The sequence below is a fragment of the Cheilinus undulatus genome, linkage group 19 (assembly GCF_018320785.1).
Source record: "Cheilinus undulatus linkage group 19, ASM1832078v1, whole genome shotgun sequence".
Classification (NCBI taxonomy): Eukaryota; Metazoa; Chordata; class Actinopteri; order Labriformes; family Labridae; genus Cheilinus; species Cheilinus undulatus.
This window is the reverse complement of record NC_054883.1, coordinates 41484767-42061482: the sequence shown is the minus strand read 5'-3', so window position 1 is coordinate 42061482 and position 576716 is coordinate 41484767. Positions and strand designations below refer to the sequence as shown.

Genomic DNA, 576716 nt, shown 5'->3' with positions numbered 1-576716 from the left:
TCATTGGGCGAGAGGCGGGACTGTACTGTTCGCCAGTCAATCACAGGGCTGACATATAGAGACAGACAATCAGGCACTCTCACACTCACACCTACGGACAACTGTAGAGTCACCATTCAACCTAATGAGCATGTTTTTGGTGGTGGGAGGAAGCCGGAGTACCTGGATGCACGGGGAGAACATGCAAACTCCTCACAGAAAAGCCCTGACCAGGAAGAGAACCAGAGACCTTCCTGCAGTGAGGCAACAGCGCTAACCCCTGTGCTGCTGTGCAGCCCCCTTGCAGGACTGATAAAGGAATATCTTATCTTAAATAACCTGAATCTGTTTGAATTCAAAAATGGATTCTGAATCTGATCCTGACCCCTACAATTTAAATCTAATCATGTGATACTGAAGGATACCCATCTCTAATGTTCAATCTAAGCCAGAGGGGTCAAATTCAGTCACAGCAGGGGCCGGATTCTGGGTTCAGGTCTAACTGAGGGCCTAACAGGGTCAAGATTTAACCAGAAACTCTCAAACTCATTTCACCAGGAATAAAATAGGAAAAAAAAAAAACTTAGCACTGATGATAAATGATTTTGAGGTTAAAAAAGTTAAAAAGATCAGTTTAAAGGCTCACAATCTGAGAAAAGTAAATTTATTAGTTCAAAAAGGTCAAAACATGAAATTGAAATTGAAAAATTATGTTCTTTAAAGGCAAATTTTCTAGAAAGAAAGTCAAAATCATGAGTTTAAAACGTCAAAATATGAAATAAAATTTGTAATCATGAAAGTAAAAGTAAAAATATGATTTGAATTTTTAAATTGTGAGTCTCAAAGGTCAAACATTGGGAATATGAAGTCAAAGTTTGGAGTTAAAAATATGAGATAAAATACCCTAAGGCAGGGGGTTCACAAATATACACAAAAGTTAAATATTTTGGTGTGATTGACATATTATTGCAGTAGTATTTGTATTTTCTTTTAAAAGTCAGGACATTTTTAGTCATTAGCAGTGAGATCTATCCTGATTATCTAAAAAGCAGCAGGACACAAGGAGACAGGTCTGGGTCCCTGAAAATCCCAGAGAACTGGCCCTCCACAACTGTGATTTAATACCAATATTAACTCATTATAACCCCTTTTTGCCTCTTTAACCCAGTTGTAGCCATTCTTTAAACCACTTTTCCTGCATGTTTTATCCCCTTTGTGCCACTCTTTTATCTATTTTTGCCACTTTTCATCTTTTTTTGCCACTTTTTAACCTTTTTTTTACGTTTTTGATCTGTTTTTGTTATGTGTAACCAATTTTTTTCTTTATCCCTTTTTTACCAATTTTTGCCACATTTTAACCTCTTTTCACCACTTTTTTTTGCAGCACTCCTGCCAACCTTAACCATAATTTTAGATATCTGCTAATTATGATGGTAAATTTCTGTAAAACAGATCAAATGTTAAGTCATTCTAAATCTATTTCAATAATTATTTTTTGTGGGATGGATTTAACAGCTGTAGACATTTAAAGTCTTAAAACCACAGCATCTTTTTTTCCTCCTTTTCTGAATTTAATGGTCTTCTGGGGGCCGGACAGGAAGCCTTTGAGGGCCTGATGTGGCCCCTGGGCCGCCAGTTGATGATCAGTGCCTTAAGGTCCATTATATTACACCTATATGAATAATATTGACCTGACATTCCTGAATATTTCCCCTCAGAGACGAGGACAAGGGCCTGAACATCGGCATCCTGGACATCTTTGGCTTTGAGAACTTTAAGAAGAACTCTTTCGAGCAGCTTTGCATCAACATCGCCAACGAGCAGATCCAGTTTTACTTCAACCAGCACATCTTTGCCTGGGAGCAGGTAAAAGCTTTGACCATCATCCACCTTAATGTAGGACTTCTCTATGAGCGTGAGGGTTTGAAGTCCTCTTAGAAGGAGCATTTTCCACCTTGGTACTACCTCATCTCCATCTAAATGGTGATAACATGCCATCATTTGTCACTCAGTGCTTTAGGAGAGACGGCAAGGGTAAAATATGCTGCCGCTGTCGTTATTTTGGCGGGGTGGAGGGCCGCGGTTCTGTCTTTCTGCAGTGTCGTGGGTGTTTTGCCTTGAGGGGGCAGAGAATGGTTTGCTCATGTTAAATGATTTGGTCTCACCCGTGGAGAGGGGCTATAAATCATTGTAAACGAGGGTCAATTAGGAGTTGAAGACAGTTTTCGTTTGCCTTAATCTCACTCTTGGGTATCGTTGGCACCAAGCCCAGACATACATTTGTCCTATACTGCCTCCATATATTCAGAGCATAGGGGATTGTGCAGAGCAGTGAGATGAATAAAAGTCACATCTATGCTAGAATAAGGCAGATTTAGCCCTCACTACAGAGCTGAACTCATATCTCTATGATATATTTTCTATGTTTCCATATGGGTTTACACATGTGCTCATATTGTCCCAATCCGCCTGCATCCCTGCAGAGTTCTTAATGTAGCTTGTTTCCTTCCCAGCATGCACCTCATGCTACAGTAAGCACGTTGATTTGATGTTGTTTGTTCCCATTTGTTCTTTTCTGCTCAGAATAGAAGTCTGCAGTAATGCTGCTGAGTCACAGGAGCTCAGAGAGTCAGTCAGCCTGACGTGATCAGGAGAACAGAGCTCACTTTGCCCTGTGGGACGCTTGAATCCAGAGAGAGGAAAGGCAGTGTGTCAACAAACTAATGCCAGCATTCATTCTGGTTTGTCATTGGTCGGCTGGTCATGATGTCAGACGACTTTAGCTCAGGCTTTTTGAACATTGAAGGCATTAAAAGGTAAATCTCAGAAAACAGAAAGAAAGAATGTCATTGTAGAAATGGGAGAATATTAAAAAGTGAAGTCATTATATCCAGTAGAGTGAGTATGAACAATGGTAACTGAGCCTATTACTCCGTGATGAAAGCCCCTGTGTGCTAATATGAACGGCTGTTGGTAGCGACATCCCCTGAAAGAACCACGGCTCTGTTATCCTTCACAAAAACACAGGAACCACGGCTAACGGACACAAATAAGATCTTTGAGAAATACTCTGAGATGAGGCTAATTTAGTTTAAAAGCACCATTTATACCAGGAGTGTCAAACTCAGTCACAGCAGGGGCCGGATTCTGGATTCAGGTCTAACCTGAGGGCCTAACTGGGTCACGTTTTTAACCAGAAACTGTCAACCTCTTTACACCAGTAATAAAATATATTTTTAAAAAACTTAGCACAGATGATAAATGATTTTGAGGTTAAAAAAGTTAAAAAGATCAGTTTAAAGACTCGCAATATGAGAAAATTACATTTATTAGTTCAAAAAGGTCAAAACGTGAAATTGAAAATGAAAACTTATGTTTTTTAAAGGCAAATATTTTAGAAAGAAAGTCAAAATCATGAGTTTAAAAGGTCAAAGTATGAAATAAAAAGTCAGAATATGAGGTCAAAGGTCAAACTATGGGGTTATGAAGTCAAAGTAAGGAGATGGAAATATGAGATAAAATACAAAATAATTGGTTAAAAAGGTCAAAACATAAACTGACATAAATTATGAATCTTAAGGCTTAAAATATTATATAAGAAGTCAAAATTATGAGTTAAAAAGCTCAAAGTACAAAATAAAAAGTCAGAATTCGAAGTTTGAGCCCTGATTGTGAGATACAAAATTGAAAATTTGAAATTAAAACATAAATTTATTTTCCCACATTTCTGACTTCTTATCTAAATATTATTACTCCTTACTTTTTCAGATTTTATGGCTTAACAAGAATATCTTAAATCATCAGGATAAGTTCACATTTTTATACTTGAGGAAATCTGCAGAGCTCAGACTGATGGGACAGTTAGAACAGAACTATCAGATTATCTTGTGGGCCGATTTAAGGCCGGATTTGGAGCATTTTAGAGAGGTAGAGTCTCTCAGAGGTAAAGGAAAATGATACCCAGCATAAGACTGTAGACTTTGAATATCCCAGGACATAACATCATCAAAGATTCAGAGTTTAGAGCAATGTCTGTGCAAAAGGGACAAGTCCAAATGTAAGTATAGGATGCTCATGATCTCCAAGCCCTCAGGGGCCACTGCAGTAAGAACAGGCATGATTCTGGACTGGAATCTCTGCAGGGGCTCAGGGACACTTCCAGAAATCATCTACAAATGACAGTTAGAGCTGCAAAGAAGAAGCCAAAGCTCATCTAAAATGAACTGAGGAAAAATGGACAACTGTTCTGTCGGATAAATCAAAACTTAAAACCCTTTGTGAAAACCAGTGGTGCCAGGTTCTGCAGACTAATGGGGGGCGGGGCCATCCAGTCATGTTTCCCAACAGGCCTTGGTGGATGAGCCTTAAAGAGCAGATTTGACAACAAAAAAGTACTAGTCCAGGATCAGGAACTTTTTGTGAAACCTCCAGCAGCATTTAAACCCACATGGAGAAAAGTAGAGTGTAACTTCTAAGCTTGTATTCACTGTCTGTCATCTCTGTGTAGGATGAGTACCTGAATGAGGAGGTGGAGGCTCGGATGATCGAGTACGAGGACAACCGGCCCCTCCTGGACCTGTTTTTACAGAAACCCATGGGGATGCTTTCACTTCTGGATGAGGAGAGTCGCTTCCCACAGGCCACGGACCAAACCCTCGTAGGTCTGTGTTTTTTCTGGACGTCGGTCTTAATGTTGTCTGTTTGGATTGGCTAACATCTGGTGCACACATTTGTGCTGCTTTGACCTCCTCACTTCAGGCGATCAAGGTCTAATCCATTTTTATTGTGGTCCCAAACTGAAGGGAATGTTAAGTACCAGAGAGAACAGCATGCTTTTAACATTTTAAATGCACACAAACACTTTTCAGACACTTTAACCCAAAGTTTAGGACCTGACTGGGATTTTATATCTGTGTGGATATAACAGTGTTAGCGGTGTCCTTCATCATCATACAGTTAAAAATCTGTGTCAAAAAACCTTTTTCAGATGAAGGCCTTCATTCTTTTTAACTTGGAGCTCATTTGGAAAAGTCACCTCCTCTGAAAGCACAATTTAGAGCCATTTCATGTTTAGAACCACTGTTTTCTGCTTTCAGTCTGCATTAGCGTTTGAACCAGTGATGCTAAAGGTGTGGCTCTTTAATGTCTTTATTTAAAATATTATTCCCCCAGAAAAGCTTAGAAAAGGGAAACGTTGACCTCAGAAGTTAATCACATTAATCAGTTTGTTTCACAGAAGGCTTTATTTGTCAAACATAGTTGGCACTTTTTGCCACATTTATCCCATTTTGTGCCACCCTTCACCCATTTAAGCGACCTTTGGCATCAAAAACCACTTGTTTCCTCTTTTTTGGCCAGTTTTGCAACTTCTTCCAGCTACTTTTATCCCATTTTTGCCCCTTTTCACCATTTTTTTCCCATTTAAGCTACCTTTTGCCATTAAATACCACCTGTTTCCTATATTTTTTTATTATTTATTTATTTTGCCACTCTTGACTGCTTTTTGCCCATTTTAGTCACTTTTCTCTCATTTTTTTGCCTCATTTGTTCCATTTTTGCCCCCTTTAACTTATATTTTTATTGCTACTTCAAGCCGTTTTTGCCACTTCTCACCACTCAGATTGTGGCTCTCAGTGGTATTTTTCAACAGTTTGTTTCTTTGGTTGAACAGGGTTGAGTTATCCTTGCAAAGCAGATGGATACGGCCGTTTCCGTGTTTCTCCCTGGTGAATCCATCCTTAAAGCTCCCGTCTGAACCGTTTGGGCCCGGTTAGAAAGTGACAGGACCAATCAGCGACGAGGGGCAGTACTTTCAAGCACGGCGGAGTCGTGACGTAAACAAGCAGCAGCAAGAGCTGGTGCAGTTATGGAGGAAGAGATTAGCGTGGATGCTGCTAAAGCGCCAGTTTTATCAGAACTTGACCACATTTCTTTGTTAACAGAAGAACAAAGAACAGCAGTGAGTTTTTTTCTTTTCAGAAACCAAGAAGTCGAGTACTGACATGTCTACAGATGCCATGTTTCATGTTATTCCTTGGTAGATGCGCACGCGCAGCTTGATCGCGACTACGTCACGTGTTTTGTTGCTCTGATTGGCCCATAGAGATGTGACAGACAGAACGATCCTCCAATCACACCCTGAGTTTTTCTCAAATCCTCTGCCTTTTCTCAAACGTTTCCTGTTGAAGCTTTCCCAGATGGATGTGTGAAACAGATCCATTTAGGGTTGAGTAACACTGATTGAACTAAATGTCTGGAGCAGCTGATTGCTTGTTTTTTAGAAGTTTAATTCTTTTAATTTTATCTTGTAATAAGGAGCTGAACACTAGGGTCTGATAAAGGTCATATTTTTGAGAGTTAATCGATATATCATTGATATTTCAGAGAAATTTGATGATAACCTCAAGACAAAGAGCTTCTGGAGACCAAAGAGGGTGGATCTTGGCTTTGGCATCCACCACTACGCTGGAAAGGTAATTTTTCTCTGACTGGGATAAAGAGAGCACATGTTTAAAAGTGCATTGGGCTTCACTCGGGGTTTCTGGTTGCCAAACTCTTCAGGTGATCTACAACGCTGCGGGCTTCTTGGCTAAGAATAGGGACATGCTGCCGGCGGATATCATCCTGCTGCTGAGGGGGTCGGAGAACGAGCTCACCCGTAAGCTCGTCACCCATCCGCTCACCAAAACAGGTAAACAGGAAAAGCACTATTTCCCCAAATGCGACCTGTTAAACTGTTTACACACTGCTCTGAATACATTATACAACACATTCTTGGAGACACTGCAGGCTATTGTTGAATATTTTAGCACGGCTTTCCTCCACACTGTTGATGTAATGTTTCTCTCTCTTGGCTACCAGAGAATCCTTGTTGGCAGACGCAGAGCCAGCTCTGTCAAAATCAAATTAGAAGCCAATAATTGCATAATCACTCTCAAAGTAGTCTGAAAGCTGTTACTGAGCGTACCTGTTACATCCCTTATTATTTAACAGTTCTGAGCAGGCATCTGGTTGGAAGAGAGGGGTCCTATTAGTGACAGTTCTGTTTTTACAGTATTAATCATTCTACCTCTGTCAGGAGTTCTGGAGTCAGGAGGGCAGGCGTGATGGCTATTAAAACTCTGGTTCACCTGTAAACAGGACTAAACTTTAGCCATTCAGAGAGAGAAAAATTAATCTGTGCCACTTTTGAGTCTGGAAGCAGTGACAGTTTAAGCTTGGACCAGACAACCCTGGTGTATGGGCCTGCATTCAGGACAGTCCCTGTTTCTACAGCTGAGGTCTACCAGCCCTGTTTCTTTGTAAGAGATCTGGATCAGCTGGTGTGGGTTGAAGATCCTCTATACCAGGGGTGTCAAACTCAATCACAGCAGGGGCCGGATTCTGGATTCAGGTCTAACCTGAGGGCCTAACAGGGTCAGCTTTAACAATAAACTGTCAACCTCATTTTCACCAGTAATAAAATATGAAAAAAAAGCAGCACTGATGATAAATCATTTGGAAATTCAAAAAAGTTGAAATGTTAAGTTTAAAGGCTCAAATCTGAGATAAAAATTCAAATGTATTAGTTTAAAAGATCAGAACACGATATTAAAAATAGAAAAATAATGTTTAAAAGAGCAAATATATGTCAAAATATGACTTAAAATTTTAAATTGTGAGTCTGATAGTTCAAAATGTGGGATTAAAAAGCCAAAAATTAGGAGTTAAAATGTCAAAATATGAGCTAGAATTCAAAATTGTGACTAAAAGAGTAAAAAATATCATTTGAATTCAAAATTTGAAGTGTAAAAGGTCAAAATATGATATAAAAATTAAAAAACATGAATTTGAAATGTCAAAATATGAAAAAAAAATTGAAATCATGTTTTTAAAAGGCCAAAGTAAGGAGTTAAAAAGGTCAAAATCTGACTTAAAATTTAAAATTGGGAATCTCAAAGATAAAAATGTGACATAAAGTCCAAATTCTGAGTTGAAAAGGTCAGAGCATGAAATGTAAAGTCAAAATCATAAGTTGGAGTCATAACCTTGAGATGCAAAATTGAAAATATGAAATAAACACAAATTAATTTCTTTCCCCACATTCTTGACTTTTTATGAAATCTTTCTTTCTTTTTACTTTTTCAGATTTTTATGGCTTAACAACTTAAACTGGAGGAAATCTGCAGAATTCATACTGGTGGGCCAGTTAGAATACAGATATGATCTTGCAGGCCGGATATAATTGTTCCACGGGCCGGGTTTGGCCCCCAGGCCTTGAGTTTGACACCTGTGCTCTATACCACTGATCATCAACTGGCGGCCCGGGGGCCTTATCAGGCCCCCCAGAGCTTTCTGTCCGGCCCCCTAGAAGATCATCAAATTCAAAAAAGCAGTAAAGAAGATGTTGTTGGCTTTAAATGTCTGCAGTTGTTAAATCCCTCCCAAAAACAGTTAATAGTGAAGTAGTTTTAGAATGACTTAGCATTTGATCATTCTTTATAGAAATTTACTTGCCAGCCATTATCAGTCATTTTTTTAAAAAAGGGATAAAGTTGGCAGAAGTGGTGCAAAAATTGACAGATTAAGTGGTGAAAAAGGGTGATAAGTGGCAAAATGGGTTGTAGTGTGGCACAAAGGGACAAATATGGCAAAAAAAGTGGTGAAAAGAGGTTAAAATGTGGCAAAAAGGGGGAAGAAGTATGAAAGATGGGTTAAAATGAGCAAAAAAGTGCAAAAATGTAATGAAAATAGGTGGCAAAAACACAATAGAAGTGGCAAAATGGATTCAAAAAGTGGCACAAAGGGGATAAAACATGCAGGAAAAGTGGTCTAAAAGGGGTTATAGAGCAGCAAAAATTGGATTGAAGTGGAAAAGTGCTAATGATCAGAATACAGGGGCAGTAGTTGGAAAGAAAAGTGCAAAAAAGGGGTTAAAGAGCGGCAAATGGGTGAAAAGTGGCAAAAATTTAAAATTCAGTTTTTGTTTATTTGAAAGTTCGGCCCCCAGAGACTCTGCCTGGACTAAATCTGGCCCCTGGTGTAAATGTAGTTGAAGACCCCTGCTGTAAAGTCTGACAGGTCAAATTTCAGTCAGATAAAACATCTCTAGGTTCATAAAACTCTATCAAAATTATTTTAAAAAATAAGGCGGTTAAATCTGCCCCAGGTTGATGTGGGCGTGCACTCATGCTATTAGCCCCGCCCCCTGACCTTACGTTGACCTCATGATCAGAGTTCAGCCGCCTGGCTCTGTGCTGGAGAAGGGAGAAGTCTGTTTTCTGGATCAAATCTCTGTTATGATGCTTTAAATAGGTGGTTCTCAACCTTGGGGTCAGGACCCCCTTGGGGGTCGCGAGACACTGAGAGGGGGTCTCAGATGCCCCAAAAAAACTAAGAATGTTTTTAAATTACACCGTTGCCACTTAACACCATTTTTGTCCCATTTTTTACCCCTTCATCATTTTTTCCCACCAGTTTTAACACATTTTTATCATTTAACACCTATTTTTGTCAGTTTTTAACTTTTCCACCACTCTTTTTTTCTGCCTGTTTTTGCCTCTTCTAAACTAATTCTTACCACTTAAGCTTAATGTTTCTGCTGTTCACCCATGATGGCCACTATTAACCCCTTTTAACCCCTTTTCACCCAGTTTTTCCCAATTTACCCCATTTCATCATTTGATAAGCCCATTTTTGCTTGTTTAACCAATTTCTGACAATATCTATTTTTCTTTCTCAGCTTTCCTTTTTTTGCCAGTTTATATAAATTTTTCATCCCATTTTACCAAAGTTCCACCCATTTAAAGCCAGTTCTGCCACATTTTAACTCCTCTAACCACTATTTATGCCCATTTTTGCCACTTTAACCCATTTCTGCATCTTTAAAATCCAACTTCACCTTTCCGACATTTTTTTACCATTATTAACCCAGTTAGGCAAAAGTTCGACCATTTTAATCTCTTTTTAATAAGAGAGATCTACATTTTTAAGAAGAATTTTTATAACACCAATGATTAAAAAAGATATTTGTTTTTTTAACAAGAATGGTTTTTCATGTTAAATATAAAATATGAATGTCGCAGCTTAACCTTACTATGGACCGTGATTTTGCTGACCTCCATGGCCCCCAGTCTGGCTGGGTCCCAGAAACCTCCCCCTTTATCCCTCTTAAGGGCAGCCTTGTCTCCACATGGCTGTTCAACCACATTCAGGTACAGTGGGGGTCCCCGTCTCTGACACCTTTATTTTGGGGGTCACAGAATGAAAAGTTGGAGAACCTCTGCTTTAATGATCCATAGACCACTGAGGCTGATAGATTTGGTAAATTTACCTCACAGTGAACAGAAAAACAGCATTTAACTGACTGTTAACTTCAATAAAGGCAGAGACATCAGCTAACAACAGACCGGACTGAGATGAACTGCTCTGTGGTTTTAGACTGGAGTGTTAGAGGGGCGGGGCCATTCCCTTACTGTGGGCTGGTGACATCACCAGTCCACATATTAGCCCTGCCCACATTAAACCCAGCCAGGAAAGAGGTGAAAAACTTTCTAACAGTCTAAATCCAGAATTCAGTCCCATGTAGATCTCAGAGTTTTCACATGTTTACAGAAACCAGGTTCACACATTTCTAGAGAGTTCAGACACACATTTCAGATTTAAATTAACAGGATCTTTAAATTTGTGGTAAATATTGAAAATGGCAAAAAGAGACTCTAAAACAGAAGCCAACTGTGGCTCATTTAAAACAGCCAACTCAGTAGTGAACAGGACATCATCACTGTACAGTGTTTATCTAGTCCATAGTATATCACTGTTTCAAATAAAATAAATGGGAGAAGAGCTGGTAAAAGGGCTCAGCTGGCCTTTTAGACTCTTGTCTTTCTTCATCTGGCCAGCTGACAACCAAAATCAAAGTCCTGTTCACACCCACTACACTAACATCTGACTGTTACCAATGTGTATCTGTGATGTAGAGAGTTCCTCCTCTCTCCTTTATGGCAGCTTTTGGTTTAAATATGTCTGAAACCTTTTAAACTTTAATACTTTTCATTATGATTCCCTATTAAAATCAGAGTTTGTGTTATTTGGCTTCAGAAAGTACCAGAGTGTTATCATATGACAGGAGCCAGGACAGGTAGCTGCTGAATCTGGCCTGATAATCAGTCAGAAATCTGTCTGAGGTTGTTTTCTTTGCATTATTCCTACAGGTATGCCTGAGCTAACTCTCCACTGGCGAGTTAAAGAAATCTCAACCTCATCCTCTCTGTATTTATTTCCCAGGCAACCTTGCCCACACCAAGGGCAAAGGCATAAACACAATCCGGACCCCGTCACGCACCATGACTTTGGCTAAGGTACTAACTGAGCAGTCTGCATTATCACTCTATTATCTTCTACATCAGGAGCTTCCCGGTTTACTGCAGAGCCACAAACTGCTCTAGAATTACACTTCAGCCTCTTCTGTTTGGGTTTTTCATTCTTCTTTTTTATTGTAATTAAAACTTCTTTATGTCTCATCTTTTTTGTCTCCTTTTCACTCCTCTCTGCTCTCCATTTCTTCATTTCTGTTGGTAAAGATGGGAGTGCTGACCTTGTACAGCTCCTTTTCTTTCAGCGAGGTAATGCACATAAATCCACATAAATAGTGTTTGAATCCCTGTTCTGTTTAACCGGTGCAGACTACTTAATCTGGTCTATTTTCCTAAACGTATGCTAAACTTTGAGTTGTTCTGTAGTTAGTAAAAACTAGATTATAACTAGATTTAACATCATTCCTTTCTAATCCTGCAGAGCTAGACTTGATTACCACATGCATAAATCTTGCTTTGTAGAAAACTAAATATCAGCGTTAGAATGCAATAAAGCAGATTTAGAAGGAAGGTTCTAGAAATGGAGGAATAAACAGAGTTCCCTGACCGACATGGTCTTAATGAATATACCAGTGGTTCTCAAATGGTGGGTCGGGACCCAATAGTGGGTCAAGGAGCAGTTTTATTAAAAGTCTCCTGTCACCTCAAAAACCGCTGTATCTGTGCAGCACGAGCCCATTTAATCCTCCTAGTAGATGTGCAGATAGGAAGAGAGAAGTTTCTGGCATCTTTTTGATTTTAATCATCCATGGATGCAGGATGGACTTTTTGCTGGGTCAAAACAAAAAACAATCTTCTTCTTCTTTCTCCTCCTTTGTGGGGTTGTAAACCAGCTATGTGCATACCGCCACCTGCTGTTTCAGACTGAGTAAATATGCAAGTGCGCCCGGGCACGGGTCGATATTGCTAGTGTGAAAGCACGCCTGTGGGGGAAGGGGGAGGTGGAGGAATCGTGCCGTGGCGTGGTTCGAATCAGCTGGGCCTAATGTGAAAGCGCCCTTAGTGAACTAAAACTAACTAAATAACTCAAACTAAAATTCAAAAATCATTTTAGTGAACTGACAATAAACAAAAACTACGCTTTACCAAAAAAACAAACACAAACTAAAACTGTACAGTGCGCTTACAAAATTAACTAAAATAAAATAAAAATGAGACAAAATCTCCTTAGTTTTAGTCTTTGACACAACCAGACTGACTGGCACCTACACCAGAGTCTGAGGAGAGTAAAATGGCCTGATCTGATTGGTTAAGACTTCACACAGTGGTAGTTTTATGTCTGGAATTTTATTCAAACATCATCATTAAGTAAATAAAATGATAAGTGAAGAGTAGCCTGTTAGAATATGTTTTTAAAAATGTTTGACGCTCACTCAGCCCTGATCCATCTGTAAAAAACTAAAACTAATAAAACTAAACTAACAAACCAGAAATCAGAACTAATAAAACTAAACTAAACTAACAAACCAGCAGTCACAACTAATAAAAACTAAACTAAACTAACAAACCAGCAGTCAGAACTAATAAAAACTAAACTAAACTAACAAACCAGCAGTCAGAACTAATAAAAACTAAACTAAACTAACAAACCAGCAGTCAGAACTAATAAAAACTAAACTAAACTAACAAACCAGCAGTCACAACTAATAAAAACTAAACTAAACTTACAAACCAGCAGTCAGGACTAATAAAACTAAACTAAACTAACAAACCAGCAGTCAGAACTAATAAAAACTAAACTAAACTAACAAACCAGCAGTCAGAACTAATAAAACTAAACTAAACTAACAAACCAGCAGTCACAACTAATAAAAACTAAACTAAACTAACAAACCAGCAGTCAGAACTAATAAAAACTAAACTAAACTTACAAACCAGCAGTCAGGACTAATAAAACTAAACTAAACTTACAAACCAGCAGTCAGGACTAATAAAACTAAACTAAACTAACAAACCAGCAGTCAGAACTAATAAAAACTAAACTAAACTAACAAACCAGCAGTCAGAACTAATAAAACTAAACTAAACTTACAAACCAGCAGTCAGGACTAATAAAACTAAACTAAACTAACAAACCAGCAGTCAGGACTAATAAAAACTAAACTAAACTAACAAACCAGCAGTCAGGACTAATAAAAACTAAACTAAACTAAACTAACAAACCAACAGGAAGAACTAATGAAAACTAAACTAAACTAAACTAACAAACCAACAGGAAGAACTAATGAAAACTAAACTAAACTAAACTAACAAACCAACAGGAAGAACTAATGAAAACTAAACTAACAAACCAGCAGTCAGAACTAATAAAAACTAAACTAAACTAACAAACCAGCAGTCAGAACTAATAAAAACTAAACTAAACTAACAAACCAGCAGTCAGGACTAATAAAAACTAAACTAAACTAAACTAACAAACCAGCAGTCAGGACTAATAAAAACTAAACTGAAATTGAACACAGAAAGCAAAAACCAAATAATTATAAAAACTCATGAAAAATCCAAAACTATTATAACCTTGGTCACATCTAGATGTGGAAAAAAAAGTGGGTGCAAAAGTCCTGAAGTCCTTATTTGACATGCATCGATACCTTTTCTTTTACCCAGTTTCAATGTGAAATTGGGTCAATTTAAATGTTTGATCAATATATCAATTCATTTATCCCCTCTTCTTGTAATAAACGGCTACTTTTCCCATGATCATGAGGTAAGTTCACAGGTTCCCTGGAAAATTGGCAAATAATGATGGGGAAAGAGATTATAACATCAGTCAGTTTTGTCCCTTTTCTGTTTTATATCAGGTGTTTTGGTCCAATCGTGCTCCAAACTGCAATAACTTCAATTAAGTCAATGTGTTGTTGAAATGTTTTGGAAACTTGGGTCACGATCTGAGTTAATTTTGTTGACTCATTATTTTGGTTATTGTTATATTTTGGTTCGTTGTTAGCCTTTTTTCCCCTGATGAAAACGAGACAGTAACTAATAAAAACAAGTGCACATGGACAAAAAATAAAACGAAATTAATTGACACTCCAGACCTAATTTCGACCTGTAGAAAGTAGGGGCGAGTTTGGCACATATCCAATCACAGCTGCTTTGGCTGCGTGGTGGCGGGGTAAGTTAAGGAGAGATCCAATCAGGCGACTAAATTTACTGTAAGTTTTGTCGACTAAAATGTTGGGAAGTTTCATCAACTAATACTAGACTAAAACTAAAACAATTTAGATGACTAAATTATGATAAAATTATTATAAAGCTAAAAGATATTTTTGGCAAAAGACTAAAACTAAATAAAAAGTGCTGTCAAAATTAACACTGGTCGCAATCTGTCGTAAGGCAGACTGGTGGGTCCTGAGACCGGACCAGTTGAGAACCACTGGAATATACCATTCAGTTTGTATGTAAATGTATGACGGACACACTGACGTAAGTTTACACCAGTGAAGCTAAGCCTGCTGGAACTTGGCCTTCAGTTTGATGCTACCAGAGATCACTCCTAACAATGCCGCCTTAGTTTTACAGAACACCAACACAGGCCCTACCAGATCAGTCGAACATGCCATGCTGATTCCTAGAGCAGACACCTGCTGACCACCGTAGCCGGGCCCAGGCTCACAGGTGCTGACAGTCAGGTGGCAATCAGCACCTGTGAAGATCAGAATAAGAGTCAGTAGCAACAGCAGAATCAGCTGTTTGGCACTGGCAGTAAGGAAAGTTGGAAACATTTTTATGGGTGCAACCCACATACTCAGCTCTGCTGCTCGTCCCACATAATGCATGATCCTTACAAATGTGGCTCCATTTAAAAGGGAAATAAACAGGCTTTACTACGGTATAAGATTTATTACCAAGAAGCATTGTTACAATAAAGATATAATCTACTTAACACACATTTCCTAACTTTTTCTGCTTTGTTTAGATGAATGTGTTCAATTTGATGTTTTTGTTAATTTATTTAATGCAAGAAAAGTCCAAAAATAAAAAGACAAGGAGCTCTGAAAGAACAAAGAAATACAAACAGACACCTGCAAAGATTTGGAGACCACACCCAAAAGGCCAAACAGATAAAAATAAAATAAAAAACCACCAGAACAAGCTGAAATGTTTGATTTGATGCCTTGTTATAGCAGCAGGTTTATCCTGGGACTAAAAAGAGTAAAAACACCTTACCCAGACTGGTTCACTCTGCATTTACAGATCAGAGTATCTGACTGCTGCCAGTGGCAAAATTCAACTTAATCTAAAATATTCCATGATGCCTTTGGTGAAGTCATACAAACTGTGGCTGTCTAAGATTGCACTGCCAGCTAAAGGAAGGTTTCACAGTTTTTCCTTGAAAGCAGCTGACAGCAATTAAATGAATCCTGTGTGATGAGTTCTCGAATTCATTTCCATTCATCTGCATATTTTAGACAAAGAGCTCATCAGAGGAGCCGCTTTTAAGAGGCGTTCAAAATGCTGTAAACAGCGTTAGGCTGATGGCGCAGTAAAAACTGGTCTCCTCCCAGTTTAATAGAGCTGAGGATTACACAGAGCTTGTTAAACTGACTACTCTACTACTCTGTGAGGCTGTTTACTGTCAGAGTCATGTTTACGTTATTCTGTCATCTCTTTTAGTCATTAACTTCCACATTTTTGACATCAATTTGTTAATTACAACATTTTAGTTCATTATGGTTAGAATTCATGAAGCTTTAGTGGATTGGGATTCAATGGGTGATATTACCGTCTGTCTTAATGCCTGAAGACGAGGTTGATTTATTTAGAAATGCCTTCATTATTGTATTGATTTTTCTTTATATCGCAATGACTTTGACTTTGATTGCATGCTTTATTGCCCCTTTAACCCTAGAACCACTGTGGATCTCTACATACCTAAAACAGCCAACGGGTCGAATGTACCTGTCATTAAAGTGCCTTGGTTTTCATAAATAGCACTGATGGAGGTCTGTTAGTTAACCACTGACATTCAACAGCTTTTTAACTATAGTCAGAAAACTAGATCACTGTTGGAAGATGATCCGTCACATAGAAAATCATCTTTGGACTGATTTCTAATCCTGAAACTTCCTCATCATCGTATTCTTCTTCATTTAAAGCTCTGAGATTACCTTTAGACATTTATCAGTGGTAAATATCTTTTTCTCTGTTGTCTCCATGTTGAAGGTTGATCTATGACTTCTGATCAGGCGTTGCTGCAGCAGAGAGAAGGTGTTTCCATTGCACCATCTATTTATGAAATAAAAGAGTGGTAAAATCAAGGCTTTCTATGGGGTAAATTTGACCTGCATGGTGGTTCTAGATATAAATGTCCATGAACAAAATTAGGTTTAGGCAAAGATTTATCTGTGACACCAGGTGCTATTTAACAAACTTAGAAAAAGTCAAAGACTGACAGTCTTTAAAACTGTAAACGCATAAAATAAGATCCAACTAAAGAACAGCCTTGGGTAGATTTGACCCACTGGCAGTTCTAGCGTTAAACACACTGGTTAAGCCTCTGCAGCATCTCCTCACTGCCGTAGTGATGTAAAATAAGTCGACCACATTTTATTTCAAAAAGAACCTTAGAAAGCTCCGAGTCAAAAGTCATCTGCTCCTCATGTTATCAAACACAAGTCTCCATATTTCCTTTAGGATTCAGAACAAGTTCCTTTTTCATGGTTAAGTCCACACCATAATCCTCCGTCCACCTGAAGTTCCAAAAAGGGGGGCAATGACCTGCCTGTTAACTTATCAGTGAATGTCCGTAGTATAGGTGGCAGTCAGAACTGAGAATCCAAGGCTCTGTGATTAAATAAAAATCTTTTATTTAAACAGGGAGTGCAGTGTTTCTCAAACACTTCTGCCAACACACACCATCTTCACTTCAGTGCAGAACCTCCTCTTTAAATGTTCTTATAGTATTTTTAGTTGATATATAGTTGTAGTAAAAACACATGGTTGTTCAAATTCCCAATGCTACACCATTTTGGAACGACTGAATTACATAATAAATGCTAACATTCATGTTTTATGCAGCATACATATGTCAGCCTTATTTAAAGCTGTTAATTAAAGCAATCTTCAGTAGCTGATCTCAAACTTTAGTACCTGTTAAAATTCATTTTTTCACCAAATTATGCCAAAAAATTAGCATATGAAACCAAGGCACTGTAAAAAAAAAAAAATACCAGAAACACCACAGATGATGTTGGTTTTCTAGGTTGTGTTTTGATACTCGTGTAGTCACAGTAATCACGCATGGGTGTAAAAATTCCCACTCCATTAGAGAACCCCTGACCTAGTGTATGAACTCTGCCCCTCAGTAGAGCATGATTAGTTGTGATTTGCTGTATCTGACCATATTTTTATTTGTTCAGCCGCCTGATTCGGCGGATACCCCGTACCATCCAAGAGAGACCACCAACATGAGAACGCAGACTGTAGCCTCCTATTTCAGAGTAAGTAGATTCATCTCTGACTGCAGATTTCTGCTTCACTGTTCATCTCTGTACCTCAGAATTAGCTCACACAGCCTTTACTTTAATGTTGTTTCTGTAAAAACTTCATGAATCTGCTTCATGGCTCCCCAGTACTCTCTGATGGACCTGCTGTCAAAGATGGTCGCCGGGCAGCCTCACTTTGTCCGCTGTATCAAACCAAACAACGACCGCCATGCCAACAAGTTCGACCGGGAGAAGGTTCTTGTTCAGCTGCGATACACCGGAGTCCTGGAGACGGCTAAGATCAGACGGCAGGGCTACTCTCACCGCATCCTCTTCACTAACTTCATCAAGAGGTCCGCTCACTCTCAAATCTACCCTTGCTTCATTAAGTATGAAAACATAAACGTGTTTTAGTATTTCTGAGAGCATCCAGCTCAGTAAAGTGTCTGTTACAGATACTATGTCGTGGCTTTCAATGCTCACGAGGAGCCAGCTGTCACTCCAGAAACATGTGCTGCAATACTGGAGAAGGCCAAGCTGGAGAACTGGGCAATGGGGAAGACCAAGGTAAGAAGATTATTTTAGGGGCACTAGTTCCCTGGACGTTTAGTATTTCAGAACATGAGATGTACTCATCCTTCTGCCTGCTCTAACCTCACAAACAAAGATGATGCATCAGGTTTCTCCTCCTTTCTTCAAGTACAACCAACAGCTCTGCACTTCTTACATAGCTTTGGTCCTGTGTTGTGTTTGAACGGGTTGAAGGTGTTCTGCAGTTATTTACAGCTAGGGCTGATGATTATTGTTGAAAGAGGTTGAAAGAGAAAAGGTGCAGCTTTTTCTCTCCATGGAGCTGTATGTTTCTACATATAATACAATAACTTTATTTATCCCTGAAGGGAAATTCATTTAAATACATTCTACAAATAAAGTTGATGCTTGTTGATATGCTACAGAACATTAAACACCTCTTCTTAACCCTATAAAACCCAGCATAATGCCGGCACTACGATTAGCATATTCATTTTTGATTGGCGGTAGATTTGAAAGTGGATAACATAGATCGATCATTCTTTTTGCATATAAAATCTTGGGAGTTACACTAAAATTTCACACATTCACCATGTTTCAGAGCGCTTTTTCGTTGCAGTGATGGGTTTGCAAAAATACACTACTCATCTGGCTTTTACAGGTTACAAAATTGACTATATCTCAAAAAGCAAGTTATGTACAGACTCCAAATAAATTTCCTGTGGTTCCTAGGATATCGTTCAACTTTTTTTATATTTACAAATTGGAGGGATACAGCTAAGGCCTTTAAAGAGGTTGGCTAGAAAACGAAGCTTAGAGAAGAACATGTCCTAAAACTGAACACCTCTCTCTGGTAAATTCAGACTGATACCATCTTAAACATCTTCCTCCACTAATTGTTGCATAATTATTCATAATTATTCATAACTGTTCAGTTCTAAATTTCCCAGACCCCTCTTTCATTTTATCACTGTGATCAAATAAACTCTGTATTCTTGAAAAACATCCGTCCTACCAGGTTACCCACAAAAAAAAATCATGTTTTCTCAAAAAGTATTTTTTGGTTTTTAGTAGAAATAAAACAAATGGATAGATTTTTGAGCTGTTCCAATACCAGAATCAGAAATACGTCTAATTCTAATTTAAATGCAGGTGTTTATATCAGCGAGTACACCAGTTTATGCACCGATCGGATTCTTTTTGGTTTTTCTTCATATTTTGCTTCATAGCCGTTCTTAGAGCAGAAAAACAACTTCAGGCTCACAGAGATGCTGGACATTATGATTCTATTAGTTGTAGTCCCGTTCTGAGTCAAATATAGGTCTAAGATCATTTTCACACCTTTATCAGATCAGTACTCGGTATCTAAACTTGGGTCAGAACTGAAGAGATAGGCTCCTTTTGCTTCAGTGAAAAACTGCAATGAGAATGTAGATTAAAAACAGCTAGAGCTGATGTTACCTGCCATATTTGTTTCTTTGACAGCCCCTATTATGACTGAACAGCCAGAGTTACTCGTGTTTCTTCTTCAGGTGTTCCTGAAGTACTACCACGTTGAACAGCTGAACCTGATGGTGCAGCAGGCCACACAGAGGATCGTCCTGCTGCAGGCCTACGTCCGAGGCTGGCTGGGAGCGAAGCGATACCGACGGATCTTAAAGGAGCGAGAACAGAGCGCTCTGGTGCTGCAGTCAGGTTTGTGAACTGATTTCTCTGTGTCAGCTAGAAACACGCAGACGTCAGCTCTCGTTTGATTCTTTCCCTCTTTAGCTTACAGAGGTCACAGAGCACGGAAGAAGGTGGCTGACGACAAGAGCAAAGCAAAGTTTGAGGCCTTTATTATTCAGTTTCAAGCTGGTAAGAGGAAAGTGAGATGCTGCTGCTGGTAAACTAGATCGGCGTTTGCTGGATCATTGTCTCTCTGCTTGTCTTCTTCAGTTTGCAGAGGTTATCTGGCCAAAAAGAAATACAAGGAGCTGGTGGACGAGAAGAACAAGGCTGCAACCAAGATCCAGGCCCGCTACAGAGGGCACAAGGAGAGGAAGAACTTTAAAGGAAAACGGTATGAAACGAAGAATTTTACACATTACAGCATGGGTGTCAAACCCAAGGCTCGGGGGCCAAATGTGGCCCACAGTGCAGTTCTACCCGGCCCGCAGGAAGAACTGGCTCACCTGAATGAGGTCTGCAGGTTTCCTCCAGTATAAAAATGTAAATTTAACCTTGAAGATTAAAAAAACCTTGTTGAGTCATAAAAATCTGAAAAAAGTAGAGAGTAGAAATAGTCAGGAATGAGGGAAAGAAATTAATTTGTGTTTTCATTTCATATTTTCATTTTTCATCCCAAGATTATGACCTAAACTTTTTTGACTTTTTATTTAATATTTTGACCTTTTAAATTCATCATTTTGACCTTTTCTCTCATATTGTGACCTTTTAAACTCCTAACTTTGACTTTTATTCCCATATTTTCACTTTTTAAACACCTGATCTAGAATTTTATCTCATATTTTGATCTTTTAGAGTCATAATTTTGTCCTTTTAAACTTTTGATTTTGTATTTTATCTCATATCTTGACATTTAAACTCATGATTGTAAGTCTCTATCTCATATATTTGTCTTTTCACCCCTTATTTTTGACTTTAAATTTTGTATTTTGACCAGGGCTGGGCAATTAATCGCAAATAAGATTAAATGGCGATATGGCCTGCTGCAATTTTCAAATCACAAAAGGTGCAATATTTCTTTGACCTTAAATTTGTTTCATTTTTTGCAGCAGATGTTATGCATGACATGTCATGCAATCACTCAGATTCCATTTTTATGGGTATAGTCAAGAAAAAAATCCTACCTTCTTCATTTTTGTTCTTTTTTCATATTAAATGTAAGAATGACAAAACCCCTTCAGTGCACTAATTCATAGCCACTTTGCAGTACGAGTCAAAAATCATCAAAATTGTCATGATCCAGGTTTTGATTTATTATGTTTCTGAGTTTTCCTTTGGTTATCCTTGTGAATTCTGTGATTTCTAGTTTGATCTTGTGTTAGGTTTGGAGTTTATTAGGAGTTTTCTTTAGCCCTCGTGTTTCTTGTGTAGTATTTTCCATGTGTCTAGTTTTTTATTGTATTAAGTTATTCCCTGTGTTCCATGTTTAGGTTTTCCCCTGTGTTTCATGTGTAGTACTCCATGTATTTCATGTCTAGTTTAATTCCCTGTTTCATGTTAAGTTTCCCTGTGCTTCTTGTTTTGTTTCATGTTTTAGTTTTACTCCCTGTGTTTGAGTTTCCCTCCTTGGTTCTTTGTATCCTCCTGTGTTTTCAGTGTTTCTGTAGTTTAGCTTCTTGTGTCCAGTTTTCAGACCTTGAGTTTCCCTCCACTTTGATTATCCTTCACCAGTTTCACCTGTGTCTGATTGTCCACACCTGTCTGCCATTGTTAATCACTCCCTGTGTATATAAGCTCTGTGTCTCCCTGTGTCTGGGTCGGTTTATTGTTGCTTATGTCTTCCCCGTGCTTGTTACTCCTCGTGCTTCCTCGTGCTCCCAGTGGATTTTGTTTTGTTTCTTTGATTTTGATTCCGGTGTTTAAGTTGTAAGTAGTTCTTTTGTTTGTTTGTTAATTAAATCCTTTTGTTTTATCTGCATTTGGGTCCTCCCTTTTGAGTTTTTTCCTGAACCTCGTGACAGAATAAACCGACCCAGACACAGGGAGACACAGAGCTTATATACACAGGGAGTGATTAACAATGGCAGACAGGTGTGGACAATCAGACACAGGTGAAACTGGTGAAGGATAATCAAAGTGGAGGGAAACTCAGGCAGGAAGCAAAACTGGAATCACACACAAGGGAAGGCAACTACAAAATAAAACAGGAAACATGGAACCTAACACAAGAAGCACACAAGGACTGAAAACTGGACACAAGAAGCTAAACTACAGAAACACTGAAAACACAGGAGGATACAAAGAACCAAGGAGGGAAACTCAAACACAGGGAGTAAAACTAAAACATGAAACAAAACAAGAAGCACAGGGAAACTTAACATGAAACAGGGAATTAAACTAGACATGAAATACATGGAGTACTACACATGCAACACAGGGGAAAACCTAAACATGGAACACAGGGAATAACTTAATACAATAAAAAACTAGACACATGGAAAATACTACACAAGAAACACAAGGGCTAAAGAAAACTCCTAATAAACTCCAAACCTAACACAAGATCAAACTAGAAATCACAGAATTCACAAGGATAACCAAAGGAAAACTCAGAAACATAATAAATCAAAACCTGGATCATGACTAAAATGATCAAGAACAAAATATTACAAGAAAGACATTCTGCCGTGGCGCCACAGATCTATGACGGAGTATTGTCCTGATTCTCATAATAATTTGATGCTGATGTGCCAAAAGATGAAGTATTTCCTCATTTGTGAAACCGATACTAAAGTATAGCTTCACAAGATCCTCAACATTGTTCATTTTAACGGAGGCGGCGCCTCGGCAGACTTTCTTTCTTATAATATTTTATTCTTGTAATATTACGACTTTATTCTCGTAATTATATGACTTTATTCTCATAATATTACGACTATTTTATCGTAATATTACAACTTTATTCTCGTAATATTATGACTTTGTTCTCGTAATGTCAAAAAAAAAACATTTCTTTCTTTTTATTTCTCTCTTTGTGTGGCCCTCATACTCCGTCATAGTTAGGCCCTCAGATTAGACCTAGATTCAGACTTCGGCCCCTGCTGTGGTTGAGTTTGACACCCCTACAGTTCAGCATCTATAACATTAAAGACCAGATGTTTTTATGAAGATGTGACATATTTTGTTTGCAGTGAAGCCAAAGAGAAAGAAAAGGCAGAGAAGGCCCTAAAAGAAAAAGAGCAAGCAACTCTTTCAGCAGAAGAGACCACCGATGAAGGAACTTCCCCGGCTTCAAGCAACGAATCGAACAACGAGGAAGAGGAAACGAAGGCAGCCGTGGTTCTCCAGAGTAACTTCAGAGGCTACAAAGAGAGAAAAAAGTTTAAGGAGAGGAAAAAAGCAAACGCTAAGACTGAACCAGACGTACCTCAGAATGCCATGGAGGAAAAGGAAGGAGCAACAGAGCCAACCAGCAAGGATGAAGAGGAGACAGCTGATAAACAAGATGAGCACGATGACGAGGAGGACTGTGATAGTGATCACACACATGTGCCAGATGATGAACATGCAGAAGTGGATTATGACACCCCCATTGAGGATGCAGTTGCAGCAGATGTTTGGCAGGAAGAGCAGGATGAGAGCAAGAATGTGGAGAATGAAAAAGAAGAGTCAGCGACCATAGAGGAAGAAACCAAGGCTGCCACCGTTCTCCAGAGTAACTTCAGAGGTCACAAAGAGAGGAAGAGGCTACAAGAGGAAGGCAAGATCCCAGTGAAGAATAAGAAAGCCAAAAGCTCTGAAAAAGCAGCAGTTTCTCAAAGTGATGTCAAAGCAGGAGAGCAAGATGAAACCAAAGCAGCTGTTGTTCTCCAGAGCAACTTCAGGGGCCACAAAGAGCGCAAACGCCTGGAGAAGGAAGGAAAGATCCCCAAAAAAGGGAAGAAGGAGACAAAGAAATGTGTGCCAGAAGCAGGAGCAGAGGAGGAGAAAGCTGCAACTGTCCTGCAGAGTAACTTCAGAGGCCATCGAGAACGGAAGAAATTTAAAGCAGAGAAAGAAGCCAGGAAGAAAGCGAAAGAAGCTGCTGATTATGATATAGCAGAGGAAGCAACGGAGGAAGCTCTGGAAGTTTCTGATGTTGTAATAGAACAAAAAGATGCTGAAAAGGAGAGACAAGAAGAAGAGCAGGCAGCAGTGAAGATCCAGAGCAACTTCAGAGGGTACAAGGACAGAAAGAACCTGAAGGCCAACAAGCAAACGGCCAAGAAAGAAGCTGCTCAGCTGGAGAACTTCTCCATAGAGGTGACGTCTTATTCCCCACCACATCAGACTCTCTCAGTCATGCTTTTCCCGCTCTTTATTTATGGTTTTTGACGTGTACTCAACAGATCACAAAGGCCTCTCAGGACTTTCTGGCCCTGCAGCAGAAGTTGAATGCGATCATCGAGGCCCATCAGTCAAACCCAGAGAAGAACGGCATGTTTGTGAGAGGGAAAGCAGTGAATGGATTCGCTGCCCAGAACCACCAAAGTAAGATCATCTAACACTGCATGTGGAGAACAGCCTTTCCTCCAGTAGAATAATGCAGAGGATTCAGAAAGTATTCAGACCCCTTCATTTTTACAATTTTGTTACGTTGCAGCCTGATGCCACAGTCGAAAAACATTTTTATGATGACCAAGTGAAAACAGAATTTTCTTTTTTTTTCAAATGTAAAAAAAAAACAAACTGAACTTTCACATTGAATTAAGTGTTCAGACACTGCAAAAACACTTTTAATGTAGTTCAAGTTCCTCCTAAATCTCCTGATCTTTGCTGAGATGTGACTGAGACTTTAACTGGAGCCCACCTGTGGTCAGTTAAACTGACTGGACATGATTTAGAAACATTCACACCTCTCCAAAGAAGGCCTTGCTGCTGACATTGACTTCAGAGCAGAAAACCAAGGAGCTGCAGAGCTCAGACAGGATTGTTGCACAGCACAGATCTGGAGAAGGCAGGCAGAGGTCCATGTGGACAGCCTCTATCAATCTGGACTTCATGGCAGAGTGGCAAGGTGTAGAAAATCTCAGCAACGATCCAGAGAAAAGGGAGGAACCTGAGCATCCAAATACTTTAGTCAATGTGATATTTTAGTTTTTCATTTTTTGAGATTTGCAAAACCCTCTGATTGTTTTTCTCTTTGTCATGAAGGTGTACAATAATGAGATCAAAAACGTTAGCAGAATAACTAAATTCTAAAAAGTGCTAAGGGTCTGAATGCTTTTTGAACACACTCTACAAAGATATAGTGTGCCAGTGGGACAAAAATATCCATGTGGGGCGCGCAGATGGTCAAGTGATTTAAGGCGCTACCCATGTATGCGGGCGGCTCGGGTTTGAATCCGGCCTGTGGCCCTTTACCGCATGTCTCTCTTCCCTGTTTCTGAATCTATCCACTGTCCTTCCTCCATCTAATAAAGGCATGAAAAGGACCAAAAATAAATCTTAAAAGAAATATATATGGGTTGATAATGTGTAGGTGATGTTATCTGGAGTCTGAGCTGGGCAGTAACCTTGCAGCAGCTTCACATCAACTCCTTCCTCATATGAAAACAGATTTAATTACCAATAAACAGTAAAAATCTCTCAGACAGACTCAGTCCATCTCAAAATAATGAAACACTGTTCTGCTGTAGACTATCACTGTGAAGGCTTGGCTTTCACATGGAGATTTTTGAAACTCCAAGCAGGCGTTCGTGTGTTTTGCAGGCATTCAGCCTCTCTGTCTTAAACCCAGATCAGAGGAGGGCTGCAGTGATGGCTGTCCATCTGGAACTTTGTCCCATCTCTACTCATGATCTCTGGAGCTCAGTCAGAGTGACCATCAGGTTCCTGGTCTCTTGGTCTTACTAAGGCCCTTCTCTGCTGATCGCTCAGTTTAGACGGGATCAGTTAAGAGTCTGGGATTTCTTCTATGTGAGGCCACTGTGCTCTTGGGAACTTTCAGTGCAGCAGATTTTTTGTAGCCTTTCCCAGATCTGTGTCTTACAGCAATCCTGCCTCTGAGCTTCGATGAAGTCTTCTATAGCAGTGGTTCTCAACCTTGGGGTCGGGACCCCATTGGGGGTCTCCAGATGCATTAAAAAACTAAGAGTATTTTTTAAATCACACAGTTGCCACTTTAAATCAATTTGACCAATTTTAAACCCTTTTTCATCACTATTAAACATCAATGTTGCCAATTTTAGCTCATTTTTGTCACTTAAAACCATTTGAGTAAATTTTAAACCCTTTCCACCACTTTTTTTCTGCCGGTTTTTGTCACTTCCAAACCAATTCTTGCCACTTTCTGCCTATTGTTGCCTCATTATTGCCACTTTTATCCCATTTTGCCCTTTTCTTAACCATTTTTTGCTACTTTTCATCAAAATAAGCTACCTTTTCCCATTAAATACCGCTTGTCTCCTTTTTTCCAGGATTTTTGCCTCTTCTTTTTGCCACTTTTTTTGCCCTTTTTCACCATTTGTCACATTTTGCCCTTTAAAGCTACTTTTTTCCATTACATACCACTTGTTTCCTATTTTCTGCCCATTTTTGCCAATCTTGACTGCTTTTTGCCCATTGTAGTCACTTTTTACATTATTTTTTGACACATTTTTGCCACCTCTAACTCATTTTTATTGCTACTGCAAGCCGTTTTTGCCACTTTGCCACCTCTTGCAAAAGTATTTTTCAACAGTTTGGCTCTTTGGTTGAGGGGGTTGAGTAACACTGATCTACAGTGGTTTTGTAAAGGGTCTGAATACTTCTGTCATTGCGGTACTTTAGTTATTTCTTTTAATAAAATTCAGTTTTCACTTTGTCATAATGGTGTACTGGGTGTAGATTGATGAGAATAAAAATGCTTTTTTATTTTAGCGTCAGGCACACAAAGCATACGACAAGCACAGGCATAGATGGTTCCATGAAGTCCTGCCCCTGATGGCTAAACTGTTTCATGTCTGAATGACCAAAAGTTTGACTTTTACCAGTCCAGTTACATTGTTGACAATGTCCACATTTATAATTTCCAGGTCCCAGTGGACCCAGTTGGAGGGATGTAGTGGTAGTGGAAGAGTCAGCTCTTACCAGCATGCTACCAAGATTTGAAGATCTCATAAAAACTGTCCTGGCTGGGTTGTCCACATGGGTCTTGAGGGCTGGACTGGCTGTAGCATGCCCGTGCTTTTTTATTCTTGATGACATGTCTTGTGCTAGGGGTGAGTACTGAATGGCTCCTGTGATGCTGTTGTTAGTGGTTTTAGTCTTTGTTTCTGTAGACTTTCGGCTTGAGTCTGTCTAGAAAAACGAAGCCTCTTCCACCCACTGGTTTTTGATAACCTCTGTGTTAGAACTGTTTTTTTTTTAAGCGATGCTTTGGTTTTTAAAGTCAGCATCTGAACATAATGAAACATAGATGCAGGAAGGCTTTTCTTTAAAGGTGTGGGATAAAATGATAGTCTGTGAATTTCTGACAGACTGGTGCTGAGACTTCCACTGTTGTTGTTTATTAAAGTCCCTGGAAAGTGAAAATAAATCTGTATTTAGGTTTGTTGTATGACAGCCACTGTGTTATGAACCCTCAGCTACCCTCAGCAGCTGTCCTTACAGAAAACAATACCAAACTGGAAGTTATAGACGATCACAAACACGCCCTGGACACTTTAAAAATGTTGGTGAGAGAGCAACTGAAGAAACGGAGCTGATCCGGTTTGCATTAAGGTGACCGCTCCAACCCCCACCCTCACCTGCGCTACTTGGGCCCCACATGATCCGCCTCTGCATCATCATAACGGTGTGGATTAATGAATTCTGCTGGTGAAAGCCTGCACAGTCTCCATGAGGAGAATACAGCGTTTATTTAGTTTGTGTATGCATGCAGACTCGCTCGTAGTGCCGCTATTTGTGACTTTGTAACTTTGAGTCGCTGCTTCCTCATGTCTCCTTTTTGTCTCACCGTCTGTCAGTCACACATCCATCAGCTGTTGGCTGTGCGTACGATCAGTCAGAAGCTTAAACATGAGTAGCGTAACGGGTCTGCATACTGCAGCAGTAAACTTAGCTAAACTAACTCTGTGTGAGCGCCATAGAGTCCACTGTTAGCTCCAAAAAGCAAAGTTAGAGCTTCAGTTAAACGTGCCCTGTTTGTTGTATGACAGCAGACATTAGCAGACTATTACACTTGGAAATGCGCAAAATCGAAATAGCACAATAAAAAACTGGTAATGGCAACACCTGAATTTCGGTGTCCCATGACCAGTCACTCCGAGACAACATGGCGGTGTACATGTAGACAGAAGAAGAGACGAGACTTTTCTAACATTATACTTCTACCCTTATACGTGGCTTTTGCCGTACATACGGACTTTACCTCTGAACTATCATCTGTTCCCTTCATCTTTTGTTCAACATTATCAAGGCAGCCATCGTAGATGTAACCAAAACCGTACCAACACGCAACAGGTTTTCAGCGTCAAGCCTCCCATCAGCGGATTCACGCGAGATGAGATTTTACGAGAATTGCAAGGCCTACGCCCAGAACTCCCTTCGCTCATCTGTGCGTGTCCAACACTGTTAAAGCTCATATGAGAAAAAAGACCACAAAACAATACAATCAACTATTTCTTTAATTTGCAGCAAACGTGTTATTGACTTAAGGATTTATTTTGAGTGTTTAAAATATGGATGTCCTTAAAGAGGATGAGAAATAGTTTGATTTTACTGATGCAGCTCTTTATATCTCAGTCTGTTGTAAACAGTGCTTAAAGTACTTTTGAAATAATCTAAATGCTTTTATTATATATTATTAAGTATAATATTAAAAAAAAGTTATTATCATTGTAGCGATGAGTGCATAGTGTAGTAAATTAAAGATTTTGTAGACTTTTAAAATGAAAGGTTTGATTTGAAGAGCATTAAAATGTACAGTTTGAGTCAAAGTTTGCCTATTCAGTACTTAGTTCAAACATTTTTGAGTAGACCTGAGTGCGTTGTAATTATGACTTTCAGTTGTATAAAAGACGTTTTATCCACCCAGGTATTTTTTTTTTTTTCAAAATTAAAAAAAAGTGTAAAATCTCTTCTTGTTTCTTCTTCGTCTCGTGGGCCCAAATTTTGTCTCGTCTCGTCTCATGAGAGAAGTGTCTCGTCACACCCATACTACATTCTGATAGGACGACAGCTCTCATGCTATTAGCCCCACCCCTTGACCTTACGTTGACCTCATGATCAGAGCACAGCTGCCTGGCTCTGTGCCAGAGAAGAGACAAAGTCTGTTTTCTGTTTCAAACAAGTGACAACCTCCAGTCCTACAAAATGAAGCCAATGTGGAAGTGCACAAAATTGCAATACCGCGAGTGTCCACTAGAGGCTGGCTGCAGGAGCACCGGAAGTCCCATCTGCACCCATGTTAAACAGCCGGTTTACACTAGAAATAAACTGGTTTACAGCCTGGCTCAAAACACCAAACGTGTCTCATTAGCTCGTGTCTTATTGTGCTCCCACTGTACGGGGGGTGAATTTTTTGTACCACGATCGTTTGGATTATATTTATGATGAAAGCTGATTGGCGCGTCTCATTTGATTGACAGAGGCTACGTTTCTGTCAACTGGAATGCTAGCTAGCTGACAGGAATTTGCGCTTAGTGGGCGGGCCGTTAGGTTGATCCAGAGTTCAGTTGAGATCGGGATTTCAATCTGGAAGCCTCCACGGATTGGCTTCAAGAGCCGTTTGAGTCCGCCTATTTTAACCAGACGACTGATGTCACACGGGGTTCGTCCCATTTTTTCTACAGCCAAACAGAACAAATCTCTGTTCTGATGCTTTAATGATCCAGAGACCACTGTGGCTGATAGATTTGGTAAATTTACCTCACAATGAACAAAAAAACAGCATTTAACTGACTGTTAACTTCATCCCAGTCCAGTCTGTTGGTAGCTGATGTCTCTGCCTTCATTGAACTGCGGTTTTAGACTGGAGTGTTAGAGGGGTGGGGTCATTCTCCACTATGGGCTGGTGACATCACCAGTTCACATATTAGCCCCGCCCACAATCAACCCAGCCAGGAAAGAGGCAGGGTTGCCAGGTCCGCAGTTTTCCAGTGGAATTGCGCTACTTCTAACGTACTGCCGCGGGTAGATTTGTTTGTCTGCGGGTTAAGCAGACCCATTTTTTCTGACTTGTGTATGAGTATTTAATTACTGCTGCAGAACAAACTACTCTATTTACACTCAAATACAACTACAACAACCAGCAGAGAGGCAGGAAAACATGGCACACAGACACACGCCACCCACAGAGAGGCAGAATGTCTGCGGCCAATCAAGCAGCATATGCAGTGTGGCAGAGGTTTACTGTTTTATTTTCAATTTCAGCATTGGGCTTGGTTTTGGGCTAGTTTTGGGTTATTTTTGTCACACAGACCTGGCAACCCTGGAAAGAGGGGAAAAACTTTCTAACAGTCTAAATCCAGAATTCAGTCCCATGTAGATCTCAGTGTTTTCACATGTTTACAGCAACCAGACTCACACACACTGGAAAAAGGCCACTCCTGGAATAATTTTAAAAAATAAAACAAGAGGTTTTATGCTTCTAATCAGCCAAAAAACTGCCAATAAAACCAGCGAAAATTCTCTCGTAAAGATTTCTTGAAAAAAACACATTTCATACAAGCCTAACAAGATAAGACAGTCTTAAAACTAGCCAAGAAAACTCATTCTTAGCTATATTTTATCAGTATTAGGAAGGTTATCATCTCATAAAAAGCCTTTGATGCTCAAAAGTAGCATCTTTGGTTTTTTACCCTCAAAAATCATCCCTTATTTTAAGTGAATGTAACTCAATTTAAGTTTTATAAAAGTGACACTGTTCTCCATTTAAGCCCATCACCTACTTAAAATAAGATTATAATCTGGTATTTTCAGACTAAATGTCCTGAATAGCATTCCTGTCTTGTTTCAGGAAGTACTTTTTGTGCCATCGTAGTTCTCCAGTCTGTTATCAGCTTGTTGATCTGTAAAAAAGTCATTTTTCTTCATTAAGTTAAGACTAGTTTTAAAACAAGATAATTCATATTTTACATATTACACAGCAGCTTAAAAACCTGAAGCAATGTACAAAAAAGGCTTGTTTCATCTGAGATGTGACTCAAGATATTTTCAAGACACTTTCACTTATCAAGATGTACTGTCTGAAAACAAGTTCGCATAACTTACTGAAATGGAACTCTTAAAGTGTTCATGTCTTATTTTAAGAGGGATAAGATATTTTCACTAGAATTTAGAGAAGTATATTTGGTAAGATTTTGAGTTTTTACAGTGCATATCTAGAGGACTAAGAGAAAAACTCTGGATTTCACTTTACAGGGTTTTTATAATGTCCAGAAAGTTCCTTTGACAAGGATCATGAGCCGTAGTAAATGTCAGATGTTCGTTTTGGGTGTTCATGAATGTACTGAGCTCTCTGAGTTTCTCCTCAGTGGAGGTCTGACCATGGTGATGTACTGTAGGAGGGAATAACTTGGTGGGTTCAGTAGATCTCATACGGTCCATCATACAGTGAGGTAAAGCCGGGGACATGTTGAGCCGATGCTGACACCTGTAAGAAAAAGTCACAGCCAAACATGGAATAGTACAGTTTGATTACAGGGTGAGGAGGAGTTCAGCTCTTGTATATGAATGTTGGTGTATAGGATCCATGGTGTGGGTCAGGGGTCAAACACTGGTATGAGGAGCTGGCTAGCATGAAGATATGCTCCTGTTTGATGTCTCTTCTTAAAATGAGGTTGTTGAGACCCTCATGTGACTTCAGGTTAAAGTTGCTTGTGAGATTGCACGATTATTTGCAGTAGAAATTCTGTGCTCCAACTTTGTGTGCATTTCAAACAACAACAGTTATGATTTTAAGGCTTCCCAGTTCATTTTTTAAAGTTCAATTAGATTATGCATGACTTTATATTATCTCTATGTAAAGCAGATTGAAAAGCCTCTACCAGCCTGCAGTGTGACCACAGATGAGGTTCTAGTTTTTGATGAATGTATAAATCTGAGGACTCTACCTGGTTATTTAAGAAAATTTGCATTTCTAAACTCAATACTTACCAAAAAATGTTTCCTAAATACATTTCACTATTTCCAATAATGAAGTAATGCTGCGGCACCACTGTGAGCTCTTTCTGCAGGCAGGAGCAAGTATTGCAAAGGTCTTCCAGCAAAAACGGTCTGAAATTGTGACAGAAAAAGTATCCGTTGTTCTTGCAGTCTTTGTGAATTCATTTCTCTCAGGCCCAGAACAACATGATGCTCAGAAACATCAGGCCAGAGGAGTCAGAGTGCCACAGTGCCATCAAAAAAAGCCTGCTGTTCTCATAAATACCCCTGATTACTAACATGACATGCTTCTTGTTCAGTTTTATAACGGCGTGTGGGCTTGTGTCAGCTCTTTCCTCTCTGTCCTTTTTCCTGAATATAAAAAAGATTTTATTACCGTCGCCTCACAGAAGACAGAGATGTTATCGACGACACCGCTCTCTTTTCTCTCGTGCTGCCAGATTAGATTAGGAAACCTGGGAAAGTCAAGTGCCAAAACAGGAAGCGCTTTTCTTCCCAGTGTGTCATCAAAACTAGGATTTGATTTGCACAGGTGATAGGTGTAATTGCTTTCAGGACGGTGAGAGGAGGGGCAACAAATTGAAAGTTCACTGCTCTGCAAAATGAAGCTGGCAGCTAGAATGTCACTGTTGTGGTGAAATAATCTAATAATGATAGAAATGAAGGCCTTTCCTTTGATGACATCCTGATTATTCGGCCGTTTGATTCGACTGATCAATGTCTCTGTTCATAATGTAGTTTTAATCTTACAAATATGTGGAGATGCTTTGTCTTATTCTCACTGTTTTGAAGTTGAAGTAACTTCCGGTATTAGAAGACGAGACACGGCAGCGCTCGTCTGACTTCCAGTGTGAAGTGGAGATCCTCGGCTGCATCCGGGTCCCTCTCAAATAAAGGCCTTCTTAATGAAGCCAAGTGAAGTGCTGGGATCGCTGTAGTAGACGAGCATGGAAAAAACACATCTGACCAAAATTTTCAAAAGAAATGCAGCTCAATTATTTCAGTTTCAAGGATTCAAACATCCATTAAAGCGTTGGAAATTCCAGTGTTAATTTTGACAGCTATTTTAAATTTTAGTTTTAGTTTTAGTCTTTAAATGAAATGTATATTAGTTTTAGTCACATTTTAGTCATTTCTAGCCTTTCAGTTTTAGTCTAGTTTTAGTCAACAAAAACTCAAAACATTTTAGTCTACTTTTAGTCCAAGCATTTATTCTCTTGCCTAAATCTGGTACCAAATCATGGTAGTGTGTTCTCTGCCAAACCTGGGGTCCCTGCTTTCTACAGCTGAGAGGCAGAATAGATACAGATGAGCTGTTTTAGACAGATTTATCCACAGTGAAGAAATATCACAGATATAGAATGTCTGAAAAAACTACATCACATTTTAGTCTAGTTTTAGTCATCACAGATCTATTTTTGTTAGTCTCAGTCTAGTTTTAGTCGTCACAGATCTATTTTTGTTATTCTCAGTCTAGTTTTAGTCATCACAGATCTATTTTTGTTAGTCTCAGTCTAGTTTTAGTCATCACAGATCTATTTTTGTTAGTCAGTCTAGTTTTAGTCATGAAATAAAGGCTGTCGATGAACACGTTTAGTCAGAGTTTTAGTCGATGACATTAACACTGATCTGATGCACTCATTGGCCCATGCCACCTTTTAGTAGAACTACCAGTTCCATCAGTAATAAAAAGGCAAGTGCTGTAGATCAGTGGTTCTTCAATCTTTTTAGCTGGCAACCCCCAAAATAAAGTTGTCAGAGACGGGGACCACCACTGTACCTGAAGGTGGTTGAACAGCCATGAACAATCAGGAATAGTCATGTGCAGACCAGGCCATCCATAAGGGGGATAAATGGGAGAGCTTTCTGGGCCCAGCCAAATGTAGGGGAACCATGGAGGTCAGGAAAATCATGGTCAATTGTAAAGTTAAGCTATGACATTCTTATTTTATATTGAACCTGAATAATCACCCATCTTATAAAAAACATTTATTTATGATTCTTTTGTGCCATAGTAACTAGCCTTCAAAAAAATGTAAATCCCTTTTCTTTAAAACAGAATTGAAATGGGTTAAAAATGGCAAACACTGGTGGAAAACGTTTTGAAAGGGGATTTTGAAAGAAGCAGAAATGGCAAAAACTAGATAAAAGTGGCACAAAGTAAGCGAATAATGGCAAAAACAGGAATAAAAAAGTTGTTAAACAGGATTTAAAAGTAGCCAAATGGGTTTAAGGTGGCAAAGATGGATGGAAAATTTTGTGAAATGGGAAAAAAAATTGGCCAAAATCGATTTACAGAGGCAGAAAATGGGCAGAAATGGGTTAAACAGGCAAAAATTGGCATAAAAAATAATGAAGTGTGGTTTAAATGGGTAAAAATGGGGCTAAAAATGGTTAACGGGGCAATAAACGGTCAACAGGGAAACAAAAGGAGGAAAATGGAATGAATTGGTTTAGAAGTGACAAAAATGAGTTTTCAGTGGCAAAAATGTGCAAAATTGGTGTGAAATTTAAATGTGTAATTTGAAAATATTCATTTTTTCGAAGGCATTTGGAGGCATCCTCTCAGTGTCTCCAAATGGGGTCCCGACCCCAAGGTTGAGAACCACTGCTGTAGATAATACTAGCTGTCTCAAATTTGATTAAAATGCAAACAAATAACCAACCTGATGTGACTGGCTCCAACAAGCATGTTTTTCAATGTGATTATAGTACATTTTTATGTCGGTCCCCTTCTGTGTGAATGTGTTCATAACATAATAGTACAGCATACATAACACTGACATTTACCCCCCTTTACTCCACATGTTCAGTTTCAGAGGACTACAGTGTTCTTTAACGTGGGCATGTTCGCCCTTTACCGGCTTTTCTTCAGCACAGCACGTCCCCTGAGGTAAAGCAGAATGAATTATCAGAGTTATTTCCACTGCAGCTCCCTGCAAAATAACGCTTCTCAGCCTCACTCGGTCATTCCTCCTCTAACTGAGCTCAGCTGTCCTCCTATATTTCAGTGACATAATACATTTCATAATAATAAAAGCGGAGCAATGCCAATCACATGGGTCTGTATGGGAAAGGTCATCAAATGTTAATCATGTTTTGTGAGCCAGCGTTTCCAACAATTATGGCAGGAATTAATCAGAAGCTGTGTGAAATTGGCTTTACTCAATAGAGCAATACACAATGACCTTTAGATGAAGTTGTTCAATAATATCAGAAACTTTCCCCCTCCTTCACCTGGGAGCTTCTGCACATGATGGATGGTTTGTGCTGCATGTTCTCCCATGAACAATGATTAATAAGGAGCCAACAAGCAAAGGTCATTGTAATGTCTCCATAATTGTTGTATCACATTCCCAGGGAGGGACGGCATCACATGATATGAAGCATGACGGATACGACAGATTAAAACACGGACACTGCAGAGGATGTTTGGTACAGAGACCCCAGCTGTGCACAAACACAGGCCTGGTTTTATGCTCAGTACAGTTCAGGAACCAAACACGGATCGAAACAAAGCTATAGGTCGCCCTGTGTGGGTCAAAGGTTGTTCACATAATCGCTGTTGGAAAGTCACTTGGTAAAGGCCTTAGGGTTAAACTGCTGAATGTATGGAGAGCTGTTCAATAAGCACAACAGAGGCAAAGGTCAGATCACAATCGACAGTCTCTACGGCCATCAGTGGGGACATACCAGCACATTTACAGAGATCTGATCAAGCTAAAATGAGTAAATATAATGCTGACCTGTTTAGAATGCATGAAGTTCTCATCCTGTAGGTCAGGACTCAAAAGTGGGTCACAGAGCTGTTTTCTGTAGGTCGCAGTAAATGCACTGGAAAAGGAAGCAGCGATGCGACCGTTCAACATTATTATAAATAAATAACGATAAATCATGTGGCATGAGCCGATGCCAGTCGGGATGTTTGACTGTTGTTTTGCATCGTTTCATGCTGCCCTCTGGCTGACCTAAGAGAAGAGGCTTTAATTAGGCTCTAACAGAAATGCATTGTGGGAGTGAAACAGGAATAAAAAAAACTTTGCTCAATTATTCTAAACATCAGCTTTGATATTCACAATCTGTGCTTCTCATGCTGAGATAATAAAACGTAGGTGACCACGGGTTGTTCACTACTATTCCCAGTGCATTGTGGGATAGAATGAGTGCACTATATGGTGAATAACAATGTTAACTTAGAATTTAGACACTACTACAAAATCATGTATTCACTATGTAGTGCTCATGTGTCAAACTCAAGGCCCGGGGGCCAAATCCGGCCCGTGGAACAGTTAAATCTGGACCCCAAGATGACCTCATACTTCTGTTCTAACTGTCCCATCAGTCTGAGGTCTGCAGATTTACTCAAGTATAAAAGTGTGAACTTATCCTTTAAGATATCCTTGTTAAGTCACAAAATCTGAAAAAGTAAGGAGTAAAAATATTCAGATAAGAAGTCAGGAATGTGGGAAAAGAAATTAATTTGTGTTTTAATTTCATATTTTCAATTTTGCATCTCACAATCAGGACTCAAACTTAGAATTCTGACTTTTTATTTCATACTTTGAGCATTTCAACTCACAATTTTGACTTCTCATAGAATGTTTTGAGCTTTAAGATTCATAATTCTAATTTTTAAGTGATATTTTGACCTTTTTTACCAATTATTTTGTATTTTATCTTATATTTTCAACTCAATACTTTGACTTCATAACCCCATAGTTTGACCTTTTAGACTCACAATTTAAAATTTTGAATCATATTTTGACTTTTAATTTCATGATTACAAATTTTATTTCAAATTTTATTTGACCTTTCAAACCAATTATTTTGAGTTTCTTTCTGATATATTTGCCTTTAAAAAAGATTATTTTTTGATTTCATCTTTTAAACTTTTTGAACTAATACATTTACTTTTCTCAGATTGTGAGCCTTTAAACTCATCTTTTTAGCTTTTTAAATGTCAAAATCATTTATCATCAGTGCTTTAGTTTTTTTCTCTTTTTTTTCCTATTTTATTCCTCTGAAATGAGGTGGAGAGTTTCTGGTTAAAAAGGTGACCCTGTTAGGCCCTCAGGTTAGACCTGAATCCAGAATCCGGCCCCTGTAGTTCACTCTACAGTGAATGGGGAGTGATTTCAGACACAGCAGGGTCTTTAATTGGCAGTCCTACTTTTAACCATTGTGTATCAAATGTTTGTAAAATGCATTCTGTGAAATGTAGGAAATAAAAATGCAGGTGTGTTTGTTAACTTAGTAAAGTGAAACACATGAGCCAGTGCTGGGTGATGTAGTGAAATGTATTAAATATGAATCTGTCCTTACAGTGGAACAGCTCCACTATTCTTAAAAGTCTTTCTTACTTTTCAGCTGAGAAGAGACTGTCAAGGACCCCCCGCAGGACCCAGCAGCCAAAGACCCTGAACACACCAGAGGACTCGACCTATTACAACCTAATCCATGTGAGTTATCGAACAATTTAGATTCTTTCTACAGCAAAACCTTCCATTCAGCCACCATGGGACCCTGGAACTCCTCCCCCACATCCTGACTCTCACGATGCTCTGCAATTTTCCTTTCTGTTGTTCTCTTAACTACAAATGTTCCCTTAGCAGGAAACATCCACCAATAACAAAGCTGTCAGCAAATGTATGTCCCAGGGTTTTTATGTGCATTTGACAAACAACAACTTTCTTCACAAGTTTTTTGTGAGAGCAGCGGTTCTTGTTTTGTTGTGGAGTTTGTGAGAAAAAGTCACGCCATGGTGAAATGCACTGAATAAATAATTATCAGTGATAAAGGCCAGGAATTCATCAGGCTAAAAGCAGTGAGAGACTTTAGTTTAGCTCAGGGGTTGATTATGAATGTTCATGTGATATTTCAGTTTTCTAATAAATGTGCAAAAAAATGTTTGTTTTCGCATCGGGCTTCTTTGTAAGCCCATTTACACCACTTAAAAAGAGAATTGTGAAAGATAAGTAAAAAGGAATTCTAAGTCATAATTATGAGATAAAAAGTCATGATTATAAGATGACTTTTATCTCATAATTTTGACTGTTAACTTCTTACTTATGACCTTTTTTCTCAAAATGTAACTCTATCTTACAATTGGGATTTTTTATCTTATAATAATGACTTTTGATCTCACAATTATGACTTTTTATCTCATAATTTAGACTTTTCGTCTGACAACTATGGCTTTTCATCTCGTAATTTTAACTTTTCACCTTATAATTGTGACTTTTTACCTCTTACTTATGACTTAGGTCAGTTATTATTATTATTATTATTATTTTTTTTTTTTAGAATTGTTTAACTTTCACAATTTTCTTGAAGTGGTGGAAATGGGCTTCCGTTGGCTTAAAAAAAAAACTACACTGAAAAAACTGGAGTTCGTCTGACTTACTTTTGTTGAAAATAATTATAATGATTTATAAATATCTGCAGCATCATCTTTACATAATCCATTTCTTTCCAAAGTTTCATGAAAAATCATGAAATAGTTGGATCATTTCTTTCTTGACTGAAGTTTCTTCATATAAAACATCTGAATCTCTCTGCAGCTAGCACAGCTAAGATTAGCCTCTGGCTAACTGGTCCCAGCTTGTAAACTCCTGGAGCATGTAATGGGCCAAACAGCATTTTGCTTAGTATTACTGGGTTGAAATTAACCACCAAATTGGATCCCACACATCTAGAACTTTCTCTTTCTGTGCCTGAGCGTAGAGACTCAGAGTGTCTGATTAATCTGTCCTCTGTCTCTCTCCATGCAGCGGTCTGTCCAGGACGATAAACGAAAGCCCAGGAAAGAGGAGTAAGTGTTCCGTTTCTTATTTCAAGCTAACTTTAACAAGCTCTCACTGCTGTTTTAAGAGGTTGGCGTGCTGCCTGCTGTCTTGGCACACTGGGTTCAGAGTAATGACTGCAGCCCTGCGCCGACATAAGGACAGTGTCTGGGTCTGAATTTAATGATCTGAAGGATGGCACACATCCTCAGTGAAATTAATTAGCCCCATCATTCGCTATAGCCGCGATCACTAAATGTGCTCAGTGAAATTTAATGTCAGGCATCAGAAATATTTGGTGTACAGTTTAGAGACAGCGCTGAATGTTCCTTAGAGCTCACTCTTGATAGAAAGAGTGTATTTGTATGTCTGGTATAGGCCACAGGGTGAGCGTACCACCCAGAGTGAGAGGGTGTAGATAGACTGATAGGGGCTGTCTGAACGAGACAGAGGCAGGGTACTTTATCACAGCCGTCTGACGGCACGCACACGCTGAAACACACACTCGCAAAGCTACAAACATCAAGGGTAATAATTTGTTAGCAGATAAATAAAGCTAGCGATGGACAGGAGCAGTTTACATGCATCATTAAGTATGAGAAGGTCAGCAGGAAAGATGGCATCTGGGGCTGAAGCTGACAGCCGAGGAGGATGGGAGACGAGAGAGCGTGGGTGTTAGGCGAGTGGAACCTGAGGAGACGACAAAGGTGACGACAGGAAACAGGAGTAAGGAGAACAAAAGGAGGAATGAGGAGACAGAGGTCAAAGGGACCAGTGTTAGTTAACCACTAATATCTGCATTGTCACTGATACTGAAGCGTTGATCTATCATCTGACGGTATCTGACGTACCCGAGATCCAGGAAACAGCATCAAATCTTTGCTATTCTCTGTGTTCAGCCTTTGATGGTGATGCCATACATTCAGACATCCTTTCCCTCTCTACTAGACGATGCAATGTCCTCTTTTCTGACTGCAGCTTCAGCAGTTTGCTGGAAATAAACAGAAGGAAAACAACTAGCAGTGAACCAGAAATGATCCGGCCTCCAGACCAAACCTGGTGCAGCCGTCAGAGCCGGACTGATTCTCACTGGCCGAGTGAAACCTGCTGAAATAAAGAGCAATGACAGACTGCAGCACAGAACTTTAACTCTGTGCTAATGGGCTGTGAAGTTGTACACAAACAATCACTGCTTTGAGGAGGAAGCTCGTGTCACCATGGTCCAGGCCCACATGGCAGTCTTAGAATCTAGATGTTTTACATGCATTTTTAACAGATTCATTCTTAGTGTGGAGCGCTGACATTAGCTCGCTTAATGTAGGTTGCATAGTAAACTGAGGCTGATAAAAGCTGTTAAGCTTTGCACATATATGTCACACACACATATGTATTACTAAAACTTCAGATGAAGTGAAACAGTTAAACCCAGAACTTTAAGAATGCTACCTGTGCTTGGCCTAAAACCCAAGAATGAATTTGTGGCAGTCCACTGCTGCACTCGGTGCTTAACCTAAGTAGCAGCCAGCATTTTCAGCGTTCAGTGCAAAAATTCCTGCAGCATCAGCTGTTTTTGTCTCTGCACTTGCAGTGCTCTTCATTGAAAAACCTTCAGCTTTTGGAACAGAACCACAATCAGTGCATTAAGTTAGAAAAAGACAAATTCATGTAAAAATGTAAGTCTGATGTAACTGTACTAAATCAGGTTCCTCAAAGGTCGACTAACCCAGCTACTAATGCACTTAGAGAACGATTTACATAATAAAACACACTGTAAACATACTGAATGTTGCTCACCTCACTGACCAATCAAAACTAAGAGGGGGTGGGGCTTCTTATATTGGCTCTGTCAACCACAGTGTCATCAAAGAGAAAATAATCAGATTTTGTTTTTTAAAGGTTGAAGTTTGCAGATCCAGAGCTGCTGCTAATGCAGGTCAACTGTACGGTCTTTAAAAGTGTTTTAAGTTGATCAAAAATCCTTTTAAAAAGTAATGAAAGGTCTTGAGTGCATTACTGCAAGGTCCTTCTGTTCAAACCTGTTTTTATTTTTTTTTAGATTTGTCGAAAGATGTTTCTTGATAGTTTTTCTGTTCTTGTTTTCTACATTTAGTTTTAAGCACAAGCGAGATTCTGATGGAGCTCCACCAGATCTGACATCAGTCTGCACGCTTCTTAAGGGTTTTCTGGCCTGTTGAGCCATCAGAGCATCCTCAACGCTCCTCTGTGGTGCAACGAGCAACTTAACAACTTAACTAAGAACTTTATCTAACAGTAGTATCAATAATATATTGCAGTCTTGATCCTGATCTCTGACTAAAAAGCTCAGTGTCATTGAGGTTTATTCCCCTTACATAATCGTAACACATAATTCAGTGAGTGTAATTATCTGCTCTCTGGGCCAATCACTTCAGCCTGAGAACAACACATCCATCAGAATCATGGGCTGGATGATGGTGTGTCTGTGGTTATGAGGTCAGGGCTGGCCGTTGTCACTCTCCTGATGCTGCAGCAGTCGTTTCCTCCAACAGTCTGGACTTTATGTTCATGTAGGAAACGTATTGATCCGTACGTGGAAATTCTCTTTCACACATCTGTTCATATGGAGGTCAGTGCAGGTTCAGATTCAGGCCAGCAGACTGTCTGGTGGGTGGAGGGTTAGTGCATCATTCCTCTACGATACACAGAGGGGGATGAAGCTGAGTACTCAAGCAGGAGTACTTCCGTTTTATTCAGCGGTATCACAGAAGAGAGAGCGGTGGCGTTCTCGGTTATCTTACACAATCACTGAATTGTTGTTTTTTTGCATTACCTGTGGCTTTGACTGTGCTGAGCTAAGGTCTAAGTGAAGGGGTATCAGTTTAACCATCCTAGAGAGCCAAGAGGTTATTGACACATTTTCCTATTACTTTAAGGCAGGGGTTCTCAACCTTTTCAGCCCACAACCCCAAAAATAAAAGTTCCAGAGACCAGGGACCCCCACTGATCTGAAGGGGCTGAACACAGCCATGAACGTTCGAGAACAGCAGACAAGGCCGCCATTAGGGGGAAAATGGGAGAGCTTTCTGGGGTCCAGCAAAATCCTGGTCCATTGTAAAGTTAAACTGGGGTATATGCTTATCAAAGAAACAGCTATCTTTTTAATTCATTTGTGTAGTAAGTAGCCCTCTTAAAAATGTAAATCCTTGCGGAGCAGGTGGCCTAGTGGTTAAAGGCGCTCCCCAATGTACACGGGCGGCCCAGGTTCGAATCCGGCCCAAGGCCCTTTACCGCATGTCTCTGCCTCACCCTTGACCCTGTTTCCGACTCTATCCACTGTCCTCCTCTATCAAATAAAAGTGCCCAAAAATAAATCTTAAAAAAAAAATGTAAATCTCTTTGATCAAAACAGAATAAAAATACGTTAAAAATAGCTAAAATGGGTTAATAATGAAAAAAAATAGTGGAAAGGGTGGTGAAATTGGATTTTTAAAGTAGCAGAAATCGGTTAGAAGTGGCAGAAATTATGGGGAGCACAGATGGTTGAGTGGTTTAAGGCGCCATTCATGTACGCGGGCGGCCCGGGTTCGAATCCAACCTGTGGCCCTTCATCGCATGTCTCTCCCCACTCTCTTCCCTGTTTCTGAATCTATCCACTGTCCTTCCTCTATCATATAAAGGCATGAAAAGGCCCAAAAATAAATCTTTAAAAAAAACAACAACAACAAAAAAAGGAGTGGCAAAAATGATATATGAATGGCAAAAAATAGCAGAAAAAAGGCAAAAATGGGTTACAGTGACAAAAATGGGCATAAATAGTGGTAAAAGGGAATTAAAAAGTGGCTGAAAAGGCTTTAAATTGGCAAAAATGTGTGGAATTTCGGTGAAATGGGAAGAAAAATTGATATCAACTGGCAAAATAGTGCTAACTGAGAAAGAAAAAACAGGCAGGTATTGGCAGAAATTGGTCAAACTGGCAAAAATGGGCATATCAGATAGTGAAATCTGGTTAAAATGGGAAAAATTGGGCATAAAAAGTGGTAAATGGGGTTAATAGTGTCAATAATGGGTTAACGGAGGCAATATTTGACTTGTGTGGCAAGAACTGGTTTAGAAGTGGAAAAAACAGGCAGGAAGAAGTGGTGGAAAGGGTTAAAATGGATTTTAAAAGATTTTAAAAGTAGCAGAAATGGGTTAGAGTGCCAAAAATTAGATAAAAGTGACAAAAAATTTAAAAAAAAAAAGCAAATATGGGTGATAGTGGCAAAAATAGGCATATTAAGCGGTAAAAGGGGATTAGAAAATGGTTGAAATGGCATTTAAGTGGCAAAATATTTTTCATCCCATTTCACCAAATTTCCACATGATATAATTGGCAATAAAAGGCATATCAAATTGTGAAATGTGGCGTAGGAAGGGGTAATGAGGGGTTAATAGTGGCAATAATGGGTCAACAGAGCCAACAATAGGCAGACAGTGTCATGATTTGGTTTAGAAGTGGCAAAAACAGGCAGAAAAAAGTGGTGGGAAGGGTTTAAAACTGAGAAAAATGGGTTTTAAGTGGCAAACGTGTTAAAAATTGGCAAATTGGTGTAAAGTAGCAACAGTGTTGTTTAAAAAATATTCTTAGTTTTTTAAGGCATCTGGAGACCCCATCTCAGTGTCATATGACCCCCAATGGGTTCCCGACCCCAACGTTGAGAACCCCTGCCCTAAGGTTATGTTCTAGGCTGCACTGTCACTGTTCCAGGTCTTTGGACTCCATTATCAACATGTTGAAATTCCAATTTCAAACCCTCGAGTTGCTTGTGTAAAAAACTAATTTCATGACAGAGACAGAAGCAGAAATGGACTGTAGGAGGAGGGGAGTCTATATAAAGCCTCTTTGTTTCCTGCATTGTAAGAACTAAACAAAGGCTGAATGCATCAGTGGGTTTTCACTGTCCCCTTTATCTCTACAAGTCCAATTATATTTGTCTCTGTGTTTTTATTAAATCTGAGTTAAGGCCTTTGTTACTTCAATAGTTTCTGGGGTCGTGGTGTCCTGGAACACATGCAGTTGTGGTGAAGCTAATCAAACTGCTTTCTATAGAACTGAACGTAGATTTATTGATTATCTGAGATTTCTCAGTTTTGTGTCGACAATATGTAACATGAACTCTAACACTGATCAACAGAGCTACGTAGGCTGTTTTAGTGCAGATTCTTAGTTCATGTGAGTATTTGGTGTGTTTGGCTGAATGTAGAAAGTCTAATAGAAAGACTGAGTTGGTGTCTAACATCTGTCCCTTCCTCCTGTTTGTGCTGCAGTCAAGGAAAGCTGCTGGATGTGGACGACCCTTACTACCAGGAACTGTCCTCCAGCCGGTCTGAACCAGCCCTTCCCACGGACTACGCCTCCCCCAGCAGAACACCAGAGAGACAGATGTCAGTAGAGAGGAGAAAGTCGACGGACAGGAGGAGGTCTTTGGACAGGAGACACTCTTCTTTAGTCAGCAGGCAGCCCAGAGAGCGGGCCGTCACTGAACCAGGACCTCCAAAGCGTGGAAGTGACAGCAGGTTTGTCTCTTCTGCTAAATAAATGAGTCATTGAAAGGTTGATGTCAAAGAGGATGGGACCAGAGAAACAGTTCACATTTAACAAACTCTGGAATCCCAGTTAACTTTGTGTGATCATGTCGTCACTCTCTACAGCCTACATGCTGGCATTTTACTAGATTATTGCATTCAAGGTGTATTTGGGTGCCATAAAAGCAGCAGAAGGTAGCACTACAGACTCAGCGCCCTTGCTGTGGGCAGAAGGAAAGCCTGAGGCATGAAGAGAAAACCCAGAACAGAGCAGGCATCAGTGACAGCAGAAGGACATTGATTAAGTCAGAAGCAGCATAATGGAGGAGCTGGGGTGGAGGAGGGTCGCTAAAAGTGGCTATCAGTGAAGAGGAGGCAGGCTGGAGCAGCTTAAATAAGGTGAAAGTTTGTTTAGCCAGTTAGCTTAGCATGAATCAGCAGACTATTAGCTGATGAGGGCTTGTGTTCATTACATTTTGTACCATATAAGGAACAAACTTCAATATTCTTTGTTAGATAGATTTAAGTTGATAATTGATCATTTCAGGAATTTGGGTCATGATTGCCCATTCCAGAGGTGGCGGTTTGTCCTGAGGGAAGACCGGTTGAGAACCCCTGATGTCGCTGCTGACAGCAGTAATTAGTGGGGATGCTGAGTAAGCATCCACACTGTTGATAGTCGCGTCGGCCATTTTATTCTTCCTCCATGTCCGCTATTTCCTCCTTCATACTTTGTCGTATCGACACCGTTTAAACTTAAAAAAATTCAGTATCTTCATCATACGACTGCTATGACTTTTCTCATTTCTAACTTTTATGATTTTTAAAAAATGTAACTTTTTTTTTAACAATGTTAAACAGATGGCAAAATGTCACAAACCTGCACTTTTTTCAACTCCTCTTAACTTTGGCATTTCTTGGGCTATTTTCACTATTCTACCATCAAACTCTTCAGCTTCTTGTGCTCTTTTCAGCTATTTATAATACTTTTTATACTATTTAAACTTTACACTATTTTGCTATTTCTAAAACTAAAATAGCATTATTTTAGATGGGCCAGTTTTTTAAATCCTCTAAAACTCCTTCAACTTCTAAGGCTTATAACTTCAGTTCACTTCCACACACAAACTTCATTTTTGCTTTAAAACGTAGACAAACTCTTCAGCTATCTAGGACTGATTCAAGTTATTGATATCTTTTACAGATTTCTTATAATCACTGATCAAGCTTTGAGCTCTCTCAGACGTTTACAATGGGGGTAAATGAAGAGGCTTATGATGATGTCACACTTGGAGCACAGAGGCTGTGTGAAATAGAGGCAGGTCTGAACAAACGTCTCTCTTCTTAAGCTATTTTCAGCTAACTTTACGCTACTTTCAGCTACTTTTATCATTTTTTAGCCACTGAATGCCATTTTCAGCTACTTTATGGTATTTTATGCTATTCTTGTGCTATTTTCTTGCTTTTTCAGCTATTTTCAGCAGTTCTTCCACAGTTCAGCTCTCAGCATCCCCACGCAATTTAAGCTGAAATTGGATTTTTATCCAGTTATTTAGTAACTTAATCCAGTCAGTAACTTTCCCTTCCGTTATCCAGGCTGGGACAGGGCAGAGCATTAGAATGACCATTTTAACAGTCAATTTAATCACGTTTACAGTCTGATTCACAGTTGATTCGGGGGTCAATATCTTATTTATTTCTTATAACTGTACGGGATAGCTCATCTTACAAACTCATTGATTATAATGGGGTCAAGGGTAAGGCATCCTTTGAAGCATGGCTGATCTGACAGTGTTGTAAACCGCCTCAGCGCCATCTCTCTGCTTGCTGTGAAACTGAAGTTTCAGACAGAATTTTAGATGAGACAACTTCTGTTACTTGGCTTCATAACATCTCTGCATAAACCAGAGAATGACCCTATACTCCTATATTTCATACAACCTGTGGGTTCATGTATTTAAAATTCATAGATCTAACTCACTGTTTTCTAACGACTAATCTGTCAAAAATATCTGACAAAAATGTAGGAATTTGTACAATATCTCACCCATAGGTCACTGCCCTGAAAAGTGCAACTGCTCACTATGATCCTGTTTTTACTGATTTGCAGGGCAAACGTCCTTCAATACTAAAACCTCACAGTTTCTCTCATTTCCTTTAAAACAAGGACTGAGTTAGGACTGAGCAGTGTACCTAAACATTGAGCACCTCTTAGTATTTTCATATCAGCTGTTATTGAAAATTCACATTACCAGCTACAGTATGTTTGATGATGCATGTTTTTATTTCCACAAAAAAGGTACTTAATCTCAAGCTTTGCTAGTTTTTGTAAGTTGATCTACAGCTCCTAAAGTCCACCAGTGTTTGCTCCTGCGGCTCCACAAGAAACAGAAGAAAGCTTTAAAGCGTTGTTATCTGTCTCTGTATCTGTGGGATAATTCAACCTCTAAATACAGTATTAGGTCTGCTGTTATAACCTTTATTCCTGCTTAATGGTTACATGTTTTCACTCTGTTATATAACAGAACGTTTGCATGTATTTATCATCCTAAAACAAGCATATTAGTTTATGCTGACAGTGAAATGCTCTGAGATTAATCCCCATAATAATCCAGTTAACATTACAGAAGATTAGAGAACATTTGCCTTTTGAAATAAAATTGTATGTTTAATTTTAGAATATTAATCTAAAATTCCTGAGGATAAATATTGAACACTACAGATGGATTCAACAATCCTGCTGCTTTGATTGTTCAGTGAGAACCCTGTATACACCATTACAAGCTGTATCTGTGACCCCTTTAACCCTCAGGCACCACTAGGGACATTTTTGTCCTTTTGGGCACATTTTTCCTCTTTCTCTGCTCACCATCTTGGCTGTGTTAGTGCAGATGGTCTAGGTTTTTGCAACAAAGTTTCTCTCTAGGCAAATTTTTGAATTCAAATTTCAGTTGCTTTGATAGGTCAGGGGAACACTGAAACAAATTTACTACCCTTTAAAGCCATTAAGGACAAAAAGGTCCACTTCCAAAAAACTGCTATAAAAACTTAAAATGTTTTTTTCTGTGTGCACACACACGTGCACACCCACACACACACGCAGACACACATGCACACATACAAACTTTAAAATAGCCTAATAAGCTCAATACCACAAGCACAAAAGTTATTAAAATGACAGGCTTTTAATGCATAGGCCTAAAATAGGGAAGTAGACGTTTCTGTCCTTAAAGACTTGAAAGGGTAGTAAATTTTAAATCAAATGCTACATAAAAAATAGAAATGCATTAAAGTCAATATTTTGGCTAATCATGGACATGTCCAAGCTGGATTTAGAAATAACGCCCCAGCCATCCAACATTTGGTTTAAGGAAGATTTCACATTTTTACACTTCTTTTCATAAAAAACAGCACTGACTTTAAGTAATCAAACTGGCATTTAAAGGGTTAAAATCCTCAAAATGATTGAATGTTTGGTAGTTTTGTGCTCAGCTGAAGTTGTTTAAGAGATTTATGAGGAAAAAAAAAGCAGAAAAAATATAAATCTGTGAAGTTTCTTAGCAGTTTTTTGGAAGTGGACATTTTTGTCCTTAATGGCTTTAAAGGGTGGTAAATTAAAGTGATGCTTGAGGGTTAAATAAAGACATTACATTTTAAAACTGCTTATATTTATACATAAATAAGAAAGATGACAGATTCTAGAAAAGGCCCAGGATTTGACCGATCTTTGTAAATAAACAGGATTTTTTTTTTGTTGTGTTTGTTCCATAACTTTAGCCTAAATACTAGTAAAACATGAACAAGCTACAGTCTGAAGTATTTGTTGAAATTGATAACAAAAGCATTTAAGTAGTAAAAAAAAACTGAGTATGACTGAAGTTAAAATACATATTTTCCATGCTCCTCATCCAGTGCAGTTCTCCCCTAGCTCTCTTTCACATATTTTAGTTTTAAATAATCATGCCACCTAAAGTTATTCTGATTCAATCGACCACACGTAACAAAGACTGGATGTGCACTTTGACTCAGAAAGGAATCTGCAGAGTTCAGAGTATCATCCTAACTATGTTGAAGTTGGTCCTCACAGACTGGGCTTCTCTAACTGAGTGGGTAACTTCACTCATGGTGCATGTGTCTAAGGCCTTTGGGCCTTAGACACATGCACCATCACTGTAGGAAAGAGAAAAACCACACTTCAGTTTTGTACTGAGGTTGGTCAAAGGACAGATGGCAAATACGTCTAAGGATCTGATCTGTTTCCCGGCACAGCCACGGCCTCAGACAGCAAACATGATGAACACAAGGAAATGTTTTCATTTCTCTTGTTCTGATTTTCCCATCTTTGTGTTAAATTCCTCTCGTCTCGTGTTGTCTTTACAGGCGCTCAGTTCCCAGAATGCCCTCCACTGAGAGTCAGGCTGAGGATAACCCTTATGACTTCAGATACCTACTGAGGAAGACCTCCCAGAGACGAAGGCTCATCAAACACTACTGAACACATGACTGAAATGTCTTAGCCATTTGGCCCCTGCTGGTCTAAATCTGTATATTTATGAGTCATTTCATCATCATAGCATTTTCAAAATGTTTGACACTTTTTAGTTTGTGACTGATTTCATCTGCACCAGTTAAATGAATCCATGCAGCGTAGATGTAAAGGCACTTTCTGTAAATAACAAAGGTACGCTTTTAAAACTGGCTGTAAATGAAGGGTCTATTTATGTAGTTTGTAAAGTAGACAATGCTCATTTTGCTGCATCAGTTTCTGGCTGGTTTGAGTCCATCCATGTGTATTTTATCATCAAATAAAACCCTGTAAAATATCTATAGATCATGTAAATAAATAGCCATGCTCTTACACTTGGAATCCTCGCATTTAATCCATTTTTCATGAATATAATCCTGGAAAGGTAAACTTTCTTATCATGGAGCAGAAACAAAAATATACATTTCTTACAATAACATGTTACTATTGCTATTTAACCTCCTGAGACCTGAGCCTTTGTTAAGAGAGCAGTTTTAGTTTCTCACTGATTTCGGATAAGTACTGTCTGATAAGTTAATACATCAGCCTTGTTGGTAAACAGGAATTTTCTTGGACATTTTCCTTTGCAAAACCCAAACAATTTCCATAGAATAAATAAAAAAGTTACCAAAAAATATCTAAAAAAATTCTTAAACATATTTTCTTAAATATCCCATGAAAAATACCCAAATATTTCTTTAAATAGTCCTCAAATCTTTCAGTGAAACTTCATCATAAAGCATTAAAATTCCAATAAAATTTCCTCCCTAAAATTCCATGCACATTCATGCAAAAATTTAAGCAAATTCCCCAAATATTAAAGCAAATTCCCCCTTAAATTTCTTTGCAAATTCTAGAAATGTTCAAAAACATTCTACAAAATTCCATGAAAATGATTGAAATTTTCAGGACTTTTTTATGTTTCCAAGGACAATCCCAAAACCCAAATTCCCAATCCAGTTCCCCCAAAGATTGGTAATAAATTTCCCATATTCTCCTGAAAATTCCAAAAAAAAGAAACTCCAAAAATATACAATGTCCTCTAAATTTCCATTTAAAAAATTTGATGACTTCCAGCTTCCAAACAAATTCTCTAAAACATCCAAACAGCAAATCATCCCAACAATTCAAGCAAATAGATTATTTTGAACATTATTTTGTACAATAATCTCATCAATTCTAATACCAAAATGATGACTATAATGTAGAGAAGCCAAAATGACATGTCCTCATATGTGGACGCAGGGTCTTAGGAGGTTAAAGATAAAATATTGACTATCTCTTTGTTTCCATCTTACATTTAGCCTAGATTTCTCCACACAAAACAAAATCATTTAGAAATGATCCCAAGCTGAACTCGAATCAGAAACACTATTCTTGGAGGTCTTTGGTGGTTAAAAATGTCCCAGGTATCCTTAGCAGCTGTGCCGTGCTGATATCAAACCAGCAGCTTTAAATTCCCTTCATGTTGTTGTCTTTTTCATATCGGCGTCTCTGAGATTCAACCTCTCAACCTTTATGTGACATTTTGAAGGAGAAAAGCCCCACAGGGAGTGTTAGTGGCTCCCTGGTGACATCTGACTGCACAATAAACTACACGCAGACAAAAGACACGCGGGACAGACTCCAGCTACCATCCACCCTGCACAGGGAGGATGTGGTCATTTAGGAAGACTGAGTAAAACTGTCCTAACAACAACTCGCTCTGAGTTCTAACACAAACATTGCACTTTTATGATGGTGATGCTAATGGTTTCTAATTATTTAAATCGCTCTATTTTTGGCATCAAATGATTCTTAGTGATGCTTTCACTAATCACAGCAGATGTTGACTGATGCCTGCAGGCTCTGTTTGCTCTCATTCACTTATAAACAACAAGAAACATGAATTTTAAAAATGCAATTTGTAAAAGTGTAAGAGCTCAAGATATCGCCCTGCCCGACTATAGCCAGGGTTAAGGTGGGCCAGCTTGTTTTATACCTGGATATACCCTGGTTTACCCTGAGGTATGATAAAGGCTAAGCTGTTTCACAGTGTTAATTTATTTTTACATTTAGTCTTAGTTTTAGTCTTTAAATGAAATGTATTTTAGTCACATTTTAGTCATTTCTACCCTTTTTAGTTTTAGTCTAGTTTTAGTCCATAAAAAGTCCTCACATTTTAGTCTTTACTTTTAGTCCAAGCATTTATTTTCTTGCCTAAATCTGGTACCAAATCATGGTAGTGTGTTCTCTGCTAAACCTGGGGTCCCTGCTTTCTACAGCTGAGAGGCAGAATAGATACAGATGTGTTGTTTTTGACAGATTTACCCACAGTGGAGAAATATCATGGATTTAGAATGTCCAATGAAAATTAAATCACATTTTACTCTAGTTTTAGTCATCACAGATCTATTTTTCTTAGTCTCAGTCTAGTTTTAGTCATCACAGATCTATTTTTCTTAGTCTCAGTCTAGTTTTAGTCATCACAGATCTATTTTTGTAGTCTCAGTCTAGTTTTAGTCATCATAGATCTATTTTTGTTAGTCTCATTCTAGTTTTAGTCATCACAGATCTATTTTTGTTAGTCTCAGTCTAGTTTTAGTCATCACAGATCTATTTTTGTTAGTCTCAGTCTAGTTTTAGTCATCACAGATCTATTTTTATTAGTCTCAGTCTAGTTTTAGTCATCACAGATCTATTTTTGTTAGTCTCATTCTAGTTTTAGTCATCAGAGATCTATTTTTGTTAGTCTCAGTCTAGTTTTAGTCATCACAGATCTAGTTTTGTTAGTCTCAGTCTAGTTTTAGTCATCACAGATCTATTTTTGTTAGTCTCAGTCTAGTTTTAGTCATCACAGATCTATTTTTGATAGTCTCAGTCTAGTTTTAGTCATCACAGATCTATTTTTGTTAGTCTCAGTCTAGTTTTAGTCATCACAGATCTATTTTTGTTAGTCTCAGTCTAGTTTTAGTCATCACAGATCTATTTTTGTTAGTCTCAGTCTTGTTTTTGTCATGGAAAAAAAGGCTGTCGACGAACATTTTTAGTCTTAGCAGTGTTAATGTCGTCGACTAAAACTATTTTTATACCCCAGAGACTAGGTCATTACCTAAAATGTGGCATCAGAGTTTTTAAGTTGTCTGCCTAACTTAAAAAGGTCCATAACTGGTGCATCCATGTTTATCGTCCTTCTCAGCACACTTTGGTTCAGCCACTGCAACATCTGATGTAAAATAAACCCACCACTGCTCCTCAATGTCTCATTTCACTTTAGAAAAGTCACAAACAGCTAAGTGGACGAGTCAAAAGTCATCTGCATCTTATGAAATCAAATGTTTACCTTATCACAGCTCCCTTTTTGCCTTTTAAATCCATAGCAAGTTCATTTTTCTGTGGTTAAACTGGTGTCATCAAATGTACGTCACTTTGGAGAAAAGCGTCTGCTAAATGACATTGTAACATTGTAACATTGTCATAAGCTTTGATGCACCCTAGATCCTTTTTTTCTTTCAAAATAAAAGCAGGTTTGTATCCACACAGGAAGTCACTTAAACTCAGGGTACCTAGTTAAAGGAAGAGCTGAATCAGGCGCTGGTTTTTCTCGTGGTTGGAGCGGGTTAGGGTCTGCAGAGGCTGTAGTTCTCCAGCACGCTGGCCGTGGAATCGATTCCTGGTCTCGGAGCATGTGTGGTGCTCATCTTCCTCCATGTTTCCTGTCATGATAATAAATGCATAAAGGCCCAAAATATAATCTTAAAAAAGAAAGAACAGGATCCAAAATGAAACAAAAACTGATTTAAGAGCAAAAAGTTGAGTTTCAGAATGCAACAGAAAAGGGGAGATTAATCACTATTAACTTAGTAATTAATTCTGTGATTAATCATGATTAAAAAGTTTGATCATTTGACAGCCCTAAACCTAAAATAACTTGGCCCTTTGGGGGGGGGGCGGGGGGAGGGGCGGGGTTCTATACATTTGTAAAGATGTAAATGCAGGAGTGTTGATGCTTTGTTTGTATGATTGTAAAACAGAAACGTGTGTATTATTGAGTCCAGTTTATTTAGCTATGAAGCAGATTATCATCGATGCAAATAAATGTCAATACAGTTGTATCTTCTCTACTGAATTTAATCTTGGAATTACAAGGAAAAGTTTCTTTTGATTAAAGGAAAGATGCTCCGTCCAGTCCAAAATGGCGCCCGTGTAAACGCATCTCTCCTGTGAGCTGTGGCAGCTTTGGGTGAATCTAGGGTTTGTGTATTTTATTTTTTTAGTTAAAACTTTATTCAACCAAGAAAAAACTGTATGTGTTAACGCTAACAGCAGAGGTGTTCATAAGAGCCCCCAAGTAGTCCCCCCTTCCCCCACTTGGACTTGGACTTGGTTAAGGTTCCTCTTACCTCTCCTTCTAAAGGGTTGTTGTTTTTGGAGGAAGGGCAGAACCTCTTCAAGAACTTCACCAGGTCCAGTTGTCCCTTTGGATTCCTGTTTGGGTACAGATCTGTTTTTATTCTGTGATAAAATAAGGATCCTCGGGTAGATATAACATGAACTAACAGTGAAAAAGGAACTTGTTATGGATTATAAAGGAAATAAGGGAACAGTAAAGGGTTAGATGTTTGACACATGGCTTTGACTCCACTGAGCTGTTCAACTAAAAGCTGGACTTATTTTACATCAGATGCTGCAGCAGCTTAACCGAAGAAAGAATTAAGCATGCAATTAATGCTACAAAAAAATAAATACACTATTTATGGACCTTAGTTAATTTCCATTAATGCACTAACTATGACAGCCATAATGAAAGTTAGGAGCAATAAGAGACAGAGCAAATAAAGACGGTAAAATAAAGAAATACTCAGTAAAAGTATAAAATAGAAGCAGTGGTTGTAGATAACAGCAGAAATAATGAAAACAAAAGGAATAAATAGAAGTCACAAAAGAAATGAAAGAAGAAAAATCAACAATGGAGAAATGAAAATAAATAACAATAAGAATAAAAACACTTCAAAAGTTTTAATTTTGTTTTTAAATTAATTTTAAGTCAGCTTATCTAAAGTCAAAGTGTCTTCATTTCTAAAATAATTATGTAGTTATCATTTCTATTTGTATTTTTTCATTCTATTTTTGGGGATAAAACCTGGGTATTTGGCTTATAGCATCTCTGGATATTTTTCATTTTTATCTCCAAAAAGGACCCAATTATTAGGCTAAAGTGGGAGAATGAGCAGTGGAAATTTCCTCTGTGATTCAGGTAAACTATGAGGAGAAAAACCAGTCATGAGTGTTGTACATTTTTGGGAGTAACGCGCCCCAGCACTGAGGGGAAGAGGAGGGACCCATGCGCACTCTGCCTCCTCTCCTCTCCTCCAGGCGCGCAGTTAAGAGCCTCCACCGCCTCCGGTCTGCAGGAAATAGAGCTGCGATCGTCGGGCAGATGAATTAGTTGGCGTTGTGTCTGCATGGAGGGTAAGCTGAGCACGCGGGGGGCACGGAGAATGTTGGAGATGTATGGAGGAGTCACGACGCACGACGCAGCGCAGTTCGTCATGACTTGAAGTGAATCACGATGGGATTTCTGTGCTGACGTGAAATTTAGGTTAGATGCAATAAGGCATGGCTCGCGTGCTGCATATTTATATAGCAGCACATTAAACCACTTTTTATTTCATCTGCAGCTCTTTTTTTGCATCTCTTTTCGTTATTGTTTGGAGATGTCGCTTTATTTTTGCGCCTGACTTGCACTATTTCCCCCTATGGAGTGAGCAGCGTGGTTTTGCGCATGTGAGAAGTCTTTGCGGATTTTTCTTGGAAGACGCCGTTCATGCCTGCTTCACCTGTGGACCCGGAGGCATTCAGAGCTTTTTCTCCCCCCATGTGTTTCATCCTCTGAGGCTCTCTCTTGCTGCACAGCGCGCGTGTCGGATGCACGGCTGGGTTTTCAGCTTCAGCACCACATCAGCTCTGAACAGCTCCGGGTCGTCGCGTGCTGTGGATGGACTCTGTCGCCTCGTGCAGCTCCTAACTACCGGCGACGATGGCTTCACACGGTTTCTGGTCTCTTGGCGGTGATAATGCGGGGGCCAACACCGGCAGTCAGAGCCCCAGTACGCGTGAGTGGCTTTTTTGTTGTCTCCCAGTGGTGGACACCAGTAATCCCAGTGCATTGTCTCAAACCAGTGCGCTGCAAACAGGCCTGCCCTCATTAGTCCAGTCTGCTTTTGGAGGTTTTTGCTCGGACAAAGTTGGGCTACAGAGCCTGAATTCTTTGTCCTTATTTGATGTGTCTCCTCTGTCTTGCAGCCAGGGCTTGGTGCCAGGCGGCGGCCCAGAAATTTTCCGGCGGAATTGGATCGAAATTATGTGGTAGGCTATGTTTGGAGAGAGTGTGAGGAAAGAGAGGACGCCTTTTATTTACGAGGTGCTGAATAAATCAGAGTAGTAAAAATACCCTGTTGTTGTTCTGTGGTGTTCAAAGCGCTGCTAAATGTCGGAGAGGTGGAGAAACCAGCCGATCCTGCCGCCAAGCAGCAGCCTCAGACAGAAACAGGCGGAACCTGCGGCTGCAACAAATCCTGCAACTGCACCAAAGCTGCTGTGGTCTTCTCCGACCTCTATTCAACAGGTACAAAAGCAGAAACTGCATTTAAAACACTCGTTAGATCATAATGCATCTCACTGAGCTTTAACATGGCCTCAAGCTGTTCCTTTTTGTGCCAAATTAGCAGTAAAACCCACTTTTATCCTCATTGTCGTTTTATATTAACCAGAAAACTGCCTCTGTGTTAAATCAACCGGCTTTTCCGCCAAACTTGACCTATAAATGCTGTTTTACTTATCAGAAAAGGAGCCAGGCTTTATTCTTTGTTCCCAGCTTCACTTTAATGCACCACAAAAAAAAACACAGGAAATAAATAAATCGCCGTAAACCCACTTTGATAAGCTAATATTCATTTTCTGCTAAATACAGTGCATTAAGCCGAATATTTCTGGCAGTGTTGGGATATTTCTAGAGGTCACCTTCAGAAAAACGTCACGTTTTCAGGTGAAGAACGTCGCAGGAAAAAGACACTCCCTTTAGTTTCTACACGAGTCAAAATAAAAACCAAATTAGAGCATTTTTATCGGTCATTTTAATGCTCCCGTTTTTTTATGCTCCATGTAAACAGGTTACACCCTCCTCAGGTTCACCTTTCGCGCCAACATGCCTCCTAAAATGTCGTCTTCACCTGCCTATTGTTTTATTTTTCAGACCTCTTACCCGCCATGGACGGTGACACCAAAACGATGACCTTCCTGCAGGAAGTTGTGGATATTTTACTCGCCTACATCGTCGAGTCTTTCGACCGGAAAACTAAAGTTATTGATTTTCATTACCCGAACGAGCTGCTTCAGATGAACAACTGGGAGCTGCAGCACGAGCCCGCCACGCTGGATGAGATCTTGATCAGCTGTCGCGCGACGCTGAAATACGCCATTAAAACAGGTAAGGACGAGATTGAACAGCAGACCCAGGCGGGAAAAACGGGGCCTGCTCGGCCTGTTTTTAGGTGGAGCTGGAACCTGTTCGGTTTGTCTCCTTAGGAAATATTCTCTGCCCACGTGAGGCCTTAATTCTGGCCTTTTGCTTTTGGTGTTGGGATTAAACGTCAAAATTACGACGAACGTTTTATATCGAATTAAAACAAACACAGATTACAAAGAAAAATAAGTTTTAACTGCACATAGCGATTAGAAGACGTTTATTTTTTTACACAGGAACTGATTAAATGCACTTCCTGTAGCTAACTGTTAACTAGAATATTTATTTCAGCTGAAATTATTCTATATTTTGTGCAGGAAAATCAAGAAACAGGTGCTAAAACCCGAAAATATAATACAGAAAATAATACTTGAATGAAATGAAAGAATGATTAGTCGACGTTATGTCTGGAAGTTTTCCTCCTTTCCCTCCTGGTGGCCAGCAGACCGATAATAAACGCAGTGACGCAGTAAATCTGCTTCAGATAATAGGCTAAAAAAAAGATAATAGGCTAATAACAGCAGGCTTCACAGGCCAAGTCCATTATTCTCTCCTAATGCACAGAGGGAAATATTAAATACCTGTCTGAAAAACAAATACAGGTATATCTTACATTATTGTTGGCCAGAATTTACTTTAACCCTTTTTTCTTTATGACCATTTCATGCATGAATATTTTTAACACCATATTGTTATGATAAGCAGCTTAAGGGATTTTTTTCACACGTTTTGTTTTTTAATTATTTTAATTCACACTTGAAAGCATATTTGCCACCATTTCTACATTTTTAAAATAAAGAATGTCACATATAACCACCCTTTAACTACCCAAAGGAAGATTATTTGTTTAAAGCCATTGCTCTTTATCTGCGTATAATTTTCAGTTCATTTCCATGCATTTATTTCCTCCCAAACCCTAAGAATCAGTTCAGTTTCTGTGCTCCATATATCTGGAACAAACTCCCAGAAAACATCAGGTCTGCTGAGAGTTTGAGTTCTTTCAAATCAAGGTTGAAGACACACCTTTGACTAAAAAACGTTTTCCTTTTCAATTTTTCCATTTTCGCTTGAACTCTGCTCTGTAACTTTTACTTTCATATGTGTGTTTTTATCTTTTTTAGGTTTTAGTTGCACCTTTTCTTACTATAATGTTTTAATTTGAATATAAATAGATTTAATGGACATAAGAGTGATTATCTTTTGTGGGTCTTATTTGCTGTTTTTAATCACCTTTTACATGCTTTGTTTAAAATGCTTTCATTGTGTTTCTCCTTTGTAATTGTATTTTAATGTCCTGTGTGAAGCACTTTGAATTGCCTTGTTGCTGAAATGTGCTAAATAAACTTGCCTTGCCTCTGCAGATCATAAATTTGCTGCAAATTGCTAAAACTGAGATAACATGAGACGAGGTTTCATCACGACTAGACAGCTTAAGAAAGGCCTCAATAGATTCATTTTTCTACCGTTGATATTGAGGGTTGCAAACATGTGAACTTAATTTTGGAGTGTTTATATCCTCCATTTAACTCTTATTTTACCAATGCATCACTAAATGTATTCAGTATTCCAGATGCTTTGAAATGTCACATTTCTAACCTGCAATTAAAGCGTTTAGAAGATGACAGCTTCAGCGCCTTTTTGCAAAAACTCAGCATAAACACTTTTAGGGGAAAAAAATCAATTTTCCTGCCTGACGCCGACAGATAAAAATGTTCAAATTGCAGCCATCTCTCACCGCTCCCCTCTGCTCCTTTTCATCAGCCCACCCCAGGTACTTCAATCAGCTCTCCACAGGATTAGACATGGTCGGACTGGCAGCCGATTGGCTAACATCCACCGCCAACACCAACATGTGAGTATGTGGCCCCCGTGCTTCATCATGATGTTAAATGGTGATAATGATAATAACAAAGAAATCCATTTCCGGTCTGTCTGCATGCACTCTGCTGTGCGTCTGCAGCGGCTGATAGCGGCTTTTTTTTTTTCACTCAATCATGCCGAATGAAAAGGGTGAAATGAAAGGGAGACCCCCGCCCCTCTGCACCCCTCCCACCTCTGCCTTTTATCCCTCCCCCCTACCTCCCATCCCCATGGGGCTTCAAGGGGAGAAAATTAGCTCCGAAATTAATTCAGACTAATCTAAAGCTAATTTTGGCATGTGTGCGAGTGTGTTTTTTAGGTGATAAACTCTGCGTCTTTCAGTCCTGCGAGTCAGAGAAACAGCAAAAAGAGCCGCTGTAGGCGTTGGTTTCTTTAAATTAATGCAGATCGTTCACCGTGCATTCAGCAGAAATATAACAGGAGGCAAAGACAGATATTAACAGACTTGGAAGACTTGTGCACAAGGAAAAAAAATGTTGACAATATGCAAAGCAAAACTTAAAAGAAAAAAAATCAGTTTGTTTCTCAAAGTAGGTCTGGTGCTCCATGCTGAAAAGCACCAAATTTAGTATGCTTCAAGCTAAATTAAGAATTTTTCTTCACATTATCTGTATCCACCCTGCAAGAATCAATTCTAACTCAAAATATGGATTCAAGTGTTCAAAATCTGTGCGATTCTTTCATTGATGATCCATAGATTTTGTCTAACCGGTCCTTTGTTCCTCACCTTGTGTAACGCAGGTTCACCTATGAGGTGGCTCCTGTCTTCGTGCTGCTGGAATACGTCACTCTGAAGAAGATGAGAGAGATTATTGGCTGGCCAGACGGGCAAGGAGACGGCATTTTCTCTCCTGGTATGTACGTGAGGGCGACGCCGAGCTCACCACCCCTCTGTTTTTTCTCGAAATGGAACTGCCTGTGTGTTTTGTAATGTGACAATTTGCATTTTGATGATATAAATGCAACTCCATTCAGAGCCAATTAGCATAAAATCATTTTCCTCCCCTCTTCCCCTCCCTCCAGTCTTTCATTTCTCCCCTACACTTGTGTTTGACACATGAAGAGGAGACATCACAGGAGAATTTAGAGACAAAAGCTGTGATTGGCTGAGAAGCTGCAACAGCAGCCTCTTAAATTCAAATGCTGTGTCATCTTTGAACACTCTGAATTATTATTATTATGTGCTTGCTTGTTTTTAAGAATGCACGGACATTTTTAAGCTCTGTTGGTGTCACTGCAGCGTTCCCATGAGACCTGCCGGTTAAGAGTGTGATGAGTGACGCTGTAAATCATTCTGCCCTGTCCGTCCTCTAGGTGGTGCTATTTCCAACATGTACGCCATGCTGCTGGCTCGCTTCAAGATGTTCCCTGAAGTGAAGGAGAAAGGAATGTCATCTGTTCCCCGACTGGTGGCCTTCACATCCGAACATGTACGCATTCATGTCACAGTTCATAAATATCACAACTGCAACGTGGATTTACGTCCCAATAAATCAAATAATGAGCGTTAATCACACTTTCCTCACATGAACGTCAGATATCTTTCCCTCCACTGCGGAAATAACTCCAGATATCATTTCACATCAGCTGCAGCAGTGTTTGACGTGTGTTTTAACAGAAACTCTGTGTCACTTTCACATCAGAATGCGCTGATATGAAGCTGACATTATATGTGCCAGACACTGAAGGACGTGAGGTGACTGCTGTCTGATCCGTCTATATATCATCTGCTTCATCTTTAACACTAGAACAGCTGTGGATCTCTACTAGGGCTGAACCATTTGGGAAAATAATCTAATTGCAGAACCCAGTTTCTATTGGGCCCTGACTCTCTTTTTGAACATGTGCAAACAATAATGTGTTCTTACAGCTAAATCCCAAGTTTTAAACCGATCTGCACTCTGCTGTGGATCGAATTAGCCTTGTCTGGTTCAGTTCTAAAATCACAAACAGTGGCATTAACACCATATGTCCAAAAGGATGCAGAAGCACAAACAGTAACATTCAGGGTTTTTAGATTGATACCCAGATTTTGGGATTTGTTGTCTTCATTTCCTCCAGCAGGAACTCTCCATTCATCATGCTAACTTTCACTACTCCACTACATCCCAACCCAAAGGGAAATACTTTAAAAGCACGTATTTTGCTAGTTTCTTTGGTTCTACTTTTGTGCCATTAAGATATGATTCATATCTATGCCACCAATTTGTTTTCACGTTTTATTGCTACAATATTTGAATAGTTTGAATAGGAAATTCTTTCTGCTGTTTATTTTTTGTCACCAAGTTCTTTTTTCTGGCCTGAAACTCTGCTAATGTAAGACATCAACACTCCATATTTGCCCCAGGTAAATGCCAAGTTCACTCAGCACCTGGATAGTAAAGTTAGTGCTGGTATAGTTTGTGATTTAATATGCAACAAAAACAACTATAATGCATTCTTTACTATATAAAAACACAATTTTCAATTAAACTAGGCAGAACTATTTTTTAAAAATATTGAAATGTGATGATTTTTTTAAATCATTTTGCCAATTTGATATGAACTGTTGTATTAAATGGTATGATGTCTTTTTATATAATTCTCATTTTTAATAAGAAAAAAATATAGAAATGAAGAAAATTTGACTTTTTGTAGACTATTCTAAAAATATGGCACTAGAATGATTGCATGGCATGTTATGGATAAAATCTCTGCTGGGAAAAGAGCTCTAAACTGGTATTTAGACACAAATTTCAGGATAAAGAAATATTGCACCTTCTGTGATTTGAAAATTGCAGCAGGCCATATTGCGATTTAATCTAATTTGTGATTAATTGCCCAGCCCTAATCTCTACATACCTAAAACAGCCAACAGGTCAAATTTACCTGTCATTAAAGTGCCTTGATTTTCATAAATAGCACTGATCAATGACTGTTAGTTAACCACTGACATTCAACAGCTTACTAACTACAGATAGAAAATGAGATCACTGTTAGAAGATGATCTGTCACATAAATTATCTTTGGACTGATTTCTAATCCTGAAACTTCCTCATCATCGTATTCTTCTTCATTTAAAGCTCTGAGATTACCTTTAGACATTTATCAGTGGTAAATATCTTTTTCTCTGTTGTCTCCATGTTGAAGGTTGATCTATGACTTCTGATTAGGCGTTGCTGCAGCAGAGAGAAGGTGTTTCCCTTGTACCATCTATTTATGAAATAAAAGAGTGGTAAAATCAAGGCTTTCTATGGGGTAAATTTGACCTGCATGGTGGTTCTAGACATAAATGTCCATTAAAAAAATAGGTTTAGGCCAAGATTTTTTTATGACACCAGGTGTTATTTAACAAACTTTTAGGAAAAGTCAAGGACTGACAGCCTGTAAAGCTGTAAACATCATATAAGATACAATAAAGAACAGCCTTGGGTAAATTTGACCCTTTGGCAGGTCTAGTGTTAAACGACTTCTGGAAGAAACTGGGAGCAAAAAGACACGTAATAACCCAACAGAGCTTTCAGCAATGAGGTATCTGATAAATATTTCGATAAATATAGACATATTTTCAGGTTCTCTGGCTTTGAGCTAATAGAATAAAAAACAAAAGACAAAAAAAAAGTTTTTAAAGAAAATCCAGATTCAACAAAGTTTGCTAATCTGTGAGTTCTTTGCTCAAACAAAATCTTAAAACATTCAAGGGTCCACTTGGGTAAATTTGAGTGCTGATATGGCAGAAAAGTAATTAATTTTGCACTTATCAGCACTTGGATATGCTAAATTAACCCTTTCAAGCCAATTGTATTATATTTGATACACACTTTTTTGATAGAGTTAAAAAAAACATTTTTATACAATCATATAATTGATAAAAATGTCCTCCAGTGGATTATCAGTTTCAAACAATTCCTAATGTATCAAATGTGGTACAAAAAATGTATATGTGAAATTGTATGGCTTTATTTCTTTTTCTGGATTTCAGTTAAACAATCATCTCATTTCCACATTTCCAAAATAAATCAAATTTTCTGGCTATAATTTGAGGTATCAGGCTTTAAAGGGTTAAGATAGACAGAAAAATATAATTTTAACAAATTTGCCACCTTTATTTTATTCAGTAATATGCATCAATATGTGACTCTAATATTGCCAACTCTAATTTACCCATTCAGTTTTTGAGTGTAACTGCAAAAGTTTGAATTCTGAATTTAAAGTAAGCACTTCAGATATATTTTTCTAATAAACACTTAAAACAATTAAAAAACTTAATTTTGCTTGTAAAATATGTGCCATTATTTAACATTGTCAGTCTTTAAAACAAATTACGCCAGAATAAACCAAATTCATTTTGAGAATAAAAGCTACCCCCATTGTTGATTATTTTTTTGATTCAGTGGTTTTCAACTGGTGGGTTGGACCCAAAAGTTGGAGGTCAGGTGTCTCCATGGGTCTTAGATGTGAAGAAAACATTCTGCCAATAAGTCTACAAAACTCCTAAAACGTGCTGGTTTCCCTCTGTCCTGTCACGTTTTGTAGTGTCTGAGGTTCTTTAGATAAACTTTATATGTTGAAAAACAAAAAAAATGAAGATTCCCCATTAAGGAGCAGCGGAAGAATAGCTAATGATGATCCTGATAAAGAAAGAAATAATGGTGGGTCCTGAGTCTAGACTGTTTAAATCAATCTGGAAAGCATTCTTTTCTTATAACAGTGTGATTTATGTTGTTTCTAATGACAGCGCTGTCTGAACAGGTGATATCTTCTGATTTATGTTTTTGTAGCATATATTAATTTTCCTGTTGCTGGATTTGAAAACTTAAAGCAGCACTAAAGCCATCTAGGTCTAAATTTTAGTCATGCTTGGGATCCAATGCATGATTACTTTGATGGTTTATTTTAGTTTGAACATCACTGACACATTGTTACTCCTCTGTTCACTCTTGGTTGCCATCTGTGTTTGCACACAGCCCTGCAGTTTCATACCGTTGTATGTGTGACGTTTCTTAATGCACATTAGTAAAAACATGCATGAGCTTCTATGAGCACATGGAATTCATCAGTCTGAAAAATACAGCTACAAGCAACTCCAGACTGAGGAAAAATCTTAAGGAGATTTGGGTGAATGAGGCCTAAAGTGTCTGTTTTTTTGTTTTTGGTGTCTTTCAGAGCCATTTCTCAATCAAGAAAGGTGCAGCTGCTCTTGGTATCGGGACAGAGAGCGTGATCTGCATCAAAGCAGATGAAAGGTAACGTCTACGCTCAAATTTTTACCAACTTCATGGGGAAATATTAGAAGTTTTTCTCAAATTTACAGACAGGGAGAAGTAGAAATGCTGGTATTCATTTCTATTTCCCTGTTCAACTTTCTGCTTCTTAATAAATCTCAGAGGAAAGTGTTTTTACTTTCTCTAATAGATCTGGAGCAGCGGTTTTCAAAGTGTGAGGCGGGCCTCCCCTGGGGGGCGCCACAGAACTTCAGGGGAGGCGTGGAACCATAAACCAGAAAAAAAAGTGATTTGCTTTGCTAACTTCTGGATGGAGCAAAATGAATAAACTTACAGTTACTTTAAGGCAGTAATATTCAACGAGTGATTTGTGATTATTAGTGGCATTTTGATGTCTTCATTTTAAATATTATTCCCCCAGAAAACCTTAAAAAAGGGAAACTTTTTAGCCCCTTTATTTTTTCAATCTGAATCTTTATGTGGGTGGGGGTCCACTGAATGAATAATTTCTCTCTTAGGGGAGGCTCACTCTCACACACTTTGAAAACCACTGATCTAGAGAATAGGAGAGGTGTTCATCTCTTTGTAAAAAATTCAAATGAAAATCAGCTTTTTACTTTTTTGCCTGTTTCAAATTTCACCTCTGAACTTCTAAGATTGAAATATTAAGTACAGTTTAACCCTTGCATTTCTTCATATTACATTTACTTGGCTGAAGTTTCAAAGTGACTGTTTTTTACTAAACTCCTGAAGAAAGCAGCGAAACTGAATTTTAACCCCAAAACTTAAAATGTTTAATAAAGAAAGACGCTAACATTCAACACAAAATGTATTATTATTTTGTGTTTTAAAGTGAAAGAATAGAACTTCTATTGGACCAAACTACCTTTAAATAAAGGAGCTAAAATTATCCCTGCCTTGACTAACTTTTTCAGAATGACTACTGTTAAACGTTTTAGCATCATTTGATATTTTAGTTCATTGATTTTATTCACAAAATGCACAAAATAACAGTTTCAAGAGGAGAAAAGATCATTTGTACCAGCTTTGGTTAAAGCTATATTGAATAGCGAGTTAAATTATGGCACTAGGTTTTTTATTGTGCTGAGATGATTGTCAGACTTTGGTTTGACTTTGGTTTAGTTCTTTTTATGATGTATTGCTGATTAAAATAAAGGGATAATTCTGTGCTTCTGAAGATGGATTGTATGGAAACTTGAAGATGAAGTGGCATTCGCCTTCAGTGATTTCAGAGAGTGTTGCCCCTTCAAACTTTGGGATGCTAAGCTATCCAGCGCTACAGATGGGTGCAGTTGCTCTGCGTAATTTTGCAGTTTTTGAGTGTGCCAAATAAAACCACTGCTGCCTTAATTGTAGGCCATATTGAACATTTTTGCAGTGTTTCATTTGTTCACCCAGAAAGCTTCTGTGTTTGGCACTATTTTGAAAAGCGACCCGGGCTTTGTTTTCTTCTGCCTCAGCGTATCTGAACAGCTGTTCAAATATGCTGCAGGCTTCATCAGAGGAAAAATAGCTATTAGAAAGTATTTCAGCTCAGGTTTCTTGTTTTCTGAAGGTAAACATACCATGCGACTGTAGCTCGTCTGGTTATCAGCCAATAGAATAAAGCAACAGCCATAAACTTATCTGAAAGATGCATCTGTAGAGATCCCTCTGTGTGGTCTATTTCATAAAGCATCCACGTTAAACGGCACGTTGTTGTCACTCAAGACAAAATCCTTCATTTTAGTTTTGTTTTAGCTTAGCTAGGGTTAGAGTTAGGAAACCCGCAGACCAAACAGCTGTAGCCAGGAGCCGAAGCTGGCATTGGTAAATATTACCAAACACAGAGGCCTTCTGGGTGGAAAACACTTACCATATAAGTACCATATACAACCCAACTTACCAAAATACCGAAATATCCCTTTAATATGTGATCTGAAAAGTCCTTCCAACATTGATAAGGTTACAAACATCTAAAAAAGCAGCAGCTCATTTTTGTTTGTCTCTGCAGCGGTAAAATGATCCCAGCTGACCTAGAGAGAAGAATACAGGAGGCCAAACAGAAGGTAATATTACAAAACTACACCACAGCTAAAAAAACAGTCGACGTCATTGATTTTTGTGCATTCAGTCGACTGATAACAAAGACTGTGACCCCTGAAATAGCTGTTTGATGAAGGTTTTCTTCTTTGTGCAGGGTTTCGTCCCTTTCTTTGTGAGCGCCACCGCTGGCACCACCGTCTACGGAGCATTTGACCCCCTCATCGCCATCTCTGACATCTGCAGAAAGTACAATGTCTGGATGCATGTGGACGTGAGTAAAAATCTGACCTTTAGTGGGACTGGTAGCGACACAAGTCTGCATAAATATCCCCTGTGTCATCATTGAGAACAGTTTTAGTACCTAAAACGTCTGCTGTGCGAGATATCCATCCTCAGCAGGGATTTTAGTGCAGGAATGCAAAGAAATACAGAACTCCTCAGCGAGTTTGACAAATCTATTATGTCTGTCTCGCCTCTAACTGCTTGCGGTTGACCCAGATAGGAGCCAGCCATTTCCTATCTAACACTGGGGATTAGAAAAACTGGAACAGAGGCCGTAAATCATCTCCTCCCCTGACTTTGGCATCTTGGTTCTCTCACTGAAGGAACTCTATCTATTAATGAAGGTGATTTAGTCCTGACAGGGGGACACCTCTATTAAGAGACATAAATGGCCTTATCTATCATCCCTCAACCGGCTGAGATTGGAGAAAAACATCCTTCGTCGGTAGAATAGTTGTTTTGTCAGGAGATGTGCTTCTGCAGACTTGGCTGGTGATGTTCTGTGGCCTTCTTGGCTGCCGTTAGAAAATATTATCAGACGATAATTACACATTTGTGAATGTTGGTTGTCAAAATGTTAAATAGTTTATATTCTTCTTTGCTTTCAGGTGTTGTAAAACAGTACAATCTGTCATTTTATTCAAGGATTGTATTGAAAAGTGCCTTTAAAAAACTTCTGCTGTTTCATAAGACAGGTGTGTTGGAAAGGAATAAATCCTAAACATGTTGCAGGGAAACTCATGCACACCATCTAGATAGAGTTCAGGAGTTTGCCTGCAAATTTTGTTAATTAGTTACAAAAAATAAACCCAAACTGGGTGCCACAGACTTCTAATTTGCTGCCAAGCTATTGAAGACAAATTTTCTGGGACAAATGCTTCGTACTTCTCTTCTTAATTTCTTCAGATGGCACCAGAAATGGTCTAACAGATGTGGAAAATATAGAATCATTTATCGCCAAACTTAAGGCAACTAACGCTTATTTTCTAATTGATTATCTGCCTAATAATCACTGAAGTTATCAGTCTAATTAGTGGTTTAACGGTTGGCAGTTTCCTGGGGACTTGTGCTCTAAGGCAGTAGTTCTCAACCTTGGGGTCAGGACCTCCTTTGGGATCGCGAGACACTTTAGAGGGGGTCACCAGATGCCTTAAAAAACCAAGAGTATTTTTTTTATTACACTATTGCCACTTTACACCAATTTGAACAAATGCGAATCCTTTTATTATCACTTTTTAACACCAATATAGCCAATTTTAGCACATTTTTGCCACTTTAAACCCGTTTTTGTCCATTTTTAAACCCTTCTCATCACTTTTTCTGCCTGTTTTTGCCACTTCTAAACCAATTCTTACCACTTTCTGCCTATTGTTGCCTCTATCAACCACTTTTTACACTCTGTTTTGCCCATTTTGACCACAGTTAACCAATTTTTGCAAGTCAATATCAATTTTTCATCCCAGTCCACCTCATTTCCACAAACTTTTTGCACTTAAAAGCAATTTCAGCCACTTTTTAACCCCCTTTTACCGCTTTTTGTGCCCATTTAAAAAGTGAAAATATAGAACAGAATAATTCTTTGTTGTCCACCGAGGTGGAGAATTGTCTTTGGCTCACCACATATACAGACAGACTACATAGAGGTAGAGCAGTTCAGGTCAGATGTGTGGATTGGTCACTTTGTTGAATTCAAGAAGGCGATGGCATTTGGTATAAAGGATTTTTTTATGGGATTAAAAGTCAAAGTTAGGAGTTTAAAAGGTCACAGTATGAGAGAAAAGGTCAAAAATATGAAATAAAAGGTCAAAATCATAATTTTGGTTGCAAATGATCATATGAAATGAAAACACAAATTAATTCCTGACTTTTTTAGATTTTTTCTTCTTTCTACTTTTTCAGATTTTTATAACTTAAACTGATTTTTTTCAGCAGCAGGCCAGCACCAGTAACTTCTTATCATATTTTGCATTGTTCAAATGAACATTATCTACTGTAAAACTTTAGTTGTTAAATTCATGCCAAAACTCCTGAAAATCCAGACAAACGCTGACCTGATCTTTGTTTTCCCAGACTGTGAGTAAACCCACAGATGTTCCTTTACTAAGAACTGCTGTGTCGACGCTCCAGCGTCTCTCCCTTTGTCAGTGGTTCCTGAAACAAGCCTCACATTTATCTGTCGCTGTGTGTCCTGTCAGGGTGCATGGGGAGGAAGTCTGCTCATGTCCAGGAGGCACAGGTGGAAGCTTGATGGAGTTGAAAGGTAAGTTAGATTTCCAACAGAGCTAAAAAGCTAAAAAGCATTTGTGATAGTTACACATGGTTGTTTTCTGTGGACTGTAGGGCCAATTCAGTGACGTGGAACCCACACAAGATGATGTCCGTCCCTCTGCAGTGTTCAGCGCTGCTCGTCAGAGAGGAGGTACGCCTCAGCCTAGTTGATAAAATCTATTCCTAACACACTGGGAGTGTTTTTGTGGTTCTAACCATTCTGATTTGATCTGTCAGGGCCTGATGCAGAGCTGCAACCAGATGCACGCCTGCTACCTGTTCCAGCAGGACAAACACTACGACCTGTCCTATGACACCGGGGACAAGGCGCTGCAGTGTGGACGCCACGTGGACATCTTCAAGCTGTGGCTCATGTGGAGAGCTAAGGTAAGGAGAAGATAAAGCTAGAATTCATGTTCCTCCTTCTTATTTTCCTGCAAGCACTATGACAGGAGTAGGTGCTTTTGTGCTGAATCTCTGCAAGGCTATGACAGAGTCACAGCTCTACAACTCTACCTTCAGTCTGATATTGGTTTGATACCACAGTAAACAGTAGTGTATCTGCAAATTATTTAAAAATACAGCACTGTTCACCTTACAAGTGTAACCGGTGGAAATATCTGCGTTGTGTTTAGGATGGTGTGAAAGAGACTGCGACACTGGGATTCTCTCTTTGACCACTTTTAAAGTCTGCAGCGATAATAAGAGACTAAAAACTCATAAATTCCAAAGCCTGCTCCAAATCTGAGTTTAGGTCTAACCTGAGGACCTAAAAGGGTCAAGATTTATCCAAAACTATCAACCCTGTTTTTACGGGTGATGAATTATAGGGAGAATAAAACAGTGATGATAAAGGATTTTAAGATTTCTAAAAAAAAAAAATTAAAAAAGTCAAAATGATTAAATATCACAGCATCAATGCTACTGTGTGTCTATGTCAAATAAATGCTAAATAAATAAATGAGTTAAAGGCTCAAAATACAAGATAAAAAGTCAACTTAATAAGTCCTAAAGGTCAAAATACAAAATTAAAAGTCAAAATAAGGTTTTAAAAGGCAAATATATGAGATAGAGACTTACAATCATGAGTTTAAAGGTCAAGATATGAGATAAAATTCTAGATCAGGAGTTTAAAAAGGGATTTAAAATGAAAAATTGTGAACCTAAAAGGTCACAATATGAGAGAAAAGGTCAAAATTATGAATTTAAAAGGTCAAAACATGAAATAAAAAGTAAAAATCCCAAGTTTAGGTCATAATCTTGGGATACAAAATGAAAATATAAAATGTAAACACAAACTAATTTCTTTCCCTCATTCCTGACTATTTCTACTTTTTCATATTTTTATGAGTGAACAAGGTTTCTTTAATCTTAAAGGTTAAATTTACATTTTATACTGGAGGAAATCTGCAGACCTCATTAAGGTAAGACACTTCTAATTAAAATATGAAATGATATTTTGGGCCGGGTAAAACTGCACTGTGGGCCGCATTTGGCCCCCGGGCCTTGAGTTTGACACCCATGACACATGTAAGCTAGCTTAACTTGCCAAACAAACATCCACAACTTCCATGTAAGTAATTATAGGAGAAATTTAAGGCATATAACATATCAACAGGTGGAAAAGTATGTAAGGACTAAAAATATGTACAAGATGTGATGTTTAACATTAAGATGGAAATAGATATAAACTTTTCATTCAAGGGGAGAGGGGAGGGGCCAAAATAAATATATACTAATGACCAACGAAGAAGAAAACAAAGGAAGAAGGGGCTGCAAACAACAACACAGTGCATCGTGGATTAAGGAGTTTCCCTCAGGCTGATAAACAACAGATAAATGCCAGGTACTTTTGTGTAATTATAACTAAAGAGGTGCATTTTGACCCTGTCACACAAATATTACACCATAAATCACTAGAAAGTTGTGATTCTTGTTATTCTGACCATTTTAAGACCCAGCAATCAGAGCAGCCATAATCTACTAATCTGTCCAACCACTAACAAGCCAACAACAATTTTTAGTCATCAAGGTTTTCAACTGAATCTCTGGTACTCTCCTGATCGATTCAACATAACAATCCTGTTGCAATGAAGAACTTTTCTCACACTGACGGTCAAAACTCGTCTTGGCCCCGTTCATCCTCCATCTAGCTGCTCCGTTGTAGTTTTCTGTCTCTAAGACCAAGAAACACAAGAGTAGCTTCCAACAACTCACAGTTTTCAGCAGTATTTCCCCAGTTCAGGTCAAGTTCCTCCATTTAAGAATTAATATTCTTTAGTGCGCCTTGTTGCTCAACACTGCCCCCATGATCAGTGGTGGTACTGCAACATTTGGTCTGTATCTGTATTCTCTGAAAGAAAATGTAGAAACATAGATGAAATGATTGCAGAGTACAGGCAGAAAGCATTTTAAGTGTAGAGCATAAATTAAGATTATAGCGTTAGTTAAGAGTTCAGCGCTGCCATTTAACTGAGATCAGCGGATCTTACACGAGCCCTCATCAGCTGACAGCTAACTGACTCACTCTAAGCACGCTATTGGCTAATCGCACTCATGCTGCCATGTTTGAACTGCTCTGGCTGGGCGACACTTTTAGCTCCTCCTTTATTCTGCTTCTGACCTAATCACTGAAATGAGCCTTAAGCGACTGATCCCAAAAACATTACTTTTAAAGATCTAAAAATTGCTTCAAATCAAACAAACTAAAGGCATTTTTATCCACTGGAGTAGAACTCTGTAAGGAAAAACTGCATGCAGGCGGATGAAGCATTTCAAAATAAAAGCACCCACAGCAGAGGTCGGCTTTTTGGCTGGTGATTGAACAAGCTCTTGAGAGTTCAGGAGACTGATATTTACAAAAATAAGAGGTTAAGAAAACAGAATTTCACAGAAGCTAAGGATTTCAATGATTGTTTTTCAAATTAACATCCACGTCGACAGAAATTAAAATGGAATAATAGATGAGTGTCTGGCTCTGGGTGTAATTTGTCTTTAAAACTCTGTAGTTCACGACTAGTTGTGCAGACAGCCAACAGAAAGAGAAAATTAAACAATGAAAATGAAAATAATGAAAACACAATAAAGAACAGGGCCAATTTGAAAGCAGCAAGACAACAAAATTAGATGATTAGACCAACAGTAAAAGAGAGAATCCAAAAAAAATCATCTGTCAGGTAGAGCCAAAAGCCATTTTTAGGTTAGATTTAAAAACAGGCAGTCAGAGGGCCGAGTGTTCCTGCCACTGAAAATGCTCAGCATTTAAGGGCATCATCATTTTTATGTCACTCATTTTATTAAGAAAAACATACATAAAATACAAAAAGAAGGATTTTTGTAAACTATTATAAAAAATGACACTTGAATGTTTGCATAATGTGCATAAAATCTCTGCCGCTTCAAAAAATTGATTTATTAAACCAGTATTTTGACACATTTCAAGTTAAAGAAATATTGCAACTTGTGCAATTTGAAAATTGCAGCAGGCCATATTGCGATTTAATCTAAGTTGCGATTAATCGCCCAGCCCTAGCATGATGAAACGTGGTTTTAAAAGATCAGGATTCTACAGTTATATAGGATTTAGGTTCAAATTAGCCAAACACACAGACTAAATTTGTCTGAAATTGATGTTTTGGATATGAAGGAAGTTACTGACAAAATTGTGTCAGTTTCAATGTTATGTTTGCATGAGATTTTCCACATTTTATGCAATTTATGCTTATTTATCATGCTATTCCATTACATTGCGTTTCATGTAATCACTTAAATTTCATGAATATAACATTTTTCACTAGATTGCTTTTTTGTCTTTCACAGGGGACTATCGGGTTCGAGGCTCAGATTGACAAGTGCTTGGAGCTGTCAGAGTACCTCTACAACAAGATTAAAGACAGAGAGGGATATGAGATGGTCTTCGATGGAAAAGTACGTCTGCATTTATGTTTCACTCTCTAAAACCGTCATTTATCTGCAGCCACATATTCAGAGAGAAGTCACCGACATCAGACTGCTTGGCGTGTTCAGTGTCATTATGGGTGATGTGATTGGCACGCCGTGTGCTCTTGCTTTGTGTTGCATGAATGCCATTTTTACCTCTTGCTGCCAGTGTAATGTCCTGCTATTATGTTTAATGAATAGCATAACGGCCTGTAATTGCTCATATGCATATGAATAGACTGGCGACTGAAATATCCTCCACCAAGCAGAGCTACAGCAACACAAACATTCTGGGGGACGATGGGGTTATTACGCTAAAACTCTCTTATGAAAGGAGTGCTTGGACACACAGAGTCATTTATAGTGAGAGCTCTTTAGTGTTTCAGCGCTCATTGTTTCCCCGCTGAGGCTAAGAGCATCATAACCCAGAGGGTGATGGCCCAGGTGTTCACTTGTCTGTGCCTCCCATTGAGCCATTACATCAATCTGATGCTGAATACACGAGCGCCGAACCGGCCCGGCTCTATAAATGAGGCTGGTGTGCATGGCCGGTCAGCTGTCGGTAATGAATGCGTTTCCACTCGCAGGCAGTCAGGCGGCTCGAAAAGAGCTTCAGATGCCAGAAAACAGAGCGGTGTGGAGATTTTAGATGGTTAGAGAGAATCTGAGAGGGAGGCAGGATACCTTTGTGATGCTGGGAACAGCTAATGGATTTACTGTCTGAGCTCTGATGGACTACCTTCAGCACTCCATATGTTAGGGTTTCTGTAGGATGACCAGGATGACGGCTAAATCATGGTGCAGGTACAGTTTGATTTTATTCCTACTGTACATGTGTGTTTAAAGTAGGAATGTGCTGATATTTGTAGATTCATCTTAGCTGATACCGATGTTGATATTTAAATATGTTTTACGTAACTAAAAATTCTGTCCTTTTAACACAGTTTTAGGTTTGAGGATTAAAAAAAACAAACTTTTTTTTTTCTTAAAACACACTTTAACCCATAAAAGCCTGAAAACACAAATTATCGCCAGAAAATTCTAATTTTTGGAACTGAAATGTTTATTTCACTTTCTACTGAAATCCAAAAAGTCCAAATTTTCCATAAAATTTAACATATACATATATTTTGGATCTCATTTGATACATTAGGTGTTTTTGGTAACTGATAATCCACTTGAGGGCAGAAGTTTTTTTTTTTAGTAATTTATGATCATATTGATTAGATAGTATGATGTATCATATATAATACAAGGGTGTCAAATTCAATCACAGCAGGGGCCAGATTCTGGATTCAGGTCTAACCTGAGGGCCTAACAGGGTCACCTCTTTCACCAGAAACTGTCAACCTCAACTCACCAGAAATAAAATATGATAAAAAAAAAACAAACTTAGCACTGATGACAAATTATTTTGAGGTTAAAAAAGTGAAAAAGTTCCGTTTAAAGGCTCATTATCTGAGAAAAGTCAATTTATTAGTTCAAAAAGGTCAAAACATAAGATTTAAACTTAAAAAATTATGTTTTTAAAGGCAAATATATTAGAAAGAAAGTCAAAATCATGAGTTTAAAAGGTTAAAATATGATTCAAATGTTTCATTTGTGAGTCTAAAAGGTCAAACTAAAGGATTACTAAGTGAAAGTAAAGAGTTAAAAATGTGAGATTAAATACTAAATAATTAGTTAAAAATGTCAAAACATGACTTAAAATTTTAAATTATGAATCTAAAAGCAGAAAATATTATATAAGAAGTCAAAATTATGAGTTGAAATGCTCAAAGTACAAAATAAAAAGACAAAATCAAAAGTTTGAGCCCTTATTGTGAGATTCAAAATTTAAAAATTAAATTAAAACACAAATTAATTTGTTTTCCCACATCCCTGACTTCTTATCTAAATATTTTTACTTTTTCAGATTTTATGACTTAACAAGGAAATCTTAAAAGATAAGTTCACATTTTTATACTTGAGGAAATCTGCAGACCGATGGGACAGTTAGAACAGAAATATGAAACGATCTTGCGGGCCAGATTCGGCCCCCGGGCCTTGATTTTGACACCCTTGATATAGAATAAGTGATGTTAAACATTTTTCTGACATCACTGGATAAGCTCAGGGGATCTAACACAGCTCCCAGGCTATAAAAACCATTTAGGTTCATAAAGATTGATGAAGAAATATTTAATAACCACTCCAAGAACTGAGGTGAGAGAAAGACATGAGGGACAAGATGACTTATTTGAGCTGTTTACTTAGTCTCGGCCGAGGAGAAACAGTGACATCAACACAGTGAGAGGTTGAAGCCAGATTTCTAACGAAGCCCAAAGTAGTTCACGCTTTTATTCCTCATGGTAAACCTTGATCCTGATCATAACTCAAGATATGAACCACAGCCTCTGCCATACTGGAGCCAGACTGTCTCCGTCTAAAGGTCACCAACACACGAAACTGTGAGGAAACACTATAGGAACAAACAGCATTTAATCTACTCAAGGATGTGAGTTTAGACTATCAACCAAGGAGAAGAGGAGAGACGCCAGAGTCTCCATTCCTGACCGTACAGTGTGACCTGGGACCTTGGATAAGCTTAACAGAACATTTATGAATCATCAGAAATGTAAGGAATATTGGAAATTTCCTTATCAAAGATAGAAGGAAAGAGAGAAATAGAGGGGGGCAATGACCAAAGACAAGGGGATGGTGAGGTCTGAGTTTAGCAGGAAGAGCATGGTGTAGTCCTGCTCCTGAAACTCGGCCATGAGCCCTGCTTATTACTTCCCTTTAGGTTTAGTATCATGAGTAAGATGCAGAACAATCTGACTCAACTTAGGAAAAAAATGATTAGTGAGGCTTTGAAAAAGTTCTTATGGATTGAAATATGCTTGTATCAAACTCTTAGTTTTCTCTGCATTTCTGTTTGGAAGATAGTAACTCTCATTTATATTTATAACTTGAATATGGAACGAATAATTAAGAAAAAAATGAACTAAACAATGGAAAGTTGCAGCTTTTATGTCATCTGAGCTTTTAGAGTGAAGCATTAACATTTCAAAAGTTTCTGTTTAAGTTTTAAAAGCGAATCAAATTGTTTTAACATTAAAACATTATCAAACAACAGAGGACACCCCGTGCCAATAATATAAAATCACTGATTAATTTTAGGGCAGCGCTGCTAAAAGTTGAAGTTTGCTTGACTGGTAGATGTCAGAAAGTTTCTGTGTTCATGAAATGTGCACAATAAGAGGAGTGATGTGGTCCAAAAAGGCTTGAAAGCCTTTCTCTTTCTTTCTTTTCACCATGACTTTGAAAACAATCAAAAGCTCACGGTAGTGACATCTAGTTTAAGCCTGTGCACATTTTGTTTCTGCATGACTCTGGCTGTGTATTCCTCTCATCTCTTGTCAACTCTTTTGTTCTGACAGCCTCAGCACACCAACGTCTGCTTCTGGTACCTCCCTCCTGGGATCCGCTACATGGAGGACAAAGAGGAGAAGAAGAAACACTTGCACAAGGTGGGTGAGCCGTGATAAGAAGCCTGACAATTGTATCTGCCAAAAACACCTTTTACTGCACCTTTTATTTACCCTGCACGCCTGTCACCATCTTCACCATCATATATCCTCCTCATAAGGAAGTTAGGTTTTAAAAAATAAGTGTGAAATACTTCATAAACTGTGACACTAAAAATAGGATGTCACGGGGGAGCCAGGCTATTCAGTTAGCTAAAGTGGCCGTCATTCAGAGGCTCCCACAGCAGCAGGGGCCTAATAATTGACAATTAGGACAAACAGATGGTGTGCATGCCCGAAATACAAAGGGCTCTCTCCCCTCTCGTCCCTGGTAACACCATCCTCCATAAATCATAACTATTTTTGCTACAGCAGATCAAAGGGAGCGATTTCTTTCTGTTTTCTTAAGTTTGTTGAAAAGCTCAGTGGTTATGCCTCATTTAAGCCGAATGTTTGGCCAGCTTTCTCTCCTCCACACACTGACACTAAGATGAGGAAATGATGTCATGTGGCTTGGCTGGCTTGTTTAGAAAAGTTTGGACAGAAGAAGCTTTTCCCAATTTCTAATTTCCCCGGTGATTGCTTCTAAAGGACGAGGATAACTGGAAACTGTCTGATTTGCTGGAAATGAGCAGCTGCAGGTGATTATTGTTCAGAAAGTGCAGACTACACAAATCTAAAAGGACACCTGCAACAGATTCAGAGGGAATGACCGTTTATTTGATGAAGACTACAAAACTAGCGCTGCAGCTTTTATATATAGCGTAAGCCTCTATACCCTGCAGCAGACAACCAAATGGGAACCAACCGCTCTAAGAGGTTGTGAACTTTTCAAACTCTTTTTTGAATATTATTTTTTAAGTTAATATCCTCCAGATTTATTAAAATCCCTGCTGGATTATGCTGGACCTCAAGGGCACTTTATATGAGTCACCGTTAAGTTTAAGCCCCGAAGCTGGAGCTGCAGTCAGCTGTCGCCTTGAGTGATGAGTCTCTGATGCATATTTTAATGCTGCCCTTAAAAAGATGAAATATGGGATCTACATATACTTGGTCAAAATTTAGTTTTAACTCAAACAGAAGTAGACTTTCTGACACGTTCAGGGCGTAGCACAGGGGGAAAAGGGTACTGACTACCTGGGCCCACCGTAGGGAGGGACCCTTAAGGAGCCTGCAATGAAAAGTGTGTTTTTATCTCTCTTTCTTAGTAATTAGGGTCATTATTGCAGAAGTTCTCAACCTTTTCAGCCCGTGACCCCCCAAAATAAAGGTGCCAGTGACTGGGGACCCCCACTGGACCTGAAGGTGGTTGAACAGAGCCATGAACATTCAAGAAAAGTCATGTGGAGACAAGGCCGCTTATGGGGGGGGGGCTTTCTGGGGCCCAGCCAAACTGGGGGCCGGCAAAATCCTGGTCCATTGTAAAGTTAAACTGTAGTATTTTATATTTAACCTGTATAATAACCACTATTATCAAAGAAACACATTTAATCCGTTTTTGTAGTAAGTAGCCCTCTTAAACATGTTCATCCTTTTGTTAAAAACATAATAAAAGTACGTTAAGAATAGCTAAAATGGGTTAATAATGGCAAAAAAGGTGGGAAAGGTGGTGAAATTAGATTTTAGAAGCAGCAGAAATGGGTTAGAAATGCCAAAAATTTGATAAGGTTGCAAAAAATAACTAAAAAATTGCAAAAATGGGTTAAAATGGCAATAATGGGCATATTAAGTAGTAAAAGGGATTCAAAAGTGGCTGAAATGGCATTAAAGTGGCAAAAATGAGGAAATTTCATGAAATGGGGTGAAAATTGATATATAATACTGTGATATGTGGCTTAAAAAGTGGTAAAAAGGGGTTAATAGTGGCAATAATGTGTCAACAGAGCCAACAATAGACAGAGAGTTGCAAGATTTGGTTTAAAAGTGGCAAAAACAGACAAGAAATGTGGTGGAAAGGGTTTAAAACTGACAAAAATGGGTATTAAGTCGCAAAAATATGGTAAAATTGGCAAAATCGGTGGGGAAAGTGATAGAAATGGGCTAAAATTGGGCAAAATTGGTGTAAAGTGGCAACAGAGTGATTCAAAAATGTTCTTAGTTTTTTTAAGGCATCTGGAGACCCCCTCTCAGTGACTGGTGACCCCCAGTGGGGTCCCGACCCCAAGGTTGATAACCCCTGCATTATTGAATCAAAAACAACAAAATAGATGGGTCAACAGACTGAAATTTGTATCAAATAGAGTTTAATAAATACTGGGGGGGCCTCAACTCCTCTCTGACAACTGTCTAAATGGTATAGCCCAGCGCTGCGAAACAATGCAAGTAAATTCAGTTTAACCATAGTAAAAATAATGCTCATAAATGGGGAAATTATGCTTCAAATAAACATTAACACACATATATATTTGTAGAAAATGATGCAGCATTTGTTGCTTGGCTAGCCAGTTAAGGGGGGCCTGTGTAATTTTTTCTCTGGGGGCCCAAAACCCCTGGCTACACCCCTGTACATGTTTATGATATAAAAATGCAACCAAGACGTGTAGTTTTCTCAAAAACAACTGTAAAAATCCACCTTAACACATGTTTCCAACTGGTCTTGCATGTGCTTGACTTTTATCTGCTTTAGACTTAATTTTGAGACACTTGACAGCCGGCTAGTTAAACCACAGGGCTGACAACACAACTTATTCACTGACTAAAGCACACGTCAGATTTCACAGCAGGAGCTCTTTTCTGTTTCACCTTGTGTTTGCGTACGCCTCTAGCTGAATCATGAGCAGAACTGTTAATATACTGGTCTGTACAGGATAGATGTTACTGGAGGACACCACTAGAGGGCACTCTACAGAGGTCAGGTTGAATACAAGTACGTGTGTAGGATGTAAACCAGGGGGGTCAGACTCAATCACAGCAGGGGCCGGATTCTGAATTCAGGTCTAACCTGAGGGCCTAACAGGGCCGACAGTCAACCATAAACTGTCAGTCTCATTTTTAACAGTGATAAAGTATGGGCAAAAAAAACCCTTTTCAAAATGGTAAGTTTAAGAGCTCAAACTCTGATAGAAAAAAAAATAAATCTATGTGTTCAAAAGGTCAAAATACATTATTAACCCCTTAATGCCTGTTGTATCATATTTGATACATACTTTTATGATATCTCTATCTAATCAATAGGATCATAAATGACTAAAAAAAAAATTCTGTATACAATCTGATAAATGATAAAAATGCCCTCAAGTGGATTATCAGTTACCAAAAACACTTACTGTATCAAATGAGAAACAAAAAATATAAATGTTAGATTTTATGGAAACTAATTTTTTTATTATTTCATCAGAAAATAATAATAAATAATAATAATAAATAAACATTTCAGTTCCAAAAAATTAGAACTTTCTGGCTGTAATTTGTGTTTTTAGGCTTTAAGATGTTAAAAGTCAAAAAAATGTTTTTAAAAAGCAAATATATGAGATAGAAAGTTAAAATCATGAGTTTAAAATGTTAAAATATCAGGTAAAAATATGAGATTAAAAGTCAAGTGAGGAGTTGGAAGGTCAAAACGTGAGATAAAATCTGAACTATTTACTTAAAAGGTCAAAATACGATATAAAATTTAACATTTTGAATCCAAAGAGGTTTAAATATGTGATAAAAGTCAAACATATGACTTTAAAAGGTTAAGATATGAAATAAAAAGTGAAAATCATAGGTTTAAGTCGTAATTCTTAGATGCAAAATTGAAAGTATGAAATGAAAACACAAATATTTTTTTCCCCACATTCCTGACTTTTTAATTTTTACTCTTCTATTTTTTTATGACTTAACAAGAATTTTTTAAATCATCAGGGTTAAATTTACATTTTTATTGTGGTTAAAGTTAAAAAAAGCAGCAAAATGGTTTGTCAAAAGAGGTGGCAAAAATGGGTAGAAAAATTGTTTGGTTTTTTTTTTAGCATTTTTGCCACTTCTTATAACTACATTTGACCTATTTTTGCCACTTTTTTTTTTTTACTTTTTGCCACATTTAACCCATTTTTGCTACCTTTTTGAAACTTTTAGTCCAATTTTGCTATTGTTTGGCCATTTTTTCCCATCATTTCTATCACCTTTTAGTAACTTTAACCCTTTTTTGCCACTTTTCTACCATTTGTGATTTAATTTGCCCCCTTTCTGACACTTCAACCCATTTATGCCACCCTTTTGACAGTTTTTACCCATTTTTGCCTTTATATTTTGCCGCTATTTTGACTTTTAACCCATTTTTACCACCTTTGTACAACATTTAACCCTTATTTTAGGCCCCTTTAAACCCATTTTGCCGCTATTTTGAAACTTTCAACAAGTTTTTGCAAATTTCAACACATTGTTTGGCCACTTTTTACCAATTTTTGCCCATTTCTGACTTTGTTTTGCCTTTTTTTGCCTAATTTGCCACATTTTTCACCACTTTTAACTCATTTTTGCCACCTTTTGCCCACTTTTGCCATCTCCATGATGCCCCAATTGGCTGGGCCCCAGGAAGCTCTCCTCTTTATCTCCCTGTATAAGCCACCTTGACTGTTATAGTATTTAAAAAATCTATTTTGTATTGATATGAATATGGTGTGCCTTGAGATTTTTGCTTAACCTTAGGTGTGACTTGGGCGAAAAAAGTTTGAAAACCACTGCTCTGAAGGCTGGATGAGTGGTGTCAGCGTTAACGTACGGTCCGTTTCTACAAAGTGTTCTGGTCTGCTTTGGTACCCAAAAGGCTCTTCATTTGGTCTCAGTTTGGCCTTTTAAATGTGGATTACATAACACAGTATGGAGGAAAGGAAACTGGCACTCAAACAGGAGCTAGCTTCCTTGGCTCAGAGCGGTTTCATAGAAAAGGCTTGTTTGTGAATGGCACATCATTACTCAGCCTCTCAACCTCCAAGGTTTATTCAGTTGATAAATCACCTGTTTCAACACATGATTGGATGTAGAGAGAGGAGCTTTCCTGCTTGAATTACATCAATGTCAGACAATTTCTATCTTTATTGTTAATCTACCGTGATTTCAATCAAAGGAGGCGTGCTGCAGCAACTTTTCCCTCCCTGCTCGCCACCTGACTCGTGCTAAATCCACCATAACGAGGACAGAGTGGTTTTTATCCGTAAACCATCTTATACGGTGCTTAAAAAAATGCAGACGTAGTCGGCTTAAGAAGGCCCTGCAGTCGTCCCCGTCTGAATTCTGTCCACACGGCCAAGGGAAGAGAGGATATCCTCCAAACTGAGCTCCAAACTGTTAGCAACTGTGGCCACCGGCAGCTTGTTGAGGATGCGCTGCTAGACGGAAACAACGTGAGGAATTTAAAAATAAAAGCATCGCTTAAAGGTGACAGTGTAGATCGATGTTTTGACTGTCAATCTGATTGGATAATTAATCAACCAATCATGTATCAGTATACACCAATGGATTTCTAAACCCCAAGTTTGATTGTAAATATGCTGAAGAGGCTCAATTAGCCTCTTAGCCCAGCACAAGACTCCTCAACACTCTTGTCTCCGTTCATCTGGCCACCAATGCTAGATGCTAGAGCAGGGGTGTCAAACTCAAGGCCCGGGGGCCGAATCTGGCCAGTGGAACAGTTAAATTCGGCCCGAGAGATCATAGCATATTTCTGTTCTAACTGTCCCATCAGTCTGAGGTCTGCAGATTTCCTCAAGTATAAAAATGTGAACTTATCCTGATGATTTAAGATATTCTTGTTAAGTCATAAAATCTGAAAAAGTCAGGAGTAAAAACATTAAGGTAAGAAGTCAGAAATGTGGGAAAATAAATGAATTTGAGTTTTTATTTCAGATTTTCCATTTTGCATCTCACAATCAGGACTCAAATTTAGGATTTTGGCTTTTTATTTTGTACTTTGAGCATTTCAACTCATAATTTTGACTTCTTATATAATATTTTCAGCTTTTGGATTAATAATCTTAAATTTTAAGTCATGTTTTGACATTTTCAACTAATTATTTTGCATTTTACCTCATAGTTTCAACTCCTGACTTTGAGTTCATTATCCCATAGTTTGACCTTTTAGACTCTGATTTAAAATTTCAAATCATATTTTTGATTTTAATTTCATGATTACAATTTTTATTTAATATTTTGACCTTTTAAACTCATAATTTTGACTTTCTTCCTGATATATTTGCCTTTAAAATCATTATTTTTCAATTTAAATTTCATGTTTTGACCATTTTTAACTAATAAATTTAAAGGCTCACAATCTGAGAAAAGTAAATTTATGTTTTTCATTTTTTTGACCTCAAAATCATTTATCGTCAATTCTATTATTGTTATCCATGAATTTTCAAATTTACTGATTTACAAAAAACTGAAAAATAATAATTATAATTATATTTCTTGATTAATTTGTCAAATTATAGTTATTTACTGTCATTCCTGAAGAGAAAAATGAGTTTTAGTGGTTGAATGCTATGCTTGATTCATTTCTGACTTCTCAGAGAAGCCCAGTGAGCCGGCTCACATTTGGGTGGATTCAGTTTGAAATTCCTCATTCCTGTTCAAAATGGTAAAACGTGGAGAGCTGACTGAAAATGAAAGAGTCCGCATTAAAGCACTTCATGATGCTGGATGGTCTCTGAGACAGAGATGACAGGTGCTCTAATACATTTGTTATTTGTACACTGTATGTAGAAATGTTCCAGTAAGTGCAGCTTCCTGAACCCCAGGGGACATTCAGGATCATGTGATTGTAAAAAAAACCCTTTAATAACATCAAATCGGCTCAGACTAGAAATCACCATCTACTAAACTGTCCTCCATATAAACTGGTGGCTTTTAGCTGACTGTGTTTATAACTTTTACATGTTTTACTTCTAATGTGCTGCTTTTCCTTCAGTCATCATATTCTGAGGTCTGCTTTAAAGCTTTATAAATGGCCTTAAACTTCCCTGGTTACTTTTTTACTTTTACATTATGATATGAAAACAGTAAATCTCTCTCAGGTTTTATTCTCTGTTTTGTTAGAGCTCAGTTTGAATATTTTGAGTTGAATGCTCCTAAAGTTTCTTTTGTACTTAAAAATTCTTTCCTCTCTCCGTCAGAGATGAAATCGTTGGTGCTTCTTTTAAAGTTCCTGAATGACTGAGCCTGGATCAGATTAAGTTTTCCCAGTGTATGATTTTCTTCTTTGGATTGCTCTAAAGTGATATTTACTCCTGCTGTATTTGTCCAATCAGGTGGCTCCGGTGATAAAAGCCAGGATGATGGAGTACGGGACCACCATGGTCGGCTACCAGCCACAAGGGGACAAGGTCAACTTTTTCCGCATGGTGATCTCGAATCCCGCTGCTACCTTCGAGGACATCGATTTTCTTATTGAGGAGATTGAACGACTCGGCCAGGATCTATAAGACTCATCTCACCAAATCCTCCCGTACTTTTCCCCTTGACGGATGAATTGTTTGTCGTGAATGTACTGGTAAACTTTTTCTTTTCTCTCTCTTTCCTCCAAAGTCACATATTTAAGAGTATATTTGAGAAAAAAGATATATCCATATATTCTGTATTGTAGCTTTGCTGTGGGCTGACTTGGTCCAAAGCTCTGTAAAAGTGCTTCTGTCTGCCTTTCCTATAGTGTAGTATACCTGAGAGTAGTGTAAGTGATGTAACTTTATATGTACCTTTTGTGATATGAAACGCTTGTGCAATAGGTCGATGAGGAAGAGTTTATTTTCCAATCATTTCTCATTGCCGAGTATGTTGTTAAGTGCCAAACGTGGTTGTGTTTTCTTGTAACTTTACATTTTAAACTTCTGGTTTAAAACAAAAAAAGCACTTCACCTTACCTCAGCTTAATCAACTGCCTTTGCATCCGCACATCGTCCTTCATACAGTGATTTTACATGATATTCCTTCAGCTGGTGATGTATAATGTCACAATAAGAGAGGCTTTAGAAATGTTTAAAAGATGGCAACAAAATCCTTTCCATCAATATAAACAACAAAATCAGTTCAAAGCATTTAAACACGTGCATCATGTCAGCCTTTGACGGTTTGCTCTGAGCTTAATGATAATATATTTTAATGCTATGGACACTTTCTACTCTTTTTACTCCCACTACTTTCTGTCTGAAGTGGTTAAAGCTTGTTAAACCGTTTTTGGTTGATGTCACTAATGGGCAGCATCCCTAACCAGGCTGTATATTTAGCTTCACATGTTATAACCACAAACAAACAGAAGAATATTCAATACATACAGAGGTAAAGTTATAATCCTTAGGATTTTCTCAGCTCCAAACACTTTTCTAAATGTTATTATTGTGTCTAATGGATCTGCTTGGAATAAGACGATGCATTAGTTTGCATCTTCTGGCACTTGAGTTCTCTAATGTACTCGTTTGGAGGTACAGCTTGGCTACCAAATGGGTAAAGTTGGCAACTGCCATTGGCAACTTTCCCAAGACACCAAGAGGCCACCAAAGCCCCCTGTTATCTGTATTTTTGTCAACTTTTGGTTGTTTGAATTAACCAAAATCGGCTTAATTGAGGTATTAAATGCCTGGCTTCAGTGGCTATTTCATCCAAAGGATGCTGAAATCAAACTCCAGCTTCTAAAATGATTTTGGTGCCTAAAATTCCACAGACATGAAATCTCCCAGCATATAGGTCTGGTTGTACTGAGCTTCATAAGAACATACAGGAAACAGGGTATATTTGCTTTTTAAAGAAGCACAGTGACAAATTTTCATGTCGAAGACAACTGCTTGAGCTAATTTAGCAAATATAGGCACAATAAAGCAATACCAAATATGGCTACTATACTCCATAATCCCTTTAGAAACCTTGCAGTGTTGAAATATTATATATATATATATTTATAAATCTTCTGTAGTTACCAGTATCCACGGTGCAGAAATCTTAAGGATTAAAACTTCAAAAATGTAAATCCTCTCATCTACAAAACGAGAGGCCCTTCGTTGTTTTTCAGTGAGCACTTAAAGACAGATCCAGGATCTGAAGGACCTAAAGGAGGGGGGTATATATGCACAGACCGGATAAAAGAAGTGGACGTAGCGACTGTCATGGTCACTCTAGGGACACACTCTAGTCAGTTAATAATAATAACAACAATGGGGCGACTGCAACCTTAAACATATGTAAGTATGCTTTTCATCACCAATTTGAACCAAATTACATCAGGATTTTAGAAAATACAGCACATGATGTGTGGACGATGAGTGAAAAATACCAGTTCAGACTATAAAGACATTAAGAAAATGTGGATTGAGGTTATAACTAATGTGAGGAGTCTCCCCCATGTCAGTGGTTCCCAACCTTTTTTCATAAGCCGATAAAATAAACCATTATTATGACAGCATATTAGAGCCACTCCATAAAAAATTAGTGAGTTCTGAGATTGTTTCCTTGTAAATATACGACTTTATAATCGCAAAAATGCACACCCCCCCCCCCATTTTTTTTTTTTTTTTTTTGGGCTCAAAAATTAAAGGCTTCTCTTTATGTGTTTTTAAGCCTCAGGGGCCCTAATACACCATCATATATTGTATTTCTAATCATTGTAAAAAGGGTATATGCACTAGGGCTGAACAATTTGAGAAAATAATCTAATTGTGATTTTTTTCCCCCCAATATTGTGATTGCTATTTAATATGCAATTACTTTAAGGTTCCTCATCTTGTGTATTATTCAACAAACATAAGCAATAAATAATTCTGTATCATAACTAATGCAAAACTAGATAAATTAAACTACAGATGAAAGATCTGAAAAAAAACAAACTGATTTTGGCTTCAATAGCAAATTTGACATCGATTGCTGTACTGAAGGGAGGATCATTCTTTGTTATTCTAATGTTGATTAAGAAAATCATATACAGAGAACCAGAAAAGTAAGATTTTACTAAACTATTTTGGAAAAAAGATCATTGTAAACATGCACAATGTGCAGAGCATGACATTTCTGCTGCAAAAAATTGTATCAAATCGGTGTTTTTCCACATTTCAGGGTAAAAAAAAAAATTTGCACTTGCTGCGATTTTAAATTGCAGCAGGCCAAACTGAGATTTAATCTTATTTACGATTATTTGTCCGGCCTTGATCTAATTTTGACAACGTCAAAGATCTTTGGCTCCCCCTAGGGGTACCCAGACTCCAGATTGGGAACCACTGCCCTATCGTCATGTAGAGTAGCCCCCTGGTGGCCAAAACAAGAATGCAGCCTGTAGCCACTCTAGTATAAGCTTCTGTTTTCAACCCCTCAGACTGCGTCCACTTCTTTTACCCAGCTTGTGTCTGAATACGGAAACACGAACAGATCTGCAGCTACTGTATACCTGACATCACTTGCACTAAATCACCTGGGGGAGGAAGAGCGCCCCCTAAAGCATTGCAACTGAGATTTTATCTTTATTCATTCACAAGCAATATTCCAGTATGGGTCCAATCTATATATGTATAAATATATGCGCCAAAATATCAGAATAAGCAGAGAATTCATGTGTATGATATTTAAACGATAATCAAGTTTCCTTCTACGCACAGTAGTTAGCGTGCAGACATGCTTCTAGTGGGCAGGTTAGTCGTCGGATATGAACCGTTTAACACGCAGCGGTTCTGTAGCATTTTCATGAAAACACGTTAGAAAAGCACAATTTGCTCAACGTGGTCGCTCAGTGTACAATCACTTTTGATCATAGATGTAAATAGTATTTCAAGATGTCCTAAGTACATATCTTTGTGTATACATAAGTGTATATAAGACATATAACCAGAGACTATTTGTGAGGTAAAGTTCTTCATATTTTCTCTATCTCTGATATAGATGACTTGTATTTTCATCCTGTTTGTCCTGAAGGCTTTTTTCTCCGTGTGTATGTTCGTATGTCGGATACTTGACTCGGTTCGTGACTCTTCTAGCTATTTCAAAGATGTTTCAGGGAGAGGCTTTAAAGAAAACAGATTTCACCTTGAAGGTCAGGCGGTGTTGGGATTTTAAATGAATATGCAAAGCCATCTCGACTCTGAAGCACTCTGTTTTTCGTGCACAAGTGATACTTGACGGTATGTGCCAACGTGTACCTTAGTGTGTTTGTAACTGTGTTGCCTTAGTATAAATTTGCTGGTATTGTCTAGTTTTCCTCCAAACAGGGAGGCCGTGCACTTTAGAGTTGACCTAATAACGTGCAATGTCCAATGGTTGTTCATAAGTTGATGTTGAGAAAAAATATTCAAATGTAACTGAAGCTCTTTGGTCTGAATGTGTCATGAATCAAGGGTCCGTTTGAAACCAAGCTTCTGTTGTTCAGTTGCAGCAGATGTACATCCTCACACGTTATCTCCTTTCCCCAGACAGCACAGGATTTCAGGTTGTTTCCTTACAATCTCAACGGGTTCATCTAAATAAAAAATAAAAGCAACAACAAGGACAGAAGTAGATTTAACTTAGCAGCAAGGTCTGGCCTTTCACAGTTTCTCTAAATACCACCAATAAAAAAAAAACATTCATATATCAAGATAATGAGATAGAGAAGTTATTTAGAATGTCAGAATTTTTCAGGAAGTGCTGAAGAGAGCTACAAAAATGATTCAAAATGAAAAAAGCAGAGCTGCTATCTTTGGAAAAGGAGATGCAAACAACAACTCAATCGAAGAAAATCCTCATACACAGATATTGAGACATAATTTGAATTTACATCATTATCATGCAAAAACAGTTTAAATCTTGAGATAAGGAGACTGAAAAAAATCAAGATTTAATATTAATATTTAATATTATAGTAGAAAAACAGGGTTATTGTCTCTGTACAATGACAACTCAAAAAAAAGTTGAATTTTGTATTGAGGTAAATGAGTTTATATCTCAAGAAAACAACACGTGTTTAGAGAAAACCTGCTGTTTTAACACAACATGACACAAATAAGGTATTGTACAAATGTCTGAATTTGAAATGATCTTATAACCATGTTAATCCAGTTTAGTTATCATAAGATACTGACATAAAAAACTCTAGACGACAAATGTTCTAATTGTTATCAAGGAAAGAAACTGTTTAGTAAAACTGAGATCCTGAAGGAAACGTGACAGAAAACTTACGTTGTCATATCAAGATTTTTAGAGACACAAAGTTGAGCTGTTATTTTAATGGAACTGGGTAATCTTATAATAATGGAAGAGAACGATCAATATCCCTGGACAATAACTTTACCTAACTCATCACAGTGTCATTATCTCAGACGGATAAATGAGGGTCTAGAGAACCTACTGAAATTCACTCAGTGTTAAGAGATCTCATGTTATATCGAAATAATGAGACAAAAGGAAAAAGGCAGTGCTGTTATCTTCAACGACTGATAATCTTGGGAAACTAGTGTTTTTATCTCAACATACTGAGATTTACCTCAGAGATTTCTTCTTGTTATCTTGAGATAATGATATAAACAAACTGAAACCAGAAGCAAATGCTTTAATCTGTGAGAGACAATCCCAGACTCCAAGAAAGGGGATGAAACTGACTCATAATTACAGAAAACCTTTGTTACCATCTAGAGATAATGACATAATACAGTAACTGCTCATTAGCTCGTTATCTTAACTCTTTGGGTGCCAGAGTTTTTTCAAGAAAATATTCAATTTTGATATCAAGATTTCAAAAGGGTGTAGCTTGAAAGTGGTTAGAGATAAAGTCATACTGAAGATTTTTCTCATCTACAGTATGACCCAAACTTTGTGATGGGAATAAATTCACCCATCTAATTTGCATGTTCTGACATCACCAGGCAACCTCCACCTCCATTGGCTGTGCATTTTCTCCCACAGCTTCTAACATGGCTGCCCCTACCTCCGCGGTGTTTTTCATTCCTACCGCTGTCACTATTCACGGTGTTTTGACCCCTGATACCCCCACCACGTCCCCTCCATCCCCGGCCACGGTGAGACAAAGCATCGGCCTCGGTACGTGCTGATGTGGACTATCATGGCACACGGACGCGCTGTCAGTGCTCACAGACGCACCGTCAGTCTCACCCATGGTTTCACCGGGTGACTGAACGTCTCGTCAGAGGGTGAATATTCCTCTATTCCTCCCAGCATTGTGAGTATTCTCACTACAATTCACTCTCTTTCTATCCGTTACGTCCCGACTACAACCAACACTTCCTCGTCTCCTTGACCGGCGGTGGGTCTTTCAAAACTCTCTCTCTCCAAAACTTGGAATAGAAACACGCCCACAAATGCTGCTGGGATTGAAGTTACTCATGTCCGCCATCTCCTGGTGTAAAGTAGTAACAACATTAGGCAGCATATTTGCAGCTAGAGCCTGTTTAATTCAGAAGTGTTGCTTGTTGCAATTTTGCGACTTTGGCACCTAAAGGGTTAAGACAGCGAGATAAACTTAAACTAACCAAAGTTATCTTGAAAAATCCTCTGACTCTAAGCACAGAAATTAAACAGACTCTTAATTACAGTAAACCTATGCTATGTCCAAATACTGAGATCATACGTTGGTATCTAAAGAAAACAACTTAATCATCAGATAATGATGAGTTAAAAAATCCAAACTCCAAGAAAATAGATGAAATTACAACTACAGATGAAGGTATTATCTTTAGATACCAACAAAGAAAACTAGTCAAAGTAAGAAAAATCACAGACATCAGTGTGAAATCAGCAGATCAGATGAATGAGTGAGAATGAATTTATTCATGTTCATGGCAAACAAATGTTAATATCTGGGAATAATAAGAGAAATACGTTCAGATCTTGAGAAAACAACCTTTAAATGCTGAAGGGTGAAGGAGTATTCCTTCCTTCCTTTGTATGTAGATACTGAAAGCTTCTTATTTTTGTCCAAACATAGACGAGTTATCTAAAGTTTGAACTGTTCTGTAGAACTGGCGTTTCCACAGTGACACAGAAAACACGGATAAACCACGGAAAAAACGGACGTCAGCGCGGTAGTCCTGGAAAGCCAAATCTTTCGTTCCTCTTGCTGCTCGACTCGCTTCCTTTGCACGTGCATGCGATGCCTTGCCTATCCAGCTTGTGTGATGTCTCCTATATACCTACTTGTATCTATAAATATATCTACATATATATACAGTCCGTGTAGCTCTGTAACTAGCCCGTCTGATGTATAGCTTAGCCTGTAGATTAGTGCACTGTCGCTCTAGCCTTTACATGTGATCTCTGTCTTGGGCTTTCTGTAACGTTCTCTCTGTGCCGCCAGCATGCTAACCTCGCCTAGCATTGTAATCCTCTCTGCGCTTGATCTGACTATCTCTATCCTCCGTCTTTCTCTTCTGCTTGAAGACTGTCGCCGCTCCGAACGTAGCGTATTATATCTCTCTGTGTAGTCCCTCAGCATGTCTCTATGAAAGCTTCTCTCTGCTCTGCACCTGCACCACCTTTTCTCTCTCTCTCTTCCGCTTCGCCCTCTTGCAGCAGTGACGACGTTTCCTCGCGGCGCTTTCCTCTTTCTCGGCTACCCCGCTGTTGTCCCGTTTGTGTGTCTGAGGCGTTTTTTGTTGTGTCACGGTGCCAAAACGTCATTTTTTGTTTCTTTTAAGACCCTTGGCTTCATGGGAGAACAGAATGAACTGGATGTGATTGATTGTCCAAAAACTTGTTCAATGCAAGTGTTGTTGGCCTTTAACTCAAAGTATGCTATAAAATATACCCTGGTTTCTTGCTTACAGGAAATATTGTTTGTTCATGAGAACAGTTAGAGTCCCTTGTACTCAGAGTGAGGTTAATTTCACTGAATATGGTGCGGTTTTGAATCCTATATTCTGCAAACTGCTGTGCTAGCTTCTCAAACATTCATTTGTCCTGAACTATATGTTACTATTGGAACATAGAAATAAATATTGTCCAAACAAACGCTGCTCTCTTCCTTTTCCTTCTTTCTTATCCTATAAACCACAACATTTCAAACACTGTCTTTGCTGTTCTTCATCCAAAATCATCAGTGTTACATGAGCAGGAGTCCTGTGTTACATAAACAGGTGAAGTCGTCCTTGAACAGCAAAGTGGGACATGAAAAGTGGTGCTACAAGGTGAGGATGAACACGTGGCTCCAGTACAGTACTGGTCCTGTTTATGTAATATTCCTGTGACCTCTAGAATCATTGTTTCACTGCTTTTTAAATCCTAGCTTCTATGAATGGAGACCTTTAGTCCCTTTTCTCATTTTTGCAGCGACCCCTAGTTCCCAAGTTTCCCCGTCCCCCTTTGGAGCAGAGTTACCAGCTTAGTGGTCTAATCCTCCCATACAAGATCAGACCAAATAGAGCTGTCACAACACCAGAATTAGTTTTTTATGAACGGAAAAATTAAACTATTTTGATACCTGTAGCAACAAAAATACCTCATGGACAACTAAGACTAGTTAGTTTAGTTATTGCACACTAGAAAGGGTCATTAAACACTTACTAAAATTAGACGATACTACTAATAAAGGTATTTTATTTCCAAAATAATAAGGTCTCAAAGTGGATTTTTTCTTCTGAATTATAATAATCCAGAATAAGACCATGCAGAGATTCTGCTCTGTCTGTAATTTCTTATTTTGGTCATTTTAAGGTGTCGGTGTTTGTGCAAAGATGTAAAACTCACAAAAGATGAAAAGTCCGAATAATGAGATAAAAAGTCATTCACAGTTTCTACTTTTTATCTCATGATGATTTTTTATTTCATAATTTAGACTTTTTATCCAACAACTTGGACTATTCATCTCAAAATGATTACATTTAATAATTTTCACTTTTTTCCTCAAATGACCTTAAATCTCATAATTATGACTTTGTTATAATATTGACAATTTAATCATTATGACTTTTATCTAATAATTTTGTCTTTTCATCCCATAAGTATTACTTTTTATCTAAATATTTTTTGTCTCTATCTCATAATTATGACTTTTGTCTCATAAGTCTTTTTAACTCATAATCATGACTTTTAAATTAAAATTTTGTCTTTTTATCTCATAATTAGGACTTTTTGTCTCATAATTTAGAATTTTTATCCCATAATTATTATTTTTATCTAATAATTTTGTCTTTTTATCCCATAATTATGACTTTTATTGAATTATTTTGTCTTTTTAATCTTATAATCATGACTTAGTTTTATTGAATTATTTTTGCTGGCAGGAACGGGCTTCCATAGGAAGGTCACATTTATTAAACACAGTGGTTGTTGTAACCCTGACACTCCAACACTCATCAGGTCTCTTCACCCCCGGATGTTCACGTCTGCTGGTAGCTAAGTGCTGGAGTGAATGAGCCTTAGATGTTTCATCTGTAGACATGCAGTTCAGACTAAATGAATGCATGTAGAGCACACTTTAAAACTCTCAAGATTGTTTCAATCATATTTCATACTAGACAATAGATTATAAATATTGGAAATATGAGGAAGTAAAGGATAGAAAGATTATTTTTCAAACGTCACTATAAAGAAGGAAGTATGTAGGAAAGAGCATCCAAGTGCAGATAAATAAAACTCCATCATGAGCAGCATCGAGTCAGCCAGAGTCATGGTAGAAACTACCCAGCTGGAGAAAATGCTGCATGTGAAGCTCCAGGAACATTTTGTTGAACTACGTCACTGTTAGATCACAAGGTCTCCCTAGATGGCGCTGCTGCTTCATGTTTCTATCATAGAGGAGAGTCCAGTTTTACCTGGCATCAAAATAACTTTAGACTGCAGATACAGCCCTCACTGTCTTCATTTAGATGTAATTTCCCCTTTCAGTTACCTGATTGCATCTTTTTTTATGTACCAATAAATAAAGTTAATAAAAGACATGCCAGACTGGGCAGAGGGTTCCCAGACTGCAACATCTCCTCTACACCTCATCTACACACACGAGGGATGAGGAAGAAAGCACAACAACAGAGTAAATGCCCCTAAAAGGCAAAGCATGATGACAGAAAGGTGGTTTAATATCACAAACGTGATTGTAACCACTCAGTTTACCCGCTCAGACACCAGACTGTTGGCTGTTTAGATGATGAGCGCTGAGATTGTCCGATGCAGATATGAAGAATGAATCAGAAAGAAAATGTTGCTAAAATTCTCCCTGTGCAGCTTTACTGAGGCTGCACAGTACTGCAGCGGTAAGCACTGCCACCTCACAGCAGGAAGGTTCCTGGTTTGAACCCCAGTCAGACACGGCTTTGAGTTTGGATGTGCTCCGTGTGCCCGCGTGTGTTCTCTCCAGCTTCCTCACACACCAAAGCTTTCACTGATTACTCTAAATTGTCCGTAGATGTGAGTGAGAGCATGAGGAGAAACATTCACCTCGTCTAGAGATGTCAGTACGTAAACATCACTGAAGCGAAGTTTAGCTGGACTTTTTCTGATTTTAGGGCTAAAAACAGTTTCCCAGGTACTGCGTAAGAGCCCACAGAGACCAAAAATGGCAGTTTATCAGAATCAGCTTTATTGGCCAGGTGTGTGTGAACATACGAGGAATCTGACTCTGGTTTACCCTCAGGTGTACCTGGGCACATTTCTTAAATTCTGTTTTTTAATTCTTGATCTAATTTGTGTTCAGTTGATGTGATTGGCATGAAACTGCATAAAGATGTGCATTTCTGATCATTTTTAATTTTTCAAATCAAATCATTACATTGACCTGTTTGTTATTGTGTTTAGGAAAAATACTTGGTGTCCCTTTGGGACAAAACTGGCCCGTTTAAAACCATTATAATCGCTGATTTTAATAGCATTTTTATATGGAAATATGTCATTTTGCTGAATTGAGAATTAAATAAACTGGTCATTAGAGGGTTAAAACACATAAATTCATGAAAATGACCAAAGATTTGCTCTGTCATGATCAGAACTGGAGGTGATAACTAAAAATAAAACAAATGTATATTTTTAAATAATACAAATCATGAATTTCAGCATCTAAAGTAGGTGCAGAAAATGTCCCCTAGGGATATATGTGTGTAGCCGTTTAAAGCAGTGGTTCTCAACCTTTTCAGCCTGCGACCCCCAAAATAAAGGTGGCAGAGATCGGGGACTCCCACTGTACTTGGAGGTGGTTGGACAGCCATGTACATTCAAGCATAGTCATGTGGAGACAAGGCCCAGGCCCAAACGGCCCAGCCAAACCGGGGGCCAGCAAAAATATGGTCCACTGTAAAGTTTAGCTGTGGTCTTTTATATTTAACCTGAATAAAAACCACTCTTATCAAAGAAACAAATTTTAATTCATTTGTGTAGTAAGTAGCCCTCTTAGAAATGTAAATCCTTTTGTTTAAAACGGAATAAAAATACTTTAAAATTGCCAAAATGGGTTAATAATGGCAAAAATGGTGGGAAAGGTGGTGAGTTTAACAGTAGCAGAAATGGGTTAAACTGGCAAGAATGGGCGTATTAAATCATGAAATGTGGCGTAAAAAGTGGTACAGAGGGGTTAATAGTGGCAATAATGGATCAACAGAGCCAACAATAGGCAGAGAGTTGCAAGATTTGGTTTAAAAGTGGCAAAAACAGACAAGAAACGTGGTGGAAAGGGTTTAAAACTGACAAAAATGGGAGGCAAAAATGCATTAAAATTGGGGAAAAAAACTGGTGGGAAAAAGAGTCATGACAAATCTGGCAAAACTGGTGTAAAGTGGCAAGTGTAAATGAAAAAATATTTCTATTTTTTTAAGGCATCTGGAGACCCCCTCTCAGTGTCTCGTGACCCCCAGTGGGGTCCCAACCCCAACGTTGAGAACCCCTGCCCTAGGGATTTATGTGTGTAGTCGTTTAAAGGGATGCCCAAAACTTTGCTCTTAGTAAACAAAATATGTGTTATAAATACACACTATAAACACGTTAACTTATATACCAGAAGTGAAGGAAGGTGTAAAGGGTGCGTGGTGACAGGCTATGACTATAAACATATGTGCAATTTTACAGCTGGGTGATGGACATGATGTAGATGAAGCAGCTGAACATGATTATGGTAATGTCATGTTTTTATATGTGTTTTATATTTCCACTTTTCTGCAGCTGTCAGGTGATCTAAGTGTGGCAAAGTAGGATAAGGGCTATAACAAATTTGCACCAATACAAGCCAGACAGCGCCACCTAGAGACTTTCACGCCAGGAGTTTTACCCAGTTCTAAAGATAAGAGGCAAACACAGGTTCAAGTCTACAAGGAAGACAGAGACGTGGTTCAACAGCAACTCAAATTTATAACTGTAAATGAATATATAAATATATAAATATATTCATGTAACTGGAAGTGATTGGCAATGAATTTCGAGTCAAAACTATGGAAAGGATCAAAATTTTATTGCAATTTATTCTTCATAACAGGCTGTAATAAAACACGTCCAGGTGAAATGACTAAAACTAACAAAAAGGGAAGGGGGAGTGAGTGGAAGACGGAGGCAGTCTACCAAAGGAAGTGTCCCAGGAGTGCACTTACCCCCCACACAGCAAACGGGTGCAGACTACTGTGTCCCAGAGCGCCTACCACTACGACAAAAAGGTGCAGGGAACCAGCCAGAGTGCCTAGCCTCCACCGCTAGCCAGCGACCACTGCACTGTAGGGGACAAGAAAGAAAGCGTTACACAAAAGAAATAGTCAAAACTATGTACAACCAGTTGGTCCAAGCTAAAAATGCCTATTTTAATTACAACAATTCAATGAAATACTGACATGTCTTGACCAATAAGGGATAGACTAAAACAAAACAGCAGCTGATCGTGCCTGCACAGGTCGCTACATTTACCCAGCTGTCCTTGATCCCGCTTTACACCACTCGATTCAATGGACACCAAGATGACCAGGTAATAGAGTGCAACCAGGAAGGAGACTCAGATCTGACTGTGCTGAAGCCACCAGGCAAAGACAAAGGAGAAAAGGCAGCTATCCTGCCACAGGTGCCTTAAATAGGCTCTGCCAATTTAGGGGGAGGAGTTGACCTACTTTTGAGAGAGGCTGCAGAGCTCACAGCCTCTGCACCCAGGTCCTCTCTGCTACATAAGCATGTTGTTATGAGGAGATGGAGTATTAAAGTGCTAGATGCTGCAGCTCCAGCTCCAGTTCAACAGTAGCTGCCACTGTCCTAAGTTCTTTTTGCCCTCCAGGCCAACCCACCAGTCATATAAACTAAAACTATGAACTACAGAGTGAAGCAGACAGTGCTGAGGTATGTAGTGCTCATGACAGTACAGGTCACTTTGGTGTACAATCCCAATTCCAAAAAAGTTGGGGCGCTGGGTAAAATGTAGATAAAAACAAAATATAATCTGATTCGTCATATTTTGCCTTTAGTCGACTAACAGTTGAACAGCGTTTCTGCTAGACTTTTTACCGGCCAATGACCGGCAGATGCCGGCTAATGGAAACTCAGGCTTAGCAGCCCCATGTAGTCAGAATGGTACGATCTTGGTTACATAACAACATTCGACTATGAGGTTCATAGTCGAATCAGACTCCTCCGAATCGAATTGTTGACTCGCTGACTATTTCGGGTCACCCCTAGTGTTGACAGACAATAATTCCTTAGCCTGCGATTCTTCTCCCATGCCATTAAGTTACATGTGAAGTTCTAAACAAGCTGAAGGCTGGGTCTATACAAAGCCTCAGAGATAAAGAAGCACACAGCTATGAACTGATTCAGCTCTCCTCCCTAACAGCCCACAGGGAGAGTTTTACGATGCTCCGCTCTCTGCACAGCCACACAGAGACAAAATGACTTGTCATCTCATCCTCCATTAATTATCATCAAGGAGTTACCTCTGTGTGCTTTTGACATCACATTTTGGATCCTGCTACCATGAGACCCAATTAATTTCAATCAACCTTGACTCGCCGCTGCTGCAGACTCTGCGAGAGACGGCGCTGGTGTCAGGAAGAAGACAGCAGCAGAGTGTAAATATTTTCGTCAGGATGGAAGTTAACTGAAAGAATAATAAGGATAATGGCTAAATAAGGAGCTCTGACATTTCCCAGAGATCCGCCCTGCGAGGCGGATCACAGATGTTCCCCCATGAGCCGTTCATCACCTGCAGGATCTGCTAAATGTTTGCAGCACCCTCCAGCATGTGGAGCACATCATGGGTCTTGTAAAATCCCGACTCTCTAATCCTACGTGTGATTACACGAAGGCGGAGAAGAGCTGCTCCATCCAAACAGAGAGGAAAAATGTTGCAAACATGCCATAAAGTTTGAGACGGAGAAGTTGCTCCTTCCTCAAACTTGGCGGAGATTTACAGGCGAGAGAACAGATGGTAAAATCAGGGTGGCTGGCTCTGAGAGAGGCTCACCGAAGCTTTCTGACAGAAAGGCCAAAAGGATTCTCATGCTTCTGAAGTCCTTCCTGAAAACAGACCGTGTGTTTGTAGGGCAGCTAAGCCAAGCCAGATGTTGGTGTCTGTTGGAATTGGTGGCGTTCACCTCACAGTCCCCGCTGCCTGAACTCTGCCTCTGCCCTAATGTCAACCCAGGAGCTGCCGGGTCATCCGTTAGTGTTTGGTTTCGCTCTGACACTCGCACATGAAAGCCGGCCCGCCTCGGGGGAGAGGCCGCATGCCTCGATGACGGCAGAAGAAGTTGCAAAGACACATTTTTTTCCCCATGTGTTGTGTTATTTATCAGCTGTCCGACCTGTGGGTGTGGATTTGTAGGTTTGTAGGTCAAAGAACTTCTGAGGTGTTGAAGTTTAAAGCTGCTCTAACCACAATCATAAAAACCAAACAGTATGAACAAGACCATGCTAACATTACAGTCATTAACAATGTTACAAGCCTAAGTTTCTGTCTAGCCTTCCCTCTGTGTCCCACTTTAACAGCCAAACACAGTCGCTGATGTTGGCTGTCCATGAATCAGGTTCTGCTTGGGTTTAACAGGAAGCTTTACTCTGCCGTTATTTCTATATGTTGAAAGAAAATAGAAAAAAAAAAAAAACCTTTAACCCTTAAGTCTTCCTTCAACATCCAAACACATTTGTCCCTAAGGACAAAAAAATGTCTGCTTCACAAAAACTGCTGTAAAAATACTTCATATATTAATCATTTTTTCTACTTTAAGTCAGTCTTTTAAAACTACTCCAGCCTGAAATATACACATCAGATATTAATTACAGATTTTTTCAACCCTTTAAAGTCTAGTATGTTTACACAAATCCACGATTTTAATATATAATAATAATAATAATGATAACAATAATAATTTCCATAAAATACATTTTAATGAATATTTGCTTATTATTTTTTAATCAGGCCCTGAGATGGGTCAAAAATTGGCAGCAACATCAATTATGATGCATTGTTTTTTCTTTTTCTTTTTAATTTTTTTTATTTGCAGTGTTAGTGGCTGTTAGTATCTTTTGTTCTTGTTATGTCTATTCACGGGTGAAAGCCGACGCCCGTAACTAGTATAAGTAGGTTCAGTTAGCGTTTCCACACAGCGGCCTCATCACCACAGCGTGCATGGAGTGCAGTCGCTGTCGGCTCATGGGCGAGCGATATGTTTGACACCAGTCTCCAGCCACATATGTAAAAGTTTGCGCCCCTTGGTAAGCAGAGCGAGTTTCCTGGTGCTGAATTATTAATGACAGAAATTGCACCAGTGGAACTCTGCGTGGCTTATTGATACCAAGGAGGCGGCTACATGCAGTGTCAGATAAGAAGAAAAACACACTCATGGTTCTACAAAAAACGTCTGCTCCCAGCTGTAAAAATATGATGTATTAACTAGGGCTGTCAAAATGGACGTGTTAATGCGGATTAATCCATCATCATGATTAATCTGATTACAAATTTGAATGCAGTTAACCCATCTACAGCGCAGAATGACTCAAAATCCCTGAAACATCTATGGTAAGCCGTTTTACTATTTAAAGTGTTAGCGGTAATAGCAATTGTAGATATCAATAATTGCTTTTTGACATGTTAGAATTCCAATTTTCACTAGTAACAATTTTAATTAAGGATATCTACAATTCATTTTTCACTAAGGGAAATGCTCACTGGAGATATCTGTAACTTAATTACAACACATAAAAACTGTGCCATTGACTTCTATTCAAGTTGAATTACAGATATCTGTAATTCAGTTTTTACATGTTGTAATTCAGAGTCGACATATCCATAATGACATTTTGACATGTTGCAATTCTAATCCATGATATCTACAACTCAGTTCTCACTAGTAAAAATGTTCATTCTTGATATCAACAGTTCTATTCTTACTAGTGACAAAGTTTATTTATGATATCTACAATTATTCTAACATTACAGATATCATAAATTAATTCTAGATATCTAAAATGCAATTCTTACATGTGGAAATTACATTATTGAAATCTTGACCTGGAATTGTTACATGTAAGAATGTAATTCCAGATATCTGGAATTACATTCTTACATGTAACAGTTATATTAGAGATATCTACAATTTTCTCTTTAACATGTCAAAATTGAATTGTTGATATCAAAAATGGAATTAATCACACATACATTTTTTACTAGAAGTTAGTGGAAGAGATTTGTTTAGATTTGAGATTTTTCCATGTTGTGATTTGACAGGGTTGCAGACACCTCGTTTTATTTGTCAGATTTATTTTAAAAAACACTAAAATTAAAGAGATGATGATTGCCAACTTTTGTAATTGTTTTTTAAAAATGGATTTTTATGGTTTTGGTCTTTCCTCGGTTTGTCTCTGTCTCAGTCTTGACTTGGTCTTGACTCCCAGAAGTCTTGGTCTTATCTGGTCTCGGGCAAGTCTTGGTCTCAGATAGTGTGGTCTAGGGCTCTCGCGATATACCAGTATTGACGATAATCGTGCCGTTAAAAAATAAAATTTCAATATCGTGTTAAAAATGTGCATAATTATGATAATGTTGTGTAAATGATCCAGTGCCACTTGAACACAGTTTGCAAACAGAATGGAAACAGAAACAGAAAAATGTGCCAGGGATTGTTCAGTAGACACTGGATTACTCCAAAGTTATTAGTTGTCATTCTTCAGTTGCACACAGATGCTGTCCCCTAATATCCACAAATGATTTTGTTTCAGTTAATACTGTAGTTATAGCAGATGTTGCACCTTGTGGATTTTCTGTTTATCAGTTCATCTGGTTACTTTTTAACTAGCTATCGAGTGTAACTGCACTTTTTATATGCAGTTGTACAGTTACTGTTTTCATATTGTCTCAGTCCCTCCTTAGACAGGTGTTTTGAGTGTAATTCATCTGCCAAAAAAGAGAACACAACATAAAAAAGGTAAAGATGAATTTGATTGATTGTCCCATTATTATTTACATTTTGATTGATATTGTGATAATATCATTATCGTGACATTTTTTGCCCACGATAATCGTGAAGTGAAACTCTGATACCGTGACAGCCCGAGTGTGGTCTTGAGTATAACACTAGTTACCACTCTGTTTTTCATAATAGGCGTCTTTGCCATATTTAAGTTTATGTCATAACCGTCAGTCTACCCCCAGTTCCTTAACTTCTTTCAGAATTAAAGCAAGTTTTTTTTTTAAATCAACTGAAGGGAATTTTTCTCCTGGAACCACACGTTTGAGCTCTAGCCAAGGCAGATATTTGTTTGGGGCCCCTAGCTGGCAAGTAAGGGGCAACTGAGTGCTGACAAACTTTAAACAACAGCAGTGAAATAAAACGTGCAACTATTGCAATGACAGTAGAAGACCGCCCTATGGGGGCCCCTTCTGACAGCACGTTTGTTTGTAATATGGACATCATGGGCCACTGTCCTCATCCAAGTAATAAGTAAAAACCTTTCGTATGGTGTAAGGACATTTCATCGATGAAAATCACAGTTTACATGGACACTTTACACTACAGATGTCAGTACAGTACAGAAAGTCTATTCTAAGAGTTTATTCACTTTAGGTAAACACTTTTATTCAAACTGCAAAAATATTTTTTTTTTCAATTTTTTATTTTTTTATTTTTATGGGGTAACAGGAGCTCCTGGAGAAAACCTTTCGCAGACACAGTGGACCATGTACCGCCCTGACAGACAGAAAGCTGCCTCCTATCCACCAGGACCATGTACCGCCCTGACAGACAGAAAGCTGCCTCCTATCCACCAGGACCATGTACCGCCCTGACAGACAGAAAGCTGCCTCCTATCCACCAGGACCATGTACCGCCCTGACAGACAGAAAGCTACCTCCTATACGCCAGGACTTTCTTTGACCCACTGTGCTGTCCAGGCCTGTTACAGCCTCCCTGAATCTGGGGGAGGAGGAGGGCAGAGTGTGGCCAGTCTCCGGAGGTCTTCCATTATCTTGTCCATCTTGTACTGGCGCCAGCATGATGGAGTGAGAGCCTTTTTGAACTCCCTCCATAATGACACGTTTTCCCCCACCTCTCTTAGTAACCTGGGCACCTCTCTCAGCAGGGCAACGCAACAGTACGTCTTCTCCTCCAGCTCGTCCTCCAGGCTCTCCAGCCGCTCGTTGACCGCGTCTCTGCTGGAGGCCTCCTCGTTCATTTTCTGCTCCAGCATCTGGATCTTGTCCTCCGCCTCTGATAGCTGAAGCCTGACATCCTGTAGTTGGTTTTTCAGAGTGTCAGCCCTCAACGTTTCAGCCTGCAGATGACTGGTCTCAGATGCTATGAGGTCTCTCCCATTCTCAATGTCTCTCTGCAGGACCTGGATGTTGCCTTGCTCAGTCTGCAGTTTGAATTCCAGGTCACGGACGTGGCTGGTCTGTGCCTGCAGCTGATTGGTCAAGGACTCTATCTGCAGGGAGGCATCAGTGTCCTTTCTAGAGGCTTCTCTCTGGAGGACCCATATATCCTTCTTGAGAGAGTCTATCTCGGCCGAGAGCCTCTGTTGGACCTCCTGAGCCTCTCTCTGCAGGGAGCCAGACCTCGACACTTCATCCTTCAATCGATCATTCTGAGAAGACACAAGATCCAAGAGCTCTTGTATTTTCCCAGGATCAACTGAGTCCTGCTCTGGTGCTCTGGAGGCTGGGCATGAATTCTCCAGCTGCTTTCTGAGGTCTTCTATCTCCCTGTCCTTGTCCTGTTGGGCCTTTTCCTGAGCCTTTATTTGACCACGCTGTAACTCCAGCTGACCCTTTAAAGCTTTCAGCTGCATGGCTTCTTTTTTGGAGGCCTTTTCTGGCATGGTCTTGTTCCTCTGCTCCAGGACCTCGTTCCGAGCTCTCAGGGTCCTGGTCTCCTGTTCCAAGACTTCTATCTGAGCTCTCAGGGTCTTCTCTTGGTGTGAAACTCCTGAGGCTTTGTCCTGGAGCTTTTTATTCTGAGCTTCAATGACCCCGATGAGCTCCTCTTTGGTCTTATACGGATAAAGGCCAAAGTTCACCTCAGTGAAGGATGGATTCAGGTGCTTCAGCTGTTCCTTCAGCATCCTGATCTGTTTTTCACTCTCCATCCTCCTGTTATTCTCTGCCTTCACCGCCTCAAGGAGATCATTAATCTTTTTGTCTTTTTTGTTATTCTCGGTCTCTAATTTGGCTTTTGATGCTTTCTCCTCTTCCAGCTTGGAGGACACGTCTTTTAGCTCAAGGGACACCTCTCTGAGTTTGCCGGTCCGGTCTCTGAGCTTGCCCTTTAGACTCTCAATGTCCCGCATCCAAGGAGGGCGTTCATGGCCCTGTAATGGTGGGCGAGGGGGTCCGTACTGTTGATGAGGGGGTCCATGGTGTGGTGGACCAGGGGGACCTCTGTACGGCCGATATGAGGGTCTGTTATTCGGTGGGGGAGGGGGTCCACGGTTGGGATATGGTGGTCGTGGGGGTCCATGATAAGGGTAGCGTGGAGGAGGGGGTCCCCGGCAGTGATTTTGGTACTGCCTGGGACCTCCTTCCTTACGTTCTTGGGGAGCATTTTTTTGCTCCTCAGTCGTGACTTCTTCAGCCTGGATCCGATCGCTGCTTGTCTCAGGCATTGTATCGACCATTTCTTTATCTTCGATCTCTATAGACTCGGTGTTTTCAAATTCCTTGTCCATTAAATCCCCCCAGCTAATCGAGCTTGTCGTGGCGTTTTCAGACATTTCTTTGAAAAATAGCCTTGAAATCAAAAAGTCTGAAGACTTCTCGCTGATCGAAAATCTCTGATCTGCTTGTAAAGCTACCTCGAAATCAAAAAGTCTGAAGACTTCTCGCTGATCGATGATCGCTGCTCTGCTCTGTAAGTCTGCAGTGTTGGAGGTTTGCCTGGTATATACAGCCTTGTAAGAGTGACACATCCAAGCCATTTGCCTTGATGATGTCACAATACCTCCAATTCCATTTAGGAATTCCCCCGTTTCCTTGGTTACCAATTTGAAACTAAATGTAAACAAACATGGCCGCCCTGGCATTAAATGCAAGGTGCAGCACTAATCAACAGTTCTATCAGGAAAGATAAAATGACCAGTACTGTTTTGAAATGTCAGTAAACTGTGTTTTATTCAGTTGTAACTCAGTGGTGTTTTAAAGCTCCTGTGAGCCGCTGACAGTTCAGCAGGCAGATTCACTAAATTCAGGAAATTTTATCCCGTGTAAACGGTCAGGAAGCATCTGAAATCCCAATGACAACTGAACATTTTCAGAAACGATGGGGCACTGGGTGTAAAAGGAGCATTGTAGAGAGGCAGAGTCTCTCAGAAGTAATGATGGGCAAGAATGCCAGAGTTCAGAATTATAAACCATGTTTTACCAAGAGCTGTGAGTGCAGCAGCCAAGGGTCTTCCCCCCTTAGAGCCAAGGTCAAGGTTCACATTTTTGGTGCATTGTAGATAAACTTGTAGGGCTGAAACGATTCCTCGACGTAAATTATCTGCCTGGAGGCTCCCCTTAAATCAGTCATGTATCCATAAATGTACTGTAGCCTGGACATCGCGCCGTGTGTTGCACGGCGAGCTGTGTTTCACACGGACGGCTATTTGTGAGGCACAGTGCACTTGTTTTCGCTGTTACTTTAACGCAACATGCATGAAACGAGGCGTGAAAATCACCAAGGAAGAGAAGTTGATGCAGCGATGCTTACAGGCATGCGTCCTGCGTTTTTACGCAGCCTCTGCCTGCGGCTGGCAGATGTGGCGCTAAGCCGGTGCAGATCTCTGATCTTGCCTGAATGACTCGCTGGAGTGAGACAGCGCTCACTGGTTTATTGGCCCGACGGTTTCACGAACACCGTCAGGCGTCACGATTCAAGTCCGTGGCAAGCCGTTTAAACATTTAAGGATTAGTGGTAATAGCAGTTGAAGACATCTACAATTCATTTTTCACTGGTGGAAATGCTCATTGTAGATATCTGTGACGTAATTACATGTAAAATTGGAATTCAATTTGAATAGAAGTCAATGGCACAGATATCTGTAATTCAGTTTTTACATGTTGTAATTCAGTCGACATATCCATAATGACATTTTGACATTTTAATCCATGATATCTACAACTCAGTTCTCACTAGTAAAAATGTTCATTCTTGATATCAACAATTTTATTCTTACTAGTGACAAAGTTCATTTATGATATCTACAATTATTCAAACATTACAGATATCATAAATTAATTCTAGATATCTAAAATGCAATTCTTACATGTGGAAATTACATTATTGATACCTTGACCTGGAATTGTTACATGTAAGAATGTAATTCCAGATATCTGGAAATTACATGTAATAATTATATAAGAGATATCTATAATTTTCTTTTGAACATGTAAAAATTGAATTGTTGATATCAAAAATGGAATTTCCACATGTAAAAATGCCATTGTAGATATCTTAAAATAATATGGTAATTAGGCTACATATCTGAAATTAATATGGTAATTTGGGTGTTGTCCCGCCCACATATCTGAAATGAAGTCATTGTCCCGCCCACATATCTGAAATGAAGTCATTGTCCCGCCCACATATCTGAAATGACGTCATTGTCCCGCCCACATATCTGAAATGACGTCATTGTCCCGCCCACATATCTGAAATGAAGTCATTGTCCCGCCCACATATCTGAAATGACGTCATTGTCCCGCCCACATATCTGAAATGAAGTCATTGTCCCGCCCACATATCTGAAATGAAGTCATTGTCCCGCCCACATATCTGAAATGATGTCATTGTCCCGCCCACATATCTGAAATGAGTATGTTAGTGACCCGGAAGCGGTCCACATTGCGTTAGACGGCTTGTGGAAAAGCGCCAGACTTATTTAAGTTTCGCAGCTTCCCCAGTGATTTAACTGAGAACTGAAACTTCATTTTATCTGCTGTGACGTTAATATTCTTCGCAGGAGTACCTACGTATGAGGACGACTACACCGCGGCTAGCATTGAGGTGAGAGAAATCGGCTGAAAATCGGAGCTTTGCCTTCTTGTTTTTAGTGGAATAACTGGGGAGAGTCACGGAGAAAGTCTGGCTATGACAGAGCAACAGCTGGTTTGGGGCATGATGCCCGTCCTGACCTCTCACAGACAGAGAGCCGGACTGAAGAGGAGCTCCTTCCTGCGGTAACTGTGTCAGCTGATCAACACTATGCCTGTGCTCCTTCTCCAGGTATGTTGATGCATAAATGAAACAGTCTGTCTTTCTTCTAATACTTTGACTGTTATTTGCAGTCTATATACCGTCTGTACATCATATTTTAGGTTATGTACCGTCATTAGGACTCCAACTGGCTTTAAACTAATCAGTAGGTTTGTTATGCGTTGCTGTAAAGGATTAGATTTTAAATTTTTGTGGGAAGATTTGAGAGCAGGAGTTTAATAAAACATCAACACCACTCTGCATTAACTGTATATGTATTGTTAGAGTAAAAAGATATGTTGATAACAATATAAACATTTAATAAAAATACAGTTTATGTGAATCACACTCATCAATGTAAAAAACCAAAAAGTTTGATAGGTTAATAACAGTTGGCACACATTTGTCTGTGTGTCTGACGGTTTGTTTTTTCCTCTCTTTTTCAAACCCAAATCTCTAACAGGTGCACTGGATGCTGCTTCTGTCCACATACAGATGCTGGAGGCTGAAGTTCACAGGCTGGAGGTGGAGCTTAAACCACTGAGACTGGACCAGTTGCTTTTCCAACGGTTTTGTGTCTCTAATGAGGACATCCGCTTCTACACGACATTTCCTTCATCAGGGGTTTTCCAAGCATTCTGGGAAGCTATTCAACCATCAGCATCTCTGCTTGTTTATTGGTCAAAAGTCCAGTCTCTACGACAGCTAAATCTCAGATGGAGAGCTCACTGAGAGGTGATGACTGCATGGCAGACTAGGGATTCACCATTGAGAAGATGCTGGCTGGCCATGGGTAGTGCTGATCACTCCCCCCTTTAAAACCACAGCACAGTTCAGCAGAGAGGATGCCCTGAAAACCCAAGCCATAGCTCGTCTTCAAATTCTCACTGAGAGAGTCAAAGAGTATCACATCTGGGACGCTACCATTCCTCTGACTCTGTCTGGGACCGTGAACCAGCTGTGGACCAACTGCTGTCTGATGACCAACTTTCAGGGACCACCTGATTTGAGAGGCCACATCCTGTTTAATAGAGCACTGTAACATACAGGACACTGATTATCTTTGAGGACTGGACAAAACAGGACATTTCTTCAAATGCTGAACCATTAATATTTCCCAGACATAATTCTGTCCCACTGTCTAACTTGAAACCAAAAAAGATGAAATTTTTGCAACTTTTCACTTCTGTACCTTCATCAGGTTGCATCTTACACATAAAGTAGCAACAGAACGTATTTAACATGCAACAAACCACTTCTGTGAGAATAAATATAAAGAAAGACTAAAAAGCATGTCAAAACTGTTTTATAAGTGTAATAGTTCAATAATATTGTTTCATGTCTATGAAAGGTGCTTCATAAATAGTTTGACTTGAATAATAGGAAAATATCCTCTGTGTTAAACACTTCATGTAAACATGTCCACATGTTTCTGTGCTGTTTTAAATATTTTCTGGTTCTAGGTTACTTCTTGTATCACTACCTTGAGATACACAAATTGTGTAAATATGTAGTTTATTATATGCGCTGATTGATGTGATTGATATTGTGATCAATATTGATTGAAGATTGAATCAGTTTGTGATTTGTGATTGATATTACATTTCGACATGTACAAATATATTTGTAATTTGTAAAAATGGTTTCACAGATATCTTAAATTAACATTTCAACATTTTGACATGTTGAAATGTTAATTTCCACTAGTGAAAACTGAATTGCTACATGTCAGCTGGACTGTTATACGTTAAAACGGCTTGCCATAAAACGTCTCTGGCAACACATTTAGGGCAGTTTGTCCAACTAGGGTTACCGCCGAGCATGCTGCTGCGCATGCGCAAATGGACCGCACGTTGGCCCTCTCGGTGGGAAATTTGAGTTAAAAAAACAAAACAAGACGGAACAGTCGCCGACCTAAAGTATAACGCACATTCTCTGCTGGGAGGAGTTTCCTTTTCACCGAAGCACTTCCAGCTGAAAATGCCTCATTAATGCCAAACATACGTTCATCGGAGATTGAGTCTGTTTGCTTATGCAAAATGAAACGCGATTAACATAGTTTAAAAATGAATGATATTTAGTCATGATTAATCAAAATTAATCCACAGCAACCCTGTGATTAATCTGATTTCAAAGACTGTCTTGTTCAAAGTGGAAAACAACGTTAATACTAATTTTTAAAGCCTGAAATAAATATCAAATATTGATATGAAAGTTAGTCCTCCAAAATTAAATCTTCACATAAAGAAATGCGTTAGTTTGTGTTAAGATAAATGGGGCGTCAAAAACGGCATTTTCAATAGTTTTTAAATGGGGCATGTTTGGTCCTTAAGAACTAATGTGTCGGTTTTTGTGTAGCTTAGCCATTTTAGGCTAATTTAAGGAACTGAGACGACAATTATATAAAAGAAATGAATATCCTCTGGCAGGTTGGAGCTGTATTCATTCAACACAACCAAAATGGCTAAAAATTAAAAAATAAAAACAAACTGAATGGCTCTCTTAAAGGGGGGGGTTCTCACATTCATCTGGTAAACCTCTCATAGACAGCGTTTGGGAAAGGGCAGACCAAAGTGTAAAACATCCAGTACTTTTATAGGCACTGTTCATAAGCTAGTCTTTGAAGAGTTCCCCCTGTGGTTTCTTTCTCTAGTTTAATTCCTCACACTCTCTCACAACAGCTTTCAGTGGTGTTACATTTGGACTGTTTATCTCTTGCTCTTAAATTATTGCACATTCACTCAGTTTTATATGCAGTGACTTGGTGCACAAACTTTAAATCAGGCTCAAGTGCTGATCTGATCTGACAAAAAAGGAAAATTTACTGGACTGTTCTGCTTTTATGCTTTCTTTTATTTGTTAAACACCTCCTCAGTTTGCTCCTCTGCATGGAAAATTGAACAGAAAGTTGTTTATGCTGTCATTTTGATTAAATAAGAGCAGAAGGGGAATCTGTGTCTGTTGAGAATATATAACGCCAAGGTCAGACTGCAGGTTTTAAGGATGATTCTAGCCCAGATGTAGGGTTTGGAACCTGATGGCCGTGATAATTGGTGGTTTTATCCTGTGTCACAATGATGAAAATTAGACCACATCTGGGACGTCTCACGGCATCCCATCCCAAAATCTAGCATGCTTGATTTTACACTCTGCCTCAATGGTTTGTTCCATCTTGTCAGTGAATTTCACCAATCAGAGCGTTCCAAGCGTGCAAAAGTCAGAAGCGTAAAGTTTGTTTAGCTCTGGCAACAAAGCTCTGTCTTCATGATGTGTCAGCAAGAAAAAAACTACAGACTGAAGCTGAGGTCCTCCTGCAACCTGGTGAGTAAGAGTCAGCATTAAGCAAGTATTTGATTGGTCATCACGGCTGTGTCAGACCAGATGCACGGCAGCCGTTGACGGCTGTGTCATGGTGAACATCTAAACAAGTCAGGGCTCTCAGACAGCCTGTATAGTGCTGTCTCACACACTGGGAATCTGGAGAACATGAAGCTCGCCTATATTTTCCACGTCTGTCTGAAATGTCTGCTCCAGGTGTGAAAACGTACCTGACCAATCAGGAGGACAGAGCGTTAGCTACAGGCGGGGTTTTGCTGTACTGGATGGTCGTAGCAATGGCGGCTGCAGCTGTAGATAAGCTTGGATGTAGCTTTGGCATAGATACAGTTTTATCAGGACTGGAGGGCTCAGAGATGGAGACGATGGTCATCGGGAGGCAGGAGTAGCACAGGGCCGATGTTGACACTCTTATTCACCCTTAAAGAAAGTGAAGAGAGAGTGTCATCCAGTCCTTCCTAAGGTCAGACAAAAACAGAGCCATATATTTGTTTTAGCAGATATGTGAACAAAGGTTGCTCGATGCATAAACAGCCCTACCTTGGAGCATGCTGTTGATTACTACCTACCCCCTGCATGGCAGCAGTTTCAAACATTAAAAACAAGTGGGGGTGCACCGATCGATCTACGCCGATTTCCTTCATTTTGGGGGATCGCGATCGGCCGATACTTACATATGAAACCGATCTTATCTACAGTGCTTAACAAATGTCTTAGACCATCATATGTCTCAGAGACCATCCAGCATCATGAAGTGCTTTAATGTGGACTCTTTCATTTTCAGTCAGCTCTCTTTCATTTTCAGCCCTAATATAAATACAGAATAAATCAATTTTTTTGCCAACCCCTTTAACGTACGATCCTCTGTTGCGTCCACTTTATCAAAGACAGTCGTACTCATTAGCTCCTCTGACCTCGCTGCACAGCGGCTACCTATGCATACAATATGTTCTGTTGCAAGGCGATGCACACTAAACTCTCCTAAACTTATTGTGGTGTGTGCAGAGTCATTTGTATGGATGCATTTAGTGAGATAGTTAATCTGTAAGTGCCTGCTGGAGAAAGCAATTAACCTCACAGACCACCGGGGAGCTGGTGTGAGTGAGAGAGCATCTCTTCACCATTTAAATATACACCACAGGGACTCACTCGCTCGCTCACATCCAGCCAGCCTATTATTCACCATCAGCCCTTTAAAGAGACAACACGACAGGCATCAGTCTGTTTTTACATAAACATGCACAGCTATTTATTTCCACACATCCTGGACTCTGGAGTGTTGGATCGTCCTTGACGTAGACGTGATGAAGGTCGTCTGAAGGACAGGAAACTTAGAAGTTGCATTCCTGGTGATCAGGGAATTTCAGACACTGGAGGGAAGTATGCAGAGATCATGCCAAGTCTGGAAAAGGGAGATACAGCAGTGATCATTCACAATGCTGGTTGATGTAAAGCAGTGTAAAATTAATGTAAGATCTATAGAAATAAAGTATTACCTTCCCTAAAAGACAGTTTTCCCTCATCAGTGTCAGAAATCGTCCATCATTTAAACTGCTAGACAGCTGACTCTCTGTATCAGAGAAACTCAGCAGAGACGGTTCAATATGAATCCCACTCTGTGTTTGTGGCTGCTGACCTGCCAGCCCATTCCCTCATGCATCAGTAATTTCTCTAATGAGGAGAAAAACAGCGGCACAGATGGAGCGAGGAGGGGAGGAGGTTGTGACAGATGAGTGGATGTAGAGAGGGAGGATACGGAGAATTCACAGCCAAATGAGAACCACCAGGACTCAAATATAGGGATTTAGCAGTTTTATAAGCTAAGAAACATGCTTTTTATCAACATCTTCAAGTAAGTTATACACAAATACACGGCATATACAACGCCAGACAGTGGAAGTACAGTGGTGGGTCACGGAGAAAGGCTGGGCTAGTTCTTCCCCTTGACCTTGGAGCTCCAAAATGTATTCATACTTCATGTTCATACTTCAGAGAGGACATATGGGAAAATACTGAACATACTTTCAAGCGTTGTTGAGACATTAGTACATAAGAGAAACTAGGATTGAAAGACAGGCAATGCGGAAAAAAAAAAACATGGCTCCATCCTTGCAAAACAGATGGATTGCCCAGATCCATTGACTGTCATCAGGCAACGCTCCAATCTGAAACAACTGTACCCGGTCTCAGAATAGACCTGACCAATCAGCATCATTTGAAGAGAACGAGGCGGCAGCTACAGGCAGTGTTTGGCTGTACTGTGAGCCGATGGCAACGGCTGCCATCAGTGTAGCATTTAGCTCAGATGTAGCTGTAGTATAGTGGCAGCTTTGACAGACCTGGGCCACATTTGTTTATTTAGGGCGCCTTCACATTAGGCCCAGTTGTTTCAAACCGCGCCGCGGTGTGATTCCTCCCCCTACCCCCGGCTTGCATTCACACTAACAACATCGAACCGTGCCTGGGCGCACTTGCATATTTACTCGGTCTGAAATAGCAGGTGGCGGTGTGCATGTAGCTTACAACCCCCCCCAAGGAGGAGAAAGAAGAAGCTACCATGGCAACCACTGGGGTCATGACCTGAGCAAAGATTGTTTTTGTTTTGACCCAGAAATCATTTTTAAGATGCCAGCAACTTGGCTCTTCATATCTGAACATCTACTACAGCTCAGAGGATTAAATGTGCTCACGCTGCACAGTTCTTGAGGTGACAGGAGACTTTCATTGCCTTTGCACCTCCTCTCACTGACTCCAACTTGTGTTCATCTGTAAGGTGAGTCACAACAGCGAGGTTGCATTCACATCTAATCCGAACCGAGCCAGAGTCCACTTGAATCGTGCCCGAGACCACCTCCCCAAGCTGGCCCGGGCCCAGTGCGATCGAGATCGGGCCCCTGGTGTGAAAGCACCCTAAAGCACAAGGAAAGAGCCACGCTGAAAGCTTCTCTTGGCAGAGACAATGATTCTCCCGACTGGCCTCAGCATGAGTTTGATCCACCAACAAGCTCCACTCTTTATAAACTATGATAGTGCCAACCTGCTGAGCTTAGAGCTGCTCAAACTGACTGTCTGTCTGTCTATCTGTACGTCTGTGTTGATTTGCACACCACACCATTGCTCCGACTGTCCTTGATACTTTTCAGAACACTTCTTGGGTGCACCTTTTTGAAAACAGTGCCATAACAAAATCATAAATATGTACAAATTTTCAGTGAAATCAAAAATTGTTTTGCCTTTGGCTTCAGTTTGCTCCCCCTCACATCCCCGTTCCCTGTGACATCACTTCCCCTGTACAAGATATACATTCTCGTTGCCACAATGCCAAAGAGAAGACAGCCTTCACTGTTAAACACACAAAAGACGAGAACATGAGTCTGGAGTTAGCTCGCTGCTCCACGCTTGTATTAAATGAGATAACACAGGAGATGTTAGAGATGTCAGTGTTAGAAACCACAGTTTATTTGCTGTTATTCATCAGTTGTAGTGGGTGGTGCTTGGCCTATCATAGCAAATAGCACCAGTGCGCAGAGATGCTGAGCCATTATACAGTTATTTGAGGAAAAACACCCGTTTAAAGGGGCCTTGTCTTCAGGATGAGCCTGTAGTAATATGTAGAGCATCTGAAACTATCCGTTCAATACTTTATGGTTCAAAGTTTATAGAATAAAAGGAAACGGAATAATTTCACTTTGACTTTAATGTGACTGATAAAGATCAAGTTGGCCTGTGTTGTCTACCAAACATGAAAAAGTCTTTGTTATTTTTAGTACATCAGTGGTTTTCTGTGGTAGTATAAGTGGCTGTCACAGACAAAAACCTCCCATAAGGAAGTCATTTATTTATGCACAATGGGTTTAATTTCCATATTTAGCCTATTCAGCATGGTTCATTCAAAAAAGAAACTCATGACCTGGATAAAACATCAAACTTTCTCCCTCACAGCCCATAAATCTGCTGTGGAGAATGACTGTAGTACAGTCAGCAGCATCAAACCTGACCACATGCTCCAAACATTTCCCCGTAGACCAGAGGCCTTGGCTCTTACAGTAACATCCGCTCCTGATTACAGCGGGCCTGTCTCAGGCTTTGTCCTTTTAAAGTCAACATCAGAGCACGCTGAGGCCAGGTTTGGGTTAGGGCAATGTTCACCTCCATCACAAATCACTGAGACTGATGTGCGTGTTAACATTACACCATGTTGGATTTTTTTCAGCCTACAGAAACAGATGATGGAGAATAAACATGAAAACAAGAGATAACAGACATATTACTGGCTAAGCTGCTTTAAATATTTATACTTTTGGAAATCATGAGAGTTTCTGTTATGTTGAAGAAACTTCCTCACATAGCATCGATTGTTTGAGTGAACTCAAAACAAAAACTGCAGAAAGCAAATAAACTCACAGCAGATGCAGCGTGGTGATGAATGATGGCTCCGTGTTTTTCTGCACATAGACTGGCATGAAGTCTGTTTACCAGCATGGAAGCCTTTAGGACCTATCTGGTCCTGTGAAAAAGTAATTACCCCCTTGTTAAATCATGAGTTAACTGTGATTAACTGCAGTTTTTGGAAAGCTGAGTTTAGTTTCTCTGGCCACACCCAGGCCTGATTACCTCCAGATTAGTTGAATGTCTGACAGCTTCTATTTAAGGGATTTCTACAAAGTGAAGTAGGCTACAAGATCTCAGAAAGAAACACATCATGCCACCATCCAAAGAAACTCAAGAACTAATGAGAAACAAAGTGACTGAAATCTATCAGTCTGGAAAAGGTTACAAAGACATTTCTAAGGCTTTGGGACTCCAGAGAACCACGGTCAGAGCCATTATCCACAAATGGAGAAAACTGGGAACAGTGGTGAACCTTCCCGGGAGTGGTCGGCCCCAAGAGTGACCCCAAGGGTGCAACGACCACTCATCCAGGAGGTCACAGAAGAACCCAGAACCACATCCAAAGACCTGCAGGCCTCACCGACTCAGTTAAGGTCAGAGTTCACGACTCAACCATCAGAAAGACAGTGGGCAACAATGGCATCATGGGAGAGTTCCAAGGCCAAAACCACGGCTGACAAAAGAGAACACAAAGGCTCGTCTCACATTTGACTACAAACATCCTGATGATCCCCAAGACTTCTGGGAAAATATTCTGTGAACTGACCAGACAGAAGTAGAACTTTCTGGAAGGTGTGTGTCCCGTTACATCTGGAGTAAAAATAACACAGCATTTAATAAGAACAACATCATTCCAACAGTCAAACATGGTGGTGGCAGTGTGATGGTCTGGACCAGGACCTGGACCACTTGCTGTGACTGATGGAACCATGAATCCTGCTGTCTACCAGAAAATCCTGAAGGCCAACGTCCGGCCATCAGTTCATGACCTCAAGATCAAGCTCTCTTGGGTTATACAGCAGGACAACGACCCGAAACACACCAGCAAGTCCACCTCTGGATGGATCAGAATGAACTCAGTTAAGGTTTTAGAGTGGCCCAGTCAGGGTCTGGACTTAAATCCAGCTGAGATGCTGTGGTGTGACCTTAAACGGGCAGGTCACGCTGGAAAACCCTCCAATATGGCTGAGTTACAACAATTCTGTGAAGAAGGGTGGGACAACATTCCTCCACAGCGATGAGAAAGACTCATCAGCAGTTATCACAAACGCTTGATTTCAGTTATTGCTGCCAAGGATGGAACAACCAGGTATCAGGTTCAGGGGGAGATTACTTTTCACACAGGGTTTGTGAAATATAAAAATTGGTTTGATGATCTGAAACATTTAAGTGGGATAAATATGCAAAAAACTCAGGAATCAGAAAGAGGGAAAACACTTTTTCATGGCACTATATATGTATGTATATATATATATATATGTATATATATATATATTTATATATATTAGTGCTGTCAAACGATTAAAATTTCTTATCAGATTAATCACAGGGTTGCTAAATATCATTCATTTTTAATCTATATTAATTGCGTTTCATTTTGCATGAGCAAACAGACTGAAGAAAGAAGGGAATATATATTCCAGGGATATTCAGTTACAAATTCATCTGGGTCAAATTTTTAAATCAAGAAACATAGCTGGGCCAGACGTGTTTGGCGCCCAGTGAGCAGCTGCTAATGTCAAATTTCAAAACAATACAGATCAATTTGATAAAAATATTCACTTATATTCATAGCCTCCCTTTTAAATTTGGCAACATGACAAAAGCACATCAAAAAGTACATAAAAACACAACAGAGCTGAATTTGAACATAACCTGCAGCAGTAGAGTGTCTTTCACCTGAATAAAAATAAATAGAATGAAAAAAAAACAAAAATGTTTTCAAATTTCCCATCGAGACGCTGTTCAGCGTCTTCCATATGGAGTTGGTTGGTCACTACCGGATCAACGGCCCATTTGCGCATGCTGGACGTAAACCCTACTGGACAAACTGCGTTGGCAGAGACGTTTCAGGGACAACACTACCCCGACAAGGTAAATGCTATGCTCCACACTGAAGTAACGGCTAACGCAGTAAACTAACAGTGAATGCACCGTAGCGCTCTTTGGCGCTCTGCAGTTAGCATAAAAGAACATGATCAAACCTTTTTGGGTAGAAAAGCTTCCAGTTTCTGGCCACATGATGAACAAACTCTGCTTTTAGCTCTGGTCCCCATGCTAGCTCTATACTGCTACACCTAGCTTAAAAAGCTAACTCTCTGTAGGCAGACACTACAGTTCATCTTTTATCAGTAAACACCTTCTTCCTTCTGTCCAACTGCTGTTAGCTCTGCCATCCACTCTGACCTGCATAACTAGCTCAACAGCAGCCTTAGCCTCCAAAAGCTCCTCAGCTAGCCTTTGGCCTGCATTTGATGGTAGACTTCTTACATAACGTGCTGTTAAGAGGTTTTCGATGGCAAAGCCCCCAGATGTTGTAAATTGTGTTTCAAAGAAAGAATCTGTCAGCGGTACAACAAAAACAGAGGTAAATGAAGCTAGCTAAAAGGCTAAGAGGCTAACTTTAGAAGTATGCTGAGCTAAGCGGAACTACACAGACGGGTCTGACAACACGGCTTTGTCGCTACACGAGAGCCCTCAAACATCGAATCAAAGTCAGTCTGAAAAGCTCCTTTAATCAGTGTTTCTATATGGATGGTTCAAAGTTTCCAACACATCCACAGCCGCCTCTCCGCTCTGCTTTTTTCTTGTTTCCTGTTCTGTTTCTGTCCCAGTTTCCCTCTGATGTCTCTGAAACTCTTAAAGTGCTGTGGCTCTTATTTGATCTACTGCGTCAGACATCTGGAGCGCCGCTCCACTCAAACACCTGTTTTCAATTCAGCCCACCGACAGAAACATTCGATTGTTCACAACCAGACTGGTTTCTTCTCTCCCTCCTGTTGAGTCACAGATTTGTTACGTTTAATCCAAGAACAGCTCTCCTATAGGCGATAGATGGACCAATCATTTCAACATGACTGATAGGAAAATAAAGTGGATGATTTTTCCAGTGTCATGTCTGCAGTTTTGACACCTCGGCTGCTGAATGAGGTTATGTTGCTTTAAAGGCTCAGTTTATTTGAGATCAGAGGTTAAAAATGATGGATTACGGCTTTCAGCAGAAATGCATTCATTGCAAGGTAATTAAGGTGCATAATTATTGCTTCAAGTCTTTTAAAATTGTACGAGTTGTGTTTTTATTGTCCTGTTAGCACACTGTGGATAATCTGCTGCACTGTCTCCCTGCAGCAGTCTAAACCAGGGGTTCTAAACCTTGGGGTCGGGACCCCATTGGGGGTCGCGAGACACTGAGAGGGGGTCTCCAGATGCCTTAAAGAAACTAAAATTATATTTTTTTAATGTCACTGTTGCCACTTAAATGGGTTAAAATTTGGCAAAATTGGTGTTATCACTTTTTCCCACCAATTTTGGCACATTTTTGCCACTCAAAACCCATTTTTGTCCATTTTAAACCCTTTCCACCATTTTTTTTTTTTGTCTGTTTTTACACCTTCTAAACCAAATCTTGCCACTTTCTGTCTATTGTTGGCTCTGTTGACCCATTATTGCCACTATTAACCCCTCTTTAACACTTTTTATGCCCTTTTTAACCACATTTCACTATTTGATATGACTGTTTTTGCCAGTGTAACCCATTTCAGCCAATTCCTGCCTCAGTTAACCCTTCTGTGCCAGTTTATAGCAATTTTTCATCCTACTTAATCAAATTTCCACCAATTTTTTGCCACTTTAAAGCCATTTCAGCCACTTTTAATCCTCTTTTACTACTTTATATGCCCATTTTTGCAATTTTTTGGTGCTTTTCCCCCACTTTTATTTTTGTCAACATCTAACTAATTTTTGCTACTTTTAAAATCCAATTTCACCTCCTTATCCACCACTTTTTGCCATTATTATCCCATTTTAATTCTGTTTTTAAGAAAAGAGATTTATATTTTTAGGAGGACTACTTACTACACAAATGGGAAAAAAGATGTTTCTTTAATAAGAGTGGTTAAATATAAAATATAGATACCACAGCTTAACTTTACTATGGACCATGATTTTGCTGACCCCCAGTTTGGCTGGGCCCCAGAAAGCTCTCCCCTTTATCCCCCCTTATGGGCGGCCCTGTCTGCACTGCACATGCTCATGGCTGTGTTTAGCACCTTCAGGCACAGTGGGGGTCCCCGGTCTCTGGCACCTTTATTTTGGGGGTTGCGGGCTGAAAAGGTTGAGAAGCCCTGGTCTAAACTAAGTCCACCATTGCTCCTTAATGATTCATTTCACTTTAAAAACTCACAGACAGCCCAGAGGACTGGTCCAAACTCATGCACCCTGTGTTATCAAACATTTACCTTTTTACTGTCCCTTCATTTATTTACAACCCAGAACAAGTTTCTTATTTTCTTTCAAAATAAAAGCAGGTGTGTATCTGAACAGGAAGTCAATCAGCCTCAGTTTAAGACAGTACCGTGAAGCTGTGGCCCTACTAGACATTTAGGATTTGAGTGGAGGTGTGCCGCCCAGTTCCACCAGCCTCCATTGCTCCCTTTTTATTGGTTTGTTTGCAAATGACTCACACATCATTGTAGGATTTATAACAGTTACTCAGGAAGACCAGTTTTAACCGCTTTTCTCCTTCATTGTGGAAATTCATCGATGAAACTACAACAGCGGTCCACTGTTTTGTAAACAGAGTGAAGATTTTCTAAATCCTAAATTCAAAACAGAAAACAACAGAGGTATGCACTGAGCAGCACATTTCTACTGGTCGTTTTTAGCTGTTATTTAGGTAGAGCGCCCCCCAGCTGCAGGATTACAGACTGTGCATTTAAGAGGAATGAGTAACATTGGAAATGACACTTTTAACCCTTTATTTGATGGAAATAAAAGCTGTTCTCTCCACCATGAAACCAATGTAACATGAGGTGAAACGATGTGGCTGTATGGATGAATACATTAGCTCTCATTACATATAGTGTTAAACTAAAGCATTTCATTGTTATGGATTAAAACAGAGTCTATCAGATACGGTTTACCTTCCTTGGAATAAAAAAGCAAAGCACCATAGCTTCCTTCTAACAGTTTCACATTAGTCTGACAAAATAAACGTTCATGTTGTTTGGTGTTCAACGATACTTCATGCTCTGAGGAGTCATGTGCAGGGAGTCCAAGCACAGAAAAACAAAATCACTGAACATAATGAAGGGAAAATCAAGCCGAAGAATTTCAGCCGTGGCTTTGCTGCCAAGTCTGTGAAACACTTAATTGTGCCTAATTGTTTAGAGGACAGAGCACACACAGAGGCAATTAGGCCCTATATGCATGAGCAGCTCTGCAGGAAAATAACATTTAAGCAGGAGAATAACAAAGCGTGATGTTTGCACACTGTAGAAAACTATGTTCAACTGCATGTGAGCAAATAAATGTGACAGAGACTATGAACCAAAGTGTGAATATAAACACTGTTTAATGATTGATACTCTTCTCTGCGTCTGTCAAACGTGCTCTCTACGGTGTAAACGTCCTGTTTATAAAACTCAAATACCCTTAAATATATCTGCATATTAGTAACTTTGTTGCATTTGTGTTTGGTGCTTTCCTGAAAAGCTTCCCAGATTTCTGTGGGAATAGTCATTTTTTAAAATGCTCATTTTAATCTTTATATAATAGTATAGGATCAGTGAAGAATAAACAAAACCATTAACTGTTTAAACTTTAGATAAATCCAGTTTTTGTTAATATCTTTTTATAAAACTTGAATTCACTTTAATTACAGGTAAAGCCAGCCACAGGATGGAGAGAAAGAAAAGCCATGAAAGAAGACACAGAGTCCTGTATTTAAAGACAGGAGGACCAATGAAGAGGTGCTGGGTTCACAGACAGTTTATCTATTGGATCTAAGGATCCAAACCTGCTCTTGAATTGTAATATGAACCACAGGCAGCCAGAGCTCCTGTTCTTAGGACAGTCTATTGAATAACTAGCCAAAATGGCCATCTCTGCCCTGGGCGCGTTGAATGTGAGATGCTGCTTTAACTACATAAAGTTGAATTCTTAAGAAGAGTGAGAATGAATATAGTGTTGGTCAACAAATGTTCTTCAACTTGTAGATCACAGGTGTCAAACTCAAGGCCCTGGGGCCAAATCTGGCCCGTGGAACAATAATATCCGGCCCACAAGATCATATTTGTATTCTAACTGTCCCACCAGTCTGAGGTCTGAGATCTCCTCCAGTATAAAAATGTAAACTTCAATTTGATGATTTAAAATTTCCTTGTTAAGCCATAAAAATCTGAAAAATAAAAGAGTAAGAAAGATTTCAGAAAAAGTCAAGAATTTGGGGAAATACATTAATTTGTGTTTTTATTTCATATTTTCAATTTTGCATCTCAAGATTATGACTCAAACTTATGATTTTGACTTTTCATTTCATACTTTGACCTTTTCATCTCATAATTTGGACTTTATATATCACATCATATTTTGACCTGTTACACACATTTTAGATTTGTCATATTTTAAACTTTTTAAGTCATCATTTTAAATTCTAGCTCACATTTTTGACATTTTCCACTCCTAATTTTTGCTTTTCAATCCCATATTTTGACCTGTCAGACTCACAATTTAAAATTTTAAGTCATATTTTGACATAAAACTCATGATTTTAAATTTGATCTCATATTTTGACCTTTCAAATGTATGATTTCAACTTTCTTATATATTTGCTCTTTAAAAATATATATTTTTATTTTTAATATTGTGTTCTAATCTTTTGAACTAATAAGTTGGAATTTTGATTTTGATTTGAGCCTTTAAACTTATTATTTTTACTTTTTTGAATTTCTAAATGATTTATCATCAGTGCTGTTTTTTTTTTCTTCATATTTTTTTCACTAGTGTCAAAAGTTTATGACAACAAACTCAAAAACAAACATGGCGGTGTGGAGGAGGTATTGATAATGTAAAATTTTCTAAACAGAATCAGATTAAACTTTCAGGTTGGTAAGGGTTAAGATAAAGGCTAGGATAACAAAACTCCAAAATCAAATCCTGACTTGCAAAACATTTTATAAAGCCAAGTCAGCACTCTGCTGGAAAAAGTTAATCCTCCATGAAAATAATCTAGTGTAGCAAAGGTAGCTTACACGGCTCTGTTAGCTGTATAAGCTAGATAGACAAACAAGCTATGCAGCTAGCGTAGCGAGAGCTAAAACTCACAAAGCTCATGGATATCAAAGCTAATGAATCTACGATGCTAAAATTAGCTATACATAGCTTACATAAACTTTAGCTAGATGCTCACATTGCTAAAGCTAAAATAGCTGTAATGGCTTACATAGTAACTTCACTACATAGCTAGCATAGCTATGTTAGTTGTGGCTAAAGCTAACTAAGCTAAAGTGAGCCACAGTTAGCATATCTACTGCTAAAACTGGTCCCAACATTTTCTTAGTTTTATTTATGAAATGTGGTTATTTCATGAATGTAACTGACAGACTTGTTTATGAATAAAGCTGAATAAAAAAAATAATCTAAAAGAGGAAATGCATTACACCACGAGTTACGGCACGTCTGTGCTGGTAAAGGTGGCGTCTCACACTAAGAGTCTGGGAGAGAGGCTGTCTGAGATCTGCTGTCTGCAGCCAGACTTTACTGAACAATGCTCACACTTCTTACCATCTCAGTCTTTGTGATGAACTGGATAACCATTATGGGAGAGTTCTGCACTGTATGTCAGAGTTTGCTATGTAATTCAGGTACCGTAAAATACCAAATAACAGCTGGGTTCCCTTTAACCACCGGGTGTAGCAGCACATTTTGATAAATACCCGCCGGTTCCAAATAAACACCTGGCGTTATTTATCTAAAGCTCGGTTATGTCACTTTTGATGAGAACCATAAAGAATAAACTGTCAACTCCCCTCCATTCCTGTTCTTCTCTGTGTTTGACTCATGGTTTGACTGTTTGAGCTCCGTAGCTCCGCCCCTCTCCTTACGTACCTCCTTGTGGATGAGAATGTCCGCTGAATTTAAATACTGACTGTGGCAAAGCGCGTGGAGTGATTCTGCTCTGCTTTTCCACTGAAATCAACGGCCCAATCACAGGCAAGAAAACACTTCATCTCATCATGAACAAATTCTACGCAGGATCGAACACCGCCGTAACGCCGCCATCGAATCAACTCCTCACTGAGCTGAGATACGGAAGCTACAGCGGCCAATAGGAACGCTCCCTCTGACCTGAGCCTGATTGGCTGTGGGTACTAGCCTCCTCATTGGCTGGGGCACCCCTGCCCCTTGCTGGTTTTCTCAAGTGAGATAGCAGCGAAAAAATAAAAAGTACAAGATTAACTTTATACTGTCGTCAAATATGCTGAAGACCACTCGGGATTATAACTAGTATAACTACGGTAAAAAAATGTAAAGGTGATATTCATTCTGGTGTAAATAAATAGTGGTGTATATGGTGTATATAAATAGATTAAATTGACCATATCTTTCCATTTTTTGCTGAGCAAGATTTTTGTGAGAAAGGAATTAAACACCTGTCCCAAATAAACACCCCAGCTATTATTTGGTATTTTACGGTAGGTAAAGGTTTGAAGTAGTTTTCTTTCTCGCGACATTCTGGCTCTTAAGTACTATTAGGGCAACAGGAAGAGAAAAAAAAAAAAAAAAATTATTATTATTATTTTATTTTTTACATTACGAGAACAAAGTCATAATATAACTAGAATAAAGTCGTAATATTATGAGAAAAAAAATTGTAATTTACGATAATTAAGTCGTAATATTACGAGAAAAAAATATTACAAGAAAGACAGTCTGCCGGGGCGCCGCCTCCGTTAAAATGAGCAATATTGAGCTTTTTGTGAAGCTATACTTTAGTATCGGTTTCGCAAATGAGGAAATACTTCATCTTTTGGCACATCAGCATCAAATTATTATCAGAATCAGGACAATACTCCGTCGTAGATCCGCGGCACCAATTTTTGTAATATTACAACTTATTTCTTGTAATATTACGACTTTTATCTCATAATATTATTACTTTATTTTTGTAATATTACGACTTTTCTTGTAATATTATGACTTTTTTTTGTAATATTACAACTTTTATCTCGTAATATTACGACTTTTATCTTGTAATATAAAGACTTTTTTCTCGCAATATTACAACTTTTTTTACGGAATATTATGACTTAATTCTCGTAATATTACGACTTTTTTTCTCGTAATATAACTTTTTTCTTGTAATATTACGACTTTTATCTCGTAATATTACGACGTTATTCTCGTAATATCAACTTTTTTTTTTATGCTTTTATTTTTTTTTCTTCGTGTGGCCCTAATACTCCGTCGTACTTAAGCCCTCAAACAAATGGGTTAAGTTTTTCACGCCTGTTTTTTCTAAGACAAAATGCTGTGATAACTTAAAAAAAAAGGCTGACAGATGAATGTTGGAGCTTTTAAGCAAAGCCAGGTTAACTCTTCCCTCATGCTCTCCTTCTGTATGCTAAGCTAAGCTAACCATGTGAGTGAATTTTATCTTATTCCCTCTTTACCAAAAAGCAAAGCACAAGTCTCCCAAAAGGACAAACAGTCATTTTAAATGAGTAATGATACATACAGTACTAAATATATTATATGACTCATACACGTATGCAAAGGTAGGCATGCTGGTGTGTTTGCACACACAAATATAAAATATAGCACCACTTTACATGTTCATTCACACATTCATATTTAAAGTAATGACACAAACACACATTCACACACTCTTTCCATAAAATTGGTCACTGCTCAACCAGCCGAAGTACTTCAGTACTTACAGGAAGTGAATCATAAAGAGATTTACATTAAAAGTCTAACAATACAATGACAAAATGTGTTTAAAAGATGAATTAAAGTGTTTCTTATCATCTGGTTTCCTTCCTTAGTTTGGTAAATTGTTGAATTTGCTCTGCAATTCAATATTGTGCAAAAGTGTCTTTTTTTCTGTTATTTTTTACAAAGTTTATAATCACTGTCAAAGGCTCCTGGGTCACACTGCAACCCAGAGGATTGAAATGTTAGTGCCGCCCTCGTGTGTTATCTGGTTGACTCGTCCTCGGATGCAGTCCAGAGTCGCAAAGACGGCTGTACCATTCTGGACAGGGAAAGAGGCCCTCAGCCCGATACTGGCCCACTGGCTCCCTTCAGGCATATGTCCAGACACCTGCTGAGCCACAGGACCTGCCTGCCCACCCTGACCCTCCACCTGCTGCAAGGTGAGCTTTACAACATTGCAAGAGTGTATCAGCTTCAGGTTAAGGGCGATATTCGCCTCCCCTTTCTCATGGAATATAAAGCTCTTCCGGCTGTTCGGTTCTCCTGAGCGCGCTAAATGAACCTGTGGGGTATCTGGGCTGATCTGGTGGAAAAACAGCGGTTTATTCCTCACTGCTCCAGAGGGCAGACCTGTCTTGGACACAGTGGCGCTCAAGGCTGATGACACAGCTGAAGGGATCCAGATCAGACTCAGAATACTGATCCCAGTGTTGTCTCCAAAGTAGCGGATGTTGCACTGGGATGGAGACTGGATCTCAAAGCTTAGAGTGTCCTCGCTGTTCACGCTGACAGCACCAGAGAGGGTGATGGAAGTATCCCTGTAGTGGACGCCCGTTTTGAAGGCTTGCATCGCCTCCTGTCCAGTTCCGTTATGATTAGTATAAGCGATCAGGGAGAAACCCTCCCGAACACAGGTGTGGCCCATAGAGTACAGCGCCTGTTGGAGGACAAACTTGACAACACCACTTTCTGTGAAGCGAACGCCGCGGTTATCATGGGTTAAAATGATCATATATGGGTCAGACACTGATGTCATACGGAGAGTTGGGCGGTAGCTTGTTTGGTAGTGTGTCAACAGGGACATTTGAGCCGTCATGGCCACAGCTCCGGTATCATGAGACAACCAGAGCAGGCTGAAAGAGGGAGTGCTGATATCATAGACTTGAATATCCTTGCTCTGGTTGCAGTGTTGATTGGGACTCCTCAGCTGCAATGTGAAAGTATGATTTGGCTCAACCTCCACTCCACTGCTCACGCTCACACCCTGGAAGTATTTCCCATCCGGCTGCTCGATTCGAACTCCACTGAGGTCCTCACCCTCCTCCTCCTGGCTCCCGTTGAGCCTCATCCCCACCTGAAGGAAGTTCCTGCAGTTGTGCTTGATAGCAAAATTATGATCCAACCAAACCAAGCCGTGCTGCAGGAACCTCACCTGTCCCGCCTCGTTGGACAACAGATCGCTGATCTCCTTGCCGCGGATGTTGAGTTGTAGTCCTGGGAAGATGTGGGTGCCAGGGGTATGGGCATGGGGGATTGAAACGCTGGCCGCCCAGGACTGGGAGAGTCGACTCTCTGATGGCTGACCACAGACGGCGTCGCTGATAGCTGTACAGGAAACACTGACAGGCTCTCCGTCACAGTCAGAACAGGCCTGGCACTCCTGCAGCTCATGGTTGTAGAAGTAGTCATGACCACACAAGCCCAATACTGCTTCCCTTTCAGAAGCTCCCAGACACCTGAATCCTCCTATGAAAAACATAAAGAATACAAAAACCAAGGATTAAAAGCAGAGTTAATAAAGGTAAGGTATGCAGTTTTGGAAAAAAAAGATGTCAAGTACAATTCAGACTGGGTGCATGGTAGCTGCGTCTTCACAGTGACATAGCTCCATATTCATTTTGGTGTGCATGTTAATAAACCAAGGCTTTCAGACTCCCTGCACGGGCGCTGTGTTGAATGCAGAGAATCCAGACAATAGAACTTTTTTTATCGCTACACACCTGTGTCACTCGGCCAAAATAAACAGAAAATAGAAAACAAAGGGCCGCATTAACTTTGCTTTAGCAGAGATGTGTAGACAACAGTGGAACAGATTTGCAATGTCTTTCCTGATGACTGTGATTGGAAAAATATCTCAGGCAAGATAAACAGAGTCTGAATACACTTCCAGTATGTGCTGTTCAAAGTAAAAGCCCAGTCTAAGGACACCAACTGGGCTAAATTGACTAACATCGAAACACTGTATTTTTACTCCGTTCTTATGCATACCCCAGCTCTGCAAGGTTGCAAAAGAATCAGCCCTTTTCTAGACCTGCCATGCATTGTCTTTTTGATTGAGGTCTGGGCTTTGACTCGGCCACTCAAGAACATTCACTTTACTGTCTTTAAACCATTTCTGTGTAGCTTTCTCTATATGCTTTAGGTCATTGGTTCCCAACCTGGGGTCCTGGAACCCCAAAGGGGGGGCGCCAAAGATCTTGGGGGGGGGCGAGTCTTTGTCTGCTCTGAGGCTGCCAAAATTAGATTTGCAAATGTTGACTAAAACCATGATAGAGCAGTTAAAAGTAGTTTATACAAAGTTCTTTAGATAAGGAAAGCATGCATAGGCCTTTTTGAGGGTTTTTCTTCTCTCTCTCTTCAAGGAAAAATGGTTGGCAAACACTGCTTTAGGTCATTGTCTTGCTGGAAAATAAATCTTCTCCCTAGTCATAGATCTCTTTCAGACTGGGCCAGCTGCTGAGAAGCATCCCCACAGCATGATGCTGCCATCATGCTGTGGGGATGTTGTGTTTGTGGTGATGTCAGTGTTTGGCGTCTTGTCTGATGGTCTCAAAGCTCCATTCTGGTCTCATCAGACCAAAGACCTTTCTTCCTCTTGACCATGGAGTCTCCCACAGTCCTTCTGGTGAACTCTAGTCCAGATTGAATCTGAGTTTTCTTCAACAGTGTCTTTCTCTTTGCCACTCTCCCATAAAGCTCTGACTGGTGAAGAACCCGGCCAACAGTTGTTGTCTGCAGAGTCTCTCCATCTCAGCTGCTGAAGCTTGGAACTCCTTCAGAGTAGTCATAGGTGTCTTGGTGTCCTCTCTCACTAGTCTCCTTGCACGCTCACTCAATTTGTGAGGACGGTCCTATCTAGGCAGATTTATACATGTGACATATTCCTTCATTTCTTCATGATGGATTTAACTGAACTCTCAGAGACTTTCTGTCTCCATCCCCTATCTTGTAATTTTTAATAACTTTTTTTCTGAGTTGCTTGTAGTGTTCTTTTGTCTTCATGGTGCAATGGTAGCCATGATTACTGATTAACCAGTGGCTGGACCTTCCAGAGGTGTCTTTACACTACATCCACATGAGACACATTCACTGCACTCACATGATCCTCATTTCTTTAATTGTGAGACTACTAGCACCAACTGGAAACACGTACGTTGAATTAGCTCAGTTACTTTAAAGGGGTCAAATATTTATGAATTTACATATTTTACATGATATAATCTTATTTCATTGATATCATTTAGTAGAAATCTGCTTTGACTTTGACATTAAAGAGGATTTTTGTTTGTCAAAAGGCCAAATTACATCGACCATGATTGATTTATTAAATCAGCAAAAAGGTAAAACATCCAAGGGGGCGAATCCTTTTTTTTAGGCACTGTAGGTAATGATCTAAACTCACCTGGAGTATTGAGGCACTTTACTCGCTCACCACAGACATTTGGTAGTTCAAGGCATTCATCTCTGTCCTGCAATTCAAACAAATATATAATACCATCATTAATACATTTTCAATAATAAAAAAAACAATGTCCAAGTCATTTTGACTGAAAGCAGATGCTAATGTGAGTTTTTGTGATATTTGTGCATCCTGAATCAACTAAAAAAATGTAAATAAAACAGAAATCTACGTTTTGCTGTAAATTTGCAGTCTTTTCAAGCATGAGTCATGTTGGCCCAAGAGTGAATATTTTCACTCCAAAGCAGGCATAATGTTTATCTATTTCTGTCATATAGTTGAAAACCACTGACTAATACAATCACTAAAACTGTCAACTAAAATCATGCATGCTCTGGTTTGCAGTGAATTCGTTTTCCCACCACATAGATGAAGTACAGAGAGAGTTATAAGTCGTATCATCAAGGAAACAGTGGGATATTTTGAATTCAAGTATACAGATAGCAGAGTTTTAAGGTTAGTACCTGACACATCCTGTCTGCAGTTGGAGAGCACTGTGAGATCAAAAAGAAACCCGGTGGACACATGGTGCACTTCTCACACTGAGGCGGGTCCCTCTGAAAATCACAGAACTCCTCGTGCCCACAGGCTGTCGGACATCCCAGCAGAGGCTGAGGGAAATGAGCCTCTCCTACTACATCCATCACCTTTGCATCCATATCCATTTTGTGCACAGCGTAGGACTTCTGCAGGTGGCTGCGAGCTTGGCTCTGCAGACCTGCCAGGTGACTCTCGAAGTAGCTCTGCAGCTCGCCCTGCAGACCCTGGAAGGAGACCTGCTTAATGGTGTCTGAGAGGAGGCCGTACTGCGCCTTCACCACATCCATCTGCTCATACATTTGCTTCTGCTGCTCGAGGATCTGCCTCTGCTGGGACAGTAGCGCCTCCTGTTGGTCAGCCAGCTTCTGCTGCAGCTCCTTGATGATGACCTGCTGTGCTCGCATGGCCTCGACCAGTTTCTCCTGGCCTTTGGCCAGCTGGAGGTGCAAGATGAGGGCGTCTTCTGAGGGAACTTCATTCTCACCTACAAGTCAGAGAATGCAAAGAGGAAGACTGGATGAGGAGGTTGTATGAGTTCATCAAAACAGATACCAGTATCAAAACTGTATGCTGGGATCTTATTCTACTTAATTCTTTTAACAGACCAGAGTGTTTTCTTTCTTTTTTTTTTTTTTCTTGTTTTTTACCCGACAGTTTCGACTGCTCATTTGCAGTCTTCCTCAGAGTGGTCACGTGATGTTGCTGTGACATGTCTTGTCAGCTGATTTATACAGGTTTTGGCGCTGTCTTCCTACCAGCAGGGGCAGGACAACAGCGCCATCTCAAATAAAACAAACAAACAAAAAAACACTCTGGTCTGTTAAAAGAATGAAGTAGAATAAGATACTAGTGGACCAAATGAACCTCATCGGACTGTTTGCTGGGATATAATACAGTACAACACCAAACAAAGCACCATCAGAGCATTTCAGTGACAGCATTTGGCACCCACTGGATGTGATGGGGGCCAAAGTAAAAACAAAAATGTAGCCCTACTTAGAAAAATTGTTTGAACCGGCAAAAAGCAACTAAATAGCTCATTTGACTTCATGCAACCTGTTAACGATGGAATAAACTTAAACTTAATTCAGTTGCTTGTTAGCAGTAAAAGTATCTTTTTTAAGTAGGTCCACTATTCTCCTCATGAGCATGGGAGAAATATATTTTCTTGTTATGTTTGATAGCAAACAAGAGCAAAGAGTTAAAATCAGCAGAAGTAAGCTAAATGTTAGACGTACCTGTTGTTCATTTACATATTTTTTTAGACTTTAAGTTGAAACCGCTTAAGAGCTTAACATTAGCATCAGCTTTTGGAATTTCCCCCTGCAGGACTAATAAAGGAATATCTTATCTTATCTAACTTAAGTTCAGTTAAGTGTAGTGCTGAAGCTAGCGCAGGTTTACTTATGCCTGGATTCAAATGAGTTTAAGCTAGCCTGGGTTTAATAAAAGCTAGCTTTGAAATAGATAAAGCTAGCTTGAGGTTTATTGAGGTACTTTTTTAGAAAAGTTAAAACTAGTTTAAGGTTAGTTTAAGACACTTTCACTTGAGTAAAAGATGGCAGAATGTTGTAAACCTGGGTGTGTTTTTTCCAGTTGCATAATTTATTGTATTCTTTTGACTTTATGTGACTTAAACTTTTAAAATGTAAAGCCTGTGGTACCTGTCAGGAGTATTTCGGTTGTTTAAAGGCTAGAACTTCCTCTACTGAGCTAAGCCATACAGTGAAAGCAATCATTCCACATCCACTGAGGTGTTAAAATGCCAAAATTGAAGTCTAGAGAGCAAATTTGTTATTGTGAAGGAAAACAGCATTCAATCATCACCACTTGTCAAACACTGCAGCAGAGGAAGAGATTAAATTAGATTAAAATGATTCAGGACTCTAAATTCTGCAACAGTGTGTGAACACTCAGTGAACCCATTCAACTGGTCAAACCACGGTTCGAGCAGGGAGACTTTCCTTTATGGAGCGACATCAAAGCTCTCTGCATTTTCTGCACAATTGACTCGCAGACATTTTTCCACTTCAGTTACTCTGGTGTCTCTGCAGATATCATTTTGGGCTGAAGGTCAATAAAATCTTACTTTGCATTAAGTCCACAATCCTCTGTTTGGTCATCAGTGCTGGCAAAAGAGGGCTGAATCAATAAAAAGTATTATTCAGCTGGTTAGACGTGCTGTTTTCAACGCAGTAAAGTAATTTCTTAACCTGACTGTGGTCAGACTGTAGAGGGGGCCTGGGCAGGATTTCACAGTGTTATTAAAGCTAAACAGTAGGGCCTGTTTTATCATGTTCATATCAAACATTTGACCTGATGGCATGCTTTTTTATTTGTTTAGATTCTCGGCTGAATTCATTGTTCTTTTAGTATTAAAAGTTTCCACGTTCAGTCCCATCACAAACAATCGCTTATCAAAAAGTGGAGTTTAATGACTTTGATTTGAGCTGAGTTTCAGCTAATTTGAACCTTTGTCAGGAGGATAGTTAGGGATGACTGTCTCACTGCTGGTTGTCACACATGTAACTCACTCAATAGCAGTGTTGGAGTGACACACAGGGGTGTAGCTAGGGATTCTGGGCCACTAGAAAGAATATTACACAGGGCCCCCCTTAACCTAGCCAAGCAACAAATGTTATTTTTACAAATATCTATGCATTTTAATGTATTTTTGAACCTTAATTTCCCCATTTATGAGCACTATTTTCACTATGGTTGAATTAAATTTACTGGTATTATTTTGCAGCACTTGACTACACCATTTGGCCTTTTCTTAGGGAGGAACAGGGCCCCCCAGTGTTGTATCTTACTCTGTTTGATACAAATTTTGGTCTGCTGACAGATTTATTTATTCGCTATTGATTTAATAATGACACAAATCACTAAGAAAAACTGACGCAGCTGTGTCAGTGTCCTTGTGGTGATCCAGCGAGTCAGCATTACGATGTGGACATACAGTGCTTAACAAATGTATTAGACCACCCTAACCCTAACTACAGTCAGGTTTCTGCCACAGCTGCCCTAAATTAACAGCATTGGTAATTACCAAAATCATATTTATGTTTCTGCAATGGTTAATACACCAATATGTAGAAGCTCTTTAACCCAAATGATATTTTTAATGCTAAAATAGAATTATTATTGTTATCCATGAATTTTCAAATTTACTGATTTACAAAAAAACTGAAAAAATAGTAAAGCACATTAATATTTCTTGATTAATATGTCAGATTATAGTTATTTATTGTCATTCCTGAACTGAAAAATGAGTTTTAGTGGTTGAATGTTATGCTTGATTCATTTCTGACTTCTCAGAGAAGCCCAGTGAGCCGGCTCAAATTTGGGTGGATTCAGTTTGAAATTCCTCATTCCTGTTCAAAATGGTAAAACATGGAGAGCTGACTGAAAATGAAAGAGTCCGCATTAAAGCACTTCATGATGCTGGATGGTCTCTGAGACTAATGTGACAGGTGGTCTAATACATTTGTTAAGAACTGTAAATGTTTTTGTGAGAAAAAGGGAAGAAAATAACACCAAAGTGAAATGTTCAAAAGCTTGTGTTATGTTTTCACAGAAAATACTACGGCTGTTTTAATGAGAAATACCGTATTACGCACAGTCTGTGTGTAACTCTGTATGCCTCTGCTCAGTTTGAGCATTAAAGAGCTGTAAAGGATTTCAGGTCTGCTCCTGTTACTGGACTGCAGATTTACAGACTATGGGCTGTGAAGCAGGTTGTAGAACGACGATGGAGTCAAAAGCAGACATTCAGTGTCATACTTGTTTTTAAAACTGACATGTGGAAAAGTAGCTGGAAGGTTTTGATTGATGATTATCAGCATAGTATCAGAATCCACTGCTACTTTTATTTTTTCTCATATATTTGTGTTCATAAAAAGACATTTGCTCATTTTCCATCAGTGCCACCACGGGTATATCTTTCTTTATAAGGCTATTTTACATGAAGCACCTTCTTATCTTTGTTCTTCACTGACTCCAAAAGCTGTCAGTAGCTGTAATCTTTGTTCTCATGGACTCATCATGTATGAGATTCCTCGCACTCGCTGTCTTTGGTCAAAGATGTTTTTGCTCCATCGTCTTGGTCAGAGTTACAGGGTCGTCTTAAACTTGAGGGTTGTGTTAGTTTAGGAGATTTCACAACCAGAGTTAGGGAACATTTGACCAGTGTGTGCACGTGTTTTTCTGCTGAAAGCTGCTGATTAGTCGATTGATGTAACCTTTGTTCTACGTCGTGGTTAATGTCCTATGTGTCAAACTTATGCTGCTGTCTTGGCCAGGACTCCCTTGTAAAAGAAATTTTTGTATCTCAATGGGAATAAATCCTGGTTACATAAATAAACAAATACAAATAAACATGAAAGTGATGATTATTGGATAGATAGTTTTATATTAAGGCTAATTTAGTGTCTCGTGCTTTAAAAAATCTTTTTTCAACCAAACCCCAGAGGTAACTGGACGACCATCTACCTGATGGTTAACTTGGTCTAAATAAAAAATGAAAGGGAGACCCTAGACCTCATGAATGATGCTGGCTGACTCTACTGAGGAATTCATGAAGAGTAAAAACAGGGCCATCCGGCCCCGGTCTCCCCTACAGGAAGGACATGTACAGAAGTTGATTTAGCTTTAGTCTAAACTGCAGCAGCATTCTCTGTAACATGATGAACACAGCAGACCTGGTTTGATGTCACATGTGAGCTGGACTCCCAGAGGCGCACTGCCAAGTTCCGGCGACGGATATCCCAGCTCCGGAAAATCTCCCAGAAACTGCGCGGCTCTGTCGGACAGAAGGAGAGGAGGAAGCTGGCTGGCTGAGGATGAGGAGACGCTCTCCTCTGAAGCGACCACACATCCTTCTCCCACACAGGACTTCAGCCGAGCCTTTGGCCGGATCCTGGGCGGCAGTCTGCACTCGATCCCTCTGCACTCTCGGGTGTCATTAGTGGGCAGAAACTGTTTCCCCGGAGCGACACAGTCTGAATCCGTGCACCCTGCGGGGTAAACTTCGGGCGCTCTCCTGCGCGTGCCGCTGCCGTCGCCGTGCCGCCCGCGCAGAGGCTGCACGGCCGGATACGCGTCCGGCGTAAAGCCCTGGTGCGCATAATGCTGGCCGGTGACGATGTGCCCGGCTCTCCCCTGCGCTGAGGGGGTGAACTGCCGCGGAGGTCTGGAGGATCTGCTCCCGGGACAGTGCGCTCCGGTGCACGGTCTTGGATCGCCGGTTTCCGCGCCGTAGCAGTGCGTCCCGCGGCAAATCTCTGCGGCAGCTTGCAGCGAAACCCAAGATAGCAACAGCACTGGTGATACTAACAGCATTTTGCGTCAAGGTATCTCTCCCTCCTCCTGCAGAAGAAGAAAACATTAGTTAGGGTTTAGACTCGTAAATGTTACACCTGGAAAAATCTCTGAAAAGTCCAACAGTCCAGCCCTGATCGTCCCCTCTGAGACCAAATCAACTTTATCACAACTTAAACTTCATGATCTGCGTTCACCTTCAGCTCCAGGGTCTGATGAGTCCGGATCTCCTGCCTGTCAGAGAGGAATAAAAGCACCAGCCTCATGCATTACTGCTGGCTCCCTCCATGCCTGAACCACTCTGGGCTCCTGCACTCCAGTGTCAGGATGTGGCATTCCTCAGACTTAATTAGCATCAGGTTTCCCCGGCCACAAATTAACCCTTCACGTCCCTGCAGGAAGACCAGGGCGCCTCCAGAGAGATGGAAGATGGCAGAGAGAGGCATTTAGTAAGACCCACAACGTCATAGAAATATCAGAAATGTAGAAATATTCAAACCCAGATCCTTATGAAACCGTTTTTAATGATTGCGTTTCTGATGCTTCAGTTTTCAGCATTGAGTCCCTGAGTTCACTGAAAACACAAACACAACACTCTGAAACACCAACTTTCCTCCAGCCCTGTCAGCTTATCTAAAATGTACCCAACATTATTTTGCACATTTCTACATGGATGAGTTAAAGTGAAACTTTATTGTGAAATAAAATTACTAAGTGGCTGATGCAAACATCCGACTTCTCATATATGTGAATAAAAACAGAATGCACATGAAGAAACCGATAATCCCCCAGTTTAAACAGAACTATTCCATTTACGTCTTTAATCACTTTATAAACGATTCAACAGTCCGGCTGCAGACCGTTCATCTGGGAGGTTTATCAAAACGGAAACACACTAAAACTTTCAAAATAAAATCAGACGGTTCTTCTGTTAGGGTTACAGTTAAGATACCACAAGTTCAGCTAAAGACCTGACCTGTCAAACATTTAATAAAGCTAAAATAACAGTCTGCTAACAAAAATCTGTCCTCCATGAAAACATTCTAGCTACGTAGCTAATGAAACTACTTTGGTAATGGACCTAAGCTTATACAGCAACTACGTTAGCTATGTATCTACCAAATCTACGCAGCTAAATTATCTTTAGCATGTTTGCTAAAGCTCATGTTGCTAAAGCTCAAATTGCTAAAGATAACATAGCTTTAGATAATGTAGCTATGTAGCTATAGCTAGGCTCACACAATGATCTATGTAAGCTAGATAGGCACATTATATATGTAGCTAAATCAGTTTTAGCTACTTTTTGCTAAAGCTCATGTTGCTAAAGCTAATTTAGCTATAGATAACATAGCTATGTAGCTAAAGCTAAGCTCACGAAGCAGCTTTATAAGACAGGCAGGTATGTTATCTATGTAGCTATGTTAGCTTTGGCTATGTTTGCAAAATTTCAAGTTGCTAGAGCTAACTTAGCGACATTGCCTTACATAGTAACATAAATTACATAGCTAGCATAGATATGTTAGCTTTAGCTAACGCTATTGAAGCTAAAGCTAAAGTATTTGGGAGGGCAGGACTTTTAAAGAAATGATCAGAAAGTGATTGGACAAACGTTCTGTCACATTCATGACGGGCCAATCAGAGCAACAAGACAAAATGAGGTCGTAGGCGTGTGCAGTTTCGGTCGTAACCCCACCTGAAGCTGTGTAGTTTATGAATGTTGAAGCTTGTTGGTGGATAAAAGTCAAAACGTATTCTCCACCAAGAGAAGCCTTCAGTGTGGCTCTCTGCTACAGTAGAGAAATGTGGTCCAGCTAAAACTACCGTTATGCTGTTTCTACATCTGAGCTAAATGCTACACCAGAGGCAGGCATTGCTACCGTCTCTCCTAAAATGATGCTGCTTTGTTCGGCCCGTTTCCGGTCCAGGCACAGTGGTTTCAGATTGGAGCTTTGCAAGATAGATCTGCCTGATGACAGACATGAAATCTGGACAATCCATCTGCTTTGCAAGGTAACAGATTTCCATTGGTTTGACCTGCTGTATGAAGCTCTTATCAGATATGCTTTCTTTATTCTCTACAAATTATCTATGCCCTGCAAGTATTTGGCTGTGTGCATCGTGTTTTAGACAGTAAAATCATCACTAAACTTCAGTTGAAGCGTTTCAAAGTATATTGCATTAAATGTGAGTCAATCCCTCTGAAGGGTTAAATGGCTACACAGCATTACCAGCTTTTATTTGCATGAGAAAAAGGAAGTTTTGTCTTTGCATCAACAAAATGTTCCCCATCCTGATGACTGTCACTCTTCATTTCACTCACTGTTGGCTCTCCGCTGACCCTTTTGGCCATCCAGGTTGCAGCAAAAAGATGTCACAGTTTTTTGTTTAACATGTCCCGAATGTTGAGACAGCTGCTGGTTTTCAGCCCAGTGTCCTCCACGTTAAAGCGGCCCTGTCAACACGGAGCGCCCTTCTTTATAGACGGAGCCGACAGAGGTCAGACTTTTTGTTAAAGGGACTGTGGCAGGAGTCAGGAATGTAAAACCCACAGCTGGTTTTTGGACGCTGCTCTGCTACTCTCTCATTTCAGTGATTCAGAACAGCCGCATGTCAGTGGGAGGTTATCTGAGGCTGATTAGTGGTCGGATGTTTGTGTACTTAAATGTTCTGTTTATGTATTTCAGAGCTAAAAGAGTACGGAGGACAAATTCTGCCAAAAAATAATTTATAATAGAGTCTAATCAACCAAAAAAAATCATATGGATCATTCTAAAACATAACCTTCTAATTTTGTGGTCTCATTTTGACTATGAATCTCATACTTCTGATCAAAAATTTGTGTGTTCTTAAAATTGTTTTATTTGCTTAGTTTTGTTTTCCACATGTGGCAGCTGTGTTCTCCTTCTTCCTACTTGTTGGTTATCAAGTTACACAATGGAGATCGATTGAAAAGCTGTGATTTTTACTAGTAAAGAATAACCACATAGTGAACCACCATTACTCAATAATAAATCAATATCATCACAGAAATGTTTGATACTGGTTCTTGCAAACATATTAAATTTGTTAACAGTACTTTTACCAAGAGAGATGAACTATTTTAAAGGCATTTTAGCCTATTACAAATAAGCTTACTCCTGGGACAGCATGGTGCAGACTGGCAACAGAGCATGGGCTGAACCATCAAAACGAAGAAGAAGAAACATAGCAACAACGGGAAACACACAACACGCAACATGGAAGAGGACATACAAGAAGAGGGAATGATGGTGTTCTTCAGACAATTTTTAACGGAAAAATCACGAACTAAAAAAATAAAAAATAAAAAGACTGTGGAGAAAAACAGCGCGAACACGGACTTTATAGTCTACTAGGCGAGCTAGAGGTGAGTTGTTGTCAGTCAGCTCGCTTCTTGATTGGCTACATTTTGTTCCACGTTTCAATTCACAGAGTCATGACTCGGGACTCGTCGGCTTTCTCCAGACTAGGATTTTTGGTCGTAAATATTGAACAAATTTAATATTTACGATTGTCGGCCCCGACCGTCGGAGCCGAATATCGGGACAAATTCACTCTTAACACACCTCAGACCACAGGATAATCTTATAGGATACTCTTATAAGACATAAGATAATCGGGCGTTTGCCATCGTTGGTCGGGAAGGGGGAAAATCGGGACAAAAACAGCCCGGTTGCCTTTATGTGTGTACCCCGCTTTAGAAAAGAAAAACACCAACATCTGACTACACAGCTATGCTGAACCTAAGAGGAAAGAGTAACGACAAGCTTCCTAGAAATGTAGTGGAGTGAAAGTCAAAAGTTTCCAAAAAACAACTAAAGTACAAATACTGAAAAAATGCTCTTAAGTACAGTAATGTACTCCATTACTGTCCACCACTGGGCATTTGGAATCATGAACTCTGCTACATAAATATAGTCATGGCCTTTTCCCCATGACATTGAAGTTTGTTTAAACTGACATTTTTTTAGTTGTCTGAATCTTATTTCCACCCTTTTTTTAAAGCAATTTTTTCCTCTTTTTTAATGAAGAAAAGTTAACAATTTCTGATAAAACTGCCCTTTGTCATTGTCATGCTGATTGGTCCGCTCATCTTCTGACCGGGCACAAAGGTTTCAGACTGGTGCTGATAACAGACATGAAAACTGGCCAATCTATTTTTTTTATCAAGATGAGATTTAAAATTTTTTTTGCAAAATTGAATTGTTTTTGTTTGTTTTACCTAGTTTAGCAAGATTTTTGTAATCAGGTATTGTGACCTAGTGTCTCATTTTTTATTGTCTCATTATGCCCACTTAATAGCTCATATTTCTGATCCGACAACCTGCTTTGTATTTTTTTAATGGTATAAGGTACCAATCAAACATTTTGATCTACACCCAGCGGTTAGGTCGTGCCCCATGTGCAGAGGAGGACTGGGTTCAACTCTGGCCTGCGGCTCCTTTCCTGCATGTCTCTCCCTAATCTCCCATCCCTGCTCTGACTCTACCCACTGTCCTCTATGTCAGGGGTTCTCAACCTCAGCCCACAACCCCAAAAATAAAGGTGCTAGAGACCGGGGACCCCCACTGTACCTGAAGGCGGTTGAAGGTGGTCTAGAATAGTCATGGGGAGGCCGTCCATAAAGAGGGATAAGGGGGAAGGTTTCTGGGACCCAGCTAAACTGGGGGCCCATGGAGGTCAGGAAATTCATGATCCATTGTGAAGTAAAGCTGTGAAAACTATATTTCATATTTGACCTAAATAATGACCAATCTAATCAAGGAAAAACAAATATCTCTATCTATTCATATATGTTGTAAATAGCCTTCTTGAAATGAAAATAACTTTTGTTAAAAAAACATTTTTAAAATGGGTGAAAAATTGCTTATTTAGTTAATGGCAAAAAAATGTACAAAAGGTGTTGAAATTGGATTTTTAAAGAACATAAATGGGTTAAAAGTGAAAATGAATTACCAAAAACAGATTAAATTGGCAAAAACAGGCACAAAAAGTGCTAAAAGGGGATAAAAAGTGGCTGAAATGGTTTTAAAGTGCAAAAAAATGGAGGAAATTAGGTGGACTGGGATGAAAAATTTATATGAACTGGCAAAAATGGGATAACTGTGGTTAACTGGGCAAAAAGGGGTGTAAAAAGTGGTTAATAGTGGCAACAATGAGGCAACAATAGGCAGAGAGTGGCAAGAATTGATTTAGAAAGTGGTGGAAAGGGTATAAATTGACACAAATGGATTTTAAGTGGCAAAAATGTGCTAAAATTGGCCAACTCTGTGTTATAAAGTGATGAAAAGTAATTGAAATTTGGTAAAATTACCGTAAAGTGGCAACAGTGTAATTTTTTTTTTTAATCTTTTTTTTAAGGCATCTGGTGACCCCATCTCAGTGTCTCGCAACCCCAAATGGGGTCCCGACCCCAAGGTTGAGAACCACTGCTCTATGTAATAAAGGTGACATAAAAAGCCACAGAAACATATGTTTAAAAAACATCTCAAAATGTTTACATCATGAGTTACACCGAAACTGTTTTATTGCCAGCATGTCTTTATGTTTTCATCATCTTTATGTTTTTTCACATGGCACTACTGGGCCTCCGTACACTGTAGGGTTTGACTTTCAAAAAACCAGACCTCTGTGGTCTTTTTCATTCTGTTGCTAAACAAACCTGCTGGGGCTGATTGTGGACTTAAATTACTTGCATCCAACCCAAAACTCCGGCTAAATTTTCATTACTTTCTCTGTCTAAACATCCACAGATGATATGTGCTTCACAAAGAAAAACTCAAGGCTGGGGTTGGTAGCATGAGCCGCTCTCCACCAGCCACTGAGCTCAGACGTGTTTGGCATGTACAGTACAGCCGAGTACAAACAGAGGGCACTACAACACTCCTCTACGCATCACTCATCACTTCATCATAGTGACAAATTGCCCTCTGCTGCACTGGATTTGACAAATGCTTCATGGTTTTGCAAGGTGCCCACTGGTTTTGTCATTATCACCTCATTTTCATTTATTGCAGAGGAGCCCAGCAAAGGTATTCAGAGGTGTGCTGGAGCGCTCAGATTTAACATGACGGAGACTAATGGCTTTAAGGCATGCCCTCACACCTTACCATCTGGGGCTCTGTCGTGCTTTGAACTGAAACAATGCTCTTTTTAAGTCAGGATTTTGCTTCTGCAACCTGTAAGAGCTTAGAGTCAAGGCTACTGATTTATTGTAAAGGCACAAATGGGATAATTGCACTACTTTTTTCATATTTTGATTATTTTTGCTTCATGTTGCAGTCGTGCTGTTATTCAAAGAAGACAGCTTTCCGACACCGAGTCTGCTCGAGGTTCCTGTCTGTTAAAATGGAATAGTCCCTTGCTACTGGTGCAAAGTGCTCTCTCATTGGTGGATTAGTCTCTTTAGTAGAAAAGGATCTGGATTGTTGGGATTGAAGTTCTCTGGTATCCATTTCTATTGCATTTGTGTTCAAAGTTGTACTGACCAGTTTATCCATATATTTTGCTGAACACTGCCAAGTGGTGCTGGTTGTGCTTGGTAGACTGAAATGAAATTGTCCTGCTGGGATAAAGTCATCTGATTCTACAAAAACTTTTAAAGATCTGCACATTTTAAACCTAATTCCTGTTAATTGCACGTGCATCATCAGAGAATCAGCTTCTTTTTCAGGCTTATATGTGGATGTGAGTCTGAGTAAAGCTGTCCAGTAACTTGTAGTCAACTCCTGAACTAAACTAAGACTCGACAGATGAGCGGGCCCTACTCTGGGATAATATGGACCAAGAAATGACAGCATTTACATTACAGACGTTAACGTCACATGGAACAGGAAATCCTATCTGGAAGAGATTCAGCGCTAACCACCAACTTCACTGGAATTATGGGGAAATTAACATCACTTCCTAGAGATATATCATCTATCAGATGGTGGTAGATGATGACTGCTGAAGGGCTCTGTGAATGTTTGTGGATAATCTCTGTAAAAAGTAGAAACAAAGAGTGCATGTAAAGATAACGTGTTGAAATACACAGAGAGTGGCTTAGTGACTGATAAAATCTTCTGCCCATAGATGAGTTAAAGCATTCCCAGACTGAAGCCACAATCAGCATCACTTTCTTAAGAGTGACTGCCAAAACACAACAAAGCAGAAAAATCCCCCTCTGAGCTCCTCAGCCCATAATCAGTGTATCTAGTTGAGAAATGCTCTCCGAGGCAGCAGCACAGAGACATTGGGAGCTAATGGGGAGCCCGCCTTTGGGTGTCCATCTGTTTGTCAACCCCCGAGAGAGGCAGGAAATGAGCGCTGGTTGGGACACATGCCTGTACCCCGACTGTTTGCTTAATACATCACGAGTCACAAAAAGCTCTTGGACGTGTTCAAGGTTATTTGGTTTTCCTGTGGTGCTCGGCTTCTCTGTGATGATAGGATTTTGCCACAAAGAGGGTGGTCTGTTTCCCCACTGGAACCAAGGCTGGTCCTGTGGGAGGAAATAGGACACAGAAGGGCTAATTAAAGCAAAATAATGTACCCAGAAAGCAATATTTTTCCTTTATAAACAGATTAGGAAGATGAAAATGAGCTATAGCAACTGGGAACAGTTAATATAAGCAGGAAAATGGAGTCTCTGCAGGCTGAGAGTTAGAAAAAAAAGATGTGAAATCTTGTTTTCGGCCTCCCAGGTTGACTCAAGGAGAAATGCAAATAAATAGAGCTATCTGTGTCTGCTTGGTCAGATAAGAGCCAGAGGCTATTCATAGCCTGACAGCTTGACTCTCCTTGGTTCCCCCCGAAGATAACTGACCTTGTTGCACCGCAACAGCGTCTCAAGATATTCCTTCCTGATTTTTAGTGCAGAAAGAGTGAAAGTAATTTACAAATGCCTCACTCCAAAGTTCTAACTGTACTGTGTCTTATGTGCAGGAATGATTAAACACTCCACGGATCCATGTGTGCATAGACACTGGTTCGCCTATTTGGGATTGTAAGGAGGTTAGGCCAGACCAGGGGTTCTCAACATTGGGGTCGGGACCCCTTGGGGGTCGCGAGACACTGAGAGGGGGTCGCCAGATGCCTTGAAAAATTGAGAATATTTTTTAAATGATATCAAACACTCTTTCTCTCTCTCTTTTGTGCCTTTATTGACAGAGAGGACAGTGGATAGAATCAGAAACAGGGACGAGAGAGAGGGGGAGAGACATGGGGTAAAGGGCCACAGGCCAGATCTGAACCTGGACATGGTGTACATGGGGGGCACCATAAACCACTAGGCCACCTGCAACCCATCAAACTCTACATTTTAGCCATTTTAATGAAAAGATATACATGAAATTAGTTAAATGTACAATAAATAACTGCTTGTTCTTAACAACTGTTTCCTTATTTGGGGGCTGAAAAGCGTGTTGAACTGTTGTGGGTTTTTTATATTGAAAATATCTATTAGTGCAACTTTTTAACCACTTTTTCTACCCAATTTTGCCACCATCTTTGGCAATTTTTCATCAATTTTTGTACAATTTGGACCGTTTAAGCCACTTTTAACCACTTTTGCCTCTTGACACCAATTTTGCCAAATCTGGCCCCTGCTGTGATTGAGTTTGACACCCCTGTACTAGAGTTATGCATGTGTTTTGCCTAGAGAAGGTCTTTTTCAGCCATACAGCAAACAGTTTGAATTTTATGGCTTTGTCTAAAAGTAACTCTAGTTCTGTCAGATGAATTGAGATCACTGGGGCAGAGCTGGAGTCCAGCATACTTCATAGGCGCTGCCATATTTGCACTCCCGCCTAAAGAGCTGCTGTAAATCAGCTTCAGGGAGGGTGAATTATTAACCCAGAGCGCCACATTCCTTCTGCTGATTCAGCCATTCTTCTCAATCGCACTGAGACATTTCTTTTCCTTCCCTTCTCCCTAAACCTTCATCATCCGCTCTGAGCGGCTGTCGATCATCTATCTGATCCGAAGTCCCACCAAACTCGACCGAAGCCCTCTCATCTCGGTCCAGGTTTCAGCGGCTTTGAAAGGGTTCCAGTACAGTGCAGATAAGGTGGCTGTTAACGGGGGAGAGGACGGCCCTGCTCTGCCTCGACAGGACTGTTGTGAAAGTGTCGAGGTCTTCTGGGCAGGAATGTAGTGACAGGTCTGGACCTGAACTTCCGCATTAAGCAGGAAGAAGTCAAGAGTCAGAGGCAGATGCAATCAACACACCCAAATGTGCCTGTGTGTAACTGCCTCTCTGTGGTGAGCGTTGTTAGAGAATAATATTTTGAGGTGGAGCTGGTGTCCATGAAGCTGTTATCTTGAAACTAACGGGTGAAAAAAGGATTAACACATTTGAAAAGGTGAGTTAAATGTCTGTTAAGTTGTACTTTCAGCTCATGGTGAACAATGGAGGCGTTTTTATGACTGTGAAGCTCTGCTGTGTTCTTTTGATTGCTCCGCCAGATAAGATAAGTTTGGTTAAATGAGAAATATCATTAAAAAGGCACATAAAGTGACTAAAAACTCTGAAATATCCTTTTAATTTCTGGGATTAAAGTCCTTTTCCATAATGCAGCCTTTGTATAACAATGCCAAAGTGATGAAAAGAATTTGTTACTTTATTTTTTGTTGCATTTTTAGAATTAAGGAGTCATTGGGTGGACTTTAACATGATGAAGTGTTTATTAGTTCATGTTTCATTTGAACTGGGTGGTTCTAGTTTCAGATCACTGTATGTCTCAATAACCACAGGAAACTGATAACACTGGCAGCTGATGTTAAAGCTATGACAATGACAATGCAACCATTTTCTTCATTAGTTATCATTATTAACAGACAAATTGACCATGCAGCTACAGGCTATATCCCTGTAAGTCATTCTGAACAGTGGAGTGGTGTTTCTGGTGTTTCTTTGTTTTTCATGCTGCTTTAACGTCCAACAAATCTGCTCTCTGACAGCCCAATGAGTCATATTCAGTGGGGCGTTTTAATGGAAAGGTTGAGGCTTCTTTCCTTCATGTAAATTCAACCTTTAAGTGGAAATAAGTGCGTTTGATTTCAACAAAAGGAAAATCTTTCTGGTATTGTTTAAAGTCACAGCCATAACTCTTGGTTTTTATACCTTCCAGCGCTTGGTCTCTGCAGCTGAGTCTTTAATTTGCCTACTTCACAGCAGAGTACATTCAGTCCTGTAAACACATCTGCTTATAAGACTCAAGTTTAAATCTGTGATCTGAGTAAGAGAGGGAGTTCCTCTACATTATAGTAAACATGCTCTGCTTCAACACAGCTACTTACTGCTGCTGTCTGCTTTCCATTTGCCCCCGTGAAACTCGAGTGAAGCATGTGTGGACTGAAGACATTTATTTGAGGAATGTATGCTGTATTTTGGTCGTTTTCAGTCTTTAGATAGCCGAGCAGAAGTACAGTGGGGTGTTTACTCAGTACATTGTGTGGGTTTGGAAACATGCCACATTTAATACCCGAGTGTTTGCAGTAATATTTTATAAATGCTGACAAATCACATATTTCAGAGCGGTTTGTGCAGAGGCAGAGACATGCTTGTTTGATTGTGTTGTTCATGCAGCAGCAGCATCCAAAACAATGTGGATATGAACCCTGATTCCAGCTCTTTATGCAGTATATTCACTTATTGAAGGGAAATGAAATTACCTTGTTTAGTCCCTCTATCTCACCTTACAGAGGACAATGTACAGTTTTCATCAGTTTATCCTCTGTGGAAAATTCAGCTCACTCTGGAGAACTGTACCCCCAACATGACTCTTCTGCAGCATTCCTGATGGGAATCTGGGTCATCATTTCAATCTTTATATCTTTGGATAAGTTGTGTTTTAGACTATAGCTCTGTTTTTTAGGAAAGCTGGGCCTATGGAGATGTCTCAATCAGAAATGTGCTGAGAAAATCCATACAGCTGCCATTAGCTTACCAGCTAACCAGCTAGCTTCTTGCTAATGCCAGGCTCCTCTGTGCTTTCCAAAGATAGAGAGAAAGTGCAGCTTTCCACTTCAGTCCTTTTGCTTTGTGATTGTGGGTACAAATTTCAGTTTTTATCTGTTTGATGTCCACATAAAATTTGGGTAAAGCAAGATGATTAAGGGAAGTTTCAGTGCCAGGGAAGGAGAGAGAGCAAGGAGCTGCAGCCACTGCTCTGAACAGGCAATCAAACATTAAAATGACTTGTGATATGGAAGGCCACTTCAAAAATGAAAATGTAAAAGTTAGGCAATTCTTAAAGAAAACTAAATTAATAATAATGGGATAAAAAATCATAATTATGAGATAAAAAGCTGTGATTATGAGATTAAACACAATTATGAGATGTTACGTTACAATGTCATTTCACACGTGAGATAAAAAGTCAAAATTATGAGACAAAAAACTGAGAATATAAAAATTCTGAATATAAACTAAAATGTAATCATGAGATAAAAAGTTGTGATTATAAAATAAAATGCAGTTATGAGATAAAACATTGAAATTATGAGAAAAAAAGTCATGATTATTATTATGATTATTATCACTCATTGTTATTATTATTTTTATTGTTATTATTATTATTATCATTATTACTATTATCATTGTTATGTTATTATTATAGTTATTATTATTATTATCATATATTTTGTCTGTCTATATTGATTTTTAGGGTTGATTTTTTCCCCACGCCACGCTACCTTCTTGTTCTTTGTTGTTGTTTAATTTTGCCAGCTAGCGGCCCATACATTATTGTGACCACACAGTATATTAGCCTCTACTGACAATGATTCCTACGTAGTTTAAATGACTATACCTCAATTTTAACAGATTTTCTGTGCTTCTTATGTGTGTTTTTATCCAGTAACTCCAACAAATACACCGTTATAATATGTAACACTGCCTCGTTTTTAATTGTAAAATGGTGGCCGGGGTTAATTTTGCCATCAGACTAAGAATCCAATCATGTTTTAGTAATGGAGGAATTGATTTTATATCAAGCTTTCACAAGAATATAACCTCTTCGGCACCATGAGTAAATCTTAGGAATCTTTTTGAGATCTACAAGCACATTCATTTTAATTAGCTTCTAAAAACATCCACCACAGAAGCCCAATTCTTTCCGTGTGTCATTTTAAAAATAAACTTCCATCTTTTATAGCGTGTACATGTTGTGTTTGTTGATGCTGACAGTAGAGATGACGTACGATCCAGAATCATTCTGTGGTTTTTGCACTAAGATGTTATTTGTATTGTGTGGTTGTGTCAGGAAAATATTAAAAGTGACTTCAGGAACTAATTAAAGTAATTTAAGAGTCATTATATTGCAGATATTTTCCTATAATAATAAGAACGTGCTGATTTTAGGACTGCTATTGATTAGTGTTGTTTTTGCAGCTTTTCTGGAGAGTAGCACACATGCAAATCATCGACTAGCTTTGTGAAAATTACATTTTCATGCAATTAAATGTGGCACAATGTGAGTGAAGGATGCAGAATTGTGTTAAGTTTGCAGGTGGCTGTTTGTGTCACCATTTCCTTCAAGATTTCAACATGGCAGGAAGTTAACCGTTACCACTTCCTCCAGGGGTAAGCCATTCGTGTACGAAGGTGGGGGAGTGGGCCCCTATGACACAACAGCCAGAGTCCCTCGTGAACACGTCACATGGAAATTACACTGATAGAAAATGTGGTCACTGTTGAATATTTCAATAGTATTTAAATCAGACAAGTTTGTTTGACTTTAATCAAAAAGCACGAATGGAGCCAGCAGATACAGAGAGTCTGGTAAGCTTCAGATCATACATGCACACACCACGTGTCAGATGTTGGAGCAATATTGATCAGTTTCACATTCAAATTAGAAACATCATGTCACAACAATGTATGAACTTTAGCCTGGAACACCATCAGTCACTCTTGTCTCCTTCTCAGAGTAACCAACAGAGGTTTTTGTCTCTAATGTCAGGGTTTGGTTTTGATTAAATCCAAATGAAAATGTTTTCCTTTTTCCTGTTGGCTCCAAAAATGGCTGAACAGATTCCAAACTGTGATGACTGAAAGCAGAGATACACTTTTGTTAGAGATAATATTTTCACATCTAATGCACCGCCGAGCTGGAGAGAAAAGAAGGAGGATGTGGTTATGCAAGCTCTTCTGAGGGACAGAAAACCAATCAGTTTAAGGGCCCTGGTTTTGTTTTAACTCGCTAAAAAGGAGATCTATAAAAACCATGAATAGTATGCTTGGTTTGTTTTAAAGTCCAGATGAAGACTCAGCCATAACAGTTACCAACAACAGCCACATCAATCTTTTAGGTAACGCTGGCAAGCTGAAACATTTATCCAACCTCTACTCTGTGTGTCTTTGTATAAAGATACGAGCGTGTGAAGGCTAACTGCTAAACATAGAGAAAGCAATAAAAAAAAACTTTGATTACTTTTGGTCACCTCAAAAACTGCTGTATCAGCGTAGATGTGTTATACAAAGAGGGACGTTGCTGGCGTCTTAAAAAGGATTTTTAAAAACATCCATGGAGGAAAGAATGGACTACTTTGCCGGCTTAAAGCATAAACAATCATCACTCAGGTCATGACTCGAGTGGTTGCCATGGTAGCTGCTTCTTTCTCCTCCTTGGCAGATTTACAAACCAGCCGTGTGCATACGGCCGTATCAGACTGAGTACATGTGCAGGTGAGCACAGATCATTGCTGCTAGAGGGGAGGGTGAGCCATTCCACTGTGGCACAGTTCAGCACAACCGTGCCTAATGTGAAAGCCCGCTAAATCATTAGAAACTGGCAAAGAGTTGGAGGTCAAGGGAACTTTAAGGGAACATAATACTAGAGTGGTCAATCATATCAATAACATCCTTACTTATAAATGTATGCAACCCTGTTTTTTCTTTGTGCATTTGTTTGGCCACTGGGAGACATGCACGCTGAAATGCAGTTCTAATACTCTCAGAAACCTGCAAGTAGATTTTGTGAATTAGTTTGTCATCTGCAGCCATTAATCTCACTATACACAGTGTGTCTGTAGACATCACTGAGAGAATGGCAGTCATCCAATGCTACCCAGTGGACCAATCACAGGGCATTGGAGGAGGTGCATTTCAGGCAACATGCGTAAGCTCCTGCATAGGTTCAAGGCTATGCCACCTTTATACTTCTGCATCAGAAGTATAAATCAGGGTTAAAGCTGTACATAGGCACTGCTTTACTTTGAGCTAAATAGTAGCATCAACAATAGGCACAGTAACGATGCAAACACGTAGATGAGTAGTAGACTATGACCATTCCTATTAAGGATGTTCCCAAGCCTCTATGTCCCTATTTGTCTAAAACAACAATAGTCTAAAGTGGAGAAAAGCTTACGCAGAGAACACTGAAATTCATAACAGGATAATTGTGTCAGCAGGTATGATGTGTAAAGTGTGGCTAATATTAGCAGCTAGGGCCACCAGTCTCAGTTCCTCTTTTGCAGATTAGTATCATGCTTAGTTATGTCAGTATAACCCTCAGCCTACATACAACTTTACTTTCATTTTCTAGTTAAAAACTGCCAAACTGAGCTGTTTCTTCAACGTTCTTGCCTCTAAACTTCTCGTATTTACATCCGGCTAAGTGCCTGGGAAAAGCTCTGACAGGAAAGCAGCAGCATTAACTGAAGGCAGGCAGCTACTACTGGTGCTAGGCTTCATTACAGTTTAAAAAGAGCATTTGAATGGGATTTCAGGCCTGTGGTAATAAGAAAAATAACAGGCAATTGATTTAACCCACTCGTAAATATTCACCAAATGTCTGGTTCAGACCAACCATTTATTTTTAAGTAGTTCGTCAAAATACCTGCAAACTGGACAAGACAATTTTACATAAGAGTCTTCAAATGAAACGTACAAACTAATATATATGGAGACGTTTCATTTCAAGACACTATGCATGTAATTTTGCTCTTGTCCCATTGATTTTTTTACTTATTACAATCAATTCCTGCCTTATCGCTTGTGTTTTTACCTTGCAATAAAATGTCTAATGGTTGGCCTAGAGCAGGGGTGTCCAAACTTTTTCCACTGAGGGCCACATACAGAAATACATAAAGACGTTGGGCCCACTTTAGTATCCACAAGACGAGGTATATGGCATGATCAAATCAGAAGCAGAATGAAGGAGGAGCTGGGGTGGAGTAAGGTTGCAAGAGCAGCTTGCAGAGAGAGCAGTAGAGCGCGGCCAGGCAAAGCAGTTTAAATAAGGCAGCATGTGAGTGAATGGCCAATAGCGTGCTTGGAGCAAATCAGCTGATGGGAATGTTATTGGCACTGCTATTTGCTGCTGGAACTCGCCAGGGAGTCAAAAAACAAGATATTAATACTTTGATTACCAATATTTTTACCACGCTGAGTATGGTCTCAGTTTAGTCACAGAAAACACCAATGAATTCTTCCTGCTAGGATGTTTGTTTACAACATTAGCATGGTCGGCCCAATCAAAATTGGGCTGCGGGCCGCATTTGGCCCCTGGGACACAGTTAGGACATCCCTGGCCTAGAGGAAAAGTAATGAGAGAAGGTGTTAGTCAGATAAAGCAGTCCTATTTTAGGCAAATCTGAACCAAAGGATATGACAAACTGATCTATCAACACGGCCAGCTTTCACATCTTTAACAAAGAAATAAATTAAATACAACAATACAAAATAAACTATTAGCTGCCATTACACATAATCACTTTATTTCTTAATCTCTCTGTAGCAGAGTTAAATTTTAGGCCTGTGAAAACCAGCAGCAGCCACACAACCACAGACAGAAGGTGCAGTTTCAATGTGAGCTGTGGTAAGTTGTAATGATGCGACTAACTCACTTCAGACCACTTTAGCAGCTACAGACGCAATGCTTCCTGTTGAAATGTCCTCACGTACTGTGCTTTTAGTTTCACAGTCTCAGTGCACGCTGGACTATCAACACCCAGCAGAGCTGCACAGAAGCTCAAATATAACACATTACAATTCCCGGAGTAGTAAAATAGAAGCCCATTTTAGCACCAATGTCCTGTAACTGAGTGAACTCCTGCTGACTCCATCCAGCTACTGGTCATATTCCACTGTAAGAAAACATGGACTTTGTTTTGACTGCACTCTGTAGCCCATCATAACATTTACTCTGAGAAATGGGGGATTCAAATAAAACACGGCAGAGAGACAGCACACTGTACATAATCACAGATGGAGATCTCAAGGGAACGTTGAAGGAAAAACACTCTGCTGCTATTTTCATTCTTTAGACTGAAATGCTAAACTTTTTCAGGAGCTAATATATCACTCCATGCATCCATGTATTACTTCACATTGGTTATGGGAGCACATTATGCTTTAAAACAGTGATACTCAACGTGTGGCTCTAGAGCCACATGTGGCTCTTTTGTGATTATTTATCACTCTTTTATGTCTTCATTTTAAATATTATTCCCCAGAAACCTTTGAGGGAAACTTTTTTGCCCTTTTTCACCATTTTTGGCCAATTTTCATCCATTAAAGCTACCTTTTGCAATTCAATACCACTTTTTTCCTACTTTTATGCCCATTTTTGCCACTTGTTTCCAATTTTTGCCACTTTTTATCCCATTCTTGCCCTTAGTTGCCATTTTTTCTCCCCATTTTTGATACCTTTTGTCATTAAATAGAACTTTTTCCCTCCTTTTTCTATTTTAGCCACTTTTTGCAACTTTTATCCTTTATTTTTGCCCTTCTTCATCATTTTTTCATCACTTTTCACCCATTTAAGATACATTTTGCCATTAAATACAATTTGTTTCCTCTTTTTTTGCCTGTTTTTGCCACTTCTTGTTGCAACTTTTATCCCATTTTTGCCCTTTTTTCATCACTTTTCACCCATTTAAGATACCTTTTGCCACTAAATACCACTTGTTTCCTTTTTTTGGCCCATTTTTGCAACTCTTGACTGCTTTCTGCCCATTTTAGTCACTTTTCACTAACCTTTTTTCTATGTTTTTGCCACTTTTTGACCATTTTTGCTTCCCTTAACTTATTGTTTTTGCTACTTCAAGATTTTTTTGCCACTTTTTGACCATTTTTGCCTCCCTTAACTTATTGTTATTGCTACTTCAAGGTGTTTTTGCCACTTTTCACCACTTAGATTGCTCTGGCAAAGGTATTTTTCAACAATTTGACCCTTCTGTTGAGTAGGGTAGAGTAACACTTCTTTAAACTGTAAATATATGATGTTAATGCATTATTTCAACACATAGACCTGACAGCTCGGCAGGTTTGGCAAAGAACTGATTGCAGAAGTAAGTTACAAATCATGGCTTTAAAAATGGAACTTGTGTTGACCTTTTTTAAAATTCTGTGTCCGTTTGAAGCCAAAGCATCATAAGAATGCATGTTTAAACATCTTTGAAACTCAAGCAAAGAGATTTACACCCCTGCAGTGAATAAATCAAACATATGATGGTCTTTAACCTTGGTGTAGTGACTCAAAAAGTGAATCCTACATTGGAGCCTCTCTGTTAATAGCAAAATGAAATAAAACTACTCTCTGCAGTTCAACACGTCCAACAAGACACAACAAGTTGTGGCAAAAATGAGTGCCTGGAAGTTATGCATGCAGAGTTTTCTTTGAGTCTAGGCTGGAGTTGTTTTGCAAGTTTTCATGTGGCCTCAGGGCACAAAATACAAGTGAATGTATTTTAGAGTGAAACAGCAGTACTGAGTTTCAACACTGGCTGTGTAACTGTCATGTGTATTTAACATTTGTTTTATCATGCAGATGGAGTTACCTCTTCATTCCACACATACCTTCGCTGTCATACATCATGACAGCTGTGTCAAATTCATGAATTTGGCTGTGCTGATAGCCAAGCAGAAGCATTTAGACGCCTGCCCGTTACACCAACAGGGACTGTAAGGATACTGTATTCAAATGCATGTACTTTGGCCCCCTTTTGTGGCTGTAACAGCTTCCATTCGTCTTACTTCCCACAAGATTTCTGAGTTTTTTGTGGAGGTTTGTGCCCCCATTCTGTAGAGCATTTATGAGATCAGGTACTGATGTTGGATGAGAAGGCCTGGCTCACAATTTACATTCCAATTCATCCCAAAGCTGCTCTATGTGGTTCAGGTCAGGGCTCCACGTGGGCCAGTCAAGTTCCCTCACACTAAACCAGGTCTTTCTAGTCCTTGCTTTCTGCACTGGAACACAGTCATGTTGGAAAACAGAAGTGCCTTCCTCAAACTGTTGCCACAAAGCTGGAAGCATAGCATTGTCCAATATAATATATACTGGATACAACATACACTGCATGGCCAAAAAAAAGTCGCCATCAAAAAAAGGTCACACACTCTAATATTTGGTTGGACTGCCTTTAGCTTTGATTACAGCACGCATTTGCTGTGGCGTTGTTTCGATAAGCTTCTGCAATGTCACAAGATTTATCTCCATCCAGTGTTGCATTAATTTTAATATTGATGATGGGAGAGTCTGACCACTGCGCAAAGCCTTCTCCAGCACATCCCAAAGATTCTCAGTGGGGTTAAGGTCTGGACTCTGTGGTGGCCAATCCATGTGTGAAAATGATGTCTCATGCTCCCTGAACCACTCTTTCACAATTTGAGCCCAATGAATCCTGGCATTGTCATCTTGGAATATGCCCGTGCCATTAGGGAAGAAAAAATCCATTGTTTAAGAAATGAGAAGTTACTCATTGCATCAGCTGGGGTTAAATAACTTGTTGCCAGCTGAAAGATAATCGCCCATGCAGTAATTATCCAATAGGAGGCTCGTACCTATTTGCTTAGTTAAATCCAGGTGGAGACTTTTTTTTTTGGCCAGGCAGTGTATATCCTGGTCTGCTGAAGCATTAAGACTGTCCTTCACTGGAGATAAAGGGCCTCACCCAAACCCTGAAAAACAGCCCCATGCCATTATCACTCCTCCACCAAACTTCACATTTGGCCCAATATGATGAATATTGCCCAGATGCTTGCTGTGAGGTTTACATGCAGCTGCTGGACCATGGAAACCCATTCCTTAATGCTCCCACTGCATAGTTTTAGTGCTTTTATGCCAGTAGAAGTTTGGATCTCTTCAGCAGAGCGGTGGATACTCTGATGCACCTCAGCAGTTGTCTGGGATTTTCTGCTTTCTGGTTGAGTTTTTGTGGTTTCTAAACACTTCCACTTTATGATAATATCACTTACAGCTGACTGAGGAATATAATAAGGTGGCAGTTATCACAGCACCACAGTAGAAGTCACTAATGGTATGAATTAAACACCTGACTTCAATAATGACCAGGTATGATGGTCCAAGTTTTATAGGGATACGTCAACATTTTGGCAAATTCGTCCATGGCCATAATCCCTATAGTCTTAGTAATAGGTTCGTTACCTTTAGTTGTCGGTGCAAGCTATTTTTAGATCAGCTGCTGCCGAGTTCAGACCTGCTGTGCCAGCTCAATGTAAGCAGACAGTATTCTGGCTTTCCCTCATCAAACTCATCGAATACACAATCCAACAACTCCAAAACGCTCTCGTGGACAATTTGTGACCTGCACATTCACCACGCTATGAAATAATCATGGAACGTTACGAGACGGAGATGTTTTAAAGCTAAATGCAAAGCCGGAACTACACTCCAGACATGGCCGCTGCACTGTGTCACTCCGCGCAGTGGTTTACTCAAGAAATAGTTCCGAGTATTTGCTTCATGTGTCGTAATGTTACATAATTAGACGTTATTATTTCATAGCGTGGTGAATGTACAGGTCACAGCCTGTCCACGAGAGTGTTTTGGAGTTGTTGGATTGTGTATTTGATGAGTTTGATGAGGGAAAGCCGGAATACTGTCTGCTTACATTGAGCTGGCACAGCAGGTCCGAACTCGGCAGCGGTGGATCTAAAAACAGCTTGCACCGACAACTAAAGGTAACGAACCTATTACTAAGACTATAGGGATTACGGCAATGGACAAATTTGCCAAAATGTTGACGTATCCCTTTAAATCTGGCCTGCGTCTCCTTTCTGACACGTCATTCCCCACTCTCCCGCTCCAGTTTCTGACTCTGTAAGCTGTCCCATCTCTTAAGGAAAGACTCCAAAACAAGACTTGAAAAAAGCATGATGGGATCAGTTTTTGGCACGAGCTGAAATGGCCTGATGTCTGTATATTTTTGCATGTCTGACGCGTCTTTGCTGCTCTTTCCAGATGGACGACATAGACGCCATGTTCAGTGAAATGCTGGGGGAGATGGACCTCCTGACACAGGTGAGCTTCTGCATTTCTCATCACAACTAAAGATTTTAGTTAGAATGATCATGCACCTTAATTAAGGGACATTTAGACATACCATACTGCTTTTTGTTGTATATTTCAACTTTTTTATTCTGTATGGTTACTTATCGTTACAAAAGTCTTATTGTGCTTAAAGCTACATTATGTAGCTTCTTTAGCACAGTAGTTTTTGTATTTTTGTCTGAGACAGTGGTTCTCAACCTTAGGGTCAGGACCAAGAGGGGGTCTCCAGATTCCCTTTAAAAAACTAAGAACATTATTGAGTTCCACTGTTGCCACTTTACACCAATTCTGCCAAATTTTAACCAGTTTTCATCATTTTTCCCACAAATTTTAACATATTTTTGCCCTTTTAAACCCTTTTCACCACTTTTTTCTGCCTGTTTTTGCCATTTCTAAACCAATTCTTGTCACAAAAGCCAAATATTGCCTCTGTCGATCCATAATTAACTCTATTAACCCCATTTTACTACTTTTTATGCCCAATTTTTCCCATTTTAACCACATTTGACTATCTGATATGCCCATTTTTGCCAATTTGACCAATTTTTGCCAATACCTGCCTGTTTATTCTTCCTCAGTTAGCACTATTTTGCCAGTTTATATCGATTTTTCTTCTCACTTCACCAGATTTCCACCCATTTTTGACCATTTAAAGCCTTTTCATTTCCTTTTACCACTATTTATGCCCATTTTTGCTTTTTTCTGCTTTTTTTTGCCATTCTTATATAATTTTTGCCGCTTCTAACTGATTTCTGGTGCTTTAAAAATCTAATTTCACCACCTTTTCCTACATTTTTTTGCCATAGTTTACCAATGTTTTCCATTTTTAACTCATTTTCATTCTTTTTTTTTTCTTTTTTTTTTCACAAAATAAAGTTACATTTTTTAAGAAGGCTATATAGTACACAAATGATTTAAAAAAAGATTATTTCATTGATAATAGTGGTTATTTTTAAAATATGGATATCAAAGCTTAACTTTACAATAGACCAGGATTTTACTGCTCCCCATGGCCCCCAGTTCACCTGGGCCCCAGAAAGCTCTCCCATTGTTGGACGGCCTTGTCTCCACATGACTGTTCTAGAATGTTCATGGCTGTGTTCAACCACCTTCAGGTCCAGTGGGGGTCTCGGTCTCTGGCACCTTTATTTTGGGGGTCCCGGTCTCTGGCACCTTTATTTTGGGGGTCACGGGCTGAAAAGGTTGAGAACCCCTGGTCTGAGACACACCTAAGGCCGGCCACACACTACAGGATTTTAAGTCCTATCTGAGGCAAGATGTAACTGTTTGAAATTGTCCTTCTGTCTGTGGTCTCCCACGATTTTAAAATCCTTGCAGGGGTGTCAAACTCAAGGCCCAGGGGCCAAATCCAGCCCGTGGTGCAGTTATACCCGGCCCACCAGATCATATCATATTTTTATTATAACTGGCCCACCAGTATGAGGTCTGCAGATTTCCTCCAGTTTAAAAATGTACACTTAACAATGATTATTGATAAAATCCTTGTTGAGTCATAAAAATTAGAAAAGAAATTCACGTTTTCTCTATACTTTCAATTTTGCATCTCCCAGTTATGACTAAAAGTTATGGTTTTGACTTCATTTTATATTTTAACCCTTACATCTCATAACTTTGACTTTTATCTCATATTTTTAACTTTTAAATTTATAATCTTACATTTTAAGTCCTATTTTGACCTTTTAGTCATGATTTTGACTTTTATCTCACAATTTGACTTCTTTCAACTCCTTACTTTTATTTCATTTTCTACCTTAAAAACTCATGATTTTAAATTTTATTTCATATTTTTGACATTTGAACTCAGGATTTTAATGTTTTCCTCATATTTTGACTGTCAAAAATCATAATTTTGTATTTTATCACACTTTTTGACTTTTAAAATTCATGGTTTCAGTTTTCTATCTCACATTTTGCCTTTAAAAAACGTTGTTTTGACTTTGAATGTCATGTTTTTAACTTTTGAACTTCGAAGTTTGACTTCTTAGCTCAGATTTTGAGTTTTTAACTTATCATGTTCACCTTTTAATCACAAAATCATTTATCATCAAGTTTTTTACCCCCATAATTCATTTCTGGTGAAAATAAGTTTGACATTTTATGGTTAAATATCAACCCTTTAGGCCCTCAGGTTAGACCTAAGTTCAGAATCCGGCCCCTGCTGAGTCCGACACCCCTGCTCTAACGTGCGGCCAGCCTAAGATGAAGGAAAAATCTCACACCGTTTACATATCCATGAAAAATAGCCTCTTTAACACGTTATACTGCCTTTTGTTGCTGGATAGTTGTCGTAATAATATATACTTTACAAACTGTCATGGCACACCGTATGGGAACCACTATCGTATTATGTTGCAGTAGCATCAACTGTTTGGTTTCCCTTTTTTGAAGCAGTAGGGTGGGAGATGTTGTTTTATGTTATGTGCTTTACTTTGGCCAATAAGTTAATGTGTAATCATGTTATATCTATTTCACTCCTTAAAAAAGAAAAGGGATTTATTGAACTGTATCTGCAATAAGACATGCTTTAGGGAATTAAAGGGAATAAACTAAACCTCCCACTGGACTCAACAGCACATGTTCTCTGGACTGCCCATGGTTAAATCTCTCACCTTATCCCTTAAATAGACTCGTCTCCTTTAGAGACAGATGACAAACTCACGAACACACACCATCGATCACCCAGACACTCTAGACCGGTCAGCACAACAGACACCGTGGGGGAATCACTCTTTGTGGTCATCTAACAACCATAAATTACACTCACTTCTGCGGAGGAGGTCAAATGGCAAACTCATAAGGCAGCTAGACATCACACTCCTTTTCCTCTCAGTGGAAAGCCCTGCTGACCACTTTGATGTTGTTTTTAAACCCCCTAGGTATTTTAAATCACTGACATTTCACTCAGGGAACTTAATATTACACATGGAAGCTCAGTAATAGGGGAAATACTTTAAAACTGACATGTTAACATCATACTTTCTTACTTATGCTTATGTTTCAAAGCAGTCAGGGTGTTACAGCTCTGCAGATATTTTTTCACACTTGAACATAACCCCTATTTGTTCTCTCTTTTTCTAGTCTCTAGACTCGAGTCTGGGTCCAGAAACACTCCCTCCTGAGCCCCTCCCCAGCACCAACAAAGAAGTCAACTACTCCTTTGGTTTCACAGACCTCAATGGTAACTTTACATTTTCTCCTTAATGTGTGCAGAAACACTTAAAAGAGCTTGTTGTTGACCTGTTATGTACAGATTTGTGTGTGCAGGACAGGATATGCAGCATGTTCCCTCGGTTATCCTGAAAATGATAAAGATTACCTGGAGAACTGGTGATGTTAGGAGCAGAAAAACAGCTTTCAGTTGCTCTTTTGGCTCCAGTTCAAGAGGTGATTTCAGATGAAGATTGAGGGCCCATATGTGCTAATTACTCCACCTAAAATGAGCTGTAAAACAAGCAGGCTAATGTTAAAGCAAGGTTAAAGCATCTGTTGTCATTAGCACTAAGTGTCCCTTTCCCTGTTGTTTTTTCAGTAGCTGTGTAATTAAGAAGGCTATTTTAAGCTTGTCAAATGAGGGTCATGATGCACAAAGCTGGGACGTAAATTCCTTCACAAGTAAAAACACTGATGAAACTCAACTAGTTTAAAAAGTATAAACCCACTTGGCAGTGCTTATATCTAATGTAACAGGCATGCCATTACATTCATAAGCATTAGCAGGTACCTGTATACTAAAGTAAGAAACAGAAAGTTTTTACCTCCGCCAAGGAGGTCATGTGATCGGGTGGGTTTGTTCGTTTGTTAGCAACATAACTCAAAAAGTTGTGGACGGATTATGATGAAATTTTCAGAAAATGTCAGAAATGGCATAAGGAAGAACTGATCAGATTTTGGGAGTGATCTGGATCACCGTCTGGATCCAGGAATTTTTTCAAGGATTCTGTACTATTGGGAGATAGGGCTAATGGTGGAGGTTTGCGCTGTTACCACTTTACACCAGGAGATGGCGGACATGAGTAACTTCAATCCCAGCAGCATTTTTGGGTGTGTTTCTATTCAAAGTTTTGGAGTTTATAGAGTTTGAAAGACGCACGCCCGGTCAAGGAGACGAGTCGGAGCATAACAGAGAGAAAGACAGCGAACTGTAGCGAGAAAACTCACAATGCTGGGAGGAATAGAGGAATATTCACCCTCTGACATGACTTCCAGTCATCCGGTGAGACCATGGGTGAGACTGTCAGTGCATCTGTTGGCACCAGCAGGCAATGCTTCCACCATGATAGTCCACACATAGTGAAGTCAATGCTTTGCCTCACCGTGTTTCCACCCCACCGGAGAGGGAGTAATCGGCGAATGCCATGGTGGAGGGCACATGGGGACGGATCCAGGAATTTACTAAAGAGGGGGTATTATACTTCTCTGATTTTTAAAACATAAATACAATACATTATTATTTTACATGAAAATTCTGTACCATTTACAGTAACAATGCTAACATGATGCTAATGTTTCTCCAATATTGTCAAGCATTTTAAGATGTTTGCACTCTAGATGTAACGGGTGACATTTTTTATAAGAAGACTTAAAATCTTGTAGGTATAAGGAGTGCATCACAAATCAAGAGGGGTCTTTCTCTGTATGAACAGAAATACACACTAAACATTTTCAGTAAAATCAGACAAAACTTCAGTTTAGGGTCAGGATAGGGTTAAGGTAACGGTTAGGATACCAAAGGCGAAAAAGTTAAAAAACTAATTACGCAGTCCATTAGCTGCATAAGCTACGTATCTAGCAAGCTAATGTAGCTAAAGCTAAGCCCTCAAAGCAGCCATGTTAGCTATGTACATGATCTACATAGCTACATTAGCTTTAGCTACATTTGCTAAAGCTCATGTTGCTAAAGTTAACTTAGCTACACTGTCTTATAAAGAAACTTCAATAATGTAACTAGCATAGCAATGTTAGCTATAGCTAAAGCTAACGAAGCTAATGTGAGCCACTGCTCCTGTTTTTGCTCTTTAAGGGCTCTAATTTATTCTGGGATTAGATTCTGATCTTTTTTCTGTTTAATTGACCAAAAAATGCTAAACCTGTTATGTGACTGCCAGACTCTTATTCATCAATTACACTGAATAAAAAAATCTGAAACTGGAAATACATTTTAGCAGCATTTCATGGTATTTTTGTTCTTGCAGCGGCTCAGATGAACGGTCTGTGCGAGCAGCCATCAGAGATATGCGGTCTACAGCCAGACTGTCTTGCTTAAATCCCGTACTTTTGTTAGTACACTGTAATACGGTTCACTTAAATGGAGTACAGAGCACTTAATAAAGGGGGTTAGTATGGTTCCTAACCGTGCACTGCCATTCTGCACCTGCAGGAAGTGACAGCGGTGTAAATACCTCTGTGGTGATTACAATCTAAATTTGACTGCTAGTTTCAGTCACTATTACATTTATGTAAATTGTATTCTATGTTCACATTATTCCCTTAAAGAATATGAATTTATTTTCTTTTAAATGCCGTTCTCTTGATTTAAACACAGCTGTTTAGTTAACACATTAGCTAGCTAGTGGATACTGTACTGTAGCAAGCTTACTAGCTTATATCCAACGTCAGCAATGTGGTGTTCATTTAGTGAAGTGTCTGTTGCTCCACACTCAGTTCTTCTAGCATCTATACCTCTCAATGTGAATGAACTTTGTGCACTAAATACTTAGACGAGAGCACATTACTCCCACTCTCGTTTCCCTTCGCTGGCTTCCAGTCCATTTTAGAATTGATTTTAAACTTTTAATGTTTGTTTTTAAAGCTCCACATGGCCTCGCTCTGTCCCATTGATCAGAGATTTTAACTGTTTGGGAACATGGCAGGGCTTTGAGGTCATCCTACCAACTTTTGTTGGAAGTGCCCAGGTCTAAATACAAACACTGGGGTGACCGAGCATTTTCAGTTGCTGCACCCAGGCTCTGGAATAATCTCCCCCTGATATGCATGTCACCTCTGACTTGAGCCTCTTCAATCAAAACTAAAGACTTATTTAATCAGGATGTATTTTAATACCTAGTAGTGCTGTGACTGTTTTATGCTTTTAATCTGTGTTTATAAATGTCGTTATTTTTATCCTAATGGATTTGTCTTGTGCTGTGTTTTTAATGCTATTTGATTTTTTTAAAGCATTTTGGTCACATGTGGGGTGTTGTAAAGGTCTATTTAAATAAAGTACATTGACATTTACATTTAGTACAGTGGTAGCTATGTGATTTGGCATACACTAAAAGAACTGCTAACATGCTATTGTTATGCAACCTCCACTTTCAATCAGCATGCTAGCTCAATAAACTATAAACTCTGACAAAAATGGTAGCTCTTCACAGGGTTTTTAGATGTATGATTATTATTATAATGCTAACATAATGTTATGTTTTGCAGGTAATGTCAAGTATTTTAACATGTTAGCACAGTGGATGTAATGAATTATAATTTACAGTAAGACTTGCAATCTTTTTCTAAGTCGTGCAGCATTAGCTTGCTGCATTTTTAAAATGACAATGCTAACCTGCTATTATTAAGCACTTCTTGCTCTTGCTTCTTGTGGCATGCTAACTAAAAGGCTATGACTGTTTGCTCCAAGCAAGGCTAGAACCTCTTAAAGCCTTGGACTTAGCATTAGTAGTCTTCTTCATTAGTAAGTTTCCTGCTAAACTTGCTGGTAGCTCTTGCCAAAGCGTAACCATGAGCATTTTAATGTCATAAAGGGTTGTAAAATGATAAGCCAATACTGGTCACTATCTTAAGTTAGCATGTTAGCATGCTACCACTTAATAAAAAACCCAAGGCACCGAAAATGTGTATGGGGTTTGTCTCTCTACCAAATATCTGCATTAATGACAAACTGATTACAAGAAAAAAAAAAAAAATAGGGAGCTTAATTGTGTTTTTTTGTGGGGGGGTGGAGTAGTTGATAGTAATTCTAGCCAATCTAAGACCCCCAATACAACAACTTCATGGCTGGGCAGGAATAACTGTTTTTACAGTTCACCCTACACTAGACTGGAGTTCATGGAAATTCAATAGTTGTTGAGAAATTTAACTCTACGAGCTTTTTGATGGTTAGCAGATCAGCGCTGACGCTGACAGTGCCAGTAAGGTTTTAGTCTTTTTGTAATGCTTGAGCACAGCTTTCCAGTCAACACTGGCTTAATTTTGGAGAAAAACAAAAAATGAATAAGGAATTAGATGTAAAAAACATAGATTCACTTTTCTGTTATTGCATTTAATGATAACATAAAGAAGGAACTTGCAGAAAATGAAAGTTTTGAATGTCTTGGGAGAGTACATGTTTCAAAGAAGGAACTGAGACTCGTTTACGTGGGAAGTAAAAGAATCTTTTTCTGTGGTCAACATTTTTAAGAAGGAAAAGAGTTTAATCCAGTGATACTCAACATGTGGCTCTTTTGTGATTGTCGCTCTTTTATGTCTTCACTTTAAATATCATTACCCCAGAAAACCTTAAAAAGGGAAACCTGTCGCCCTTTTCACAATTTTTGCCACTTTTGGCCCATTAGAGCTACCTTTTGCCATTAAATACCACTTGTTTTCTATTTTGTTGCCCATTTTTGCCACTTCTTTTAGCTATTTTTTCCATTTTCACCCCTTTTCACCAATGTTCATCCATTTTTTGCCATTAAAAAAAAATACCAGTTGTTTCCTCTTTTTGCCCATTTCCACTCATTTTTTACCATGTTTTTGCCACTTTTGGACCATTTTGCCACCTGTATTTCATTTTTTTGTCACTTCTCACCCATTTTTGCTATTTTCTGACCCTTCTTCCACTTTTCTCCCCATTTTTTCCCCTTTTCACACATTTTTGCTGCTTTAACCATTTTTGCCACCTTTCACCCATTAGAGCTACCTTTTGCCATTAAATACCACTTGTATCCTATATTTTTGCCCATTTTTGCAACTTCTTTTAGCTATGTATTTCCACCCACCCCCCCCTTTTTTTTTAACCAATTTTCACCCACTTTTTGCCGTTAAATACCACTTGTTTCCTATTTTTGCCACTCCATTTTAGTCAATTTCCACTCATTTTTTGCCACTTTTGGACCATTTTTGCCACCTGTAACTCATTTTGTTGTCACTTCTCACCCATTTTTGCTATTTTCTGACCCTTCTTCTACTTTTCTCCCCATTTTCTTCCCTTTTCACATATTTTTGCTGATTTTTAACCATTTTAGCCACCATTTAATTTATTTTTAATGCTACTTCAAGCTGTTTTTGCCACTTTTCACCACTTAGATTATGGCTTTTGCAAAAATATTTTTCAACAATTTGGCTCTTTGGTAGAGCAGGGTTGAGTAGCACTGGTTTAGATGGTAAATATTTGAAAAAATCTTTGCCTCACTTTCATTCATTTTCATAAGATAAACTAATTTTCTTCTACCACCAGCGTCCCTCCATGAACTGGAAGACAACGATCTGGATGCTCTCATGGCCGATTTGGTGGCCGACCTCAGCGCGACGGAAGAGAAACTTGCAGCACAGATAGAAGATCTGAAGATGCCATCGCCGCCCCCGTCAGACCTGCCGGCACCACCTGTGGGCCTGAGCACCCACCCTACTTCCTCCATCGCTTCCCCGACATCACCAGCGAGCAGCACAAGCAGCAATGTTAGCACCCCGGCCTCCTCCTCTACTTCCCCCTTACCACCACCTCCTCCTCAGGCTGCAAAGCCTACAATGGTGAGTCAGCCCTTCTGTGAGATAAGAGAAGCATTTATGCAACAACCTTTTGACCTCTCTACTGGGAACTGGTCCAAATTTAAAGAGGAGAGTGTTAATTTAGGTTTTTTACAATAATAGAGAAATGATTATGGCTGGGGAGGTTTCAAGACGAGAAATTTCCGTGCATTGTACGGCTCTTCAAATACTGCAAAAGCAGAAACAGAAGGCAAGAAGAGGCAATAATGTCACAGCCTTTATTTCACTGGCGTGTCTTGGTTTACCACCAAAAAGCTCTCTGAGCTGTGCGTGACAAGACAGTATTACAACAAAAACATCCCCAGTTCCCAGCATATGAGTTTCTAGTGAGCCCTCTCTGTCTTTGTAGAAATGGGAAGAGTAGTATTGCTCTTACGACAGTTGGACGGTGAGATCATGGAGAAGTGGTTGCCGGATGGAGGCATCTGTTACAGTTACAGAGCTTTGTGAGGCCAAGCAGCCGAGAGTCTGTCTGGAACAGATCAAACACACGCAGCCATGAGGCAGGAAAAGAGTAACAGGATCAATACCAAAGGTTGGAGTAGGGGAGGTAAGATGTGGCCGCAGCGGGGGGATGAAGCCAGACAGGAGCTTATTGCTTTAGCAGGGCTTGTTACCTCATCCTTCTGAGGTAAAAACACCAGCTGTGCTGAAGCAGAGAATGTGTCATTGTTAGAGGTGTACAGCTTCATTAAATCTGATCTGTGGACAGAATTTTTATGTAGAAAAACCTGATTCATCAGCCAAAGAAAAGGCTATCCTATCCCAGCTAACTGAGATTCAGGAGATTATGTGTAATGTCCCCAATGAAGTCTTGAACTGACTTCAATTTTGAAATTAAAACTAAGTCCAAACAAAACACAACACCTCCTACAACAGGAATTAACTGGCTGCATGTAGATTTTTCTTCTTATTTACATTCAGCATCCCTTTAAAAAAGTCCAAGATTTTGGGACTAGACTATTTCCTAGGAGTTGGGTGAGAAGAAAGATACTGAGCTCATATATATATATATATGTGCAAATTAGTTTAGCTTAGCATAAATGTAAGAAAGGAATGAGCGAACAGCTCCATCCATAAACCACGCAGCCAAAACCACAAAGGTCACTAGAACTCGCTTCTATTATTTCCCTCCTAAAGAGCATACAAAAGAGATTTATTGTGGTTTTACTGTTGGTAATGTGCAAAACTACATCTCAGTCTCGAACATTAGGGGGTGAAGATTTGGCAACGTCACAGTCAGTACATTTTCATGCACTGTTAAGTAGAGCTACAGTTATAGCTCCATAAGGCCTTTTATTTGGACTCCTTTCTTTGTCCTGATATAGACACACTGAAGGAAAATGTATTTATGTAAGGCAGTATGCCTGTCCCTCAACCTGTGGCTCTGGAGCCACATGTGGCTCTTTTATGTCTTAATTTTTATTGTTATTCCCCCAGAAAAACTTAAAAAGGGACCTTTTTCAGCCCCTTTATACCATTTTTGCCACTGTTCATCCCTTTAAGCTACTTTTTGCCATTAAATACCACTTGTTTCCTTTTTGCCCATTTTTGCCACTTCTCTTTGCAACTTTTTCCCTATTTTTGCCACACTTTTCCAATTCTTTCCCTTTTACATAATTTTTTGCCACTTTTCACCCATTTAAGCATCCTTTTGTCATTAAATACCACCTTTTCCTTCTTTTTGTCCCTTTTTGCCTCTCTTGCTTGCTTTCTACCCATTTTAGTTACTTTTCACTCATTTTTTACCTTGTTTTTGCCACTTTTGGACCATTTTTCGCCACCTGTAACTCATTTTCTTCGTAACTTCTCACTCATCTTTTTCCACTTTTTATCCCCATTTTGTCCATTTTCTTCCATTTTTGCTGTTTTTTACTATTTTTGCCATTTTCATATTATTTTTTGGCACCTCAAGCCATTTTGGCCACTTTTCACCTCCTAGATGGTGGCTCTTGCAAAGGTATTTTTCAACAATTTGGTTCTTTGGTTGAGCAGGGTTGGGTATCACTGCTGTAGACCAACTCTTGCCACAGATGAAGAGTCAGTAACTCAGTGGATTACTTCACTCATGTTCGTAGTGTCTAACATCAAAACAACAATAAACCACTGGAAACATTAGCAAAGGGATTCCAGCAGTAATCATGTACAGCAGGGAAAATCAAAACCACATTGAAACACATAAAATAATTTAAAACACGTCTAAACACTTTGCGAGAGGGCATGATGGGAAACCCCCCAATTTGAAATGACAATGGATGGAGCTTAGATCAACTAGACATAGTTTTTGTTGTGTAGTCAAAGCCTGATGGGAGATATGCTGGCCTTAGCATGCCAAAGCCAGGTGATGGCTGGTTGAAGTGAATCCTGCAAGAGTAAATCGACCCTTACTGCACTGTCTAGGTATGTTAGTCTGAATGTGAGAAACTCAGCACAGTATGGTTTCAGCTGGACTAACATGTTCACATGTGGGACGACTGTGGATCAGTAGGCAGAGTTGGCCATCTTATAACTGGAAGATTAAGGTTTGATCCCCAGCTCATGCAGTCATATGTGTCTTAACCCCACTGCAGCATCAGTATCATGTGATTATGTATAAGTGGTATTATTTGCTGGTGGCTAATCTACATAGCAGCCGTCAGTGTGAAAATGGAGGAATGGATGTAAATGGGTAGGTGTGACAGTATGGCTGCAGTGTGAAAAGAACTGACTAGAAAAGCACTACACAAGCTCAAGGCTACTCACCATAGCCATTTATCATTTAAGAAACCAGAAAAAGTCTTATTAAAATATGATCCTTTTAGGCATTATAGAAAAAGGGTTCCCACGATGATAAAATGCTGTTAATCGTGGGGGGTTGATTGAATTTTGGCAGATTTTTCTGTGTTTGAAAGTGAAGTTGTAATATAATAATAGAATCATAATATAGCCTTCTTTACATTTCAAGTGGACAATAACTAATGGCAGATGAACATCTGGTTTTCATGAAATCGGTGATCCTCAACGCGTGGCTCTTTTTTTTATTGTCACTTTTCACCACTTAGATTGTGGCTCTTGTAAATCTATTTTACAATAATTTGGCTCTTTGGTTGAGTAACACTGCATTTAATATTTTAAATATCTCATAACATGTTACCGTTTTCCATTTTAGGAGGAAATCGAGGCGCAGATGAAAGCAGACAAAATCAAGCTGGCTCTTGAGAAGCTCAAAGAAGCCAAAGTGAAAAAGGTAAGACGGCCAGACACTGAAGTCTACTTCTCTGATCTTACATCCACTAGCTACCATAAACTTTAAACTTTAAAGACGTTGTGAATTACAACTGTATGGACATCACTGTAAAAGATGTAATGCTGAAACATAGTATGGCTCTTTCTTTCCTTTGGAAGAGCCATCAATCAGAGTAATGGATGGCTACTGCCAACATCCTGCAAGACGGTACAGTTTCCTCTCTGGGTGATGTGTGGACACTATCTGATCTTCAAAGCAATCCAGAAAAGCACTGACATGTGGGCTCGCATGCAAAGCTGCACATGAGGATCTGCAATTTTACACAAACCAAACTAGTCTTGTGCCAATTGCATGCACCATTTTTATCTTAGCGATGAAAGGGTTCAACTTGTACCATTCTCACAACATACTACCTCTGAAAGAAGTTACATCTGACATATTTGGACTTCTTTTGTTCCCTTTAAATTCTTCGAAGTTGTTTAAATTGTGTAGGGAACTGGCGAACAATGATTCACCAAAAGCAGAGGAAATACAGACCACTGGCTGGTTTCACAGGAACATCTGTCCCTAGGTTTTTATGTGCAGGGGAACAAGGTGTGATCTCAGAGGTTTCAGCAGATCCATCTGTGGACAGAGGCCCTCAGGTTTCAGATAAACCCCACCGGTCCTGGAGCAAGCTTTCGACACGGATCATGTATTTTGTAGATACCAAGAAAGTTCTGCAAGAGGAAACATAATTTGATACCCAGTGACATTTCATTCAACCACAAGCCGAGCCCATATTGTTTTCCAGGGAAGGGCGAGGCGGGGGAACATGTGATCTAACACTTTAAACCCTCCTGATAACATCTCTGAAACCCGCATTTTTATGGCACAAGGCAAGCGTCTGAGCTGACCTTGGTTCTGTGAAACTCCTCAGCGGTCCAAAGCTGGATCTGTTTCAGATGAGAGGAAGTGTGAAGCCATATGAGCCCGCGAGGAAAGCGCTGCACTGCTCCAGAGCAAAATTAATCTCAGCCAACTCGGGAGAAACAGAGGTGCTAAGACTGCAAAAAGAGTCAAACACAACGAGGAAGAAGTTATTAAAAAGCCAGAAGAAGTTAAAGAGAATGAAGAGGCAGAAGTGCTGATGCTCCAACTCTTTTAGCTAGCATCAGGAAACAGAAACAACCATTTACTTTGAAGAGCCTGTTATTAAAGTGGAAAACAAACAAGCTGCATGTGATGTCTCACTTCAGAGACACCTGCTGCTGTCAGCAACATGTTCAAACTTCAGTCTGCCAGGCAGACAACAAAGGAAACCACATGTTAGAACCACAGAACTTCAATACTTTGACTTATTAGGAAATGCACTCATGCCTTTCTAACAAGAAGTCAGAGAGTCACTGTCCTTATTGGTGACTTTGGTGACTCGGTGCTTGTTGTATCTGTGCTGATATTGTTCCCTCCATGTGTAAAAAGTATTTCCAAACAAAGAAACCATCTCTTTCATTTTAAAACCCTCACTTATCGAGAACCATCGCTGTGGAGATCCTAAAAGGGTGCATCTTACATCCAAAGTCATGCATAAGGGGGAAAAAGGAGGAAACTTTATAGAGTTCATTTGCATGGGCAACCATAGAGGTCAGTAAAAACACGGCCTTTTCTAAGTTAAGCTGCACCAACCATATTTCATTTTGAGTACAATACTCTTCTACTTTTTCCATGTCTGTTGACAACACCATCACACATTGTGAAGGAATGATTCCACATCACATCCCAAAACCGCTGCTGGACACTCAAACACTGGAGTGTTGCAGGGTGGGAAATTAGCAACCGCAACCAGACAAAGGCGGGTATTTTTGAGCAGTGTCTGGTGAATTTACTCAACATTTTTGACACTTTTGTCCTGCTCTTTTGCAAATTTTTCCCCCCGTTTGCCTTTTTTGCTACGTCTCGCCTATTTCCATCATATTTGTGTGGTTACATTGATGTGAAAAGTTCTGGAAGTTATAGTCTTTGCTCCGTGACTTAGTCACAAAATGTACTTTTGCTATCTGTGCCAAAGGTCCATCTTGAAATGGGTAAAAGGAGGTTCAGGTATGCTGCTCCTGCAGCCTGAATCTGCTACAGGAGACTTTATGCCTGGGGGAGCTAGTCTCTTTAAATGTTTTTAAAAGTAATTTAAAATTGCTGGTGGATGAGGCATCTGGCTGTAGATGTTTTGACTAATGACTTATTACTCTGTGACATGGATTTGTTTGTGTTTATAATGATTTTCTCTGTTCTATGTTTGTAGCTCTGTTCATTGTGCTGCTGCCTGTCTTGCCAGGACACTGTTGTAAATGAGATTCTTGATCTCAATGAGGCTCTCCTGGATAAATAAATTAAAAATTAATAAATAACTAAATTTTAGCTGCCTTTTACAATGAAATGCCACTTTATGCCCATTTTTGCCACCTTTTTTCCTGATTTTTTGCCCATTTTTGCCCCCTTTAACTCATGTTTTGGTCACTTCCCACCCATTTTTGCTACTTTCTTCCCTTTCTTGCCATGTTCTCCCAGCGTTTGCCGCTTTTAGCTGATTTTTACCACTTCTTTTTGTCAGTTTTTGCCCATTTTTGATACTTTTATTCTGCTTCTTGCAATTTTTTGCCCTTTTGCCTTTTTGCCACTTCTCAACCCAATTTAAGTTGCCTTTTGCAATTAAATGCAATGCATATTTGCCGCATGTGGCTCTGATGATTTGTGGCTCTTTAATGTCTTTATTTGAAATATTATTCCCAAAAAAAAAACAATAAAAAAGGAAACCTACATTCAAAGTAACATTAATCAGTTTCCCACAATTACACAGCTTTACTGGTCAAACTTAATAGTCAGCCTCTATCTTTTGTCTGTATATTTCCATTGCCCTTATTTGCAATTTTTTGCTACTTTCATTCCATTTTTACTGTCATTAGTTGGTTTTTGCCACTTCTCTTTGTCACTTTTGTCCTGCTTTTTGCAATTTTTTGCCCGTTTGCATTTTTTGCATTTTCTCACCTAGTTAAGCTGCCTTTTGCAATTAAATGCAACTTTTTGCCCATTTTCCAACCTTTTTTCTGATTTTTGCCCAGTTTAGTCACTTTTCACTCATCTTTTGCCTCGTTGTTGCCATTTCAGGACCATTTTTGGCACTATTAACTCATTTTTTGGTCAATTCCCATCCATATTTGCCACTGTTTCTCCCAGTGTTTGCCGCTTTTTGACCATTTTTGCTGCCTCTAACCGACTGGCTGGTCGAGTGTCTGGTGAATTTACTCAACCTAGCAGCCACTGGGGCAGATGAATAAAAGTAACGTAACAGAATTATTTTAAAAAAACATAAAATGAGTCCCATTTTTTTGGTGGTTTCTACCAAATTCATGACTAACACCAAGGACCGCGCCTCTGCCCGGTGTCAGAGCTGCTGTTAATGTAAAGTGGGCTTTGTGCTGGAATGGTTTGACTCAGTTTCATACGAGTAGTGCTGTAACTGGGTAACCTGCTAAAGGTTTATGATGTTTCATTTTGTTGTGTGTCAGAGCTATGGAACAAAGACTGTTAGATTTGTGAGGATAAAAATACCCTAACTGATTCAAACTCGCAAGTAACCTGTCTGATTTTCACAGTCCAAAAAACTGAGAAGTTATATTTTTATATATATTTTTGTGCTAAAACCTAAGCACACTGACGCTAGCTCGTGCTATACGAGTGATGAATCGATCTTATCAAACTGTCAAGAAGAATGCTTAATCTCAGTGGTTGAAATCTGAATTCACTTTGTCTTTTTTTGTTGGGGAAGTGCAGAAATGTAAAATAAAGTTGTGATTTTTCAACAGTTGGTGGTGAAGGTGCTGTTAAATGACGGCAGCACGAAGACGCTGATGGTGGACGAGAGGCAGAGCGTGAGGGAGGTTCTGGATAATCTGTTTGAGAAGACTCACTGTGACTGCAACGTAGACTGGAGCCTGTGTGAGACCAACCCTGAGCTGAATCTTGGTGAGTTACAGCGACGTAATAGCCAATAAACTGTAGCCTAGCATGTGCTCGGTGCTATACAGAGTGCCGTAACTGTATTTGTGTAAAGAGCCAGTCAAACCTCATCACTGTGGCGAGTTTCATGCAGGTGTGTCGGCTCTGAAGAGCTTCATGGAAACAAACAGAAAGATGAAAAACATAATAAAATTGAGACTTTGACACTAAAATGGCAAAGTACAGCTAACAGATAGCTGAGTGAACAGCAGACAGCCGGCCCTCTGACTGTGTTTGTCCTTAAAGCAGAACTGTGACAGTTGGAACTACAAGCATACAGGTCTCTGAGTGAGAAATGAAAATCTCTCGTTGTCATAAAACCCTATCTGATATTTCATTTTCTTGGTTGATAACTACAGCACTGAATCAGCCTTTTGACACCAAGATTTGAAAGATCTAGTTTTTCTGCTGGACGTGCTGAAAATCATTGGTTTTAGATGCTGCAAAAGAAGCGTAATATCATATCTATTATGAGAAATCTAATACATGCAAACAGGACTTTCCAGAATGCATAGTGTAAATCACATCATGATGATCAAATATTCCAAATATGGCACTGATCATCAACTGGCGGCCCGGGGGCCACATCAGGCCCCCCAAAGCTTCTGTCCGGCCCTCGTAAGATCATTGAGTTAAAAAAAGGAGGAAAAGAAGATGTTGTGATTTTAAGAGTATCCTTTGGCTTTAAATGTCTGCAGCTGTTAAATCCACCCCAAAACAATTAGCCTAATATTGAAACAGTTTTAAAATGAATTAAAATTTGATCTGTTTTTACAGAAATTTACTGTCATAATTAGTAGATATCTAAAAAAGGGTTAAGGTTGGCAGAAGTGCTGCAAAAATGACCAGATAAAGTGGTGAAAAGAGGTTACAGACTGGCAAAAAGGGCTGGTATATGGCAAAATGGGTTGTGGAGCGGCACAAATGGACAAAAATTGGCAGAAAAAGTTGTGAAAAGAGGTTAAAATGTGGCAAAAATTGGTAAAAGGGGAAAAAAGGGGCAAAGAGTATCAAAATTGGTTACAAATGACAAAAAATAGTGCAAAAAGGAACGAAAAGGGGTTAAAAAGAGGCAAAAATAGAAGAATTGCGGCAAAAATTGATTAAAAAAAAGTCACAAAGGGGAAAAAACATGTAGGAAAGTGGTTTAAATGGGTTAAGAATGGCAAAAATGGTGCAGAAAGTATCAAAAATGGGTTAAAAGTGGAAAAAATGGATAATATAGTGGCACAAAGGGATAAAACATGCAGGAAAAGCATGTCAAAAGGGGTTAAAATCTTGCAAAAAATGGAAAAAGAGGCAAAAAGGGGGCAAAAGTATCAAAAAGGGGTTACAAATGACAAAAAATAGTGTATAAAAGGATGAAAAGGGGTTAAAAGTGGCAAAAACAGAAAAAATGCAGCAAAAATTGAAAAAAAAAGTGGCACAAAGTGGATAAAACATGAAAGAAAAGTAGTTCAAAAGGAGTTAAAATGTTGTAAAAAGGGTTTAAAGAGGCAAAAAGTATCAAAAAGGGGTTAAACGTGTCAAAAATGGGTTAATACTGGTGCTAAATCACAGTTGTGGACGGCCTATTCTCTGCGATTTTCAGGGGCCCAGGTCTGTCTCCTTGTGGTCTGCTGCATTATAGATGATTATAGAGACAGATCTCACTGGAAATAACCAAAAAGTCCTGCCTTTGAAAGAAAACACAAATACTACTACAATAATACATCAAAAGTTATGAGATAAGTCAAAATAAAGAGAAGACATTTTATCTCATAATTTTAACTTTTATCTCACAATTGCCTTTTTATCTCACAATTATGACTTTTCATCTCATAATTACGACTTTATGTCATAATTATGACTATTTATCTCATAATTTTGACATTTATCTCATAATCATGACTTTTTATCTCATTATTATAACTATTTATCTCAGAATTTTGAGTTTTATCTCATACTTATTTATTTTTAACTTATTATGACTTTTTATCTCATAATTTTAACATTTATCTCATAATAACGGCATTTCATCTCACAATTATGACTTTTAATCTCATAATTATGATTTTTTTATCTCATAATTATGACTTTATTTCATAATTATGACTATTTACCTTATAATTTTGACTTTTATCTCATACTTGTGACTTTTTATCTCATTATCCTGACTATTTATCTCATAATTTTAACATTTATCTCATAATAATGACATTTCATCTCATAATTATGACGTTTTATCTCACGATTATGACTTTTTTATCCCACAATTATGACTTTTAATCTCATAAGTATGATTTTTTTATCTCTGAATTATGACTTATATCTCAAAATTATGACTTTTATCTCACAATTATGACTTTTTAAATTTATAACAAAGACTTTTTAATCTCACAATTATGACTTTTTATATCTCAATCATGGCTTTTATATCATTACAGTGACTTTTTATCTCTCAATCATGACTTTTTAACTCATAATTATGACTTTTATATCATAATTATGACTTTTATATCATAATTATGACTTTTATACCATAACTATGACTTTAGAATTGCATAACTTTGACATTTTTATGTTTTTAGTGGCAGAAATGGGCCTCCATAATTATCAGAATCAGTATGGTGGAAGGAAAAATTGGAATGAGAACATTTCTGCCTCAAAAGTGTGGCCAGTCTTTTTTACCCCCTGTTAGCAATATAGCTGACTTTGACTTTGTAACACACTATAAACTCAGTTTGATGTCATACTTTAAATGAATAATTCTACAAGTATGCAGTTTCAAACCCTGCTCATGTTTTCCAGAAAGGACTCATAGCAAAAATGTATATTTTAGGGCAGATCTGACATGATTTACCATTTCAGTCAACCTCTTCCTCTCTGAAATTCCTCACATCTCTGTGGCTGTTTTATTCACAAAGTGCATCTAAAAATAGTCTAAGCAGCTCATGTGTGATCATAAAAACAACCATGTGCAGCAGTGTGTCATCAGCATAGATATAAATAGAAAATTGCCCCATGATGTCAACACCTATGAGAGATTATGACGTTTGGGTCAAGCAAAAGGGTTGTGAAGTTTCTGACCATAATGAATCCATCAACAATCACCATTTTTATAAATGTGCTGTCCCCAGCGGGTAATAGCGGTTCAGTCTGTGGTCACTTCATGAGAGATCTGCTGTTTTCAGCACCTTTTGACAGTTTGAGTGTTTTCAGGGGGAAGTTAAAGACGATGAAGATCACATTTCCTACAGATGATGGAATGATTGGAGTAATGAGTTGCTGAAAAAGTGCTGGAAACATCAACAACATGAACGCAAAGAGAAAATGTCACACATGAGACGATGCTTTGTTGATTAAAACGCCGCAGCTAGAGGTGCCAGAAGAGCTGCAAATACATCAAGAGAAGAAGAAAAACAGCAGTGGTAACGCAGGCCGCCGCTTCAACTACATGAGCCTTCACTTCCATGAATTGTCCACTCACACTGCAGGGTGGGATATTTCATTCAGGTCCAGATGATGGACTGTGTTTTTACTGGCACGATGGCGGCCACACTGCAGCGAGCTCACAATGAAACATTGATCTGACTCTGATTCATCTCTCCCTCCTCCTCCTCCTCTTCTCTAGCACTCACAGAGTGAGGGCAGGTGGGTTTCATTTGCTGTATCGGACACTGTCAGTCATCCTCCCTGTCACGCGGAAATAGAGGCCTTATGATCTCAATCCTCCGTCTGAGCCGTCTGTGCTATATTTACTTCATCTGGACTTCTCCATTCGCTGCTCGTTACCACCTGTTTGCTCTTTTTCATGACAGCTCCATCAGATCATTATCGAGATCATTCATATTTGAACAGAGTCAATCTAACGTGTCCTGAATAGGGAGTCATTTTACTCCCCTGAAACTTTTAATGAGATACTGGTGGTAAAGTCGTTAGCCTGTGTGAGATATAAAATCTAAGTCAATATTATTTTGCTTGAAAATTATAGTCAGGAAATTTAATATGCAGTCAGTTAATCTGTGAAACACTAAATTAAAGGATAAGCCTGGATTTGTGTCTTGTTTTTCTTATTTTCAAAAATCTAAATGAAGGTTAAACCCCATGTGGTCAGCCTTGTCAGTCAGTCAAACAGACTGAGCACTTTTTATACCACCAAATGTAGCAAATTATATACCCATAAAATCAGTGGAAATAATCAGCAGTAACCCCTTAGAAAGCATTATTAATGAATTAGGAAAAAAAATTAAACTTAAGTAAAGTATCCTTTAATAACTTGCAAATATTCTGTTCATGAAGTAGCCTGCATCGTCTCTTTAGCTGATAAATATCAGAGTTTAGTAATGGAAATATCTGTATGATAAACTCTGCTGCCAGCTTTGAATGATTATTCATTTGTTAGACAATGAGTTAGAATGGCAGGGCATTTATCTCATAACAATGACTTTTACATCATAATTCTGACATTTTATCTCATAATTCTGACATTTTTTCCTCATAATGTTTACTTTTTATCTCATAATTATGACTTCAATCTCATTATTAAGAATTTTGATCTCAGAATTATGAATTTTTATCTCATAATTTTAACTTTTTATCTCATAATACTGACTTTTTATCTTATAATTATGACTTTTTTCTCATAATTATGACTTTAATCTCATAATTAAGAATTCTGATCTCATAATTATTAATTTTTTTCACAAATTTTTTACTTTTTATCTCATAATTCTGACTTTTATCTCATAATTTTAACTTATGTCATAATAATTATTACTTTTTATCTCATAATTAAGAATTTTTATCTCATAATTATGACTTTTTTTCTCATAATCTTTACTTTTTATCTCATAATTATGACTTCAATCTCATTATTAAGAATTTTGATCTCAGAATTATGATTTTTTTATCTCATAATTTTAACTTTTTATCTCATAATACTGACTTATTATCTTATAATTATGACTTTTTCTCATAATTATGACTTCAATCTCATTATTAAGAATTTTGATCTCAGAATTATGAATTTTTATCTCATAATTTTAACTTTTTATCTCATAATTAAGAATCATTATCTCATAATTATGACTTTTTATCTCATAATTTTAACTTTTTTTCTCATAATTATGACTTTTATCTATAATTAAGAATTTTTATCTCATAATAATGACTTTTTATCTCATAATTTTAACTTCTGTCATAATAATAATGACTTTTTATCTCATAACTATGAATTTTTATCTTATAATAATGATTTTTATCTCATTATAATGACTTTTTTATCTCATTATGATGACTTTTTATCTCATAATTTTAACTTCTGTCATAATAATGACTTTTTATCTCATAACTGAATTTTCATCTTATAATAATGACTTTTTATCTCATAATAATTACTTTTTATCTCGTTATGATGACTTTTTATCTCATAATTTTAACTTCTGTCATAATAATAATGACTTCTATCTCATAACTATGAATTTTATCTCATAATAATGACTTTCAATCTCATAATAATGACTTTTATCTCATTTTTTAAACTTTTATCTATTAATTATGACTTTCTAGCTCATAATTCTGACTTTTATCTCATAATTTTGACTTTTCTAATAATATTTACATTTATCTCATAATTCGACTTTTCTCATAATAATTACTTTTATCTCATAATTATGACTTTTTATCTCATAATTATGACTTTTATCTCATAATTATGACTTTTGTCTTATAATTAGGACTTTTATCTCATAATTATGACTTAAGAATTACAAAACTTTTACATGTATCTTTTTTTAATGGCAGGAATGGGCCTCCATAATTACCAGAATCAGTATGGGGAAGGAAAAATTGGAAATCGAACATATCTACTTCAAAAGTGTGGCCAGTCTAAATTACCATGTCAGCATTAATGCAATAATTGAGACTAATTAAGACCCCTATTTTGTGAATTATAAATTTGTAATCAAGATCAATCACATGCTTTCTTATCCCTTTTAGCACACTTTGGTTAAAGGTCACATATTATGGAAAATACACTTTTTCAGGCTTTTCTAACAAAAAAAATGGGTCCCTGGCCACAATCCCCCAACAATAAGAACATATGTGACCTTTAAGCCACTGCGTCAGCTCCCTGCTTATTATCACAGTGATGTAGAATAATGATACCACTGCTTCTTAATGCCTCATTTCATTTAAAAGCTCAGTGGACTAGCTAAAAGTAACCTGTACCTTATGATATCAAATAGTTACCATTTTACTGTTCCCTTATTTCATTTTTCTTTTGGATTCCTAACAAGTTCCTTTTTACATGAACAGTTCATATCTGAAATAAGTTCCTTATTTTCCTCTATAGTGAAAGTTGGTCTGAATCCAAACAGGAAGTCAGGAAGAAACAAAAATTAATTGCAAAACAGTGGAATTTCAAAATGGTTGGATTAAGGATGTGAGAAGAGAGGGACAAGAGAAACAACAAAATAACAAATGGAAAACACATTCTTTGGCTGTCGTGGTCATAAACGTACTTGTTATTTTGTAGGATATAGCTACAACATCAAGAGTGATGGCAGCAAAAAAGAATTAGCACTAACAGCTATGATAGACAGGATAAGATATGAAAACAACAATAAAACACTGAAAGATCATCTTCATAAATAAACTGGAATAATACCAAAGTCCTGTTAACCCTGAGAAGAATATTGTTTTTTAAAATGTAATGTCAGTAAATTCTTTAACTAAGAAAAGATTCAGTCATTTTATAACAGTGTAGTTTGGATGATTGGCTTTTTTAAGATGGGAAATTCTGCATTAGTTAAGAAATATTTATAGAAGGGATTAAGATATGTATTATATATATTTAAGAATAATAATCACTTTATTTACATAACACCTTTAAAAACAGATGTTTACTAAATGTTTTAACAGACATAGCAAGAACTCAGGATTAACAAAATAAACAACTAACAATGAACCAAATGGAGAACTGAAGGAACTGAAACACAAAAGTCTACAAAATTAACACAATTGAAAGGAATGGAAATGACAGATGATCTTAAAGGCAGTTAAAACGATAAAGGATGAAAATATCCAAGAAAAGAAAGAATGATATGAAAGTAAAACCCTCTAAACACAGATAAGAGGATGGAATCACATCAATAAAACAAAAACACCTCTGTGCAGGGAATTAAGGAATATATCACATGTTTTTCTGTCTATTTTCTTTCATATCATTTGAACAACAAAGCTGCATTATTGCTCAGAGGATTCTGAAAGTTTTAAGTTTTGGGTCCATCAGCTGGACAAACTGGAATAAAAAAATCTATAAAAAACAAAAGCTGTGCTTCATAAAAGTTATAAGTTGTGGTAATTATTCACTTACATGTAAAAAGTCTGTTAAAACAGTATGATATGAGTAATGTGTGGAATTAAAGCTCTAAAACAGGGGTGTCAAACTCAGATTAAGTCTGGGACCAGATCTGCTCCGATGAGAAGTCCTGAGAGCCGGACTATTTAGCCCAGGAGTGTGGAAGTCAATCATGGATTCTGAATTTAGGTCTAACCTAAGAGCCTAACAAGGTCAACATTTACACATGAACTGTCAACCTCATTTCACCATCAGTAAAATATGAAAAAATGTAAATAACACTGATAATAAATCATTCTGAGATTAATAAAAATAAAGATGCTAAGTTTAAGGTTCAAAGTCTGAGATTAAATCAAATTTATTAGTTTAAAAGGTCAAAACGCGAAATTTAAAGGCAAAATAGTGTTTTTAAAAGGCAAATAAATGAGACAGAAAGTCAAAAAAATGTGACATAGAAGTTTGAATTGGGAATCTTTAAAGTCAAAACATGAAAAAAGTCAAAATCAAAGGTTTAAGTCAAAATTATGTGATGCAACATTTATTTTCCCACCTCCCTGACTTCATCTAACTTCTTTTACTCTTTACTTTTTCAGATTTTCATAATTTAACAAGGATATTTTAAATCACCAAGGTAAAGTTTACACATTTATACTGGAGGAAATCTGCAGACCTCATACTGGTGGGCCAGTTAGAATAGAAAGATCTCATGATCTTGGCCCCTGGGCCTCTTGAGTGTGATGCCTGTGCTCTAAAAGTAGTAAATTTGTGTGATTTCAATCTCCTGTTGTCATGTTTCCGTAGTTTCATGGCGGTGCTGTGTCACAGAAATTACACAACATTTTAACACCTAAAGTATTTCCATTGCAGGACATGTGAGCACATTTAGGGGTGGGGGTACCACTTTAGAATGCTAATAAGAGCCTGAAGGGTGGAACCCGGTCCTGGATCAGACTAACCCAGACCCAAAGGTCCAGTTTTATTTGGTCAGTGTGAGCTCAAGCATAGCGTGGGGACAGGAACAGATAAATGACGGCTACCAAGCCCAGGCACGGTATAAACGTTATCATGACTAAAGTTAAGCTAACTTACTGAAGTTAAACTTACTGTTATAATATAAACACATCTTTTACAGTGCATGTTGGCCAGTAATTAGGACCCTATACCATAAACCAGTGGTTCTCAACCTTGGGGTCAGGACCCCCATTGGGGTCGTGAGACACTGAGAGGGGGTCGCCAGATGCCTTAAAAAAACTACGAATATTTTTAAATTACACTGTTGCCACTTTACACCAATTTGATCAAACTTGAATCTGTTTTTTATCACTTTCTATCACCAATTTTGCCAATTTCAGTACATTTTTGCCACTTAAAACCTATTTTTGTCCATTTTAAACTAGAGCTGTGAAAAAACATCTATACAGCAATATATCGCAACACTTTGACATCCGATACAATATCAATACTTCAACTCTTAGTATCAATTTTTGTGTAAAAAGTAAAAACTCATATTTTAGCCAAGTTAGTAGGATACGACTTCCGCACCTCCACATGGCTTACAAAATAACAACACCTGCACAATTCAAAGCAGACGTTTGGAAGCATTTAGGCTTCAAAATTAAAACGGGGTGCACAAACGGCGAGTTAAAGAAAGGAAATGCCGTTTGCAAGCTCTGTCTTGCTGCCGTGAAATATAGCGGGAACACCACCAACGTATTGTGTGATTTACATATACATCATCTTTATATTTTTCTTAGTTAACTGTAGAATATCGCAATATATCAAAATATCATGATATCCTGATAAATCGTGATACTACCATATCGTGACCCAAGTATCGTGATGCGTATCGTATCGTGAGGTTCGTGCCAATACTCACCCCTATTTTAAATCCTTTCCATCACTTTTTTCTGCCTGTTTTTACCACTTCTACACAAATTCTTGCCATTTTCTGCCTATTGTTGCTGCTATCATCCACTTTTTAGTCATTTTCACCCATTTTGTCAGTTTCTATCAATTTTTCATCCCATTTCACCTCATTTCCACATTTTTTGCACTTCAAAGCCATTTCAGCCACTTTTTAAGCCCCTTTTACCACTCTGTGCCCATTTTTGCCACTTTTAATGCATATACAGAGCTTAACAAATGTATTAGACCACCTGTCATATCTGTCTCAGAGACCATCCAGCATCATGAAGTGCGTTAATGCGGACTCTTTCATTTTCAGTCGTTTTACTTTTTTGAACAGGAATGAAGAGTTTCAAACTGAATTCACTTTTTTATAGCCAAATTTGAGCCGCCTCACTGGGCTTCTCTGAGAAGTCAGAAATGAATCAAGCATAACATTCAAGCACTAAAACTCATTTTTCTGTTTAGGAATGCAAGTAAATAACTGTAATTTGACATATTAATCGGGAAATATTAATGTGCTTTACTATTTTTTCAGTTTTGTTGTAAATCAGTCAATTTAAAAATTCATGGATAACAATAATAATTCTATTTTAGCATTAAAAATATCATTTTGGTTGAAGAGCTTCTACATATTGGTGTATTAACCATTGCAGAAACATCAAAAATGATTTTGGTAATTACCAATGCTGTTAATTTAGAGCAGCTGTGGCAGAAACCTGACTGTGGTTAGGGTTAGGGTGGTCTAATACATTTGTTAAGCACTGTTTGTTCTATAAAAATCTAATTTCATCACCTTTTCCATCATTTCTTTGCATTATCAACCAATTTTAGCAATTATAACCCATTTAAATTATTTTCTTAACATTTACCGCACAAATTAATACATAAATATATTTGTTTCTTTGATAAGAGTGGTTATTATTCAGGTCAAACATAAAATATGGGTTTCACAGCTTAACTTCACGATGGACCATGGTTCTGCTGACCTCCATGGGTTTCCAGTCTGGCTGGGCCCCAGAAACCTCCCCCTTTATCCCCCCTATGGATGGCCTTGTTTACACATGACTATTCGAGAATGGTCATGGCTGTTCAACCACCTTCAGGTACAGCAGGGGTCTCCGGTCTCTAGCACCTTTATTTTGGGGGTCGCGGGCTGAAAAGGTTGAGAACCCCTGCCATAAACTGTGCTTTAACAGGGTGTTACCAGAAAATCATCAGACTTTAAAAGTCATGTTTAGAATAGTTTATTTCTCACAGAGAGCGCTAACAGTAACCTCTGTGGTCAGTAGTATTTCTGAGACGTCCTATTAACTTCTTCCAGTAACTCATAAACAAAGTGAAACCAGATCTTTGGCTCTTATAAAAACACAAACTTTCCCTTTATGCTAATCTCATAAGAAGAACAATCAGCACTTAGGGTGAATTTAAAAAGAGGATTTCACTCATTTACACTCTGATGGGAGAGACTTAAACCACTGCCATAAAAAACAAATGAGGAAATGTGTGTTTCCCAGTGGTCAACAGTTTATTTTTAACTCAATGGCAGCCTACGTGTAAAGCAGCTGTCTGACAGAGCTATTTAAAGCATGTCATGCCAGCAAAACTTCTGATGTTTGGATCATTTGACTCACTGGGGGTGGACAGAAGCTTTTGTCATCTCTGACTGTGTTGGCAGTATGACAGTGGAAAATGTTGCTATGAGTTCATTTTTAAATGCCTGTAAACCCCCTGAAGTGTGTCATATTCAGCCTGCTGCATACTCTGATTGACTTTTTGTCCCTACTGACATAAAGTCGAGGCATCCATGCCTTAAACATGCACCATGTTCAAACAAACCTTCACTGTTAACTTCAGCCATGTGCTCACCATGCACGCCAGCCAATCACAACATGTGGTTAATGCACTTCAAAGAAATTTTTACTCCAGCAGCAAAGTCACACCATCCGTTTAATGATTGTAATAGTCAAACTATGGACTGGAACCCTGGCTGTAATTTATTTAATGTCTACCTCTGCCTCGCCTGCTATCCTGTAATTGGGAAAACAGGGCTAAACTACAGTGTAATGCCTGCTCCATGATGGCGATCTGTGGGTGGGCGGAGAGGAGGAAAAGTGGCCTGAATCTGTTTTTGATGTCTAGTGCCACTTTAAGTGCCTACAGTGAACTGTAGAGCTCGTATTGTTCTGACTAGTATTGACAACCCTACAGCCTTGAGAACAACCGTACATTTAGAACAGTGTTAGTCAACCAAAGAGCCAAAGGTTGGAAAATATCTTTGAGAGAGCCACGATCTAAGCGGTGAAAAGTGGCAAAAACGGCTTGAAGAAGCAATAAAAATAAGTTAATGGTGGCAAAAATAGTCAAAAAGCCACAAAAATGGGTGAAAAGGGGAGAAAATGGGGAGAAAAAATTAATAAAGAGTCAGAAAGTAGCAAAATGGGTGAGGAAGGACAAAAAATAAGTTACAGGGGGCAAAAATTGGTCCAAAAGGAGAAATATATGGTAAAAAGTGACAAAAATGGGCAAAAAGCCGTCAAAAGTGACAAACAAATCGTGAAAAAGGGACTACAATGGAATAAAAGTGACAAAAAATGGAAAAAAGTGGCAAAAAGTAGTGGTAAAAATGGGTAAAGATGGGAAGTAAGTGGTATTTAAAGGTGCAGTGTGTAAAACTGAATATCAACATCTAGAAGTGGGTTCTAGATCGCATTTCTCTGCTGGAAAGTGTGGCAACCAGTTGAATTTAATGTGTATCTGTAATGTGAATAACCTTGCTGGTAACCCTTTTAGATATAATTTCAACCTCAAACGATAAATGTAACTCAAATTTACCATTACGTCAAATCCTGTTGATTACCTTACATGGTAAAAATAAAGATAAATAAAACTGTACTAAAATAAATCTCATCTAACAATATGTTGAATGCTATACAACTAAAACTAACAAAATAAAGCTTAAAACGAGTGAGACTACGGTGGAGATGGAGTCAAGTTTAAGCAGGAGGACAAAAGATTGAAGAACACACAAGAGGAAAGATACAGGGATAATGAATGAAAAAGATGCCAAAACAATCTATGTTCATACAATCTTTCTCCATGTTTTAGCTTTTAGTATTTTCTAATAAGCAAATTTTCCAATGTCTGCTTTCCTTTTGGACAGAACGGACGTTTGAAGACCACGAGAACCTCGTGGAGCCTCTGTTAGCATGGACGAGAGACAGCGAGAACAAAATCCTCTTCCAGGAGCGACCAGGAAAAAACGAGGTTTTCAAAAACCCACAGGTTGGTCACATCAGTCATTGTGTGCACCTCTATATACCTCTGAAATCAAAGTATGTGTGTGTGATCTCTCTAAAGTCCAACACTGGCCAGTTCATTATTCTTGGCATTAGTTTGTGCAAATCTATCTCCACATTGTCTCAGCCCAGCCATGTCTGGCTAGTTTCACTGTTGAATCATGGGATGTCTTTCCTTCATGTGGGATGACCTCTTACATTTACGTCCTCGCTGTAATATATCAGACCAAACAGCTTCAGGGTAAAGGCATCACGATCCTGGCATGTTTGTTGATATAATGGGAAGCCTTTTAGAATCTCAGAGTGTTTCATGGATTCAGCCAGCCACATATTCTCCTCTTTAAAACACTCCATCATGTCTTCTACATCCCCAGACTAAAGACGGATCTGCTTTATACAGTGTGTCTACATCAACCTACAGTTTTTACTTTTGACAAGAGCTACCAAAGAAAGAATTCACTTTCAGGCTTTCACTCACCACAGAGAAAATAAAGACCCAGGCTGCAACATAAAACTAAAGCTGGCCGGACATCAAGGGAAAAAGAGAAAAGTTGGAGGGTTTTTAAAAAAGTTTAAATGACGTTAATCGTCCTGGGGACATGGTAGCTATCACACATTATTATCCCACACATTCCTGCACATTTTTATTTGTGTTTTGTTTTACATTTTTCTCTTATATTTTTCTGTATTTTCCTTAAAAGGAAACTGATGTTAGACGGTGTTTATTCTATTTATCTTTTTTTGCTTCTGTGTTCATATACTGCACCTAAACAATCCTCTTCTTATTTTCAAGCATATGTTCAATATTTCTATATTTCGTTATGTATAAAAGGAAAGAAGGATGCAGGGAAGGCCACTATAAAGTTTTGCTGCACTGAAGGTTCCCTAGAGCGGAGGCTCTCAACCTTGGGGTCCGGACCCCATTGGGGGTCGCGAGACACTGAGAGGGGGTCTCCAGATGCCTTAAAAAAATAGATTTTTTTTTTTTCATTTACACTGTTGCCACTTTACACCAATTTTGCCAGATATCAACCTGTTGTCATTACTCTTTATCCCACCAATTTTAACACATTTTTGCAAACCGTTTTTGCCAGTTTTTGAACCCTTTCCACTATTTTTTTTGTCTGTTTTTGCCACTTTTAAACCAAACCTTTCCATTCTCTGCCTATTGTTGGCTCTGTTGACCCATTATTGCCACTATAAACCCCTCTTTACCACTTTTTACACCACATTTCATGATTTAATACAGCCTCAGCTAACCCTTTTTTACCAGTTTAGATCAATTTTTCATCCCATTTTACCAAATTCCCACCTATTCTTGCCACTTTAATGCCATTTTAGCCACTTTTTAAATTCCCTTTTACAACTTAATATTCCCTTTTAGCCACTTTAGCCAATTTTTCCCATTTTGGCTATTTTCTTGCCTCTTTTTATCCAATTTTTGGCATTTCTTACCCATTTCTGCTACTGTTAAACTCCAATTTCACCACCTTTCCCACCATTTTTGCCATTATTAACCCATTTTGGCTATTTTTAAAGTATTTTAATTCTGTTTTTAACAAAAGGATTCACATTTTTAAGAGGGCTACTCACTGCACAAATGAATTAAATTTGTTTCTTTGATAAGAGTGGTTATTATTCAGGTTAAATATTGAATACCACAGCTTAACTTTACAATGGACCAGGATTTTGCTGGCCCCCAGTTTGACCCCCCCCAAGAACCAAATGGTCACTCTGACTGAGCTCCAGAGATCATGTGTTGAGATGGGACAAAGTTCCAGGAGGACAACTATCACTGCAGCCCTCTGCTGGTCTGAGCTTTATGGTAGCGTGACTAGACAGACACCTCTCCTCAGTGAAAAACACATGAAAGCCTCCTCTGAGTTCGCAAAAAGCACCTGAAGGATTCTGGGATAGTGAGAAGAAGATTCTCTGATATGATGAAACCAAGACTGAGCTGTTCACTGCTCATCACCTGCCAAATACCATCCAAACAGTGAAGCAGCATCATGCTGTGGGGGTGCTTTTCACCAGCGGGGACTGGAAGACTGGTCAGGGTTGAGGGAAAGCTGAATGGAGCAAAATACTGACATGTCTTCAATGAAAACCTGCTCTGCAGCACTCAGGACCTCAGACTGGGCTGAAGGTTCAACCTCCAACAAGACAATAAGCATTAGCACAAAGCCGAGACAACGCAGGAGTGGCTGAGGGAAAACTCTGAAGGTTCCAGCCAGGGTCCAAACTGGAACCCTATTGGATATCCCTGAAGAGATCTGAAAATGGCAGACCGATGGTCACCATGACTCAGCTTGAGAGGGTTTACAAAGACAATGGCAGAACTCCCCCAATCCAGGTCTGCAGAGCTAACTGCATCATATTAAAAAATGCTCAAGGCTTTCTACCTTTAAAGATGTGTGTCAGCACCTATTTTGACTCATTATGATAATTTTTGACTCATTATGATAAACATCAACTCTTTCAGTTCTGACTGTGCCGTAAAACTAACACAGCTGTCCCCAAATCATTTCTATGAACCTCCGTGGGCCCTCAATGAGCCTGGGCTCAAGAAAGCTCCCCCTCGTTTGTCTCCACATGGACAGCTTTGTCATAATTTACAGCAGAAAATAAAACTTTTTTCATAATATCACGGCTTGATTCTTGAAATCTCGGGGGTTTAATTTTCTTCGAGGCAGAGTTCTTCTGGATCCACTAATTCACAGTAAACCAAATCTCTCTAAGCCTACAAATAAACTAAAAACCCAACCAGACCTCACCTTTGACCCTAGAGAATCTCCTTACTCAACTGGAATCAAACAGTTTAAGTTTTCTAAACTTCCCGGGATTACTGGCTAAACTTCATGCTCTACAAAGGTGCAAAGGAAGGAAGTCCACAGAGGAAAAGGATGTCTATTCTCACACTTGATCATCTAGTTTTCACCCAGGGTGACTAAAAATAGCCTTTATGTTGGTAAGCTGATGTACCCTGATCACTAACGCTCACTCTGTTTGTTCCTGCAGAACTTTTATCTTTGGAAGAAAGACAAGAGAGCGCTCAAAGAAATCAAAGACAGGGACAAGGAGTTACTAGTACAGGTAAATAAAGTCAGTAGTTTCTTTAAAGTTTGCTGTCCCAGTGGGACCTTGTCTCTGTGACCCCTTTCTTTCATCCCCCTTGTCACCTCTGCAGGAGAACTTCTGCGGGACCTCTATCATCGTGCCCGATCTTGAGGCCGTGCTGTACCTCAAAGAAGACGGCAAGAAGTCCTGGAAGCAGCGGCTCTTCCAGCTGAGGGCCTCGGGAATTTATTATGTGCCCAAAGGGAAGACAAAGGTCAGGGATCAAAAGGGGGACATGATTCTGTGGCTAAGACCAGACTCTAAACACATTAGACAGATAATACTCCCTCGTCCACGACAGAGCAGGTTATACATCTGAACTAATAAATGACAAACAGTGATCTACTACATTTAGAGACCCTAAAGCTCAGTTCTGATGAGGACATATTTCACATGGATCAGGGAAACCTCCAATACGAAGTGTTTGAGAAGGGCAAACTTTCAATCATCCGCCATGTTTTTTTGTGGCGTTTGCTCACAGGTGTCTGTGAGATCTCATGTTAGGGAATCTTCACTGTGAGATTGTTACTACTGACGGCTAGGGTCGTCTAGTTTGTACATTCAGAGGTTATAAGATTACAAATCTTTTGTTTCAAATATTTTTTATTAAAGAAAACGGGATCTTCGCATAGCATCCACAAAAACATTTTGCTTTTTTCTTTACACACACAAAAGCTGTCAAGGCCATGGACAATGGTATCAGTAAGGTAAGTCATCTCATCTTTAGTAGCAGGCAGAAAAGTCTTCCTCTCTAAGTACAAAAAGAACAACAGAACAATAAAAACCAGTTCTCATCCCAACCCCAACTTAAACCCACCCACTGAGTGTCACTTGGACTTGTATGTGCAAAGTTAAATGGATGATTTAACTGTGCAAAAGGAGATTAATGAGTGCCAAATCTTCTCAAATGTATCCAGTTTGTCTCTGAGAGTGAATCTAATTCTTTCTGAATGAAGCGTTTCTGTCAGTTCAGTCAACCACAGTTTGATAGTTGGCACTTCTTTCTTCTTCCAAAATAAAAGAGTGAGTTTCTTGGCAGTGATAAGCCCATGCAGTAGAAGATGTTGCTGAGGAACTTGTAAACTCTTTGGTTCTTTCGCTACTCCAGAGATAATCAATAGTGGATCAGGTTTAATCTCCACCCCCAAAATCTTTGAGAAAAAATTAAAGATTCCTCTCCAAGACTTCTGCAGCCTGATGCACAGGGCAAAGCTGCGTGTCAACGTTGCTGCTGTTGGGTTGCATTTATCACAATGTGGTGAAATGTCAGGAAATATTCTGTGTAGCTTCAGCTTTGAGCAGTGCAGTCTGTGCAATATTTTAAACTGACGTGTTTTTATGATGACAAATCTTCTGAAACTCTCCTTTTGTCTGCTGTCTTACACATTTTTTTAAAGTGTTTGAGATTTGGAAATTGTCTCATATGTGGCCTTACGGCAACAACTAGGGCAGGGGTCATCAAGTACATCTGCACAAGGACCAGATTTAGTCTCGACAGAAACTCTGGGGGCCGGACTTTCAAATACACAAAAATTAAATAAATATTTAATTAATTAAATATTTAAAATTCAATCATTTTAGTCTGATTGAAATATTATTTTAGTAATGTTTGTGTTTTCTTTCAAAAGGCAGGACATTTTTGGTCATTACCAGTGAGATCTGTCTCTATGATCTATAATGCAGCGGGCCACAAGGAGACAGACCTGGGCCCCTGACAGAGAATGGGCCCCCCACAACTGTGATTTAGCACCAGTATTAACCCATTTTTGACACTTTTAACCCCCTTTTGATACTTTTAGCCCCTTTCTGCCTCTTTAAACCATTTTTACAAGATTTTAACCCCTTTTGAACCAATTTATCTGCGTGTTTCATCCCCTTTTTGCCACTCTTATCCATTTTTGCCACGTTTCTTTTATTTTTGCCACTTTTCGTTACATTTTTACTGTTTGCCCCCTTTTACCAATTTTTGCCCCATTTGAACCTCTTTTCACAACTTTTTCTGTCAATTTTTGTCCCTTTGTGCCGCTCCACAACCCATTTTGCCACTTACCACCCCTTTTTGCTACTCTTTAACCTCTTTTCACCACTTTATCTGGTCACTTTTGCAGCACTTCTGCCAACCTTAACCCTTTTTTAAATATCTACTAATAATGACAGTAAATTTCTGTGAAAAAAAAAAGATCAAATGTTAAGTCATTTTAAAACTATTTCAATATTAGGCTGATTGTTTTGGGGGTGGATTTAACAGCTGCAGACATTTAAAGCCAAAAGATACTCTCAAAGTACAACATCTTCTTTTCCTCCTTTTTTGAATTTCATGATCATTCGAGGGCCGGACACGAAGCTTTGGGGGGCCTGATATGGCCCCCGGGCCGCCAGTTGATTATCAGTGGACTAGGGAGAAGTGAAACAGTCCCACCCGCTCAGGGGGCAAGAGTACAAATCAAGGAGAACTGACAGACTTTTTAGTTGAAAATACGTAGATAAGTAAGAATTACCAAATCTATTTAAGGCTGCATATCCACCTTTCCTACAGGGCATAATCTCTCTCATAATCTCACTAGAATTAAACATGCAGATGGTAAGATGGTAAGTAAAAAAGGTGATATAGGTCCACCTCAATCACAACCTCTCTTTTTGTCTTTCCAGTCATCCCGTGACCTCGTCTGCTTCATACAGTTTGACAACGTTAACGTCTACTACGGCAAAGACTTCAAGAGCAAATACAAAGCACCCACTGACTTCTGCTTTGTCCTGAAGGTGAGTTTGCTTTGTTTGTCCAGGTTTGTTAGATCTGCACACTTTTTCAACAGAGAAGCTGCAACTTCCCCAAACACTGATGCTAAATAAAACACCTGCATTCTTCTAATGAGGAACCCTCACACCACAGAGAGCAGCATGGTCGAAAGCATGTCAAAGTACCATGACATATGAGATTTCTGTTTGCAACACGGCTGCTCTCTGAACTGGAAATGTGAAACGAATAAAGAGTTGAATTTGAAGAAGTGAAAGGAGACGGTTTTATCTGATTCAGGCAAAAGTGGTGAGAGAAAGAGGGACTTCTGAGTAGTTCCTTTACATTTCTTTACAGTAAAAGACCCATGCTTTTGATTAACAGAGAAGTTTTAAATTGGAAGTATTAACATTGATGGGAAGTACCTACAGAACTTATTTAAGAGCTAGGAATGCTGACTTGCATGAAAAAAGTAAGGATTTTATGGGTTGGTGGTCACTCTGAAAGGGATGTGAAAGTCTGCGTTCTTTCTTTTCCCCTATCTTGTGCAAGAAATAGAAGAATCAGCAGATACCTTTAGACTAGTTGGTGAGGATCAAAACAAAAAGAGCTTAGAGAGGCAGAGAAGCTGAATTACCCACCTGTATAAGACTGAATCCTCAAGGTTTACGCTGAAGGGAGGAGACTGTGGTGCTGGCAGCTAGGGGAAAAGAAAAATGACATGAGAGAGGGGATATTTTACAAGACTGACCTGTTTCTGTATGGTCTCTGTCTCTATTCTAAAGAGGAATAATGCATTCAAACATTTAAGAAGCTCTGTAAGTGTGAGAGGAAACGGCGAGAACTAGAGCTGTTGAACTCCTCTACATGGGTGTGTTTGACACTTTGGTCAAGAAATGTTTGAATGCAGCCAAAAGCTGGTGCGATCAAAGGACTAGAGCCAATCTGTTTATCTTCTAGCTGCTTTATATTCAAAGGAGCAGCCTGAGGTGGTCTCTAATAAAATCCTCATTATGTACAGCTGATATCAGGACATTATGTTGGAAATCAACTCCTTCAGGGGAAACAATTTCCTGCAATGACAGCAAATGGCCTTCAAATCAGAGCAGCCTTAGACACTTACTGGCAAACAGATGAGACTATTGCAGCATCTAACATCCCATATTTTCTAAATTACACTTAATAACAGGATGTACTGATGCACAGACATTAAACAACAAGATCTCTGATTCCTAATTTATTCATCCCTGCTCAGAAGTGCTGACAGGACTGCTCCAAACAACAGGAAATGAAAGTATGGCAGCCATAAAAACACGCTGATATAGAATCTGATTTTGGACCAGCTGTGCCCCCTTGTGGATAAGTGTGATACAGGTCTACTTCTACCCCTGCAGAGGTGCAGAACGGATGAGAAAATCTCCCAAGGTGATGACTGATGAAATTCATTGTCACTATAAAACAATAAAAAGCAGATCTGCAGCTCTCTGGTGGCAACAGCATACACAAAATGCAGCAGTGTTAAGATAAAAACATGTAAATAAATCACGCTAAAAATGCCCCAGTTGTTCCTGCAATAAATAATATTCAATCAATAATTAGTCATTTACAGTATCAGAGCTGTGGTTGTAAATTGGGTCTGAAATAATACTGATGTTCTGCTTTCTATCTCCGTTTAAGGTTAGAACACTGAAGTTGGTATTCAGTAACTTTAACCTTGTGAACCTGGAGGTCCCCCAGTTGGGGGACTTTAAGAGTCGTTGGCAAACACAGTGTGAAATAATAAAATCAAATTAAACTGCAGAACCTGGGCTATAAGACTATATAAACCTTTTTTACATGCCCCAAACTCAAATAACAACTACACCACTTTCCACATTATTAAGCAAAGACATTTTTCTCTGATTTTCCTAAATATTAATGCAAATGACAGAATATTTTTTGAGTCATCAGCCGTTAGAGCATAATTCAAATCTTTTTGAACAAACTTCATAATGATAACCATTATTTTTTAAAAATAAAAACTAAATCTAAATTCACTGTTCCACATTATTCTGCACAACAGAGTTTAAAACATTTTATAGGCTGTAAAGAAGTGAAAATGGTCATTTATTGAATCTGCAGCATTAGGAGGTCATATTTACTGAAATCAAAGCTATTTCAATCAAAAACATCTGAACAGGACAAGTTCATGTTAACATAGGAGCCCTTCTCTGATAGCACCTTCACTATTCTTGCATCCATTGAACTTGTGAGTTTTTGGAGAGTTTCTGCTTGAATGTCTTTGCAGGATGTCAGAATATCCTCCCAGAGCTGCTGTTCTGATGTGAACTGCCTCCCACCCTCATAGATCTTTAGCTTGAGGATGCTCCTAAGCAGCAGTCATCAAGTACATCTGCACAAGGGCCAGATTTATTCTCAACAGAGACTCTGGGGTCTGGACTTTCAAATACACAAAAATTAAATAGGCCTAAAGGTCCAACTGAAATATTATTGTAGTAATATTTGGATTTTCTTTCAAAATCAGGACATTTTTAGTCATTACCAGTGAGATCTATGCCTATATTATCTATAAAGGCCAAGGAGACAGACTGACAGCAGAACTGGCAGGGCCCTCCCCAAATGTGATTTATTAATATTCACTCATTTTTGACACTTTCAACCCGTTTTTTATACTTTTTGTCCCTTTAACACAATTTTGGAAAGATTTTAACCCCTTTTAAACCACTTTTCTTGCATGTTTTATCCCCTTTGTGCCACTCTTATCCATTTTGCCACGTTTCTTCTATTTTTGCCACTTTTTAGCCCCTTTTTAATAAGTTTTGTCAACAATTTTTGCAACTTTAAAATCATTTTTGCCACTTTTAAGACATTATTGATACTTTTTGCATGTTCTACCCAATTTTTGCCATTCTTTATCCCATTTAAACCACTTTACCTGCACGTAATAACCCACTGGTGCCATTATTGCTATTTTTCTTCTATTTTTGCCACTTTCAACTCCTTTTCATGACTTTTTTGTACTATTTTGTCATATGTAACCCCTTTATTATACTTTTTGCCCCTTCTTTTCCTCTTTTACCGATTTTTGCCACTTTAACCTCTTTTTACCACCTTTTCTGCCAATTTTTTGCCCCTTAGTGCCACAACCCCTTTTACCATTTATCACCCATTTTTGCTATTCTCTAACCCCTTTTCACCACTTTATCTTGTCATTTTTGCAGCACTTTTGCCAACCTTAACCGTTTTTTAAAAAAATATCTACTAAATATGACAGTAAATTTCTGTAGAAAAAAGAAAGATCAAATGTCATTCTAAAATTATTTTAATGTTATTGTCTATGGGATGGATTTAACAGCTGCAAGAATTTAAAGCTAAAGGCCAATCTTAAAACCACAACATCTTCTTTTCCTCCTTTTCTGAATTTAATGATCTTTCGGTCGGACAGGAAGCTTTGGGGGGCCTGATATGGCCCCTGGGCCGCCAGTTGATGATCAGTGGTATAGAGGTATAATCTGTCAGTTAAAGGTAAAAGTAATAATATTTTAACAGTATCTTGTATCATGTTAGTAGTTTTCAGACATTAAAGCACAGTAGTCACAGACCAAAGCTCCTTTAGCGTTGTAGAACCAAAATGAAGTCAACAGCACCATCTAGTGGTGAGGCCACAGCCAACATGTATCAGAAACATTAAACTCTGTCATATTAAACAGCAAGTACAGTAAAATATGATATAGACCGCTTAAACTAAACATACCTGGAAACATGGGACGGAACACACAACCACAGCTGAGAAGAATTAACAGGAAGTAGCTCAGGCGTCTGTTCCCGCTCAGACTACAAAGGAAAGTTCCAGTTAAAGACGTAACGGTCACGTTCACTCTTTACAGCCAGCGGCGGCTAGCTAACATTACTAGCTCCTACAAACTGAATCAAAAGTCACTAGCTACGGTTTCTTCCGGCATTCTTTTAGATCGTCATACATACAAGAATACTGATGATTTTAATGTATTGTATCCGCAGAAGTTACTTTTAAAGCAGAATTTATGTCTGAGCGAACACAGAAGAGAGTTACCCACAGCTAAGATCGTTCCTAGATAGCTAAAGTGCACCACATTTAGCGCAAGGCAAACTTCCGCTATGGATTTTCAAAATAAAATACAAAACGGACGGAAAAACTGTCCCAATTTACACACACACACACACACACACACACACACATATATATATATATATATATATATACATATATACATATATACAAATGTGTTAGAGCACCTGTCATCTCTGTCTCAGAGACCATCCAGCATCATGAAGTGCTTTAATGCGGACTCTTTCATTTTCAGTCAGCTCTCCACGTTTTACCATTTTGAGCAGGAATGAGGAATTTCAAACTGAATTCACCCAAATTTGAGCCGGCTCACTGGGCTTCTCTGAGAAGTCAGAAATGAATCAAGCATAACATTCAACCACTAAAACTTATTTTTCTCTTCAGGAATGACAGTAAATAACTATAATTTGACATATTAATCAAGAAATAATAATGTGCTTTACTATTTTGTCAGGTGTTTTGTAAATCAGGACATTTGAAAATTCACCAATAACAATAATAATCCTATTTTAGCATTAAAAATATTATTTGGGTTAAAGAGCTTCTACATATTGGTGTATTAACCATTGCAGAAACATAAAAATGATTTTGGTAATTACCAATGCTGTTAATTTAGGGCAGCTGTGGCAGAAACCTGACTTTGGTTAGGGTTAGGGTGGTCTAATACATTTGTTAAGCCCTATATATATGTATATTTATATATATATATATATATATATATATATATATATATACATATATACAATTATGGACAAAAGTATTGGCACCCCTGAAATCTTTCGGGGGGAGAAAAAAACATTTCTCAAAGAAGTTGTTGCAATTCAAATGTTTTTGGTGTACCTACGTTTATTTCCTTCATGAGCATTGGAACAACACAAAAAAAAAACAGAAGAAAAAAGGCATACTTGACATAATTTTACTAAAAACCCCCAAAATTGGCCAGATTAAATTAAACAATGCCCCAGCTTGGTTTTGCGTAACACCAGCTTGAAGTTGCCCAACCGACAGACTCTATCCAGATCAGTCAAACGTAGCATGCCGATACTTGAAGCAGACATCTACTGACCACTGTAGCCCCGCCCATGCTCACAGCTGCTGCCAGTCAGGCACCTGATTGGCTGCACCTGGGGGTACCAGAAGCTCAAAACAAGAGTCAATAGCAACAGCAAAATCAGCTGTTTAGCATTGGCAGAGAAGATTTGGCACATTTTTCATGGATGCAACCCACATACTCAGCTCTGCTGCTCATCCCACAAATGCATGATCCTTACAAATGTGGCATCATTTAAAAGGCTAATAAACAGGCTTTCCAACAGTATAAGATTTATTACCAAGAAGCATTGTTACAACAAAGAAATAATCTACCAAACACACATTGCCTTACTTTTTGTTCTAAGTATATATAAAAACTAGGGTAGGTTTGGGTAGATTTAGGATTTATTCTTCTTGGGTTGAGTTGGTCTGTCGAAATGCTTTTTTATTAACGAAAACTGGAAATTTCTTCTTCTCTGGTATGTGTCAGTGGAGTGAAGTACTCAGTGGGAGTTGCCATTGTATAAAATATACATGTGAACTGTGACAAAAACATGTTAAAGATGTTCAACATAGGTTTTTTCACCTCCTTGTAATGGGGTAAGACCCTGAATAAGTCCTCAGCTTCCTGATCTGCTCTATTAACCTTGTGATTTTTCTCTCCAGCATCCTCAGATCCAGAAAGAGTCTCAGTACATCAAGTACCTGTGCTGTGACGACGCCTGGACCATGAACCTCTGGGTGACAGGAATACGAATCGCAAAGGTAAACTTAGTTCTGCAGCCATTAAAAAGAAAAGATCATCACTGTTATAATAAATAATACTCTGTTGTGTTTTTTCGACTTTCAGTACGGTGTGTCGTTGTATGAAAACTTTAAAGCAGCAGAGAAGAAGGCTGCTAACTCTGTGTGGACGAACCGCACTCCCGTGAGCTCCAACCAGTCAACGCCTTCACCCACCATCAAAGGTAGAGCCGCACCCGACTCACTGAGGGCTTCTATGATGTCCAGCAGCACTGATGTGGTTGGACATTGGTGTAGAATTTGTCAACTCATGCTTGTTTTTCCTCTCTTAGCTAAGTCACCAAACCAGGCCAATGGTCACGCTGCAAAGCCCCAACCAGGACCTGAGTCTCAGGTACACCACTGACATTAAGATCTTAAATGCACACAATCTATCATCATTATTTCTATGTTGAGTATGTCATATTTCAGAAGGTAGTGAGCAAATGCTTTACCTCTGGTACCATGGACTTTTTCCTGAGTGATATACCACAAAGAAACACATCCAGGTTTTCTTTAAACTGGCTCTAAAAAGATTGAGGTTGTAGATAAGACATAGACATCAGGTAAAAAAGTGGCTAAAGTAAGAAGTCTGGGAAGAAGAGTGGGGAAAGACATGCAGGAAAGGAGCCACAGGCTGACCAGCAAACAGGGCATGATCAGTGTCCAGTTTAGATTTCTGTATCTTAATTTTGCGGTCTCTTTTGCAGGACTTTGGAAACATCCCGCCTCCACCTCCACCTCCACCCCCACCTATGACTGGATTTCTCCCCCCACCTCCTCCTGACCCGGTCCTTCCTCCACCACCTCCTCTTCTGGCTGCGAAAAGCCCAAAACCTTCCCCTCCCCAGCGTAACCTGCCTACCAACTTCCCTCCACCCGCAATGGACAACCTCCCTCCTCCGCCGCCTCCACCCATGGACGACTCCTTCGAGGACCCGCCAGACTTCCTCCCGCCACCTCCTCCTGCTGCTGGCTTTGGATCTCTCCCGCCTCCTCCTCCCCCTGTTAACTCCTTCCCTCCACCGCCTCCCTCCGCTGGTTTTGGTGGAATGGGTCAGTCGCTGCCTCCTCCACCTCCTGATCCAGGCTTTTTACCACCGCCTCCACCTCAGCCAATGTTTACAGGAGGTGGAACAATTCCTCCACCACCTCCTCCACCGCCTCCGCCTACCGCGGCACCGAGAGCTCCAGTTCGACCAACTGGCTCAGTGAAGAAGGCACCTCCAGCTCCGCCAAAGAGGACTACACCATCGCTCCACGGAGGAGGAGGAGGAGGAGGAGGAGGAGGAGGAGACTTTATGTCAGAACTGATGATGGCCATGAACAAGAAGAGAGGTACTACTTAGGCCGAGGGAGGACTCTGCACCCACACAACGGACCTTATCAGCCATGGCTGTGATGAAACAAAAAAATATCTCCAACATGAAGTGAGTGGAGATTAACAGACGTCATCACTTGATACACTCAACATTTTCAAACTGCCTTTTTTAAAATAAAAAATCTTTAATTCATCAAGTAAATGAGATATGAGTGATTACGAGTAGTTCTGGTTGTTTTCTCAAGATCTGGACTTATCAAGTCAAACCAGACTTATAGAACAGTGGTTCTCAACCTTGGGGTTGGGACCCCATTGGGGGCCGTGAGACACTGAGAGGGGGTCTCCAGATGCCTTAAAAAAAAATAGAAATATTTTTTTCATTTACACTGTCGCCACTTAACACCAATTTTGGCAGATTTCAACCCACTGTCATCACTCTTTTCCCACCAGTTTTGCCAACTTTAACACATTTTTACCACTTAAAACCATTTTTTGGACAGTTTTTAACCCTTTCCACCACTTTTTTTATGCCTGTTTTTGCTACTTTTAAACCAAATCTTACCATTCTCTGCCTATTGTTGGCTCTGCTGACCCGTTATTGCCACAATTAACCCCTCTTTACCAATTTGTACACCGCATTTCATGATTTAATATGCCCATTTTTGCCAGTTTAAACCATTTCTGCCTAGTTCTTTCACAGCTAACCCGCAATTTTGCCACTCTAACACCATTTTAGCCACTTTTTAAATTCCCTTTTACCACTTAATATCCCAGTTTTTGCCACTTCAACCTATTTTTCCCACTTTCGGTTATTTTTTTGCCACTTTTATCCCATTTTTGGCATTTCTAACCCATTTCTGCTACTGTTAAACTCAAATTTCACCACCTTTCCCACCTTTTTTTGCCATTAGTAACCCATTTTGGCTATTTTTAAAGTATTTCTTGTCTTCACATGACTATTCTTGAATGTAATGGCTGTGTTCAGCCACCTTCAGGTCCAGTGGGGGTCCCCGGTCTCTGACACCTTTGTTTTGGAGGTTGCGGGCTGAAAGGGTTGAGAACTACTGATGTAGAACACTTCATACACAAGACAACTTAATGTCCAAAACACAACCACAACATGTCATGATGTTCCAACACAGAGAGAAAAAGATGGAGAAATGCTGGAAAGTAGACTCATTGATGCTCCTATGGTACAGAAAACATGATGAAGAGCCCTCCAGGGTGCCCTTCCTTACCCCGACCCAGCTCTTCAGAATGCTGTATGGGTTCTCTATAGATGACGTCACGCCAAAGTGGATAACCCCAGATGGGGAGCAGGAAGTGATTCTGCATAGAACGATGCTAATGTGAAACTTTTGTGCTGTCTATGACTATGCAAACATTTAAAGTGCAAAAAAAACATTCTCAAGCTACTGGTGTGTCCCAAAGGTAGGGACACATTTAGGCAAAAAAAAAAAGTTTTAAAGGCTCACAAATGGCAGCAGGCATGGATTAAAAAAGCCTCTGTCTAAACTGGTGTTACTCAAACCAACTCAACCAAACGGCCAGATTGTTGAAAAATCCTTTTAGACCCACAATCTAAGCGGTGAAAAGTGGTAAAAACGGCTTGAAGTAGCAATAAAATGAGTTAAGAGTGGCAAAAACATGGCAAAAAATGACAGAAAAGTGACTAAAATGGGCAAAAAGCAGTCAAGAGTGGCAAAATAGGACAAAAAATAGGAAACAAGTGGTATTAAATAGCAAAATGTAGCTTAAATGGGCAATAAAATATGAAAAAGGGCAAAAATGGGATAAAAGTGGCTATAAGAAGTTGCAAAAATGAGCAAAAAAGAAGAAACAAGTGGTATTTAATGGAAAAATGTAGCTTAAATGGGAAAAAAGTGGTGTAAAAATGGTGAAAGGGGCAAAAATTGGACAATAGTCGCAGAAAGAAGTGGCATAAATGGGGAAAAAAATAGGAAAAAATGGGAACTTGGTGGCAGTTTAAATGGGCAGAAAGTGGCAATAAATTGGCAAAAATGTGGGAAAAGCATCATGAAAAAGTGGCACAAATGGACAAGAAAGTGGGGAAAAAAGGCAAATTTGGTGAAAAGTGGCCTAACTTGGTGAAAAAAAGGCAAAAATTGGATAAATGGGACAATTAAGTTTGACAGTTAAAGCCTTCTGTATAAATCTGGGAAACAAACTTATTAATGTGATTAATTTCTGAGGTTTAAGTTTCCCTTTTCTAAGTTTTCTGGGGGAATAATATTTCAAATGAAGACATGAAAGAGCCACGTGTGGCTCCAAACAACTGGAAATCCCTCGTTGTCACAGGAAACCAGTAAATAAAATGTATTTTTGGAAAGTGTGGATACATGTTAGCTTTGGGCTTCTGTTATTTTAAAAATCAAGGCTTTTAAATGAAAGTGTTCAAATAATATTAAAAGACTGGTGTAATTTAATATAAGGTACAGGATTTAACAATGCATCAAAAATGTTGTGTACTGTTTTAAGACATTCAATATGTAAAGTTTTCTTTAAACTTTAAATCACAGAATTGTACATACTGTCAGATGTCTGCATGTAAATAAATAAAACACTCAGCAGTTATTCATACGCTGTATAAAGGTACTGTACTTTTAAAATGACTGTTGCTTTAATAAAGCCTTCAGACTCCATCAGGTTGAATTTGTGGGTCACTAAGGTAATCCTGCTGCTATTTGTTGCTTTAAAGATCACGTATGCTCTCCTTAGAGCAGCCGCCTGAGTGGAAAATCTCTCTTAGTCCATGTCAATAATGAAAAAGGCTTAAAAGTAAAGAGAAAGAAGCTCTTGGCAGCAACTTTGTGTTTATTTTGTTGTTGATGTGGAAAAACAAGATAGAAGATTTACTTTTTTGTGTGTGCAGAGATAAATTCAATGGTTCTGTGGCAACAAATTCTATCAAATCTCATTTGTTTGCTGTATCAACACATGGCACTGAGGCTGTGACCTTGACATTCCTAAACAGATATTATTCCACCAGCATCAAAAGAGTTGAAAAAAGAAATGACCAAACACACTCAGGAAGGTTTAAAATCCATTCTTTTTGGTGTTTGTCTCCATCCAGGAGTCACTCAAGAGGAGCAGCTGACCTTTAACATTCTCGCCCACTGTGGCGGTCTCGCTGCATAGCCCGCCTCCTCTGCAGTCTCTTGTGTAACAAAGGGAGAGGACAGGATGTGGTGCAGCAGCTCCACCTAGTGGGGGATAAATCAATGACACAGCTTACAAAAACTGTCAAAGAAGTACAGCAGGTTTTTTATATTCTTTCAGTTAAACACTTAAATGTTTGCTGAATTATTCTGCACACCTCTGAAAAATCACTGCTCTCTGCTTTCCTTATAGCAGACTCAGCCATCCAGTTCCTCAGCACATATCGAGGGTTCACATCTGAAAAGTATTTCTCACAGTCAGCTGGAGATCTAGTGAGATATTTCATGATTTTAACCTCACTAACATTTAAAAGAAGAAACGTACTTTTCATCTTGTTTTGTCGATCCACGTCACCGTCATTTTGTTGTCTAATCAGGGTGAAAAAGGTGTAAATTCACTGCATTTAAAACTACAACAAACAGCACTAAAACAAAGATAAAATGGGAGGAAAAGCTTGACCTTGTGTTAACTGTTTTACAACTTCTTTGCTTACCTGCTGAGCCGCAGCAGGTAGATGCTGAGCCAATCAGAGAAGAGCTCATGGGATGACAAGTCTTCAAGAGCCCACATCTGAACATACGGTGGAATAAAAATCATGAAAAGGACGACGTCCAAACAGAAATGTTGACTCAGCTACTCAGCAATACCTAATAGTTTTGTACTCTTTGTTTCAAAGCTATAAAATCACCTTTATTTAAGGTGCAGTACGTATTATTCTGCCTAGAAACATTTGGCAGAACAAACTTGGTAAAAATGAAACATAATTTAAATAAAAATACCTATCTTAATAAATTAAAATGTATGTGTGTAGCAAACTCCTGCATACTGGTTTAGCACAATACATTATGTTGCCAGTGCATGTGTGCATTTCAGAAAATTTGTAGGGCTTGGCTCAGCATTTACAAAACATATCCAACCTCCTTTAAGGATTCATTTACTTAATTCATTCTTTACAGATACAGCATTAGCAGTAGAGCATCAGCTTATTCAGCACAAAGCATTCACTGTGCATTTTATTTAAAAAATTGCATTCTTTAGTTGAAAACTGAAGCTCTCCAGCTTTTGTTTTTTTACCAGTATTGTATCAAAGCTTTAAATCCTGGGTGATCAGTGTGAGATTTAAGTTTGAATATTTCTAAATATGGATGTGAGACATTGAAACTCCAGCTGTACCTGTGTGAAGTCTCTGCTGTGAAGCTGCAGGTCTGAAACTTCGCTGAGCTGCCTGAACGTCATGGTAAAGTCTGACTGAGTCTCTTCCATCATCTACAGAGAAAAACGTTAAATAGGGAGTTTAAAAAAGCTGAATATTCAGTTTTTCTCCTGATAACACTGACTTAATATGCTGAGATGATCACATTAAGCATGACAAACATATCTCTGATGACTTACCCTCAGCAGGAAAGCAATAAGGTAGCCATCATCCTCATCTTCACCCAGAAGGCCCAGTTTAGCTTTAAACAGCTGATGAATCCTGGAAAACATGCAGGAGTTAGCCCAGAAAAAAGAGTTTAAACACGATATACATGGAACCTGGAAATAGTATGAGAGGTACCGTGGTTCTCACCTTAGCTGGTACACGTCACCGTATCCTTTAAGAATAATATTGGCCCTGCAAAGATAAGACAGCAAGTAGTTATGTAAAAGCAGAAAAATCATACAATTTTAAAGCACAAAAGAGGAATTATTAAAGAAATGTGAGCTATGGTTTGAACAGTATTAGTAGCTCAATAGTTTTTTCATGTTCTTTTCCACCAACTTTTATTTTTTTTAGGTTTTTACCCCTGAAAGGAATAATCCATATCAGTGTTACTCAACCCTGCTCCATCAAAGACCCAAACTGTTAAAAAATAAATTTGCAAGAGCCATAATCTAAGTGGTGAAAAGTGGCAATTAAAATCAGTTAAAGGTGGCAAAAGTGGTCAATAGGCAGCAAACACTGGGAGAAAAGTGGCAAAAAAAAGGCAGAATGTGGCAAAAATGGGCGGGAAGTGACCAAAAATAAGTTAAAGGTGGCAAAAAATTGTCAAAGAATGGCAAGAATCTGAAAAAAGGGACAAAAAATTGGTAAAATTCAAAAAAGAGGTAAGACAGTGGGGGAAAAAGTGGCATTTGATTGCAAAAGGCAGCTTAAATGGGTGAGAAGTGGTAAAAATAGGCAAATAGCGGCAAACACTGGGAGAAAAGTGGCAAAAAAATGAGTTTCAGGTGGCAAAAATGGTCAAAAAGTGCCAAAACCGTGGCAAAAAAATGAGTGAAAAGTGACTAAAATGGGCAAAAATCAGAAAAAGGTAGAAAAATGGGAAATTAGTGGAATTTAACTGCAAAAGGCAGCTTAAATGGGCGAGAAGTGGCAAATATAGGCAAAAGGGGGCAAAAAAAATACAAACAGCAGGATAAAAGTGTCAGATATGGGTGAAAAGTGAGAAAAAGAAGCGACAAAAATTAGCTTGGAGTGGCATACACTGGGAGAGAAGTGGCAAAAAATGAGTTACAGGTGGCAAAAAATGGTCAAAAAGTGCCAAAACCGTGGCAAAAAAATGAGTGAAAAGTGACTAAAATGGGCAAAAATCAGAAAAAGGTAGAAAAATGGGAAATTAGTGGAATTTAACTGCAAAAGGCAGCTTAAATGGGGGAAAAGTGGCAAAAAAAGTGAAAAAAGGGCAAAAATTTGCAAAAACCAGGATAAAGGAGTCAAAAAGAAGTTGCAAAAATGGGAATAATGTTTCAAATTAAGACATAACAGAGCCACACATTGAGTATCACTGCTCTATATCATACTTGTGTCAGTGACAACCAAAGGTCATCACAGTTTAAGGATTATTAACAATCTCTACAGACATTTTAAATATACTCTTGTTCACTACATTATTATACTTGAGGCAAATGGGACTCCTGCTTTATCTGTATGTTTTATCATTTATTCCTGTATGTGGCAAATGGTTAGGAATAGTTTGAAAAGAAAATGGAGTCATCCCATAAACTGCAAGTGGCAAAAAAGAAGACAGTAACTATACTTTAAGTTGGGTATCCAAAATACACAAACATATGTGCAGTTTTTAAAAATCATACAGAATTTGAGTGCATCTCAAAATTAAAATGAAATAAAGTCTTGGCTCTTTCTGAATTTTCAAACATCACCAAAGTGCAGCCCACCAAATTTTTTGACTTTAGAACAATCATAACAGACATTTTGGTAAATATCCTGATAAAGTCTTGGGGCATAAAGTTGAAGTTTCTGTGCCACTCTCACTCTTTCTGTTGTTTTTTAGAAAGCACAGGACTGAGAGCCATCAGCAGCTTCTCCAGGTTGAACAGTCCAATGTTAGCTTGAGCTCCAATTCTGTATCTGCCCTCATCGTCAGACGAGTTTGGGATAAAATCTGAAACAGGATAACTTTAATAAGGACAGGATGTAACCGTGGTAACAGTAATGACTGTAAGACATGCTGCATGGTACACACTGGGGTTATACGACTCCATGAAGCCAAACGGTCCATAGTCGATGGTGATGGAGAGGAGACTGAAGTTGTCTGTGTTGCAAACACCTGTTAAAATAATACAGTACAGAAGATCTGGGTAAAGACCGAAGTACAAAATAAGAGGCACTGATTAAAAAAACAGAAGACATTCTCACCATGTGCAAAACCAACTGACATCCACTGTGCTATCAGGTGAGCGGTTTCATTTACAACTGTAGAAAAAAACACCTATAAAAGAAAAATACAAAGCCTTAAAGAAGCATGTTTCTCTAAGAAACAAATTCAAATAAAGCAGGGGTGTCAAACTCAAGGCCCGGGGGCCAAATCCGGCCTGCAAGATCATATTTCATTTCTGTTCTAACTGTCCATCAGTCTGAGGTCTGCAGATTTCCTCAAGTATAAAAATGTGAACTTAACCTGATGATTTAAGATATTCGTGTTAAGTCACAAAATCTGAAAAGTAAGGAGTAAAAATATTTAGATAAGAAGTCAGGAATGTGGGAAAAAATTTTCAATTTAGCATCTCACAATTACAACTCAAACTTAGGATCTTGACTTTTAATTTCATATTTTGACCTTTTAAACTCATAATTTTGACCTTCTTTCTGATATATTTGCCTTTAAAAAACATAAGTTTTTCAATCTCAATTTCATGTTTTGACCTTTTTGAACTAATAAATTTACTTTTCTCAGATTATGAGCCTTTAAACTGATCTTTTTGACCTTTTTAACCTCAAAATCATTTACCATCGGTGCAAAGTTTGTTTGTTTTTCATAATCTATTACTGGTGAAATGAGGTTGATAGTTTCTGGTTAAAAAGGTGACCCTGTTAGGCCCTCAGGTTAGACCTGAATCCAGAATCAGGCCCCCGCTGTGACTGAGTTTGACACTCCTGAAATAAAGAGTTTAGAAAACAGAGATAAGTTTTTGGAAATAAAGAGATTTCAGTTCATAAAAATACCAGTAAATGGTGATTATCTAAAACACTTACCAAATATTTATCTGGGTCATCTAAACTGATTGGAGTGAAATGTTTATCAATCACAAAGTCCAACAGCTGTCTGAAATAAACAGAACAGTCCCATTGTAATATAGGCTGCATTATTCTACATTAAGGATATAAAGTAGGAAACATAAAGAGCAGAATGCCTGAAAACTGAGACTTACCTCAGGAGATCTACCTCTCCACTTTGAGCTAAGATTTCCAACGATCCAATCCGAAACCAAGACTTGGCTAAACGGAGAACGACCGCTCCTGGTGAAATAAAAGAACACAAAAATGCTCATTTTAGACAAACAACAAAATGCAAATGTAAGCAATTGTTAGAAAATGTATGTCTGATAATTACAGTCGTACCTCTCTCTGTCCTCACATTGCCGTTGTAGAATTGATCCCTGAACACCGGCTCATCACTCACAATAAGACTTAAAAAACAAAAACATGATCAGAAATAGGAAATGGTGATGACTTTAAACACTTACAGCTGCAGTAAAACAGTATTTGTGTTCTTATCTGATCAGTCTTTACAGATTTATTTTACATGCAGACATTTGAGGAGTAATGGGATATTATAAACCTCAAATCAGAGCCTACAGGTGGATGTTAGGGTGGAAATAGGGCTGAAAGAAAGAGGGCATCACTGCTGATTAGGGAAATTAACCACAAATTAGATTAAATCACTATTTAGCCTGCTGCAATTTTCAAATCGCAAAAGGTGCAATATTTCTTTGACCTGAAATTTGAGTCAAAACACCAGTTTGAGACGTTTTTGCAGCAGAGATGTTACGCTGGATATCATGCAATCATTCAGGTGCATTTTTTAGAATAGTCTGCAAAAATCCTACCTTCTTCATTTTTGTACTTTTTCTTATCAAACATAAGAATTACAAAAAACCTTCAATGCAACAATTCCTATCCAATTTGCAATACGAGTCAAAATCATCAGAATTAGACACTTTCAAAGAATTGTTCAGCCTTTGTTTAGGAATGAAAGAAAGTTAAGGAATAATAGCAGATCGAATCGCAGTTGCAATACTGGGGGGAAAAACCTCAATTAGATTATTTTCCGAAATGGTACAGGCCTACTGCTGATGCAGCACCGAGCTGTCAACGGCAGAGCACAGGGTGAGATCGGAAATGTTGCAGCTTACCACAAACAGGGAGGATGTTTGTCAGCTGATTGTGGGTAATGTTTCATGTCAGGCGTGAAATCAGTGCAGCTGCCTGAACTAGAGGTATCACTCTGTTATTATACATCTACACTGAAAAATAGGGATGCACAGATGCAAAAAATATAATACATTTTTATATTTCAGTCAATAAATGTGGTTGTGGGCTTATTTGGAACACAGATGGGCTTAAATGGTACCTCATTACTAATTAAGCCCATGCCAGACTTTTGACTTTAATCATAAAATTTCTTTAATTTGTTCTTTAAAATATGCATAAGTAAATAAATATACTTTCAAATGAGAGATTAATTCTTCATTTTAACAAATGATCATGTTTATAAACCATTTTAGTATCTATGAAAAATACGTGATCTTAGATTTTGGTGGGCTTAATGGGTGCACTTACCCTATACCAAATTTTATACCTCCTTTTTAAAGTATTTCTTTCCTTTAGCACCGGTAGTTTGAGGGATACCATTAGCATTCCTGGTGTCTCTCTTTCCACTAAAATGATTCTTCACAAAACAAAAATCAGGTCAACCTTAGTACCTGCATATCCCTCAGTCAGCATACTTGGATCTTTTAATATACTGGGAACTCAGATACCATTCCAGTCTAGTAAGCAGCTCATTTCTCATTTCATCATCAGCACAAAGTTAGCTACCAATTCATTTACAATGTCTTCCTCACACTGCAACCCATCTGTCTCTTTGACACTAATCTGACATACAGGAGAAGGAAAAATAACAGAAAGTAATAATAAAAAGGATAATTTTCTGTTACCTTGCAGCTCTGCTTGTTGGAATACCCAGAGAATGCATGGCTTCACTGCACAGGAACTCTCGTACAGAAGAACGGATCACAGCTCGACCGTCTCCTGATCTGTTTTAAAATTCCAAGACTGCATATTAAATTATTTTAGGGATAGATACCTCCTATTAACAGCTTTCAGCATGTTCAAAATGAGCCGCATGAAACGAGGAACAGTGGAAGGAAAGAGGGAAGATATGGAAGAAATTATGTTGAGAATATAAAGATAAAGCTTGCCTTGAATATGGAGTTTTCCCAGAGCCTTTCAGCTGCAGTTCCCAAACTTCTCCTTTCCTTTGATTCATTATAAAAAAGAAAGATGGATGGACAGACTTTATTTTCTCTTCTGTGATCAGGGTGGCTTAAAGTTTGCAAATTTAGAGCTCTTATAAAAAGTGCTTTGACAACATCAGAAACCTAGTTAAAAGGTATTCTCACCTGTTTGTATACTGACCAAGGTAATGTGCTCGGCCGTCACCAAGCTGACCCGCCCAGTAACCAAACTGAGATTGAGAGAAATTTACATTTTAGTGTCATCAACACGAAATGAGATCAGAAATAGACTCTAATGCAGGGGTTCTCAACCTTGAGGTCGGGACCCCATTGGGGGTAGCAAGACATTGAGAGGGGGTCTCCGGATGCCTTAAGAAACTAAGAACATTTTTGAATCACTCTGTTGCCACTTTACACCAATTTTGCCCAATTTTAGTCCATTTTTTATCACTTTTCCCCACTGATTTAGCCAATTTTAACATATTTTTGCCCATACCCATTTTTTTGTCAGTTTTTAACCCTTTCCACTTTTTTCTGCCTGTTTTTGCCACTTCTAAACCAAATCTTGCCACCCTCTGCCTATTGTTGGCTCTGTTGACACATTATTGCCACTATTAACCCCTTTTACTACTTTTTAGGCCACATTTCACAATTTGAAAAGCCCATTTTTGCCAGTTTCTGACTACAAGGGCTCTGCACTTAGTTGGTTTTATTCCTATCTTTTAAACAGAACCTTTGCAGTCACCATAGGTTACCACACATCTTCCACCTCTCCCATTGCCTGTGGTGTACCGCAAGGTTCTAATTTAGGCCCACTTTTATTTTGTATTTACATGCTTCCTCTAGGTTTTATCATTCAGAATCATAATCTGTCCTTCCATTTTAATGCCAGTGATACACAGATATACCTTCCACTGAGACCTGATGATTTTACCAGCCTAGCTGCTGTTTTTAATTGTTTCAAAGATATTTTTTGCCATTATTAATCCATTTTATAACCTTGCAAAGCAGATGGATTTGCCTGTTTCCGTGTTTCTCACTGGTGAATCCATCTTGCAAAGCTCCCATCTGATCCATTCAGGCCCGGTTAGAAAGTGACAGGACCAATCAGTGACTAGGGGCTGTACTTTCAGGCGTGGCGGAGTCGTGACGTAAACAAGCAGCAACAAGAGGCCGGTGCAGTTATGGAGGAAGAGATTAGCGTGGATGCTGCTAAAGCGCCAGTTTTGTCAGAACTTGACGACATTTCTTCGTTAAAAAAAGAACAAAGAACAGCAGTGAGTTGTTTTCTTTTCAAAAACCACAAAAGTCGAGTACTGACATGTCTATAGTCGCCATGTTTCACGTTATTCCTCAGTAGCTGTGCACGTGCAGCTCGATAGCGGCTACGTCACATGTTTTGTTGCTCTGATTGGCCCGTAGAGATGTGACGGACAGAACGTTCACCCAATCACACACCGAGTTTTTTTTTCAAATCCTCTGTCCTTTTCCCAGATGTTTCCTGTTGAAGCTTTCCCAGATGGATGTGTGAAACACATCCATCTGGCATGTCAGGGTACCCATTTTAGCTATTCTTAACGTACTTTTATTCTGTTTTTAACAAAAGGATTTACATTTTCAAGAGGGCTACTTACTACAAAAATGAATTAAAATTTGTTTCTTTGATAAGAGTGGTTATTATTCAGGTTAAATATAAAATACCCCAATTTAACTTTACAATGGACCAGGATTTTGCTGGCCCCCAGTTTGGCTGGGCCCCAGAAAGCTCTGCCATAGTGTCTCCACATGACACTGGCACCTTTATTTTGGGGGGTCTGGGCTGAAAAGGTTGAGAACCACTGCTCTAATGTACATCATCAGTAACTTTATTAAGCCCACACCTGTTAAAGTTTAAAAATTAATCAAAAATCACCTGATGTCCTCCATATCTGTGCGCCAGTGGGACAGATCCCGGCAGCAGACGACCACCGCTGGCATAATTCAGGAAGTCTTCAGACTGAGTAACAGCCACATCCAAATCCAAGATGCCTTCAATGACATCCTATGGAGACAGGAAATATAAACCAATTCTTCTGCTTTGATATCAGTCTCATGTGATACAGGTGAGGTTAAAACAACACCTTGGAAACTGCTGCCAATCTTAAAGGGCCTCTCAGAGGGGTTGGAATGGATTTGGAGAATATGCAGTTCTTTACAGTGCGAACAAAGTTGCCATCAACCTCATCCATTGGAAATGATTCTGTAAGAAGAAACAGCAACATGTCACAGTTGTTCGCAGCCTTAACTCCTTAAATAAACTCGTCTACAGTTAAATAATGATGAGTTTTACCTATGAGTTTCTTGCAGGAAACTCTAAATTGGTCCAGGTCTTCTATGAGGTTTAAAACACTGATGTTCCACCTGGATCTGAAGGTGTCTGAAGGATTTTTGTCATGACTGGGGCAGTCTGAGTTTGTGCTTTGGCAGAACTCCTGGACATGCACAGGTGTGAAGCTGACTGCTGCTAAAACAGCAAAAATCATACCCACCCGGAACATTTCAGCACCTGAGCACAGAAACCATGTATCTTCTCAGTATATAAAAATGCTGAATTTTTTAAAAAGAAAATTAGATATTGTGTCTACCTGCTCGTTAGTTATTCATTACATATATTACAATTAAAAATGCCACTACTGAAGCAATAAAATGTATGAAGCCAGCGAGAGGGTTAAACTAGGGCTGCACAATGTTATTATCTTCATAGTGGCAGATATACACTTAAAAAGTTAAATACCATATACACTGTTAATAGCCAAAATATCAGCTGTAAATATTGACTGAGTTCCTACACACTTAAAAATCTAATTCAAGGCGTTTTAAGACCTGAACTAAGAAATATTAATACCAATTTCTGCACAGTAAACCGTCAAAAATGGCAAGCATGAGTTTTCTAGGTACACCGAGAAAACTGATTTCTTTACACCAAACTAGTTTTTAAATATCAGTAAATCAAAAAAATCCAATGTCGTGCATGCCTAGTTCAACCTGCTTTATTTTGAGAACATTTCCTAACTAGTAACGCTCCCTGTAGAAAAACATCTTGGAGAACATTTTTTAACAGAACATAGAGCATGGCGTACTGCTAGCAGTGTTAATTTTGGCAGCTATTTTTTATTTTAGTCTTTAAATAAAATGTCTTTTAGTTTTAGTCACATTTTAGTCATTTCTATCATTTTTAGTTTTAGTCAACAAAACCTTGAAACATTTTAGTCTCGTTTTAATCCTTCTTTACTTTTAGTCCAAGCATTTATTCTCTTGCCTAAATCTGGTACCAAATCATGGTAGTGTGTTCTCTTTCAAACCTGGGGTCCCTGCTTTCTACAGCTGAGAGACAAAATAGATACAGATGTGTTGTTTTTGACAGATTTACCCACAGTGGAGAAATATCACAGATTTAACTACATAAAACTACATCACATTTTAGTCTAGTTTTAGTCATCACAGATCTATTTTTGTTAGTCTTAGTCTGGTTTTAGTCATCACAGATCTATTTTTGTTAGTCTCAGTCTAGTTTTAGTCATCACAGATCTATTTTTGTAGTCTCAGCCTAGTTTTAGTCATCACAGATCTAGTTTTTGTAGTCTTAGTCTAGTTTTAGTCATCACAGATCTATTTTTGTAGTCTCAGTCTAGTTTTAGTCATCACATCTATTTTTGTAGTCTCAGTCTAGTTTTAGTCATCACAGATCTAGTTTTGTCTCAGTCTAGTTTTAGTCATCACAGATCTATTTTTGTTAGTCTCAGTCTAGTTTTAGTCATCACAGATCTATTTTTGTTAGTCTCAGTCTAGTTTTAGTCATCACAGATCTATTTTTGTTAGTCTCAGTCTAGTTTTAGTCATCACAGATCTATTTTTGTTAGTCTCAGTCTAGTTTTAGTCATCACAGATCTATTTTTGTAGTCTCAGCCTAGTTTTAGTCATCACAGATCTATTTTTGTAGTCTCAGCCTAGTTTTAGTCATCACAGATCTATTTTTGTTAGTCTCAGTCTAATTTTTGTCATGAAAAGAGTGTCGACAAACATTTTTAGTCATAGTTTTAATCTACGAAATTAACACTGTTTGCTAGTAACTAAAATGTGGCACAAAAGTAAAACTTTATCAGTATAATTGGAATGAAATACGAATGTTCAAAGAAAAAGACGTGTATAAATTTGAGTCTTTCTTCTGGTAGAACAGCAACCATAATAGAGCCTTATATTCCCTGTAAAGGCAACATTTCATTTAGCTTTCTTCTTCAGTTACAACTAAACAAACTCGAGTGAGTCTCCTTAAAGTAATATGTTGAACCAAAGTTATGCAGGTTTGAGTATCGAGTTTCCCGCTAGTCTTTCTAAAACACCTGTGTCTGTTTGCTAACATCACAGCTATCTACTGAGCTAGCCTTTAGCTACCCTGCTACTATCTTACCATAACGCCAGCGTCACCTCTAAACACCTCACATTTTAGAAGAAACCGTCTTATAGTTTTAGCCAACAACAACAAACACAGCTTACATCTACCACTGCTTTCTAGAAGGTAATTTTAAAGTCAGTTACTCTGCTTCCTCCACTCTACCATCTATGGGAAACGGCATGCTGCATTCACGTACAGTCTGATTATTTTTCAACCGGCAAACTTCATTCGAAGACAGTTTGAGAACTGAAAAGCAATATACAGCCAGACTTCTAGCCCCAGTAATGTCCCACTGTGGAATAATAGAGACATATGAAGGTAAAGAAAATATTTGTTTATGAAAAACTGGATGGAAAAACAAATATGGTCAGTCATGCAACGGATGAAAATGGTAATCTAGAGAGGAGCTCAGTGACAAATACGATCTGAATTGTTCTCTTAAAAACTATATTAAGGTAACACAAAACATACCAAATAATCTTGTTCAGGTTATTACAATAATCTACAAAACACCCAATCATCTAAATTAAAAAAGTATTATACACCACATGGAATTCTTACATAAAAATGCAGTCATACATTTCTGCGACAACAGCAGGTAAATACAAAGTAACATGTATGAGGTTAGATTAGTCTCAAAAGTAATACATAAACACAAAAGATTCACAAATATATACAGTTTTAACAAATGTATTAGACCACCCTAACCCTAACCACAGTCAGGTTTATGCCACAGCTGCCCTAAATTAACAGCATTGGTAATTACCAAAATCATTTTTATGTTTCTGCAATGGTTAATACACCAATATGTAGAAGCTCTTTAACCCAAATGATATTTTTAATACTTAAATAGGATTATCATTGTTATCCATGAATTTTCAAATTGACTGATTTACAACAAAACTGTAATATAGTAACTGTAATATAGTAAAGCACATGAATATTTATTGATGAATGTGTCAAATTATAGTTATTTACTGTCATTCCTGAAGAGAAAAATGAGTTTTAGTGGTTGAATGTTATGCTTTATTCATTTCTGACTTCTCAGAGAAGCCCAGTGAGCCGGCTCAGATTTGGGTATTAAAAGGTGAATTCAGTTTGAAATTCCTCATTTCTGTTCAAAATGGTAAAACGTGGAGAGCTGACTGAAAATGAAAGAGTCCACATTAAAGCACTTCATGATGCTGGATGGTCTGAGACTAATGTGACAGGTGGTCTAATACATTTGTTAAGCACTGTATATACATATATATATTATGTAGAAATAACTTGCTTCAGTTTTTTCATTACTTGATAGATATACAAATATAAAATTCACATCGAAATAAAAAATATTTAAACCTGTATTTATGACGAACAGAAGCACGACGAAGTATTAAGGCCACACGAAGAGAAAAAAATAATAAAAATTATTATTTTATTTTATTTTTTTTTTTTTTTTTTTTTTTTTTTTTGTGACATAACGATAATAAAGTCGTAATATTAGGAGAAAAAACATATTATAACGAAGACAGTCTGCCGGGGCGCCGCCTCCGTTAAAATGAGCAATGTTAAGCATGTTGTGAAGCTGTACTTTAGTATCGGTTTCACAAATAAGGAAATACTTCATCTTTTGGCACATCAGCATCAAATTATTATCAGAATCAGGACAATACTCCGTCATAGATCCGCGGCTCCTCGGCAGACTGTCTTTCTTATAATATTTTATTCTCGTAATATTATGACTTTATTCTCGTAATGTCAAATTGTATTCTTTTTTTTCTCCTTGTGTGGCCCTAATAATCCGTCGTATAATGGGATAAGGATAGGAAAGTCATCTTAATGATTGAGTCTTGCTGTCGGCGTCGAGGTAACCGTGAAAATCCGAGGCGGACGCGAACGCGTCTTAAATTCCTCGTTATGAAACGTCACCTGCTGACGCTTTGTTACAGTTTTCCGGTTCCGTTCCCATATATAACCTGTCCCAGTGCATGCTGTCGGGAAACATGGCGGGTCCGTGGTGGAGGCACTGTCAGAGATGGAGTACAAACTGTACGAGTACGAGTTTATTTGAGACGTTGTGGCAGTTAAACTGCAGGTCTGTGGCCCTCTCCGCGTCCTCTCTGGGGCTGACTTCCTGGAGCTCCAGGCCGGGGAACGAGGTGAGTTGAGCGGCTCTTCTTTGCAGGACACCGGGCTGTCAAACCAGGAAGGTCATACACCACCAGGAGCTGAAAGCTCTTCAGCACGGTGGTCTCTATTTCTGATAATGAGAGTATTATTTTAGGGTTCGTCACATTTCCAGGTGGTGCATTTGCTGTTTCTGTAATGCGGGAGTTTCCCGTCTTTTTAATGGTTCCTGAAATGAATGGTGACTTGTTGCAGGGGGTGTTGGCTCGTTCAGAGCTTCAGCTTCAGTCATAAAGGTCAAGACCTGCTCCTGACATTACAGGGCAATTACACTAATCTGTGTCCTCTACTGAGCCAGCTGCCCACCTGAGACTGACCGATGTCAGGCCAAGTCTCCATTCATTTAGAGCCATTGACACCTGCCACACTCATTCATTCATTTAGACCTGACTCACGTGACATCAGATTTCTGTAACAAATTACTTCCGATTTAAATGTCCGATGCAATCACACATTTCATACTGTAAGTGTGAATGAAAAGTAGTAGGCTATTTTTTCTATTAAAAACAACATGATTTTATTTTTTTTAAATAAGGCTGGCTAGTGGTAAACTTCTGGTTGAGACACAGTACCTCCAAAGGCCCACTTAATAACTTAATTTCACAGTTTAATTTTTATATCATGTCCTTTTTTTCAGGGGCGACCATCATCACTGCCAACAGAAACCAAATGGAAATCTTTAAACCTTACCTCACCCATCATCAGGTGAGTTTTCTGGGTAAAAAGCCTGATTCCAGTTATTCTAAGAATCGAGGGTTTTGTAGGCCTGCTTGATTATGGCTAAATAATAATACTGTTGGTTTGGAGTATAACATTTCCTCCTTTATTTGTGGAGTTATAGAGATTAAACATATTTATTCTGTTGCTTTGGGGGACCGTCATACACCATGTAACAAATTCTGCAGGTGATTTTACGTTCTTCAGGTTTGACTCCTAAAACGAGAGTGTTTCTAGGGCTGGGCAATTAATCGCAAATTAGAGTAAATCTGGCCTGCTGCAATTTTCAAATCGCAGACAGTGCAATATTTCTTTAACCTAAAATTTGTAAAAAAAACAAACAAACAAACAAAAAAAACAGTTAAATGCAGTTTTGTTTTGCAGCAGCAGGTTTTATGTTCTACACATCATGGAAACATTTAAGAGTTTTTTTTTAGAATTTTTACAGAAGTCTTTTCTTGTTTATATGTATTTCTTTCTTAATCATCATGTGAATAATGTAAAAATCCCCTTCAATATGGCAGTTGATAACAAATTTGCAATTAGAGCAAAAACTGCAACGATTTTTTTTCCCCAAATTTGTTTATCCCCATTTTTTTAATTTAATCTAGTGCGGGTTATAATATAAAATGAAATATTGCTTGTGTTAAATAAGCACATAAGATGAGGATCCTAAAAATAACTGCATATTAAATCGCAATATTGGGGGAAAAAAATTGCAATTAGATTATTTTTGCAAATCGTTCAGCCCTATTTAATTCCCTTTTACTCCTTATCATTTCAAAGTTACTGCAGTTTGTGCCATGGCTCCTTCTGCTCCTCTAGAGTGAGAGCTATTTTAGTGCTGGGGGTGGGGGGCATTCACCGTAAATAACAACCTATAGATAAAACAAGCACAGTGTGACGTTGGGCCAATAGTTGTTAAACCTTGAGTTTCTGTTTTACTACAAACATGGGAAGACAAATTTAAACTTGATCAACCACCCAGCTCTATTAAAAGGGGTAAACCTAAGACCAAAAAACAAGCCAAAACAGAAGGGATGCATGATAATGGACTTTCACTGATATCAGTTATGCAAATATTAACAAATTCATTTCAGCCAATATTGATATTGATCTGAAAATTTAGTTCAGACAATAACAAAAAAAAAAAAAACCTCAGTCATTAGAAAACATTTTAAATACAAGAAATGAGATGAACAAAGAAAAAGGCTTTAGCTGGCTTAGGTCTTCTGGTCCTGCCTAAAACTCCATAAAAGTAAAGACAGATATTTACAGCTGATATTAGTCAATATACCAGTTGCAAATATCGGCAGAAATTTTCATGCCTGCCAGTACGTCCAATTCACCTTTTAATCTAATACAGCGTAACTCAACCCTGATCAACCAAAGAGAAAACTTGTTGAAAAATGCCTTTACAAGAGCCACAATCTAAGTGGGGAAAAGTGGCAGAAATGGGTTAAAGTGGCAGGAAAAATAAGTTAAAGGGGGCAAAATGGTCCAAAAGCAGCAAAAAAGGGTGGAAAGGGGCAAAATCATCATTAAATGCCAAAACCTGGGTGAAAAGTGACATAAAAGGGAGAAAAAGTGACAATAAAGGGCAGAATGTGGCACCTCTGTTGTCTCTCTTTTTGCCTAACATTAAAATAGGGCTGAATGATTTTGGAAAATAATCAAATTGAGTTTTTTTTTTCTTATATTGTAATTAGAGGTGGGAATCTTTAGGCAGCTCACGATTCAATTCGATTATGATTCATAGGGCTACGATTCAGTTCTTTATTGATTATTGATGCATTTTGCTGCATTTTTTTTTTGCATTTCTGTTGTTCTCCCTGTGTCAAACATGACAAAAATATTACATTTGTATTTAGAAAAATAGAGATAAATTAAATGTCCACTTTCCTCTAATAGAAGATGTGTATAAACTGGAAATTTGCAATTGCACTGAATCACAGGTAGCAGCATCTTTCCTTTAACATTTCATAAATTACAGACATAAAAATGTCCTTTTCACAGATGAACAACTGGTTATCTAAATGTTGCTGTTACACACTGCATGTCAGAGTTCCCCCTTTTGTTCCTGCTATTCCACAGTATTAAATATTTAAATTACTAACAATTATTAGACATTTATAAATCGATTCAGAATATTCCACCTCTACATCACAATGCAATCTAAGAATCGATTATTTCTCCCTCCTCTAATTGCAATTGTGATTTGATATAGGATTATTCCTTAACTTTCTTTTATTCCTAAACAAGGGCTGAATAATTCTTTAAAAGTGTCTAATTCTGATGATTTGCACTCGTTTTGCACATTGGATATGAAAGATTTCCGTCATTCGTATATTTAATTTTAAAAAAGTACAAAAATGAAGAAGGTAGGATTTTTTGCAGACTATTCTAAAAAAATGGTACCTGAATGATTGCATGATATGTCATGCATAACATCTCTGCTGCAAAAAAGTTAAAACTGGTACTTTGACTCAAATTTCAGTTCAGAGAAATATTACACCTTCTGTGATTTAACAGCTGCAGCAGGCCACATTGTGATTTAATCTTATTTGTGATTGATTGCCCAGCCCTAATTCAAAATATAAAAAAATATGAAATAGTGTTGTCCAATCAACAATACAAAGCTGTAAGACTTTTGATTTGATTCCCTTGATAATAAAAGCAGCACAGTCTTTCTTTTCAGACGGGGGATAGTCAGTTTCTTGATAGTTAAAAACTCCTCTGTCCACCACAGCCTACAATCTCTCCTAAACCTGCCCTCCTCCAAACACTCAGCTAAATCTTTGGTCTGTCTTGCGTCTTGTCCCATGAAAGGTGCCATATAAATCCAAGCTATTAGTTAAGCCTTGCAGCGACAGACCTAATCAATAGATGATCTGAAAAAAATGGCTGTAAATTTCCATAGATAGTTCATCAGAAATGAATCATTAGTTGTAGTTGTGCTCTGTGGTGTTCATAGACTTTCTACTGAATTTTCATGTTACTATCAAGGTTTTCTTTGACCTCCAGACAGTTTGCAGCAGCCTAGTGATGTGCAATTTTAGGTTTAAGGTCATTTAGTGCATGATTTATAAAATCCTATGGTGTATGAATCCCCAAAGAAGAATAAAAGCACTGAACATGTGAAAAAGAGAGAGCAGGGGCACTTCTGGTATCCCTCAAACACCTGAGGGCCTAACAGGGTCAATATTTAACCATTGAGTGTCAACCCAAATGATTTTGACATTAAATGGTCAACATGATGAGTTAAAACTCAACATCTGAGATAAAAAGTCATCTTTAAGTTGTAAAGGTAAAAACATGACATTAAAAGTCTAAATAATGTTTTTAAAAGGCAAAAAATGAGATAAAAGTCAAAATCATAAGTTTTAAAGGCCAAAATATGAAATAAAATTTCAGATTCATGAGTTTCAAAAGTCAAAGTATGAAATAAAATTCAAAACCATGAGTTTTAAAGATAAAAAATGAGCTAAAAGTCAAATTAAGCAGTTGAAATGGTCAGCAAAACTGAGAAAAAAATCAAAATCATGATATTTAGCAATCAAAATATGAGCTAAACATTGAACTTGTGAGTTTAAAATGTCAAAATATTAGATTAAATTTCAAAATCATTAGTTTTAAAAGTAAGAAAAATTAAATTCTTATTAGAAGTCATGAGTTTTAGAGGTAAAAAACAAGATGAAAGTCAGAGTTAGAAGTTGAAAAGGGTCAAAACAAGAGATTAAAGTCATAATCATGACTTTAAAAGATCAAAATAGGATTTGAATTTTAAAATTATGAATGTAATAGGTAAAAAATTTGAAAGAAAAGTAAAAATTATGAGATGTAAAGGATAAAATATGAAATAAAAAGTCAAAACCATAACTTTTAGTTGTAACTGTGAGATGCATAATTGAAAATATAGAGAAAACACAAATTTCTCCTACTTTCCTGACTTTATATCAAATTATTTTTTACTGTTTACTTTTTCAAATTTATATTTAGTTTAGTTTAGTTTAGTTTATTTCGGTCAGTTTAAACATGAAGACTCAATTGCACACATAATGTGAATTTTACAAGTGAACAAACGTTGGGTTAATGCTATTTCTGCATTAACACCAAACAATCAACAAAAAACAAAAAAATCAACAAAACTAATAACAAAACAGGACCAAAAAGGTGTAGGCTGAAGCCTTCGCTTATTTCACATACCCTTTTCAAATTCATACTTTACTCAGCTTCCTTTAGATTTACATAAAACAATAAGATAGACATGACTAAATACTTATTCATCATACATAGACCCTTTGTCTATCCAAGCACATTATGTGTTCACACCACAGTTCTGTACATTCATGTGTATTTTTATATGCCTCAGCAAGGATGTTATAAATCATCCACATTAAGTTTACGTTTTTATACTGGAGGAAATCTGCAGACCTCATACTGGTATAACTGCACCACGGCCGGATTTGGCCCCTGGGCCTTGAGTTTGACACCCCTGGCTTAAATGATCCATGTCGTGACTTTACTCCCTGTAAACCCATCTTGAGCTCCTGGATCTGGAGGATTTAAACCAGTGTTTTCTCCTCTTTTTGAAGTACTCCATAAGGGTGAATTTTGATTTAGTAGAAGCACATGGAAGATCAAAACTGAGAGTTTGTGTCGAGCATTAACTTTTAGAATTGGTGCCTTTTTTTCCTCTTTTCAGACACAAGTCCCGACTGCTGGATCCCAAACTCCAGACGTGCTGCTGCAGAACGATACACAGCGATGCAAAGCTGAAAGACCCCTTCACACTAGCACAGAAAGATCTAAAGAGTTTATATGACGACATTAGAAAGGTGAGCTTGTATTTTTAGTAAAAGCATCTAAATGTGGAGTGATATTGGCTTTCAGTAAAAACACGATTGATTAAAAATCTATGCAGCTTACACTGCCGTCTCTGACGTTTCTCTGTCATATGATGTTTATCGCCTGCTGGATTTGATTATGACTGACATAAAAGACTCATGTTTTATGACTCTGTCTCCCAGGAGCTGTTTGTTTCCAAAGAAGAGCTGAAGTATCTTTGTGACTACTACTTTGATGGCAAAGGCAAAGCAATCCGACCAATGATCGTCGTCCTGATGGCCCGGGCGCTAAATATTCACAGCAACAGATCTGGGTGAGCCATCACCTTTACAGCACATATAGTCTTATTTGACCTCTGATACAGGTGACAGAATGACGATGCACTACACCCTGTGATAATTATTTTATGAAGCTTAATCAGGGTTTATTTCTCTCCACTTCCTGTTTCTTGCATCATCTGTGTCCTGTGTAGAGATCTGCTCCCGGGGCAGAGGGCCATCGCTATGATCTCAGAAATGATCCACACAGCCAGCCTGGTGCACGACGACGTCATTGATGGCTCGGATAAACGGCGAGGAAAGAGAACCATCAATGAACTGTGGGGGGAAAGAAAGGTGAAGGAAATAAAAGTTGTCTTTTTCTCCTAAATAAAAGTTTTAAGGAGGAGAATTTAATACTTCGTGTTCTCCAGGCGATCCTGGCTGGAGATTTCATCCTGTCTGCTGCCTCCATGGCGTTGGCTCGTATCGGTAACATCACGGTTGTAAAGGTGTTGTCCCAGGTTATAGAGGACCTGGTGCGCGGTATGAAAATCCCTTTTTTTATTCAGTTTTACAGACTACTTTCTAGAGCAGTGTTACTCAACCCTGCTCTGGCCCAAAGAGCCAGATAGTTGAAACGTACCTTTGCAAGAGCCATAATCAAGGTGGTGAAAAGTGGCAAAAATGGCTTAAAGTAGCAATAAAAATAAGTTATAGATGGCAAAAATGGTAAGAAAGCAGACAAAATGGCTGAAAAGTGGTGAAAATTGGGAGATAAAGCAGAATAAGAGTCAGAAAGTGGCAAAAAATGGCTTGAAGTAGCGAAAAAATTAGTTATAGATGGCAAAAATTGTCAAAAAGTAGCAAAAATTGGTGAAAAGTTACAAAATAATGAGGTACAGGTGGCAAAAGCTGGTCCAAAAGTGGCAAAAAAAGGAGTGAAAAGTGGCTGAAATAGACAAAAAGCAGTCAAGAGTGACAAAAATGGGCAAAAAATAGGAAACAAGGGGATATTTAATGGCAAAAGGATGCTTAAATGGGCAAAAATGGGATAAAAGTTGCTAAAAGAAGAGGTAAAAATGGGCAAATAAAGAAACTAGTAGTATTTAATTGTGAAAGGCAGCTTAAATGGGCAAAAGTGGCAGAAAATGGTGAAAAAGGGGCAAAAATGGGAAAAAAATGGCAAAAATGGGGGGAAAAAAGGAAAAAAAAGTGGAATTTAATGGCAAAAGAAGCTCACATTGGCTTAAAGTGGCAAAAAATTGTGATAAAGGGCAAAATGGGAGGCAAAAATGGGGTAAAAAGGAAATGAGTGGTATTTAATGGCAAAGGTAGCCGAAATGGGCTAAAGTGCAAAAACTGGCAAAAAGAAGTGGCAAAAATGAGAAAAAAGGGATATTTGATGACAAAGGTTGCTCAAATGGGTGAATAGTAGCAAAAAAATGGTAAAAAAGGGGTAATAAAAGTTTCCCTTTAAGGTTTTCTGGGGAGTAATATTTAAAATTAAGACATAAAAGAGCCGCAAGAGCTCCTGAGCCACATGTTGAGTATCACTGTTCTAGAGACAAATATTGCTCTTTTTACTCACTTCTTACCTCATCAGTTAAGTTTTTACTCCTTTTTCTGGATATTTTCTTGATGTGTTGAATTGTTTTTCAGGTGAGTTCATGCAGCTGGGCTCCAAGGAGAACGAGAACGAGAGATTCAAGCACTACCTCGAGAAAACCTTCAAGAAGACGGCGAGTCTTATTGCAAACAGTTGTAAAGCAGTATGTACGTTCTGTCTCCACATTAATATCACTGAGTTGGAGGAAAGCTTCGGCTTTTACAGCCAATGCTTTTTGTTGACTGTTTCCTCTCCTTCATTTGAAGGTTTCCATTCTAGTAAATTCTGACCCTGAAGTTCATGAAATAGCTTACCAGTACGGGAAGAACGTCGGCATCGCATTTCAGGTAACTTCTCTGGCTTTTAAGTGTCCAGTTGAGTCTCGTATAGATTGAATGGAACTGGAGTCGATTTAATTTGCAGGACACAGCGGTGTCAAATATTACATTTTGAATGCCTCTTTTTGTAAAAAATGATGTAAACTGACAGCCCCAGCAAAACTCGTACTTTTCAAACAATTTTATTGGACACTTTCTGGCTTGTGGCCTGTATCAAGGCCAAAACAGCTCATATGATAAAGTTGTTCTCTCTGCCATGACTGGTGCATGATATTGGATTAAATGTCCTAAAACTTCACTAATTTACTCATACAACCCGCCAGTATATCTGCAGAAAATTAAATATTTGTCAATACCTATAATTAACCTTTTGAGTTAATTTTTACAGATATCAGTGGGCTTATAATATGGTGCATCCTTAATTGCTGGTACTTCCTGTTCCTGTAAAACTTTTCCACCCTCTGTGCCAGTGGTTCTCAACCTTGGGGTCGGACCCCATTGGGGGTCGCGAGACAGTGAGAGGGGGTCTCCAGATGCCCTAAAAAACTAAGAATATTTTTAAATTACAAAGTTGCAACTTTACACCAATTTTGTCATTTCTTTTACCCCTTTTCATCATTTTTTTCCCATATTTTAACACATTTCTGCCATTTAACACCTAATTTTGTCCGTTTTAAACCCTTTCCACCACTTTTTTCTGCCTGTTTTTGCCATTTCTAAACCAATTCTTGCCACTTAAGCTTATTGTTGCATCTGTTGACCCGTTACTGCCACTATTAACCCCATTTTAACACTTTTTCACCCGTTTTTTTCCCATTTTAACCCCATTTCACCATTTGATATGCCCATTTTTGCCATTTTTGTCTAATTGTTGCCACTTCTAACCCATTTCTGCAACTTTTAAAATCCAATTTCACCTCTTTTTCCTCCATTTTTGGCCATTGTTAACCCATTGTAGCATTTTTAAAGCATTTTAATTCATTTTTTAACAAAGGGGATTAACATTTTTAAGAAGGCTATTTACTGCTCAAATTATTAAAAAGGATTTTTTCTTTGATAAGAGATGTTATTTTTTCAGGTTAAATATGAAATATGGATATCACAGCTTAACTTTACAATGAAATGTGGTTTTGCTGTCCTCCATTGGCCCTCAGTTTGGCTGGGCACCAAACCCATTTATCCCCCTTTATGGACAGCCTTGTCAGTCCATGACTACTCCAAATTGTGCATGGCTGTGTTCAACCACCTTCAGGTTCAGTGGGGGTCCCCGGTCTCTGGCACCTTTATTTTGGGGGTTTCAGGCTGAAAAGGTTGAGAACCACTGCTCTGTGCAGCTTGAATTTGGTAAAGTTGTGCCACATATACCTACTTTAGCTGTATACACAGTGATGATGTTGGTTCTCTTTTGTCATCCTGCAGCTGGTGGATGATGTCTTAGACTTCACATCTGGGGCCAATCAGCTGGGGAAACCTGCAGCTGCAGATCTCAAACTGGGCCTGGCAACAGGGCCGGTCCTGTTTGCTTGTCAGCAGGTGAGAACATGAACTTTCCTGATGGTCAATGAAAACATCCATACTGTGTCCAACTATATCCTGCTGTTCCTTACCTTGGTTTCTCTGCTTCTGTTCAGTTTCCTGAGCTTCATGCAATGATCATGAGACGTTTCAGCTCTAAAGGAGACGTAGATCGAGCCTGGCAGTATGTCCTTCAGGTAGAGAAAATTGAAAATTTTATGGTTCATTGTTTTCTCAGAAACTCACCTGTCAGTCGCTAATATGATTCACGTTAGCTCATATTTATCAGCCCATTCTTGATTAAAACTGCAGTTTTACTGTTAACTTTTGCCTTCAGACATTATCAGAGTACAATTTTCCCTCTTGGGGATTTGACCAATCACTTCACAGCATATTAGCATCAAACCCAGTGATGGACATTTTGACTATCACAGAAATATTCAGCTCAAATATCTCAATCGACCCCTTGTGGCAGGCGGCAGTATAGAAACTGATCTCACTGTCAGAGGTGAAAAAAACATTGGTACTTTTGAAAGAAGATTGAAATCTCTAAATAAAAAATATGTTAATTAGACCAATTAGACCAAATCTTTTTCTAAAATTTCTATTGTAGTTTATTTAAGAGTTTGGCCTCTAAAGTGTAACCTGACATGCCAGATGGATGTGTTTCACACATCCATCCGGTAAACCTCTCATAGACGGCGTTTGGGAAAGGACAGAGGATTTGAAAAAAACTCTGAGTGTGATTGGATGAATGTTCTGTCACATCTTTACAGGCCAATCAGAGCAACAAAACGTGACATAGCCGCTACCATGGAGTAAACTCCATAGAGAACTGAATAACGGTAACCATGGCGACGGTAGACATGTCAGTACTCGACTTTTGTGGTTTTTGAAAAGAAAACAACTCACCGCTGTTCTTTGTTCTTCTTTTAATGAAGAAATGTGGTCAAGTTCTGATAAAACTGGAGCTTTAGCAGCATCCCTGTTCATCTCTTCCTCCATAATTGCACTGGCTTCTTGTTGCGGTTTGCTTACGTTATGACTCCGCCGCGCCCAAAAGTACTGCCCCCTTGTTGCTGATTGGTCCTGTCACTTTCTAACCGGGCCCAAAGTTCAGACGGGGGCTTTGCAAGATGGATTCACCAGTGAGAAACACAGAAACGGGCGTATCCCATCTACTTAGCAAGGTTAGCTGTAAGATAGAGCACTCTAAATTGCTGAAGCCTATGGCATGAACTACTATTGAAAGGTTGCTCGTGTATTCAAACAATTTATAAAATAAACTACCCAATTTTGGGTGCCTAGGACTTTTACTTTTTTGCAATGGTGTTGAAGGAGATGTAGATATAGTTTATATTTGGACAACCTGAGTAGTTATCTATCTATCAATGGACTGATGGGATAATTTAACATTTTGATCCTCTGTTTCAGAGCGATGGCGTGCAGCAGACCAACTACCTGGCCCAGCGTTACTGCCAGGAAGCGATCAGGCAGATCAGCATGCTGAGGCCGTCTGCAGAGAGAGACGCCCTCATCAGGCTCACTGAGATGGTTCTTACCAGGGACAAGTGAGCCTCTGCTGAACTCCTCTTCAGGCAGCTACACACCTACCCGTGGGGAAAGAAACTCACCCTGAATCCTCCTCCCTGATGTCGGCACAGACGGGGGTTGGACAGAAACTAAGAGAGAAGTGATGGGCGTTGGTTTGGAAGGATCCCTGTGGCTGCTTTAGTGCCAAGCGATCTGATTAATCACAGTGAAAGGATGGAAACGGCACACAGGGGTCTGACTGAGCTGTCAAACACACCCAGACATTTACATGACCACCAGATTCACAAGTGTGATAAAAAAATACATGCACTTGAATTTTGATGCAAATCCAGCTGACTCAGACTTGAATCGGACGGACATATAATGATTTGAGACAATATATAAATATATTTAATGATTGGATAAAGTTAAACTACACCCCTATCTCCTCACTGCTTGGCAGTACTGTACCTGCAAAAACCTCCAAACACTCAAAACAAGCAAAGTCTGATTAAAACGTTTGTCGCATGCTCATGCTGAGCTGTGGTGGTGCTGAAGAATTAGGCTACACACTCAAAGAAGACGAGAGCGTCATCGGTGTGTTTGTTTGGATCGATTATTTTTGTCTTTCCAGATCCGTCCACACCCCCGAGGCCAAACGGTTACACGTTCATATGACTTGTGAAATGTTATGAGGTTGCTTCTGTAATACAAAGTGCCCTGTAACAACCAAGGCCTTAACATCTGCAACAACTGTGTGCTCAATAAATATACTATTATGTGTTTTTTTATTTAAACCATGCCTTTGCTCCTTTATTCTCTCCTCATAGTGACCACACATGCATGCATACTGTACATAGAATTGTTTATTATAAAAAGACTGTACATTAATCTTTCAATCAACATATTATATGTACAAATGAAGGGCAGACAGGGATAGATTTGAACATTTCTACCCATGGAATCGAGCTAGAACACTTTTTAAAATTGAAAATGGGCAACATATCAAGGCATTAGCTGCAGAATCCTGAAATCAGAGTCAAATAGGTTCATGATGCAGGGCTAAATGAATACAAAGATGATTCCCAGACCTGAGTGAGATCTAAAACTGATCGGCTGATTTTACTCAGATAAAAAATGTACACCCGTGCAGCCCAGAGGATGTTTAGGTTTGTGTGTTGGACATGGTCCTTGAACCCAGAGCAGGTTGTTCTCTGAAGACTGAGGAGGTATCGGAGTTGTTGGTATGTCTGAATCGTCACATCATGGCAGTGTCAGGCACGACGACTCGTCTGAATCATAACCGCCATCAATCAGAGCCCATTATCTCCAATAATGACAATAGATCCTACAGGTTTATGTGGGTTAGAATAGAGTTAACAACAGTGACGTGACATAAGCTAAAAATGGAATGTGTTCTCTTGATTTAATCTACAGAAGCCCAAAGAGGACATGCATCCATACATCCTTTTTCCTGTGAGGAACTTCTGCTAGTTTTTTGACCTTTTCATATTCAATCTTTCAGAGATTTAGATTCACAAAACCATTAGAGAGAGGTTCAACTTTCCAAATAGGTGTTGGAGATGGTGGCATGGACACTGGCCTGTCACAGTGACCAGCATATTTGGTTTGCATCCCAAGATAAGGAAATAGATTAATGTTATAACTGAAAAACCATCTTTGTAATCCAGCATTACAGATTATATTTTCAAACTACTATAATTTTGGCTAGTGGATAGAGGAGGAAACTGTAGGGTGACATACAGAAAAAGAGCTGCAGGTTTGACTTTAACCCAGTTGTATAGCCTCTACACATGTGATGCAACTGAATACCTGTGATGCAAATAAGCGACAGTGACAAAATCAGCGTGATTACATTAATTCCTATTGTAATATCCTGACAACATGCGAGCGATGCAGCAAGATGTGGCCTGACATTTCTGTCCCATTGCCCTGCTTCTATTTTCTCTAAAACACTAGTCTTCAGATGGAGGAACAAAGAAAGAGGGAGATGACAATGCATCAGGAGTATCAGACGGTAAGATTTCCTCTATTTTCTGTCACTTTCCACACTCAACTGAGCTCGTGAGCTTGCTTTACAAACTTAAGATAGTTGTGCATTAATAATCCTATCCATGGCTGAAATGTTATACTCTGAATTTTCTAGACATTGAGACAAAGCTATCTGACTCAGATCTGTCAAAGGCATGTTAACATGAAGCACCACTTAATAAAGGTGGTAGATAAACTATTTCCAAGAGTAAACAAATTCACAGAGCAGAGAATTAAATAAAAATGGACGTGGTCTAGCTGTGACATAGTGATGCTTGAATGCTGTTAGGTCAGGATGTTAGCACCAAGATAGCTGAGGTCCAAGGACCTTGATGAAAAAGTAAGCAATGCAAAGTTGTTAAATATTAGGATTAATTTTCATTATTTTTTACTAATAACAGCCAGACAGAACAGGCTTTAACCCATGCCCGTACTAGAGATACATCTGAATAACACTATCGAGCAACTTTTTAGTTCATATGTTCAAAATTTACTTAGACTACTTCAGCGCAGACAGAGTTTTAAGTCTCCCTGAAACTTCCAGCCCTGGACCCAAAGTTGGGAACCAAGGACGTCAACATCCCCTAAGAGTATTTCCTGACCTTTTTAAAACCTTAATATTAAAGAGAGAACAGCAGATGGAGTAGGAAGTCTGGGAAAGCGAAGGAAATGACATGGGTAAGACTCACATCCAGCCTAAACTACCACAGCCTCTGATATAACCACTAGGATATCACCAGCCCTGAGATAAATTAATCTGTCATAATGGAAAAAATGTGTCTTTCATTAGTTGTGTTGTTTCTCTCGTCCATCTTCATGCTTTTATCCACCCGTACCCCTCCTTCTAGCTCTTTTTAACCCCAGCACAGCTTTGGCAAAGGGCGGTCAACATGAGTCTGGTCTGGTCCGGCCCTTTAGGGAAGGTTTATGTCGCCACGGTAATGGTAATCCTGCTAGTGCTGTGCTCATGGTGATTAAGGCTGGTCTTTATTATGATAGGGTATACATTTTTATTATAATATTGATTAACACTGATCCGTTATAACAAAGATTACGGTCTAGACCTGCCCTCTTTGTAAAGTGTCCTGAGATAACTTCAGTTATGAATTGGCGTTATACAAACAGATTAACTGATTGATTAACCGGTCATTTAGGAAAACCATCATTGTCTTAATAACATGAAATAAATGCATCAAGGTCAAGAAACTGACTTAAATGGACTCACAGCAAAAAACAAGGTGTTTTCTCATGATGATGTCATAATTGAATCACTTTTAAAGGGATACTATCATTTTTATCTAAAGATAAAAAAACAGCTGAGATCAACCCAGAAAAATACTAATTATTGCAAGAAAAAAATCCATGGATGCATGACTTCGTAGGGCTTCTATAACAAAAGCTGTTTTCACACATGTACTCCTGAAAATCTCTAGAACAGTGTTACTCACCCTGCTCAACCAAAGAGCCAAATCGTTGAAAAATACATCTGCAAGAGCCACGATCTAAGTGGTGAAAAGTGGCAATTAAAAGAAGTGAAAGGTGGCTAAAATGGTCAAAAAGCAGCAAACACTGGGAGAAAAGTGGCAAAAAATGAGTGGGAAGTGACCAAATAATGAGTTAAAAGTGGCAAAAACTTTGCAAAAAATGAGTGGAAAGTGACTAAAATGGGCAAAAATCAGGAAAAAAAAGGTAGGGAAAATGGGCAAAAATTGGTATTCAATTGCAAGCTTAAATGGGCAAGAAGTGGCAAAAAAAATTGCAAAAAGAAGGATAAAAGTGTCAAAAGGGGGAAAAAATGGCAAACACTGGGAGAAAAGAGGCATAAAAGGGCAGAAATGGAAAAAATGGGTTAAAAGTAGGAAAAAAACGAGTTACAGGTGGCAAGAATGGTCCCAAAAATGAGTGAAAAGTGTTTAAAAGGGGCAAAAATCATAAAAAAAAGTGGGGAAAAATGGGATACAAACATGAAAGAGAGGCAAAATAGGAAATTAGTGGCATTATTTGCTAAAAGCATCTTAAATGGGTGAAAACTGACAAGGGGCAAAATATTGCAAAAAGCTGGATAAAAGTGTCAAAAATGGGCTAAAAGCAGTAAAAATTGAATTAAAGTTGCAAAAAAATGCAAACAAAGGCAATGGAAATATGCAGACAAATACAGAGGTTGACAACTAAAGCCTACAGTAGAAGTGTGGGAAACAAACCGATAAATGTGACTTGTACTGGATAATCTCTGTGGTAAAATTTTCTGGAGGAATAATATTTCAATTAAGACATTAAAGAGCCATAAATCACCACAAATGAGCCACACGTTGAGTATCACTGATCTAGAACATCTCAGGAGCTCTGACACTGAAACTTTCCTGAGTTGCTCCTTCACACTGGGAAATCTTCCTGGGAGGGGTGTGGGTAAGGAAAATTTACTTGGGGGCTGACTGGAAAAAGTCTGGCTGAAAATGTGTTCACACGTGCAGCTCACGAGGAAAAATTCAGGGAAGTTTCACGAGTTTTCTGTGTGAAAGGAGCTACAGAGATCAGAATGTGTGAAAAAGTAAACTGTTTCATTTATGATGCAAATTAAAATCATGTGAAAGCCTGAAAATTCACTCCAGAATCTTAAAAGTTCAGTGATTTCCACAGTGTAATAAAAATTACAAAATGAAGGTGAATACATTTACAACAAAATGGAAGCATAATGGCGACAAACTTAAGATTACATTATATCTCTTAAAGAATTTGCATGCTTTGACCATCAGGATATTTGTTCGTCTTTGAAATACATTGTACAGTATTTAAATTTGTAAATTATCGACAGGCCATCAACGTTTTATTCACCCTTGAAGGCGTCGAGGAGGGCACCACTAATAAAACTATCATATAATCAACATTCACTGAATTCACGACATAAACCCGAGTTTCTGCAGCTCACATTATTTACACTGACGGTACAAACACTTTTTGACATTTCATTTGTTCCATCTAACCTTGTGTTCTCGTTCACATATCTTTGTCCAGGTAAGATGATGTCCTTCAGATGTCTGACCATCGTCTTTGAGTTCTGCGAGCGTGTGCAGTCTGATTCCTTAGAAACTCTATTTTTTTACATATTCCATAAATGTCCCCCACCCGCCCATATAACACCAAAATAAACTAAATAGATATTACTTTCATTTTATTTGCAATCAGTAAGGGAAAGAACATTCTGTCATATCAAAAAGGGAATCATACAGTTACGTCTATGCGTCTCATGAGTGGAGATTGCTGCTGTCAGTCTGTCGTTGGATTATGTTGTGACTGAATAAATAGACCGTACTGATACTGCCGGGTCTCTTCAGTCGGCGTAGTGCATGATGGTTTCCACATAGTTGCCAGGGAAGAGGCCGGTGACGCCGTTGCAGACGCCCTCAAACCATCCGTCATCATTCTTCTTGATGACGTAGATGATGGCGCCCTCCATGAAACTCAACTCGTCGTCTTTGTCTTTTGAGTAGTCGTAGATGGCCACCACTGAAAACAGGAAGAGAGAGGTTTGCTCGAGGTCGGAAATATCTGATGAAGGACTTGCTGCTGCAGAATTGTAGTAAATTTTAAGTAAAAGTTGACTCCACAGTGTAGTACTCACACCAGGGGTGTCAAACTCAATCACAGCAGGGGCCGAATTCTGAGTTTGGGTCTAACCTGAGGGCCTAACAGGGTCAAGATTTCCCATAAACTGTCAACCTCATCTTCACCGGTAACAAATTAAAGGGAAAAAACATAGCGTTGATGATAAATAATTTTGAGATTAAAAAAAAAAAAAAAACAATCAAAATTTAAAATCATGAATATGATGAATATGAATCTTTAATAGTTAAAGTACTAAAAACACAAAACCCTGAGTTTAAAAGGTCAAAATATGGATAAAAATGAAAAATTTTCAATAAAAGGTCAATATTTGTGATTAAAATTTATATTTAGGCGTTGAAAATGTCAAGATATGAGAAAAAAATTCTAAATCGAGAGTTTAGAAGGTGAAAGTGTGAGATAATAATCAAAATCAAGAGTTTCAAAGGTCAAAATATAAGATAAAATTCTAAATCATGAGTCCTCAATGTCAAAATGTGAGATAAAATTAAAAATATTTTGTTAAAAAGGTCCAAAGATGGGCTAAAGACGTAAGAATTTAAATAGATAAGGTTATTATTTGCGATCAAAATTCAAAGTTCGGTGTTGAAAATGTCAAATGTAAAATAAAAATCAATTTCATGAGTTTAAAATGTTAAAATATGACTTAAAAAATTTTAAATCATGAATCTAAATGGACAAAATATGATATAAAAAATCACAGCCATAACTTTGAGTCATAATTGTGAGGTGCAAATTAGAAAATACAAAATAAAAACACAAATTTCTTTTCCCACATTCCTGACATTTATATTTTAACTCTTTACTATTTCCAATTCTTATGACTATGATTTTTTCAGTCATGAAGGTTAAGTTTACATTGTTTTACTGGTGGAAATCCGCAGACCTTATACTGGTGGGCCGAGTATAACTGTTCCATGGGCCGGATTTGGCCCCCAGGCCTTGAGTTTGACACCCCTGACTTATACAATGTCTATATACGTATACTCATAGTCTCACAATTAGTGAAATGGGGATCACCTAAGTGCAGTGAATGTGTCTCAAGGGATTGTGGTAAAAGGACACCTCTGTCTGGAAGGTCCAGTCACTGATTATCAGAATTCATGGCTACCATTACACCATGAAGACAAAAAAACATTCCAAGCAACTCAGAGAAAAGGTTATTAGAAATATAAGTCAGGGGGTGGATACAAAAAATAATTCTAGGGCACTGAACATCCCAGATATCAGTTAAATCCATCATGAAGAAATGAAGGAATATGTCACATAAATCTGCCTAGATCAGACCGTCCTCACAAACTGAGTGGGCGTGAAGAAGGAGACTAGTGAGAGAGGACACCAAGACACCTATGACTACTCTGAAGGAGTTTCAAGCTTCAGCAGCTGAGATGGAGAGACTCTGCAGACAACAACTGTTGGCCGGGTTCTTCACCAGTCAGAACTTTATGGGAGAGTGGCAAAGAGAAAGACACTGTTGAAGAAAACTCAGATTCAATCTGGACTAGAGTTCACCAGAAGGACTGTGGGAGACTCCATGGTCAAGAGGAAGAAAGTTCTTTGGTCCAGTGAGACCAGAATGGTCATCGAACAAGATGACCACCAAACACACCAACTCCAGTGTGTAGCAAGTGGTGGCAGCATCATGCTGTGGGGATGCTTCTTTATGGCCTTAAGCTGCACGGTCCATATCTCAGTCGTAGCCCATATGAAAAAAATGAACGACATGACAACATTAAGGGTTCCTGGCAGCAGCACGGGTCATAAACTCTTCCTCCATGTTAACAGATGGGAAATGAGGCATTATATTAAATCAAAATCAAAAAATGAGGCTGAAGTAAGGAGCAAGCCAATCTGAGGGCATCATCAGGGTGTGTGGGCGGGGTTAGGAGGACTCGCACGATCCAGGGTGTGCTCTGGATGTCCTTATATTACCAAGGGAATGGGGAAATAATCTTTGGAAAATGTAACAAAGTCTACACCCTTAGGGCAGAGTTCAGGGTAGATGTGGCATGCAGAGCAGGTAGGTAGGGCCAAAACTGCTGGTGGTCTCTGGGCGTAACACAGGAGTGAAAAAGCCCAGACAAAAGAAATGGCATCCAGCTCGACCTTGGCTGTGAAGTAAAACACCCGTGATGAATCCTTAGCATCCTACATCCAAAAAACTTCAGAAAACTTCACATGTGCACATGGCTGTACGTTAAATGAACGTCTTAAAATACTATACTTTTTTTTTTACAATATATAAAAGAAACAATTCCCTGATTGACCACATAGTCAACAAATGTGGCTCCAGTGGCAGTTACCATTAAAAAATATGTTTTTCTTTAGTTCTACAGCACAATGCATGTCATCAACCAGTGATGAAGCTGTTACAAAAATCCATTTCATAGTAGAAATTCTATCAGTAATGGGTATTAGTACCGGTTTAGCACCCAACTCTATGTTTGATGGAGGAGAGTAAGACTTTCAGAGAGCGGCCCAGAGACGTAGGATCATCATGAGTACTTACAACCTTTTCTACAACAGTAAAACTTCTCAGAAACTCTGTTAAAATGGTCAAAGTTGCTCTGTGATCTCACCTTTCTCCATGTAGGTCTTAGGGGCCCACTGTGGGTCTCCATCAGCGTAGGGGTCGTTGTACTGCACGACAGCTGCATCCTCCTCCTCGTAATCAACCGGAGGAGGTGGAGGAGGAGGAGGAGAGTCATCGAACATCGGCATGTCGTCTGGAGGAGGAGGTGGAGGGGGAGTGGGGGTATCTGCAACTGTTGAAGAAACAGGAAGTCAAATGACCAGAAATCTTTTCCCTCGTTCAGTTGTTGCTGGTGCTGGAGAGGACGGCGGATGAATCATGCAGAGTGATGGGAGGACATGCAGAGGGGTGTGGATGTGACAAATCTGAATGCTGAAGTTACCCACACGACTGCTCCACTCTTAAGATTCATGCTTCACTTCAGAGTGATTCTTGCAGTTTGAGCTCCTTGTGGCTTTGAAGCTACTCAGACATGCACATGCAGAGAAACAAGTTCTGCTATTACACTGAGCTCTAAGAGGGTTTGTACAACAGTACCCACACAGCAAAACATCAATAGATGCCCTGTTTTAATTATTTCCAACACTTTAACTGCCTCAATCTTACTGCTCAAACATTTAAAGCTGCTGTCGCTCAAAAAAGGGAATTCCAGTCTCTGTACTTCAGGTTTTACAACAGCAGAGGGCAGCAAAGAGTCCCACTTCCTTAAGTCCAGCTAAACATTTGGGACTTAAATTTAGTTTCAAAATAAAATACTTGACCTCAGCTCATAAGGGAAATTTCAGAAACATCAGCAGAAGAGTACAGGGACTTAGAAAATCACTGAGTTTCCTGGATAAAAGGTCTGTGGTCTTAACAGTTTCAGTTAAAATTTTTAGTTTTTCAGTTACAGGAGCTCCAGTGGTAATAGGGGTTTGTTTCAGTCTATAAATACTGTTGATTTTATTCTGCCTTTTTTATTTGGAGGATTTCTTTTACAATGAGTAATTTTAACTTTTTTATTTTTAATTTACTGAGAATGTTTTCTATTTTTATCAGTGCAAAATGATTTATTTAATGAAAACATGTCTATATTTTTATGTGAATACTAGCACTTCAACCATTACTGTCCTTTTAATTACGTTTATTCTGCTTTCTCCCTGTCATTGTATTTTTATTGGTGATTTTTTTTCTCCCTTTGTTCTTTATTTCTCAAATATGAAAAACGTATAAGTATACTGTTAAAAACACGTTCATATCCAAGCTTCAGGGAAAAAAACGTAATAATAATAATAATAACAATTATAAGTTCATTTATATAGCACTTTTAAAAACTTACAAAGTGCTTCACAAGAAATCTGACAAATAAAAATACATATATTTAACAATACATGGAAAAAAAGAAATAAAAAAAAAGATAAAATAATAAAAACTGAAAAAACATCAAAAGATTATTAAAAACAAATAGAAGTAATTATAAAAAGCAGAGAAATTGTTCTAGAGCTGATTTAAAAGAAGACAGTGAATCTTCCAGTCTGAGACTTTCAGATAAATTATTCCAAAGGCTTGGAGCCTTTAGATTTTAATCTGGTTTTAGGGACAGATAAAAGGTTCTTACCAGTTCTAAACAGTCTATTTTTGTCTTGATAAATAATCAGTGTTTAGTTCCAAAAAGTTCAGAAAATGTTGGTTTATTAAGTGTGACAATGTCTTAAATTTTTAAAAAGAGTTTACCAAAAATACCTGGATTTAATACACTACAGCTGATTTTTTTAATCCTCCGCTACCAGATTAAAATTCTAATGTTGAGGCCGTTTATGGAAATATCCGTCCCATTTTGAAATGCCTATTTTCAAAAACCTTTATAACAAAAAACAAAAAACAAAAAACAAAACATGTATATGAATATTTTGTCAGATTTTTAGATAAATCTTTTAATCAATTTCAGTCCTGATTAAAACCAAAAAATAAATGATCATTTTTTAGAAGCTTTTTTTAACTATTAGAACTTCTTCTTCTAGAAGTTTAACACCTTCAACGCCAGTGTGATTACATCCTGTCCTGGTTAACAAACATACAAAAACAGTTATTTTCTATAAAATAAATGATAGTGGGCTGGGGTATCTTGTCAGTTATAGTCTTTGATATTTCAGCAATTAGAATCAAGTTTTATACCAAAAAATATTCCTATAATAATTTTTAAATAAATGTTCTAGGGTACAGACAATTTGTCCTAGATGCAAAATCAACATCAGTTATGATCAAAAACATTTTCTTTTATCATCCATGGAATTTTAACCCTTTAAATGCTGATTTGATTACATAATGTCACTGTTTTTTCACAGGAATGATTGAGTTTTATTCTATACAATGAATGATAATGGGCTGGAGTAGTTTTTCAATCTCAGTCTTGGATATTTCATCGATTGGAAAACAATTTTATTCAAGAAAATATTTATATACTTTTTTGATGAATGTTTAAGGGTAAGGACATTTTTGTCCTAAAGGTCTTAAGACGCTGTAACTCTGTATGTGTACTATATACCCTTTAAAAACAGAAAATTTAACATTTAAAATGTATTAAGAAGAAAGTCTGCTTACAAAAATCACACCATTTGTAGTTAAACAGAAAAAAATGATTGCTAAATAAAAAATCAAAATTAACTAATTCAGACAGGAATGTCCATAATTTTACCAAAAGATTAAAACTGAATATCAATAACGTAGTTGATGAGTGAGTAAGAATTCTTCTTTTCTGCTATTACTGACAAAAAAAGCCCAATTTTTTCCATTATTGATGAAATTAATGAACAACTAAGCTACTTAAGAGTTAAACCAGGACTAGGGAGAGACACGGATGGTCCAGGGTTGCAAAAGTTTCTGACAGGATTGAAAGATGGATGAACAAGCAGAATGCATGCTGGGTACTCTGTAAGTGGAGAATGGTTGGCATGGATAAAGAGGAGGGTATATTTGAGCCTCTTCACTTACTGCTCTCCTGCATCCTGGCCACAAAGCCAGTCAGAGGTATCTGTGGAGTCAGCTGGGGCATGGGGGGAGGAGGAGGAGCGATAGACACTGAAAGCCAGCAGAGAAGACACAAGAAAGGGAGGAGAGAGCCCATCAGTCACCAAGAATGTACAACAGACAGTAATGAGTGCATTCAAATCTCAAGAAAATGACACACCAGACAAACTGTAAGAAATGTGAGCTTGATGAATTCAACACAACAGGACAGAGTGACAGAAATGCTGAGGCAAATCAATTAATCTGTTGGCTCTGATTGATTCATATTCGGATGCAAAAATAATTAATACTTGTAGTAGCCAACAGATCAATTCATTGTGTGCGTAGCTGCAGCGTCTCCACAGATCAGACACAAACGCTGAGGCTGGAAAGTTGAGTGACGTCTGTGAGTGTGATGAGATTTCACATGCTATCAGAGGATCACTGAGGCCGAAAGGATAAACGGGAGGATTACGTCTGATTTCTGTCAATCGGGCAGTTCCCACTGATGACTCAGGGAAGTGAGGCTACTGATGTCCACAAGGGGGCACTGTTTGACTTCCAAGTCTACAGGCATTCATTCCAAACCCTGGCAAGTATGAACTCCTTTATGTCCAGAGCCTTTGAGTTTTCAACTCTAATTTTTCAGACCTTTCTGAGCCATTGAAAAACCCTGAGACAGACATTTTATCTGTTCAGAGGCTGCAGAGGCTGACGGTTATCTTTAGCTGAGACACTAGAGCTGCTTCTGCACCTGTTACCAATATCCATGGGTCTGTCGATAACGCTGAATAACGACGAACAGACTGTGATTGGAATGTGATCATCCACATCTGGAGGTGGTCTGGCTCGCACTGTGATCTAATCTGAGCCAGGTGTAAATTAAATCCATGCAGTGAGACTGCATTCTTAGAGGGGGAGAGAATCCTCCCACAGATGTTTAAGTATCACTGAAGTCTGAACAAAAGCTAGCAGACCTTCCCTTGGCTTAAAGATCTGTGATGCTTTATTCATAACAGAGCTTCTCTGTGATTTGTGACGGGCCACATTTTCTGTAACACTGGACAGCCAGACTTGTCTTTTGCACGAGTTCTCATCAGTTATAGGTAATATGGAGACGCTTTACTTAGATACTGATGTGCTTCACAAAAGTAGGAAGTCAGAACTAATTTAGAATTGAAACTACAGCTGATTAAGTTCTACTTCAATCAAAACTAGGGATTACAAGTTACCCGAAAGGCAGGGCTGGAAAGTATCTAAATATATTTAATCATTTTTATTCAATTAAGCCGTTTTTTTTAGGTACTTATACTTTTTGAGGACATTTTCAAATCAGTACTTTTATTTCTAGTCAAGTAAGTTTGAACCAGAGTAACTGTACTTTTACTTGAGTACTATGCAGCTGTATTTTTCCACCTCTATTGACTACACTGGATTTCTGGAGGGATATTTGGGTTAGGTTTCCCATCATGCCCTTGGGCAGAGTGTTTAGTTGTGTTTGGATGTTGCCTGATCCCTGCTGGGGTTCTTTTGCTCATGTTTCAGGTGGATTTTCGTTGTTTTCAATGAAAGACACACTTGCACCATGAGTGAAGCTATCCACTTAGTTAGAACTCCCTGCCTGTCACTGCAGATGTTCGTGTGTATTCTTCATCAGTCTGCATCACCTTGCCATGAGGTTGACTGTCCTCTTTGTTCTTTCCAGAGGAGACCCACCTCACCACAGATTTCCTAACGTGACTGCAGTACTTAAAGTAAACTTTGACTTTTACTTGAGTACAATAGTTATATACTTTCTCCAACTTTGCTTAAAGTGCATGTAAAGTAATAAAATAATAGTATTTTAAGTCTGCTACATAACAAGACGGATATTTATCACCAGGAAAACTCATCAATCAAATGAAAAAACAGGGGATGCAGACCAATAAAGACACTTTGAAAGTGTTAAACTTAACTATACTGGTTTAATTAACACTGTCAATTCTGCTGTGTATTTTACTTTATTATAGAGGTGTGACTTTACCCGAACAACCTGGTAGCAGATCGTTTCTCTTGTTGTTCTTGCAAACAAGGAAAGATCAGATTTTACTGTACAGCTCCTCTGTAGCTACTCTGTATTAAATGCTTTTACTTTTAATAGACCAGTACTTTTACTCAAGTAAATTTTAACTTGCGTAACTCTTATTTAACTGAGTACAACAGTCGTGTACTTTTTCCACCTCTGCTGACACAGCAAATAAATCTAAAATAAAGATGCATCATAAAAAGAATGATATCTATTACAATTACTGGCAAATTTGTGGTTCTTTGCTGTATTTTTTTCTGATTTGTGCAGTGATAAAAAGCCTTTGTATGAAAAAAAAAATATATGTAAGCGAAATATACAAAAAGTTCAAACTGGCTTAAATTCTGTCTTTTGTTGATTGCATTGCTTTTTGCATTTATATGATAAAAGCTGTATATTAGTCTCTTTTTGTTCAATTATAAGTAATTATAATAGTTGAATTGAGAGTATCCCTCAACCTGTAACAACTGAGAACAAACTGGCCCTCTCAGTAACCAGGTTGCCCATCCCTGATCTATATCGATGGTTTACTCTTTGCACCAATGATAAAATGTTTAGATGGGTGGATTATTTCCCCACTAGTCCAAACCCACATAAAGCACAGAGCAGCCTGTTTAAGGGTTAACTCCTGACCACACTTTTACACAAGTCCAAAAACTGAGACTAACCACTGCCAGCACTTATCGATCGTCTGCATTGTTTCTGCTGTACAACACAAGAATGAGACATTCTGCATCGATACTAAAGACGGCCCACAGTTCGATAAAAAGCCTTAACCTGCACTTTCAGATGTAAGGGTGAGTCAATAATTCTGACCGGAGAGCAAGCCTGACCTTCACGAAGCAGTGACTCACTTCAGGGCTGCAAAGGTTAGCCTGCTTTACTTTGTCACAGTGCATGATTCAGAAAACGGTGTTTATTTGCCTTGGTGATACTCAGGATTTACAAAGCTGGAGACAGAAGGGCCTTACTTGAGTTCTGGCCATAGCCTGGAGTGCCTCCGTTAATGTGAGGCTGCTGTTGCTGTTGCTGTTGCTGCTGCTGCTGCTGCTGTTGGAGTTGCTGCTGCTGCTGCAAGGAGAACTGGGAAGTGACCGAAGGCGCCCGGCGGTAGGTGCCCGTGGCCGAAACCATAGAGACAGAGGAGTTGGAGGGGTTGTGCCGTGAAATCTGCCGCGAGATGGTTCCAAACTGGGACATTGGAGCGGGGCCCAGACCAGGCCCGGGGGCCACCACTAGAAGCACCCAAAGAAAAGGAGAGAAGAGAGAGAAGACAGGCAGAACCAAAGGGAGGAAAAGGAACGGAAAGAGGAGATGGAAAAGGAAAGAGAGAGAAAAAAGCACCCAAAACATGAATCATCCAGATGGTAACAGATAATGAGAGCTTTGAAATTCAGATTAGAGCACCACATCTTATGAAAAGACAATCAATAACCAATCAAAGGGAGGCTAAGGAAGCAATGCAGATTGTTAATTGATGATTTCATGAGGGGAAATGAAGCACAAAAGTCCCAAAAGGTCATCCGGATAAATCCTGCACTTAAACGTTCTTTAGAAATGTGGCAAATGCAAACTGAAGGAAGAGATTTTGAGGGCAAAAAGAGGACAGCAGCAACAGAACAGACTGATCCTTCAGGTTTAAACTGGCAGAGAAAATATCCTCTTCACACATGTTTGAAAATTGGATTAGGGATGTGTTTTTGAGCAATCTCACGGAGACATCTTTGAATGACAGCATCAGACAACAACATCAAACGGCTCCATTTTCAAGGTTGTAAATGCAGTTTGAGTAGGTGTGCGTATAAAAGACAAAAACAGAGAGGGAAAGACCGGTCAGAGAGAGAATTTCCTGTTCCCATTTGAAGATAACGCGCTGTCTCTGAGGAGAGGCCGTGCTTTCAGATAGAGATGGGTGGGACCGGAGGAAGTAAAGCTTCAGAGGAACACCGGGGCAAACAGACTTGTCTGTATTTTCACCAGCAGAAGTAATTATAGCTGAGAGTGTGCAGGGATGTTGGGAGGATGAAGTGAGCATGTTTTCAAGTCAATCACATATAAGCAGCTACTGTACAAACATCTGGAATCTGTTCATCCTGAATCAAAAACAGTGTCAATCAGAGAATCAATACAGCTGTTAGTTAAAGCTCCATCAGGCAGAATTGGATGTTAGCAGCACTGAGACGGCTGATTAAACATGTTAGGGCTTTATTACCCACAAATTAGGACAGTAATGGACATCAGCTGTGACTTTTGATGTCTCAGGATTAAATGGTGGCTGAACACTGTAGGATTAAGGCAGGGGTGTCAAACTCAAGGCCGGGGGGCCAAATCTGGCCCGTGGTGCAGTTATACCCGGCCCACCAGATCATTTGATATTTTTACTAGAACTGGTCCACCAGTAAGTGGTCTGCAGATTTCCTCCAGTATAAAAATGTAAACTCAACCTTGACGATAACAAAAACCATTTAGTCATAAAAATGTGAAGAATAAAGAGTAAAATAATGACATAAAAAGAAATGCGGGAAAAGAAATCATTTCATATTTTCAATTTTTGCATTGCACACTTATGAATATTCTATCATTTGAGCTTTTATCTCATATTTTGGCTTTTTGATTTATAATTGTGACTGTTTATCTCATAACTTGGAGTTTTCTATTTAAAATTTTGACTTTTCACTCATATTTTGGCCTTTTACAAAAATTATTTTGCCATTTTATGTCATATTTTGCCTGTTTCAATCCATAATTGTGACTGCTTATCTCATATTTTGGCCTTTTACATTTATTATTTTGACTTTATCTCACATTTTGACCATTTTTGGCTCAAAATTTTAAATTTGAAGTAATATTTTTGCTTTAAAACATGATTGCGACTTCAGATTTTATATATTTTCATTTTTAAAGTTTTATCTTACCATCTAATTCCATGTTTTGACCTTTTGAATTAATGTTTGACTCTTTATCTCAGATTTTAAGCCTTTTAACTAATCATTTTGACTTTTTAAATCTAAAAAAAATCATTTATCATCAGTGCTAATTTCCCCCCAATTTATATATATATATATGTATATATATATATATACATATATATACACATACATATGTGTGTATATTAGTTCAAAAGGTCAAAAAATGGAACTAGATGTTCAGATAAAACTTTAAAAATGCAAATATATAAAACTGGAAGTTGCAATGATGTTTTAAGGCAAAAATATTACTTCAAATTTAAAATTTTGAACCTAAAAAGGTCAAAATATGAGATAAAATAGTTGAAATAATATATGTAAAAGGCCAAATTATGACTAAAAAAGTCAAAATTTTAAATTGAAAACCCCAAGTTATGAGATAAAAAGTCACAATTATAAATTAAAAAAGCCAAAATATGAGATAAAAGCCCAAACAGTAGAGTATTCATAGAGAGTGCAATGCAAAACTCGAAACTATGATATGAAAACACAAATGAATTTCTTTTTATGTCATTTTTTTACTCTTTATTTTTCACATTTTTATGACTTAAGGATTTTTGATATCATCGAGGTCGAGTTTACATTTTTATACTGGTGGAAATCTGCAGACCTTATACTGGTGGGCCACTTATATAGACACTATGATATGACCTTGCGGGCCAGGTATAACTGTACCATGGGCCGGATTTGGTCCCCGGGCCTCGAGTTTGACACCTCTGCCTCACATTCATAGTGACTGTTGGCTAACTTCAAAGAGGCTGTACCACTGAAAGCGTCTGCAAAACTTCATCTGTGTAGATTGAAGCCAGAATTCACAGAATGTTGCCTGATGCAGCTTTGTTTAAACTATTTTCTTACAAAGTAAAGGAGCTGAATCGAGACTTACCTTTACAAAAGAAATCTCAAAGTCTCAATGTGAACTAATTTGCCCACTTTCCAGCCTGATAAATGTATAAATAAATCTGAAGGTACTGCAGGCAGCATGATTGTCCAGGCCTGAGGAGATCTGAGACTTCTTTCAAGTCCAATGAGAGCAGATCAGTGAGAAGAATCACCACCACCATCATCATGAAGACTGAGAAAATGTTACTGAATCAAAAAGGAAAAAGACTGTCCCACACCCATTTTCACCTGTTACGCTCCTAACAGAATCACACTTATCGTGCACACTGCAGGCAAGATGATAAGGAAAAGCTTTCTAACAAAGCAGAACGAGCAGAAAACCATCTGATCTGCAGTCAGAATCATCAGATCTTACCACTGATCACATTTCCTATTTTGATGGTTTTAGCTCTAATTAATGAGCTATTGTTTTTCCACATATTTGAGAATATGAAGTCCATTCAAATAATTGTGGCCTGCAATTTTTTAATTCAAATACTACAGAAATACATATCTTAAATAAGAGACACAGCTTCATCCATTACTGAACTTTGAGGAATGTAATTTATGTTCATTTGCATATCTGTTTGTTTTTTTTCAAGTTTTATCAAGCAGCAATTTTAGGCAATTTCATGTAAAACAACAGATTTGCAGCCTGATTGTTAAGGACAAAATTTGCATAATCAGAAATAATCAGGGCCTCCTGCTTACAGTGTGCACACACAGACACCCGTTTACACCCAGCACCCTTCATTTGAGGATCTCCATCAAGGTTAGATCCCAGCTGATTATCCCAATCATTGACGGTCCCGGCAGCAGAGGCGACAGGAGCGGCCTCTGGAGTCTCACCTAAGACGGGCGGTGGCGGTGGTGGAGGTGATGGGGGCCCAAACCCAGCCATAGGAGGAGGTGGAGGTGCTGGGGGCCCAAACCCAGCCATGGGAGGTGGAGGTGGTGGAGGAGGGGGTGGGGGAGGTGCTCCAGGGGGAGCAGACATGGGCGGGACTGAAAGGAGTATTTACATTAGCGACCGTTTATTGCAGAATAATCCGCTTCCTGCACCTCTGCTCTGTTACATAACATCACATCACTTCACTCAAGGACCCTTCGGGCCCGGAGGAGAGCTTCGACTTTGTCAAGGCGCTGCTCTGCTCCGCACATACTTGGACACACTTCTTTGTGGTATGAATTGAGTGTTTCCATGGCGACGGGCTTGCAGGGAGAGCTGTGGTTAGTTCTGTGCTGCTGGCTTGATCCCTTTGCCGAGGTAAAAAAGCTGCTGCAAAAACCTAAAATATTTCTCTTTGGGCTTAAATTGTTAGCAAAAGTCAAAGACAAGTATGCAAAGATTATGTAGGGTGTAATGCGGTGCTACGTGTAGCATGTGTACAGTTTATGTGGGCCTTACTGTTCTACTATAAAGCAGCAGGTCTTTGCACAGCTTGGCCTATTTACACAGTTGGAGAGAGAATCAGCTGTGCTTAGAACACAATGGGCTGCCATAATCCCCGTCTGGTAAACATAGGCTTTGTGTAGCGTGGTTTCACTGTGTGCAAATGGCCTGCTATATTTACACCTTGTCAAGTAATTCCTTCTACTACTACACATGTGAAATATTCTTGATCAAAATCTGTTTTGGTTTGTTGCTCAAAAATTGTGTCATTTTGAGCAAATAAAGCTGGAAGTGGCTAAAGAGATGCAAGGTACAGTGCTGTAATAAAGTATTAACCCCCAAATTTCTTCTTTTCTTTTTGCATATTTGTCCCACTTTAATGTCTAAGATTATCACACAAATTTTGATATTAGACAAAGACAACTGAAGTGACTACAAATGCAGTTTTCTAAATGATGACTTCATTAAATAAGGTAAAAGCCGTCCAAACCTATATGGCCTTATGCGAAAAAGTAGTTGCCCCCAAACCTAATAACTGGTTATGCCACCCTTTGCAGCAATAACTGCAAGCTACTGTCTATAATAACTGGCAGAAGTCTTTCACATCGCTATGGAGAAATTTTGGGAAAGGTTCACCACTGTTCCAAGTTTTCCTCATTTGTGGATAATGGTTCTCAACATGATTTGCTGGAGCCCCCCTTTTTTAATCACAAGAATGAGTCTTTCAAATTGCTCTGGAGGAATTTTGGTAGGCTGGACCCTCCTGGGAAGGGTTACCACTATTCCAAGTTCTCCTCATTTGTGGATAATGGGTCTCAACATGGTCTACTGGAACCCCCAATGTTAAGTCATGAATTAACAGTGATTAACCACATTTTTGGAAAGCTGAGTTCAATTTCATTAGCCACACCCTGGCATAATTTCTTCCAAACTTGTTGAGTTAAGAAATCCCTTGAATTAACCTGACTGACAAAGTGAAGTAGATTAAAAGATCTCAAAAACAACACATCATGTCCAAACTCAAGAAATCCAGAAATATTAAAGAAAAATAGTTACTGATATTATTAATTCTGGAATGGGTTACAAAGTCATTTCTAGGGCGCTGGGACTCACAAATGGGGAAACCTTGGAACAGTGGCTGATCTACCAAAATTACTCCAGAGCGATATGAAAGACTCATTGTCAGTTCTGAAAAAATGTTTGCTTTATGTTGTTTCCGCCAAAGATGGCCCAACCAGCTGTCAGGTTCTGGGGGTACTTATTTTTCCACTCCTGGGAAGGTTCGGCACTGTTCCAAGTTTTATCCATCTGTGGATAATGGCTCTCACTGTTGTTCGCTGGAGTTCCAGAGCTTTTAAAATGGCTGTGCAATCCTTTCCTGTCTGACAGATGTCAATGACTTCTCAGCAGTTCCAGAATTTCTTCAGAATGCAGCATGTGTTGCTGATCTTTTAGCTTACAGGTTCAATGTAAGGGATTTCTTCATTCAACAGGTCTGGCAGTGATCAGGCCTGAGTGTGGGTTGTGAAATTGAACTCAGATTTCTAAAAAAAAAAAGTGGCAAACTCAGTTAACTCATGACTTAATAAGAGGTCCAGAAAACAATGCTGAGAACCATTATCCACAAACCAGGATAACTTTGAGCAGTGCTGAACCTTCCCAGGAGTGTCCAGCCAACCAAAATTCCTCTATAAGAAAAACTTATTGCCAGTTATCCCAATGCTTGCTTGCAGTTGTTGATGCCAAGGGTGGCACAACCAGCTATTAGGTTTAGGGGCAACTACATTTTTACATAAGGCCAGATAGGTTTAGATGGGTTTTTTTTCCCTCAACCTATTTAGACCTTTAAGCCCCCCCAAACATCCTGTAAAACCAAAGAATTGCTTGAAAATGTTAAAAAACTTGAATTAAATTCTCGTCCTTGATAGCATTTGTAGTTGAAGTCAGCTAAATACTGCAGTAGTTGGTCTCTACGCCATTCCCCTCTCTTAGTATGTCGGCCATTGTCTGAGCTAGGCCGAAAGAGGCTAAACATTTTTACACCCACCACCCTCTCAGTCTGTATTTAAGTGAAACTGATTGCAGTTCAGCGACCTCTATAATCTAAACTCTTATCCAGTTTTAAATATATGTTCATGAAAATGATGCTTCTGATCTACATGGGTTAATAATAAATGCATTTACTCTGGTTATCTTTGTCTGATATCTAAATTTGTTTGATGATCTGAAACATTTAAGTGTGACAAATATGCAAAAAAAAAACAAAAACAAAATCAGGCAGGAGGAAAATGCCTGTTTATGTAGTCCTTGTTTTTACTAGATGATGTTAAAAAAATCAGGGGAGGCTTCAGGTATTGCCTGGCCTTGTTTAAAGAGTGAAGTCTTAATCTATGAAGGTCAAACAGACCTTGTGTTTGAGCAAAAAGGAGCGTAGAATCAGATTTAGAAAGATAGATTTCATAGCATTTTCAGCTCATCAGGGCAGCAGCTTCTTTAAAACAGTGTTCTGAGCAAGAAAACAAAGGAAAGAAACTCTGAAACCCTCACTAATGAAATTCTTAGGTGGGTCAGCAGCACTCTGAGGCAGGTTTTTATTTCAAGCTTCACAGAAAATGCCTGAAGCTATTGGAAACAAACCCTCCTCCACTTAATATGAGAGAGAGAGAAGAAACCGGCCCTGTGGAGCTGGCACTGTATGATGTGCAGCGAGCTCACCTGGTCCAGAGTTGGGGATGGAGGGTGTAGGCACGGCGATGGGAATGCCAATACCGCTGCTGCCGCTGTTCTCCCTGCTGCCACTCCCCCCGCTGCTCCCGCTAAAGAAAGAGGAGAGAAAGAGGACACGGTTTTATTCAGGGCAGCACGCTCAGAGTGCACAGCAGGAAATACTGCAGATATGTAAAGTCAGCTTATGGCCTATTTAGAGGTTTTGGACAGCAAACTTTGATATTAGCTCTGAGGGATAGCTCTGCATAAATGTCCATGCCCTCTCTAAATGACTGTTTCCATCTGCTGTCTTGTCTGCAGAGTGACACACCCAGGTGAGTGAGACATGACTCACTCACTCAGACACTGGCCAACAGAATCACACAGACCATAGTGCAGGGTAATCATATGGACTAGGTAAATAGTCAGTTATCACTCTTACCCAGTCACTCTGCATTCACACACTGGTAGCAGAGGCTGCCATGCAAACTGGCCATCAGCATGAACTTCTCCCATTCATACATATTCATACAGCACTGATGCAGCAGTGGGGTTAAATGCCTTGCCCAATGACACATCGACATGTGGCTGCAGGATCTGGATGATCCCCTTCTAGCCCTTCAGGTCTAGGAACAACCGGCTCTACCACTGAACTACAGCAGCCAAAATACAGTTATGTTGTTTTTAAAGCAATTCACAAATAAATATATAGATTAAGATTCTTTAACTTCTTCAAAAACTACAAAACATGGACCTAATGTGATATGTGCTTCTTGTGTTCAGTCTATTAGATATATTTCTGCATTTAAGTGCCACCTCACCTTAAAGTCTTTATTGTATGTTGTCTAAATATTGCTGGTTATATGATTGTGTAAAGTCATGTTTGAACTACTATTTATTTTTTGATCTTTTAAAACTGTTCACTAATGTGCAGTGTCTTTCAGTGAATTCAAAGTTCAGTTTTTAATAATGTGCAGTACAGCCGCATTTCCCAAAAGTAGGCCAGCTGTGTCAAATGTACAAAGAATGCGATGACACAGAAAACAGATTTTTAAGTTTTAATTTTGAGCCTTTTTATGCCTTTATTCAGAGAGGACAGTAGATAGCAGGGAAAGGGGCTACAGGCTTTATTTGAACCCAGGATGTCTGCTTTAGAGACTACAGCTCTGCATAGTACATGAGACATAACCACAGTGATACTGAAACCCAAAATAGTTAACAGATAAAATATCAAACACTGATCAAAGCCACTGGTTCTAAGAAATACATGCCCATTTAAAATGTGATGCCTCTCCTCAGTGCAAAATGCATAAAAGCCCATTTGGCTTTCATTTGTCATGTTTTTGCAAACTCCCGGCCACTTAACTAAAATCATTTTAGTTAACTAAAACTAACCAAATAACTAAAACTAAAAAATTATTATACTTAACTGAAACTAAATCAAAACTAAGCTTTACCAAAAAGGCTTTATTTTTGTGCTTTCATAATGTTCCATGATTATGTGAAATAATCATGAAACATTACGAGACGGAGACGTTTTAAAGTTAAATGCAAAGCCAGAACTACACTTCAGACACGGCTGCTGCACTGTGTCACTCCGCCCAGTGGTTTACTCAAGAAATAGTTCTGAGTATTTGCTTCACGTGTCGTAATGTCACATAATTATACGTTACTATTTCATAGCGTGGTGAATGTGCAGGTCACAACTTGTCCGCAAGAGCGTTTTGGAGTTGCTGGATTGTGTATTTGATGAGTTTGATGAGGGAAAGCCAAAAATACCGTCTGCTAACATAGCGTTAGCTGTGCAGCTGGTATATCAGTCCCCCCAGATCTAGAAACAGCTTGCACGACAACTTAAGGAAACAAACCTATTACTAAGACTATAGGAATTATGGCAATGGGCGAATTTGCCAAAATGTTGAAGTATCCCTTTAAAGCTCAAAATATTATATGAGAAGTCAAAATTAGTTGAGTTGAAATGCTCAAAGTATGAAATTAAAAGCCAAAATCCTAAGTTTGAGTCCTAATTGTGAGATGCTAAATTAAAAATATGAAATTAAAACACAAATTAATTTCTTTTCCCACATTCCTGACTTCTTATCTAAATATTTTTACTCCTTACTTTTTCAGATTTTGTGACTTAACCAGGATATCTTAAATCATCAAGGATGATGGGCCAGGTATAACAGAAATATGAGATCATGTTGCGGGCCGGATTTGGCCCCCGGGCCTTGAGTTTGACACCTGTGCGCTGGGGTATCCAGGCGCCCAACTTTTTGTTATATTGATTAATTTCTCCAAAAGTAACTATCAGATAAATCAGCAAAGAATAACTTAGAATAGAAATAGAATTAGAATAAACCCTGAGGGATGTTAAACATTAATATATAATAGATTTGTTTTAATATTCCAATGTTTATTTGAGGCATAGAGCTACTTCACTTCTGTGTGAGGTTGTGCAAATACTAGAATTTTAAACTGATATGTAATACCAGACTGATGAGTAAATACTGATGTAAGTTTTAATGCAATGTAAATAAATATAAAAATCCTAAGGCACATAGTATTGGCTAATTTGTTGAGTTAAAAAAGGAGGCACACTGCCAATAAATTCTTTGTAATCAAGACAGTTTTAGTTAAAAATATGACTTTACATTTGCATTTCTGCACTTTTTCAATACTATGGATAATAAAATTACACTTTTGATTTAAAGGCGATGGTATAAAAATGATCAAAGTATGTAAAGTTTTCACTAACATGTATGAAAGCTAATAAATAATAAAATCATCATGTTCACACAGATAGTAGCTTTTACATGCTGTGGTCATCCTCAGAGAGAAACCAAGCTGTCAACACTCCCAGCTGCAGCCACTGAGGAAACACGTTATGTGTGTCAGCTCTGCAGTGGCCTGTTTGAGCGCTGTTTCACCCCGCCATCGACCCCGGGGGCTTGTAGATCAATGCCCTGACCGACTAAATCCCCCTCCTCCCTTTCACTCCCGCTCTCTCTCTCTCTCTTACTGGCCTTATTCCTCATCTCACCCCCTCGCCCCACCTCTCCTCTTTCTGCTTCTTTCATCCAACTGATCCCTCTCTCCCCTCCTCTCACCATCCATCGACCTCTCCCTCTCATCCCCTTATCGCTCAGAAAGTGATTCGTCTCCCCCTCATCCCCCAGTCTTCTCTTATTCCTTCCATTCCTCTGAACCCCTGCTCACTCCTACCTCCCCCCACATCTCTATCCCCTCTTCCCATCATCCCCCTCTCTGCTCTCCTCTCTGATCTGTGTCAGTCAAGCCCTGGGGCATCCAGCAGGGGTAACCCTCTGAGGATGTTGGTGGCGGTGGGAGGCGAGTGTCTGTAGGGATAAAGCCTAAACAACATCATCACGCCATCTCTCTTTTGAAGTGACGACGCTCCCTCTACCTGCCTCTTTAAAGTTGATCCATCCTGATCCCGCTATAACTTACCCATTCCTTCACCAACCCATTTATATTCCCTCCTTATTGTTTCAAACAGCTCCCTGCTAAAATAAAAGCCCCCATCTTTCCACCTTCCTCCAACCTGCACAGCTGCTTGTTTTTAAACCCACCGTCTGTAATGCTTTAAAAAGTTCACGCTAACTCTCTCACAGCTGACTAACATCCCCTGAGCCAATAAAAAAGAAGACAGTGTTCTCAGTGGAAGGAGCAGAAAGTGAAAACAATGTGTAAAAAGTATTTGCTCAGACGCTGTGACATGATTAGCAGGAAAAATAGACGTACACAGCAGCCTGGAGCCAAAGCTAAGATGAAAAAGATTGAGCTGCTTGCTTACAAAGAATGGAAATTGTTACTGAGGTTTTAGATGTGCAGAAATAACCTGAGGTGCAGAAACAGCAGGATATGAATAAAAGAGGCTGCTGTAATCTAGCATCATAATCTAATACAGCATGATTTAGCTCAAGGCTTCTCTTACACTGCTGCTATGGAAAAGATCAAGTGTGCTAAATGAAAATTTTATTACCAAATAATCTCAGATTAACCCGCTGGGACTTAATGCTCCCTCATATTACCTTTTTTCAAAATAATATCAATAATGATTGATGAAAATTGAAGTGATGAAAAAAGTATAAACACTGTGATTTTAGACGTTCAAACACCCAAACAGTATCAGAAAATGTAACGAGGGCCCTAAGATGTAGAGTTTGGAGCTGGGAGATACAGCCTGAAATTAAATCTCTAATTTTTCACTTCAAATCTGATTTACAGTTTTAATTGATTTTCTTTCCTGCTTAATAAAACATACATGCAAAGAAAATACAAAAAAATAACTTCTGTTCTTATTTTAGTCAATTACATTTAATATTAAAACACCAAATTTCCATTTTGTGGCTACAGTGAACCTAGGTATATCAGGGGAGTATTTAGCAGTAGGACCAGCACAGGGAATCATATTTTATTTCTTCATGTGTCAATATTAAGTACAAAGTTAACTTTGTCATCTCAACATCAGGGTTGGTCAGCTGGAGGACCGAATATGCAGCTCAAGTCAATTTCAAATGCTAATAAATTACAAACCTTAAGAAAAAAGTCAAAATCTGCCTTAAAGCATGAAAATAGAAACACGTCTCACATTATCTTTTGCTACTGGAATATGGTTAGTTATTTTATTATGCTTTTAATTTAGCTCAGACAATTTCAACCCTTTTTTAATTCGATTCATTTAGATTTTTTGAAAATATATATTCCAGTGTTAAATCTAATTGTATTTGTTTTTATTTTTAATTTTGTTTTTTTATTTTTAAATATACTTTTACTGATTACAATACTTTCAGATTTCATAAAAAAACTTCTGAATTTCCTTTATTAGTGTTTTATTCCATTTTCATTTTTGTTATTTTCTGTTTTATTTTTCTTTATTAATTTTTGGAATTTATTTTTAACTGTTTTTTTATTTGTCTTTTGGTATAACTTCTTTGCAGTTTTTTTATGTCATTGTAACCAGAAATGGATTCATTACAATCTTAATTTATTTTAATTTTTTACATTTCATTTAACTTAAATTTCATCTGATATTTTTCTTCATACTTTTTTATTTATTTGAATTCCTTCTTCTTTCCCCGTGTGATTTATTTTTAGTCTTTTTAATTTATTCTTTGATACTTAAATTTCTTTGTTTTTATTTTGTATTTGCATTTATTTTATTTGAAATATCAGGGTCAGTACATATTATTGAACACTTGCACGGAAATATGTAGGATTATAGCCAGTGGCTAATTTCCGTCCTTTGACCCTAGGAAGGTTGATGTTAACAGTGTACAATCAATAAAACAGAGGTACAATAGCAATAAAAGGTAGAGAATAAAATGACAAATAAGAATGAAAAGTACAATAAACAACCTAGACGGACGATAAACTCATGACAGATCAGAAAAAAGAAAGCATGAGGATTTGGCTTGTGAAGTTAAAGTGCTTTAAGTGCTAAAGTGCTTGAGTGTTAGAGTTTTAAAGTGCTGGTGTATAATGCACGTTACCAATTTTTAGACAAGAAATAACATCAGTTACGAAAAACAGAAAGGCACTGATGGTTATTCAAAAAAGTTAAAATTACAGGTTACAATACATTAACAATTCTCGGATTTGCAATTTTTCTGTAATTTAGGAGTAATAAATTAGCAAACATGGGTTTTCTAGCCAAACTCACACCAGTTCATTGAACAGGAAGTCGTGAACATATAAGTCACACTTTTATTAATTTTTTCATTTTATCAAATATTTTTAATTTATTAGTTCCTAATGTCTTTATTAGTTTCTGTACTTTTCACTACCAGGTGTTTAAACACCTCATCTCGACTTTAACTGTCCTCGTATCAGTAAAGTCATTTTAACGCTCTCTGAGAGGTTCATATTTTTGTGTTCAAGAAAACAAAAAACTTAAAGGAATCCTGTCCTGACACAGGCGGCAGATGTAGACTTGGAAACTTTACCCTTGAAAAGACAAGTCTGATTGGTTTCTCTTCTGCCATCATCACAAGTCCCGCCCCTTCTTGATTTTGATTGGCTAGTGAGGGAGCAGTGATGTTGACAACTGTGGCTCTGTTCCAAAGGCTGAGCTGTCTAATAGAGTTTAAATCACCTCCTCATAATCACTGTTCTGAATGATGGTGTTTAGTTTGAACAGTAGATAAATGTTCTCTGGTTAGAAATGAATGTGTTTCCTTGCAGCAACACCTGCATGCATCATAATCCGTCCATCAGAAAGATACCAGAGAGTGAAAGGGAGCAAAGAGAAGGTGTTGGTATTGAATTCAGACTTGAGTCGAGGTTGGCAGAGACAGATGAGCTGAATAAGCACTCCTGCTTCAGGCCTATGTAATCAAATAGTGATGCCACAGCATTATTAGGTGAAGCAGGGAGGGTCCAGGCTGGCTGTGAGGACAGCAGCAGTCTGATAACGGGACGTCAGGGCGGCTACAAACCACAGATCACCAACATTTGTTTTGTTGTTTCTCTGCAGCCTATAAGAAAGTGAAGCTAATTACAGGACGACCTGGAGTTTAGCTTTAACGATGAACAGACGAACCACTGAGGAACTCTGTGCAAACAAACATGAGAAGCTGGCTGAGGGTAGGGAAATGAAATTATGTTATATTTATGAGCATCACAGTCAGCATAACAGGCTTTTTAGCTAATGAGGCAACTCCACAAAACTCGTAACTCAAATTTGATGAAAGCGTCGCCTGCTTTCTCCGCCTCCAGTTCTCTGGGTAACAAACCTTGAGAGCTACGTTCAAGGGTTCCACTGCTGCAGGCTTTTTCACATCAGAGGCTTCTATAGATATTACAATCAGAGCGATTCTGGTCGCAGTGAGGAACAGTCAAAGCCTTGTCAGACAAACGCTGGATTTAGTGGAGCACAGACGAGGAGGAGCAGTGCGAAAGTGTTTTAAGCTGCTGAACTAAACGGAGAGATTAAAACTACCCGACATGGAGGGGACGGCTGCTCTTCTGAGACCACATTACCAAAACACTGAGAGCAAAATTAGTGTTCAGTTTAGAAGTGTAGCTGCTGCACTCATTCCACTCATTCCTGCTGAAAAAGGATGAAGCACCTGTCTCCATCTGCATTAAAGCCGTGCAGAGTTGATTAATGGTTAAAATGACTGCTTTCAAAAGCTTGCTTTCATTATGTGAATGTTTTTACCTCAAACGAGCCCCACAGGTCTGCTTTGGTTCAGTACTGTTTTGTGCAATAAGCCTTGATCTTGCTTGCTCTTCTGTGGCCAGCCTTGCTAACAGTGATGGGAGTTTCATCTCTTTATAGAGATCTGGATCATTTGGCTCAGCTCCATAATGAGTGCTTTTTGTTGTGCTTCCTTATATCTCTTCATTTGGCAAGATTTGAGCTTTATATGTTGATTAAAAAATAACAAAAGGAAAACACGGTTCCCTTTGCTCTTAGAACCAGATTGTGCAGACTGTACTGTCCCAGGCACCTCCGTCAGGGTGAAGGGGGTCTGCCCTTGGCTGGGATGATAGTAAACAAAAACGCTCTGTTCTTGATTCAGAAACCGTGGATTGCCTCGTGTTTTTAGGTAAAAACATACAGGGACAAGATAGTACCAACATTTTTAAATGTTTTGTTCATTATAAACATGATGCCATTACTGCTGTAAGTGGTGCAATTTAATTTATTTTTGTTTGACATTTAATTTCTAACCCGTTTGTTCATTTTAAACCTGACCATCAGTACCAGAATACCTGTTAAAGGCCTCTAAACGGTGCAGGTTGCTAAAAAAGTAGATAAAAATGAACATGAACTACTTTTGCTTTTAGCTCATTATTGTTATTCTTAGAGTTTTACTGCAGTGTAACTCTGTAAGGCTGTATTGGGAAAGATAATTTCCCTGTGTTGCTCTTTCACCATTTTTTCTAGCTTTTGTGGGTAATTTTGTTATTACTAACATATTTCTTAGAGCAACTCATGATTTTAGTTGGGCTTACCTGTTAACATGCATTTTGAAATCCAGATTCAGTCATATCAACACAACAAGTCGACTTTTTCCAACAGCATGTAAAAGCACTGACAGATTCTGTGCCCTCTCATCTACCTGTGTGTGCGTTGCCTCTGGTTGAGCGACGCCGTACGGCCCGGGCTGTGCTGTTGGCCGTGCTGGCTGCCCAGGCGGGCGGGGCTGGTCATGTAGTCGTTGGGCACCGTGGGCGGCTTCACTGGCTCCAGGGTCTTGTAGGGCGTGTTGCGTCTGCAGCAGCAAACGAGGCGTGAAACAAAGGGGAAATATAAATCAAGGATGAGAGTGGTCGCGCTATTAAAACTTTGAGCGGTGCTCACTGGAGCGTCTTAAACTCTCCATCCTTTTCCCCAGCTGGGTAAGAGTTCACAGCAGTTTACCCTCAGAATTAATATCTGATTAGTGATGCAAACTGCTGCTGCACGTCAGACGGCGGCTGGGTTCATTGGGGTGTGAGACCTGTCAGATGAAAGTTCACAGACTTTCCTTTCACTAAATCCTTTTCCTCTGGCTTCACTTAAATCAGGTTCGTCATCCCAAAATAAGTACACAAGCCAAAACCACAAATCACAGCTATCACAAGCACACATAAATAAAATGATTATGTCCTGCAGCATCATGTCGACTCGGTGGGCGGTGTTGGTTCACTCTGTTATTTCCTGCATGTCCTAAAATCACTTCTTTATCAAGACAAGACGAATGCCAAAAATACTAATAAAATAATAAACTGACTGGAGGTTCTTGTTCTGCAGCCACAGCGGTTCATGCAGTATTTTATAATTAGAGGATTAGTCTTTCCTTCATGATGAATGAAATGGAAATCTTACCCGAGCGTGCCGCGCCCTGACATGGGAGGGCTCGGTGGTTTCTGCGTCGGCGGGTTGGTCCTCGATAGTGTTCCTCCTCTGATCGACTGATTGTTTCCATGTTGCTGTGGTTAGAAGAAAGGTGCTTATTTAACAGACAAATGAGGGATGATTACAACTTGTGTGACAAAAATTAATAGTTATAGGCTGCCCAGATGAGAACAAGTCAACAGCAAAGATGCATCTGTTTAAGCTTGGGATGTTGTTTTTGAAACTTCATGTTTACAGTTGGAAGCCTTTGGGGTTCTTAAACAGAGGCGCCTTGCAGAACACTTGAGCCTTTGCAAACATGTAACAACTGAATAATCGAAGCAATGTATGCATGTTGTAAGGTTGTCAAAATGTTCAGAACTTTGGGGTTTTTTAATGCTTTGTGTTTTGAAAAGATTAACTCTTTGTTGGTGACTCTGATGTCCCACAGGGTTCAATTCTGGGTCCATTCTGTTTCCTTTCATCAGGTAACATGAGCGATCTTTCTGACTGGCTCATTTATATTTTTATGCTGATGACACCCAAACAGACTTCTCACCTATTTAAGAGATCAACTGAGAGACATGGATGTTATTTTCTGCAGCTAAATAGATGGAATAGTCTTCAGTCCTGATTAGGGCTGAACGATTTAGGAAAATAATCTAACTGTGATTATTTTTTCCAATTTGTGGTTGAGGTTTAATGTGCAATTATTTTTAAGTTCCTTGTCCAATGCTTTCCTCCACAAGCAATAAATCATTCTTTATTTTAACCAGAACAATATTAACTAAACTTAAACTGGAGCAGAACAATTTTGTAAAAATTTCCAATTTGCAACTATTTTGACTAATATTGAAAATTCTAAATTAAATCTTGCATTAAAGAGAACGATCATTTTTGTGTCACTCTTATTTTGAATAAGAAAAAACGTTAAAAAATAGGGAAAGTAGGGTTTTGCAAACTATTCTAAAAAGAAATGACACTTTAATGATTGCACGATGGGTGGACCATATCTCTGCTGCACAGAAACTGAATTAAACTGTTTTTTTAACACAGACTTTAGGTAAGTGGTTTTCAAAGTGTGTGAGAGTGAGCCTCCCCTAAGAGAAAATTATTCATTTGGTGGACCCCCACCAACATAAAAATTCAGACTGAAAAAAAACTTAACCATATTTTCAAACATTTACATCTAAATCTAAATATTTTTAACATTTTTATATCTTTGATATCTTGGTCTACAAATGTTCTTAAACATCCATCTTTACCAGGTTAACAGTTATTTGGTTTCAGTAATGAATTGATTGCCAATACTACCTGATTATTCTGCTCTGACAATCCTTAAAGCAGCATTACTCAACCAAAGAGCCAAACTACTGAAAAAGACCTCTGCAAGAGCCACAATCTAAGAGGTGGAGAGTGGCAAACACAGCTTAAAGTAGCAATTAAAGTAAGTTAAAGATGGCAAAAATGGTCAAAAAGCAGCAAAAATGGGTGAAATAGTGTAAAAATGCGGATAAAAAGTGAAAAAAGATGGGTGAGAAATGACAAAAAAATGAGTAACAGGTGGCAAAAAAAGTGGTCCAAAGGTGGCAAAAACAAGGCAAAAAAATGAGTTGAAAAATGGGTATATAGCAGTCAAGAGTGGCAAAAATGGGCAAAAAGTAGAAAAAAAGTGGTATTTAAGACCAAAGTTAGCTTAAATGGATGAAAAGTGCCAAAAAATGGTATAAAGGGGCAAAAAAGTTTCCCTTTTTAAGGTTTTCTGGGAGAATAATATTTAAAATTAAGACATCAAAGAGCCACTAAAAATCACACCTTTAGTATCACTGCCTTTACTATAAGTTTATTCATTTTGCTCCATGCAGAAGTTAGAGAAGCAAATCACTTTCTTTTCTGATTTATGGAGGCCCGCCTCACACTTTGAAAACCGCTGCTTTAGGTCAAAGTAATATTGAACCTTTTGCGATTTGAAAATTGCAGCAGGACATATTGTGATTTAACATCAGGGCCCCCACAGCTTCCAGTCTGGCGCCTAGAAACTTCATTAAATTCAGAAAACATGCTGAGGAAAAAATATATTGCAGTATTTATCTATTCCCCTTTACTTAAAAAACATCCCAACAGCATTTTAATTCAGTGCAGCAAATGGGAAAATCCTCATCTTCAGACTGCACAAAGAGTTAAAATGCTGTACAGACTTTCAGAACTTTATGTTCAGTCTTCATTCTGTGTCAAATCCTGTGAAATTCACACTAAACTGCAGTGAATAAATGGAGAAATTCTGCACCTGGAAAACTATTTGTATTCTCTAGTTAGACATATTTTGTGATGTATTGTTATACAATTTTCTGGCAATATATCGATTATTGCAGTATCGCTGTATCGTGATAATATTGCTATCGTGGACCAAGTATCACGTATAATATCGTATGGTGAGGTACCCTGTGATTCCCACCCCTAATGACAAACACTAACTCTTACATCCATTCTTTATTAAAGCAGCAGGTTTCTGTGTAAATTAAACAGTTCAGGGGGATGAGAGTTTATTTTTCTCTAACTTAGAAGTAAAACAAAATATTTTTTCCCTTCATGTGATTTTCACCAGTCAGGATGCAGCGTATTCACATAAAACTAAATAGTAGTCCCAGAAGTTATGTGGCTTAAATATCTCAATCGCCCCCTAGTGGCTGGCTTAGATAGAGGTAATAGGGACTGAGTTCAATGCTAAAGGCTAAAAATAATGTACATTTAAAAGAAAATACAATTATTTAGACAGAAATGGTTTTTATTTAGGTCATTTAACGGTCACGCCCCCACGGTACCGACACAGACATAAGCTGGCCCTTGTACGAACATAGTTGATGACCCCTGCCCTAGTATAAAATCTACAGGTAGAAATCTAGGTATTACACTTGACTGACGACTGAACTTCATGACGCACATCAATAATCTCATTAAATCCTGTTACTACCACCTCAGAAACATCAATAAGATTAAATCAACCCCGTCTTTCCCTGACCTATTAAGGCTTATTCACGCCCTTGTTTTTCAGCAGTTGGACTACGGCTACGCTCTCTTCACTCTAGTAAATCCTCAATGGCTCAACTCCAGCAAGTCCAGAACGCTGCCCAGATTTTAGCTAAGACAAGTCGTAGGTCCAACATTACCCCAATCCTGCCGTCACTGGCTGCAGAGCTATAGATAGCTGATGCTCCAACATCTTCAGGAGAACCCTTACTCTGTCCTGAGGTCAAGGTTGGTCATCAAGGGCATGCTGGTGTTTGCTATCAAAGCCCTAAAACTGAGGCCAGAGGCCATTAGTCTGGTAAACTCACTTCCTGATTTTAAATCTTGCAGATTTTATGGGAATGTTTTTCTTTTCTAAGACTGCTTTTTGTATTTGTTGTGATAGGACAGCTGAAGAGAGATGGGAAACAGGGAAAGAGAGCTTTGGAAGACATGGACCAAACAGTGCCAGGATCTGAATCCTCAGGTCTTCAGTTTTAACCAAAGCTGCCTTAAGAAAAAGAGAGAAAGCAACAGTGGTCCATTCTAATCCACAGATCATCAGAATTTTTTTTTGCATTTTATCCTCATGTCTCTGAAAGCAAAGAAGGTAAGAGCAATATTTCAGTCCTGGGTTGTCACCATTAAACTGAAATTCAGACATTTGCATTCCCAGAATGACAATGTGCACTTAGAAACTATCTGTGTGGATATGACGGCCAGTTTAAGGCATACTTTATTCCTTATTATGTCTCTTGTACCTTCAAGTAATTCAGTATCTTGTTTTGCCAAATGACACAAGTGATTGTTTTAAAGATTACCATATAAAAAAAGTAAATTTAGAATCTATTTTTCCATGCTAAAACTATTACAAATTTGACAAACATACCTTAACACAGGGGTGTCAGACTCAATCACAGCAGGGGCCGGATTCTGAATTTAAATCTGACCTGAGAGCCTAACAGAGTCCACATTTAACCTCTGACTATCGGCTCACTTTTCACCAGTAATAAATGACGGGGAAAAATTAGCGCTGATGATAAACAATTTTTAAGAATAAACAGTCAAAATGATTAGTTAAAAGGCTCAAAATCTGAGATAAAAAGTCTAACGTATTGGTGCAAAAGGTCAAAGCTTGAAATTAGATGTTAAAATAATACTTTCAAAAGGTAAATATATAAAAAAGAAAGTCACAATCATGTTTTTAAGGCAAAAAGCGTGACTTAGACTTTAGAATTGTGCACCTAAAAGGTCAAAATATGAGAAAAAGGTCTAAATAATACATTGAAAATGTATAAATATGAGATAAAAAATCTAAACAATAAAAGTACGGTCAAAATATAAAATAAAAGTCAAAATAACAGATTGAAGTCATAATTGTGTAATACAAAATTGAAAATATGAAATGAAAACACAAATTAATTTCTTTTCCCATATTTTTTTTAGCTAATTATTTTTATTCTTTATTTATTTCACATTTTTATGACGTAAGGATATTTTATATCCCCAAGGTTAAGTTTACATTTTTATCCTGGAGGAAATCTGCAGACCTCATATTTTAGGGACAGATATTATAATAATATGATTTTGCCGGCTGGGTGTAACTGTACCATGGGCCAGATTTGGCCCCCGGGCCTTGAGTTTGACACCCCCGCCTTACATGTTTTCTGGATGTTCTACTAATGTTAAGGTATGTTTACAGTGTCGCTATCCTTAGATTTCTCATTAATGTCGTACCAGTTATTGAAATTGTGGTCTAGTGACGACCCTACATATGAATTCATCTGGGGAGCCTATAAGGTTTAAATCAACTCTAGAACATACATGGACGGCTAAATGACATTTCATTAAAGACAAAGGTTGATGACTGAACGGGGGGGTGGGGGGGGTTACAGAGCGGGTATCTTCTGGTCTAAGAGGACTACAGTACACGTTGGTTAATGGGAATAACATGGGAATGACAAACATAACCACATGTAGGGGGTTGGACAGCTCTATCAATAATGCATTAAAGCACAATGGGTCATGATAGAAACCACACTTACCTTGGCTTTTAGCCACTTAGGAAGGCAAGGTAAAAAAAGAGAGAGAGAAAGAGGAGAGAGACAGAAAGAGGGCATGTCAAAACGGCCGTGTCTCAACAGATCAGAGGAGTCAACGTACAACAAGGAGGAGAAAAATGAGCCCTGGCTGTATTTACACTGAGTAAACATTTAGTAAAGCTGGGGGAGAACACAGCGACTGTTGCTCCCATTTCTGAGATTTACAGGACCACACCCCTGACCACGATGTGACTGGATAAAATCAGCAGGACCTGATCACAGAGGAACACGTTTATCCTATCAGGGAGAGTCTGGATGAAGAACTGACCTTTGTGCATGAAACGCTGCCTCAGAAATATGTCACAACTGAGCATCTTTGCACACATTTAAGTCTTAAAAAGGAAATGCACATCATAAGACCACTGTCAGGGATGGAAACACCTTTGTACTGGAGTGAGTGGATGTCAAAGAGAATATAGAGGCAACATAGCAGTGGGGTTTATCTCCACTTTGACAACAGCAGAGTCAAGTGGCTCATCTATAATGCAGCTTCCCCTGTGGCCTCTGCAGAGAGCACTGTAGCATCGCAGGCCCGCTAGAGAGGGGAGAGAATGAAACCAAGAGCAAATTCAAGGCAAAGGTCATCATGAAAACACAGAAAAACACCTTCAGTAGAGCTGGGAACAGGTAGTTTCACATTCAAATTTCACTGTCCCCGAGTTATCGAAGCTAGACGAGGTTCTATTTACAATGTAGGTCATGAGAGAAATGCCAAGGCCTGCGACAGCTTCTCCTTATCTTTCTGGGAAACGCTGTATCTCTGTTTGGCAGCAGAATCCAGACTGTCAGCGTGAAAAAAGCTTTAGTTACGTCCAAGCTGAATGGTGGACAGACAGGTTCAGATTAAGGTCATTATCGAGTCCAGAGGGCTTAACGTGGCGAGCCTGGGTGAAAACGTCGACAGAGAAAGCTGAGGCTGTGGTCGATCTTAATTGTAACAGTCTTAATAAAACAGAGATTTAAAAAAGTTAGACTCTGCATAAAGACAGTCACGCAAATGACGCTTTTCACACGCACTCACGCCACACCTCCCATTCCTCACGCATTTCTAGAAATTCAGCCAAGCACCCGCCCTAGCTACCTCTGATTGGCTGATTTGCAGGAAGACAGCCTGTTCTACTCAAATCAGATCCCCCATGGGGAGGAGCTGCGCATGTCAGCGAGCTTACGAGGGTGAAGTCAGAGCTGCCAACTCTAACGCAATCGGCGTGAGAGTCACGCAAATGACAAAGTCTCACTCCAAGGTTTTCTCACAAGTTGGCAGCCCTGATAAAGAGCAAAAATAGGAAGCTGAGACAATGGTTCAAAATTTTGGAAAGTGGAGATAAAAATCTGTGTAAGTTGTAAAAGGCTAAAAAAACACCTGATGGAAAATCTTACAGTTATCAATGAGAACTGGAAACAGTTTGGGGACATAGTTGGACAGAAACAGACCATCCCACGGTTGCTGGCAGCCTTGCGGTTATATCTGTGCGACCCACGTCTGGCTGGTGGCTCCTCCCCCCTCATGTCATACCCCACTCTCTCTCCTCAGTTTCAGGGCGCTTTCACATAAGGCCCAGTTGTTTTCGAACCATGCCGCGGCGTGATTTCTCCCCCTCCCCCTTTCTCCTGCTGGCTTGCTTTCATACTAGCAACACCAATCAGTGCCCGGGCCTTGCGTATGTACTCAGTTTGATGAAGCAGGTGGCGGTCTGCACGTAGCTGGTTTACAACCCTGCCACGACATGTCAGTACTCAACTTTTGTGGTTTTTGAGAAGAAAACAACTCACTGCTGTTCTTTGTTCTTCTTTTAACAAAGAAATGTCGTCAAGTTCTGATAAAACTGGCGCTTTAGCAGCATCCATGCTAAGCTGTTCCTCCATAACTGCACCAGTCTCTTGTTGCTGCTTGTTTACGTCACGACTCTGCCGTGCCCGAAAGTACCGCCCCTCGATGCTGATTGGTCCTGTCACTTTCTAACCGGACCCAAATGGTTCAGACGGGAGCTTTGAAGATGGATTCACCAGAGAGAAACACGGAAACGGGCGTATCCATCTGCTTTGCCAGGTTAACCAGCGAGACCTCCTTCCTGAAATCACTGGAGTCTGGTGCCACTTCTACTGCTAGGTTTCTCATACGTCCTGGATATCTGTAGGAGGAGTCCAGGCAGAGAAGGAAGGAGAAATGCACTTCTGATCTTTGGTCTTACAAAATGTTGTGAGAGAGTGGTAAACATGACCCTGTCCTAACTTTTCTCAAGTATGTAGAAAGATAAACTGGGAATGGCAACAGCATTAAAAAACTCAATGTAAACATTCAGTTGTTGCTGTAATGTAATTTTCAATCAAGTATGGGTTATAGTTGAAAATAAGCACCTTCTATTTAAATGTGATTTTTATACAATGTCCCAGCTCTGTGAATTTGGAGGTTTGTTTTTGTTTTCTTTGTAGTAGAAGCAGCAGTAGTAGTAGTAGGAGTATTTTATTTGGTAAGCATCAGTCCCAATGACTTCACCAATAAAGTACACAGAGGAATTACAGTAAGTCAATTGAAAAGGTGTTGGCTGAAGCTTAAGCTTATTAACCCTACCTTTATGCCAGGGGTGTCAAACTCAATCAAAGAAGGGGCCGGATTCTGATTTAAGGTCTGACCTGAGGGTCTAACAGGGTCCACATTTAACTGTAAACCTCATTTTTCGCCAGTTATAAATTATGGGGGAAAAATCAACATTGATGATAAATGATTTTGAGATCTAAAAAGTCAAAATAATAAGTTAAGGCTCAAAATCTGAGAAAAAAGCCAAGCTTATTTGAAGAGTTCATTTGCAAAAACAGTTAACTCCATTTTTATAAATTGTCATAAAATGTATTTTTTCATTGTAATATCAATCGGACTGAAGTTGATTGAGTAAAATTATAATAAGTATAATTAATATATTTTTTAAGATTTTAGATCAGAAGACAGATCAATTGAAAGTGTTAATTTTATTTTTTTTCATTATTTACCAGAATGGCTTTTAACTGTTTTTGCAAATGAACTCTTCATTTGTTCAAAAGGTCAAAAAATGAAATTAGAAATTAAAATAATGCTTTTGATAGGCAAATATATAAACAGGAAAGTCACAATCATGTTTTTAAGGCAAAAACATGGCTTAAACTTAAAAATGGTGCACCTGACAGGTCAAAATATAATATCAAAGTCAAATGTATAAAATGAAAAGGTCAAAATATTAGATAAAAATTGAAAATAATAAATTGACAGTTGAAAATATGAGATAAGAAGTCAGAATAATAAATGTAAAAGGTGAAAAAATGAAATAAAAGTCCAAATAATAGACTGAAGTCATAATTGTAAAATGCAAAATTGAAAATATGAAACGAAAACACAAATGAATTTTTGATCTAGTTATATTTACTCTTTATTTTTTTTTCACGTTTTTATTTCAGTTTTCATATCATCAAGGTTAAGTTTACATTTTTATACTGGAAGAAATCTGCAGACCACATATTTTAGGGCCAGTTATAATGAGAATATGATATAACCTTGCGGGCTGGGTGTAACTGTACAACGGGCCAGATGTGGCCCCCTGGGCCTCGAGTTTGACACCCCTGCTTTATGCCCTTTATCCATAGCATAAACCTGAAGGCATCCTTGTAAATGCATGTTTATGCCTTTAGCTGAGTGATTAGACTGTGCACATAAAGGTAGATTAGGTAGAGAGAGAGGGGAATGGCATGTGGGAAACTAACCAAGGGCAAGAGTCAAACCCAGGCTGCCCACTTTTGCAGACTTTAGCCTCTGTACGTGGGATTCACAACCTAACTGTGAGGCCAAATTTTGCCTTTGGGTTATCGGCATGCAAGATGCCTATTTGTCTCTATAGTGAATATTGGTAGCAATCGGCCTGCAGCAAGCAGTAGAGCGGCTCCAGAGGACAAACATTTCGGGCATGTTTGAAGTTTGACAGAGAAGTTGATGATGTTGCACGAAGTGAGGGCGAAAGAGGAAGCAGCTTCAGGGAGGTGTGCATGAAGAAATGTACAGGCAGCAGATATCCAACTCCTCAGCTACATGGCTATCCACCGGGATTCACTAGAACGCTGACTTACTGATGCCTGTGCATGCAAAAGCAGATGTTTAAATGACATACACACACAAAATGCAAGCACGGCTTGTTGACTCAACTAAAAATCACATTCAAAGTCCCCCAAACCTTGCACTTCTTCTTAAATCTAATCTTTGAAACTCATAACAGACACAACACGAAATACCAAAGGGTTGCAATCAGACTTCAAACACCTGACATCATCATCTCTAGATTCCCAAAAGCCCCGCTGACTAGATTAAACATCAGCTGACTGGAGGAATAAATCTCATCTTCTATGTTCGAGCTAAAGAAGCATCTTGTCACTGTCAGAGCGAGCCGACGTGCAGAAACCGCCTGATCTGTCAGATTCCACTTATTATTGATACGATGCTGCTGTGTTTAAAGAGAGATCTTCAGATGCTTTTCACCTCCTCTTTTCCTTTACTCCCTCTTTCTTTGCCGGCATCTTAGAGCAGCTTCTTAATAATGTATGTGAGCGCTACATGGTGTATGTTCAGCGTTACAGCTCCAGCTCTGCTGTTAAAGCTAATTCTACATTTAGGCCAGAGCAAACACTCAGAGGCTGTTGCACGTTTCACAGTTTACCAGAGGCAACACGCATGATTTAAGCTCCCATTAAAGTATTGATCCTGGTCGGTAAGTAAACCATGGCGATAGATATTCTATACAAGCCTGACATCTGACAGCAGCCATCACAGGCCTCTGTATGAATTAATATGAAGTATTGATGCGCGGCATCGATTGGCTCTTTGGGCTGTGACGTGCACGGATGAGAGGAGGTGAGTGATGTAGGAATGCTGCCAGATGTGTGAGTGTGGGTGGGTGTGCTACCCATCAGAAACAGAAAATCCGCTCAGATCGGGCCCAGAGAAATATGTAATGTTCTTAAAATAAACGCATCAAAGCAGCCGTGAAGCACGACGCTTTCAGTAATTTGACACTTTTGTGCAATGATGCAGCTGTATCCTAATTTCTAGCAACTCTTCTATTCAATCAAATACTGCAGAGTTTAGCTTATGTGATGAATTTACACTGCAGCTACGCCACAGAGGCCGACACTGGCATGAGCTCTACATACTCGTGCAATGGTGCGTCTGTATTGATCTGCAAAACTCCGCTGAGATTTCTCTGCCTGTTAACCAAAATCCAGCCCTTTCACCTTCTCTACTTGTTTGTGTACAGCAAACAATGGCAGCTGAAACAGAACTTATCATAATGAAGCTGAAAAGTATTAGTTTATTTTGGAATTAAGAAAAGAGAGGAAGAGCATGGCTGCTGGCACATGGCGTAGAAGAAGACGAAACCAGAAATCCATCTCTATCCGCCGGTCTTTTCTTCCACATCAACAATGAAAAAAACACTGAATTCATGCTGTCCTGGGGTTTCTACTTTTGCATCAGGGCATTACGAACAGGCAGCGAGGCGGTGAGCTGTCCAGCATGTCGTTCTTTACATAAGACAAATAAATCAGCACCAACTACGACGTGTTGCCATGGCTACACAGACGCCCAGCGAGGTACCGACATGTATTTGGGTTTATTAAATCACATATAAATCCATATATCATTACGCTTTATTCCACTTCCTGCCTTTGGTTCACAAGTTGGTCCGCTTTGCTTTCACACCTCAAACAAACCGCATCAGGGATCGTTTGGAAGCGAACTGAGACCCCCTGTTTTCAAGTGGACCAGAGTCCGCTTGTTTGGTCCGCACCAGAGGTCGTGTGAGCTTTCACACCACTCCAAAATAACCGGACTATCTGGGAAAACGGACCAGAGTTCATTCAAAGAGGACCAAACAGACCTGGAGTGAATGCGCCCTAAAGCCTGATTTATGGTGCTGCGTTGCATCGACGGCGTAGCTACGCGTAGCCCTCTGCGTCGACGCGGTCCCCTAAGCTGTAGCCTGACACGCACCTCCAAAACGTCCTAACTACACATCACAGCGACACAGACCGCAAGGGCTGTGATTGGTCTGCTCAACACCGCCATTTTTAAAGTTTTTGTGGAGTGGTGCGAGTGCTTCAACGATGGATCAAGTCGAAGAGAGAAACACCCGCTCCACCTCGGTCGCCATTGTTTACTGTGACCCGAAGATAAACAAGGATTCGGATGTGACCCCTCTGAAACCACACACACAGCCACACACCCCCTAGCGGCATGGCGGTGAATTGCAGAGCGACTCGTTCCCTCGACGCAGAACTTCAAATGGTCAACGACGCAGAAGCATAAATCAGGCTGAAGCCACTGAGAGACATGGATGAGGAAAAACATCTACGATATTTACATATTAAGATCAGATATTGGCAGGTAGATCTGATGTGCCAAACTTTCAAATGTTTTCAGTCACTGCACAATTAAAATTTGACCCATTTGATATTACTATTTCTTCAAAATAACATGATTTGTATTTTTTCTACTTCTTTTCACTCCTTTAATGCTGTTTTCCGTAAAGCACTTTGAATCACCCTGTTGTGTGTAAAGTGCTATATAAATAAAGATGATTTGATTTGATCTGTATATTTGCCCGTGGTATCGATAAAGGTTTAAGCCTGTGTTTACTGGTGCAGTTTGCTACTTCACTGCATCGACCTTGGCCCTCTGACCCCGTCTCTCCAGGTATCCTCCCAGGTAACCCCTCCACAACCAAGCGGCCGCCCCAAGGCCTGACCCAACCAACAGAGTCCTGGGCACCCACTATGCAGTGAACTGGGTCAGGCCAGGGAAAGCGTGCCGGGTGGCTGCAGAAACAACCCTTCCCATCCCTGCTCTCCTAAACACGTCAGCATTAAACACACAGTCTAGCCAACAAAACCCAAAGATGTGTCAAAGAAAGGTTGTCACAAAATAGTCCAGCCGACACCTCTGTCTGTCAGTCAGCGCTCAGGCATCACTACAGTGAGGGCCGAAAGACCTGTGTCAACAAGGAGGAACACTTTTGTTTCTCTGAAGCTTCAGATGTCAAACCATCGTACTGAAACAGGAAGTAGCTTAAATAATGACAGCAAGAGTGGGATAATGCCATGCATTGCATGGCCTAATGTTAGCATGCATTGGAGACTGTATTATAGGAGTATGTATATATCATGTGATTACAGTCATTAACTTTCCTACAGGATTTAAAGGTCTGCTACAGTGCTAAAACAATGCTTCAGTTAGCTTAGCTTAGCATAAAGAGTAGAAAGAGTGGGAAACTACCAGATAAGGCTGAACAATTTGGGAAAATAATCTCATTGTGATTTTTTCCCCTACATTGCCATTGCGATTTGATATGTAATTATTCCATAATTTTCTCATCTCATGTATTTTCCAACAAACACAAGCTATAAATCTTTCTATACTGAAACCAACACAATATTAGTTTAAACCAGGGCTGAACAATTTTGAAAAATATCTAATTGTGATGATTTTGACTTATTTTGCAAACTGATTATGAATTGTTGGATTGAAGGAAATGATCATTTGACTATAATTCTAATATTTAATGAGAAAAACGTACAAAAATGAAGGAAATAGGATTTTTTAGACTACTCTAAAAAATGGTACTGGGATGATTGCATGATATGTAGTGCATAACATCTCTGCTGCAAAAAAAGTTTTAAAACACCATTTTGACATGAATTCCAGGTTAAGATATATTGCAACTTCTGCGATTTGAAAATTGCAGCAGGCATTATTGTGGTTTAATCTAATTTTTGATGAATTTCCCAGACCAACTACCAGACACGCTTTGTCCAACATTCCCACATCTATCTAAAAACACTTCAAAAGCTTATCAGTTAATTTTTATCATTTCCTTTATCTTTAACCAGGACAAAACAAGCAGCCTCCTGTATAATAACGCATGAAGAGTTATGGTTTCATGAGCAGATATGTGCTGTAAATACGTCTCAATGTCTGTTAAATAGGTCGGCAAATCTGATTGTCTTTTAAGAAATAATCTTACAACATTTAAGAGATTAAATTTTAGATTTTCTCTACAGTTTGGATGCAGTCTGGCAGCCAAATCCTCTTGCTCCAAGTCTTTATACAGAGCTAAGATTAATGAGCTCCAGCTTCTAGCTTTATATTCAGGATAGAGACGTGACAGATCTAAGTTTTCCAATGAAGCTCTTTGGGAATGAGTGATGGAGCAGGAATACTCATAAAAAAATCAATATGGTTACCCTCATCTTCCTGAGCTTTGGAGAATATGAATCTGTGAAAACATGGACTGGGAAGCGTGTATCAAACACTTCACTCCCCATTAGCCATCACGCTCCTCCATCATGATGGAAGCGTCCAGCCTAATTCCACACGCAGTAAATTGTGACTGACACGACGGCTTTTATCCTGCCTTATCAATGCCTGTAAAGCTACGGGACGGTAATGTGGGGCCTCTAATCCAATCTGTGTGAAAGCTGCGATTGATTGGCTGATTGATGGAGCAGAGGAGGCTTAGGAGGCAGGATGGAGAACGTGAAAAATGCCTGGGGCCGTTAGGAAATGATGTCATTACCGCCACTTTCAGGATGACCATCTGACCTCGTGAACAATCCACGTTGGCAGAGAGAGGGTGAAAATGTCAGACTTTGGGAGAGTTTATCACATCAGGATCAGCTTCTTTCTCGTGTTTCCCAAACCTACATATCAACTATAAATCTAATAGATAGAGCATCCACATCTCTACAAAGGTTTAGAGAAACTAAAGAGCAACGTTACGAGGGAGGCTCGAGCCTAAGTGCCTTCAAAAAGGTCTCACAAATTTGCCATTTTCACAGCACTCTAAGAATAGAGCTGTTTTCTGAAAGCCATGATGTGATGTAATCACTTTTTCAGTTCATCTCCACCCCCAACCCGTTCCCACCAACCCACACTGAAACATATTCCTGTAGGGTCAGAGGGGGTGCTTTCTGAAGATGAAAGAGAAAGCACAAGAGATGGAGTGTGAGCCAGAAAGCCAGTCAAAGTAGGAGAGAGAAGGAGGGAGACAGGAATACCTCTGGCAAGAAAGAGAGGAGGGGGGAGGGGCAGAGAATTAGATATAGTAGAAGAGAGGCTGCGATAAACTAATGGACTCAGTGGAGGGAAATCTGATTTAGAAGGGAGGAAAAGACAAATTATTCACAGTATCGGGAAGAAAACGTCTACTCACTTTGACGCCGTGGCCGACGTCGTCCAGTACAGTGTAGTCGATGGGCTTCCTGATGTACCTCACCGGTCGCTCCATATTAGCCGGCGCTATGATCTTATGGGTCCTCGACGTGTTCTTGTTGGTTGTCAGGATCCCGATCTCCCGCCTGGCCACCTTCTCTTTATGGATGTCCACCGTCTGTAAACGACAGAGGAGAAGATGTGATCGATGCTTCATCGGAAAGTCAGCGAACCCACAACCCAACAAAGACCCTTGGGACTGAGCGGACTCGTCATACAACAGCTGAACAAGGTTTAATTCAATCAGGAGGCTGCACTTTTCATCACCAAGGTTGTAACCATGTTAGAACAACCGGTTAACACGAATACAGTCGATTGTGGTTGAGTAATGATGGGTGCATGTGTATGAGCACATAGCTGACTTCAAAATTAGGTTAAAGTCAATATGATGGTTCTGAATATTCAAATAATAAAGCTAGAGAAAACTTAGGTAGAAGAATGATGAGTCAGGAGTAAAAGTGATGAAGAAATGTGATTTAATGTATCCTATTAGGCACTGCAGCATGCATATTTCAGAGAAAGGTTATAAAAATGTTTGATAACCTGAAAACTGAAAAACACTTTAACATAAAAAACAGTCGTATCTTAAACAAAAGCTGCCCTGAAAGCAAGCAGGACAATACTGTCTTATGTTGCTAATGTTTTTGACTAATTCAGACAGTGGGTAGGAGCTTCTCTGACATTTTTTGGAGACAATAGACAAAAAAAAAAAAACAAAAACAAATATTAAAAGTGTGGGCATCAAAACAGACTTAACTTGCATCATATCCAGGTTGAGAAATCTGGTATTATAGCAATCCTACTTCTGTAGAGTAATTCAATAACATTCTTACAATAACTAGTACAAATCATCTTCCTTCTGCAAAAAGCTTGGCTAAATTTGGATGCATTATTGATGCTCCTGGAGACAAAAAGCAATTCCAAACTGGATTTGCAACAGTTTTTCAATAACTGTCATAAAAAGGCCTTAAAATGAAATGCACTGGGAAAGATGCACAGTGCTGGATTTTAATGAAAGAAATGAACTTTTGAAAATTTAATTTAAGGAATCATTTTTTTGCATTTTTATATCCTGCATGGTTGATTTAGGGCTGAATGATGAATGATGTTCAATTTTCACCTTTCGCCATTTTTTGATCATGAATGTGATGCACATTGCAGGATGAGCAATGTTAGTCACATGACCTGAGGCACGTCATGCTGCTTCTTTTATGTTTTTTGATACAAAGTAAGCCCACATTTTTTTTTCTGCACAAAAAGCCTGTCTAATTTCATGATAAGCAGTCTGGGAACTGAGCACAGCGTCTGTTTGTCCTCTTTATGAACATTCAGGCTACAGGAAATGCTCCCATCACAGATACACCAGCATGACTCCCAAGGCAGACACATTAAATGTGACTATTTTTGCCCCCTGTAACTCTTTTTTCTGTCACCTCTCACCAATTTTTGCCTGTTTCTGCTGTTTTTGCTACTTTTCCTCCCCATTTTTGCCCCTTTATTTACGCATTAGCCCATTTTTGCCACTTTTCACCACTGAGATTGTGGCTCTTGCAAAGGTATTTTTCAACTCTTTGGCTCTCTGGTTGAGCAGGGTTGAGTAACACTGCTTTAAAATAAAGGTACACTCATTGTGATATCTTAATCGAATACAATTGATTCCTTTGGAAAAAGTGCAAGAAAAGAAGCAATGAACCTTTTTCACATTTGCAGCTGCTAAGGAAATTCTGCTACTAATGCCCCTGTTTTTTAAGTTTATTTATCTGGAAGTTGAAAAGTTAAGGAAGTGTTAAAGTTGTTAGCTTTCTGGTCCTTTTATGCTGAAGGTTTCTGCCAGTTTACAGGAAGTTTCTCCTTGCCATTGTTGCCAAGTGTTTGCCAATGGTAAGCCTCTTTCATAAATGATTGCATTCCTAAAAGGCTTTGTGGCATGTTCTAGTGTGAATGTACACAGATACAGTTTTCTGCCCAGATTCATCTAGACTTCCTCCTAGAGCCAAGTAAAAATTCTGCATGACGCTGGGGAGAGACAAAGTGTAAACGCAGAGCAGTAACTTAAAAAATTCACCACCAGCAGGTGGGCAGGGGATGACATTCCTATAATTCTATATTTTGAACCATAGGGATCTTTGTACAATATCTTGAACTTACTGTGAAATTTGTAACATCTTTTAATGGAGTAGATTTCTGTGATTTTTTTACTGCATGAATAAAGAACTGATGGATTGACTTATTAAGCTCACCACTGTTAAATCTTCCAAACTTAACACCACTTGGTTTCCATTCTCCGCCCTGTGTTTGGACTCCCACATAGCTGAGAGGAGTCCAGGAGCAGCTGGCTGTCCCCTGGGAGATGAAAGGCTGTAATGTCTGTTGAGGGCACACCAGTAAACCATGGTCTCTGACCGGGGGGAAGAAGTCAGCGACCAGCCCCAACAGAGGATTCCTTTCATGCCACAGAGATCTGGAGCTGCACAGAGCTCTGTCTCTTTCTGCTGCTCTGTTCCACTGTACCACTGACTTAGCCTGGAAGTATCACTCTTTAGAGTTGAAAGAACCAACACTAGTGGACTTTTATGTAGTCCAGTGGCGTGCAGTCGGCGCTGACATCTCTGGACAGCTGGAGCCTGAGCATCGATATAAAAAAGCATATTTAACTTCTTAGGACACACAAGGGTACAAGAATGTGGATTGTTCCAAATTACAGGAAAAAGAAGAATCAATATTTCATAACAGGCAAAGTTGCTCATACATAATTGCTCCCATGGAGACTTCTCATAGAAAGGGGAAACATCCGTTCTGTTCCAATGCCCTGTTTCTTCTGTTTGAATTACAAAGGATGACAGAATGCTGACTGCAGTCATCTTTTTAACCTGAGCCAGGCTGCCAGAACATGAGAGGCTCTTAAAATACAGAGAAGAACTGCAGAGACATGAGCCAGTGCTCAAAAGCAACTCTGATGATTCCAGTGTGGAATCATGGACGAATCCTACAGCCAAGTTGCGGGCGCTGCCATCTTATCCGACCAGCACAGCTATGGTGGTACCTGTGGCGTCTACGGTTGCCTGCTGACTGTGACAGCAGCAGAGGTAAAAACATCAGACGAGCACTGACAAAGGTGCCTTGATCAGATACATTTCAGCTCTTTTGGGCTTCTATATCGTGGTGTTTTTTATTCAAAAATGTGTTTCTTGGGTTCTTACAGTGTTTAGGACTCAACTCCGCTCAACCAAAGAGCCAAATTGTTGAAAATACATTTGTCAGCAATCTAAGTGGTAAAAAGTGGCAATTTAAACAAGTTAAAGGTGGAAAAAGTGGTCAAAAAGTGGCAAACACTGGGAGAAAAGTGGCAATAAAGGGCAGAATGTGGCAAAAATGGGTGAGAAGTGGCAAAAAAAAAAAAGAGTTACAGGTGGCAAAAATGGGCCAAAAGTAGAAAAAAATGACACAAAAAGAGTGAAAAGTGACTACAATGGGCAAAAATCTGCAAAAAGGTGGAAAAATGGGAGTTAAGTGGAATTTAACTGCAAAAGGCAAAAATACAAAAAAGCAGGATAAAGGTGTCAAAAATGGATGAAAAGTCACAAAAATGGACAGAAAAAGGCAAAAACGGGTGAGCTATGTAAGAAAAAAAATGAGTTACAGGTGGCAAAAATGGTCCAAAAGTGGAAAAACTGTGGCAAAAAATGAGAGAGAAGTGACTAAAATGTTCCAAAAATCAGCAAAAAGTTGGGAAAATGGGCAAACTGCATCAAAGAGTGGCAAAATGGGAAATAGATGGCATTTAACTGCAAAAGACAGCTTAAATGGGCAAAAGCCACATGTTGAGTATCACTGGTTTAGGTTAGGATAAAATAAAATAGAATGTCTTTACTGGCATCGTAAGCTCAGCAAACAACGAATTTATAAAAGCAACTCAATCTGGTGTGAGGATGAGAAAACAGGACAATTGACTTGCAGTAAAACACAATGAATAAGTGATAAAAACATAAGTTTAGAGCTAAAACAAGGATAAAAACTAGATATTGCACACTAAGCATTAATATTGCACACTTCTGGGGTAAAATAAAGTGCATGCTAGAGCAACATGAATGGAAGTGTAGTAATTATTCATGTTGACTGAATTTTCTATGAGTTCTTTTCCTGCTGGGTTTTTTAGTTTTGGTGTGTTCTTATGTTTTGTTCTAATGTTTTCCTGTGGAGATTTTTCAGAACCCTTCGTACACCTGTTGTATAAAGCCCTATAGAGATTTTACTGATATAGTGCTACATGATTGGGTAATAATGTGTGACTGTAATTATACTACATGAACAATACAGGGATTCTGATATAATACATAAATGGCATCATGAGTCTACCAGCATGGTTATTGATACACAGAGAATCATGATAGTTTAGCAGCGTGTATCCCTACAATCAAACCATACAAATAGTAGCTAAGTAGCATAAAAACATCACAAAACCTCAAGTTTTTTACACTAATGCTTTCAAAATAAGTTCATATTTTCCAAAAACAAAACTAAAGGTACTTCTAGAAAGAGCAATAGTGACACTGCTGTAAACCTGAAGGGCTCCTGCAGGCTAAAAAATAACTGCAGCCTTCTGTGTGATTATCTAACTGCACAGCCTGACACTGAAATTAGATTTATCCTACACTAAAAACACATGAACGCTGTAGTGAGATACCGCTACGGTCATGGTGGCATGTAAACGTACAGGTTTCTCCAGATTCATGGCCTTTGCTATAGTACCCTCCTAAGCAGTCATCAGCGCTAGGGCTGGGCAACTAATCAAAAATTTGATTAAATCGCAATATCCTGCAGCAATATTCAAATCGCAGAAGCTGCAACATTTCTTTGACCTGAATTTGTGTCAAAATACCAGTTTTATTTTTTTCAGCAGAGATTTTATGCATGCAATCATTCAAGAGTTTTTTTTTTGCAATTTTTTAGAATAGTCTACAAAAAAAATCCTACCTTCATTTCAACTCATTTCTTATTAAATATGAGAATGACAAAAACCTTTAAATGCAACAATTCATATCAAATTTGCAGTATGAGTCAAAATCATCAGATATTTTCAAAGACTTGTTCAGCTCTTTTTTAGGAATAACAGAATAATCAGATATCAAATCGCAATCGCAATATTGGAGAAAAAAATCACAATGAGGGTGTATTGCTCCGATTCAGGGGTAAAACAGATACATCTGTTTCAGTTATCACTTGGCTCGTTTCTGTTCACACGGCAAAAGTCTCTGGCGGTCCAACGTTGTAAACAAATGCCACGTGCGCTCCAATTTGTCTCTCATTGGTCAGAAATCTGACCGGGAAGGTGGGGGAGTTTCCTTATCTTCATTCATTCAGGTTCTCAACTGCTTTCTACAGGGAAAACTAGAGCCATGGAGCATCAGCAGCGTGTGGCTAGTTTTTTTATAGCGTTCATCTGGCTAATGGACCAGTGTTTGCTAAATCAACAAAACATGCGTTTTTTTTGACAGTCTGGAAAATAATGTGCTGATGCTCTTGTTAAAACGAGACGTGCCGCCTCACGGAGCCACGACTCATTCTGCGCAGATAGATCTGCTGTTTTTCCGCCTTCTCTTCTTCTGCTGTTGCTGATTCTTCTTCTGTTGTTTTAACTGAACAGTTGGCAACCGGGCGCATTACTGCCCCCACGCCTACAGTGTGTACTACAGCTATGAGTCGGTTGCGCAGGTTTCTGAGGTGATTGTGTTCTCGCTGCAAAGGGACCGCTACAGGGCTCGAATGGAAGCGAGCCGAGACAACCCTATTTTGGCGATCTTGGCCCGCTTGTTTTGTCCCGCATCCGAGTGTGATTGCTGTGTTCACATATCTCCAAACGAACCGGACTTTGGGGGGGGGGCGCTCACTGTTTCGGAACAACAGTCCCAAACGAGCCAGGTGTGAATACACCCTAAGATTATTTACCAGAATCGTTCAGCCCTAAGCACTGTTTACATGTGCATAGGGTCATAGGGTCATAGGGTCACAGGGTCAGCATCACTCTGCAGTACTCTGCCTGATTTTATGGATGCCAGTTCCTGGTCCTGCCTCCACATTTACTGTGTGGCTGCAGACAACATTAGCAGCATGATGGGAATATCGACAGATATTAGCTTTAAAAGGTATGGGCAGATACGGACATTTCTGCTGATATTTATGAAAACTGTGGCTATAAATACCAGGCCATATCAGCTGTATGTCAGAGTTCTAGGTGGGAGTAACACACCTACATCAGCTCAAGTTTTTTCATTTTTCAACCACATTTTAATACTTTAAAGTGTGGTTTAAGGACTGAAGTTTTGGATGTGAACTTTTATAAACAGGTAACGTTATCGGTATTGGCTGCAATCACTTGTAAAATATCAGATTAGCAAACTGGATATCGGCAAAATCTAATATCATGCATGCTAGCCTCAGCAGCTGATTAGCTGCATAGCTGTGTTCTGCCGTTTATGTTACTCAGACATCACCCAGAGACTTGCAGTCACCTGGTGCTACTAAACTGACCAATAACAGGCTTGCATTTGTTTCACTCTGATGCATTAACATTTGGAGGAGGTGCATGTTGGCCTCTGTGAGGGGATTTGTGCATACTAGGGTGCAGATTTGACACAGAGGCATGAATCAGAGGAGAGATCATGCCCGTATCTTTAAGTACCATGGATTATTATTGCAGCAAATATCATCAGTCTTCGTGAAGATGTTAGGGTTCAATGATTTTATACTATGGCCCCATATAGACGATGAAGGAAGAAACGGCCCAGCCCAACAAAGCTTTAGCCCAGTGACACCCAACGTGTGGCTCTTTTATGTCTTAATTTTAGATATTCCCCCAGAAAACCTTAAAAAAGGAAACTTTTTGCCCCTTTTCACCATTTTTGGCACTTTTCATCTATTGGAGCTACCTTTTGCCAGTAAATACCACTTTTCCTACTTTTTTGCCACTTTTTTCCCCAATTTTTGCCACTTTTATCCCATTTTTGCCCTTTGTCACATTTTTCTCACCATTTTCCCCCACTTAATTTACCTTTTGTCATTAAATACCGGCTTCCTACTTTTTGCCACTTTCTTCCCAAATTTTGCCACTTTTAGCCCATTGAAGCTACTTTTAGCCATCAAATACCATTTTTATCTAGTTTTTGCCCATTTTAGCCACTTCGTTTTGCCACGTCATCCCATTTTTGCCCTTTTACACCACTTTTCACCCATTTAAGCTACCTTTTACAAGTAAATGCCATTTTTTCCTACTTTTTCTGCCACTTTTTTCCAAATTTTGCCACTTTTAGCCCATTTTTGCCCATTTCCTCCATTTTCCCCACTTTTCACCCATTTAAGCTACCTTGTGCCACTAAAAACTACTTGTTTCTTATTTTTTGCCCATTTTTGCCACTCTTGACTGCATTTTGCACATTTTAGCCACTTTTCACTCATTTTTTGCCATGTTTTTTCCACTTTTGGACCATTTTTTGCTAACTAATATTTTGTCACTTCTCACCCATTTTTGCTACTTTCTGACCCCGTTCCTCTCCATTTTCACCCATTTTTGTTCCTTTTGACCATTCTTGCCACCTTAAACTTATTGTTATTGCTACTTCAAGCCGTTTTTGCCACTTTTCACCACTTACATTGTGGCACTTGCAAAGGTATTTTTCAACAATTTGGTTGAGCAGGGTTGAGTAACACTGCTTTAGCCTCTTCACCTCACAGTAACCCAAAAACGCTGACCTATCCCAGAGTTTTGTAAAGTCTTGTGAAATGGGGAAGATCCTTAAACTCAAAAAAAGAAAGTCCCACAACAAACCAGCCCTAAACAAGACAGCTGCTGAAATACTGAAGTGAAATTGAGAGGGCATCTGTTCATGTCTGATTATGTCCCTCTTTATCGTAGAGCAAATTCAGCCTCTAAAGAAAGGAAGTAAGAAGTCAAAGTGGTATGATGTCACCTCCTTCCTGTATTTTGACAAAACAACCCTGCTGCAAAAGTGAGCTTCTCTTACAAAAGTGTTGTGTAAATTCAAAGCCATTACTTTCATGCATTTCGAGGTTGCATCCTGTCGACATGGCTTTTCTCATCCACTGACCTGTGCCTGAAGAACAGGAATGGATCTGTCAGAAATGCAAAGCTGAAAAGCACGCTCGGGCTCGACCTCTTTTGATGGACCCTGCTGGAAGCGAGCAATAGCTGCTAAATAGCTCATCTCTTCCTTTGACTTTCTGACTGGCACTATGAGTGTTTATGGATCCCAGCGGTCCATCTGCAGGGTGGAAAGAGAAAGAAGTCTGTATACTTCCTGCCACACTGAAAGGTGGATAATTCAGATGTGTTTTCAACCACTGTCACCCATCTTTTTGAGGCCTGTGGATGTTTTCCCAAAACACTGAGCACTTTTTGGCCCAGGTGTTTGTTTGGTTTATCCATCAGCAAAAGGCTTTTAAGGATTTAGGCCCCCCACTTTTCCTTCTTTGTTGGACTCTATTCACTCATTGCCACCATCATCTTTTGCTCCTCGCTTCCTTCCTACCCCACTTTCCTTTGCATCCGTTTAGTTTGGTCTGTTTCAGTCCCCTCCCCCCAGCTCTGAGAGGAGTCTGCCACCTGACTGACTACTCTGATTTAGGTCATACCTTGGCTGCTCTGAACGCCATCGTCGTCATCCACTTATTGTAGCCAGACAGACAAAAACAATCAAGTCGAAAACACTTAAGACTGGAAAAGTTTTTACCATTCTGGGATACAAGTGAGTCAGTGCAGTGGTTCCCAGGATGAGAGGCTCTTGTTTTGTTGTTAATAGCAACCAGTGCCTAAATATTTGACCTATGACTGATTTCTTTTTTAATCCAAAGTGTTGTCATTGTGTGGCTGCACTTGTAGAGCTTCAGAGTCAAAGATGAGAAATGTTTGGACTTTAAGAACCACTTAAATCATGATGTAGTGGAAACAACGACACTTTTACCATCCTGGAGGGTCTACAATTCCTTTTGGGATACCAAAGAGATGATGGTGAGAAGGAGCTGGTCATCACAAACCTTTTAGGAAAGAACATGTGCATGATCATGCTATAATGGACTGTTTACCTGGATTTCAACTGGGCTAAGGTGGTGATCCCACCTATGAGGGAAGCAGTCTCCTCCTTTATAGACTAAAGCTTCCCCTCCACCACCCCAGCCTCCTCCTTTATAGACTAAAGCTTCCCCTCCTCCACCCCAGCCTCCTCCTTTATAGACTAAAGCTTCCCCTCCTCCACCCCAGCCTCCTCCTTTATAGACTAAAGCTTCCCCTCCTCCACCCCAGCCTCCTCCTTTATAGACTAAAGCTTCACCTCCTCCACCCCAGCCTCCTCCTTTATAGACTAAAGCTTCCCCTCCTCCACCCCAGCCTCCTCCTTTATAGACTAAAGCTTCACCTCCTCCACCCCAGCCTCCTCCTTTATAGACTAAAGCTCCACCTTCTCCACCCCAGCCTCCTCTTTTATAGACTAAAGCTCCACCTCCTCCACCCCAGCCTTCTCCTTTATAGACTAAAGCTCCACCTTCTCCACCCCAGCCTCCTCTTTTATAGACTAAACCTCCACCTCCTCCACCCCAGCCTCCTCCTCTGTAGACTAAACCTCCACCTCCTCCACCCCAGCCTCCTCCTTTATAGACTAAACCTCCACCTCCTCCACCCCAGCCTCCTCCTCTGTAGACTAAACCTCCACCTCCTCCAACCCAGGCTCCTCCTTTATAGACTAAACCTCCACCTCCTCCACCCCAGCCTCCTCCTCTGTAGACTAAACCTCCACCTCCTCCACCCCAGCCTCCTCCTTTATAGACTAAATCTCCACCTCCTCCAACCCAGGCTCCTCCTTTATAGACTAAACCTCCACCTCCTCCACCCCAGCCTCCTCCTCTGTAGACTAAACCTCCACCTCCTCCACCCCAGCCTCCTCCTTTATAGACTAAACCTCCACCTCCTCCAACCCAGGCTCCTCCTTTATAGACTAAACCTCCACCTCCTCCACCCCAGCCTCCTCCTCTGTAGACTAAACCTCCACCTCCTCCCCCCTAGTCTCCTCCTTTATTGACTAAACCTCCACCTCCTCCACCCCAGCTTCCTCCTCTGTAGACTAAACCTCCACCTCCTCCAACCCAGGCTCCTCCTTTATAGACTAAACCTCCACCTCCTCCACCCCAGCCTCCTCCTCTGTAGACTAAACCTCCACCTCCTCCAACCCAGGCTCCTCCTTTATAGACTAAACCTCCACCTCCTCCACCCCAGCCTCCTCCTCTGTAGACTAAACCTCCACCTCCTCCACCCCAGTCTCCTCCTTTATAGACTAAAGCTTGTTGCATCTTCATATTCAGATTCATGATTCTGTGGATAAATTGCTTTAAAATAATTTCTTTGTTTTAAATACACATTGTCATTTATGTATCTATTCATACGGGGGTTTCTACCCCCTGAGTGATTGTAGGTTATGATATAGAATGATTTTTGCTTGAATTAGCTGAAAAATGTACAAGTTGAGGAACTTATAATAAATCGCAATATTGGGGAAGAAAACTGCAAATTTGCAAATCGTTCAGCCCAAATGTAAATGATGGAAATTTAGAAGGCTGGCAATATAAAGTCTAATTCTTGAGGATGGGAGCTTCAAGGTTCATGTGTTGGACTCTTTACTACCTTACATATGACTTTAAAACGTGCTACTGTAATGCTGATTTTACCTGAACCATCAGGACATGACTCTGGTAGGCTCCTTAGTTATTAAACCATCATCCCAGTAGCACGGTTTGGTTTTTACAGGGCCTCACTTCTGTTTGTGGCTTGTGGTGAACTACATATAGGAAGATACAAGACTGGACTTACAATGGAGTCAAAGGGAAATAACATTTTGCCATCCATAGATCAAGTATTCATAGATACAGTACACTACAGTTCCTATTGTATGTTTTTGGATGTCTGTCCATATCAGCTGTTTTTTAATCAATGATAACTCCTTTTCCATTCTTTTATATTCAGTACCTTTTAAACCTGTGTAAATAATAACTCTGGATTTGTAGTGCTAATTCTTCCCACGGTGAGTTTCTTGACCCAGCTTATCCCCCTCCACTCGACCTCACTGCTCTGACTAAGCATGGGGTCTGGTCGGGTTGGAGTATTTGAAAAACAGGTCACACAATGACAGAATAAGTCCAAACGACATCAGCAAAAAGAGGGCAGAAATCTCCCGGTTAACTGGCACAACCAATCGAAAGGACCAGGGCTGGAATTTCGAAGCTGTTTGCAAATGTAACTCGACAACCTCCCAGCAGACAAGCACGCCGTTTCTGAGGATGAGGTAAGAGGAGGCTTAATAGGAAGAACAAACTGTAATCTTTGATATGGGACTGAGACAGACGGTTTCACTTCAGCACGTTACAGAGAAAAAGAGCTTTTTCAGCACTTTGGCAGTCTGGCCATGGGACAATATCCTCAATAAAATGCCAGCTATGCACAAACACACAGACAAACATCAAAATCTGCACAGCATGGACTGTAGGCGTAATGGTGGGCTTCTACACAACATGAGGAAACGACTGCTACTCCACAAACACACCCTACATACCAACATGTCTGTGAGCCTGTGGTTAGCCCAGACTAATGTGCCAATGGCTAATGATAGCATCAACGGATAGAAGAAATGTTTGAGCCACTGCTCAGAGCTGAAAGATATAGAACATACGTACATGCAGGGTCAAACTCCACTTCAGGAAGAGGTCTTTTAAAAAGGAAACAAATCCACAGGACAGGATGGTTATGCAAATAAAAACACATTTACACTGACACCATACCAGCAAAAAAGCTACAAAGAGCTGTTTAAAGACAGAGGTATCTTAGGTTTAGAGGCCACACTATGTTTATAGAGGTTGCCCCACATTAGGGACCTGGGCCCAGACTCAAGTAAACTTGACCTCAAAGTCCAGCTCCATTTCGCCAGTTCAATGCAAGCACACAGCAGACCAGGACCAGACCTGAGTTCATCTGAGAGGTGGTTTCCGCCATGATTCATGAGGAAAATTCATGCGTATCGGAACTGGATCTGGACCAGTAAAAATGTGGATTGGCCCATCTCAAAGGCTGTGTTCACACTGCAGTTAAAAAGTGACCCAAAGCAGATTTTTTTTGCTTCTATGTGACTCAAGTCAGATTTGTTTCTAATACCCCTTTCCCACTGGCCAAAAAACCCGTTTAAACGCGCTAACAATCGGCTCCTGTCGGCAGTGGGAAAGGCTTTCAGACCCGTGTTGACTGACCCTGCAATGGACACGGTTTTTATCGGCTCGCCTCCAATCGGCTCCAGTGGGAACGTCACACCCGGGTGAACGCGGGATGACTTTGGTGCAACGTGCCTACGTCATAATGTCACGCCTGTAACTTGTGCAACAAAAGGACGCCGGCGTTCTGTCAGATTTTGCTACCTATCAACTACTCTAACCCTAACCCTTGTGGGCGTGACGCTTGTTGACGCATTTTTTGATGGGTAGCAAAAAATGACAGAACACCGGCAGCTGAGGGTGGAGCATTGTTGTTTTTTGGACTCAGCATGTGAGATTTATATTTGCAAGCTGGCACAGCACTGGCAAGACAGCGAGACCAGAGAGCCAGGTCACAGGGATGTGCGAGACACAACTATATACAGCAACATAGCTAAAATGTTGCGTGAGTGTTAGCTGTGTTTCGGCGCGCTGATGATGATGTGACGCACCAGAGGAAAAAAAAAACAACAGCCACACAGCTCGTCTGCTGCTCATCAGACCCTGGTCTGTGGCAATGGGAAAGGAGTCACTTGCTGATTGGTAGTGGGTTTACCCCGATTTAAAAAACCTACTTTTACACGCTAATATTAGTGGGAAAGCATACGACAGTGTTAAAGGCACTAGTCACATTGTAACTGATCTTTTTGAAACAGATTTAGGCCACTTTCATATGTGGTTATTAATCAGATACGTACCTGATCTTTTGTGAACAGCTGCACTTAATAAACTCAGATATGAAAGATCAGAACTGAGCCTTAAGGCCTGCAGTGTGAGCGTAGCCTCGGTGTAACACCACAAGAGGAAATTCAGTTTAATTCAATAACTGTGTTTGTCCCAAGGGGGGCATTAACGACCACAACACTGGCATCTGCACGCAGCTAGATTCTGATCTTCAGCATCACCATCAGTCCTGATTCTCACAAACAATTTCTATTTTGTCTCAGACATTTGTGGACACGTGGAATTGATTACAGGTTGGATCCAAATTATTTAATAAGTAAAGAAGTGAACTGACTACAATATTTCCTCTCCTTATCCCTCTCTCTCTGTGTCCTGAATGACAGATTGCTATTTATCCAGAAGTACCTTCTCAAGATGTCTTGATAGCAGAATTTCAAACTTTGAAATGACTAATAAGAATGAAACTGTCTTTACCCGCTTCACTGCCACAGCAAAAAAATAGAAGTCCATGGCACCCACTATTGTAATCTTTATTTTAATAACAAAAAATTGCAGCAAGCTCCTTCCTACACCCCGTCTACATTTCACAATCTGTTGGCGATGTTTGGTAACTGTAACATTGCCAACTGATTAGTAAATTTTAGACGGTGTGTGGGAGTTTGCTTACAGTTTATTTCCTTACCAAGCATCTGTCTCATGAAAAAGAAGTCATTTGTGGCACAGATGGTGGAGAGGTAGTAAGTCTGGCCTGTCTCCTTTCCAGCTTGTCTTTCTCCAGTCTCTCATTCCTGTTTCCTCCTCTAACTACTGTCCTCCTCTCTAATAAAGGCATAAAAAGCCCAAAATTAATCTAAAAGAGGTGTTTTTAAACCATATGACTGTTTATTCAAATAAGACATGTGCATGATTCATGTGGTTCCAAAATGAACCAGAGTATTAAAAATGTTCCTTATATAACACTAAAAGAAGGGGAAAGGTGTATTGATGGACTGATTCCTGTTACAACCATTTAAATAATGAACTCCAGATGTTAAACTGCTGGCTGGATGTTTGTTATCCTGACTAAAAATCAAAGAATAAAAGAAAAGATGGCGGATGTTTCAGGTATCTGGCAGCAGTGTCTTCTTCCTGCACCTCAGAGGCATCACACCGTCAAAAACAGTGAGAAGAATCCAGCTAACAGGGTTTTCTGTCCAAGAACATCAGGACACATCTTAACTGGTGTGTAATATAGTTAAACTGAGGGAGACATGATTATGAAATCAGACATGGTTCAGGGTCTTATTAAAGGCCGGTGCTGGCTGAGCGCTAAGATAAGCTCGTCTTTACAGCGGTCCAGGAATCGGAAATCCTTGTTCTGTGGGATTACGAGGAGATAATAACTCAGAAGCACACGTCTGTTAAACACATCTCAAAGATTCTGTTTTCAGATGATTTACGGCGACGGTTAGAGCGGCTACGGGGTGAAAGAGTGTGATCAGGACGAGAATAAGATGACTGAATGCTCCTTCTGCTCACATCATTACCCACATCACCCCCTGAGAGCGGACTTAAACAATCTGTGATGCTCGGTTCGTTCCAGCAGTTAATTTATGATTAAGTGCTGCGAGTGCTGAAGTGTGCTTTTCTCTGCTGCGCCTGCTTACTCTTAACCTGCCGGCTTGGCTTCTACTACACTCAGTTCCTCTGTTTCCTGAAATAACTGAGTCAGAAGATCCTGATGGAAGAGGCTGGTTTTATGTGATCTGGAAAAAGCAACACATGTAGAGATTCAGAGATGATTGATTGGTTTCATCGTTGAGGACACTGGTTTAACTGCAAACTCTTATTTATGAGGAAGACAGAGGAGCAGTGGTAGGAGAGTAAATTAAGCTTTTATACTGCTACTGAACAGGATATACAGTCTGAGGATGAACACACCCATGCACAAACAGAATCCTGTGGACGGGCTTTCAGTCAGAGTGGGGGGCTTTAGTTAAGGTTGGGTGCTCTAACCTCACTCAAAAGCACTTTGGCAGCACACATCAAGAGAGCTGGCACCTCCCTATCCACCAGTACAGTTTTGAGACTGACTGGAGTTAAACTGGTGACCAAGCCTGCCCACAGATCTGGCTGACAAACCCAGAGAACAGGTCCTAGCCAGCTGTGATTATTGATGATATCACTGCACATGTGTTATATATGTGGCATCAGTCCTGGCTAATCGTTCCTCATTTTAGAGATGAAAATTTTAACAAAATCATTTATGTCATGTTCAAACCCCTTTAACATCCTTTTCTGCCTATTTGTCCACTGTTGATCAATTTTGTGCAAGTTTCTTACTTTCTTTCCTCTTTTTACCCAAATTTGCTGCTTTCAGCCAAATTTTGCCACATTTAAACCCGTTCTCTTCACCTTTTCTCAACCCATTTTGCTACCTGTCTGCCCATTTTTGCCACTTTTAAACAATTTTTCCACTTTTTAATCAGGTTTTACCACATTTTTTTGCCAATGTCTGCCATTACATTACAAACTACGTTTCCCCTGTTGACCCATTTTTGCCACTATTAACCCCTTTCACCACTTTTTACATCAATTTTTTCAAACTTGCAACCCCTTTTCAGCATTTTTTTCTGCAAATTTTCGCCACTTTCAACCAAATTTTACCACTGCTACGTACCACTGTTAATCAATTTTACTTTCTGTCCTCTTTTTTCCCTACATAAGTTCATTTTAACAAAATTGAGCAATATTCCATCCCCTTTTCCTCACCTTTTCTGTCCATTTTGACACTTTAAAGACATTTTTGCCGCTTTCAACCTCTTTCACCAGTTTTTATATTGACTTTTTAAAACTTGCAACCACTTTTAAGCATTTTCTCTGACACTTTCTGAGAGTTTTTTCCCTGTTAACCCATTTTTGCCTCTTGAAGCACATTTTTGTTACTTATAACCCATATCTGCTACTTTTAAAATCCAATTTCACCAAGGTTTCTGACCTTTTTTGCCACTCAATTTTAATTCTACTTTAAGACAAGGGGATTAGATTTTTAAACAGGCTATTATTCTGCAGCATAAATAAATGCTGCTTTGAAAAAAGGTGAAAAAATAATGTGGTTATTGCAGCTTAACTTAATAGTGGACCATGATTTTTTCTGACCTCCATGGGCCCCGTATTTAACTGGCCCCTAGAAAGCGCTCCCTCTTATGGGCAGCATTGCTGGTGACCCTTGATGGTGAATGAAAGTGAGGCAAAATATCAAAATCATCATTTCTAATTTCTTAGATCACTGTGGGGTTTTTGTTTTTGTTAGACAGGACAACTGAAGAGTGACAGGAAATATGGAGAGAGAATGAAGGACTGGACAACACCAGGATCAGGACTCAAACCTGCAGTTAGTGTGTAAGGCATGCCGCCTCTGTATGTGGGCACCTGCTTTACCAAACTGAGCTGAACCTGCACCAAACTACATCATTTTCATGACAGGACAGATTTAATTCTCTGTTGCTGATCATTTTATGACCCCTTGGTTTAATCTCATGACCCAAAGGGAGCCAAACCCTGACAGAACCACTACTTTTAATTGATTCAGTGAACCTCCCGTCATAATTCTTCTTTCTGAAAGCTTGGGCTGCTGTAGTTTCTGTATCTTTTTGTCGTCTCTGTCCCGCCTCATCCACAGGAGCAGAGCGGTCCAACACTCCCACCTCTGCACCGAGCCAAACCGGCTGTGAAAGCAGAGCGAATGCCTCTTTGTCTGCTGTGTTTCACAGCGTGATTACAGCCAGAACATCTGAAGCTTGTCATCTGTGGAGTCAAACTGTTGTCCGAAGGCTGTTTCTGGGAGCAGTTAGTGTGAAAACAGAGAAATGCCGGAGCTTCAATCTGCACTCGCAGCCAAAACGGGAGGTCAGTTGCCCCGTGGGGAGTTCTCCGTTTGGCAGCTTCTTGTTAAACATCCCTCAAAAACCGGATTCTTCTGGTAAATCTAACAACCCCTGCATGGTGTGATGAAGCCAGGAGCGGAGGTTGAGAGGGCGGGAAGTGTGAAACCTTGGAGGGATTGTTTCTCCCAGCAGAGCGAAAAAGGCGTCTATTAAAAAGATTCAGGACTGTATGCCAAGGTCGACACTCTGTTTGCTAACACAGCACATATGGAAACACCTCGGTCGACATTAACCAATCTAACGTTTGGGCTGAGGCCAAACGGCTCTGACTGAGCTGTGAAGTTTACATACAAGCCCAGACATAAAGCCAGACAACAAACTGAACGCTCATTCCCCGCTGCAGACTGTGGCCTCACTAAAGCCAAATAGGTTTTTGTAATCAAACTTGTTTATGTGAAGCCGTCAAATGATTGCCATAGACCAGGAAAGCAGAAGAGAGGTGCAGTGATTAAACTTAATTGCAGAGTGGCTGTTGAGTGGGAAAAGAAACTGTGGTAATAATGATGCTCTGCTGTGGGAGGAGAAATAAGAGGAAGCAACCACACATTCACAAAGCATCAGCCATTTCCCATCATCACTTAGTCGGAGTTAACCTCACTTCATGCTGGACGGGGTGAAGACGAGTGAGCTCCAATCAACACACTTCACACCGAAGGCGTTACGAAGAACGTAAGAAAGTAACAGCTTACAGGAAGGCAGAGCTTCAGGACTTTAAAGGGATTACTCACAAACTGATTCAATGAAAAACAGAGATTGGCAGATGGAGGTAAGTTTTGCAAGTGGCCAAAGAACAATTATGAGAATCATTTTGAATTAAAACTACAGGAAGCAAACCAGTGTCGAGGTAAAACAGTAGCTAGTGTGCACACATCCCTGCATAATGTCAGCAGGTGCAGAACAAGAAAATCATTATTTACAAAAAGAAAAAGTTCTATTCAGTACCAGTTTTACTCATGACATGTAGCTGATAAATGCTAAAGGAGACGGCTGGAGTGGAGGAGATGAAGCTTTAGTCTATAAAGGAGGAGGCTGGGGTGGAGGAGGTGAAGCTTTAAGCTATAAAGGAGGAGGCTGGGGTGGAGGAGGTGAAGTTTAGTCCATAAAGGGGGAGGCTGGGGTGGAGGAGGTGAAGTTTAGTCCATAAAGGGGGAGGCTGGGGTGGAGGAGGTGAAGCTTTAGTCTATAAAGGAGGAGGCTGGGGTGGAGGAGGTGAAGCTTTAAGCTATAAAGGAGGAGGCTGGGGTGGAGGAGGGGAAGCTTTGGTCTATAAAGGAGGAGGCTGGGGTGGAGGAGGTGAAGCTTTAGTCTATAAAGGAGGAGGCTGGGGTGGAGGAGGTGAAGCTTTAGTCTATAAAGGAGGAGGCTGGGGTGGAGGAGGTGAAGCTTTAAGCTATAAAGGAGGAGGCTGGGGTGGAGGAGGTGAAGCTTTGGTCTATAAAGGAGGAGGCTGGGGTGAAGGAGGTGAAGCTTTAAGCTATAAAGGAGGAGGCTGGGGTGGAGGAGGTGAAGCTTTAAGCTATAAAGGAGGAGGCTGGGGTGGAGGAGGGGAAGCTTTGGTCTATAAAGGAGGAGGCTGGGGTGAAGGAGGTGAAGCTTTAGTCTGTAAAGGAGGAGGCTGGGGTGGAGGAGGTGAAGCTTTAGTCTATAGAGGAGGAGGCTGGGGTGGAGGAGGTGAAGTTTAGTCCATAAAGGAAGAGGCTGGGGTGGAGGAGGTGAAGCTTTAGTCTATAAAGGAGGAGGCTGGGGTGGAGGAGGTGAAGCTGGCTACCAGCTGATCACAGCTGGGGTATGACTTTCATGAAGTATCGCTAGGCTTTAACAGTTTAGATAGAATAAGCTAACTATTTAGTGGTATTGCAAATGTGGTGACATTTACTTTGTTTAAGGCGTAAACCTTCTTTATGTCTCTCATTCTGATTAAGGAAAACACACATGAAACACAAAGAGGAGGATTTTTGTAAACCATTATAAAAAATTGACACTTGAATGTTTGCATAATGTGTATAAAATCTCTGCTGCAAAAAAAATATATTTATTAAACTTGCATATTGACACATTTCAAGTTAAAGAAATATTACAACTTATGCGATTTGAAAATTGAAGCAGGCATCTTACGATTAAATCTAATTTGCGACTAATTGCCCAGCCCTAGCGCAGATTTCAGTGGATTGTGACTAGGTGTCTAAAAAATGGTGGCAGAAGTCCTGAAGTCCTTACTGGACCTGCATCTGCAAACTATGACATATTACAACACTATTATTTACAGTGTGAATATAATAAAATAAAGATAAATGTAGGGAAAAAGGTTCATGAAGGGTTTTAAAGCTTGAAAAACTATCCTTAACAATGAACAGAATTATTCTGTATGTACACAGTCTTGTCGAGCCTTTTCTACATTTTTTTAAGCTTTTGCACTGAATCAACTGTTTTATAGTCATGAGTATTCAGTTTTATGCATTAAAATTGTTCTAATAAAGATTTTGCAAATTGTCTATAGGGGATTTAAATGGTGGATTTTACTCAGGAACCAGAGCTGCTGAAAAAGCAGACAGGCACTGTTAAGTCTTAACACTTTGCAATAGCAGACCCATGTGTTGAACCTTTATTAACCAGTGCCCACAGGCTGCAGACCACACAGAGACTCTGCCACACAGACAGGAAGACACGTTGCTCTAAACCCCTGAAAACATCCAACAGTGGGGGGAAAAGGAAACACGCTGCAAGGAACTCAGCATCTCAACGCCAGGAGAGAGGGAGAGACCACCAGGAGAGGCAGGAGAGAGAGAGAAAAAACCCGTACAGGCAAGCAAGAGAGATCAGCAGGAAAGACAGGGAACACACACAACACACAGGGAGACCAATACGGCTTCATTTCCTGTTTGGATCAGTGCCATTCTTCCTCGACGGGAGGTCAAAAAGCCAACACTGCAGTGCACAGACGCAAACCTTCAGTCTATATGTGTGTGTTTATCCCAGCGCTGAGCACACACACGCAGCGGAGGGGGATCGGTATGTAGCTGCACATCTGAAGAATGAGGACTGGAATGAAAAATAAGCAGAAATTATGAACACAAACGGTGGGAAAGCCTCGTCTGATTGGATGAGAATATTCTGTTGAAGAGTCTCAGAGAAGCTCACAGCTGTGGGAACTAACAGGGAGTGTACAGAGAGTTTCTGCATCCAGACCGTCGTTGTGCTGCTTCATCACTGTGGTCAGCGGGTTCAACGAGAGCTCGGGCCAGCTCCATTTAAGTGGGGGCCATTTACATCATTACAAACAGCTGCACAGGCAAAGAGATGGGAGGTCAAATGTGAGAGTTTATGCAATCACATCCATAAAACTGTGACTTCCTTTTCACTACACTATCAGCATCAAACTAATATTTTGAAATATCTTTATATGTGCTACAAGTTTATTTCTACATAACACTAGGCTTAATCTTACAAAGCAGACGGGCTGGCCAGATTCCACGTCAGGTGAAACCATCTTAGAACGCTCCAGTCTGAAACAGATGTGCCGAGTCTGAAAAAGAATCTGATCAATCAGCATCATTTGAGGTGAATCAGGCTGTAGCTGAGGGTGGGGTTAGGCTGTACTGGGTGAGGGTTGTTAGGGTGGCTGCTGGTGTCGTGTTTTGCTTGGACGTAGCTGAAATAAAGCTGCAGTTTTATCAGAACTGGGCCACATTTCTTTACTAAAACAAAAGCAAAGAGCCACACTGAAAGCTTGTTGTCTCCTGACCACCATCAGTTTTGTTGGTTCACCAATGAACAATGGTGAAGAGGACCATCGGTGCTTACTTTCTCCCCACTAAAACTAGCGTGCCAGAGGAGACAAATCCTGATCATGAGTCCGACCCGTCTTGTGAGGAAACGGTCATGGTGAAAAATGGCAGGAAATTCTGTTTTCGGGATGAGCGGCTGCACGAGTTCACCTGGCTGAGGTATTTCAGGGAGACGAATTCAATGAACTGCAAATTCTGCTGTCGATACCCACAACATGCGGGGAACATGAAATTTGCTGATAATACTGGCACTACACAATTAAAACAGGACACTTTGAGCAAACACAACGCCAGTCTGAAACATAAACCTGTGTAATGAAAGAGCAACTCCACAGTAATACGGTGAAAATGAGAGGAAATGTGAGTATTTACTTTGCAAGTTGATTTACACTGTGCGCCCCTAAATTTTTTTGCTTGCACCCCTAAAATTTTAAGTTAGGGGCCACTGTGCTCCTAGTAAAAAAGTTAGTCTGGAGCCCTGTGACCCCTCTCACATTTTATTTCAAGAATATGAACTACTCCCCTCTGGGAGGCGCTACAGAGCCTGTAAATATAAAAGCAATCATTTTAAACTTTCTTTCATTCCTACCTCTATCACACTGCTCAACAAAAAACAGACTGCAGTCCCAAATGTTCCTAGTCTTGTGTATTCGTAAGTGCTGGACCTTCCTGGCACCTTCTTGCATGTGGACACTCTGTGGTAGCTAGTCCAGCTGGTAATGTGTAATTAGGGCTGGACGATTATGGCAAAAATAATAATCATGATTATTTTGATTGATATTGAAATCACGATCAATACACATGATTATTCATTGATTTCAAAACTTGAGTATTTATTGAACCACAACTTAAAAGAACAATGAAAAATAAATTAGTAGCAAGTAAAATAATAATAATATATTAAATAATAGCAATAAAAAAGCAATAAATAAAATCAAATACCAAATCTACATGCACTCTTGTAAAACTTGCAAATTGCAAATGCAAATTGTCCTACCATGTCCTACCCTTTTTCTCAACCAAAGGCTGCCGTTCTGTCATGTTTTTAATCGCTCGCTCCTCGTATTACTGATCCACATACGTCACACGCTTGCTGCAGCTGCGCACGCAACACAGGTGCATTCACGGTGCTTTTACAGTGTAGGAACCTGCATACATGCTGTGCGGCACATTAATTGTTTTTCTTCGATTATAATGTTTTTATGATTGTGAGAAGCCAAAATTGAAATCAAGATCAAATTTTGATTATTTGTCCAGCCCTATGTGTAATGTCCATTTACTGTGTGTGTATTCGGTGCTTTTATTGTAGTATGAAAACTGGAATTGTCAGTATTTATTGTATGAACTCTTATTATCTTAAATGCAGACACTAAAATTTCACTTTGATTTTAAACACATTTAAGGCTCTTAGGAGTGTTATCATTGTGTCACAAACACACCGTATAATTCCAGTATATTGAAACCTAACCCCTGATCTCTGTCCTTCATTGAACCTCTATATAGACAGGTTCTTTCACTGGGAGACAGGAAACAGGAAGTACGTCCTGTCCAGAGCAGAGACTCTTTAAAACAGCTAACCTCTGCAGAGCAGAGAACCCTCCTCCTCCTCATTGTTTTAGTCTCAGACTGTTCTCTGCTCTGTTGCTGTTAAATTTGGTCTTCACTACATTAAACTAAACTTGATCATCAGCGTATTATTACATCTGATGATGCTGTTAATGACTGCATATCCACAAATTCCTTCTCTTGTTTGGAGTTTATTTGCTGTGCAATTATTCTTTTGCTGCTTAACTTGTTGCTGTAAAACTAGTTTTCTGATTTGGTTATAAAGTCTATCTTTATCTCTATTTTTTAAATCAGTCTATACATTTTGTTTGATTGATTTCATTCCCAAAAGTACATTTCCATCAGTTTGTTGCCCTGCTTGAACTTTAAACTGCTCCTTTAGATTTTTTCTATACATTTAAGCACAACCACCTGTCACTGAGTGGTCATTATGTCCAATTTCAATTCACTGACATAATGTGAATTATTTGAAAGTAAGTCATTATAATTTCATTTTTAGTTTAAGGAAGGATGTGTTTTATTTCTGTAACACTGAACTGACTCTGCATTGTCTTATAAACACACCAATTTAAGGTTTTGCTGACCGAAGTTTCCCACATTTGTTTCCTGGTTGTGACTCATTGTTTCCAGACTGCAGTAACACAGAGGCTGATACATTTATTTTTTCTAATAACTGACTGAAGGTGTCTTTAAAAGAAGAGCTGGGGGGATTTTCTAGGAAGGGCAATACTGAAACTAAAGTTTAGACCACATGAGTGCAGAACATCAGTGCTGACTTTATTAATAGCTCCGTGTGTGTGGGTGTAAGTGAGCGAAAAAAAACATCCTTTTCTATTTTAAGCTTGCTGGTTTTCATGCTCAATTTATCTGTGATGGTTCACTTCTTCTCCTGTCTTTACTGGGTGCAGCAGTGCATCTTTGTCCAATATGTGGCAATAGGAAAAGGCGGAAAAGGGAATTTTAGAGCACAAAAGTGGAAAAGATGTTCTCCTGAGACACAAAGCTCCTCTTTAGTAGTAGATTTGTAAAATTACACTACCTTGAATCAGACCCAACCTGGACTAGCTTGATGAATTACTCATAATCTGGACTGGGCGATAAGGCCTGAATATCAATTCATGGTATTTTTTTTGCTCTTTGCAATAACGGTATTATGTCAAGGTATTACAAAAATGTAAAAAGATAAGCATTTTCAGGGGTTAAAACTAGGGCTGGGCAATCAATCTCACATTATATTAAACTGAAATATGACCTGCTGCAATTTTCAAATTGCAGAGGGTGCAATATTTCTTTAACCTGAAATTTGTGTCAAAATACCAGTTCAAAACTTTCTTGCAGCAAAGACGCTGTACGTTACATATCATGCAATCATTCTAGCAGCATATTTTTAGAATAGTGTACCAAAAAATCCTATTTTCCTCATTTTTTAAATGTTTTTCTTGTTAAATATAAGAATAATATAAAATTATCATTCCCTTTAATACAACAGTTCATATCCAATTTGCAAAATGAGTCAAAATCATCAAAATTAGATATTTTTTTCAAAATTGTCCAGCCCTAGTTTAATCTAATATTTTGTTAGTTATGATGCAGAATAAACTATTGTTTATTTTTGGTGGAGAATACTCGAGATGAGGACCTTCACTAATAATCACATATTAAATTGCAATATTGGGTAAAAAAAATTGCAATTCGATTATTTTTCCAAATCATTACAACCTTCTTCTCCCCCTAAAAAACCACTAAAGTCATGTCTGAGATAAGATCATGGGAAAATGTTTCATTCAGGAACAGTCTTGTCACACATTTAACCACTTAACTGCAAAATTGATAAATAGTTAAATTTTACCTGGTGGAGAAAGTTCTGCTCTAAAGATGCTCTGGTTTAATCAAGCAGCAGGCTTTGACTTTCTACAACAGTGTTACTCAACCAAAGAGCCGTTGAAAAATACCTCTGCAAGAGCCTTGATCTAGGTGGTGAAAAGTGGCAAAAACAACCAGAAGTAGCAATAAAAATAAGTTAAAGGTGGCAAAAATGGTCCAAAAGTGGCAAAGAAACGAGAAAAACTAGACCAAAATGGGCAAAAAGCGGTAAAAAGTGGCAAAATGGGGCAAAATAATAGGACACAAGTGGTATTTAGTGCCAAAAGGTAGCTTGAATGGGCAAAAAGCTGTGAAACAAATGGTGAATAGTGGCAAAAGTGACATAAATTTGGCAAAAATGGGAGAAAAGTGTCATAAAGAAGTGGCAAAAATGGGCAAAAAATAAAAATAGACAAAAGTGGTACTTAATGGCAAAAGTAGCTTCAATGAGCAAAAAATGGTGAAAAACTGGTGAAAAGTGGCAAAAATGGGATAAATGGGACAGTTAAGTTTGACAAATAAAGCCTTCTGTCTAAGTCTGAGTAACAATCTGATTAATGTGGTTAATTTCTGAGGTTAATGTTTCCCTTTTCTAAGGTTTTCTGTGGGAATAATATTTTAAATTAAGACATTAAAGAGTCACACATTGAGGATCATTGTTCTAGGGAGTACACAGCAAAAATCCCCCATATAGATGGACTCATTTATGACAATGCATGTTGAATATAATCAAACTAGTTCAAAAACATCTAATCCATAGTAGCATGAATCTGAATATGCAGATGCAGTAGCTTATATAGGAGGAGGCTGGGGTGGAGGAGGTTAATCTGTGGGAGTGTGGTGCAGCAGGGATTAGTGAGGGTGTCATATTCAGATGGACTGCTGTGATTGGCTGTGGGAGCTGGGAGGCTGGGACTTGTGTGTCCTGCATGAACTAACGCTAAGCTTTACATAAATTAGTCTGTCTATGTTCACTTCTTCAGATGTTTGGCTTGTTCTCTGCTCTTTTAGAGTCAAACATGCTGCTGACCGGGCTCAGGCGGAGCTGCTGTCTGTCACAAATAAATTTTTCACACCAACGGCGTCACTGCTTACGCCTCGTGTGCACCATGACACAACACAAGAATTTAAACCAGTAATGATGGACTAACAGAAATCTGTACTATGGCAGAATTTTAACCAGTGACAGCGCTGATACTGGTTTGGAACACTAGTCATAATGAAGGAGAAAAACTGTTAAAAGTGGCCACAGCATGCAGCACAAACCAGGAAGGCCACTTTTACCCGCTTTTCTACCACATTATGTGAAATTCATCCATGAAACCAAAACGCTGGTTAATTGTTCTGTACTTATGGAGTACAGCCGTCTTCATTTCAGAACAGAGGTAGTCTGAGTCCTGCTTTAAGTGTTCAGCATGCACAAAGCAGACCAGCTTTTTCTTTTGAACCCAATCTTCCTCCTTTCAGTCTCAGTTCATACCAGAGTCTCTCCTAATGATGCTCATGTTATTTCACTGTTGTATCATTCGAACACTCTGGACAAGCTGCCTCAGGCTCCAACACAACATTTTCAGATTAGAGCCTTCAAACACAGCTCACGTGTCACTGCATGCCTCCTAGTTCAATCTACGAAAGCCTAATTTGGATGAGATCTGAGTAGAAATCTCTCTATTAAACTGCAGGTCTTGGTTAGAGGAGATGAAACAATCATAATCACACAGACAGACAGTCTGACAGATTTCTCTCTTGCTCTGTATTCGGGGTATCACAGAGAGGATTCTCAATGAGAGGCACTCGCTTCCTCCGGCCGGACAAAGCGCTCCCTGTTCGCAGCCTCTTAGCAGCCACTTCACACGCAGCACAAGGTGGAAGCCCCACGAGCTGCTCTATTTTCCCATCAGCCCCCTCTCTGCCTCAGCACTGCACAGAGGCCCCGGCTCGTGAATGGCAATAACAGCAGGGGAGGTGACACGCCAACAAATACCTGTCAACACAAACACAAACATCTGAGCGTGTGTGGAGACACACACATTAGCAAACCGGTCCACTCACCTGGTATCCTCAGAATATCAATAAAGACGAGGGAAAACCTGAACAACACGCAACTACACACACAGGAGGGAGCTTTAAACCAGGGGTGTCAAACTTAAGGCCCAGGGACCAAATCCGGCCCAGGGTACAGTTACAACTGGCCCACAAGATAATATCATATTTTTATTATAATTGGCCCTAAAATATGAGGTCTGCAGATTTCCTCCGGTAAAAATGTATGATATCAAACATCCTTAAGTCATAAATATGTGAAAAAAATACAAGTAAAAATAATTAAAAAATATGGGAAAATAAATTCATTTGTGTTTTCATTTCATATTTTACATTTTTCATTGCACAATTATGACTTCAATCTATTATTTGGACTTTTATTTCATATTTTGACCTTTTACATTTATCATTTTGACGTTTTCGTCTTATTTTTTGACCTTTTCAACTTAGAATTTTGACTTTATCTAATATTTTGGCTTTTTCAATTTATGATTTTAAATTTTTATCTCATATTTTGACTTTGTCAATTTATATTTTTCACCTTTTTTTTTTAAATATTTTGACCTTTAAGGTGCATCATCTTAAATCTAAAGTCATATTTGTGCCTTAAAAACATGACTGTGACTTTCTTTTTTATATTTTTGCCTTTTAAAAGCATTATTTTGACATCTGATTTTGTGTTTTGACCTTTTGAACTAATAAGTGTGACTTTTTAACTCAGAGTTTGAACCTGTAAGTTTATCGTTTTGACTTCTTAGATCTCAAAATCTTCCATCCTCAGTGCTAATTTTTTCCCCCATAATTTATTACTGGTAAAAATGAGGTTAACAGTTTGGTTAGACCCTGTCAGACCCTCGGGTTAGACCTTAATTCAGGATCCGGCCCCTTCTGTGATTGAGTTTGACGCCCCTGCCTGAATGCACATCAACTCTTTTTATGACCGCTGACACTTGATTTAGTAAAACTGATTTTCATGATTTGATCTGACAGTTCGGCATTTGATTTGTGGAGCCATAATAATCAAAAAGTGGAGTATTTCCCACTCGCAGAGAAACACCAAAACATAAATTTGAAGGGTGAAAAATCACATCTTCAGCAAAATGGTGTTTAGATATTCTTTTAAAAGACTTAATCATTTCATATTCCATTTTACAGATAAACCTTTGCGTCTACATTAACAAATCAAAATTAGGGATGGGCAGATCCCATCCAGCATCGGTATCGGGTCTGATATGGACGTAATTAATAGATCCGATATCTGACTGACGGCGCCGATCCAAACCCATCCTACAGTTTGTGGTAGACCATGAACCGCAGTCTAACAGAGACAGTCTGTGTGTGACTGAGCTAGTGTTGGTTAGGATGTTCTTAGGGGTATAACTACCCAGCCGATTAAACGTAAATCTATATTTAGAAAGTCAAACCTAGTCTGAAGAGTAGAGAACACAAAGAAGAGAGGGTGTGACGTAATGCTAGCGCCGCCCGCCTTCGTTCCTCTTTGCAGATTAATATCCTGCTTTGATATTTGGCCTTTTTTCACTTCAGGTGTGTAGTCATACTTGAGATTAACCCTCGACAGCCCATAGACCTCTTTATTTCCATTTACTACTTTGGAAAACTGTCGTACCGCGGTCTTCCTACTATACGCTAACAGCTTAGCCCCCGCAGACCTTCTCATGGAGTGTGTTTGAAACCGCATACTGCCTCCTACATACTTCCATACTTATAGTATCCATACTGCATACTGCATACTCAATAGATCAGACAGTATGCAAAGCCTTTACACTACAGCGCACTACACGATAAACCACAATGCATTGCGCTCCTACCCGAGCCGAAATCAACAGGCTGAGGCTGATGTCATTTTAGCTCTAAACTCTTTAAATACATCACTTTATCGTGATTTTTTTTTAAAAATCGGGCAAGAAAGTGGCCGTTTAGATCCCGAGTGTGTCATTTGTTAGTCCAAATACCAATCATTCAAAATTTTGTTCGGACGAATTCAGCGAAATTTAAGCTAGCCGTAGTGAGCAACGCACTTCCGGTTATTTTCACAAAATAAAACACCCCTTTCCCTTTCTCATACATAAACCCCATTATGATAAATCAGTGCTTTTACTTTGGAAAACAAAGAAGCGAACCTACCCGCAATATATCTTGCTTGACATCGCTGTTTGGACTGATCTCGTCCCGTTAATAGAATTTGACCAGTCCCGATGCCTTACTGTCGGCTATGAGACGAAGATCGGCCCGCCGTCTTCGGTACATCATGGTCGCTATCGACTTGGGCTTGTTGTCAGATGTAAGTTACTTGTATTTATTTTATTTTTTAATCAATGTAAATCCAATAAGAAATCACTAATATAACATGCCTCCTAGCATAAAAAATGGAGGGAAAATTATATCTAAAAAAAATAAAATAAAATATATTTTTTTTCCTGTCCTGTTCGCGGCAAGGAAGTGACGATCGGTCACGTCGCGTTGCATCTTGGGTAATTTGGGTATGCGTAGTAAGCTCATGATGCATACTCAACATTTCTGGCGAATGCAGTATGCATCCGGGAACTTCTCGCATACTGCCAGTGCAGACACACTGCACACTCAAATAGTTAGTATGAGTAGTAGGTAAGTATGCGGTTTCGAACACAGCCCTTGTTTAAGGGTCAGAGAGGAAGGCTGCGGCCATTAACTGAAGCTACAGCGGCCTCTAGTGGTGGGAGGTTCATTACAGTCTAAAAGAGCAGTTTAAAAGCCACATTTACCACTTTTCACCATTTGATCTGTCCATTTTTGCTAGTTCAACCAATTTCTGCCAGTATCTGCCTTTTTTCTTTCTTAGTAAACTCTTTTTTTTGCCTTTTTTTAAACAACTTTTCATCCCATTTTACCAAATATCAACCCATTTTTACCAATTTAAAGCCATTTCAGCCATTTTTTTAAACTCCCTATTTATGCCCATTTTTTTCCACTTTAACCCATTTTTGCCAGTTTTGGCTAATTTTTGCCACTTCTAACCCATTTCGGCGATTTTTAAAATACAATGTCACCACCTTTTCCACCATTTTTGCCATTGTTAACCCACTGTACCAATTTAAAAAAACAATTTTTATTCTTTTTTTTAACAAAGGGGATTTATATTTTTAAGATGGCTATTTGCTACACCATAAAAATGTTTTCTTTGTTATTTTTTCAGGTGAAAAATTTAATATGAATATCACAGCTGAACTTTATAATGGACCGTGGTTCTGCTGACCTCCATGGGCCTCCAGTTGCTGGTCGCCAGAAGGCTCTCCCATTTATCATTTATGGACGGCCTTGTCTCCACATGACTATTCCAAATGTCTGTGTTCAACCACCTTCAGGTCCAGTGGGGGTCCCCGGTCTCTGGCACCTTTATTTCAGGGTCATGAACTGAAAAGGTTGAAAACCCCTGCCCTAAGGCCAGGTATTGGATCGTTATCAGAGCATTAAAAGCCGCACCAGTACATCAGTGTCATATATCTTATTGCAATTAGAGTTACTTTACTACTGCCACCCCTACTTTGAATATTGTTTCCTAAGACTGTGACTATAAGGCACAATTATTTCATTGCTAAAGATATTTAGAGGATGCCAAATGCCTTGAAAGCAGACCACAGACTTTTGAAATCTCTTTTTGCAGCTTTGACAAAATCACAAGGCCAATATTAGTCTTAGTTTCTATGTTCATCCAAGCAAAAAGTCCCAGTCCTGTACCACACGCTCCGTATCCAGCTCAGAAAGAAGCATCAGCTCCAGTCAGAGCGATGCCACCGCTGCAGACACACCCTGACCAGAGGAAACGTCTCTGACGCCAGGCAGCGTCTCACCACACACTGACTGACACGTTAATGTAAGAGAGACTGCAGCACTGATTTCTATAAGCTTTAGACGGACACTCCAGCTGAAGATTAATACGAGGGACACCAGAGGATGATCACACACAGCCTGGAAAACCTGAGGTGTGTTTTATTGTTGACTGAGGCTAAAGCAGCCAGATGTATTAAACAGCATGCTGTCCTCTGCATCGCACACAGCAGAATTCAACACCAGCCAGGAGGGCTCATCTCATATCCAGGAGGAGAGAGGGCAGCGTGATAATGATCCACCTCTGAATGGGACAGCAGAGAGAGATAAAACACCCACAGCCTGCAGATGTTATTAAAGCAGAGATACACTTCATTACACCACAACCTCTCCTCTTTCTAATCCATCAGAAAGAAAACAACCAGGAGGAGATAAAGATGCTGCGTACACCAGGAACATTAAGCATTCACAGTTTTCTAGTTTTCCAGTTATCGAGGCAAAGCTGCTAAATCATTCAGATTTCTCACGGACAAGAAGAGAAGGATGAAAGTCAGTCTTGATTATCAGCTGGAAGCCAGTTAGCTCAAGTTTTTCCTCTGCATTTATAGCAAGAAGTAAAGGAGAGGAGATTATTCTTTTCAGACCAACAGCCAAATTAAAGTTGCACAAAACTGTCCACGACGCACAAAATATGGAAATAAAAATAGGATGAGTGGCTAGGAATGCCCCCAAATAACCTTATGTTTGACCAAGTACAAACACAAGCATGTATATCTGAGTACTGAGTACAAGAATAACGGCTTAAAGAAACCGTTACAACAGGGATGTATGATGATACTGGTGTTGGATGTGAACAGATAATAATAACTCTATAATAGCTGCATCTGTAAAAATGGAGTTTAAGTTGGGAAGACTTTTTCTTTGTTCACCCTCAGTCCTTAACCTATACACCCCTGATCATCAACTGGCGGCCCGGGGGCCATATCAGGCCCCCCAAAGCTTCCTGTCCGGCCCCCAGAAGATCATTAAATTCAGAAAAGGAGGAAAAGCAGATGTTGTGGTTTTAAGAGTCTCCTTTGGCTTTAAATGTCTGGAAATGGTAATTTTTGCTCGTTTTTGTTGGAAAATACATGAAATGAGGAACTTCAGAAACTAGAAAAGCATTCAGAGAGCGCAGACCTCCGCCTTTAGCCCTATCTCCCAACAGTACAGAATCATTTAAAAATTTCCTGGATCCAGACGGTGATCCGGATCACTCCCAAAATCCAATCTTCCATATGCCATTTCTGACATTTCCTGAAAATTTCATCAAAATCCGTCCACAACTTTTGAGTTATGCTGCTAACAAACTAACTAAAAAACTAATAAACCCTGCTGATCATATAAAATCCTTGGTGGCGGTAATAATCGCATTAAATCCCAATTGCAATATTGGGTAAAGAAAATGCAATTAGATTATTTTCCCAACCGTTCAGCCCTGATCCGGTTCGTTGCCTTTTGATGTTCACCAAGAATCTCTGAGTGAAACTCAGAAAAACTTTATCTTAATGGGCCCCTGTTAGTTTTTGTAATTTTATAGTAATAAGCTGAATTATCCAGTAATCAAGAATACGGCTGTAATTAATTGTTCCATGTTGGCGTTTTTAAGGTTTGGCTGCAGACCTCTATGGTGGGGCGACCTCAACCATGGGGCAGGAAGAGATGTACATTACCCTAGCCAGAACCAGAATGACGTTCTGAATCGCCTTTATTTTCTTCTCACTGAAAGCAGAATTTTATAATTAAATTTGAAAATGTACTGAAGGGGATACATCCTAATATAACAGCCAACAAACTAAAGAAAACCCAGAGAGGGTTAGGCTTAGGCTCCAGAACCCTGAAATTAGGGATCAGTTTGGGGGAGGGGGATAAAATTAAAAACAACACACCACATAGGAAAATCCAGCTCTAAAATCCATCCCACAAACAATTAATACTGAAATAGTTTCAGAATGACTTAACATCTGATCTGTTTTTACAGGAATTTACTCTTCAGTCATAATTATCAGATATTTAAAAAAAGGTAAGGTTGGCAAAAGTGTTGCAAAAATAACAAGTGATTAATGAAAATGGGTTGTGGGGTGGCACAAAGGGAGAAAAATAGGCAGAAAAAGTGGTGAAAAGAGGTTATGATGTGGCAAAAATAAATAGGTAAAAGAGGATAAAAGGGGCAAAAGCATCAAAAATGAGTTTAAAGTGGCAAAAATAGTGCAAAAAAGTAACAAAAAGGGGTTAAAAAGTGGCAAAAGAGAAGAAAAGTGGCAAATATTGATAAAAGAGTGGCCAAAAGAGGATAAAACATGCAGGAAAATGTTTAAATTTTCCTGCATGTGGGTTGAAAGTGGCAAAAACAAAGCACAAATAGCCTTGCAAAGTAGTGGAAAGGGGTTAAAGAGTGGCACACAGGGGGAATAATAGGCAGGAAAAATGCAAAACAGGGGTTAAAGAGTGGCAAACATTTATTTAAAAGTTGCAACAATTGTTGAAAAAACTGTGATGAAAAGGGGTTAAAAAGGGGCAAAAATGGATAAAAGAGTGGGTAAATGCAGGGTCTGTCTCCTTGTGTCCTGCTGCATTATAGATAACAGAGATAGATCTCACTAGTGATGACTAAAGATGTCCTGATCCAAATACTACTGCATTAATATTTCAATCAGACCAAAATATTTCTTTAATGTCATGTATTTGAATTCTGGCCCTGTAACTACCGCCTTATATAATCGTGTGTGTTTTTAATCAGAAAACCCTTCATCCCTCATATACTTGCATTTGTTTACAGAATGGTCTTGCCTCTGGCAATATGGCGGACACATTGAGGTATTGCGGCAGCAGGTAAACGCAGTCAATAAGGCGTCTACATATATTTTGTCTACGGTTAAAAGTCTCTGTATGGAACGCCTCTTGTCCAATCAGAACACGTGGTCAGATCTTACTTTTGTATTTTTGTATTTGTGTACAAACTTCACGCCTAAGTCATCGCCCTAGTGGGGTCTAAGTCTAGCCACACCCCCAGATAAAAGGGGCGGTTACCAACACCTTTAATGGTAGTAGAGGTTGTGGCGGGTAAGCCGAGACTGGACCTCAGATCAGCAGTACCTTGTCTGGTTCTCTTTCCAGTGTGGCTCAGAGCGTTGTCATGGTGACCTGTACAAGGCAGGCACTGTGACCTTGGTGTCAGCTGAACGCTGTTTGTCAGGATATTGACTCAAAACCTGAAGGAGTTTAAATACGCCTTTCTGAGTCTCTTTGCTTGTCACCATCCATCTTCCATTTCCTCCGACTCCCCTCGGATTTGCTGGATCTCTCTCTCTCTCTCTCTCTCTCTCTCTCTCATTCTTATCTTTTTCTCTCTCTCTCTCTCTTTGAAGCCCTGGAGTCTCACAAGTCCTCTCTCCCTCCATTAGGCTGAAAATCTGACCTTCAGTGTATCCTGAAAGAATTTCTGGCACTCAGTGTGCTCTGAGGAAAAACACAGATAACGAAATGGGAGAGAGAAAAGGAAGTACTCCTTCCTCTCCCTCTTTTCCCACTCTAAACAACTCATTTTTATAATTTGCTCATATGATTGGATTTATCATGAGAGCGCTTCAGCTAGCCTGGGTTTGTTGAAAGCCGACCCTCTCTAATCTATGGGATGCCACATGGAGGGAGCTTTTTGTTTGATTTGTCTGAGCTCTTAATGCCTTCATTGGATGAGCGGCTAGATTTACCTGCACATGGCAGAAAGCTCACGGTAAAGGATGTCTGCAGAGCAACAGTTTTTGATTATTGAGTCAAGAATTACCCAAGGAAATAGCTCTATCAGAAACACATCACTTTAACAACCTGGATACAACACTGTTTTAAAAAAACTGATTATAAATGAGCCTACAGCAGGCCAAACCTCACTGTTTTGGTTTAATTTGCAGAGAAATCAAAATATGCCCCCACTTGAAGGCAAAAAATTCTAATAAAAAATAGTGGCATGAACTATTTCTGCTTGTTGAGTCAAAAATAGGGCTGAGCAATTAATCACAAATTAGATTAAATCACAATAAGGCCTGCCGCAATTTTCAAATCGCAGACAGTGCAATAGTTATTTAACCTAAAATTTGTGAAATAATAACATAAAATACCAGTTTAATGTAATTTTGTTTTGCAGCAGCAGCAGATTTTATGTTCTACACATCATGCAAACATTTAAGAGTCTTTTTTAGAATTTTTACAGAAGTTCTTTTTCTTGTTTATTTCTTTCTTTATCAAAATGAGAATAATGTAAAAATAATATGACAATTAGTAACAAATTTGCAATTAGAGCAAAAACTGCAAAAAGTCCTTCCTTTTTAAAATTGTTTATCCCATTTTTAATTTAATACAGTACAGGTTATAATATGGAATGCTATAGCTTGTGTTAAATGAGCACATAAGATGTGGAACCTGAAAATAATTGCATATTTAACTGCAATTGCAATATTGGGGTAAAAATTTGCAATTAGATTATTTTTGCAAATGTTCAGCCCTCTTCAAAAACACTCCAAACTGAGCCTCATGCAAATGCCAACAAAAGGGATTGATAGAGAAAGTACTGGACAAAATTAGGGCTGGAAAATTAAACACGAGTGAGATTAAATCACATTATGGCCTGCTGCAATTTTCAAATCGCAGAGGGGCAATATTTCTTTAACCTGACATTTGTGACCAAAAAAAAAAAAAAAACACTGTTTTTTTGCAGCAGAGCCATTATGCATTAGGCTACATATCATGGGATCATTTTAGTATATTTTTGGAATAGTATAAAAAAATCTAATTTTCTTCATTTTTGTATGTTTTTCTTGTTAAATATAAGAATTTTATCAAAATTCACCCATTCACTCCCTTTCATACAGCAGTTCATATCCAAATTGAAAATGAGTCAAAATCATCACAATTAGATATTATTTCAGTTTCCCCACCCTATTTTAATCTATTATATACTATATATATATATACATATATATATATGTATATACACATATATATATATATATATATATATATATATATATATATATATATATATATATAATATTGTGTTGGTTATGTATAGAAATAATTATTGCTTGTTTTTGTTGGAAAACACATAAGAGGAGGAACTTATCCCATTAAAGCCTGAAAACACAAATTATAGCCAGAAAATTCTTGGGAACTGAAATGTTTATTTTACTCTCTACTGAAATCCAAATTTCCATAAAATTTAACATATATTTTTTTTTGGATCTCAATTGATTGAAATTAAGTGTTTCTGGTAACTGATAATCCACCTGAGCGCATTTTTATCATTTATCCGACTGTATTCAGAAGTTTTCTAGTAATTTATTGATCCTATTGATTAGATAGAGGTATCATAAAAGTACGTATCAAATATGATACAACAGGCTTAAAGGGGTTAAGATATAATCACATATTAAATTACAATAACAATATTGGGTAAAAAAAATATCGCAATTAGATTATTTTCCCAAATTGTTCAGCCCTAGATGAAATCCTGGTCGACCAACAGATCGTTCTGGGTGATATCACTCTAACTTTAAATCGCCATATTTACAGTCTTATATCCGGGTATCACAAAATAAATAACACATTTAAATGCATATAAGAAATGTTAAATATACTGTAACCTCCACCATTAATGAAGGGATAAAAGTTTAAAAAAAGGCTGTAACATAATTTTCTGGTGGAGATTAGTTTTAGTTAAAATCAGAAAAATTCTCTTCATCATCAGATCAGACAAGGAAAAAATCTGAAAGCTGTAATTGGCTGACCAAATTATAGTCGGTACACCTCTGATTTAATTTACAGTTTACAGAGAACAACATTTCCATAGATTTCCTCATCATTTTGCTCTAAAAATGCACAAAATTGGTGCGTTTAACCCTTTACCTACTGAGTCTAAAAATGTCAGTTTGGACATATTTTGTTATTCTGGCTGTAAAATAGGCAGGAAATGCCCTAAGTCTGAGAGCTTTGGTCCCTTTTCCCAGGAGTACTTGAACTTTTCAACATCTGGTTAATGATTATTGCACATTATATGGAATTGTCAGCAGTTTAAAAGAAGAAAAACACAAAAACAGATTTGTTTTTCATGGCTTTTATGAGAAGAAATGTTGTTATTGCTCATGAAGTTTTGATTTGACATTTGAAATGTGAACCTATACATGTTTAGAACAATCAGCAGTCATTTTTGAGTCTAGGACTCTGGGTGTGCAAAAGATAACTATATATGCTCTTCACATACCTCAGTTCAGTACCCTAACCCTCCTCCAAATCGCTGTCCCTCTCTATGAACCGTAGCGGCTGTTTTACCATTCTTGATGGTCTTCCCGACATTATAAATGTGTGTAATAAAACACAGACACGCACAAATGCCACTAACACTATTTTTTGAAAACAAAACACCACTCTCACTCGCTCTCCTTTTACTCTCTTCCTTCACTCTCCTTTCTCACTCGTCTTCTGCCAAAGCTGCCATTTTTGCGGTGCTGTTCAACATTACCGTAATATATATACCACACATCATATATTGCTGGAAAGCACAGATTCTCAGCTCTCTGTCAGCGTTGGAACTTTTTAGATTGAGCAAACTTTCAAGGAGTTACAGTGTTGAGAATCCGTGTAGCGGTCTCTTCAAACTTCCGGTGTATTGTTATGAATGCCCACGTAATATATTTGTGAGTACCGTAATGAACCATATATGTGCGCATGCCCACAATTCTCAGCTTTCCAACACCGTTGGAATTTTTCTGATCGGATAAACTTTGACAGAGTTATGGTAATAATACTCCAGATATATAAAACACGGCGCTGGCGCTGGGTCAGTAGGTAAAGGGTTAACTTCAAAATGTCACAGGGCATGGTCCGTGGACGCCTCAGAAAGTCCACAACCATAAAATCCTGTTGGACACTACGAGACAAGGCATGCCTTAAAACTGATAACGACAGTGTTGAAAAAAAGGTTTTATAACAGAAATCTTATTAGTAAAGGTATTATTATCAGGTTATCACCAACAACTATGACACACTGATGATTTTTCCAGGTATACCATCATATTGTCAAGCACACTCTCAGGTTAATTCAACTCCCAGGAAATAAAAAAGTCATCCTTCTCCACGGTCCAGAATCATTTATTCTTGTAAAGAAGCTAGGACTGCATAAAATAAAATGATCTGAAGATTTTTGGGGGGAATAAATATGTGCAAAATAAGCTAACCCATTTCACATTAGTCATGGTTTAAGATTAAGGGTTGACAAAAATACAAGCTCCATGACAAAGTTGCTCTGCGTGTTGGGTCTGCTCATCATTGAGTGTGAAATAGCAATAAACTCAAGACTTGGAACCGTACACTGAGAGTGTTAAATGTTTCCAGTGTTTGTGAACCTCTAAAAACAACAAGGGGCATAAAAGAAAGCCAAACAGGGCAGAATTCATTAAGCTGAACTCACAACCAGACAAACAAACAAAAAAAAAAACGAAACCAAAAAAGGGGAACCATGGCTTCCACTGAAGGCCGCGACTGTGTTAGAAAATAACCGAGTGTGTGTGAAAGTGAGAGGAGAAGTGGTAAATGTGGCGTCCTTTTCTTCACAGCTGGACGCTCTGCGGTTTCTATGTGAGCTTTGTTGTGTGCATTTGTGTGCATTTGTGTGCATTTGTGTGCGTTTGTGTGCGTTCTGACCTGGGAGATGTGGTTGATGGATGACTCCATGCGCCGCAGCTGCGAGGCCTGGATGTCCAGCAGCTGGAGCACATTGTTGGCTAAGGCATTGATCTGGTAGGCCACGCTGGCCAGGGACTGGGTGGTGTAGGCTTTGGTCTCCTCCAGAGCTTTCCTCTTGTCCTGAGCCTGCAGAAGAAAGAGGGAGAAGAGAGGGAGGGAGAGGATGGACCAGAAATCCAGTTAGTCTTCATAACGTGTAACATAAACATCCATCTTTAAGCCGGGTATCCGGGTCAGGTTTGTGGTGGACCCGGGCCAGTGGACAACCTTCCCCTCCAAGTCATTCCCAGGATGCTTCACTCTCTGGAGGGATTTAAATGATGTAACTCATCCTGTAGCAGCCATATTTAAAGCTCTAAGAGCTGAATGTGGAAGAGGTCAGCACATTTCTGAAAAATGAAACTTGGCTGGCTTAAAACATTTTAAAAACCTTTTGGTCTAATTTGAAAAATTGCCTGATTTTTATATTTTCTGACAGGAGATTTTCCCTTAATTTTGCAAAAAATGCACAAGCATCAGAATGAGTTTAACTGGCCAAGTATACGTTAACATGACGCTAAAACTATAAGAAAAGAGAACTGCCTGTAGCTGGTTATATGCCTCTGTAAGACTGCTGAACAATGAAAGGATAGTAGTGGGAAGAGATAAGGGCTGATGACCTTGACCTTTGACCTACAACCTGTAATCAGTTAATTCAGAGTCTGTTGATATTACTGTAAAGTTTGAAGAAAAACTCCTTGAGGTGTTCTTGAGATGTTGCATTCATAAGAACTGCCCAAGAGTTTTTATGTTATTCACTGGACAGACAGGCTGAAGGGGGAAAGGGCCGTCCAGAACGCCATCAATGCAAAGTTCAAACGCCAGCATCTCTGATGGTTTGGTGTATTAGTGGCCATGGCAAGGGTAACTTGGACATCTGCTTCCATCTGATAACATCTTTTCCAGCATCCCAGCTTATTTCAGAAAGGCAATGCCAAGCCACATTCCACATGAGCTACAACAGCATGGCTTCACAGCAACAGACTGCAGACCTGAGTGGCATGCATCCAGTCCACACCTGCCTCCTAATGAAAATGCATGTGAAATACGACAACAGAAACGCTGCACTGCTAAGCAACTTTAGATGTTTATCAAGCACTAATGGGAAAGAATTCCCTTTTCAGTTCTTCAACGTTAGTTCCATCAGTCCCCGACACTTGTGGAGTGTTGGAAGAACAGACAATACATAATCCTGGAGCAAGATGTTACTTGTATAAAATTCTGAAGGTGTTGATTTGAAAAAAAAAACAATGAGGTGTTTGAAAAGTGCATGTCATGTCTTTTTGTGCTGTATTTAGTTGACTTTAAGTGGAAATGGATTTGAAATCCCCTGCTTTCTGTTTTAATTCACATTTTACATAGTGTCCCAACTTTTTTGAAATCTGGGTCTGTGCATACCTGCAGTACATGGCATGGTGAGAAGTGTGGATGATTAAATTTGACAGACACATTCTGTCGGATTGAAAAAAAAAAATTCCCTTTTAAAGCTCTAAAGTGTTTTCTTAGCACAAATGGCTAACAGCTAACTGCTAACAGCTAACTGCTAACAGCTAACAGCACATGCAGCAACATAGGAACCAAGTATTTATACTAGGGGTGTAGAGGTACATGTATTCATACCGGACTGATTAAGTTTGGACCAACTCACTGTCACACTGTCCTGACAACCACAGCAACAGCCTGAATATTCCCCGATAACAGTGTCCTGTTCAGGAACTCTTTGTTTCCAGTAAAATATAACAGTGGACAAAAACAACAACAGTAGCGCTGACATTATTCAGCAGCTGTGTCATAGGTAAAGTTATCCTCAGATTTCACAGCTCTAACCTCTTTATCCTCCATAATGAGCTGTGAAAAGTTCTCCCAAACTTTGTAGTAAGTCCCAGTGGTTAAAAAAGTAATCCAGTACTGAAGTCCGTGTTGAAATCAGCAGGATAGATGCTAATTAGCATACTTAACAAGCTAAGGCATGGTAGTATGATGATGTGTTCAAGTTGGCTGGGAAATTTTAGCATTTAAAGAATGGGTATAAATATGTCAATATATCAATTACAAAAACCTAGTACCCAACCTAGTACCTGTCCAGTGAGACCCATGGGTGCTTCCGCCATGACAGTCCACACGTAGCAAAGCCAATGCTTTGCCTCACCGTGTCTCCACCCCACCGGGGAGGGAGTAATCGGCGAATTAGATTTTGGGACTGATCCGGATCACTGGCTGGATCCAGGAATGTTTTTAAAGGATTCTTCACTATTGGGAGAGAGGGCTGATGGCGGAGGTCTGTGCTCTCTGAGTGCTTTTCTAGTTAAAAAATGTTGCTGCATTATTAATAATGTAAATATTATTTATTCAGCCTATTTATTTAAATAAAATTTAATTTTAAAAAAAATCTGTTATTTATTCGCTCTAATTACCGTACTGAAAACGTACTAAACCGTGACTTTAAAACTGAGATACGTACCAAACCAAAATTTTTCAGTATCATCACACCCCTAATTTTTTACAAGTAAGAGTGTTGTAGTACACTGAGAATATCAACAGAAATAAAGGAAGAATCGCATTATTAATGTGTAAGATACTGTGGTGGGGGTGCGAGATTCTAAGGGTTTTTTTTTTAAGTGGTATATTTTATCCACTACGGTAGGCAGAAAGCCTTAAAATGAGTTCAAATTTAAATAAAACCGGTGACATTTTTTTTAAATAAGTAATGTGTGTTAAAAACACACCCCTGGTCTAATGTATCCACTTATCTAACGGTATGTTTGCATTCATATTTTTAGTTTTTGGGCCTTTTCGGAGGGAATGCAACAGTGGATGGAGTAAGCCAGGGAAAAAGAGAAGGGGATGAAATTCAAGACAGGAGCCACAGGACGGTCTCTATTCTAGGCCGCCTGCTTGGACGACCAACTTTCATACATGCGGTAAACTTTATGTTTGAGTGTTTGTCAGTTAACTGTCTGCCTATAATCTCCACAGTCTCTTCTCCTGGTTAAACAAAGGTGAAACAAATAAAACCTTTAACAAAGGCTGTGTTGAATGAGTTACATGAGCAGACAGAAACTTTGCCTTATAATGTTTGGAGACAAATTGAGGCTCATACGTTCTACAAAAATGTAAATATGAAATCACACAAAAATAAACTACCAACTAGGAGGCAGGCTCTTGAGGATTTGTTTAAGGGAGGGGAAGTCCTGAACAACACTGACAGTTACAAAAAGTGGCTAAACCAGACAAACTGATGTCATGACAAGTCCGACTTCAAACAGGCTGAGGCAGAGAGCCCAGCTCCAAACTGAGCCACCATGTTTGATCTCTGCAGGCTCTTCACCAACCCCGCTCTCATAAAGTCCAAAGAGCACGGCCTGGAGGGACGACGTGGGGCTCTGATAACAGGCTGCTGCAGGAGGGGAGGAGATGATTATTGGTAGTAGTGGTGGTTGGAGGGGGGAGGGAGCAGTAAGCCACATGAACAACAGAAACAACCACGTCACTTTGCGTAACATTACTGATTCCTCGTGGTAGTCCGTAACTAATCCAGCAGCACGGCTGAAAGCTCTCTGACCTGAAGAGCTGCCGTGACGGTTAGCCTCAGCTCGGGTGAGGAGGATAGTCGGGTTTCTTTTAGCTGGAATCAGAGCAGCAGATGTGTTGTGAGATAACAGCCTGAGGAAGGAGGAGAGATTCCTCCAGAGGGCTCAGAGCAAAAGGCCATCTGTTGAAAGCACACAAGCCATTCATGTGCACACGCAGACACCGACCACTGACGCTGCAACATACAGCATGGAAACGAGGGAGCAGCTGCAGGAAAACACACCAAACACAAACAAACAAACAAACAACCTTTTAGACATGTCGGCAAATTTTAAGTTGCAAGACAAAGCAGTTTTTACAGCATGGGGAGGAGATATGAAACAGATTACAGAACAACATATGCCTGCCTGTGCAGAACTGCTGGCCTACATTTCACACTGGAAGTCAGTGACTGTGTTTATGTTAGTCTTTTCAGCACTAGAGCTCAATTATTGAAGTAAAATCCAAGAATGAAAGGTTCTAGACCTTCTGAATGTAAACACACTGCAACAAAACTAGCACTTTAACAAACACAACAGCCAAATTAAAGGGAAGCCCACTGATTTCAGAAGATTTACTTTCTTTATAATAGCCTCATGATGCTGTGTCTTCATAAGCAAACCTCTGCAAACCCCAAGACAAACATGGGGTCGATCAATATCAAAGATGTGAGTATTGGTCACCAGGCAGGAGGGTTTTCCTGTTGATGTATCCTGGGAAATGTAAACTCTGTGGATTGTTATGCTTGAGCCATCCTGGGGACATTAAGCCTAGTTATTACAGCCGTCACCACCAAAACTCAAATACATTTTTTTTCCTTTATTTTGATAGGACAGCCGCAGAGAGGCAGGATGAGGGAAGACATGCACCAAACAGCACCGAGATCAGAAACTGATCCAGCAACCAGTGTACTGAGGACTACAACCTAGAACCTACAACTAGAAGCTGCTCTCTTTGTAAAATGTCTTGAGATAACTTTGGTTTTGAACGGGTACTTCAGATATGAGGTTGATTGATTGGTTGAAATACTAAACTGTGACTGCATAAGAAACTACATTCTTTTTCCCTGATTTGCACACAGGTGGAAAGCAAACATGCTGCTATCTTCTGTGTTTGCAGTGCAATACTTAGAATGAGCTGAAACCTCTCTTCTCAACTTTCTCCATTTTGTTTTGCCTTTAATTTTGAGAGGGACCTGGAGGACCTCCATTTACACCGGAAGTTGGACGAGTGCCGCCATATCTCGTCTTCTAATACCGTCTTCTAAGTCACTTGAACTGAACGTCTTCTTCTTTGTTTTCTTCATGCATCGGCGCCATATTAATAGAGGCAAGTTCGCCACATAAGGAAATATAGGTAGACAAAAAAATATGTAAAGACTATCAAGCACAGCGATTACATAATAATTTAATTAATCATCGATTAATGATCCAAATTCAAGTATCACTTTGCACAGGCATAATATGCGATGGGAGTTTGGCTGGCCGGACGCTGACGTCGTCGCCAAGTTGCCAGAAGCAAGTCACTGCGTCATTCAATACAGCAGACAAGGACTGTTCACGTTTTCGGAATAAAAAGCTCAAACAATGAGATTACATGGATTTTAATGAATCATTTAATAAATGATCCATGTTAAAATAATAACTGATAGTGAAATATAAATATATATAAGGAAGTTATAACGCATTTCTCATGCAGATGGTCCATTTTGGTGGAAGTGGTCTGGCACAATAAATGCTGAACCAGAGGTACTTCGTATACACGTGAAAAAGGCCTTGTTGTGCAAGTTATCGGAATAAAAAGCTCAAACGATCACATTATATTACATAACATTACATTACATTATATACAGGACATTACATGTATATAGATTCAAAATAAAACATCTTTACATATATGAAACAGGGCTGACAGCCTCAAGTCGACTGGTCACTTAATTGGTCGATGGCCTCATGTTTGACCAAAATCCAATTGGTCGAACAATCACACGTGCTACTTTAATTGAAAGAATCCATTTTTTTGCAGGGCTGAGAAGGGAGACGTCATGTATTTTATTTTTTCAGTTATCTAGTGTTACAAAATATAATATACAAAAAAATAACTATGAACATAACTATTCAAATATAATTTACTGGTGCCTTTAGGGGCAATTAATCACAGGTTAAATACCCAGAAAGTCAAAACGTCACTAGGACCCTCCCACCTTAGAGGAGAGCAAAGCCCTTGAAGCACGTTAATACTCCGTTTCCTGTTAATTGAGAACATGTCAAAAAAAATCAGCGACGTGGCGACGTTTTGTTTAAAAGGATGATTTTGGTCCGCCCCAGGACCAATCGATTAACTGATGATCTGGTGCGATTTTCTTTGGTTGACTACAGCCCTAATATGAAACTGTATTATCTATAAAATTATTTTAAATTTATTTTTAACCATGGAGTACATCTTTTCATTTCACTGAAAAAATACAAGAAAGCAGATTCTGCTTTTATGTTTCATTGTCAGTTATTTTAACATGGATCATTTGTTGTAAATCATTCATTAAAATCCATGTAATCCATTAAAATTCATGTAACATTATCACTGTGCTTGTTAACCCAAAAACTCACATATTTTTTGTCTACTTGTATTTCCTTACTTAGCCTCTATTAACATGGCAGGGACACACAGAGAAAACAATGAAGAAGACGTTCAGTTCAAGTGACTTCCAGTATTAGAAGACGAGATATGGCAGCAATTTTCCGACTTCCAGTGTGAAGCGGAGGTCCTCGGCTGCATCCAGGTACTCTTGTTAATTTTGGCATCGAACATTAAATGGGCTTTTGTTTGACAGTTTGTCCGGCCCTTTCTACACAAGTCAAAAATGTAAAGACGAGTAAAAAGTTGTGTGAGTTTTATGGGCGTGAGAGCTGGCATGAAGAAAGGTGGCTCTGGGATGCTGAAGCCGACCATCAGGCCCAACTTAATGAAACACCAGTGAAGTGGGCCGCCCTCTCCATAACCTCGGTGACGTGTTGCCCATCTAGTTTCACGACTGACTTATGGGGTCCATTAGGGGCCATGAGGAAAAGTAGATCAGCATTTCCATTTACCTGATCCTGCATGTATGGAGCCTGGGTCAGTTGAAGTTGGGAATGCTGATAAGCTTTTAATGGTCACTTTGAGCCACGCAGGTTACATGGGTATCAACAGGCTAAAACATGGGATGAGGTTGCAGTGTGTGCATTTATGGTGATGGGCTCCTTACTGAGTTCCTTCATTCATTTCTAGCCATGTGATGCAAAGACAAACAGCATCATTGATGCTTCAGTGCACAAATGCTGCAGTGTTATGTGTAATATCAGAAAAGTATACATCCTGAATGTCCCACACTTACAGTTGAAGTGCATCATGTGACACTGTTTAGCACTTTTTCTTCAATGGCTGCAACTGACAAGATTTTATAACGTGTCTAATCCGTTTCTCGTCAAGTTCATCATGCATTCTGAATGCTTGCTTTATTTCTCAAACAGCTGAGTAATTTAGCTGAAGACACAATGGCCTGAATGAACAAACTTTCACACAGCTAGGAGATAAAACAGAGCTATATCTGTACAAAAGCAGGCCTTTAAAATTAGTGCCTGGAAGACTATGAACAGCCGTTCACCTCTGCTACCATTTCAAATTGTCCTTCCTGTGGTGAAAAAGTGACCAGAGCACTGCTGCCTCTTCCCTCCTGGCTATCAGAAGGTTAAATCTTTAGCTTGTGTTAATCACACAGCTGTAATTCTTTAGCCTGTTCTTATCCAGCAGGACGATTAAAAGTGTGATTTAAAGAGACACAATGTCAGAAAAATGCAAACTATCAAGTTTTCTTTGCATTCCTGGATAAAGTGATCCAAGTTTCATTGGTTGTGATGTGAGGTCAGTGGTGGGCGTTGGGAGGACACATGCCACACTTGATTGCATCGCTACTGGCAGCATCTTAGCGTCCACTCCTGCTAAAGCCCACTCGCCCTTTCACTTCTTCACGCATCAGAGGCCGGCCGTCCACAAATCCTCAAACTAACCAGATTTGTTGTTAAGTTACCCAAGAATCATCCCTCCCTGTGGCTTCAGGAAACAGAAGATGCAAAGTACAGGAATTAGAGTGCAAGTCTATAAAAGAAAAAGAGACAAAGCGACTGCATGTTCTGTCCTACGGACACTTAGAGCAGCAGAGAGGTGAGTGCACGATGCTGCACGATGATGCGGAGAATGAGGTGAGCTCCCAAAGAGCTCCAGAGCTCCTGAGGCTTTTAATCTCATATTTCTGAGCTGAGTAATGACTGAAAGAGACTGCAGAGGATCCAGGCAGTAGCAGACAGGCTGTCAGCACCTCAGCCGAGCTTAGAAAGGAAGTACAAAGGAATGTAGGGTCCGTGTAAACACAATGAAATTATAGCTGGGAGCCGAGGCAAGCTAGATAATCTAATAACCAGTTGAATACAGCAGAAACTACAGCTGAACATAGCATCATCTTCTTAAAGTTAGAGATTCTCAAAAAGGCAAGCACATTAAAACAAAAGACTGTAAATGTAGAAGAGGCAGCCACTAAGATCAAATACTTTGATTTCCCATCAAACATGCTGGCTGATAACAGAGGGCTGTTATGCTTCTTTGAACATGGTGATGAGCTTGAAGAGAACAGGAAATGCAGAAGTGCAAAAAAAAAACAAAAAACAAAAAAAAAAAAACTGCAGTTCTTTCAGTGACCACTTGAGGCTGGCTCCAAAGTGAGGCAGTCCCCATTAAGTCCCATGTAAAAATAGAAAATTTTCCATCCAGGTACAAACGTGTTATGACTAAGGGTGTTGGTTTTATCTGGACATATTTAAAAAACATCATTACGGATGGCTAATGTTTTCATTGCAATATGCTTTTACTCCCAAAAGGCACTAACTACTTCTGATTTCTCTTGTTTGATGTGAGTGGATGAAGCAGAAGTGATTAGTGTAACTTTTGCATTTAGTGAATTTGCATTGTTTTATCACACACCTTTCTGAGTAGATGGATTTGCACGCCTGTCATCAGGCTGATCCATCTTCGAAAAGCCCCAATCCACAATGTTTGTGAGGAACTGAAAGCAGTTCGGACCAATCAGCATCCTTCTAGGAGAACAAAGCGGTAGTTAAGGCGGAGTTTAGTTGTACTGAAAGCCAACAGAAAACGGCTGATGCCAGTGTGGCGATTGGCTCAGATGTAGCCAAGTATGGCGGCATTTTTATCAGAACAAGACCATGTTTCTGTATGAAATAAAGTCCAAAAAAACACTGAAGGCTTTTCATCAGTGGTGCCAAACTCAAGGCCTGGGCCCAAATCCAGACCGTGGTACAGTTACACCCAGCCCGCAAAATCATATCATATTTTATTATAACTGGCCCTAAAATACGAGGTCTGCAGATTTCCTCCAGTGTGAAAATGTAAACTTAACCTTGATGATATCAAATATCCTTAAGTCAACAAAATGTGGAAAAAATAAAGAGTAAAAATAACTAGATCAAAATAATTGTGGGAAAACAAATTCATTTGTGTTTTCATTTCATGTTTTTAATTTTGCATTTTAAAATTATGACTTCAATCTATTATTTGGACTTTTATTTCAAATTTTGACCATTTTCAACTTAGAATTTTGACTTTTTATCTGATATTTTGGCCTTTTCAATTTATGATTATTACTTTTTATCTCATAATTTAAACTGTCGATTTATTATTTTCACTTTTTATGTCAAAATTTCACCATTTCAAATTTTTTTTTTTTTTACTTTTTATCTGATGTTTTGGCCTTTTCGATTTATTACTTGGACCTTTATATTATATTTTGACCTTTTAGGTGCATCATTTTTGATTTTAAGCCATATTTATGCCTTAAAACATGATTGAGACTTTTTTATATATATTTTTACCTATTAAAAGCATTATTTTAGCATCTAATTTTGTGTTTGTTTTAACTAATCATTTTGACTTTTTAAATACCAAAATCATTTATCATCAGTGCTAATTTTTTCCCCATAATTTATCACTGGTGAAAAATGAGGCTGACAGTTTGGTTAAATGTGGACCCTGTTAGGCCCTCAGGTTGGACCTTAATTCAGAATCCGGCCCCCTCTGTGACTGAGTTTGACACCCCTGTTCTAGGACACCACTGTTAGTTTTAAATAAGCCAGTTTGAGCTGTCTTATGTCTCATATTAGCCGAAGCAGGAATCAGCCGAGGGCACAAACCTCCAACACCAAGATCTCCTCCAAACACGGTGGCCTCTGACCTCCAGAAAACCACCACAATGCCCAACCCAAGCTTCAAAACTGCAATCCACAAACCAACGAGTGATTGCACTGTGGCCATGTTCTTTTTTATACAGTCTATGATCAGGGAGCACATGCAGGATTGAGACAGTCAGAAGGAAAAGTCCTGACTTCCTCTCTGGGGATGACAAACTCTTCACCCTCCACCCAGAAGCCGAAGCAGGAGAGGGAAACGGACAGAGTGAGTATTCCTTCTAACTCGAGGACATGACTAATAGAAGATCAGGGGAAGTTTGACAAAGTAGCTAAATTAAAAGTCATGAGTAGATCTGACTGAATCATCCATAAACATTCAGCCTCTTCACACCGGGTTTAAATAAACAGTTCACTGATGATCTCAGTCTGTTTGTACTGCACTGAATGTTCAAACATGTCGGTGCATTTGACAACAAAACAGTGTTTCCACTGTGCTATCTGCTGCTGGATTTCCACATTTATGTCTTCAGGGGAAATGCTCCAGGAACAAAAAAAAAAACTTGTAGGAATGCCTGGAATTCTGCGGCTTGTCAAAGATCTTCAAACTTTTAAGTGTTGTTGGAGAGCTGGAGGAGAATCAGGGATGCACGGGCAAATCCAAAACAAACACTGTTAACAGAAGCAGAGAGGGCTGACGACAAACTCCCTCTGAGGTGAAGGTCCTATAGGAGCCTATGGTGGAGCAGTGCAGGATGGGTAAATAAAGGTAGAAGGTCGGAGAGCTCACGTGGCTCTTCCCAGCGTGTGATGTATCGATGGTGATCACTGCAGCCTGGACAGGGTGAGAGAAATGTGACGGCTTTGAGCCAGCGCTCGGTGGGCGGTAGTAACGATGAGGCTGTCTGACATTTAGCAGCTTATTCAGGAAAGATGGAGCCAATGAATATGAGATTACACCAAAGACGAGTTATTTCCTGCTCATTAAACAGGGAGAACAGATGGAAGGTAAAATCCAATATTGACTCTGCCAGCTGAGAATAACGCCTGGATATAAATATGTCTTTAAATGACGACAATATGTCGTTTCCTGTTTCTGGTACTTCTCTGTTAAGCGCTTTGACATCAATTTAATGAGGCGTGGAAACATAAAAGTTTATGGCACCATCATTGCAGATAAAACAGTGTTTGTTAGGCCTGTGTAACTGCTTTATGCTTTTCCATTATGATGATGCTAAAATTTACCCTCCATCTCTCTCATGTAAATTCAGAAATGCAGATTTAAGCAAGAACAGTATCGTCTGATTGGGACAAACTTCAGCTCCATCACTGTCTGAAGGGCACAGAAGGGAAATGTGACTGCTATAAAAGGCTTTGAATTCTCTAAAGGATTTGACATGCCTCTTAATAAAGTGACATCGAGCTACCAGGAGACTTAAAAATCATTGCCAAGTTATTATTGTAGTTACAAGTCGGGCTGGGCAATTAATAGCAAATCAGATTAACTCACAATATGACCTGCTGCAATTTACAAATCACAGAAGTTGCAAGATTTCTTTAACTTGAAATGTGTCAAAATACCAGTTTGTTATTTATTTTTGCATTAGCAGAGATTGAATGCACATTATGCAAACATTCAAGTGTCAATAAAGCAGTCCATTTAAAAATGGAGTATTACCATTAATCCTTGCTTTCATCAATGCTAATGCACCACACTGCTACTGCTGGCAAAGCTTCACCTCCTCCACCCCAGCCTCCTCCTTTATACCATCAAGTTTGTCACGCTTCATATTCATATTCGTGCTACTTTGGATTAAATGCTTCTGAAATAATTGTATTGTTTTTAGTACACACTGTCATATGTGTTTCTGTCCATATGGGGGTTTCTAGCTCTGCGCTCCCAGGATAGTCAAAGCAGCTGCTGACTAACCCATGGAGCATCTTCTGAGCAGAGCCTTCTCTGCGAGGTAAAACTGTGTCTATCTATTTTTGCAATGAAATGGTTGAATGCATGATGAGCATGTTCCTTACTGAACATAGGTTAGAATATAAAATGATTTGTTGCCAAAAGCCGTGGTAGAAAAGCCCCATTAAACTTTTTCAGGGGTTGGGCTAAGGCATGGTTTCTGCTTTTAGAGGACAGTGGTTTTCAACCTTGGGGTCAGGACCCCCTTGGAGGTCACGAGACACTCTGATGGCGTCACCAGATGCCTTGAAAAACCAAAGAATATTTTTCAAATGCCACATTACACCAATTTGACCAAATGTCAACCATTTTCCTTGCTTTTTAACACCAATTTTACCAATTTAAGAACATTTTTGCCACTTAAAACCCATTTTTTGTCATTTTAAACCCTTTCCACCACTTTTTGCCTGTTTTTGCCACTTCTAAACCAACTCTTGCCATTTTCTGCCTATTGTTGCCTCGTTTGACCCATTATTGCCTTTATCAACCCCTTTTTGCCCATTTTAAGCACACTTAACCCATTTTTGCCAGTTAACATCAAATTTTCAATTCCACCTAATTTCCAACAATTTTTTGCACTTGAAAGCCCTTTCAGCCACTTTTTAATCCCCCTTACCATTTTTTGTGCCTGTTTTTGCCACTTTGACCCAAATATATCCTTTAGAAATCTAATTTCACCTTTTCTTAAACATATTTCAAACCTTGTAGACATTTGACATCATCACAACTTACCAATCCACTCCTCATGTAATATTGTGATGACAGGCCAATGCCGATGTCCAAAAGCTCACTGGCAGTGACTGGGGATTATTTTGGTTTTGTATACTTCATTTATTTTGTTTTTCTTTTTTAATATTACTTTTCATCCTGAGTTAAGATGCTTGATGTGGACATTTGTCTTTCCATACATCTTGTCTGTAACAACTGAATACATATGCACTATGCCCTAGAAAAGCAAATAAAAGATTTTGATTTAAAAAAAAAGAAATCTTATTTCACCACCTTTCCCACTATTTTTTGCCATTATTAACCAATTTTAGCTATTTTAACCCACTTTAATTATATTTTTGACAACAGTTATTATCCTTTAAAGAAGGCAATGCACTACACAAATGAATAAATAAATCTATTTGTTTCTTTTGCTCAGAGTGGTTATTATTCAGATCAAATATAAAATATGGTTTTCACAGCTTAACTGGACCATGGCTTTGCTGACCACCACTGGCCCCCAGTTTGGCTGGGAGAGAGACCCCCCCCCGTGGACGGCCTTGTCTGCACTACTCTAGAATGTTCATGGCTGTGTTCAACCATCTTCAGGTACAGTGAGAGTCCCCGGTCTCTGTCGCCTTTACTTTGGGGGTCACGGGCTGAAAAGGTTGAGAAGCCCTGCTTTAGAGGACAGTGGCTGGAGTCAGAGAGAGTGAGAGATGAGATGCAGCAAAGTGCCAAGCGTTGGAGTAAAACGCAGGCCGCCTGCTTCAAGGATTGTAGCCTCTGTACCTGAACCATGCGACAAAGCCCCTGGTCTGCAGCTCATCCCTTCTGCAGAGTACTTTATAACGAGGGGCTGAAAACAAGAGTTTGAAATCTGTTGAACTGAAGTTTGTTTCTGCAGAAGGCTCAATTTAACATGTCAAAGCTGCTCCAAGTTTTCAGAGTGAAAATGTGCTTAAATGAGCGAATAATGTCTGACTGTACATGTCACTGAACTGGACGGACACTGGCTCTAGTGTTAGTACACTCTGTTTCAGTAGCATGGGTAATTAATGGAGATCAATGCTCCAAATGGTTTTAGCATTAACCTATTGATCTTTCTTTGGATACACTGTCCACAATCTAATCAACAAAGTGTATATCTAATGGAGGACTTGGCACCTTTAAATATGGAACTGTGAGAAAATAAGGCAGTGAAATCTGCAGATTTTACTACTTTGATTTTTCCCTGAGGCTCAGCTCTTCACAAGAACAACTCTGGAGTATAACAGGTGAATTCATAATTCTTCTACCTCCACCTGAGGCAGATGGAGGCTGACAGCGAGGCCATAAGGTCCACCTGACCTTGAAGAACTGCCAACGCACGATTAAAAATTCCTTCAGTCCGTCAGCGAAGAGTCACAAAGGGGGAGTCTGTGCATGGAGGGAACTCATTAACCTTTCCTGTGTGACTTGTTAATTGGTTCGACCAGGCAGAAAGTCCCTTTTCTACACCTGAAACAACACAATCAAGAAACAGATTAAGCATTCATGTCTGCTGGGTCAGAGCGCCATAGGAGGAGTTTATGGGGATTATGCACACTGCTCCAAAAGATGACTAAATCAAGCTACGAGCAGACATTTGAAGTGTGAAACAATGAGTCAGTATACTCTGAAACTCCTACATGCTCTCTAACCAGACTGAATCAGATCAGTCCAAAAGTCTGGATCAAACCAACTCCAGTGAGCTGAGGGGGAGGAGTGGCAGGTGGTCAAAAGGATGAATGAGCCGGGCCGGTAGGCTGAGAGCCGCCAGGCCTCTCACCATGCTGCGGGAAAAACCAGGCCACTCCTAAGAGAGAGAGAGAGAAGGACGGGGAACAAGGACTCGGCCAGAGAGACGGAGCTCTATTAGAAATAAAGCAACATTTGCCTTGTGAAACTCCCATTAATCCTCCTGGGAGAAAAGTACAGTAAAGGTACACCAAGGTTATCTGAGCAGGACCCGAAAAGGACATGACTACTGTCCTCTAATCCCCAATGTCACTGGTGTTGAAGATAAAATGACAGCGCAGGTTTCAAGCTGCTCATTTTGAATCAGTCCAAACTAAAAGCACAGGCGGGAATCATGTTGGCTCAGGCTGCAGTCACATGCTCAGAGATTACAACACTGGATCTGAGCTGACCGTGTGACCTCCTTATTTGCTACATCCTACTTCCATTTCCCCGTTCATTCTTACTGTATGCTGTTCATTAAAGCTTCACAGAAGTCCTTGTACCTCTGAAACTTAAAACAAAGTGAAGGCATATTTGGCACATGTAAATCAAGCCCATTACAGCGCTACACTACTGTTTTAACTAGAGGGCCAACGGTCTTTAAAGCCGTGATAAAATCCAACATGAAGCGGGGGGAAAAGTCTGCCACAGGTGTTTTAATCAACCGCCCAGCAATGCAAATAGGGTCGTTCTGAAGAGCTCTGTGACTTCAAGAGTGGTACTGTGTTGGACAATATCTTTGCGGTTTGTGAAATTTCATCCCTGCTGGATATTCCACCATCAAACTGTAAGAGATATTACTAGCAAGCGGAAGAGTTTAGGAACAACAACAACTCAGCCATGAAGCAGAAGACCGCATAAAATCACAGAGCAGGGTCAAAGACCGCTAAGGTGCATGGTGCTAAAAGTCGCCAACGCTCTGCTGGTTCTGAAGATTCTGAACTTCCACTAATGTCATCACTACAGCTGTGCAGCAGGAGCTTCGTGGAATGGGTTTCCAAGTAGCTGCATGCAAGCCTTATATTACCAAGTCCAGTGAAGTAGGGCTGAACCATTTGTGAAAATAAACTAATTGCGATTTTCTTCCCCAATATTGCAACTGTGATTTAATTCCTCATCTTAAATATTTTCAATAAATGCAAGAAATAAATTTCTATATCATTACCTTCACACTATGTTATAGAATATACACGGGCAAAACTAATTAAAACAAATAGCTGATTGGGATTTTTTGGCTCATATTGCAAATGTGATATCAATCGCTTTATTGAAGGTATGATCATTTTTCTGTCATCTCATTTTAAATAAGTAAAACAGTAGTTTTTGTTCCAAAAATACTTCAATGTTTGCATGATGCATAAAATGCCTCCTGCAAAAAAGTATTACACTGGTATTTTGACAAAGTTCAAGTTCAAGAAATGCTGCAATTTTTGCAATTTGAGAATTGCAGCTGAGCTCATGCCTGCACCAACTCCCTTCTCACACAGCAGACAGAAATACACACGACCTCTCACAGGTGTGTGGGGATCAGCTCGGCTCCTATACAGACTGACCGAGCGGCCAGTCACCTGATGATCATTTTAACATTCATTCAACCGGAATCAATAAACTGATGGACGATACCTGTTGTCTTTTTATTCCTTGCGTGCACGTTTCTCATAGCGCATGAGGCTATTGGCGACTTTTATGATTGTTATTTACGCTCTCAGACAGCAGATGTCAACTTTACCCTTAATATTGGTCTGATACAGTGCTATAGATAGATAGATAGATAGATAGATAGATAGATAGATAGATAGATAGATGGCCAAAAACTTTTGTCCATATAGTATGTAGATTATCCTGAACATTCAAGGAATTTTGCTGGAAGTGCAGTACAATTAAGAAAGCACTATTAGTGGCACTGAACTCTGAGTCAGGACAAGGTGTAAAATCTGGCTCATGTCCACACATGCAGCACAACAAGTTCCAGGACTTGGATGCATGTTTAAAGCATTTGAGTAGTTGTATATTTTGCCAGCGTCCTGCCTCCACTGCAACTCTCTATGAGAATTTTGCAAGGGAGTTTGCAGGAGAAGTCTGTAAAAAGACAGATTGAAAATTCCAGGTCATACATGCACCTTATCCTGAACATTTCAGTAGTTTTTAGGGAGTCCAATACATGTGTGAATGCACTATTAGAAAGAGTGAAATGATCTTATATTGACCTGCTGTCTTCATACATCTCTCTCTCCAGGGCTGGGAGGAAAAGTCTGCACGATGAAAATCCAGCTGCAAATATTCAGCTTGTCCTGAATATTCTAGGAAGTTTCTGAGCATGCGGTACATGTGTGAAAGCACTCTGGGTTGCAGTGATTTATTTAATATTTTTACATGTGCAAAAAAACAATGAAGTCCATTGGTATTTTGAGTAGAGTGTGTTCACTGATAAATCACTCTTGTATTTTAACATTTTATTACAGTTTAATCTGTCCATATCTTATGTATTGTAATACTGTGTGGACAGCCACTTGTCCCACTTATTTACAAAAGATTTTGTTAATTCAGAAGCAATTTGTAAGACTTGTCAGTTTTACTAAAAGATGCGATCCCTTAACCAATCCACATTAAAATACAGAGGACCATCTCTTTGAAACAAACTATCACTCTACAGTCAGCATCTACATTAGCATCATTCAAAGATCTCTTTACTGTGATGGTTTTGTGCAACAGATCTTAGATCTGATTGGATTATTTTATGTCATGTAATTTTATACTTCCTTGTTATTGTTTGTTTGTTTTTTATTGTTTTGTTTTTCTTTAGCTAACCTGCATTGCTGCCTAGACTAACTATTGTTATATCAGGGGGAGGTTTCTCGACAAGCCTTTTTGGCTTCTAACCTCCCCTGCACGATGCTTTCTTTAATTATTCTGTAATTGTTCTTATCTGTTTTATCATGTGCAAATAAATAAACTAAACTAAACTAAACATGTTGCAGTCACCTGCAGAAAATTCACCAGGGGGCTTAAAGAAAGCATAAACAAAAGCGTAAAAACACAGGGCTGTTTGCATTCACACATGCCGCATAAATGTCAAAGTTTTTAGAAAGATAATCAGAATTCGCCCATAAATTTTAAGCAGCTTGTCTCAGAAGAGCAATACTACATGCCGTCATATTAAAAAGCAGTTTTTTTAAGCAAAGTGGAACATATTAGGCTCTGCTGCATCAACAAATGAAGATTAAACATTTCATGGAATAAAAAATTGATTGATTTTTCATTTTTTAATTAAAAAGAAAACCCTGACGGTGAGTTTTCTGTCAGTATTTTCAGATTTGCATACATCAAACAGAGCCTGAGCACAGCCACCAGGGCCTGAATGGTTGTGTTACTGTATTTAAAGCAGCCAAAAGCCTCAGTCAGTGAGTCCTGCCAACACGGCCAGGTGGCCCACTTTGCATACAGTGCGTGTGTCCTTGTAGCAGAGGTTAATCTATCTGCTCTTCACTCACAACAATACAGAAAAAAACATGATTTAAACACATCAGCCAGCAGCAGTTATGGTTATTATTTTAGCACAAACCAGAATGTTTATCAGAATGACCTCTGTGCATCTGTCTTAATGTGAAAGGGTGTTCCTGGCTCTGTTATTGAAGCCACTTCCTGACACAGAGAAAAGGCATTTCCAGGGAGCTCCAGTCCTCGGAGTCAGCGGGGCAAACAGGAAACATAACTCTGTCCTGTCAGTGTGTCATATACAGCACATACACAGAGATGAGAACGCTCCCCGGGACGGACAAAAGTCACCGTGAAGTTGAGAAAGTGGGGCAGTGATGTGTCCTTGTTCAGACGCAGCTTTCACCATCTGCTTCAGCCTGCTGAGCTGCACACAGTCGTCAGAGTACAACAGCACAAAGCCTCCATAGGCGCGAGAGAGAAAGAGAGAGAGAGAGAGAGAGAGACAGAGAGAGAGACAGAGAGAGAGAGAGAGAGGGAGACAGAGAGAGAGAGAGAGAGGGAGAGAGAGAGGGAGGGAGAGAGAGAGAGAGGGAGAGAGAGAGAGAGAGAGAGGGGTGGAAATGTGAGGGAGGAGAGCTGAAAAGACGAGCTGATTCAAGCTGAGGCATGTTGATGTGTGAGCTACAGTTCACAGTAAGTGTGTATATCTCCAGCAGACAGGGAGGGCTTATGAAAAGTGTGCTGTTAGTCTGACACTCGCTTCACACAGCGAGCAACGTGTGCCCGAAAGCTTCAAATCCTGATTTTGTTTTTTTTAAACGTCAGCGCTTTGGTAAAAGTGTTTAATGAAATTTAAGGACAGGAATGCAAATCAGTCAGACGTGTGACACAAACGTCTCACAGGGTTTATATAAAGTTTAAGAAATGTGAAAATAGAGTTTCATCCTACTGTACTTTTCAAGGATCATACATGAGGAATATCGTTTAAATCCTCTCACTTCTAATTAAGGCAGAAGTGTTGTTACATCCCCTTTAACAATATCATATCATATGCTGTATCACAACAACAGAATATCATATCGTATCGTATCGTATAGTATGGGACTGCATCACATTACATCACATCCTATAGTGTGGTGTCTTATCAAATCCTGCTGCATCTTATCACATAATACATCGTTTCACACTGCATCATATCACATGGTACTGTACTGCAGCATGTCGTGTATATGGTATCCTTTCTTATTGTAACACAGTATTTAATGTATAATGTCCAAAAAGATGCCAAATAAGCGACATAAAAAAAATGACCATGACGAAAACAATGACAACAAAAGACGATGGTGAAAAAGATGACGACAGGAGACAACCTCGATGAAAAGGACAACAACGAAAAACAAAGATGACAAGCAACAACGTCTAAAATTACATCAAAAACAATGACGATGACGAAAACGACAATGAAAGATGTCATCATAATGTTGCATTGCACCCTGCAGTTTTGTATCGTTTCATAAATATGGGTAAACAACAAGGCAATGGAGTTATACAGAAATATAAAAACATTTTCTTCTTTCTTCTTTTAGTGTAACACTCCCAAATTTTCCCTGTTTGACCACAAAACAGACCAGATAAACCCCCTCTTCTCTAAATCAGCAGTTAGATTCACTCCATGCCGGCACTCACACAACTCAAACCATCTGCTACCGATACCTACTGAAGCCATAATATTTGTCATGAACCGATTTCTGTCTACAGGGCCGACATCAAAGACACTGGTGTTGAACCAGTCCATCCCTCTAAGGCTCTCTAATGGGAACTGGAGCTAAAGTTTAAACCTGCTGATTAAAGAGCTCAGACCTTTCCATACGTGCCAGCTGAGATGCTTAATTACAGCTGCTTACTGTTCTCCTAATGCTGACTCAGTCAAATTATTTCACTAAAGAGCTGTCTCGCTTTGTCCTGAACATTTTAGATCTGTATTTAACAATCTTTTTAGTTTTAAAGTAATTTTAGAGCCCACTCTTTACTTTTAAAATAACCATAAAATGGTACATTAAAATCTTTCAACAATGTCAGCGCCATACATAAATCAGCTGAATCTTTTCTTAAGAGCAAGTGAAGAATTTTGTTTTCCTTTTTTGAGTCCAAACTACAAAATGTTGCTTTAAAAAAAAATCACAAGATTGGAGGGAAATAAGTGTTGAATGATCCCAAATGAACCCGTCTAGCTTTCTCAGTTTCTAACTGCTTACTTCAGGTCTAAAGAGAGCTGACAGACACCAAAATTATTCTTCCAAACATAACTGTTTATTTTTCATTATTTTTGTATGACACCAGAAGCGTCCTAAAATGTAAATGTAATTTAGAAAATAAGCACCAGACCTACCTCACCTTAAGTTTTTATCTTTATAGCCATCACTTCTCAGAGTGTTGTCTGAGGACTGAAGACTGAACTATGGTTAGTTTAGGTATCTGAACTTGAGGAGAACGTGTTTTTGTTGTTTCAGGCCATACCAAACTGAACCACCTGCAAACCTGCTGCTTATTATTAGAGCTCATTCTAATTTGAAAGCTCCTTAGAATAAAGCCACTTTTATTTAGCGCTCTACATTTCTCAGCGTCTGTCAGGAGGTTATTATGAGGCTGCTTTAGCTCTAAAAAAGGCAGATGATGCTTGTTTTGACTCTTACTGTTAAAAATACATTCTACTTATTATGTTGACTTTCTGAAAAGACTGCATTTATAATGATTTATTCCTCATTCAGGTTGCTAGGATTGGCCATCATAATACCTGCCATTGCTGAAGCAGAGGGAGCAAACTAGGGACCCGAGGAGACGTCGACATGTGACTGCAGGAGGATGGGGATCGAACCCACAACAAGGATGACCAACACTAGCCACAGACGCCCCAAAATAAGTTTGGAAATGCTGGCATGTTGAGTATGGGGACACACCATGCATCCCTTTATGGATAAAACAGTAAAAAACATGACAAGTCAAAGAGAAAGGGAAAAAATTGGTGTTTGAAAGAGATTTCTGGAACTTCTGGTGCATTTCTAACACATTTCAGACACACTGATGAAAGCCTGATGCTGAAATATGTCAAAGTGTGTCTCTAAGGCCGTGCCGTGAAAATAAATGTTTGAAGAGAGTGTGATGGAGTTTTTTACCTCCGCTAAGGAGGTCATGTGATCAGGTGGGTTTGTTCGTTTGTTAGCAACATAACTCAAAAAGTCAAGGACGGATTTTGATGAAATATTCAGGAAATGTCAGAAATGGCATAAGGAAGAACAGATTAGATTTTAGGACTGATCCGGATTGGCGTCTGGATCCAGGAATTTTTTAAAGGATTCTGTACTATTGGGAGATAGGGCTAATGGCGGAGGTCTGCGCTAGTTCCACTTTACACCAGGAGATGGCGGACATGAGTAACTTCAATCCCAGCAGCATTTTTGGGTGTTTCTATTCAAAGTTTTGGAGTTTATAGAGTTTGAAAGACGCATGCCCGGTCGAGGAGACGACTCGGAGTGTAACAGAGAGAAAGACAGAGAATTGTAGTGAGAATACCCACAATGCTGGGAGGAATAGAGGAATATTCACCCTCTGACATGAGTCCAGTCGTCCAGTGAGACCATGGGTGAGACTGTCAGTGCATCTGTTGGCACCGGCAGGCAATGCTTCCACCATGACAGTCCACCAATAGCGAAGCCAATGCTTTACCTCACCGTGTTTCCACCCCACCAGGGAGGGAGTAAAAGGCGAATGCTGTGGTGGAGGGCACATGGGGATGGATCCAGGAATTTTCTTAAGGATCCTTCACTATTGAGAGATAGGGCTAATGGTGGAGGTCTGCGCCCTCTGAGTGCTTTTCTAGTTTCTTGTTGTTTCACCATCATGCATCCTTGTCAGGGATTCAGAGGACATTTTTGTCAGTATGTAGGCAAATAATATCAAGATGTAAAAAAGGATAATCTTCTCATTTCATGAAAGTCATGAGGCTGAAGGTCAGCTAGTGTCAGAATAAATAGAAGCTGAGGATGTTAAATCTGACCTCTAAAATATGCACATTTTTTCCATCTACTGTCACGCTGCTAAAAGGGAGCTCAACAGTAAAAACAATACTCCCACCATCCATTATTACACATGAGTTTGCAACTCTCTTAAACATGCTGTGGTAAACAACATCCACCTTGAAATTTCCCAAATCCTGCCATCATCATTTTGTCTCTCTCTATTTGAATTCTGCAGCAGAAAAAGAGCTCCAACTTCATTTCAGCTGCTCATATGGGGCAAAGATGACAACCTCCCTGTCCTGTTCTGTTTGCCACAAGCGGCACGACGCTCCAGGAGCCTCACGGAGCCATATCATCTGAGGACGAGGAAGAAAACTAAATTACAGGGAGTCCTCGGGGAGTACAGCTGGAACGGACACACCCTCCGTCTCTGGCTGATATGGTGGGTTGTCTTCCTGCTGAAAATATTTTCTCACCACTGCTGCTGAACAACTGTCACTCAACTTCTTCTCATGAGAGAGCGCCGTTTTAGTCGTGGCTCACTACATATATCAGTGCACCAACATTAAAAAAGACAAAGCCAGCTGAGGTCAGCATGGCACTAGAATAGACGAGACTTAAACAGGAGCTGTCAAAGCAAAAATCAGCAGCTTTATTAAGAAGAGGAGGAACTTCTGGAGAATAAAGCCAGCTCTGTTCACAGAGGGAAAAATCAATGCCTACATTTATTGACCAGCCAACAATCACTCTACATTCCTCCCTGTGTCTCCCAGCTACATGCCTGCAGAAGAATCACCTAAAATACTCCCACTGTAGCAGAAACAGGCTGCCCTCTGCACACCTCCATGCATGCAGCCAGCCTGAATGCAGCAGGGGTGTCAAACTCAAGGCCCGGGGGCCAAATCCGGCCCGTGGCACATTCATACCCGGCCCCCCAGATCAGATCATATTTTGATTATAACTGGCCAACCAGTATGAGGTCTGCAGATTTCCTCCAGTATAAAAATGTAAACTTAACCTTCATGGTTGAAAATATCCTTTAAGTCGAAAGAATTAGAAAGAGTTAAAATAATCTGATTAAAAGTCAGGACTGTGGGAAAAGAAATTTGCATCTCACAATAACTCAAAGTTATGGTTTGGATTTTCATCTTGTATTTTCACCATTTAAATTCACCATTTAAAATTTTAATTCATATTTTATCGTATTAAACTCATGAAATTGATTTTTATCTCACATTTCGACATTTTCAACTCCTAACTTTGAATTTTAATCGCAAATATTAACCTTTTCTATTTGAAATAATACATTTTTAGCTCATCTTTGGACCTTTATAACTAATGATTATAATTTTATCTCACATTTTGATATTGAAAACTCATGATTTAAAATTTTATCTTATATTTTGACCTTTTAAACTCTTGATTTTGAATTATATCTCATATTTTCACCTTCTAAACTATTGATTAAGAATTGTTTTTCTCATATCTTGACATTTTCAACTCCTAAATATAACTTTTTATCCCAAATATTGACCTTTCAATTCAAAATTTTACATTTTAAACTCTTAATTTGGAATTTTATTTAGTACTTAAACTGTTAAAAATCATGATTTTAACTTTTGACTTGTTTTATCGTAACAACATTTATCACTTACATTTTTTTCCCACCTATAATTGGTTACTGATGAAGATGAGGTTGACAGTTTTGGCCCAGGTAGGCCCTCAGGTTAGACCCAAATTCAGAATCCGGCCCCTGCTGTGATTGAGTTTAAGGCTTCATAATAATGCAGCAGCAGTAAAAGCATAGCAGTAGCATTAAAGCTGCTGCACTGAGTGCTTACAACCCCATAATGTATACCTTCAATAATGTGCTGTAGCTGTAGTATCCCAGTGGGGACTTCGGCTGTTTTTGCGGTATTAAATGGTGAGTTTAATGACCTTATGGAATGTAATGGACTGCCATGTTACTTTAATATTAATGTTATGGTTTAAGTGTGACATTTATTTCCCCACTCATACTGTAATGTGTTTTAAGGCAGTGTCAGCATCCAGTAACGAGAGCAAACTGCGGTAACTTTTATAAATAAATTAAAATAGATCATTTTTCGCTGTTAAAACTTGTTCAGCAAGCTGCTGTAAACCCACAGGCCTTCTTATCAGCAGTGAGAGTGGGAAGCAGTTTTGCCCCAGTGTAATAATAAAAGAAAAGTAGACACACCCTCTGTGTAAGCGGCATAAATGTTCAGAAATAGTCCAAACATGTCGAGGATAGTTAAATGTCCAACGGTACGTAAAAGCACCAAAGTGTTCCAACAAAGATTTCGGGTGGAGAGGGTTTATTCCACATCCGAGCCGAGCAGTTTCTTTATCCACATTTCCTGTCCCAACAAGCGTTCACATCCCGAGCTTTTGGCGACGAAAGGAGCTTGAACGTAGCGCGGAAGCGAACTCACTTACCTGGACATAATTGTTCTCGCAGTAGTCCGCTACTCTGGTCAGGTTTTGATAACTCTCCACGAGCGCTCTCTTGCCGGCCGGAATCTCTTCCTCTAACAACATTTGTAGCTCTGCCATCTTACATCTCACCCCGCAGAGCCTCCCTTCCCTCTCTGCCTTCCCTTTGATTGAAGCAGCCACCAGCCCAGCTCTGCTTCGAGAGAAAAAAAAAAAATCCTCTGCCTGCTATTGTGGGATTCCTGCCCTCGCTTTGGCGTAACCCCAAACCGAAGATCGTTTAGACCCAGGATGAGGAGTCACTCTGGGTCTAAACGTGTGACCAGAGTGCATGCAAGTTAACATAGTTATCACTGTTCAAAGGCATAAAACGGTATGGAAGCCCATTACCGCCACTTAAAAAAGAACAATTATGAACGTTAGGTCATTATTAAATAAATATATAGATAGATAAATAAATTATTGAATTGGAATCATGAAATGAAAAGTCAAAATTATGATTATGAGATAAAACGTTGAAATCTGACCTTAAAAAGTCACAATAATGCCATTAAAAGTCAAAATTAGGGCCATAATCCTCAGATAAATCTGAATTAACTTAAAAAGGTGCAAAATCATTATGACTTTCTATCTCAAAAAGAAGAATTTTTATCTCTTTTTCCAATGTTCATCCAATGTCTGACATATCTAATAATTACAACTTTTCTTCTAGTAATATTGACCTTTTTCTTATAATTAAAACTTTTTATCTCATACTTTTGAATTCTTATCTCATAATTATGACTTCTTATTCTGAAATTTTGACTTTTTATCACAAAATTATCACTGATTATGTTATAATTTTGATTTTTATCCCATAATGCTGTCTTACTGTTACATAATTTCACATTTTAAACTCATGTCTAAGTTCTTATCTTATAATTCTAACTTTTCATCCCTTATTAATTTCTTTATCTCACAATTATCACTTTTTATCCTGAAATCTTGACTTTTTATCAAAAAATTATTGCTGAATATCTAATCATTTTGATTTTTATCCAATAATGTCGTCTTACTGTTACATAATTTCACATTTTTAACTCATGTCTAAGTTTTTATCTCAAAATTCTAACTTTCATCCCTTATTCATTTATCTCATAATTCTGACTTTATCTTGTCATTTAGACTTTTATGTCATAATGAAGACTTTTTAAAATCTCATAGTTTTGACTGATTTTTCATAATTCTGACTTTCTTATAATTTCAACATCTCATTTCATAATTTTGAATTTTTGAATTCTGATTTCCGAGTTTTTAACTCAGAATTATGATTAATAATCTTATAATTTTCACCTTTTCCCTCATAATTAAGACTTTTATATTCTCATTTTGAGTTTTTAAAATCTCATCATCCTGACTTTTATGCTGTAATGTCGATTTATTATCTGACAACAATGATTTACTATCTCATAATTTCAACTTCTTCTCTTTTAATTTTGAAATTATTCATAATTAAAAGATAAATTGGAACTTTCAATTCCTTGCATTGTTTTCTTGTCTTTTTATCTTATAATTTTGACTTTTATCTCATAATTAGGATTTTTATCATTTCATTATTTGGACTTTTATCTTTACTTTTCATCTCATGACTTAATTTTTATCTCATATGTGAGATTTTGGGAGATATCTGAGTTTTTATCTCATAATTTGAACTTTTTATGCTGTAATTTTGACTTTACTTCTTAACTTTAACTTACTTTCTGATGATTTGTATTTTTTCCTCATAATAATGACTCACATTCTCATGAGTTTGACTTTTTATCTCTTTTCTCATAATTTCCCTGTTAGATTTTTCTAATAATAAATTAATTTATCATGATGATAATTTAAGATTTTTCCTTTAAATTAAGAATAATAACCAAACTTTTATGTGTTGTTATTTTTAATGAGGTGGAAATGGGCCTCCATAATATGGGGAATTAAGAGTCAGTATGCCTATAGAGAGGTTTAATGTTAATTTGTCCCTCTATTTCTTCATTCCCTGTTAACTGGGGATAATGGCACGCTTTAAAATACTTATGCTATCAACTTAATTTAATATGTGTGAGTTTAAAGGTGCTTGACACTGAAAAGTTTAATAACCAAAAACAGTGACCTTATTATTCATACTTTTATAATGCACTGACAGGCAAGCATATTTATTTATTTATTTATTTATAGCTTACATCAGTGATTGGTCTTAGCAGAAATGTTTTCTCATATTAGATCCCATCAGAAACCAAATTGCACATCAGACTTGTGATTTACTTCAGATGTGATCATTTTTATTATTTTTTTGTCCTACAAGAGGATTTTATGGCAAGTCTACATGACTTTATCTATGTATATATTCCATTGTATGTAAAATATTAATTGTAATATATTTAATTGTTGTAATTGACATGTTTCAGTGCTTCAGATTTTCCAGCTACTTGTGATGCTCATAAATAAAGTCAGAGTGAGCGCTCTTGCTTTTCTGTTCCTTGTACCTATCACAGTTCCAAGGGATGAAAAAAATCCTGCCTGGATTTAGCCAAGAGCATGACGGTACCTGTAGTTTTAGCGCTGAACTCTGAATAAAGTCGATACGTGTTTTAAATGTCCACTGGAGTGGGAACATTTTTTATTCAGCCTGTGAATATTTAGTCGTATTTACTCAAAGTGAAGTTTTAGTTTTCCAAAGAAAGCCGTGATGGGTCGTGTAACTACATTCTAGCAGACGTTAGACGAAGAGGATTGTGGAACTTGTAGGAGATGACTATTTCCGGTAAAAACTACAATTCCCACAATGCGTCGCTGGCTTGCGTTATCGTATTGTTGATGGCGTCTGGTCGAGGGCTAAGGCAGGTCGCACTCTGACAAACGGATAGGCCGTTTCCTTTAACGGTTAGTAACGTCTCTTTTAACCGTTCTCACCGAGTTAAGACCGTGTTCCGGTCGAACACGGGTCTGTTTAGACGGGTGTCGCTCATTTTATGGCATGTCCTATTTTCAACAGCGACTCAGCCTCCTCCTACTGGTGACCATAACATACAGGAGATACAGTAACTGAAGTTTAGCTAGTCGCAGGGGTTGAGGAAAGTGTGGAGTTGATGCTTGGTCGCTGGCTTAAATGGCCAGTTGAAGACAGGATGTGACATAGTTTGCTTACTTTATTTCTTATATTGTTGTGTTTGTTCATCCCCGTCTGCAGGTTTGGTTTTGGCCGTCTGTGTGACGTGATGGAGGTCTGTGAGACAGAAACGATGGAGGAGCAGACGCGTTTGATCCAGCTGAGGTTTGATGCTGCCGTCAAGGTGATCAAGAGTTTACCCCCCGATGGTGAGTGGAGACACTGGTACAGCCTGTCATTCTGGCCAGTTTAACCAGTTCAGTGTGGGCTTCGTACGGAGCTGTGTCAGGCTTAGACAGGTGCAGTGGAACAGCTTGGTCTGCCCTGGATCCTGAGCGATTTAAAAGGCTTTAATCCACTTTACCAGCAGTGCACACAGACCAGCTTCCCTCTCAGCAGCCTGCAACTTAATTTACAGTCACTCAGCTGTCACTTTTACAAGGCTGTCTTATCTCAGACCCTCACAGATGTGGAAGAAGTTGGAAAAAGTGGTCGTCTGTGTCAAAAATAGGGATGCTTGACTATTGCAACAGTCATAATCAGGATCATTCTGATTGATATGGAGATCACGCTTAAAGGCAAAGGCACACCATATTCATATCAATACAAAATAGACTTTTACTAAAATAACAGTCAAGGTGGCCCATAAGGGGTAAAAAGGGGAGAGGTTTCTGTGGCCCAGACAACTGTGGCAAAAGGTGCCTGAAAGGTGGCAAAAGTTGGTTAAAGTGATTGTAAAACATGGCAAAATTGGGTTGAAATTGGCAAGACAAAGTCAAAAATGGTTAACAATTGGCATAAGGGGCCAAGAAACTGGTTAATAGTGGCAAAACATTTTGTAAGTGTGAAAAAGGTGACAAAAATGGGTTACCAGTGGCCAAAAGGGTTAACTGTTGTAAAAAGGTGGTTAAAATGGTTTGAAAGTGATTAAAAAATGGGCAAAATTAGGCAAAACAGTGGCCAAACAAAGGTAGAGTGAAAATTAACAAGGAGGTGACAAAATGGGTTGAAAGTGGCAGAAAAGGATTAATGTTGCTTAATCATGGTAAAAAGTGATGAAAAATTTGCCAAAAAGTCCAAATAATAGCAAAAGTAGGCAAAAACCGTCAAAAAGGTAGCAAAAATGAGTTAAATGTTGCAAAAAGTTCCAAAAAAGTTGAAAAGATAAGTCAAAAGTATTTTTAAAAATTTGCAAATTTGCAAGAAAGCAGCAAAATGGTTTAAGTTGACAAAATTAGTGGCAAAATGGGTAGAAAAACTGGTTAACTTGGTTAAAAGTAGCATGAATTATGATCATTTCAACACCAATTTCAACCAATTTTAGCCAGGATGCTAGCACCAATGCTACTGATCCAACACACACACTCATCAGTAAATCACAGCTGGGGAGGGTCCAGTCTCTGGGTTTTCAGGGGTCCAGCCGGATTCCCAAGGTACACCTAGACTTTTCTCAGTGCCTTGCGACACCATTTGAGAACGCCTGCTTTATAGGACTCTCACTGAAATACTCGGACATTAAAAATGTAAACACTAGAATAATATTAGTGAGCATCACAAAATGGCTTTAATTTTGTCGATTATATTTAGTTTTCATTATTATGGTGAAAATCAGGGTTAACGATGTGACCATATATGGTTCATTGTAACGTCATTTTGATTAACTAAAACTAATTAAATAAGAAAAACTTCAACCTGTCGACCCAAAATAAAATATAAATAAATAAATAAATAAATAAATAAATAAATAAATAAATAGTGGCAAAATCTCCTTAGTTTTAGGCTTTGAAAGCAGCAGATTTACTGACATGTACACCCAAGTCTGGAGAGACTTATTTTTTCTGATTTGACTGAAAAATATTTAATATTAAGGTAGAAACTCATCAAAACAAAACTTAAATCTAAAACAAGAAATAAAACTAACTTAAATAAAAAAAAGAAAAATGAAAATCCTAAACTATTATAACCTTGGTTTAATGCCTTTTTATTGTAAAAAAAAATCCATAAAGTGTATGCATATTAAAATGTTGATAATGGAAAATAAACACATGAGAGTCTAATGAGTATTTACCTACTCATTAAAAAGTTCTTTAAATACAAAATATTGATCTTACAAGACGATGTGAGGTTGCCTTTAGATTCTGACCAGCTTCAGAATACTGTATAAGTTATTATGGCCCACCAGTCTAATCTTATAATTCCTAAAGGACACCTATAATAATCCCAAATGCTGAATAAACTGGTAAATTTAAGCAGTGATGAGGCTCGCAGTAAAGATAAAAACTGATTTATGTCATTCTAGTTTAATAATGCAGCTGTAACACTGACTAAAATCACATCTATTTTACTATTTATACCTTCATAATTTCTATAAATTAGTACTATTTACCACTGTATCACTCTAATTTTTTATAAACCTGTGGCAACATCTAACTACACTACAGAGTAATATTATCCTACATTATAAAAAAGTTCTTGTCAAGAAAATACCCTTAGTATGGCTACTAGATGCATTGGCCTTGATATAGATATTTTACGGGCTCATGTCCTCGTGTGTTCCTCCATTTTCATGCTAAAAATTTCAGTAATTGATAGAAATCCCACACAAACATCTAGCACTACTATTCACCTTTAAAATGTGCGAGTTTCACCAATGTAACTTGGTTAGTTATGAATTTAGGGCCATGTGTTTCAAACAAAAAGACGGAAAACTGCATTTTTCGAGTCCTGGAGGAAACAGGAAGTTTGAGATGCTCTGGGCCTCTGCTGATTGGTTGGTTTGTGTGATGTCACTTTCTGTGAAGTTGACTGATCTCCACTGATAACTATAAATAACAAAGAATAAAGAGGGAAAATGGAAGTAATTCACAAATAAATCCACATTAATCAGCCATGCTTTCCAGGTAGATGATGATGCACACTTGTGAGCAAAATCTAACAACAAGCACTTGATCAAAATTGAAAAAAAAGGACAAAATGAGTGCAACATGGCATGATTAATCTCTATTATCTTGTTTCATGCACATGGGATTGTATGGTTACAATTTTGACATTATAGTTGGAACTGTAACTCAATTAACTGTCCAGGACAGCACTGTTTAAAATGATTAGTTAAATGTAGTTTAGCTGCAGAGAAAGAAGAAGCGATTACAAGTCAGCCTCACGTGCAGGTGTGGTAGAAACCCACGGTGGGCTTATCTCATAACCTCACCCACAGAGATACATGCAAAGTCTTCTTTTTACAATGTTTTCTGTTCCCTCAGGTCCCTTTCAGCCCTCCAACGACATGATGCTGAAATTCTACAGTTACTACAAACAAGCCACTGTGGGAGCGTGCAATATACCCCGGCCTGGATTCTGGGATGCAGTCGGGAAGGCAAAATGGTAAGACAATATCAATACTCTTTAGTTTTTTCTAAAGGCGTAGAATATCCCTGCAATATCCTTTGTGGTTATGTCACTTTAAAGAACAGTTTACCCTCCAGGGTGAGCAGAAAACTCCAAGTGTTCAAGGCTTATCATGAGGGTTAATTCTGTTATGCATGCACTTCTGAAATCAAAACAGTGTTTGGCTTGTGCACATTGCACAACCTGTTGCTTTTATCCTCTTGTGACCTCACAAGAGCGAGTCAAAATCTTTCCTCTTCCTCTTCTTCATTTCAAGTTGTGTTAGTTGATCTCTGGACTCTTCTTGGAATGTCACCCCTTACCTACTAAGCTGGACAGCTTCCCTCATGCTGCTAGACAAAGAAAACAACCCAGCTATCATTAAAGAAGTCGTTTTGGAAGAGCTCTAGTTACTGATAAACATTTGACCTGCAGATCAGGAAGAGTGCATCGGCCTCGATTGAACTGGCAGAGTTGAAAATTGGCACAGATGTTGAAAACCAAACAGAGCATTATTATTTAACTCTTCCTTGACGAAGTGATTTAGTTATGTGGCTTTGGTTTTCTTGATTTACTCAGGGATGCGTGGAATTCTCTTGGAGACATGACAAAAGAAGAAGCAATGGCTGCCTATGTTGATGAAATGAAGCAGGTTTGTTTACTCTATTATATCACAGGTTTATTACACAAGAACAATAAACGCTAGATTGAAATACCAGCTTTCAAACATTTCACTGTTTTTAATATGTAGATCCTGGAGGGGATGCCCATGACAGAGGAGGTGGAGGAGCTCCTGCGTGTCCTGGGCCCGTTCTACGAGCTGATCGAGGAGAAGAAAAAGATCTCGCAGATATCAGACCTGAGCACAGGTTGGCTGGCACTTTGTGTAGCCTCATCACTTTTTTTGTGATGCTTAGAAGAGCATGCACAGCTTAATCTTTTTATGGTTTGCCTCTTGTCCGATGCTCAGCCCGTTTGACAATGTTTGCTAAGCAACTGGAAGGCAAGTACATCTCTGCGTCAATATTTGAGTCCTGTGATTATGGTTGTACTTTTGTGTTGTGTTGTAGAGTAGATGCTTTTAGCGCTCATGAGCGGTCATGTGACGTGTGTTGATGAAGCTCGGCTTTGCACTTTTAAAGCTTTAAATCGATACAGACAAAAAAAGGGTTTATATTTTTTTAATTTATGGACAATATCCATCCTCTAGTCATCCCTTCAAGTGAAATGTGTATCTCTCAACTAGGGCTGGGCAATTAATCGCAAATTAGATTAAATCGCAATATGGCCTGCTGCAGTTTTCAAATCGCAGAAGTTGCAATATTTCTTTAACTTGAAATGTGTCAAAATACCAGTTTAATATATATATATATTGCAGCAGCAGCAGCAGCAGCAGATATTTTAATGCACATTATGCAAACATTCAAGTGTCAATTTTTTTAATGGTTTACAAAAATCCTCCTTTTTGTGTTTTATGTATGTTTTTCTTAATTAAAATGAGTGACATAAAATGATAATGCCCTTACACAAGGCAAATGACATCACATTTACAATATGAGCAAAAACAGTTAGCTCATTCTACCTAAAACTGATGCAGCCTAGCGTTAGTTCACCAAAGTCAGACCTCCTCCACCCCAGCCTCCTCCTTCATAGCTTAAAGCTTGTTGCACCCCCGTATTCAGATTCATGCTACTATGGGTTATTGCTTCAGAAATAGTTTCATTGTTTTTAGAACACATGGTCTTATTTATGGAATTATTTATTGCTTAAATTTGTCGAAAAATACATACGATTAACCCAAGAATAATCGCATATTAAATCACAATATTTGGGAAAAAATCACAGTTAGATTATTTTTGCAGATGTTCAGCCCTAATCTCAACCTTGTGAAACTATTTAATTCCATGCAATAATACATAGTAGAAGCACTATTAAGATATTTTTTGTTATGTGTGGCTTTGATTGTAATCATATCCCTCTTCTTGTGCAGGGTTTGGTACCATGATGAACTCAATGCCATCGAGGAGCGTCACAAAGAGCATCATCAGAACCATGGAAATGAACGGCACCCTTCAGATTCGTCCTGCAAGAGTCAAATCAAAGGAAGTGACGGAGGAAGAGGCACAAGAGGAGGAGGAAGAAGAGGAAGACGATGAAGAAGAAGTATTAATAAAGGATGTCAGAAAAGGTAAGAAACAGGAAATCAGTGCTAAAACTTCAAAACAGAAAAAATATATTTTGATTTTGAAACTCCTGTTTGACTTTAGCTGATCTTCCTGATATCTTAACTCTCCCACTGTGCTGCCACCGTCTCTCGTGTTTGGCCATGAAAACAGATGAGAGTTTTTCCAACAGGTTGTAGCGGTCTGACAATGTGTTGGTGTGCCTGTTAGGTTTGCATGTCTGAGGTTATGACCTGACAAGCCAGACTGACTGTGTCATATATCCATTGGTCCACCCAGTCTTACTGTCCTCTTAGGAGGCCTGGATGTTGACTGATGACCAGAGGCTTGGCTGGACTCCTTTTTGACTACTTGTCTTTGGCGCATCTTTGGGTATCGTTGGTAAGACCATGTGTCTAACGCTTACATACTCAGGAGAGACGGTGTAGGAAGAGTCAACTGCCTGATACAGGAATGCCGGCTGTGCTTTTATTGGCATCTAGCGTGCTTACCCGGGCCCGATCCCTGCCTACTGGGGGCCCAGGATCCAGAGGGCTGGTCCAGCCACTGGGGGTGACCTTGAAGGGGGCAGCTTGGAGGATACCTGTGGAGATGGGGCATGGACCTGCTGCAGGCCTGGAGGATGGCCATCAGGAGGCCAGAGCAGAACAAGACCAAGGTGGAAGCGACCTACCTGACCTTATCCGGGAAGCAGTACATAGTCGATGCTTGGGAAGGAGCTTTTTGAAAAAACGTAGGGGGTGATTGGACTTTAGTTCTGTGTGTCATATTTATTATGGGCCAATTAGAACATAAGACAGAGTAGGTATGCACTGCCCCAGGGAGTAAACTAAATAACTCAACTGCTGGGCAGTTAATTGAAAATTAGATTGAATTGCAACAGGGCCGGCTGCAGTTTTTAAAGCGCAAAAGGTGCAATATTTCTTTGACATGAAATTTGTGTCAAAATACCAATTTTACACTTTTTTGCAGCAGCAGATGTTATGCATGACATATGCACTCATTCAGGTGCCGTTTTTAGAATAGTCTACAAAAAACACCTACCTTTATTTTTGTACTTTTTTCTTATTAGATATAAGAATGTAAAAAAACCCTTCAATGCAACAACTCATGTCCAATTTGCAATACAATTAAAAATCATCAGAATTAAATATTTTTAAAGAATTAATTAAGCCCTAACCAGACACGCCAGACGGATTTGTTTCACGCATCCATCTGGTAAACCTCTCATAGACAGCGTTTGGGAAAGGGCAGAGCCTTTGAAAAAAAAAATTCTGAGGGTGGTTGGATGACCAATCAGAGCAATAAAACACGTGACGTAGCCGCTACCGAGGAGTAAACTCCATAGAGAACTGCATAACGGTAACCATGGCAACTGTAGACATGCTAGTACACGACTCTTGTGGTTTTTGAAAAGAAAACAACTCACTGCTGTTCTTTGTTCTTCTTTTAATGAAGAAATGTCATCACATTGTGATAAAACTGGCGCTTTAGCAGCATCCACACTAATCTCTTCCACCATAATTGCACTGGCCTCTTGTTGCTGTTTGCTTACATCACGACTCCGCTGCGCCTGAAAGTACTGCCCCTCATCCCTGATTGGTCCTGTCACTTTCTAACCGGACCCAAACAGTCCTGACGGGAGCTTTGCAAGATGGACTCACCAGTGAGAAACATGGAAATGGGTGAATCCATCTGCTTTGCAAGGTTAGTTAAGCCCTTGTTTAGGAATAAAAGAAAATTAAGGAATAGTTGCATATCAAATCGCAATATTGGGGAAAAACTCGCAACTAGATTATTTTCCAAAATTGTTCAGCCTTAACATGAGATATTATGCAATTGTTTTGTTTTGTTTTTTTTAATCAACCGTTCAAAGTTCTCAAGAGATCAAATTTACTTTTGGACCCTAGCAGACAAAACACACAGCAACACATCAAAGCAGCACAAACAGAGCATTTCAGTTTTAAAGGAGTTAATTTCAAAAGGAAAGAGTGCAAAAAAACAGTTTGGGTTTTCAACCACATTCCACAACAAAAACTAACAACAGTTCAAAAAGTTAAATTATGAATGCACTTTCTGCAAACCAGTCAGAAACAATTTGAAAGGTGAAGGAAAAACACCGCTGTGTTCATCTCAGAGGAATATTGAAACGTATTTTTGCTTAATAAACATGACCACAGAGTTTATCAAGGAGAAAACAACAACACTTTGGCTTTAGTAGATCCATGCACCTCCTCAGTGAGCCGCTGTACTCACCCCAGCATGTCTGCCATGTTAGGGTAAATGAATGAAGGGAGTTTTGAGTGGAGGTGTGTCAGTGGTGTGTTGTCTGACATGCAGGGAGCATGGAAGGAGGTGGCATGATATCAGGACCATTGCATATGTAGATCATTATGGGATCCCTGCAAGGTGACTTCTTCTGCCCAGTAACACATCTTTTATTTCTTTTAACTGTAAGGTGGGGTTGAAGCCAGTATTAAATTGATGTTATTTGTTGATACGTTTATTTGCAGATGGCATCCCTAAACAAACATGCAGATGATAAAGATATCTTTTCATGATTTTATTCTAGATAAGAAATCAGCAGCGCTGCAGCCTAAGAAGAAGGGAGCAGCCAGGAGACACAAAGCTCCACTGTCAAACGGTAAAGTGGCTAACGGGGGCACCCATCTAACTAACGGGAGTCACTCCAGGACCACTCCAACCTCTGAGGACTCCCAGGAGAGTGAACTTGTCCTCAACGGTCACCACACAGGTAAGGAATGCTGTGTTTCATGTTTTCTTTAAGCCACAGGAAATGCATTAATGAACATTCACTGAAAGAAGGAGTGTTTGTGTTTAAAAGCACCTTGTGATCAGTTAATCTGCTTAAGCTGCATTCCCAGAGCTCAGGCAATTCTGCAGACATTCAATCATAACACATCAGTTCTCAGGGTTCCTGCAGATCCGTAGGAAGTGGTACAAAGTCTTGAATTTGATTTTTTTTTTTAAATATTTTAAGGCCTTAAAGCAAGGATGTCAAACTCAATCACAGCAGGGGCCAAATTCTGAATTTGGATCTAACCTGAGGGCCTAACTGGGGAAAAAGTTCCCTTAAACTGTCAACCTCATCTTCACTGGTAACGAATTATTGGGAAAAAACGTAACATTGGTGATGAATGATTTTGAAATTAAAAAAATTTAAAAAAAACATCAAAAGTTAAAATCATGATCTTTAATACAAATAATAATAAAAACACACAAAAAAATCAAAATCATGAGTTTTAAAGGTCAAAATGGGAGATAAAAAATTGAAAATTGAAAAGTCAACATTTGGGATAAAAAGTTATATTTAGGAGTTGAAAATGTCAAGATATGAGAAAGAAATTCTAAATCAAGAGATTAGAAGGTGAAAATAAGAGATATGATTCAAAATCAAGAGTTTTAAAGATCAAAATATAAGATAAAGTTTTAAATCAGGAGTTTTCAATCTTGAAATGTAAGATAAAATTATAAACATTAGTTATAAAGGTCCAAAGATGAGCTAAAAATGTAAGTTTTCAAATAGAAAAGGTTATAATTTGCGATTGAAATTCAAAGTTAGGAGTTGAAAATGTTAAAATGTGAGATAAAAATCAATTTCATGAGTTTAAAATGTTAAAATATGACTTAAAATTTGAAATGGTGAATCTAAATGGTCAAAATATGAGATAAAAATCAAAACCATAACTTTAAGTCTTAATCGTGAGATGCAAATTAGAAAATACCAAACCCCCCCCACAAATTTCTTTTTCCTAATTCCTGACTTTTTATCAAATTATTTGAACTCTTCACTATTTCTTATTCTTATGACTTTACAAGGATATTTTCAGTTATCATGGTTACATTTACATTTTTATACTGGAGGAAACCAGCAGACCTCATACTGGTGGGCCAGTTAAAATATGATATGATCTGGTGGGCCGAATATAACTGTTCCGTGGGCCAGATTTGGCCCCCGGGCCTTGGGTTTGACACCCCTGCCTTAAAGTGTCTTAAAAGTCTTGTTTTTTCCTTAGGAAGAAGTCCTAGATTTTAGACATGTCTGAAAACTGAAATCTAAACTGTCTGGTTAGCATTTTGTATATTTAGTATACTTTTTGTATACTAACGCCACAAACTATGACAGTTTGTGGTGTTTGAGGCAGCATATTGTGCACATACTCAAACTAAGGAAGACAGAAGGAAAATATGTGGAACGGCACGTTTTGGGGAATTACACTGCAAGGTAAAAAAGGCTGGTATCAGATAACAGGGAAGTCTGAAAAGCAAAGCTGCATGGTGCAAAAATTGTTTTAATATTCTTTAGGTTGGATTTAAAAGTGCCTCAAAAAGTCTTCTACTTGATTTTAAAGGTGAGCAACAACGCTGTGTTTAATCCACTTTACTAATGGCTCTATTGGAGAGGGAAATCAAGGAGAGCCTCCTTCCTTGCTTGCTTATTAAAGCCTTTTTGGCCCACATGGCTGAGCTTCATTTGTCCTTTTGTCTTGATCTCAGATCCCGGTACAGATGTGTCTGGCCCAGGTCACCTTGCCAGTGACTCAGACAGTGAAGTCTACTGTGATTCTGTGGACCAGTTTGGCCAGGAAGAGGCAAGTGACAAAATAAAAATACTTGTTTAGCAGTCCTTAAGCCTACTGTCTCATCTTAATGTGAGCACCTTTTGCTTCCTCTGCAGAACTCGGAGCATAACCGCTCCCTAGACGAGCTGGATGAAGAGGAGAGCCATGTCCTGACCCCTCTAGAGGAGCTGGAGACGGCGCAGGAGCCACACGAGGACTTACATGAACCTCCACAGGTCATCAGGTGTGGAGGGGAAGATGGAGACAACAGTGGAGCGATGTCACAGAGACAGAGGCTGAACGCAGGCGTGCCTGACAGCTCTTTGGCTAGAAGAGGGCGGGGTAAGGGTGTCATGTTATTTGTCATTTTTTAGCTAATAAAATGTGAGGATTTACTGCATTTTGCTTTATTTGCCAGGAAACTAAATGCCTGCAGGTTGCATAGTTGCAGTCTTATAGTCAAATGTGCATTATTTAACCATCCAGCATCATGACTTTATGATGTTCAAATATTTATGAACTATAAATATTTTCTTTGTTTTTCAGGCTCCAGGTCTCCAGGCCTTGGCTCTGGCTCTCTGATGCCCATGTACAGCAGTGGAGAAGGGGACGGGAGCCGTCGGGGTGGAGCAGTTACACCAGGAGGGAATCTGAACGAGCAGATAGTGGTGGCGCTGGCTCGGCTGCAGGAGGACATGCAGAGCGTTCTGGAGAGGCTGCACACCCTGGAGGCTCTGACTGCCAGCCAGGTAAGACCTGTCTGTTCTCTTACTCCTCCAGAGGAAGTTCATGGAGGGGAAAATGTTGATGGAAACTGCATTTCAGATACTCCAGTACAAACTTAGATAAAGGTGACAGATTTTAGCAACAGAAAGTTTACAGAAAGTCAAAGGATTTTATGCACTATTTAGAAATCTGTCCAAACTCAAAAATACACACAGTCTATAGAGTTGGATTGATTATTCAAATGAGATTAAACAACAACAACAGCATTTACAAATCTCCTTTTTACACACAGGTTTACAAAAGGCTTCAACATGCAAGCAAAAATATAAAACTAAACACAGAACAAATAGAACAAACCATCACAACAGCTGCCATGAGAACCATAGAATCCAGACAACAGTAGTAAAAGACATAAAAACAGTAGAGAGAGATCCAATCAAGACAGTAAACTGTCAGAGGTATGGACAGGACTGGGCTCCATTAGGATGAGAGAGTAGAGTGCATTTGTGTTCAGGTGGTTAGTTCTTCAGCGCTGATAAAATCTTGTTAAAATAAAAAGACAAAAATCTTTCCTGCAAGAGCTTGCAGTCTGTATCAGCCTCTCTGATAGACAGCAGCAGCTGCTTAGTGTGCACTGTGTGCTCTGCAGTGTCTTTTTTAGGATGTTACTTTCTACTGAAGAGAGTTCAGAATGACATCATTTCTGGATGTTTTAATTGGTAAATATTGAAATTACTATATACCAAATCTTCCCTCTTGAGTTCAAATCGTCTTTGACATCTGTGATTAAGAGTAATGATTCTAAAGAGTTAGGGAGAATGCAGAAGCAGTCTGCTAAAGAGGCTCATGCACTATTTTTCCTCTCAATAACTGTAGAACTATGGCTGATCTTGTTTATGCACTTGTGTGTATTCTTGGCATGTGTATGTGGCATGTTCAGTTATAGAATAATGGGTTTAGGTATATTTCATATCTGGACAGGTCATGACTGTTCTTGTTAATTTTACATTTTATAATAAGTTAATACAGGTCCTTTTTTGCCAAGATCCAGCTTTTATTAGAAGAATATTCCTTTGTAGGTGCTGTGATTTCGTTGTACAGAATGGCTGTTGTTCAAATTTTAATAATTTTGATATGGTTTAAAATGTAAACGTCATTTCAGTCCAAAAAACTCAACACAGCGGTTTGACAGTGAGTAAAGATTAAACACTAATTTATGAATCCAGTGCGTGGTCAGAGGCTTTAGTAGAGACGATAAGGGGTTTGGACTTTGACACCATAAACATCTCTGAGGAAAGGTCACCACTAAAGCAGTCATGTGTTTCTGCTTGTTTTTCCTTTTGACTAAGGTTTATTTTTGTTTCATTTCTTTATTTATGCAGGCGAGATCAATGTCTCTGACTCCGGCTTATGCACCTCCTCCAGTGAGCAAGAAGAAACGGGTAAACAGTTCAGACACACTCTGGCTCTTTAGGCACAGTCATCCCCCTTTCCTCAGTGATCCTCTGCTTTCACATTTGTACCATCATTCTGCATCAGATCACACGTGTTTACATACAGAGTCCAATCAAGCAGGCTGTGGTGAACGTATTTGTTTACAGTCCACCAAGAGCAAGCCTTTTATTCATGCTCTATCCTGACAATAGAGTCCACCCTCACGACTTTTATGGATATTTTACTGTTTCTGAGAAGCCAACAAGGACCTTCTTCCTGCCGCCACATCCAAACTACAGTTCTGAGGATGAAGTTGGCCCCCGATGTGTGGATTTATTGGTTTTTGAAGAGAGAGGAGACATTAGTGTGGCCTTTTCAACTTTACTTGCTGATGAGTCCTCTGCTCTCCAGCGCAGTTGCATGCTCGAGTACACATGAACCATGCTTGAAACCAGTTCCTAAAGCAGACTTGGGCATGGCGCCTGAGTCCAGTACACCTGTGTTCACACTGATCGGGTCTAGGCTAGATCCTTATTGTGAAACTACCCTCTAGACCAGGGGTTCTCAACCTTTTCGGCCCGTGACCCCCAAAATAAAGGTGCCAGAGACCGGGAACCCCCACTGGACCTGAATGTGGTTGAACATAGCCATGCACATTAAAGAATAGTCACGTGGAGACAAGGCCGTCCATTAGGGGATAAATGGGAGCGCTTTCTGGGACCCAGCCAAACTGGGGGCCAGCAAAATCATGGTCCATTGTAAAGTCAAGCTGTGATTATTTTATATTTTACCTGAATAATAACCACTTGCATCAAAAGAAACAAATATTGTTATAATTCATTTGTGTAGCAAGTCGCTCTCTTAAAAATGTAAATAATTCTGTTAAAACAGAATTAAAATATCTTAAAATAGCTAAAATGGCAAAAAAAAGTTGGAAAGGTGGTGAAAATGAATTTTAAAAGTAGCAGAAATGGGTTAGAAGTGCCAAAAATTGGATAAAAATGGCAAAAAACAAAAATGGGTTAAAGTGGCAATAGGGCATATTAAATGGTAAAAGAGGATTAAAAAGTGGCATTAAAGTGGCAAAAATAGGTGGAAAATTGGTGAAATAGGGTGAAAATTTTTTATAAACAGGCATAAAAGGGTTTACTGAGGCAGAAATGGGTTAAACTTGCAAAAATGGACATAACAAATTGTGACATGTGGTGTAAACAGTGGTAAAGAGGGATTTATATTGTCAATAATGGGTCTCAGAGCCAACAATAGGCTGAGAGTAGCAAGATTTGGTTTAGAAGAAAAACGGGTAGAAAAAAAGTGGTGGAAAGGATTTAAAGTTGACAAAAATGGTTTAAAGTGGCAAAAAATGTGATAAAATTGGCAAATTGGTGGGAAAAAGTGATTGAAATGGTTTAAAATTTGGCAAAATTGGTGGAAAGTGGTAACAGTGTAATTTTTTTAAGGCATCTGGAGACCCCCATTTAGTGTCTCATGACCCCCAATGGGGTCCCAGTCCCAAGGTTGAGAACCCCTGCTCTAGACCACCTCCAGTTTGTTAAATTTGCCAAGTATTTGCTTTTAAATTATGCTGTAGTGAGTCAAATAGGAAGAGCATTTTAGCGATGCTGGTATTTAAATGGTGTTATTTCTTTTCTTTCCCAGAAACCATCCTGGTGGCCTTTCGATATTTCTCCGACCAGTTTGGCCTTTGCCGTCATTTGGCCGTTCGTGGTTCAGTGGCTTATCCGCCTGTACCTGCAGAGGAGGAGACGGTAATCTTTTACAGAAAAATATTAGCCTGAATTTGACATTTAAAACTCCAAAACCCATTTAAACACTGTAATTGTCTGTTTATTTAACAGAAGAATCAACTGATCCCCCATACTGGCATTAATGACGAAGAGGAGTCCTCTAAATGTCTTTGGTTGGGCTGCTAATGGCTGTAACTCTCTCCCCTCCCTGCTTCGACCCACAGCCCAGTAATTTGCTTTGCACTATGAAGAAGGTGACTAGAATAGAAAGTGAGGGGATTTCTATCAACTGTGGATGCAGAATCAAGCAGAAACATGAATGTAAGGGCTTCCAGCCTGTGATTCTACAACCTCTTTAAGGAGATACCACTGTACTGGGAAGGTCTTTGAGCTGTAAGGAATGGTTGAACTTGTCAGCGTGTTCAGAAACCAACGACTGTAGCTTCTCAATTATTCCCATAACTTAGGCTTTGTTGCACAAAAAAGGGCCCTGAAACCGAGTTATCTTTGAGCTTAATGTGGTTATTCATTTTCACAATTTACTGTCATTAGTTGCCCAGGTAATGCTGCTATAATGAAATGTTGTAATAACTGTAGTTTAGAAACCAGGATTGAATGTAATATATTGATATGTCGCAAGTCTTTTAAATTCAGAGAATAAGTGAATATTTATTGTGTTTAGCACCAGTTTGATGAAGGCATAGCTGGCCAGGTTCAGCTGTATAAATGAGGTTTATGTTTTAAATGACTGCTATAGTTGTGTCTAAATCTGGGTTTCCACTGAGCAGTTTGGTTTGGTACAGTACACCACTATCCGGGTTTTCACTGTCAAAAGTTGGTACTAAATAACCGATCCATACCGTCCTAGTCCGTGTATCAAGGACGATGGGTTTGCATGGCTGTATGCGTGGCTTCCTCCCGGTCTGAAAGCTCTGACTTGTCAACATGCAGTCAAACTGAAAACTGAAAAGGTGTGACGCGGGTGAGATGCGCGTCACACTCCCAGTCTGAAACGGGCTCAACCCTTTACCTACTGAGTCTAAAAAAGGCGATTTGGACATATTTAGTTATTATGGCTGTAAAATAGTCAGGAAATGCCCTAAGTCTGAGAGCTTTGCTCCCTTTTCCCAGGAGTACTTGAGCTTGACTTTTCAACATCTGGTTAATGATTATTGCACATTATATAGAATTATCAGTGGTTTAAAAGAAGAAAAACACAAAAACAGATTTGTTTTTCATGGGTTTTATGAGAAAAAAAATTGTTATTGCTCATGAAGTTTTGATTTGACATTTGAAATGTGAACCTATACATGTTTAGAACAATCAGCAGTCATTTTTGGAGTCTAGGACTCTGGGTGTGCAAAACAGTGCAAAAGATAACTATATACATAGGCCACAATTAGTGCAAATAAAGGTGGAAAAATGCATTCTCAACATTCTCAGTAACATATTGTTATTGCACATGACAGACACACACAAATGCCACTATCTAACGCTATTTTTAGAAAACTAAACACCACTCTCACTCGCTCTCCTTTTACTCTCTTCCTTCACTCTCCTTTCTCGCTCGTCTTCTGCCAAAGCTGCAGTTTTCGCGGTGCTGTTCAACATTACCGTAATATATATACCACACATCATATATTGCCAGAAAGCACAGATTCTCAGCTCTCTGTCAGTGTTGAAATTTTTTAGATTGAGCAAACTTTTGAGGAGTTACAGTGTTGAGAATCGTAGTAGCGGTCTCACAATACTTCTGGTGTTTTGCTGTGAATGCCCACGTCATATGGTTGTGAGTACCATAATGAACCATATATGTGCGCATGCCCACAATTCTCAGCTTTCCAACACCATTGGAATTTTTCTGATCAGACAAACTTTGACAGAGTTACAGTAATAATACTCTGGACATATGTGACCAAAGCTGGTAAAAACTCCTGCAAGTCGTCCGAGGTCATTTTTGAGTTTTTTACACATTATGAAAGCGTAGATTCCAAGCTTTCTAATGGTGTATCATACACCTTAATCTGATCATATTTTACAAAGATATGCTCATTTGAATGTGAACTTCTAGTTCCTGTTTGTTCTGAGAAAAACAGGCTCAAAGTTTCAGGACTTCTCCTACCTTCAGGCAGGCCGGGTGATGGGCGTAAACAATAGAGCCACATTTACATAAAGTCCACCCAAACCAAGCTTCTGAATCGGACTGGTGACGCTCATCAAAATATTCCCACAGGAAATCCACCGTCATCAAACTTGCCCTGTCATGTGATCTTGAAGTTGTCCGAAGTCTGTTGATAATTCTTGCTGCTTCTTCATCGTCTCTTCTACTTTTCTTCGCTGCAGGGTGCAGCTTGAGGCTTGTTGTTAAAGGTGATAACTAGAAACAGCTGTATACGTGCTGAGGGGGGTGGCGTTTGAGCCATGCGGTGTTTGTTATTGTCCATCTCAATGGGCGAAACTGGGAGCACTGGCAGACTGAGCGGCCAATTATCACCCTGCAGTTTCACTTTCCCCTCCCCTCAATATCCTTGCAGCAACTGCGAGAACAGGGCATTTTAAAACACAAAATTAACGCTTTTAAATATCACATTTGTGTTACTTTTTTCATCGAATGAGTAGTTTAAATGTCGGACTTGCATAAAATGAGAAAAAAACGAAAAATGATCATTTTGAAGAAAACGACTCTGTATCCATTTTTCTCAACCAGCAGAATGCCGACTTGCAGGAACTTTATCTGGCTTCGGTCACATATAAAACACAGCCGGCGTCGGCTCAGTAGGTAAAGAGTTAAAGAATAAAACTAGACTCACTGCAGTCCCCTGATTGGTCCAAAAGTATCATTATAACACATGAAAGTGCTCTCACCCTCCTGTGTTGGGTTTTTGTTGAGCTAATTTGAGGTCGTCCTTCTCATCTAGTGTCCCCAGTTTCATTTCACAAAAAGCAAACACAAAAAGCTAAACGCCCTCCTTTGTTTCCTTTGTTTGTCGTGTTGCTTTCTTTGTCATTGAATCTGTCGGCCGGCTGCTCAGCGTTGCGCTATGATATCACGCTGTTACATAGCTGGTGCAGCTGAATCCATCCAGCTTAACCGCCTCCCAAGCAAGAGTATGGCTGACTGTAGAAACGCAGCCAAGATCAAGGTTAACCCAACCGAACCGAACCGCACCAAGTCAGACCGCTTGGTGGAAACGCACCTTAACCTAGATTAGCTTCATCACTCGTCATATCTGTCAGCGCTTTACTTGAATGTGGTCCACGTCTCCACTTCATTGTTTCTCAAATAGAAGAAGTGCCTCAGCATCATAAGGTACATTTCTACTGAAGGTGGCATTCTGAGTTTTTACATTCACATACTGTAGCAACACTGTTCCAGTGCTGGACCAAATAAACATTAGTGAGACTCTCTGATGACCTGATCGTTGTCTCTCAGCTTTATGATCATTTATGCATAACTCTCATCATCGTCTGTGTGCCGTTTACGCTCTCATGTTTTTCTATACTGTCTAATTTTAATGTGTGATGTTCTAATGTGTGTAAGAATATTGTTAAAATATTTTTGTGTGAGTGATAGTAATCATGAAACAGTGAGATCTACAATAATTGTAACTAGATGTACAGTTCAGATAAAAATGCAGTATTTTAATTGCATTCCCGTTAAATAATATAGAATATGATATCATATTTACCAAGGTTTGCTTCTGCAATAGCACTAATCTTGCCAGAGCCATTATGTTTTAATAAAAAAGTCTAACTTTCTACTGAAATGTGCTAAGGCTTTCTAACCGTCTCTGCCTGTGGTAGAGAGGTGTTTGCATGTGATAATCCAAGCCTCAAATAAAATTTTCAGAAAGCATTTCAGTCTGTGTGGATTTTTAAACAAATGTTTCATCATGTTGGCAAAACTGCCGGCCTCATTTCACCACTAATAAAACATAAAATAAAACTGAAGCACGGATGAGAATGATTTTGAAATGTGAAAAGTTAAAACAGTAAATTCAAGGGTTTATAATCTGAGAAAATAAATTATTAGTTGAAAAAGGTCAAAACATGAAATTGAAATAAAAAATAAAACTTTTTAAAGGCAAATATATTAGAAAAGTCAAAATCATGAGTTTAAAAGGTCTAAATATGAAAGAATTGTAATTATGAATTTAAAAGTCAAAATATGATTCAAATGTTTCATTTGTGAGTCTAAAACATCAAACTACGGGATTATGAAGTCAAAGACAGGAGTTAAAAATATGAGGTATAATACAAAATAATGAGCTAAAAAAGGTCAAAATATGACTTCAAATTTAAAATTATGTATCTAAAAGCTCAAAATATATAAGAAGTCAAAATTATGAGATGAAATGCTCAAAGTATGACATAAAAAGCCAAAATCCTAAATTTGAGTCCTAATTGTGAGATGCTAGATTGAAAATATGAAATTAAAACTAAAATTAATTTCTTTCCCACCTTCCTGACTTTTCATCTAATTATTATTACTCCTTACTCTTTCAGATTGTATGACTTAACAAGGATATTTTTAAACATCAATGACATTTTTATACTTGAGGAAATCTGCAGACCTCGCACTGATGGGCTAGTTAGAACAGAAATACAGTATATAATCTTGTGGGCCGGATTTGGCCCCCGGGCCTTGAGTTTGACACCACTGTCTTAGCCCATAAAAAGTCCTCACATTTTAGTCTTTACTTTTAGTGTAAGCATTTCTTTTCTTGTCTAAATCTGGTACCAAATCATGGTAGTGTGTTCTCTGCCAAACCTGGGGTCCCTGCTTTCTACAGCTGAGAGGAAGAATAGATACAGATGTGTTGTTGACAGATTTACCCACAGTGGAGAAATATCACAGATTTTGAATGTTAGTCTAGTTTTGGTCATCACAGATCTATTTTTGTTAGTTTTAGTCTAATTTTTGTCGTGAAAAAAAGGCTGTGGATTTTTAGTCATAGTTTTGGTCAATGAAATTAACACTGGATCAAATAAAGGTCTAATTATTCACTGAATATTTTTAGATTTCCATGAAAATTCAGGCGTACGCTTTGAAATTCTGTGTTTATGAAATAAAAAGGTAAATACCAAGAGTCTCCATTTTTGGTTGGTTGAAGGTTTTGGTGGATCCCTGAAGATTTTCAGCTCTCAAACTGAGGCTGCACTGAAGTTTGTGAAAAGTAATAATAACAATATTTCCAGGGAATTCAACTTTAAATTCAAATTCAAACCTTTATTTATTCTCTAAAGGACATTGAGGTTTCCCTCATTTCCAATGCTGTTGAGATTACAAGCACATTAGAACAAGCAAACAGTCAAATACAATCAGTCAAAACCAGCAGGAATCAATTAAATAATAGCAATTAGAAACAAAATGACTGGAAACCAGGGTCCCTAAACTCTGCAAGAGAGGGTAAGACTTCAATCTTTAGAGTTTGCTGGCGTTTGTTCCATGAGCTCAGGGCATCGAAGGAAACTTTAGTTCTAGCAAAGTTCAGTGCAAGCTGGAGGAACTTTAAGAACGAACCAATCAGTGGAGCGGGTCATGTGAGAGCTTTAATCCACTCCAACAAATCTAAGATGTAAAGTGGTAGTTTTCCAATGAAGGCCTTAAAAACATTTAAAAACCAATGTCTGCTGCGCCTGTTTTCAAGGGAAGGCCAACCAGCCTTCATCTCACAATGATGAGTTTATCCATCATTATAGAGCTAAGGGTGGAGTGATAGACAGGACAAAGGGCCTGAGTGCTGAAGCTGCTGCATGCCTATAAATTAGGAAAGGAAAACTTAATTTATTTCTGTACAGGAAGCTAATTTTAAAAGAAAAGTCCTCATCAAGCCACATCCCAAGATATTTAGACTCTGTGACTCTCTTAATTTCCAAATCATTTGCAGAAATGAAAATGCTGACCATGTAGTGTAGGTGGACGACTCTGTGTCAGATATTTTTATGTTATAAATTAGAAAAAGAATTACCTGATTCACTACCAAGAAATCTTTTTGAACCCATCATTTACATTTGATGATTTTCCTTCTTCTAGATTCTTGAATGACAAATACTCCTGGTATTAATTTACTTTAAAATGGAAAAAAAGCTCAAAGATCATTGTATATTTACAGTAGACAGACAGCATATTTCAGGTTACAAACAGATTTTATTTGTATTTTACTTTTTTCTTAGAGTAAAGGAAAAATGATGTAAGCAGCAACAGTGATCTAAAAACTAGTAGTGTAGAGGTACGACACAGAAATAACAAATAAAAGCAGCCAAACCCAGAGCTGATAGAAAACCAAGGATCTACTTCTATCTTAAAACAAAGACACAATAACGTTAACAGCATATAAAACACATCCACGTGTATGATCATGTTTTCATCCATAGAGAGAAATTCAGGGGGCCCGTCCACCCAGTCGACCAACAGAAGGGAACATTATGACGATACGGTGAAGCCTATCATTATAAAGAGTTAACATCAGGCAGCAAGAGCAGCATTTACAAACATTTACTTTGTGATTAACCAATATAACACAATAACAGCCCTGATACTGATGTCTATTTTAAGGTAAAGCAGTCACAGATGAGAGGGTAAATGAAAAGACGTGCCATTTGGTAGTAGTACATGTTAAAAACGCTCTCTCTCTCTGTTAATGCAAACCTAACTACAGTAACCGTCAACAGATCCAGCTTTATTCTGGCTCTTATGACCCTTGATTGCACAAAATGTAAAATACTTCTAAAACTTTTACAACCCTGAACACAAAGACAACTTGATCCACAAAACTACATCTTCAGTTGTAGGAGAGTTTTCCACAGTGAGAGCAGGTGATGATGTTCCCATGATTACTGCCACAGTGTGCCGACTAGTGCTTTGATAGAACCGTCATGAACTCTACAGGCTGAAGCCTGACACGGCGATGTGCTGAGCGTTGTTTCTTGCATCAAAGTATGAGGTGTCGGTTTCATCCTCCGGCTGAGGAATGAAAGGCATCGGCTGGTTCTGCACGTTGTCCCAGTCCAAGCCTTCAAACAGGGGGTGACGCTTCAGCTCTGAGGGGGTGTCAGAAATGATTAGAATGCACATCTGTTTTAAGTTCATCAATTATTCAACAGCAAAATGTGCTCAGGGTTGGTGATAGAAGAGCTAGGCATTATGGTATCTACTGAAGAGGCAGAAACATCTGTCTGAAGCCAGTCCAACTGCAGTTCATGTTCTCATAAAGCAGGATTATAAAACTCAAGACCCGGGGGCCAAATCTGGCCCGTGGAATGATTTTATCCGGCCCAAGATCATATCAAATTTGCATTATAAGTGGCCCACCAGTAAGAGGTCTGCAGATTTCCTCCAGTATAAAAATGTAAACTTCATAAATTTCCTTGTTAAGCCATAAAAATCTGAAAAAGTAAAGAGTAAGAAGGATTTCATAAAAAGTAAAGAATGTGGGAAAATAAATAAATTTGTGTTTTATTTCATATTTTTAATTTTGCATCTCAAGATTACGACTCAAATTTATAATTTTGACTTTTTATCTCATACTTTGATCTTTTCAACTCATAATTTGGACTTTTTTTAATATCACATTTTTACCTTTGAGATTCCAATTTTAAATTTTAAGTCATATTTTGACCTTTTCAACTCCTTACTTTGGTTTTTTAATCCCATATTTTGACTTTTAAACTCATGATATCACATTTTTCCCCATATTTTGACATTTTAAACGAATACGTTTTACTTTTTATATCATATTTTGACCTTTTAGACTCCCAATTTTAATTTAAGTCATCATTTTGAATTCTAGCTCATATTTTGACATTTTCAGCTCCTTACTTTGGCTTTTTATTCCCATATTTTGACCCGTCAGACTTACTTTTAAAGTCATGATTTCAAATTTGATTTCATATTTTGACCTTTTAAACTTAGGATTTCAACTTCCTCCTCATATATTTGCTCTTTAAAACCATTATTTTTCTATTTTTGATATTGTGTTCTGATCTTTTGAAATAATAAGTTGAAATATTTATCTCAGATTTGAGCCGTTAAATGCTGTTTTATTCATATTTTATAACTGGTGAAAATGAGGTTGACAGTTTTTGGTTAAATCTTGACCCTCTTAGGCCCTTAGGTTAGACCTGAATCCAGAATCCAGAATCCAGCCCCTGCTGTGACTGAGTTTGTCATGAATAATGAAGAAATTAACAAAATCTACATGTAACATCTAAAAAACACATTTCTGAGCATTTGTCAGTAACACCTAAGGACCATCAGAGTTTGAAGTTATGAGGAAGAGTATTTCCAGAGTCATCCTCACCCTTTAGACCGGCTCGTTTTGTCATGTCTGTGGTCAGGAGGATCTCAATGGCATTTCTGGCATTTGCAGACAGTTCCTCCTCTTCCTCAGGCCAGGGAATATCTGAAGTTATCAACAGGGAGGTGTTCAAAGAAGAAAGAGCATGTCTTTGGTGTAATCATAAAAACATTCAGTGTATTAGTCATCCATGTTTTTATGTTAAAACTGCTAAGGCTGTTACTTTTTTAAACTTTGATTCATTACTTGTAAAAATCGTGTCAAATGCATTTCAGTACCACAGCAATAAACATCCACACCCTAAGGATCCAATGTTGAGTCATTTTTTGTCTATTATTCTAGAAAACACTGCATATTATACAGGACAAAATAACAAAAAGAGATTAAAAAAGACAAGAAAATAAAGGAATTAAATTGTTTAACGAGTTTTAATTCTTGACATGATTGTTGACCCTTGTTCTTGTCTTTTTCATGACTCCTTGTATCACACTCCAACAAGATCCTCAAAAATATTGTAGCGAGATTTGCTCTCATCAATTAACAAACAAACTTAAAATCAAACCGACCACTGCGGCCTGGGATAGTGGATCTTGATGACTGATATAATGGCACAAACTGCCATCATAGTGTTAATCATGTTTGCTCTATCTCAGTGTTACTCAACCAAAGAGCCAAACTGTCGAAAATACATCTGCAAGAGCCACAATCTGAGAGGTTAAAGGTGGATTTTTAAATAAGTTAAAGGTGGAAAAAGTGGTCAAAAAGTGGTAAACACTGGGAGAAGTGGTAAAAAAAATGAGTTTCAGGTGGCAAAAATGGTCCAAGAGTGGTAAAAAATGAGTGAAAAGTGACTAAAATGGGCAAAAATCACCAAAAGTTAGGAAAATGGAAATGAAGTGGAATTTACCTGTAAAAGGCAGCTTAAATGGGTAAGAAGTGACAAAAATTGGCAAAAAGGAGCAAAATAATGCAAAAAGCAGGATAAAAGTATCAGATATGGGTGAAAAGTGACAAAAAGAAGTGACAAAAATGGGCTAAAGGCAGCAAACACTGGGAGAAAAGTGGCAAAACTGCTGAGAAGTGTTAAAAAAAAAGAGTTTCAGGTGGCAAATATGATCCAAAAGTGGCAAAACCATGGCAAAAAATGTGTGAAAAGTGACTAAAATGTGCAAAAATAAGCAAAAAGCTGGGAAAATGGTGGCAATGCAAAAAAAAGGGCAAAAAACTTTAAAGAGCAGGATAAAAATGTTAAAAAGAAGTGGCAAAAATGGTCTTAAGGCGGCAAACACTGGGAGGAAAGTGGAAAAAAGAATTGGTAAAAAGGGAATAATGTTCCAAATTAAGACATAAAAGAGCCAAAAATCATCACAAAAGAGCCACACATTAGCAATTAATAAATAAATGTCAAACTATCAAACTAACAAAATAATGTGAATAGATCCAACAAATATGTTTTTTTTTGTTTGGGAAGCTCTTCTCTACAGTTTTTTTCCCATTGTTTTTTGAATTTTCTTGGTTTATAAAGTAAATAAGATGTCACATATATTGGTGCAATAAATCAACAAGTACACACAGCAACCAACAAATTAAAGCAAGCAAGCAAACAAACAAACAAACAAACAAACAGCTCAGGTGACTCCAGTTATATTTAGACACAGGAAATTATCCATGTTATGCTTATAACAGGTCACAACCCAGGCTCACGAAACCTCTCTAAAGGTTTTAAAAATGATTAAAGGTACCACTTTGTCCACAGGGGGCGCCAAAGTCAACACAACCCAAAAGTGACTAATTGAAGCTTAACTGACATTCACACCAACATTTTCAGCTGTTTGAATGTCTGTGTAAAAGAAAACAAACCAACCTCTGTTGAGAATATTCTGGAAGACCAGCTGAGGCGTCTCGTCGTTAAAAGGAGGCACACCTGTGAGGAACTCGAAAAGACACACGCCGAGAGCCCACCAATCCACCATGTAGTCTGGACGGGGGCAGAGGAGAGTGAGTATCTTCTACAGAGACTGGGCTCAAACGCAGCCATGGTTACTGTTAGTGTGTGCTCTTTTAACACTATGGTGGCAGAAGCAGGGACTGTTAGACTTGTTTCATTCACATGTGGGGAGTACTACAGGGGAATCAGTTCATTTCAATAGGAATCACACATGAACCTGCGTATCAGGGTCTAGTTTTACAGTTTGGGAGAGTAAGGTTTGCTTTTCACTAGATGCTCTGTGTAACAATCACAATGATCAAAAACATCTGTCATTGATATTAAAAACAATGAAAGATGAATAAATACTGCCACAGAATCATTCATGCCACAGATGGACTGTTCATAAATCCTAACAGCAGAGGTTGTGATGAAAATTAGTGTTGTGCAACAATAAATGATGCTTTCAGCTTGTTAACAGCTAAATATATTATATATGACAGCTATTTCTGCATTAAAGTGGCTTAATGTAAAATAATAAGCCAGTATTGCCCAAAACCTACAGATTTTGACAGAAGAAAAACTTTTTTTTTCAGTTAAAAGCACATCAGCCTTAATAAAATCTGATTTCCAAATGTTAAAGAATGGCGTTAGTTAAATGTAGAGATGATCCCGTTTTTCCAGCTGTTGAATCACACATTTTAAAAATGCCACCCCATTCCCGCTGATCAGGCCCAAAGTTTATTCACCAATCCAAAGGGCAGAACCAGAACCAGCAGGGACAGGAAGATGGGGGAAGGATCAGCTCATTTCCTCTGGCATATTAGCAAGCTGGGTGAACATGCAAGCTTGCTTGCAAAAATAGTAATATCAGTAAAACTTACCACACTGACAACTCCCTGAAACTCAAAGAAAATGCCCGTCACAAGGGACCACTATGTCATGTGTGAATTTTTAAAATATCACTTATTTGGGCAGAAAGAAAGCAGCCATTGATGTGGTTCTTCAGATTTGGTTTTACTTTCTTACCGTGTGGTTTCCCTAAAAGAAGCTCTGGAGCCAAATAATCTGGGGTTCCTAAAATAGGTGCACCTTCTACAGGCAGAGCACCTCTTCTGACGCTCTTTGGAGTCCTGAAAGGGGTGTGAGAGGTTGACATGGGCTGAGGAGTCTGATGGAAGAGGGAAAAAAAGAAATGTAAACAAATATATTATTCTTGAATGAATCCAATGAGCCTTTAATAACAAAAACCCTCTCAGATGATATAATGCTTTGTCACTGGAACCAACTAAACTTCACAATAAGAAGCATTTTCCCAGGATGTTGTTTTGGATTGGACAGAGCTCCCAAAGTCCTCTAAATCGAGTAAAATTGTGACCACAGGTCTCCGACCATGCTAGCTAGTAGCTACTGAACTAAAAATGACATCGCAAGTTTGCTGCTGATTGCTAATCTGCACCAAATAATAGGTGTGACTAATCAGGATATCAACTGTCTTCAAGATATTGCCGTAAAACAGGACAAAGGTAACCTTGTTAAGCAGATTGTTACCCAGCCAAAGAGCCAGATTGTTGAAAAATACGTTTGCAGGAGCCACAATCTAAGTGGTTAAAAGTGGCAATTAAGATCAGTTAAAGGAAGTAAAAGTGGTCAAAAAACCACAAACACTGAGAGAAGTGGCAAAAAAAGGGCAGAACTTGGCAAAATGGGTGGGAAGTGACCAAAAAAACAAGTTAAAGGTGGCAGAAAATTGTTATGGCAAAAAAGGGTGAGAGGTTGAAAAAAAAAGAATGGAAAAATATAGAAAAATAAGCAAAAAGGGGCAAAAAATTGCTACAAGCAGGATTAGAGTGGCAAAAATGTGTGAAAAATGACAAAAAGAAGCGGCAAAAATGGGCTAAAAGCAGCAAACACTGGGAGAAAAGTGTTAAGTATGAAAAAAATGAGTTACAGGTGGCAAAAATGGTCCAAAAGGGAAAAAAAGAGTGAAAAGTGACTAAAATGTGCAAAAATCAGAAAAAGAGGTGGAAAATGGGAATGAAGTAGAATTTAACTGCAAAGGGCAGCTTAAATGGGTGAGAAGTGACAAATTAGGCAAAAAAGGGGCAAAAAATTACAAACAGCAAGATCAAAGTGTCAGATATGGGTGAAAAGTGACAAAAAGAAGTGGCAAAAATGGGATAAAGGCGGCAAACACTGGGAGAGAAGTGGCAAAAAAGGGCAGAAACTGGCAAAAATGGGTGAGAAGTGGTAAAAAAAATGAGTTACAGGTGGCAAAAATGGTCCAAAAGGGAAAAAAAGGGGCAAAAAATGAGTGAAAAGTGACTTAAATTGGCAAAAATCAGCAAAAAGCATCAGAGTGGCACAATGGGAAATAGGTGGCATTTAATTGCAAAAGGCAGCTTTAATGGGCGAAAAGTGGCAAAAAAGGCAAAAAAAAAGGGCAAAAAAATTGCAAAAAGCTGGATAAAAATGTCAAAAAGAAGCAGCAAAAATGGGAATAATGTTTCAAATTAAGACATAAAAGAGCCACAAATCATCTCATAAGAGCCACATGTGGCTCCAGAGCCACAGGTTGAGTATCACTGCCCTCCTATGTGTCAGCTTTCCCCCCAGCCCCCGCCTTCAGCTCCTCCATTAAAGTCTCTTGCTGCGAGGAACATTAATAAACAGGCAAATCAGGAAGGATCCATGGGCAGTGTGTCCTAAAATTCTCTAGAATTCTCCGGAGTGCATGTGTGAACAAGCTTCTTGTACTCTTACCTGATAGAGAGAGCTGTTGGAGCTGGGTCTTTTCTGCACTGGTGTGTGATAAGAAGCTACTGTGGACACGTCCATGAGATCCACAGACCCGATGCTGAGTCGGGACATGTTGGAGCGGTTGATGGAGCTACAGTAGCTACGGAAAGCTACAACATTTCGTGGTTTAAGGAAAGAAGGGGACTGTGCAACACCACAGAGATCAGGGAGTCTGTTAAGAAAGGCACACTGAGATTCACCTCTGTGGCCTATGTTAGCGAGTTTTGGCGTTTCTACGGCAGGTGCCGTTTGTGGGAGTGGTCCAGTGATGGAAGAGTCCTTATTTCCATCTTGATCTTCAAATGATGCTGAATTGTTGTTAGTGGAATCCTTGTCTGGTTTTAGAGAAGCGTGGCTGTCTACAGTTAGAGATGTCTCATGAATGGACCCATCAGAGTCCAGGCTCAGGCTCCTGCACACGTCACTGTTACCAGTTAGCGGGGATGTGAAACTCGAATGGGACAAGTCTTTGGCTCCGTCTTCAAACACGTCCTCTGGCGGCTCCTCCAGTTCACAAAACAAACTTTTGGCCACAGCGATGGGACTGGACCGCTTCGGAACTCTGTCTCCGGCTTGCTCGACGCCCTCCGTGGAGGCCATGAAGTCACCGATTTGGATGGTGGAAAATGTTCCCGTCAGACCAGTGTGAAACCTCGCAGTGTCACCTGGAATCTCAAAGCATCTCTTATAGCGTGAATTACTCTTTTTAGCCGGGAGCTGCAACGACTCAGGGCTTTTCTCAACGTCAGAAAACGTTCTCTTTACAGATGGAGCAGATCGGAGGAAAACGTCCTGGTTTATGTTGTGGTGCTTCTTTTCTGAAGGGTTGGTCTTACTGGACAGACTGTTGCTGGCTTTAGCAGGGAAGGGGCCTGGTTTACTGGTCCCACAGTTCTGTTCTCTTCCTTTGGCCTCCAAGTGCTTTCTATCCCTCTGTTCATTTTCTTTCTGAAATATAAAAAAAATGATAGTATGAGGATAAAATGACTAACAGTTGAATGTGTATCCCCTAAATTAGAAATAAAGTCAACTTCTTTTAACATAACACAACTGAAAAGCTAAAGGGGGTCTGAATACTTACTGAATTCACTGCAAGTTAACATGTGCATTTCAATGAGATGATGAAGGCACATATTTGCTGAATGTTGATTAAAATAACCAGCATGGTTACGGGCTGTGACAGACGTTAGCACACAAAGCATAAATTAATAACTGTTAAACCTTCCTCCTTCCTTTATGTTTGTGTTGATGTGTTTCTAAGCTCTGAACTGAGATTGTCCTAAAAAAATAAAAAAGTTCTGATTAGATGAAAGTTCATCCACCAAGTAATTGACAAACCTAATAAAAACCTGTTCCATTTCATAACACAGATGCTTGGGGGGGATGAATCCATTACAAAGTGCAATCCAATTGATACACGCTGTCTGAAATGCACAAATATGCTGATAACATATAAAATATTGCCTACAAATTTGTGCCTTTTATACAGTGTGGAAACCAATGCAGTGTTTGATAACTTAAAAAAAAAAAACTTTCCAATATTGGGTGCCTAAGACTTCCATTTATGTTGCCATTGCATCCAAACAGGTATAATTACAGCAAAAAAGGAGAGATGTGCCGTCCACGCCCTGATGAAGACCCTGTGTGGTCGAAACTGGTCGGCTTTCCATGTGATTTTTAACTTTTATTAGATATGCCCTGAAATAATAAAGGCTTTTTACTGAAATCCTTGACTCGAGCGAGTGTGCCTGAAGATCGCCCTGGTGGCTTCTCTCTTTTTTTAGGCATAATTATAAGTTGACTTTTACCAGCAGAAATACCATATATTTTTTCACCTTCTGCTCTTTATTAGACATATTCAAGAAGAGGCTGTAATGGCTTTAATGGAAAACTACGTTCAAACGTGATGAAAAGCTCTCATTAAAGAGACACTTGATAGCCTATATCGAGGAACGGGGCAATAGTTTTACTGAGGAAAGACAATCAAAATATAAAATAGTCTCATATGCAAAAAAATACTTGCTTTCTCTATGTTTGAAAAAAGCCTACCTCTTCACACTCCCACAGTGGACTGATTCCACCCTCAGTGTCCGTGGTGCTTCCTGCACTCATCGTCTCAAACCTTTTTCTCGTCTTCATCAGTGAGGGGGTCAGATTTTTAGCCAGGTTATGAGGATTAAACACCATGTTTCTAAGCCCTGTGGAGATGGATAAGAAGAAATACAATTATTGTATCTGACATTTCTTATGTCAAAAATCACCAGTGAATTTATTTCTGAACAATTTAGAGCTCCTGTGAGGAACCTCCAGTCAGTATGGATTTTGGTGACCCCTGTCCCCTTACATGTGTGGGGGTGTTTCTGAGGAAAAATGCCATCCTGCTTCCTTTTAACTTTAAATGTAACACGAACATTTCAGTCTGTACCACTACCAGGGAAAAACTCTTCACAGGAGCTTTAATGCCACATAACCAGTCATTCCACAAGGTTGATGCTGATTAAAAAAGACCCAAGAGGACATGTACATCTGTAAACACATACCCCTTTTCCATGGGTAGCTAGTCGGAGAGGTGAGCTGGTCTTTAATTGCTGTTAAAGGAGACCCCAGAGAGTTGTTCTTTGTCTTTACTTTGTCACAAGACATGGGACTACACACAGCAGATGCACTACAGGGACGTTTGTCTCCTCCAGCAGGTGTGTTCTGTGTTGACGAAAGAGTCATTACTCAAAATATACTCAGTTAATATCAAATTAGGACAGCTCTTGCAATAATGATGATATAAAATTGCTTACAAATCCAAGGGAGGTGATTAAGGAGAGAACTTGACCCGGGGTGCGGAAGTAATCTTTTTTTGGTTTAGCCAGAGATGGAGTGGTGAGGATATCAGTGAGATTCAGCTCTGATAGAGAACAAAGAGATACATTAAAAACAAAATAGTCTCATTTTAGTGGTGGTGGTAACATTTGTTGAAGTGTAACCTGGAAACTTCATACCTCTGTCAAGCTTCACTTTAGACAGACCAAAGTCTGTCAGTTTGATGTGTCCTTCGTTGGATATCAGCATATTGTCTGGCTTTAAGTCCCTGCAAAATAATAATTTAAGAATTCGAGATCTGGCCCTAAGACTTATCAATCAGTGTTATAGACATTTTAGGACATAAGAAGAAAAAGTAGTGAAATACCTGTGGATTATACCATGGCGATGGAGGTAGTCCAAAGCCAGTGCCACCTCTGAAATGTACTTCACAGACATATCCTGGTCAAAATATCCATAGATGTGAAGAAGAGATTTGACGTCTCCCCCTATAAGATATTCCATCACCTGCAAGCAACGTGGACATACAGATTTAACAACTTCTAAAATAACTTTTATGTGGGGGTGTAATTAAAAGGGGTGGAAAGTAACTGATCACATTTACACAAATGAATGTGAGTAGAGTTTTGGGGTAATAATATTTTTTTAATAACATTATAGGGCTGAACGATTTGGGAAAATAATCTAATTGCGATTTTTTTCCGCAGTATTGCATTGCAATTTGATTTGCAATTATTACTTAAGTTCCTTATTTTGTGTTTTTATACCAACAAACACAAGCAATGAATCAGTCTATATTATAACCAGCACAATATTAGCTAAAACTAGAGCTGAACAATTCTGCAAAATATCTAATTGTGAGGATTTTGACTTGCATTGCAAATTGGATAGGAATTGATGTATTGAAGGGAGTCATGATTATTATATGATTCTTATATTTAGTAAGAAAAACGTAGAAAAAGTAAGATTTTTGTAGACTATTCTAAAAATACCTGTAGATCAGTGATACTCAACGCGTGGCTCTAGAGCCACATGCGGCTTTTTTTATGATGATTTGTGGCTCTTTTTTGACTAAATTTGAAATATTAATCCCCCAGAAAATCATAAAAACGGAAACTTTGACCACAGAAATGATCCATTACAAGTCACATTAATAAGTTTGTTTCCCACTCTTATAAACTTGTCTTTAATTATCAACCTTTATTTTTGGCCTGTATATTTTCATTGCCCTTATTTTTTGCCACTTTTAATTCATTTTTACTGTTTTAAGCTACTTTTGTCAATTCTTTTTGCTCCTATCATCCAGGTTTTGGCTCTTTTTCCCCAGTTTTGGACTCTTTTATCCTGTTTTTTTTTTTTTTTTTGCTATTTTAGCCACTTTTAACCCATTTAAGCTGCCTTTATGCCATTAAATGCCGCTTTTCCCCATTTTTTGCCACTCTTTGCTGCTTTTTGCCCATTTTAGTCATTTTTCACTCATTTTTTGTCATGTTTTTGCCACCTGTAACTGATATTTTTTCACTTCTTACCCAAATTTTGCCACTTTCTGCCCATTTTGCCACTTTTTCTCAAAATTTTTGTCACTTTTTAACCCAGTTTTTGTCAGTTTATGCCTACTTTACCCCTTTTCACCCTTTTCTGCCTTTAACCTATTTTTATTGCCCCTTTTCACCCTATTTTGCCACTTTTTGAACATTTTTCCTCCTTTAACTTACTTTTATTGCTACTTCAAGCTGTTTTTGCCACTTTTCGCCACTTAAATTGTGGCTTTTGCAAAGGTATTTTTCAACAATTTGGCTCTTTGGTTGAGCAGGGTTGAGTAATGCTGCTGTAGATGATTGCATGATATGTATGCATAACATCTCTGCTGCAAAAAAACAAAAAAACAAAAAAACTGCTATTTTGACATAAGTGTGAGGTTAAATATCCCACTCAGGCCTGGCCGGCTCACAACACATGCACACACACATACACACTTTTCCTTTATTCATTTACTTATTTATTTGTACATTGTCTTCCATCCATGGATTGCTGTAACCCTATTCTGCACAGAGCAATATTATTGTTTGTTTTTTGTCTGTCTTAGATACACCATACTTTATCTCCCTTGGTGACCTGAATGTTCTGTACAATCTGATTTATACGTTATGTTCCTTATAAAATTTTAAAACTCTGTACTTAAAAATAAAGTGAAAAAAATGAGGTTAAATAAATATTGCATCTTCTGCGATTTGAAAATTGCAGCAGGCCATATTGCATTTTAATCTAATTTGGTTAATTTCCCAGCCCTAGTACATTATAAAATCAGTACTTTTATTTGTACTTAAGGTTTAACCAAAGTAACTGCACTTTCCTCAGTAGCTTCTCAGCAGTCAGTACTTAAAATAAACTTTAAATTCAATACTTTTTAATTTTACTTGACTAAAACAGTTTCCTACGTTTGGTTATATCTGTAGCTGTGCGTTACCAGGTAGATCTTTGAGGCTGTCTGAAGGGAGTAAAACAGGTGAACCACGAATGGACTTTTACTCAGGGCAAGTGCGTCTCTCTCTGCTTTCATCTGGCCCGTCATGTTTTTATCAACCATGTCTGCTTTCTTCATCATCTAAAGAGAAAAATACACAACTCAGGGTGATTTCTCGTCTCTATTATAAGTGTTATGCAGTAATTAAAAGCTGTACAAAGAAAACTTGCTCACCTTAATTGCATATAATCGCGCATTACACTTCTTTCGTGCCAGGTACACCTTTCCAAAGGCACCCCGGCTGATGGGCTTCAAAATGATAAAATCCTCGATTGAAGGCGCTTTAGGAGCCTCAGCCGATTTGGAGTCATGTTTTTCATCTCCGTCCATCTTTTAAAAGCTTCCAAATGATGAACTATGCTGTGTTTGTTACAGCCTGCTAGCCCAAAGTAAACAGATACATGATGAAACAACAATCCTGAGTTTGTTTTGAAATTTTGAATTCCGCTGCTCCTTCCAGGGGTCCTCGTGACGTTCCGTTAAGGTATGACGGATAAGTGCCTGCTTGAAAAGGACAAACTTGTCTTGCTATAAGCTCCAAGAAAACACAAGTTAACTATTTGAAGGTTTAGTGTTGTAGCAAATATTAAAATAGCTGAAAATGCCTCGCCAATCAAACGATATTCATAATGTCGACCATAGACATTATATACGTAGACGCCTCATTGGCCAGTGGGCCGTACGTCAACGCCGCCGCCATCTTGCCAGAGGTATTCCACGTTATATACAAACGACTCAAAACGACCACGTAAATGTGCACTTGTGTGTTTTTAATCACAAAACCCTTCATCCCTCATTGACTTACATTGTTTTAATGGGACGGTCGTTCCCCTGGTAATATGGCGGACACGTTGACGTATAGCGGCAGCGGGAACACGGTCAATAAGGCGTCTATTTTAATTTTAATCAGGCAGTAAGAAAACAATGGAGAGTGAATAGAAAATTACTGGACGTTATTCGAGCTTATGTCTATTAACGAAAATGGTAAGAAAATTCAAGCATTCTTGGTTTTTTTTTTGGTTTGTTTTTTAAAGAAAGTGGCGGTTGGCGACATGGTGACGCAATCTGAACCCGGTAGTAATTTCATGTGACGTAATTTTGTAGTCCATTTGACCTCAGAAGAAGCTGGAGAATCCATTTGCTGTTGTTAGCTAAGCTGCTAAAAGTTGTGTAACAGAGAAAACAAGAGGACACCGCTGTCGGGAGGTCTCTTGTAGCGGAGTGAAACAGAGGGTGTCCCCTATTAAAGCCTCCGGTTCTTTGCTGATTCAAATCATCCTTCGGCAGAAATGTTCTCGCTGTCAACATCGTTTCAGCCCCAGCAGGTAAGCCGTTTGGGTGTCTTTTTTTTATTTAGCTAGCTAACGTGGCTCATCTGATACACTCTTATTTCCCTCACTAAGGAAGGCGGCTTTGTCCTGGAGGGGTATATTAGCGGTCGTAGCTTTTAGAGGCTGTACATGTCGTTGTTTTTGCCACATCTTGTCTAACGGTCAATGACATCTATGCTCGGCTAATGTTAGCATCTTAACAAGTGAACGGTCTGTCCGTAATGAGCCCATGCTTACGTCACTCTGTCCTAGTAAGCTATTTCAAAGCCTCTCAAAGGTCTGTGCACACTGATAAGATTCAGACATTACCGTTTGGAGTTTAGTTTATATTGGGAACAAATGTAATGAAGTTAACTGAATAGTTGCTAACTTAATTTTAAAGTGCCGAGGTTACATAACCTCCATACATCTGACGTGTGAGGGACAGAGAGCTCTCTGTTTAGAGGCGGTATACTGAAGAGTCAGCTTGAATAACACTGACATAACAGTCCTGCAGGGAGATATATACATATATGTACATTAAGTTTACTGTAAATTTCATTCTTGCTTACCTTCTTAGGCGTAATAACATTTAACTAAATATGTCATCCTGTGGTTTGGGATTATGACTTATCCTCTTTGTGTTTGTTTGTGTTTTTGTAAGATGATACTGCCCCTCAGCCAGCTGATCAATGCCCTCCACTCTCTGAAGAACTCAGCCACAGCCTCAGTCCAGACTCTGCACAAAGACATCACTCCAGACCACAGTTCAGAGGTGAGATGGGTGCTACAGGTCCATGCCATTGTCTCCCAGAGCAAACACAACAGTGACCTTTATCTTATGTTGTTTTCACTGCTGAACAGGGTGTACCAAAATATCTTTAAACACTATTCACATTTGACTACTTGAGGTCAAATTTACATTTGCAGCAGTGGATGTGCTATATTGTATTTTTGCTCTAACCGTTGTGCCCTCCTCGGGCATTTTTGGCCATTTTTTAAACTTGTGATCATTTTGTCAGTTTTACAGCTTGTGGCATGTATTTTTAGAGGAACTTTTCTTTCTAGTTAAATTTTTTAAATCCAACATGTTTTACTCTTACATGTCATTTATACTTTATCAATGAATTTTGTACCCTCTTTACACCTTCGTGGCCAAAAATGTACACGTACAAAACACTTCCATTAAATCAGCATACATCAGTTTTTTTTTTCTATTTTTTTTTTTTAAATAAATGTCTTTAATAACTTCAGACTTGCTCAAAACTACCAAACATTCAATTATCCTCAGAATTTTAACCCCTTAAATGCTAGTGTGATTATTTGAAATATTTCCTTTTTTTCTGCAAAAAAATGATGAGACATGGGATGGAGACCAGACTTGCTCCTTCTAAGCTGTCCACTCACTGTAAGAATGAGCAGGATCCTTAGGCCTTGTCCACACAGAGACAAAAACGATTTCAGTTTCATTTTAAAAAGGTTTTCTATAAACTCAGGATTGTTTCAGGAGCGAAAGCATGACTGAAAACGCTGTGAAATATATACCAAGCCTGTAAGTGGCGTTGAAACGTTGCCACGGAAATGCACAAAAAATGAGAGAAGATTTTGAAGCATGCGAATAAAGACGTAGTTGGAGGGGAAAGTTGCGCTTCTCATCAATGTAGACCATCAGTGGAGTGCCAAGCCCAAGCTCAAAAGTTGTTCTAAAAGTTTCAGAATCTCAAAATCCAAGTTAGGGAGGACAAAGCAAAAACATTTCACTACTTTGTTTGGCTCACATCACGAACAAACGCTTACGCATTTCCGCATTTCCGCACAAGGCCGTCAAATGCTCTGATGCTCGAGATGTGTGGCCTTTTTTGAAACTTCATGCGTATAAAGCTTTTGCGCTGTATACAGACACACGATCAAGAACATCTGGTGCATGCTGTTTTGGTGGTGGTAAAGGAGCATCAGATTTTGCTGTAAAATCCATAATAAGCTCAGTAGCTTCTGCAGCATGAACACAACACTGTAACCGCCATTGTTGTTTTGAGCTTAGGGGTATTGCAATGCTTCATTAATTGATATTTTTATCCATCCCTACTAATAAAAATTTTAACTGTTGTCTTTATCAAATGAAAATGTATTGAAATATTAAACTAATTATTTGGATTACACTTACACACTACATGTAAAGTGTATCTGTAACAGTTACAGTAAAATAAAGCATTTTTCTGCCTTTTAGGAGCCACAAACAGCACTGTAACAACCTGCAGACAGATGGTGAACTTTGAAGTGCACAAAATAAAAGTATACCACATTTTTAAGAGGTATATACCTTGAAATTTCAAATAAATTCTCCTAACTTCACAGAAGTTTTACATGGAAAGTACTTGGCAGAATTCATCCTAAACTTGAAATATCCAACTGTCTTTACCTCAGACCTAAAACTTTAGAATAAGAGCATACGTTAACGTTTCAGGAATGAGGACAAATAAGGAAAAAATAATCTAAAGCTGAGGATGCACAGATGAATTTTTTTTATATTGTATCTGCAAATATCTCACTTTTTGACAAACTCATCCTCTGGCAAATAATGTGGCAATGAACCAGATGTTTATATATTCTGTCAAATCAATTTACTGCTGGCATTTAGCACACCCAACTGCTAAGAAGAGAAGATTTTTATTATTGGCCAGAAGTAGTGACCTGTTGGACACTCTGAGCTATTTTTGTTGTCGAAGATGAGAGGAAATGTTGGCATTATGGGAGCATTACACCAAAACAAGTGCTGAAATTAAAACAGTGGTTTCAGCCATTAGCTAAATTGTTCTATAAATACCGGTATGAGCGTCTACACCAGGGGTGTCAAACTCAGTCACAGCAGGGGCCGGATTCTGGATTCAGGTCTAACCTGAGGTCCTAACAGGGTCACCTTTTTAACCAGTCAACCTCATTTCACCAGTAATGAAACCTGAAAACAATTTTAGCACTGACGATAAATGATTTTGACATTTAAAAAGATAAAAAGATCAGTTTAAAGGCTCACAATCTGAGAAAAGTACATTTATGAGTTCAAAAAGATCAAAACATGAAATTGAAATTGAAAAATTATGATGTTTTTTAATGGCAAATATGTCAGAAAGAAAGTCAAAATCATGAGTTTAAAAGGTCAATGTATGAAATAAAAATTGTAATCATGAAATTAAAAGCCAAAATATTTTTTAGTTTGACATTTTTGAAAATGTCAAACTTTGGGATTATGAAGTCACAGTTTGGAGTTAAAAGTATGAGGTAAAATAAAAAATAATTGGTTAAAATGATCAAAATATTACTTAAAAATTAGAATTATGAATCTTAAAGCTCAAAATATTATATGAGAAGTCAAAATTTTGAGTTGAAATGCTCAAAGTATGAAATTAAAAGTCAAAATCCTAAGTTTGAGTCCTAATTATGAGATGCAAAATTGAAAATGTGAAATTAAAACACAATTCATTTTTTTCCCCCACATTCCTGACTTCTTATCTAAATATTTTTACTCCTTACTTTTCCAGATTTTGTGACTTAACAAGAGTATCTTAAATCATCAGGATAAGTTCACATTTTTATACTTGAGTAAATCTGCAGACCTCAGACTGATGGGACAGTTAGAACAAAAATATGAGATCATCTTGCGGGCCGGATTAAACTGTTCCAGGGGCCAGATTTGGCCCCCAGGCCTTGAGTTTGACACCTGTGGTCTCTTTAGGCTCTTATTTACATTCAATACTTCTTGAGTACGCAGCAACTTTTTACATTTCTCTTCTACTCTGTGCTTTTTGTACTTTGTACATTATTTCTTGTTTATATTTTTTATTGTATTCATCTTTCTATTCATATTCCTTTAATTCCTGTCCTTTTTGTGTATAAGAGCTGCTTTTATAATCAAGTTATACTTTAGGGATGAATAAAGTATTTTCTTTTAGACTGTGGTGCTGATTAAAATGCTAGATAAGAGAAGACTTTGATAAATGACTCATGTATGATGGGCTAACAAAAAGATAATTCACCTAACAACTGTTTTTGTCCATCTATTTCAGATGTTTGACATTCACCCTCTGTACTATACAACAGTCACCATCCAGTTTTCATGCTTTGCTGTAGAATGCTAAGCAAAGTTTTGCCAACTGTGAGGAATAGTCAGTCAGTTATGTTCATCAGTGTTCAAAATCTTCATAATGTGTTGACGATTTTCTACTCGTTCTTAACAGCCCAGTGTGAGCCTGAGGGATCTCGGCCTGTCAGAGATTAGAGTGAGTCAGCTGGATGAGCTGGTCAGCAGGTTGCTGCCCACACCAGGACCAGAAGAGCCTCCTGCTGTTCCCTCGACATGGAGGACAAGTCATGTTTCTGCGGACAGCTTCTTTCAAAACAAGCATGGTGAGCAGCTCAGGCTAAGAAGTTTAAATGTAGCCCATTTTATAGTTATTACATTATTGCCTTATGCTTTCTTTGCATAAAGTCTGATTTTGCCCTTGGTGTAAAGTTACTTTGCACATATATTGATTTCATGTGGGTAAATGTTACACTTTTGCACTTTTTTTGACAGGGTTTTCACACAGAAGATTGGGAGTTTTTGGCTCTCCGATATTCCACAGACAATACTACAGTCCTCTAAAAGACGTCTGCTCAGAGCTACATTTTTTACCTGGTAGGACTCAGAATACTAAAACTGCAATTCTAATGTCATGAGTGTATTAACAGTCTATATTAGTGGGAGTGTTTAATGTTATTTCCCATGTGTCTCATTTTAGTCTTAATCCAGAGTCGAGGTTTTAAGACACTTAGGTCAAGGACCAGACGAGTGGACCCAGGCTACGATGGCCCTGTGGATTCTGAGCCTTACACACCAGCCTTCATGAAGGTCAGCATGCATTTCTGCCCATTTGGTGCAGTTTTTGAAAGATACCCTGTACCTACTAGTTATAAAACAAGATAGACAGGTGGTTAAAGAAGTGAAAAGCCATAGAATTTAATCTTACCTGCTAAAATTCTCACTGTTTATCTTCCCAGGGGTTGCTTCAGAGGGAAAAGGCATCAGAGGCACAATCTCTGGACCAAGTGATGAAACAGAAGAACCTCCCAGAGAACCAGCAGGAGGCTTTCAAGACTGGTTTCACAGAGGGGTTCATGAGGTCTCAGGCGTTCACTCAGAGAACACAAGGCATGTAAAAGACAGTGGCGCATGCTGTTTTTATAAGTTGTTTTCACTCTTGAACAAACTCTTCCTGAGGTTTTCAGGTGAGCTGGACTTTACCCACAGTTCTCCTGACAACCCCTAGTGAAATTATTATGTGAAATAAGAATAAGCTTGTGAGAGAACACAGCAGAATATAATCAGGAGGATTCACCACGAGTGAGAGGGGTGGGGATGCTCACTTCCTGCCATCTGTGAACAACCATAGTCTGTGTGCATGCAACTGGTGCAATCTTTGATCACATGATGAAGCTATTTCTGTGTTTAACTTCAGCCAGTATGCTCCTCTCTGCTCTTTTGTAGTTATAGTGTCTGTTAAACTACACAAAGCATAGATATAAAGGCAAAAATACTATCCATAGCAGACTTGGTTGCTTTGTCTGCCACTTTCATGTCATTTTTTAAAATGTTTTCTGCCTCCTGAGCTCCCTTGCCCTTTGCTGATTTGACAGGGATAGTTTCTGCTGTGAGATGCATATGTGATCAACAAGGTCAGGAGAATTTCAGGGGCAGTCCACTTAAAATTCACATGAAACTTTTGGTTTTGAACACATGAAAACAGCCTGCAGGCCTAAGGATTGATGTCAAGTATCTATCTTTTTTCTGTTCTGACAGACTCGCTGAGGAGAACCAGGCTCATCCTGCTGGTCCTCCTACTTCTTGGTATTTATGGCTTGTCAAGAACCCCATTTCTCTCGGGTAAAGGCTCCTTTTCTGATGCTGGTTTGTTTCAGTTTTTATTCTCTTCTATGCTTGCAAATCATCTCACAACCTTACATGCACACTGGAAATAGAACAAAGCTCCTTAGTGTTCCTGAAGAGGAATGAAAGCGACTATTTGCCTCAAAGATAATAGCTTACAGCAGTGCAAACAAAATTTTTAAAAGAAACCCTTTTGAAACATAATTTTAAATCTAAATTCCTCCTTACAACACGACATCTCTCCTACAGTGTGCATGAAGAGTTTGATTGATTATTCTGCATACCAGTGTGTAGTTACAGTTGAATATGTGTGTAAGCTGTGTAGCTATGAACACCAGTAAACAGGTAGAACACATAAGTATTTAAATCTGTGCACGCTGTAACCAGCAGTGAGGTTACATGTCATTGTGATAGAGTGTAAGAAATGGAAAAGTTTTCTGGTTTTGCCGTACCGAAGCAGTCGTTTTGCCTCTTCACAGTGAGGTTCCGCACCACATCTGGTCTTGACTCGGCAGTCGACCCCATCCAGATGAAGAATGTGACATTTGAGCATGTGAAAGGAGTAGAAGAGGCCAAGAATGAACTGCAGGATGTCGTTGAGTTTCTCAAGAATCCCCAGAAGTTTACTGTACTGGGTGGAAAGCTCCCCAAAGGTATTATGATCAACACATTTTCCCTGTTTTAGTGTTAATTTTGGCAGCTATTTTTGATTTTAGTCTTAGTTTCACCCTCGCATCCACATGTGAGGACTTTACATTCTGGTTTTTCTACAACATAGTAAAAACTTCTATGAGAATTTTTGAGATAATTGTGGAGAATGTCCACTGAAAATGAAGTAATTTGCTTGAAAAAAAGGAGAAATTGCAATGATTGTCCTTTGGGAGTTTTCCTGGATATTTTTGGGAATATAACTTGGTAGTTTTTTCATAGATGTTTTAATTTTTTTTTCATTGGAAGTTTTTCAAAGCGAATGTTTTGAATATTTTCATGTGAATTTTTTATTTTTTTTAATGTTTGGTGGAGTTTGAATATATTCATGTGTTTATGTTTACATTTTGGAAATTTATTTGGAATTATGGTGCATTTTATTTGGATTTTGGGGGGGAGTGTGCTTTGACATTTTTAGGTATTCTCAAGAAAACTTGGTATTTTTTTATTTTAGGAATTGGGAAGCAGTGTCCTTTGAAAATTCTAGTATTGTATGGAAATTTCAGGGAATTTGTAAGGATATGGGGGAGAATTTATCAGATTTTGTTTGAAAACTTAAAGGAATTTATATGTATCTTTTGGGGAATTTTAGAAAATAAAAATTTAGACTGCACGATAAAGTGATAAAGCTTCACTTGTGTTGATATTGGACATTGTATTTGGTCAGATTTAATTTCTGTTCAAAGGCTGGGCTTTTAAAATTATTAGATATTACTTATCCTCAGTAAGTGAAAGGAACTAAAAATTTATTCTGAATGAAAGCTCAGGTCTCAGGAGGTTAAATGAAATTCATTTTAGTTTTAGTCCCATTTTAATCATTTATATCCATTTTAGTTTTAGTCTAGTTTTAGTCATCTTGATGAAAACTAAACTCAGTTTTTATCAGTTTTAGTCATCACAGGTCTATTTTTGTTAGTTTTAGTCTAGTTTTTGTCATGAAAAAAAGGCTCTGGATGAACATTTTTAGTCATAGTTTTAGTCGATGAAATTGACACTGCCCTGTTTTCAATTTCCACTTTGTGTGATTCACAATTTTGCACTATATGCTGACATTTTGCTCCAAATTTGTTTTCATTGTTGTCCTCCAGGGATCCTCCTTGTTGGTCCTCCAGGCACAGGAAAGACTCTGTTAGCCCGCGCTGTAGCCGGGGAGGCCGATGTACCGTTCTACTACGCCTCTGGATCAGAGTTTGATGAGATGTTTGTGGGTGTCGGTGCCAGCAGAATCAGGAACCTTTTCAGTAAGTAACCTGATTTTTCAGTCTTTGTAATCAGTTGTAAATATAGCCAAATATCTAAAATTTCCCTGTGGTTGTGTTTTGCAGAAGAGGCAAAAGCAAATGCACCCTGTGTGATCTTCATTGATGAGTTGGACAGCGTAGGTGGAAAGAGGATCGAGTCTCCTATGCATCCTTATTCCAGACAAACCATCAACCAGCTGCTGGCTGAAATGGACGGGTCAGTTTTCTCATCTCTGCTTTAAAAACCTCATACTGATAAAAACAATGTCTAAATTGACATTCTTTATGTTTTGGTGTTTACAGGTTTAAACCAAATGAAGGAGTCATTGTTATCGGTGCTACAAACTTCGCTGAAGCTTTAGATAAGTATGTTCACTTTTCCAGGCTTCAAATAAATTATTTAAGAGAAGAACAACCTAGTTTATAGTGTAACTAGTTTGAGTTAAGGTCAGTCCTTACATTATGTAGATGTAGTTCATGTAAACACAACAGTTTCAGTGTTTAACTCTGGGCTCTGTCTGATCCCTCAGGCTGTTTGATCCTTTTGGCCTTGTTCTAGTTTCTGTGTAACACTGACTGATTTGAACCATTTCATGTACTCAGATAACAAAACAAACAGCCTGAGATACTGGCAAACTGCTGACCTGTTTTTAACTCTGGTACACTTAGACTTATTTAAATTTACCACCAGTGTTGATTTTCCAATTGTACAGTGATGATGAGTAATAACATTGCAGTGAGAAACATGCACAGAAAAACAAGAAGTTTGACTTTTTATCAAGGCTTGAACATTTTTGTACATAGAAGAAATTAATTTTTATGATAGGAGTCTTATTCAGCAGCACTTTTCCTTCACTTTCAGCGCTCTGGTGAGACCAGGAAGGTTTGACATGCAGGTGACGGTCCCTCGCCCAGACGTGAAAGGACGCACGGAAATTCTCAACTGGTACCTCTCCAAGATTAAAGTGGACCCTGGTAGGTCTCTGCAGAAGAATTCAAGATTCTCAAAACAAAATGCACACCTTACTTTTTGAGCTGATTTGTAGTAGTTATTTATTCCCATTTAAAAACACACCTGCTTAAAAAGTTACCTTTATTCTTAGAGCACCTATCTTAAGAAAGCACTTGACAAACAGCTGAAAATACACTGCCTGGCCAAAAAAAAGTCACCACCTGGATTTAACTAAACAAATAGGTATGAGCCTCCTATTGGATAAAAAATGAGTGAAAAGTGACTAAAATGGGCAAAAGACAGAAAAAAGGTGGAAAATGGGAAGTCAGAGGAATTTAACTGCAAAAGGCAGCTTAAATGGGTGAGAAGTGGCAAAAATAGGCAAAAGGGGGCAAAAATTGCAAAAAGCAGGATGGAAGTGGCAAAAATGGGAATAATATTTCAAATGAAGACATAAAAGACCCACAAATCATCACAAAAGAGTCATGTGGCTCCAGATCCACACGTTGAGTATCATTGACTGCGTTTACATGGACCTGAGTATCCCGGTTATAAGTCATATCCCGGTTTTTATCATATTCAGGATACTGCGTATACATGGCACAGTATCCCATTTTCTTTTGGAGTTCTCCAGGTAGCAAAAACGTGTTTCTCAAAAACGGGATACTGTAATATCTCGGTTTCTGCAGGTGTATACATGAACAAAGCGAAAACGGGGTACTCAAAAACCCGACAGAAAACGGGATACTTAAGTCCATGTAAACGCAGTCATTGTTATAAAGGGTTTCAGAAAAAGTCCTAATTGGTGCTTTAGAGTGATCTGAGGATGTGAGGAAATAAAAATGTTTGGCACTGAAAATGTTTGCTGTTTTAAATCAACATGTTTGAACACAAATGTGCATAGCTGTGTTCCTAATTTAAAGATAATCAGGGGTAATCAGGTCTTTGTTGTTTTTGTTAAAGAGATATTTTTTATTAAATACAGAGACCTGTCAATAATTTAATTATTTAATTGCAGAAACTGTTTTTTTCTGTAACTGTGTGAAATTTTTACATAAATCACCTGATATTGATCCTGGGCCCCCAAAGTGAATCGAAATCGTATCACCAAAGATTTTGTGATAGCAGAAAATATCGTATTGTTGTCCAAATATCGAATCAAGATGAAACTGGTGATTTACACCCCTAGTCTTAAAACAGGCCCTGGCTACAACCAGGAGGCGGTTTAATAGTCAGTGATGTATGTGCATATCTACAATAAGGATGCACAATATCATTAGCATGTTGTCCGTATGGGCAGATATTAGCTGACAAAGTTAGTTATTGTTATGAGCAAACAGAAATTTCCACTGATATCTACAAGCATTGTACTAGCTGTATGCACCAGTAAGTTTGTTGAGTTTAACGCTGGACCAACAGACTTATGCCAACTGAAATCTTCTTCATTCCTCATTCATTTAACTTTAAACTGTGTTTAAGGGCTGAAGTTTTAGGTCTGACCTACATTTATAAATCGGTATCGATAGCTCTCGATGTTTTGGCATATCTAATATCAGCACAAGTCCAACATCGTGCACGTGGACAGGCAGCCAGTGCAGGGAGGCCAGGACTGGTGTTTTATCTTTTTCTTGTGAGGGATAAGCCCAGATGTATTTTAGACCAGTAGTAGTCCGTGAAGGAAAGTCTGATTTATACCACTATAGAAGGCATCCCACAAACCCAAATACGACAAAACAAAAGCATGAAAAATCCTTTTTGATAGGAGCGTTACTGTGAGATATTTTTGAGAAATGCTGTGCATAAGCTCTCCTTATTTTCTAAAACCATGTCAAACATGTGAAGCAGTTAACCTCTGTCAAAGCCATCATTGTCTGTTAAAGACCTGTCAGCCTTATAAAGAAGCCTTTTTCCATTGTGTTTGTTCTCTCTCAGCTGTTGATGCAGAGATTATTGCCCGAGGCACAGTGGGCTTCTCGGGAGCAGAGCTGGAGAACCTGGTGAACCAGGCAGCCCTGAAGGCAGCTGTGGATGAGAAAGAGATGGTCACAATGAAAGACCTGGAATTTGCTAAGGACAAGATCCTCATGGGTGAATACAGTGTTTGAATCTGGTCTCTTGAATGAGGGTAACATTTTTGTGTTAGTCCCTTAAAATCCTTTCTCGTTCTGTCCTTTTCACACCAGGCCCTGAGAGGAGGAGTGTGGAAATCGACAAGAAGAATAAAACGATCACAGCCTACCATGAGTCTGGTCATGCTATCGTTGCCTATTTCACCAAAGATGCGATGCCCATCAATAAGGCAACCATCATGCCCAGAGGCCCAACACTAGGCCATGTGAGCTTCATTCGATATCTCAGACTCAATAACAGTTCTTTTGTGTCCCTTTTCTTAAATTCAAAGCTTTCGTATTGTTTCTGTCTCTTTCCAGGTGTCCCTGCTCCCAGAAAATGATCGTTGGAGTGAGACGAGAGCACAGCTTCTGGCTCAGATGGACGTAAGCATGGGTGGCCGTGTAGCAGAGGAGCTCATCTTTGGAGATGACTACATCACCACTGGTGAATATTAGAGCATGATATGACATTCACTTTAAACCCTTTTATGCTTTAGGGGATATTTATGTGGTTTAAAAGATTAGTAACTAGATTATAATTGCACTCCTGTCTTTTTCCCAAGCAATTATTTACTTTTTAAATTCTTTTCTGTTGAAATAAATTGTAACATTACAACTGTGATGACCTTAAAACTGCAATACTACCTTAAAACTCCTGATAATGTTGACTAATAGCGTTCTGATTTTGCATTTCAGGAGCATCCAGTGACTTTGATGGAGCAACCAAAATAGCAAAAATGATGGTGACGAGGTTCGGCATGAGTGACAAGGTATAATTTAGGTTTCTGTGGTTGATGAGTGGTATTTCTGTTTTAGTTTGCAGTCTAGAGCTTTAACTGTTTCACATTTGCAGTGTAAAAACCACACTTTATTGTAAAGTGTAGGGATCATACTCGATGTATGTATACATTTTCTGATGATGATCTTAGTGTACAGGTTCATTTAGAACTGTTAAATTGTAACTTTCCTCCGTTCCAGTTCATTTCCAACAGCCCCCACTTCCTGTCCTCCTTAAGCATTCAGGATCAGTTGATTACAAACAACCTATTAGTGTAAAAGGTCATCATAATGTAGACATTTTGCATGGGATTAGTGTTGCTAGACCTTTGGTAGTTTGTGAATCCCCCCTTTATGTTTATGTTTGATGAGGCACATTGGCACCGAGTAGGCACGTCTGTAATTTTATTTGCTGGTATTTCTGAATGAAAAAAACTATAAACATGTTGGCCAATCAGAGTCAATGATGTAAATCTTTTTCCTTTATTACCCAGTTACGAACAATAAACCATTCAAGATTGTTGTCATTACAACTGAACCTCACAGTAAGTTATTCTAGAGCAGTGATGGTCAACGTGTGGCTCTTTTTAATGTTTTATTTTAAATATTATTTCCCCAGAAAACCTTAACAAAGTGAAACTTTATGCCATTTTCACTAATCTTGCCATTCTTTTCACCTATTTAGGCTACCTTTGGCCATTAAACACCCCTTTTTTCCTATTTTTTTGGCCATTTTTCAACTTCTTTTTGCCACCTTTTCACCATTATTCCACTCTTATCCCATTTTTGCCACTTTTTGCCCATTTAAGCTACCTTTTGCCATTAAATACCCCTTTTTTGTCAACTTTTGCAACTTTTGCCACTTTTATCCAATTTTTGCCCTTTTTTGAACACTTTTTGCTACTTTCTTATCCATTGAATACCACACGTTTTCTTTTTTTCCAATTTTTTGCCTCTTTTTGCCACATTTTTTCCCTTTTTTTGCCCTTTTTCACCATTTTTCCATATTTTGCCCATTTAAGGTACTGTTTGCCATTAAATACTAGTTTCTTTTTTTTTGTCCATTTTTGCACCTTCTTTTAGCCACTTTTATCCCATGTTTTTCCCCTTTTTTGCCCCTTTGTACCATTTTTTTGTCACTTCTCCCACATCTAAGTTATGATTTGTCATAAAATACTACTTTTTTTCCTACTTCTTGCCCATTTTTGCCACTTTGCCCCCATTTTTCCACTTTTAGCCCATTTAATTCAATTCAATTCAATTCCATACTTGATTACAGATTCTAGGTCCAGAGAATACCTTTGCCATTAAATACCATTTGTTTCCTTTTTTCCCCCGTTTTTGCCTCTTATTTTTACAAATTTTCCCCCCATTTTTGCCCTTTTTCACCACTTTTCACCCATTTAAGCTGCGTTTTGCCATTACATACTATGAGTTTCCTTTTTTTGCCACTTTTTCGCCACATTTTGCCAATTTAAGCTGCATTATTAAGTAAGTCATACTTTAATTTTCCCTGAATTCACAGCTTACACTCTATTGTTATACATGCTACACAAACATAGGCTGAATTAAATGCAAATACACATGCACAAACAGGATCCCCATAGACATGCACTAATAGAGAGATGTCAGTGGTGGCCTTGCTGCCCTCGTTGGAGCGCTGCCGTGAGCTGTTGGGGGTTCAGTGCCTTACTCAAGAGCATTTCAGCAGCACTCAGGAAGAGACCTGGCACCTCTCCAGCTACCAGGCCAGTCCAGATATGGTCTGCCTTTTTATCACTAGTTTTTCTTGTTTTTTTTGGTCCATTTTGCCTCTTTTTCACCATTTTTTCTGCCATTTTTAGCCAATTTAAGCTGCCTTTTGCCATTAGATACTACTAGTTTCTTATTTTTTTTGTCCATTTTTGCCACTCTCGACTGCTTCTTGCTTATTTTAGTCACTTTTCACTTATTTTTTGGCCTTGTTTTTGCCACTTTTGGACCATCTTTTGTCACATGTAACTCATTATTTTGTAACTTCTCACCCATTTTTGCTACTTTCTGACTCTTTTTCCGCTTTTTCCTCCCAATTTTTGTGACTTTTCACCCATTTTCGCTCCTTTTTGATCATTTTTGCCACCTTTAACTAATTTTTATTGCTCCTTGGAGCCGTTTTTGCCACTTTTCACCACTTAGATTGTGGCTCTTGCAAAGGTATTTTTCAACAATTGGGCTCTTTGGTTGAGCAGGGTTGAGTAACACTGTTCTAGAGAATTCTTTCAAGGTTTGAAGGAAACCCATTACATCCTCACTGACATTCCTGCAAGTAAGACAAAGGAAACCCTGTCTGACTTCACCATGGTGAAGCAGTCTTTACTATCAGTGACCATTGCACAACAAGCTCTGTTGTTCATTCAACCTAAGGTGTAATTTGTGTTTTTGTTGCAGCTTGGCGTCATGACCTACGGCGATGTAACCAAGCAGAGCCCAGAGACACAAGCTGCTATTGAACAAGAAGTCAGAGTCTTACTCAAGGTAACATTTTCCCACAGCACCCCCACTTTTTCTGCGACTCAAACCAAGAAAAGTCTCCGTCTGTATCTACTTTACCTCTCTCTTTTCCTTCCAGGACTCATATGAGCGTGCTAAAAACATCCTGAAGACCTACAGTAAGGAGCACAAGACGCTAGCTGATGCCCTGCTCAGATATGAAACTCTGGACGCCAAAGAGATCCAGATGGTGCTAGAGGGCAAATCACTGGACCACTAGATACCTCAGTAGTTATTTTAGACACTTGTATATATATTAAGCTGTGCAATTGTGCACAGGCCTTTTGGAGGCCTTGTATTTCATTTCTTTGTTTCCCTCTTAAGTTTATTGTAAAGATGACATGATTAAGTTAAACCCCTCTATGGATTTTATTTTATTAGGTTTGTTTTTTCCTGTAGAGAAGACTTGTTTTCATAGCAATTTTAAGCACTTCACAGGCTCATTGAATAAAAAGGAACATTTCTTCAGGATCCAAAAATCTTTCAGGTTTCATTGAAGTATTTTAAGATCACATACTTCAGCAATAGTTTTATACATCAGATTGGAAATTCTGTGGAGTAATGAGGTAGAATGAATTCAACAAAGATCATGGTTAATTTAAGTGACATGTCTACAATTCTGTGTCTCTCTTGAATCTGTACAGACTTGTAAACACCGTAGGACCTTAAAGTACCTCAATCAAGAATGTACCATTTCGCTGTAGCAAGGTACAGGTGATACCCCTGTTCAGTGTTGAACAGTCGATTTAGAGTTTTTCCTCTAAATGATGTCGTTCAGTTACATCTACCTAATGCTTTCTGTTTTGTGTGTTATTTATTTAAGTGCCCAAAGATGTGTTCTCTCTTTCTGACGTTAGTGATAGGCCTTCATGAGGAATTCTCAGCTCATCTGTAACAGATCAGTGAGGGTTAATGTAAATATGTTCTGTAAACGTGTGAAGGGATTGACATTGTGCTTTCCTTTGAAGCTCAAATAAAGGTTTCTTTTACTCATGAATGGGATGGAATGTACTCATGTGGCCACTTGGGGGCAGTGTGTCTGTTGCCTGATGGCAGTGGTTTTCAAACTTTTTTCACCAAAGGCACGCCATATTTAAATCGATGCAAAACAGACTTTTTAAATAACGTTACAGTCAAGGTGGCCTATAAGGGGAGATAAAGGGGAGAGCTTTCTGGGGCCCAGACAACTGGGGGATCATTTAGACCACAGGTGTCAAACTCAAGGCCCGAGGGCCAAATCCGGCCCACAAGATGATCTCATATTTCTGTTCTAACTGTCCCATCAGTCTGACGTCTGCAGATTTCCTCAAGTATAAAAATGTGAACTTATCCTGATGATTTAAGATATCCTTGTTAAGTCACAAAATCTGGAAAAGTAAGGAGTAAAAATATTTAGATAAGAAGTCAGGAATGTGGGAAAAGAAACTAACTGTGTTTTAATTTCATATTTTCAATTTTGCATCTCATAATTAGGACTCAAACTTAGGATTTTGACTGTTTCTTTCATACTGTCAGCATTTCAACTCATAATTTTGGTGTCCCATGTAATATTTTTAGCTTTAAGATTCATAATTCTATTTTTTAAGTGATATTTTGACCTTTTTAACCAATTATTTTGTATTTTAACTCATACTTTTAACTCCAAACTTTGACTTCATGATCCCATAGTTTGACATTTTCAAAAATGTCATACTATGAAAATTATATTTTGACTTTTAATTTCATGATTACAAATTTTATTTCATATTTTGACCTTTTAAACTCATGATTTTGACTTTCTTTCTATTATACTTTCCATTAAAAACATTATTTTTCAATTTTAAATTCACGTTTTGACCTTTTTAAACTAATAAATTTACTTTTCTCAGATTGCGAGCCTTTAAACTGATCATTTTAACTTTTTAAATGTCAGAATCATTTATCATCAGTGCTTTAGTTTTTTTTTTTTTTCATATTTTCTTACTGGTGAAATGAGGTTGACAGTTTCTGGTTAAATCCTGACCCTGTTAGGCCCTCAGGTTAGACCTGAATCCAGAATCCGGCTCCTGCTGTGGCTGAGTTTGACACCCCAGATTTAGACGGCAAAAGTGGGCCAAACAAAGTCAGAAATGGGTGAAAAATGGTTAAAAAACTGGCTGAACAATGGGTTAAAATTGGCAAAAACTTGTTGAAAGTGTCGAAATAGTGGCAAAAATGGGTTACAAGTGGCCTAAAGAGTTAAATGGAAAAACAAGTAGTAAAATAGGTTAAAAGTGATAAAGAAGGTAAAAATTGGGCAAAAGTGGGTGAAATTGGAAAAAAGGTGGCGAAATAGAGTGGCAAAGTTGCATTAAGGTGGTAAAAAGGGGTTAAAAGGGATTATGGAGTTAAAAAACAGCCAAAATAAAACAAAATTGGGAGAAAAGTGGCAAAAATGTTGCAAAAATGGATAAAATGTGGCAAAACATTTCAGAAAAGTGGCAAAAAAACAGCGAAATGGTTTAAGATGTCAAAAGAATCAATCAATTTGACCCCCCCCCCCCCCCAAAAAAAAAAAAAATTGAGATTATAAAGTCTTGCATTTACAAGATTTCAAAATTTCAAGGGTGAGGAATTAACAGGGGAAAATTATTTCAGAGTTTATAAAATCTTAAATTTTTACATTAGGAGCTCAAAAATTTAAGATTTTTAAAATCATAATTTTACAGTGTAAAGCAAAAAATCAAATCAAGAAACTTCTAATCCAGGGTTCAGGCACATTGCTGCTTTTAAAGTCATGTATTTTTTTCTCATGAATTAACTTTTAAAACTTTAAATTTTTTAGTTGCCACTTTCTGCCTATTGTTGCCTCATTATTGCCACTATTAACCACTTTTTACGCCCCTTTTTGCCCATTTTAACCACAGCTAACCTATCTTTGCCAGTTTATATTAATTTTTCATCCCAGTCTACCTACTTTCCCTCAATTTTTTGCACCTTAAAGCCATTTCAGCCACTTTTTTAATCCACTTTTACCACTTTTTGTACCCATTCCTGCCAATTTAATCCATTTTTGCCACTTTTAACCCATTTATGTTCTTTAAAAATCCAATTTCAACACCTTTTCCATCATTTTTTGCCATTACTTACTAACTTAAGCAACGTCTTTTACTCATTTTAAATATATTTATGACAAAAGTTATTTCATTTTAAGCTTAACTTCCCAATGGACCACGATTTTGCTGGCCCCCAGTGTGGCTGGATCTGAAAACCTTCCCCTTTACCCCCTTATGGGCAGCCTTGTCTCCACATGACTATTCTTGAATGTTCACGGCTGTGTTCAACCTCCTTCAGGTCCAGTGGGGGTCCCCGGTCTCTGGCACCTTTATTTTGGGGGTCCCAGGCTGAAAAGGGTGAGAACCCCTGCCCTATAATGCAATAACTGATATCAGATTTTCAGTGTCAGTCAAATTAATCCAAATTAGATATTTTTCCAAAATCTTTCATCCCTAGTTAAATCAACTGTTGTGCTGGTTCTGATATACTGGTGGAATGATTGTGTGTGTGTGTGTGTGTGTGTGATATTAATCCCTAGTATTTTTTACCTCAGGTTACAATCCAGACATGTGAGAAGCTGACCAGATTCTCCCTAAACACTGCCCTTTAGTCAATCTGAAACCAGAACAAAGCTAACACACTGCTGCTGCTTTTAAATGCTCTTAACCTGTAATCAGTGTCTTTAGTTCCAGATGAAGCTAGCCCAGACATCGTTGTGTCCCCTTGTCCTTTCTCACTGACCCTCGGCTCAAAGCTTATAAAGGCTGGCAGGTGCAGAAGAACTATTTCCAACTGAGCAGTCAGGAGAGGCTGCAAGTTTAGTCTTGGTTTTAGAATAAGGCCAGTAGAACGGTTTTTCTACCATTTCTAAGGAACCATGGAGGATGATGAGGACGGCGTGGCTGTAGTTGGGATTGGATGCAACTTCCCAGGAGGTGAAACTTGCATTTTGATTTTTTTCAGAGTTGTCATTTCTTGTTTTCTATGGTTAACTGTAGGTACTGTGGTATGTGTCATTGAAGGCGAGGGGCTGGAGAGTTTCTGGAGGGTCCTGTTGGAGGGAAAGAACTGTGTTGTGGATATTCCAGCAGAAAGGTTTGACACCGCTACTTGGCACGACTCTGATGACAGCAAACCAGGAAAAATACAGACAACCAAGGCAGCTCTGATAGAAGGGTAAGCGTTGAAATACACTGTTAGTCCAGCGTTTTCAAAGTGTGAGGCAGGCCTCCCCTGGGGGGCGCCACAGAGCTTCAGGGGAGGAACCATAAACCAGAAAACAAAGTGATTCGCTTCACCAACTTCGGCTGTGCACGGAGCAAAATGAATAAACTTCAAGTAACTTTAAGGCAGTGATACTCAACGTCTGATTATTAGTGGCTCTTTGATATCTTCATTTTAAATATTATTCCCCAAGAAAACCTTAAAAAAGGGAAACTTTTTTGCCCCTGTATACCATTTTTTGACACTTTTCGTCCATTTTAGCATCCTTTTGTCATTAAATGCCACTTTTTTTCCTACTTTTTGCCCATTTTTACCACTTTTTTCCAATTTTCTGCCCTTTTTCACTTTTTTTCTGCCACTTTTTGTCCATTTCATTTACTTTTTGCCTACTTTTTGCCCATTTTTGCCACTCTTGACTGCTTTTTACCCATTTTTTTACTTTTATTTGACTTGTTTTTGCCACCTGTTATTCATTTTTTTGTCACTTCCATCCCATCTTTTTCACTTTTTATTTGTCCATTTTCACCCATTTTTGCTGCTTTTTGACCATTTTGCCATCTTTAACGTATTTTTATTGCTACTTTGGGCTGTTTTACTACTTTCACCTCTTAGATTGTGGCTCTTGCAGAGGTATTTTTCAACAGTTTGGCTCTTTGGTTGAGTAACGCTGCTTTAAGGATTATCAGAGCAGAATAATCAGACAGTATTGGTAATAAATTCATTACTGAAACCAAATAACTGATTACCAGGAAAATGGATGTTTAAGAACATTTGCAGACCAAAATATCAAAGATAGAAAAATGTTAAAAATATTTAAAATTTGACATAAATGTTGAAAATATGGTTAAGTTTTTTAAAATCTGGATCTTAATGTGGGTGGGGGTCCACCGAATGAATAATTTTCTCTTAGGGGAGGCTCACTCTCACACACTTTGATACCCCTGTGCTAGTCTTTCCTCTGGAAGATGCTTTACTTATGGTAGATTTGTCCTTTTTTCGTAGGTTTAATGAGTTTGATCACAGGTTTTTTGGCGTTTCTGAAGCTGAGGCTGATTTCATGGACCCTCAGCAGAAACTCCTGCTGCAGTGTACATACAGAGCATTAGAAGATGCAGGGATGTCACTGGAAGCCATCAGTGGAAGCAGAACTGGAGTTTACATCGGTAATGGATATTTCTCTACATCAGCACAAAAACAAATCCATTCAGTTTCAGTTTAATGAAACAAACGTTCAACATACTGCCTCTGTGATGCTGCAGGTCTCATGAACAGAGATTATGAAATGCTCAGAAGTAACAGTGCGTCCTCAATAAACCACTACAATGGAACTGGAACAGCGATGAGCATGGCGGCCAATCGAGTTTCCTACACTTTTAACCTCACTGGCCCTTCTTTATCCGTTGACAGCGCCTGTTCTTCCTCTTTGGTGGCTGTACATTTAGCCTGCCAGGCTTTAAAACAAGGTATTCGTTTCCCTCTCCCCCATATCATAAACAAATAGATACTGAACGTCAAATAAGAGTGTTTCATTTTATGTTTTTTCGACCAGGAGACTGTGAAATGGCTCTGTGTGGAGGTGTGAGCTGCATAATAGAGCCAAGAGTGTTTATCGCTCTCAGCAAGGCCAAGATGATCTCTCCAGAAGGAACCAGTAAACCCTTCTCCAGTAGAGCAGATGGCTATGGCAGAGGGGAGGGCTGTGGTCTAGTTCTCCTAAAACCTCTGAAAAATGTAAGTATTGAAAATAATCACGTTTTTTTGTAGCGCTGGAAGATTAGCAAAAGTAATCTAATTGTGATTTTTTTCCCCCAATATTGTGATTTAATATGAAATTGTTCTTAAGTCAATCTTTAGTAGTTTATTGACAAAATCAAAACCTCGCCCCTTTTTCTTTTTTTGGCCACTTTGCAATGTCTTTTTGCCGCCTTTTCCCCATTTTTTCCACTTTTATCCCATTTTTGCCACATTTTGCCCATTTAAGCTACCTTTTGCCAATAAATACCACTTGCTTCCTATTTTTTGCCCATTTTTGCCAGTCTTGACTGCTTTTTGCCCATTTAAGTCACTTTCACACATTTTTTTGCCATGTTTTTTGCCTCTTTTGGACCATTTTTTGAAACCTGTAACTCATTTTTTGTCACTTCTCACCCATTTTTTCTACTTTCTGACCATTTTATCACGTTTTCTCCCCATTCTCATCCCTTTTTCACCCATTTTTGCTGCATTTTGACCATTTTTGCCACCTTTAACTAATGTTTATTGCCACTTTTCACCACTTAGATTGTTAGATTGTGGCTCTTGTATGTGCAGGGTTGAGTAACACTGGGTTAAGGGCATTATCATTTTTATGTCACTCATTCTGATTAATAAAACAAACATAAAACACAAAAAGAAGGATTTTTGTAAACCATTCTAAAAAATGACACTTGAATGTTTGCATAATGTGCATAAAATCTCTTCTGCTGCAAAAAAATTGATTTATTAAACAGGTATTTTGACACGTTTCAAGTTAAAGAAATATTTCAACTTGTGCGATTTATAAATTGCTGCAGGCCATGTTGTAATTTAATCTAATTAGCGATTAATTGTCTAGCCCTATTTTTTAGTAACTTCTGTCATTAGAAACAGTTTATACAGGATATTGTTCACTAAAAGTGTGACTTTTTCTCTTAAAGGCTATAAAAGACTGCAACAAAATATGGGGTATCATCAGCAAAACAGCCATCAACCAAGATGGCCACTTTGTAACTCCAATCACCAAACCTTCCCCGTCACAACAAGAGGTCCTCCTGCGCAGAATCTACTCAGAATCTGATCTTGCAAATGTCCAGTACATAGAGGCACACGGGACTGGAACCCCAGTTGGAGACCCAACAGAGGCAAGAAGCATCTCAAACGTCATTGCTAAAGCCAAAGCTCGTGGTTCAGAGACACTCCTCATTGGATCTGTGAAGGGCAACATTGGACATACAGAATCGGCCGCTGGAGTGGCCGGACTCATTAAGGTACTCTTAATGATGAAACATGAGACTATTGTTCCAACTGTTTTCTTCTCAGAAGAAAGTGCAAGCATAGATGTCAAAGCTCTGAGTTTAAGTATTCCATCTAAAACTGAAAAATGGGAGAAAAATGGGTTTTCGCAGAAGTTAGCTGGCATCAGCAGCTTTGGGTTTGGTGGCACAAATGCACATGTGATTGTGCGAGAGTACGAACAAACAAACGTCCCAACTAATTCTCCAGAAAATGGCCCCAAACTCTTCGTACTATCTGCAGCTTCTGAGAAATCATATGGCCTTCTGATTGCTGATACCAAACAGAGACTTAGGAGAAATCAAACTGTTAACTTGCATGTTTTGTCCTACACTTCAGCATGCGGACGGACTCATTCAAGACACAAATACAGGAAGGCCTTCCTAGCATCCTCCCTCTCAGATCTAGAGTGTCAGTTGACATCTGCCTTGAAAGCAAAGGCTGAGCCAACAAAGACAGACATCCAGTTGGTCTTTGTGTTTTGTGGAAATGGGGTTGCCTACAGGGGTATGTGCAAGCAGCTTCTGGCAGAGTTCCCTGTTTTTAGAGACAAGGTCAGAGAAGTTCAGGATCACTTCCAGAACCATGAGAGCATCAACATCAGTCAGTGGCTCTCTGGTAGCAATGACAGTGTTGATTTCAGCAGGCCGGATGTTGTACAGCCTCTTCTTTTTGCAATTCAGGTTGGGATTGCCGCTCTCCTAAAGCACTGGGGGGTCATACCTGATGCCGTGCTTGGGCACTCTGTTGGAGAGGTTGCTGCTGCTCACTGCTCTGGTGTTTTGTCCCTTGAGGATGCTGTGAAAGTGTTGTACCACCGCAGTACTCTTCAGGCCGAGGTCACAGGGGGTAAAATGCTTGCTGTTAGTAACGTAGCTGTGGAAAAGGTTCTGGAGAATCTTTTGGACTTTTCTGGGGACATTTGCGTCGCGGCATACAACAGCCCTCAGTCTTGCACTCTGTCGGGGAATGCAAACGCCATCAACATCCTCCATCAGAGGCTGAAGACTGAGTTTGGAGATGAAAATATCTTCCTCCATGAGTTGGATGTCCCTGCAGGATACCACAGCCACATGATGGATCCTGTTCTAAAAGCCATCGAGGAGAATATTGATCCCCTGGCTGCCAACAAGAAGGAGTGCAGACTTTATTCTACTGTGACTGGATACAGCTCTTCACATGGTGACTTCAACACTGGCAGGTACTGGGCAAGGAACATCCGAGAGCCTGTCTCATTTGAACAAGCACTGCAAGCTGTCTCCAAAGAGGCAAAGAGAAATATGGTTTTTGTAGAGATTGGACCACGTAGGACTCTTCAAAGATACATACACGAGACACTGGGGAATAACACCGAGGTTCTTCCTTCTGTCCAGCCAAAAAGAGATTATGACACGATCTTATCTACTGTGGCAAAACTGTTTGAAATGGGCATCAATGTGGATTTGCCTCAGCTTTACAGTGGTGATAAGATATTTCCCACAGCTTTCCCAGTCTATCAGTTTGACAACACAAAAAACAAACTGGATTTTGAAGCCATGAGAAAAGATTCATGGGACGTTCCTCCCCAGATGCTTGCATCCCAAATAAAGCAAGGTAGCAAAGAGTACAGGTGCAATCTATCCTTAGAAACGATGCCGTATCTTTGGGAACATAAAAACAATGGCGTTCCCATTGTGCCAGGAGCATTATACGTTGAACTCGCCTTGGCTTCAGTGACTGCAAGTTTAAAGCCAAAGAAGCCTGCATCCTTGCTCTGGCTCAGCATCAAATTTGAGAATGTGCTCGCTCTGTCCTCAAACTGTCATAAGCTGAGAGTGATATTTGAAAATGTGAACAATGAGACTTCATTTAAAATCCAGTCTTCAGTTGCAACACATGCCTCAGGCACATACAGGAGTACAGACGGCCAGGGGCTACTGGAAGAACCAAGCGTTTGTCTTGACATGATATTCCAAAGGTGCAAGCAAGTGATGAGGAGAGAGGAGATTTATTCAACCCTTTCTCAAGCAGGATTTGAATACGGCCCTGTCTTCAAGCAGCTTGATGATGTTTATTTTGGAGATGAATTCAAGGAAGCAGTGACAGCTATTAAAGTTCCTGAGGAACTTTTAGGACACCTTCATGAGCATAGCATCCACCCTGTTCTGTTGGACTACTTCTTGCAGATGACCGCTGTGGTGGCTTTTGGCTGTCTAACAGCTAGACAAGGATTCCCTTCAGCCATCGATCGTGTAGCCATATCAGGACCTCTGCAAGAAAAAATGGTGATGTATTTGCGAGCCGCTCAACAAGCTCAAGATTTTCTCGATGTATGTGGTTGCTTTTCCAATCCAGAAGGTCGGGTACTGGTGGAACTTAAGGGGGTGAGGATATCCTTTCTGGACAACTGCTCAGATATTGTTCAGTCGTGGTTCTTTCATAATGCAACTGTTCAAGTTCCAGACAAGACAGACGCACCAAATCATCAAATGAAGGCGATAGTTTTTGAAGACAAACTTGGCATTGCTATAGGACTCCGGCCATATGCACACTCAGAGTCAGTGTTTGTGGAGAGCAGACAGAATTGGACGGCAGACCAAGTTCAAAATGTAGTTTTCCACTCACTTAGCTCTAGTCTGGATTTGGAGAATGTTCTCTTCATTTGGGGTGTAGAGGATCTCAGCCACTTGCCATCTGAGAAGCTGTTGAACAGCTTGGTGACTTGCTGCGAGCAGTTTCGACAGATTGTCTTGGCCTTGAAGGCGAGCAAACGCTCCTGCTCTGTCAGGGTCATAACCTATAGATCGACAGAAACAAACGTGGACCGCATCAGCGCAGGCTTCGTGCTGTCTGGTATGATAAGGGCGTGTGCCGCAGAGATTTCAAGTCTCTCTTTTCAGTTGATCGATCTTAATTCGTTGACCACCGAAGACTTTCAAGAACTAGTCAGAGTGATCAACATTTGCAAACAGCAGGAGGTCACAATCAGCGAAGGGCGAGCATCGACAACAAGAATAGCGCGAACGCCATTTATGGACAGGGCTTTATGTTTAGAGGTTACACATTCAGATTATCAGAGCGACTTTGTTGTCCAGACAGCAGATCCTTACAGAATGGCTCAGTTGTCAGCCTCCCCCTTTGGCAAAAATATAAATCCGTTCCAAGAGAATTCTGTTGAGATTCAGCTAACAAATGTGTGTGTGCATTCATCAGATTACTTTCCTGTCACAACCTCACATTTGAACTACGGCGAGGCTCTGTACTGGAACAAGCACACATCGCAAGATCACAAACTACTGGCTTTGGACTTCAGTGGTGTCGTCACAGCTGTTGGAAAAGACGTTTACGATCTTAGAGTTGGAGATCATATCGCGTCTTGTTATCCAGTTGCCGCCACCTCAAAGATGATAATACCTGAAGATGTGTGCTACGTGATAAAGAGACTTCCTTTCCTGAAAGAGATGCCATGCATGTCTTACTACATACTGGCATGGGGGATCCTGCAGGGGATTCTGTCCCGGGCAAAGCAACAGCACAGAAAGCTGGTCATCATGTCCTCCGACCCTGCCTCTGCTCTGGTGAAAGTTCTGGCTCTGACAGCAAACAGGTCTGGTTGGAATGTTTCCTCTGTGTCACATTTAAAGGGAGATCCGCGACATGTTCATCAATACCATGCATTCGTTTTTCTTCCACCGTTCAATGAGTCTTGGAAACAGTTATGTGACATCACTGGAGATGTTGTTTTTGTATGTAGTGATCATGTGTCAGCTTCAATCACAGCAAACGTGTTTGCATTGAAGAATGAACATGTGCATGTGCATAAACTCGATGTGAAGCGTGTCCTTCAGAGAGCTAATCTGCAAGAACAGAGCAGGAATATCTCTAACTGGCTCATATCTTTAGGGTTTGATACCAGGTCACTACCTCTGAAAAGTGAGACTTTCCAGCCAGACCTTCAAAATGACGCAGACCAGGAATCTTACTTCACAACAAAGACAGTGAAGCAGATTGTTCTGAGAACCTCTGATAGTCCGGTGTCTGATATCCCCATGCGTATGAGTCCTGGTCAGCTCTTCAACCAAAACTGTGTGTACATCGTCACTGGAGGGCTCTCTGGTTTAGGACTGGAGACGGTAAAGTTCATCGCCAGTAATGGTGGAGGCTGCATTGTCACGCTATCAAGAAGAACTCTGACAGATGAACTGCAGTTTCAAGTGGAAGTCCTTCAAAGAAGACATGGGGTGAGGATCATGAACATCCAGTGTGATGTTTCTGTGTCTCTGCAGGTAGAAGATGCGATCTCAGAGATTGAGCAAAGACTCCCATCACGTCCAATCAAAGGAGTGTTTCACAGCGCTGCAGTGCTGCACGATGGGCTGATTGAAACCCTTGATCAGTCCCTCTTCTGGAAGGTTCTACAACCCAAAGTGAGTGGGGCTCTAAATCTCCACTATGCAACCCTTCACAACAAACTGGATTTCTTTGTGTGCTACTCCTCCATCTCTTCCTTCATCGGCAACGCCTCCCAGTGCAACTATGCAGCGGCTAATTCTTTCCTCGACTTGTTCTGTCATTACCGGAGAAACATGGGACTTTCTGGACAGTCTATCAACTGGGGTCCTCTGAATCTTGGCCTCTTGTTGAACAAAGACCATTTTCAAAAGTTCCTGGAGGCCAAAGGGATGATGATAATGGATGTGTGTGACATTCAAAAGGCACTTGAAAGGTGTCTCCTCGTTAACAGACCACAACAAGTCATCTGTAAGTTTAACTTCAGAAATCTTCACGTTCATGTTCTTTCCCAGAATGCATCTCTCAGAGAGCGGCTGTCAGCTTTGGTGGAAACTGAGCTAAAGGGTGATGCATGGAGTGAACTGAAGATTCAGAGTTTGTCTTCTACACATGAAAGTGTGAGAAAAATTGTTAGTGACATCAGCAATGTTGGGGTGGATGGGCTGGATGCTGACTCAGCTCTGTGTGCTCTGGGTATCGACTCCATGTTGGCCATGACTCTGCAGAATAAGATATTCCAAGAGACAGGAGTGAACGTACCTTTGGTCAGAATACTGGACCCCAACAGTACACTGGGCACTTTGGAAACTATTGTAATGAATGGTGAATGATTATGCTGTGTAAGAAAGGGCTGATTACTTGATAGTCGTAAGAAATATGAATCTAAGTGCAGGACAATGCTGCAGTGGAGGGGTGTCAAACTCAGACTGAGTCCGGACCAGATTTGCTCCAATGAGACGTCCTGAGGCCGGACTATTTAGGCCAGGATTGTGAAAGCCAATCACGTATTCTGAATTTAGGCCTTACCTAAGAGCAGGGGTGTCAAACTCAGTCACAGCAGGGGCCGGATTCTGGATTCAGGTCTAACCTGAGGGCCTAACAAGGTCACCTTTTTAACCATAAACAGTCAACCTCATTTCACCAGTAATAAAATATGAAAAAAAGTAGCACCGATGATAAATGATGATTATTAAAATTTAAAAAGTTGAAAAAGATAAGTTTAAAGGCTCAAAATCTGAGAAAAGTAAATTTATTAATTCAAAAAGGTCAAAACATGAAACTGAAATTGAAAAAAATAATGCTTTTTAAAGGCAAATATATCAGAAAGAAAGTCAAAATCATGAGTTTAAAACTTATATTCAAAATTTTTTAATTGCCAGTCTAAAAGGTCAAACTACGGGATTGTGAAGTCAAAGTAAGGAGTTACATCAAGTAGGTCAAAACATGACTTAAATTTTGAATTATGAATCTAAGAACTCAAAATATTATATAAGAAGTCCAAATTATGAATTGAAATGCTTAAAGTATGAAATAAAAAGCCAAAATCCTAAGTTTGAGTCCTGATTGTGAGATGCAAAATTGAAAATATGAAATTAAAACACAAATTAATTTATTTTCCCACATTCCTGACTTATCTAAATATTTTTGCTCCTTACTTTTTCATCAAGGTTGAGTTCGCATTTTTATACTTGAGGAAATCTGCAGACCTCAGACTGATGGGACAGTTAGAACAGAAACATGGTATGATCTTGTGGGTCAGATTTAACTGTTCTGCAGGATGGATGTGGCCCCTGGGCCTTGAGTTTGACACCCCTACCTAAGAGCCCAACAAGGTCAACATTTACACATAAACTGTCAACCTCATTTTCTCCATTACAAAAATATGAAAAATTATAAATAGCACTGATAATAAATCATTCTGAGATTAAAAAAATAAAAATGCGGAGTTTAAGGTTCAAAGTCTAAGGTTAAATCAAACTTATTAGTTCAAAAGGTCAAAACATGAAATTTAAAGTCAAAATCATGTTTTTAAAAGGCAAATAAATGAGACGAAAGTCAAAATCATAAGTTTAAAAGGTAAAAATATGACTAAGAATTTTTGAATTGCAAATTTTGAAAGTAAAATCATGAAAAAGGTCAAAATCATAAGTTTAAGTCAGAATTGTGAGATGCAAAATTGAAAATATGAAATGACATTTATCTATTTCTTTTCCTACCTTCCTGACTCTTCATTTTTTCAGATTTCTATAATTTACCTGTGCTGTAATGTGATTTTCCCCCTGACTGACAGTTTTGCTCGGCAACATTAAACTGTCTTATTTTAATGTATATTTATGTTGCTGAAACATTGAGATGTGTTGAACTTATTTGACTGTTTCAATGTTGCATTTAAGCATCTAACGTTTTGCATTGAAGAACAAAATATCCTGATGAATGAGGTTAAAACTGCGCTTTTGAATTCCAGAAAACCTGTTATCATTAAAGAGAAACTGAGTATTAAAAATGTAAACTGACATATACAAAAAAAGACTGCACCAGTTATGAGCCTCTCATGATAATCATTGTAAAAATTATTGTTTTATATTATTTGCAAATAAACCAAAACCAAGCAAGTGCATTAAAACGGCATTTTATTGTCTCCAAAGTTTGTTTCATGGTGAATGTATCAGGAGCGACAGGATAGTGACAGGAGCTGAAGCTCAGACTGTTCCAGCCTTCCAGGGTCTCCATTATCTCTGTTGCCATGGTGATAGGGACCTCCTCTCCAGGGCTCTGTTTTCCTTTCACTTTGTGCCGTTGTGAGTCAGCTCTCTGCTCTGAGTTCAAGTTCAGGTAAGTGAGACTTTTCATGGTTTAGAAAGACTTTAAAGACAGTGAGGAGAAGAGGGAAGACTTGTGGGCAGATATTAAAGCCTGTTTTTACTTTAGAAAGAATCAGAGAGAGGACAGAAGAGCGCTCACAGAGACACTTCCTGTTAAAGAGGAGCCTGTTCCCAGATCAGGAAACGTCTTCTTTTTCATTCTAACTGTGCCTCGGTGTAAAAATACACACCATGCTCTCATGTGCTCTTGCGTTACTATTTCTATTTTTATTTGAACTCTATTTCTATTGTGTTTCTGTCGCTAGTGGCCTGCTTTGTCTAAGATACTTTTTGCTGCTGTAAATTGGAATTTCCCCTTGTGGGACTAATAAAGGAATATCTTATCTTGGTGCTTTCACACTAGGGGCCCGGGCCCACTTGGGGAGGTGGACTCTGGCACAGCTCGGATGAGATGTGAACGCAACCACGCTCGGATACATCATCGTAAAAACTGAACTTCTTTCAACAGCGCGGCAATTTATTCACATTTTTCCTCAATAAAAAGCAGAAATCATTTGAATCCAGTCAATAAACGGTCTGTTGTGACTCACCTTACGGATGAACACAAGTTGGAGTCAGTGAGAGGAGGTGCAGACGCAATGAAAGTCTCTTGTCACTTCAAAAACCGCTGTATCTGCGCAGCGAGCTCATTTAATCCTCTGAGCTGCACGTAGATGTACAGATACGAAGAACGAAGTTGCTGACATCTTAAAAATTGATTTCAAATCATCCATGGCTGCAGGATGGACTTTTTGACTGTTCAAACCAAAAGCAGCCTGCGCTCAGGACATGACCCCAGTGGTTGCCATGGTAGCGTCTTCTTCTTTCTCCTCCTTTGCGGGGTTGTAAACCAGCTACGTGCATACCGCCACCTGCTGTCTCAGACTGAGTAAATACGCAAGTGCGACCTGGCACAGCTCGGTATTGATAGTGTGAAAGCAAGCCGGGGGGTGGGGCAGGGGGATCGCGCCATGGCGCGGTTCGAAACACCTGGGCCTAATGTGAAAGCACAAGAGCTGATTTTGCGCTCAACAGCTCAAATACGTAAGGGTTAATGCCCAACGAGGTGTCCAATTATCAGGGATTAATGGACGACTGAGAGGTGTGAACCGTCCTCCACTTCGCGTCGGATGGTTTCCTCCGCGGAGTGCATTAACCCGCTTATACCATGGTCACCTGCCAACAAATATAATAAATAAAACTACTAATTTATGGTTTCATTTTTTGCGATCAAAATAGAAAGTTTTACAAAAACAACAATTTCTTTCCCCAGCAACCCCTGAGGGCCTGACTAATAACTGGAATAGCCATTCCAATCCCATAACCTTCTTAGGGAATGTAAACGTTATTCACTACAGTAAATAGGACGGGCCATAGACATGAAGTCACGATGGAACAAAAAACCAGTCCGCTCAGCGCACTTTCTGAACGGATTTATCAATGACAAGACATGAAGACGAGTAAACCTGTAAGTTAACATGATCAGTCATCTGATAGAAAGCTTAGTTTTGGCAGACCAGCTGTTTGAATGAACAGAACAATTCCTCCTTCAGCACTAAGAGGTCACAGACCTGAAACAGAGCCGTCCACGCCCTGCAGCTGCTGATTCTCCCAGACACGTCAATATTTATCAGATATTATCATGCCGGTTGATCAGAAGCGTTTCCTGGGGCTCTACACAGAAATAATGGCTTCTTTTCTTTTGTTTGTGTTGTTTGAATCCTCTGACAATATTTTATGGCTGTTAGAACAGGAGGGAAGTTCGTTTTTTGCGATACTCAGTGTTAAGGTTAGCCTGGAAACAAGACGCACGATATAAAAGATAAGACCGTCTTAGATTGCTGGTCTTAAACCTGGAGTCTGTCATTAAATGTCAGTAAAGTGACGGTTCATACTCCCTGCCTGAGTTTCCATTAGCCAACATTTGCCGGCCATCGGCCGGTAAAAAGGGCGTAAGTCTGGCAGATAAAAATATAACCAGTCAAAATGTCCAGCAGAAAACATGCCAATGACCAGATAAGTAAATACTGAATACTTGCATATTATATTATTTTGTGTAACCTAGAAGATATGTTGTGAGAATGCGTTAATATAAACTCAAAGTTGCCTGATCTTACTACATCTACTGTCCTGTGGTGCTGGGGTTGTTTATCTCCTCAGACGGCAAGCACATGGCTAATTATGTATGCAACATGACGTCAAATAAGTCCGCCTCTCCTCGGTGTGCTCAGTACTGCTGGGGTCTCTGCAGGGAAAGTTTGACCAGAGCTTTCTCGGAAAGCGGAATTTTAATCTCAGTGAGGTTTCCTGGTTAACCAAAGGCTTAACATCATCAGTGGTATGGAGGGATTTTAGTGTCATCGCTGTAATGAAGAGGCTGAAACAAAGGGAACTATAGCTGAGTCGATGCAGCAGCAGAGAGAGAGAGAGAGAGAGAGAGAGAGAGGCCTACGCCGGGCAGAATTGTGGACTTCGATAAACTACCTATGACCAATCCTCAGATAAAGTTGGATTGTAGTCAACACAGAATCACATCATGCAGAACGGCATGGACCACTGGAGCTGATAATGAAGGCTCTGTCTCTCCTCAGAGAGGTTACAGTTATATCACCATGAGGACTGATATTAGCAACTGATGGTAAGACTCATTTTTCATTTGAAATGTAGAGTTCTAACAGTGTCCAGTTAACAGAGCACCTTTGTTATGTGTCTGGATGCTTCGTTGTTGTCGCTGGAGGATGGTATTTGGCTGTTGTGAGCTGCAAAGTTCTGATATTAGTGGCTAATGTGCTAACAGGCTAACGGTGCTGATGTGAAGCTAACTGCTGTTGTTGATGAGTTTAACGTGGGCGTGTAGTGTGTAAGTGTGTAAAGTGTGTAGTGTGTAAGAATGTGTGTGTAAGGAAAAGCGCGCAGCTTTCATTTTGATACTTTAAACCACTTACACAAAAAATAATAGAGGGATTTATGCGTTTTGCTGCTGTTAATGCAGCAAAATAATGTTAAAGCTAATGTCCGGTAGTTGATCTAAATGACCGGAATTCTTGAGGACTGACGGTCATTTTGACCGGGGGCAAAAAAGTCAAGCGGAAACGCTGCTCAGCCCCAGAAAATATGACTGTCTCAGGTTGCTATGGTTACTCCTGAAGGAGTAACGGCTAACGGCTGCTGCGCATTAATTTGGAACAGTGAAAAGATTTTTTTGACCGGGACTACTTGAGAAGTTAGAAAGATGTCTGTATATCAGAAGTTAATTAACCAAAGGAATTTCCAGAGCCAATCAGAATCGAGTATTCACCCAGACCATGGTATAAACACCCTTATCTCCACTGCACCTCTACACCAGTGTTCTGGTCCTACTGGTTTCTAACTGGTTTCCATAATCTAGCGGTGGTGGTGTTTACTCCACGTCCTGGCTTCTGTCCCAGCATCAGACACACATTCACAAACATGCTGAGGCAGATGTTGAAATCTCATTTCAAATCTCTGTCAGCTCAAATGTTTGTATGAGAGTAGAGCATCACAGTGTCCAACAATCAAGAAGTCAGTGATGACAATCAAACTGTTGTCAGCAGCAGCAGAGATAGACCCCATCCCACCAGAGTTAGCCCAATTATAATTCACTCATCCATACTTCGCCGTGATCCACAGGGGTCACAGCTCAGCTGTTCACCTGAGGCAGAGGTGGAGACCGGGGGTCCACCCCCATCCTCATGTCAGTGTTAACATGTAATGTGTATCATATAATATGCTTTGAATACATCTGTGCAGGTTACAGATGTAAAACAGTGGTTTAAACTTTTAGAAGATCACCCCATCCCCCTACAGTGCCTCACAGTGGTTTGGTCCACCCCGCCTCTCTGGAGTTGGTTTCATCAAGACACAGAGACGCTGATGACAGGAAGTACAGAGGAAGGGAAGTGACTTTAGAGAAGTGTTACCAAAGCCTGATCAACCACAGAGCCAGAGTGTTGAAAAAATACCTTTGACAGAGCCCCGATCCAAACCTGGGGGCTAGGAAACCAATAATTACTGGAATATATATGTCTATATTTGTCAGAGCATACAGACATCTCGGTTTGACCTTTAATTCTCATCATTTTCTTCATCTATAGCCAATTAAGATAATTATCTAGATTAAAAAGCTTGTTTCAGACATAACTTTTATCCCCATTATCAACTCAGTCAGATGTTTGTAGATCTAAAGCAGAGAAATAACCAGAATCCTTCTCTACATTTGATTCCCTCTTGGCTCCTTCTTCACATTCTAAATGTAGGTAAATATCAGAGGATGTAGAACACAGTCCATATGTTCGTGTGTAGTTTCTCTATGAAGCTCATCATCAACAGTTTAGAGAGAAGCTGTAGTTCACTGAAGGCTGGCAGCCTTGTCCTTTTTATTACTGATCCCAGGGAGAGAAGAGTTCAGACTAGGCTGAAATCAAAACCAAAGAAGTAATCCAACTATAAATGACAGATTAAAACTAGATCTGGTTCCCTCAGGTCTCAAAGTCCACGCCATAATCCTTCCAAGCAGACAGAGTCTGATATTAAAGCTCTCTTTCTCTGATTCCTTTATTACAGCTGACAGACAGCAGGGGGCGCTCTGCTGTGGATCAGTGGGACAGACCAGAGGAGGGAGTCTCTCCTCTGAAACCTCTCTGTGTGAAGACCAAGAAGCTCTGAGGTGAGATGAAGATCTCTAACGGTCACATGACTCCATCATAGGGATGCCCTGATCAGGGTTCTAACAGCTGATCACCCATACCATCATCAGATTTGATCAGTCTACCTAGCTATGTAGCGTCCTGGGACCTCCTACAGGGGGCAGCAGAACCTGATAAAAGGAGCCTAAAGCCATCCTGATTTAACTAACAGGATTTTACTTCCTTAGAGGAACAGAGCAGAACTAAAACCTCCCGAGGATCAATGAAACAAGGACATCATGTGGCTTTATCTTCACCTAAGAGTCATTTTACCAACTGGACCCTCCAGCTGATCAGATCGTTGACTCAGCATTATTTCAGTCAGTTATGATCAGCTACTGATCAGTCAGAGTATTCCTGCTCCATCATCGTCCTTAACACTCACTGTTTCATAGCAGCTGTTTCATCTACTTATAAACATCAGCTATATACAAACATATCATCTCTGTATGAAGATATTTTCCTCATGTAAACATTTTCTGTCTTTAATATGTATCATGTTGTTTTCAGGTTCAGGATGGAGAAGAAGAGTCCAGACTCTGCTGAACCCAGCCGTGTGTCCATGAAGAGTGACCAGTCTATTGACTGGCTCATCACCTTTAAACAACCTACAGAAGGAAGGTAATAAATGATGAACTATAAACTCTGATATCATAACCAGGCCACCCCAGCCCCTCATTCTTCATCATCTCTCCATCATCATAGAAATCAACCAGGATGGTTGGATCTCTAGTTTTAAATGGAAAGTGCTAACAGTTGAGTTCTTCATCTTTTGAGGACTAACAATCTAATCATCATCATCATCATCAGGCAGACTGTTTGATTTGATATTCAGAGTTTAACACCATTTCTAACATTTACCTACTGCTGGTCTATTTGTGGTGTCAGCTGGCTCCTTTCTGTGAAAATCTCTAAGGCTGGTTGACTCATTGAGTGCCAGCCCCTTTATGAAATGGAAAGTGGCTTGTGCCAGCATTTTTGGCCATTTTGAGTCATCTTTCAGGACCCACAGAATATTTTATACTATGACTCTAAAAACACCAAATGGCTCAAATGAAAGAAGAATCTCTCTATTTCATCATGGAAAAAAACGTTTGTTTGCACCTTGTTCCGTTCTTGATTTATCTGAAGTTGAATAGAGGCTAGTTTCACCAAAAAGACCACTGAGAAAGCTGAGAAAAATGCATTTTTGTGAAAGAGAGTCTGTCAAGCAGAACAGTGATTTGAATGTTTTAATTTTGCCTTCAATAACATAAAAGACATCTGAAAATTGTATTATTTTATTGTAAAATAAATACAAAGTAGAACACAACAGCCTACAACTGGACGGCCTCCACGGGACCCCTGATACGCCCACGTCCTCTCCTGCTTGCGTGTCCCCTGGCACTGCCTGTAAATTAGAGAAGTAATATAATATATAATATGTTATATATATTATATATGTAATATGAAACGTTAACTTACCTCCATCACTCTGGGACGGAGAACAAGATTCGCTCCGTTTACTCGGCAGCCTTAGAGTCTGGGTCAGAAAAGTCTGTCTCTGAAGTGTCGTTGCTGTATGTATCCAGCTGGCTTTTCTCTCCGACGCATGAAGGAGACCTCGCAGCATTCTTGAGCCTCTTGGCCAGCTGAGGCAGAAGAATGGCCACACTGATTTCTGTCGGTTTCAGTGAATGACTCTTCCGTGTTCCGACTACGTATCCCAGAAGCCCGAAAATTACTCACAGGGAGCATGAGAGCGTCCCCTTGTGCCAACCGCAGAAAAAACACTTTGACTTATACATATGTCAATGGCACTCAATGAGTTAAAAACTTAGTTTTACTTTGTTTTTTAAGGGCATCAGCTTGCAGGATTTTAAAAGTGTGGTCTACCAATTGTGTTGAAACCATTCACTGAGTTTTTCTGTGTCTCACAAAGACATGGTGCTGGGTTTCCTCCAGGATTTTATGAACCTGTGGGGGAGGGCTTTGCCTGATAACGTTGTCATGCTTGTCATCAGACCGACCTGCACTCACGGACAGACACACAAACTTTCTCTCCTCTGTCACACATACACAGACACACACACACACACGCACAACTGCTCCTCTCACCCTGTGACTGCAGCTCACGTTTTTCCTTCCTCTCTCCTGTTTTAGCGGACATTTAGAACACAAAGTGAGGCAAACATCATGGATTAGATGAACGCCTGACAGTCCATTGTTGTTGTATTTATCCAGTCTCTTATCGTAACAGAAACAGAACTAAAGCTCCGCCTGTTTTTACGACAACAACATTTTTAGATCGCTAGCATTTTATCTCCATCATGAGACATGGTTAATGATGAATATATCTACTCAAGTTTACAGCTAGTCATCAGATTATAGTAAGGGAAGTACTAAACTAAGCGAAAGTAATGTTTATCAGCCATCTGTGTTTGACAACAGGAAGTTGAGACTCTGGTGTTCATTTTTCAAAATTAAATTACTTAGAGCAGTAGGGCTGGGTATTGTTAAGAACCTCACGATTTAATTCGATTTCGATTCTTTAGGTTACGATTCGATTCGATATGGATTGGATATTGATTTAAATGCTTCGATGTTGATTCAGTAAGAAGTAGAAATACACAAATAACCTGTTGACAATTTTTTAATAATTACTTTCATGCCCATGTGAACATATTTGTTAAGTCACCTCACATTTTTGAGCAATAAAACATCTGAAAAAAAAAAAATTGCACAATAACTTATTTGTGCATATGGAGTACAAAAGTAAAAAACATGACAGTTCTGTATAAACACTGAAAAAGTAAAGTGCATGTAAACTTAAATAATATTTCTGTCCTCTTGGAATTTGTGATAAACCTCACATAACATGGTTATGGTTGGTTGTTGTTTGGTCGAGTGCGGCCTTCATCCATACAACACGAATCACACGCACAGTGACCCCCACTGGCCAGGAGGTGAATCGATTCAGAGGATTTGCTGAATCGATATTGAATTGGTGGGGGGGAAATATTGTGATGCATCGATCAATCAATATTTTGACCCACTCCTTTAGAGCAGTGTCACATTTCATGATTACATTTTCAAACTCATGTGGTACGTAAATGTGCACAAATATAAACTACATGTTTATACAGATCCATTCATACAGTGTAATTTACATTTTTAACATCTGATTAAACAAAAGATCATAATTCTGAAGGCATGGCGGCACACCACGATCAATTACATGTAGCAGAAACCTAACCTTGCAAAGCAGATGGACACGCCCGTTTCCTTGTTTTTCACTGGTGAATCCATCTGCAAAGCTCCCGTCTGAACCGTTTGGGCCCGGTTAGAAAGTGACAGGACCAATCAGCGACGAGGGGCAGTACTTTCAGGTGTGGCAGTGTCATGATGTAAACAAGCAGCAGCAAGAGCTGGTGCAGTTATGGAGGGAGAGAGTGGCGTGGATGCTGCTAAAGCTCCAGTTTTATCAGAACTTGACGACATTTCTTCGTTAAAAGAAGAACAAAGAACAGCTGTGAGTTGTTTTCTTTTCAAAAACCACAAAAGTCGAGTACTGACATGTCTATAGTTGCCATGTTTCGTTTTATTCCTTATTTTATTTCCCCCAAAACATGGACAATCAAAAAATAACACATTCTGCTTTGTTTAACACTTCTACTCCATGATTTCGGACGTCTGCCTTCATAGTTTAGATGTCTACACTATTATTCAGCAATGTAGAAAAAACTAATGAGAAGCTGTGTCCAGTGTTAACATGTGATGATGCTTTTCAGTGTCAGGATGGAGAAGCAGAGCCCAGACTCTCCTGGTCCCAGCTGTGTGTCCATGAAGAGTGACCGCTCTCTTGCCCAGCCTATCAACTTCAAACAACCTACAGATGGAGGGTAAGACTCATCAGTCCAGATTTCCACTGGTCTAATTTCCACTCCTTCTGTTTCTGGGCCCAGTCATCTCCTCCTTGTCCTTCCTCAGTGACTTTTACTGAGAATCAAGGTCTGATTCATCTTGCTGTGCTGGTCTTCCTTTCCTGGGCCGGTCCTCATCAGAACCAGTTTCATCAGAGCATTTGGTAGTGTTAGTGACTGAAATTTAGGTGACTTTCAAAGTTGTTGAAATTCTTTGGACTGACTGACCTTAATGTCTGAAAGTATTGGTGGACTGTTTTCTCTTAACTGCCATAGTATGGATAAGAACGGTAATAGAATACTGACATTTACGCCATAGAACTGGGAACCAGCCCTATCTATGCATGACTAAACTAAGGTGGTTTTCACACCTGATGGTCCGGGGGACTCGGCCCATTTTGGAACAGAAATGGCAGCATTGTTGCACTTTCCTTTGGTTTGGTTCGCATTCACACTGCTTTCTTGGTCAAACGGACCAAACCGTCTGAACACCTACAACCTCTGCCTGCTAGGGGCGCTGTCGCCACGAACAAACGGTGACTAAGAAGAACAGAAGGCATAGAAGAAGACGTAACTCCTCCTGCCGGTCTTTTATTCCACATAAACAATGATAAAACACAGAATTTAGGCTGTCTTGGGGTTTCTGCTCTTGCACTGGGGCATAAGGAGCAGTCAGCAAGACGGTGAGCTGTGAAACATGCCGTTCTTTACACAAGGCCAATAAATCAGCACGGACTACGACGTGTTGCCATGGATACACAGACGCCAAGCGAGGTACCGACATGTGTTTGAGTGTATTAAATCACACCAGGGTTGGTTTGGAAGCGGACCAAGACCCCCTGTTTTCAGGTGGACCAGAGTCCGCTTGTTTGGTCCGCACCAGTTTGTTTGGGCTTTCACACCACTCGAAATGAACCGGACTATCCAGGGAAACGGACCAGAGTATGTGTAAACCAAACAGCTCTGGTGTGAATGCGCCCTAAAGGTCTCTGACTCAAGAAGAAATGAAATTACACAAATTAACTCTAGACAAGGCACACCGTTAATGGAAAACCCTTGGAGGAGAAAGCTCATGGATCTGACTGAGGATAACAGAAGAGTTTAAAGCTGACTTCACAGCAAAACATGGACAATCTAAAAATAACACATTCTGCTTTGTTTAACACTTTTACTCCATGATTTCAGATGTCTTCTTTCATAGTTTAGCTGTCTACACTATTATTCAGCAATGTAGAAAAAATGAATGAGAAGCTGTTTTGACTAGGGGTGCACTGATTGCAATTTTCTGGCCGATCACCGATATTTAAAAAGCCTGACCTGCCAATTCCGATTTTGGCCGATACCGATTTTTTTATAACTGACAGCATATACCTTTAATGTTCCAATCTTGTTTTATTGAATAACATTGAACAATACCCATGAAACAATACAAACTTGTTGTTTTAAGTGCACATGGGGTAGTTCTCTCAAATAAAAATGAAAAGTTTAAAGCATTGCTGTCCAAACTACTAAATTATATCAGGTCCTTTAGTCTTTTATTTTTCACATTTTAGTAGGTAGAGGTACATATGAAACTGATCTTATCCACGGATCTTATTTACAAGGATCGGCCGATCACCGATCCACCAAAATTAAGGAAGTCTGTGCTGATTCCAATTTTGGCCGATTGATCGGTGCACCCCTAGTGTTGACTGTTACTGTATATAAATGTGATGATTTTTTTCAGTGTTGGGATGGAGAAGCAGAGCCCAGACTCTCCTGGTCCCAGCTGTGTGTCCATGAAGAGTGACCGCTCTCTTGCTCAGCCTATCAACTTCAAACAACCTGCAGATGGAGGGTAAGAAACTATGAAATTAATGGACAGTGATGTTGACTGGCTGTGGTCTGTGGTTCTGCACCAATCAGTGTTTAGAGTACTCGGTCTTCATGGAGTCTCTTAAGTGAAGCCCTGGAGGGGGTTCTACTAGGAGACTCCATAGTTCTGCTGCTGGGTTAGTAAGAGAGAAACCTGGAAGGAGGTGACTGGGAGGAATGGCCTTCATGATCCGAACCATAATTGGACTACTGTGATAGTCTTGGATCAGCCATAACAAACACCACATTCAAGCACAGGGATGTCCATGAGGGTACCTGATACCAGAGCACCCTAGACCAGATATGGATGGTTGATGATGGAGTGGTTTCATCAGATCTGTGGCTGGATGTCTTTGACAGTCAGTTGAAGAAATGAGCAGAGCTGTCAGCTGATCACCACCTGGTGGAGAGTTGGATCAGGTCTGGTAAACCCAAAATGGTAGAGAGAGTGAACTGGGAATATCTGTCTGTCTCTGAGGTCTCTGAGTCTAGGGACCACCACAGCAGACTGCCAAGGCTTCGGAGACCTCCTTTGAGCCGATAGGATTTCAGTCAGAGGTGTTAGGGGGTTAGTTATTGATGAACTGATCTCTTTCAACATACATACATCCATCCCATGGTAAATGTGTAATAATGTTAACCTGTGTAATAATTGTAACCCTTTACCTACTGAGCCGGCGCCGGTGCTGTTTTACATGTCCGGAGTATTATTACCATAACATGGGCATTCATAGCAAAACACCAGAACTATCGCGAGACCGCTACACGGATTCTCAACACTGTAACTCCTTGAAATTTGTTCAATCTAAAAAAAATCCAACGCTGACAGAGAGCTGAGAACCTGTGCTTTCTGGCAATATATGATGTGTGGTATATATATTACGGTAATGTCGAACAGCACTGCGAAAACGGCAGCTTTGTCAGAAGACGAGTGAGAAAGGAGAGTGAAGGAAGAGAGTAAAAGGAGAGCGAGCGAGAGTGGTGTTTTGTTTTGCACACCCAGAGTCCTAGACTCCAAAAATGACTGCTGATTGTTCTAAACATGTATAGGTTCACATTTCAAATGTCAAATCAAAACTTCATGAGCAATAACAACATTTCTTCTCATAAAAGCCATGAAAAACAAATCTGATTTTGTGTTTTTCTTCTTTTAAACTGCTGACAATTCCATATAGTGTGCAATAATCGTTAAGCAGATGTTGAAAAGTCAAGTCCAAGTACTCCTGGGAAAAGGGAGCAAAGCTGTCAGACTTAGGGCATTTCCTGACTATTTTACAGCCAGAATTACAAAATATGTCCAAATTGCCATTTTTAGACTCAGTAGGTAAAGGGTTAAAGCCCCTATATTTAAGCCGTGCCATGCTGTTGACATTTAAAGCTGTGTGGTTAAATGTCCTTAAAGCTGATGTTTTTTTCTCCAGAGCTCAGCTGGAACCATCAGAGTTCTTCAGAGATCAGTTCAAACAGCAGAAACCAGAGCTGGACTCCATATTTATGGTGTGTACATCACAGTTTATGGTGGAGCACATCTATCTAGAGATCATTGCAAACTCTTTTTCTGTCAGTCTGTCAGATCAAACCCAGGCTGTCCTCTAAACATTTATCTTTGTGTTCCAGCTGCTGGAGGAGAACATTATCATCTTTGTGAAGAAGGAACTGAAGAGATTTCAGAGGGCTCTGTGTCAGGATAACCCAGAATGCCCCAGTGAGGATGAGGAGGTGTTGGTTGGTGAAGATGAAGAGCAGAGGAGCAGAGAGGCTTTTCTGAAGATCACAGAGAACTTCCTGAGGAGAATGAAGCAGTACGAGCTGGCTGACTGTCTGAGGAACAGTAAGTTTTAAAATTGAAAAATGAAAGTAGATTTAAGATGATGGAGGGATGAAGAGGAGGTTTACATTTCCACACTCTGCTTTAATATTCTGCACATACCCACTGAACATCTGATGAGATTTTTGGATGAAACTGATGGAAGAAGAAGAACTGCACAGCCACTCTTTTATAGTCCAACTTTCATCAGGATCAACTCATACACATCATCTGTTTCTTGTTCTTTCAGGATCTCCTGCTCCAGTTTGCCAACAGAAACTCAAGTCTAACCTGAAGCAGAAGTTCCAGTGTGTGTTTGAGGGGATCGCTAAAGCAGGAAACCCAACCCTTCTGAATCAGATCTACACAGAGCTCTACATCATTGAGGGAGGGACTGGAGAGGTCAGCGAGGAACACGAGGTCAGACAGATGGAAACAACATCCAGGAAAGCAGACAGACCAGAAACTACCATCAGACAGGAAGACGTCTTTAAAGCTCCAGCTGGAAGAGATGAGCCAGTCAGAACAGTGATGACGAAGGGCGTGGCTGGCATCGGGAAAACAGTCTTAACCCAGAAGTTCACTCTGGACTGGGCTGAAGGCAAAGCCAACCAGGACATCCAGTTCACATTTCCATTCACTTTCAGAGAGCTGAATGTGCTGAAAGAGAAAGAGTTCAGCTTGGTGGAGCTCATTCATCACTTCTTTACTGAAACCAAAGAAGCAGGACTCTGCAGGTTTGAGGACTTCCAGGTGGTCTTCATCTTTGATGGTCTGGATGAGTGTCGACTTCCTCTGGACTTCCACCAAACTAAAATCCTCTCTGATGTCAGAGAGTCCACCTCAGTGGGTGTACTGCTGACAAACCTTATGAGGGGGAACCTGCTTCCATCTGCTCGCCTCTGGATAACCACACGACCTGCAGCAGCCAATCAGATCCCTCCTGGGTGTGTTGACATGGTGACAGAGGTCAGAGGGTTCACTGACCCTCAGAAGGAGGAGTACTTCAGGAAGAGGTTCAGAGATGAGGATCAGGCCAGCACAATCATCTCCCACATCAAGACATCCCGAAGCCTCCACATCATGTGCCACATCCCGGTCTTCTGCTGGATCACTGCTACAGTTCTGGAGGACCTGCTGAAGACCAGAGAGGGAGGAGAGCTGCCCAAGACCCTGACTGAGATCTACATCCACTTCCTGGTGGTTCAGACCAAAGTGAAGAACATCAAGTATGACAGAGGAGCTGAGACAGATCTACACTGGAATTCAGAGACCAGGAAGATGATCGAGTCTCTGGGTAAGCTGGCTTTTGAGCAGCTGCAGAAAGGAAACCTGATCTTCTATGAACCAGACCTGAGAGAGTGTGGCATGGATATCAGAGCAGCCTCAGTGTACTCAGGAGTGTTCACACAGGTCTTCAGAGAGGAGAGAGGACTGTACCAGGACATGGTGTTCTGCTTCATCCATCTGAGTGTTCAGGAGTTTCTGGCTGCTCTTCATGTCCATCAGACCTTCACCAACTATGGAGTCAATCTGATGGAAAAAGAACAAACAACATTCTGGATCTCTAAAATCTTTAGAGACAGGCCTAAACTGGGACATCTCCATCAGAGCGCCTTGGACCAGGCCTTACAGAGTCCTAATGGACACCTGGACCTGTTCCTCCGCTTCCTCCTGGGTCTGTCACTGACCACCAATCAGAATCTCCTACGAGGTCTGCTGACACAGACAGGAAGTGACTCAAAGACCAATCAGGAAACAGTCCAGTACATCAAGATGAAGATCTACGAGGATCTGTCTGCAGAGAAAAGCATCAACCTGTTCCACTGTCTGAATGAACTGAAGGATCGTTCTCTAGTGGAGCAGATCCAACAGTCCCTGAGATCAGGACGTCTCTCCACACATTATCTGTCTACTGCTCAGTGGTCAGCTCTGGTCTTCATCTTACTGTCATCAGAAGAAGATCTGGACGTGTTTGACCTGAAGAAATACTCTGCTTCAGAGGAGGCTCTCCTGAGGCTGCTGCCAGTGGTCAAAGCCTCCAACAAAGCTCTGTAGGTGAACTCACAGCTGACAGATTCAAGTAGTCCGTCTGTATTTAGAGAGAAAAACTTTTCTACCTCTGTTTCCTTTTCAGACTGAGTGACTGTAACCTCTCAGAGAGAAGCTGTGGGGCTCTGTCCTCAGTCCTCAGCTCCCAGTCCTCCAGTCTGAGAGACCTGGACCTGAGTAACAACAGCCTGCAGGATTCAGGAGTGAAGCTGCTATCTACTGGACTAAAGAGTCCACATTGCAGACTGCAAACTCTCAAGTGAGTCCAAGGACAATGACAACGGTGTCAAAGTCTCCCAACTAGAAGGTGTAAGTTGAGGTGTTAGAGACTGAAGATGCCACATGTAGTCCTGATAGCTGAAGGCTCCTCCTCCCATGACCTTTCTCATGTCCACTGTTTCTCTGTGTTTCTAGTCTGTCTGGTTGTTTGGTCACAGAGGAAGGCTGTTCTTCTCTGGCCTCAGCTCTGAGCTGGTCCTGTCTGACAGAGCTGGACCTGAGCTACAATCATCCAGGAGAACGAGGAGAGAAACTACTGTCTGCTCTACAGGAGGATCCAGACTGCAGACTGGAGACACTGAGGTACAGACAGAAAGACTCAGACAGACAGACTGATACTTGGTAGTAAAGTTGGCTCTCAGCACTTCAGCTAAACAGGGTCTTTAATGGTGCAGTGTGTAATTGGAATTTTAGCGACATCTAGTGTTCAGATTTTAGAATGAGTCCATCTGTTACCAAAACATCACATCACTAAGCGACGAGAGCCTGTGAAGACCAAAAAGGATCGTGAGCCGGACATCATTTACAGCAGTGACGAGGTGAGGGTTTATTCATTCATTTTTGTAACCATTATTTTTATAGATTATAGGTCAGTCTTCTTCTACGCCTGCCTTCCAGGTAGATTTCAGGACCGGTGGGCAGGTTTGTATTTAAAAATCAAGTTTCGCTCTTTCTGTCCCCAAAACGTTGCCGTAGACAACATGGCGGTTCGTTATGTCAGCCTCCGTGAGGGCGACCTGCAGTAATGTAAATTAAAAAAGCTTTTTTCTAGTTTTGAAAAAGAAACCGAAAGTTTTAAGGGGATGATTGTACACTTATTTGAACATACTTCACATAAATATATCGTTATTACATCCCATTTACACCGTTTCTGTTCGGAAAAATGCTGCCAACTTCTACACACTGCACCTTTAATGACCTTATTTTTGGCTGACTGCTGAGGTCAGCCCTGCAGATGGGTCTGTCTGTGTCTGACTGAGGGAGTGACTGATGCTACTTTCAGAGTCATACCGTACAGAGTTGGGTTTGAGTCAGTGTACTTTCTGGCAGTTCATTTTCCTGTTTGAAATCATGACTGAGGAAAACAGGAGAAACTGTCCTTTATCTGTTTTTTTCATTTTAGACCACAAATGGAAAAAAACGAGCTGTTTTTTCATTTTTTCGTTTCCGACCACAAAATGAAAAAATGGAAAAACAAGCCGTTTTTAAAATAAAATTAAAATTGGGAATCTAAAAGATAAAAATGTGACATATAAAGTCCAAATTATGAGTTGAAAAGGTCAAAGCATGAAATTAAAAGTCAGAATCATAAGTTTGAGTCAAAATATTGAGATGCAAAATTGGAAATATATAATAAAACACAAATTAGTTTTTTCCCCACATTCTTGACTTTTTATGAAATCTTTCCTACTCTTTACTTTTCCAGATTTTTATGGCTTAACAAGGATATTTTAAATAATCAAGCTGAAGTTTACATTTTTATACTGGAGGAAATTTGCAGACCTCAGACTGGTGGGCCAGTTAGAATACAAATATGATATGATCTTGTGGGCCGGATATTATCGTTCCACGGGCTGGACTTGGCCCACGGGCCTTGAGTTTGACACCCGTGATTTAAGGGATGATTTAAAAGAGAATTCAAACACACCATCAGATGAGTCTATGTCCCTTACCTCTGGACTATGTCAGAGTTAGCGCTACATAATAAGGGGAAAGGAACATGTCTATAATTATGTGGTATTCCATCCACTGTGAGGAGCCCGTTGAAGCCAAAAATAGCACAGCTCCCAGTCCAGTCCTGGGTCCAGGGCTCAGCCATGGCTCCACCTTCTTCTCCTCCATCCACTTCACAGTAACGTGCATTTATCAGTCATTTGTCTGCACACATTACTGGATCACGTACAGTTGACTTACTAGCTAGAGGACACAGTGACAGAACAGGAGTGTGCAGAATAAGGTCAGATTAGTTGAAAGAATCAGTCCTGTGATTCAAACTAAATGAAAGAGGACATGATAAACTAGCCCACAACCTCTTTAGATGAATCTAAAAGTAACAATACGGTGATAATACAGATAACTGTGATATTTTAGATCATGATCATCATGGCATGAAGTTTATATATTGTTCCATTTCTAGTATTGATTGACGTCCATCCAAGGATCACATGATGATAGACTGCCATATTGATCTTTAGAGCACAGTAAATGTCTAAGAGAGGGAATTTAGAGAAAGTCCTGCAGAACAACCATACACAGGTAAAAACCTAAAGGAAAATAAAGTCACATGAAGAATGAGAGTGTTTGGATCTATCCTGACCATCCCTGATGTCTAAACTGGCTCTGTTTCTTCCTCCAGACTGGACCATGGGGGACGGCACAGACTGAAACCAGGTCTAAAGAAGTGTGAGTGTCTGAATTGTGGATTAGTGAGAACACAATGATGAATGTGGCTGATGAATCAGGTAACCATGGGAACCAACAATGATTGAGGCTGTGTCTGAATCCATCTCTGTCTTTGGGTCTGAAAGTATGAAGGTCCACTTTCACAATCACTGACATTCATCAAACACAAACAGTTTTAGAGTTCTGAGGAGAGGAACCACTATGGCTCAGTCCCTATGTTTACACCTTCCTGTCTACTGGGAGGGGGTCCTGGTTCTTCTTCAGTGGAGGGGCTAGGACTACATGGACCTTCAGTCTGAGGTTTTCTAGCTCCTCCTGGGGGGTCCTGAGGAGTTCTCAGACCAGATGGGATATATAGTTCCTCCAGAGAGTTCTGGGTCTGACCTGAGGTCTCCTCCCAGTTGGATAAATCTTGAAGACCTCCACAGGGAGAAGACCAGGAGGATCTCGTCAGCTGAGTCCTTTAGAGGTGAAGGACCTCCTCCCCCTCTCTAAGGCTGAGCCCAGACTCCCTCCTAAGGAATCTGATTTCAGACACTTCTATCTCATTCTGTTGATCATTCTCCACATACAGCACCATCATGACAGCTACTGAGTATTGGTGGATGGAATATAGCGCCACCCAGTGGACACAGGTGGTGAAATCAAAGCCATGAATCTAAAGTCAAAGCCATAGAAATGTCTGAACTTTGAAGTGTTTGGTGTCTGTCTGTGATTGTGGAGCTGCAGCTCACTGTGGTCTGTTCATTCCAAAAGAAACAGGAAGTAGAATTTCAGGGCTGATAAACAGGATTCAGGGCTGAAGATGAAATATTAGTTTGACTCTGTCAGTAACCTTGTTTAGGAATGATCAGATGATAACCATCAGCTGTGTCTCCTTCTCTCCATCAGATGCCTGTGAGCTGGAAGTGGACACAAACACAGTGAACAAAGGACTCAGACTGTCTGACAACAACAGGACGGTGACACATGTGATGAAGGATCAGTCATATCCTGATCATCCAGACAGATTTGATAAATGTCGTCAGCTGCTGTGTCAGACTGGTCTGACTGGTCACTGTTACTGGGAGGTCGAGTGGAGAGGTGAGGTTAATGTATCTGTGAGTTACAGAGGAATCAGACGAAGAGGAGACGGAGATGAATGTGTGTTTGGATCTAATGATCAGTCCTGGAGTCTGAGCTGCTCTCATCGTGGTTGCTCTGTCCGCCACAATAACAGAGAATTAAAAATCTCCTCCTCCTCCTCCTCTTCATCCTCTGGTAGAGTAGCGGTGTATCTGGACCATCCTGCTGGCTCTCTGTCCTTCTACAGTGTCTCCTCTGACAGACTGTTCCACCTTCACACCTTCAACACCACATTCACTGAACTGCTCTATCCTGGGTTTGGGTTTACATTCTCAGTTCTAATTCCCTCAGTGTCTCTGTGTTCTCTGTAGCTCAAACTCTGCTGTCTGAATCCAAAACTTACCCCCAAATTTCCATATACAGCGTGCGCGCCGCAGAATGCTGGCTAATCGTTCTGCAGAGCACTTCGCTTCCTCTGTAATCTATCAGAGCATTTCCATAGCCGGCGCTCTAGACCGGCAGTGGCGCGTGCCTGGAGCGGCACTTCTCTCCGCTTCGCTTCAGATATGCTGCAGGTCTATTTCAGCGCCGACCGCTGCCAAACCTCGGAAATTCACTGTTGTTCAGAAAGCACTAACCATGGAAGTCACAAGAGTAGAACATCCGGTTCTTTCAAAATAAAACGCAATGACTCCCAGTCGTAAATCATCACTATATCAACATTACGTCTCATCCTGCAGCGAGAGCCAAGGGCCACAGAGAGGTCAGTGGGTCACAGAGCTACAATGGCGCCATTGACGAGGAAAAGTTAACTTTTGGGGATATTTAGCCAAAGAATTTTGCATAAAACCATAGATCCTTTAAGCAAACATTAACCTTTTAACTTCCTAATAAACTCACTCAATGAAGGAAGCAACAGTATCATGGACTTATATTGGAAAGGATGATAAATCAACCCCAAAAGGTAAAATAGTCCGCTGTTGACATGCTATTCCTGCGTGAACTCGCAGTTCTCCTGTGATCTCTTCCTGCTGATCAGGGCTTGCACGCTGTGGCACAGCGCTCTAGACTCCCTTCAAGTGGGCGAGGTCGCTCGCCTTTCGGTTGGAGCAAACCCGCGGCGCTTTGGTGCGCGGCGCGCTTGCTGTATATGGAAATTCAGGGTCAGTCAGACTACACACCAGATGATTGATCCTCTCTGATTAATCTGATTAGTTGTAAATCTTGACAGTCATTCTTCAGTAGATGAACTTGTGTAAGTGAAAAATGTCTCCTCTGCTCCTCTTTTCTAAATAAATGATCTCATTGTAGAATCTCATGTCTGTCTTGTGTTACTGTGTCGTTCCAGTAGTCGTTGTAGAGGGAACTTTACATTTCAACTGTATTTGCCTACATTAATATGAGCCAATGAGAGAAGATTCTTGAAGATTGCAGTGTTTTTCCTTTAATTTCACAATCGTCTTTCATTTTAACAGTAAAATTTGTAATTATTATATACTGTAAGTGTAAAAATTAATGTTTAGTACTGTTGCTTTATTTACAGTAATTCTGTGTATTTTATACAGTAATACATGTTGTTTGTTTTACATTTTTTTACTGTTGGTATTTGACAGTCTTTCACTGTATTTTCCACTGACATATTTTACAGTGTATAATACATGTATTTAATGCACTTCCGCTTTAGCACGGGAAGTTTCTCCCATATTCATATTTACAGTAGCAGCCCCAGGAATAAGGTGGATAGTGTTTGGTGTAGGATGGGAGCATCAACACACGCTAACAGATTCTGTTTATCAGACTGATCTCATCCCTGAAAAAAAAACAAAAATCTTGTGTGGAATTTTTAACCAAACATCATTTTGGTGCCACATTTGATGATTTTTGGTGGTGATATTGAACAAGTCAATTGAAACACTGTACACCAAAGGTTTGTGGTAAGATGATCTTTGAAACCATCCGATTATCAGGCTTTGGATTACTTTGGTCAAAAGGAAGGGTTCAGGGTCAGTGTATTTTCTGGCAGATCCATTTCCTGGTTGAAGTCAGACTCAAAAAATGGGAGAAACTCTCATTGTTCCATTTTTTAGTTGTTAACCAAAAAAAAAAAAAAGGCAAAAAACTGAAAATCAAGCCATTATTTCTATTTTTGGTTTTTGACCAAAAACAGAATAAACTGAACAATGAGCTGTTTTCCTTTTTTTTTTTTTTTTGTTTTTGATCACAAATGGAAAAAAATGGAAAACAAGCCATTATTCTGTCTTTTCACTTTGGTCACAAAAACAGAAAAAAAAAAAAAAAAAGGGGGTACAATTTTTGTTTTTTTCACTTCTGTTATTTTGTTTTCTTCATTTAATGAAATGCTTGAGGAAAAGGAAATCATGTGACCCTCTGAGAAAGGTAAGCCTTTCAAAATAAAAGTCTCCATGTCAAAACTAGAGCCATCCATTGGATTTTACAGTATTAAAATAGGCAAAATAATAAAAAATAGTGTACATTTTTAATGGACTGTAATTTTATTACCTTTTTTAAAATCTTTTATTTTTACTTCATATGCATATATACAGGCCTAAAAAATGTATGAGACCACCTGTCATATTTGTCTCAGAGACTATCCAGCATCATGAAGTGCTTTAATCTGGACTCTTTCATCTTCAGTCAGCTCTCCACGTTTTACCATTTTGAACAGGAATGAGGAATTTCAAACTGAATTCACCCAAATTTGAGCCAGCTCACTGGGCTTCTCTGAGAAGTCAGAAATGAATCAAGCATAACATTCAACCACTAAAACTCATTTTCTGTTCAGGAATGACAGTAAATAACTATAATTTGACATATTAATCAAGAAATATTAATGTGCTTTACTATTTTTTCAGGTTTTTTTGTAAATCAGCAAATTGTAAAATTCATGAATAACAATAATAATTCTATTTTAGCATTAAAAATATCATTTGGGTTAAAGAGCTTCTACATATTGGTGTATTAACCATTGCAGAAACATCAAAAATGATTTTGGTAATTACCAATGCTGTTAATTTAGGGCAGCTGTGGCAGAAACCTTACTTTGGTTAGGGTTAGAGTGGTCTCATACATTTGTTAAGCACTGTATATATATATATATATATATATATATATATATATATATATATATATATATATACACACAACTATTATCATACACTTAAACACAATGGATGGCTCTTGTTTTGACACGGAGGCTTTTACTTTGAAAGGCTCCCCTTCCCCAGTGGACACATGATTTCCTTTCCTCGGGAATTCCATTAAATGAAGAAAAGAAAATAATGGAATTGAAACAAAGAAAAATTCGACCCTGTTTTTTAAATTGTTGTTATTCTTTTTTCTGTTTTTGTGACCAAAATGAAAATACAGTAAAACAACTAGTTTTTCCATTTTTCCCATTTGTGGCGAAAAAAAAAAAAAGGAAAATGACTCGTTTTTCTGTTTTTCCCATTTTTGGTAAAAAAATGAATAGTGACTAGTTTTTAAATTTTTTTCCTTTTCTGGTAAAAAAAAAAAAGGAATAATGGCAGTTTTTTTCTGTTTTTTCTTTTTGGTCAAAAAAAAGAGAAAGAAATGGAAAAACAACTCGTTTTTCCATCTCTCCATTCTTGGTCAAAAATGGAAAAACAGAACAATGGCTCGTTTTTCCGTTTTGACTTTTTGGTCAAAAACAAAAAATGTAATAACGAGAGTTTTTCCTGTTTTTTCATTCTGTTGTCAACCAGGAAATGAATCTTCCAGAAAGTACACCAACCATTCAGCCAGTCTGCACGATTATTGTCCAGTGTGTTTGACATTCCTGCATCTAGTTGGCCTTTTATAGTTTAGTCGAAACATCATCCATGTCTTGAATCAGAAGTGATTTTGGGTTATCACTAATATTTTCAGCCTCACTCAGTAGAGCTGCTACTGATGATACAGTGACATTTGGATCCAACAGTTTCACCAAAGGCACGTTCACACCTCTCTCCTGAAAGATGACATTCTGCAGAGTCATGGCTTGCATCGAATCGATCCCTAAAGTTGAAATAAGACATTCTTCCTCCAGCTCCCTTTCTTCTATGCCGGTTGTCTCAGAAAGCAGAGAAAGAATGAAATCTGTTGGTGACACAGATGCAGTCGGCTTAAACCGAGAATCCATCTCTTTAGATTTCTGGAACGCCTCCTCTACTAAAGCTGTCAGGCGTGTAGTCAAGGCTGCGTTTTGAGACAGGATGTTGTACCTGATGTTTCTGAAGTGAAACCTACACACAGCCTGTTGTGGTCGATTGAGCAGAAGGCATTGCTCCAAGCTCTGATGAATTTCAGCCACATCCAACACCATCATCCCCTTTGCTTCGAGAAACCGCTGGAAGTGATCTTTGTTCAAGAGCAGACCGAGGTTTAGAGCGCCCCAGTTGATCGACTGTCCGGGGAGCCCGAGTTTGCGACGGTAGTGACAGAGCATGTCGAGGAATGTGTTGGCAGCAGCGTAGTTGGTTTGGGCGGCGTTTCCCAGAAAAGCTGAGATGGAGGAGTGACACACGAAGTAATCTAACGGACAGTGCTGGGTTGCATGGTGCAAATTCAGCGCACCGTTTACTTTAGGTCTGAGGACTTTCTCATAAAGGGATCTGTCAAGGGTCTCAATGAGACCATCGTGCAGGACGACTGCACTGTGGAAAACTCCTTTGATTGGACAGTTTGAGAACTTTTGGCCAATGAGATTGATGACTTTGTGTAAATACCGGGACAAGGATATATCACACTCCATGGTTGTGATGCAGTTTCTACACTGATTCTCTATGCTGTGTATCTCCTGCTGTACCTCTGGTGTGCATTTGCTCCTGGAGAGTATAACAACATACCCACCACCTCTCTGTGAGATAAACCTGACTGTTTCAAAGCCTAGACCTGAGAGACCGCCAGCCACAATATACACTGCTCTCTTTTGGAACAACTGTTTCTGTGACGGCAGCGATGGAATGTCAGACCGAGTACTGCTGATATTTTCCTCTAAAGCAACAACAGCCAGCTTCTTTGAGCTGAAGTATGATTGTGGTTTCTCTGAGTTGATGCTTCCAGATTTTTTGCTCTTAAAGGTGTAGCTTTCCAGAGCAACTTTTCCATTCAAGTTCAAGATCTTCAGCCACTTATAAATGCGTGGCCCTTTAGCTCTCAAGGATCCTTTTTGCAAAACGAGTGGCATCTGAATCGTCTGCACATGAACGCTTTCCTTCAGGCTGTAGAACACATCCTGAGATAGCAAGTGCTGCATGTGAGAATCACAAACAAAGACGACATGTCGAACACCTGGAAAGTTGCAGATTTTGGGAGTCAGAGCTTCATAAAGTGGAGGCAGGATGACAAATGCATCAATTTGACTTGCAGCTACAAAAGTGCCATTGCAGTGTGTTCCAGCAATCACATTCCAACCCAATTTGGAAAAGATGAGAGCCAAGACTTTCACCAGAGCAGAATCTGGCACTGGAGATATGATTCCTAGATTACCTTTGGCTCTGGGCAAGGCTTGGTGCAGGATCTCCCACGCCAATGCGAAGTAGGAAACGCAGGGTTGTTTTTGGAGGAATTGGAACCGTTTGGTACTGTAGCACACGTCCTCTGGGACCCTGACCCTGCTGGCTGCCACCACAGGATAGCAAGAAGCCACACGGTCCCCCACTTTAAGTTTCCTGACATCTTTTCCCACTGCCGTAATCGTCCCATTGAAGTCAAGAGCCAGCATCTTGTGGTTCTGCGATGAGTGTTTGTTCCAGTAAAGCGTCTCGCCAAATCTCAGGTGTGAATCACTGACAGGGAAGTAGTCAGATGAATGAACACATATCTGAGTGGGCCAAATTTCAACTGATGTATCACTGAGTGGCTCGGCCTTCTCTTTAAAGTGAACGGAATTCAGATGAACCATCTGATATGCATCAGCTGTTTGGAGCACGTGATACTCAGACGCTACAGAAGCCTTTGGAGAGTCTGAGATTTCAGGTGGAGTACGGACAATTGCAGGTTTCAGAATCAGCCCGTCTTTGACCACAAGCTCGGGGTACTTGCTGCAAGGGCAGGACCTGAGGACCTTAGAGAGCGCTTCAATGTCCTGGGCAGTGATAGAGTGTATATCAATGAGCTGAAATGGAAGGTCTGGTATCTCTGCAGCAAGTGATCTTGTCATACCAGAAAGAGCAAAGCCTGGATTTATGTGGCCCACGGTGAGGTCAGATGAACAAAAGGTGATTGTTCTGATGGGGTTTGGGAAGTGAATTTGTTTCAACTCTACGACTATTTGTCGTAAAATCTCACAGGAGCACACCAAGTTCTTCAGGACGACATCAGCAGCCAGTGAAGTGAGGTCTTCTTTACCCCACAAAAATAAGATCTCATCAAAGTTTTCCTTTATGTCTGTTATGTTGAGATTCACCAATAGAGATGGAAACCCGTGGCTCAAGAGATCATTTGCACAAGTGCAGGAAATGTATCTAGACCGTGAGTCCAAAAATTGTTGGAGGCCATTTGTGATCCCTATGTGGTCACTAAAGACCAAGGCCCTTGGAGGAGGTGCAGACGCGAGGCCTTTCGGAATAACACTGAAAGCGTTGTGATAGAAATACTCCTCAACCACATGAGTGGCACTTCTGAGATACTTGAGTATCACATGCTTAACTTCAACCAAAACTCTCCCTTCTTTATCTGCAAAGCAGCCACAAACCTCAAAGTGATCCGTCCCTACGTTTGTTGCTCTCAAATAGACAATCATCTCATCTTGCAAGGGTTCACAAACAGACAGACTTCCTATTTTGGTTGGAAACCCTAGTCGACCTGCAAAAATGTGCTGTACTGTAACTGGAAGAAGCTGCATCATGAAATCCAGCAAAACAGGATGAATGCAGTAGTCGTGCAACTGAGACCTGATTTCTTCTGGAGCTGTAACGACTGCAAAGGCCTCTTTAAGTTCTTCACCATAGTATACATCTCCCTTATTCTGAAAGACCGCTCCATACTGAAAGCCTCCTTGAGAGAGGCACTCATAGAACCTGTGGGCACTCACTACAGATTTGCACCTTTCCAAGATGGAGCTACGTGAAATGCACTGCTCCTCTATCAGCCTCTGCTTCCTTAAAACTACTGTACCCGATGCGTATGTTGCAGAGGAGGAGTGTACTTCGAACCGTGCTCCTGTGCCTGTTGTCTGTAGCTGCACTCTCATTTCAGGGGAGTTCTGAGTTAGAACAAAAGGACTGTGAAAGCTGATGCTGAGCTGTAATGAGCTGAGCGGTACTTTTGGTTTAGCACTGGCCATGAATGAAGCTAAACCCAGCTCAGCGTAGAAAGCACCAGGTATGATCGGTACACCATTGTGCTTGTGTTCCTTCAGGTAGAAAGAAGAGTCAGACGTCAGATCACAGCTGTAGATGTTCCTTTCACTTCCTGTCTGAAAGAGCACAGGGTGAATGCTTGTGTTTTTCTGTGCCGCCCCGATGATGACATCTCTGCTCAAACAATCAAACTGGTATTTTGGAATTGGAAGAGGCATGGTCAAAAATCTTCCGTAGAAGATGTCCCAATCTACATGGACTCCCAGTTCAAAGAGCCTGGACACAACAGAAACTAATATTTCATGATCTTTTCCTGGCTGTGCACATGCAAGAACAGCTGTTTCATCACCCAAAGTCTCCATGATGTTTCTCTGCAGTGCTCTTCTCGGTCCTATCTCCACAAAGATAGGACTTCTATTCTTCTTTCCTTGTGCTGCTGATCTCACTGCTTGCTCAAAAGCTACTGGCTCACGGATGTTTCTAGCCCAGTATTTCCCAGTGCAGAAATCGCCTTGCTGAGCTTCCTTTCCTGTCACTGTTGAGAACAACTCTGCGTCAAGGCCATTCACCTGTAAGGATCCGATGGTCTCCTCGACCTGTTTGAGAACTGGGTCCATCATGTGGCTGTGGTAAGCAGCAGGTACATCCAGTAAATGAAGGAAAAGCTTCTTGTGGTCGGTTGAAGCACTTAGCTCCTTGCGAAGGCTCTCGATTGCATCTGCATCACCTGAGAGGGTACAGGACTGTGGGCTGTTAAAGGCTGCAAAAGAGATTCTACCAGAGTATTTGGGAAGAAAAGCAGCTACCTGCGATACCGCCACGTTGCTCACCACGAGCATCTTCCCTCCAGTGACTCTGCTCTGCAGAGAGCTGCGGACATGTACGACTTTTACAGCATCCTCAAGAGACAAGAGGCCAGAACAGTGAGCAGCTGCAACCTCCCCAACAGAGTGTCCGAGTATGACATCTGGCCTGACACCCCAGTGTCTGAGCAAGCTGGTAATCCCAACTTGGATAGCAAAGAGCAGTGGTTGGACAACATCTGGATTTGGGGAGTCACGGCCCTCCAATTCACTCTCAAGTCTGTCTAAGACACTGAACTTGTTCAGTCTTTGGAAAAGCTGTGAAATCTCCCTCACCTTTCCCCTAAATACAGGTTCGTGTTTTAGTAGCTGTTTGCACATTCCATGGTAGGTGACGCCATTACCACAAAAAACAAACACTAACCTTGGATCTGAGTGAGACTGGCTAATATTCTTACCTACAGTGGCATTTAACTTCTCTTTAAGATCAGCTATGGATGAAACCACAACTGCCTTCCTGTATTTATGTTTTAGATGGCTTCTCCTGCACGCGGCTGTGTACAACAGAGAGTCCAGATCAGTTTTGCTGTCTGCTTCTAGCTCTTTGATGGTGTCTTTTATCATTAGAGTAAGTGATTTCAGTGAATTAGCTGACAAGACAAAATACCTAACCTGTTTTGCATCATGCCCTTGCTTGGGGCATGATTGTTTGTGCTGTTTGACAATGACATGAGCATTTGTACCCCCAAAGCCAAAGCTGTTAACTCCGGCAATCCTTTCACCGGGTGCTTCCCACTTTTCTGCTTCTGTTGAGACCTTAACGTTCAGTGCTCTGGCATCTACAGCGGCAGTCTCTTCAGAGTAGAAAACTGTTGGGACCATGGTCTCATGCTTCATCATAAGGAGAACCTTAATGAGTCCGGCCACTCCAGCGGCTGATTCTGTATGTCCTATGTTGCCCTTCACTGAGCCAATCCTCAATGTCTTTGAAGTGGGAGGTCGGGCCTTGGCGATGATATTTGAGATGCTTCTTGCTTCTGTTTGGTCTCCAGCTGGAGTTCCGGTCCCATGTGCCTCTATGTACTGGACATTTGCAAGGTCAGATCCGGAGTAGATCCTTTGCAGGAGTTCCTCTTGTTGTTTGGTGGATGGTTTGGTGATCGGGGTTACGGAGTGTCCATCTTGGTTGACAGCTGTTTTGCTGATAATACCCCAGATGTTGTCATGGTCCTGTATGGCCTAGAAACAACAAGAACACAGATGAGTATTACAGAGCATTGCTTAGGTTAAGGCTTAATCCCAGTTCTCCCCTTAACCCTCAGTCTTAACCCTCAGTCTCTAAATGTGCATTCTCGCGAAGTGCGAGGATTGTCCCAATTCTCCTAAGAGTTGAGTTGAGGGGCGAGTTTGAGGGCTTTATCTCCCTCAGTTCTGGAGAGGGACCGAACTGCAGTCAAGATGGCCAACATGGGTGTCGCTATACATCCAATCCATGCTGGAAGTTCCAAGTGGAAGTTTCTTCTTGGTGTTGGACTCAGCTGCCAGTGTTTGTCAGTCTTTTTCGTGCCTAAGCCTAATCCTTGGTGCTGGATCTCAACTATATCACCTTCCCCACTGCCTTACCCTGAACCTAACTCGGGATTTAATGCCTAAGCATAACCTTAGATGTACAGACTTCCGGTTGAGACTTCCAGTATGGATTGGATGTATGTCGGCCATCTTGTCTGCATCAAGATACTCCTGCAATTCTGAGATGTTCCTAGAGCTCCCCTGGTGTTAAGGGTTATCACTCAAAGATAGATGGCGTCAAATGCGGGGAAGAAATCGAGCTATAAGTGTAAATTTCTTTGTTAATAGAGATCTAAAAATTATGAAAACCACTCTAATTTCTTAGTACAGGGGTGTCAAACCCAAGGCCCGGGGGCCAAATCCGGCCAGTGGTACAGTTGTACCTGGCCCGCCAAATCATATCATATTTTTATTATAACTGTCTCACTGATCTGCAGATTTCCTCCAGTTTAAAAATGCAAACCTAACCCTGATGTTTTAAAATATCTTTGTTCCGTCAAAAAATAAGAAAAAGTTAAAATAATTATATAAAAAGTCAGGAATGTGGGGAAATAAATTTCTGTTTTCATGTCATATTCTTGATTTTGCATCTCAGTTATCAGGCAAAGTTATGGTTTTGACTTTTTATTTCATAGTTTGACTTTTTCAACTCACATTTTTGACTTTTACCTTATTTTTAACCTTTTTTGTTCTTCAGTTTTAAAATTTTGAGTAATTTTTATAACATAATTTGGCCATTTGTATCCTCAATTTTAAATTTTTAGTAATATTTTGAACTGTGAAACTCAAATTTTTTTTTTTTCTCAGGCTTTGACATTTTTAACCCATGATTTTGAAATTTATCTTATATTTTGACTTTTAAAACTCATAATTTCAAATTTTTATCTCATCTTTTGACCCTTATAAATCATGATTTAAACTTTCTTTCTTATATATTTGCCTTTTAAAAACATGATTTTGACTTTAAATGCCTTTTGGGCTAGTAAGTTTGAATATATTATCCCAGATTTTGAGCCTTTAAACTTAGCATTTTCACTGTTTTAAATCTCAGTATCATTTACTATCAGTGCTAACGTGTTTTCCCCCATAATTCATTGACTTTCAGTTGAATATGTTGGTGGTTGTGGTGTTTATAAGTGTTATTTGGATGAATATTAACGTGTTCTCGTTCTTCTTCTTCTTCCACTGAATTGACAGACTGCACAGTTTTGGCACATTACTGCCCTCTACAGTCTGAAATCCTAACTGCTATTAAGGAGTGTCCCATTTCTCAGTCCAGAGATGGTCCTTACACTCGGTTTAGAGGGCGAGTTCAGACTGAGGGTTGAGCTTGAGGGTAAGGTTGAGGCTTAAGAGGAGAATTAGGATTCAGCCTAAGCAGAAATACAAGAAATTGAAGTTGCTGGCTTATGGAGCATAGTTTCTAGTCTGTTTATTGTTTGGTGCTTAATTTATGATGTAGTCTGACCTTTTTCAGTGGCTTTAGGAGAACAACCCCACAGCCTTCCCCTCTGCCGTAACCATCTGCCCTGTGGGAGAAAGGTTTGCTGGTTCCCTCAGGTGAGATCATCTTGGCCTTGCTGAGAGCAACAAAAACCCTCGGCTCTATGATACAGTTGACTCCTCCACAAACAGCCATGTCACAATCACCTGGTAAGATAAAACACTTTTTAAGTCACATGTACCTTAAAATGAAAAACAATGCTGAGACATGACCTTACATTAACATTAAATTACAGGCTGGTCTGAAGTACATTTACCCGTAAGTCTGAAAACATAGAATTATTGTGGCTGTCTGACTCAAACTGGACTCGTAAAATTCATGTAAACATGTTGGTCAAAGTGAGACTGTGCTAAAGTTTTACTGACATGTCTTTATGACATGGCTACAGATTGATTCACTTTAACGTTTACACCTCAGTCCCATCAGACCGGCCCAGGACTTCTGCACATGTTCCACAGTCTCTGCGCCGGGCTCTGATCCAGAAACCAGTGCAACTCAACCCTGCTCAACCAAAGAGCCAAACTGTTGAAAGTACCTTTGCAAGAGCCCCAATCTAAGTGGTGAAAAGTGGCAAAGATGGGTTAAAGTGTCAATAAAAATAAGTGAAAGGAGGCAAAAATGGTGAAAAATGGCAAAAAAAGTGACAAAAATAGGGAGAAAAATGGCAAAGGAAGGCAGAAAGTAGCAAATATGGGTGAGAATTTAATAAAAATAAGTTACAGGTGGCAAAAATGGTCAAAAAGCAGCAAAAACACGTTAGGAAAACTAGTGGAAAGTGACTTAAATGGGCTTAAAGCAGCAAAAAGGTGAGAGGAGTGGGCAAAAAGCAGCAGAGAGTGGCAAATATGGTCCAAAAAGCAGCAAAAACATGGTAGGAAAACTAGTGGAAAGTGACTTAAATGGGCTTAAAGCAGCAAAAAGGTGAGAGGAGTGGGCAAAAAGCAGCAGAGAGTGGCAAATATGGTCCAAAAAGCAGCAAAAAAGTGGCGAAAACAGGACAAAAAGGAGCAAAGTAGGCATAACATGGCAGAAACCGGGTGAAAAGTGGTAAAAATAGGGAAAAAGTGGCACAATAAGGGCAGAAATTGGCAAAAATGGAAGAGAAATGACAAAAAATGAGTTACAGGTGGCAAAAAATGGTAAAAAAAATGACAGACATGGCAAAAATGAGTGCAAAGTGAATAAAAAAAGGTAAAAAGCAGCAAAAAGGTGGCGAAAAATGGTAAAAAAAGAATGACATAGACATGGCAAAAATGAGTGCAAAGTGAATTAAAAAAAGACAAAAAGCAGCAAGAAGGTGGCAAAAATGGGAAAAACTTGGCATTAAATGGCAAAAGTGGGCTTGAATCAGTAAAAATGGATTAAAAGCGACAAAAAATTGAAATAAAGTGGCAAAAAATTGCAAATAAGGGCTATGGAAATATACAGACAAAAACAGTATGGTTGACAATTAAAGCGAACTCTGTAAGTGTGGGAAACAAACTGATTAATGTGACTTACAATGGATAATTTCTAAAGGCCAGAGTTTCCCTTTGGTGTGTACTGTGGTATTTTATATTTAACCTGAATAATAACCACTCTTATCAAAGAGACAAATTTTAATTCATTTGTGTAGAAGGTAGCTCTCTTAAAAATGAGAATTCTTTTGTTGAAAACAGAAAAATATGTTAAAAACAGCTAAAATGAGTTATTAATGGCAAAAAATGTTAGGAAAGGTGATGAAATTAGACTGTAAAAGTAGCAGAAATGGGTTAAAAATGCTAAAAATTAGATGAAAGTGGCAAAACAACAACAACAACAACAAAATGGCAAAAATGGGTTAAAGTGGCAAAAATGTGCATATTAAGTGGTAAAAAAGGGATTCAAAAGAGGCCGAAATGGCCGAAATAAAAAATACGTGGAAATTTGGTGAAATGGGAAGAAAATTGATATAAACTGGTAACTATGGGCATATGAAACTGTGAAATGTGGCGTAAAAAGTGGTAGAAGGGGTTAAAAGGGCAATAATGGGCCAACAGAGCCAACGATAGGCAGAGAGTGGCAAGATTTGTCTTAGAAGTGGCAAAAACAGGCAGAGAAAAGTAGGCGAAATTAACAAAAAATGGGTTTTAAGTTGCAAAAATGTGTAAAAATTTATAAAATTAGTGGAAAAAGTTATGAAAATTGGTTAAAATTGGTGTCAATAAAAGTGGCAACAGTTTAATTCAAAAATGTTCTTAGTTTCTTTAAGGAATCTGGAGACCCCTCTTAATGTCTTGCGACCCCCAATGGGGTCCCGACCCCAACGTTGAGAACCCCTGTGCTAGAGGGATAGTGTGCACCACAATTGTACCGAAGCTCCACTGACTTGTATGAGAAGCTGGTTGACATACAGCCTGTTTGCTCTGCTGGCTAACTGGCCAGGTCAACAGTACGAGGGTCCATGACTAGCTAAAGAGGGCGCAGTGGAGGTGGACATGCTCCTGTCAGTTTATCAGTTCTCCCCCAGTGCATACTGGGACTAGGACAGTAGTTCAGCATCCTAACCAAGCTAAAACCACAGCTCGACTTACGCAGACCTTGTCTGATGGACTGACAGGCAAAATGAAGCGCCACCAGAGATGAGGAGCAGGCGGAGTCTACGGACAGTGAGGGCCCAGTGAAGTTGAAGATGTACGAGACTCTATTTGCTGCGATACTCATAGCGAGCCCAGTGCCGGTCCAGTGGTTGATCACACTCGGGTGCACATGTGCAGCGTTGGTCTCATAATCTCTGTTCATCAGGCCTAAAATAAAGTAGAACATGTATATGAGGAATCTGGTATGATGCAAAGTTAAACTGAATGCCACTGACTCTATATTTTACTGTCATACCTATGAAGACTCCGGTCCTGGTCCCACTGGCCTTCTCCAGAGGGATTCCAGCATTTTCTAAAGCTCTGTAGACGACCTGAAGAAGCAGCTTTTGTTGAGGGTCCATTTGTTCCACTTCACTGTCACTGATGCCAAAAAACTTGTGGTCAAAATCATTGAACCTGAGGAGATTAAAACCAGTAGAGGTCTGCTTTCACTGCCTGGATCATCACAGCTTTACCTGATAATGACCATTTTAGGAACGGCTAAAACCAGAAGGGCTCTGTGCAGCACCAAACACCGAGTTTAACTTGGTTCTGGTTTAGTTAAACTGTATGCACCATGGGGTTTAAAATCAGTTTTAAAAAGTCTTTTGAGATCAGCATTCTGATTTATTTAAATGCACATGTACTGCAGTGTTTTTGGTCTCCTTTTAAAGGTTTGATAACGTTAACCCTCGGGCATCACTACGGACATTTTTGTCTATTTGGGCACATTTTTCCTCTTTCTCTTCTCACCTTTTTGGCTGTTAGTGCTTATGGTCTAAAGTTTTGCAACAGAGTTTCTTTCTTGGCAAATTTTTGAATTCAAATTTCAATTTCTCTAATAGCTCAGGGGAACACTGTGAAACAGGACTGATTTAGACACAAAAAACATGACCATCCTGTAATCCAGTGGTTTTCAAACTTGTTTCACCCAAGGCACACCTAAGGTTAAGCCAAAATCTCAAGGCACACCATATTCATATCAATACAAAATAGACTTTTTAATAATATAACAGTCAAGGTGGCCCAGAAGGGGGGATAAAGGGGAGAGGTTTCTGGGGCTCAGACAACTGGGGGTGGCAAAAGGTGCCTGAAAGGTGGCAAAAATTGGTTAAAGTGATGGTAAAACATGGCAAAATTGGGTAAAAAGTGGCAAGACAAAGTCAAAAATGGTTAACAATTGGCACAAGGGGCCAAAAAATTGGTTAATAGTGGCAAAACATGTTAGAAGTGTCAAAAAGGTGGCAAAAATGAGTTACAAGTGGCCAAAGGGGTTAAATGTTGTAAAAAGGTGGTTAAAATTGTTTAAATGTGATTAAGAAATGGGCAAAATTAGGCAAAAAAGTGACCAAACAAAGGTAAAGTGAGTGAAAATTAACAAGAAGGTGGCAAAAATGGAATGAAAGTGTCAAAAAAGGTGACAAAATAGGTTACAAGTGGCAGAAAAGTGGCAAAAAGGGGTTTAAGTTGCTAAAATGTGGTAAAAAGAGATGAAAAAATTAGCAAAAAATGTGCAAAAAATAGAAAAATGTAGGTAAAAACTGTCAAAAAGGTAGCAAAAATGAGTTAAATGTGGCAAAAAGTTTCAAAAAAGTAGCAAAAATATGGGTCAAAAGTATTTTTAAAAATTTGCAAACTGCAAAAAAGCAGCAAAAATGATTTAAGTTGACAAAATTAGTGGCAAAATGGGTAGAAAAATTGGTTAACTTGGTTAAAAGAAGCATGAATAATGATCATTTCAACACCAATTTCAACTCAATAATAGCTTGCCAAATGAGAGAACTGTTAGCCAGGATGCTAGCACCAATGCTACTGATCCAACACACACACTCATCAATAAATCACAGCTGGGGAGGGTCCAGTCTCTGGGGTTTTCAGGGGTCCAGCTGGATTCCCAAGGCACACCTAGACTGGTCTCAAGGCCCACTAGTGTAACCTGCCACACCATTTGAGAACCACTGCTGTAATCAAACTGGCATTTAAAGGGTTAAAATCCTCAAAATGATTGAATGTTTTGGTAGTTTTGAGTACAACTGAAGTTTTTAAAGAGATTTATGCAAAAAAGCAGAAAAAATATGAATCTGTGAAGTTTTTATATCAGTTTTTTGGAAGTGGACGTTTTTGTCCTTAATGGCTTTAAAGGGTGGGAAGTGAAGGTGACGCCTGAGGGTTGAACAAACTTACCCTTCAATCAGAGCAGCCTTGGCTGTGTGGGATTTTCCTGCTTTGTTGTCATCGGGGTCATACCAGCTGGCCAAGTCAAATCTTTCTCTGGGAACTGGTACAGAACAGTTTCTTCCCTCCAACAGAACCTTCCAGAAGTTGTCGAGCCCTTCCCCTGTTAGTAGAGATATACATGGTGCTTCAGTTTGTATGTACACTTTAATAGTATCACAATATTCTGCAGATTTGCAAACCCAAAACTTTGGTGAAGGGAGTTGTTTTAAAAAAAAGAAGGTAGTATGAAAATATTTACCTCATTTAAAGAAACTAAAATTATTTAAACGCACCCCTTTAACATTTCCAGGATTTATTTTAAAGAAGTCTTGATTTTGTAGATTTTATGCAAGGTTGTAGACAGTTTTTGAAATGGGAAGTCTATTTTTGTAGTTATAGCAGTGATGCTCAACACATGGCTCTAGACCCACATGTGGCTCTTTTATGTATTCATTTGAAATATTATTCCCCCAGAAAACCTTTAAAAGGGAAAATTTGACCTCAGAAATTATCCTTTGCAAGTCACATTAATCAGTTTGTTTCCCACACTTCAACAGTAGGTTTAATTGCCAACCTCTGTTTTTTGTCTGCATATTTTTATTGCCTTTATTTGTAATTTTTACCTTAATTCCATTGTTACTGCTTTTAGCCCATTTTTGATACTTTTATCCTGCTATTTGCATTTTTTTGCCCCGTTTTTTTGCCTTTTATGCCCCTTTTGTCCATTTATGCTGCCGTTTGCAATTAAATGCTACTAATTTCCCATTTAACCACTCCTTGATGCTTTTTTTTACCCATTTTAGTCACTTTTTTCTGATTCTTGCCCATTTTAGTCACTTTTCACCCATTTTTCTCATCATTTTTGCCACTTTTGGACCATTTTTACCACCTGTAACCCATTTGTTTTGCAATTTTGCACCGATTTTACCACTTTTCTCCCAGTGTTTGCCACTTTAAGCCCATTTTTGCCACTTCTTTATGTCACTTTTCTGCCCTTTTTTGCCACTTCTCACCCATTCAAGCTGCCTTTTGTAATTAAATACCTTTTTTTGACATTTCTGCCCGCTTTAGTCACTTTTCAGTCTCTTTTACAACATTTTTTCCACTTTTAACTCATTATTTGGTCACTTCTCACCCATTTTTTGCCACTTTTCTCCCAGTGTTTGCCACTTTTTGACTATTTTGGACTTTAACTTAACTTTAACTTATTTTAATCACCACTTTTCACCACTTAGATTGTGGCTGGTTCAAATGTATTTTCAACAGTTGGCTCTTTGGTTGAGCAGGGTTGAGTAACACTGAGTTAAAGTGTCTTGATTTCCTGTTTTGGTACAAAAGTTGTTTCATCTAAACCAAAATTGTGATATTTAGGTGAAGTGGAAATCTGTAAAAGTTGTTTTTTAAAGAAGTACAAAATACATAGAAAGCACACTTTTACCTGATATAAATGTAAATGACTTACCTCCTGGAAAATTGCATCCGATGCCGACCACAGCAATACCATCTTCAGATTCTCCCATTCTGACTAAACATCACTTAGAACCAGTCCATAAATCTTCACCAGACCGTAACCTTCGTCTCAGCATCACTCCTGAGAAAGCTGTGTGGAACAGCTCTGAAAATGATGTAATGAATCCAGTTTAGTGCCGCACCAGTGCCTCCAAACATCCGTACTGGTCTCCTCTCCTTTAGTGATGCTATCACAACAGGACATGTTCGTTCTTATGGCCAGCTTCTTAAAGCTGATTAAACATTTATGACTGATTGTGTTCGTGGCCATGGAGATGAAGGAGTTCAGTGCACACATTTATGTGTCTTTCAAATGATTAGACCAGTGTTACTCAACCTGTGGCTCTGGAGCCACATGTGGCTCATTTATGATGATTTGTGGCTCTTTTATGTCTTAATTTAAAAAATTATTCCCCCAGAAAGCCTTTAAAAGGAAAATTTGACCTCAGAAATTATCCATTGCAGGTCACAGTAATCAGTTTGTTTCCCACACTTCAACAGTAGGTTTAACTGTCAACCTCTATTTTGTGTCTGCATGTCCATTGCCCTTATTTCCCATTTTTTGCCACTTTAATTCCATTGTTACTGCTTTTAGCCCATTTTTGACTCCTTTGTCCAGCTTTTTGCACTTTTTTGCCTCTTTTTTTGGCCTTTTTTGCCACTTTTCGCCCAACTAAGCTGCCTTTTGCAATTAAATGCCACTAATTTCCAATTTTGCCACCATTTGATGCTTTTTGCCCATTTTTTTGCACTTTTTATCTGATTTTTGCCCACTTTAATCACTTATTACTCAGTTTTTCCTCTTTTGGACCATTTTTGCCACGTTTCTCCCATTGTTTGCCGCTTTAAGCCCATTTTTGCTACTACTTTTTGTTACTTCTCCCATTTTTGACACTTTTATCCTGCATTTTGCGATCTTTAGACCCTATCTGCCCATATTTCACTCCTTTTTTCTCATTTTTGCCCATTTTAGTCACTTTTCACTCATTTTTTGCAACGTTTTTGCCACTAACTCACTGTTTGGTCACTTCCCACCCTTCTTTGCCACTTTTCACCGCTTAGATTGTGGCTCTTCCAAATGTATTTTTCAACAATTTGTCTCTTTGGTTGAGCAGAGTTGAGTAACACCGGATTCTCAAACAATGGAGAGACTGTGGGTCTCCTATTGTTGACGTTTTTACACCAATACTTCAAATCAACAAATCCACCATGACAGGAAGGGCAAAGTATTGTAATTATAGACAAAAAGAAACTACTTCACTAGGACATCGAACAACAAGGATGAGCTTTCACAACGAACACATCGAAAAGGTCTGAATTTATCACAGTAAATAAGAATCATTGGTTCATGCAAAGAAAATCTGTTCTGATTTTGTGTTTATACTTTTAGTATATTTGACACCTTTGTCATTAGGTTAGAAGAAGGTCATGTTAGTGATCATCCCTCAGAGAAACTGGAAAATTTAGTGGTAAAATTGCTGAATTTGGTTTTGGATTCATGAGAAGCATGCTGTAAACAGCTATAGCTGAGGCTAACATGGCTCTTCAGTATTGATTTACTTATCCTACATCACATCATTATCACATTAAAAGACGGTATTGTTCACCACATTTTGTTGCATGTAGTCTAACTTAGAAGTATTCACAAAGTCAAATCAGTTATATAAGAATTGTAAGATTCAAAGACTCATTTCCTGTATCTAAGCCGATATAAACTGTCTCTCTTTGGACTGTGTGACCTTTTCAGTCATAATTTAGTCAAAACTAATACTGGTTCCACTGATCATCAGCGTTACCATAACTTCTGTGGCATTTTACAATCCAAACAACACACTGAGAATACTGTGGCCTTCTGTTTCTCTCCATAAACTTTGTTTTATGTTGGTTTTATTAGATAAGCTGAGGCAATGGTGGAGTTTGACAGAGGAACCCAAATATCATCTGAGCAGGTAAGTGGAAAGGTACCTGTTAACCATCCCATTCATACTCTGCTTTAAAGATCCAGAACAGCTGTGACCCCACATACCATACTAAAGATTTTAATGCACACCAATACGGTAAATGGCAGGTCATTTTATTGCTGCCTTCAAAAAAGGGGGAACTATTTTGGAGGGGCAGCATTCTTTGAGAGAGATAATATTTCTAACCACTATATTAGATACATCAAAAGACTCAGGATGAGACACAACCAGAAAGCTGGAGTGTAAAAATAGGTTCTTTAGTCAGAAAATACAGGTACAGAAATACATTCTAGACATTTACCACACAGATATCATTGTAGTCTAACTCATTAGAGACCATATTTTATCTGAGTTAACAAACTCTTCTCTGAACATCCAAATCCAACATAAAGCTTTTAGACAAACAGGAAAGTAGACTAGATTCTGATCAGTAAATCAAGCTTACATACATGTAATTGGTTCATATGATACTTGTAAAAAATTCACATTATCTCCTAACAAACAAGATTGACTGCATTAGTCAGTAAAGATATCCAACAGGTTGTAGAGTGATTTTTTTATTCCTTATTCCCACGTTAGCGACAGCATCTGGCAGCTCAGCTCCCACAACTTCTGTGCCAGGACGTCGTCTTTGCCGGCCGCTGAGCAGTTGGCAGGAGCACAATCGCTGCAAAAATACATTTAATAAGTTAATTCAGGATTGGGTTTCTCTGTGCTCTGTCAACACATTTCAAAGCCTTCTAACTGGGACTGATGAGCTATTAGGCAGTGGTGGACAAAGTATTCAACTCCAGTACTTGAGTCAAAGTATTGAAGTAAAAGTAAAGGTGGCTTGGTGAAATTTTACTCAAGTTAAGTACTAAAGTACTTACTTTTAAAAATACTTAAGTATTCAAAAGTACAAAGTACATTTTCTAATATCAGTAATCGCTGTATTGTTTTCTCAGTGCTTTTACAGAACCTTGTAACTCTCTGAAACCTCCTAATGATGGACTGACTGACTGGTAGTTTGTTGGCGGTGTACACAGAAGACATTTGAAATACTATGAATCATTCCTCATTTCTGAACTCTCAAACATGGAACTGAGATACGCCCATGGGTGCGCTGGTTTCTCAGCTTGAGTTTCTCCTGCCGTCTCTATTGCCGAGTTTTGTTTGAATGAAGGCGGGAGAGCTTGCTACACAGAGCGAGGATGACGTAGCCTTTTTCCAAATCCATCCCAGGTGTGAGCGGTGACTGTGATTGGTTCTCTTTTGTGAGGAGCACAGCATGTGGCCAATTGCATTTTAGAAAAGAAAAACACAAACATCTGACTACAAAGCTACGCTGAACCTAAAAGGAACGAGTTACGACAAGCTTCCTAGAAATGTAGTGGAGTGAAAGTCATAAGTTTCCAAAAAATAACTCAAATACAAATACTGAAAAAATGTACTTAAGTACAGTACTCAAGTAGATGTTCTCCATTACTGTCCACCACTGCTATTAGGACAGACCTTTATTTCGCCATTAAGGATCTTGTTAATGTTGTGTCTTACCACATTTTTTAAAGGGGACATATTATGCAAAAATCACTTTTTCAGGTTTTCTAAGAAAAATATGTGCCCCTGGCCTGTCCACAATCCCCTCAGATACCAGAAAAATCCATCCTCTCTTTCTCCATCTTTCAGAAAATGTGTGCTGAAACAAGCCGTTCTCAGATTTTCCCCTCATGATGTCATGTGAGGAGTTTGCCCCACCCCCAGGTTTGGTTGGCCCTCCCTACTTAAAAGAAAGTTCCACCCTCATCTCCTGATCTTCCTCTCAGCTGCCAGCTGAGGTCCTGGATAGCTCAGTGGGTTACCCCGCTGACTCTGGTCTGAGAGAATAACGGTTCAAATCCCAGTCAGGTCTTTAACTTCGAATGAAAGTGTCTGTAACAACAGGAGAGCCACATCCATCTCCGTAGGGGGTGTAGTCAGGGGCGGAGTCAGACAGCTCATTAACATTTAAAGCCACAGACACAGAAACAGCTGGTTCTGAGCAGGGCTGAAACAGAAAGGTTTTTAGTAGGGATGCACCGATTGATCGGCCAAAATCAGTATCGGCGCCGATTTCCTTAATTTTAGGAGATCGGCCGATCCTTGTAAATAAGATCGGTGGATAAGATCGGTTTCATATGTACCTCTACCTACTAAAATGTGAAAAATAAAAGACTGAAGGACCTGATATAATTTAGTAGTTTGGACAGCAATGCTTTAAACTTTTCATTTATATTTGAGAGAACTACCTCATGTGCAGTTAAAACAACAAGTTTGTGTTGTTTCACAGGTATTGTTCAATGTTATTCAATAAAACAAGATTGGAACATTAAAGGTGTATGCTGTCAGTTATAAAAAAATCGGTATCGGCCAAAATCGGAATCGGCAGGTCAGACTTTTTAAAGATCGGTGATCGGCCAGAAAATTCGCAATTGGTGCACCCCTAGATTTTAGTCATGCAAAAATCATTACTGGAGTGTTTTTACAGCAACAAACTTCACAGGCATGTTTAGGGGACCTCTGAGACCGATATAAACTTGTCTGAAAAGGGTTAAATATTTCCCCTTTAAGCCGTTAGCCATTTTCAAGGCTTAAAGTCTTTAGTTTCAAATCTCCTTTATCTATGACATTTAGTGTGGATGCAGCGAAATATCAGGCAGTAGATCAAAATGAATAAAGGCAGAAATGCAGCTGGTTTTTCATAAATTATCAACAAAAATGGTGCAAAATGGACTGATTACAGGCCATAGGCTGAATCCTCGTGTATGCAACTGAATTAATCAATCCCAAGTATTAAACCAGAACTTACTCTATAACCTTCACTTTGCTAAGTATGATGATATGCTGAATAATGTCAAGATTACCTGTAGTATCCACCGCTCTCCTTATCCAGCGATGGCTCCACTGCGCAGTAAATTGATGTCTGAGCTCCCTGTGATGAGTTTTTAGTGAATGGACTGGCTATCTTCATGAGAACCTGCTGTGGGCCATTAAGGTGGCGCCATAAATCTGTCTGGACAACTCCAGGGTGGAGGGAGTAAGTCGTGACATCAGTGCCTGAAGGACGGATCAGTTCATGGTTATATTTCTGTAAAGAATGATTGAATTTGTCCTCAAATGACGGTCTGAGGTTTACCTTCTAGTCTCTTTGCCAGTGAGCGGGTGAACAGGACGTTGGCCAGCTTGCTCTGAGAGTACGCTGCTTGCTTGTCGTATCTCTTCTCGCTGTTGATGTCGTCGAGGTTAATGGTGCCCCATCGGTGAGCCATGGAGGAAACGTTGATAATCCTGGCTGGTGCAGATTTTTTGATCAAGTCAAGCAACAGATATGTCAACAGGAAGTGACCTGGAAAAAATAAAAAGATGATTTTCAGATTCAGAATTGTATATTTGTTGTATATATATATTGTATATATATTGTATACATTTCTGAGGTCAAATAATTTAACAGAAGAGACATAAAAGAGCTACATGTGGCTCCAGAGTCACATGTAGCTACCCATGTACGCAGGCAGCCCGGGTTCGAATCCGACCTGTGGCCCTTCACCGCATGTCTCTCCCCACTCTCTTCCCTGTCTCCGACTCTATCTACTGTCCTTACTCTATCAAATAAAGGCATGAAAAGGCCCAAAAATAAAGCTTTAAAAAGCTGGCCCTTGTACAAATGTAGTTGATGACCCCTGACCTAGGGCTGTAGAGTTATTCCTTCCTTTATCTTTTCTTTGCTTTTATTTTCAGATCTGTAGTCCACTGGCATCATTTTTGATTGTCAGGTATACAAATAATTTGAATGCCAATGGTTTCCACAGTGGGATGTGTCTGACACATGAGTGTGCTCTAGGCTTAGAAGTCTTAGAATTCACTAATTTTGTATGTGCAAAGTAATGGAAAAGACTGTAAGAAGGGGAGATAACAAAAAAGGGTTTTGCAGTCAAAACATAAATGAAATTCATGAAAAACTGCAGGAAAAGAACAAAAATGTAAGAGATAGCATCATCTTGTTTACCCATGTGATTGACACCGATCTGCATCTCAAATCCATCTGCCGTCTTCCCGTAAGGACAAACCATCACACCAGCGTTGTTGATGAGGAGGTTCAGTCTTGGCTCATCTGTGGAAAAACAGTAAGAGGTGAGACAGTGGCTGTGTCCGAAACCACTCCCTATTCACTATATAGTGAATACGCCATTTTGCGGAGTCCGAATTCTGAGTAAACATTCACTATATAGTGCACTCATTCTATCCCACAATGCATTGTGAAAGTAGTGAACAACCGATGGCCACTAGCCCAGCAATATTTACCATAATGCATAGCGGTTGCTGCTCTCAAACATGACGGATGAACGAGAGGAGCACAGGAACATATATAAAAACTTTTTAAAATGCTTTTTTGTTTGTTGGTTTTACCAAATCTGTAAGAAAATATTAAGGATTCAAAACGGAGTAACTTTATCCCCCTATGATGATTACAAGACATGAGACCGTCATCTTAATGCAAAAAAATGATAATACACACAAAAATGTAGATTATTTTGTCACAATAGAGACAACTTTTTTTAAATCTATATCTATTTTTTTGTGAAAATACGTTACATTTTGTAGCAGTTTTCAGTTAAATTCTACTGTTAATTTCAATCCTCAGCTGTTGTCAAGGAAATTTAAGAGCTGTTGCTGCTAAACGTTTTAATTGTGAGACGGCAATGACGTCATCGCCCGCAGTCAGAGTAGTGTCCGAAATCATTTTTGTGTTTTGTAGTTGAGTCCACTAGATAGTCCGCTATATGCTGCTCACAATAGAGTGGACAGGGAGGAGGGAATGAGTGTGTGGTTTCGGACACAGCCACTGTCGTTTTACAGTTCCATCATATGTTTAGAAAAAAGTTGTTTTGAACCTTTATTGACAGCTTCAGCGAACTCTCTGATCGACTTGCTATCAGCCAAGTCAAGTTTCATGTAGACGACATTTTGGTTCTCTGACTTCTCGATGACTTCCTGCACAGCGGCCTGTCCTCTCTCTGGGTCCCGACATGCCATGATGATCCTAGCCCCTAGGAATAGATAAAAAAAAAAAAAAATAAGATAATAAAAAACAGCAAAAGCAACATCCCTTTAGATATTCTGTTAACCCTTCATTCACAGATTAGAAGCATGGTTTAAAGGTCAAGAGCACCCCCTCATGGCTGAATAACAGAAGTGAATTTGATGAGATATTCATAGATGAAAGGAAATATTTGTCTGAAGTTTGCAAAAAACTCAAAGAAGATAAAGACAAGTCCTTGGATAGTAAATTGTACTATTAAAGTTAGAACACACATAATATGAAATTTAAAACACTACAAAAAAATACATTTCTCTTTATAGTTGTGGCATATTCAAAGAAAAACATTTAAATTTAATATACTCACAGCAAGGTAGCGAGCTAGAACTGCATGAAGGTATATTCAAATTTCACCATGTGGTTTGATGCAATGGTTTTCAAACTTTTTTTGCCTAAGGCACACCAAAAAGCAAGCTGACTTCTCAAGGCGCACATTATTAATGTCCTTGCAAAATAACCTCTTTAGCATGTGTAGCAAGTAGCAACATGTCCCAGTCCCAACTACATGCAATGTGAGCAAGCGTCAGCTACATCAGTTTGATTACAGTTTCCTTTTGTAGCATCCTGACATTCTGCAAGTGATGCACTGCAGCTCCCCATGTTTATCCCCAGTCACCATGTTCCTATTTTCTCTCTGTCGCTCCTATTAAGATGGACAAGTAACAAGGGAAGAGGTTGCACAGAGGATGACAAGACCCCAGGAGTGTCCCACAAGAGGATATTCTTAATTTTCTTCCACTTTTCTGACTCTCGAAACTTGTTAGCTTGTTTTACAAAGAGGAGTATAATGCATGGATATTCTCCATACCCATTTATGAATTTTTATGGTCTGACCTGTGCTAACATGGAGACAAAACTATGTGGCTCACAGCCGTTAGAGGCACCATACCTCCGATTTTCTACGTAAAAGCATGAGATGTCATATTTTTACATGTAAATTTACATTTGCATATTTAACAGATAACAGGTGGACAGTGAGCATGCAAAGACACGTGTGACGCTTGCATGCAGCAAGGACATTGGTGAGAGTTTCTTTAGTTGTTGCATAGTTGTAGTACTTATGTAAAGTTGGACGAATTTTCAAGGCACACCTAGACTTGTCTCAAGGCACACCAGTGTACCATGGCACACCATTTGAGAACCACTGGTTTAATAAGCCTTAAGGTGCATCAGAAAAAATGTCAGAAAACAATCACAGTGCCAAAAGTGGGGTAATAAATCATAGTGAAACAAGTTTAAAGTTTTGCCACACCTGTTTGGGACAAGTGCAAAAGCAAACACTTCACCATGACAACGCCAAAAATAAATATGGATGAATAAACACACCACTGAGTGCAAGAATCACTGTGAGGATGAATGGAGCTGCACCACCTGAGCTGACCCTCAGTTAAATATAATCATAGCAGCCATCTTTGAAGTTAACTTCTCTCTCTGACACTTTTCATGCCAAAAACAAGTGTTGTTGCTTTCAGCCTTTATATACATTAGGATGTAAAATATGTCCTTCAGGATGCTGCGGGCCTGAAAAATGGGGGTTGGGGTTTGCTAAGAACTAAAACTAAAGATAATTCTCCCTGATTTTTTTAATCTTAGTTAGTTTTACAAGGTCAGAGTTAAGTTTTAGTTAGTTTTCTTTTTTGGTAAAGTTTAATTTAGTTTTAGTTTCAGTTAACTAGATAATAATCTTGCATATGACAGCTGCTGGTTATGTTTTGTTACTTCTGAGTCTTCAACTGGTTAACAGAGTGTCACCAGTTAATCCAGCACCAGTTAAACTGTGACACCTCTTGTATACATCACACAAAATCAGTGATAAATAGGTGAGAGGAGTTAAAACTTCTGGCTGTCTCTAGAAATAACATAACATGTGGCCCACATTTGAACATGAAGCTTCTGCTGGCTGTATTGTACTTCAGAGTTTTGGCACAAGGCTGCGCTACCATGCTAATTCTGTGAACAAAGAAGAATTTATTGATGCATTTGTTAAATTGAAACAACACTGCGGTAAACATGTTGGCAACCAAAACTAGAAAAGCACTCAGAGAGTGCAGACCTCCACCATTAGCCCTATCTCCCAATAGTGAAGAATCCTTTAAAAAAATTCCTGGATCCAGATGGTGATCCGGATCACTCCCAAAATCAGTTCTTCCTTATGCCATTTCTGACATTTCCTGAAAATTTCATGAAAATCCATCCATGACTTTTTGAGTTATGTTGCTAACAAACTAACAAACGAACAAACCCACCCGATCACATAACCTCCTTGGCGGAGGTAATAATAACAATATCTTGCCAATAGCAGCAATAATATTCAAGGGGCGGAGCCAGTGGTAGCTAGGGCCAAACAGGCCCCCTTGAAATTTGATTGGCATCCCCATAAACTTGGAAATGATTGTCTATTTGCCAGCTGATTTGCTCTAAGCACACTATTGGTTAATCGCTCTCATGCTGCTGTAGCTAACCTACTCCAGCCTGGCTACGCTCTGCTGCTCTCTCTGTAAGCTGCTCTTGCAACCCTCCTCCACCCCAGCCCCTCCTTTATTCTGTTTCTGACTTCATCAATGCCATTCAGTTGTTTCTGATTCCTGCTCTGCTCTGGGGTTTCTACTGCTTCTCTCCCTGCCTTAGGCTTTCCTTATTGGCTTAGGAAGACCAGGATGCTTGATGCTTTCTACGTAGGCTCATGGGAAGGCAGGGGGCTCCCAGAACAGCCACACCATCAAACAGAAATAACAGCAATACGTGCTAAATAGTGCATGCTTATAAAGAAATATTCATAGCTGCAAATCAAGTGTTTTTCTTGACAGAACTAACCATTTAGGCAACTATCACTCTAAGGTGGAATGAGTCTGTGGTAACAGGGGGTTTCTTAAATATTTCAATTTAAAGTTGGGCAGTTATTTTCTTAATTATTTCATTTTAAAGTTGGGCAGTTGCAAAATGAATATAGCATATTTGAGAAGGCTTTTATTTTGAAATCTCACATCAGATTGCCTTGTTACTGCACCAGATATATAGTGGGGTCTCCAAGTATCACTAAGCTGGAATGAGTCTGTGGTAACAGGCACACCAGAGTGCCTCGCCACACCATTTAAGAACCACTGCTCTAATCAAGTAGTTCTCAGTCTGGAGTCCAGGGACCCCTGGCGGTCTGCTTGCCACAGCTTGGGGTATCAAATGAATACGTTTAGGGATCACAGCATCATAAAACAACCATACTAAACCAATGATTCCCACATAAGTCAGCTTTTGGCCAATAAAAACTCAGATATGGTCCATGTCATCAAGTGATGCTAGGCCCAAACCAGCCAAACTGAGAGTATGATAACAGCTGTCTGGAGTTTGGTTTTATGGAGAACAGCGATGGAAGACCAAATGTGTTGTGTGTTTTCATGTAAAAACCATGAAGCTGACCAAGCTAAAGTGTCATCTGGTAACAAAGCATGCAGAGTTTAAGGAAAAAACAAACGTTTTTTTCAGACGAAAGGGTGAGGGATAAATCTGCCAGTAAAAACGAAGGGTGAACCTGACCGCAACCTCAGGAAAAGCACAGACAGCTTCTTATTGGCTGCTCACAGGATTGCAAAAAGTAAGAAGCCACACTTAACTGGACGAGAGCTTGTATTTAGGTAAAAGAGTTTAAAATACAGCATCTAGGAGTACAAATGGCAGTGAACATATGTTTAATCAGTGTTAGAGTTATATGGGGGTCCTTGGAATATTTTCTGCCCTGAAAAGTTTGAGAACCTCTGCTCTAATCCATCACAGTAAATAAATACTTTTGGTGTTTGGGGCTGTTTATTGGCCATGAAGTGATTTGAAGAAGTCAGTGCCAACTAGGGCTGGGAAATTAATCGAAAATTACATTAAATCGCAGTATGGCCTGCTGCAATTTTTAAATCGCAGAAGGTGCAATATTTCTTTAAGCTGAAATTTGTCTCAAAATACCAGTTTGCATCTTTTTTTTTTGCAGCAGAGATGTTATGCACTACATATCATGCAATCATCCACAGGCAGTTTTTAGAATAGTCTACAAAAATCCTACTTTTTGTATGTTTTTCTTACTAAATAAGAGAATGACACTAAAATTATAACTGCCTTCAATACATCAACTCCTATCCAATTTTCAATATAAGTCAAAATCATCACAATTACATATTTTTCAAAATTGTTCAGCTCTAGTTATATCTAATACTGTGTTGGTTATAATATAGAACAGGGGTCATGAACTACATTTGCACAAAGGCCAGATTTATTCTTGAGAGAGTCTCTGGGGGCCGGACTTCCAAATAAAAAAAAATTACATCAGTATGTTGTTCTGATTAACATATTACTTTAATAGTATTTGTATTTTCTGTCAAAACGCAGGACAATTTTAGGCATTACCAGTGAGATATACCCCAATAATGCCGTAGACCAGTGGTTTTCAAAGTGTGAGGCTGGCCTCCCCTAGGGGGCGCCACAGAGCTTCAGTGGAGGTGCGGAACCATAAACCAGAAAAAAGGTGATTTGCTTTGCGAACCTCTGCTGTGCATGGAGCAAAATGGATAAACTTATAGTTACTATAAGAACTATGCTATAGAGAAGTGTTACTCAACCAAAGAGCCAAATTTTTTAAAAATACCATTGCAAGAGCCACAATCTAAGAGGTAAAAAGTGGCAAACACAGCTTGAAGTAGCAATAAAAAGGGGTTAAAGGTGGCAAAATGGTCAAAAAGCAGCAAAAACCTGGGTGAAAATGGGGAGGAAAAGTGAAAAAATGGTCAGAAAGTAGGAAAAATGGGTGAGAAGTCACAAAAAAGTGACTGGAAAGTGACTGAAATGGGCAAATATCAGTCAAGAGTGGAAAAAATGGTCAAAAAAGAGGAAACAAGTGGTATGTAATGGCAACGGGTAGTTTAAATGGACAAAAAGTGGCAAAAAATGGTGAAAAAGGGCAAAAAAATGGTGAAAAGCAAAAATTGGGAAAAAGGAAACAAGTGCTATTAATTGGCAATGGGCAGCTTAAATGGACAAAAACTGGCAAAAATTGTAAAAAAAAAAAAAAAAAAAGGGCAAAAAAAGGAGAAAAGTGGCAAAAATTGGGAAAAGTGTCAAAAAGACGTTGCAAAAATCAGCAAAAAAAAAAGGAAAAAAGGGATATTTAATGATGAAAGGTGGCTTAAATGGGCAAAAAAGGTGCAAAGGGGCAAAAATGGGGAAAAGTGGCAAAAAGAAGTTGTAAAATGGCCAAAAAAATATGAAAAGGGGTATTTAATGGCATTATTACTGAAAAAGAGGGAAAGGCAGATGTTTAAGGACAGTTGCTAACCAAAAAATCCAAAATATATTAATGTTAAAAATGTTTAAAGACTAGACATAAATGTTTGAAATGTTGTTGTTTAATTTTTTTTTTTAAATTTGAATCCTTTTTGTGGGTGGGGGTCCACTGAATGAATCATTTCTTCTAAGGGGAGGCTCACTCTCACTCTCACACACTCTGAAAACCACTACTGTACCACAAAGACACAGGCATGCCCGCAGAACTGGCTGAGCTCCTGAAAATCCCAGAGAACTGGCCCTAAACACTTTTGATTTAGCACCAATATAAACTCATGTTTAACACTTTTCACAACGTCCCTGCTTCATTCTGCCATTTCTGCAACATTTTGTGCCACGTTTAACCCATTTTTGCTATTTTATAAATCTTTAACCAACTTTCCTGCGGTTTCACTATTCCATGGACTAACTCTTAAAACCACAAAAATCAAATCAATTTTGTTGCTAATCTTTGACCCATCCAAGACTCTTTTCACCCCCAAAGCCCCATCTATCTACTATTTATTATATGAAAAATAAATCACTTTCTGTTTTTTAGTAAAAAATAAAATATTTCAAATAATAAAACTGGCATTTAAAGGGTTAAAATCTTAAAAAATATTGAATGTTTGGTAGATTTGAGCAGGTCTGAAGTTGTTAAGGAGATTTATGAAAAAAAAGTAGATAAACATGTTGAGTATGGTGATTTAATGGCAGTTTTTGTACGTGTACCTCGAAGGTGTCCAGAGGGTAGTAAATGTGAGGGTTAAAACTCCAGATTTTAGAGAAACTTGCCTCTCTTTGCCAGGTCTATGGCTGTCTCTTTGCCAATCCCAGTGTTAGCACCAGTGATGACCGCAGTTTTTCCATCCAGCCTCTCAGCAGAGGACCAAGCTCGCCGGAACAGATTTCTGAGAGATTGAGAAACATGTGAGGTAACAGCAGAGAGGGTGTGTTAGAGCAATGACACAGCAGACAGACAGGTTACAAAACAGAAACATCATTATACACACTCAGATAAATCAGCTACAAACTAACGACAGACGTTATTTTTCAAAAACAGTATTTTATAAGGGAAGCAGGACTAATTTTAACTTCATTATAGTACTTATTCAGACAGTAAGAGTATTTTCATGGATGTGAGGAGCTCTTACCTAATACCGGACATCCCTCTTTACCACCAGCTCACTTTAATGACTGCAGGTAAACTTAAACACCTGAACTTAAATGTTTAATCTCACTATCAGCCTCTCTCCTGATTAAACGGAGCGTCTCTGAGTTAAACCGCCAATGCGGAAATGTAAACCAACACTAATACTTGATTGGCTTTGATTTCAGCCAATCAGCTTCGAGCGTTTTTTCCTTCGGCAGCACTGATTGGTGAATTTTGACAGTTGGTCTTTCCCTGTTGTTGGGTGTGTTCGATTTTGTATCAGGGTTACGCCGGCACGGGGGAGGTCCGCCCGTGATAGAAACAGGTCAGAGAGCCCGTAGATGTGTTCTCAGAGCACTCGGGGGGAAATAAGCGCGAAAATACTTTAAAAAAATGAAAACTTAATGCCAGAAAAAATTAAATTGAACATTTTATGTCTCAGTTTCCTTGTAGTAGTAAAGATGGGAGCCTAATGGTCTTTGGACTTACCTGTAACCCATTATAACCATTATAACCTTTAACCCATTACAAAGATAGACCTATACAGAGATAATGAGGGCTGTTAGATAACAAAGCTTGGGGAGAGTGACATAAAATCACCAGAGACAAGCATCAACCACCAGGAGATAACAGAACCGCTAATCCCAGAGAAGAGGATGCCATCATGGTGAGGGAGGATGAAGAGGAGGGCTGTCTGAACTTAGTCATGGTTATGTGATTGAATTTTGCAACTACTGTCATGTGCTCTGTGACTCAGGCTAACCTTAGCCACAAATGGCTGGAAGCTGCTTGCTAGTATGTGTTTCCCTTCTCTGTGCTCTATTTGAGAATAGTTAAAGCCATGGGTGTTATTGGTTGGAGAGATCCTTTATTTACTGTGAATATTTACATTTTAAACTATGAATATTATGATACACTCATTTAAACAAAATATGGTATGTTTGAAATAATGTTTTAATCCAATTTAATTAGTTTATTGCTTGCATTTAAGACTAAAAATAGACTATAAAGAAAAAAAGCATGCATAATTTAAAAAGTTGAAAGTATACATATCTATCTATCTATCTATCTATCTATCTATCTATCTATATACATAGATAGATAGATAGATATATCTATATCTATATCTATATCTATCTATCTATATATGTATATATATATATATATATATCGGAATCAGATTAAATATCTCTGGTTCTCAACTGGTCTAGCAGGACCTATCACCGCCTCCTGATGAGCAATCAAGGAACAAATTTCAGAAAAATTTCAACAATCTAAATTTATGAAAAATAGAATATTGAAGTTAGTATCTGATTTGAAACAGAATTTATCTATCTACAGTGCTTAACAAATTTATTAGACCACCACCCAAAGTCAGGTTTCTGCCACAGCTGCCCTAAATTAACAGCATTGGTAATTACCAAAATCATTTTTGATCTTTCTGCAATGGTTAATACACCAATATGTAGAAGCTCTTTAAGCCAAATTATATTTTTAATGCTAAAATAGAGTTATTATTGTTATCCATGAATATTTTAAATTTACTGATTTACAAAAAAACTGAAAAAATAGTAAAGCACATTAATATTTCTTGATTAATATGTCAGATTATAGTTATTTACTGTCATTCCTGAAGAGAAAAATGAGTTTTAGTGGTTGAATGTTATGCTTGATTCATTTCTGACTTCTCAGAGAAGCCCAGTGAGCCGGCTCAGATTTGGGTGGATTCAGTTTGAAATTCCTCATTCCTGTTCAAAATGGTAAAACATGGAGAGCTGACTGAAAATGAAAGAGTCCGCATTAAAGCACTTCATGATGCTGGATGGTCTCTGAGACAGAGATGACAGCTGGTCTAATACATTTGTTAAATTTGTTTGTCTACATGCACTGTGCGTACTTTTTTTTAAAGTATATACAGGTACATATTTCTGATGAAAATAAAAGCGTGACAGCCAGCATGTCCATGTGGGCCCCATATGGGTTATATATGGGCTGGGGTTCCATGGGTTCCATGTTGGCCCACCTGTGACTGCCAATGTGAACTGCACGTGTGGATCAGCCCATATGGGACCCATATAGGCCCCATCTAGAGATCCAAGATAGATCCTACTCGTAGTAAACATGGGCAATTGCAAGAATTTCAAGAAGGGGCCTATATGGGTCTCATATGGGCTGATCCACACGTGCAGATGGGCAATCACAGGTGGGGCCAACATGGAACCCATGGACAAACCCACATATAACCCATCAGGGGCCCACATGGACACGCTGACGGTAGTTTAATTCAGTATCTCTCCTCTTCCTGTTCATGGGTTACAGTCTGTGCTGCGTCTCACAGCGAGTGTGTGTAAAAGTAAGATTGCGTGTTGGTTCTCTAATGTGTAGAGTAATAGGCTGACTGTGTGACCGTATGTTGCAGCCCTTTTTTCTCAGAACTTTATGTCAGGATTGAGATGTACAAACAATGTATGAGAACATACTTTTGAATACAACTTTAAAAAAACAAGTGTAGCAATGAATTGGCAGAAAAAAAGAATATGTGTAAGGAAATAAATTGAATTGACGGTGAAGGACAAATAAAATTAAAGAGTAATAAAAATAAATAAATAAATAAAAATAAAACAAAAAACAGGGGGACAACATATTAACACATACTTTTTAAGGAAAAAAAAATCAGTTCAATTAATCAATGATAAAACTTAAAAACGGAGCACATGTTTACAGTTCTATCTGAAAAGCTACAAAGTGGGGTTTTGTTTTTGAATATGGTGTGTTGCAGCCTGTTGGTAGGCAGGCTAAACAAACAAGCGTCATATCAGCCTATCACATCCTGACTTGTGTGCAAAAGCAGCATATCGTTAAACACCCCACCAATCACAGACAATCAAGCGCTAATTTCAAAGTCAACATTAGCAGTGAGAGTTAGTTTCAGCTAACAGAAAGGCAAAAGATAAAAACAGCTGTGACCCAGAAGTCATCAGCAGCAGTGGAACAACAGCTGATGCACCTGCAGACACTGAGATAGGTTCACCTGTAAAGGTTACCGCTCACCTGAACAGGTAGCTGAGAGCTGAGATGAAGAGTTAGCAACATCCGCTAGCAGGCTGCTATCACTGGATACCTGAGCCACAGTAGGACTAACCGGACATCCATGTCACAGTGTCACATACTGCTATATTAAGGTAAGACCATGTTTTAAGTATACATTTGGCCGCCGTGCCTTAACATGAGCTCTTTATTTTCGCTGCCTGTAATTATTGTTGGGTGCATTTATAGCAGGGGTAGCAAACTCAACCACAGCAGGGGCCGATTCTGGGTTTAAGTCGAACCTGAGAGCCTAACAGGGTCAACATTTAACCAAAACCATCAACCTCATTTTCACCAGAAATAAAGTATTAAAAAAACAGCACTGGTGATAAATCATTTGGAAATTCAAAAAAAGTAAAAATGATAAGTTTAAAGGTTTAAATCTGAGATAAAACTTCAAATTTATTAGTTCAAAAGATCAGAACGTGACATTAAAATAGAAAAGTAATGTTTTTAAAGAGCAAATGTAGGAGGAGAAAGTTGAAATCATACATTTGAAAGGTCAAAATATGAGATCAAATTTGAAATCATGAGTTCTAACCGTGACCTCCTAAAGTCGTCTCCTTACTTTAGTCATCATTGAACATCAGGTTACTGTTACTTCACCAGAGGTGTTTTATCCAAATACTAAAGCTTTATTTTCTAAACATACCAATAATGCAGTATTGATAGGTCATCATTTCTTTTGCATAACTAAAGAATTTCAGCACAAACTGTCAGAAAGCGTCTGAGGGAAGCTCCTCTGCATGCTCGTCGTCCTCATCGGGGTCTCGACCTGACTGCAGTTCGTCGTCGTAATCGACTTGAGTGGGAAAATAATCACATTGGATGGCATCTGGCACTTTAGAGAGGTTTTCTCCTCATGGATGAATCCAGGTTCACTGCAGAAGCCTGATGGCAGACGGAGTGCATGGCGTCGTGTGGGTGAGCAGTTAGCTGATGACAGCGTTGTGAATGGAGTGGCCCATGGTGGCGTTGAGGTTATGGTATGGGCAGGCGTATGTTATGGACAACAAACACAGGTGCATTTTATTGATGGCATTTTGAATGCACAGAGGTACCGTGACGAGACCCTGAGGCCCTTTATTGTGCCATTCATGTACGACCATCACCTCGTGTTGCAGAAGGATAGTGCACGGCCCCATGTTGCAGGGATCTGTACACCTGGAAGCTGAAAACATCCCAGTTCTTGCATGACCAGCATATTCACCAGACACGTCAGCCAATGAGCATGTTTGGGATGCTCTGGATCAGGCGTATACGACGGCGTGTTCCAGGTCCTGCCAATATCCAGCAACCTCACACAGTTTAAAGAGGAGTGGACCAATGTTCCACAGGCCACAATCAACAACCTGATCAACTCTAAGGGAAGGAGGTGTGCTGCACTGCGTGAGGCAAATGTTGGTCACACCTGATACTGACTGAGGGGGTTTATTACAGTTTAAAACAATGGTTCTCAACCTTTTCAGCCCGTGACCCTCAAAATAAAGGTGCCAGAGACCGGGGACCCCCACTGTACCTGAAGGTGGTTAAACAGCCAGGAACATTCAAGAATAGTCATGTCTAGAGAGGGCCGACCATGAAGGGGGTTATAGGGGGAGGTTTCTGGGACCCAGCCAAACTGGGGGCCCATGGAGGTCAGCAAAACCATGATCCATTGTGAAGTTAAGCTGTCATAACCATATTTTATATTTGACCTGAACAATAACCACTCTTATCAAAGCTACAAATATCTTTATTACCTCCACCAAGGAGGTCATGTGATTGGCAGGGTTTGTTCAATTGTTCGCAACATAACTCAAAAGGTTGTGGACGGATTTTGATGAAATTTTCAGGAAATGTCAGAAATGGCATAAGGAAGAACTGATTTGATTTTGGGAGTGATCCGGATCACCGTCTGGATCCAGAAATGTTTGAAAGGATTCTTTACTATTGGGAGATAGGGCTAATGGCGGAGGTCTGCGCTCTCTGAGTGCTTTTCTAGTTATTTATTCATTTAGCCTTCTATAGATGAAAAATATTTTGTTTAAAACCTAATTAAAATGGGTTAAAAATGGCTAAAATTGGTTAATAATGGCCTGAAATGGTAAAAAGGTGGTGAAATTGGATTTTTAAAGAACATAAATGGGTTAAAGTGTCAAAAATGGGATTAAAAAGTTGCTGAAATGGCTTTAAACTGCAAAAAATGGTGGAATGGGATGAAAATTGGATATAAACTGGCAAAAATAGGTTAACTGTGGTTAGAATGGGCAAAAAGGGGTGTAAAGAGGGGTTGATAGAGGCAATAATGGGTCCACAGAGGCAAAAAAAAGGCAGAAAATAGCAGCAATTGGGTTGCAAGTGGCAAAACAGGCAGAATAAAGTAGTGGAAAGCTTTTTAAAAGGACTAAAATGGGTTTTAAGTGGCAAAAATGTGCTAAACTTGGTGTTAGAAAGTGATGAAAAAATGTTATAATTTGGTAAAATTGGTGTAAAGTGGTGACAGTGTAATTTAAAAAATGTTTTTAGTTTTTTTTAAGGCATCTGGCGACCCCCTTTGAGTGTCTTGCCACCCCCAATGGGGTCTCGACCCCAAGGTTGAGAACCACTGGTTTAAAAGAGCATTATAGACTGGGATTTCAAGCCGTGTTCATAAAAAAAATAATAGGTAATAGTTTAACCGACTCGTAAATCCTGCCCCGGCTAATTTGATAAACGATTTTAAGTTTTACTGATTAATCACGCGCATCCCTCGCTGAGGTAATGGTCGACTTTGAAAGATGAACCCAGATGTCATTCAGGTGAATAAGTGGGAAGGTACCTAACAGCCACCCTATTGGTACTCTGCATTAAAAGGTCAAAAACAGCTTAGGAGGGGCAGCTGGTGCCAAAATCATTCTGTGAGGGAGATAATATTTCTATCCTCTATATTAGATACATCAAACAGACTCAGGAGGAGACACAACCAGAAAACTGGAGTGTAAAAATAGGTTCTTTAGTCAGAAAATACAGGTACAGAAATACATTCTAGACATTTACCACACAGATATCATTGTAGTCTAACTCATTAGAGACCATATTTTATCTGAGTTAACACAAACTCTTCTCTGAACATCCAAATCCAACATAAAGCTTTTAGACAAACAGAAAAGTAGACTAGATTCTGATCAGTAAATCAAGTTTACATACATGTAATTGGTTCATATGATACCTGTAAATAGTTCACATTATCTCCTAACAAACAAGATTGACTGCATTAGTCAGTACAGATATCCAGCAGGTTGTAGAGTGATTTTTTTTATTCCTTATTCCCACGTTAGCGACAGCATCTGGCAGCTCAGCTCCCACAACTTCTCCCCCAGGACGTCGTCTTTGCCGGCTTCTGCTGGGTTGGTAGGACCACAGTCGCTGTAAGAATACAGAAGTGAGTTCAGGATTGGTTTCCTCTGTGCTCTATCAACGCATTTCAGTGCCTTTTAACTGGGACTGATGAGCTATTAGGACAGACCTTTATTTCACTATTAAAGATGTTGTTCATTTTTAAGCTGTTAGCCATTTTCAAGGCTTGAAGTCTTTAGTTTCATAACTCTTTTATCTATGAAATTTGGTTTTGATGCATAGGAAACATCAGGCAGAGGATCAAAATGAATAAAGGCATAAACACAGCTGATTTTTTATAGGTTGTCAGCAAAATGGACTGATTACAGGCCATAGGCTGAATCCTCATGTATGCAACTGAATGAATCAATGCCAAGTACTAAACCAGCACTTTTATAACCTTCCCTTTGCTAAGTATGATGATCTGCTGAATAATGTTAAGATTACCTGTAGTATCCACCGCTCTGCTTAGCCAGCGATGGCTCCACGGCGCAGTAAATTACTGTCCGAGCACCCTGCGGTGCGGTTTTAATGATTGGACCGGCCAGCTTCATGAGAAGCTGCATTGGGGCGCTAGTGTGGCGCCATAATTCTGACTGGACAATGCCAGGGTGGAGGGAGTAAGTCGTGATACCAGTGCCTGAAGGACAGATTACATGGTTATATTTCTGTAAAGCATGACTGAATTGTGTCATACATTTGAAAATAGTGGTCATCTGACCAAACATTAAAATGCTATAAATGTCCTCAAATGATGGTCTGATGTTTACCCTCTAGTTTCTTTGCCAATGTGCGTGCGAACAGGACATTGGCCAGCTTGCTCTGAGAGTACGCTAGTTTCCTGTCGTAACTCTTCTCGCTGTTGATGTCGTCGAGGTTAATGGTGCCCAGTCTGTGAGCTATGGAGGAAACCATGACAATCCTGCCTGGTGCAGATCTTTTCATCAGGTCAATCAACAGGTACGTCAACAGGAAGTGACCTGGAGAAAATAAAAAGATGATTTTCAGATTCAGAATTGCATAAAGAAAGATGTATTACATTTCTGATGTCAACCAATTTAACATTACAGTACATCCCAGATCAAATCTAGACAGCAACAAATACCTTATATGTCTGATGTGCAGTTGAGGACAAAGTACACATCTTAATCACTGATACTCCTGGCCATTACCCAGCTATATTATTACTTGAGTTAAAGTACAGGGGATCTTTCACCCATTTATTCCTTTATCTGCACCAGTGTTACTCAACCCTGCTCAAACAAAGAGCCAAACTGTTGAAAAATACATCTGCAAGAGCCACAATCTAAGTGGTGAAAAGTGGCGATTAAAATAAGTTAGATGTGGCAAAAATGGTCAAAAAGCAGCAAACACTGGGAGAAGAGTGGCAAAATGGGTGGGAAGTGACCAAATAATGAGTTAAAAGTGGCAAAAATGGGCAAAAATCAGAGAAAAGGGTGGGAAAATGGGCAAAAAGTGGCATATGATTGCAAAAGGCAGCTTAAATGGGCAAGAAGTGCAGGAAAAGTGACAAAAAGAAGTGGCCACAATGGGCTTAAAGCGGCAAACACTGGAAAAAAGTGGCAAAAAGGGCAGAAAGTGACAAAAATTGGGTGGGAAGTGACCAAAAAGTTAGTTAAAGGTGGCTAAAATGGTCCAAAAGTGGAAAAATGTGAAGAAAAATGACTGACAAGTGACTTAAATGGGCAGAAATCTGAAAAAAGGTGGGAAAAATTGGCAAAAAGCATGAGAGAGTGGCAAAATGGGAAATTACTGGCATTTAATTGCAAACAGCAGCTTAAATGGGGGAAAAGTGGCAAAAATGGCGACAAAAGGGGTGAAAAATTGGAAACAGCTGGATAAAAGTGTCAAAAATAGGTTAAAAGCAGTAAAAATTGAATTAAAGTAGCAAAAAATTGCAAATAAAGGCAATGGAAATATGCTGACAAAGTAAAGGTTGACAACTAAAGCCTACTGTATAAGTGTGGGAAACAAACTGATTAATGTGACTTGCAATGTGCAATTTCTGAGGTCAAATTTTCCTTTTAAAGTTTTCTGGGGGAATAATATTTCCAATAAAGACAACCAAGAGCCACAAATCATCACAGATGAGCCACACGTTCACTGATCTATACTATTTACTCAGTTTGGGGTGGTAGGGGGCTGAAGCCAGTTCCAGCTGCCATTGGGTGAAAGGTGGGGTACACCATAGCCAATCACAGGACTGGACTGGAAATACACCAGTAGAAATGTACAACATGTAATAATGCTAATGATAACTTTATTTGTGTAGCACTTTTGAAAACAAGGGTTTACTAACTACTTCGACATGTAAACAAATAAAGTAGAATCGTTGGAACTAGTAGACGTCCTAAGATGTCAAAGAACTCAGACATCCTGACATACTTAATTAGGGATGCATGAAAGTGGATTTTTTTGCCGATATCTGATTATGCTGATATTTCCAGATTCATCTTAGCCGATACCGATATTTAAATATTCTTTTCGGTTGAAAAATGTCAGTCCCTCTGGACACTTTAAGGTTTAAGGATGACCAAGGAAATGATTTTTAGACCTTAAAAAACACTTTCAAGTTTAAAGAATGAGGATAAATAAAGTAAAAGACCTCACCTGACACAGGTCTGTTGGTTCAGACTAAAACTTCACTTATTTACTAGTAAATATGGACAAAATTTACAGTTGATATATGCTGAAATACACAGGCAAAGCAGCTAATGCTGGAGACGTCCTGCAGTGTCCTTGACATCCTCTTTGGTGGGTTTGAGCTTCTGCCCTCAGGTTGTGAACACTAATAACCAGGTCTAACAGAATGATAAATTATTTTATAACTCTGGACATTAAAATACTGAACTGTGATGATGATCCGGTAGATAAGGGAAGCTCACGCTCACAACTGATGATGTTTTTCTTGCTGTCCTGTTGATGTTTTCGTATATTTATGGATTCTTTGCTTTATGTTGGTTTGCATAAGAAGCTCCTGTACTTTCTGTTTCTGGTCTTTTCATGGTTGCAAAAAATGCACAAAAAGATTGGAAGGTAAATTGTGATGATTTTTTAAAGCAACCCATTAATAATTTCAGTGAAACTAAAGGTGTCATTGAAATGAGTGTAGATTTGTAAAAGCTTCTAAATAAGAGCTCCTGTTAAATTAACGGCTGTCTGCCCCCTAGTGGACAGTACAAGGATGTACGTGAACCTGTCTGTTCTTATAGCCGTGTGAAAACCTCTTCTATTCATAACTGTTTTTTTGTTCATCTAGAGCAGGGATTCTCAACCTTTTCAGCCTGTGACCCCCAAAATAAAGGTGCCAGAGACCGGGGACCCCCACTGGACCTGAGGGTGGTTGAACAGCCATGAGCATTTAGAATAGTCATGTGGAGACAAGGTCGTCCATAAGGGGAGAGCTTTCTGGGGCCCAGCCAAACTGGGGGCCCATGGAGGTCAGCAAAACCATGGTCTATTGTAAAGTTAAGCTGTGATATCCATATTTTATATTTAACCTGAACAATAACCACTTTTATCAAAGAAACAAATCTCTTTTTTTAATAATTTGTGTAGTATATAGCCTTCTTTAAAATGTAAATCTATTTTGTTTAAAAAGAATTCAAATGGGTTAAACATTGAATAAAAATGGGTAAATAATGGCCAAAAATGGTGGAAAAGGTGGTGATCTTAAAAGTAACAGAAATGGGTTAGAAGTGGCAAAAATTATATGAGAATGGCAAAAAAATAACAGAAAAAAGGCAAAACTGGGCTACAGTGGCAATAATGGGAATAAATAGTGGTAAAAGGGAATTAAAAAGTGGCTGAAAAGGCTTTAAATTGGCAAAAATGGGTGAAAATCTGGTGAAATTGGAAGAAAAATCGATATAAACCGGCAAAACAGTGCTAACTGAGAAAGAAAAAATAGGCAGATATTGGCAGAAATGTGATTGAAATGGGAGAAAATTGGCATAAAAAGTGGTAAAAGTGGCGTAATGGTGGAATTAATGGGTCAACAGAGGCAACATTTCGCTAATGTGGCAAGAATTGATTTAGAAGTGCAAGAAAGTAATGAAAGGGGGTTAAAAAAGGGAAAAATTGATAAAAGAGTGGCACAAAGGGGATAAAACATGCATTAAAGTGGTTTAAATGGGCTTAAAATCTTTAAAAAAATTGGGTTAAAGAGGCAAAAGAGGGCAAAAAGTATCAAAAAGGGTTAAAAGTGTCAAAAAGTGGTTAATATTGGTGCTAAATGACAGCTGGGGAGGGCCCAGTCTCTGTGATTTTCAGGGGTCCAGCCTATCCTGTTGTCAGGTCTGTCTCCTTGTGGCCTGCTGCGTTAAGGATAACAGGGATAGATCTCACTGCTAATGACTAAAATAATATTAAACATTTCTTTAATTTTTGTGTATTTGAAAGGCCCCCAGAGTTTCTGATGAGACTAAACCCGGCCCTTGTGCAGATGAACTTGATGACCCCTGCTCTATGCTGTAAAGTCGTAGAATTCACTGATTTTGTAGGTGCAAAATAATGGAAAAGACTGTATGAAGGAGAGATAATTAAAAGGATTTGGCTGTCAAAAACATGAATGGAATTCAGGAAAAACTGTGGAAAAAAGAACAAAAATGTAAGAGCTAACATAATCTTCTTTACCAAAGTGATTGATGCCGATCTGTGACTCAAATCCATCTACCGTCTTCCCGTAGGCAGAAAACATCACGCCAGCGTTGTTGATGAGGAGGTTCAGTCGTGGCTCATCTGTGAAAAAACAGTCAAAGGTGAGACAGCGTCTCTTTAAAGTGCCATCATCTGTTTGGGAATAAGCTCTTCTGAACCTTTATTGACAGCTTCAGCGAACTCTCTGATCGACTTGCTATCAGACAAATCAAGATTCATGTAGACCACATTGTCGTTGTCGGACCTCTCGATGACTTCCTGCACGGCGGCCTGTCCTCTCTCTAGGTCCCGACACGCCATGATGATCCGAGCCCCTAGGAAAAGATAAAAAAAGAAACTTCATGTATTCAAACAGCAAAAACAACATCCCTTTAGATCAGGGATGACAGACTCAGTCACAGCAGGGGCCGGATTCTGAATTTGGGTCTAACCTGAGGGCCTAACAGGGTCAACATTTAACCAGAAACTATCAAACTCATCATCACTGATAACGAATGATAGGGGATAAAACCTAACACTGATGATACATGATTCTGAGTGAAAATCATGATTCTTAGTTAAAGTACTAAATAAAATTCATGAGTTTAAAAGGTCCAAAGATGAGATAAAAATAAATAAAAATTTTGACTCAAAAAGGTCAATATTTGGGATTAAAGAGTTATATTGCTGAAAAGGACAAGATATGCAAAAAAAAATCTAAATCACGAGATTAAGAAGATGAAAATATGAGATAAAATTCAAAATCATAGGTTTTTAATGTCAAAATATGAGATGAAATTTAAAATACTGAATTATAAAGGTCCAAAGATGAGATAAAAATGTAAGATTGGGATTAAAATTCAAAGTCAGGTGTTAAAAATGTCAAAATGAAAGATAAAATTCAAATTCATGGGTTTAAAATGTCAAAATATGACTTAAAAATTAAAATTGTGAATCTAAACTGTCAAAATATGAGGTAAAAAAATTAAAAACTTGAATGGAAAAGGTCAGTATTTGAGATTAAAAATTATATTTTGGAGTGGAAAAGGTCAACATCTAAAAAAATTCAACATCAAGAGTTAAGAAAGTGAAAATATGAGATAATATTAAAAATTAAAAGTTTTAAAGGTCAAAATATAAGATAAAATTCTAAATCATGAGTTTTTAATGTCAAAATATGAGATAAAATGAAAAATAATGAGTTATAAAGGTCCAAAGATGAGAAAAAAAAATAGGATTTTAAATCAAAAAGGTTTATAATTGGGATTAAAATTCAATATTAGGAGTTGAAAATGTCAAAATGTGAGATAAAATTCAAATTCATGAGTTTAAAATGTCAAAATATGACTTAGAAATTGAAATTGTGAATCCAAACTGTCAAAATATGAGATAAAAGTCAAAATTATTATTTGAAAAGGTCAAAATATGATAGAAAAAGTCAAACCCATAACTTTAAATCATAATTGTGAGATGCAAATTAGAAAATAGGAAATGAAAACACAAATTTCTTTTCCCACATTCCTGACTTTTTATCTTATTATTATGACTCTTTATGATTTCTAATTCTTATGACAACCAGGATTTTTTCAATCACCTGGGTGAAGTTTACATTTTTATACTGGAGGAAATCTGCAGACCTCAGACTGGTGGGCCAGTTTTAATAAAAATATGATATGATCTGGTGGGCCGGGTATAGCTGTACCACAGGCCAGATTTGGCCCCTGGGCCTTGAGTTTGACACCCCTGCTTTAGATATTCTGTTAACCCTTCAGTCACAGATTAGAGTTATCTAGATTTTTAGCTAGAATGACCCTCAGTGAAAAATATTCATAGCAGCTATCTTTGAAGTGAGCTACTCTGTTTGACACTTTTCATGCTAACAGTCGCTGTTTTTGGTTTCAGCATCTTAAACGTACGGATATGTCCTTCTATTCCAGTCTGGCACAAACTTCAGTTTGCTGTGATCCATTTTGGCTACGTTCTCACTGCACTTAAAAGTGACCTGAATCTGATTTTTTTGCTCACACGTGACTCGTATCAGATTTGTTTTTGACGGTGTAAACAGCACAAGTCAGATTGAATCTGACCTTTTCAAATCAGATTCAGGCCACTTTCGTACGTTGTTCAAAATCAGATGCACATCTAATCTTTGGAAGTTGACTGCAGTATGAACATGCAACCAAAAAATTCAGGTGTGAGAGGAGATCAGGATTGAGCATTCATACCTGTAGTGTGAACGTAGACTTTGAGACCTGAAATCTTCTGGGGGTTACCAAAAACCTGCGTACTACCATAATATGAGACTAAGATATTTACTTTTTGTTTAGCAAATACGGATTTTCAACGGCAATTCCAGGCTCTCAGATACATCAACATTACTCAGAAATAGTTTGTGGGGTCACAAAGTACAGTTAATGAGCCACTAACATTAATTTGGTTTTAATCAGGGATCTGTAAAGCCACTTAGATTTTCTCTTTCAATATTTATCTCCATAAATGTACTTTATGGCCCAGCAAACTCGTCCCAATAGCATCAAAGTCTCTTACGACTTCTTAAAATCGAGAGGTGAGCAGCATGAACAGTGTCACCAGTTAATCCAGCACCAGTTAAACTGTGACACCTGCTGTATATGTCACAAAAATTAATGATAAATAGGTGGCATGAGTTAAACATCTGGTTGTGTTTTGTGACCTCTGAGACTTAATTATGACATGTTTTGTTTCTTATTTCTAGGGATGCGCAGAGTCTAGTATCAGGTATCGGTGCTGTCATGTCCTGGCTCAGGGGGGTCAGAACTAGGGCTGAACTATATAAGAAAATAATTTAATTGCGATTATTTTTTCCAATATTGCAGTTGCGATTTAATGTGCAGTTATTTAAAGTTCCTTATCCAATGCTTTTCCTCCAACACAAACGATAAATCATTCTTTATTTTAACCAGAACAGTATTAGATTAAACTGGGGCAGAGCAATTTATAAAAAAGGTCCAATTTGCAACTATTCTGACTTAAATTGAAAATTCTATATTAAATTTTGCATTAAAGGTAATGATCATTTTTTATTTAACTCTTATATTGAATAAGAAAAAACTTAAAAAAAAAAATAAGGACAGCAGTAATTTTGCAAACTATTCTAAAAAAATGACTCTTAAATGTTTGCATGATGGGTGGAACGTCTCTCTGCTGCACAAAAACTGAATTAAACTGGTTTTTTAACACAGACTTTAGGTCAAAGTTATATTGCACTTTTTGCAATTTGAAAATTGCAGTAGGAAATATTGCGATTTATTCTAAAATTCAATTAATTGCCCAGCCCTAGTCACAACAAAGACGGGAGACAAAACAATGGCAAAGTTTTAAACAAGTCAAACATTCAAATCAGACAATTCTGTGATTAAACCAAATTAAACAGAACAATTGATTCAGAGAATTTTTTATTAAGCCGATTTAACCACATTAAAGAGTCTGAAAAGCCAAATTAGACCAGATTAGAGCAAATTACCTAAAGTTACTTCAATTTAAAACAAATAAAATATTTTAATTTGGGGGGCTGGAGCCTATCCCAGCTGTCATTGGGCGAGAGGCGGGGTACACCCTGGACCGGTCACCAGTCAATCACAGGGCTGACATACAGAGACAGACAGGCACGCTCACACTCACACCTACGGCCAATTCAGAGTCAACAATCAACCTAAGGAGCATGTTTTTGGTGGTGGGAGGAAGCCAGAGTACCCGGAGGGAACCCAACCATGCATGGGGAAAACATGCAAACTCCGCATAGAAAAGCCTTGACCTGGGAAGCGAAGCAGAGACCTTCTTGCTGTGAGGGAACAGTGCTAACCCTTGAGCCGCTGTGCAGCCCTATCCCTGATCCCAAATTTCAAAATACTTCAGGTACACAAAGGCCAGTTGGCACTGAGCAGACACGCAAACTTAGCTTTAGACTTTAAAAAATAAGTCAAGGGCGCAACAACTGTTGAAAAGTTCTTACAAAAAGCACGATAGTACCCAACTAAACCTTAGAACCGCATTAGCTCCTTAGTAGTCGGCACAGGATACTGCATAACAGCCTTGACCTTTGCATCACCTGGATGAACTTCCCCCTGTCCAACTACCCGCCAAGGTGAGTCACTGTCGCCTTGGCAAACTCACACTTGACAGTAAAGTTGACAGTAAGACATTCCTCCGCTAACCGACTAAACAGAGCACTGATGCGCTGTATGTGATTGCCCCTTGTGTCACTAAACATCATCAAGGTACACAGTAAGACCATCAACAACCAGGTTCATGAGGCACTGAAAAGTAGCTGACGCATTAAGGAAATCAAATCAATGCAGTCCTCTGTTCTTGGCAAAGGGTAGGAATTTGCCTTTCTGACCTTGTTTACCTTACGGTAGTCCGTACAAAACCTTGGAGGCCCATCTGACAACCAGCAAGCTTGGTGTAGCCCCGCTAGACGGAGATGGTACCGCTATTTTATTGTCCAACATGTAGTTCACCTCAGCGTCCATTACCTTTCGTTTGTCTGCTGCACAACGTTAAAAACGTTAATTGGAGGACTATCCTCAACATCAGTGCCCTGCACAATGAGATTTGTACAAGTTGGTGTATCGCCAAAAAGCATGGGAAACTTCCTAATCAACTCAATCAGCTCAGTTCTCTGTGACAACAAATGACTTAAACTGTCCAACTGACCCAGAGTTGTTAAGCCAACCACATATGATAGGATCACTTGAACCTTCAACATCTCTCTCAGTGTCCAAACCTGCTGGGACGTCAACATTTGAAAGGACTGAATCAACCAGAAGGATCAGTTCTGATCAGACAGTTGTTTCTGATCAGACCTGCAAACTTCCCCCTGAAACGGCGAGACTTGCACAGGCGTAAGCGCTAACTCCTGATCTCCAGGACTAAACTAGTGCCGCTCTGTGGTCGTACAACTTTCTGAGTAGTTTGAGCACCCTCAAGATTTTTCCTTGCCACCTCAACAGTTGCATACAGGCGCCTGCGACACCCATTTACACATTTAAGGTCGTTTTCACACCTGATGGTCCGGGGGACTCGGTCTGTTTTGGAACAGAAATGGCAGCATTGTTGCACTTTCCTTTGGTTTGGTTCGCATTCACACTGCTCTCTTGGTCAAGTGGACCAAACCGTCTGAACACCTACAACTTCTGCCCACTAGGGGCGCTGTCGCCACGAACAAACGGCGATTGAGATAACAGAAGGTGTAGAAGAAGACGAAACTCCTTCCGCCGGTCTTTTCTTCCACATTAACAATGAAAAAACACTGAATTTACGCTGTCTTGTGGTTTCTGCTCTTGCATTGCGGCGTTATGAGCAGCCAGCGAGGTGGTGAGCTGTCCAGCATGTTGTTCTTTACGTGAGATGAATAAATCAGCACGGACTACAACTATGCCAAGCAAGATACCGACATGTATCTGAGCTTATTAAGTCACATATAAATCTGTATATCATTACGCTTTATGCCACTTCCTGCCTTTGGCTCACAAGTTGGTCCGCTTTGCTTTCACACCTCAAACGAACCGCACCAGGGTTCGTTAGGAAGCGGACCGAGACCCCCTGTTTTCAAGCAGAGTTCGTGTGAGCTTTCACACCACTCCAAAAGAACTGAACTATCCGGGGAAACGGACCAGAGTTCGTTTAAAGCGGACCAAACAGCTCTGGTGTGAACGCACCCTAAGTGTTTTGGTGGGTCACTTTCAACCAACCCGTCCTGCAACACTGCAAGAGGACCAAGTACAGAGTGGCCAAAGACCAACTCACTGGGGCTAAACCCTGTACTCTCCTGAACAGCTTCTCTGGCTGCCAGCATCAGCCATGGCAAACCTTCTCTCCAGTCCCTTCCCAACTCAGTGCAATAAGCAATGGTCTTCACCGTCTGGTAATCCAAACTAGGGCTGAACGATTCTGGAAAGTAATTTAAGTGCCATTTTTTTCCCCAATAATGTAATTGCAATTTGATATGCAATTATTTCTTAACTTTTTTCTATTCCTAAACAAGGGCTGAACAATTCTTTAAAATGTCTAATTCTGATGATTTTAACTCAATATTGGATATAAATGATTGCGTTGAAGGGTTTTCATGGTTCTTATTTTTGATAAGAAAGAAGTACAAAAATGAAGAAGGTAGGATTTTTGTTGATTATTCTAAATAAATGGCACTTGAATGATTGAATATGTCATGTCTCTGCTGCAAAAAGTTTAAAACTGGTATTTTGACACAAAAAATAAAAATTGCACCTTTTGCGATTTGAAAATTACAGCAGTTGTGATTTAATCTAATTTTGGATTAATTGCCCAGCCCTAATCCAAACAAGCTTCACCACACAAATCTGAATAAGCCTCCTTGGCTCTCCCAGTGAGAACACACTACAGCACTGATCATCAACTGGTGGCCCAGGGGCCATATCAGGCCCCCAAAGCTTCCTGTGTGGCCCCCAAAGATCATTAAATTCAGAACAGGAGGAGAAGAAGATGTTGTGGTTTTAAGATTAGCCTTTAGCTTTGAATTTATGCAGCTGTTAAATCTATCCCACAGACAATAACCATTATAATAGATTTAGAATGACATTTAATCTTTTTTTTTTTTTTTACTGGAATTTACTGTCATAATTAGTAGATATTTAAAAAAGGGTTAAGGTTGGCAGGAGTGCTGCAAAAATGGCCCGATAAAGTGGTGATAAAGAGGTTAAAATGTGGCAAAATTAGTAAAAGAGGACAAAAGGGGCAAAAAGTATCAAAAATTGACTACAAATGACAAAAAATAGTGCAAAAAAGTCATGAAAAGGAGTTAAAAAGTGGCAAAAATAGAAAAAAAGTGGCAAAAATGGATGAAAGTGTGGCACAAGAGGATAAAATATGGTAAAAGTGGCAAAAAGTATCTAAAATGAGTTAAAAGTGGCAAAAATTGCTTTTAAAGTTGCAAAAAATGTCAAAATAATAGATAAGAGTGGCACAAAGGGGATAAAACATGCAGGAAAAGTGGTTCAAAAGGGGCTAGAATCTTGCAAAAATTGGTTGAAAAAGGGAAAAAGTATCAAAAAGAGTTAAAAGTGTCAAAAATGAGTTAATATTGGTTTTAAATCACAGTTGTGGAGGGCCTGTTCTCTGGGATTTTCAGGGGCCCAGACACGGCCCCTTGTGGCCCGCTGCATTATAGATGATAGGGATAGATCTCACTGTGAATGACTGAAAATGTCCTGCAGTTTGAAAGAAAATACAAATACTACTACTAAATCAGACCAAAATCTATATTTAATTTTTGTGTATTTGAAAGTCCGAACCCTCAGAGTTTCTGGCAAGAATAAATCTGGCCCTTGTGCAGATGAACTTGATGACCCTGCTCTATAGCATTAGCTGTCTGTCTGAATCTGGCCAATTTTTAGCATCCCAACATGTTCAGTAAGAGTGAATAAAGAATCAGGGTCGCATTCATTAAACTTGGGTTCTAAATGCAAGTTAGCAACTGCAGCCTAGACTGTTCAGCCTCTAACTTCATCCTCTCTAACGGCAGTCTCTCTACGTGGGCGTCTTAAAAACTCTGATTAGGAAGCCATCATCGAATTACCAAAACCAGCTCAGAAAATAACTTCACCGCTTTAAATGCACTTGGGCCGACGTTTCCTGTGACAGAGAGATTCTCCCAACTGCCTTACTGAGAGCTAGCTACCTCCACCCTCTCGTGTGGCCTGTGGCGCTCACTGATGCACTACATTAACTGTAACACAATCAATGACGCTAGCCCCTCAGCCCGGGAGAGAAACCATTATATGGCAGCAGTGGATGTGCTCCACATAAACCACCACTTTAAGACAAAAAAACAAACGCCCGTCAGCCGGGCGGAGAAACCTCCGTCAGAGCATCAGCAGTAACAGCAGTACCAACAAACAAAAGGCTTCCCAGAGAGGCATGGGAAGTCTCCCAGCAAACAAAACCTGAGTACTAACAGAACTACACACAAGACAAACTACTCAGGCTACAAAGCTGAGCAAAACAGCCTCTAGCTGACCAAAGAACTGCTATTACAGATATAAAACCCTTTAACCAGACAGTCTTCTTTAGCCTCTCATTATGGGAGTATGCCGTCAAAGTTTGGTGACATTTTAACATAAAACAGGATGACAACAGTAGAGGAGCTTAAAAAGTCTGCACTGATAAAATGTAACGAGGGATGAAGAACATCTGATGAAAATAAAAAAACCTTTCAAAATAATTTTGCATGCATCTCTACTTACTCCTTTAGTTTTTAGTTATAGTAAATGACCTCTTGTGGCCAAACTACACCTCTAAGCCCAACCAATGTAAGTTTAATAACGCTTTTGGATTATTTCAGTGGCTTTTACACTTTATTATCTTAAGGCACACGTCTCTGTGGAGGCACACCATGTTCACATTTATCCAAGATAGCCTCTCTAACATGCATGAAAGTAGCTTTAGTACAGCTGTAGTAGTAACATACATATGGGTAAACGTGCCTCAGGCCAGTATGCCCTACACCAACATCTGATGACCCCTGCTCTAAGCCATGACAGTAAACTAATACTTTTGGTGTTTATGCTGGTCATATTGGCCTGAAATGATATGAAGAAGTCAGAGTCAACTGTGAGAAAACTGTGATGAATAAATAATAAAAAACAAAACATTTGTTAGTTATACAACAGGACTGTTACTTTAAAACGGCTGAATTGCTGATTAAAACTCCATATTTTAGAGTGACTTGCCTCTCTTTGCCAGGTCTATGGCTGTCTCTTTGCCAATCCCACTGTTAGCACCAGTGATGATCGCAGTTTTTCCATCCAGCCTCTCAGGAGAGGACCAAGAACGCTGGAACATTCTGTGATGTTAAAACGTGTGAGCCAACCAGCAGAGAGGGTGTTTAGAGCAATGATGAAGCAGACAGAAACATCATTACACACACTCAGATAAACCTGAAATAAATGAGCTAACTTACAGCAGATGTTATTTCTCAAAATGGTAATTTTGGTGAAGAAAAACTAATTTAAACTACATTAGAATATTTATGAAGATGGTAAACGTATTGGAGCTCTTACCTAAAACCCGCCATCTCGCTTTGCCACATTGCTCACTTTAATGACTGAAGGCAAACTTCAACACTTGGGTTTATATGTTTAATCCCATTATCAGCCAGACTACTGATTAAAAAGAGCGTCCCTAAGTTGAACCGCCACACTTTAATACTTGATTGGCTTTGATTTCAGCCAATCAGCTTCGAGCATTCTTTTCTTTGCCAGCACTGATTGGTGATTTTTGACAGCTGGTCTTTCCCTGTTGTTAGGTGTGTGTGATTACAGATTCAGGGTTGCGCTGGCACCTGATCCAAGCCAGGCCAAATGTGTTTCTAAACATTTGGAAAAGTATTGTGAAATGCAAAAGCAACGCCAGAAGAAACTAAAGTTGAACATTTTATTGCTCAGTTGCCTTGTAGTAGTAAAGGTGGAAGCCTAATGGGCTTTGGATTTACCTGTAAAACCATTAAAACCATTACATCCTTTAGCCCATTACAAAGCTACATGAGATAGGCCTGTACAGAGATAATGAAATCTTAATTATTTAGATGACAAAGCTTGGGAAACGTGACATAAAATCACCTGCTATGACAAGCATCAACAACCAGGAGATAACATGGATGACTGACCGCTAATCCCAGATAAGAGGATGCCAACATGGTGAGGGAGGATGAAGAGGAGGGCTGTCTGAACTTAGTCATGGTTATGTGTTTGAATTTTGCAACTACTGTCATGTGCTCTGTGACTCAGGCTAACCTTAGACACAAATGGCTGGAAGCTCCTTGCTAGTATGTGTTTCCTTCTCTGTGCTCTATTTAAGAATAGTTAAAGCCATGGGTGTTATTAGTTGGAGATATCCTTTATTTGCTGTGAATATTTACTGTTTAAATTATGTACACTATGATACATTTAACCCTCTGGTACCCCTTGTGCCAAAAATGCACACTTAGTTGATATTTTTTAAAAGCTTTGTCCTCTTTCACATTAATATTATCATGTATTGTATTTTTTGTTCATTTTTGCACAGTTTCCAAAATTCTGTCCCAGCCACAACAATCAGCCCAACATAAATAAACCTTTTTTATAGCGTTAATATCCCTGCTGTGTAAAAGTCCCCATTGAAACCCATTCAAACCACTTCTTTAGATCCATCCACCATTAAGGCATGAATCATGCATTTTCTGGTTTCTGGGCTTCATTTGAGAGTTGGGGCTTTATTTTTGCATTTAGACCATTTTTTCACCCTGTGACGCCACTTTTACCATATATGGGCGAGGGCAGGAAATCCATGTTTTTTCCACCAGATTTCAGTGTTATACTGCCCTCTGCTCCCCTTCTCACTAACTCTCTGAGGGTTTGTTTCAGTGCAGATCAGTGTGTGAGTCTGTGAGTGTGTCTGTGCAATAATCAAAAAATAAGTTATCTCATTTTCATGTAGTAACCTGTAAAAAAAATCATTTTTTGTGTATTTTGCATCTAAAAATGCAGTGACATCAATGAAACATGGCATTTAAAGGGTTAAAAAATTAAAATGAATGAGTATTTGACATTTATGGTTAGGGCTGACCTTAAATGAGAAAAATATAATTCAATAACAGTAAAACAATTTTAAATGTCTGATATTTCTAACATGATTTAAAGGAGTGCATTTATGCACAGAAGGGTGAAAAACGTGAGTATTTTAGAATAACTGACCTCACAAAAAACTAATAATGCATTTTAACCAATGATGCTACTAATCAATGACATATGCCAGGCTTCAGTCATCCATAAATAAGTTAATCACTTTCAGTGTAGTATCTGCAAAAAATATCAATTTGTGTTTTTTTTTCATCAAAAAATGTTGTTTGTTTTCATTACAAACACGGCAATTAAAGGGTTAAAAGATATGACAGTTATTGAGTATTTGGTATTTTTGTTAATGGCACAAGTTGATGAAACAAGGAAAAAATGAAACAATTAAAAATAAACTAATATAACTTTTTATTTACAGTGATAACCCCCCGTGCATTTTTTGCACACTAGGAGGAAAATGAGGCAGAGATCTGTAGGGTACCAGAGGGTTAATTCACAATATATGTCATGATAAAGTGTTTAAAATTGGACTGTTTTAAAGAGATGTTTGAAAAAAAGTAGAAAACAATATTGATGTTTGCTGATTTAATGGCAGTTTTTTGTTCGTGTACATTTCTGCCTCAAAGGTGTCCAGAGGGTACAAAATGCATGAATACAGTATAAATGACATGTAAGAGTAAAACACGTTGGATTTCAGAAATTTAACTAGAAAGAAAAGTTCCTGCAAAAAATCATGGAACAAGCTGTAAAACTGACAAAATGATCACAAATAAAAAAAAAGTTGAGACAAATGGCCAAAGATGCCCGAGGAGGGCATAAAGGCTTAAACTAATTCAGTGTGTTTCTGTCCTTTTGTGCGCTCAGCACTTGGTTGGGGACGTGATGTGACACATCAGTCCGTGGCACTGCTGCGGTGTTATGAAGCCCAGGCTGCTCTGATAGCAGCCTTCAGCTCGTCTGGATCGAGTCTGGTGTCTCTCTGTCCCCCTTGAAACTGAACCAGATTCTCTTTGTGGTTCAAGTCAGGCCAGCTGGCCAGTCAAACACAGTGATATCATGGTCAGAAAACCACTTTCTGGTAGTTTCTGGCATCACTGTGGTCAGGTGCTGAGTCCTGCTGGAAAAGGAAATCAGTACTTCCATAAAGCTTCTCAGCAGATGGAAACAGGTGCTCCGAACTAAAAAACTTGGACTTCAAGCATTTTCTCTGATATTCCTCTAGACTCTGGGACCGTGATTTTCCAACTGAAATGATAAATGTACTTTCACCTGAAAACAGGATTTTGGATCTCTGAGCAAAGGTCCAGTTCTTTTTCTCCTGACCCCAGGTGAGACACTCATGATGCTGTCTGTGGTTCAGGATTGGCTCGGCACTAAGAACACAACGCTTGTAGGCCATTTCCTCTTGACCTGCTGACTCCAGCCTCAGTCCACTCATTGTGAAGCCTGATTGGCAGGATTTGGGGTACCAGAAGCTCAAAACAAGAGCCAACAGCAACAGCAGAATCAGCTGTTTGGCATTGGCAGAGATTTGGCACATTTTTCATGGGCACAACCCACATACTCAGCTCTGCTGCTCATCCCACAAATGCATGATCCTTACAAATGTGGCTCCATTTAAAAGGGTAATAAACAGGCTTTTCAGCAGTTTAAGATTTATTACCGTGGAGGATTGTTACAACAAAGAAGTAATCTACCAATCACAAATTTCCTACTTTTTGTGCTAAGTTTATATTTAAGTTTAGCTTCTTGAATGAAATCACAGCAGAAAATGAACTTTTTCATAATATTCTAATTTTCTAGATGTAGCTGTAAGTACAGGATTCACATGGAAAGAGTAAAACCAGGACTGGGCTGATGAGGTTGGAAACTCACAGTGGGCTTATAATTAGACCTCACTATTATGTTTTGATTGTTACAATAAAGATACTGAAGATATTATGACAATCTCAGGATCGCTTTTGCTTTTGTCATTTTTATTGTCTAGGGCAGGGGTCATCAAGTTCATCTGCACAAGGGCCGGATTCAAATACACAAAAATTAAAGAAATGTTTAATATTATTTTAGTCATTAGCAGTGAGATCTATCTCTATTATCTATAACACAGCAGGACACAAGGAGACAGGCCTGACAACAGAACAGGCCGGACCCCTGAAAATCACAGAGACTCCCCGGCTGTCATTTAGCACCAATATTAACCACTTTTTGACACTTTTAACTCTTTTTGATACTTTTTGCCCTCTTTTACCTCTTTAACCCAATTTTTGAAAGATTTTAAGCCCATTTAAACCACTTTTCATGCATGTTTTATCCCCTTTAGGACACTATATTTTTTGCCACTCTCCCTCTATTTTTGCCACTTTTTAACCCCTTTTCATTACATTTTTTGCAACTTTTAAACCAATTATTTCTACTTTTAACCCAGTGTTGATACTTTTAGTCCATTGTTGCCTCTTTTAAACATTTTTTGAAAGATTTTAACCCCCTTTAAACCACTTTTCCTGCATGTTTTATTCCCTTTGAGACACTCTTTTATCAAATTTCACACTTTTTAACCTCTATTCTTTAGGGGCTTGCACTACTTTTTTGTCATTTGTAACCAATTTTTGATACCTTTTGTGCCTTTTTTCCTCTTTTACCATTTTTTGCCACTTTTAACCTCTTTTCATCACTTTATCTGGTCATTTTTGCAGCACTTCTGCCAACCTCAACCCTTTTAAAATACTTACTGATAATGACAGTAAATCTCTGAAAAAACAGATCAAATGTGAAGTCACTGTAAGACTATTTCAGTGTTATTTTTTGTGGGATGGATTTAACAGCTGCAGACATTTAAAGCCAAAAGATACTCTTAAAATCTTCTTTTATGAATTTAACGATCTTTTGGGGGCCGAACAGGAAGCTTTGGTCTAAGGATATGTGCTCTAGCCATGACCTCCTGAAGTCCTCTCCTTATTTTTATCATCATTGAGCACCAGGTTACTGTTACTTCAACAGAGCTGCTTTATCCAGACGCTAAGTGCACTAGCACTTTATAATTCACTGTGAATAATTACCACGGTCCCCCAGCTCCCAGCCTGTTTTTATCTTTGGACTGTATGTCGTTTAGGTTGTCTACGGTTTATGTATGTTGCTTGTCTTTAATACGCTCTGTGTGTTTTATTCCCATCACTGCTGTTTGTTTTTATGTATTGACACCAACCTGCTAATGGGACTGGGGATACCAGTCTTCTTTTTTCTTCCGGGGCGTTCCGGGAATGCTGCGGCGAGCTATCAGGTCCCTGCATAACCAAAGTGAAAGTTGTGTGTCTGCATCTTCAGCACATAGTCGGACATTCCTGGTGCTTGTTGGCCCCTTGTCTACGATTCTGGACAGGATCTCAAGGTGCAGTCGAGGGGAGGAAGGTTTCTGGTTTGGGGAGCTCAGAATTTCATGTCTGCTGTCTGCAGATGATGTGGTTCTGTTGGCTTCCTTGGCTGGGGCCCTCCAGCAGGCTCTGGGACGGCTTACAGCTGAGTGCAAAGTGGTTTGTATGAGAGTAAGCACCTCCAAGTCTGAGGCCATGGTCCTCTGCTGGTGGATTGCTCCCGCTGGGTGGGGAGTGAGTCTTTGCCCCAAGTGAGGTTTAAGTGTATCGGGGTCTTGTTCATGAGTGAGGTTAGAATGGACCGTGAGATTGACGGGCAGATTGGTGCGACATCAGCAGTTTTGCAGGCAATGTACTGTACCAGAGAGCTAAGCTGGGCAGCAAAGCTGTACCAGTCGATCTCTGTTCCATCATGACCTCTGGGTAATGACCAAAAGAATGGGATCTGAGATTAAAGCAGCCATAATGAGATTGCTCAGGAGGGTGTCTGGGCTTAACCTTAGAAATAGGGCGAGGAATTCAGACATCCGGAAAGATCTCGAAGTAGGGCCGCTGCTCCTTCACGTGGAAAGGAGCCAGTAGAGGTGGTGCAGACATCTGATCAGTTTGCCTCCTGGTCACCGCCTTGTGGAAGTCTTCTGGGCATGCCCACCTGGGAGGTGACCACGGGGTAGTCCCAGAACTCGCTGGAGGGATTATATATCCCATCTGGCCTGGGAACACCTTTGAATCCCTCAGGAGGATCTAAAACATGATGCTGGGGAGAGGGATGTCGAAACAGTGACTGAATCAGTGAACAGACTGACATTCATATCAAACAGAGCAGGGCTGTCAAACTCAGTCACAGCAGGGGCCGGATTCTGGATTTGGGTCTAACCTGAGGGCCTAACAGGGTCAAGATGTAACCACTAGCTGTTAACCTAAATGATTTTGTGATTAAAAGGACAGCATGATAAGTTCAAAACTCAAAATCTGAGATAAAAAGTCATATGTAAAGGTTTTAAAGGTAAAAACATGACATTTAAAGTCAAAATAATGTTTTTAAAAGGCAAAATATGAGATAGAATACTGAAACCATGATTTTTAACAGTCAAAAAATGAGAAAAAGTCAAATTCATGAGTTTTAAAGGTCAAAATATGAAATAGAATAAACAATCATGAGTTTAACAGGTAAAAATATGAGATAAAAGTCAATGTTATAGGTTGAAACAGGTCAAAATGTGAGATAACATTCAAAATCATGACTTTAAAAGTTCAAACAGGGTTTAAAATTTAAAAAATATATGAGATAAAATTCAAAGTTATGAGATGTACTGGTTAAAATATGAAATAAACAGTCAAAACCATAACTTTTAGTCAGATGCAAAAATGAAAATATAGAGAAAACTCAAATTTCTCCTACGTTCCTGACTTTATAACAAGTTTTTGACTGTTTACTTTTTCTAATTTTTATGACTCAGCATTGATGTTATAATTCATCCAGGTTAAATTTACGTTTTTATACTGGAGGAAATATCATATGATCTGGTGGGCCGGGTATAACTGCACCATGGGCTGGATTTGGCCCCCGAGCCTTGAGTTTGACACCCCTGAAACAGAGTTAAGTACAATACTGGGGGTCCCCTGCACCTCACCTTAAAATGTCTAAATTGGGATGTCCAGTGCTGCGAAATAATGCACGTAAATTTAATTTAACTAAAGCAAAAATATTGTTCATAAATGGAGAAATTATGATTCAAAAATATCTTAAAACATGTGAATATTTGAAAAATGGCGTTGCTTGGTTAGCCGGTTAAGGGGGCCCTGTGGAATATTCTGTCTGGGGGCCTGAAACTCCTAGCTACACCCCTGCTGGGCTGACTTACTTTCCTGCAACCCGACCATGGATGGGTGCAAGAAATGGATGGAGATTTTAACAGATGAGACCTGATGAGATTGAGATCTCTGTCACAAGGGTGACCTGACCAAGAGGTCAGCAGCACCCATCATAATAAACAATGAATATTCAAGAGACAGATTACAAACAATAAGTCTGAAAAACACATTTCAGGGTGCTGGTTTAGTTCAGTTGGTGAAGCAGACGACCTTTGACCGAGGCTTTCGTCCTCAACACACTGGACTCACTCTTCATCTGTGCGCTGTTTGGAGCATGGCTTTCCCTTTTCTCTCTCCCCATACTTCCTGGATCTCTTCAGCTTTCCTGTCAGAAAAACAGGAAAGAACAATCTTAAGAAAAAATAGAAAATAAAAAAAGAAATAGCAAAGCGAATTCTCAATTGAATTGCAGAAAATTAAAATCCCATTAAGAGTTTAAAAAGTTGTGACAGTTAAATCAGTCAGGAGAGTAGTTCATGCAGCGGGGGAACGTTGTTCTTCCTGGTTTGGTCCTGACTCAAAGAACAAGCAGATGGAAAATATCTCTACAACAGGAGGCGTTGTGGCCTTGAGTTCTTTGAAGAAGAGTTCATAAATAAGAGGGAACTAAGCCAAGAGGAGCCTTGTACATCAGACACTGAGTATTCCTGCAAACACTAAAAGACCAGACAGATGTGTCATACAGTTCACCATGATGAGGAGATCCTCAGAGCTCAGTGGGAAACTATTCAAAGACTGAAGCACTCAAACAGAACATTAACAGAATCAATCAAAGGTGGAAAGGTTGTTAATAAAAGACGTTTACATGTCTGAGGGAGAAGAAGGGCTTATTTCAAGAACAGAAACCTAGTTTCACCCTGGGTTTGGTGAACAAATTGGCAGTGTGTGCCTCTGAATGCCTAAATACTTGTAGGTTGAAACTAGCTCAATAGGTCAACCGTGTGAAGCTCGGGTTAATGGGATGTTCACCAGTGACTCACTTTTATTAGAGGAGGGGTTCTCAACCTTTTCAGCCCACGACCTCCAAAATAAAGGTGCCAGAGACCGGGGACCCCCACTGGACCTGAAGGTGGATGAACAGCCATGAACATTCAAGAATAGTCATGAGGAGTCAAGGCCGTACATGGGGGGGATAAAGATGGAGGTTTCTGGGACCCAGCCAAACTGGGAGACCATGGAGGTCAGCAAAACCATGGTCCATTGTAAAGTTAAGCTGTGAAAACCATATTTGATATTTGAGCTGAATAATGACTACTCTTATCAATGACACATGTATCTTTATTTATTCATGTGTGTAGTGAATCACCTTCTTTAAATGAAAGCTTTTGTTTAAAAACTCAATAAAAATGGGTTAAAAATTTCAAATAATGGTGGAAAAGGTGGTGAAGTTGGATATTTAAAGAACATAAATGGGTTAAAAGTGGCAAAAAATTAAATAAAGTTGAAGAAATATAACCAAAAATGTGTTAAAGTTGCAAAAACAGGCACAAAAAGTGGTAAAGGGGGATTAAAAAGTGGCTGGAACAGCTTTAAAGTGCAAAAAATGTTTTGGAAATTAGGTGGAATGGGATAAAAAATGAATATAAACTGGTAAAAATGGTTTAGCTGTGGTTAAAATGGGCAAAAGGGGGTATAAAAAGGTTAATAGTGAAATTAATGGCTCAAAAAAGGCAACGATAGGCAGAAAGCTGCAAGAATTGGTTTAGAAGTGTCAAAAACAGGCAGAAGAAAAGTGTTGGAAAGGATTTGAAATAGGAAAAAATGGGTTTGAAGTGGCAAAAATGTGCTAAAATTGACAAAATTGGTGGGAAAAGGTGATAAAAATGGGTAAAAAATTGGTGTAAAGTGGCAACAGTGTAATTTAGAAGATATTTTTTATTTTTTCTTAAAGCATCTTGCAACCCCCTCTCAGTATCTCGCGACCCCAATGGAGGTCCCAACCCCAAGGTTGAAAACCACTCCTTTAGACCACAATGATTATTCCAGGTATCCTCCCATACTTTAAAAACCCTCTATGATTCACAGTGTAATAAAATAGAACTTTAAAGACACACAGTGCTAAAAATGTGTGAGCCTCTGTCAGTTACATTATTGCAACTCTTTATTGTCTCCAGCAGGTGGCAGCAGATGACCATCTTGTGCCATAACTCAGCCAGGGGAACCAGTTTTACCATGACACCAGCCCTCTGCTAACTGTTATGCCTGTACACAGATTAACATGGTGGTATTTGGGTTGATCTCGTCCTTGGCTGCAGAACTCTACCTCTCTGCTGGCAAAAATGTGTGAACAACAAACAAACGTCCTAGAGTTCACCGTGAACGGTTCATTCATACCTCACAGACATTAAACCAGCACACAGTGGGATTACACTGTGGATAGAAGGTCATTAGAACAGGAAACGGAGTGCTAGTCGTCAGCTGATTGTGCGTAAGCAAACATTTCCTTCCCTTTTTTTCTGTGCAAAACCAGGCAGAGAGGGAGTGTAAGGGTGTGTGTGTGTTTTATAAGGAACAAAGCTTAGAGAGACAAGTGTGTTCATGAGGATGTAATTGGATCCATGTTGATTAGATTAAAAAATCCAGTTTCCTCACCTGACCCCATGCCTTCTCCATTTAGATCCTTTTCAGTGTTTACTTCAGCAACAAGTGGAGCTGGAAGTGCTTCTGTAGGTAATTTCTCATATGTCCTGTTATGACGGCCCCAAAGAGGACGATCCTAACAGGTGAGGGAACCATAAAATATACATCCACCTGCTGGATAGTAGGGAATATTTGTGCATCCATTTGTGGTGGAAAAAGCCATCAGACACAACAGTTTACCTAAGCTTTTACTGGCGCCTCATAAGCAGTTTCCCAGATGTCAAAGACAATGGACGGGCAGGAGGATGCACTGAATAAACGATGAGAACAATCCATTAGCTATTGTAAGACTATTAACATTACTTTGGCAGATGTAGAGCCAGAGGATGCAGGTTTGTATTTATATACAGAGGGGGAGGAATCCAAATAAACAAGAGCAGAGGGAGACTGTCTCATTGGTGACGATGTGCAGGTTGAGCAACAACGGGCTTCGAATAATGAACCTGGGGGTTTCTAAGACGTGCACACTTGCAAAAAGTCAAAATATGACTTAAAATTTTAAATTTTGAGTCTGATTGATCAAAATATGGGATTAAAAAGCCAAAATTAGGAGTGGAAAAAGTGAAAATTTCACTTAACTTTAAAATTGGGAATCTAAAAGACAAAAATGTGACATATAAAGTCCAACTTATGAGTTTAAAAGGTCGAAGCATGAAATGAAAAATCAAAATCATAAATTTGAGTCGTAATCTTGAGATGCAAAACTGAAAATATGAAATAAAACACAAATGAATTTCTTTCCCCACATTCTTGACTTTTTATTAAATCTTTCTTACTCTTTACTTTTTCAGATTTTTATGGCTTAACAAGAATATTTTAAATAATCGAGTTGAAGTTTACATTTTGATACTGGAGGAAATCTGCAGACCTCATACAGGTGGGACAGTTAGAATATAAATATGATATGATCTTGTGGGCCGGATATAATCGTTCCACGGGCCAGATTTGGACCCCGGGCCTTGAGTTTGACACCCCTGCCTTAGAGTATACTACAACAGTAGTCAATACTAATAATTTATTTCATAATTTCTCTCTAGGAGAATAAAGTGTTGTGATAATTTCAGTAAAACCACTGGAAAGTTCTTTTCATTGGTAGATATTTCAGTGACTCTGCAGAACCAGCACACTTGGTCTATAAATTCCAGACTTCACTTTGGAAAGCTTGTAATTTTGGTTGTTTTTACTGTGTTTGCTTGTTTTTGGTTCTCTAAATCAGGTCAGTAGCTGAGCTGGCACAGCGAGCAGCCTGACTGTTTACATTATAACAATATCTCTGCAAGGTCGCGTCCCCCGCCTCCTCCTCTGACACACACGCAGGCGGCCTGCTGTCTGTGAGCTCTCGTCTAGAAACCCTGAAATTAGCCGACGCTGTGGGATAAACAGCTCTGAGCGTCCACCCCTCCTGCCATCACCTTTACTGTACTTCTTCCTGCAGCCCCCGCCCCGCTGGGCTTCTCTCTCCACCTCCCTCACCTCTTTGAGTGCTTACATAACATAAACGGTGCCATTCATTTCACTGAGATGGTCCCTGTGTACTGATCCAATCTCAGGGCTGTAATAGCTTTCTCAACTGCTTTCATGGAGATAGACATCTATACTTTCATGATTACAGCCCTCCTTTAAGCTGTGATCTGTTTTACAGCAATGACAGACACTTTCATCTCAGCGTGCCTCTGCTGAATGAAATATACTGTAGCGTTTTGTTCTGCCACATCACGTCCCTTCATAATTGGGCTGAGGCATTTATCGCCACTTTTCCTCTTTCTCTGGAGAAATCTGCACGATCACGGTTCAGAGTGGGAGGTCATGTAGAGGTTTAACGTGTGATGAAGTCCAGAGGAGGCTGTTAAAGTATGGAAAATGTTTCCCGTCTGCCCTATCAGAGTCATTAACCATGTTTGGAGTGGTCAGTGTTACACAAACCCCCCTGGACCTGAATCTGCTTCAATGTACATGTTATGTTTGACCCCGCGTACATGCAGATAAATCAGCTATCAGCCATGCTGTCTCTGTTTGCAAACATTATTCTGAAGGTTTCTGCAGCTTCAAGCACGGTCCTGTGATGGATGCCACATTTGTAATAAGACGGTTTGCGATCCATTTTTGCCCTATTGCACCATTTTTTTTTGCCAATTTAAGCTATCTTTTGCCATTAGATACCACTTGTTTCATATTTTTTTGCCACTCTTGACTGCTTTTGGCCCATTTAAGTCACTTTTCACTTTTTTTTTGCCTCTTTTGGAGAATTTTTTGCCACCTGTAACTCATAGTTTTGTCACTTCTCACCCATTGTTGCTACATTCTGACCATTTCTTCACCTTTCCTCCCCATTTTCCTCCATGTTTGCTGCATTTTGACGATTTTTGCCACCTCTACTTATTTTTATTGCTACTTTAAGCCGTTTTTGCCACTTTTCACCACTTAGATTGTTGCAAAGGTATTTTTCAACAGTTTGACTCTTCGGTTGTGCAGGGTTGAGTAACACTGATCTATCTCAGATATTTGCCTTTTGAAAACATAATTTTGACTTAATTTCATGTTTTGACCTTTTGAACTAAAAAGTTTGACTTTTTCTCTCAGATTTTGAGCCTTTAAACTTTTCATTTCAACTTTTTTCACATTCCAAAATCCTTTAACATTAGTGCTATGTTTTTTTTTCCTCTCTATAATTCATTACAGATGAAAATAAGGTTAACGTTTATGGTTAAATGTTGACCCTGTTAGGTTAGACCTAAACTCAGAATCTGGCCCCTGCTGTGATTGAGTAATAAAGCGTAAAGAGACGGTACTAAAGTGAAATAAATTAGGCTTAAGAAAAAAATCCTTCAAATTTAAAGCCTGATTGTAAATCCAGCACTGAGTTTTACTTATAGTACTTGAATTACCCTCTCACTAATGAACTGTATATTGTGGATCATTTAATAACACTTTTAGATGAACTATTTTTAAAGGGTTAGTTCACTCAAGTTTAAATATGATCATCAACTGCAGTAAGAAACTTTGCTGACTCTTACTTTTGCTGTAATTGAAAAAATGGAAATGTTGCACAAACTAAACATACATTTTTGAAAGCAGAAAACCTCTTTCTTTGATATGTGGGCACATGAGGTCCCTCACGGTGGTTTAAGAAAAACTGCATGTTTCCAGGAGGACAGGGTAGCTGTTTTGGAGTCTGACTCAGCTGCTTTCTGTGGGTTTCATCTACGTCCATCCAGAATGTACGGCGTTGCTCTGCATACCGCACCCTTTCTCTCAGTTCCCTGGAAATCTGGCAGAGGCGCCGTTTCTTTAACTCTGCTGTAAACAGACAAACAAAGGCAGTAAGAAACTAAAGAGATTAGTTAAAAACAATCATAACCAGTCACCAGACATACTAGACTTTTTTTAATGGGTTAACTATAAGAAATGTTAAAGACCCTGTAAAGTGAAATCCATTATTTGTGTCTGAACACTCTAGAAATGTTGGAATCTGGTGAAAACACTGAGATCTACATGTGGCTGAATTCTGGATTTAGAGCACTGATCATCAACTGGTGGCCCGGGGGCCACATCAGGCCTCCCAAAGCTTCCTGTGTGGCCCCCGAAAAATCATTAAATTCAGAGAAGGAGGAAAAGAAGATGTTGTGGTTTTAGGAAGTTCCTTTGGACCTGCATTGGCTGAACAGCCATGAGCATTCTAGAGTAGTCATGTGGAGACAAGGCGGCCCATTAGGGGGATAACGGGGACAGCTTTCTGGGGCCCAGCCAAGCTGGGGGACCATGGAGGACAGTAAAACCATGCTACATTGTAAAGTTAAGCTTTGAGAGCATTATTGTATTTTTAACCTGAAAAAATAACCCCTCTTTTCAAAGCAACAAATAGTTAAGAACTGAAATGGGTGGGGCACAGGAGGCCGAGTGGTTTCGGGCATGCCCTATGTGCGCGGACGGCCCGGGTTCGGGTCTGGCCTGAGGCCCTTTGCTGCTTGTCTCTTCCCCTGCTCTTGTCCCTGTTTCTGGCTCTATCCACTATCCTCCTCTATCAAATAAAAGCACAGAAATACCCGAAATAAACCTTAAAAAAAAAAGGACTGAAATGGGTTAAAATGGCTTAAACCAGTTAATAAGGACAGAAATGATGAAATTGGATCTTAAAAGTATCAGAAACTGGTCAGAAGTGGCAACAGTAAGATGAAAGGGGCAAAAAATTACCAAAAAGTGGTTAAGATGGCAAAAATGGGCTTAAATAGCGATTAAAGGGGTGAAAAAGCAAAAAATGGGTGAAAAGTTGGTGAAATGGGATGAAAAATGTATATAAACTGGCAACAAAGGGTTAACTGAGACAGAAAAATAAGTAGAAATTGGTAGAAACAGGTTAAACTGACAAAAATAGGCATATCAAAGGGGGAATGGGAAAAAATGGGTGTAAAAAGGGTTAATAGTGGCAATAATGTGCTAACAGAGGCAACATTAGGAGGAGAGTAGCAATGATTGGTTTAGAAGTGGCAAAAAGCCAGAAAAAAGTAGTCCCTAAAGCTGTCACCAGGTTTTTATTCCAACATTGCCAAATCCTGATTGGTGCACAGAACTATTTCACTCAGTCCCGCTCACTTAAAGCAGAGATCTAGTTAGCTCAGTCCTGGTGGGATTTTGAATCCTCATTAACAACCAGACTGCTCATAATAAGATGCTGATTGAGAAAATGTGTTAATAGGGCCTTTAATTCGACCCTGCTTTTCTGAAAAACCCAGCAGAGCTGCAGCAGAAGCATTACTGAGTTTATTAAACTGACGGTGGCGTTCATCATCACAGACTCTGTGTCACAACAAAGACGGCGTCCGTGTGAACCGTGTCTCCACACCAGCGCTGATCTGCTCGTGTGTTCTGCTCATCCATCAAAGAGATAAAGAGGGATGGTGGTGAGATGGCACTGTGGTGAATTCAGGTTATGCTGCCCTTTGAGGGGGAGCAGACCGTCATTAGGGCCCGGCGAGGAGCCCCGGGAAACAGGCGTCACTGCTATTTATAGATCTGTCTGAAGAAGTCAACACTGCTGCTCTGTGAGGCTGGATGCTGTCTAATGTGCTCCTATGGGGACGGGCTGCATTAGATCAGATTTCAGTTTGCTAAAATTCTCTAAGACATTTTATTTGCAGAACAGACTGGATGAAGATGTTTTAAAGACTCCGGCCTGAGGTCGGGGTCGTTTAAAGGAGAATTATGCAACTATGACCTCCACAGAGCTGACAGATTGCTGGGATGTCTCTGATGCTGCTTACAATCCCTGCTCATAAATAATACATGCACATTTTTACAATTCTACAACTGCTCTCTCCATTTGCCCTTGTTTTGGATTCATAACAAATGCTCATGTCTTCTAGATTACGCTGCTGCATGTAGGTCAGGAGGGAGCACTGGCAGCAGTGAAATGATGAAGGGTTGGCGTATTTTTATTCTTTACAGCAGTAGGACCAGCCTCAGGATTCACCACAACCTCTCTAATGAGAAATCACAACTTGCATTTCAGAACATTTTCAACCATTTAAATGTATTTAATGAATACATTTTAAAGGTGGTACTGATCACCCGGGCCCACAGTAGGGAGGGGCCCTGGAGAAGCCTGCAATGAAAAATATTTATTTTTTCTAAGATATCAGTGTCATTGAATCAAAAACGACTTAATAGAGCATGTCAAACTCAAGAAGGGGCCAGATTCTGGATTCAGGTCTAACCTGAGGGTCTAACAGGGTCCACATTTAACCGTCAACCTCACCTTTACCAGTGATAAATTATGGGGGGAAATATTAACACTGATGATAAATGATGTGAGATTTAAAAAGTCAAAATGATGAGTTCAAAAACCCAAAATCTGAGATAAAAAGTCAAACTTATTAGTCCAAAAGGTTAAAACACTAAATAAGATGTTATTATAATGCTTTTAAAAGGCAAATATATAAAAAACAAAGTCTCAATCATGTTTTTAAGTCAAAAATACGACTCAAAATTTAAAACTGTGAACCTTAAAGCTAAAAATGTGAGATAAGCCTGCCGATTTTGTACCTCTGCCTGATTATTATTTGACCTCCTGTGTACCGAACATTTTTGATCAAACGGACTGAGACTTTTTCCTGGTTGTCCTGTGTCTGCTTGTGGGTCCTTTAACCTGGCATATCGTTACAGCAGCTGTTTTCAACCTTGGTTTCTTCCATCGGCTGCATCTGGAGGTTGGTGAGTTTCTGTGGGTTTGCCTCACATTTAATGAAGAAAATAATATTCATTTCTAAAATCAATAACAGCCAACATAGCAGAGAAAACATTTCAGAACTTTCCAAACACGAGGAGAGTGGTCGCGACAATTTTTATTTGTAAAGCTTGTGAGTGAAGTTTTTATCAAAATTAAAAAATGTTCTAAACTTAACCTGATATTCAGTCCAAAGGTGAACTTAAATCCCCATACTGGAGTCCTTTCATGCATCAAAGGGCTGAATTAAACATGCATTAGTAGGACTGCAGTGATAGAGTCTGTTTGTAATCCAGTACTCTACTCTGTCAATTCTTCTGGTGATTAATCGAGTACTCTAATAAGAAATATCATCCCAATATAAAATACCAAAAATATCCTGTTTTTGCCCTTTTTCCATCAGTTTTATCCACTTTAATCCTGCTTATTTTCAGTTTTTCCCCCATGCCAGCTGACTTTTGCCATTAAATGCCACTTCCCCCCATTTTATCACCTTTCTACAGCTTTTTCCCCACTTTAGTCACTTTTACTCTTTTTTTGCAGCTTTTTGAACACCTGTAAGTCAACTTTTGGTGACTTTGCACCCATTTTTAGTTTGATGTTTTTTTTTTATTGTTCCCCACATTCATACAGCAGGTTTTTAATGTTCAGACTTAAATGTCAACCTTTTTTTTGCCTTTTTTTTGCCACTGTCAACAGTTTGGCTCTTTGGTTTGGTTGGCCAAGGCTTTCTATCTCATGTGTCTTAGCGGTCTTGGAGCGGTATGTGTAACCCAACAAATATTTCTACTGTGGAAAACATTTGTTTCATAATCTACTCAAAGCTCCTCATGGCAGCTTTAATCATTGACCTTTTTATGATCTTTCCACAGTGGGAAAAAAACATTTTCCTTGTCCGCTCTCTCTAACTACACAGACTGTCCTATCTTTACATGTCCTCGACTCATGACACATTTATTCTCCTCGTCATTCAAGCCCTCACCTTTGCCAACAACACGCCGCAGGGGCGTGGCGCTCTCATTACGTCCTCAGTCACAGTCTCATGTCACTTTACACAGGCAATAATAAATCAGCAACCAGTGATATCAACCTTATTGATACGCCTCAGTTTATTGCTGTTAAAGTGCAGCCTTATCTCAAACACTGAGCTCTCTGGTGTCAGCTTCCTCTTTCTGCAGACAGACGAGCCGCTACAGCGTCTGTGAGTTTCAACTTTCTCCAGTGCTGAGTGATCTGCAGTCATCCACCTGTCAGCAGCAGAGCAACTGTGAGAGTATCATCTGATCTTCCTGAAGCACTGTGACCTTGCCAGGGTTTCCCCTTAGACCAAGTGACCAGTGATAATTATATCTGCAATAAAGAAAAATCAACGGTTAAAAAAGATGCAGTGATTCACCTGTAGTGAAGTCTAATTAGCACTAATGATGAATACTTTAGAAGGCCTCATTAGTTAGAAGGCTTCTATGCTGTTGTCACACACAAAACTGTAAAATGTCCTGACCAAGAATTCTTCCAGCCTGCGGGAAAGTTGCCTCGTGAAGTCAGGGGAGCTGACAGCATCCGTGAGCACTGTGCTTAGTCTGCACCATGGTTTTGTTCCATCTGGTGGCATGCCTTACCCTCCTGGAACCATTTCTTTAGTGGCGCAGCCTGCCAAGCCCCAAGCAGCAGGATCTGTGAGTTTAAAACATCACACAGGATTAAAGAGGAAAGAGAGAAAGAAAGATTCTTTTGCAGCCTGTGTTGTTTCATTTAAGAAATCAAAGATTAAAAGTGTAAGGATGCATTTAGCAACACAGCTAAAAAAACGTGCCAAATCCCTGCAGTATTCTCCTGTTGGTTTTCACTCATCCTGAGCTTCAAGTGCTTCCAGGTGTGTGCCAGTCACAGGTGCATGACTGGCACCTGATTGGCACCTACTTGACAACACTTGTGTGCATGGGGTCTGCAACTTTGTTGAGTTTGTCTGAATCTCATTCTCCTCCCTAAAGCCTAACCCCTATGGACTTAACTGACTGCACCTTGAATGTAATTGACTGCATGAGACTGCAAGGGCCTGGGGTGGTAGAAAGAGGAGTGGGACAGCCCTTTTTTTGCTGACAATCAGCATCTTGCAGGGATAAATACAGATAAAGACTAGAAAAGCACTCGGTGAGCACAGATCTCCACCGTTAGCCCTATCTCCTAATCATGAAGAATCCTTTAAGAATCGCACTGACAGTCTCACCCATGGTCTCACCGGACAACTGGAAGTCATGTCAGAGGGTGAATATTCCTCTATTCCTCCCAGCATTGTGAGTATTCTTGCTACAGTTCGCTGTCTTTCTCTCTGTTACGCTCCGACTCGTCTCCTCGACCGGGCGTGCGTCTTTCAAACTCTATAAACTCCAAAACTTTAAACAGAAACACACCCAAAATACTGCTGGGATTGAAGTTACTCATGTCCGCCATCTCCTGGTGTAAAGTGGTAACAGCGTAGACCTCTGCCATTAGCCCTATCTCCCAATAGTACAGAATCCTTTGAAAAAATCCTGGATCCAGACGGTGATCCGGATCACTCCCAAAATTGAATCAGTTCTTCTTTATGCCATTTCTGATATTTTCTGAAAATTTCATCAAATCCATCCACAACTTTTTGAGTTATGTTGCTAACAAATGAACAAACGAACAAACAAACCTGATCACATGACCTCCTTGGTGGAGGTAACAAGTGTGCCTCTAAACCTATTTCCTCAGTGGATGAAGACTAGTTCATATAATATACTAAAAGGAAAAAAAATACCTTTTTTTTTTTTGCAACATCAACACTTACTGCAGCTTCCATGTTTTTTATCGTTTTGCTATTTTCACTTCACTCTTATAGGGTTTGACTGCAGGCATCTCTAGGGAGTCACTGTTGTATGTCACAATGCGATGAAGTATGGGTAATTCCCTCACGCTAAGTCTGCAGATATGCTCAAAGAGGGTGCATGAGGGGCTCAAAAAGTCTGGAAGCGTTCTGGTACGCAGCGTCAGCATTATTGGGTGTCAGCCCTGGTCTAGCTGTGTTGCTCATTCCAAGAAGCCATGACCCTTACAAGTCATACCTCATTAAAAAAGTGACTAAATAGGCTTTCCAACAATATAAAAACTGTTCCAATTAGTATTATTAAAGGAAATATAATTGACCAAAACAAGGTTTCAGAATTTTTTTTTCTGAAGAGTTTGTGTGCAGTAGGAGTGTAAGATGTAAAGATACTAGAAAGATAGACAGATAATCAGGCCAATCTGGCTGGCACTGGAGTATAATATCACTTTTATACAAACACACATATATATATATATATATATATATATATACAGTGCTTAACAAATGTATTAGACCACCCTAACCCTAACCAAAGTCAGGTTTATGCCACAGCTGCCCGAAATTAACAGCATTGGTAATTACCAAAATCATTTTTGATGTTTCTGCAATGGTTAATACACCAATATGTAGAAGCTCTTTAACCCAAATGATATTTTTAATGCTAAAATAGAATTATTATTGTTATCCATGAATTTCCAAATGTACTGATTTACAAAAAACCCTGAAAAATAGTAAAGCACATTAATATTTCTTGATTAATATGTCAGATTATAGTTATTTACTGTCATTCCTGAACAGAAAAATGAGTTTTAGTGGTTGAATGTTATGCTTGATTCATTTCTGACTTCTCAGAGAAGCCCAGTGAGCCGGCTCAAATTTGGGTGAATTCAGTTTGAAATTCCTCATTCCTGTTCAAAATGGTAAAACGTGGAGAGCTGACTGAAAATGAAAGAGTCCGCATTAAAGCACTTCATGATGCTGGATGGTCTCTGAGACAGATATGACAGGTGCTCTAATACATGTGTTAGGCACTGTATATTAGGGCTGTGAAAATTGATGCATTAATGCGGATTAATCCATCATCATGATTAATCTGATTAAAATTTTTCAGGCAGTTAACCCATCTACAGTGCAGAATGACTCAAAATCCCTGTAAGGTCTCTGGCAACACAGTTCGGGCAGTTTGTCCAAGTAGGGTTACCGTCGAGCATGCCGCTGCTCAAATGAGCCGTTGATCTGGCAGTGACCAACCAACTCAATATGAAAGATGCTAAACAGCACGTTGGCTTTCTCAATGGGAAATTTGAGTACAAAAAAACCCAAGATGGAACAGCTGACCGACATTAAGTTTTATGCACATTCTGCAGGAAGAAGTTTTATTTTCACCAAAGCACTCCCAGCTTAATGGAATAAGCATATATTGCATATATATTCCCTTCTTTCTTGAGTCTGTTTGCTTATGCAAAATGAAATGCGATTAATATAGATTAAATATGAATGATATTTCATCATGATTAATCAAAATTAATCCACAGCAACCCTGTGATTAATCTGATTAAAAATTGTAATTGTTTGACAGCAGCAATATATATACAGACTGAAAGCTTGTGTGGTTTAAAAGTTAAGGTAATGATAATATAATATTATATAATATGACATAATATAAAAATATAATATAATATAATATGATATAATATAATATAATATAATTTAATTTAATACAATATAATATACTTTGCCTGTTTTAAATGAAGAGACAGAGGTAAAAAGCCTAGAAAAGATGGGATATACTCAGAGTAAACACTGATGGCTCATCTCTCAGTTAATAATATTTACTGGCAACAGTTTAGTGATTTGTTTGGGAATCAAATGAACATTCCAGAGAGGCTGACTCACTTGTTAAGTAAGAATTAGGAAGAGTCCACAAAGGTGAAAAATACTTGTCAATACAAAAGAATATGGGGATTACTTTCAGGATTAATGAAAGAAAAATGATGTTACAGAGTAAACAGCTTTTAGGAACAGCTGGTATTAAATCTGATATGGGCAGATTATTTTCTAAAAATAAAATGTTTGATTTCAACATTTCACATTTTGTCTTTTAATGATTTCACAATTTCAATGCTTTGAAATGATCACATTCAGTTTCTATGAACATTTTATGCAATGTCCCACTATTTTTACACCTTAAATCACAAAGGTGTTATTTGTGAATTGCAGAGCAGTGAAACATACAGCACAGTGCAGAGTTCTTGTATTTTTTACTGGATAGAAAGCACATGTCTGAGGCTCCTTTTGTCTGAAGCTCCTTTTGCTCTTCAGTCATTTCGCTCTTCAGTTGGCTGGTTCTGGAAAAATAACTCATGAATGCCTTCTGTTAAAATTTCAATCTAATCCAGGCGGCCATTAAAGGAAGACTTCACAGTTTAAGATCACATTTAAGCATTTATCACATCCTCACAAAGGCCTGAACATCCACAAAACAACTGAATACTTCTCTTAAAAGGATGTTGCTACAGCTCTGACTAGCTCATTTTCTCTCAGGCTGTCACCGTGTGTTTAGTTATTAGTATGAGATGAACAGTGGGTTTCATGGTGGCTAAATGTAGAAGCCTGCCACAGCAGGATTATGGTGCTTAATAAGCCTGAAGATGACAGCAGCTACTGGAGAATTATTTATAGCCAAGCTGATTGTTGTGTTCCCACCACCTGCTCCCAGCATTGATCTGACATCTGAACGGCTCATAATTCATGTGAATGAGGGTGGAACACCAAGTATTGTGATGGCGACAGTCTGATTTTACTGTATCTACCACTGATTTACATATCTCTTAGCTGTAGCATGTGTTTACTCTGTGGGTTTCTTTAAGTGATCTTTATCTTGCAGCTGTAGTTTACAGGAATGAGATAAAGTCACAGCTGCAGGCTTTTTGGTGAGTATCTGTGCAGATCTTTGATAAATGGTCCTTCTGTGTGCATGTCTGCTATTCATGGTCAATAAACGTCATCTCAGTTCAGACCAGAGTGTCTAGCTAAACAAATTGTCTTGGTTTGGAGGATTTTGCATGAAGTGGAAGTCCTGAGGCTAGAGCTGGTATGGACTACAGCAAATCTCACTGCTGATCCATTCAAATCTTACCTTACTTCTGAGTCAAACAAGGGTAGTATCAGCATTGACTTACCTGGAGTTTGCATGTTCTGAGCCGGGGTGTGTCGTTTGGTCTGCACAGGCCATGTAGGGTAGGCAAGATAAAGAATGTGTCCATGTTGGGATGCTGGGATGCTCTGGGACAATAAAGATCGCTGTTCAGCCTTGCAAAGCAGATGGATGAGCCTGTTTCCGTGTTTCTCACTGGCAAATCCATCTAGAAAGCTCCCATCTGAACCATTTGGACCTGGTTAGAAACAGACTCAAGTGAAAAGCATTTTAGTTTTAGTCACATTTCAGTCATTTCTGTCCCTTTAGTTTTAGTCTAGTTTTAGTCCATAAAAAGTTCTCACATTTTAGTCTTTACTTTTAGTCGGAGTGTGATTGGATGAACGTTCTGTCCGTCACATCTTTATGGGCCAATCAGAGCAACAAAACACGTGACATAGAGGTGTGCATGCGCAGCTACCAAGGAATAACGGTAACCATGGCGACTGTAGACATGTCAGTACTTGACTTTTGTGGTTTTTGAAAAGAAAAAACTCACTGCTGTTCTTTGTTCTTCTTTTAACGAAAAAATGTCATCAAGTTCTGATAAAACTGGTGCTTTAGCAGCATCCACGCTAATCTCTTCCACCATAATTGCACCAGCCTCTTGTTGCTGTCGCTGATTGGTCCTGTCACTTTCTAACCGCGCCAAACAGTTCAGATGGTAGCTATGCAAGACGGATTAGCCAGTGAGAAACACAGAAACAGGTGAATCCATGTGCTTTGCAAGGTTAATCTCACTGTTGATCCATTCAAATCTTACCTTACTTCTGAGTCAAACAAGGGTAGTATCAGCATTGACTTACCTGGAGTTTGCATGTTCTGAGCCGGGGTGTGTCGTTTGGTCTGCACAGGCCATGTAGGGTAGGCAAGATAAAGAATGTGTCCATGTTGGGATGCTGGGATGCTCTGGGACAATAAAGATCGCTGTTCAGCCTTGCAAAGCAGATGGATGAGCCTGTTTCTGTGTTTCTCACTGGTGAATTCATCCAGAAAGCTCCAGGCTGAAACATTTGGACCTGGTTAGAAACAGTTATAATTTTGGCAGCTATTTTTGATTTTAGTCTGTGAATGAAAAACATTTTAGTTTTAGTCACATTTTTGTCATTTCTGTTCTTTTTAGTTTTATTCTAGTTTTAGTCCATAAAAAGTCCTCACATTTTAGTCTTTACTTTTAGTCCAAGCATTTATTCTCTTGCCTAAATCTGGTAAAAATCATTGTAGTGTGTTCTCTGCCAAACCTGGGGTCCCTGCTTTCTACAGCTGAGAGACAGAATAGATACAGATGTGTCGTTTTTGACAGATTTACACACAGTGGAGAGATACCACAGATTTTGAGCTACATTACAGTTTAGTCTAGTTTTAGTCATCTTGGTGAAAACTAAACTTAGTTTTCCTCAATTTTAGTCATCACAGATCTATTTTTGTTAGTTTTAGTCTAGTTTTAGGCATCACAGATCTATTTTTGTTAGTTTTAGTCTAGTTTTAGTCATCACAGACCTATTTTTGTTAGTTTTAGTCTAGTTTTAGTCATCACAGATCTATTTTTGTTAGTTTTAGTCTAGTTTTAGTCATCACAGATCTATTTTTGTTAGTTTTAGTCTAGTTTTAGGCGTCACAGATCTATTTTTGTTAGTTTTAGTCTAGTTTTAGGCATCACAGATCTATTTTTGTTAGTTTTAGTCTAGTTTTAGGCGTCACAGACCTATTTTTGTTAGTTTTAGTCTAGTTTTAGGCATCACAGATCTATTTTTGTTAGTTTTAGTCTAGTTTTAGGCATCACAGATCTATTTTTGTTAGTTTTAGTCTAGTTTTAGGCATCACAGATCTATTTTTGTTAGTTTTAGTCTAGTTTTAGGCGTCACAGACCTATTTTTGTTAGTTTTAGTCTAGTTTTAGTCATCACAGACCTATTTTTGTTAGTTTTAGTCTAGTTTTAGTCATCACAGATCTATTTTTGTTACTCTCAGACCTATTTTTGTTAGTTTTAGTCTAGTTTTAGGCGTCACAGACCTATTTTTGTTACTCTCAGACCTATTTTTGTTAGTTTTAGTCTAGTTTTAGGCGTCACAGACCTATTTTTGTTAGTTTTAGTCTAGTTTTAGGCATCACAGATCTATTTTTGTTAGTTTTAGTCTAGTTTTAGGCATCACAGATCTATTTTTGTTAGTTTTAGTCTAGTTTTAGGCGTCACAGATCTATTTTTGTTACTCTCAGACCTATTTTTGTTAGTTTTAGTCTAGTTTTAGTCATCACAGACCTATTTTTGTTAGTTTTAGTCTAGTTTTAGGCGTCACAGACCTATTTTTGTTACTCTCAGACCTATTTTTGTTAGTTTTAGTCTAGTTTTAGGCATCACAGATCTATTTTTGTTAGTTTTAGTCTAGTTATAGTCATCACAGATCTATTTTTGTTAGTTTTAGTCTAGTTTTAGGCATCTCAGATCTATTCTTGTTAGTCTCAGTCTAGTTTTAGGCATCTCAGATCTATTCTTGTTAGTCTCAGTCTAGTTTTAGGCATCTCAGATCTATTCTTGTTACTCTCAGTCTAGTTTTAGGCATCACAGATCTATTTTTGTTAGTTTTAGTCTAGTTTTAGTCATCACAGATCTATTTTTGTTAGTTTTAGTCTAGTTTTAGGCATCACAGATCTATTTTTGTTAGTCTCAGTCTAGTTTTAGGCATCACAGATCTATTTTTGTTTGACTTAGTTTTTTCATGTTAAAAAAGGCTGTTGATGAACATTTTTAGTCATAGTTTTAGTCGACCAAATTGCGCGGCTGAGCTCAACCACAGACTTGGATCTGTGCATGTGGCAATACAGTGTGGCGTTCGTGGTATCAGATAATTCGGACAAAAGCCAGTCTTTTGGTTTCTGGTCCCCCAGGTCTTGCCATACTCTTGTGAGGCCTGGACGTTGACTGATGGTCATCAGTCACATGTCATCCTCTCTTTGGCACATTTTTGGGTATCATTGGCAAGGCCTTGTGTCTAATGCTGACAAGTTCAGGAGAGCGGGATGGGAAGGGTCAGCTGCTTGATACGGGAACAGCTGCTGCGCTTTTATGGGCATCTGGCATGCTTTCCCAGGCCTGATCCAGCTAACTGCATACTGGGTACACAGGACCTGGTTGGTTGGTTGGTCCAGATGCTGGGGCCAACAGCGTGCATCATGGAGGGTGCAGGTGGGAGGATACCTGGAGAGATGAGGCGTGGGCGTGACACAGGTGTGGAGAATAGCCATCAGGAGGCCAGAGCAGTATAGGACCAGGGTTGAAGGGCAGAGTGCTGAACCAGCATATGCTCCAACACCTGACCTGACCTTCAAGGTTATAATATGATTTTAGGACCTTTTCACTGAGTACATATCTGTTAGTAAGGCCCAAGTATCTTCTATTTTCCTCAGATCTCAATCGCTTCTCTTTATCTTTAAGTAACCAGTTCTCAAAAGAGACTGAACTCTCTCTGGGTTTGTTGTTCTCAGCTCTGTGTTCACACTAACAGGAAGGCATTTCCTTCAACTTGTTCAGCATGTTTCCTCTGTTGTCACGGGACATCAGCTTTAAAAGTTGCACATCAGAGTCAGCTTCTTGCCCCTTTCAGTCATTAGAAATGTTTGTAATGTAAAAATGCAAACAGGCTTTAGGTTTTTTAATGAGCTGTGACATTTGAAGGTCATTACCTGATAATGATAATTGGGCTATTAAACTGAAACAAGCACCACCTGTTCTCCAGGTGGTTTCTGTTCATTTGCAGACAAATAAAGACATACTGAGCAGAGAACACTCTACATCAGGGGAGTCAAACTCAAGACCCGGGGGCCAAATCCGGCCCGTGGTACAGTTATACCCGGCCCGCAAGATCAGATCCCATTTTAACTCTAACTGGCCCACCAGTATGAGGTCTGCAGATTTCCTCCATTATAAAAATGTAAACTAAACCTTGATGGTTAAAAATCTCCTTAAGTCGACAAATTTAGAGTCGAGAGTAAAAACAATAAGATAAAATCACTTTGTGTTTTCATTTCCAATTTTCAATTTTGCATCTTACAATTACAATTTAAAATCAGGATTTAGAATTTTTATTCCATGTTTTGACCTTTTCAAAGCATAATTTTGGCTTTTTATCTCATATTGTGACCTTTAAAGTCATGATTTTGATTTTCCCCCTCATATTTAGGCCTTTTAAACTCACAATTTTTAATTTCATCTCATATTTTACATTTTAAGTTCACAGTTCTTAATTTTACCTCATATTTTGAGCTTTAAAACCCAGGATTTTGATTTTTTTTTTCCTATTTTCAGCTTTAAAACAGCTTTAATTTCACATTCTCATAGTTCATCTTTTAAATTCACAGCTGTGAATTTTATCTCATATAGTGATCTTTTACATTTATGATTTTGACTTTCAGACTCATACTTCTGCCTTTTATTATTTTTTCTATTCTATTTTTCTTTTAATTTTGTGTTCTGACCTTTTAAACTAATAAGTTTGATGTTTTACCTCAGATTTTGAGCCTTTAAATTTATCATTTTGACTTTCCAATCTGAAAATCCTTTATCATCAGAGCTAAGTTGTTTTTTATTTCCCATAATTCATCACTGGTGAAAATGAGGTTGTCAGTTTTTGGTGAAATGTTGACCCTGTTCGGCCCTCAGGTTAGACCTAAATCCAGATACTGGACCCTGCTGGGACTGAGTTTGACACCCTTGCTCTACATAAAGAGCACATCCGATCTAACTGTGAGGAATGAGGCTAAAATGAGATGAAGTGGGATAAACCTCTAAAAAGGGAATAAAATGGTACTTACTAACTGTGTACAAGTCTGACCCTGCTCTGCCTCGGTCCAGATGATTCATTAGGAGGGACTGGATTGGGGACAGTGTGTTTTACGTAATCTGAGTGGGTTACAGTACAGGCAGAGAGGATGACAGAGGGGAAATCTGTGCTACTTCATGTCTTCACTCATTCCGACCTGACTCTCAGACCCAAACCACGACCATGAGCAGGATGTGGATTATTATTCCTGATAATATTTGGGGAAATTTTATCCTGTCATGCCAGATGAAGAACAATGAGAACGATGGGGTACACGTCTGAGTCTCCAGATTTGTTTTCCCTCTGTCTCTTGTGTGTAATCTTGCAGGACATGTGCTCAGTGTTTGCTCACTGACGGCCAGCTAATTGCATGAATAATGGCGGTGGTCTATTCGCACGGTCTCTGAAACCTTTCTTATGCAATTCCCTATTTTGTGCAGTGTTGGTTGAAATGAAAAGAAATTCCAAAGCTCTCCGTCGAGACCCAGATTTGATTGAATCTGTTTTCCCTACAGGGATTACGTTGTGTAAGACTTCCAAGTAATCCCAACTTTTATTCCACTACTGGATTAAAAGTGCTCACACTGCGCTGGGTCATGGAGTTGTAGGGACAGGTATTCACTCCATTTGCTGAAAAGTCTCAACATTTGGCTGGTTGTAGTCAGAATGCACATTTGGTTTGAAATTTAAATGTTTAAAGTCAGTTTATTTTGGCTTGGATGTTGGAGGAGAAGGCCTGGCTCTCAGTCTCCGCTCTAATTCATCCCAAAGTCAAGTAGCTAAGGTGTATCTATTTGCATGATTGTTTTTTAGGCATTGATTGGTTCATTATTTGTGGTTTAGCACCAGCCATGCCTAACTGAGAAAGTTTTACCACAGAACTTTAATGTGGAATGATTCTCATGTCTTCAGATGTCAGCTGTGTGCAAATAAGACTCACAAATCTGAACAGATGGATATGACTGAATTAGCTTATGATTAGTGTTTCATTTCTGGTAATACTGTAAAAGAGCAGCACTACACTTGTTCCTCTTGCAGCCCTGCTATAAAAAGACCTGGATATTTTCCACCACAGGGAATCCACCAGTAAGTGTTATGTTAAACCAGTGATACTCACCGTGTGGCTCTGGAGCCACATGTGGCTCTTTAATGTCTTATTTTAAAATATTATTCCCCCAGAAAACCATTAAAAAGGGAAACTTTTTTGCCCTTTTCACCATTTTTTGCCACTTTTCGCCCATTAAAGCTACCTTTTGCCATTAAATACAACTTTTTTTGCCCATTGTTGCCCTTTTTGCCATTCTTGACTGCTTTTTGCTCATTTTAGTCACTTTTCACTCTTTTTTTGCCACTTTTGAATCACTTTTTGATACCTGTAACTCATTTTGTGTCACTTCTCACCCATTTTTGCTGCTTTCTGGCCCTTTTCCTCCCCATTTTTGCCCATTTTTACCCATTTTTGTTGCTTTTTGACCATTTTTGCCACCTTTAACTTATTTTTATTTCTACTTCAGGCTGTTTTTGCCACTTTTCACCACTTAAATTATTTTTTTGTTTTTCAGCAGTTTGGCTGAGTAACACTGTTAAACACCAGACACGTCTGTCCAACTGCTGCAGCGTTTAAAGAGGAGATAAATCAACACATGCACACATACTGTACCCACAGCCGTCGGTACTGTATGTCCTTTCCCCTCAGCTGCTCCGTAGTCATCAGCATCGCTGAGATAAACTCAGCTTCATACATTAAAAGATGAAGGATGAGCGCCATGAATAGAGCCATATGCATTATGCTCACCAGCGTTCGCATGCAAAGCACGCCTCCTCTGTCCTAACAGAAAGAGGTCAGCTGCAGAAGGAGCACAAGGAGCACTTTGCTATTCACCAGACACATTCAGAGAAAACGAGCTGCAGAGCCAGAGGGAAATACAAAACTGGACTTTGAACAGAAAACCAAGTCAGAGCAGGATGAGAGGGGTGGGGGTGGGGGACTGGGGAGGTTCATATGCATCTGAATGAGCCTGTAACCAACTGGACTGAAGCTGTGATCCTCGGCACTTCCTTTCATTCTGGTAGAAAGATAAAAACGGTCAAGCTGAGAACTTTTGATATTCCAATCGTGTGCTTGAATGCTTGTCGCTGAGAGTTTCAGGTCTGAGCAGATGCTTCACACACGCCATCTCCAAGGAGGCTATTGTCCAGACTCACCATCACCAGCAACAGGACCGGCCTTTATGGCTCCAGTGTTAATTCATGCTGCTAATGCAGTGGTTTTCAAACTTTAATTCGCTCAAGGCACACCTAAGGTTAAGCCAAAATCTCAAGGCACACCATACTTAAATCGATACAAAACAGACTTTTTAAATAATGATATAGTAATAATATAATAATACAGTCAAGGTGGCCAATAAAGGGAGATAAGGGGGAGAGCCTTCTGGGGCCCAGCCAACTGGGGGATCATGGAGATGGCAAAAGTGGGCAGAAAGTGGCAAAACAAAGTCAGAAATGGGCGAAAATTGGTACAAAGTGGACAAACAATGGGATGAAATTAGCAAAAAACTTGTTGAAACTGTCAAAATAGGGGTAGAAATGGGTTACAAGTGGTCTAAAAGGGTTAAATGTTGTTAAAAGGTGTTAAAGACGGGTTAAAAGTGATAAAAAAAGGGCAAAATTTGACAAAAAAGTGGTCAAACAAAGGCGAAAGTGGGCAAAAATTGGCAAAATAGATCACAAGTGGCAGGAAAGTAGCTAAAAAAAGAGTCAAAGTTACTAAAAGGTGGTAAAAGGGGTTATTAGTGGTGGGAAAAATGGCAAATAAACGCCAAACAATCGCAAAATTGGGCAAAAGGGGCAAAAAAGGGTCAAAAGTAGTAGTAAGAAGTGGCAAAAAAGCAAAAAGCAGCAAAATTGTTTGAATTGCATGAATTAATAATTTCAACACCAATTTTCACCCAATAGCCTGCCATTCTTTCCAGCTCTTAATGAGGTAACTGTTAGCCAGGATGCTAGCACCAATGCTACTGATCCAACACACACACACTGATATCATCAATAAATCCCGAATGGGGAGGACCCAGTCTCTGGGGTTTTTCAGGGGTCCAGATCTGTGGGCAGCAGGTCTGGTTACAGTACTTGCCATAAAGGTGTAGTAATAATGTTTTGTACAAATTCCCACGGCACACCTGGACTAGCCTTAAGGCTCACTAGTGAGCCCGGCCACACCGTTTTAAAACTGCTGGTCTAATGAACGCTTTTACAACAGATTCACCAAATACCAGGTTTCTACTTTTCTCATGCATGGTTGGTTAAAACTGCAGAACAAAATCAGACCTCATGAAGAAGCTTAAATTAATAAATGAGTGTCATGGACGTTGGCTTTTTAAGCTCAAAGTTGATTTGAGGATGAGGAGTTCTGGTTACCACCTGAGTCCTCAATGTCAAAGCATGAGATAAAATAAAAAATATTGAGCCATAAAGGTCCAAAGATGAACAAAAAATGTAAGATTTTAAATAGAAAAGGTTAATAAAAAAAGGTTAATATATTAAAATTCAAAGTTAGGAGTTGAAAATGTCAAAATGTAAGATAAAATTCAATTTCATGAGTTTAAAACATCCAAAATTTAACTTAGAAATTAAAATTGTGAATCTAAATGGTCAAAATATGAGATAAAAGTCAAAGTTATGAGATGTAAGGGTTAAAATATGAGATAAAAAGTCAAAACCATAACTTTAAGTTGTAGTTGTGAGATGCAAATTAGAAAATACAAAATGAAAACACAAATTTCTTTTCCCACATTCCTGACCTTTTATCAAATTATTTAAACTTCACTATTTCTAATTCTTTTGACTTACTAAGGATATTTTCATCCAGGTTAAATTCCTATGGTTATACTGGAGGAAATCTGCAGACCTCATACTGGTGGGCCAGTTCTAATAAAAATATGATATGAACTGGTGGGCCAGGTATAACTGTGCCACGGGCCGGATTTGGCCCCCGGGCCTTGAGTTTGACACCCCTGATCTACAGACCGTAATATCATCACAAGACTCAGAGAATACGGAGAAATCTGCGTGTAAGGAGTAAGGCCAAAAATCAACACTGAATTCTTCACCACTGTGTCTCCAGATTTAATAGAGACTACGCCATACAAAGCAAAAGCCATATTTTATCAACACCATCCAGCCGGCCGAGCTATTCTGAAATTGTTTTTTTAAAAATCACATATTTTACCCTCTTAAGACGAGTTTATATTTGTCTCAGAGATCCCCAAACATTTGTATTTGTATTTATTTTTATTTGAAATATCAGGGTCAGTACATCTTATTGAACACTTGCATGTAAATAGGATTGTAGCCAGTGGCTAATTTCCGTCCTTTGACCCTGGGCAGGTTGATGTTAATAACGTACAATCAATAAAACAGAGCTAGAATAGCAATAAAAGGTAGAGAATAAAAGACAAATAAGAACAAAAAGTACAATAAACAACCTAGACAGACAATAAACTCATGACAGATCAGAAAAAAGAAAGCATGAGGATTTGGCTTGTGAAGTTAAAGTGCCTGTGTGCTAAAGTGCTAGAGCTTTAAAGTGCCGTTGTGTGTTGCACTTTGCCCTATTGCACTTATTTTGCACACACAGACTTTCATTGACTTTGGCTTTAATTCACATTTTTGTGACATCCCACCTTTTTAGGAATTATGTAGGTCAAAAGTAGACATCAGCAATAATTTTGATTTAATCATTATCAGTTTCAAACTTCATCAGAGAAGCTGTCACTGACATAAAGACAGCCAGGGTTAGTTGATTCTGTCCTGTCTGATTTTTACAGTGTAGGGAAATGATGAATGAGCCTGTTGGGAACGTGAGCAGAATTTTAAAATCCTTCCCACTTTCAGGTCTTTGTTTGCTCATGTAGACAGCTCACACACGCTCTATAGGAGACGGCGGACGTGCAGCAGGTGGCGGTGAAAAATTCATTGAATGACGCAGAGGCGAGACTCCAGATCTTAGGATGTACACATAGGGGGACTGAAGGGTCTGTCTGTGGCTGCAGGCGTCCTCTGTGCTTTCAGGGACACAGTGGGGAGCTGGCCTTGTTTCTGTGCCTCCCAGTTAGAGGGTGCACAGAAGTATTATTTGATGGGAGACTTGGCACATGCAGTGTGTGCACTGAATCCCCCCCAGCACCCATGATCTCTGGCTTCCATCTATGCACCCATCTCCCCTCTGGGTTACTGGCAGAAAAACATTAGCCCATACAAGCCAGACAGGAGTGGATCTGTGTTTTTGTGTTTGGGTGAAATGGGCTGTCTTGTTAGAGTATTAGGTTGAAACTGTCAGTGTGTGTGTCCATCTGTCACAAAGAGCATCTGCTGGAAATGAAAATAATAGGAAGAAATCGGAAATAGGAATAGGAGAAATCCTCTGCAATGAGGGCATTATTCCATGAAATTGTTGTTGCCATTTGGTTGATTTTAGTCATGTTGGTTCTGGTTTCTTTTCATGAAACAAGCACTACATTGGAATTAAATGCATAAAAGCAGCAATAATTTCAGTCTAATAAAAGGCTTGGTTTCATCTCTGGGACGTGTACAGTACTCAGAGTTTCTGAAATGCCACCCCTCCATACTGTACATGAATTTTTAAAACTCTGCTGATGAATAATGTCTTTGAGAAATGAATAAAAAGGGGGAGAACACTGATTATTACTAGGGCAGCAGATTCCTGGAAACCCTGATTTAATATGCAGAATGTAAAATGATAGATTATCCCTTCAGTTGATCTCAATCCCTTATTAAAATGGGCACCACTTACATAATCAGTGTGAGCCCACTGGTGCAGAATCTAAGGCCGTGTTACTCAGCCCTGCTCAACCAAAAAGACACAATCTAAGGTGTGAAAGTGGCAATAAGAATAAATTAACGCTGGCAAAATAGGTGAAAAAGCTGCAAAAAAGTTGGGTGAATAGGGTGAAAAGAGGCAAAAAAATGTGGAGAAAAAGTGGCAGAAATGGGTTAGATGTGACAAAAAAATGACTAACAAGTGGAAATAATGGTTAAAAAAACAGCAAAAAAATGATTGAAAGTGACTTAAATTGGCAACAAGCAGCAAAAAGGTGGTGAAAATGAGTGGAAATAAAACTAAAATTGGCAAAAAGATGGGGAAAATAAGTGAAAAGTGACTAAAATTTGCAAAAAGGTTGAGGAAAATGAGTTAGAAGTGACTAAAATTGACAAAAAGCAGCAAAAAGGTGAAGTAAAATGAGTTAGAAGTGACTAAAATTGGCAAAAAGGTAGGGAAAATGAGTCAAAACTGACTAAAATTTGCAAAAGGGTGAAGGAAAATGAGTGAAAAGTGACTAAAATTTGCAAAAAGCAGCAAAAAGGTGGAGTAAAATGAGTTAGAAGTGACTAAAATTGGCAAAAAGGTGGGGAAAATGTGTGAAAAGAGATTAAAATTGTAAAAAAGCAGCAAAAATGTTGGGGAAAATGAGTGAAAGGTGACTTAAATGTTCAAAATGTAACATATGCAACTGAGCTGCATGTTACATGCTGCATTATTTGTGTTGTTCTTGGAGTATTTTCCTTTTTTTATCTGGTCATTTTTCTACACTCCCACTTACAGCCTCTTAAACTTCCCGTTCTTCCTCCATGTCTGCATGCATCTCCACTCTAGTTATGGTTAAACAGAAGCCAACAGCAGACGGCATACAGCCATGGCATATATTTGATCAAAGTTAATATGAATTTCAGTATTTGCATAGATTTTAAATTGTGTCACTTGGCATCATCACATTCATATTCATTGCCTTCTTCTCTGGTGTCCATATCCCTCCAAATATTAGAGGCTATTTTTAGCCTTTACACTCCCTTCTTTCTCCTCTTTGTGTACTCTAGCTGGCTCACAGCAGATTCCTCAAACCTTTACTGCAGCAGCGACCTCATTTCCTGACAGAGATCGATGGTGTTTCACCATATCTGCTGCTCGCCTCTCAGCCACCTCTACATGCTGCTCATTTGGGTGTGGTAGAAGCAGAAGCTATGGCGTGCTGCTGTCAGGATAAGCATGATGTGGCAAAGGAAGCATTCAGGGCAAAGGTCACAGATGATTTTGGGTTTAAAGGCAGAGGTAATCCTTGGTAAAAGCTGCTAACGACGACACCAACCCAACTGTTTTGTTGCATAAGGTCATGACTGACTGCTGCCCCCGCTGAACCCTCACTACTGTAATATTCTAATCCTCTTAATGTGATTGAAAACAATGCCCTGATGCTGTAATCTCAACATTAGACAATGAGGCAGAGAAATCAAGTATGACAGTGTTTAAATGCTGGTCAATGACAGGTCAAAGGTCAAATGACAGTACTTCAACCTTTGTAGACATCAGTAGTGACTGAGGTATTTCATAGCTGTTCTCTTCAACAGTCATTGGACTTAAAATGGACAGTTAGTGCAGTAGCAGCTCTTAGCTGACTGAAACGGTGCATTATTACTGTTGGCAGGAGGCTAAAGAACTGCCTTAACTCCACCTCTTTGTTTCAAAGTTGACCTAAAGTGGCGTGAGTCGGCATTTTGACCCAAAACTGTGTTTGAAAAACCAATGAGTGACATCACTGACCCCATGTCCATGTTTCATACAGTCTGGGGTTAGTTTATTGTGTTCCAGCCTTCTTTTGCCGAGTCAGTCTCCGTTCTAAAATGAGTCTAGAACCTCCAGACGTGAAGACTAAACTATGTCTGGATGCAACCACAAAACAGAGCAGCAAAATACCCAGTAGAGCTGTGACAGAGCCTTGGAAGCTGGTTCCTCTGTCCTAATTATATGGCTTCAATCGTCCAACAGGGAAGCTGGTCAAGACATGATTTTTTCTATTTGCACCCACTGAACACGGCCTTTTTGAACAATTACTGTTGGCTTTTTGATGTCTGTTTCACTTCACATTATTGAACTACTTTACATACGATCATTCTGTTATTCTTGAGCAGTTATCAGTCTTCTTTGTTTCACTAATAATGTGTTAGAGGTAAAACCAGAGATCAGAATGACCTTTATTCATTATTATTTGTTTTATTATTTGTTGCTGTAATGCATCAGGGAGTTATAAGTAAAGACATTGTTACTATTAAATATGTTCATTATTTACAGTGTTGTCCAAATTTAGTCACAAAAGGTCATAAATGCAGTCTGTCAAAATGTTTGTTTACCAGATCAACATAGTGGTGCAGCTGGAGCGGTGCTGCTCACTGCAGCTACTCTGTGTTGTGTTCAGGGGCTGGAATGAAACACAGACAAAGGCTGATCTCATGAAGTTTGAGTTTAACCCTTTACCTACTGAGTCTAAAAATGTCAGTTTGGACATATTTTGTTATTCTGGCTGTAAAATAGTCAGGAAATGCCTTAAGTCTGAGAGCTTTGGTCCCTTTTCCCAGGAGTACTTGAACTTGACTTTTCAACATCTGGTTAATGATTATTGCACATTATATGGAATTGTCAGCAGTTTAAAAGAAGACAAACACAAAAACAGATTTGTTTTTCATGGCTTTTATGAGAAGAAATGTTGTTATTGCTCATGAAGTTTTGATTTGACATTTGAAATATGAACCTATACATGTTTAGAACAATCATTTTTGGAGTCTAGGACTCTGGGTGTGCAAAAGATAATTATATACATAGGCCACAATTAGTGCAAATAAAGGTGGAAAAATGCATTCTCAACATTCTCAGTAACATGTTGTTATTGCACATGACAGACACGCACAGATGCCACTATCTAACGCTATTTTTAGAAAACTAAACACCACTCTGGCTCGCTCTCCTTTTACTCTCTTCCTTCACTCTCCTTTCTCACTCGTCTTCTGCCAAAGCTGCCGTTTTTGTGGTGCTGTTCGACATTACTGTAATATATATACCACACATCATTATTGCTAGAAAGCACAGATTCTCAGCTCTCTGTCAGCGTTGAGTTTTTTAGATTGAGCAAACTTTCTAGGAGTTACAGTGTTGAGAATCCGTGTAGTGGTCTCGCAATACTTCTGGTGTTTTGCTATGAATGCCCTCGTCACATGGTTGTGAGTACCATAATGAACCATATATGTGCGCATGCCCACAATTCTCAACTTTCCAATGCCGTTGGAATTTTTCTGATCAGACAAACTTTGACAGAGTTACGGTAATAATACTCCGGACATATAAAACAAAGCGCCGGCGCCGGGACAGTAGGTCAAGGGTTAATCTCTCGCAGTCGAGGTCTGAATAAATTCAGAGAACAAAATCTGTCAAAATGGGTATCATCATCCTCATAGCATTCCTCTTTCAGTCAAGCTCTGAACAGACATACAATAAAGAAAAATGTAATTATATTCATACGTTTCATAAACACAGTAACAAATGTACAGAAGGAAAAACATACCTGAATAAATTTAGAGAGAGCAAAATCTGTCAAGATGGATATCTTCATCCTCATAACACGCCTAACATGAGAAAAAGGAATGTTTAAGGTGTGTCTCATGAAAGATGTAGTCGCAGCAACAGCCCACACACACACACACACACACACACACAAGCACACACCGCTAACACATGTTAGGCTAGCTCTCTCTCGCTTTTATTTACAAACTAAATACTCAAAAAAGTCACACATTCCACCTCCTGTACAGATATTTATCACAACCAAATTGTTTTAGACAGTTAACTCAAACTAAGAACTTTATGAACGAGCAACAGTGATACATACCTCTCTGAGGCTGTGTCCAAAACCACACACTCATTCCCTACTCCCTATCCACTCTATAGTGGACTATCTAGTGGACTCAACTGCAAAACACAAAAATGATTTTGGACACTACTCCGGCCACAGGCAATGACGTCATCGCATCTCACAATTAAAACGTTTAGCAGCAACAACTCATAAATTCCCTTGACAACGGCTGAGGATCGAAATTAACGTTAGAATTTCAATGAAAACTGATAACTAATGTAACGTATTTTCACAAAAATAAATATACTAATAGATAAAAAAAGTTGTCTCTATAGTGACAAAATAATCTACATTTTTGTGTGTATTATCACTCATTTTTGCATAAAGATGATGGTCTCATGTCTTGTAATCATCATAGGGGGAAAAGTTACTCTGTTTTGAATCCTTAATATTTTCTTACAGATTTGGTAAAACCAACAAACAAAAAAGCATTTTAAAAAGTTTTTATATATGTTCCTGTGCTACTCTTGTCTGTCCGTCATGTTTCAGAGCAGCAACCGCTATGCATTATGGTAAATATTGCTGGGTTAGTGACCATTGGTTGTTCACTACTTTTCACAATGCATTGTGGGATAGAATGAGTGCACTATATAGTGAATAACAATGCTCAGAATTCGGACACCACTACAAAATGGTGTATTCACTATATAGGGCACTATATAGTGAATAGGGAGTGATTTTGGACACAGCCCGAGTCAAGCTCTGAATGGACTGACAAGAGGGCGGAAATGATGCAATATGCCCGCCTTACCGCCAGCAGAGGGCGCTGTAATGTCAGTACAGTACCTCAAAAAAAAAAAGACTTAAAAATACATGAATAAAACAGAAGATTTTGGTGAAATTAACCCTCAATAAACGAACAAAACATTACTAAATACACCCAAACATAAAAAGACAAAATTTATTTTGCATCTGTTGGCACCGGCAGGCAATGCCTCCACCATGACAGTCCACCTGTAGTGAAGCCAATGCTTTGCCTCACCGTGTTTCCACCCCACCAGGGAGGGAGTAATCGGCGAATGCCGTGGTGGGGGGCACATGGGGATTGATCCAGGAATTTTTTAAAGGATTCTGTACTATTGAGAGATAGGGCTAATGGTAGAGGTCTGCACTGTTACCACTTTACACCAGGAGATGGCGGACATGAGTAAATTCAAACCCAGCAGCACTTGTGGGTGTGTTTCTGTTCAAAGTTTTGGAGTTTATAGAGTTTGAAAGATGCACGCCCGGTCGAGGAGACGAGTTGGAGCGTAAAAGAGAGAAAGACAGTGAATTGTAGCGAGAATACTCACAATGCTGGGCGGAATAGAGGAATATTCACCCTCTGACATGACTTTCACATGTAGCGAAGCCAATTCTTTGCCTCACCGTGTCTCCACCCCACCGGGGAGGGAGTAATCGGCGAAATAAATTTTGAGAGTGATCCGGATAACCGTCTGGTTCCAGGAATTTTTTTGAAGGATTCTTCACTGTTAGGAGATAGGGCTGATGGTGGAGGTCCGCGCTTTCTTTCTAGTTTACTTAATGAAACAGTCACATTTCAGCTCACCTTTACATTCATTTCAACAGCTTGTTTACTTAAATAAAGTAGTTTTAGATTAAAGAACGTGCTGAAGTAAGATTAATGGGATGAATTTTCAACATCCAGCCAAATGTGAAGGATAGAGAAGAATATGTGGAAGGAATATTTCTGCAAAACCTTTCAAATGCAACTCTGTCCATCCCATTTTGCACATTCCCACTTGCTCCCTCAGTGTGTGCACCTACTAACAGGCTTGTTTAGGACTCTTCAGGAAACCCTCCCAAGCCGTTTGGCAAACACCATCAGGTTTCACAGTCTGGGGTAAAAACTGAAATCACATTAAAGCTGTCTGCCTCAGATTTGTTTTCTTCGTCAGATAGGCGGTGTCTAAAAACCAAAGCCAGAGATCGTGGCTGTATGTCTGCAGTCTGACTGTGGATTAAAGCTGCTGTGTGCTATATAAAGATAATGAGCTCTACTTTTGAAGGGCGGATCTTAAGAATGATCTTGACACGCTACTGAGGACTCATCAGCTCAGCATGTTTATTACAAAGGTTCTCGTTGTGTTTTTGGGACCAGGTTAGATTCTCATGCAGCAGGACTAAATCCTCAGGTGCAAACAGCCCCTGAATTAGCACAATTACAGCTCCCTTAATGACGGATAAATACAGACCTTTGTTAATTCTTAATCATCTTAAGAAAAGCTGAGAAAAAGGAGGAAATAGGCTGATGTAATACGTGTAAACCTGAAACAGAGGCTTGTTTAGACCAATAATGTTAGCTGGTAAAACGGCTCATTGGATTGTTGGTGCGAGAACAGCTTTCTTTTATTAAATGGATGCACTTTATGTCTACATACTTAAATATACATGCTGCAAGAAACAATCCTGACTGCTACTGATGAGTAACATGACTTTACATTTCCTAACCTATGCATTACAATGACAACGTTCAGCTTTGAACACTAGTGACAAAACAATTTATATCACTAACTTATGTGGAAAGTTCCTCATTATATGGATTGTTTTTTTGTTTCTATTGTATTGCATCCCTTGCAGAAGAGGACTTAAACAACAGTGGTACTGATAAATAAAATAATTAGCCAGAGGGGTAAAGTCCTGCACAGGAATTCAACTCAATTCATGTATTTTTTATATATATGTGGTATTTTGATAATCGACAGAATTTAATTGTTAGAACCTTCTTGCAAAATTGAACATTTGGTTATGCACTTGAAGTCATGCCATTCACAATTAGGGCTGGGCAATTAATCGCAAATTAGATTAAATCGCAATATGGCCTGCTGCAATTTTCAAATCGCTGAAGGTGCAATATTTCTTTAACCTGAAATTTTTGCCAAAATACCAGTTTACACCTTTTTTGCAGCAGAGATGTTATGCATTACATATCATGCAAGCATTCAAGTTACAGCTTTTCAGAATAGTCTAAAAAATACAATTTTCTACCTTTTTTGTACATTTTTCTAATTGAATATGAGAATGATATTAAAATTACTGCTCCCTTTGTTACAAGTATTCATATCTGATTTACAATACAAGTCAAAATCACCACAATAAGTATTTTTTTCCCCCAAATTGTTTAACCCTTGTTTTAGTGTTTGTGACCTCCGCCAAGGAGGTTATGTGATCGGGTTTGTTTGTTTGTTTGTTTGTTTGATTGTTCGTTTGTTAGCAACATAACTCAAAAAGTTGTGGACGGATTTGGATGAAATTTTCAGGAAATGTCAGAAATAGCATAGGGAAGAACTGATTCGATTTTGGGAGTGATCCAGATCACCGTCTGGATCCAGAAATTTTTTAAAGGATTCTTTACTATTGAGAGATAGGGCTAATGGCAGAGGTCTGCGCTGTTACCACTTTACACCAGGAGATGGCGGACATTAGTAACTTCAATCCCAGCAGCACTTGTGGGTGTGTTTCTGTTTAAAGTTTTGGAGTTTATAGAGTTTGAAAGACGCACGCCCGGTCGAGGAGACGAGTCGGAGCGTAACAGAGAGAAAGACAGAGAATTGTAGCCAGAATACTCACAATGCTGGGAGGAATAGAGGAATATTCACCCTCTGACATGACTTCCAGTCGTCCAGTGAGACCATGGGTGAGACTATCAGTGCATCTGTTGGCACCGGCAGGCAATGCTTCCACCATGACAGTCCACATGGAGCGAAGTCAATCCTTTGCCTTACTGTGTTTCCACCCCACCGGGGAGGGAGTCACCGGCGAATGCTGTGGTGGGGGGCACATGGGGATGGATCCAGGAATTTTTTAAAGGATTCTTCACTATTGAGAGATAGGGCTAATGGCAGAGGTCTGCGCTCTCTGAGTGCCCTTTTATAGTTATACTATAAAATGGTTTATCGATTGTGTTTTTTGGGAGTTACATAAGATGAGGAAAAAAACGCAATTAGAATGTTTTCCCAAATCGTTCAGCCCTATTCATATTCATATTTGAAATGTTGATGCATAAAGCTAAAAAAAGGAAAACAATAAAGTGAAATTATGATCTGCTAAGCCTGAATCCCAAACACTTTTCCTCTTTAGGTATTTTGAGTTTAAGTTTTGCTTATCTTGTCCCTCTAATTGGTCCATCCCCTATAAATAAACATGTCCTGATGACCCTGTAAACTCTGATGGCCAGTCCGTGCTCTGTGTAAGGTACAAACAGATAAATATGTGATCATTATCCTGGACGCCTCTGTCTTTCAGCCAAACCAGTTCCCCTGTCTCTCTCATGTTGTTGATATGTGGGTACTGTACAGATCCTGTCTGGTTGCATAAGGAGTCTGGTCTTTGGCCCCCCTGTGTTCGCCCTGGAGCTCACAGGGGAGGAAATGTGATGCTAATCAGCCAGTCTGTCTGTTTTTACTTCAAATGACGGAGGTTTACGTGTTTGCTTTGCCAACACTGACACAGTCCGTATCTGGTTTTTCAGCGGGGACGATAAGGCGGCTGTTGTGGTGACATCAGATGTGTAGGTCAGAGAACGTCACACTAAATCAGATCATTTTCATGGCTGAGTGTTTATGGCATTGAGTAAAAATATCTTAAAAGCATAATTTGCAGCTGACATCCCCCTGAAGCAGTGCGTGTTAAAACAGAGTAAACAAGCATATATTCAGGTCAGCAGGCTCATGCAGCAGATTTAGAGCATCTCATACCAAGCAGCTTCCTGATGCCTCTGTGTTCAGCTCGATAATTAACAGCAATCATTGTTATCTGTGATGAGATCAGAAAAAATAATCAGAGCTACAGAGGGGGAACACTGCTGCTGTTATGTAACCCTTGATGAACCTTTCCCAAGCCTCCCCTCTTTCCCTTTTGTCCAAGTAAGGTTTGTTTCTACGGCACATGAGCAAGGTCATGACCTCATAAGAATTTAGCACCGAGTCTTTAAATACAGATTAAAGCAGGCTTCTCATCTGGTGTGTCGGGGAAAAAGTGGGTTATGGAGCTTTTTCCAGCAGGTAGTGAATGTAGGCCTGGAAAAAAATAGTGGCAAAACTCTCAGATGTGCAGATCTGCATCCATTAACTTTATTTTTCTACAATAGAGACTAGCAGTTCAAACGTCAGCAATCATGATCACAATTTCATTTTATTGAGACATGAAATAGAATCATAGGTAAATCAGTTCAATGGATAATAATATGGCATAATAACCTGACACGCCAGATGATGCAGTGGTATCTCTAGTATCACTGGAAACTGTAGGAAATAAAACATATGAATGCATGTTCTGCCAAGGCTTCCACAAAAAATCTCCCCAAAGGAACAATAACGTTTGATTTATGTTATGGTACCATATGCTATCATAATGAATCTTATCATGTTGTGCTGTGTCGTATCATATCTTATTGTATTTTACAGCTAACTGTGTCTTGTTTTATGGTATTGCATCCACTGTGTCCTGTTGTATTGTCTTGTATCATCTGTCGTGTTGTATTCTTTATCATGCTGTATGTTGTGTCGTATTCTTTATCATGCTGTATGTCGTGTCGTATTCTTCTTTATCATGCTGTATGTCGTGTCGTATTCTTCTTTATCATGCTGTATGTCGTGTCGTATTCTTCTTTATCATGCTGTATGTTGTGTCGTATTCTTTATCATGCTGTATGTTGTGTCATATTCTTCTTTATCATGCTGTATGTTGTGTCGTATTCTTTATCATGCCGTATGTCGTGTCGTATTCTTCTTTATCATGCTGTATGTTGTGTCGTATTCTTTATCATGCTGTAAGTCGTGTCGTATTCTTCTCTATCATGCTGTATGTCGTGTCGTATTCTTCTTTATCATGCTGTATGTCGTGTCGTATTCTTTATCATGCTGTATGTCGTGTCGTATTCTTTATCATGCTGTATGTTGTGTCGTATTCTTTATCATGCCGTATGTCGTGTCATATTCTTCTTTATCATGCTGTATGTCGTGTCGTATTCTTTATCATGCTGTATGTCGTGTCGTATTCTTTATCATGCTGTATGTTGTGTCGTATTCTTTATCATGCCGTATGTCGTGTCATATTCTTCTTTATCATGCTGTATGTCGTGTCGTATTCTCTATCATGCTGTATGTTGTGTCGTATTCTTTATCATGCTGTATGTCGTGTCGTATTCTTCTCTATCATGCTGTATGTCGTGTCGTATTCTTCTTTATCATGCTGTATGTCGTGTCGTATTCTTTATCATGCTGTATGTCGTGTCGTATTCTTCTTTATCATGCTGTATGTTGTGTCGTATTCTTTATCATGCTTATGTCGTGTCGTATTCTTCTTTATCATGCTGTAAGTCGTGTCGTATTCTTTATCATGCTGTATGTCGTGTCGTATTCTTTATCATGCTGTATGTCGTGTCGTATTCTTTATCATGCTTATGTCGTGTCGTATTCTTCTTTATCATGCTGTAAGTCGTGTCGTATTCTTTATCATGCTGTAAGTCGTGTCGTATTCTTTATCATGCTGTATGTCGTGTCGTATTCTTTATCATGCTGTATGTCGTGTCGTATTCTTTATCATGCTGTATGTTGTGTCGTATTCTTTATCATGCTGTATGTCGTGTCGTATTCTTCTTTATCATGCTGTATGTCGTGTCGTATTCCTTATCATGCTGTATGTTGTGTCGTATTCTTTATCATGCTGTATGTCGTGTCGTATTCTTTATCATGCTGTATGTTGTGTCGTATTCTTTATCATGCTGTATGTCGTGTCGTATTCTTTATCATGCTGTATGTTGTGTCGTATTCTTTATCATGCTGTATGTCGTGTCGTATTCTTTATCATGCTGTATGTCGTGTCGTATTCTTAATCATGCTGTATGTTGTGTCGTATTCTTTATCATGCTGTATGTCGTGTCGTATTCTTTATCATGCTGTATGTTGTGTCGTATTCTTTATCATGCTGTATGTAGTGTCGTATTCTTTATCATGCTTATGTCATGTCATATTCTTCTTTATCATGCTGTATGTTGTGTCATATTCTTTGTCATGCTTATGTTGTGTCGTCTTCTTTATCATGCTGTATGTCGTGTTGTATTCTTCTTTATCATGCTTATGTCGTGTCGTATTCTTTATCATGCTTATGTCATGTCATATTCTTCTTTATCATGCTGTATGTCGTGTCATATTCTTTATCATGCTGTATGTTGTGTCATATTCTTTATCATGCTTATGTTGTGTCGTCTTCTTTATCATGCTGTATGTCGTGTTGTATTCTTCTTTATCATGCTTATGTCGTGTCGTATTCTTTATCATGCTTATGTTGTGTCGTCTTCTTTATCATGCTGTATGTTGTGTCATATTCTTCTTTATCATGCTGTATGTCGTGTCGTATTCTTTATCATGCTGTATGTTGTGTCGTATTCTTTATCATGCTTATGTCGTGTCGTATTCTTTATCATGCTTATGTCGTGTCGTATTCTTTATCATGCTGTATGTTGTGTCATATTCTTCTTTATCATGCTGTATGTCGTGTCGTATTCTTTATCATGCTTATGTCATGTCATATTCTTCTTTATCATGCTGTATGTCGTGTCGTATTCTTTATCATGCTGTATGTCGTGTCGTATTCTTTATCATGCTGTATGTCGTGTCGTATTCTTTATCATGCTGTATGTTGTGTCGTATTCTTTATCATGCTTATGTCATGTCATATTCTTCTTTATCATGCTGTATGTCGTGTCGTATTCTTTATCATGCTTATGTCATGTCATATTCTTCTTTATCATGCTGTATGTCGTGTCGTATTCTTTATCATGCTGTATGTCGTGTCGTATTCTTTATCATGCTGTATGTCGTGTCGTATTCTTTATCATGCTGCATGTCGTGTCGTATTCTTTATCATGCTGCATGTCGTGTCGTATTCTTTATCATGCTGTATGTTGTGTCGTATTCTTTATCATGCTGTATGTTGTGTCGTATTCTTTATCATGCTGTATGTTGTGTCGTATTCTTTATCATGCTGTATGTCGTGTCGTATTCTTTATCATGCTGTAAGTCGTGTCGTATTCTTTATCATGCTGTATGTCGTGTCGTATTCTCTATCATGCTGTATGTCGTGTCGTATTCTCTATCATGCTGTATGTCGTGTCGTATTCTTCTCTATCATGCTGTATGTCGTGTCGTATTCTTTATCATGCTGTATGTCGTGTCGTATTCTTTATCATGCTGTATGTTGTGTCGTATTCTTTATCATGCCGTATGTCGTGTCATATTCTTCTTTATCATGCTGTATGTCGTGTCGTATTCTTTATCATGCTGTATGTCGTGTCGTATTCTTTATCATGCTGTATGTTGTGTCGTATTCTTTATCATGCCGTATGTCGTGTCATATTCTTCTTTATCATGCTGTATGTCGTGTCGTATTCTTCTCTATCATGCTGTATGTTGTGTCGTATTCTTTATCATGCTGTATGTCGTGTCGTATTCTTCTCTATCATGCTGTATGTCGTGTCGTATTCTTCTTTATCATGCTGTATGTCGTGTCGTATTCTTTATCATGCTGTATGTCGTGTCGTATTCTTCTTTATCATGCTGTATGTTGTGTCGTATTCTTTATCATGCTTATGTCGTGTCGTATTCTTCTTTATCATGCTGTAAGTCGTGTCGTATTCTTTATCATGCTGTATGTCGTGTCGTATTCTTCTTTATCATGCTGTATGTCGTGTCGTATTCTTTATCATGCTGTATGTCGTGTCGTATTCTTCTTTATCATGCTGTATGTTGTGTCGTATTCTCTATCATGCTTATGTCGTGTCGTATTCTTCTTTATCATGCTGTAAGTCGTGTCGTATTCTTTATCATGCTGTAAGTCGTGTCGTATTCTTTATCATGCTGTATGTCGTGTCGTATTCTTCTTTATCATGCTGTATGTCGTGTCGTATTCTTTATCATGCTGTATGTTGTGTCGTATTCTTTATCATGCTGTATGTCGTGTCGTATTCTTTATCATGCTGTATGTCGTGTCGTATTCTTTATCATGCTGTATGTTGTGTCGTATTCTTTATCATGCTGTAAGTCGTGTCGTATTCTTTATCATGCTGTATGTCGTGTCGTATTCTTTATCATGCTGTATGTCGTGTCGTATTCTTTATCATGCTGTATGTCGTGTCGTATTCTTTATCATGCTGTATGTTGTGTCGTATTCTTTATCATGCTGTATGTCGTGTCGTATTCTTTATCATGCTGTATGTCGTGTCGTATTCTTTATCATGCTGTATGTCGTGTCGTATTCTTTATCATGCTGTATGTCGTGTCGTATTCTTTATCATGCTGTATGTCGTGTCGTATTCTTTATCATGCTTATGTCATGTCATATTCTTCTTTATCATGCTGTATGTTGTGTCATATTCTTTATCATGCTGTATGTCGTGTTGTATTCTTCTTTATCATGCTTATGTCGTGTCGTATTCTTTATCATGCTTATGTCATGTCATATTCTTCTTTATCATGCTGTATGTTGTGTCATATTCTTCTTTATCATGCTGTATGTTGTGTCGTATTCTTTATCATGCTTATGTCGTGTCGTATTCTTTATCATGCTTATGTCATGTCATATTCTTCTTTATCATGCTGTATGTCGTGTCGTATTCTTTATCATGCTGTATGTCGTGTCGTATTCTTTATCATGCTGCATGTCGTGTCGTATTCTTTATCATGCTGCATGTCGTGTCGTATTCTTTATCATGCTGTATGTTGTGTCGTATTCTTTATCATGCTGTATGTTGTGTCGTATTCTTTATCATGCTTATGTCATGTCATATTCTTCTTTATCATGCTGTATGTTGTGTCATATTCTTTATCATGCTGTATGTTGTGTCGTCTTCTTTATCATGCTGTATGTTGTGTCATATTCTTCTTTATCATGCTGTATGTTGTGTCGTATTCTTTATCATGCTGTATGTTGTGTCGTCTTCTTTATCATGCTGTATGTTGTGTCATATTCTTTATCATGCTGTATGTTGTGTCATATTCTTTATCATGCTGTATGTTGTGTCGTCTTCTTTATCATGCTGTATGTTGTGTCATATTCTTCTTTATCATGCTTATGTCGTGTCGTATTCTTTATCATGCTTATGTCATGTCATATTCTTCTTTATCATGCTGTATGTCGTGTCGTATTCTTTATCATGCTGTATGTTGTGTCGTATTCTTTATCATGCTTATGTCGTGTCGTATTCTTTATCATGCTTATGTCATGTCATATTCTTCTTTATCATGCTGTATGTCGTGTCGTATTCTTTATCATGCTGCATGTCGTGTCGTATTCTTTATCATGCTGTATGTCGTGTCGTATTCTTTATCATGCTGTATGTTGTGTCGTATTCTTTATCATGCTGCATGTCGTGTCGTATTCTTTATCATGCTGTATGTCGTGTCGTATTCTTTATCATGCTGTATGTCGTGTCGTATTCTTTATCATGCTGCATGTCGTGTCGTATTCTTTATCATGCTGTATGTTGTGTCGTATTCTTTATCATGCTGCATGTCGTGTCGTATTCTTTATCATGCTGTATGTCGTGTCGTATTCTTTATCATGCTGTATGTCGTGTCGTATTCTTTATCATGCTGCATGTCGTGTCGTATTCTTTATCATGCTGTATGTTGTGTCGTATTCTTTATCATGCTGCATGTCGTGTCGTATTCTTTATCATGCTGTATGTCGTGTCGTATTCTTTATCATGCTGTATGTTGTGTCGTATTCTTTATCATGCTGTATGTCATGTCGTGTGGTAATTATGCCCTTTAAACACGTTTGTTATGCCTCTCTTCATTAGTCAGTCCTCTGCTGTTCCGTCTAGGCTCCAAACTCCTACGTTATTATAAGGTAAGGTGGATTGGTGAATGATTTGGTTTGTGATTTCTTATTGAGGACTTGGTAGTGAGTCCTTAGGCTAATGTAGGATAGAAAAATAACAGTCAATATTAGACACAGTGGTTCTTAAGAAAGTGATGTTTATTACTTATCTCACAAAGCTTCAGACACAGCCAAGCAACAACAACCAGTGAGGGATTAATCCAGCATTAAAGACATGACAACAGATTAGGAGGTTAGTGAGTCTAAAAGGCCAGCTATGTGTAATCTGAAACGTAACCTAACATCGTTTCTAAATTAGGATAGCGTTTATGCACTGCTTACATTTAAAGTGTTGCACAAACTGGAATATTTCCATAGTAGGCAGCAGTTATGACTCAGATCTTCCACCTAGCTCCTCGTAGGTGTGTAATTCTCTAAATAAACACGGTTATCATGGCACTTCATTATGAAATGTGGGGTAACCTGGAGGATGAGTAGAAGCAGGGGGTTTTCCTCAGTAGTTTAGTGGTGGTAGAGGATAGATGCTAACTATGATATTCCTTAGAAATTATTCTAATTTTTGTCTTTCACAAGCAGAGATACGGAGAAACACCACCCTGGTAGAAATGAACGATTGTAGCTGCAGCCTAATCTCAGTGCTATGTTGTATTGTCTTTTCTTTACTGTTTAAGGATGCTATTAGACGTTATATTGAGCCCTTACAGTAGAATACTCCTCGCTGATCTGCCACATGAGGTGAACACATCATGTCTGACACAATGCTCTGGTTAGTTTGGCCGTTACGCTCCACTACTTCAGTTGTATGGTGCAACTCTGTGGTGCAACCAAACAACATTCAAACTTCTTTAGAACCTTACCAGTTTCAACACAGGGTGTGGTGTGAATTTGACAGTGAAAATAAAGACAATACTCAGCTATAACCGATGCTTTCTAGACGACCTTTCTTTAGATATGGTCAATCTTTAGAGTTTAAGATGGTATAAGAGAGTGTGAGTATGACCTGAGAGAGAGCTGTAAGTCCAAAAAGCAAATCTACATTCCCATAACAACATATAAAAACGTAATTTTCATAATCTTTGTTAATGTATTACATACAAGCCAACTCAAGATATTGACATAAGGCTTAAGGCTCTTTACTTCATGCCTGGTTGAAGCACCTTTGGCAACAGTTGGCAGCAGTCTCAAGTCTACAGACAGGGCTCTAGCTGGGACACTCTAAGACAGGGTTGTCAAACTCAAGGCCCAGGGGCCAAATCTGGCCCGTGGTGCAGTTTTACCCGGCCCGCAGGATCACATCATATTTTCATTGGAACTGGCCTGCAGGTCTGAGGTCTGCAGATTTACTCCAGTATAAAAACTGAGACTTTAACCTTGAAGATTTAAAATATACTTTAAGTCATAAAAATGTAAAAGAAAATGTAGAGAGTAAAATTAATAAGATAGAAAGTAAGAAATAAGGGACAGAAATGGATTTGTGTTTTCATTTAATATTTTAAATTTGCATCTCAAAATGATGACTTAAACTTACAATTTTGACTTTTTATCTCATATTGTGAACTTTTAGATTCCAGTTTAAATTTCAAGTCATATTTTGCATTTTCAAGATCATGATTTCAAATTTAATCTCACATGTTGCCCTTTAAAACTCCTAACCTTGACTTTTTAATCCCATATTTTGACTTCTTACATTCACAATAGAATTTTGTCTCATATTTTGACCTTTTAGATTCACAATCTTAAATTTGAAGTCATATTTCGACCTTTTAAACTCAAAATTTTGCTTTTTATCTCACATTTTGCCCTTTTCAACTCCTAACTTTGATTTTTATTTCAATATTTCTACGTTTAAACTCAGGAATGTTTTTTTTTTTCTCATATTTTGACTTTTAAACTCATGACTTTTACTCTCTATCTCATATCGGGGGATAACAGGGATAAATGAGGTTATTGTATTGTATATATTTGCCTTTGGATTTTGTGTTCTAATATTTTGCCTTTTTTAAGTTTTAAAATCATTCATCATCAGTTTCTCTCCCCTTTAATGAATGACCTGTGAAAATAAGGTTTATAGATTTTGGTTAAATCTTGACCCTGTTGGGCCCTCAGGTTGGACCTAAATCCAGATTTTGGCCCTTGCCGTGGTTGAGTTTGACACCCCTGCTCTAGGACATTTCCCAGAGTTGTCCCTAAGCCACTCCTGTGTTGTCTTGGTCGGTGCTCAGGGTTGTTGTCATATCGTATGATGAGCCTTTGGCCCAGTCTGAGATCCTGAGCATTGCAGATCAGGTTTTCATTGAGGATCTCTCTGTAATTTGCTCCATTCAGCTTTCCCTCAACCCTGACCAGTCCTCCAGTCCGTGCTGCTGAAAACACCCCCACAGCATGATGCTGCCACCAACCAAGCTTCACTGTTGGGATGATGATGAGCTGGGGAGGAGCAGTGTCTGGTTTTCACCAGTCCCATCTCCACATAGGATCTCCGGAGCTCAGTCAGAGTGACCTTTGGGTTCTTAGGTCACCTCTCTTACTAAAGCCCTTCCACTCGATCGCTCAGTTTGGCTGGGAGAACGGCTCTTAGAGGAGTTCTGGTTGTGCCAAACTTCTTCCAGTTGAGAATTGTGAGGGCCACTGTGCTCTGGGGCAGTGGTTCTCAATGTTGGGTCGGGGGTCACGAGCCACTGAGAGTGGGTCGCCAGATGGCTTAAAAATATTGAGAATATTTTTCAAATGATATTAAACTGTATATTTCAGCCATTTTAATGAAAATATATGCATGAAATTAGTTAAATATAAAACAAAAACACTTAATTTGTAGCATCCTGAATAACTGTTTCCTCATTTGGGAGCTGAAAAGCATGTCTGTTATGGATTTTTTTATATTGAAAATATCTATTAGTGCCATTGTCTCACCATTTTCCTTACCAATTTTGCCACTATTATTGGCAACTTTTTTTAATCATTTTTGCACAATTTGGACCCTTTTTTTTGCCACTTTTTACCCACTTTTGCCACTTTACACCAATTTTAACACAGTCTTTACACTTTTTTGTCAGTTTTTGCCTTCTGTTATTCTGTCAACCCATTATTGGAACTATTAGGCCCTTTTTACCACTTTTGACATACATGTTTGCCATTTTAACCACATTTCAGCCAATTTTTGCCTATTTTTCCCTCCTCACTTAACCCATTTTTGCCAGTTCCAACCATTGTTTTCCACTTTTGAATCCCATTTCATCACATTTGCCATCGGTTTTTGCAGATTGAACCCATTATTACCATTATTTTCTTATTTTTGCCACTTCTAACCCATTTCTGCTGCTTTTAAAATCCCATTTCACCACATTTTCCTCCAATTTTGGCCATTTTTAACCCATTTTAACTATTTTTAACCCACTTTAATTCTGTTGTATAGGAAAATGTGATTACATTCCTAAGAAGGCTGTATACTGAGGCACAAATGAATAAGAAATGATGTTTGGGATATTTGTTGCTTTGATTACATGTTTATTATTCAGTTTAAATGTCTGGATACCACAGCTTAACTTAAACATGGGCCCCAAGTTTGAGTGGGTCCCAGAAAGCTCCCCCCTTTTGAGCAACCTTGTCTCCACATGACTGTTCTTGACTGTTCATGTCTGTTCAGCCACCTTCAGGTACAGTGGGGGTCCCTGGTCTCTGACACCTTTATTTTGGGGAACCACTGCTCTAGGGAACCTTCAGTGCAGCAGAATATTGTTTTGGCCTTTTCCATATCTCTGCCTCACAATAAGAAAAATGAGCTTAACATTTTAAGCACATACAAAAGATGTTGTGCATAAGATTTTGGAAATTATTTCACAACAAAAATTGAGCTTGTGAGCAGAATTATGCTGGCCTTGATGTTAACAGCATTCGGCTGCTGAGTGGAATCTCAGCAAATAAATTCAGCGACACACCTGCTCAGCGGTGAGAGAGGGTATGTCCTGGGATAGCTCTGCAGCATCACAATAAAAGCCTGCATGTATCTTTTGTCTGCAACCTTTGTTTACGTCTCTGTTCCTGCTTCTTTTTCCATGTCTCTGCCTCACACGCACATCCACACACACACACCCACACACACTCTAACATACACACACATGCTTGCTTCAACATCCTGCAGATTTGCAGCCGTGGCCCCCGCGGTCTTCTTCGTGTGTCGCTGTTTCACAGATCTACAATGAGGCTGTCATTTCGTGTTGTGTTGAACGGACCCGGGCCTGGAGGCGAGGCGCTCTGCTGGATGACACTTCAGCTGCGTTCAGCTTCTGCTGCTCTGCACAGACAGGCTGCAGCATCTCTAGTAGTGTGAGGCACCATTTTATCACCAGAGCAGTGTTGCAAGCATAGAAGAGTATAATTACATGTAGACATGGGACAGCAATGCTATTTATGTATAGTTTTTATAAACTACACATAAAGTGTGTCATCATATTTTTTAAGGAGCAAATATAAAGTAATTATGAGAGCATGAAATAACCACACTGCTAACATTACAGGCTACATTTTATAAATAAAAAAAAAAAAAAAGGACAGAGGTCTAATCCAGGATTAAATTATGTGCAGACCTGTTACACAAACGGGGGTTCATTTTAGCTTTATCAGCTTTAGCTGAAGCTATGCTAGCTATGTAATTACCATTACTGCATAAGCTAAAGTAGCTAAGTTAGCTTTAGCAATGTGAGCTTAGCAAATGTAAGTGAAGCAAAAGTAGCTCTGTAGAGAACGTATCCAAGTAGTTTATGTTGCAGGTTTGTAAGCTTAGCTTTTGCTATGTTAGCTATTTAGCTATGTAGCTAATGTAACTAAAGTATCTATGTAGCCTACGCAGCTAATGAAGCTATGTGAGCTACACTTGCAATACCATAAAATAAAACATACAATACAATACAGTACAAAACGATAAGGTGGCTTTCATGCTCAGGATTCAGTCCCGGATCTGAGTACACTAGAGCCCAAAACCCGGTTTCGTTTTGGTCAGTGTGAATGCAAACAAACCGTGCCTGGACACTCTGCCCGGGCCCACTTGGGAAGGTGGTCTCACCCCCCAATTTCCATATACAGCGTGCGCGTACTTTTGGGGCTATTTAGCCAAAGAATTTAGCATAAAACCACAGATCCTTTAAGCAAACATGAACCTTTCAACTTCCTAATGAACTCACTCAATGGAGGAAGCAATAATATCATGGACTTACACTGGAAAGGATGATAAATGAACCCAAAAGGTTCCTTTCGGTCGGAGCAAACCCGCAGCACTTCGGTGCGCACGCTGTATATGGAAATTCGGGGTCAGATGTGATTTAAAAGGACTCTGGCATGGTTTGATCAAGATGTGAATGTAATCGCACCCGGATATGGGACCGAGTGACATGTCAGCGATATGATGTCATCGTAAAAACTACATTTCTTTCCCCAGTGTGGCATTTTGTTTTCCTCAATAAAAGGTGGAAGTCATCAGAATAAAGTCAGCAAACGGTCTGTTATGACTCACCTTAAAGACCTTGTAAAGTAAAATCTACAGTTCTTGTCCTACACACTAAAAATATTAGAATCTGTTTTCTGTAAACATGTGAAAACACTGAGATCTACATGTGACTGACTTCTGGATTTAGACCATGAGAAAGCTTTGCACCTCTTTCCTGGCTGGGTTTAATATGGGCGGGGCTAATATGTGGGCTTATGATGTGGGGAATGGCTCCGCCCCTCTAATGCTCCAATCTAAAACCACAGAGCAGTTCATCTCAGTCCAGCCTGTTGTTAGCTGATGTCTCTGCCTTTATTGAAAGTTAACAGTCAGTTAACTGCTGTTTTTTTGGTCATTGTGAGGTAAATTTACCAAATCTATCCGCCACAGAGGTCTATGGATCACTGAAACAGGAGCATCGAACTCAAGGCATGGGGGCCCGTGGTACAGTCACACCCGGCCCACAAGATCAGATCATATTCTTATTATAACTGGCCCTAAAATATGAGGTCTGCAGATTTCCTCCAGTATTGAAATGTAAACTTAACCTTGACGATGTGAAATATCCTTAAGTCATAAAAATGTGAAAAGTAAAGAGTAAAAATAACTAGATCAAAAGAAATATGGGAAACAAATTCATTTGTGTTTTTCATTTCATATTGTCAATTTTGCATCTTACAGTTATGACTTCAGTCTATTATTTGTGATTTTATTTCATATTTGACCATTTTTAATTTATTATTTTGGCTTTTTTTTGTCTTATATTTTGACTTTTTCAATTTATAATTTTGACTTTTTATCTCATATTGTGACCTTTTCAATGTATTATTTCAACCTTGATACTGTATTTTGATATTTTAGGTGCACCATTTTCAATTTTAAGCCATATTAATGCCTTATAAACATGATTGTGACTTTCTTTTTTTATATATTTACCTATTAAAATAATTATTTTAACATTTAATTTTGTGTTTTGATATTTTGAACAAATAAGTTTGACTTTTTAAATCTCAAAATCATTTATCATCATTGCTCATTTTTTCCCCTATATTATTACTGGTGAAAAATGAGGCTGACAGTTAAATGTGGACCCAGTTAGGCCCTCTGGTCAGACCTTAAATCAGAATCTGTGATTTTGACACCCCTGGGTCATAGCATAATGTGAAATATTAGGTGTGCATTGTTTATATGCATGTGGATAAGAAACAGAAGGTAAAATACGACATGCATACAGTGTGCGAAATCTATTTTCCCGCTAAATAATGAAATCAAAGTAAAAGGCATATCTAGGGGCAATTTTCTCTTCTTCAGGGTCTTGAATTTTTTTTTAGTAATCTATTGTTGATAGGTTTAATCTTCCTCCTGCTCACGGTCTCCTCAGAAGAACGTTATCAGAGTAACTGAACGTTATCAGAGGAGCAACATATGGAGCCAGCAGTCTGCAGCAGACAAAAGACGACCGCACCCTGAAGCATCAGATACCAGACTTTTGGAACAGCATTCACGCAGCTTTGAGAACATTTAGATGGCTTTATTTTTATGTACAGTACATTTTTTTTCAATGACTAGAGCTCAGGCTGTCCCCATGTCCGTTTTTACACATTAACCTTTAGTGAGTGGTCTGAACAAGGTTAACAGAGGTAAACCATTAACTCTTACATAACCATACAGAGGCAGTGAGCTGTCAGTAGTCTAAGTATAAAAACTCTGTCTACACCCTCCATTCAGATCCATAGACTATCTGATGCTTCAGTACTTTTAAATGCCAGTTATTACATTAATGATCACTGGTACTGAAGCTTCAAAATGACATCTATACCATAAGACAGGAGAGGAATAAATCCATCAAAAGTCACAGCAGTCACCTTCACACAAAGTTGCACAAATACGCTCAACAAGTGAAAACAAGTCAAATATATTCAATTGATTTGAATGTTTATTTGTATCACATCAAAGTTTAAACTCTTGTCACTGTGCAGCACTAATGCATCAGTGTCTAAAAGGTTAGTGTTCGGTGTGACAGAAGGAAACAGGGAAAAACGTTATCTTGCCTCTGCCAGAGAGAGAGAGCCAGAGCTTGACGCAAAGATCAAAGGTCAAGGTCACATGGCCTCATGTCTTCCCCTTGCTCGAGGTGGCGATATCTCAAAAACACTTTGAAGGTTTTTGCTGAAACTTTGCATAAATGTTCACTCTGAGTCAGGAAAGAGATGATTACATTTGGAGGTCATTGGTCATAGGTGACAGCCAATGGGCTTTAAGGTTACCGCTGGATTATGTTTGCATTATTCAAGAGTGCATGGAGGGATTAACATTGTTACATTTTTGAGGTCATGGGTTAAAGGTCAAGATTTGTGGGCCTCATGTTCACCTCTTGTTCTTGAGGACTATTTCTGCATTTTTTATGCTATAAAGTATTTATTTAAAGAATTTTCTTCAATGCTTAAGTGTCCACTCTGACTCAAGGATAACATGGTTATATTTCTGAGGTCAAGATTTTTGGGCCTCATGTTCACCTCTTGTTCTTGAAGACTGCTTCTGCTTTTTTATGATATATAGTAATTTTAAGGAATTTTTTTCAATGCATAAATGTCCGCTCCAACTCAAGGATCACATGGTTATATTTTGGAGGTCATGGGTTAAAGGTCAAGATTTTTGGGCCTCATGTTTATCTCTTGTTCTTGAAGACTATTTCTACATTTTTTTGCTATAAAGTATCTATTTAAAGAATTTTATTAACATGGTTATATTTTTGAGTTATGGGTTAAAGGTCAAGATTTTTGGGCCTCATCTTCACCTCTTGTTCTTGAAGACTGTTTCTCAAGAAAACTTGGAGGGATATTTGTCAAGCTTTGCACAAATGTCCACTCTGACAATGATAACCTTATTAGGTTTTTGGAGGTCGAGGGTCAAAAGTCCCTTTGTGGGGTCCCTTCATCCCTTTCTTGTGATGCACAAATGTCTACTCTGACTGAAGGACTACCTGACTGGAATTTAGAGGTCAAAGTCAGGATTGTTGGCCCTCATTTTAATCCTTTGCTTGTGAATGCAGTATATCAGGAAGGATTATATTCAAACATGGCACTAATGTCCACTCTGACTTTTGAACCCATCCCGGCCTTCTTCTGTATTCACCATCATTGGTTCACTGTTCGTCTACCTTGTGAAGGCATTTATCTCCCAGGCAGTATTTCTAGTTTATATTGAGACAATAACTCTCACTTATTGTCTGTAAACAAAAGTCCACTTTTACTCTACATGCTCTCCTTTTAAAGGCCTTTTATTTTTATCCTCCATACATCAGTCAGTGTGACATTTACACAGCTGCTCCCATTCTTTCCCATCACAACAGAGATTTAGGAGGCGTGCTGCAGGACGGTACGTGTGTAAACATTTAGCAAGAAAAGAATCAAACCCGTACTTCACATGTCACTCTGGCCTCAGACGACTCTGTCTACCTCGTGATCATCTGTGGGAATTTATCGATGTCAGTTTCAGGGCATTTAGGAGGAATTTTATCTCTGCTGATGTGGTGATAAATGTGAAACCCACTGAGCCCACATGTCTGAGAGCAAATGCCCGACTTCCTCTTTAGAAACATCATGTGTCTGAGTTTGTTACAGCGATGATGCTGCAGATAAACAGACGTGGTGGCAGGTGGAGGAGACTGGCCTAGAGGAGGTTAAAGCATGTTTAACATCACACAGTGGGACAAAATCAGCCATGATCAGTCCGACTCTTTAACTAGCAAATTCTCATGTCCACAAGTAATAATTTTCTATCAGTACACTTTCTTTATTTGCCAGGAGAGAAGCAGTAAAAAGCCCAGAGCAGAGCAGGCATCATTGAAGACAGAAGGACACTGACTGAGTCAGAAGCAGAAAAAAGGAGGAGCTGGGGTGGAGGAGGGTTGGAAAAGCAGCTCTCATAGGAAGTGTAACCAGGCTAGAGCAGTTTGAATATGGCAGCATGAGAATAACCAGCCAATAGCGCGGTTAGGGCAAATCAGCTGGCTGCCACTTGTGTAGCAGCGCTTGACTCTGTGGCCTGAATATAAATCCAGGTAAAGTTTGTAATATTTCTCTGACAGCATCCTGATCAGAGGAAGAAATAACAAAATCACTAACGCGATTGTTTCTGAAGCTCATTCAGGTCTGTCTCTGGGTTTTAACACTTACTCCTCTGGTTACGGTGGCTGTTTTAATCCATAAAAGATCAGTGTTTCCTGAGTTAGGCAGTCAGTTTGAGTTTTCACCACAATAAACCGTACCAGAGTGTGAATGGAGGCGGACTGAGACCCACCTTTTCAAGCGGACTTGGTCTAGTTGTTTGTGGTCAGATTTCCCACCAGTGCAAATGTACTGAACCAAAGTTAGTCCAAGTTATTTTTGATATTGCCGTATTATTGTTGTGTGTTTGGTTTTGGCAGTGATTTCTTACCATTCATGCATTCCTGGTTTTGTTCCTGTGGTTCTGTTTTGTGTATATTTGTTGTTAAAAAAGATGTCTGGTAGAAAAATCAAATCTGAAGGCCATGTTGCATACATTTACTAAAAACATAAATGGAAGGCATATTTCACCACCAGCATGTCTCACATGCCGCCTTGAACAGTTCGCTGCAAAGACTCTTTATTTCAGAAATCTTTAAACTCACCGGTGTTCTCTTCCTTTTCTTCTTTTAGTTTTTTAAAGTCATATAAACACCACATTCATGTCTAGATGTAAACCCTCAAACTCACACATTCAGCTCTGATGGGCTTTCCTGTGCAACTCTAAAACTTATGTTTTATTAAATGCCAAAAGTCATATTTGATGGAAAAAGGCAGCTGAAATGGGTGAAAAATAGCAAAGGAGCAGGATAAAAGTGGCTTAAACAGATGGAAAAGGGCAAAAATTGGATAAAATGATGAAAAAGTGGCTAAAAGAAGTGGTAAAAATGGGTTAAAAGCAGCAGAAATTGATTAAAGGGGCAAAAATGGTGGGGAAAGGGGCAAAATAGGCATACAATGTAGAAAAGTGGCAAAAATGGGTGCAAAGTCACAAAAAATTGAAATACAGGTGGTCAAAAAGTGGCAAAAAATAAGTGAAAAGTGACTAAAGTAGGCATTAAAGCTGTAAAAAGGCTAAAAAATGGAGGGAAAGTCGCATTTAATTGCAAAAGGCAGCTGAAATGGGTAAAAATGGCAAAAAAGCCTGATAAAACTGGCTGAAATTGATGGAAAGTTGCATAAATGGGATAAAAGTGGCTGAAGGAAATGGTAAAAATGGGCGAAAAGCAGCAGAAATTGATTAAAAGTGGCAAAAAATGGGGGGAAATGGGGCAAAATAGGCATACAATGAAGAAAACTGGGTGAAAAGTGGCCAAAATGGGTGCAGAGTTGGTCAAAAACAGCAAAAAATGACTGAAAAGTGACTAGAGTGGGCATTAAAGCTGTATGAAGGTGGAAAATGGAGGAAAAGTGGCATTTATTGGCAAAAGGCAGCTGAAATGGGTGAAAATTGCAAAGAAGCAGGATAATAGTAGCGAATTTGATAGAAAAGGGCAATAATGGGATAAAAGTGGCAGAAATGGACAAAAAAGTGGCAAAAAGAAGCGGTAAAAGTGGGCTCAAAGCAGCAGAAATGAATTAAAAGTGGAAAAAAATGGAAAAATGGAAAAAAAATAAAGGTTGACAATTAAGTTTGACCATTAAAACCTGCTGTATAAATGTGGGAAACAAACTGGTTAATTTTACTTGCAATGATAAATTTTTGAGGTCAAAGTTTAAAAGAATAATATTTCAGTGTAGACATAAAAGAGCCACACGTAAAGTACCACTGATTTAACTTTAACACATGCACTGCACTCTCTCCTGACATTTTTTAAGGAGGGGGTATTTATGAATGAATGAATGTATGAATGAATGAATGTATGAATGTATGAATGAATGAATGTATGAATGAATGAATGTATGAATGAATGAATGTATGAATGTATGAATGAATGAATGAATCTATGAATGTATGAATGAATGAATGTATGAATGAATTAATGCATGTATGTATGAATCTATGAATGTATGAATGAATGAATGAATGCATGGATGTATGAATGCATGGATGTATTAATGAATGAATGCATGTATGTATGAATCTATGAATGTATGAATGAATGAATGAATGCATGGATGTATGAATGCATGGATGTATGAATGCATGGATGTATTAATGAATGAATGTATGAATGAATGAATGAATGCATGGATGTATGAATGCATGGATGTATTAATGAATGAATATATGAATGTATGAATGTATGAATGAATGAATGTATGAATGTATGAATGAATGAATGAATCTATGAATGTATGAATGTATGAATGAATGAATGCATGTATGTATGAATCTATGAATGTATGAATGAATGAATGAATGCATGGATGTATGAATGCATGGATGTATTAATGAATGAATGTATGAATGAATGAATGAATGCATGGATTTATGAATGTATGAATGCATGGATGTATGGTTGAATGAATGCATGGTTGTATGAATGAATGAATGCATGGATGTATGAATGAATGAATGCATGGATGTATGAATGTATGAATGTATGAATGTATGAATGAATGAATGAATCTATGAATGTATGAATGAATGAATGTATGAATGAATGAATGCATGAATGCATGTATGTATGAATCTATGAATGTATGAATAAATGAATGTATGTATGGATGTATGAATGCATGGATGTATAAATGAATGAATGAATGTATGAATGAATGAATGAATGCATGGATGTATGAATGTATGAATGCATGGATGTATGGTTGAATGAATGCATGGTTTTATGAATGAATGAATGCATGGATGTATGAATGTATGAATGTAAGAATGTATGAATGAATAAATGTATGAATGTGTGAATGTGTGAATGAATGGATGTATGAATGAATGAATAAATGCATGGATGTATGAATGTGTGAATGCATGGATGTATTAATGAATAAATGAATGTATGTATAAATGAATGAATGCATGGATGTATGAATGTATGAATGCATGGATGTATGAATGAATGAATGCATGGATGTATGAATGTATGAATGCATGGATGTATGATTGAATGAATGCATGGTTTTATGAATGAATGAATGCATGGATGTATGAATGTATGAATGCATGGATGTATGATTGAATGAATGCATGGTTGTATGAATGAATGAATGCATGGATGTATGAATGTATGAATGCATGGATGTATGATTGAATGAATGCATGGTTTTATGAATGAATGAATGCATGGATGTATGATTGAATGAATGCATGGATGTATGATTGAATGAATGCATGGATGTATGAATGAATGAATGCATGGATGTATGAATGAATGAATGTATGAATGTATGAATGTATGGATGTATGAATGTATGAATGTATGAATGAATGAATGCATGAATGAATGCATGGATGTATGATTGAATGAATGCATGGTTGTATGAATGAATGAATGCATGGATGTATGAATGTATGAATGCATGGATGTATGATTGAATGAATGCATGGTTTTATGAATGAATGAATGCATGGATGTATGAATGAATGAATGTATGGATGTATGAATGTGTGAATAAATGCATGGATGTATGAATGAATGAATGTATGAATGAATGAATGCATGAATGAATGCATGGATGTATGAATGCAGAGGAATTAATCTGTTGATCCCATCCTCAGTGGTTCTTTCTTGACGGCACTCTAGAAAATCACGCGTTCAGTTTTACTAATTTTTCCTGTCATAACAATCGATTTTTGGCTTTTTTATTGAGATCCAACCTTTTTTCTGTCTCTGTATTTTTAATTTAGTCATTTCAGTTGTTTTGTTGAGATCTTGAGAAAGTGGCAAGGCATTGTGGGAAAACAATCCAAAACATACACGTGAAAATCTTGAGAAGACAATAAAAAATACTTTATCACATGAAAATGGAGAAAAACAGAATGTAGAGATGTCTTCCTTAGTTAACATTATAATTCTAATATTATTGTATGTATTTTTATTTTAACAACTCTGTTTTTCTTACATGGGGCTGAATCCCACCTAAATAATCAGAGAAAATGAAGGCAAACCCCATTTTTACCCAGAATGAACTACTTCTCTGTCTGACACCATGACCATCAGACACCTGTAGGTCATTCATCATGCTTTAATATTGTTTTCACGTTAACATCCAGGCGTTGAAACTGTTAGATAATGCTAGGTTGTCTCCATGTGACTGATGTGTATCAGCTGTCGTAGGAATCACGGCCATCTCTGAGCCGGTCTGGGGGCCGATGAGGTCCACCGCTGTCCTTTATCCCCTCATCACCACACGCTGTCCTCCATGCTTCCTCCACTCTTCAGGCTCTCATTGAAGCTATTTAGGCTACGCTGCTCTATCAAGGGCGTGATCTTTCTGTACATTTCTGTTTACAATGAAGGAGCTTCCTTCCCTACGTACGGCGCCAGACAAACGCTCCTTTGAAACGAGGGAGACTCTTTAGAAACTCTTCTGGTTGTTGTGATGTTTTTGTGCTTCTGTGCTGAAAGATGTGTCCGAGTTTCGTGGTTCGAGTTCAGCCTTTGATTTTCTTCTGTTTTCTTTCCTCGGCTTTATCTTTGTGCATTCACCGGGACAACAATGTGCACTGTTTCACCACAGAATGGGTCGGATGTGCAGCCTGTCAATGCAGAACTGTTGACAACAGTACTCTAAGGCACGGGTGTCAAACTCAAGGCCCGCGGGCCAAATCTGGCCAGTGGATCATATCACATTTGTATTCTAACTGGCCCACCAGTATGAGGTCTGCAGATTTCCTCCAGTATAAAGATGTAAACTTCATAAATATTCTTGTTAAACCATAAAAATCTGAAAAAGTAAAGATTAAGAGAGATTTCATAAAAAGTCAAGAATGTGGGGAAAGAAATTCATTTGTGTTTTATTTCATATTTCAATTTTTCATCTCAAGATTACGACTCAAACTCATGATTTTGACTTTTCATGCTTTGAACTTTTCAACTGATAATTTGGACTTTATGTCACATTTTTATCTTTTAGATTCCCGATTGTAAATTTTAAGTCATATTTTGACCTTTTCAACTCCTTTCTTTGGCTTTTTAATCCCACGTTTTTACTTTTAAAAATATGATTTCAATTTTTTTTCCTCATATTTTGACATTTTAAATGAATAATTTTTACTTTTTATATCATATTTTGCCCTTTTACACTCCCAACTTTGAATTTAAATCATATTTTTAACTTTTTAAGTCATCATTTTGAATTCTAGCTCATATTTTGACATTTTTAACTACTGATTTTTGGCTTTTTAATCCCATATTTTGAACTGTCAGACTCACTATTTAAAATTTTAAGTCATATTTTCACATTTCAAACTTTTGATTTCAACTTCCTCCTCGTGTTTTTGTGCTTTAAAAACATTTTTTTCTATTTTTAATATCATGTTCTGATCTTTTGAGCTAATAAGTTTGAATTTTTATCTCAAATTTGAGCCTTTAAACTTAACTTTTTAAAAATTTTTTAAATTTCCAAATGATTTATCATCAGCGCTGTGTTTTTTTAATATTTTATTACTGGTAGTTGACAGTTTTGGTTAAATGTTGACCTGTTAGGCTCTGAGGTGGACCTGAATCCAGAATCCGGCCCCTGCTGTGGTTGAGTTTGACACCCCTGCACAGGGACGTAGCTAGGGATTTTAGCCCCCCAGAAAGAATATTACACATATTACAATTATATATACATTTAATGTATTTTTGAAACATAATTTCCCCACTTATGAGCGATAGTTTTACTGTGGTTAAAATGAATTTACTTGCATTGTTTCACAGCGCTGGATGCCAGTCACATTCATCAGCTTGTTTCCTGCACTGATACAGTAGCTTTAATTGTCAGCCTCTACTTTTTATCTGCATATTTCCATTGCCCTTATTTGCAGTTTTTTACTACCTTATTTTTACTTCTTTTAGCACATTTTTGACACTGTTATCCTGCTTTTGAAAAATTTTTGCCCTTTTTGTTGCCTTTTTTTTTCACTTTTTGCCCATTTAAGCTGCCTTTGCAATTAAATGCCACTTTTTGCCCATTTTTCCCACCTTTTTCCTGATACATGCCCGCTTTAGTCACTTTTCACTCTTGTTTTGCAACATTTGCCACTTTTAACTCATTATTTGGTCATTTCCCACCCATTTTTGCCGCTTTTCTCCCAGTGTTTGCCACTTTTTGACCATTTTTACCACCTTTAACTTATTTTAATCGCCACTTTTCACCTCTTAGATTGCGACCCTTGCAGATGTACTTCTCAACAGTTTGGCTCTTTAGTTGAGCAGGGTTGAGTAACGCTGGTTTAGACATTTCTAAGGGAGGAGCTGAGGCCCCCCAGTGTTTATTTTACTCTATTTGATACAAATTTCAGTCTGTTGACCCATTTGTGTTGCTTTTGATTCAATAATGACTCTAATTACTAAGAAAAAAAATAGATAAAAACTCACTTATCAGGGTTATCAGTACCCTTCCCCCCCATGCTATGGCCCTGCCCCTACAATAGGTAAACAGTGTTTCTGGTGTGAGGTTACTCATTGTCATCAACATCATTATCTTTAACACCAAACTACCAAGTGTGGAGTATTCCAGGAAGAGCCGGGTCTAAAACTTTCTCAGAAGTAGACAGGGACTCTATAGACCAGTGGTTTTCAAAGTTTTTGCCAAAAGCACACCTAAGTTAAGCCAAAATCTCAAGGCACACCATATTCATATCAATACAAAACAGACATTTTAATGATATAACAGTCAAGGTGGCCCATAAGAGGGATAAAGGGAGAGGTTTCTGGGGCCCAGACAACTGGGGGGGGCAAAAGTGGGCAAAAGGTGCCTGAAAGGTGGCAAAAATTGGTTAAAGTGATGGTAAAACATGGCAAAATTGGGTAGAAAGTGGCAAGACAAAGTCAAAAATGGTTAACAATTGGCATAAGGGGCCAAAAAATTAGTTGATAGTGGCAAAACATGTTGAAAGTGTCAAAAAGGTGTCAAAAATGGGTTACAAGTGGCAAAAAGGGTTAAGTGTTGTAAAAAGGTGGTTAAAATGGTTTAAAAGTGATTAAAAATGGGTAAAATTAGGCAAAAAAGTGGCCAAACTAAGGTAAAGTGAGTGAAAATTAACAAGAAGGTGGCAGAAATGGGTTCAAAGTGTCAAAAGGTGCAAAAATAGGTTACAAGTGGCAGAAAAGTGGCAAAGAAACTGTTAAAGATGCTAAAATGTGGTAAAAAGTGATGAAAAATGGCAAAAAAATGTCCACATAATAGCAAAAGTAGGCAAAAACTGTCAAAAAGGTAGCAAAAATGAGTTAAATGTGGCAAAAAGTTTAAAAAAAGGGTCAAAAGTATTTTTAAAAAGATGCAAAATTGCAAAAAAGCAGCAAAAATGATTTAAGTTGACAAAATAAGTGGCAAAATGGGTAAAAAAAACTGGTTAACTTGGTTAAAAATAGCATGAATAATGATTTCAACACCATTTTCAACTCAGTGATAGCTTGCCAGATGAGCTAACTGTTAGCCAGGATGCTAGCACCAATGCTACTGATCCAACACACTGATATCATCAATGAATCACAGCTGGGGGGGGGGGGGGGGGGGGGTATGGTGATTTCAGCGGTCCAGCCAGACTCCCTAGGCACACCTAGACTGGTCTCTGCCTACACCATTTGAGTTCCCCTGCTGTAGACCACAAAGGAGTCCAGCTCACTGTGCTGGTTCTACCAAAAGAGCCGAGTCTTTCCCTTGAAGTAGGACAGTGTAGATCGAATAGATTTTGGTAATTCATCCCTCCACCTGGGGACAACAGAAGAGAAGAGAGGAGTCTGGCTGTTGGCTCAGACCAGACGCCTTCCACTGGCAGACCCAGACCTGGATGAGGGTTCCAGCCAGGAAGGACTCTTTTTGGTGTTTAAGACAGGATAGAAATGGGACTGAGCCTGGATGTGTCCTCTCAGTGCTGAAGTTAACGATCATATAATCTGAAAATCAAGTGTTGTCAAATAAAGGGAAGTCGTATAAAGGGGGATGATGGCTATAAAGCTGATTACAGCCGTAACCTGATAGTGGGTGCAATTACAGAGGAAGGCAAAGCAAACCTCAGAGTGTGAACACGTCATCTAACACACCTTAGTTACTGTGGCCATGGTGCAGGAAGATAAACCAGATCACACCTCCTGTTCAAATACTTATTTAAAAGTGACAATAGAGGATGTTTAGATGTTTTAGAGGATTCATCCATTTACATTCAGCACATCTCTTTCCTCTGAACGTCTGCTTTGAAAAGCAAATGCTGCTGCAGTTTTCCACCGTGGCGTGAACCAGCCAACAGGTGGTAATGTGAGTGAGAGCAGACCTCCTGCAGCTCTACAGGAAACCCTACTCCCCCCAGGTAATGTAAGACAGCATACCAGCGACAGAAGCACGGGAGCATGAACAGAAATCTGCTGCATTTATTTCACCCTGGTCTGCAGCAGTGAAAGGAGAGAAATCAGAGGCAAGCATGAAGAAGAACAAGAAGAAGATTTTTTAGGGCCTGAGCAGCTGGGAGAAAAATGAACAAAGGAGGAAAAGAGAGAGTGAATAAGAGACTGTTGTTGTCTATTCAGGCGAGACACCTCAGAAAGTTTGTGTGAGAAAAAGCGAGGGACAAAGAGAGTCAAGAATAGACGATCAGATGGACAAAGACATGGCTGGGACCGGCGCAGGTTTGGCACTGAGCGAAGCGGCGGCCTGATAGCTGAATGGACTCATTCTTCTTATCAGTGCGTCCAGCAGAGCATGAGCAGGAGGAGCTGCCGGGATTCGGGTTTAGGTGACCTAGATAAGGTCAGTCCTGTACTGTAACCAGCTCTGAGGGTGACACTCTCCTCTGCTATCACCCCCCCATGTCATTATCAGCAAAAACTACTGACACGCTAGTGAGGAGATAGCAGCAGGAGGAGCCTCACGCCACACAGCACATGTCGATGTTTCATGTTATGTCATACGGCTTCCACACGCTGCAGGAGGTTACACTCAGACTCAGTATTAATGACCTTTATTGGCACAGCACTGAACAACGTTAACAAAGCTAAAGCCCCGTCTGTGTGAAGCACAAGAAGTAGAACTTTAACGAGCAGATAGAGAGCAGAGGATCCGGCCTGGTCTCAGGACCCACCCCCTAAATGAGATGTTCTTCCAAGAGTACCTTGATGCAGACAAGATGGCCGACAAACATCCAATCCATACCGGAAGTCTCAACCGGAAGTCCGTACGTCTGAGGTTAGGCTTAGGCGTTAAATCTGAGTGGTTAGGTTCAGGGTAAGGCAGTGGGGGAGGTCATATATTTGAGATCCAGCACCAAGGCTTAGGCTTAGGCGCCAAAAAGACTGACAAACACTGGCAGCTGAGTCCAACACCAAGAAGAAACTTCCAGTTTATTTCAGTGACAAATGCTGCAGTTTGGACCTTAGTTAGAACAAATATCTACGGCTGAATGAAGAGACAGGGCAAAGCTGTCAGTGTCTTTTCTGGCAGATCCATTTCCTGGTTGAAACCAGACTCAAAAAATGGGAGGAACTCCCGTTATACCAGCGACAGAATAAAACGAGCTGTTGTATTAAAACAGATGCAGCATTTGTCGCTATGCTAGCCGGCTAAGGGAAACCCTGTGTAATGTTCTTTGTGGGGGCCCTACATCTCTAGCTACGCCCCTGATCACAAGCATACCTTGAGTTCAATCAGAAGGAGAGCCGGTCCATCTATTCCTCCTCTGGATATCCTTAATTTCACGAGCAAAAGGCCGCTACAATCAGGGGCGTAGTACAGGGGGGGAAAAGGGTAGTGAGTACCCGGGCCCTCAGAAGGGAGGGGCCCTACGGAAGCCTGCAATGAAAAGTGTGATTTGATTTTTTTTTGCTTTGTAATTAGTGTCATTATTAAATCAAAAGGGAATAAAGCAGAGATCCTCAACCCTCATTTAAGCTGCCTTTTGCAATTAAATGCCACTTATTTCCCATTTTGCCACTCTTTGATGCCTGTTGCCCATTTGAGTCACTTAAGCTCATTTTTTGTGGAGGTTTTGCCACTATTGGACCATTTTTGCCACCTTTGACTAATTTTTTGGTCACCTATTTTTGGTCGCCCACCTATTTTGCCACTTTATGCCCTTTCTTGCCATTTTTCTCCAGAGTTTGCCGCTTTTAGCCCATGTTTGCCACTTAATTTTGCCATTTCTCGGACTATTTAAGCTGCCTTTTGCAATTAAATGCCACTTTTTACCCATTTTGCCACTCTTTGATGCTTTTTGCCCACTTTAGTCACTTTTCACTCATTTTTTTTGCCACATTTTTGCCACTTGGAGACCATTTTTGCCACCTTTAACAATTTTTTTTATCACTTTCCACCCATTTTGCCACTTTCTGCCATTTTTAGCCATCTTTCTCCCAGTGTTTGCTGCTTTTAGCCAATTTTTGCTACTTATCACCCATTTTTGACACTTTAATCCTGCTTTTTGAATCGTTTCCCCCTTTTTGCCTTTATGCCACTTCTCGCCTATTTAAACTGCCTTTTGCAAATAAATGCCTCTTTTTGCCCAGTTTTCCCACCTCATTTCTGATTTTTGCACACTTTAATCACTTTTTCTCCCAATGTTTGCCACTATTGGACCATTTTTGCCAACTTTAACTTATTTTTATTGCTACTTTAAGCCGTTTTGCCACTTTTCAGCTCTTAGATAGTGGCTCTTGCAAAGGTATTTTTCTACATTTTGGCTCTTTGGTTGAGCAACACTGGACTAAATGAATCAGTCAACAGACTGAAATCTGTATCAGAGTAAAATACGACACTGCTCCTCCCTTAAAAATGTCCAAATAGTTTAGTACAGCGCTGTGAAATAATGCAGGTTAATTTAATTTAACCGTACTAAAAATGTTGCTCACAAATGAGGGAATTATGTTTAAAAAAAAACATGAAAATGCAGAGATATTTATAAAATAAGACTCGACATATGTTGCTTGTCTTGCTGGTTAAGGGGGGCCCTGTGTAAATGATTTCTGGGGGCCCTAAATTCCCCTGGCTTCAACCACAGAGTGCTTCTGTCGTTTATGATCCAAAATAAAGAAACGACCGAGTGTTGGATTCTGGCGATCGTCTACGTTTGATGCTGTGATGCTGAATCAGGTATTGATGCTGCTTGATTTTCACTGCGATGGTATCACCGGTAAATTCTGGTTTTGTGACAAACCTAGATAACAGTGCAAACTCTTAATAAGCATCACAGCTGCATCCTGATTAAGGGTTTTATCAATGGCATTTTTAGTTGGAATGTAAATTCAACTGGAAAAGTAGGAATGTAATACAGAGATTATTTGTAAGTGTAATACTCAAAACATCTATGAAAAAGCAGCGTCTATTTTTAGAGATGCAGGGTTATTCACTCCAAACTGGACTTTCCTGTTGTTTGGAATGCTGCAGTCCTGAGATCAGGTTTGTCTCTGACTTTATATCTCCTGGAAACAGGATATACACAAATGTGGTGAAGTTAAAGATGAGCAAGAAGAAACAGGTTTTTACTTCCTGGTAGAAATGTTCAGTGACAGTAGAGGTATTGTGTCCAATCCAGGCTAAGAGTCGTGTAGTCAAAGACGGCGTGATTAACATGAATGCTCTCTGACTGCGTGCACATGTTGCCCTGGCAGTATTCATCCATGCACACCAGGAGAAGCAGGAGAAACAGACACAGGGGACCTAAAGAGCATGATGTGCACTCTTTCCCCTCCAGACCTCATCCTCATGTGGGAGGGCGCCCCGGCGGACCTGTTTGAGAAACCAGTGGAGCAAGTATGTGATCCCTCACTGGCCTGCCATTCTACACAACAAGTTCAAATCTGTCACCAATCCAAAGGCCAATCAGGAGCAGGTTGTCACTGGCGCCGGTAGCCTTGTGGTTATGCCTACTCGCCCCATGTGCAGAGGCTGCTGTCCTGGATCCAAGTCCGGTCTGTGACCCCTTTCCCACATATCCATCCCCACTCTCACTCTCTCTCTCCTCCCCACTTCAAGAGGCAGGGTGATGCGTTTCATTTTCATCAGTGTAAGCTCTAAAGTGGCCCTGCTGCCATAGGCCTGTACAGCTTCAGTATATAGATTTATCTGAATGCTTCATCAGTTCATCTCATGTATTTCAATCTAAACACCACTGCAGAAATGTCCTGTCAAATGTCACTGAATTACGTTGGACAGAAATAAAGACTTTTTATCTCTGAAGAAAGTTCATGTCTGTATAAACTATTATATTAGTGCCACCAGCTCAAGTAAAAACAGCAAAACCAGGATGTAAAAATGCTCTACTACAGTGGTTCTCAAATGGTGTGGCAGGGCACACAAGTGTGCCTTGGGGATCTGGCTGGACCCCTGAAAACCCAGAGAATGGACCCTCCCCAGCTGTGATTTATTGATGTTATCAGTGCATGTGAGTTTTGATCAGTAGCATTGGTGCTAGCATCCTGGCTAACAGTTAGCTCATCTGGCAAGCTATTATTGAGTTGAAAATGGTGTTGAAATCATTATTCATGCTACTTTTAACCAAGTTAACCAGTTTTTCTACCCATTTTGCCACTTATTTTGACAACTAAAACCATTTTGCTGCTTTTTTTTTTTTTTTTTTTTTTGCAATTTTGAAACTTTTATAATACTTTTGACCCATTTTTGAAACTTTTTTGGCACTTTTTGCCACATTTAACTCATTTTTGCTACCTTTTTGATGGTTTTTGCCTACTTTTGCTATTATTTGGACATTTTTTGCCAATTTTTTCATCACTTCTTACCACCTTTTAGCAACTTTAACCCTTTTTGTTACTTTTCTGCCACTTGTAACCTATTTTGTCACCTTTTTGACACTTTCAACCCATTTTTGCCACCTTCTTGCTAATTTTCACTCACTTTGCCTTTCTTTGGTCACTTTTTTGCCCAATTTTTCCCATTTTTTAACCACTTTTAAACCATTTTAACCACCTTTTTGACACTTTGAACATGTTTTGACACTTGTGGCGCCTTATGCCAGTTGTTAACCATTTTTGACTTTGTCTTGCCCCTTTTTATCCAATTTTGCCATGTTTTATCATCACTTTAACCATTTTTTCTACCTTTCAGCCACTTGTTGCCCACTTTTGCCACCCCCAGTTGTCTGGGCCCCAGAAACATGTCCCCTTTAGCCCCCCTTATGGGCCACCTTGACTGTTTTATTGTTTTAAAAGTCTATTTTGTATTGATATGGATATGGAGTGCCTTTAGATTTTGGCTTTAATCTCAGGTGTGCCTCAGTTTGAAAACCACTGCTCTACTACATGCTTTTGCCTCCAGAGCAGTGCAGGGCCAAGGTTGATACAGAAAAGTGCCAAACCACCATATGCTCCCATACCTGACCTGACCCATGTCCCATCTCTCCAAGTATCTTCCCAGCTGACCCCTCCACCATGAACCTGGCCGCCCCCTGGGCCTAATTCAACCCACCAGGTACACCCAGTTAGTGGTGAGCTGGAGGCCTGGGAAGGCAGCCAGGTGTCTGTAGAGGCACAGCTGCTCCTGTATCCACAGTCTTGCCAACGATACTTAAAAATACAAAGAGGGAAAGCTGTCACAAAAGGATTGTATTTAGTTCCTCGGTCAACGTCTAGGACTTACAACTGTAGTGAGACCAGTAGAAGCAAAAGACTGACTCTGGTCTGCATGCCCAGACATAGGAAGTGTAACACCACCTTGCCCAGCGGGTCCAAAGCTCCGTACGTGAGGTCAAGACAGGCTTGCTGTTAGCAGACTGATGGATTACTCCACTGCCAAGGTAGGTGAACATCTCCACAGCTTCCACGCTCTCACCATTCACAGACACAGACTCTATGGCAGCTTACAAGGCATCCCTGAGTGTCTGTGTCCTAGGAGTTGTGCACTGTTATATGATGCTCGTATACTTGCAGAGACTGTAGATACCCTTCAGGTGGCTCTTAACTTGCTGAATGAGGACACTGAAGCACTGGGAATACACGTCTCATGGGCCAGAATAAAGATCCAGGCATTTGGGAATGCCTTGGATGCTGCCATTGAATCTGTATCTGTGAATGCTGAGTTTGGTAGTTGTGGAGCAGGTGACCTACCTTGGCAGTGGAGTCCATTGATCAGCTGCAGATTTGGACTCGTGCATGGGAGGATGGGTTCACTGGGCAAGACCTTGTGGTGTTACCGATATCTGAGCGTGTGTATGAAAGTCAGTCTTTTGGTTCTTGGTCCAAGTCTTACTATCTTGTGAGGCTTGGACATCGATGGCTAGAGGTGCCAGCTGGACTCCTTTTTGGTGACGTTTCTTTCGTACATTTTTGGGTATCATTGGCGAGACCGTGTGTCTAACATTGGCGTGTTAAGGAGAGCGAGGATGGGAAGGGTCACCTGCTTAGTACAGGAAGTGCAGCGGCTCTTTCACCTGGTGCATACTGGTTGCCAATGACCTGTTGGGCTGGTCCAGATGCTGGGAGCGGTTGCATGGGTCGTGGAGGGGTCATGGGCCGGATGCAGGCCTGGACGATAGCCATCAGGAGGCCAGAGCAGTGCTGGATCAAGGTTGATGTGGCGAGATGCCGGACCAGCATACCTGAGCTTACCTGAGACGTGCATCCTCAACAGTTTCATCAAGGATAGCATCATCGGTAAAGTCCAGATCAGGGATCTGGACTTTACCGATGATGCTCCACAGTGCCACAGTGAGCCGCTCCATTATCCAGTCCATACAGGTACTGAAGAGTGTAGGGCAGGGGTCATCAAGTACATCTGCACAAGGACCAGAAACTCTGGGGCCGGACTTTCAAATAAACACAAATTGGATAAATATTTTGGTTTAACATATTATTATGCAGCAGGCCTGCTCACATAGCACTAATATTAACTCATTTTTGACACTGTTAACCCTTTTTTGATACTTTTAGCCTCATTAACCCATTTTTGACCATTCTTTAACGTCTTTTGAACCACTTTTCCTGCATGTTTTATCCCCTTTGTGTCAATCATTTATCAATTTTTTCCACTTTTTTTCTATTTTTGCCACTTTTTAACAATTTTTTTTTGCAGCTTTTCACCCATTTTGCCACTCTTTAACCCCTTTCTCTGGAAACTTTCTTGCTAATTTTTGCCCCTGGGTGCCTCTTTAACACCTTTTCACTACTTTTCCAGGCTGTTTTTGCTGTATTTCTGACCCTTTTTGATAGTTTAACCCAATTTTTGCCATTCTTTAACCCATTTAAACCACTTTTCCTGCATGTTTTCTCCCCTTTGTGCTAGTCTTTTGTCCATTTTTGCCACTTTTCTTATATTTTTGCAACTTTTTATCCCATTTAAATTACTTTTATGCATTTTTTGCCACTTTTAACCTATTTTTGATTCTCCTTTCCTCCTTTTCCCTCTTTCACCATTTTAATGCAACATTTCAATCTCTTTTCATAACTTTTTGCCAACCTGTAACGCCTTTTCACCTCTTTATCTGTCCATTTTTGCAACATTTCTGCCAACTTTAACCCTATTTTAATTTTTTTTTCTAATAATGGCTGGCAAGTACATTTCTATAAAGAACGATCAGATGTTATTCTAAAACTATTTCAATATTAATATTTTTTGAGGTGGATTTAACAAGGCAACTGGGAAGAAGTCAGAAATAAAGACATCACACTACATATCGCAGAAAAACAATGTAAGATAAAGCAAGGCCAGTTTTTCCAGCACTAATCAGCTGTAATCCCAGAGTACCAGATCTGGTTGGGAAAGATTTTATGAGGCAGAACCACAAAGAAGAGAGAAACAGATGAGAGGAGGAACGTGATCAGCACGCCCACACAAAGTGGCTGGTCATCTTTTCCAAGCCTAACCGTGACGAGATGATTGGTCAGTGTAACGTAAACAAAAGCTGCTGAACAATGATACCTAATGAGCCGCAGTAATGTCACAGATAGTTTAGCTAAGCAGTAGTTAACCTGGATTACCAGCTGATCGTATTAAACTTACAGCTGCAGTGCTTGGACTCGTAAAGCAGAATCAGAGCCACAGTCAGCAGGAGAGCATATCTGTCATGATTTATTTTCCCATTTCTCCCTCCCTCAAACATCCTGAAGAGAGCGAGATGGGAGGAAAATGAGGCCGCAGTGGGAGGCCATTCATTTGGAGGTTAAGTCTGGATTTCAGTAAATGGACCAGATTAAAACAAACATTTGTGTTTATTTGCTTTCCCTCATGTGAAACTAAACCGAGCGGTTTCCACTTCAGCTATATTTGCATTTTTATTCTTTGTTTATTGACGGAGAGGGCTTGTTCTCTGGCCACTAGCTTCATCTCAAAGGATTAACGTGAGAAAACACTTTTGTTAATGTTTGAGGCCAATATCCTGTCGTCTCATAGTGTCCTAGCTACAACCACAGTAACAGACGTTTTATTTATAGATGCACTCCAGGGGCGTAGCACGGAGGGGGGGTACTGATTACCCAGCCCCACAGTAGAGAGGGGCTCTTAAAAAGCCTGTAATGAAACGTGTGTTTTTATCTCTTTTTCTTATTAATTCAAGTCATTATTAAATCAGAAGCAAGGAAAAGTGGGTCAACAGACTGAAATTTGTATCAAATAGAGTAAAATAAATACCGGGGGGCCTCAACCCCTCCCTTAGAAATGTCTAAACCAGTGTTACTCAACCAAAGACACAAACTGTTGAAAAGTACATCTGCAGGAGCCACGATCTAAGTGGTGAAAAGTGGCGATTAAATAAAGTTAAAGGTGGCAAAAGTGGTCAAAAAGTGGCAAACACTGGGAGAAAAGTGGCAAAAATGGGTGGGAGGTGACCAAATAATGAGTTAAAAGTGGCAAAAACTGCAAAAAAATGAGTAAAGGTGACAAAAATAAGCAAAAAGCATGAATAATTGGCAAAATAGAGAGAGAAAAGTGGAAAAAATGGGTCAAAAATGGTCCAAAAGTGGCAAAAATGTTGCAAAACAAGAGTGAAAAGTGACTAAACTGGGCAAACATCAGAAAACAGGTGGGAAAAATGGGCAAAAAGTGGCATTTAATTGCAAAAGGCAGCTTAAATGGGCAAGAAGTTGCAAAAAAGGGAAAAACATTTTCAAAAAGCAGGATAAAAGTCTCAAAAATGTGCTAAAAGCAGTAAAATGGAATTCAAGTAGCAAAAAATTGCAAATAATGGCAACAGAAATATGCAGATAAAAACTAGAGGCTGACAATTAAAGCCTACAGTTTAAGTGTGGGGAACAAGCTGACTAATGTGACTGGCATCCAGCGCTGTGAAACAATGCAAGTAAATTCATTTTAACCACAGTTAAAATATCGCTCATAAGTGGGGGATTATGTTTCAAAAACGTAAAAGTGTGTATTTATTTGTAATATGTGTAATATTTTTTCTGGGTGCCAAAATCCCTCGCTACAATTTCAAAAATGATCAACAAAATACAGAAAAGGCGTTGGCCCAAGTTGATTTTAGCTCCTAAAATGCTGGAAAAGCCTGCTGAATGTCGACCGCGTTAATACCTGCATGTCTTATAATAAAATCCAGCCTCTCCTCGGCTCTAAGACAAAGATTAGCCTGAATGCATCACTCTGCAAGGTGGAAGGGAAGCATGTGTTGAAACGTTTAATTCCTGATTAAACGATAAAAATAAAATGAATCACACTTATGTCAGCGACAAGCTTTTCTTCAGAAGTGGATGTTTACTAAAGTGGCAGTAAGACTGAGGGCAGGAAATTGCAGAGGAAACCTGCTGCTGAAATGTTTACATGGTGACTTCATGTCCACAGTGTTAAAAACACTCGGTGTAAAACGAAGGACTTCCTGATGCCACCTCTGAACTGATGACTTCTAGATTCATCCATGGACTTCTGCTTCATGCTCAGATATGAAATGAATCTGCCATTCATGCTGCATTCTCCCTCTGTCGTTTCAAACATGCTTTAAGTAACTAAAGAAGTGAATAGCAGGAAGAGACAGAGTCATTCTGAGGAACAAACAGCATCTTATCCCCAGAACAATCTCTCTTTCTTCTCTTTTTGAGCAGCTCCCTCAAACATCACTTCTCTGCCCTTATCACCTCTCTGCTCTTATGTAAGGAGGAAAGTGGATCACTGGAGCAAGCTTAGCACTAGAAATGACCCCTGAGTGGCATTTCAAACACTTTTGGAGCATGAGGCTAAATTAACATTACACAATGACTTCCTTTAACAACAGATGTTTGCCCCATTGCCTCAGCCACACCAAGTCAGCGGTCGACATACCTTTACAAACAAACCTGACTGGGTGCTGGATCAGCAGTTAAAGCAGGCACCCATCAGCCAAGACCTGGGTCCTTGTTGCACTGGTTGTAGACTGATGATTGGTCCCAATCTAAGAGCTTTTTGGTGCATGTCTTCCCCCGTGTTTACTGTCGAAAAAAGCCCAAAATCTACCTTGTTAGACCATAAGAGGAAAATATAGAATAACTTTCCTTCAAATAAATGTGACCACTTCTTCACTTTTTTATGTTCTAATGTTGCAGCCTGATGCTGCAGTGGAAAAAAAATCATTTTTATTCTCATTCATCTACACCCAGAATCCCACCACCACAAAATGAAAACAGACGTTTAGAAATTTTTGCAAATGTATTAAAAATAAATACATCAGTAGTATTCCAACCCAAACCAAGCTGTGAGCCATGAGGTCAGAGGAGCTGCAGAGCTGCAGAGCTGCAGCTGCAGTCTTCATCAGATCTGTGCCCTGCAGAGCTCAGAGACAGGGTTGTTGCAGGGCACAGATCTGATGAAGACTGCAGCACACTGACTGACATGAACACCCAAGCCTGGAGAGAGTAAAATGGCCTGATTTGATAGAGAAGACTTCACATATTTGTAATTTTAGGTCTTCAATTGCATTCAACTTGTGGCTATCTCGACTTCTCTGGTTTTATTTTGGTGGTTTCCGGTTCCATTTGGCTGGCTGGTGGGCAACTTCACCGTGCTGCTGTGAGGCTCTGTTCCTTCCCCCTGGAAGGGAGAGAGCAAACGATTATTCGTCTGAGTAGTCTGCATGTGTGTGGTGTCAACACGATTCATTTACTGCTCCAAATCGCATCGTAGCCTCCCAGACCCTGAATCATAAATCAAACATGTCTGATATTTACGATTGTAGGTCGTAGTGCCGCTGACGGAGTACCCACAACAACCAATGAGAGCGAGCAGACGGGGTAGCATCACCAGACGGATCATACGTACTTTCACCGCTCACAACCATAAACACAACGGTACCTTAACTCCAGCCAGGATTTCATCCTGAGTCTTTCCCCTGTTTTATGACTTTTGCTTCACCTTTAACTCACGCCAGGACAGCCTGCCGTGGAGAGACAGCAAGACGGTATCGACAGACATCCATGTTTTTTTTTTTTTTTTCTGAAGTCACGTGATCACGCGAGGTCGTAGGCAGGTCGGCAGGTGTGTGGTCTCCAGTGATCTGACAGTCTGGCTGAGTCGTCTAGTGTGCGTTCAGAGGATTAAGGATGAAAAATCTTTGGAAACTGTCCTGAAGTCTGTGGTCTCTCACGGTTTTAAAATCGTTTCAGATTAAAAAATCGTCTAGTGTGTGGCCGGCCTTAAGCGGGGTACACACATAAAGATAATCGGGCTGTTTTTGTCCTGATTTTCCCTCTTCCTGACCAAGGACTGCAAACTCCTGATTATCTTATGTCTTATAAGACGACGACTCCCGTGTCATGACTCCGTGAATTGTGACGTGGAACAGAATGTAGCCAATCAAGAAGCGAGCTGACTGACAACAACTCACCTCTAGCTCGCCCAGTAGACCATAAAGTCCGTGTTCGCGCTGTCTCCAGTATTTTCCCACAGTCTTCTCTTGTTTTTTTTTAGTTTGTGATTTTTCCGTTAAAAATAGTCCCAAGAACACCATCATTCCCTCTTCTTGTGTGTCCTCTTCCATGTTGTGTGTTGTGTTTTCCGGTTGTTGCTATGTTTCTTCTTCGTCGTTTTTGTTAGTTCACGTCTGATCACGTGAGATTTCTGGCTTGGAGGACAAGATTCTAGATCGGAGCACACCACACACAGTACGATCAAAACTGTTCAATGCCTGAGTTTTTATCTTCGTGTGGGGTCTCTAACAGATAAAAAAGCTCTTACGATTTAGAAAACCCTTATTTGTGTACCCCGCTTTAGAGAGATCTATGAGCAAGTTTCCTGGAGTGAAACCCTAACTCCAGCAGGAAATCCACAATTTTGAATAAATTAGCAAAAATTGGGGTATTTTGGGCCTGCTCCAGGGGTCCTACTTGATCGTACTAGTCTGAGGGACTTCATCCGATCTTGTACTTTGGCAGAGAGCTATTAAAGACCTGGATAATGAAAAGTTATGGGATCCTAAATGTGCCCTCCTTCTGCCTTTAAGTAAAAAAATGACTCCATGAATTTTGCATGAATTTGACTGGTGGCCGTTGTCAAACATTGGGCCCAAATATGAATATTGGGAAGGACAAATGCTCTCATAGATGACGTATATTTGACATTACCCCAGAAAAAAGGGTCAAGTCACTCATCAGGGAGAGGCTTAAGAATCCACCTCCTTATAACTGAAGTGGAGAAATGCTGATCCACCCCCTCTTTCCTCATCCTGAATATTATGTCTTATCTTAAGTTGAAAAAGATCATATTTTGTTAACTGTGTTCTTCAGAACTTCTGCAGAACTTCAGATGGTTCATGAGAATTTTCTGGAGTGATTATATGGGCTCCATGCAAGAACTGCTTCCGCATTTGGCGTTAGACCGCTCCCACACTTCCAGTCTGGAGAAGAGAATGGAGTATGATGGCAAAATCGTTGCGGTTTACTCGCTGTTTGCATGAGTTACCTGAGCTGACTGTCAGTGACGAGTTAAATTTAGCTGAAGATGTTCATTGCAGCACGCAGCAACAATGTCCAGAAGTGTTTTTAACCTGTTTTTGAAACATCATTTTAGCATGTTTGGATGCCAAGCGATGAGTAAACACAAACAACAATCGAAACAAAAAAAAAACAACGAAACGGACAAATTACAGCAGTATAGGAGGGTTTAGATTCCGTTTTGGCCTAGCACTTATCGTTAGGCAGAAGTTGAGCACCGGTCTTATTTTCCACCCCCTGCCGTGCACAGAGCCCATTGGCTCCAACTAGACTGATGAACGTTTTTCCATCGTACTCTGGCTGACAACTTTTGACTCTGTTTGCAGACTATTCCACTCTACTGCTAGAAATAAAGGTCACAAATACTTCCCAGTCATTACATAAGTGGTCCACTAATTAGCCCTGTAGCTCTATAGCAGGTTAATGCATGGAAATGCCTTTCACTGTCCTTGACTGGAGGTTAGATCCTCCCCTGGTTGCTAATGATGCAGAAGTGCAAAGTCAGATTTCTGAGAGCGTACTGCAGTGGTGTGCAGAAAGACAGCCTGTCCCCCCCCCCCACTGTCTCACTCTGAGGATATGGATGGGTGCGCAGTTCCTGTCTCCTTAATATATGTCACCCGCCTGCCACGCTTGATTATGCAACAATCTGCAGCGCTGGTGAGAAGCCTGGGGGGAGAATGTGTGACACGCTGACCCTGGTGTGTGTCAAATCTCCTCTCACGCTCTGACCATAAAGGATTAGCCCTAAAATGTTGGCTTTTACCTTACACATTCAATAAAATCCATCCAAACAGCGACGCAGCATCGATATCCGAACGTCACGTGTGGCTCAGGCCTGAGTAGGAAATGTTTGTGTGTTGTGACATTGAATTTGTGACCTTGCTGCAGGGTTTTATTCCATCAGTTTGTGCAGGCATGTAAATAGGCATGGACACGTCTGTGTTACATGACGACACCCAGCAGGGTCTTTCCCCTCACCCAGCTGTCACAACAGCAAAGGAGATAAAAAAGGCTCAACACAAAGGGAACACTTGAGAATAAAATAAGACTGTGGGAAAAGGAAGCTCCAAGGACATGATAGTAGTCGATTCATGTCTTTTAATATCAGTGAATGCCCCACATCTGTTTACACAGCATTTACTCAGTGAGGAGACAAAAATATGAAGTAATTTTCTGCTTTCTGTTTTCAAAACAGAGAAAAAAATAAGAAAAGTCGATTAAATTGCTTTTATTTGCACCTTTAGCAACTTTAATGACGCTGAAGGTCACCTCACAAATAGAACAGCTGAATGCACATTTGTTAGCACAGAGGTTCTCAACCTTTTCAGCCCGTGACCCCTAAATAAAGGAGCCAGAGAGCGGGGACCCCCTCTGGACCTGAAGGTGGCTGAACAGCCAGGAACATTCGAGAACAGTCATGTGGAGACAAGGCCGTCCATTAGGGGGGAAATGGGAGAGCTTTCTGTGGTATTTTATATTTAACCTGAATAATAACCACTCTTATCAAAGAAACTATTTTTGATTCATTTGTGTTGTAAGGGGGAGGTTGCTGGGACCCAGCCAAACTGGGGGTCCATGGGGGTCAGCAAAACCATGATCCAATGTGAAGTTAAGCTGTGAAAACCATATTTTATATTTGACCTGAATAATAACTGAACTTATCACAGAAACATATATTTTTATCATTTATGTAGCCTTCTTTAAATAAAAAAATCTATTTTTAAAAACATATTTAAAATGGGTTAAAAATGGCTAAAATTTGTCGATAATGTCAAAAAAGGGTGAAAAGGTGGTGAAATTGGATTTTCAAAGAACATAAACAGGTTAAAAGCGGCAAAAAAAAACAAAAAAACAAAACAAAAAAGGGTTGAAGTGGAAAAAATGGGCAGAAAAGTGGGGAAAAGGGATTAAAAAGTGGCTGAAATGGCTTTAACTTTCCTACTTTTCTGTTAGATGTGTTGCTGCCACCAAATTCAAAGCAAGCAAACATCTTTCATGAAATAGTAAAATGCCTCAGTTTTCACATCTAATAGGTTCTTTATGTTCTATTATGATTAAAATAAACTTTTATGAAACTTGTAAATCATTGCCTTCTGTTTTTATTTACACTTCACAGCATCCCAACTTTTTTGGAACTGATGAAGTAGTGCAGCAGCTGTACGACCGAGCTGGAGCTTAAATGCCACAAACAGTCTCTCCAGCCGATGTAGGAAACAAAGTGAAATCCTGGCGTTGGTGCAGCAGTGTGAGCTCAGAGTTCCTCATTTCCTGACAAACAGGGGCGTAGCGAAGGATTTAAGGCCCCCAGAAAGAATATTACACAGCCCCCCCTTAACTGACTAGCCAAGCAACAAATGTTGCATCATTTTTTACAAATATATATGCGTTTTAATGTATTTTTGAAGCATTATTTCCCCATTTAAGAGCAGTATTTTTACCGTGGTTAACTTTGTTTGCATTGTTTCACAGCGCTGGATGCCGGTCACAATCATCAGTTTGTTTTCCACAGTAGGCTTTAACTGTCAGCCTCTATTTTTGTCTGCATATTTCCATTGCCAATATTAGAAATTTTTTGCTACTTTAATTCCATTTTTGTTGCTTTTAGCACATTTTTGACACTTTTTTCTGATTTTTGCCCATTTTTGCCACCTGTTATGTCACTTTTCTCCCCTTTTTGATACTTTTATTCTGCTTTTTGAAATTTTTTTCCCCTTTTAGCCACTTCTCACCCATTTAAGCTGCCTTTTGCAATAAAATGCTACCCTTTTTCAAATATTCCTACCTTTTTTCTGATTTTTGCCCATTTTAGTCACTTTTCACTCTTGTTTTGCAACATTTTTGCCACCTATAACTATTTTTTTTTGCCACTTTTCTCCCAGTTTTTGCTGCTTTAAGACCATGTTTGCCACTTCTTTTTGTATCCTTTCTCCCCTTATTGACACTTTTATCCTGCTTTTTGCAATTTTTTTGCCCCTTTTTTGCCACTTCTTGCCCTATTAAGCTGTCTTTTGCAATTAAATGCCACTTTTTGCCCATTTTTGCCACCTTTAACTTATTTTAATCACCACTTTTCACCACTTAGATTGTGGCTCTTGCAAATGTATTTTTCAACAGTTTGGCTCTTTGGTTGAGTAACACTGATTTGGACATCTTTAAGTGAGGAGTTGAGGCCCCCCTGTATTTGTTTTACTCTATTTGATACAAATTTCAGTCTGTTGACCCATTTTTGTTGCTTTTGATTTAATAATGACACTAATTACTCAGAGAAGATAAATAAAAACACACTTTTCATTGCAGGCTCCTCAGGGCCATCTACTGTGGGCCCGTGTAATCAGTACCCTTTCCCCCCTGTGCTACGCCCCTGCTAACAAAGGCAGAATGAATGTATGTCTTGACTGCTGGCTGCAAAACAAGTTGCCCTTCACAGGGATAATAAAGTGAACTTTGAACCCTTGAACCACAGCAGGACGAGACCTCACTGGCATCATGACACTAAAATAGCTGACCTTGTGGGATGACTGGTTATAAAACTTCCTTACATACTGCCACTAGCGATCAGCCTCCCCATCCTGGCTTCTATCAAATACTAAGTTTTAATTGGATTAGATTTTATTGATTCTGTCTGCTGGAATCAGACAGCTGTTTCAATAGCTCCACTTCTCTGTGCTTTTTCCAGGATGCAGTGACTGCGGGCACGCTGGGGACAGAGGATGAACTGGGGACGAGTCCGGGTCTATTCAGAGACCTGTGTGGCAGAGCAGACTTCTACTGAACATAAGACTCTCCAGCTGAGAAAACAGGTAACACCCACCCTCGACTAGAGTGGTAGCTTGGTTAAAATCTGTCTCACCATGCTGTTAATGGGTTTATAAGAGGAGGTGAGAAACTGAGTGGTCACATTTAATGCAGGGTGAGAAGTCTCAGCTTATTAAAATATCATTCAGGGTGTCTGGCCCACACAAGACGACTGCAGATAGTCAGCCACATCTTGTTTTGCTGGTGTAGGAAGTCAAAAAAGAAAATCAGGAGAAAACAGGATGTTTGGAGCATTTATCCCTCTTAACTCAGTCTCAGACTGCAGTTTAAAGCATGGCTTTAAGATGCTTAATCACACATACCCATTGGATTAGGGAGCAGATTTGTCCACAGTGCTGATGCTGCCGCACTTTGGACCGAGGTGGTTTACGAGTTCTTAGCAAATATTTCCACAAATACTTAACAGACTCACTCAGCAACTCATGCTTCTCATTCTGAAAAGATACACATAAAAAGTCAGCAGCAGTCCATAGAGGTCTGCAGCCAGACCCCCCACCATAGAGGTCTGCAGCCAGACCCCCCACCATAGAGGTCTGCAGCCGAACACCCCACCATAGAGGTCTGCAGCCAGACCCCCCACCATAGAGGTCTGAAGTAAAGTGTACCACCATAGAGGTCTGCAGCCGAACACCCCACCATAGAGGTCTGCAGCCAAACCTCCACCATAGAGGTCTGCAGCTAAAACACCTACCATAGAGGTCTGCAGCCAAACCTCCACCATAGAGGTCTGCAGCCAAACCTCCAACCATAGAGGTCTGCAGCCAGACCCCCACCATAGAGGTCTGCAGCCAAACCTCCACCCATAGAGGTCTGCAGCCAAACCTCCACCCATAGAGGTCTGCAGCCAAACCTCCACCCATAGAGGTCTGCAGCCAGTCCTCCACTAATAGAGGTCTGCAGCCAGACCCCCCACAATAGAGGTCTGCAGCCAAACACCCTACCATAGAGGTCTGCAGCAGAACACCCCACCATAGAGGTCTGCAGCCAAACGCCCCACAATAGAGGTCTGCAGCCTAACACCCCACCATAGAGGTCTGCAGCCGAACACCCCACCATAGAGGTCTGCAGCCGAACACCCCACCATAGAGGTCTGCAGTAAAGTGTACCACTATAGAGGTCTGCAGCCGAACCCCCCACCATAGAGGTCTGCAGTCCCTTGCACTTGCAGAAATAAAGGTGCAAGAGACCAGGGACCCCCACTGTACCTGAAGGTGGTTGAACACAGCCGTGAACATTCTAGAATCTCGTGCAGACAAGGCGGTCCATAAGGGGGGATAAAGGGGAGAGCTTTATCCTGAAGAAAAACCACTCTTACCAAAGAAGCAAGTGTATTTTTTTATCCATTTGGGTGGTAGATAGCCTTCTTAAAAATGGGTTCAAATCCCTTTTGTTAAAAACATAAATAAAATGAGTTAAAATGGCTAGAATGGGTTAATAATGTCAAAAAAATGGAAAAGGTGGTGAAATTGGATTTTAAAAGGAACAGAAATGGGTTAGAAGTGGAAAAATTTGATAAAATTGGCAAAAAATAAGCAAAAAGTGGCAAAAAATTGGTTACAGCAGCAAAAATGAGCCTAGATAGTGGTAAAGGAAATCAAAAGTGGCTGAAATGACTTTAAATTGGCAAAAAATGGGTGTAAAATTGGGTGAAATGGGATAAAAAATTGATATAAACTAGCAAAAAGGGTTAACTAAGAAAAAATGGGCAGAGTGGTTAATAGAGGCTATGGCGGGTCAACAGAGGCAACAATAGGTGGAAAGTGGCAAGACTTGGTTTAGAAGTGGCAACACAAGCAGAAAAAAGTTTGGAAAGGGTTTAAAATTGGAAAAATGGGTTTTAAGTGTTAAAAATGTGTTCAAACTGGCTAAACTGGTGTAAAGTGGCAACAGTATAATTTTAAAATTACTAATAGTTTTTTAGGTTATCTTGCGACCCCCCTCAGTGTCTTGCGACCTCCATGGGGGTCCAGACCCCAACGTTTAGAACCACTGATTTAGACAAGTCGGTTAAACAAACTGTAAATGAGCTGAATAGGAAATAAGGCGTTTAGGAACATGGTTAGTCAGAAGTGACGTTCTGTGGGCAGGCCTGACACCATTCCCATCATACAAGAAGAAGACGTTCCTCTCCAGCCTGGTGAGGTTTAACGGGAACTTATGAGCTTTCAAAGAGTCACTGGGTTCGGTTTGGCAAAGTCTGGTACAATAAACTCTGAGTTTGCTTTCTTTTCCATGGCTATGTCCTTCCAGCCTCACTCACTGATGGAAATTTCTGCTGTTTTTTTTTTTTTAAGATCTGGGCCATTTGGCTGAGCTCATGGATAGGAGGCAGGCTTTAGGCTCCCTAACAGCTCTTTACTTGTTCCATGTTGGCATTAGTACGTCTATTAAACCAGTGGTTCTCAACTTTTTCAGCCCGCAACCCCCAAAATAAAGGTGCCAGAGACCGAGGACCCCCACTGGACCTGAAGGAGGTTGAACAGCCAGGAACATTCTAGATAGTCATGTGGAGACAAGGCCGTCCATTAGGGGGGAAATGGGAGAGCTTTCTGGGGCCCAGCCAAACCGGGGGCCAGTGAAATCCTGGTCCATTATAAAGTTAAGCTGTGGTATTTTATATTTTACCTGAATAATAACCACTCTTACCAAAGAAACCATTTTTAATTAATTTGTGTAGGAAGTAGCCCTCTTAAAAGTGATCCTTTTGTTTAAAACAGAATTAAAATATGTTAAAAACAGCTAAAATGGGTTAATAATAGCAAAAAATGGTGGAAAAGGTGGTGAAATTAGATTGTAAAAGTAGCAGATATGCCAAAAAATAGATAACAGTCGCAAAAAAGTGACCAAAATTGGAAAAATGGGTTAAAGTTGCAGAAATGTGCATATTAAGTGGTAAAAGGGGATTCAAAAGTGGCTGAAATGGTTTAAAAGTGGCAAAAAAGGGTGGAAATTTGGTGAAATGGGATGAAAATTGACATAAGCAGGCAAAAAGGGTTAGCAGAGGCAGAAAGAGTCACAAACTGGCAAAAATAAGCATATCAAACTGTGAAATGTGGTGTAAAAAGTGTTAAAATGGGTTAATAGTGGCAATAATGTGTCAACAGAGGCAGGCAATAGGAGTTGCAAGATTTGGTTTAGAAGTGGCAAAACCAGACAGAAAAAAGTAGGCAAAAGGGATTGAAATCGACAAAAAATGGGTGTAAGTTGCAAAAATGTGTTAAAATTGGTAAAATCATGGGGAAAAGTGATGAAAATGGGCTAAAATTATTAAAATTAGTGGTAAAAAGTGATGAAAATGGGCTAAAAATGTTAAAATTAGTGGTAAAAAGTGAAGAAAATGGGCTAAAGTTGGGCAACATTGGTGTAAAGTGGCAAGAGTATGATTCAAAAATGTTCTTAGTTTTTTTTAAGACATCTGGTGACCCCTTCTCAGTGTCTCGTGACCCCCAATGGGGTCCTGACCCCAATGTTGAGATTGAACAACAGCAAAAATGGAAGAGGAAAACTAGCTCTCAGACGAGTTCCCTCTCGTAGAAGAGCGGCCACATTTCCACATGTACCGCGATCCAGTGTGCAGCGGTTTTTGCTCCAGCTGTGTCTGACAGTCGTCCACTGGATCTGTTCTTGGAGTGAAACGTAACGGCGGCTCAGAACAGCTGTAGACCCGAGATCACAAGATCACGGGAGAACTACAAGTTCACATGGGAATAGAATGTCAGCAGCAGATTTATTTTGCTTTTCTGGCTCTGAGTCTCTGGCCACTCTGATGTTATTCCATCAGGTTTTTGCTTCTACCCTGGGTGAGAACATTAGGAAATTAAAAGGTTTCTGCTTTCTGGAAAGGATGTGAAATTCTGTGGGTTTTTTTACCTTAAAAGTTCACTTTTCTTCATCAGTGGTGCTATATTACCTGTGTGACAGTGACATGTAGCTTGGAACAGGGTGGGACGTATTTATTTCTATTTTGAAGTTGACCAGTTTGGGTCAGTCATAATTACGTTGCACATCTGTTTCTTCAGACAGGTGCAATCAGAGGTCAAAATATCCAACAAAAAAGGATTCAAAGAAAACTCCCGCATGATGATACTCCAAACCAGCACTTCTCAGGATGCTGTGAGCCCGCTCCTTCTATGGCACAACACCACAGATGGTAAGTTGTCTTGAATTGAATGTTACCAAAGTCCAAAACGCTTATTTGCAAAACAGTATAAGCTTTTCCCTTCAAAGCATATTTATGAAAAAATGAGAGAGAAAAGTTGTTCAGCTCTGCTTGTTTTGTGTTTTTCCATTTCTACCACTGTGGAGAAGAGGAGATTCTTTCCACCAATCAGCAGACTGCAGAGAGTCTGGCTCCACTCTTCAGAGTTGGATAGGCACACTTGGTAATCCAACAGAAGGGAGCATAAAAAAGTGTTGTTTTTATGGTTCCTTTCCCAGCTTTTAAAAGTGGAAACACTAATAAATATGCCACGTACTGAGCTGAACCCAACCGCTTGGGAAACATAGAAGAAATCTTCCAAATCCAGTCTCTGCAGCAGCATTCTCAGCCTTTTCCCTTCAACCCAACCCTTATGAAACAAATATGAAGCGTACACATGTGTTCTTACCTAAAGCATTTTTATAAACCCATAACATCAGTTTTTTACTTTAAGGCACTGATCTTCAACGGCCCGGGGGCCATATCAGGTCCCCCAAAGCTTTCTGTCCGCCCCCCAGAGGATCATTAAATTCAGAACAGGAGGTAAAGAAGATGTTGTTGGCTTTAGCCTAAATGTCTGCAACCTTTGAATCCACCCCAAAAACCATTACAATAATTTTAGAATGACTTAACATTTGATCGTTTTTTATAGAAATTTACTTGCCAGCCATTATTATTAGAAAATAAAAAAATAACATTGGGTTAAAGTTGGCAGAAATGTTGCAAAAATGGACAGAACAGTGGTAAAAGGGGATTAAAATGGGGCAAAAAATGGTAAAAGGAGGTAAAGAAGTATCAAAAATGGGTTAAAAGTGGCAAAAAAATGAACAATATCAGTGAAAATGGTTTAAAACCTGACAAAAATACAAGAAAAGTTGCAACAATGGACAGATAAAGTGATGAAAAGGGGTTAGAGAGTGGCAAAAATGGGTGTTAAGTGGCACAAAGGAACAAAAAATGGACAGGAAAAGGGGTGAAAAGAGGTTAAAATTGGGCAAAAAATGGTAAAAGGAGGTAGAGCAGTATCAAAATGGGTTAAAAGTGGCAAAAAAGTGAAAAATAGCAGTGAAAATGGTTTAAAAACCGACAAAAAAACAAGAAAAGCTGCAAAAATGGATAAAAGAATGGCACAAAGGAGATAAAACATGCAGGAAAAGTGGTTCAAAAGGGGTTAAAGAATGTCAAAAAATGGGTTAAAGAGGCAAAAAGTATTTAAAAGGGGTCAAAATATTTGTCTAATTTTTGTGTATTTGAAAGTTCGGCCCCCAGAGTTTCTGCCGAGACTAAATCTGGCCCTTGTGCAGATGTACTTGATGACCCCTGCTTTAAGGCCTGGTGGTATAATGTTGCCCAGGCCAATGTTAAATTTGTGTTACCACAATGATAGCTTAGCAGGATAGCACTTTAACAAGAAGTAGACATTTTCTGTCCTACGGACAGCAGCTAGCTGTTTCTACATGTTCCAGTCCCAGCGCTAAACTAACTCTGAGTTTACTGATCCCTTCATCTACCTCTCAGAAAGGAAATAAGTACACCTCCAAAATATCAAACAGTGTCTTTAAATGAGTTACCACAGCAGTTTTTCTTTCTGTGTTTTTTTGCAAAGGCTCATGGGAGTTTTAAATGTCATAATACCTCAGTAAATGTACTGGGGACTTTCTCACTGCAGAGGTGTATTTCACAACCTTGGAGATAAGATCTTAAAAATCAGCATAAGAATAATGCAGAGTTTGTTAACACCATGTGTTGAAACAACCAAGATGTGTGAAAATGCACGCTCACTTCCCAGAGACATGTCAAAACCAAAGGGAGTTAAATGATGACACCCTGAATATTAGAAATACTTAAAGAAATCATTTGAGTGGTGAGTTTTTAAAAGCGTGTTATTTTGGTTTGCTCTGAGAACATCAGCACTCAAAAATGTCCTTTAAGCAGTTTTATTAGAGTAAGGCAAAACAGATGCACTCATGGTCTTCAGCGTTACAGCACTGAAGAAGGAGCGTGTCTGTTCTTTTCTAACCACATTTGGTTTCAGGGTCGGGGCTGACAAATGCTTATTTACTCACCAAGTGTTGAGACTACCTGCAACCTGAATGCCCCAGTAGACTAACAGCTACAGTATGCAATACCATATTTAGACTTTGGTTACAATACCACATTTTTATCGCCATAGCCCTATCAGTATAAAGTAGCAATGCTCTTGAGTATGAGTGATCCTTATCACACAGCACTATACTTTGTATTTAGGTTAGGGCCGGGAAATTAATTGCAAATTCTATTAAATTGCAATATGGCCTGCTGCAATTTACAAATCCCAGATGTTGCAATATTTCTTAAACTTGAAATATATGAAAATAGTGATTTAATACTTTCATTTGTTGCAGCAGCTTTACAAGCTAAATCTCCTCCACCCCAGCCTCCTCCTTTATAGACTAAAGCTTCACCTCCTCCACCCCAGCCTCCTCCTTTATAGACTAAAGCTTCACCTCCTCCACCCCAGCCTCCTCCTTTATAGACTAAAGCTTGTTGCAATCCTCGTATTCAGATTCATGCTACTATGGATGAATTGCTCTGACCTTGTTTTATTATATTAATATCCATTGCCATATGTGTATCCATCCATATGAGGGTTTCTAGCCATGTGCTCTCTGGAAAGTCAAAGCATCTGCTGACTAACCCAGGGAGCATCTTTAGAGCAGAGCCTTCTCTGCGGAGTAAAACTGTGGAATATATATATTTTGCAATGAAATGGTAAAATGCATGATGAGTGTTCCTGACTGAATGTAGGTTATAATAGGAATTGATTTATTGCTTGAATTTGTCAAAAAATACACAAGTTGAGTAATCTAATCATAATCACATATTAAATTGCAATATCAGGGAAAAAAAATCACAAATTATTTTTGTAAAATGTAATTTAGGTTGTTAAAAATGTATCAAGTCTTATGCTGTGTTCCATGTATCTCTTTCTTCCGTATATTTTCAATAATTACATCTGGTCAAATTTCTGTGCACAAGGTCAAAAGAGGCAATTACGGCCTGATCAGCTGCTCATAAACTGGTAACATGTCTAGAGTGTCTTTCCACCCAACGGATTAGGACTGAATAAGAGAAACATCTGCAGACTTCCAGCTGACAGGATATTTGTCAGTGAGCTTGCTTGTTGGTGATGCTGAGTGTGTCTGTTTAAGTGAGCAGGAAGGTTTCTTACTGTGTTTGAGTTTTCAAAGACTGCTTTATTGATAATTGTCAATGATAAACTCACAGTACAGGTACTCTGGTGTTCCCTGCAGTCAGTTGTGTAGTGTGAGGACCTCAATCATGAGCTTTGGTTTCAGCTGCTCACCATCTCCTCACTGCATGTGAGTATCAGACACACATCATGTGTGCAGCATCACACACTCACTGTCCACATCTGTTAAAGGTACAGTGTGTAAAATTGGGAAATAAAAGAAACATCTACTGTAACAATCAGAGTCTAGACTGATGCTCACTTCTAGAGGAAAATGTTGCAATCAGTGGACTTTAAAAAAAATATGTATCTGTTATTTGGTCTCTTCTGTGGTACTGTAGAAACATATAAGATGCAAAAATACAAGATGGCTCTGGAGGGGACCCACTCTATTTAAGAATAAAAGACTTTAAACTTAAAGGGATACTTCAGCATTCTGGCAAATTCACCCATTGCCATATTCCCTATAGTCTTAGTAATAGGTCCGTTACCTTTAGTTGTCGGTGCAAGCTGTTTTTAGATCGGCGCTGCTGAGATTCCAGCTGCTCTGCCAACGCAATGGATTCTTACGGTATTCTGGCTTTCCCACATCAAACTCATCAAATACACAATCCGACAACTCCAAAACGCTCTCGTGGACAAGTTGTGACCTGCACACTTCTCTATTCTTTTACTTTATTTGGACTGTCTTAAACGTAGGGTATGTTTATTTCCTGCTCAGATAAAAACCTTATTTTGTTTTGAAAGGAGATAAGCAACCTCTGGTTGGTGCTAATAAAGGCTTCATTATGGTAAAAAGGACTTTCTATGGATTGAAAAGTCGATAATGTTCCTTTTTTTTTTTGTTTTTTTTTACCAAGTTTGTTATGCTAAATGCCACTAGGCCAAATAAAACACACTGTACCTTTACTATGATATTCTCTGCCCTGAGGATTTCAGTTTTTCCCCTGTGGGACATGCATCTATGTATGATCAACCTTTTGATGGCTACATTTTTCCTCCATGTTGACAGAAGTCGCAGCATAACATTTCAAATGAGGATGTTATTTATTCACAGCTATCTCCACTTTGTAAAGCCAGCTAACGAGCGCTTTTGAGTTCAGAGAATTAGACAAAATCCTGAAAGTATTCCTGTCTGACACTCCTGATACCGTGTCATCTCCCTCTTTCCTTGCTCCTTGTCCCTATCAGTGCAACAAGGATAAAATGTTATACTGCATTGCTCAGGAGTTTTTCATTTTTATTTTCAACTATTTCTTGTGCAATGTGTGTGCGTGTGCAATTCGTGTGGGTTATTTGGTTGCATCTTTAGTCATTATGTGTAACTCTGTACACCAGGGTCATTTTTTCTGCAGTATTACTTAAATCAGGGGTGTCAAACTCAGTCACAGCAGGGGCCGGATTCTGGATTCAGGTCTAACCTGAGGGCCTAACAGGGTTCAAACCATAAACTGTCAACCTCATTTCACCAGGAATAAAATATAAAAAAAAACCCTGAGCACTGATGATAAATGATTTTGACTTTTAAAAAGTAAAAAAGGTAAGTTTAAAGGCTCACAATCTGAGAAAAGTAAATTTATTTGTTAAAAAAGGCCAAAACATGAAATTGAAAAATTATGTTTTTTAAGGAAAATATCTTAAAAAGTCAAAATTTAAAAAGTTAAAAAAAGTATAAAAGGTCAAATATGAAATAAAACGTGTAATCACGAAATTAGAAGTCAAAATATAATTCAAAATTTTAAATTGTGAGTCTAAAAGGTCAAACTATGGGATCATGAAGTCAAAGTAAGGAGTTAAAAATATGACAAAATGCAAATAATTGGTTAAAACGGTCAAAATGTGACTTAAATTTAGAACTATGAGTTTTAACATTTAAAATATTACATAAGAAGTCAAAATTAGGAGTTTAAATGCTCAAAGTATGAAATAAAAAGTCAAAATCCTAAGTTTGAGTCACAATAATGAGATGCATAATTGAAAATGTGAAATAAAACACAAATTAATTTCTTTTTCCTCATTCCTGACTTCTTATCTAAATACTTTTACTCCTTACTTTTATAGATTTTGTGACTCAACAAGGATTTCTTAAATCATCAGGATAAGTTCACATTTTTATACTTGAGGAAATCTGCAGACCTCAGACTGATGGACAGTTAGAACAGAGATATGAGATCATCTAGGGGGCCGGATTAAACTGTTCCACGGGCCGGATTTGGCCCCCGGGCCTTTAGTTTGACACCCCTGCCTTAAATGTTAGCCTTAAATAAGACAGATCACAGATAATGTCAGAAAGGTGTGGTTTAATCGTCACAGTTTTAGACATTTTTCTGTAGAAAGAAGAAAACAAATGACACTTGGTAGTCATAAAATATATTTATTCAACTAGTAAAACGTCCACTTCCAAATAGAATGACAACAGAAACTGACGGGACGGCCCTAACAATGATTGGCATAAGGCGTTGATTACAATCTTTCTGGAAATACATGGCATCGGCAACATTTTCTTCATTGTTTCACAAATGTGGCCCAAACTAGAGGACTTTAGGACCTGGTGGAGACTTTCTAAATGTTCCTTCTATACATAGTCTGCCTCTACGCTGACTCTCTAATCTCATCTGTTGGCAGGTTCACTCCTTCCTTGGCAGGCTAATTTCTTCCTTGGCTTCATGCGGTAGCCACTGTGGCGTTGCCTGAATGGCTAATGTGCGTTTTAAGCTTTAGCACCCCACACACACATGGGTTTGCAAAACAACACTTGAATTTTTGCAGAGGAGGGTCAGTCCTCTCTTTTGCTATATTATCATCAAAAATGCAATGACCTTTTGGTTGCACAACAATCAGAAATCACTTAAGACTTATTTTGCATAAGCTTTCAGGCTAAAAAATAATCCTTAATAAGAATAAAAACACAACACGGGATGACAAACATGAAAGATTGAAGATTACACTGTAAAAACAGAGAAATGAGCCGTTGTCGTGGTGTTAACTACCGGTTAAACTCTGTCCTCATGTCCTTGGTTGCTCTACACTGAATTCAGATCAATAAGCAGGTCAGCGCCTATAGGCATCGTGTCTGCACGAGGCCGTGTCTGTGTGTGTGCCAGAGGGGGATTTTCCGAGTCAATCGGTTGTGATGGAGGCGGCTGCAGCGTTTCATTAAGCTGCTGTGATGCAGAGGCTTGCAGTCGCTCAGAGATTAGAGACAGACTGGCAGCGGGAGTGTGTGTGTGGGTGCATCTTTTTCTTTCCCCTCCTCACAGATGGTGATATCCTCCCCCTACACACTGTGACTAGCCCTCTGATTCACGCTGCCTGTAAGAGCAGCATTATGAGGATGATTCTTCTTCTTTTTCCATGTGATGTTTCTCACAGCACACGCTGTCGTAATGCATCTGAAAAAGCGGGCACCAGATGCTGGATCCCAGTTAATGTGTCGCAGCCACCGTGAAGTGTTTGTCTTAGAAAATAAATTATGACAGGGCATGTTTGCTGGCTTACAACACACATACAAACAGAGAGGAAAATCCTGCAAGGGCTCCATCTCACAGTTACACAGCCCTGTGTAAAAAAGCAAAGGGCCACAGGAATTTAATTTCTTCTGGACGGAGAGAGAGATATGTGTGCTTTGTGGCTCACTGCTACAGAGGTAACTCCGGGCGTTTGACTAAAGGCTGGGGGAAGGGAGAGGGCAACAGGGCAGAAAGGGCACGACAGGGGGAGGGGAGTTACTTGAAGGAGGCACGGATGGAGCGACCCTTGAGCGGCTGGGGAGGGCGGTAGTTGTCCACCATGCAGCACTCGGCCTCGCCCTCAGCGGAGAAGAGCAGGCTGCGGAATCTGGCCATCTGTGAAAGAGAGAAGACGGTCGTGATCAGTTACGCTGATCTCCTGTGACTGCCACTCACAGACGATCAGTCGTCCCATCGCAGAGTCACCAGTGGAATTCATGCTCTATGAATTTAAGTCAAGCACTCATATTATCTGTATGTAAGGGAAAAATACATAACATGTATTCTTATACCAGTAATTAGATGAGAAACTAACCCTCAGGCATCACGTTAATTTACTACCCTTTAAAGCCATTAAGGACAAAAACGTCCACTTCCAAAAAACTGCTGTAAAAACTTAGCAGATTAATATTTTTTCTGCTTTTTTGCATAAATCTCTTAAACAACTTCAGCTGTGCTCAAAACTACCAAACATTCAATCATTTTGAGGATTTTAACCCTATAAAATTACCCCACCCCTCCAACATAAGTTATGTGGAAAATAATGACTGTTTTGTGTGTTTTTTTAAGAAAAAATATGACCATCCCGTCATCAAACTGGCATTTAAAGGGTTAAAATCCTGAAAAGTATTCAATAATTGATTGTTTTGATTAGAACTGGAGTTGATCAAAAGATCTGACCAAAATCAGCAGAAATTGTTTTATTGACATTTTTGGAAGTGGACGTTTTTGTCCTTAATGACTTGAGAAGGTAGTAAATTTTAAATCAGATGCTACACAAAAACTAAAAATGCATCAACGTCAATATTTTGGCTAATCATTGACATGTCCAAGCTGGATTTAGAAATAACGCCCCAGCCATCCAACATTGGATTAAAGGAAGATTTCACATTTTTTCACAACATTGACTTTTAGTAATCAAACTGGCATTTCAAGGGTTAAAATTTGTGTTCGTGTTATGATTGAATGGATTTAACTGCCAGACTTTGTTTGTCAATAAAGTTGAATTAAAAAAAAATGTTAAACTGGGAATACATCAACTCGCACTGGCAAATTATTGCACTTCCTTCTGAGAGACATTCGGCGTCTCAAAGCGGTCTGTGAGAGTGGACGTCAGAGATACTCCGTCTGCAGCCGGACCCCTCCCAGTTTTTGAGATTTTGGTTTTATTCGAGGCAAACTGGCTGTTTTAATAATCAAGTCTTTATGCTTACCACAGAGCTAACTGTTAGCCAGGCATCTTTATTTTAATTGTACAAGTACGTGAGTCATTCTTATGTCAAACTATTTCTTCGCATCCTGCAGAACAACTCTGTTATGTTGACATGAGATTTCTCATTAACTCTGGCTGATGAGTGAGCCCACGATGGTGCATCCGTGTTCACAGGGACTTACCATTAACTACAAAATGTTCCTGCTTGTTTGTTTACCCTCCAACAATTAGCTAACAGGTCATCATTAAGGAACTGCACTCATTACTTTACAGTTTCCTCCCCATGAATGACTTCCATGTCATTATCTCCCTAAACAGCCTTCTATGCACCAAGTCTAAAGGTTAAGTCAACACCTCTCACATGTTTACCCTTGAGACACCTCCTCTCTGCCATGAAATAAACATTTGACCATGCTGTTAGTTTTCTCATGGTCTATACACTCAGACCACAAGGACAGACCCTCCTGTTGGTTTACATGAGTGTGTGGTAAGAGGTCAAATAACCACTCCAACAGCAGGATTAGCAGTAATTTTAGAGGTAAATGCTCAGCAAATGCAGGTGTTTGCTCTGTGGTTACACAGTTATGGATGAAATCACACAGTGAAGGTACCTCTTCACCCACTGACAGTGATTTCCTGTTCACTTCCCACATACTGACACACAAAAACTGTGGTAAGGCCACCTCACCAGCGTCTATGTGAACTCATGTTTGTCCTGGTTCTCGTGCCTTTTGCAACATTTTTAAAGTGAAGTGGGCCTCTGTGTTGCCCGTCCTCCTCATGACAGAGGTTTCTTCTTCTCCTCGCAGCCTCAAAGCTGATCTGAACAATTAAGCCCTTGATGTAGATCGTAGTTTGAGAGAGGGTTTGAAGCAGGGTTATTTTAGACTGCGGGCACGCAGCCAATCCCTCCGCTAAGGCTGAATGGGCTCTGTGAGAAACACATACCTGCTCACAGCTGACGCTGATTGGCTCCTTGCAGACGATCCAGGTGACGCTTTCCAGCAGAGGGGGTGTGGTCAGGGAGCCGTCATAGGTCCAGTAGTCAAGGCAGCCGGGGAGCAAAGAGGCAGGGTCGAAGCCTGCAAAAGTGGTCTGCTTCCCCTGGAAATAATAAGGGAAAATGAAAAACAGGTCAACCATATACATCATCATAAATCATCAATAGGAGTTTAAAATATTGAAATTGTTTCAGAAGGTTTCACTAAAATAGATTTTTTAAAAATGGTATTTTTGCAACAATGTCTTAAAATTTTCACAGAATTTATTGGTAATGTCTTGGAAATTTGAGGGGAATTTTTTGAGTTTTACAAATGTTTAATAATTTTCTCAAGAGCTTTTAGAGGAAAAACATATTTTTCGTGAAGATGACTTAAAAGTAAAGAGGTAATTTTGTTCTGTATTGTGCAGTCCCAAACAATTGGGAGGAACTAAAAATGCATTACAAATTAAAGCTCAGGTCTCAGGAGGTTAACTAACTTTACTAAACTTATAAACTAATTTCACTTCTCAAGAATGACCCATGCTATTTAAAAATGACTGGTTCAACAGTCTATTGAACTTAGTGTTGCTGACAACGCCAGATCTGTTAGCCAGTTAATTGCAAATAGGGATGCCCGCGGTTAGCCAGACTCAAGATTTATGATTTAGTTATCATCTTTTAAATAAACACAGCCCCAAAATCCTGGTCAAGTGCTCTTTAAAAACTGTAATAAAGCCTCCCACCACTAGTAGCTGCTGTAGCTTCAGTTAATAGCATTACCTTCCCGCCATAGCTTTTACCTGCCGCTCCACTGGGCGTTAACATAGGTAGCTTAGCATTTAGAACTGCAGGAGCAGCGTGTTATGGCTGTATTTGGAAATAGAATTGAGAATAAAGCTGTATGTAGGCCGTTGAGGGTTGTACTCGTGTTTGACTACTCAACTAAAGTGACCACATTAAGCAAGATATTTATCTGCAAAGAGGATCAGGGGCTGGCAGAGCTAACTGCTAACTTTAGCCACATTACTGAGACTCACATCCAATGACACAATGACGCTGTTATCAATTTGACTGTTTTCTGAGCATTTTTCTCTTCCTTAGACTTGTTGTAAAATGCAATTTAAAAGCACGTTTAGTTTCCTGGGAATACCTTTAATGGTAATATTTGTTATGCGCCACCAATCAACCTCTGAGAATCTTCTCATGTTCTTTGAGAACTTCCCAGTGACGTTTGAAGGTTGAAATATGCACCCCTAGTCGTTACTATCAAAACAATTGTGAAAGCAGTGTTTTTACATAAACGTACTTTTGCCTTGATGCTGTCAAAGACGTCGAGAACCTTCTGGAGGCTGGCATTCTTAGCACCGATCTGTGAAAAACAAAAATGTTTGATGTAAATCAAAGGATCGTCAGCATACAGTGCTATCTGATGCAGCAACTAAACACTGTTTTACATGTTTTTTCGCCTCAGTCGCGGCTACTGACCTGCAGGAAGACTCCAACGACAGCCAGGCCATCAGGCTGGCTGGCAGCCTCACCAAAACTTGGGTATTTGGTGTTCCAGTGCACAAGATGGAGCTGGGGGAAAATATTATCAATGCTTGTTAAACAAAGTCTTGATTCATTAGCAGAATAGTGGAAATCACATCGTTTGTTGTCTGATATCTGGACAAAGTTCAAGAGTTTTAACAGCTGAACTGAAATGCAGATAAACTGGATTGATAAAGAGTTTTAATGAAGCTTTCTGTAAAATTACTTGACCCAAGATGAAAAAAGAGCTTTGCACATCTGTTTCACAACACAGGTCTGTAAAAGGCAGAGTGCCCAGTAAAGTCTTTCAACATATCTACTCTCAGTCAGGAAGCTGCTGTTTGTTAAGCTGCTGATTAAGATCTGATTAAGATCTGATTGGCTGGTTTCAGGTGTTTTCAAATGGGAAAATGTGCAGGAGTTTTCTTGGAAAATTGCTCAGCTCAACATTATGGAAACTGAACTGGTAAACACAACTAAATCTTAGTATTATTATGTGTGTTTGACCCAAATGATGAGTGAATTTCTTCTATTAGAGCAGCACTGCTCCTGACAAACGTTTCAGTTCCACTTAAATAAAAAACAATGATTAATTTGATCTGCATTATCTCAGTAGTATGACAGTTTTGTTGCCAAGGGTTAATCAGTTGTCTGCATGATATCTTTATGGTATATTAGATTTCATTATTTCCTCAGAAGACATGAAAAACTTCTGATGGCTCATTCTGCACCGGTATTCGCTAATTTTGCATCCAATGAACGGCCTCTGAAAATATTAGGACCTAATTGATCTTATATGTATAAATATGTATTTGTGGGTGAACACACGTATGAATAAATATATAATTACAAATAGAAATATAAAAAAAATATTTTAATCGTTAAGAATCTATAACCATATATTGTTTAGCATCTATATACATTTTTGCTGTCAATTATTTTGTTAGTTTCTGTTGATTTCAGAAATTGTACTGTCTTAAACTAATAATTATCTTCCTGTTTGGATCCATATCGGACTTTTTTGGTGGGGAAAAAAATTAAGGAAGATAAAAGTTTATGAGATGAAACTATCAACAGAAAAAAAATCTTGTAATGGCCTGAAACAGAAATAAAGGAGCAATAAAAAGGCAAATCTTTGATAGCACAACTGTTCCACTGAGCTGTCTGTTCGTTTTTCAAACTGAAATAAGTCTTTAAGACGCTGTGGTGGACTTATTTAACACCAGTGTGGTTTACAGAGCTTAAACTGTGTGCTAAAAGTGACAATAAAGCATGCAATCAATGCACCAATTATGGACCTTCTAGATCATTCTAGATATAAAATGTGCCAAATCTTCTCCACCAATGCCCAACAGCTGATTCTGCCATTGACTCTTTGGTATTTGGTGGATTGGATTATTGAAGTTAAAAAGACATAAATTTAAGAATTTATTCATTTAACAAACAGGAGCCCAATTACCAAATCTTCATGGGCGCAACCCACATACTCAGCTCTGCTGCTCATCCTCCAAATGCATGATCCTTACAAAAGTGGCATCATACATAAGGGTAGTAAAACCAGTATAAGATTTACTGCCAAGAGGCATTGTTACAACTAAGAAATAATCTACCAATCACGAATTTCCTTACTTTTTGTGCTAAGTTTATATATGTGAATATATATTTAAATGTTGTTACCTGTTTAGAATAAAAATGCCACATACAGAGAAGATCAGAAGTGTCTTTGTTTTTGCTCCTGTGTCGTCTTTATTTACCAGTCCTGTCTGTTTATGGTCATCATTAACCCTACTCTGTGTGCCTCCATACTCCCTGATAACTCAGTTATTCTTAGTGAAACGGCATTCTGTCAGACATTTAATTGGAACTTTAAAAAGCTGCTGCATAAATAAATCAAATACTGCAGTATGATCGTCATGTTAGCTCAGATATCTACCTCTGCAGGATATTTGGTCCCAGACACGGTGTGTTCAGAGCCCCTGTCGTCAGCGCCTCCCCAGTGGAAATGAAACTGCTTGAGCCTGTAGGTCCCCGAGATTGGTCCGTCTCTCAGAGCTGCAGAACAGACAGACACATCAGTTCATCCCACATGGAGAGTGGGCATCGCTACAGACATTCTTCATGCTTCTACTGTGCAACATTGTTTAAAGCAACGGTAAAAATAGACTTCTGAAAACATAAGGAAAAGGTTAAGAGGGGTGAGTAAGACGTGAGTATTTACACTCACAGTCACAGACACTCGTGTCACCGTGACAGACTTCCTTTTTCATGGAAGCAGACTCAGTTCCTGTTATGTAAGACGGTCAGATAGAGCGTCACAATCAGTCTGAAGCGACGTCCAGGTATTGTTAACATCAAGCCTCCTTTCAGCATTACATAATATATCTATTTGCAGGTAGCAAAGTTGTTGAAAGCGTTGCAGATAATCCTGTATATTGTTCTATTTTTGGTGCGATGTTACACCATAGAGGCAGACTTCCCTCTCCTGGTTCCTATAGAGTCAGCCTTAAATGATAAGAAGGAGCAGAACAGGTCTCAGAGCATCCTGAGGCCTAAAGGGATTACTGAAAAGTAGAAATAGAGGTAGAGGATGTGATATTAATCTTTTCCTTGTATACACTCATGCTGCATGACATGATGTATGACTGTGAGACGCAGACTTAGTCTGTCCTTTATTGAGACGGGCTGGGTGGAAAATAAGAGCGGTGAGAATTAAGAGGGCTCTAATTCATCCAGGGCGCATTTTTATGAATTCTGTTTTGGCATCACATTGTGTGTCCGGTAGAACTAATCCATGTGATCGTGTCGATTATGTAATCCTCATTACTTTTCATCAAGTCAGCTAAATCCAAAACATACAAACAAGTACAAGCAGAAAAATAAGAATACATATGGCATCATGGAAGCCTCCACTTGTTTCTGACATATTTAACTGTTAATATTGTTAGACTATTTTATTATTATGTTATGAAAGCAGGTTACTTTTGCTCTATGCTCAGGCACATTATGGCTTTTTATGCATTATTAATCTCTGTTTTTTCTAAAATATTTTCTGATGTAGTTTTTTATTATTTCTATAATAGCTGGGAAAGAAAAAGATTGTTACCAAAAAGTCCGTTTGGGGAATGTTTTTAAGGGGGGCTGAGATAAATTAGGGGGGCTTAAGCAGATCTAAAATGGGCCTGAGGTGTCCCCAATGTAAGATGAGCACATTTCTAAGGAAGCAAACCAGAGAGAATTAGAATTTGAACACTGCCAGAAGAAAATAGTTAAATCATCCACAATAAAACTAGGTAATGTGAGTTTTACTCCACAAAATGTGTTTTTTCTACTAAAGCCTGTTTTCTAACATAGTGGTTTTGCAATACATTCATTCAACCTTTATTTAATCTCAAGATGCCATTGAGAGCATGCTCATTTACAATGACGTGGAGAGCACATTAAAATAATATATGGAAGACAATAAATAAGCAAGGAGGAAGAAACACAACTGCAAATAGACATCGATACTTGAGAATAATTGGAGCACAGTTTTAAAACAGTTACAAACATGTTCAGTAGTTCCTTAACATGTTTGGAAACTGTCCTATGTTAATAACTGAGCTTAGTTTTAGTGTCTGCTGCACAGTATTCCAGCTGTGGGCTGCACAAAAGCTGAAAGATGTTTCTCCAATTTTGGTGTTTACTCTTGTAACTTCAAGCATTACCAAGTCACTTGAACGGGTTTGATAACGGCTAGTGGACACGTTCAATAAAGAGGTGAGGGATAATGGCAGACGTCCAGACAGAGCTTTATAAGTAAAGAGTAACCAATGCCTGTCTCGTCTAACTGATAATGAGGGCCAGCCCACTTTGTCATACAGATGCTGTGGTGAGTTGAGTAAAATAAAACACATCACCTTTAACATATAAAATAAATAGCTATAAAAGCAATTTTTACAACATAGCTGTCAGACGTTAGAAAGTCTGGTCTTGCAGTGTCTCTGTTATTCTTTATGAGGGGCTGAAATAAACTAGGGGGGCTTTGGCACTTTCGTTATTCACTGTGATGCTTCTGTGACCTACACAGGGGCCTAGCTAGGGATTTGGGGCCCCCAGAAAGAATACTACACAGGCTAAGCAACAAATTTTTATTAATATCTATGCATTTAAATGTATTTCTGAATAGGGCTGGGCAATTAATCACAAACTAGATTACATTAAAATATGGACTGCTGCAAGAAGTTGCATTATTTCTTTTACTTGAAATGTGTCGATATACCAGTTAAATAAATCTTTTTTTTTTTTTTTGCAGCAGCAGCAGAGATTTTCTGCACAATCTGCAAACATTCAAGTGTCAACTTTTTTATAATGGTTTACAAAAATCCTCCTTTTTGTTTTTTATGTATGTTTTTTTTAATCAAAGTTAGTGACATAAAAATAATAATGCCCTTAAACACAGCAGATGACTTCACATTTGCAAAAATAGTTAGCTCATTCTATCTAAAACTGATGAGGCCTAGCGTTACTTCACTGAAGTCAGACCTCATCCACCCCAGCCTCCTCCTTTATAGACTAAATCTTCACCTCCTCCACCCCAGCCTCCTCCTTTACAGACTAAATCTTCACCTCCTCCACCCCAGCCTCCTCCTCTATAGACTAAAGCTTCACCTCCTCCACCCCAGCCTCCTCCTTTATAGACTAAAGCTCCACCTCCTCCACCCCCGCCTCCTCCTTTACAGACTAAATCTTCACCTCCTCCACCCCAGCCTCCTCCTCTATAGACTAAAGCTCCACCTCCTCCACCCCAGCCTCCTCCTTTATAGACTAAATCTTCACCTCCTCCACCCCAGCCTCCTCCTTTATAGACTAAAGCTTCACCTCCTCCACCCCAGCCTCCTCCTTTATAGACTAAAGCTTCACCTCCTCCACCCCAGCCTCCTCCTTTATAGACTAAAGCTCCACCTCCTCCACCCCAGCCTCCTCCTTTATAGACTAAAGCTTCACCTCCTCCACCCCAGCCTCCTCCTTTATAGACTAAAGCTTCACCTCCTCCACCCCAGCCTCCTCCTTTATAGACTAAAGCTCCACCTCCTCCTCCCCAGCCTCCTCCTTCATAGACTAAAGCTTGTTGTGCCCTCACATTCAGATTCATGCTACTATGGACTGATTGCTTTGGAAATAATTTCATTGTTTTTAATGCACATGGTCTTATTTATGGAATTATTTATTGCTTGAATTTGTCGAAAAATACACAAGATTAACCCAAGAATAATTGCTTATTAAATTGGAATCGCAATATTTGGTGAAAAAAAAAAATCACAATTAGATTTTTTTTGCAAATCGTTCAGCCCCCTACTTCTGAACCACAATTTCTCAGTTTATGAGCAATATTTCTACTATGGTTAAATTAAATTTACTTGCATTATTTTGCAGCACTGGACTACAACGTTTGAATATTTTTAAGGGAGGAGCAGCCCCCTCCCCCGCGTGCTATGCCCATACACATTGATAAATTATGCCCTTTTTGCATTAATAATCTCTGTTTTTTTCTAATATAGTATTTTTTTCTGTGGTGGCTGGAAAATAAAGAGATATTTTAAAAGTACCTCAGATTTTTAAGTCTGGTCTGGCTTGTCCCTGTTGTTTGTTTAACCCTCTGGTACCCCTTGTGCCAAAAATGCACACTTAGTTGATATTTTTTTTTAAACTTTGTCCTCTTTCACATTAATATTATCATGTATTGTATTTTTTGTTCATTTTTGCACAGTTTTCAAAATTCTGTCCCAGCCACAACAATCAGCCCAACATAAATAAACCTTTTTTATAGCGTTAATATCCCTGCTATGTAAAAGTCCCCATTGAAACCCATTCAAACCACTTCTTTAGATCCATCCACCATTAAGGCATGAATCATGCATTTTCTGGTTTCTGGGCTTCATTTGAGAGTTGGGGCTTTATTTTTGCATTTAGACCATTTTTTCACCCTGTGACGCCACTTTTACCATATATGGGCGAGGGCAGGAAGTCCATGTTTGTTCCACCAGATTTCAGTGTTATACTGCCCTCTGCTCCCCTTCTCACTAACTCTCTGAGGGTTTGTTTCAGTGCAGATCAGTGTGTGAGTCTGTGAGTGTGTCTGTGCAATCATCAAAAAATAAGTTCTCTCATTTTCATGTAGTAACCTGCAAAAAAAATCATTTTTGTGTATTTTGCATCTAAAGATGCAGTGACATCATCAATGAAACATGGCATTTAAAGGGTTAAAAAATGAAAATGAATGAGTCTTTGACATTTATGGTTAGGGCTGACCTTAAATGAGAAAAATATAATTCAATGACAGGAAAACAATTTTAAATGTCTGATATTTCTAACATGATTTAAAGGAGTGCATTTATGCACAGAAGGGTGAAAAACGTGAGTATTTTAGAATAACTGACCTCACAAAAAACTAATAATGCATTTTAACCAATGATGCTACTAATCAATGACATATGCCAGGCTGCAGTCAGCCATAAATAAGTTAATCACTTACAGTGTAGTAGCTGCAAAAAAAAAAAAAACTATTTTTTTTCATCAAAAATGTTGTTTGTTTACATCACAAACATGGCAATTAAAGGGTTAAAAGTTATGACAGTTATTGAGTATTTGTTTTTTTGATAATGGCACAAGTTGATGAAACAAGGAAAAAAATGAAACAATTATAAATAAACTAATATAACTTTTATATTTACAGTAATATCCTCCCTGTGCATTTTTGCACTCTAGGAGGAAAATGAGGCAGAGATCTGTAGGGTACCAGAGGGTTAAGGAGGGCTGAGATAAATTTAGGAGCCATAAAATGGTTGTAAATGTTTCCACAGGTTGGCACACTTCTAGAGAAGTAAACCAGAGTTTATTTGCAGATTAAGCATTGCTTTTGCGATTTTGACCTCAGTGCCAGCAGAAAAGACTTGGCGTGGGAAAGGTTTCACTGAGGTTGCATTACCAATTCAATTAGTCTGCTTGCTTTGTACTCTGCTGAATGGAGCCCCTGCAGCCTATTCATCTACGTCTAAGATTCACAGCAAAAACACCAAATACTGCAGTAAAATAGATCCTGTTGTCATATTCGGGTGTTTTCTGCCTTCATTTCCAAGCAGAAGCAGCAGACCTGCTGGCTTCTCTGATCAGTGAGTTTCTTAAGCCTGAACTAGAGCCCATTATTAATGCCTTTAACTAAACACTGACCGAACAGTTGCATGCTCAGGCTCTGGATTGTGTAAGAGCTGCAGAAGTAACAGCGTCTGTTACACCTTAATGGCGCATTTCTGAGGTTGCTGCATCCTGTGAATCAGCATCAGGACCCTGCTCTGCCTCATAAAGCTCCTCTAATACCTGCAAATGCTGCAATCGTGATAAAAAAAAAGGGGGCACAAATGCGCTTTTCTCATCCACAAGGTCAGATCCTGCCCTGCGTATTTGTTAATCAGCTCCTGGATGTTGATATCAAGCCGAGCTGGCTCATACAGTATTAATGACACTAACTTGAGCTGTCGGAATCATCCGCGAAGGTCACTTGGAAGGAATGTCCGTTGTTGAGGATGTCCATGCAGGTGGAGGGGTCGTACTTCAGGCTGAGGGGCTTCAGCCCAGCGTCGAAGGATGCTTCACCAGGGACGATGTCAATGGGAGACTGGCGGGGTCCATTGGCAATGGGGAAGTTATTGGCCCATTTTTCGGGTCCTAGAAATCATTCAAACATAAAACTGTGATTCTTGTTACATCAGAATGCTGCTAAATTAGGCAAACTGCGCATTTTGATGGGATGCGCTTAAAACGCGCGTAAAAAGCCCCCCAGTGCGCACAGTTAAAAACCACTGCAGTGACCAGTGCTTCCATTCATCCTCTGCTGGTGTGACTGGTTCTCACCCCCCCCCCTCAGAAATGTAACCCCTCTATTACAGCGTGATACATGCAGTTGGTCTCACCGTTGTCCGGCGCGTATCCCCAAGACATTGTGACAGTGTGGCTCTCTGAGTGTCTGTACTCCGATAGAAAGCAGCCAGTGTCGTCCACCTGACAGCTGCAGAGCTTATATAGGCTCCCCAGTGAGCGGAGTGTCTATCAGCCCGCTGTTGGCCACATGATGTCCGCGCAATGACCGCGGGAGGAGTTTCGATGCGCCGCGACGCAGCGGCGCGCTGCAACACAGTGGATCAATGAGTCTCTCTCTCTCTCTCTCTCTCTCTCTCTCTCTCTCTCTCTCGTCTGTAGCAAAGCTTTCATTTAAAGCCTCGGTCCGATCAGATGGATGATTCTCCGATCAGCCGGACGGGTCCGACTCCTGCTCGTCCTGCAGGAAGTAACGGAATTACGTGGCAGCATGCTGCATGTGTCACCTTCAAACCGAAAGCTGTGAGCGACAATCACGGTGGAGATTTAAAGAGACCTGGATCATTTCTGAGAACAGCCCTGAGCTAATATCAGCTGTAGCCTGCACCTGTTGGACCCCATGGTTCTGGATAAAATGATCATTAAAACCCAAAAACATGAGCTGGTGTGTTAATTATGTAACAATAAAACAGCGCAGCATCACACACACACTCTTAATTCTTGGATTGTAGCAGATATTTTTGTATGTTGGCCATAAAAGGATTTATTATTTTACTACTGTGAAGTCAGCTCGACCTCCTTCTACAAACTGAGACTTTCTACATTAAATATTCTATTTCCTGAGGAACTTTTGCACAACCTGGCGCCCCCTATAGGCAAAGAGTAAAACTGTTACTCAACCAAAGAGCCAAACTGTTGAAAAATTTAGCAGGAGCCACAACCTAGGTGGTGAAAAACGGCAATTAAAATAAGTTAAAGGTGGAAAAAATGGTCAAAAAGAGACAAACACTGGGAGAAAAGCAGCGAAAATGGTTGGGAAGTGACCAAATAATGAGTTGAAAGTGACTAAAATGGGCAAAAATCAGAAAAAGGTGGGGAGAATGGGGGAAAAGTGGCATTTAATTGCAAAAGGCAGCTTTAATGGGCAAGAAGTGTCAAAAAGGGATGAAACATGAACAAAAATGGCCTTACAGCAGCAAACACTAGGAGAATAGTGGCAAAAAAATGGCAGAAAGTGGCTAAAATGGGTGAAAAGTGGCAAAAAATCAGTAAGAGGTGGTAAAAATGGTCCCAAAGTGACAAAAAAGTTACAAAAAATGAGTGGAAAGTGACTAAATTGGGCTAAAATCAGAAGAAAGTAGGGAAAAATTGGCAAAAAGTGGCATTTAATTGCAAAAGGCAGCTTTAATGAGCAAAAAGTGGCAAAAAACGGGGCAAAAAAATGCAAAAAGCAGGATAAACGTGTTAAAGAGGAGAAATGTGGGTGAAAAGTGGCAAACACTGGGAAAAAAGTGGCAAAAAATGTCAGAAAGTGGTAAAAATAGGTGAAAAGTGGCAAAAGCCTTTCAAAAAATGAGTTAAAAGTGACTAAAATGGGGAAAAAGTGGCATTTCATTGCAAAAGCCAGCTTTAGTTGGTGAGAAGAAAGGGGCAAAAAAAATGGCACAAAAGAAGGATAAAAGTGTCAAAAAGGGGAGTAAAGTGACAAAAAAGTGGCCAAAATGGGCTTAAAGTGTCAAACACTGAGAGGAAAGTGACTCAAATGGGCAAAAATCATAAATAAGTGGCAAAGTTTGGAAATTAGTGGCATTTAATTGCAAAGGGCAGCTTAAATTGGCAAAAAGTGGCAAAAAAGGCAACAAAAAAGGGCAAAAAATTGCAAAATGTTTTTTAAGCATAATTTCCCCATTTGTGAGCGATATTTTTATTATGGTTAAATTAAATTTACTTGCATCATTTCGCAGCGCTGGGCTATACCATTTAGACGTTTTGAAGGGAGGAGCAGAGGCCCCCAGTATTTATTTTACTCTAGTTCATACATATTTCAGTCTGTTGACCCATTTATTTTGTTGTTTTTGATTCAATAATGATCCTGATCACTAAGAGAAATTAGATAAAAACACACTGTTCATTGCAGGCTCCTCAGGGCCCCTCTCTGCTGTGGACCCCGGTAATCAGTACCTTTTCCCCCCTGCACGCCCCTGGTGCAGCACAGTAATCTTTTAGTTCAAACTATCTCGTTTTTATAACTGTGGGAAGTCAAATTTATGATTGAATTTGAAACTCGTTTAACTGCTCAGTACTTGGGTACGTTTGGCCTGGGTCCATGAATCCATGAACAGGGAGGTTTTCCTTGGAGCTGACGGCTGAAGTTCAAGCAGCCATTAAAAATGACAGTATAAGTGAGCTGATCTCTTTCATGATAGGCTTATTCTCTGGCTCATAGAGACATTTGCAGTAGCTCTATGTTTATCTTACATCTCTTCACAGGAGTTTAAAGCAGATAGTTTTAGGAAATTTGAACCAGGGTTTGCACCACAGCTTGGTTACCTAACTACTCCATTAAAGGCAGTAGCATGGTATCAGTTCATGTGAGTTGAATTAATAATATGTGAAGATAACAGTGTCTTTGGAACAAGAACTGTTGTACTGGACAGGAGAGGTATCTGCTCAGCTCAGCAGACAGATAACAACACGGTGAAGGTCTGCAGACCATGATCTGCCTATCTGTGTAACAGCACACCGAAGGATAAACTAGAGAGCAAACTCAGTGTCCCTCTAATGCAGGCAGAGAGTATCAGTCAAAATTTCATCTGCACAATCATTTTCAATCCCCCAAACCTTATTGACAAATATAACACCAAAGCAGTGCAGTTTAAAGGGTCATAAACTAATTTATCTAAATAATGTTTGATAGCCAGTCTAGTTATTCTGCTTTGCTGCAGCACGGAGGAATAATCAGCCAAGAATCCACGTCTTTCATGCTGGTGGTTTAGCCATACAGCTTAGTGTTGAAGGGCTCACCTGTTAGGAACTGACCAATGTGGTACGATGGCGCCACCTGCTGTTGGTTAGTGAGACTTGAAGGCTCATGGTGCAAACCCATGGCTGATAAATTTATGTTATTTTCTACCAGGTAACTTCATTTCTGTGGTTTATGCTTGATCTAAAATGAATAGGCTCCCACCAGGTTATTTTGGTAAGATCAGTATAATCCAGTACATGAGCCTGAGGGACTGTTGGTTTGAGAGACCATGATGATTTTAAATTCCACTATGTTTAAACGCATACGCCCACCCTCTGTCCTTTCCTGACCCAAGATAAGGTCAGATCTTCAGGGCAAAGCAGGGTTTGACGGTGTCTTTTTTTTGTCACTTGTAAAATTGTTTGAATGTAAAACAAAGTTTGTTCTTTACAGCGGCCTATTGCATCCACTTGAAAATAAAAAAAATCCTCTTGTTTTTATGACATAACTATCTCATAAAAACAGGAAAATCAAACATAAATGTAAAAAATCCTGTTTTTACAAGATAGTATCTCGTAAAAAACAGGAAAATTAAAAATAAATAAATTCCTGTTTCTAGGAGATAGTTATGTTGTTAAAAACAGGAGGATTTTTTTATTTTCAAGTGAATGCAATAGGCCACCGTAGTTCTCTGCTTATACTGAAATTAAATACAACACACACACACACACACACACAAAAGAGAAAAAACAAACAAAAAAAGTCCGCTGGATTTTATTCAGTCTGTATTCTTTATCTTTCTTCTTATTTATTCATTCGTTAATATTTGCTCATTCAATCATTAATATTTTGCCTTTCACTGTTATTTCTCTTTATGACTCCTTTTTTAAATCAATTTTTAAAAATAACCTGTTTTCCCACCTTGAAATATTTAACTGTCGTCTTTTCAAACTTATTGAAATTCCCGGTTTTGACGTATTTATGTTTGTTATAGTTGCATAAACAGTTTGCGAGCTGCTGCCGTGGAAACCAACTCACGTCGCCTACTGATGACGTAGCTGCAGACGCACGTTCTTACCAGCACGTGAGGATATCAACAGCCGTCCACCGCCATAGATATATCTGATATCTGTGTTCACCACGCTGTCGTTACGGTCTGTCTGCATGAATCTGGTTTCATACTCCTCGTTGAACTGCTCACAGTAGATAGTTTACAGTTCATCGGTGACTCCATGACGAAGCCTCATGTTAGACTGAGACGAGCTAACAGCTACCTAGCAACAGCCTGCTAGCTCTATGTAAACGCCTGGGTTCTTCCTGTGTTTGTCTGATAGTCAGAGATTAAAGTGTGACTTCTTTTAAGACCAGATTAGTCAGGGACGTGGGTGAAACATGTTCAGGTGACATGAACGAAAACATGTCGGTAACTAAAGCTCTCTGTGCTTTTAAAGGACTTCCACAGTCTACCTCTGTTCATCTAAAGACAGTCGCTGCTTTGGTGCTAAATTCATTTTTCCTTTTCTTTTTTATTTCTTAGATTTATTTTTACTTGAAACAAAGTTAAAAAGGTCTTTAGATAGAGATGATCAGTGTTATATTTTAATGGAAAAAAGTATGTGTTTCCGGGTAGTCACTTTTAAAAAATGATACCAAGTGTTTTAAACGCTACAGTTTCAGCTATTCTGTGATCACTGCTATCAAAAATACCATTAAATAAAAGTTTATCTGTTTCAGTCAGAGGTGTAGAGAGTAGATCATAGAAACAAGGCGAACACTGGAAGTCAAACAGCTGAAAAAAAAAAAACACACAAGCAAAAAACCCACTGACAACTGTAGGACAGTAAATAACAGCCAGTGTGTTTGTGTAACCTAGAGCTTATGCAGGAGTTTACCTGCAGTTTTTGGTGACTGAAAACAAGAAGTTACTTAAATATGGAGTAGGATCAGGGCCAGAGAAGGAGGTCAAATAAGGCTGTGCACTTTAACATTAAAGTCAACATGAGGACAATAAAAGTCTAAATTAAGAAAATCAAATCAAAACTTAATAGATGATTAAAAAAACGACTGTACCCATGAACACATTAAACTTTTTCAAAACTGTGATTTAACAACAGAGATGTTTTTTCTATTTTGGCTCATAAAACAGTAAAGCACTTTAAGATCTTATTACTATTATTATTATTATTATTTTAGTCTAATAAGGCTTTACTTTATCATCAATTTTTCCACTTTTAAATTAAATTGTGTTTCAGTTTTATTGACAAAATTTTGGGGGCTGTAGTCAACCAAAGAAAAACTTGGTTGACTAAAATCGCACAAGATCATCAATTAATCGATTAGTCATAGGACAGACCAAAAAAACCAAAAAACCCTTCATGTTATTTCTACCACAGACTCATCACTGACAGTGTAGTCAGTGCATCTAGGTGCTAATTAAAATTCAAAATAAACCCAAAAAGGATTCTTCCAATTAAAGAAGCACGTGCGATTGTTCCACCAATTGGATTTTGGTTGAACATGAGGTCATCGACCAATTAATCGACCAATCGACTTGAGGCTGTCAGCCTTAAAAATGTCAACATCATTGTCGACATTTTGACTGTAATCTTGAAGCAGTAGTTCAACCTAAATCTGTTCATTTCAACTTCTCTCTCGTGGTTTTTACTTTAATCTTGAAGTGCATTATTTATATAGAAACATCTTAACGTATGATTCTAAGGACTTACAGTTCTGTTTCTCTGGTTATCCAGTTAAATTGATTTTTAGTAGTATCATGTCAAAGTTTTAGTTTTAGTGTCTCCACAATCTGAAATTTTGTTAAATCAATTAATCAGAAATTTGGTTGTAAGGAGAGAGAGGATATTTTACAGTTTTGGTCAAATAAAAAAGAGTGAATTGTTACGTCCCTTATTTCTGTAACATCAGATTATAAATAGGACTCAGATTTCCCAGTTTTCAGCATTTCGAGGCTTTGGCTGAGAAAAATGTACAAAGTGGAGAGAATATCTGTTAGATTGCTGCTCACCAGTTCTATGAGATTATCTATATAATAATGTAACATATCTATAGACTTATTGATCTGTGTAATATATGTGCCTCATTTCTCTGTGTTTGCAGTAAAATTAATCTGAGGTACACAGATGCTATAGTTTCCTAAAAGTTCTAGAATGATCATATTAGTATTATATTTGCTAAGGAAGGTCCTCACTAAGGTTAGCAAACAAAATCAAGAATTTTCTATATGAAATGTTTTTAAGCAGTGCGATATCTGGTAGTTTTAATTGTTTATTTTTTAAATCATTTATTGTATCAAATTGAACCATAGTTAAAAAATCTTCAGTCATATTTTTACTAAAGACGAAGGAGAGAGGACTTAATAAGTTAAACATGGGTAACATTTTGATGGTGAAATATTGACAGTGTTTACAGTTTGATTGCACTTCTTGTTGATAAAAAAAAAACTAAGTTAATTACGGGTGCCTGGGTCTTGTACTTTTTTTGGAATGGCAGAAAACAGCAAAGGTTGAATCTGACCAAAGTTTAAACATTTCTTATGTTGACAGTTGTACTGCTTATTTTCATCTGCAGTGTCCATATTCGCATAAAATGTCCAATTTGATTTTATACTCTGTTTACCCATGTGTATCCTAGACTACACCTCTGCATATACCTGCAATTGCAGTTCCTGATATGATATTGCATTATTTTTATAAAGTTCTCACCAACCCTAAAATTAGTTGCAACACAAAAACTCCAAAAAGGTTGACAGGTCTATTTTTGTTTGTTATGAAATCATTAAAGGATAAAATTCTGTTGTAAATCTTAATTTACTGCTTGACTGACATGTGACTGGTGTGTTTTATGCGTTGTCACTTTAATCAAGCTTATTCGTGTAACCTGAACCTCTGAACCTCTTGACCCCGATCCTTTTTTATAACTTGATGTCTCGAGGAGGGAGCTTGTGGTGATTTTCGTATAAAGAGCACCGAGCTAAGATCAAATCAGGAACAAACACAGCAGCCTTGATTTGAAACCACTGAAGAAGAAAACACAGAGGCTATGGTTAAGACATTTTTTTGGCAGCCTTTCCAAACTGTTTTTTTTCTTTCCCCAGGCATCATGGGAAAGAATAAACAAAAAGGCAAAAAGCAGAAGAACGTCTTTCAAGTTGCAAACAAGCATTTGAAAAACAAGAACAAAGCGAAACCCGTCACAACAACACTCAAACACGTAAGATCTCTCATCTGTTCTTCTCTTCCACGTTGTTTGCATCCTGCTCTGTCTTGATGTTGTTTGGCACCTGTTTGAGTGTAATTTTTGATTTTACAGATCAACGCAGTGAAAAATGAGAAGGTGGAGAACCTCAATCAAATCTTCACTGAAGTCCAGAGGGATGTTAAGAGCGTTTCAAAGTCGGTGGCTCCTGAAGCGAAGAGACAAACACAGGTAGAGGTGTGACGTCGTGTTTCTACTTGAACATCTTTTTTCCTCTTCATGTACTTGAATATATTTCATTTTGTCTTCTAGGTTGTCAGAGAGCCTCCAAAGGAATCTGTAAATGTTGACAATGCAGCTCAACTCTTTTCTCAACTATAATGGGTTTTAAAACTGGGACTTTCATAAACTCTCCACAGTGACCTGACTAATCAGCTGTGCCACTGTAGAACCCTCCATGATGTAAGGATAAAATACGGCTCTATTCCAACACGTGGACTCATCACGCCTGCGAAAAGACTGAGGAGGAGTAAAAATTATGAACTGTTGATCTGTGAGAGGAGAGATGAATTTCTGTGCTTGTTTGATTCTGTGTGCATGAATGTGCAGTACTGTCCTTTATGAAGACACAGATAAACTATAACTTAAAAAAGAAATCACTTTATATCAAAATAAGGTAGAGAAACAGTTCTGACAGTACCGAGAGTTACTAAATAAAATCCTGATAATTCCTGAGACTTTTTGAGAAATTTTCTGTGGACTTCCTATCCCATATACAGTGCTTAACAACCTGTCATATCCGTCTCAGAGACCATCCAGCATCATGAAGTGCTTTAATGCGGACTCTTTCATTTTCAGTCAGCTCTCCACGTTTTACCATTTTGAACAGGAATGAGGAATTTCAAACTGAATTCACCCAAATTTGAGCCGGCTCACTGGGCTTCTCTGAGAAGTCAGAAATGAATCAAGCATAACATTCAACCACTAAAACTCATTTTTCTGTTCAGGAATGACCGTAAATAACTATAAAATCTGACATTAATCAAGAAATATTAATGTCCTTTACTATTTTTTTCAGTTTTTTTGTAAATCAGTAAATTATAAAATCCATGGATAACAGTAATAACTCTATTTTAGTATTAAAAATATCATCTGGGTTAAAGAGCTTCTACATATTGGTGTATTAACCATTGCAGAAACATCACAAATGATTTTGGTAATTACCAATGCTGTTAATTTAGGGCAGCTGTGGCATAAACCTGACTTTGGGTGGTGGTTTATTAAATTTGTTGAGCACTGTATTTACTTATTTTAACTTTCTATCTCATATATCAACTTATAAAACATTATTTTAACTTTCTATCTCATATTTTAACTTATAAAACATTATTTTAACTTTCTATCTCATATTTTAACATAAAACATTATTTTAACTTTCTATCTCATATTTTAACTTATAAAAACACTATTTTGACTTTTGATAATTTGTTTTTACCTTTTGAACTCATTCATTTATTTTTTTATCTCCAAGTTTAAGCTCTTAAACTTATCATTTTGAGTTTTTTAGATTTCAAAAGTTTTTTTGCCCATTTATCACTGGTGAAAATGAGTTGACAGTTTAGGGTTAAATGTCTGTTAGGTCCTCAGGTTAGACCTAAATCCAGAATCCGGCCCCTGCTGTGGTTGAGTTTGACCCCTGATCTGTACTCTGTAATTATTCTTCTACTAGAATCCACAGATTTTTCTCTAGGCTCCTACAGATGCTTCATTCTTTATCTCATATATGTTTGAGTAGATTCCTGTGACTAAAGAGAGAATTTCTGACTCATTATCAAACCATTTTCACCTTTTAAAGCTCAGTTTTGTTTGGTTGGCTGTTCAAGGTTCTCCCTCCTTATTGAGTCTTTCATTTCCTCCCACTGACTGTAAATAAATCCTCTAAGGAGACATAATACATAACAACGGCTTTGTCTAGTGATGGAAGTGCCTCCTTTAAAGACAGTTTCTTGCATACATGCATAAAATTTCAGGCTGAAGTTTTCTTAGAATCACAAAATGTGAATCCTCGGTACTCAGCTATCTGACCTTAAACATCAGTCTCTATGCAGAGCATGTCATTAGTTTGGAGTTTCATTGACTGTATAGCAGTGATTGTGTGCCGCTGTAATAGACTGAACATATCATCAGGTGTTTCTTGTATTTTCTGCTCTGTAAAGAGGAGCTCTATTTCATCATTTCACATGATGGCTCCTGTTAGCGCTCCTGGAGATGAGGTATAGATTTTTGTGGCTCCATGTGAGCGGCGGGCTCTTATCAGTATGCCGTGGCTGTTTCCTCCTGGAGCAGCTTGACATCAGAGGTCACAGGTGGACCACAGCCCGGCTGATTGCTTGTCTCCGTGGCGACCTCTGACTGAGTTAGTTGGTCGATAAATCCGGAGCAAGGTGAGAGCAGGACTGAGGCTGGTAAACAATCCGACACATGGCTGCGAGGACAGAAAGAAGCTGAGAATGAGGTTTTAAAGGTGGAGATGACGGGAATGAAGATGTTTGCACTCA

General features: G+C 39.2%; 17 protein-coding genes and 2 long non-coding RNA genes across 40 annotated transcripts in view; 9 read left to right on the top strand and 10 right to left on the bottom strand.

Annotated features, from left to right (window-relative positions):
• The window catches only part of myo3a (myosin IIIA), a 160484-nt gene extending 111215 nt beyond the window's left edge, over window positions 1-49269 (top strand). For 2 of the 5 annotated variants that reach the window (XM_041814651.1, XM_041814652.1), the window contains 18 exons: window positions 1698-1845; window positions 4487-4640; window positions 6364-6452; window positions 6541-6670; window positions 11245-11318; window positions 17696-17776; window positions 17909-18114; window positions 18217-18328; window positions 19825-19987; window positions 20063-20149; window positions 20231-20354; window positions 23152-24262; window positions 24349-24490; window positions 27016-27201; window positions 37457-37548; window positions 38860-38900; window positions 44158-44406; window positions 48796-49269. In XM_041814651.1, the coding sequence (XP_041670585.1) occupies window positions 1698-1845; window positions 4487-4640; window positions 6364-6452; window positions 6541-6670; window positions 11245-11318; window positions 17696-17776; window positions 17909-18114; window positions 18217-18328; window positions 19825-19987; window positions 20063-20149; window positions 20231-20354; window positions 23152-24262; window positions 24349-24490; window positions 27016-27201; window positions 37457-37548; window positions 38860-38900; window positions 44158-44406; window positions 48796-48910 (3304 nt within the window). In that variant the 3' untranslated portion in view covers window positions 48911-49269. The remainder of the gene's footprint in view (window positions 1-1697; window positions 1846-4486; window positions 4641-6363; window positions 6453-6540; window positions 6671-11244; window positions 11319-17695; window positions 17777-17908; window positions 18115-18216; window positions 18329-19824; window positions 19988-20062; window positions 20150-20230; window positions 20355-23151; window positions 24263-24348; window positions 24491-27015; window positions 27202-37456; window positions 37549-38859; window positions 38901-44157; window positions 44407-48795) is intronic. The other 3 variants (XM_041814649.1, XM_041814650.1, XM_041814653.1) reach the window with 2 other exon arrangements.
• Window positions 49270-54355: 5086 nt separating this feature from the next.
• gad2 (glutamate decarboxylase 2) lies at window positions 54356-83415 on the top strand. Of its 3 annotated transcripts, XM_041814167.1 has the most exons (16): window positions 54356-55035; window positions 55226-55288; window positions 55401-55547; window positions 56175-56408; window positions 58206-58296; window positions 59067-59179; window positions 59640-59755; window positions 63471-63550; window positions 65544-65598; window positions 65730-65846; window positions 68053-68117; window positions 68198-68276; window positions 68363-68512; window positions 71945-72052; window positions 75487-75576; window positions 82803-83415. In XM_041814167.1, the coding sequence occupies exons 1-16, from the start codon at window positions 54960-54962 to the stop codon at window positions 82974-82976; spliced, it is 1758 nt and encodes a 585-aa protein (XP_041670101.1). In that variant the 5' UTR covers window positions 54356-54959; the 3' UTR covers window positions 82977-83415. The 3 variants fall into 3 exon arrangements, with proteins under 3 accessions (XP_041670101.1, XP_041670104.1, XP_041670103.1); XM_041814170.1 differs by lacking the exons at window positions 54356-55035; window positions 55226-55288; window positions 55401-55547 and adding an exon at window positions 55984-56091; XM_041814169.1 differs by lacking the exons at window positions 54356-55035; window positions 55226-55288; window positions 55401-55547 and adding an exon at window positions 56029-56083.
• Window positions 83416-122201: 38786 nt separating this feature from the next.
• On the bottom strand, window positions 122202-133805 carry nell3 (NELL (neural EGFL like) family member 3). Its single transcript, XM_041813688.1, has 5 exons — window positions 132528-133805; window positions 131712-132378; window positions 126936-127495; window positions 126415-126481; window positions 122202-124478 (listed from the first exon to the last, which is right to left on the bottom strand). Exons 2-5 carry the CDS (start codon window positions 132349-132351, stop codon window positions 122947-122949), a joined length of 2799 nt encoding a protein of 932 aa, XP_041669622.1. The 5' UTR covers window positions 132352-132378; window positions 132528-133805; the 3' UTR covers window positions 122202-122946.
• A 4806-nt stretch (window positions 133806-138611) lies between these two features.
• Window positions 138612-191194, bottom strand: LOC121527346. Of its 4 annotated transcripts, none has more exons than XR_005993392.1 (8): window positions 191146-191194; window positions 190824-190903; window positions 187711-187769; window positions 165537-165686; window positions 165178-165359; window positions 161791-161886; window positions 155971-156095; window positions 138612-139831 (listed from the first exon to the last, which is right to left on the bottom strand). It is a non-coding gene; the product is annotated as an uncharacterized LOC121527346 (long non-coding RNA). The 4 variants fall into 4 exon arrangements; XR_005993391.1 differs by lacking the exon at window positions 138612-139831 and adding an exon at window positions 145146-145383; XR_005993394.1 differs by lacking the exon at window positions 138612-139831 and adding an exon at window positions 145146-145383 and having other exon boundaries at window positions 161791-161882.
• Window positions 141293-195142, top strand: LOC121527345 (amyloid beta (A4) precursor protein-binding, family B, member 1 interacting protein). Of its 2 annotated transcripts, XM_041814278.1 has the most exons (14): window positions 141296-141692; window positions 152544-152603; window positions 155733-155832; window positions 161104-161396; window positions 164563-164640; window positions 168480-168639; window positions 181083-181204; window positions 184237-184311; window positions 184406-184549; window positions 186985-187095; window positions 192876-192974; window positions 193060-193177; window positions 193286-193347; window positions 193703-195142. In XM_041814278.1, exons 2-14 carry the CDS (start codon window positions 152544-152546, stop codon window positions 194339-194341), a joined length of 2061 nt encoding a protein of 686 aa, XP_041670212.1. In that variant the 5' UTR covers window positions 141296-141692; the 3' UTR covers window positions 194342-195142. The 2 variants fall into 2 exon arrangements, with proteins under 2 accessions (XP_041670213.1, XP_041670212.1); XM_041814279.1 differs by lacking the exon at window positions 184406-184549 and having other exon boundaries at window positions 141293-141692.
• Window positions 195143-197106: 1964 nt separating this feature from the next.
• Window positions 197107-208856, bottom strand: LOC121527038 (protein adenylyltransferase SelO-like). 3 transcript variants are annotated; one of them, XM_041813707.1, is made up of 20 exons: window positions 208765-208856; window positions 206561-206776; window positions 206352-206470; window positions 206144-206272; window positions 204397-204461; window positions 204196-204252; window positions 203932-204030; window positions 202334-202401; window positions 202144-202231; window positions 201968-202037; window positions 201131-201203; window positions 200958-201041; window positions 200747-200876; window positions 199061-199105; window positions 198886-198967; window positions 198667-198759; window positions 197987-198063; window positions 197818-197861; window positions 197651-197730; window positions 197107-197537 (listed from the first exon to the last, which is right to left on the bottom strand). In XM_041813707.1, exons 2-20 carry the CDS (start codon window positions 206766-206768, stop codon window positions 197415-197417), a joined length of 1734 nt encoding a protein of 577 aa, XP_041669641.1. In that variant the 5' UTR covers window positions 206769-206776; window positions 208765-208856; the 3' UTR covers window positions 197107-197414. The 3 variants fall into 3 exon arrangements, with proteins under 3 accessions (XP_041669641.1, XP_041669638.1, XP_041669640.1); XM_041813704.1 differs by having other exon boundaries at window positions 208807-208856; XM_041813706.1 differs by having other exon boundaries at window positions 208679-208850.
• A 1759-nt stretch (window positions 208857-210615) lies between these two features.
• On the top strand, window positions 210616-222446 carry pdss1 (prenyl (decaprenyl) diphosphate synthase, subunit 1). The gene is made up of 11 exons (XM_041814201.1): window positions 210616-210804; window positions 211470-211537; window positions 216255-216387; window positions 216580-216710; window positions 216870-217011; window positions 217089-217200; window positions 218317-218426; window positions 218530-218610; window positions 220021-220134; window positions 220233-220313; window positions 221551-222446. Exons 1-11 carry the CDS (start codon window positions 210634-210636, stop codon window positions 221689-221691), a joined length of 1284 nt encoding a protein of 427 aa, XP_041670135.1. The 5' UTR covers window positions 210616-210633; the 3' UTR covers window positions 221692-222446.
• A 4411-nt stretch (window positions 222447-226857) lies between these two features.
• Window positions 226858-328264, bottom strand: abi1a (abl-interactor 1a). 6 transcript variants are annotated; one of them, XM_041813746.1, is made up of 11 exons: window positions 328045-328264; window positions 303815-303982; window positions 266036-266212; window positions 256755-256769; window positions 251695-251798; window positions 250946-251098; window positions 242862-242962; window positions 239603-239758; window positions 232826-232912; window positions 229902-230087; window positions 226858-227205 (listed from the first exon to the last, which is right to left on the bottom strand). In XM_041813746.1, the coding sequence occupies exons 1-11, from the start codon at window positions 328159-328161 to the stop codon at window positions 227030-227032; spliced, it is 1440 nt and encodes a 479-aa protein (XP_041669680.1). In that variant the 5' UTR covers window positions 328162-328264; the 3' UTR covers window positions 226858-227029. The 6 variants fall into 6 exon arrangements, with proteins under 6 accessions (XP_041669680.1, XP_041669675.1, XP_041669681.1 ...); XM_041813741.1 differs by lacking the exon at window positions 239603-239758 and adding an exon at window positions 235877-236140 and having other exon boundaries at window positions 328045-328260; XM_041813747.1 differs by lacking the exon at window positions 256755-256769 and having other exon boundaries at window positions 328045-328261.
• A 2581-nt stretch (window positions 328265-330845) lies between these two features.
• On the top strand, window positions 330846-346351 carry acbd5a (acyl-CoA binding domain containing 5a). Its single transcript, XM_041814628.1, has 13 exons — window positions 330846-330945; window positions 331253-331380; window positions 334432-334552; window positions 335135-335207; window positions 335307-335424; window positions 336546-336743; window positions 339311-339493; window positions 341257-341351; window positions 341438-341663; window positions 341868-342070; window positions 343430-343489; window positions 345141-345250; window positions 345341-346351. The coding sequence occupies exons 2-13, from the start codon at window positions 331281-331283 to the stop codon at window positions 345351-345353; spliced, it is 1500 nt and encodes a 499-aa protein (XP_041670562.1). The 5' UTR covers window positions 330846-330945; window positions 331253-331280; the 3' UTR covers window positions 345354-346351.
• A 5009-nt stretch (window positions 346352-351360) lies between these two features.
• On the bottom strand, window positions 351361-369925 carry mastl (microtubule associated serine/threonine kinase-like). 3 transcript variants are annotated; one of them, XM_041814053.1, is made up of 12 exons: window positions 363768-364067; window positions 363537-363674; window positions 361437-361576; window positions 361249-361337; window positions 361048-361154; window positions 360796-360955; window positions 360305-360453; window positions 358220-359203; window positions 356486-356627; window positions 355394-355507; window positions 353533-353634; window positions 351361-352273 (listed from the first exon to the last, which is right to left on the bottom strand). In XM_041814053.1, exons 1-12 carry the CDS (start codon window positions 363921-363923, stop codon window positions 352116-352118), a joined length of 2439 nt encoding a protein of 812 aa, XP_041669987.1. In that variant the 5' UTR covers window positions 363924-364067; the 3' UTR covers window positions 351361-352115. The 3 variants fall into 3 exon arrangements, with proteins under 3 accessions (XP_041669987.1, XP_041669989.1, XP_041669988.1); XM_041814055.1 differs by lacking the exons at window positions 363537-363674; window positions 363768-364067 and adding an exon at window positions 369907-369925; XM_041814054.1 differs by lacking the exon at window positions 363768-364067 and having other exon boundaries at window positions 363508-363573.
• Window positions 364684-380138, top strand: LOC121527210 (ATP-dependent zinc metalloprotease YME1L1-like). 2 transcript variants are annotated; one of them, XM_041814057.1, is made up of 18 exons: window positions 364684-364918; window positions 365568-365678; window positions 369136-369304; window positions 369474-369575; window positions 369679-369788; window positions 369938-370088; window positions 370737-370820; window positions 371303-371476; window positions 372620-372772; window positions 372857-372989; window positions 373076-373138; window positions 373635-373747; window positions 375657-375812; window positions 375908-376059; window positions 376154-376280; window positions 376532-376605; window positions 379040-379126; window positions 379221-380138. In XM_041814057.1, the coding sequence occupies exons 1-18, from the start codon at window positions 364883-364885 to the stop codon at window positions 379359-379361; spliced, it is 2136 nt and encodes a 711-aa protein (XP_041669991.1). In that variant the 5' UTR covers window positions 364684-364882; the 3' UTR covers window positions 379362-380138. The 2 variants fall into 2 exon arrangements, with proteins under 2 accessions (XP_041669991.1, XP_041669990.1); XM_041814056.1 differs by having other exon boundaries at window positions 370737-370844.
• A 2895-nt stretch (window positions 380139-383033) lies between these two features.
• On the top strand, window positions 383034-391512 carry pks1 (polyketide synthase 1). The gene is made up of 6 exons (XM_041813877.1): window positions 383034-383091; window positions 383179-383332; window positions 384383-384543; window positions 384640-384843; window positions 384930-385111; window positions 386056-391512. Exons 1-6 carry the CDS (start codon window positions 383034-383036, stop codon window positions 391510-391512), a joined length of 6216 nt encoding a protein of 2071 aa, XP_041669811.1.
• A 1962-nt stretch (window positions 391513-393474) lies between these two features.
• LOC121527048 (protein NLRC3-like) lies at window positions 393475-412373 on the top strand. Its single transcript, XM_041813724.1, has 12 exons — window positions 393475-393514; window positions 398128-398230; window positions 398760-398870; window positions 402020-402130; window positions 403878-403988; window positions 405427-405502; window positions 405623-405836; window positions 406063-407866; window positions 407950-408123; window positions 408279-408446; window positions 410500-410546; window positions 411438-412373. The coding sequence occupies exons 3-12, from the start codon at window positions 398767-398769 to the stop codon at window positions 411980-411982; spliced, it is 3354 nt and encodes a 1117-aa protein (XP_041669658.1). The 5' UTR covers window positions 393475-393514; window positions 398128-398230; window positions 398760-398766; the 3' UTR covers window positions 411983-412373.
• Window positions 412374-415446: 3073 nt separating this feature from the next.
• Window positions 415447-429143, bottom strand: LOC121527753 (phenolphthiocerol/phthiocerol polyketide synthase subunit C-like). The gene is made up of 6 exons (XM_041814816.1): window positions 429086-429143; window positions 427591-427744; window positions 425663-425823; window positions 425368-425574; window positions 422774-422955; window positions 415447-420975 (listed from the first exon to the last, which is right to left on the bottom strand). Exons 1-6 carry the CDS (start codon window positions 429141-429143, stop codon window positions 415447-415449), a joined length of 6291 nt encoding a protein of 2096 aa, XP_041670750.1.
• A 2186-nt stretch (window positions 429144-431329) lies between these two features.
• Window positions 431330-442821, bottom strand: LOC121526968 (retinol dehydrogenase 12-like). The gene is made up of 7 exons (XM_041813577.1): window positions 442662-442821; window positions 442303-442418; window positions 436004-436159; window positions 435118-435222; window positions 434248-434457; window positions 433976-434168; window positions 431330-431760 (listed from the first exon to the last, which is right to left on the bottom strand). The coding sequence occupies exons 1-7, from the start codon at window positions 442673-442675 to the stop codon at window positions 431658-431660; spliced, it is 897 nt and encodes a 298-aa protein (XP_041669511.1). The 5' UTR covers window positions 442676-442821; the 3' UTR covers window positions 431330-431657.
• Window positions 442822-448700: 5879 nt separating this feature from the next.
• Window positions 448701-462977, bottom strand: LOC121527289 (retinol dehydrogenase 12-like). The gene is made up of 7 exons (XM_041814192.1): window positions 462838-462977; window positions 462508-462620; window positions 453943-454098; window positions 453761-453865; window positions 449875-450084; window positions 449552-449744; window positions 448701-449134 (listed from the first exon to the last, which is right to left on the bottom strand). The coding sequence occupies exons 1-7, from the start codon at window positions 462864-462866 to the stop codon at window positions 449032-449034; spliced, it is 909 nt and encodes a 302-aa protein (XP_041670126.1). The 5' UTR covers window positions 462867-462977; the 3' UTR covers window positions 448701-449031.
• Window positions 462978-479576: 16599 nt separating this feature from the next.
• On the bottom strand, window positions 479577-480652 carry LOC121527557. 2 transcript variants are annotated; one of them, XR_005993428.1, is made up of 3 exons: window positions 480513-480652; window positions 479993-480165; window positions 479577-479841 (listed from the first exon to the last, which is right to left on the bottom strand). It is a non-coding gene; the product is annotated as an uncharacterized LOC121527557 (long non-coding RNA). The 2 variants fall into 2 exon arrangements; XR_005993427.1 differs by lacking the exon at window positions 480513-480652 and having other exon boundaries at window positions 479993-480295.
• Window positions 480653-554032: 73380 nt separating this feature from the next.
• LOC121527616 (carbonic anhydrase 1) lies at window positions 554033-567300 on the bottom strand. The gene is made up of 7 exons (XM_041814632.1): window positions 567074-567300; window positions 566631-566828; window positions 561061-561179; window positions 559083-559175; window positions 558904-558966; window positions 557564-557719; window positions 554033-555519 (listed from the first exon to the last, which is right to left on the bottom strand). The coding sequence occupies exons 1-7, from the start codon at window positions 567099-567101 to the stop codon at window positions 555400-555402; spliced, it is 777 nt and encodes a 258-aa protein (XP_041670566.1). The 5' UTR covers window positions 567102-567300; the 3' UTR covers window positions 554033-555399.
• Window positions 567301-570991: 3691 nt separating this feature from the next.
• Window positions 570992-574893, top strand: rbis (ribosomal biogenesis factor). The gene is made up of 4 exons (XM_041813678.1): window positions 570992-571097; window positions 574058-574173; window positions 574273-574389; window positions 574471-574893. Exons 2-4 carry the CDS (start codon window positions 574063-574065, stop codon window positions 574537-574539), a joined length of 297 nt encoding a protein of 98 aa, XP_041669612.1. The 5' UTR covers window positions 570992-571097; window positions 574058-574062; the 3' UTR covers window positions 574540-574893.
• The last annotated feature ends 1823 nt before the right edge of the window (window positions 574894-576716 follow it).

What these genes read in the sequence shown, in the direction of transcription:
- gad2 (XM_041814167.1), top strand. Translation starts at nt 54,960, where the DNA reads ATGGCTTCACACGGTTTCTGGTCTCTTGGCGGTGATAATGCGGGGGCC. An exon ending in CAGTCAGAGCCCCAGTACGC is followed by an intron (nt 55,036 to 55,225) that starts GTGAGTGGCTTT and finishes TCTGTCTTGCAG; the next exon opens with CCAGGGCTTGGTGCCAGGCG. An exon ending in AGAAGAAACACTTGCACAAG is followed by an intron (nt 75,577 to 82,802) that starts GTGGGTGAGCCG and finishes TTGTCCAATCAG; the next exon opens with GTGGCTCCGGTGATAAAAGC.
- nell3 (XM_041813688.1), bottom strand. Translation starts at nt 132,351, where the DNA reads ATGCTGTTAGTATCACCAGTGCTGTTGCTATCTTGGGTTTCGCTGCAA. An exon ending in CTGCAGACAGGATGTGTCAG is followed by an intron (nt 126,482 to 126,935) that starts GTACTAACCTTA and finishes TTTGAATTGCAG; the next exon opens with GACAGAGATGAATGCCTTGA. An exon ending in AAAGTGCCTCAATACTCCAG is followed by an intron (nt 124,479 to 126,414) that starts GTGAGTTTAGAT and finishes TGTTTTTCATAG; the next exon opens with GAGGATTCAGGTGTCTGGGA.
- LOC121527345 (XM_041814278.1), top strand. Translation starts at nt 152,544, where the DNA reads ATGGACGACATAGACGCCATGTTCAGTGAAATGCTGGGGGAGATGGAC. An exon ending in TGCCCAAAGGGAAGACAAAG is followed by an intron (nt 184,550 to 186,984) that starts GTCAGGGATCAA and finishes TTGTCTTTCCAG; the next exon opens with TCATCCCGTGACCTCGTCTG. An exon ending in ACTTCTGCTTTGTCCTGAAG is followed by an intron (nt 187,096 to 192,875) that starts GTGAGTTTGCTT and finishes TTTTCTCTCCAG; the next exon opens with CATCCTCAGATCCAGAAAGA.
- LOC121527038 (XM_041813704.1), bottom strand. Translation starts at nt 208,828, where the DNA reads ATGGTAGAGTGGAGGAAGCAGA. An exon ending in GGTAGAGTGGAGGAAGCAGA is followed by an intron (nt 206,777 to 208,806) that starts GTAACTGACTTT and finishes TTCTGTGCTCAG; the next exon opens with GTGCTGAAATGTTCCGGGTG. An exon ending in GGGAAAACTCCATATTCAAG is followed by an intron (nt 204,031 to 204,195) that starts GCAAGCTTTATC and finishes ATTTTAAAACAG; the next exon opens with ATCAGGAGACGGTCGAGCTG.
- pdss1 (XM_041814201.1), top strand. Translation starts at nt 210,634, where the DNA reads ATGCTGTCGGGAAACATGGCGGGTCCGTGGTGGAGGCACTGTCAGAGA. An exon ending in ATTCACAGCAACAGATCTGG is followed by an intron (nt 216,711 to 216,869) that starts GTGAGCCATCAC and finishes TGTCCTGTGTAG; the next exon opens with AGATCTGCTCCCGGGGCAGA. An exon ending in CCTGGCAGTATGTCCTTCAG is followed by an intron (nt 220,314 to 221,550) that starts GTAGAGAAAATT and finishes CCTCTGTTTCAG; the next exon opens with AGCGATGGCGTGCAGCAGAC.
- abi1a (XM_041813741.1), bottom strand. Translation starts at nt 328,161, where the DNA reads ATGGCAGAGCTACAAATGTTGTTAGAGGAAGAGATTCCGGCCGGCAAG. An exon ending in AGGCTATGGCCAGAACTCAA is followed by an intron (nt 232,913 to 235,876) that starts GTAAGGCCCTTC and finishes GCTGGCTTTCAG; the next exon opens with TGTCTATCGCTCCTCCTCCT. An exon ending in GGCCAGGATGCAGGAGAGCA is followed by an intron (nt 230,088 to 232,825) that starts GTAAGTGAAGAG and finishes TTTCTTCAACAG; the next exon opens with TTGCAGATACCCCCACTCCC.
- acbd5a (XM_041814628.1), top strand. Translation starts at nt 331,281, where the DNA reads ATGGAGGTCTGTGAGACAGAAACGATGGAGGAGCAGACGCGTTTGATC. An exon ending in GATATCAGACCTGAGCACAG is followed by an intron (nt 335,425 to 336,545) that starts GTTGGCTGGCAC and finishes CTTCTTGTGCAG; the next exon opens with GGTTTGGTACCATGATGAAC. An exon ending in TTTGGCTAGAAGAGGGCGGG is followed by an intron (nt 341,664 to 341,867) that starts GTAAGGGTGTCA and finishes TTTGTTTTTCAG; the next exon opens with GCTCCAGGTCTCCAGGCCTT.
- mastl (XM_041814053.1), bottom strand. Translation starts at nt 363,923, where the DNA reads ATGGACGGAGATGAAAAACATGACTCCAAATCGGCTGAGGCTCCTAAA. An exon ending in CACTGTGGGAGTGTGAAGAG is followed by an intron (nt 359,204 to 360,304) that starts GTAGGCTTTTTT and finishes TTTATATTTCAG; the next exon opens with AAAGAAAATGAACAGAGGGA. An exon ending in CCAACAGCTCTCTCTATCAG is followed by an intron (nt 356,628 to 358,219) that starts GTAAGAGTACAA and finishes CTCTTCCATCAG; the next exon opens with ACTCCTCAGCCCATGTCAAC.
- LOC121527210 (XM_041814056.1), top strand. Translation starts at nt 364,883, where the DNA reads ATGTTCTCGCTGTCAACATCGTTTCAGCCCCAGCAG. An exon ending in AGATGACTACATCACCACTG is followed by an intron (nt 376,281 to 376,531) that starts GTGAATATTAGA and finishes TTTGCATTTCAG; the next exon opens with GAGCATCCAGTGACTTTGAT. An exon ending in GGTTCGGCATGAGTGACAAG is followed by an intron (nt 376,606 to 379,039) that starts GTATAATTTAGG and finishes TTTTTGTTGCAG; the next exon opens with CTTGGCGTCATGACCTACGG.
- pks1 (XM_041813877.1), top strand. Translation starts at nt 383,034, where the DNA reads ATGGAGGATGATGAGGACGGCGTGGCTGTAGTTGGGATTGGATGCAAC. An exon ending in CTGCCAGGCTTTAAAACAAG is followed by an intron (nt 384,844 to 384,929) that starts GTATTCGTTTCC and finishes TTTTTCGACCAG; the next exon opens with GAGACTGTGAAATGGCTCTG. An exon ending in TCCTAAAACCTCTGAAAAAT is followed by an intron (nt 385,112 to 386,055) that starts GTAAGTATTGAA and finishes TTTCTCTTAAAG; the next exon opens with GCTATAAAAGACTGCAACAA.
- LOC121527048 (XM_041813724.1), top strand. Translation starts at nt 398,767, where the DNA reads ATGGAGAAGAAGAGTCCAGACTCTGCTGAACCCAGCCGTGTGTCCATG. An exon ending in AAACAACCTACAGAAGGAAG is followed by an intron (nt 398,871 to 402,019) that starts GTAATAAATGAT and finishes GATGCTTTTCAG; the next exon opens with TGTCAGGATGGAGAAGCAGA. An exon ending in TGCAGACTGCAAACTCTCAA is followed by an intron (nt 408,124 to 408,278) that starts GTGAGTCCAAGG and finishes CTGTGTTTCTAG; the next exon opens with TCTGTCTGGTTGTTTGGTCA.
- LOC121527753 (XM_041814816.1), bottom strand. Translation starts at nt 429,143, where the DNA reads ATGGGAGAATCTGAAGATGGTATTGCTGTGGTCGGCATCGGATGCAAT. An exon ending in AAGGCTGCTCTGATTGAAGG is followed by an intron (nt 425,824 to 427,590) that starts GTAAGTTTGTTC and finishes TAATCTCCTCAG; the next exon opens with GTTCAATGATTTTGACCACA. An exon ending in CAGGACCGGAGTCTTCATAG is followed by an intron (nt 425,575 to 425,662) that starts GTATGACAGTAA and finishes ACTTTATTTTAG; the next exon opens with GCCTGATGAACAGAGATTAT.
- LOC121526968 (XM_041813577.1), bottom strand. An exon ending in CGCTGAAGCTGTCAATAAAG is followed by an intron (nt 435,223 to 436,003) that starts GTTCAAAACAAC and finishes GTTTTTCCACAG; the next exon opens with ATGAGCCAAGACTGAACCTC. An exon ending in ACTGGCAAAGAGACTAGAAG is followed by an intron (nt 434,169 to 434,247) that starts GTAAACCTCAGA and finishes TCCGTCCTTCAG; the next exon opens with GCACTGATGTCACGACTTAC.
- LOC121527289 (XM_041814192.1), bottom strand. Translation starts at nt 462,866, where the DNA reads ATGTGGCAAAGCGAGATGGCGGGTTTTAG. An exon ending in CATAGACCTGGCAAAGAGAG is followed by an intron (nt 454,099 to 462,507) that starts GCAAGTCACTCT and finishes ATCTTTTCCTAG; the next exon opens with GGGCTCGGATCATCATGGCG. An exon ending in GATCGGCATCAATCACTTTG is followed by an intron (nt 450,085 to 453,760) that starts GTAAAGAAGATT and finishes TATTTTCTCCAG; the next exon opens with GTCACTTCCTGTTGACGTAC.
- LOC121527616 (XM_041814632.1), bottom strand. Translation starts at nt 567,101, where the DNA reads ATGTCTTGGGGATACGCGCCGGACAACG. An exon ending in GGGATACGCGCCGGACAACG is followed by an intron (nt 566,829 to 567,073) that starts GTGAGACCAACT and finishes AATGATTTCTAG; the next exon opens with GACCCGAAAAATGGGCCAAT. An exon ending in TCAGCGTCAGCTGTGAGCAG is followed by an intron (nt 555,520 to 557,563) that starts GTATGTGTTTCT and finishes TCTCTTTCACAG; the next exon opens with ATGGCCAGATTCCGCAGCCT.
- rbis (XM_041813678.1), top strand. Translation starts at nt 574,063, where the DNA reads ATGGGAAAGAATAAACAAAAAGGCAAAAAGCAGAAGAACGTCTTTCAA. An exon ending in TCACAACAACACTCAAACAC is followed by an intron (nt 574,174 to 574,272) that starts GTAAGATCTCTC and finishes TTGATTTTACAG; the next exon opens with ATCAACGCAGTGAAAAATGA. An exon ending in AAGCGAAGAGACAAACACAG is followed by an intron (nt 574,390 to 574,470) that starts GTAGAGGTGTGA and finishes TTTGTCTTCTAG; the next exon opens with GTTGTCAGAGAGCCTCCAAA.